General features: G+C 43.7%; 2 protein-coding genes across 6 annotated transcripts; both read left to right on the forward strand.

Annotated features, from left to right (window-relative positions):
• Positions 1-230,207: 230,207 nt before the first annotated feature.
• On the forward strand, positions 230,208-477,816 carry NRG1 (neuregulin 1). Of its 5 annotated transcripts, none has more exons than XM_054986337.1 (12): positions 230,208-230,547; positions 278,476-278,659; positions 290,883-291,007; positions 302,299-302,349; positions 303,884-303,934; positions 424,835-424,964; positions 436,986-437,053; positions 453,235-453,337; positions 458,919-459,045; positions 465,168-465,298; positions 474,008-474,211; positions 476,426-477,816. In XM_054986337.1, exons 1-12 carry the CDS (start codon positions 230,421-230,423, stop codon positions 477,078-477,080), a joined length of 1,956 nt encoding a protein of 651 aa, XP_054842312.1. In that variant the 5' UTR covers positions 230,208-230,420; the 3' UTR covers positions 477,081-477,816. The 5 variants fall into 5 exon arrangements, with proteins under 5 accessions (XP_054842312.1, XP_054842313.1, XP_054842310.1 ...); XM_054986338.1 differs by lacking the exon at positions 436,986-437,053 and adding an exon at positions 437,584-437,642; XM_054986335.1 differs by lacking the exons at positions 230,208-230,547; positions 278,476-278,659; positions 290,883-291,007; ... (1 more) ...; positions 303,884-303,934; positions 436,986-437,053 and adding exons at positions 337,045-337,690; positions 437,584-437,642; positions 443,900-443,923.
• Positions 336,461-336,656, forward strand: LOC129334329 (uncharacterized). Its single transcript, XM_054986339.1, is given in 2 exon segments — positions 336,461-336,495; positions 336,497-336,656. Coding segments are annotated over 2 exon segments (195 nt in total).
• Positions 477,817-487,587: the final 9,771 nt, after the last annotated feature.

Raw genomic sequence — 487,587 nt, forward strand, 5'->3', positions numbered from 1 at the left:
TTTTTATCCACAAAATCCCTTAGCTGATCTTCCGAATTAATCTTGTGAGCTTGATCTTTATAACTAAACCCGATTCCTTCCGGGAGTAGCCATTTGTACTTTATGTCACGTTCCCTCAAAAGAGCTGCCAACTTCTTGTACTTAAATCTTCGCTTCCGAACTAAAAATGGAACGTCCTTCAATATCTTGACTTTATTTCCCAGAAAATCCAATTCCGCATTGTATGAATTATATAGGATACTGTCCCGGACCCTCTTAGATGAAAACTCGATAACAATCTCGCGAGGCAGCTGCCGCTTCATTGCATATTTTGAAGATGCCCGACGGACTCCCAAAATGGCGCTTTTCACTTCTTCTTTAGTTGCCCTCGCGGGTGTCGCTAAAAGTTCCGAGGCGAGGATCTCTCCTAAATTGATGCATAATATCTCTTTCAGTGACAGGAGAATCAGATGTGGTTATTTCATGCAAAGTCAAGTGAGATCCACATTTTCAAATGTTGTAAAGTGCCCTCATCATAGGGTTTAACGACAGGATCTCTGGAGGTCTTTCATTCGTAGGGTCACCATAGATCTGAGGTGACTTGATAGCACATCACACACACAAAGTGCCCTCACCCACTGGCATTTCCCCCTGAGAAATCATAACACCTGTTTGTACCCCTCACTCTGGTATCTTCCACATGCTTACAGTAGTCTAGTTTTTCTCGGTATTTGATCTGCAAGGATCGAAGCCTATTTGGGCTCCATGTAATTCCGCACTTTGGTAGTTGATCTGAAGTGGTATCTGCTTTTTTTCCTGCACTATAAAAATGCTCCATTTCTGCTGTGGGCTTTCAGGGGAATGAAGACAATGTCAGCAGTTTCATCGGTGTAGGTTTTTGTTTGTTTGTTTGTTTGTTTGTTTGTTTGTTTGTTTGTTTGTTTGTTTGTTTGTTTGTTTGTTTGTTTGTTTGTTTGTGCATACAGATGTTAGAGGTGGTTATGGAACTTATTCTCTAGTTATTTGGAAGGTGTTTCTTACACTCCAAATTTAATAAAATATCTGTGTTCCAATTGGTGAAGGTGTTCTGGAGGGAAACTTTAAAATTAAATGCATTCAGTGTTCTCTGCAGTGTCTCTCTGGACATAAAACCAGAGAATTTTTTTTTAATAATGTAACAACATTGTAACGTTGTTGGACAAAAAAATCCACAAAGGAAAAAACTTGACTGCAAAACACATGAAAATAAAAAAGACAACTGTACAAAATGTCTTCCAGCATTGGTGCTGGTGAGAAGAGGGTTTGCTTCATACTGCTGAGGATAATGTGCATGCATAATACATAACATAATGATGAAACAGATGATACATAATGATGACATATAGCATAATGATGATACAGATGAGATGTGTAATGGTTTAGGCAAGAAATGAGAAGTTTGTGGCTTTTCCTTTGAAAGCCCCAATGAACACACTAATTGCTGAATTTAGGAATAGTTTTTAAAACAGATATGATTATAAAAATTTGGGATTTCCCCTCAACATTGCAGAGTTCTTATTTTTTAAAAATTGCAAAAAATATTATACTGAAAAATAAAGAAATACTGTGAAAACTGTCACTTCTATTCCTTCTGTACTTGCAAGGTTAGGGATAACACAAGACACAGCACACAATACGACAGCAATCGTTGAACTGAATTGATGGTTGTGAGGGAAGAAAGGGGATGGCAAGGGTGGACCAACGTGTTGCTGTTCAACAGATCAGGATGCAGGAGGGGGACAGGGTGGGGCGAAAGGCAGGGCCAGGGCCAAGAGACTGACCTCCGAGCAATAATGCAGCACCATGTCTGAAGTACATACTAAAATAAGAGTTTAAGCAAGGCACCGTGAAGCTTTCTTTCAGAAATCGAGGCCAGAGGCTTCTCAGGACAGGCAAGCAGGGTCCAGGGAACAGCAAACCCAAGAAGAGCAGCCAAGAGCCCGGCACCAACTGAAAACCGTACAACCAACGAGCAGTCTGTTTCTTTTTCTTTCTCCTCTTTGTCAGAAGGCATTGTTTCAGTACCCAGTGCATCTTCATCCTTGGCCATTTTCACACTGCTTACCAGAACATTTTATTTCCCATAAAAACTTGAGGTAAGCTGACAAGTGTCCAACCTGTGTAAGGCGTCACTTGTAGCTTGGCTCTGGATTGTGGACTCTGGATTCAGGACCCTCTTCGGTTGCAGAAAGGAATAAGAGTAGCAATTTTGGTCCCTGCAGTAGGCAGTCCAGGCTTTCAGACTGGGAAAGACTTCCTTTGCATGTCATTAACAGGAAGCGACATCAGGGAAAGGCCTCAGCCTCTATGCTCTGTTGTTGGCCTTCCGAAGCAATGGGTTGGCCACTGTGTGAGACAGGACGCTGGACTAGATGGACCACTGTTCGGATCCAGCAGGGCTCTTCTTGTGATCTTTTCTGCTTTTCCTGCTCAATGATCCCTTTGTGCTCACTGTTCTTCAGGTCATGTTTCTCCAGCTCTCAGGAGCTTGACTCCAGGGACCCCGAGAGTTGCCGTATGTACAATCAGACCTTTGGGCCAACTGTCCCTGTGTTGTCTTCTGAGCCTTGCAGTGCGTGGACTAAGTATTTTCAATGTGTAATACTCCTTTTAATGAGGAACGCCAGTGACAGAATCTGGGGTCTGAGCTGTGCCCTCCTCTCTGCACATTGCATCGGACTCCCATGTTCAGCAAAGCATCGTCACAGTGGTGCAGTGCTTAATTGATTGACTGTAGTTCTGTGTGTTCTGGGAATTCGAGAGCATGCTGGGCTATCCTGGTTAGCAGGGCCAGATTGAGGGGGGCAGGGGGAGTAGTCTGCCCCGGGCGCCACCAGGAAGGGGGTGCCAGGAGCACCCCCCCAGGAGCACGTGGGCAGCAGCGCGGGGAGCCTCGTAGCCCCCCGCGCTGCCTTTCGCCTGCCCCACAGGCGAAAGGCAGCGTGGCTGCCCACACCATTCGCCCCTCTCCTGCAGGGCAGGCAAAAGGCAGTGCGGCTGCCCACGCCATTTGCCCCTGTCCTGCAGGGCAGGCAAAAGGCAGTGCAGCCACCCACGCCATTTGCCTCTGTCCTGCAGGACAGGGGGTGCGCAGCAAGCCGGCCGACCCCTGTCCTGCGGGGCAGGCGAAAGGCAGCACGGGGGACTGTGAGGCCGCCTGCGCCACTTGCCTTTGGGGAGGCAAATGGCACGAGCGGCTTCCCAGTCCTGCCCGCTGCCTCCACTGCTCCACCTTTCATGATGACGTCATCGAAATGACATCATCACGCAGAGCCGGGAGCACACATGGGCACTGGCAACCCTAGATCCGGTCCTGCTGGTTAGCTGAGCCTGGAAACAACCGACACCCTAAAGCAGAGACTCAAAAGATCAAAAAAGAATTTATTAAATCAAAACCAGTTTCGAGAGCGCGGAATTCGAGAGCACGTTGGGCTATCCTGGTTGGCTGAACCTGGAAACAACCGACACCCTAAAGCAGAGACTCAAAAGGTCAAAAAAGAATTTATTAAGCCCAAACCAGTTTTACGTACATGCACAAGCCTAAGACCTGAAGTTCAAAGATGCTGTACTGACACAGTTACAAAGCTTCTTCAGGCACATCCAGGTTACTAAATACCAATCACATTGAAACTCTTCAATTACCTTATATGGCAAAGTAAGCAACATGCATACTTGGCGCAATCTAGTTGGCTATAAGTTGTTGCAGGGCAAAACAGGCGCTCTTAGCGCTGGTGGACGTGACTGTCTCACAGTTATGGCTGCTAGTTGATGTAACAGCCCTGAACCAAAGTTTCCCATAATGTGTTTTCCTTAGTCACAGACAATTCTAAAAGATTGCTGTATAACGTTTAGCTAGCCTAAAGGATCATTTGTGTGTCTGTAAGTATAGAAAAATAGTAAAGAGTCCAGTGGCACCTTTAAGACTAACCAACTTTATTGTAGCATAAGCTTTCGAGAACCACAGCTCTCTTCATCAGATGCAACTTTAATGTAGCATAAGTTTTTGAGAACCACAACTCTGTTCGTCAGATGCAAATTTATTGTAGCATAAGCTTTCAAGAACCACAGCTGTCTTTGTGAGATGCAACTTTATTGTAGCATAAGCTTTCAAGAACCACAGCTCTCTTCATCAGATGCATCTCTTCTGACGATGTATCTGACGAAGAGAGCTGTGGTTCTCGAAAGCTTATGCTACAATAAAGTTGGTTAGTCTTAAAAGTGCTACTGGACTCTTTACTATTTTGCTACTACAGACTAACATGGCTAACTCCTCTGGATCTATGACCATGTAAGTATAGAAAGAGCCTTAGGGACCTGGTGTTGCAATATGTTGCAGTTGGTTGTGTTCCTCTGGGATATATAAGCCTCCTTGTGCTTTGAGCACAAGGATACAATCCTGTCCAAGACCCAAGCACCAGTCTTGCAGCGCTTCTTTCATGGTTAGTTATGTTTCTGATTAAGTTTTAACTCTGCACCTTTACATCCTGAATGCCTCCCCCACTCCCAGACGATTATGGTATAGTTCAGTGACTTGCTCTGAGCAAATTTGGAAAGGCAACCAATGAACACTAAAGACAAAAGGTAATAAATAACGCACATTGTTCACGTGACTAATGGTTGGAAAGGAAGGAAAAGATAGTAGTCGTTAAGAAGTAAAAGGTTTAACAGAGATGGAAGAAAGGATATGAGAGCGCCATGGGCGGCACTTTGAATCCTTTACAAATAATGAATTTTGTGATGAGGTTATTCAATTTCTGTGCCGAGAAAAGCTAAATTCTATATATTGTCGAAGGCTTTCACAGCTGGAGAACGATGGTTGTTGTGGATTTTCTGGGGTGTAGCGCCGGCCCATGGTCTTCCAAGACCACGGCGATACAGCCCAGAAAATCCACAACAACCAAAGCTAAATTCTGTAATTTAAATTGTGCTAGTTTGCATAACTTCTGTTTTTTGCATGCCATTGTTCTTCAGTTTATTTTGGCTGTTTTCCATAATTTTGGTTTTGCTAGTCACAGGGATGCAAGACAGAGAATCACAAGTAAAAATTCAACATCTCTCCTGAGATTCTAGGACTTGGCCATAATTATGTGAGCATGGTCATCATAGCTAAAAGCTTGCTTAAAAAATGAAATCTGAAAATCTCAGGCACACAGATCCTGTACTACATTGCTAAGTATCACGTTATGCAGAATTACAAGATGCACACAGCTATGAGTGTGGAAGTATGTTGAACTTTTGACAAGAGGTATTGTCAGACGTGGTCGTCTTAGAACCAAAGAAAGGTTTTCAGAACTGTAGAGACATAAATCTTGGACCCATTCACCGTGTCTCTGCAACGGTGACTCTTTATGGGGTACTGTTTGGAACTGCTGTTGAATCTCCCAGTGATATGATACTGTAACCGTGTTGGTGTGATTCAGCATTTAGTTGGTTGATTAGAGTTCCTAGGGCCCCTTTGCCACCCACTTACCCATCTGTCTCTCTGTTTGCCTGTGCTTCCTTCCCCTGCCTTGCTCACAGCCATCTACACTGCTCGTAGCTCCTTCCCTGTTGGCCCTGGGCAGTGTGTGCTGCTGGGAACACGGGTGGCAGAGCACTCACAAGGGGAGGGCATGCTGTGGGTTGGCAGCAGTGAGCCCTGCCAGAAGCCACGGGCACCAGCAGCTGCCCCACCTGAAGGCATGCTGCTGACGCTAGTCCTGCCTCAGTTAATTGGGCAACAACTTTTGGGGTATAATTTTTCATGCAAGGGCTTACAAATCCATTTAAGTCTTGAGGTGCTATTTCCTTCTCTACTCTCCCCCCCCCTCTCTCTCCCTCTCTCACACACACAAATGCAAATGCTTTAGTAGATTGGTTCTCTCTGTGGTCCAACAAATGCACATTACGAGCTGTGAGAGATAAATAAGCAAAACTCTGATAAAGCTAGCCTGCCTCTAAAGCGTTCCTGGAAGGTGATTGGTCAGTTTTTCCTTTCTCGTGGAGACAGATCAAGATGGGTAGCCATGTTAGTCTGCCTGTAGCAGTTGAAAAGAGCAAGAGTCCAGTAGCACCTGCAAGACTAACAAAATTGGTGGTAGGGTAGGAGCTTTTGTGAGCTGCAGCTCACTTCTTCAGATACAGCTAGAATGTGAGTCCATCTGTCCTTCTATTTTGGAAAGTGGAGTGATGACAGAAGCTGACCTAAAAATAGCAGTGATTTCTGCTGATTTCCTTTGAGCTGGAGTTCCCTGAGCTGCAGTTCCAGCTCTGTTTCTGATAGGGATCCTATTCCCCCAGTGGGGCCGGGAGATCCCTCACTCCCACCCTCTGTCCCCCCCCCCCCCCGCCGCCACCACTAACCTGGCCAGCAGGGGGGAAAGAACCGGAATGGGCATCCCAGGTTTCTTGCCCTGGACTTAACCCCAATACTACCCTCTAGGCTGGGAGGAGGTACAGAGAAAACCCCTCTGACCTGTCCTGCCAACCCTCACCGCCTCTCCAAGGTCCTCTTACCTGACCCCAGGCCCCAGGAGCTGCCGAGGAGGCTCCAGGCGGGCTGAGCCAAGTCACCCCCAAAGCTGCCCATGGCGACTGAGCTCCAGCAAGCAGGGGGGCATCCACCAACCCCTTCAGCAGCATTGCCACAGCTCCCCAAGCCCCGTGGAAGCAGAGCATGGAAGAAAGAGGCTAGAGAGTCAGTAGTAGCGGCCCACGCTGACAGCAGCCCAGCGAAGCTCCTTGAGACTCAGGCCTCCCAGGCTCCAGCAAGTGGTGAAAGGGCTGAGAACAGCCACGGCCGATACCGGTGGGCTGGGCACAACCTGGGTGAAGAGTGGGACCCGGAAGGGGTGGATTGAGAGCCAATTGGCCCTGCAGGGAGGCCATTGGTCACCGGGCTGGAAAGGAAGGCTGACCTGAGAAGACTGACAGGCCAGTGGCCTATTGCTCCGACCCTCACCAGGTGGGGAGGGTGAAGGAAAGGAGAGGTCAGGTAGATTTTAGAAAAAGGTGTAACTTTAGAAGTTTTAATATTTTAGAAAGGTAAATATGTTTTTAACTTGTAAAGGCCTATGGCCACATCCAATAAACGTGCCTGTCTGTCAAATGAGGTCAGGGCGTAGATTGGCTGCCTCCTGAGGGGTGGGGAGGGCCAAGGCCGGACGCTATATGGGGAGCACTGCTAGCGAGGCCGAGGAGGAGAGTGCTGGCGTGACCGAGAGAGATGGCGCAAGCCCCTCCCCTGCCCAAAGGCTTAGGGAGGACTCCTGGCGCACCCGCCAGGATGGCAGAGGGCTTTATTGACACGGTGGGCAAGGCGCGGGCTCACAACGCTGACCAGCACAGAAGGCATAATGTTTGAAAGAAGAAAGTAATACGGTTCATGAAGCAGTGGGGAAGATACCCTACTGATGTTCCTCAGCTGTGGTCACAGTGCAATTCTAAGCAGTTACACCCATTTACGTCCATTGAAGTCCATTTTTGCACCTTAAGTGCCAAGGGGAAAAAGAAAAGCAAACATCTTTTTAAATTTTTTTTTTTAAGTCACAGACATGTTGCGTCTATAATTTATCATTAGTGATATCACAGGCACTTACCCCTACATGCCCACAGCAGTCTGACAACCACATTCCACACAGATTTCCATACAGGAGTGGAATGAATGAAGTAAGAACTCGGAGATTATGCAGTTTCCTTGCAGATGGGAGAAACATTTGGCATTGTTTGGATCTCCTGTATTAAAAATGGAGTCGCTGCGATTCTGTGTGCATTTAAACAAAGTCAGGAAAAGCCCTCTGATTATGGCGTAACCGTTTCCAATCTTTCCATAGATCCAGAGGAGTTAGCCGTGTTGGTTTGAAGTCGCAAGATAGCGGAGTCCAGTATTACCTTTAAGACTAACCAACTTTATTGTAGCATAAGCTTTCGAGAACCACAGCTCTCTTCATCACAATGCATAAAGTTGGTTAGTCTTAAAGGTGCTACTGGACTCTTTACTATTTTGCAATCTTTCCATGTATTCTATGAGTGGGGGTTGTTCTGCGTCCCTTATGAAGACTTCTAACTCAGCAGTTTAGTCTCTCTAGCTCTTGCAACGTGGCCCATTTTCCTTCGCTCTGATGATTTATTTGCACGGATCTAAGTAAATGGAGTATAATCCCAGCTGTTCCTTCAAACTCATCACCTCATAGGCAGCACAGCATGTCAAAGACCACAATTGGTAAGGGGATTTTCACTAGGAAAAAAATAATAATTTGCCTGATACGGAACGGATAAATTGATTCCTGGCAACAGCTGCCAGGAAGCTATTATTCTCAATTGTTATTGTCAGTCAGTTCCCATATTCACAATGCAGAACAATATCAATACTACATATAGTCGCTTTATTTATAGCCACATTCACTGACATCATAATAAGAACTGCAAGGGGATTGCCACTGAGACATGGATATAAAACTTGACGTAAAGTCCTGGGGACTTAGGACTGATCTTTGTGTCATGCGAAGTCATGTGGCCGAATCCTTTTGAGAGTGTACTGAGATTGCAGGTGAAGTTATCGCATCTCTGGATGCCCCCCCCCCATTGGCAACTCTTCCATGAAACAACTGTTGTGTGCGCATAACACATACATGTTCCCTAATAGCAAAAAGGTCTTGGCTGCGGCTTTGTTTTTTCTAATTCTAGCAACCAACCAACAGAGTAAAAATCTTGCCTAGTTTACGAAATTCTGCATAGTCAGCAAGGCAATCCAGGGACTCTTTTAGTAGAATCCAAAAGACTTATGCTTTCTTCCACTGGGGCAGCTTATCACGGGAAGGCGCTGCTGCTCTATGTTGGGTTCCCTTCAGTATTGCCTCTGCAATATCGCCCTCTGTGAGTTCCAGAACCTCTCGAAAGGAGTTCCAGAACCTCTCGAAAATGGTCACATGGCTGGTGGCCCCACCCCCTGATCTCCAGACAGAGAGGAGTTTAGATTGCCCTCCGTGCTGTTCGGTGGCACGGAGGGCAATCTAAACTCCCCTCTGTCTGGAGATCAGGGGGCGGGGCCACCAGCCATGTGACCATTTTCACCAAGTGCGATTTAAACTTTTAAAAACTCTCCCCCCCTTGTTTCTGCTGACCCAAAGTGACATCATTGGTCCTGGGAGAGTGCGTACACTTTGTGTGCGCGCATGTAGTACCAGGGCTACCACCTCCCACCAAGAGTTGCCCCCAGTGTTGGTAACCCACTGAGTTCCACCTCCTCTTTTCCCAGAAAAAAAGCCCTGCCGGCACTAGTTCCATGGATTAAGGACAGAAGAAGCTATCAAATTCTTCCTGCTAGCTCTGGCCTGGCTTTTTTAGTTCCTTGGGCACAAACTGCATCTTCTCTGGGTCACAATTGCTTGCAGTTCTAAGCAGAGTTTCACCCATCTCAAACCCTTTGGCTGCAATCCCAATAACACGTTCCTGGAAGTAAGCCCTGCTGAATAAAACAGGATTTACTTTTGAGTAGACAAAGGTAGGCTTGCTCTCTCACTGGACTTCAGCGGCCTTTGGAGAGTGTCACCCTGTTTGGGACCACCCTCGAGGGCTCATAAAGTCAGGCAGGTTTTCCCTCAAAAACAAAGAGCCTTACGGCCCCTGAAAGACTCCGAAATGTGCTGTGGCATGACTGGTGTTGTGTAGATGGGAATCTGTTTCATCAGAGGTATTTGCTGAATCTGAAGATATAAATGTTTATCAGTTAAAACAAACTTAGTATTATCACACTGGTGCACTTTCAGCCTAGGGTCATGGGTCAAGGTACAGTTGCCAGATCCCTTTACCCTCCCAGTGGGAGGGGGCAACCCAGCGCTTACCTTTTCGGCACTCCTAGTGTGTTCCCGGGAAGTGTTGTCATTGTGCAGGTGTAAGGGTTCACGTGCACATCTCAGCGGGCTGATTTGGGCCCCAACTATTTGGGCCCCAAATTGGCCCACTCCAAAGCATCAGTAGCACGATGACATCACTTCCAGGAAGTGACATCATTGCAGTGCCCTGGGAGGCATGTTTCCACAGCTGCCCCCTGCCAGCCAGCTAAGTGGGGGTGGGGGTTGAGGGTGGAAGTGGGGGTCCCCCACCCCCACTGGCAGAATGGGATCCGTAGGTCAAGGATACAGTAGTCAAGGCTCGAGGTTCCAGTCTTTCCAGAGATAACAAGGGGATTATGGCCCAACATGTTAAAGACCCTGATCCCCCCATCTGCCTCGTTTCTCGTGTCACTCTCTCACTTGAGGCACATTGCCCAAATACTCTTTGCCAGGCCCCTCTCCCTTTATGGCTCAGGATCCGAATTTGTGGTGAACATGCAAATCAGTTTCGTCCATCCTCTTCCTGTGGGCCGTTCTCACTGTCAAGATTCCATGTAGGGTTGCCAAACGCCTGGAGAAAGAATGACCTGTGCGTTCAGTAGAGGCTTAACGGCATGTTATTTACCAGATGGTGTTATTCATCTCCATTCCATTAAAAGCATCAGCTGCCCAATTCCACACATTAAGTCTCTATTAAAGGGAAGGGACTTTTTTCCCCCTCCAGGTCTGTTAGCAACCCCAGTTCTATCCCTTCCATTTCACGTTCATGCTCGTGTACTTTCAGTCAGATATATTATTTTGTCTACAACAAACAAACAAACTAGACAGCAGCACTTTCTTCCACATTAATTCCTGGTTCACTTACTTCATTTTCATTTATTTAGCTTTTATGTAATTTTGAGAAACAATTGGCATTTAAGTTTTTAATTCTACATTTAAGTTGCCTGTTGTGAAATGTGTTTTCTAACTGACTGAATAGTTATATTCAGAGAGCCAATTTGATGTAGTGGTTAAGAGCAGCAGGACTCTAATCTGTAGAGCCAGGTTTGATTCCCCACTCCTCCACTTGAAGCCAGCTGGGTGACTTTGGGTCAGTCACAGCTCTCTCAGAGCTCTCACAGCCCCACCCACCTCACAGGGTTGTTCTGCAGGGCGGTATATAAATTGAATGTTGTTGTTATACTGTAATCTGCCTTAAGTTCCTGTGAGAAAGATGGGCTATCACTGAAATAATAGAGTTTTAATTCTAAAACAAATTATTAGATTTGCTTTCCATTCCAAATTGAAAAGCATTTCTATTCAACCTAAAATTGATTTACAAAGCAGCATAATAGTTTATTAGGTCAAACAAAAAACAACAAGCCAAAAAATCCCCATCCTGGGTTGATGTCTACCAGATCAGTGCGTCTGGCCAAAGCTCTGGGCTGCGATCCCAGGTCTAAGAGTCAAGGGCCAAGAACTGACAGGTCACCTCCCAAGCTGATCCATTACGCCACACCTCTACTCCGTCTACAAGAAAGCTCTCCTAAACAATTCTGTTTTGCACAGTTTGCAAAATGATAGAAGCGTGGGAGCATTCCTAATAGCATTCCATAGTGTGGGAGCCACCCATAGAGAATGTGTGTCAGTGGGCAGTTTTGCTTGTTTGCAGTGCGGCACCTTCAGAAAGCTTTGCTCTGACGAACAAAGCTGTAGTAGCAGAACATAGCAGTCCAAAGACATGAAGAGCTTAGTAAGTCATAGTTAGTACTTGGAATTGAGCCCAGTAACTGACTCGTAGGCAACTAATGGTGTGTCTGTTGAGTAGAAGTGATATACAAATTGCATTTAGCACCTGGGCTGCAGCATACTATTCCAACTGGAATTTCCAAGTTATCTTTATGGGCAGACCCACACAGAGTGCATTACAGTAGTCTAACTTTGAGGTAACCGTAGCATGGATCTACCAGGCCAGGTCAGCCAAATCAAGGCCATCTTACAGGCTAAGTGGAGCTGGTAAAATGTCTTTTTACAGCTGCATCATCTTGCTTTTCCAGCCATAAAACTGGATCCAGCATCACCCCCTAGGCTGTTCAAGTTCAATTACCTTTACTGGCACACAATAAAAAGGGAAAGAAGAAAGTAGGTAGCTAAATAAATAAATATAATAAGACCGAGCCCCACTGGTCAGACCCCACAGTAATATCACACTAAGTAAAAAGGAAAATGTCCAACAAACACTAGGTATTATAAACTCGTGCTCTTAGCTTGCATAAACGTACTAGGAACTCGGCAACTCGGCAACAGATGCAGTGGTTCCGGGGGACTTGTCGGATAGCAAGAAAGTTGGTTTCATTCGCTATCGTGGTCTTTGCAGATAGTGGAAGGGGGCGGATCAGGTAGAAACGCAGAGAGGAGTACTGAGGGCAGCGAAGAAGGATATGTTGCACAGAGTCAGGTTCATTGTAGGAGCAAGTACAAACTCTTTCTTTATAGGGAATACTTTTGTATCTACCTGTTGAAAAAGCCGAGGGAAAGCGGTTGAACCTGGCTAACATGAAGGCTCTGCGATGGGATTACCAGAATGGATAGATACTGAGCCTAGGTTGTTAACTGAGTCAGTGAGAGAAAATTGGGCCTATAAGAAGTGGGAAGTCCCATGTCCTTTTTCAGTCAACATTTCGTCCGTCTTGTCAGGATTCGGTTTCCGCTTGTTTTCCCTTTGCTATTTAACGCCAGCAATCAGGCATTGTTTCAGAGACTTCGTGGTGTCACGAGGCCGTTTAGATAAAGAAAGATAGAGCTGGGTATCATCAGCACAGGGAGGGAAGGTGGCATGATACAGCCTGATCTCGTCAGAGCTCGGAAGCTCCGAAGCTAAGCAGGGTCAGTACTTGCATGGAGGGACCACCAAGGAAGACTCTGCAGAGGAGGGCACTCGCACACCACCTCTGTTTCTCACTTGCCTCGACAGCCCCTTGCTGGGGTCGCCATAAGTCAATTGCGCCTTGACTCTGAAATTTGTTATTCTCAACAGTTCTTGCTGGTTAAACTTCTGTTACTTGAATTACTGCTCAGCTCAGTCAATTAGAGGCACGACCAAACTAAATAAGCAGTATATATCAGGAGAATTCACTGGAGTGACACTTGCCAAATCTGCACAGGCCGCTTTTACTGGTTCAGTTCCCATACTGCGGCAGGGTTTTTTTGTGACTATCCACATCAGATTTGCCACCATGAGTAGGCATTCCAGCCACTATGAAGCTTTTCTCTGGCTTTCCTGGGAGTGCTTATACCCCAAACGTTTTTAGAAATCTCCTAGGCTGTTTCCCATGCATACTCTTTATTCCTTTTTTGGAGTTCTACCTCTTCCCCCCACCAACCCCTGCCAGCCCACTGCATTGATTGGCTACTCTCACCTAGCCAGCAACTCCCCTTCCCCTCCATTCCATTCATCCCTCTTCCCCTCTTTACTCTTTAAAAATATATATATATATTAAGTCCAGCACAGGATCAATGAATCACTGGTTTGAAAGCATAGGGGGAAGTTCGCTTTTTATTCTTTTTGCTTTGGCACAGGTGGGAATACTATATAGAAGGCTCAATATCTGGGCATCAAAAGTAAAGATTTTAATATCCAGTTTTAGAGTGGTGTGAACGGATACACACAAGCCGATTCTATTTCTTGACTTTGGAGAAAGTGAGGAGTTATGATGATCCCGGTGCAGAAGATGGCTTGTACTTTGGGTAGTTTCAGGTACTGGTGTTGGTCTGCAGTAGAACAGCAATATTTGGGTCCAGTGGCATTTCAGAAACCAACAAGATTTCACCTCCACTGACGTGAGCACTACTCTTTCTTGCCCTCTGGGTATCTGGAGTTAACCAATGGCAGTCCAGGTCTCCACCTGGCATGTGCCACCTCAACCCTCAGAAGGGCTTTTGATCCTTCTCGTACCCACTGCCACCACTTGGTATTTGTGGAAATTGCTCATGGGGAGGGCCACGGTTCCCTGCTCCCCTGTGCAGGCTTATAACTCTGAGCCCTGCCTTGCTCCCAGACTCCTGTTACCCAGCGTCTGGTTACTGCAGAGACTGTGCACTACACTTGTGCGCCACTGAGTGATCAGCAAATGGCCAACAAACCATCCTCTTCCCGTATATGGTTGCCAGGTCCCCTTATCCTCTGGGTGGGAGGTGGGAGACCTGGTACTTACCTTTTTGCTGTCCTTGTGGGTGTAAAGTGCACACAGGAGGCCTGCATGATGACATCACTTCCTGGAAGTGATATCATTGTGCAGGCCACGTGCCACCCCTGGGCGTGCTCCTGCGCTCAGCAGTGGGCCAAATCAGGCCCAATCTGTGAAGCGCAGAAGAGCTGCTGTGGCAGCGCGATGGGCCTTGGAGTGCTCCTGCGCTCCACGGTGGCCCAATTTGGCACAAACATGGCCCAATTTGGCCTGAATCTGGCCTGATTCAGGCCAAAATTGGCCTACTTGGGTGTGCGGGAGTGCGTTGCGCCACCTAAGAGTGTGCCCCGGGAGGTGTATTCCCCCACTTTTCCTCCTGCTGGCCAGGTAAGCAGGGGCAGGGGGTGGCGGGTGGGACCAGGGATCCCCCGCCCATAGTGGGGGACTGGCAACCCTATTCCCATAGCACCTGTTTAAATAGTGTGGTTGAGCAGTAGAAGTCTACAGGGTACAGAAAACAGCATTTAAGGATTTAAAAAGCATTTATTAGAGAAAAGAATAGATGTTCACATTCACACTTTTAAGCACAGCACCAAAGCAAGCAGGGATCTCAAAAGAAAGGGGTAAAAATTCAACTCCCCTGCTCTTCCCTCTGTAAATGCCTAATAGATCTTCCGTTTAGGCAGGCTCTCTATCTTAGAAAGGTCCCGCTTATTGAGATGTCCTCATACCTTTCATGATTCGGGCCTCCTTCCTCCACATGGCCAATAGCCGCCTGCAAGGTGCCAGCTGTCTGTTCCTTCGGCTTCCAGCTCAAATCAGCCACACACAAAAATACTTTGTACTGCACTGACAGTACACTAAAATGTTGCTGAAAGGTGGGCTGCCACGGTCCTATTTCATGAGCTCTCCATAAAGCTTTTGCAGCATTAAATTTGATGTTATCTATATATCAGAGTACATCGGCTTGGATTCTGACAGAAGGCACATGATACTCAGCTCCTATTGATTCCTGCAGGAGGCATTCTCATATACTCAAGAACAGAGTTTAGTCCCTGTTGAACCATTGACTTCCATTTGATCCAGGAGAATGATTGCAGAAAGAGTCTCTCAAAAGACTAAATCTTATTAATAAAGATTGTGTGGCACTGTTCCTGTGTGAAAGCAGCTTGCCGTTGTGAGATTGACTCCTCGGGGCATCCGTTCTGTTATTTTCTTCTCAGGTGTAGAAATTCTCCTAGGAGCAGATTGCAGAGGCAGCGAGTTTGGCTTCTATTTTGGAAAACTGGAGGGGGGATTTTGTAGATGGAAATATTTAGGGCGCCCTGGAATGATTTATTTGCTAGCTTTCAGAAGGCCGAATGACCCTAATCCATCAGTGTTTAAACTCTGTGGTTGGGATGTCATTTAAAATATTTAGGAACTTCATGGCTAGGTTGCAGGCCCGTTTATCCTTGAAATGCTGCTCAGGATGCAAGTTTTCATTTGGGGGGTGGGAGGAGTGTGACATTCATTCTCTTTAAATACGTATTTGTGTGTGGATTAGATGCATGTGGTATGTTACAGTACCGCAGCGGCTATATTAAGTATACATACCTATATTTTTAAATTCAGGACTGAAACATTCTTTCTGTATGCCAGCAAACCATTCTAAAAGTTGGTGGTTTATTTATATCCACTGTGTGGCCGTCTTGAGTAGAGGTGGGCACAAACCTAAATACGTCCCCAAAAAACCCATGAACCAGGCCGGTTCGGGGTTTGCGAACCAGGGTTCGTGGAAGCTCCTTTTCACGGAACTTCCACAAACTGTATACTGGTTCGTTGGGTCGTATTTACAGGGGCAGTTTAAATGGCCATTTCCCCAGGGAAATGGCCATTTAAACTGCTCCTTTAAGGGACTTGCAAGGGCAGGTCCCTTTAAACTATCAGCTGCCAGGTGGCAGGGGGGACCCTGCTACGGCAGGTCCCTTTAAACTGCCCAAACCCCAGCCCCCCCATCCCAGCCCCAGCCCCACACTTATCTTCCCCTGCAGCGCAGCGTCCTCCCTCTCCTCTCAGGAGGGGCAGGAAGGCCATTTTCGGCCTCTGCCTGCGGTAGCCATTTGAGGGGCGAGAAGACTGTTTTTGGCCTCTTCCACTGCCCTGCCGGCCCCCAGGGCAGCGGAAGAGGCTGAAAATGGCCTTCCCACCCCTCCTGGGAGGAGAAGAAAGAAACTGAGCCACAGGGAAAGGTAAGTGTGGGGCTGGGGCTGGGGGCTGGGAATGGGGTGTAGGGGGGCTGGGGTTTGGGCAGGTCCCTTTAAACTATCAGCTGGCAGGCTGCAACAGGGGGAACCCTGTTGCAGCCTCACCACCTTCCAGCTGATAGTTTAAAGGGACCTGCCGCTTGCAAGGCAGGAAAGGGCCCTTTAAACTGTCAAATGCCCTTTCCCTGCCACTGCGAAGGCCAGAAAGGGGCATTTAAACCCCACGAACCACAAACTGGTTTGTAATTGGTACAGTTCCATGGTTCATGAAACCCATGAACCACAAACCTCCTGGTTCGTTTTTTTTTGTTCCGTGCCCATCTCTAGTCTTGAGCTGAGCCTTCAATAATTCATTAACAACAAGTATAGTGCAGTGGTTTTACTGTTGGACTAAGACCCAAGTTCGAATCCCTGCTCTGCTATGGAAATTCACTGGATTATCTCAGGCCAGTCACCCACTCTTAGCCCAAATTATCTCTCAGGGTTACTATGCGGAGTGGAAGAGAGGAGAATTATGTAAGCAGCTTTAAGCCTCTATTGTAGAGAAAGGCAGAGTATAAATGGAATAAATCATCTGATGCCAGGAAGTACCATTGCCAAGCGTTTTAACTTATCCTGACTTCTGTGCTTTCTAGCACACAGAAATTAAGATCGAGAGGAGTTAGCCAGGATTAGTCTGTAATTGCAAAGCAGTAAAGAGTCCAGTAGCACCTTTAAGACTTACCAACTTTATTGTAGCACAAGCTTTCAAGAACCACAGCCCTCTTCGTCAGATGCATGTTTGGATCTCATCCATTCCTGGTGAGAGGTCAGCCGTCTGCATCTGACAAAGAGAGCTGTGGTTCTCAAAAGCTGAAGATGCATGCTGAAGAGAGCTGTGGTTCTCGAAAGCATATGCTACAATAAACTTGGTTTGTCTTAAAGGTGTTACTGGACTCTACTATTTTAAAAATTAAGATGACTGACTTCCCCATGGGAGGAAAACTTTATCTGCTAAATTATTGTGTTTTATGCTTCATTTCCAAACGCAAATAATCCAGGGCTGCTTTTTTTTAAAAAAAAATGATGTTTGGCTGTTTTTTTATAGGATAAAAGTTGAAATTCAATCCATGCCACTCTCCTGAGACCAATTCAGGAGGGAACAATTGTTTCAACAGCCTGTTAAAAACATATTGTGAGCTGCAGGGTTCATGTCAGTTTCATGTAATTGACATTGGCCTCTCATTCATAGGGAAGTAGTTGAATGCCAGACCTCACTGCTGGTAAATATGTTGTGCTTATTTTGTATTTTGGAATTGCTGACCTATCACCCGGTATGGATAAGATCCAAACATGCATCTTTCAGTGCCATCTCTTTCCGTTAGAGAAAATTGACTTGTGTGCGTAAACTTTTCTGTTGAAACCAATGGAATTTAAAGATGCTTAATGGTGACTGTGTGCCTGGTGTTTTCAAGTGTTTGTCACTGAGGCTACAAGCCCAGAAATCTCCTGCTTTCCGATGCAGACGAGGGGCCAACCTCATCAGCACACAGGAAAAAATTGCTTGCCTGCATATGTGTGTCTGCACTCAATGACAGTCCATCTATCATCATAATAGGTACCCATTTATTTCTGAGCACCTGATTTTTCCCTTCTCTGAAGCTAACAGAAATGCAATGGCAGTTCTTTGAACCAGATTCAGAAGAGTATTAAATGGAGAAGAGGTACATTTTCCACTATTAGCCTTGATTGCATCCTCACACTCGGCATAAACCCTAGCCTAAACCTCCAATTTTATATGACAGGAGTCCTAAGGGGATGTAAACATGTACAGGGTGGGTTCATGGGGCTTGGTCAATTTATCTCTTGCTGTTGACATTTAAAACTGCTTCTTGAATTATAAACAGACACTATATTTACAAAGCAGTGTACTGTCTTAATCTCACAGCTATTTCTTTCCTGGCTCTATCAAACTCATACATTTATATTCTGCCCCTTCCTCCAAGGAACCCAGGGCAGTGTTCATAGGATTGATTCCTGCCTAAAATTTCCACACTCACAAGGGAAGGCAATGGCCCCATGGCAGACCTCTACTGGCCCCCCAAATCAACATTTGGGGGGCACTTTGGGCTGTAGCAGGAAGGAAGAAGTGGAAATATTGTGCTCTGCAGGCAGTAAGATTTGAGTCCAGTGGCACCTTAAAGACCAACAAGATTTTCAGGGCAGTGGCTTTCAATAGTCAAAGCTCCCTTCACCAGATACTTTAAGGTGCCATTGGAATCAAATCTTGCTGTTCTACTGCAGACCAACATGGATACCCACCTGAAACTAGCTCTGTAGACAGACGTTCTCCTTTACATGGATATTTTAGGCGAGATTGCAGCCATAGTTCTTTCTTCCTCCAGTTTATCCCCATACCAGCCGTGCAGAATAATTTAGGTTCAGAGAGAATGGCTGGTCCAATGTCATCCAGCGAGAGTGGAGATTTGAATCCAGACCCTAGTCCAACCACTTCATGACACTGACTGCTCCATTGTGGACAATACGCACAATCCACAAAATTAAGCCTTTTTCAGCCATGTGGGTTTCAGTAGAAGAAATTCAAACATGGGGATTCACTTTTCCAGAAAAAAATAAATGCAATTTGGAATGTTTAACTTTGTATTGTGCTTGTTATTTACCACTATTTTAATCTCACAGGAACACAAAACAGAAAAGTCATAAAAGTAAATATAAAACTGTTCAAGACAGCTAGCACATCATCCACCGCTGCACCAGGGCTTTTTTTCAGGGGGAATGCGGTGGAACGGAGTTCCGGCACCTCTTGAAAATGGTCACATGGCCGGTGGCCCTGCCTCCTGATCTCCAGACAGAGAGGAGTTTAGATTGCCCTCTGTGCTGCTCGGCCTGGAGATCAGGGGGCGGGGCCACCAGCCATGTGACCATTTTCGCCAAGGGCGATTTAAACTTTAAAAAACTCTCCCTTGTTCCAGCTGACCCGAAGTGATGTCATTGTGCGGTCCTGAGTTCCACCACTGAGTTCCACCACCTCTTTTCCCAGAAAAAAAGCCCTGCACTGCACACATGTACATCAAAAGAAGTGGAAAATAATCTTGCCTCACCTAGGCCATTTCCACACTACTCACCTTCTTCTGGAACAGGGCGCAACGTTGTGAAAAAACCCGCAGAATATAGCATCTTCTCGTGCGAGTTTTGCGCGACATCGTGCAAAACTTGCATGAGAAGACAGTATCTTCCGCATTTTTTTTCCGCAACGTTGCACCCTGTTCCAGAAGAAGCTGAGTAGTGTGGAAACGGCCCTAGTATCTGACCATCTGACCTTCTTTAACGACCAGTGAAACGGGCAAAAGACAGATGGGAAAAGATAGGAGAGGAGTAATTACTTAGTATATAACATTCACAACATCCTAATATGGAATTTTAATGCGATATTTCCTTTGCCATGCATTTCTGAACTGTATATTTTACTCCCCACAAAAGTGCACTTTGGTCCATGGCGTGCACCTTCAGTGATTCGCAGATGTTTTGAAGATAGTTGCAGGTGGGTAGCCGTGTTGGTCTGCAGTAGAAGAATAAGATTGGGTCCAGTAGCACCGTATCAGATTTATGCCCCTTTATTATTTTGCAAAGGGACTGACCTATTTGTCCAGTACAGAGAGCTGAAGGGCATATATAATGTTGGGAGATAGATCAGATATCAAAAATCACAACATTTGGGAGGACATTTTAATCTTCCAGACTATCCCATCACTGACCTAAGAGTAGCAGTTCTCAAGTAGAGAAACTTCAAAGGAAAATTACAAAGCGAGATTATTAATAATAACAACAACAGCAGCAGCAGCAACAACAACATTCTATTTATATATACTGTTCTTCAGGACAAATTAATGCCCACTCAGAACAGTTTACAAAGTATGTTATTCTTATCCCCACAACAAACATCCTTTGCGGTGGGTGGGGCTGAGAGAGCTCTGAGAGAGCTGTGACTAACCCAAGGTCACCCAGCTGGCTTCAAGGGGCGGAGTGGGGAATCAGATTAGAGTCCCGCGCTCTTATCCACTACATCAAACTGGCTCTCCATGCTGAAATTAAATCTATTTGCAAATTTGGAACAATGAACCTCAGGGCTTAATAGGGGTGTAGTGCACAACCAGTACTTCGAATGTCCCACAGGGGCATTAGATTCTTCTCTCACTGCAGATTTTGACTTTCTACTTTTCACACCCCAACTCTATCAAGCTAATTACAGTATTATTATATCCTACACCCTTACTTTAAATACTCTTCCCACCTTCTGGCTGGATAAAACTACATATTTCCACTTCTAAATTTATCTGAAGAAAGGATCTTTGACTCTCACAAGCTCATACCCTGGAAATCTAGTTGGTCTTTAAGGTACTGCTTGACCCAAATCTTGTGTTCTGAGATGTTTTGGGTATTGCTACTAAAGGTCACTTGCTGGTGAAATCAAATTCGATCTGAAATAATTTGGGATAAATTCATGATGTAAACATGACCTTCAGTTGGAGAAAGTTTGAACAATTAGGGTAAATATGGATTATCATTTGCTAAGTGATAGGCAGCAAACTAATCTTTTTCACATTCACTTATAGCAGAATAGAACGGGTTCCTGGTGATGTGTTTTTCAATAATTAACAGAATTTCATGAGTGGGATATACTGTGTGACTCTTTATTTTTCCCTGTCCATGAGGGCGAGTGGCATTGAAGTGGGGAAAACCCACATAATTCACCCATAATTGATACTCACAGGCAGGGCTTTTTCCCAGTGGGAACACAGTGGAACGGAGTTCCAGCACCTCTTGAAAATGGTCACATGGCTGGTGGCCCTGCCCCCTGATCTCCAGACAGAGGGGAGTTGAGATTCCCCTACGCACATGCGGCGCGGAGGGCAATCTAAACTCCCCTCTGTCTGGAGATCAGGGGGCGGGGCCACTGGGCCATGTGACCGTTTTCACCAAGGACGATTTAAACTTTAAAAAACTCCCCCCTTGTTCCAGCTGACCCAAAGTGACGTCATTGTGTGGTCCTGAGTTCCTCCACTGAATTCCACCACCTCTTTTCCCAGAAAAAAAGCCCTGCTCACAGGCATACCACAGCCACATCGAAGCGTACCATAGGGACAGGGCCCAAACATTATGTTTTTGTGCCTGGTACAAACTTAGGGTTCCCAGTCCCCAAATCCCCCATGGGCCCGCCTCCATAGATAATGGCAATGGAGTCCCCTCCCTGTGACGCCACTGGCTCCTCCCTGTGAGGTCACGGGCTCCCCCCTGTGAGGTCACTTGGCTCCAGTTCTTTTAAGGACCCAGGAACTCTGAAGCACACTCCTGCCTGCTCCACAAGCTTCATTGTCCTTCAGGGAATGTTATCATTCCCAGTGCTACAATGAAGGTTCTGGAGAGCACAAAGTATTCTCCTTAAAATCAGATAATTTTAAGGAAAATAGCCCAGTTGAGGGTGGGGCTTCCTTTCGTCATCGTGCTGGGAGTGACGTCATTCCTGGTGCAACAACAAAGGCTCTGGAGCGCACAGGCAATTTATACGCGCATTTGGTAAGTACCCTCCAGGGCCAGGACACACCCTCGGACACCCTCTGTCCACCAGTTTGGACTCCAGGGGACTAGGCCAACCCTATACAAATCTGTAATATGCTCCTCATGCACACACTGACACCACAATCCCTCATCCCATATGTATAATCTCATATGCTGTGAAAAAAATTACTGTTACATATTCTACATTTCTGGAAAAATGCCCAGCCTAAGAACCCTCCAAGTTTGCTAACCATTTTATAACTTTTGGGCCATTATCTTGGTAATGTCTTGATTTTTTTTTATTCTAACAGACCAATATGGCTGCAAATATTAGGCTAAGTAACTTTGATTTGATAAACTGAAGGATAGATTGGTGTCCTTTAGCCTCTTTTTCTTCCCTTTCTTTTAACTCCATGCATTTCTGGTCGCCTGGCTGGTGTTTATCACCACAACCACACATAGCAGCATGGAGCATCTGTGCTTGTGAATGTGAGTGAATTAGACACTTAAATGAATTTTGGGTCTGCAAATCCAACCAAAAGCAGAAGCAGGACTTGTCCTCATTAGAGTTACCAGGTCCCCTTGTCCTTCTGCCGGGAGGTGGGGGACTCGGCACCTACCTTCCCCCCCCGCATGCGCAAAGCGCATGTGCTCCCAGCCCTGCATGATGACATCACTTTCGAGATGTGATGTCATCATGTGGGGTGCAGCTGCCCCAGGAATGCTCCCATGCTCGGGGGGGGGGCAAATCCGGCCAGATCGGGCCCGAATCAGGTTGGATCAGGCTGGATTCAGGGCAATTCAGCCCGAATCAGGCCACTGCGGAGCAGGAGAGTGCTGCTACACTCTTTAGCAGCTCTGAATTGGCTCAGATTGTGCTGCTGCAGAAAGTACCAGCACTCCTGTGCTCTGCAATGGCCCGATCCAACCCAAATCGGACCAATTTCAGCTCGAATCAGCCTGGATTGGGTCGCTGTGGAGTACTGGAACGCTATTGTCCTCCACAGCAGCCCGTTCTGGGCCAATTTGGGCCCTATTTGGCCTGATTTGGGTCGATTCGGGGCTGGATTGGGGCTGCGGGAGCATGCTGTGCGCCCCCCCCGGAGCACGTCCCTGGGTGGCCTGTGCCTCCCCTGCTGGCCAGGTAAGTGGGGGCAGGGGGTGGAGGGTGGGAGCAGGGGAGCCCCCACCTCCAGTGGGGAAGTGGCAACCCTATTCCTCATAGTCCTGTGGTGGTTTGCTTTGCCCTTCCCAGCAGGTGTCCCTCCCTCCTGCCTATGTAAAAGGAACTTTGGGACTTGTTATGATAGACTTGAAGGCTCAGCAATTCAAAATGTTGCTTGAGATTCCTGCTATAACACAGCTTATGATTGGCTCCAGCAAATCTCACAAAATCTGGACAACATATACAAAGAAGTAAGTTTCTATAAATATACTCCAGCAAAGGGGTAGCCACTCTCGAGGTGGAGTCTGGAGATCTCCTGGACTTACAACCGATCTCCAGACTACAGAGATCAATAATGCTGGGGGAAATGGCTGCTTCCTAGGATGGAGTATATGGCATTGTTCCATGCTGACATAGAAATGTCTTGTGTTTTTCTGTCAAATGCTAATTTTGAAATTTTATTTGTTTAGAAACATCTATACCACCTCCTAAGTACTGAAACAGGCTAAAATCCAGAGCAAGAGACCCATAGCACCTACAAAACTAACAAAATTTGTGGTAGAGTAGGATCTTTTGTGAGTCACTTCTCACTTCTTCAGATACCTCCAGATACCTGAACAAGTGAGCTGTAACTCACAAAAGATCCTACCTACCACAAATTATGTGAGTCACATAGGTGCTTCTGTGCTCTTGCTCTTTTCTTCTGCTACAGACAGACCCATCTTGATCTAAAATACAGAGAATTTCTGAGGTTGTTTTACTAAAACAGTACATGCTATCTTAATGGAAATGTTCTGTCCTCTGGAATCAAGTGTATTTGCAAGACTCAAGAAAACCTTGATGTAACTTTCTTGCATAAAAACAAATTATTTACAGAGTTCTCTTAAACAGAATTATACATTTCTAAGTCCATTGACGTCAGTAATGGTGTATCTGCTTAGGATTGCACGGTTAGTAAAGGGAAATGCAGCCATTTAATTTTCCAGTTTAAACAACAGTGCATCATCGTTCAGTTTTGTTGCAAATGGAAGGGAAAAGCTGAATGTAGTCAGACAAATGGGCTGGATGTTAGAGAAGCTCATTTTAAAAAGCTTAAAGTTATACTGAGGAGAATCCCATGGTCAGAAATACTCAAGGGGAAGGGAGTTCAAGACGGGTGGGAGTTTCTTAAAACTGAGATATTGAAGGCACAATCACAAACTATTCCAATAAGGGAAAAAATGGGAGGAACGTCAAGAAGCCAGGATGGCTCCATAAGCAGCTTCCTAAATATCTGAAAATTTAAAAATAAATGTTTAAGAAATGGAAGGAGGGCCCTATAACCGAGGATAAATATAAATAAATTGCCAGAGATTGTAGTGTTAGGCTAAAACTCAATATGAGCTTAGGCTAACAAGAGATGCTAAACACAACATAAAACGGTTCTTTGGTTACATTAGGAGCAAGAAAAAGAATAAGGAAGTGATAGGCCCACTGTGAGGAGTGGAAAAAGGAATTTCAGTACATGATAAAGAGAGGGCAGAACAACTCAATTCCTACTTTGCCTCGGTCTTCTCTTGCATGGGAAACTGTGCTCAACCTGGCCAAAAGAGGACACACGATGAAGGAAGGGAGTTGCAGCAGTCTTGGGTAGACAGAGGTGGGATGTAAACACCTAGCTTCTTTAAATGATAACTTCTCAGGGGCACATGAATTGCACCCTATGGTACTAAAGGCACTTGCTGATGTAATTGCAGAGCCACTGTCTATCATTTTGAGAATTCTTGGAGTACAGGTGAGGGGCCAGAAGGTTGGAGGCAGGGAAATGTTGTCCCCATTCCAAAAAAGGGGAAAAGGAGGAGCCGGGTAACTACAAACCCATCCACTTGACATCCAAACCTGGAAAAGTTTTAGAACAAAGTTTTAGAACAAGGTGGATTTGTAACAGAACATGAGTCAGCATTGTGATGTGGTAGCTAAAAAGGCAAATGCAACAAGTATTGTGTTGAGATCACGTGAAGTGGTGGGATTCCTCTGCTCTGCTCTGGTTAGACCCCGCTTGGAGTACTGTGTTTAGTTTGGGGCACCACGGTTAACAAGCTGGAACATATCCAGAGGAGGGCAATGAAGATGATGAGGGGGTCTGGAGACCAAGTCTTATGAAGAAACATTGAGCTGGGTATGTTTAGCCTGGAGAGGAGGCGACTGAGAGGTGATACAGTGGCCCTCTTCAAGTATTTGAAAGGCTGTCACGTAGATGATGGGGTAGAGATGTTTTCTGTTGCCCCAGACTAGAGACAATGGGTTAAAATTAAAGCAAAAGAGTTTTGGGCTAAATGTCAGGAAGAGCGTCCTGACAGAGCAGTTCCTCAGTGGAACAGGCTTCCTCGGGTGGTGGCGGGCTCTCCTTCCTTGGAGGCATTTAAAAAGAGGCTAGATGGTCACCTGATGACTATGATGATTCTCTGACTTAATATGAATGTGCACAGATCAAAAGAGGAAGGGCATGAAGGGATGAGCTGGTGTTTGGCTCTCGTGGCTCTTTCTTATATACCCAGGGTAATGCCAATCAGCACTTTGAGGTCAGGAAGGAACTTTCCTCCAGGCCACATTAGCCAGGAATCCTGGAGGTTTTTTGCCTTCTTCTGGGCATGGAGTAAGTGTTATGCCTCGTTGGGAGCGTGCTTAAACCTCCGACCCGTTCCCACGAGTCTCTCCTTCCAGTCCCCACTGAGCCCCACACAAACCCACTTGGCATTCTCTTGCCAGAACACCTGTTGCGCTCTCATTGAGGCGCTTGCAAACCCTTCCGCTCAGCCCTTCTGAGCTCCTGGCCGTGCCTTCCTTGGCAACCCTTGGCCATCAAACACACTCATCTATTGGCGCCAATGTTCCACACACACACACCTAGGTTTCACAGTTCCCGTTACTCTCCTGTACTCATTTATGTGGGATCCCACCTCCCCTCCTCGCGTTAAATAATGCCTCTGCCCACCTACTGGGACTTATCAAGTTCTTCTATATCCCTGCCCGAAGAGGGGGCCCTTTTTACCTCTTTCCTCCGCTTCCTTTCTCCAGGACTCCTGCCGGATTATGCTGCGTTTTTCCTGGGGCACCGACCCCTCACCGGCCACAAACTCCCACCAGCCAGCCAAAGTTTGAGCTGGAGTGCACTTTCTGGGAAGATGTTGATGCCCGCCAAGGGCAGCGCCACCGGGGCACAGATGGACGAAGCCCCCACTTGTTATGCACAAACTTGTGCCCTAGGTGTCCCTCTCGCCAATCACAATAAGAGACACACACACCATGGAGTCCTGTAGAATGAAGCAATATATGATTGTTTAATTTAAACAATGGAGGAGCCCATTTTCACAGGAGTAGGTGGTCTCCTTGTGTCCAGAGCTCATCAAAATTACAATAGAAGCACAGGCAATTAATACTTTCAGATAATCATAACAATATTACAATATTCTAATATTTGATATCTTACTGGCTCGTAACATATCTAGGGTCAGTTCTGATTTGAAGATGCAATTCTGGGCTGGCCCCTCTATTTGGGGGAATTCCAGACTTCACAGTTTTTTTTCCTCTGCCCTCATTTTGGAAGGACACTCTCTAACCTTTTACCTACTTTCTTCTGGGCATAATACTTTCAAGGGCGCCAATGAGTCTCAATCTGGTGCCTTGGTATCTTCTGATAACTGAAATCTGTGGATAGGAAGGGATGTTTTCCTATTCATGCCCTTTTCCCCAGTTTCTTCTCATCTTTAAGGAAGATAATACCACAGGTGGCCAAAACCAGCTTGCTGCATCAAATCAGTTTTCTACAAAAAGCTCTCTGGTACTGATTTCTATTGGAATCTATAGAATAATATAACATATATGTGTAATATTTTATAAGTGCAGCCCTACAAGTGGTATATCAGTTCTTAAGAGTTTCAAGTCTTCTTGTTTCAAGTGTCAAATTCTTACAGGTTGCATTACAAGTACTACTTTGGCTCCTGAGCATAGAAAAAGTGCAAAGCATGTAATACTGAAAAAGCATAGGTTTAGTATATAAAAACAAGTATATAAAAAACCTCCAAATCTATATCCATCATAAGGGTCACTGGGATGTGTGGATTGGGGGGGGGGGTAAAAGGTAAAGGTAGTCCCCTGTGCAAGCACCAAGTCATTACTGACCCACGGGGGAGACGTCAGAATAGCTGTGAATTTCCTGCATTCTGCAGGGGTTGGACTAGGGGTGCCTTCCAGCTCTACGTTTCTGTATTTTTGTCAATAGCTGTCATGAGAGTTAAATTGCATCCCCAGGCTCAGAGGCTGTGTACTTCTCAGTTCTAATTGTAGGATGACAAACAACAGAGGAGGATTGTTGCCTTCATATCTTGCTCGAGGGCTTCCTGGAAGCATCTGGCTACTAGATATTCTTGGAATCATGAGGCTGAACTACCTGGACCTTTGATCTGATCGAGCAGCATCCTCTGTCCATTCCTAGGTTACTAACAAATGTAATGAAACTATTGGAGAGAAAAAAAGAATTAAAGCAGGCAGGCTGCCTGATATATTTTGCAGGGAAATAGTCTGCATGAAAACAGATTGAAAATTCACTGCCAGACCTGTCTTTGATTTTGTTTTTAGTTGATAATGTTGGTTGCCCTGCAAAATATTTAGAGAGCAAGAGAAAGAGCCTCAATGAATATTAAACTTGGATTCTCCTGAATACATTTCTTTCTTCCCTAATTTTTAGACAAACTCAGAGGTTCAAATGCACAGGTCTTGTCTATACATGGAAGAGGGGGCAGTTAACCACCTATGCCAAATGTTCATCTTCTCAGAATTTAGTGCAAGTATCAGAACCATTATAGTTGTGCATTTACACACACACCCTGCCCCGCCCCTCGTCAGCAAAAAGCACAGATGGGGATTGAGGACAATAAAATGTACGCAGTTTACAGAATAAGTTCTGCTAAATAATACATCCAAGAAGACAGAATGTACCATGCAGAAAAGACAATCAGAGATTTTAGATGTTAAGATAAAATCTCAGTTTTTATTCAGATGGAACAGCTTGAGGGGTCTTGATCATAAATAAAATAAGATGTTAAACTGGTTTTTATGTTGTTATGATGTTTTTAATTGTACATTCTTGTTGTAAGCTGCCCTGAGCCTGTTTGTGGGAAGGGCGGGGTATAAGCTGAATAAAATAAAATAAAATATCAAATAGGTATTGATAGATTTTATCCCCTTATAATCACAATTCCTAAGTTCAAAAACAGTACCTTGGGTCAGTCACAGCTTCTTGGAGCTCTCTCAGCCCTGCCTACCTCACAGGGTGATTGTAGTGGGGATAATAATAACACACTTGTAAACCGCTCTGAGAGGGCATTAAGTTGTCCTGAAGGGTGGTATATAAATCAAATGTTATTATTATTATATATTATTACCTTCTCTTGCTCACTTAGAGCCAAATGATATGTTTGGGTTTTTAACGGGAACCCTGCAGCCACGATGCAGCTGTGAGAATTGGCTTTTTAAAAATAAAGGAGAGCCCGTATGGGCTCCGAATGCTGCTGCAGGAGGAAGAAGGGCTCTTGCCTCCCCCCAAACCCTTTTCCTGTGCTGAAACAATGGGAGGGGGTTATTTCCCCATTTTTGCTGTGCCAAATGTGCATGCGCCGCAACATTCTGTGCATGTGGCGCAACATTTGGAGTTCATTTGGGCTCGCCTTTGTTTTTTTAAAAGCCATTCCCCGCAGGTGTTATGTCAGCGCAGGGAACTCAGGTTGGGTCCATAGAACCCAGGTCCAGTGCTTAAAAACCCAAACATATAGATTGGCCCTCTATAGGTTAGCAGCAAATCCTACAAGGACCAGTGACACCTAGTTTTTCAGTGCTCCACAATCAAATTCAGGAGTGCGATTTTGAAGTTATGTTAACAAGCAGGGGCGGAGCAAGGGTTTACCTCGCTCGCGGCCGGCCGGCCGGGCGCCCCCACGCGCGCACGAGCACGCGCGCGCACACCGGGCTGCGTGATGACGTCACGCGTGACGTTATCACGGGAGCGCACGTGCTGCCGCCGGCCCAATTGCTGCGGCGGGCAGCCTCAGTGCTCTCCCGCTCGGTTGCCTGTGCCGCCGCAGATGCCTGCCCGCAGTGGCTGCGCCTGGCCAGGGGCTTGTGCTGGCGGCGGCAGCGGCGCGGGGTGGGAGGGATAGGAGGCTGGTGCTTTGTGGCGCGTGCTCCCGCCCGCCGAGCCTCCTCTGGCACTCCCTCCGGCACCCCGTGCCTGCGGCCACCGCCTACCTGGTCTCAATAGGCCCACCGCCCCTGTTAACAAGACAGGTCTCATCTCCTTCTATGATCCAGTGACAGGCTTACTGGATCACAGGAATGCTGTCGATGTAGTTTATCTGGATTTCAGTAAAGCTTTTGACAAGGTTCCTCATGATAAGCTGATGGGTAAACTGGAGGGCTGTGGACTGGACTCCAAGATGATTCGTTGAATAGTGAACTGGCTGGATAATCGCGCCTAATGATTAGTTGTCAATGGCGTAATGTCTGACTGGAGGGGGTTGTCCAGTGGGGTGCCGCAGGGCTCGGTTGTGGGCCCTGTGTTTTTCAGTATTTTTTATAAATAATCTGGACAACGGTGTGAAGGGTTTACTCATTAAATTGGCAGATGACACCAGACTGGGAGGAGTAGCAAACACCCTTGAAGACAGGGATAGAATTCAATGAGATCTAAACATACTGAAAAAGTGGGAAGTTTTGAATAAGGTGAGATTTAACACGGGTAAGTGTCGAGTTCTCCACCTGGGTCACAAAAATACAAAGCATGCACACTGGATGAGGAATACACTTCTGGGTAGCAGTGTGTATGAACAGGATCTTGGGATATGGGTGGATGGAAAGCTAAATATGAGCAGCCAGTGTGTTGCAGCAATCTTGGGGCGTATCAAGAAAGACATAACATCCAAATCACAGGATGTAATTGCTCCACTGTATACTGTGTTGGTCAGGCCCCACCTGGACCACTGTGTACAGTTCACTTCCAAAAGGATGTGGACAAATTGGAACAGGTGCAGAGGAGAGCAGCCAGGATGATCAGGGACCTGGAGACCAAGCCGTATGAAGAAAGACAGAGGGACCTGGGAACGTTCAGTTTGGAGAAGAGGAGGTTGAGGGGAGAGATGATTGCTCTCTTTAAGTATTTAAAAGGCTGTCACTTAGAGGAGGGAAGGGAGCTGTTCCTGTTGGCAAGAGAAGATGGGACTCGAAACGATGGGTTTAAACTACAGGAGGGAAGGTACCAGCTGGACATTAGGAAAAACTACTTCACATTAAGAGTAATCCTGCAGTAGAATCCGCTGCCTAGGGATGTGGTGGGTTCCTCGTTTTTGACAGTCTTCAAGGGGCGGCTGGACAAATTCTTGTTGTGGATGCGTTAGGCTGTTCCTGCATTGGGCAGGGGGTTATATTAGATGTTCTGTAAGGCCCCTGCCAGCTCTACTGTTCTGTGGTTCAATAAATAATACCGTAATGAAAATATGGCAAACTCAAACCTCTCAGTAGGCAGGTGAGGCTGCCAACCTTAGGCAGTAGATATGAGGGTAAATTATCAAACATATTGTCACTTTGGTGGTTTATCATTCTAGACTTCATTTGGATCTTCTTTCTCAAAAACTGGCTCTGTGGCAAATTGGTGTGACATGTGACTTCTCACACTGCGACTTCAGCACTTTGATGTGTGAATGAGTTGTCAAAGCATAGATCGACATGAAAAATAACGCGTTTGAAGTGTCTTGGCCTGCATTCAAGTGAAGAATATCTAAATATTCCTTTCTGTTCTTTCTCTCTTTCCTCTCCCTTCCTCCCCTCTCCTTTCCCACTTACTGTCAGGAAGGGCCACTTCCGAAGGGCCAAGTCAACCAACCCTGCTATCGTCAGAGATCAACGGCAGCAGTACGTACAACAGTGAGTAGATTTGGTGTGTTGGTGGGTTGGGTGGGGAGTCGGGACATCGAAAGATACTTTTTCATATTGGGGCATTGAACTCCTGATGTCTGTCGTGTGCTGAGGAACAGGGAATATATCTTCAGTCTCTAACGGGGTAAAATAAAGCCCTCAAAATGGGGACTCCTAATTTTAGAAATATCTTTTTTGCTCCTCTGTGGAAATAGATCCATCTGCTCAGGGCTTTTTTTCTGGGAAAAGAAGTGGTGGAACTCAAGACTGCAAAATGACGTCATTTTGGGTCAGCTGGAACAAGGGGGGAGTTTTGTAAAGTTTAAATCACCCTCAGCGAAAATGGTCACAAGGCCGGTGGCCTCGCCCTCGATCTCCAGACAGAGGGGAGTTTAGATTGCACGGAGGAGCAATCTCAACTCCCCTCTGTCTGGAGATCAGGGGCCGGGGCCACTGGCCATGTGACCATATTAAAGAGGTGCCAGAACTCTGTTCCACCGCATTCCCGCTGAAAAAAAGCCCTGCATCTGCTTATTCCAATGTTGCTTGTAATGACATAGCAGTGGCTAATGCAGTGAAACAAAGGCTTGGAGCCAGCTGTACCGTTAGTAGATCATCAGTTAAACGAGCCCCATTCTTGGCAATGCACTAATAGACTTCTGCCAATCTCAGTTTACCGGTTGAGCAGGAGCCCTGATTTATGACTTTCTGCGCTCTCCTCTTAGAATGAGCAGAGAGAGATCCTTCCTTAAGCACAGCACATAAACCTCCTTCACAAAACCTATCTCCAAGTGGTCTGTAAGGAAATGTGCAAATCAACTCTGGCAGTAATTTTGACCAAAATGGCTTCTTCTATCTATATCAAAAGTTCCTAGTCTTCTTACCTAATTTGGAACAGGAGAAAATTCTTACCAGCTATAGGGAAAAGACAAAAACCCAGACTCTCTTCCACAGAGTCCCCATAGAGACAGGGGAGAAAAATCCATATTTTCTCTCATCCAGAGAAAGGCCATTTTCACACTGTTTACTGGCCATGGAATATCGCGCTAAGCTCCCGGAATGACAGCGTCTTCCTGGTGCGATTTCTTGCGAAATCGCACCAGGAAGACACTGTCGTTCCGGGAGCTTGGCGCAATGTTCCATGGCCAGTAAGCAGTGTGAAAACGGCCCCAAACACCACAGATTTCTACATAAATGCTTTTTTTGTGTCCAGGCTCTCAGCCTGACACGCTGGAGCCCTGACGAAGATATGATTGATGAATGAGGGTGTCCTGATTACTGATACACGCAGACGGCACACAGAGGTAGTTTCTAGGCATCCAAGTTTATACAAGTGTAGTACCAAGGTTCAGGCACAGGTTAGGCTACACTCATGGTTTCGTGTCCAAAGGGGTTTTCCAGAATCAGGTTTCTCAGTAACAGGAAGCTGAGGAGCCAGTGTGGGGGTCCTGGCTGCAGATCTATACCTGACCCCTCAGAGACCTCCTGTAGTATTTCTACCACTGGCTGTGGGTTCAGGTCAGGTTCGCTGGCCGCCTCTTCCTCAGAATTGTCCTCTGCAACTCTTTGCTCTGCTGGGTTTGGCTGGGCCACAACAGAGGGTGTGAGTGATGAGAAAAAAGGGTATAGGAAAGACAAACATTCGTGGAATGGGATGTATATTTTATCTGATAGGTAGTGGGGAAGAATGGCCGGGGCAAATGTCACTGGGCAAAGAGGAAGTAGGGTAGAAGAAGGGGGGTAGAGCCAATGCAATGGATAATATGAATAATCCTTGATAATCCATTATTTGTGCATTTGAAAAGAGCCGGGTCATTTACAGACATCTTACCGTCACACAAGATTCACGGAACAAGGATGTCTTCATGGCGCGATTTCTGACGTCATGCCACGAAAATGAGATCAGGGTGTGAAGATGTCAGAAATCATGCCATGAAGACCCTCATTCCGTGAGTCTCACACGACAATAAGGTGTGTGGAAATGACCTTGGCTCCACTCTCCCTAAGTGAGAAGGGCATTGCTACTCAGGAGTCTTTTGTCTTACGCAAGCTGTAGAGTATACTTTTGTGGCGGAAACGTACACTTTTTTATCAGCACTTTTTTTGCCTGTTTGACTGTCCTAGCTTCCCCTAAAGAATCCTGAGAAATATAGTTTCGTGAGCAGACTGGAGATTCTCTATAGGAGTTCTCCAACCTCCCTTCCTGATCCTCATAGAACGACCGTGCCCAGATTTCTCTGGGAAGAAGGAGCCACTATTATTCTAATTGAAGTCTGAGGTACAGATGTGAAGTTGGGAACTTCAAGTTATGTTTATGTCTGCAACATATTCTTTTCTTCTCTACCCGTATGGTGCATGCAAAAACATTTTATTAGATTCTAGGAAGTTAAAATGCTAGCAAAAGACAGGTTATTATAAAACATCTCTGTTATAGAGCTGAATTATTGCTTCGGCAACCTTGGCCGGGAAAGGAAAAGAGTGCTGTCCTCATTATCTTCTTTGTACGCAGAACAGCAGCCATTTATCAGCATGGTAGATTATCTGTATCCAATAGGTAAGCTAAGCTTAACTGCCATTAAAATGAGGGCTAAATTCAGAGCTATTAAATTTAATAGCTTATGGAATAATAAGTTAGTCTTTGCAAAATAAGAGAGGATGATCTTTACAGAGCTGATGAAGGTGGGCGCAAGGAAGGGAAGAGAAATATGTTCCTTTAAAAAGTTTTCTGTGCTACTTTTCCATTGTTACCCAAACCAAAGAAAGAGTACTACACCAAAAACACTGTTATAAAAGTGTAAACTATCCCTAAAATCAAACTCAGTTAAAATGACAATAGCACCTAAGAACCATAACCATAGATACATCCAAAACAAAACAAAAAACTCCTTACCAGGACAGTATTGCTTAAACTTGATATATCCCCAAATATGCAAAGATAATAAACTGTCTTTGGCTGTTTCCACAGGGGGCTTTCCCCCTAGGTGGCATATAGCACGCCCTGCTTTATTTGGGAGTTGCCACCCAAGTACTGTGTTCTCTCCAAGTGTGGTTTGTGTGGCTTTTCCTTTTAAGCTGGAGCAAAGAAAAACTTTGGGGAAAAAAAGGGGAAATAGCGCTAACTACAGGCAGAATCGCAATTTGAAAGTTCTCCTGCAGCTTTTGGGGGAGGTACTAACCAATACGGGCACTACCAGAAATGAACTGTAACAGAGAAACCAAAAAGGTCTCCAGTGGTATAAATACCATTAATTGAATATTAGGCTCTCCTGCTAAACAGCGGATCCCGGAAGGTCTTTTTCATGATTGAGCCACAATGAAAACAACATTCTTTAAAGTGAAGTGAAACAGTATATTTCATGAACTGTTCACCAGTTGGACTGTGATTGGACATGTTATGATGTATTTATACTCATTGAATGTTTCATAATTTTGTATGTCTGTATATTTAGTGGCAAATTTATGAACTTAGGAACGGTTATGATTATTGCACATAATTAGCTTTTGCGGGGAGGGCAGAGCTTAGCACCACTTTCAAAATGGCCACGCTCAGCTCCAGCACACCTCCCTTTAGGCCTTTAGCAAAGCTTTAAAAAAAACTACTCAGCCAGGGCTTTTTTTCAGCTGGAACGCGGTGGAACGGAGTTCTGGAACCTCTTGAAAATGGTCACATGGCTGGTGGCCCCGCCCCCTGATCTCCAGACAGAGAGGAGTTTAGATTGCCCTCTGCGAGGGCAATCTAAACTCCTCTCTGTCTGGAGATCAGGGGGGCGGGACCACCAGCCATGTGACCATTTTCTCCGAGGGCAACCCACTGAGTTCCACCACCTCTTTTCCCAGAAAAAAAGCCCTATACTCAGCCATGACTCAGCTGTGAGCCACAGCTCAGTTGTTGATGGGGTGGTGTGTGAAGCTGTGGGGGGTGGAGGTGGAGCTGGAAAGATTATTGTCAGTTCCAATATGATAAGCAGGAAGGGTCAGGGAAGGAGTGGGGGAAGCAGTAAGAGGCATGTGATGGAATAGGTGACTCAACAGGCCTTGAACATTGGGGGTGCCGCATGTCTCTCTGTATGTGTAACTCTCTTGATAGTAAGCTGCTTCTCTTTAAGGCGGGAACACCTCCTCCTGATTCCTCCTCTGTCTCTGTCTCAGGGCCAAACTACAAGTGACTCCTGACACTAGTTGGACACTTGTCAGCTTCCCTCAAGTTTTGATGGGAAATGTAGGCGTCCTGGTCTTGCAGCTTGGCTCTCCGACTGCTGTCCAATGGACTTTTCAACTGTCACTTGTCCAACATTCCGCCAGGCTGCCTACATTCCCCATCAAAACTTGAGGGAAGCTGACAAGTGTCCAACCTGTATCAGGCGTCACTTGTAGTTTGGCCCTCGCTTGGGAGATTTTCCCCCTTCTTGTGTTCCAAAGGGGATGAATGTATTTCTCAGAGCTCTTGCCCTGAAGGCCTCATCCACAGTCCCGCTTGCAGTCTTGCTGCCAAATTATCTGGCTGTAGTATTTATAGGAAAAGCGACTCTTTTTTACTACTGCAAGATATTCCCATGAATGGAATCTACTCAATAAACTGTTAGTTCTATTTTTTCTACAATTTGATTGCCTGCCTTGCAAGGACTCTGCACGTGTAACAGAACCTTTCTCATTGATATTAGGGAGCAGAGAGAATCAGGGGTGGAAGACGTTCCCCCTAAAATGTAACGAACTCAGTTCTTGTTTTCGTTTTCACAGTGCCATCCTAAGCAGTGTTACACCCTTCTAGCCCCATTAACTTCAACAGACATAGAAGGGTCCAATTTTGTTTAGGATTACACTGCTAATGTTTCAGAGTTCATAATCAACACCAGACTATCTAAATCTCAATAACTGCTTTAATTCTCTTTCCCTTTTTAAAGATTAGTTCTCTATACCACTGTCAGGTTACCTTTCTGATCCCAGGTAGCTGTTCTGCTAGTAAGTCCGTTTTACTGCATCCAAGTCCCTCCACATCTTGGACCTTCTGCAATGCCAAAGCCCAATATGTAAAAAAAAAAAGTTGCAACTTCAGCAACTGGAGTAACTCTGCTTAGGATTCCACTGTAACATAGTTACCCTCTTGGAATTTGCAAGTAAGAAACCAGTTGGCCGCTTTCAACTTCATTTTTAGGTGTTTGTGTGGGAGGGAGGAATTTCCTTGGAAATTCCATTAGCTAACAATGTATTGTATATACACACAGTTCTATATATCACGGGCTCTTCCAAGAGTACATTCAACCTTTCTATCTGCTGACCCCACCTGGTACTCTATTACCAATACTCAGATTATATGCACTTTGTGATAAGAGGAAGAATAATGCTATACAAAGACAAACGTAGAAAAAGAGTTTCTATTATTCCCTTATCTCCTTTTGTTCTCAGTTTTGCAGTGGTCAGTGGAGGTCCCCAGAAAAAGGACTATCTGTTTCTCTTGTCACATCCTTTATTCCTAACCTACATTGTGTGTACTGATTTAACCTGATCTCCTTCTCAGTCTCACCCATTGTCACTTTTCTCAGCTGCTTTTACTTCTTCTTTGTACCATTTTTGGCTCCAGAGTATGCTCTTCTACATTCTCTAAATATAAAATGCCTTCGTATTTGTGCCCTTCATCAAAGCCATGAATCTTGCATCTGCTTCTTTCACATGTCTGTCGAAGTGGTTAAGAACAGAATGTGTACCACTCTGAGCATCCTGTGGAAAAGTAAACGTAGAAAAGAGAATACTCCACTGTACTATGATGATGAAAAAGAACGCCCCCACTTCTGCAGCACATGCTGGCTTGATTCAGCTGCAGCTGCTTGTTTTACAAAAACCTTAACTGTAGCTCTGACACTCTGAAGCCTGAATTATTTATAATCTGTATGTGTACGACTAGAGATGGGCACAAACAGAAAAAAAACCCGAACATGATGTTCGTTGTTCGTTGCCATCCATGAACAGGGACTCACGAACAACCACGAACATGGCCCTGTTCATGAACATGTCCATGGTTGGCTGTACGTGGGGACCAGCAGGCTCTCCTCCAGCCATTATCCAAGTCAAGATCCCTACTGCACCACTCCCAAAAACCTGACCTGAGCAGGCAGCAGGAAAGGTACCAATAATAAATAATAGCTTGGCCCCAGAGCCTGGCAACAGCCCTGGAACTTGAAGGGGTAGATCCCTACCGCACCACTCCCAGAAACCTTACCTGAGCAGGCAGCAGGAAAGGTACCAATAATAAATAATAACTTGGCCCAGAGCCTGGCAGCAGCCCTGGAACTTGAAAGGGTAGATCCCTATCCCACCACACACAAAGAAAATTCAAGCTCCAATGCTATCTCTCTATCAAAATGCCAACAGCAGCTGTCTCTCCCTCTCCAAAGCCAGAGCTGGGAGCCCCCTCCCCCCTGCTCTTTGCTCCCTTGTAACAAATTTGGAACTCCACACTTGAAAGGAAGACCTGCCTATCAAGCTAAATTGGGCTTAGATTGGGGTTTCCAGGGCAACAGCAGGAGTTCAGACAGAGTTCAGATAATCCCTGCCTAAGTTGCCAAAGGAATTGATTGCAGGTGCCAGACTGTCTGGCTTGACAAAGAGCAAGACGAACAGAACGAATGAGGCTTGCAATGACCACATGTTCGTTTAGAATGGGGCCTCACTAACAGCTTGTTTGTGAACAGCAGATTGGGCTGTTTGTGGCTTTTTTTTGTTCGTATTGCTGTTCGTGCCCATCTCTACGTAGGACCAAATTTTGTTTCTCCAAGAGACTGTGCTATGCAAGCCAAGAGATGCATTTCCCAAATATTTTGCTAATGAGTTAGAAGCCATAGATTTTACCATTATGTTGCCTTACATATTATCTGTTGCTTTAAATATCCTACCTGTGCTTTATGTTGTTCAATGTAAGTCCTAGAATTGATTGTGTTCTGTTTCAGCAGTTCCTCAACCCCATACTGGTTCCTTGCTAATACTGTATCTTTGTAAACGTATATTCTTTTACCCCATGACATTGTTTATGGAAATGTTCTTGAAACTGCATTCATTTACCCTATGACATTGTGTATGGAAATGTTCTTGACACTGTATGGAAATGCCTGCCTTTGTCCTTGCCACTAATTGTATTAATCTCACACTATGTAATCCGCCTTGAGTCTCAGTGAGAAAGACGGAATATAAATAACATAAATAAATAAAATAAATAAATAAACCACTCTAAGTGGGCATTAAGTTGTCCTGAAGGGCAGTATATAAATCTAATGTTGTTGTTGTTTCCAACACTGCCTAGGCAAATGCTGGAAGATTTGGGGGACAATATCTGTAGAAAGTGGATTTGGGGTAGGATGTAATGTCAGTTCCTGGTAAAGCTCTAGGAATTTCCTAGAATCTCTGTGGTCTATACCATAGAGATTAGGGGAAATTCCTAGAGTGACTCTGTGGAGGCAATTTTTTTCTACCACTCCTCAATTCCTTAGGGGGGTGGAGAATTCCCTGCTGGGCCTGGGCAATTGGGAAGGCCTGTGGAGCTGCATCTGTGAACCTGCCTGTGGTGAAATCCTCCACACTGCTATAATAATAATAACATTCGATTTATATACCGTCCTTCAGGATGACTTAACATCCACTCAGAGCAGTTTACAAAGTATGTCATTATTATCCCCACAACAAAACACCTGTGAGGTGGGTGGGGCTGAGAGAGCTAGAAGCTGTGACTGACCCATGGTCACCCAGTTGGCTTCAAGTGGAGGAGTGGGGAATCAAACCTGGCTCTCCAGATTAGAGTTGCGCGCTCTTAACCACTACACCAAACTGGCTCTCCAGGTAAATGATCCAACCTTACTTCCCTACTATTCTTGTCAGATTATGTATAAAGGGAGATCTACCCAAAAGCCATTTTAGATGCTGTCTTAAGGCAGTGACTGAAGGCACTGTCTGCACCCAGTGTGGTAAATTGTTCTAGAGGAAAAGCCCTTGACATAACTTGCAGTCTTAAGATTGGGTACCACCAGGCATAGGCTGAGGAGCATAACTGGCGCATGAGAGTATACCAGGAGATGCAGTTCCGTAAGTATGAGGGCCCTGGACAGTGAAAGGGTTTAAAGGTAATAACCAGCAGAGATTGTGTAGCGCATGGACCTTCATAGGACAAGCATGCTGCTCTGACCTTGTTGGAGGAAGAATGTTATAAAATAATCAAATCAATATATCTGATCAGTTTTTAGGAAGTAAACCCCGTTCATATTCATCCCAAGAAGAGAATTTGCAATGAAAACGGTTAGAATGTCTTGACTGAAGAGAGAGCTTGCTGACAACATTGTCTTTGAAGATAGGGGAAGGCAGGCAACGTCAGAAGCTGAAGAGGCTGTGTCAAAGAAAGTTTCTTTTATTAAAAAAAAAATACAAAAGCTTCTCTCTCATCTTGCATAATAAAGTTTGCCCGGAATGCAGCACATCTGATTTAATTTAGTCATCTTCTCCATTGGCCTTAATTGAGCATCATCACATTACCTAATAACTTTTAATTAATTAAAATTATGTTGACATTCCAGAAGAGAGTTGCAACGCTTTATCAGCGGTTTTAGCAAAAAACAGGTATTCTGGCACTTAACTAGTGCCTCCCACGTTCTCAGGTTTACTCGATAGGGAACAATTAGATTCAATTAAACATTCATGAGATATTAGCGCTGAGAAATTGGAGTATGTTCTGTTCCGGCAGTTCTTACAAGAGGCAAGCAATCCATTGTCTTCAGCGGAAAACCTGTGTAACCCCTGAGTCCCAAGGGCCAGGTTCAAATTTTAGTGCAATGTTCACAAATCCGAAATGTAAATCCAATTTATTTAAATATAACAGAACACAACAGTGAAAACGTTCCCAAAGCTGTCAAACCAGTGTCCCCGGAGCAGAGACCTACTCACAATCCGTTCTGTGGAGGGCGCAGATAGTACTGTGGGTTCGTCCAGAGGCTACGCCTGGAATCAGGGCTTTTTTTCTGGGGAAAGAGGTGGTGGAACTCAGTGGGTTGCCCTCGGAGAAAATGGTCACATGGCTGGTGGCCCCACCCCCTGATCTCCAGACAGAGGGGAGTTGAGATTGCCCTCCGCGCCATGGCGCGGAGGGCAATCTCAACTCCCCTCTGTCTGGAGATCAGGGGGCGGGGCCACCAGCCATGTGACCATTTTCAAGAGGTTCCGGAACTCCGTTCCCCCGCGTTCCCGCTGAAAAAAAGCCCTGCCTGGAATAGAGTCCCAAATATCCAGAAGACCTTCTTGCAACAGCAGGGATTCTTCTTGTGAAGATGCTGGATGAATCCTTGAGCTTGTTCGTTGCCCTAGGAGCCCTTGCCCCTTTCCTCCTGGCAAGACGAAGTGGGGCAGCTCTGCACTAGGGTGTTGATATCAGGCAGTCAATGAAGAGTTCAGCTGTAAGTAATTTCTGCTCTTCACTCTTCCCAGCTTCTTCAGCTCTTCCTAGCCTCCGTTGCTCTCCCCAGCTAGCAGTTTCAGCTCTGTGTCCCATTTGGATCCAAAGCTTGGAAACAAGCTTTGCCTTTCAGTGAGCGCTGCCTTCAGCCACCTCTCTCTCTCTTATCCTAGTTCTGCTTTATACCACCTTTCCAAGTCTTGATGGCCTTTTCAAAAACAAGCCCCATGAGCCTTTGCTAAATTAATACAAGCCAGTCTGGTCTGGCCTATCGAGGTATCTACAGGCTACTAAACAGACTTAGAGCCAAGCTAGAAGTGATGAGTAACTTGTAGGGTTGCCAGCCTCCAGGTGGTAGCTGGAGATCTCCTGGAATTACAACTGATCTCCAGGCCAGTTCTCCTGGAGAAAATGGCTACCCTGAAGGGTGAACTCTATGGCACTATATCCCAATGAGGCCCCTCCCCTCCCCAAACCCCACCCTCTCTAGTTTCCACCCCCCAAATCTCCAGGAATTTCCCAACCTGGACCTGGCAACCCTAGTAACTCATCACTTCTAGCTTGGCCCGTTGGCCCCAATCCTTCTTTCAGTACAGGCTTATACCTGTGCATGGAAGATTTTGGAAGCTCAAGGCTCAAATATGTATTTCTCATCCCAAGAGTTTCTAGAGCATCTTAGCTGTGGTTCCGTATTAATCCAAACAAGGTCTTTATCAGAAGCACCCATAAATAATGTCTTCCAAACGTTACTTACTGTTGGCTTCAGTAACTAGTGAAGCATGGCCTTGCAGTTGGGCATCTGCTTTGCCATCAAAAGGTCCCATATCCGGTGCCTAACTTCTCCAGTTAATGATCTTGGGTAACATGTATTGGGGAAGGCTTTTGAGACTCCGGAGATGGCTGCCAGTCACAGGCCTTTTCCACACCAGGTTTTTGTTCCACTTTGGCTTCTTAACTGCTTTGGGTTTTCTCCTTCCTTACAGACAGTATCGTTTGCAAGTTTTTCCCTGCATTTTCTCAAACCAGTTTTGATGTGATAAAAAAAAACACACACAGGGAAAACTCTGCCGGGGGTGAGTAGCATCTGGCAAAGGATACTGTTTGTAAGGGAGGGTAAAACTCAATGCATGTAAGAAGCTAAACTATATCAAAAACTCAGAGTGGAAAAGCCCACAGTAGATAGTACTGAGCAGGGCTTTTTTTCTTGGAAAAGAGGTGGTGGAACTCAGTGGGTTGCCCTCGGAGAAAATGGTCACATGGCTGGTGGCCCCACCCCCTGATCTCCAGACAGAGGGGAGTTGAGATTGCCCTCTACGAGGGCAATCTCAACTCCCCTCTGTCTGGAGATCAGGGGGCGGGGCCACCAGCCATGTGACCATTTTCAAGAGGTCCCGGAACTCCGTTCCACCACGTTCCCCCTGAAAAAAAGCCCTGGTACTGAGGCAAACCACTCAGTAGTCTGACTTGGTGTAAGGCAAATTTTTAGAGTTCAGTTACAATGAAGGAGGTTTCCCCTTCTAGGGGGGCTGAGGAAATTGCTTATTCAAGAAAAATACGAGCTCCCACTGAAATACTCTAATTTTGCTAGGTCTTGGAGCCATATTTCTCTGCACCTATTGAGTCATCAACTGCCCTTGCTGTTCTGGATTTACATTGTTGTATTTAGCAACAGATTCTGATAGGTACAAGAAGGGTACCTTGTTTGAACCATGAGTGTTCAGGTAGTTCTTTATACCTTTTTTAATACAAAAATTCAATGCCCTTGAGTGCAGTGGAAGAAATGCTTTCAAACAGAGGCCTGGACATGATCTGAGGGTATACACATTTCATTAATAATAACAATAACATTTGATTTATATACTGCCCATCAGAATAACTTAACACCCACTCAGAGCAGTTAACGAAGTGTGTTATTATTATCCTCACACGACCCTGTGAGGTGGGTGGGGCTGAGAGAGCTCTGAGAGAGCTGTGACTGATTCAAGGTCCCCCAGCTGGCTTCAAGCGAAGGAGTGGGGAATCAAACCCAATTCTCTGCTTTAGAGTCCTGCAGCTCTTAACCACTACACCAAACTGGCTAAATATAACCAACATATCTCTTTTCTGTCATTCAGAGGCATGGGCTCTATCGGCACATGAATCTTGGTTAACTCAGCCCCTCTTAAATTCTCAAAAGCAATTGTTTAAAAAGCAGTTTGATGGGCAGGTGCCATAATCTTTGATTGATATATGCTGCCGAACAAGCCAAGAGAGCACACTTAAGCCTATTGAAATCAATGAACATGTTTTACTACAGATGTTATAATGTGTACAAGCAGCCTCAGGGCGGGGGGGGGGGCAACTTTCTGCTTTGCATGTTCTTCCATCTTGGCCCTTCAGGGCTCCTGTAGCAAACTGGTGGCTGCTGGGGCTTGACTGAGAGCCAGAGTAGAAATGCAGGCCGAGCATTTTATTCAGTGACAGCTGAATAAAAACCGTTTATTGTGTATAAAGCTGGCACGTCATGGTGTTCAAGATACAACAATATATAAACCATGAACTGGCTGGAACTGTATGTGACAGGCCGAATCAGATCAGAGCATCTCTCAACCTGCCCAAGTTTTTGACCCCTAATTACAAAACGTGTCTGTGGAAAACTGAATAAATAAAGATTTCAAAAAAAATCTACTGTACGGAATGCTTTCATGTATAATAATACCATAAATACAAATATACATCATCATTGTAAGCAAACTATACAAAGATTATCTCAGGAATAATTCCACAGAAAAAAAATCTGAAAAGGGGAAGAAATCCCATGCGGAATTGTTCAGTGGATCCCGAAGTCCCCAGTTCTGAGGAAAAATTCATGCACATGTCAAATCATATTCAAAGTCCTCAGCTCAAGATGAACCCTCAAAGGGGGAAAAAGTCTCTGTGAGGATGCTCAAACAACTTCACCGGTACTTTTGAACATCGCATAGTTTGTTTACAATGATGTTGTATATTTGTATTTATGTTATTATGTTATTATTATATATGAATGAATTTCATACAGTGACATTTTTTTGAAATCTGTATTTAGTCTGTTTTCATGGACACATGTTTTGTAATAAAGGTTTTGACCCTGTATTCCTGCCTTGTGATGTAGCCAGACCCTCACTCCCATCTAAATAAAAAATAGATACCATTTTATGAATTGTCAGTGTTCCTGCATTTCTATTTGTTAGTCTTCAGCATTGCTTTCTTTTAAAAAACGGGGATGGGAGAATTTGGAAGTCAATGGTAGAGTGTTTTCAAACAGGAGATCTCCGTTTCAGTCCCTCACATATCCAGTTAACAGGTAGTAAGTAGGTGATGAGAAAGATCTGGAAAGCTTCGGCCAGTCACATTAGACCGGGAGTCCCTAATGTGGTGCCCATGGGTGCCATCATGCCTGCTAACACCATTCCTGGTGCCTGCCAAGTATTATTAGAAAGGGAGGATTTTGCCCAGCAGGGCTTCCAATTGGCCGTTGGAGAGCTGATGGGCTCAGCAGATTTTATTTTTTTAAAAAGAGCTTTCAGCAGCAACTGCCACCACAGTGCAAAGGTCTTCATTGGCTAACTCAAGATAAGATGTGTTTAGGCAAGAAAGTATTTTTAAACTATATGTTCCTTTTAATAGGCATCTTGTTAAGCAGAGCTTCTGCCTGAAATGTCGAAGTGTTACTGGCTGTTTTCACGCCTTATCAGCTGCACAAAATCGCACAAAACTCCTGGAATGACAGCGTCTTCCTGGTGTGATTTCCTCTCATGACTCTGGTTTTGCGCCACAAACCGGAGTCATGACGGGAAATCGCGCCAGGAAGACGCCGTCGTTCCAGGAGTTTTGTGTGATTTTGCACAGCCGGTAAGATGTGTGAAAACGGCCACTGTTAAACTTATGCATATTTCCTGACATTTTGTGGTTGGCTCTGCCTGATGCAGCAGCCATTTTGTGATTATGCCCACCAATTTGTGTTGGACTTCCAGAGGAAGTCCAGCAGACTGAAAACGGTTATGGACCTCTGGATTAGATGATACTATGGCAAATCCCATGATCTGACTCCGTAAAGCAGATTTGTGTGTGCATATCTCCAGGAAAAGGAGCTTGCGTTGTGAGTCAAACTGTGACACAGGAATATCTGCAATGTGTCTCCTATTTTTAATGGATCCATAGCATCTGTGAGGTAATCTGGACAAGGGCCATTGCTGGGGCGTGGCTTTTAACCATTTATCCCCCGCTGTTTTCCTAACCATGATTGAAGTCAGAGAAATGATATGGAGGAAGAAAAGCTATAATTAGAATCTTCATTCCCTAAAATTACTATTTTATTGTTTCTTTTAAAAGGGTTGGTGGGGGGGGGGGAGATGTTGGTGGATTTCCCAGTGTCACATCCAGTTTCATGCTGAGGGTTGGTAGTGTGGAGGAAGTAGGGAAAAGAGTTTGTTTTTCACTAGGTTACTTTAAAACATTAGAAAAATCTTGTTTGTGTGAGGTAGTTGAGGCCTAGTACCCTCTCTCAACAGTGGCAAAAGTAGTTCTGGTTTTTAAGGATGGAAAGCTTGGTTTGTATCACCTGGTTTTCTTGTGGGAGTGTTTGAGAGACTATTTAGCAGTAAAATTTCTAAAATGTGTGTGTGTGTGGGGGGGGGTCACTACATCTTCTGTCTGAATAGCAGATACTGGTGGACAGTCCACATGCTCATCACAACCTGGAAGATGGGTTGCCTAATCTCAGTCATATGGGGATGGGTTGTGTGACTCAGTGGTGTGAGGTACTCTGTACATTAGTTCACAACTCTCAGAACTGAGTCATGGTGCTGAAAATAGCTTCGTCGGGAGCTAACTTTTAGTGTAGCCATTCCCAACCTTTATAGTATGGTGACCCACAAGTCCAAAATTACTGGGTTTGGTGACCCACTTAAAAAAAAAACAGCCTGCAAAAGTCTGCAACTGACTTCTGGTTTGGACCCACAGGTGGGAGACGATCGTCTTATGGACCCTGGCACAAATTAAACCCTTATGTCTATTTACATGACTGGAAATATTAAGAGAAGGTGTCAACTGTAGGGGAAGCAGTATGGTTTTGAGTGGAGATGGGCACAATCCAAAAAAAAATACCGATTAAGCCGTCCGTGGATCCGGGCCGCTACCAAACCCAGGCCACCGATTCTAACCGATCAAGTCCCATTTCCGATCCGGAATTGGGAAGGCCAAAGCAGGAGGGCGCCCCGCTGTTTCCAGCGATATAGGAACGGTGGCTGGTGGCAGCGGCCGCCAGGCCCGGCGGGCAGGGGGAGGCGGTGATGAGCCACCTCCCTTCAAGGAGGGAGGGGACATTCACACACACACACACACACACACACACACACACACACACACACACACACACACTTAGAATAGGGGGGGAGTTTTTAACCCAGCAACGAGCCACCTCCCCTCAGGGAGGGAACATTCCCAGGGCCGGATCTACGGTTGCCAGCACCCAGGGCAACCGTAGACAGGCTCTTGCGCGCATGCATGCGCTCCTGGGTTGCCGCCCCGCCCACGCACCAAGCTGGCTGTCCCGGAGCACTGCGGAGCTGGCAGCAGCACGAGTGGCTCGGCGGCTGCCCGCGCTGTTCACCTGCCCCGCAAGACAAGGGGCGGCCGGCTTGCCCGCGTGCCCCTTGTCCTGGGGAAAGACAAACGGCGTGGGCGGCCTCCCAGCCACCCGCACTGCCTTTTGCCTTTCCCCAGGACAAGGGGCGGCTGGCTTGCCCACACGCCCCTTGTCCTGGGGAAAGACGAATGGCGCGGGCAGCCTCCCGAGTTGCCTTTTGCCTTTCCTTTGTGCCCATGGCTTCAGAACACCCCCTTCCCCCTCCCTCCCCTGGGTTGCTGCTCCGTGGTTGGAAGGAAGCCTGCTAATCAAGGAAAGCTGGGCTTCCATTCGTGTTTTGAGGGCGACAGAAGGAGGGCAAACACAGCTCATTCCCCTGGCTCCGTTGCCCCGGGAATAAATTACTGGCGCCAGAGTGTCTGCAATTCTGAACAGAAACCGATACATCTGATCAAGTCCTGAACAAGCAAACGCCCGACTGCTGGATCGGTTGCCGTGGACAGAACCAATTAGCTGAGTCACGATGGCGCAAACGCCAAAATCGGGGTGGGGCGGGTTGAAATCGTAATTCAGATCGTGCCCATGTCTAGTTTTGAGTAGTTTAATGAGGCCTTTGAGGAAATTATTATGCAACTGAGTGTCAGAGTTCCCTGGCATTTCAAAGCTTTGATGTATTTTGTTGGTTTAGTTTTGTGCGATCAGTGTTCATGATCTTTTTCTTTTTAATGGATGAATTCTGAACTTTCTGCTGTATTTCTAAATGAGAGTTGATGGGGTCCCGCATTTTCCCAGAAGTCACATTTGTGCTGTTGTCTCACATAAAACCTATGCCCCTTATCCTAAGCGTGCAGAGAGAATTGTTGACGTTTCTAAGTAGGGAAACAGAGGCGCTCTTCATCTATCTAAAGGAACTCTCGTATTTGTACTATATAAAATTGTTGAGTGCAGAAGGGAGGGTATAAAAATTGCAGTCCCACCAATTGCAGAAAAATCCATAGTTGCTACTTTGGGTAAAGTTTTGCTGCCCAAAGAAACACAAAATGACTTTTTATCTGAAGTAAGGCTCACAGAATCTACATACGTATGTACAGGTACGCACGCACGCACATGCACAGTCCATCATATGAATGACATCTTTTACTTCTTTAACAAGATTGATATGGCATTGTTTTTAGTCCCAATGACAGATTGCTAAAACATTGATCACCCTCTGATTCTTACTGTAATTCTGTTGGAGAACCAAGATGGAATGTGGCTTGTCAGTTTCAGTATGTAGCTATGGTAACCACATTTTTATTTATTTTTTATTTATTTCAAATTTCTATTCCACCCTCCCCGTGAGCAGGGCGGATAACAACATATTAAAAGACAATAAAAATTCATCTACATTAAAACATCATTAAAACAGCAGTGTATTTCTATCAATACACATTTAAAACAGGATGGTGGACAGCCTTCACAGGGAGGGTTAAGATTTTATACAGCCCTTTTTTCAGGCTGGCGGAGGTCCAGCCTCAGCCATATGCCTGGCGGAACAACTCTGTCTTGCAGGCCCGGCGGAAGGATAGTAGGTCCTGCTGGGCCCTGATCTCAGCAGACAGAGCGTTCTACCAGGTGGCAGCCAGGACCAAAAAGGCCCTGGCTCTAGTTGAGGCTAGGCAAGCCTCCTTGGGGCCAGCAGGGACCACCAACAGCTGTTTGCCCCCCGATCAGAGTGTCCTCCAGGGAATATATAGGGAGAGACGGTCCCATAGATACGCTGGTCCCAGTTCACACGGGGCCTTGTAGGTCAATACCAGAACCTTGGATCTGATCCGGTCCTCCGGTACATCCTGAAGGGTGCTTGACCAAAGGTGGATTGGAGGACAAAGAAATAACTTGACAGTGTATTAAGGCTGAGGGACGCTCTGGAGGTTTACCCCACACAATTCTGCAAAGCACCTTGCAACTACATTTTTCCTTTGCACAATCCATGCGCTAGGCTCTCAGAGCACTCTGACCCACCTTGTTGAGAGGACATGGCTTTACTTTGGAAGGATAAGTATGCTGTTACATACCCTAAAGACAGACGTAGGTCTGCAATGGAATTCTATGGCACTATAGTGTGGGAGCCCTGACCTAGATAACCCAGGTGAGCCTGAGGTCATCAGGTCTCAGAAGCTAGGCAGGGTCGCTCTTGGTTAATAATTGGATGGGAGACCTCCAACAAAGACCAGGGCTGCAGAGGCAGAATGTCAGTCCTTGGCAGGTAGAATCCCCCAGTTCTCCACAGCAATCACGCAGGTGTATTGGTTGAAGTAACTTTATTAGAGATTCAGCCAGTTCAAGGTGCTCAGACAAGTGCATTGGCAGAAGTGACGTAAGTGGGGTTGGTGATGTTAGTTATAGGGAACGTTCCTGCCATCAGGATAAGGGCCCTTAAAGTTTTTGGGTGCGAAAGAGCCAAGGGGGTTGCCAGCAAAGAGCTAGGTTTAGACTAGGCAGAACAAAGAATGAAATCATCTCCATTCCCAAGAACGATACATTTCGAGCTGGCCCCAAGCAGCCTTCAAGGACACTTCTGGATGCAGCAGGGAAAGAGAAAGTAAATACTTGAGTGATAACCTTAACATCAATAAGAAACTTCTCATGCCCTCAGAGGACCAGTACAGAACACAGAATACATTCATGGCAGATATGCAGACGGGCATATATGACACAGGAAATGGCAAGCCACATTTGTTCGACTCTTGCCAGGAAAATCCCACCAGGGGTTGCCGTAAATCAGCTATGACTTGAGGGCACTCTCCACCACCACACACAGAGGGGGAACTTTTGAATTTGTTTCTGAACAAAGAATTTAACTTCCTGAGAATCTTAGCTTTGACTTGTAAAAGAGCAAATCTCTAGCCGTTCAGGCTCTGCAGCTATGCTTCTAAATGTATAGCTCATTACTAGGGGTGTCACAGGTACTTGCCAGTAGTTATTTGTGGCACTCACGCAACCACAGAACATGCGGCACTTAACACTGGATGGGTTACCTGAAAGGAAAACAGCATTTTGTCCAAAATAAAGAGGATGCTACCAATTGCTAAGAAAAAAGTGATTTCCTAGCAATAATTATAAAAGAACTGAATAATGGCCATGCAATTTAAAAAAAAAACGATTGAAGGACTGGTCTTGGCAGAGAAGTTTGCACAGGACGTGTTTCTGCTTCTCTTGGAAGACTTTGGTGACGTAGGACTTTACCTCTCTTTAAATTGCAGCAGATTAACTAGAAAACTGTGCCTTCTTCCCAGAGCCCAAGCAATCCAACAGCACTCCAAGTTCATCACAGTGCCTTTTCAACCTCATCAGCACAGAATCCTTAGCCTAGAGCCCCCCGCCCCTTGCCTCACCTTTCTGTAGCCTGAGTCTTGAGGAAGGGGCCTGCTTCTCTTGGTCAGCCTTGTTAGGTCGCATTTCCTCTTTGCATTCTCTTGACTGGTACATTCTGGCACAGATCTGTTCAATAATCCTTATGTCCTGGAAAGCCCCATTTAATTAGGGTCTCTATCCTGGCATCACTTGGGGGGGAAGCCACCTGTTACTCTCGTCCATAACACTCTGTCAGCAGCTGCAGGGTCTAGATTCTTTAGAGCAATTTATGTCAAGGAGAAAGCTACTGTGGTGATGTGTGTGAATTTTTTTTTTAACATTCTGCTGGTATTGAGTTACGGACTACGCCAGGTGCAGAGCAATGGAGACTCAAATTTTTACTTTCCCCCCTTCTTTTGTTCCACAGCAGCTGTAAGCCTTGAACAAACAGCTTTGTCCTTGTGTTCCAAAGCAGTGGGGGGCAGTGTTGGCTTGCAGTATGAAAATAATGTACATGTTCAGGAGCAGAATTTCAGGAATTATTCTATACGCATTTTGCCACCATCATACCATCAGGAATTCATAATGCTAACAATAAAGGTGCACTGGTTTGCCATACTGAAGGATGCAATATAGTTCTCCAGTGTTGATCAAGATGGGTAGCCGTGTTATTCTGTCTGTAGCGGTAGAGAAGAGCAAGAATCCAGTTGCACCTCTAAGACTAACAGCATTTGTGGAAGGGTATGAGCTTTCGTGAGTCACAGCTCACTTCTTCAGATACCAGTAGAAAAGAGCAAGCGTCCAGTAGCACCTCTAAGATTAACAACATTTGTGGAAGGGTATGAGCTTTCGTGAGTCACAGCTCACTACTTCAGATACCAGTAGAAAAGAGCAAGAGTCCAGTAGCACCTCTAAGATTAACAACATTTGTGGTAGAGTATAAGCTTTTGTGAGTCACAGCTCACTTCTTCAGATACGAGTAGAAAAGAGCAAGAGTCCAGTAGCACCTCTAAGATTAACAACATTTGTGGTAGAGTATAAGCTTTTGTGAGTCACAGCTCACTTCTTCAGATACGAGTAGAAAAGATCAAGAGTCCAATAGCACCTCTAAGACTAACAGCATTTGTGGTAGAGTATGAGCTTTCGTGAGTCACGGCTCACTTCTTCAGATACCAGTAGAAAAGAGCAAGAGTCCAGTAGCACCTCTAAGATTAACAACATTTGTGGTAGAGTATAAGCTTTTGTGAGTCACAGCTCACTTCTTCAGATACGAGTAGAAAAGATCAAGAGTCCAATAGCACCTCTAAGACTAACAGCATTTGTGGTAGAGTATGAGCTTTCGTGAGTCACGGCTCACTTCTTCAGATCACAGCTCACAGCTCACTTCTTCTGAAGAACTGTGCTGTGTGACTCACGAAAGCTCATACCCTACCACAAATGTTGTTAGTCTTCTAGGTACTACTGGTCTCTTGCTCTTATCGGGCATTGGTGAGTCTTTGGGGGATAGCGTTTGCTGTTGCAGATTATGAAAAAGTTGCTGTCCTGCTTGCTGAAAACATCAGCAGTGTGATCACAGGCTGAAGGATCTGGGGACTTCGTAGGCTTAACATGAGAGGGGGGTGTTAGGGAAAGAACACATGATTTACATGTAGAAGTTCCCAGGCTCAATCCCTGGCGTTTCCAGTAGAAGGTAGATGATGTTGGAAAAGACCCTTTTTTCCCTGAAACCCTAGAAAGCCATTGCCTTTCAGATAAGATATTACTGAGCGAGACTGACCAATGGTAATATTCAGGGCTTTTTTTCTGGGAAAAGAGGTGGTGGAACTCAGTGGTGGAACTCAGGACTGCACAATGATGTCACTTTGGGTCAGCTGGAACAAGGGGGGAGTTTTTAAAAGCTTAAATCACCCTCAGCGAAAATGGTCACATGGCCGGTGGCCCCGCCCCCTGATCTCCAGACAGAGGGGAGTTGAGATTGCCCTCCGCAGAGGGCAATCTCAACTCCCCTCTGCCTGGAGATCAGGGGGCAGGGCCACCGGCCATGTGACCATTTTCAAGAGGTGCCAGAACTCCATTCCACCACGTTCCAGCTGAAAAAAAGCCCTGGTGATATTCATATGTGTTCCTGAGAAAAGCTTGAGTCCAGTAGCACTTTAAAGACCAACAGGATTTCCCAGGGCATAAGCTTTGGAGAGTCGACTACCTTTGTCAGATATGTCACCTGTATCCAATGAAAGGAGCTTGACTCTCAAAAGCTTATACTCTAGAAAAACGTGTTGGTCTTTAAGGTGCAACTGGACTCAAACCGTGCTCATCTTCTGCAGACCAACATGGCTAGCCACGTGAAACTATCTTCATATGTGTTGCTGCTACTTTTTTTTCTGCTAGCCTTTTATCTGTGCCTTTCCTGGCAGTCCAGAAATGTATCAAATGAAGCTTTTCTCAACATGCAGGTAAGTGGCATGAAAAAGTATTCCTTCTTAACTTATCTCCATGCCACTTTCCCCTTAACGGGACAGGAACAAAACGACAGTAAATAAAGGTGGTAAATCTATATGTACAAGTCAAGCGACAGCGAGTTCCTGTGAATTACTGTGACATCATGACATGTTTACAAGCACTTCAGTGAACAAAATAAGCTGTTGAAAATTTAGCCGCTCCGCAATTTACTGGCATTCAATGGCAATTGAGATTCTTTTGACCCAGCTGCAAGCTGACTGAAATAAAATTGCATGGAAGTTGGATCATAAGAAAAGCCCCCACATATACACCACATACTGCTGATTTGTGAATGGGAAAATGCATTTTCAAAGAAGAATAGTAACCCTTAAACCCCAATCTGTCACTGGGATTGCAGTTCTTCTGACATTAGTCAATGACACACATTTCCTCATATGTTAAACACGTAAAACTGAAATGTTTTTTTTTTAATGGAAGAATTGCTACTGATCTTGCTATTGATATAATTTTTTTAAAAAAATTACATTTATCATTCATTATCCTTCCTTTAAATATTGATTTGTTAATACAGGACCTATATTTTAGCAATCTTACTATGCAATCCTAAGAAGAGTTACTCCAGTCTAAGTCCATTGATTTCAATGGGCTTAGACTGGAGTAATTCTTCTTAGGATACCACTGTTAGTCTCAGTTACCCTTTCTAGCGCACTGCGTCTTTAATTTCTTTTTGTTGTGTTGTTATTAATTGCTCGTTTGTAGGTACTGAACTCTCAGTTGCTGGAAGGAATAGCAAGGGCACAAAAATAGAAACATTAACCATATTTCCTCTCAAGTGGATTGTGGGTTTAGTAGCAAACTTAACTCATATTGCATATTGCAAGAGAATTAAACTGTATTGTGACAGAGTCAATTCAGCTTGTGTTTTGTTATTTCTATGGTTGCGGTGATGCACAGATCATTTGAATGAAAGCAAAGTTAATTTCTCGGGTTCCAAAGAGAGCAATGCTGTAATGCTCTTGTTTCCCTGACAACACTTGCTCTGTTGTGTTCCGCACTTGTCCTAATATTTTGAATATTATAGTGAGGTGCAGGGAGATGAAAAGCATGCTAGTGGATGATTTTTAACAGCTTTGTGTGTTGGGGGGGGGGAGTGATTTTCCTGCATTGCTGGGCAACTCAGCTTCATCTCTTTGCAAAAATCAAAATAAATGGGGGATGGGGAGATAAATAGTGAGCAAGCCTTGGTGAACAGAGATTTCCAAAAATATCTCTCCCACCCATCGGCCTGCAGATGCGCCACTATTTATCAGAAGATCAGGCCATCTGCCGTAGTGTTTCCCTGGAAAATCCCATCAAAACCCCTCCCTCTGTCTTCGCCAACCTTCCTTGCTGTCCACGAGTGCCCCCCTATGCACAGACAGTGTAAGTTAAAGGAGAGAATTTCCCAATGATGGTCTCTTGCAGGGAATCCCTGAGCTGAAAAATCAGCTTTGAGAAAGTCAGTCTCTCCCAAGGAAGGAAACCACAGGCTGTAAAGAATTATTACCGTGAGGGAAATATGGTACTGTGACAGCCCTGATGGCAGAGTTCTAAATCAAGTCTTTAGAAAATTAGTTTTCTGACACCCTTCTCCCCAAATACCCTAATCTTGATACAGTTTTCTGTAAAAAATGGCTAGCCAGCCCTGGTTGCTGTGCAGCAGATTCCTGCTGGGAGCATCCTATAATCCACATGCTATTAGAGAATCAAAGCAGGTATAAGGAAAAAATGGATTTCCTTGATCCTCTGATAACAAGCCTATGCCACTCTGTCAGTCCGAGTGGTATTTTCTTCCCAGCGTTGTTCAAAGGAAATTAGCAATCTGCTGGAAGAGAAAGGCAGAACTGAGCATGCCCTGGCATAAGTGTATGCTTTTGCTCTATTATTATATTACTAGCAACAAAGCCTGATGTATGAAAAAATACAACAGGTCTAGAAAACTGATTCGGTAAGCCCCTTCCCAGTGGCAAGTGGGTGCTTCACAGTGGCCTGGAGGCCAGAGCAGGAGGGGCGCTGAGGGGAGGCGCAGGGAGCAGTGCTTAGGCTGATGATTTGGCTGGCCCCTTTCCAGCGGCAAGCAGGCGCTTCGCAGCAGCCTCGAGGTCAGAGTTGTCAGCAGTGCGTCTGTGCAAGGATAAAAAGTGAGTCGTCACCAATATGACTTGCCTTTTATATAGTAGAATAGGATATTTGTAGATAATTTGGGGGAAATCGTATATTGTGGCATTTTCCACTTCTGAATGCATAAAGAAGTCTAAAACCTGTGTGCATCTGTGTGTATGTGACAGAGTGAGAGAGAATGTGTGTGTGTGTATGCATGAAATAACAAGATTGGCAATGTCGGTGTGCACCTACACCGGCAAAGACAATATTTGCTTTAGAAGCCTTCCTCCAGCATAACAAGACACTTTCTACCGCTCCTTAATTAGCAGAAGAGAATCATTGAGACCAACACCCAAAAAAAATCTTGTCCTTCCAAGCTGGCAGGCGGGAAGAATCGATATCTTAAAATGCCCCCCTCAGATGCCCCAAGACAGCGAGTTTATGTGGGAAAGGGGGAAGAACTTATTCCTCCCCATCCTTATATAATAACTAGATCAGAGACCTTTGTTATTTTAGTCTAAATGTCAGTTTCCTTATAAATAAGTGCTTGGACCTTAAGTCTTGCTTCCGCTTGCACAATTCTTTGTCCATTGTGGTGGCAAACTGAAATAAGGCGTAGGGGCCAAGCTGCGGTACAACCCATAAGAAGGTGATAGGATTTCCCCACACACATCTTTCTCTCCCTCTCTCCTTCCCCCCACCAAACTGGGCTTAGAGAGTTTGTGACCTCCAACTGATGGGATCCTTATAATATGAGGAATTATTTTAAGAGCACATATGCTGGATCAAAGCAAGGGTTTGTGTAACCCAGCATTCTGTTTCTAGAGTGCCTCTGGAAGTTAGACGCCGTTGATGACCTCTAACATCTGGTACTCAGAGGAACATTGGAATATAATTTCATCTGATGTGGCATTTTTAAATATTGCATAATATCATTTTTACTCGTCAGCCCACCAAAGTAAACGGAGCTGGGGATGAGACGTCATGCCGCTACCTGGGAGATTTTGAGTTGGGATCATGCGGCCTACCTGCAAGAAATGAACAAGAAAACTCTTCATCTGCTGACCAGAAGCCCTTTGTTAAAAATGGGTGTATTTGTATGGACCTAGAGGAGGGACTAGATTCAATCGAAAAATCAAATTGACAACTAAACTTGCTTTCATGGAATCTGATGGGGTGAGGGAAAAAGCTACATGACCCTGAATTTTTTTGGTTCTTGCATAGGTATGATATATTCAGGGCTGGCGCGCCCATAGAGGCCAGGTAGGCGGTAGCCTCAGGCGCGAGGGCCCTGGAGAGGCACCGGAGGGAGTGTCGGGGGCGGAGGTGCGCGCTGTGGAGCTGGCGTGGCCGGGGCAGCGTGCGGAGCACAGAGCAGCCTCAGCCCGCCACCCCAGCCATCTCCCGGCGAATGACTTCGGCTTGCGCTGCAGGATGACGTCATCGCACAGTCCGTGGCCCGCGCGCGCATGCAGGGGTTGCCGCAGGTGCCAGAAACCCTGGCGCCGGCAGTGGATATATTATGCCTAAAGTAAACATGGGTGCACGAGCCTGGTAGCCCTACTCTCCAGGGCTATCGCGCGTTTCCAGTACCTGCAGTTAAATTCCATACCAAGGGTCGTTGTAGTGAGGGACTGGTAGTATTCGTCTCTGTTGATTTAAATATTGATGTCCAGCTATTGGAAAGTGATTCTCTGAATCATATCCAGATCATATTGATCCAAGGCCAGTGTATTTGAAGTTGATGCCTTGTTTCTGGTATCCTAGAGAGGGAGCACAGGTCATTGCTTGGTAACATAAGAGCAGCCCTCGAATTCAAGATTCACGCTCTCTCATCTGTGTATGTGCGGCATTCCACCCAGAGAGAGAGTTCAGGCGGGTCACCACAAGTACAGGAAGTCCAGTTGCTTGTAGAAAGCTCAGCATTGGGGGGGGGGCAAGTAAGAGCAGAAGAATCCTTTTTAGTAATCATTTTCTGATGTTTAGCCCAAACTTCACTATGTGGGCTGAGGCCTAGAAATGATAAAACATGGTGATCGTACCATTTCTTTGCAGCCTTATCTCAGTTAGCGCTTGTGTTTTCATTGCTGATCTTGTAGCCCCTTTCATTGCAGAATATGTGTCTGTTTCAACGTAGTGCATTCACCGATTTAATAAGGCATCAGTCTTTTATCTTATCGGCATAAGTAATGTGTAGAAGATGAAGTGCCATCAGAACTTATGGTTGTCAACAGTAGAGGGCTTTTAGCATGCAGTCAACAAGAATCAAGTTTTTTTTTTCTTTTTACGAACAAGCTATAACACAGTTCTCAAATAGGCTCGTTTGAAATTCCTTAAGGAAAGTTTTACAGACAACATCCCTTTACAGGTATTCCACATTTTATTTACGCAACCCAGCAAAGCCGCACAAGCTATACATCTGGTTTCATTCAGCCGCTAGAGCGTAAAACACAAATGTGACGGGAACATATGCCAATACACAGGGAACCATTAATTACTCAGAGCCACTTCTGCAAAAAGAGGAACAGAGTGATCTATGGTCTGGGGTTTAGGGCTTCCTTCTTGAGCTTTTATGCCATACATATTCAGTGTATGGGCTTTTTTCTGGGGAAAGAGGTGGTGGAACTCAGTGGGTTGCCCTTGGAGAAAATGGTCACATGGCTGGTGGCCCCGCCCCCTGATCTCCAGACAGAGGGGAGTTGAGATTGCCCTCTACGAGGGCAATCTCAACTCCCCTCTGTCTGGAGATCAGGGGGCGGGGCCACCAGCCATGTGACCATTTTCAAGAGGTTCCGGAACTCCGTTCCACCGCATTCCAGCTGAAAAAAAGCCCTGTTCAGTGTCATAGATATTCAATGACATCTCAGTAACTGTGTTGTAGTTTATCACTCCCAGTTTTAAATAAGCCCTGCGAGATAGGTTGTGCGCCATAATACAAGTTCTTTTTTCCAGTAAAAGCAATGGACTTTCATAGCATATAGCCTAGACAACCTAACTAACGTCCAGTTTCATATGTACTCCTGCCGTTCATTCTTTTCTCTCCCCCAAGTCAAGGTCCCTTTATTACATGAGAATAGGAATGGAGATCCGAGTCTTTTTATCCCAGTTAGAATGTAGGAAAGGTACAACATGAAATGTAATTAGCTTGATTAGAGCAGAGGAGGAAATGCAGAAAATTAGCATCTGTTATAAGAGAAGAATCCTATTCAGTCCTAGGGGGTGGAGAGTCCATTGTTCTATGAATGAATTCAGTTTTAGCAGGCTCTCATTGTAATCTTCCTTTAAAGTTTCTCTGTTTGAGAACAGCCAGGATATTCTTGCACATGTGGTTTTATGTACAGTTGTGCTGTTTCATACGATTTTTTTTCTTATTTGACTCTAGGGCCATTTTCACACTGCTTACCGGCCATGGAACATCGCGCCAAGCTTCCGGAACGACAGTGTCTTCCTGGCACGATTTCACGCGAGACTGCCGTTCTTGCGTGAAATCGCGCCAGGAAGATGCTGTCGTTCCGGGAGCTTGGCGCAATGTTCCGTGGCTGGTAAGCAGTGTGCAAACAGCCTAGGCCACACTTCGTTATTAATACTGCATATTTGGTTTGAGGCTGTAGGTGCAAAGGACACTATATAGAAGGAATCTTCCAGATCCAGCTGTCCCAGGTACACGCAAGATTCTGGCCTTGAACACATTCCATGAAAATAACAGCAGGCTGTATCTTCGTTTATGGAGCCGTCGGGATTTCACTCACGAGTTGAAGGGGAAATGCCTAGGCAAGACCATTCTGTCATGCACTGATCACATCAGTGGAATGAGGAGGCATCAAGGTGCTCTTGCTTCATCAGGAAATCTCTAGATCAAGGTCTTTGGGCTGGACATTTCTTTGAAAATAGGTCCCTCTGATTTCCATGGAATTTCTTTTTCTACTAAAGGACTTTTGATATGTATCCAGTCATATACATTCTGATGACTTCAAAGGCACTTTTAAAAAGAGAAGCTTGCAAATTCCCACCTATTTCCAGCGTACCTACTTATTTATTTAGAGAATTTATATGCCGCTTTTCCAGAATACTGCTCAAAGTGGTTTACAAGTATAAACAATACCATAAAATCATAAATGCATAATACATTGTCCATGCAAAAACAGGCATTGAGCATTCTAGGAAAAAATCCATAAAACAGACCTTGGGTGAGAACCAACCCATAAAACAGCTGGAAGGATTTTAAAAACCCTTGAGTTAAATGTTTGGGTAAAAAGAAATGTTTTGGCTGGTTGCCTAAAAGACAATAAGGTGGCAACCAGGCAGGCCTTGAGGAGGAAGAGGGCATTCCCAAGTTAAGGGGTCATCCCTGAAAAAACCCTGTCTGTAATGACGACCCACTTTATCTCTGAAGGGCACAGAGAGTGGGTTTTGAAAGGAGGGTTATGAGCAGCAGCACTTTAATCTGGAGAACCAGGTTTGATTCCCCACTCCTCCACTTGAAGCTAGCTGGGTGACCTTGGGTCAGTCACAGCTCTCTTGGAGCTCTCTCAGCCCCACCCACCTCACAGAGTGATTTTTGTTGTGGGGATAATAATAATTCACTTTGTAAACTGCTCCGAGTGGACATGAAGTTGTTCTGAGGAGTGGTGTATAAATTGAATGTTATAGTTGTTGGTAGTATTATTAAGAACTGCTGGCTGGACAGTAGGGCAGGGGGAGGCAGTCCTCTCATTGCAGACTCCCATTTGGCCCCATATACTGTTCCTGAGAGTCCTCTGACACCCCATAGCAAAATTAGAGGGTGCCTAATTGGGCTGCTGAGTCAGCAGAAATCACCACCTTCTCTTAAGAAAAGTTCAGTATCTTTGGAATTGCATCGTTTGATACAGGCCAATACCAGTCAAAATCCCATCCCATGCTTCCCTGAACAGATGCAAGTTGGCACATGGAGCTCTGTAAAAACAGAACGGAACCTTCCCTTTCCTATTCAGGCTTGATTTACAATTAATTATGCAGTATCTTACTATATAATTGAGTAAGCGTGTTTCAGATGACTCACTTTATACCCTGGTGCACCACCAGAGGGTGCTACCACAGAGGAAAGCCCAGGTAACTCACATTATCGCTCCAGAAAACATGCCGTGGTGGGAAGCCCAGGACGGGAACAGGAGTGGAGCAGGTGGCAATGCCCTCCCTATGCCTTAACCTAGCTGGTATTATGTGTGGAGCATGTGGCAATGCCCACCCCCACCTTAACCCAGCTGATATTAGGAGTAGAGCAGGTGGCAATGCCTGCCCCCCCTTCAGCCAGCTGGTATTAGAAGTGGAGCAGATGGCAATGCCCATCCCCAACCTTAAACCAGCTGGTATTAGGAGCAGAGCAGGTGTCAATGCCCACCCCCCGCATTAACTCAGCTGATATTAGGAGCGGAACAGGTGGCAGTACCTGCCCCCTTCAGCCAGCTAGGATCAGAAGCAGAGCAGGTGGTAATGCCCACTCTCTGCTTTATCCTAGCTGTTATTTGGAGTGGAACAGATGGCAATGCTGGCTCCCCACCTTAACCCAGCTGATATTAGGAGTGGAGCAGGTGGCAATGCCATCCCCCCCTTCACCCAGCTGGGATCAGGAGCAGAGCAGGTGGCAATGCCCACCTCCCACCTTAACACAGGCAGTAATAGGAGCAGAGCAGTGGCAATGCCCATCCCCACCTTAATCCGGCTGGTATTAGGAGCAGAGCAAGTGGCAATAGCTGCCCCCCTTCAGCCAGCTGGTATTAGGAGCGGAGCAGTTGGCAACGCCTGCTCTCCCCACCTTAACTCAGCTGGTATAAGGAATGGAGCAGGTGGCAATGCCTACCCCCCACCTTAACACAGCGGATATTAGGAGTGTGACTGGTGGCAATGCCCACTCCAGCTTTAACCCAGCTGTTATTAGGAGTGGAGCAGGTGCCAATGCCCATCCCACCTTAACCCAGGTGTTATTAGGAGCAGAGCAGATGGCAATGCCTGCCCCCTTCAGCCAGCTGGTGTTAGGAGCAGAGAAGGTGGCAATGCCCACCCCACCTTAACCCAGGTGGTATTAGTAGTGGAGCAAGTGGCAATGCCTGCCCTCCCCTTCAGCCAGCTGGTATTAGAAGTGGAGCAGATGGCAATGCCCACCCCAACCTTAAACCAGCTGGTATTAGGAGCAGAGCAGGTGTCAATACCCACCCTTCCACATTAACTCAGCTGATATTAGGAGCGGAACAGGTGGCAATGCCCGCCCCTTTCAGCCAGCTGGGATCAGGAGTGGAGCAGGTGGTAATGCCTGTCCTGCCCGCCTTCACCTGTTGGGATCAGGTGAGGAGCAGGAGGTAATGACCACTCCTCCCTTCACTCAGCAGGTAGCAGGTGGCAATGCCAACCCCCCCCCCTTCACCCAGCTGGGATCAGGCGCAGAGCAGAAGGCAATGCCCATTTCCCCTTCACCCAGCTGGGATCAGGAGCAGAGCAGGTGGCAATGCCTGCCCCCCTTTACCCGGCCTGTATCAGGCATGCAGCAGGTAGCAAAGCCCACCACCCCTTCACATTGCTAAGATCAGGTATGGAGCAGGTGGCAATGCCCACCTCCCTCCTTTACCGGCCTGGACCAGTGACGGAGGAGGAGGGAATGCCTGCCTGCCCGCTCTCGCCTTTCTAGAGCCCATTGTATTTTTTCCCACAACAGGCTTTGTTTCCAGTTCTTCCATATTTTTTAAAAAGAAGAGTATAAAAGGGAAAAAATGTTCACTGATTTAAAGGAAACATCAACAACCAAATTTTCTTTCCTGAGCAGAGGCTTAGCAGTGATGGAGAGTGCCGACAAGATGTAGCTGACCTATGGTGACCCCTGCTGGGGTTTTCAAGGCAAGAGACTAACAGAGGTGGTTTGCCACCTTTGCAACCCTGGTCTTCCTTGGAGGTCTCCCAACCAGTTATACTAACCAGGGCCAACCCTGCTTAGCTCCTGAGATCTGATGAGATTTTGCTTGCCTCGGTTATCCAGGTAAGGGTGAGAAGAGTCTTACCAAGTTAAATACAGCCCAACACTCATGAACTCAGGTTTACACTATGCTCGCATAAACACATCCTCCTGTTTGTTTGCAGCCCCGGTGGAGTAGCAAGCAGAAGGTATCTTGAACCTCTTGTGGGCTGTCATGCAGTGCCTGGGAAGCTGTTTTGATATGGCGGGTTACAAATGGTACGGTTGTGCCAGGAGTATGACCACCTTTACTTTATCATTATAAGCAGTAGAAGACATTTTGCCTACCTGGCCTGTGATTTTACTTCCAAGTGAACTGAATCTGGGTATACATCTGCAGGAGAATGAGGTGGTAGAATGCTGATGTGATAGAATGGATTATACAACTTCAGACTACAGGTAGAGGATCCTATTGTGGAATGTCAACTGTGTTATAAAAAAATCTCCTGCAAATCCAGAACCAACACAGCAAGAAAGGTGGAGGAGGGACCTTTCTCCCTCCAGCACTATTTTTCTGGCTGTGTGGATTTTTTTTATGCAAAGGACCCTTCATAGAATCATAGAAATCATAGAATCATAGAGTTGGAAGGGGCCATATAGACCATCTAGTCCAACCCCCTGCCCAATGCAGGATCAGCCTAAAGCATCTCTGACAAGTATTCATCCAGCCTCTTCTTGAAAACTGCCAGTGAGGGGGAGCTCACCACCTCCCTAGGCAGCTGATTCCACTTTTGAACTACTCTGACAGTGAAAAAGTTCTTCCTAATATCCAGCCGGTAGCTTTGTGCATATAATTTAAGCCCATTGCTTCGGGTCCTACCCTCTGCTGCCAACTGGAACAGCTCCTTGCCCTCCTCCAAATGACAGCCTTTCAGATATTTAAAGAGAGCAATCATGTCCCCCCTCAACCTCCTCTTCTCCAAACTAAACATTCCCAAGGCCCTCAGCCTTTCCTCGTAGGGCTCAGTCTCCAGACCCCTGATCATTCTCGTCGCTCTCCTCTGCACCCTCTCGATTTTGTCCACGTCCTTTTTGAAGTGAGGTCTCCAGAACTGCACACAGTGCTCCAGGTGCGGCCTGACCAAGGCAGTATAGAGAGGGGCTATGACCTCCTGCGATTTCGATACAATCCAAGATTGAATTAGCTTTTTTTGCCACTGCATCACACTGACTGCTCATATTCAGTTTACAGTCCACTCTTACCCCAAGATCTCTTTCACATATACTACTGCCCAGAAGTGTATCCCCCATCCAGTATTTGTGCTTCCCATTTTTGTGGCCCAGATGTAATACTGTGCTCTTGTCTTTGTTGAATTGCATCGTATTCACAGCTACCCACTTCTCCAGAGCATTCAGGTCTTGTTGAATTTTAATTCTATCTTCTTGGGTGTTTGCTACTCCTCCCAATTTGGTATCATCAGCAAAGGTGGAATCTACCAGTCTGAAGTGGCAGAGTCCATTCTAACACATCAGGGCACTGGCAACTCAGCCGCACCTCAATCTTCTGCATGTGTGAATGATGTCTAGGATTCACAGTGAGAAACAGTTAACTTGAGCCAGAAGACCTGTTGAAATCCCACTCCGTCAGAACAAATCTATTCATCATTACTGAGAGCCAAGCTACACGTGAGGAATTACACTTGCCTGGCTAGTGTAATTCCTCACTTGTAGCTTGGCTCTGCCTCCACCACGGATATCAGCAGAGAGCCGATCTCCTGCTCCTTTTGAGAGCTCAGATCCTAATATGAATTGCCATGGAAGCAGCTTGGTGAGTACATAACTGGAAGTGGGTTTTCCGCCGTCCTTTCTAACGTCTTCTTCACTCCTTCAGGCTGTTATTTACTTAATCTCCACGTCAATACCAATTTTGATCACTGAGATCTTGACTCATTAACATTCCTCTTCTCTCAGAATGACTCAGGCTAAATAAACTGGAAACAGCACATGCTCAGGCCTCTTCGTTCCGGCTCTGTATTGTTCGTTCAGGAATGTCATCCCAACCCACAACATTCCTTAAAAGTAAAAATTTAATTTGGTGTCTAGTTAGGTGTTTCAACAAATTGTTTTGCAAAGTCATAGGTCACCGCTGAAATGGAACCCACTGCTGACTGTCAGTGTGTGTCAAAGTGACATAACAACATAATTGAATACAAAAGGTGTGAAAAGATAAACCTTAACAAATGCCTTACATGTGGTTTAAAATTGCCTTCTGATTTCATTCTGTCGTCAAATACTGGCTCTTCTCCCAAGAGGGTTTATAGCTTTGGGTGCAATAAATGAATAACTTTGTGCATTGAACTCAATAGCTCTTGAATGTCCAAGAGACTGGCCAGCAATTGACAGCTCATGAATTAAGTCCACCTCGCTGAAAAATGCCGTCTGACTCCTCCAGCTCCCCAAAATTATGAGATACATATTGGTTTGAAAGAAGTAAACTTTGTTAAGAGCCCAAGAGAGATAATGATCTCATCAGCAAGGAATAAAATTTATGATTTAATATAAAACATACTGAACTCTCTTCCAGGTCATCTATCGGATGCGGTCAAGTATGGGCTGGTACAGCATTACAGATACTATTGAATGTTGACAGTCGAATGTTTGATGTTATCAAATGTTCACCGGAGGGGCCGTGGTTCAATGATAGAGCATCTGCTTGGGATACAGAAAGCCCTAGGTTCCATCCTCAGAATTTCCAGTTAAAGAGATCAGGAAATAGGTGGTAATGGAAAGACTTTGGCCTGAGACACTCGAAAGCCAGTACTGCTCAAAGTAGGATATACTGTTACTGACCTTGATAGACCAATTGTATGACTCAGAGTCTCTCTATGTGAGACCTCTTACACGAGGATGCTCAAGTGTAGAGAGACTCAATGTTAGCCAGGAAGCGTAGTTTAAAAAGACAGAGGTGAAGGCTCTGTCAATTTCCCCTTTCTACAGAGCTGTCAAAGATCACTCCTCAGAGGCCTTGTTAATTCCCTCTTTGCATCCCTGAAGGGAAGGTAAAATTGACAGAGCCTTCGGGGAGGCAAAGAGGAAATTAACAAGGCCTCTGAGTGATCTTTGCCAGCTCTGTAGAAAGGGGAAATTGACAAGAGCCTAACCTCTTTTTAAACTACACTTCCTGGCTAACATCGCATCTCCCTTCACTTGAGCATCCTAGTGTAAGCAATCTCATGTAGAGAGACTCAAAGTTGAAGATAGCTGTGGCTCATTGGTAGAGCATTTGCTTTGCATACAGAAGGTCCCAGGTTCAATTCCTCTTATGTCCAGTGGAAAGGATCAGATCGTGGGTGATGTGAAAGGCTTCTGCCTGGGACCCTAGAAAGCCACTGCCAGTTAGATAATACTGCCCTGACAGACCAATAATCTGATTCAATAAAAGGCAGCTTTCAGTGTTCATGCAATCGCTACATACCAGCTGTCAGCTACTGGCAAACGTCAATTGCCACGAGTCCAATACCTTGGATGCCAGATACTGAATGTCAAATATTTGCTGATTATTCAGTCACCTAGAAAATAATTGCTGCCATTTGAGGATGATTTTATGGGGCTTTGATTGAGCTAAAGCCTTGTGTTACACAGAAAACCAGGAAGATGAACCCACAGGTTTTAAGACTGAAATTCTGTCCATCCACACATATTGTTTTGGCTTCCAGAAATCCGTGCCCGCTGACCCTGGCACCAGACATCGTTCTGTACTGAGCCATTTATTTTGTTCTTCTTTCCCTGGTTCTTGGCTGTAAGTTAGTTCCTGAACTTTAGAGGGAGTTACTAACTGCAAAGCATGTTGTAACAGTCAAATGGGCTCTGTTTCCAGTCCTTTGCCCTGACTTGACGAAATAAGCGATGCTGGACTTCATTGTCATGGATTGAGTCTTTATGCTGGGGTGTGTCTCTCTTGTCTGCCTGAACTTGCTCTGGGGAACTCTGTGTTGCTTGTTGCTTGCAATTCCAATAGAAGCTCCGCATGCTGGTTTGGCATTAAAGGGAGTGGTAGACTGAAGCTAGAGGAGGAAGAGGGGATAGATACTCACGCAACGTGGGCTAGCCAATCTTTGCAAAGAAGCAGCTGCTATTCCTTATTTCCAGGGCTTTTTTTCTGGGGGAAGAGGTGGTGGAACTCAGAGAAAATGGTCACATGGCTGGTGGCCCCGCCCCCTGATCTCCAGACAGAGGGGAGTTGAGATCGCCCTCCGCGCCGCTCAGCGGCGCGGAGGGCAATCTCAACTCCCCTCTGTCTGGAGATCAGGGGGCGGGGCCACCAGCCATGTGACCATTCTCAAGAGGTTCCGGAACTCCGTTCCCCCACGTTCCCCCTGAAAAAAAGCCCTGCATATTTCATTCCTAAAATCAGATATTGGTTGGAAAGCAACTCCAGTGGCTTAAGTGTATTCACTTTGCATTAAATGCTGGCGTGAATTAGATCCTGTTTCAGTCCCGGTGTTTTGAGCGGGAGAATTAAAGTAAGTAAAGCTCAGGTAAGATCAGATACTATGAACCATTTGTAGCTGCCATGCCAATGAACATCATGAAGAGATGGGCTTCTTCTTTGTCGTCGTCGTCGTCGTCATCTTCTTCTTCTTCTTCTTCTTCTTCTTCTTCTTCTTCTTCTTCTTCTTCTTCTAAAATTATTTTTGTAATTTTTTTCAAACATTACAGAATAACCAACATGAAACTATTTACAATACAAAGAGAATAAACTTGACATGAAAGAAGTAACCTATTACAAAGCCTGGAGGCTAGCATTATCTTTACTATACATAATATAACTTTTCAAGTTAAGCCAACAAGGCTATAAACTAAAGAGTAAGAGAGGTGTGGTTGTTTTGTATTGCATGTATAACTTATGAAGGGTAACCATTGCTCAAAAATGTCAACTGGTATTGTGGGTTTTCAATTGAGTGGAGACAATCAGAAACTTTATCCGTGATAAAAAATGTCCCATAATTTCTTATTCCAATTTGATACTGATGGAGGCTTCTCTTGTTTCCAACAAGATGCTAGCAACATTTTTGCAACAGAAAGTATAATATAAAACAATTTTTTCCTAATAATCAGAATCGTGAGATCCTCCCAGAGACATAGAAGGATTGTTTCGGGATGCTTAGAAACTATCCAGATGGGCTTCTTTTTGCTATAATAATAATGGCCCCACTCACCTGACTCTTGGCCATTTTGGGCCCGTTTCGGCCCGGATTGGGCCTCTGATGGGTGGTGGATCACTCTCCCGCTCAGCAGTGTTCTGATCCTGACCATTTTGGGCCCCTTTTTGGCCATTTTCAGCCACTTTTTGCCATTTTGGGCCCAATTTCGGCCCTGAATGGCCAGGATTGGATCCAAAATAACCAGGATAGGTGATGTCAGGGGGTGTGGCATATGCAAATCAGTTATGTTAATGACACACTTCCAATGATGTCAAGAGGCATGACATATGCTAATGTGCTTTGCTAATGAGTTATGCTAATGAGTTCCTCCAGCTCTTTTTCTACGAAATGACCCCTGTCCAGAGGAGTTAGCCGTGTTAGTCTGTAGTCGCAAAATAGTAAAAAGTCCAGGAGCACCTTTAAGACTAACCAACTTTATTGTAGCATAAGCTTCTAAGAACCACAGCTCTCTTTGTTAGTTGCATCTGATGAAGAGAGCTGTGGTTCTCAAAAGCTTATGCTACAATAAAGTTGGTTAGCCTTAAAGTCACTTACCAGCTTGGCTCCAATCAGCCTTGACGCTCAGGGGTTAGTTCTGTATATCTGAGTGAGGATGTACACGATGGGTTCAAGTACACCATGGTTATAACCAATTCATCTTAATTCTGGGCAGAGGTAACTAGCTGACACATTGTGGAAATTGCAGATGACAGGGCTATGTTATGATAAGCATTATGACCATCACATGAGAAAAAGAATATGCTCACGGAAACCAATCTTTTGTTCCAAGCCAAATAAGGGTCTGATTAGACAAGACATTAAATGCAAGTTGGGTTGGGGGAAACTTGTGTTTTGTGTGTGACCTGGCACACACTTTAGAATAGTGTGTGTGATGGAGAATCAGTTCCTGAATGCACACATGGCAATATAAGAGGCTTCATTGTTTCTTCCATTCATCCCACACGCTCTTGCTAATATAAAAGGCCTATGGGGAGCAGGCTGTCCGTCCTTGTGCCTGCCCAGGAAGGAGGAGGAACCAGCTGCAAGACCAACAGCCCACCCTGCACAGCCTTTTTCTACTAGAGAAAGCTTGCAGGGTGTAAGGGAAGGAATAATGAAGTTCCTTCCGTTGCTGCATGCACTCAGAGCTAAACTACAAGAGAAGAATTACACGAAGACGCTCACATGAAGGGAGTCGCAACGTTATCTGGGAAGCCAAGTTTTAAAAGACAGATCGGAAGGCTCTGTCAATTTCCCCTCTCTACAGAGCCAGCATAGATCACTCCTCAGAGGGTTTGTTTATTTCCTCTTCACCTCCTAGAAGGGGAGGCAAAACTAACAGAGCCTTCAGGAGGCTGAGAGGAAATTAACAAACCTTCTGAGGAGCCATCTTTGCTGGCTCTGTAGAGAGGGGAAATTGACAACTCTTTCCGATCTCTTTTAAAACTCAGTTTCCCGGCTAACATTGCAACTCCCTTCACATGCGCATCCTCGTGTAATTTGTCACTTGTAGCTTAGCTCTCAGAAGCAAATCCTCCCCACACACGCACTATTTTAAAAGTGCACGTTGGGTCCCCCAACCCAACTCATGTGTAAGTTATTGTCTAATAAGACCTTTAGAGTAGAACGACATGCTATATTTAGCTCCATGATCATTTCAACCAATGCAATTTCTTCCCTTAAATTCAGCCTAAATGCAGAGCTGTTTTTTCAGAAGGGAGAACAGCGCAGGGAGAGATGAGCTTCTAAACGCTAAACGCCATTCCTGATCTGCGTTTCCCCCTCTGCCTGCCCCGTCTCATTCTCTCTCTTCAAAGAACAGCTCTAGAGACTGCATTTGGAAGAAGGGGGAACAAATCTTTTGTAACAATCACAAAATGAAACATAATACATAGCTCCGTCTTAAATTATTATAAAGCTGTAAGGTGCTTTTACTCCAATACACTGCAGTAACAGAGAGCTGTAATGTCTTCCACTAATACCTGTCATTAGTTTGCTGCAGCAGTTGTTCAAAAACTCCGTTTAATGTGGTTAAACATAGTTGTGTCGAAAGTTAATGTGTTAGAGTAGTATGTTTCAAGCTTTTGATCCTTGAGAAAGTCCTTCCATATCAATTTGTCAGCCGTGGGAGCCCTTGCACATCACCTCCAGAAGCCATGTGCATTGCAGAGGATTCTGTGGTGCGTGTGTCTGGTTGAGTTTCCATGCAGCTTGAAAGTGCAACTCAGGGCCAAGCTACAAGTGATGAATGACACTTGAACGGCAAGTGGATCGAGTGGAGAGCAAGTGAACAGGGAGGAATACACTTGCCGTTCAAGTGTCATTCGTCACTTGTAGTTTGGCCCCTAGAGTGTGTGGAGACTATAGATGACTATAGAGCCATCTATTGGGGGGGGGGGTATCCAACCAGCTTTTCCACTGGTAAAGAGAGAAGGGGGGAAGGGTCCACTTTGACCCAGCCCCCACCAAAGGCTATGCATAGATACAAACTTTGTGGAATGGGGGCTGTAGAAGGGAAAAGAATTGGGTGAGATTGGGTGAAAAAGCTGATTGGATCCCATCCATGGTGTTTATCCTATCTAATCTTCATAGCTATCATGAGGAAGGTGAGGGCCAAAGTTAGCAACTTATCCTATACTATCTAGTAAACTTTTGTGATAAGTAGGGAATTTGAACCAGTTCTCCCAGTTTGAAGTCCTGCTGCATCACTCTGATGGTGTTAGGGTTGCCAGGCCCCCTTAATCTCCCAGTGGGGGATTGGGGCCTGGCTCTTACCTTGTTTTGAGGGGAGGTGCGTGCACGCAAAGCGTGATGATGTCACTTCCAGGAAGCAACATCATCACGCTGTGCATGCCCCCCCAGCGCACCCACGCTCTGCAGGGGCTCGCGTTGGAGGCTGCTGTGGAGCACAGGAACGCTCCTGTGCTCCGCAGTGCCTCAAAATGGGCCCAACCCGCACCAAAATGGGCCCGATCCGCTGCCGTTTTGGCACAGATTGGGCCCATTTTGGGGTGCTGTGGCACACAGGAGCACTCCCGAGCTCCACAGCAGCTCAAAAGGGGCCCAATCCAGGCCCATTTTGAGCTGCTGCAGAGCATTCTGCAGCGCCTCAAAATGGGCCCAATCCATGGGAGCACGCTGCTCTGCAGGAGAGCACGCACAGAGGGTGCGCCCCCCCCCCGCTGGCCAGGTAAGTGGGGGTGGGGGGTGAGGGTGGGGGATCCCCCACCCCCACCGGGGGTCTGGCACCCCTAGGTGGTGTGTTAAATCTACCATTCTAAAATGCCTAACATTTTTTCTCTGAACTGTGTTGCCTATGACTCAATCATATGTGCATACGTTCAAAGAGATATTTAACCTAGACAGTTTAGTCTGTGTGTTGTTGGGGGGGGGGGGTGATCAGTTGAACTGGTCCAATTCCACCAAGCACAGAAGAAAAGAGGGCCTCTGATTTTCACAAATAAGTGAGCTTTCTCCTCCTCTGACAGTACCACTCTCCCAATTTTCTAGCCAATAAAGACTAATTGAAATGTTAGATGTTTTTGTAAAAATTCCCTGCAGAGACAATTCTTTGCAGTAGTGTTTTGGCCTTGAAGACGGGCCTGGGACATTGCTCCTCTTCCATATGGACTCTGAAGAACTCTTATTAGTGACCCTGGCTATTTGTCAGTATGTCAGCAGGGACAGCCAAGCAGAGAATATTTCATGCGACCATAGGGAAATAAGTGGGACGAAGGCTTGTATGCTGTGCTACTGGCAAGCATATGATATTGTTCCCCACTCCCCACTTCCCTAAGCAGTTGGAAGTTCCAGGACAGCTTTACAGGATCTGTTTCTTCAGAGAGAAGAAAGAATGCTAGTGTCTTGTGCTCTTGTAATATGCATTTTATTTATAAAATACATGGGTTGAGTAGATAGGAAGTCAGTAAGTATATGTTCAGGAAGTGCGTGCTCACTTTTTTGTTTTTATTTTGTAAAACCGTTAATAAAAAAGTGCACGCTCAGCGCCTTCTCCCTCCAACACCCCAATAACTTAAATTGTCCTCTAGAAGCCCCCTGGGAATAGTTCTCAGCTATCTGAAAGTTCTCATGTTACCTGTTTCACATGACCCATACTACACCCGTAGTGTTGTATGGCTTCCGTGGAGCACTTTGAAAAACCAGCCTCTTAATAACGGAGGTTAATTATGTGTTTGCTTCTTTTCAGTTTCCACTGAATTCATTTGAAATGCAATAAGCGCATCTGCAGCTGTGTTATTTTCTTAGGTTCACTGCAGTTGTGGGAGGTTTTACTCAGGTTTTCTTGAAATTTGGTGGCAAAACCCTACATTTGCAAGGCTTAAGTCACAAATGAGCCCTGACCTGGATAGCCCAGGTGAGCCTGATCTCGTCAGATCTCAGAAGCTAAGCTAAGGGTCAGCCTTGGTTAGTACTTGGATGGGACACCTCCAACAAAGACCAGGGTTGCAGAGGCAGGCAATGGCAACCCACCTTTATTAGTCTCTTGCCATGAAAACCCCAGCAGGGGTCGCCAGGAGTCAGCTACGACTTGACAGCACTCTCCACCACAAGTCACACATGAACACACACGTGGAGCTGCCTCATACTGAATTAGACTGCTGGACCATCCAGCTCAGGGCAAAGCTACAAGTGACGAATGACACTTGAACAGCAAGTGTATGTCTCCCTGTTCACTTGCGCTCCACTAAATCCACTTGCCGTTCAAGTGTCATTCGTCACTTGTAGCTTGGCCCTCAGTCTTGTCTACTCTGCCAGGCAACATGGTCTTCTGTGGAATTCTTTCACATTGCCAGCTACCTGATCCGTTTTGCCTAGAGAGGCTGGAGATCGAACCTGGGGCCTTCTGGACGCTTAGCAGATGCTGTACCCCTGAATGACAGTCCTGTAGAAACTGTGGCCAAAAGAGTGCAGAAAGTCAGAACTAGAGATGTTATGTTGGAAACGGCGTTGTTTACCTGCAGGACATGGAATATGGCTAGTGGGTACCCCCTCTCCCCATCCACTTTGCAGCATACATGCCACAGCATTGTTAGCACGTGTCATATAGTGCACAGACAAAACATTCCTGTTTTACCTTCATGTATTCAAGAAGCTGTATTGACATTTAAAGCCTTATGTGACTTGTGGCCAACATACCTAAAGGACTGCCTGCTCCCATATGAACCCACCTAACCACTCCGGTCACCTTCGGAGGCTGTACTTTGGGTGCCCCAGACATCTGAGCAGGTGGCAGCACAAAAATGGGCCTTCTCAGTTGTGTGGCACCAAAACTTTTAATTTATTTATTTAAAAACATTTGTATGCTGCCTTTCCACCCAACATAAGATCCTCAAGGCAACAAATATTAAAATACTGGGGAAAAATTAAAACAACTGTTTGGAACTTCCTCCCTAGAAAGATTTGCCTGTCTCCCTCTGTCATTGTTTTCTGCCAGCGGGTGAAGACTTTCTTGTTTTGTTTTGCATTCTCTCACTATTATTAGCCTGCCTCCTTGTTTGTGTGTCTATGTATGTTAGAGTTCCCATTCCCTCGGTGGGGGCGAGGGATCCCTTGTTTTCACTCTCCACCCCCGCCTCCACTTACCTTGCTGGTGGGGGGAAAAGGCACGGGAACAGGCCTCCTGGGTGCGTTCTTGGGGTGGCGCTATGATGTCACTGACGTCATTGTGCCACCCCGAGAGCACTCTTGCACTTCACTGCAGGCCGATTTGTGTCCCGAACAGGCCGAATTGGGCCCATTTGAAGCCCAAATTGTACTGTGAAGCAGGCATTCCCCCGGTGTCTGCACAGTGATGTCACCGGAAGTGACATCACTACACAGCTGCATGCATGAATAAACAAAGAGGGAAGAAAGAAGGTGAGAGCCAGGGTAAGGGGACCTGGCAGCCCTGATGTATGTTGTTGCAAATATTATTATTTATTTATTTTTTATTTTATTTTTAACCCGCCCTTCCCGCAAGTGGGCTCAGGGCGAAGTACAGCATTGATTAAAATACAACTTAAAATCAATTATAAAAACAGATAAAATACTGTGCCCCTTTTGGGGCAACCAGTGGGAGTGGACTCTCCATACCCCTTGTAGAGGGAGACCAGTGGAAGGCTCGGCAATGATGGGCTGAAATTAGCCTCCACCATATGCCTGGTGGAACATCTCTGTCTTACAGGCCCGCCTAAATGATACAAGATCCTAGCGGGCCCGGGTGTCCTCAGACAGAGAGTTCCACCAGGTTGGGGCCAGGACCGAAAAGGCCCTGGCCCTGGTAGAGGCCAGCCAAGCCTCCCTAGGGCCAGGGACCACCAGTAGATGTTTTCCTGATGAATGAAGTGCTCTCTGGGGCACATACTGGGAGAGACGGTCCCTTAGGTTTGCTGGTCCCAGTCTGTTTAGGGCTTTCTAGGTCAAAACCAACACCTTGAACCGGATCCGGAATTCTACTGGGAGCCAGTGAAGCTGCTGCAAGGTAGGCATAATGTGTGTCCTACACGAAGCTCCAGGTAGGACACGTGCAGAGGCATTCTGGACCCGTTGAAGTTTCCAGATCAAGCCCAAGGGAAGCCCTGCGTAGAGTGAGTGTGTGAGTGTGAGAGAGAGAGTGAGTGAGTGTGAGTGTGTAGTGCTGTTCTGATGTTCACAATCTTGGGGGCCCTGAGTTGAGTGAAAAGGCGGCATTTAACCAGCTGATAAGCATATCTGTATGATACAAGCAGTAAACATAACTCTTATCTTCAACTGGGAAGCACTATCCACGGGGAGGGCGGGATAGAAATTTGAAATAAGTAAATAAAATAAATAAAAACATCACACGTTTACTGTCTCCACCATCTCAATTTTCTGCTAAAAAGATTCCTTCACAGCCCACAAGATGTCACTGTGCAAGAAAGTAACATCTCAAAAGAAGCAAAATATTACAACAAATATTTTTCCGTCGTTTTTTTTTTCCTCCTCAACCTTCATGAGAACCCTAGAGATTTTTAAAACCCTAGTCAGAGCGAGAGGAAGGAAGAGTCAGATATGAGGTAATCTGGAAATCAGGTACACTGGATTAACTCAGGTATTGCCCGTTCTTGACATTTAATTGCATATATTTAGCATATACAGTTAATTGCATGTATTTAGCTTATAAAGCCTAAGAGAAAATATTATAATGAGAAGTATTTCAAGTTTTTTTTATCCCTTTTCTGGCACTGGAATTGTGGGGAAGAACTTGAAACTGTTACTGTAAATTGGGTCGGACAGGAGCAACAAAACAGCAATTCATTTAAAACATAATAGTTTAATTGTGTTGTAAGAAAAAAAATTGTTGGTGAAACATGCAGCTACAAGGAGCCATTAACTACATATGCCATAATTAAAATAAACAAAATTTAGTACTGCATTTTTTAATGCAACAGTTACATAAAGTGTATCATGATGTTCTCTTTTGGATTATTTACAATATGTAGAAGTACTCCCAAGCCACAAGCAAAGCATTTTATGGAAATCTAGATGGCACACTTGTGTTAAATAATGTATTTCTATATAGAAGACGATCGTGGTATACTGTGAAGACTCTTAAAAGGCTACTGTCACACAAGCATTACTCTAAATCCAGGTTATGAAGGTGCCAGAAAAGCTAGGCCTAACCACTCAGGGGATTCAAAATGGCTGTTCCCCAGAAACAGATTTTACTTAAGAAAGGAGCTGTATGGGCCTACCTTGTTACCTAATTTATCACCACAGAGAAGGCAACAGAAAAAAGCCTTTTTTGTGGGTGAGGGTGTTGTGAGCCTGTACAGAGATCCCTTAACTTTTCTATTTTTAGTTTCCTTAGGGACCTCAAAGAATGCCGTAGGCCACATGAACTTGCTCTCTCTGTTTCTTTTTTACCTCATCCTGTCAGGCCCTGTAGATAAAAAAGCATGACGCCTTCCGACTGATGTTCCTTTTCCTGTTACTTCAACAGTTCCAGATCAAAGGACGCATCCAGTCTGTTTACCTGACCCAATGTGACATTAGGATCTGAGTCCAGTAGCACCTTACAGACCATCAAGACTTTTAGTATATAAGCTTTGAGTCAAAGCTCCCTTCTTCAGATACTGTATCCAACAGAGCTCGATTCTTGAAAGCTTATACCCTGAAAATCTTGTTGGTCTTTAAGGAGCTACTAGACTTAAGTCTTTCCCGGTAAGGCTGCCCTGAGTGTGTGGGGCTCCCCTGTCCCATTTGCTTCACAGGGGGGAGCCTCAGCCAAAGCTGCCCCACCCGTTGAAATGAACGGGAAACCCTAACTACTCATGAAGTATGTTTATGCATCAAAGCACATGTGGTACTTTGGCCTGAGGAAACTCAGTCCTTGAAGCTTGTTGGTTGAGTTTTAACAGATCTCCTTGGCTTTTTTTTAAGCAGAAGGGAGATCTAGACACAGCTGCCGCAGGCTTTTATTATCTTGGCATCATGCATTTAATCATTCCCTAGTTCACCTCCCTCCAGAAGCCCCCTTAGAGTATAGCTGAATTTACCCACAGGGAGCCAGTGTACTGTAGTGGTAAGAGTGCTGGATTTGGGAGACCCACATTTGAATCCCCCCTCTGCCATGGAAGCAAGGAATGGAGGAGGAAGAAAAACACAGTGTATCTAAGTAAATAAATAAACACAGGCATGCACAGAGATAATTCTAAAAGAAATTATCTGAACACCATCAAGGAAGAAGTAGGGCAAAACCTCTAAGACAAATATAGCGCAGCGGTTAAGGAGTTTGGCTGTGAATTAGCACTCTACTGGTTCGAATCCCATTTCTGCCATGAGCTCAGTAGGTGGCCTTGGGTAAGCCACTCCTCTCAGCCCCAACTCCCCAGCTGTATTGTGGGGATAATAATAACACTAACTTGTTCACCGCTCTGGGCGGGCATTAATCTGCCTAGAAGAGCGATATATAACCTATTTGATGGTTGTTGGGGGTTTTCCGGGCTGTATTGCCGTGGTCTTGGCATTGTAGTTCCTGACGTTTCGCCAGCAGCTGTGGCTGGCATCTTCAGAGGTGTAGCACCAAAAGACAGAGATCTCTCAGTGTCACAGTGTGGAAAAGATGTAGGTCATTTGTATCTACTCAGGAGGGGTGGGGTTGAGCTGAGTCATTCTGTAAGAGTTTCCCAGGGTGTGGAATGCTAATGGCGGGAGGCTTCACTGAATCCTGAGGAGGTTCTTTTGCATATGGATTGGTGCTTGATGTGCTAATCTTCTCTGCAGGGCTATTGTCGGGTGTGGAGTGTTTTGTTGGCCTGGTGTTTTTCAGAACTGGAGCCCATGCTCTGTTCATTCTTAAGGTTTCTTCTTTCCTGTTGAAGTTTTGCTTATGCTTGTGAATTTCAATGGCTTCCCTGTGCAGTCTGACAAAGTAGTTGGAAGTGTTGTCCAGTATTTTGGTGTCCTGGAATAAGATACTGTGCCCTGTTTGAGTTAGGCTATGTTCAGCCACTGCTGATTTTTCAGGCTGTCCAAGTCTGCAGTGTCTTTCATGTTCTTTTATTCTTGTCTGGATGCTACGCTTTGTGGTCCCGATGTAAACTTGTCCACAGCTGCAGGGTATACGGTATACTCCTGCAGAGGTGAGGGGGTCTCTGCTGTCTTTTGCTGATCGTAGCATCTGTTGTATTTTTCGGGTGGGTCTGAATACTGCTTGAAGGTTATGCTTTTCCATAAGCTTTCCCATCTGATCAGTAATTCCTTTGATATATGGCAAAAACACTTTTCCTGTAGGTGACTGTTTTTCCTTGGTTGTTTGATTCATCCTGGGTTTGATTGCTCTTCGGATTTCATTTCTGGAGTAGCCATTTGCCTGAAGTATACCGTATACCGTATACCGTATACCCTGCAGCTGTGGACAAGTTTACATCGGGACCACAAAGCGTAGCATCCAGACAAGAATAAAAGAACATGAAAGACACTGCAGACTTGGACAGCCTGAAAAATCAGCAGTGGCTGAACATAGCCTAACTCAAACAGGGCACAGTATCTTATTCCAGGACACCAAAATACTGGACAACACTTCCAACTACTTTGTCAGACTGCACAGGGAAGCCATTGAAATTCACAAGCATAAGCAAAACTTCAACAGGAAAGAAGAAACCTTAAGAATGAACAGAGCATGGGCTCCAGTTCTGAAAAACACCAGGCCAACAAAACACTCCACACCCGACAATAGCCCTGCAGAGAAGATTAGCACATCAAGCACCAATCCATATGCAAAAGAACCTCCTCAGGATTCAGTGAAGCCTCCCGCCATTAGCATTCCACACCCTGGGAAACTCTTACAGAATGACTCAGCTCAACCCCACCCCTCCTGAGTAGATACAAATGACCTACATCTTTTCCACACTGTGACACTGAGAGATCTCTGTCTTTTGGTGCTACACCTCTGAAGATGCCAGCCACAGCTGCTGGCGAAACGTCAGGAACTACAATGCCAAGACCACGGCAATACAGCCCGGAAAACCCCCAACAACCATCGTTCTCCGGCCGTGAAAGCCTTCGACAATACATATAACCTATTTATTTATTTATTTATTTATTTATTACATTTCTAGACCGCCCTCCCCGTCAGACGGGCTCAGGGTGGTGTAACAACATACAATTTATAACATACCGTTTAAAACAATAAAAACATTATAATTAAACATTTAAAAACGTTATCCATGTGCAATAAAATTTCTCAGATGGCGGATATAAGTATGTGTCTCACTTTATGAGTTCCTGCACGGGTGGTGGACGGTGTGCTATGTGCACATAAATTTGTGCTATGTTCAGTCTGGGTTCTGGCGAATAACACACAGACACTGTTTCTTGGTTGGAATGGCCACAACTTTATTGATTACAGCTAGATGGAGCATTGGCCAGGCATATGGCACAGATCCTCATTGACATCGGAGGGCCCTTTTGCTGTCCGATGCATCACCCTCCAGCCCATGCTGGTCTGCAACAGCAAGCATTATGCAAGCATTATTCCACCGCCAGCCATGCTGGACGGCTCTTGCATCCCAATCCGCATGGGGTGAGCAGCCCGACTGCACCATTCACCCCCTTTAGGATCCATCCCAATGCCTCAAAACCACCAAACCCATACAGTTGTGACAACCCCCCCCCCCGCTACCCTGTGAGAGCAGCGGGTGAGCGGGAAAACGTGCTGCTCCTGCCGATCTTCTTCTAAGAATGGCATCGACCATACTGTGGCTCTGGCCGAGGCTGCCGCCGCCCCTTCTCTTCCATCACTGGCCACACCTCCACCTCAGCCTTGCCCTTGGTGCCAACACAGCCCGCAATAAGTCTGTGAGCTTCTTCTTCTTCTTCTTCTTCTTCTTCTTCTTCTTCTTCTTCTTCATTATTATTATTATTATTATTATTATTATTATTAAAGAGTTCCCCTTTGATCTCTATTGACATCTACTACTACCAACAAAGACAGGACCTTCCCCTCATCCTTGGCACTTCTTCCAGCTGCTTTCTATGCCCTGTTACCGTTTCTTTCATTTTGTTTCTTCCCTCAGCAGTCAACCATGTCTGGTTTCCTTCTTTCCAGCCTCAGGTGTGTCGATTGTGTGGCCGTGGAACATTGTTTCATAGGAGGAGGGGTGGCCTACGTGTTTGTCAGCTTGTTCCAGCCATTTCCAATTGACTCTTCACAGCCCACTTCTCCTACCTGTATAATCCACTGGGAACGAGTGCCGTGGTGGTATTGGTCGAAAAGAGCGAAGACAAGAAGGGGCAGAAACTGCTGCCTGGTTGCCTCATGCGATTCTGAACTAGCCATGTGACTTTCTGTGTGTGTGTGTGTGTGTGTGTGTGCCGTCAAGTCACAATTGACTTACAGCAACCCCTGCAAGGGGCCGTCAAGGCAAACGAGAAGCAGAGGTGGTTTGCCAGAGCTTTCCTCTGCAGAGTCTTCGTTGGTGGTTGCTCATCCCAGTACCAGCCCTGCTTAACTCCTAGCTCTGACGAGACTGGGCTATACTCTACCACCTTCACCCCTCCATGTGACTTCCCGCAGAGTAACTAATGTGAAATTAGATGGCTTAGTCATTTTTGCTGATGAATAATTTCTGCAGCCGAATACAAATGTGAGTTTTATAAGTGCATATTCACAAGTAACATAGAAGGCTGTTCTCAATCAGCCATTTTTAATGTCGGCCTGCCAGAAGAAATAAATATAACAGAGGAAGAAAATTATATAGCAGTGTCAAAACTAAAAAAGAAATCATAAAGCAGAAATTATTGTAAGCCCCAGTGCAACAAAACGCTTACTGGATCAGGGTCTAGTATGTTTTGGCAAAAAGGCCAATATAATTCTTGATTAAATTACTTAAGTGCTATTGTCAGGAAAAGCTCGGGCTGAGTTTAAAAAGCAAATTTCGCCCTTTTTAGTGTAGACAGTTTATTAGGAATGCAGTGCTTGGCTGTTCTGAATTATACTCTGAAGCCAAATATAAAAGATTCAAATACCAATATAGGAAGCAAAGTGATTCATTTGATATTTAGCTGGCAGAAATCCAGCACATTTATTTGAATCACTAACCAAAAAGGAATAGTAACTCAAACATTACAATGTTACAACTCAATCAAGTAGGAGGACAGGTGGAAAGAAAATGTGTCTTGAATATTGGAGTCTAGCAAGGGAGAAATATCCATCTAATCTGTATGAAGAAATCAATAATAGGTGCAAAATTTGTTTTATTTTCTAAGAAGACAGGAAACCCAACACATTTTGAGCTATGGTGAGGTTTTTAGTGAGGGAAAGGATACTTACATGAAAAAAAAGGCATAGTCAATAAATAAACCTATCCATTACATATACTATTAAGTTTTCTGTATGTCTCATTCCTGACCATTGTGAGTTAAATAGTCTGTATCCATGGAAGCTATACAGCCATAGGCTTATTCACTAGCTCAGGACCCCTGCTCCCCCACCCCCAGGCTTTCCAGTGAACTATCTAGAGCCAATGGTTATGTTCACACACAGACCATTGAACACGTGTTGGTCAGGGCAAGACCTCCTACCTTAATTCTGCCCCTTTCACTAAACACACACACATGTATACTCATTCGGCACTTGGTATGTTAAGAGATGAGATTCTATAATTATATGGGTCCTCTGGGAGAGTTCAGTTCAGTTCAGTGCAGGAGTCTGAAAGAGGTCCCCTCTAGCAATTATGAGTCTATCGTTCTATCATTATCCGTCATCATCCATAATTATGAAGGTAATAATAAAAAATGTCTAATTAACTTGAGTGCCTCAAGCAAGGTGCTAGATCTTATTTTTAAGAGTGAGAATAAATACAATGTTTACTGAAAATTAACCAATGATTTCAAAGTATTCTAAGCAGAGTATTCAAAAGTTATGGGGGTTCCAGCTGATTGCGGGGAGGGGGGGAATACTGGTCAGGCTTGCTCTTGTACCTTCAAAAGAAGCTTTTTACCACTTGGAGATAAATATTGCTGCAGCGCGGAGGGCAATCGAAACTCCCCTCTGTCTGGAGATCAGGGGGCGGGGCCACCAGCCATGTGACCATTTTCAAGAGGTTCCGGAACTCTGTTCCACCATGTTCCTGCTGAAAAAAAGCCCTAAGCTTAAATCCTCCCTCAGTCATTCGGCCAATATATTTTTGTCCCTTCTTCCATCCAAGGAACTCAGAGCAGCAAATGTGGTTCTCCTTCCCCCTATCCTCCCAACAAACCTCTGAGGTAAGTTAGGCTGCGGGAATGACTGGCCCAGGGTTACCCAGTGAGCATCAAGGCAAATGTGGAGGTGTGAACCCAGGTCTTTCAGATACTATCCTACACTAACCACTAGCCCTTTTCAGACAGTTGATTGTATATCATTTATAGTTCGCCTTTCCCACTGAGACTCAAGGCAGATTACACAGTGCGGGTTAGCACAGCCAATATCAAGGACATTTCCATAAACAATGCCATGGGGTAAATAAACACAAGTTTACAAAGACATAGCATTTGCAAGAATCCACACAGAGGTGAAGAAATGCTGAAACAGAACATAAGCAATTCTAGTCAGTCCTTGGCCGGTAAATCCCCGAGTCCCTTATAGCAAGCACTCAGGTGCATTGGTTGAAGTAACTTTTATTAGAGATCTACACAGTCCAAATGATCTATACAAATGCATTGGCAAAAGTGACTATTCAAAAAGGGATAGGGTTAGTTATAGGGAAACTTCCCACCCTTTGGGTCTCTTAACATTCTGGCGCAAAACCCCCAAAGAGTTACATGGGAACTGATTAGTTTAGGCTAGACAAAGTACAGAATGAAATCATCTCAGTCTCTGAGAAAAGATACATTGCTCGCTGCCCACAGCGTGCATCCAAGGACACTTACTGTAGAAGTGAAAGTAAATACCTTCCACAGATAACAGACAACCCCCACTGGGTCAGTACATTTCATGGTAGCAGTTTACACACTCTCAGATGATTAATACAGTGTACAGAATACAACTTGAGCAAACACTTATGATCAGCACAAAATGCAAAACACACTAATAGAGGTATGCAGGCAGGCATTCATGACAATTGACGTTGGACAACACAGAACTACCCAATAGAATCAAAGCAACAAGAAGGACATAGGAGCACATACTTAAGGCAACGGATAGTATACAAGGCAACATAATGGTGAAGTCTATGGTCCCTATTTGTGAAGCATCTGAGACCTGCTCCCTACAATACGGCCCTCCTATCTGAGTAAAAAAAGCCTTTTTGAATAATTCAGCTTTGCATCGTTTGCAGAAAGCCAGGAGAGTTGGTGGGGTGTGTGTGTGCACTACCCGCAGTCTTCCCATTATGCAGGGCCGCCATTTTATGTGAACAGAGCAACATGAATATTTTCCAGCTTTGGTACTCATGAACGGAACGCTAGATTTCTGAGGGGATGCATTTGTGTGTGCCAAAGCTGAACACACATGGAAAACAATGAGTTTTGCCCTGTTCACACAAAATGGCGACTGAGCCTATCAGGAGGATTCTGGGTAGCACTCACTCCTGTTATACAGGTGCTCCTAAACTGAATGTCTGGAAAAGGTGTATGTGAGCTTTAGGGAATTATTTTCTCCCAGTCTTACTTCTCTGGGAAATGAGAATAACTGTGTCCTAACTGAAGGAGAACTGAGTCACATAAAGACAAGTATGCCCAATCCAAAGCAAGTTGGATCTTTAAGTCCCTTTGAAATTAATAGATAAATTAGTTATGATTAACTTGTCCCATTGATTTTGATGGCATTTATGTGTGATATATTATGGGGCCAAGGAAGGCTGTTTGACTTTATCCACATGCATTTTGTTGTCAAATAGTACACTTTCCCCCATCTGATTTGTTTAACTTGAAGTCAGAGACGTGTTGTTTTGATACAGGCAATCTTTTGAAATTGCTGCACTTAACTGCATCATAAACTGTTCTGCTTCACCACCTTTCTTGTGTTGTTCTGGAATGCTTAGAATTAGATGAGAAGTCTATTTTATAACCACTCTGAGATTTGGGGAGACACTGCTGTCCCCTTGGCTGCTAAACCATGACAGCTGCTGTCACAGTTTCAGTCTCTTTGTTTTCAGTATTACCACCACAAAACCAAAAAATTCTAAGAGCTACACAAATCTTTTCAGTGGTGGTTACATTAGCAAGCTCTCAAATGGGGTTTGCATTCTCCTTCACTATCTGTTTCGACAGCACAAGGTTTTATTAATTTGAACAGAGAGATCAGTTGCAGGCAATTATTTGATCCAGTTTATGGTGTCCTCCTCCCTTGGATAATGGTAGTTTTGCTGGAATTCTTTGCAGACAGTCAGATGGACTAAAGCAACATCAGGGTAGGTTGCTCTTTCCCTGATTTCCTGTTTGCAGTCACTGTCATTTAACATCCCATACAAGTACAAATAATGCTGTTCTTAATGATGAGACTGGATGAAAGCTAAAAGGGCGTCCAGTTGCTGATGTGGATATAAGCAAAAGGAACATCCAAAGCTGTGCAACACACATAATAGAAACGTGGAATGTGAGAAGTTTGAAGCCAGGTAATCTAGAAATCGTAAAACAAGAAATAGAACGTGTAAACATTGCAGTCCTGGGTGTGAGTGAACTAATGTGGACCGACTCAGAACATTTTCAGTCAGAAAACCACGAAGTGTTTTACTGCAGAAATGACAAACTCAAAAGAAATGGTGGTGTTCTAATAGTGAGGCGAAACGTAGCACAAGCAGACAAGAACTATAATCAGACGTCAATCAGACGTCATGGAAGGCCTGCTAACATAACTATCATTCAAGTTTATGCCCCAACTACAGAGTCTGAGGAGGAAGAAATCAAAAACTTTTATGAAAGTATCCAAGAAGAAATTGACCATACACCTAAACTAGATGTGCTGGTAATCATGGGTGACTGGAATGTGAAAGTAGGAGACAAAGCAGAATCCAACGTTGTTGGAAAATTTGGACTAGGGTCACGAAATACAGCAGAAGAGCGACTCACAGAATCCTTAAAGATAAAGATGTCTCTCTGGGGATCAAGATAATCCAAATTCCCATTCCCCGTTACTATGTATGGATGTGAAAGTTGGATAATGAAGAAAGCTTACAGGAAGAAAATTTATTCATGTAAAATGAGGTGCTGGAGGAGAGTTTTGTAGTTACCATGGAGGGCCAAAAAGACAAATAAGTGGATACTAGATCACATCAAGCCTGAATTCTCCCTAGAAACAAAAATGACAAAACTGAGCCTATCGTACTTTGGTCATATCAAGAGAAGACAAGACACTCTGGAAAAGTCAATAATGCTAGGAAAAGTTGAAGGCAATAGGAAAAGAGGAAGACACAAAATGAGATGGGTTGAATCAATAAAAGAAGCCATGTCCTCCAGTTAATAAGATCTGCTCGAGTCTGTTAATGATAGGATGTTTTGGGGGTCTTCCATTCCTAGGGTCACCAATGGTTGGAAGCGACTTGCCAGCATGTAACATATACACACAATGTAAGAGATGGACTGATGGATCAGATTATTCAACATTTGCTGGAATCCTCGTTTTCTCTCTCTCCTCTCTCCCTTTCAATGGAACCTGCCCCCGGGTCTATTTGCATTACAGTAATATCGACAAACTGTTTTTCAAAACATTTATTGGTAGACCAAAGAGGCAAAGGCTTCAGGCATGCATGCTACATGAATTTTGGATCTCATCCATGTAAAATGAAACCTGCTGTGTACCCATACATCATTGAATATTGCACCACTGCAACTGGATTTCCCCTTGTTTACAACTGGATTTCTCCTTGTGGACAAGTCAGTCCAGAAAGTAAGTGATTGCTATAGCACAATAATACCATAATAGACAATAGTATAACAATACAGGAAACAATTCAATGATGTGTAGATGCAGCCCTAGACTTTTAAAGAATTGTTATTGTTCTTATCAATGTCGGTAGTGTTTTATAGCATTAAAAACAGGTCCCTTTTACAGGGAGCTTACTCAAAGTGCCATGCTAAGCAGAGTTCTATCATTCTAAGGCTACCGACCACAGTAGACTCAGAGCGGAACCACAAGTGACGCCTGACACAGGTTGGACACTTGTCAGCTTCCCTCAAGTTTTGATGGGAAATGTAGGCATCCTGGTTTTGCAGCTTGGCTCTCTGACTGCTGTCCAACGGACTTTTCAACGGTCACTTGTCCAACATTCCGCCAAGCTGCCTACATTTCCCATCAAAACTGGAGGGAAGCTGACAAGTGTCCAACCTGTGTCAGGCGTCACGTGTGGTTCCGCTCTTAGAAGGGTAAAATTCTGCTTAGAATGGTGCTGTAAGTGAACATTTGACAATGAGGCCAAAACAAAAGATAGGAGGGATAGCAGAAACAGGGCTAACAAGTATAGATGCTCTATGAGTCTCTCTACACAAGACATCTTACACAAGTATGCTCACACTTTCGGTGTGGTCTTATATTCAAGTGTACTCTGTCTCCCTAGCAGTGCAGGTGTATCCACAATGGGAGAACAAGTGTCAGACCTTTTACTTACGCATGTAAGATGTCTTGTGTAGAGAGACTCTATATGTTGGATTTCATAAAGAGAACTGTCTTTTGAAGTTGTTCGCCCACATGTTTCATGTACACTCACACGGGGCTTTTTTTCAGCTGGAACGTGGTGGAATGGAGTTCCGGAACCTCTTGAAAATGGTGACGTGGCTGGTGGCCCCACCCCCTGATCTCCAGACAGAGGGAAGTTGAGATCGCCCTCTGCGCCGCTGAGCGGCGCGGAGGGCAATCTCAACTCCCCTCTGTCTGGAGATCAGGGGGTGGGGCCACCAGCCATGTGACCATTTTCTGGGAGGGCAACCCACTGAGTTCCACCACCTCTTTTTCTAGAAAAAAAGCCCTGCACACACATATCTTGTTATCATTTCTTAAATTCTTTGTTTGCTCTTCCTTTGCCTTTCTAAAGCGTATCAGGCTCCACGTTCAGCTATTCTAGTCACCCTCATTTGGGATCAGCAAGAACAGTAAGGAGCTCTGGTGTGAAACAAACATCCCTTCCTGGGAAATGTACTTCCTCATTTCCTCCAAGGGGGAGGCTGGGAAAAGGGGCAAAAACATGGCTCCCGCTTGGATTTGCCTCATGATGTCATCATGTAGATAAACCTGATTGGCTGCGTGGTAGCATGACGGTATAATCCCTTACTGACTGCAAGACGAACCCTAATTTTTTTTTTAAAGGCACCAAAGCACCGACTGAGTGAAACTGAAAAGAACAACAAAACAAAAACCAAGTAATGTCTTTAGAGAGTCTCTGGGAGAACATTTCAGACCCCTCAAAACCTACTCTTTCACAATTAGATCAAGATGGGTAGCCGTGTTAGTCTGTCTGAAGCAGTAGAAAAGAGCGAGTGTCCAGTAGCACCTACAAGACTAACAAAATTGGTGGTAGGGTAGGAGCTTTCGTGAGTCACAGCTCATGAAGAAGTGAGCTGTGAGCTGTATCTGGCCAAACTGGGAGCCAGTTTGGTGTGGTGGTTAAGAGTGTGGGACTCTAGTCTGGAGAGCCGCGTTTGACTCCCCACTCCTCCACTTGAAGCCAGCTGGGTGACCTTGGGCTAGTCATGGCTCTCTGGAGCTCTCTCAGCCACACCCACCTCACAGGGTGATTGTTGTGGGGATAATAATGACATACTTTGTAAACTGCTCTGAGTGGGCATTAAGTTGTCCTGAAGGGTGGTATATAAATCAAATTTTGTTGTTGCTGTTGTTGTTGTTATTGTCGTCGTCTGAGGAAGAGAGCTGTGACTCACAAAAGCTCATACCCTACCACCAATGTTGTTAATCTTATAGGTGCTACTGGACTCTTGCTATTTTCTACTCTTTCACAATTAAGATATTTACTCAATCAATTTCAGCTCACCTTTTTCCATGTAACTCCAGAACCAGAAGGCTATAATTATGTTTGCCCACCCTGTGTTCATTATACACGTGGGAAAGAGGACACAGCCTGTTCTAGCAAACACATGTAGGACCTTCCATATTCCCACTTGGCAACTCCACTTCTCCAAACAAAGTTTCTTCACCATCACCTCAGTTTCCAGGGTTTGATTTGTTATTTATTTAGACAATTTCTAGACTGCATCTCTATTGAGCCTGCTCAAGGAGGCTTGCAAAGTAAAGTATAAAATGACCATAAACACCATAAAAGTTGTAACAAGAAATAAAATATTAAAAACCTGGCATTAAACCCCCAGCAAGAGCATAAAAACAACCTAAAAATATAGCACCTTAAACACTTCTTGGGCTTGAAGCAGTCTATAAAAATTAGTCTAAAAGTCCAACCTGTAACAAAAAGCCTGGGTAAAAAGCAATGTTTTAAACTGGTGTTTAAAAGTAGAGTAAGGTGAGCGTCAAGAGGAAGGGCATTCCACAGGTGAGAAGCCCTCCATGGAAAAAGCCCCGTCTATGGTGGCCACTCACCTCTCCTCTGAAGGTGGGGACTAGAGATGGGCACGAACCGAAATACGAACCAAAATTAAGCACGAACCAGGCCGGTTCGTGGTTTGCAAACTGGTTTGTCAGATCTCATTTCTGACGAACCGCCACTAACTTTAGGCTGGTTCATTTGGTTCATTTTTTGGTTCGTGACTGCAGACAGCCTGGTGCCAATCAATCAGTTTCCTAGGCAACAGGGAATGGACTTCCTGCAGACCTTCTGCTGACCCGGAAGTGACCTTCTGCTGACCCGGGAGTGATGATTTTCTAGCCCGGATGTGACGTTTTCACGAACCAAATGAACCAGTTTGCAAACCAGGGGCAGGTTCATGAAAGTTCGTGCTTCATGGTTCGTGAAATTTGATGAACCACGAACTGCATGGTTCGGGTTTTTTCCAGTTCGTGCCCATCTCTAGTGGGGACACAGAGAACTTGTGGGAAATATCTTAACTGGCAGCCTGGACAGTATCATCAACTGCCCAGACCTTTTCAGTTGCTGCTACCCTCCCCTGGAACAGCCTCCTAGAGAAGGTAAATAAGCACTCACCTTGATGCCTTTCTAGCAGGGCTGTAAGGCTAGAAGACTGAACGGCTTTAGGAGGCCTTTAGGGAGGGCAGGTTAACTTTTGTCTTTCAGGATGAAATGTTTCTAGGTATATAGCTGCTGGCTATGGACGCAGACACATGTAGTTTGTATATTTATTTAAAATGTTTCTCACCCCCACCATTGAAAAAGGTGTATATACATATATAAAAGTAGCAAGCTACAGAGAAACATCATTCACCAAGCAATGGAACTAGAAATTCTATTACAAAAAACAGGAGTCTCCATTACAAAGTTCGTCTCCGGTGCACACAGTAAGAATGGTGAACTGGCAGGGAAGAAATAAGTAGGCAAGAGAGAGGCAGAGTTAACTGTTCCTCTGCCTGCCACATTTCCTCAGTGTCTCTTCCCCAGAGATGCTTTTCTCCACTCATACGAGAAATCCAGTGAGGTTGGAAGAAAAGCAGTAACTGAAAGCTAACTGCTTCTCCTCTGCCAATGCCGCACACACATCGCCCTGTTCTGCACATCAGAGTCAGCCTTGTGTTTGCCACGAACCGTTGTTGCATTCCACTCCCAGCAGCCATTACTGCATGTGCAAGTGCACATTTTTGCACACAACTTGCTCCAATTTTGCTGTTCTAGTTGCATCTTGTACACAAGCCTCAGACAGTCTTAATGGCCTGCCCCGCCTTGGCCAGCCTAGTGAAAGTGCCGCGCCTATTGTGTCATCTGTCAACATGGTACAGTTATGTAAGTGCAGAACTGGAGCAACTGCTGTGCTGAGAATCCGCGGCCTCAGGCAAGCAATTTGCGTCTCCCATTTGTGTGTCACAGCAGAAAGATCAACCTGGGCCACACCCTTTGGAGTACTCAGGTGCTTCCAAGAACAATATCAATATGTGTGCACATTCACCACAACCTGTTATAGAGATGTCATCATGACCCTTAGGTGAAGACCAAGCCTACATTGCAACTACTGTATAGCTGTCATTGGTTCCACCTGCCCAGAATCCCATTATAGTAACATTCAAAGGGGTGCCAACTTTTGAAAACTGAGGAGCAAATGTGAAATAAACTAAACCATAACAAACACCAAAAAGAGGCTGAATCTTTGTTCCCTATCCTAAATGTTTTTCTAAATATCTGTAAGGTAATCCCTGACCTGGATAGCCTAGGAGATCTCAGAAGCTACGCAGAGTGGGCCTTGGTTAGTAATTGGATGGGAGACCTCCAGCAAAGACCAAGGTTGCAGAGGCAGGCAATGGCAAACCATCTCTGCTAGTTTCTTGCCATGAAATCCCATAAGTCAACTATGACTTGAGGGGAGGATTTTGGTTTTTTCAATTCCCTTTTATAATAATAACAATAATAACATTCGACTTGTATACTGCCCTTCAGGACAACTTAACGCCCACTCAGAGCGGTTTACAAAGTATGTTATTATTAGCCCCACAACAATCACCCTATGAGGTGGGTGGGACTGAGAGAGCTCCGAGAAGCTGTGACTGATCCAAGGTCACCCAGCTGGCTTCAATCACAGGAGATCTCTAGGGTCCAACTGGAGGACGGCAATCCTAACGGCAAAGGACCCTCTTCCTATCCTACCGTATTGCATAATACAATACATCCCAAGACTTAGTTTTTCATTTTAAATTATTGCATATACATCTTCTGATTTTTCAGTTTTGTGTATCTTCTGACTTCACTAGATACTTTTAAGGAAGAAAAATTTTCCTATTTTCAGAATTCATGCATCCTGGTTATTTTGTTTTGTTCTTGTTGCTTTTAATTAGTCATTAAAATTTTGGTTTTAATTCTCATTATTCTCAATCGGCTTAATCCCACAGAATATATGTCTAGTTCCCAGCCATGAGTAGAAGAATCATTTGCCTGGGAGCTGGGGTGGGAGGGATGACATGACGCTGAGCAAATCTGGGCCCAGCGCTGGCTGTTTTGTCAGCCAGGTGACCTCTGACCAGATTCCAACAGCCCAGTCCCCCCCCCCAGGTCCCAACAGGAAGGGAAGATTTTCTGTATAAAATAGTTGCAATTGAAATACATGCAGCATCATTAAATACCTTGTGGGTGGAGGTGAAAACAAAACAGTGCTCTGACTTTTAAAATTTTGTTTAAAAAAATGTGCTAACATTTTTAATCGACAAGTATGTTTTTGCACATTAGCACATTATTCAAAATGCATATGCCTTCAACTCAGAGATTTAATTTCTAGAGACCTGGGGAAAGAGACCTGGGGAAATGTGAATAATTCTGGTGCACATCTGTGCAAGCTAACACAATATCCCAAACTAGAAATGAGCATGATCTGGGAAAATTCTGAACCATGCGGTTCGTAGTTCGTCACATTTCACGAGCCACGAACTTTCATGAACTTACCCCAGTTTGCGAACCAGTTCATTCGGTTCGTGAAACCAGTTCATTCGGTTCCTGCTGACCACTTCCAGGTCAGCAGGAGATCTGCAGAGTTCCCATCCCCTCATTGCCTAAGAAACTGATTGATCAGCACCAGTCTGTCTGCAATGATGAACCGAAATATGAACCAAACAAACTGGGCTAAAATTCATCACAGTTTGTGAGAAATGAGCTCCTATAACTGCCGGTTCACGAACCATGAACTGGCCCAGTTCGTGACAAACTTCAATTCATATTTCAGTTCATGCCCACCGCTATCCCTAATCTTTCTTCAAAACAACCAAAAAAGTACAAGAGCAAGAGCACAGCAGGCGGCCGGGGCGGTGCGTGAGCGGCTACTCATCCCTCCCACTCAGAGGCCAGCGCTGCTGCCGCCAGCTCCACGGTGTGTGCCCCCACTCCTGACGCCTCCCCAGCACCCCCTTCAACACCTCAGCGCTCGAGGTGGAGGCCGGACCTGCCTCAACGGGCGCACTAGCCCTGAGGAGACAAATATGGCTGGTGATGTCCCACTAGCCAATTAAGCCACTGCTTGACAAGATTTCAATTTCCCAGCCATCAGTTGATGTAGTGTAGTGGTTAAGATCATGAGACTCTAATCTGGAGAACCGGGTTTGATTCCCCTCTTGAAGCCAGCTGGGCGACCTTGGGTCCATTGCAGCTCTCTCAGAGCTCTCTCAGCCCCACCCACCTCACAGAGTGATTGTTGTTGCAGGGATAATAATATCATATTTTGTAAACTGCTCTGAGTGGGTGTTAAGTCATTCTGAAGGGCGGTATATAAATTGAATGTTATTATTATTATTATAGTGCTGCTGTGCTCTCTTACAGTCAAGGGCAGATCTACTATGAAACCAATGAAGCTTAAGCTTAAGGTCTTTAATCCTGGAGGGGCCCTGAAGCAACTTTTTTTTTAATGAGTGAATTTTTCAGCAAAATTGATGGAATTTTTAAAAGTGTTTGTTTTCAAAATAAGGCTATTTTAGCAACAGAAACATAAGGCAATGGGTTAAAGTACTTAATACTGACCTTAGAATGTGCTGTTTCATATGGCCCTGTAATTGGTCAAATTTCAAAATTTTCTCAGAGGCTTGCAGCACCGGAATCCCCAGCTGTATGGGCTCGCTGAGCTTGTCACAATCTATTCATAGCCTACATTTTGGCAGCTGGATCCTCGAATCCTTCGTTGGTGCACGGCTTAATCGTTCTACAGCTCAGCCCTTAGCCAATCAGAACCATAAAAAGACATCTGAATTCTCAATTCAGGCTGCACTCAATTCTCGCTTGTGCATTTTAACACCAAAAATTAGATTTCCACTTCTTTATCCTAACGAACCCCACCCCCTCTGATGACCTTCTAAAGATGGTAAAGAGAAGGAACCGATACTTTTTTCCATGCATTGATGTCGGGTGGCATGATTTTCGTTCCTCTAAATTTTCTTCGTTTTGGTAAGTTTTCGATTATATCTTTGCTAGTGTTTAGTGTTAAACATGTATAGATCAAGGTGTGTGGAAGCCTATACTGGGTCAGCTGGGAGGAATTGAACACTTTCTCCTTGGGAGAGCAGCAGTAGCTGGGAAGAGCTGAAGAAGCAGGGGAGAGCAGAGAGCACCAATTGCTGATGGCTGAACTCTTCATTGACTGTGTGAGACCAACACCGTACAGAGCTGCCCCACTTTGTCTTGCCAGGAGGAAAGGGGAACAGCTCCTAGAGCGTCAAACAAGCTAAAGGATTCATACAGCATCTTTACAAACAGAGTTCCTGCTGTTGCAAGGCCTTCTAGATAGTTGGGACTCTGTTTCAGGCACAGCCTCTGGCCAAACCCACGGTACTCTCTTGCGCCCTCTATGAAGTGGATTGTGAGTAGGAGCCAAGCTACAAGTGATGCCTGACACAGGTTGGACACTTGTCAGCTTCCCTCAAGTTCTGATGGGAAATGTAGGCATCCTGGTCTTGCAGCTGTAATGGAGAGCCAAGCTGTAAAATCAAGACGCCTACATTTCCCATCAAAACTTGAGGGATGCTGACAAGTGTCCAACCTGTGTCAGGCATCACTTGTAGCTTGGCTCTAGGACTCTGCTCTGAGGTCACTGGTTAGTGAACCAGTATTGATAACTTTGGGGATGTTTTCACAGTTGATGAGGAGCGTATTAAACTTATAACATCACATTACAAAGATGATATTGACTACAAATTAGTAAACGAGTGTTATCAGTTCAAAGACTATTTACACCTTAGGAAATCCCAGAGCACAGAAGAAAACACGCCATCTAAAATGCAATGCACAGACGTTCTTCCGTTTATTTGGGAGCAAACCTGATTGAAGTGTTCCCTAATATTACTACTGTTCTTAAGCTATACTTGGCAATGCCTATCACAAGCTGTGAAAGGAATTTCTCAAAGCTTTCCTTTATAAAGAACAAACTTTGGTCTACCATGACTGAAGAGCAATTAAATTCTTTATGCATATTGTCTCTAGAAACTGACCTTGCAGAGAAGCTCTCATATGACAAAACTGTCTGTGAATATGTTTCTAGAAAAAAACAGAAAAAAGAGTATTTTGTAAAATGTGCTTCATGTAATATGTATTCTCATAGGTGTGTAAAATAAAAGATTATATCAACTGTAATCTTCTCTGTGTTTTATTTCATCATTCTATGATACATTATGCAAGTATATAATGTTTCCCTAATTTTCATCCCCGTAACTTGAAAACTATACGGCATAGCCTAGGGAATTTTTATTCACACAAGTGACTTCGACATGTGAGATAACCCAGTACTGTGATTTTAATCAAAATCTGAGATATAGTGGTTACATTTTTTAAAAAAACTGTGGTGATCTGCCATGGAACAACCCCATTGAAGAAGATCACAGCGGTTACCCAGACCTCATTGCTGGTGGGAAGGGGCTCACCGTAAGGCCCATTTTCAAGGGCTCCACCCCACCGCCCTGTTCTCTGCCATTTGGGCCTTGAGGTCCTTCCAAGGGCAGCAAGACCCTTTGGACCTTGTTGAATGTTGTCCTGTTGTTGCTAGTTGAGAAGAGGCCCCCATAAGAGGGACCCCAAAAATGTAGATCCACCACTGGTTACAGTAAGCTTGCACAACTGGGTTTGCCGAATCAGGCTGGCCTTGCACAAACCTACTCCTGACCCTTCATGCCAAACACAGTTTGCCAGCCTTGCATGACACCCTACCAAGTGCTCATCTATGTAGTCCCAGTAGGGTTGCCAGCCTCCAGGTGGTTGCTGGAGATCTCCTAGAATTATAACTGATCTCCAGGCAACAGAGATCTGTTCCCCTGGAGAAAATGGCTGCTTTGAAACGTGGATTCTACGGGATTATAATCTTCTGAAGTACTTCCCCTCACCAAACCCCAGGCTCCATCCCCAAATTTCCACGTATTTCCCAGCCCAGAGCTGGCAACCCTAAGTCCCAAATTGAGAACAATAATGAGGAAGTGGATGGCCATACATGGTTGGGGGGGGGTAATTCCACTTGGTGGGTCATAAGTTCTGCAGACGTGCCTTAAACAAGTTTCCAACAAGTCAAAGCATTTTGGCACACAATGTACTTCCTGGGGCAATTGTGTGCAAGTAAATATTGATGGGCAAGGTCTGTTTATAGTTATGGCCAAGATAACTGAGCTACCGTTAAACTCTACAGGATTCACTAGCAATGTGTCTTTGATCCAGGGAGAGAATGAACTTTGTCATATAATCTTTGCGGGTGGGGAGAAGGCCCTGGCTTACACCCTTTCTAAAAAATATTCACTTTTTAAGCAACTAGGATTTGGACAAATACAGAGCGAAAATGCCAGCACTGTTCTAGTTCTGTCCGGACAAGTAGAAAAGGAGAGGCGTGTGGAACTTCCTGATCAGCTTGCCCACCCTTTCCCCGTTCAATGAACTCATTTGACTTCTGAAGACAATATTGTCAAAAGGCTGCAAATCTATGCCAAGATAGGTGGGCCCATTGTGGCAGCTGCCCATTGTGGCATAGCTTTCGGATGAATCACGCTGCTTATGAATGAGCACCGAGGATGGGAGGGGAAAGGGCACGAAGCTCGTTGGTGGTGTCTGTGACTGTGAAGATATTCCATGAATGATTTCTGGAAATAACATCCCATTGTTCTTGCATGTTCGAGGAAAAGGGACTTTCTGGTATCAGATGGTTCATTCATATTCCTCATCCCATACTAGTTTCCAGCTGGGATATCTTTTTGAACAAATTGCTCCTCAGCCTACTGAGTGGTGGATATGAAGGCTGTCAGCCAACTAATAAAACCTTTGGTCACTTTCTGTCTTTTTAACAAATTAATTGGTTACATTTAAATAAAATACCATATTATTGGGGGGGGGACCCTGAAATCCTAAACAGATAGATCAAGATGGGTAGCCATGTTAGTCTGTCTGTAGCAGCAGAAAATAGCAAGAGTCCAGTAGCACCTATGAGACTAACAAAATGTGTGGTACGGTGTGAGCTTTCATGAGCTAAAGCTCACTGCTACAGAACTTCTATCTGAAGAATTGAGCTGTGGCTTCCGAAAGCTCATAGCCTACCACAAATTTTGTTAGTCTTATAGGTGCTACTGGACTCTTGCTCTATCTAAGCCCATTGATTTCAATTTGCCTTTGGTCAGCTCCACCTTGTTGGTATGCTGTGGCCACTCCGTCTAGTGCTCTGCCCATACAAGAAACATGAGCATATACTTTTCTTAAGATTCAATGAACAGGAACCCCTCTTCAATTCTAGTCTGTTTAAAAGAAATATTTTCTGGACAAGCTTAACTGAGAGGACAGCCACCAAATTTGAGACCCCCTCAGCATCTAAGATTCTTTCAGGCGGCGTTTTAAAAGACCCGTTTAGCACTAAAAGGGCAGAGGTGTTTAGATCTGTGGTTCTGTTTAGATTTGCATGTTTAGATATTCCACTGTTCTATGCAGTCGCAGAATATGATCACTGGGCAGAAAAGGCAACCTGGAAACTGCATGTTTCATTTGAAAATCCTTTCCCAATTTCTAGCCCTTAGGTCCGTGAAGATGCGCTTGAGAATTTACGAGCCTGAGAACTTATATGAAAGCTGAGGCTGAAGCTATACGTTTTGCGAGATGCAGTAAAAATGGCATTCTTGTGTTGAGTTCTCTCTCATCCCATGACTTGATGTCATCTGGTGTGGATTCTCCCTCCCTCTGCCAGAGCTACAGCTCAGGAGGTGTTTCAGCCTTCTCCTGCTCACCAGTTCTTCCTTGTACATGCCCCCATTTTTAGTCCTTTCTTTCTATAGCTTGGGTCCAACAAGCTGGCCTTGGAAAGATGGCCGTTTACAGGGGGAAACCAATGGACCCAGGAAGAAGTAAGCATCCATTCTTCCCATTTCTCCTTGCAAATAGCCCTGCCCTCTCATTTGAGATACCTCAGCTAATGAGGTTTAGCAGGGCTTTTTTTCTGGGAAAAGAGGTGTTGGAACTCAGTTGCCCTAGGAGAAAATGGTCACATGGCTGGTGGCCCCGCCCCCTGCTCTCTAGACATAGGGGAGTTTAGACTGCCCTCTGCTCCAAGCGGTGCAGAGGGCAATGTAAACTCCCTTCTGTCTGGAGAGCAGGGGGCGGGGCCACCAGCCATGTGACCATTTTCAAGAGGTTCCGGAACTCCATTCCACCGCGTCCCTGCTGAAAAAAAGCCCTGAGGTTTAGGAACAAAGTAACACAAGGCCAAGCTACAAGTGACAAATGACACTTGAATGGCAAGTAAACAGACTCACATATATTCCTCCCTGTTCACTTGCCATTCAAGTGTCATTTGTCACTTGTAGCTTGGCTCACAGAAGGTCTGTCCTGAGCAATGGTTTTGTAGCAATTATCTCCTGCATTTGAAAGTCTTACCCTTTAGTACAGAATGCTATTATTATTAATAATAATAACAACAACAACAACAACAACAACATTCAATTTACATACCGCCCTTCAGGACAACTTAATGCCCACTCAGAGCGGTTTACAAAGTGTTATTATTACCCCACAACAATCACCCTGTGAGGTGGGTGGGGCTGAGAGAGCTCCAGAGAACTGTGACTAGCCCAAGGTCACCCAGCTGGCTTCGTGGAGGAGTGGGGAATCAAACCCGGCTCTCCAGATTAGAGTCCCGTGCTCTTAACCACTACACCAAACTGGCTCACTATTAACACTATTAACACTATGGATTTCACCAGATGACAGCCTCCTCCCAATATTGCAGTTTTGGAGGCTTCCAGTTTTTCTGAATTTAAGTTCTGCCGGCGGTACAAATTGGGGGGGGGCATCTTTTCTCAGAAAGCTTGAACTTTGTCACACTTGCTCCCTTACACAAACGCGACATGAACCAACACGTTGCTATTCTTTCTCGCTGAGGTCCTTGTTCCCACCACATTGCTGGCCATTGTTTAGTCTGTGTAATGAGATGTGGTTTTCTACTAGGGACTAAACTGGCTTGGCTCCAGCAATTAGTTCTGTGCAGTCATATATTGGAAATGACTGCTGTAGAAATGTGTTAAGCTGTGCCTTAACCCCTGATTCTTTTAAAGCGGCAAAGAATCCCCCCTGGGCAGCCGGATCCTGCTCCATCTGCTCCTAATCCATGGGATCGGGCAGATTGTTGCAAGGACTTGCAGACGCCCAGAGAGTAACCTTAAGAGTAAAGCTGTGTTACTTCCTTTCCCGGTCAGGAACAGCTGCTGCTGTCCGTCACTTGAAAAGACATTCTTTATCCCTCATCCATCGCCTGGAGCAATGAGAAGTTTGGATGTAATCAGCATCAAATTTGTTAAAAAATTTGTTAAGTGCCTAACTAGGCATGCTGCGACAACGAAAACAGTTGGGATGTACAATCTAACGGGGTTTTTTTAAGTTTAAAAAACAGGTAACGTTTCAAATTTAAAGAAATTCGTAGAATTTTTTAAAAAGTAATTCATGCAGGATAACTGGATGATAAAAAGTACAATCAAAACTTAAGGGAGAATCAGAATGCCAAGCTAAGCTGCAAACAAAATTAACCAGGGGGAAACACAGTAAAATTATATATTTTCTTACTCTTTTTTTAATGGCGAATTGGAGGAGTGGTGTGAATTTTTGACTGATAATGCATTCCATAGTTGCAGTGTAGCCAAGGAAATGTACTGTGTTCTCAGGTGGGAACCTAAGATTTCAAACCTTGTGAAATTAAAAATATGGAGTTGAATTCTTGGGGACTGAACCCTCACCCTGTTGAACTGCAGATTGACTGAGTTGCAGATTGACATGAGAAAGGGCTTTATTTTACAGCCAATTAAAATTGTGGCTTTCAGAGTAAATTCAGGTAGGGGGTTGGTAACCCAAGAAAGGAGGTGGTTGGTGGTGATAAACATCCCGAGGAGTTCAGGGGAGGGACCCAGTGAGCCTTGGAAGAGCCCTGTTGTGTCTCGACATAGCAGTTCCCCTGGATACTGGTAGGTTCTGGTAGATATACTGCCTTGGTCAGGCCGCACCGGGAGTGTTGTGTGCAGTTCTGGAGGCCTCACTTCAAAAAGGATGTGGACAAAATCGAGAGGGTGCAGAGGAGAGCGACGAGGATGATCAGGGGTCTGGAGACTGAGCCCTACGAGGAAAGGCTGAGGGCCTTTGGAATGTTTAGTTTGGAGAAGAGGAGGTTGAGGGGGGACATGATTGCTCTTTTTAAGTATTTGAAAGGCTGTCATTTGGAGGAGGGGAGGGAGCTGTTCCAGTTGGCAGCAGAGGGAAGGATCTGAAGCAATGGGCTTAAATTACATGCACAAAGGTACTGGCTGGATATTAGGAAGAACTTTTTCACGGTCAGAGTAGTTCAAAGGTGGAATCAGCTGCTTAGGGAGGTGGTGAGCTCCCCTTCACTAGCAGTTTTCAAGAAGAGGCTGGATGAATATTTGTCAGAGTTGCTTTAGGTTGATCCTGCACTGGGCAGGGGGTTGGACTAGATGGTCTGTATGGCCCCTTCCAACTCTATGAGTCTATGATTTCAGAACCAGCTGGCTATCAGGCACCAGCATTCACCTGCTAATGCCACACGACCACTGCAGCTGGGCATGGGAGCCACAATGCTAGATTCCTACAGCCTCAAACAGGGTGAGGTGATGTAGAGAGAGAAGGAAAAACAAGGAAGGAGAACATCAAGTAGGGGTGCTGGGTCCCCCTACCCACCCGTCGGGCAGGGGTGGAACCGGGGCTTACCTTTTGGGTGTTCTCTGGTCCTTCTCATGGGTGAGCATAGCGCATGCTCCAGCACCTATGCAATGACATTATTTCTGGGAAGTGACATCATCGCGCTGCCCCAGCAGCATACCCAGGGCAGTGTTCCCCCACCTTTCCTCCCCTGCCAGCCAGGAGGGGTGGCGGCCAGGTGTGCGGGCGGGGCGGGGGGAGGGGCATCCCTAACATAAAGGCTTCTGGAGGAAAAAGAAGGTTGTCAGTGTCCTGTAGGGTTCAGCTGAGGCTACATCTCCTCACCTGCAATAAACTTTTTGGCTAAATGGTCCTCTGCCATCCTCCGCGTGATGGGGGGGGTGCCTATGTCTTGCCACTTCACTGGGACGCCATTATCTGCTGATTCGCTTTCTGCCTCCCCGTCCTGCTCTTGCTGTTTCCCTCTTCTACTTCCTCCTGCGGCCTCTGTGAGAAGCAGATAATGCGAGGACCAAAACTTAGAACAGAAATTTCCAAAGGTCTCCAGAAATAAATTGTCATTACTTTTTAAGAATCAGTTGCATTAAAATATTAACAATAAGAAAAAATGGGATGCATAGTTATTTCATTTGTTAATTTCCAAGCACGCACTCCTTGTAGCCCAGGGTTCTGTAGCAGAGCAGGGGAAGCTGTCTTGAGGATTTCCAGTTAAGGTCAGCAGGGCTAGAAAAGACCTTGGAGACGGATAACAGATAATATTCAAGGTTGGATGGACCGGTGGTCTGATTCAGTAACAGAAGCTGGATTCATAATTTTTTGTAATTGATTTGTTTAGCTCCAAACAGTTATTCTCAATCAGGCTAGGATACTGGGAAGGAAAGGGCCTGCTTTTGAGGAGAAAATAGGAGGTCTGTATTTATTTATCTCATTGTTTTTCCAAAGAACTCGCCATCTTCCCTATCCCATTTTATCCTCAGTGTGAGGTAGGCTAGGCTGATGGTCACCCTGGGAGCATCACAGCAGAGCAAGATTTCAAGCCAAGGCTCCTTGAGTCTGAGTCCAACCCTCTGTCTCCAACAGCACAGTGACTCTTAAGCCCCCTTTTATACAGCAGGGCATACAAAATGAACATACATTTGGGATAGGGTCAGGTTCATACCCGCTGACTCTGCCTCTCACTCTATGGTCACTAAATTACAGGTCAGAACAAGCTGTCTGCATGCCTAGATCATCTTAAACCCCTACTTTGTTTTTGTTTTTGTTTTTGTTTTTGTTTTTGTGTTTGTGTTTGTGTTTGTTTTTGTTTTTGTGTTGGTGTTGGTGTTGGTGTTGGTGTTGGTGTTGGTGTTGGTGTTGGTGTTGGTGTTGGTGTTGGTTTTGGTTTTGGTTTTGGTTGGTTGGTTGGTTTTATATCCTGCCATTTCTCCAAGGAGCTCAGGGGAGTGTCTATCTATGACGAAGTCTCCCGCTTCACTCCCCTACTCTAAGTTAGATTTACCCACCAAAATCCAAGTTTGTCTGCTTTGGCAGAGCAGCCCCAAGTAGCATGTCTCTGTATGAGGTGTTAAAGTTATTTTGTATCCCACCCTGATAAGTAGTTACAAATTAGGTTTTTTAGCCCAGTTCAGAAACGTGATGGGGGAAAGCACGAACCCTCTTCTTCTGTGTGGGAAATGGCACTGGAGACAGTAAAACGTTCCAAAATATACAACTTTATTGAACCAGCAGGGATGGTATAAAGGCAGTCAGGGAATGGAATTGCTAAGGTAAAAATTGTTGGTAGAACAGAATACTCTTTAAATCACAGGCAAGATAGGGTTCTTTAAGCTTACTTTTTACGTTCTTAATCCTTAATAGTGAGAGGTGTTTTGTTTAATACTTTTGTTACTAACCAATATGGGCACCACCAGAAATAAACTGTAACAAAAAAACAAAATGGTCTCCGGTGGTATAAATACCATAAATTGAATTATATTTTCTGATTTAATTAATTTTTAATTTTCTAATTTTATTAATTTTCTAATTTTATTAATTTTTATAAAGTTTCTAATTTTTAAAGTGCTAAGTGCTAATTATGTGCAATATTATTAACAACCATTCATGAATGGTTGTTAATAGTATTGCACATAATTAGCACTTAGCACTTTAAAAATTAGAAACTTTGTAATACTTTAGTAACAGCAACAATGTTTCTTCTCAGAGTTCCCTTTTACAACTCAGGTTTCCTGATGTTAGTTCAAAACTGTTTTCCATTCATAACAGACTGGGGTCCTCCTCAGAGCCAACCCCCCCCCCCTTTAAGACACTGGGAAGGCATTATTCTTCACCTAAGAAGATATAACCCTCCTTGACTTGGCTTGAATGGGAGCCTCCACTTACTACCAAATCACTCTTTGCCAAAAACATATTTCCCCCTCCCCAGTTCGATCATGGCTGTGTAAATGATTTCAGCTTGTGCTGGCTATTATACTTAGAATTCTTAACAAGAATTCTTCCTCAAAACAATTATGTTATAGTTATTGCAACAGATTTCTTTTCCCTAATGCCAGAGGAGAACTTGTGTGACCTTCCCTGTCAGACACTTACACACACTCTCCTTAAATCCTGTCAGCAACCAACTCCCATCCTGAAGGCAGGTTCTGACTGGCCAATCAGAGAGAAGGGAGAAGACTGCCAATCAAGCTCTTATTCTAAGCAATTGTTAATTCCTTCTCTTCCAGGTCTCAAGAGTTGCTTTTAGGAAACCTTCTTTGAAGTGCATTCTGTCATACTATCATTCTTCCATCCTCCATTTTATACTCACTACCACCACCTGAGGTAGCTTAGGTGAAGAGATAGCAACTGGCCATCTAGTGGTCAATGCAGGGATTCAAAACCTGGGTCTTCTGGCTCCTAGAGTGAGAGTCTAACCATTAGAGAATACTCACAGTTCCTAATCGCATTGAGAAGCTTCTATAAGTATATAGTTCCACATGCATAGTGTCTATTCTAACTTCCAGCTGAGCATGCCTAAATGAGAATAAGAGCAAGAGTCCAGTAACGTCTATAAGACTAGCAAAATTAGTGGCAGGGTATTAGCTGTCATGAGCCACAGCTCATTTCTTTAGATAAGTGAGGACAAGAATCCACTGATATGATGTCAATCCCTTCCCCACACACATATTCTCTCCTCTCTGAAAGATTAGCTGTAGTAAAGAGAACAGTAACAATTAAAGCCCAGGTAACACTGCAACAGAAGAGATGGCAAATGGAGGGGGGGGAGCTGAGCGAGTAAAAATGGCAGGGGGTAAAAAGTGGCGCTAGAAGGACATAAATAAGCACATAGTCATTTCAGGGCTCATTGTCTTCCCTGCGTTGAGAGTCTAGGGTCTCAAGCAGCTGGACTCCTTTATGTACCTTTGGGCATTTGAGACCTTTACACTGCATTTTTTCAAGCTATTCTCTACAATGTTGAGTGAATAGCGGCGGTTTTTTAATGTAAATTGGGGGAGGGTCAAAGTTGCCACATAACATATCATTCTAAACCAATGCTTTACGTAAAGACAGCAGGTATGTTGGTGAATGTTGCCAACTATGATTCTTCCTTCTTTGTTTTTGTTTTGTTCCAGAAAGCACAAATAAGTGGAATAAAACTTTAATGTTGACTAGGATCTAGTCGGTCTGTCTTGTCATGAAGAAATATGGTTGAGAAAGTCAATATAAAATTATGTGTTATGTCACTTTTATACAACTTGGCCATGAAATCTGAACAAGTCACCCATTTCTAGGCATGTTACAGATTGTGCGTTATGTTTTCTGTTGTTATTTTGGTTTTGGAAGAAAATTCTTTTGGCCAAAGCAGCTGTGGAGGAGATATGTAATGTAATGAATTTAAAAGGGGTGAAGGTAAAGGCCCTCCCAGGTGTTATGTTGTCTTTTTATAAATTTTTTCATGAATGTTATCCTTGTATCCTATCTTTGGCCCTATTCAAATTTGAGAATGGCAAATGAATGGGTAAAGTTTTAATTTGTATATCCGCTAGGTGGGTAATTCTGTTCTGTCCAAAGCAGGGCTTTTTTCTGGGGAAAGAGGTGGGGGAACTCTCACCTGGGCCAGCTCCTGAGAGGAGGTGGCGTCCTTGTCACTGCATGTGTGTGTGCGCTCCTAGGACTGTGCAATGATGTCACTTCCAGGAAGTGATGTCATCACGCAGGCCGTGGCTGCCCCGGGAGCGCTCGAGTGTTCCACAGGGGATCCGATTCAGCCTGGATCTGGCCAAATTCAGCCTGGATCAGGCCTGTATTGGCCCAGCATGGGCCACTGTGGGAGCAGTCTGATCTGGGCCGTTTTGGGCCCAAATTAAGACAGGAACAGCTGCTGCCGAATGGGTAACCACTCCCCCACCCGGCAACACCCTGATCCTGGCTGTTTCAGGCCTGATCTTGGACATTTTGGGCACAAATTGGGCCAAAACAGGCCTGAAACAGCCTGGATTGGGCCTGAATCAGCCTGGAACAAGCTGCTGCCACATGGGAGAGCACTCCCCCACCTGGCAGTGGCCCAATCCTGGCTATTTCGGGCCCAAACTGGTCCCAAATGAGCTCAAACCCGCCAGGATTGAGCCCAAAATGGCCAGGATCAGGCCCAAAACAACCTGGAACGGGCTGCTGCTGCATGGGAGAACACTTTCCTGCCTGGCAGTGGCCTGATCCTGGCCCTTTTGGGCCCAATCCTGGACATTTTCATCCCATTTGGGCCCAGTTTGGGCCCAGTTTGGGCCCAAAATGGCCAGGATTGGGTCCAAATCGACCTGTAATGGGCTGCTGCCACACAGGAGAGCACTCCCCCACCCAGCAGTGGCCCAATCCTGGCCATTTTGGGCCTGATCCTGGCCATTTTGGTCTCATTTTGACCCAGTCTGGGCCAAAAACAGCCAGGATTGGGCCCAAAACAGCCTGGAATGGGCTGCTGCCGCATGGGAAAGCACTCCTCCGCTCAGCAGAGGTCTGATCCTGGCTGTTTCAGGCCCAAAATGGCCAGGATCAGGCCCAATTTGGCATGGATCGGGCTGCTGCCAAGCAGGGAAGTGCTCCTCTGCTCAGCAGCATCCTGTTCCTGGCCATTCCCCCACCCTCCCACCACGTGTGCCCCCCCCCCCCGCCGGAGCAGGCTTACCTTTGCTCCAGGGGAACTGATCTCCATCTGGAGATCAGGGGACACGGTCACCACACACAGAGAGGTGCCAGAACGCCATTCCTGAGCATTTTGGCAGGAAAAAAGGCCTGGTCCAAACTCTCTTTCTGTGTGTGTGTGTGTGTGTGTGTATGCCTGCCTGTTAGAAGTGCCTAACTGCTTAGGGAAATGAGGTAATGAAGTCCAGTACAGAAGGTCAGAAGAGAGGCAATCCAGAGAGTATGAAAACTTCCTTAGAGACCATTCTATGCATCTGTTAAGGATGTATACAGGTTTTTTCATCCATAAGCGTTTTTTCCCCCTTTCTTGTGTTGAACGAGGGACATTCAGGATATGTTTGCACCAGTTGTTTTTTTGTGAAATATATCCTAGGATGTAACATCAGCAGCTGTTATACTTCTGAGGGAAGGGATATCTTTTTCTGATTAAGGACTCACTTATGGGCTTTTATTCGACATTCAGTACCTCCTCAATAAGGTAACCTCTCAAAGATCAAATGTCTTTTTCTTCATAGCATTTCATGATGTCTGGGCACTGAGCAGATATTGCAAGGAACATTGCCCTCTAAGGCTGGCCTGCACAATTTGGGACACATCAAACCCAACTTGGTCCATCACCCACCAAATGCTTTTTAAAAAATTGTCTGAGGCCAAAACTCAGTGGCTAGTGGCCTGTCCATCATGAATGTGCAGGCCTGCTCTAAGGCATGGCGCTCTGCCAACATTAGTACATATATTTGTGGGTATATACACGAAAGGGTGTTAGATCCCCAAGTCCTCCACAGTTAACACACAGGTGAAGTAACTTTATTAGAGATCCATTCAGTACAAGGAGCTCAGACAGTGGAATTGGCAGAAGTGACGTATGTGGGGCTAGCAATGTTAGTTATAGGGAATATTCCCGCCTTTGGGAAAGGGACCATTAACAAGGAGGGGGGGTTGGAGTGAGACGTTGTTTTAGAGTAGACAGTGAGAAAGATGAACTTATCTTTGGTTCTCAAGGATACGTTTTGAGCCAGTTTCAGCTGGCAGTCAAGGACACTGGCTCAGCGGAGCGAGTAAAAGAAAGTAAACATTTGTAAGATAACCTACTGGCATTGCAGCAATAAAGAACTTCCCATACTCTCAGAGACCAGAGGCAGAGCCAATATACATTTGTGGCAGATATGCAGGAGGCATATATGACACATTAGGCCTTTTCAGGGTTGTATTACATGGAAGAGTGGATGTTCCCAGTTCAGTGCAAACTATGTGATTCACATTAAAGGTGTTAAATGTTTAATACAGTCAGCTACAATTTTTTTAATCGTGTAAAGGGTAACCCCAACCCAGAGATGTCAGGATGCTATTGCAAGACTTGCTGCAAGTACTCTTTCATTTTAACAACAGTCATAAAATAAGAAAGCACATCCCCTATATGATCAGAATTTGCAGGTCAGAATTTGGACCTCAAGAGGAGGTGAAATTGACAAAGCCTTCCCGGAGGCAAAGATGAAATTAACAAACCCTCTCAGCAGTGATCTTTGCCAGCTCTGTAGAGAGATGAAATTGACAGAGCTTTCCCTTTGTCTTTTTAAACTATGCTTCCCAGCTAACATTGCATCTCTCTTCACTTGAGCGTCCTTGTGTAAGAGGTCTCAGGTAGAGAGACTCTGTGTTTAAAGATGTAAATATCTCATCCATGCTGTTTGTTGCTGCAAATATGGGTATATCTGTGAAGGACATGCCTGCAACATGAAGCATGATAAATCACGCTTTGCTGGGTAGGAAATATTAAAATTGTAAATTTCTGAGATCTCTTGGTTGTGGGTTAATATCACAGATCCTCCACAAATTAGCTACATAAAGAAGTGATAAGCTTGTCTGGGGAAATCAGAACAGGAAGTTTTGTTCTGTTTGCGGAGCACTGAAAATAAGAAACATTTCGTGTCTCACCACACAGTGATGCCTGGCACATGCTTTTTGAATGTCAGATTTCGCAATTTTACCTGGGAGATGTAGTTTTAAAAGAGCTGCTGGATCGGATTGCTGGAGAGGGAGAAGAATTCACAAATGAATCGTTCTCTATCCAACAGCTCTTTTAAAACTCCAGTTCCCAGGTAAAATTTTGAAACTCGACACTTAAAGAGCACGTGCCAGGCATCACTGTGTGGCGAGACCCTTAGTGATCCAGTGGCATCTTACACCTTAGGAGAAAGGCTGTGGGGTTTATAGATATAGTCACAATATTTGTAGTCTCTCCTTTATCCCAGGTCTCAAGGCAGCTTGTGTGTATGTAAAGTGCCATCAAGTCACATCTGACTTGTGGTAATTGCATAGGGCTTTCAAGGCAAGAGACAAACAGAGGTAGTTTGCCGTTGCCTACCTCTGCATAGTGGACCTGGACTTCCTTGGTGGCCTCCCATCCAAGTACTAAGCAGGGTTGACCACCCTGCTTAGTTTCCGAGATCTGATGAGAACAGACTAACCTGGGCCATCCAGGTCCAAGCTAGTTTACAATTTCCAATTTTAAAATTTTACAAATTACAATAAAACTCCAATTAACCCCCCTTCCCAAGAAATGCCTTCAGTCTACACTCCATTACTAACCCTAGCAAATAAAATAGCCTTGAACAGCCTCCTAAAATCTTCTAAAGACCTTACTTCCTTTTCCATAGAGTGGGAGTTACTGTAGAAAGAGCTTGGGTTCTAGCAGGTGCCAGGTTAAGGGTGAAAATAACCAGTAGGCAGCAAATGATAGGTGTGTTACCTTCTGCTATACATCTGATCACGGAATTTTGAAGACATTGGGCCAAGCTACACATGACGAATGACACTTGAACGGCAAGTGTATTTCTCCCTGTTCACTTGCCCTCCACTCAGTCCACTTGCCGTTCAAGTGTCATTCGTCATGTATAGCTTGGCCCATTGATTCTGTCTGCTGTTAGTCATTTGAGAGCTGATGAAGCTTTAGAAAATTTGTTATACAGGCAAGAGAGCATATCATCAGTGGACTTACAAAACAGGCAGTAACCTTGGTTAGAAGTTAAATTGCCCTAGTTGTGAGATTCATTCATGAACCACGAAACTAGCAAGTAACTATACACATCTCTTAATATTTTCATCTATCCAGCAGTTCCTGTATTTGTTCAGCTGTTTATAATTAGAAATGTTAATAAAAAAGAATATAGAGTTTAAAAATAATTGTTATAAAAGATCAGATAGCTAGCGTGCCTATGACAATGTGTAAAGTGCCATCAAGTCACAACTGACTTATGGCGACCCCAGCAATGGGCTTTCAAGTCAAGTGAGAAGCGGAGGTGGTTTGCCATTGCCTTCCTCTGCAGAGTCTTCCTTGATGCTGTGATGCTGTGAGATCTGACAAGATCAGGCTATACCATGCCGCCTTTCCTCCCACCTAGGACAATATTACATAAAAATTGCAGAGTCCAAGCTTCCAAGTCGGAAGATTTCTGTTAAGTTACTACTTTTACACCATTGGAAGCTTTCTTCGCATTACAATTCAGTTGCTGCTTCGATTTCCAGGAAAACAGACACCGACATTTACCCATTTAATCCTAGTTTTCTGCATGTTCACTTCTGAATTAGCAACAACTTTGTACATATATGTCTAAATGCCTGATTATCTATACCAAGGCCCATTAAATGTACATTTTGTATGCAGATAGATGTTGCATACAGGGCCGGTGGGCATGGTTGGCAAATGACAAAAGCCTCACGTTCATTCGTTCGTTTCGTTCGTTCGTTCGTTCGTTCGTTCCTTCCTTCCTTCCTTCCTTCCTTCCTTCCTTCCTTCCTTCCTTCCTTCCCTTCCTTCCTTCCTTCAAGACATTTCTATGCCACTTTTCCACCCAACTCAGGGTCCCCAAGGCAGTGAAATTTTCACTCATTAAAACTGGGTTTTTAAATGCAAAGATATACAAAATATTTATAAGAAATAAAACATAAAAACATACAGGCACTCAAACAGGAAGAAGGGCCAATAAGAGTTAGTGAGGGAACACCAAACCAAACAAAAAAAGTCTTTGCCTGCTGGTTAGAATTGCCAGGTCCCACTTACCCTCCTAGTGGGAAGGTGGGGACCTGCCACTCATCCCTTTTCCCCTCCTTGGGCAACGGGCGAAAGCAGTGCAATGACGTCACTTCCGGGAGTCGTCATGTCACGCCGCACCAGAAGCATGTCCAGGAGGCCTGTTCCTCTTCCCCCCCCCCCCGCCCCGCCCTGCCCCCGCTAGCCAGATGAGTGGAGGGGTAGGTGGGGAATAAGGGATCTCCTGTCCCTGACCAGGGGACCTGGTAGCCATACTGCTGGTAGAAGACAATAACAGATGGATTTTCCATCAGGAGGGGAGATGCAGAATTTTGACAGCATGACCACAAGGCCCTTTCTTGGCTCACCATCTCTACAGGATCAGATGGCCGGAGCTCCCAAAGCAAGGCCTCCAATCTGGGTCTCCCCAATCCTATTCCCGTACTCTAACCAGTACTTGCAGGCTCGTTTATATGTTTGCAATTCAGATATGTCTTTGTGTATATGTACGGTGCTATTTGGTTTTCTTGTGATGCCCATTGACAAACTGAAACATTTGGTTATATGGACACAACCCCACCAAGAAACCACAGCCAAAACTCATTATTGCCACCAGGGCTTTTTTCTGGGAAAAGAAGAGGTGGAACTCAGTGGGTTGCCCTCTGCGAAAACGGTCACCATGGCTGGTGGCTCCGCCCCCTGATCTCCAGACAGAGGGGAGTTGAGATTACCGAGGGCAATCTAAAACTCCTCTCTGTCTGGAGATCAGGGGGCGGGGCCACCAGCCATGTGGACCATTTTCAAGAGGGTTCCAGAAACTCCGTTCCACCACATTCCAGCTGAAAAAAAAGCCCTGATTGCCACTATTATGACAACCCTTTGAAATGGACCGTTTAATGCCTTGACTCATGGACACAATACTAATTTTCAGGTCCATCGTGTTAAAAAAAAAAGCTGGTCTTGGGGCTATTTTGGACTTAATATATATTTAAAAAAGATTTATAAGTTCCGTTTTTTCTCCTTGCAGACAGAATTGGTAGAAGCCCTACAGAAGGAGAAAAGAATGAGTACAAAAGACACATTAGAAAATTGCAGGTTGTTCTGCATTTGAGAGCATTGCTTGAACCTGACAATTTCAGAGCTGTCTGTCAGCGCTCTCTTCACCAAATGCTCATAAAAGTGCAGTTTTTATTAGGTTATGAAAAGCATTTTGAATGCTTTCAAAGATCTGTTTGGTTTTAGCAATGAATTTACTGCATCAAACTAAACTGTTACGATGACATTTGGCAGCCGTGACTGGATGCTAATGGTGCACTGATCCACTAGGGCAGAAGGATGAAATCCACAAGAATGATTCATCAATGGCTGATTCCGCACACATTGGATAATGCACTTTCAATGCACTTCAGCAATCGTTTGGAAGTGGATTTTTTTGTTTCACACACGAAAAATTCCGTTCCAAATTATCTCTAAAGAGGATTGGAAGTGCATTATCCAATGTGTGCGGAATATCAAACTCTTTCCTACCCCCCAAACAAAGATTCATGGAAGTAGTAAGTAGTAAAAAAAAAAAAAAATCTTCATTTCAGAAGACATTTTAGGCTGATTCTGCACACGTTGGATAATGCACTTTCAATGCACTTTATCAATTGTTTGAGATGGATTTTTTTGTTCCATGCACAAAAAAATCCATTCCAAATGATCCATAAATACGATTGGAAGTGCATTATGCAACATGTGCGGAATCACTCTTAGACAAGCAAACTGATCAAGTGCTCAAATGGTTCCATTTGGTGAATAGCTGTGGAATTGATCTGAGGGGGGTGTACTCCAAAGATCCAGTGTATGTGGCTACAACCCCTGCAAAGCTTCTTAGAACCAGTAAGCAGTAATATGTCATATGTATATGTCATAGGACATTTGGTTATGATACACATGGTTGCCTGGCAACTGCCCGCACATTATGTTACGTTTTCCCCCCTCTCTGCAGACTGTCTCATGGTGCCCCATGGAATGCAACCCTTGATAACTAAAACAGAACGGCAATGAAAAGTGATGCTCCACTCTGAGCCCCAGATTGCTAGTGGACTGTTAAAGGGGCTGGTTGCCTAACATGTCCCTCCCTATGTCAGTGGCTAGAGCAAGATTTAGGACAGCAGCTGAGATCATGTCAAGCAAGGAGGAAACAGAGAGGTGATTTTAGGGTTTCTATGGCTGTAGTAGTGGTTATGAATCAAGGGCTCTTTATGAGAAAACCTCTAACCTCACCTATGAAAGATTTATTTGCAGATTGTTAAAAAGATGTGCAAGACGCAAGTTTTATTAGGGCAAATGGTTTATTTTGGTCAACCACCAGACAGCTTCGGCGACGCCATTTTTGCATATGTAAGTAAAATGTTTTGTTAAAGGCTTTTGGCTTTTGCTGCTGTATAAACATCATATATATTCAGAGGCTGTACACTTTTGAGACTGTATGGGACAGCAAAGCCAGTGATTACCTTCCTTTTCTCTCTGTTCTTTAAAAGGCCTTTTCAGTCAGTAACATTTCCTGCTCCTACCCTGACTCAAAACTGTGTTATCAATAAAGGACTGCCTTGTTTCATATAAAAGAATGATAGTGGATCTGACGTTAAAAAGAATACATTCACCATGCCAATCAAATGGGTGACTTACCAATAGAACTGATTTCATATCTTATCAACAGAAGAACTGAATTTCTGCTGCCAGGTGGTCTGTCAAGACATTAGTCACAAAGCAGCTGCCAATTGCTGGATTTTAGGCTGCCCTTCAACCTGAGCCGGGAAGGAAAGAAAGTGGCCAACTTTTGAAGCAGCTCCAGCAGTTGTGCTTTCGACAGCAACTTATGTTTATTTTGCCCTTCCTCTTTCTCAGCCTCTCAAGATTAGTTAGGGGTTTTTCCATAGGGCACGCTTTCAGGTGTTGGAATCCCCAAACTCAAAAACAGTGCCCTAAAATAAGCGTTAAAAATGAAAAACATGCTCCCCCGCAAGCATAATGAAAACTGCGCCCTGGAGAAACCCCCAAGCTGAAATTACAAGGGAAATATTTGCACTGCACACTCCCTACGTTTGACGTTAAAATGGAGGAGAGGAAAACGAGGAAAGGCACTTTGGATCCCCCTGTGAAGTCAGGCAGGGGATAGATAGATAGATAGATAGATAGATAGATAGATAGATAGATAGATAGATAGATAGATAGATAGATAGATAGATAGATAGATAGATAGATAGATAGATAGATAGATAGATAGATAGATAGATAGATTAGATAGATAGATAGATAGATAATCTGCTATGTGCACATCATTTTAATGCGGTGTTTAAAGTGTTAAACGGAGACCAGGGAAACCAAGGTTTCATATTCCATCTCCAACATGAGGCGTAGACACGGTCGTGCACACGCGAGGCCCCGCCACTTGACACAATTTTCGAAACGATTTAACAGTTAAATCCCGATGCTGGTTTTCATCCTAAATCCTCAAAAGACCCATAAAAGAGCACAGTATTTGTTAATGGGGATGGGGGAATGTGAGGAGGAGAAAGTTAAGTCAAGTCATGTTGCCGTAGGCCTCTGCAAGGAAGAGTGTCAAAGAAAGGCAAGAAGAAGCAGAATCCAAAATGAATATTGTGGCAATGGGGCCTATAATCATAGCAATTGCCTTGCTAACAAAATATGCTGACCTGCTTAATTATACCCAACAAGAGTTTATTTGCAGCAGGTCCTTTAAGCATCACCTTCGGCTGTGGAATGTATTATTTAACACCATCTTGTCTAACACCGCAGCTAAAACACCATAACCTACCACAACTGGTATTGTGTTCTTGTTACGAGCCTTTCCCCTCCTTTTCTTAAAAGTCGACATTTCCCACATTGTTTTTCACAAATGAATGTAGGTGTAATTTTTCTCTTGAGCACATTACATATTTGCCAAAACTATTTTTACATGGCTCTTGGGTTACTGATGTTTGCCTGTAAGTAAGAAAATGATTGTGCTTCACTTGAACCGTTTTCAGCAAGCCCTGTGCCTGGAAGAGCAATTACGAAGAACGAAGATGATAAACTTTCTCAGAGGCATGTGGCTGTAATAGGAACTCTTAAGGGTAGCAACTTTATACTCCTGCTGCTGAAAGCCCAGTCTCATATACAACAACTTGTGAGCAATTTGAAATTCAATCTTTAGAAACAAGGGTATCTTCTGAACTGTTTTCATTTACTTTGCTTTTCTCTTCTGCTGCTGGGATTACTCATGGGGCTCATATCTCATGGGGCTCACCCGCCTGATATCTTCAGAAGTTAGATACCTTTCCCACAATGCTTTGGGGGCTTCTTCTGGGCAAGGATTGTTGAAATAAAATGTTTTGGAACCACAAGGTGCTTTAAAAACTGAGTTCCAGATTCTCATGTTGTACGTTGCCATGAAAATCCCACCAGGTGTTTGCCATAAGTCAGCTATGTCTTGAAGGCACTTTCCACAGCCACATTCCATATAACTCATGTTAGGCTGCAGACCTTTACAAACTTAATAAGGTCAGTGGGTAACTATGTGTAGAACCAAAATCGAAAAGAGTCCAGTAGCACCTTTAAGACTAACCAACTTTACTGTAGCATAAGCTTTCGAGAATCACAGTTCTCTTCGTCAGATGCATCAGAACCAGGCTGTAGAACCAGGCTTTTAGATACAAAACTGCCACATGCCAAGACCACTATCACCATAATTGTGGCTAAACATTCAGTTGTAGCTCAAAACATAGTATTATGCTTTCAGATTTCTTAAGGGAAAATTGGAGGGTCCTTATTAGAGGTGGGCATGGTCTGGAAAACGGACCTAAATTTGACACTGTCCAGCCTGGTTTGTGGTTCGTGAACATACAGTTCATGGGACTCACCTTTTTTACAAACTTTGGCCCATTTGGGCCGGTCTGTAAGTCCATGGTCCATGAGTCCAGACATCCTGGCTCCGATCTATCAATTTCCTAGGCAACAGAGGGGACATCCGCAGACCTTCTGCAGCCCTTAAAAACTTGATAGGCAGCTCTGCCAGAGAGCTCCCATTCTGCTCTATGTGAGCAAGGAGGAACAATTAATTCTTAGGCAACAGAGGGATGGATGTTCTGCAGCCATGGGAACACCAATCTTAGCCCTCAAAACCTTGATAGGCAGTCCTGCCTGCCAACCAGAGAGCTCCCATTCTGTTCTATGCGAGCAAGGAGAAAGAATTAATTCCCTAGGCAATGGCTGGGAAGGTGTCTGTGTGGTGAGTGAGGGGGCTCTTCCCCCACTCTTTTCTGTTTGATTTTGCTTCATTGCAACTTTTTGGTGCAGCAAGCCAATGCAAGTCAATTGGCATTTGCAACTCATAGTATCTACTGGAAGTTTCCTGAGGGCAGCCACTTTGGGGGTCTGTAACTCAGACCTCCGAAATGTAATCTTGGCCAAACTAAGAAAGCGGCTGGAGGAGAGCCTGCTGAAGCCTTGCTGCAAGTTTGGCATCTCTGAGTGGAAAGGGGGTGGTCCTAGGGCCCCCAGAAGTGACAGACCATGGACCGACGAACCAATCCGTGAACGGGCTGGTCCATGAAAAGTTCGTGGTCCGTGAAAATCGACGGACAATGGGCCGGTGGTCTGTGGCATTTTCCCAGTCCATGCCCACCTCTAGTCCTTCCTTATTAAAAAAGTTAAATCCTCCATCAGTTGGTCTGGACAGAAGTTTTTCATTGTCCTTTTAATGCTATAACCCTTCACGGATATAATAATTATAAGTGCAGATAAATTTAAGAGTGAACTGGGCACAGTTCAAGGTGCTGGTGTTGACCTTTAACATCCTATTTGGTTTTGGACCAACATATCTGAAGGACTGCCTACACCCTTATGACCTACCCAACCACGGTGGTTATCTTCCAAGGCTAGTAGGACTTTTTTGTTATTGTTGTTGTTTGGCGTTCCCTCAGAGTTCCCACCTTCCTACCCAAAGTTTTAATTGTTGCTTTTTTGTATGTGTATTTTACCTCTAGTTTTAATTGGTTTAATGATGTGTTTTTGTTGGTTTTAATGGCTTTTAAAATACGATTTTATTATATGTGTGTTTCATTTGTTAGCCATCTTGGTGTCCTTATGAGAACAGAAAGGTGGGATATAATTTTGTAAAATATATATATAAATAAATGATCTGGTGCTAAACCATTCCTAGATTACACTGGTCAGGGAAGCTCTGATCTTGCCATTTTCATTTTTTTTAATGGTACATTTGCAGCTACCTGCCTGCCTGCCCGCCTGCCCGCCTGCCTGTCCGTCTAAGACACATTCGAACTCCTTCAGGATCCCAAATCACAGCTCTTTTAAAAAATTCTCTCTGTCTTAGTATTTCCCTCAAATTTGTCTGGCTGCACAAGTTTTATTGACCTGGAAATAAGTGCATTCATGTACAGGTGCACTTGTGCAAATTCAGGATTATTTAAAGGAGAGGGGGAAATCTGAGATACCAATTTCCAGATGGACCAAAGGTTTGATCCAGCAAAGCACTTCTTATATTCTTAGTTACATGGTGAGAAGATAATAGCAGAGGCCATACCAGACATTATGAGAAGATGAGATAGAGGAGGCATGTGAATGTTTGAATATTTATCTATCTCATATATACCCTGCATTTCTCTCCAGTGGAACCATAAGTGGCTTACAACTTCATTTGCCTCTTACCAGGGCTTTTTTTCTGGGGAAAGAGGTGGTGGAATTCAGTGGGTTGCCCTCAGAGAAAATGGTCACATGGCTGGTGGCCCCGCCCCCTGATCTCCAGACAGAGGGGAGTTGAGATTGCCCTCTGCACCGCTCGGCGGCGCAGAAGGCAATCTCAACTCCCCTCTGTCTGGAGATCAGGGGGTGGGGCCACCAGCCATGTGACCATTTTCAAGAGGTTCCGGAACTCCGTTCCCCCGCAATCCAGCTGAAAAAAAGCCCTGCCTCTTACCCTCAGAGCAACAACTCTCTGCGTTAGGTTAACCTGGGAGAAAGCAACAGGCCCAAGGTCACCCACTGCGTCTCCATGGCAGAATGATGATTCAAAGCCAGGTCTCTCAGAGTATAGTCTGACACTAACCACTATAGATACTACCTCTGAGGCCAACAGTTCTATTCCTTCTGCTTTCCTTCCTTACATGCTGTAGCCAGTGAACAATAAAGATAGCACCAAAACCCTTGCCCTCTCTATCAAATATGAACAACTTTTGTACTTCTCTTATTAGCTGATTTAGAACTCTTTAGAATGGATCAGAATAGCATATCTTCATTGCTTCAAAGCAGGGCTTTTTTTCAGCTGGAACGCAGTAGAACGGAGTTCCGGAACCTCTTGAAAATGGTCACATGGCTGGTGGCCCCGCCCCCTGATCTCCAGACAGAGGGGAGTTTAGATCGCCCTCTGCGCCGCTCAGCAGCACAGAGGGCAATCTAAAATCCCCTCTGCCTGGAGATCAGGGGGCGGGGCCACCAGCCATGTGACCATTTTCTCCGAGGGCAACCCACTGAGTTCCACCACCTCTTTTCCCAGAAAAAAATCCCTGCTTCAAAGGTTTATTGGATCCATGCCTGTTATAAAAGAAAATAAAACTATACTTTAGGGAAGTGACTATTCTTTCCAGAATTACTGTTCTTAGGGGATGTTTAATGTATTGTGATTAGTCACTCAGTGATGACTAGCCTTACTAGAGACCATTCACCGCTGACTGGCAAGCGAGCGGCTCGTCACTCGGATCCCCTCCTAAAAATTGTATGAGTTTACATTTACCTAGAAGTTTGTTGTAATAGTTCAGAGTTGTCCTTATGAGCAATAGCGTGACTCATGCAATTGTACATTTTCAGACTCAGTATAAGAATACCCATTCTCGTTGTCTTTCTTTGCTCATCAGAGGCATTACAATTGTGTCACAGCTTCCCTCATGAATTACAAGCAATGAGGACCGCAATGCCTTGAGGCAACATGTGATTAAAAACTTGATAAAACACTATAGAAGGGGGGGCACTTAATGATTACCACCTGAACAATTCCATGTCTGCAGGTGTTTGTTGCAGGATTTAGTTTTTTGAGGCAGACAAAGACATTGAACATTGGACTTGGATCTTCAGCTGGTGTGAATCAACCCAGTTTTGTTGACTTCAAAGGTGAAACAACTTAAGCTGAACCTCTGTTGATTTAACCCAGTGCAAGAGTTGGCCCAGAATCCGCAGCTTAATTGCTCGTGTGTCTTCTCCGACAAGATCTGAAACATGTCTCATTTCTACTTAGAGGGAAGTATTATGGCAGTTCGGAAGGTCGAGCTTGTTGCAATGGGATTGGATGGGCTCCCAAAAATGTTTTAAATGCATTTCAAGAAAATAAATATGCTTTACCTTACTTTTCAAACCATGAGCTCATCCAGGCAATCAACTTGTTTCCTTTTCATAAGGATTACGATGTCAGAAAATAGATTTTTTTAAAAAGAAATCAAAGAAATCATTTGCTTTTTTATTTGATTCCTAAAGTATCTTCTCTGGCAACATTTGAAACATGCTTCATTCTGGCAAGGAAGAGCATCAGTTTTAGGCTGATACTGATAGCACGTACATGTTGAAAAGAAGTTATCTTGTTGACTACTTAGACAGCAACTGAACTTCTCAGTGTCAGGTGCCAAGCAAAATTACTTTCATTCATCCACCCATTTGGCTTGCTCAGTTGATTTCTTGTATCGGTATTTTTGTGCAGTGGGGAGGGGAGGGCAGGGGAGTCGTCTGGCCATCTGCTGTAATGACAGATTTCTCTGAACAGAAACCTAGAAGGAAGTATGTTGTAAATAGCCACAGGTCACAGTGCCCAGTGGACAGACTACTCCTCCTCAACTGCATTTGCTGTGAACCAGCCACTTTTGTAACTACTAGCATAATTCCATCTTTGTGCTGTTGTCTGGCAGGTCAGTTGACCAAACATATTTTTTCTCCCAGTCACATGCCTACCCAAGCATGAGGGGACACTATTTACATTTTATAAGTAGATCCAGAGGAGTTCGCCGTGTTAGTCTGTAGTTGCAAAATAGTAAAAAAGTCCAGTAGCACCTTTCAGACTGACCAACCTTATTGAGGCATAAGCTTTCGAGAACCACAGCTCTCTTCGTCAGATGCATGTTTGGATCTCATCCATTCCTGGTGAGAAATCAGCAGTCTGCATCCGAGAAAGAGAGCTGTGGTTCTTGAAAGCTGAAGATGCATGACGAAAAGAACTGTGGTTCTCGAAAGCTTATGCCTCAATAAAGTTGGTTAGTCTTAAAAGATGCTTCTGGACTTTTTACTATTTTATAAGTAGGGATGGAACATCATTATAGCAGTGAAAGATCTTGAATCTGTGACTGAGATGTGCTTTGAACTTAGACTTACTACTTGCTCCGCCTTGCCGGGGGAAACTCCTGCCTCAGTCCTCCATTCCTCTGTGCTTGCTCAGTGGAACGATAGGAGAAAAATGGGAGAGGAGGCAGTGTTGCGTGATCCAATGACATCACTTCTGTGTGATGGCCCAGAGCCCTATTTGTATGACAGCTGCCAGCTATTTATATTGGCCTTGCTCCTGTGCTTGTAACAGCCATCTAACTTCATAAAACTTAAGCAAGATCTCATTTGCCCCACCACTTATGGGTACTCAGACCATTTCAGCTGTTGGAACTCTCTGTCGGAGGATACTCAAGCCCGCCAAGATCTTGTATCCTTTCGGTGGGCCTGTAAGACAGAGATGTCCCACTAGGCCTATGGTTGAGGCTGGCATTAGACCCATCAAAAAAGCCTCCCTGCTGGTCTCATACTAGCGGGGGGGGGCACATAGCAATCTGCCCCCCACACATGTGTAGTTACAGAATACCAACTCACACCTCCACGCTTTTTTATGTATGGCATGCAGGGAAGAGTGAAGGGGGGCTCATCTTGGGATACTGGAATTTATATCTGTCAAGATTTTGATTTACTGAAATGTATGTTTTTGAGATTTATGATTTTACTGTTTTATTCTTTGTATGTTTACCTATTGTTGTAATCCGCCCTGAGCCCACCTGTGGGGAGGGCGGGCTATAAATCAAATAAATAAATAAATAATAAAGAGGTTGTAGGTAGAATGTTCTCCTTTGAGATGCCGAAAATGACTTAAGAACTCGGTCTTGATCAGTTGGCTGTAAAATCTACTTGCTTGGCCGATGCAAATGATTTCTTGTCTCTCCAAATCGTTCTCAGTGGGGCAGAGGGTTTCAACTGCAACCTTCACCAGTGAAAGTGAAATTGTAAAAGATTTCCTTTCCATTAAAGCAATAGCTCCAACAGGGGCCGTTTTCACACTGCTTACCGGCCACGGAACACCGCGCTGAGCTCCCAGAACGACAGCGTCTTCCTGGCGCGATTTCGCACGAGAACGATTTTGTGCGAGAACGGCAGTTCTCGCACAAACAGCGTGATGTTCTGTGGCCGGTAAGCAGTGTGAAAACGGCCAGGCAGTTTGTCAATGAGAAATCAGGAAACAGCCATTTAAGGCAATAATTTCTCAAGTATTCTGTCAAGTTCAACTTGCCTGGCATGAGTGCTTTTCTTGGTTAAATAAACAGCATATAGATTGTTTTACATACTGTTTATGCTCACTGGGGGCTGCTTCACTTGAACCCCCTACCATTTCTTCATCTTAGAAGCATTCTTTCTTAACTTCCAGAAGTAGAATGTACATGGAAGCGACACCCCTAAGAAAAGCATGTAGTCTACCAATGTTTTGAACTTTCTAAGAGAGGAGAGGGAGAAATTCAGTCTGACATCTCAGATTTAGCCACACTTGCTTTGAAGTAATTCCGATTGACTTCAAGGGAATGCTTCCAGTTAGGTATGCTCAGGTTTTCAGTCTACATGGAATAACCTGAAGCCTTTCTAAAGAGCATCCCACCACTTAAGAACACGCAGAGGAATCTCACTTTCAAAAGGGAAACCTGGGCTGGGCACTGGCTGAAAAGTATGTTCAGCTGCCCTGTAACACCGATGAGTTACACCTTTTTATCCTTTTAGCTCTTTTGTGGTCGGCTTCTGGCCTGAGGTTTGTTTTACGGATTGACACTTTTGTGCTGTATTTATGCCCCTGGCTTGTTGGTCATGCCGTCTTATTTTACAGGTTGATAACTGAAGATGATTTTGTGCTATTTTTACTGGTAAGCAACCTTAAGCAGGATTCTGAAGAAGCAGCATGAACATTTCCTAAATAAAGAAAAATAAAGAAAATAACCCTGTACCATGATCACGTTGGCTTGATCAAGGGCGGAGCCACCCTAAGGTGGCAGTTCTTCTTGTTCCTAGCTTGCAGAAAAGCACATAGAAGGAACAGGTAACTATGGGAACAGCCTTTGAGGTGATTTAACATTACCCCCCCCGCCGCCGCCCAAGCTCTCGGAAAATAGGATTTCCCAAATATAAGGTGGTCCAGTGTTCCTAACATATACCATTAAGGGCTGCCAACAGGCCTCGAGAAAAATGTCCTGTCCCTTTATATAATAATGATAGTGATAGCGATAACAATGACGATGACGATGACGACGACGACAGTGATGATGATGACGAGGACGATGATGACGAGGGCGGCGGCGACGACGATGACGATGACGATAATAACATTCAAGTTATATACCGCCCTTCAGGATGACTTAGCACCCACTCAGAGCGGTTTACAAAGTATGTCATTATTATCCCTACAACAAAAACATCCTGTGAGGTGGGTGGGGCTGAGAGAGCTCCAGAGAACTATGACTCGCCCAAGGTCACCCAGCTGGCTCCAAGGGGAGGAGTGGGGAATCAAACCTGGCTCTCCATATTATAGTCCTGCCACTCTTAACCACTACACCAAACTGGCTCTTTAATAGAGGCTTAATATGTGGGAATGGGTATCTGAAGCTTTTCATGCCATGAAGGTAAACAATGTTACCTTCTAAATATAATATCCCATTAAGCCTCTAGTGGGGGAGGGAATGTGGCATGGTATATCCTGCTCTCTTCAGATCTGGGAAGCTAAACAGGGTTGGTACTTGGATGAGCAGCCACAAGGGGGGGGGGCTCTGCAGAGGCAGGGTAATGGCAATCCATCTCTACTCCTCCTTACTTGCCTTGAAAGCCCCTTGCTGGGGTCAACACAAGTTGGTAGCAACTTGACAGCAGGTACAAGCCTCTGTTGAAGGGATGGGACTTTTTTTCCTCCAGCCATACGCTTCTGTGGAGCTTCCTCAAATGCCTTCTTGTGCTGGTGCGGATGCTGCAGAGACTGACAGCAGGGAGCTGCCAGCCAACAAATAGAAGAATCCCCCTGCTCCCTTCCTCTTCTTCTCCTTCTCCACGGAGTTTGCTCCGGCAGCATCTGAAGTGCCTGGTGCACCCTTCCCCTGGGCTCCCCATCGTCTTCTCCAAGCTAGGACTTGGACTTGTAGAAATCGAGCTTTTTGCCTGTTAGTCGACAACTCTTGTGCAATTAACACCCATACAAGTCATGGAAGAGAAGAAAAGCAGTTTGCACTTCTCTCATCAACTCTGTTCTCCAAAGGCCCCAAACTGAAGTTGGTTTATCTGCTGGCATAATATTAGTGTTAGAGTATGATATGCTAAACAGTCTGTTCAGCATATGCCAAAATCAGTTATCAAAAGCCTAAACTCCTCCCTGCCCCAGCCTAAGTAAGTAAAGGGCTGACTGGGTCAAAAGCATTTTTCTTTCTCCAAGGCTGTCTCGGGACAGTTGTGAAAGTTGACCTTTGTGTCCCTGGCAGAACGAGGCAGCTGTTGATTTAGCGCTCCCAAAGTATGCACTTTGACACTTGTCCTGATATTATGAGCCCCCCCCCCCCACTCCTGAAATACTCTGGCAATCAGGAGTAAGAAAACATAGCAAGCATAATCCACTGAGCAGTTTTCCAAGTCCCATTGCAGTGAGTGGAAGGTGTGTGTGATGGACAGGACTGGCTCCAGCTCCGCGTCTCTCCAGCTCTCATACACGTCAATCTTATGATTCTCAGTGGCCAAAGAGGACCTCTCCTTCCTTTTTCATCCACAGAGAGGAGATTATCTGATGTTCTTTACGTTCATTTACATTTACTATTAATATGGTTCACAACCTGCACCTACTGATCAAGCAAATTATACCAAAGAAAATCAATAGTGAAATTTACAGGCATGATCATAAAACAGTATAGGTTAAAAACAAGACTCAAAGAGTCCAGTAGCACCTTTAAGACTGACTTGATTGTAGCATAAGCTTTTGAGAACCACAGCTCTCTTCATCAGATGCAACTTTACTGTAGCATAAGCTTTTGAGAACCACAGCTGTCTTCATCAGATGCAACTTTACTGTAGCATAAGCTTTTGAGAACCACAGCTCTCTTCATCAGATGCAACTTTACTGTAGCATAAGCTTTCGAGAACCACAGCTCTCTTCGTCAGATGCATCATCAACCAACAATAAAGCTGGTTAAAGGTGCTACTGGCCTCTCTACTATTTTGCAACTACAGAATAACACGGCTACTCTCTTCATCAGATGGAAACAAAACTCAGGAATAGAAAATAAAACATGGACTGTAGTGAACTCCCATTTCATATATCTGATAGCTTCTGTAAGCGTTCCTTGTGAATTCTATAAGCTACAGCAAAAAATCTGGCGCAAGTGTTGAAAGTTGAGGAACTGCATCAGGTAAAAACTTCTTAGTAATATCCAAAGGAGGGTGTTTAGAAAATTTCCTAAGCAAGGGTTGTAGGATCTTCCCATGAGCATCCTGATAAAAACAGCAATGAAACATGATATGCTCGATTGTCTCAACCATGCCTATTCGGCAGGGGCAGACCCTGGCCGTTTCCACATGGCTTACCTTGTTCCGGAAAACAGCGAAATCTCGCTTGAAATCACGTGAGAAGATGCTGTTATCGTGTGAAATCGCACAAGAAGACGTTGTTATCACACAAGAAGATGCAATAACAGCATCTTCTCGTGTGATTTCGCGCGAGATTTCGCTGTTTACCAGAACAAGGTAAGCCATGTGGAAACGGCCATTGTATGCCACTGGGATCTTTTTATAATGTCCCTCAACAACTGCAGACGGAAAAATGTTCTATCTGGCCATGGAGAAAGCCCAGTGATGGAATGGAATCTCTAATAACGACAAATAAGCTGCTGGGGTTGTCTCATTTTCATGGGGCCCAAAAAGTGAGGGAATCTATCCATATCTCTCTGCAGTTCAATATCCAGTGTCCTTTGTTTAATTCGGGCCCTAGCTTGATCTTGGGGACCTTGATCGAAAAATCTTGGGGAAAGGATCTTAGAAAACATTGGATGCAATGGAGTACCTTTTCTCCTTTTAAATATGCTTCCCTTCCTTTATATAAAACGGAGGGGGAGCAAAGAAGCCAGAAAGAAACTCTTGGTCTAAGACCACCAACTTGCTGATCACTTCTGTAACAAAATTATACTCAAGATCTTTAACTGTGCATGAAAAAGCAAAACAATTCGTTTTGTTAATTAAATTACAGTGAGAAACAAGATATATTATTCCTAATGCTCACAAGAAGAACATTAAACTACTACTATTTGAATTAAAAATAATCATATTACATGGAATGGAACAGCTGTTATTAATTAACACTAGAATTCTGTGATAGATTTGCCATCTTTTTCCTTTTGTACAGAAACTCTGTACCTTAAACAGATTCCCAACAGAGGCCATTTTCACACTGATTACCGGCCACGGAACATCGAGCCAAGCTCCCAGAATGACAGCGTCTTCCTGGCGTGAAATCACGCCAGGAAGACGCTGTTGTTCCGGACGCTTGGCGCGATGTTCCATGGCTGGTAAGCAGTGTGAAAACGGCCAGAGAGATTCTAAAAATGAATCGTTTAGATATTTATACCCCACTTTGCTCTCCAACTGTGGTTCATCAGAACTTGGAAGTTAAGCGCTTGGAAATTAAGCAGGGTTGGCCATGGCCAGTCTTTTGCTGGGGGACCACCAAGGACATCTGGAGTTGCTATATGAAAGGATCGCAACGGCAAACCACTTCTGCACATCTCTTATGTGGAATGCCCCACGGATGGGGTCACCATTAGTCGGTTGTGACTTTGTGGCACGTTCTTCTTTCTCCCAAATGGAGACTCAGAATTCTCTTACAACATTGTTCTCCCTTTTGCCATTTTTTTCTGTCAACAACTCTGTAAGGTAGGTTAGGCAGAGAAAGAAAGTCAGATCGGGCCAAGGTCCCCCAGCTTCCAGAGCAGAGTGGCAATTCGATCCTGGGTGTCTCAGACACAAGTCTGACACTCTAACCACTACACAATGCTGGCAGTGTGCATTTGCTGGAATCCTGGCTGTTAGCTGTTAAAAGCCGGGCCGTTTTCACACTGCTTACTGGCCACGGGAACATCACACCGAGCTCCTGGAACGGCAGCATCTTCCTGGCACGATTTTGCACAAGAATGACAGCCCAGGTTCTGAGCTCCAAGCAAGTCCTCACTCTTCTCTTTTGTGATGATCTATTCTGGCATCTGCTTGGCCTGTTTCAGCCCTTGGTCATGCACCATAACCACCATCGTGAGTGCTCCTGGAAGAAACAGAGAGGGGATTTCTGGGAAATGCATGCCCATAAGTCACATGGGAATACTCACATGCACACATTCCAAGTCTGTCTTGAAACTGAGGCTGAGTGCATGTTTCTCCCCACCACAATGGTGTCACCAAGAACAGCATTTTACTTTTTCCCTTGAGAGAAGCTGGGCTTTCTCCAGATTAAATTCTTGATAAATGATTTCAGTTTTCAACAGTTAAATCTGAATTAACTTGTATAAATCTGAATAAAAACACTAGCAAAAGCATATTCTGTTTTTCTGATGATGCACATGAAAACCCCTTCCCCCCCCCCAACTCACACACCTGAAATGGAGACACACAATAAATTACCCCAATAATCTAAAGTGGGGTGAGTGGATTTAATGTGGAGCAAATAGTATGACTTAGAATCATAGAATCACAGAGTTGGAAGGGGCCATACAGACCTTCTAGTCCAACCCCCTGCCCAATGCAGCATCAGCCTAAAGCATCCATGACAAATATTCATCCAGCCTCTTCTTGAAAACTGCCAGTGAAGGGGAGCTCACCACCTCCCTAGGCAGCTGATTCCACCTTTGAACTACTCTGACCGTGAAAAAGTTTTTCCTAATATCCAGCCGGTACCTTTGTGCATGTAATTTAAGCCCATTGCTTCGGGTCCTACCCTCTGCTGCCAACTGGAACAGCTCCTTGCCCTCCTCCAAATGACAGCCTTTCAAATATTTAAAGAGAGCAATCATGTCCCCCCTCAACCTCCTCTTCTCCAAACTAAACATTCCCAAGGCCCTCAGCCTTTCCTCGTAGGGCTCAGTCTCCAGACCCCTGATCATCCTCGTCGCTCTCCTCTACACCCTCTCACCCACTTCAGTTTCTATAATACCAAAGTAGGAGGTCATTATTAATAATACACAGATACAGATTGGCAGATTTTTATATTTTATAATCAAAAAGAGTCCAGTAGCACCTTTAAGACTAACCAATTTTATTGTAGCATAAGCTTTCGAGAATCAAGTTCTCTTCGTCAGGTGCATGGTACAGAACTTGATTCTCGAAAGCTTATGCTACAATAAAATTGGTTAGTCTTAAAGGTGCTACTGGACTCTTTTATATTTTATAGGGAGGGGTTTTTTATCCTTAAGTCATAGGAAAATATGCAACAAAAAAAGTAAAAGGATTCCTTTAGACCCAGCATCAAAAGTTAAAAGAAGTTTCCCTATGCACTGTCCACCATGATCTATATTTTCTTACTCATTTTGTTCAATCCAGCACGAAGTTAAGAGGTTTTTCAGCTCTTTCCCCTGCTGGAACCACCTGAACAAAATAGCTTACAAGTTTATAACTTACGCTTCTGGTATAGTTCTTCTTGTTCTTCTGAAAGTCACATTAGACGAGGAGAGGGAAATCTGTTTTTGAACAGACTAGATTTGTGGCACTGGGGGAAGGGGGGTTACCCTGTACTGTTTTCCCGATGTAAATTCCATCCCACCCAGTAACTTTGTGCCCCCCCTACCAGCCAAATAGCAGCAGCTGCAAATGAGTCCTTTGCTCTGGGAAAAAGGCACAAGGGAGAACAGTCTAACCACCCCTCTATCGCAGCTCCCCCATCCAGTTGGGGGCCCGAAGCAGCTGCTTTTTACCATTTAGAAAAACCATAAGGAGAATCGAGTATGGGTTTTCTTGAACTTAAAGTCGCCAGCTTCCAAGCAGAGCCTGGAGATATCCTAGTAGATTACAGATCAGTTGTAATTTTGTTGTCCAGATTAAAGAGATCAGTTCCCCTGGGGAAAATAGCAGCTTTGGAGGGTGTGGCCAAGGCTTTTTTTTTTAGCTGGAACATGGTGGACGGAGTTCCGGAACCTCTTGAAAATGGTCACATGGCTGGTGGCCCCGCCCCCTGATCTCCAGACAGAGGGGAGTTGAGATTGCCCTCGCAGTCTGGAGATCAGGGGGCGGGGCCACCAGCCATGTGACCATTTTCTCCGAGGGCAACCGACTGAGTTCCACCACCTCTTTTCCCAGAAAAAAAGCCCTGGGTATGGCATTATACCTCACTGCACTCCTTCCCCGAACCCCTCCCTCCCCAAATCTCTAGGAATTTCTTGACCCAGAGTTGGCAATCCCACCTGTGGCTGAGCTAGTTCAGCCTGTTGAGAGGCCTTCGGCCACAGTCAGGTTGGAATCTCAGCCTCTTGATTTGTAAGAACTTTGAATGATTCATATAGTGTGACATCAACACAAACAGCGGGCCAAACCGAGCAGCCTGGCAACGCAAGCTAAAGTAGCAAAGTAGCTGTGTCTTGGCATCTTTACATTAAGCGCAATCGTCAAAAATGTGCCGTTAAATGCACAGCAATATCATCAAGAACCATCAGGTCTAAAGAGGCCCTCATACAAGAATCAGCAAGTCACAAGCTTATCAAATAGGCCTTGGGGTAAGTTGCTTTTTCCTGCTCTCCTGAGGCAAAGCTTTCTGTCACAATCCGGTTGGAATCTCTAGGCCTTGAAGGAAGGGAAATTGGTAGGGGGAGGGTGTGAACCACAGGATTGCACCTTTTTTTTAACCTTATATGGACTGGTATTCTATTCACGTCCATTCATTCCCTAGCACCTTGTTTGTTTCAATCTCCCTTCCTGCTCCAGATCCTAGACTCAAGAAGCAGAGCCTGGAAACTAAGGAGTGGTGTTTCTTGGGTCAGGCATGGCACAGTGGCGTGAAGATGGCAAAAGATGGAACCCACAAGGTCAGGAAGCAGAGCCTGCCATGCCCGGTAACTCAGGAGAGAAACTGACAAATAGGGCCACAAAGCTACTAGCAAGAATTCTTCAGCCAAGCCTATCTTCCAGGTTGTGAGCTTAAGATTTTGTCTTTCCCCTGGAGATTCTTGAGGAGGAAACTAAAACTTGAATCTTTCAAGCATGAACTTGCCAGAGATAGATGGATCCCATATATATTCAGAAACGGGGACGTGTTTCGAAACAAGAAGTCGTTACAAAGCTTTTAACTGGTATTGACCCAAGTGTAACCAGGCTCCATGGCACAAAACCTTTGTGCATGTGTAACCGAATGTCATTATTAAAAATACAAAAACCCTGTTGGCCCCAGAGAGGAGGTGGTGGCTAATTCTGACATCAGAAAAAGCAGTGCTGTTTGAAGAGAGGCTAAGAGTTGCTCCTACTCTGGGTTCCATCCCAACAGAAGTCAGTTTGACCCAACAGCCAGTTTGGTGTAGTGGTTAAGAGTGCAGGACTATAATCTGGAGAGACGGGTTTGATTCCCCACTCTTCCACTTGAAGCCAGCTGGGTGACCTTGGGCTAGTCACGGCTCTCTGGAGCTCTCTCAGCCCCACCCACCTCACAGGGTGTTTTGTTGTGGGGATAATAATAGCATACTTTGTAAACCGCTCTGAGTGGGCATTAAGTTGTCCTGAAGGGCAGTATATAAATCGAATGTTATTATTATTGCTGTTGTTAGTGCCAGCCTCTGCCTCCTGGCTCTAGGCCTGGCCAGTATTCTCCAGTTTGGACCTTGGTATGGGTGGCAGAGCGGTTCCCCCTTTAGGCTTCCCCATGCAAAGACTGGCAGTGCGTTCATTTTAGGTCTTTTAAAAAAAAATTCAGCCCTTCTATCACTATATTGATATAAGCATGTGTAAAAAATTTAAAAGGGTAGGAGAGTGTGGTAACATCACAGGAGATGCCGCCAATGACGACAGCACCCTCGCTTGAAAATCTTGATTATTTAAGACAGGGCTTTTTTTCAGCGGGAACGCGGTGGAATGGAGTTCCGGAACCTCTTGAAAATGGTCACATGGCTGGTGGCCCCGCCCCCTGATCTGGTGGCGCAAAGGGCAATTTAAACTCCCCTCTGTCTAGAGATCAGGGGGTGGGGCCACCAGCCATGTGACCATTTTCTCCGAGGGCAACCCACTGAGTTCCACCACCTCTTTTCCCAGAAAAAAAGCCCTAATTTAAGTCATGTGAGGAAGAAAATAAACGGTCTCTACAACTGTAAAAATGCATGTGTGGAAGAATCGTACCCAAACTGATTTCAGCGCTTGTGGGTTGACTGCTAAGAAAATCAGAAATAAGTTGATAGTGCGGAAAAGCCCTTAGATATCAGGCCATAAAGTTTATCTTTACCCAGGCTTTCTGTTGAGAGGTTCTGTCTTTTTAGTTGTTGTTTTCACGGGCTGCTTCTAGCCTCAGGGCAATTTTATGGATACCATTTTAGGCTATTGAATAGTGTTTTATGTGTTTTTTATGACCCTGGCAGGCCCCTTGGCTTTTTAGACCTGGTTTTACTTATTTTTATTTACCCTGTCTTTCTTCCTAGCAGGAACTCAAAGGACAGAGACTGAGCCCTACGAGGAAAGGCTGAGGGCCTTGGGAATGTTTAGCTTAGAGAAGAGGAGATTGAGGGGGGACATGATTGCTCTCTTTAAGTATTTGAAAGGCTGTCATTTGGAGGAGGGCAAGGAGCTGTTCCAGTTGGCAGCAGAGGGTAGGACCTGAAGCAATGGGCTTAAATTACATGCACAAAGGTACCGGCTGGATATTAGGAAGAACTTTTTCACAGTCAGAGTAGTTCAAAGGTGGAATCAGCTGCCTCGGGAGGTGGTGAGCTCCCCTTCACTGGCAGTTTTCAAGAAGAGGCTGGATGAATATTTGTCATGGATGCTTTAGGCTGATGCTGCATTGGGCAGGGGGTTGGACTAGATGGTCTGTATGACCCCTTCCAACTCTGTGATTCTGTGACATATTCTCCTTTCCTCCATTTTATCCTCTCCTTTTCTCCATTTATCCTCACAACAACCCTGCGGGTTAGGCCAAAAGCGTGTGACTGGCCCAAGGGCACCCAGCAAGCTTCCATGGCAGAGTGGGGGGTCTCCCAGATCCGAGTCCAACATGATAAAATTACACCGTACCTGCTTTCTTTTAATGCTAATAATTTTATCGACTTGTTTCATGACTTGGTTCTTGTGTTGTTTTTACTGTTTGAACTACCTTGAGCATGTCTTTGGAAAGGCAACATATACATTTTCCAAATAAATAGATCATTTTTATTTGAAAATCTAAACAGTAGTCATTGCCATGGAAATACCCCTTCATGTAAACAAATGGTACATAATATTAGGTGGACAAGATCCCTCTGTTTTCTGTATCTGGAATGCCCCGGCCGGGATTTTCAGCCACCAGGTGTGTTTTGCGTTTGCTTTTGTTTTTGTTACGTAATGGGGGCAAAGGCAGAGCTAAAAGAACGAGCACGAGCATGAGATACACCTAAAAGAGTTCTCCTTTCAGCTTGACCTCTCCTGAAGGATGAGCATGTATTTAATGTTCTGATTAGAACTGGGCTCCACTTGTCTCAGGCAGCAGAAGAGAATCATTCAATCCTTAAAAAGTTTACACGTGCATCTAATTGAAGACTCTTATTTCAACTCAGTTCTAGTTGCTTATTCTTATGCAATGGGCACCCCACTCTCCAAATTTGTGCCATAAACCGAGCTCTGTAAACTCGGACATAAATTTCCAGCAGGATAATTAAAAATACGTTACAATAAATGTCAGATACTTTGTGAATGTTGACATATACCAAAGGCAAGGCCAGTCAAGTACCTTTGACTTATGACCTATTTTCATCCCCGTTTGCATCATTTTCTGGTAAATAATGGCATTTACCATCACCAGTTTGGTAAATGTCCAACACAAGACTTGTGACACTACCGTTTCAGGACTAATCCATCTAGAGTTTTATCCCATCCTTTCACCCAGGAGATCTGGGTGGCATACAGTGGTGCCTCCCACATTTTTATCCCGCAACAACCCAATGTGATAGCATAGGTTGAGAGAGAGTGACCGGCCCACGGTCACACAGGAAGTTTCACATCAGTGTGGGAATCTGACTCCAGCGTCCCCTGAACTTTTCTTGGCATGCCTACGTATTTGCACCTGTAATTTTTTTTATACTATTTTTTTAAATCTTCTTTCATAACAGATTTTTAAAACAGAACTGTAAAGAACATACAAGTCAGTACTGTGCAGGTGAGCTCATAATAACAGGTGCAGCTATGCGGACTGGGCCCAGCATATCTGCAGGACCGCCTCTCCCCATAGGTACCCCAGAGGATGCTCCATTCAACAAATAAACAACTGTTGGTGGTCCCTGGCCCAAGGGAGGCCCACCTGGCCTCGACCAGAGCCAGGGCCTTTTCGGTCCTGGCACTGACCTGGTGGAACTCTCTGTCTGAGGAAACCAGGGCCCGGCGGGATTTGTTATCTTTCCGCCAGGCCTGCAAGACAGAGATGTTCCACCAGGCATATGGTGGAGGCTAGGCTGGGCCCCCATTGGCCACACTAAAGATCTGTCCACCACCCCACATATGAGCCAGGGCTTGAAAAGCAGTATTTTATCCTCGCCATCTGAAGAGAAGCTGTATTGTATAAGGTTGTTTTAATGTTTTTTGTATTTAATGTCATTTGTATACTGTTTTAATGTTTTTTGTATTTAATGTCATTTGTATACTGTTTTAATGTTTTTGTATACTGTTTTATTTGTTTTAACTGCATTTATGTAAATTGAAATGTTGTACTCTGCCCTGAGCCCGCCTGGCAGGGAAGGAGGACTAAAAATCAAATAAATAAATAAATAAATAAATAAATAAATAAATAAATAAATAACATTCACATTGAATCTTTTCAAACAGTTTATAATCACAATACAGATTTAAGATTTTTAAGGTTTTGTAGTAGTGTATTTAAAAAAGAAAAGGGTCTAAGGGATACTTTTTGTTGGGGCTAAGGTCTTTCATGATCATATGGTCTAAAACTGGTAGCCAGTCTTCCCAAAAACCTGATTGCATGTTAGGCATTAAGTGAGTTGAAGGTGATCTGAGGCCATTCTCCCACAGTCACTTTACTTTAGCAGATGCTTCAATTACACACACGGCAAGTACACACAACGTTCTAACCCTTAACACCACTCTGGCTAATCAAGTGCCATCGGCCAGTGACCACATTTTATTTTCATGCATTGTAAATGTTGGGGGTCCCTTTGTATCTACACAGTGGTTTTTGATGGTTCCAATCTCGTCGTGCACTATCCCCCATTCCGCAAACAATGGAAATGGGAGAGGACCTGTCTAAAATGGGGCCACCCTGTCAAGTTTGGGACTGAAGAGAGAGTTGAGCCAGGATATTCCTGGTTCTCAACTCTCAAAGTCTTCGCCGCCCCACCCTACCCCGCATCTCTCCATTTCGTTTCAGCGTTGCTGTCATGGCATTTTTGAAATCTGCTTTGAAGAGATAGCAATTCTGTCAGGCTCCGAACTGCTCCCCATAATCTACCCCACGGCTTGATAGGAAGAAACAGGCTGGAAGGTTCTGCACCCTGATAAAGATCATCTGTGGTTTCCTGTGCTGGGGATGAAAAGTTGAGCAAACTGAAAGGTCATCTGTGTTTATGTTAACAATACGGGGGTTGCACTATGTTTTGTAACAAAGTTGGGTCATTATTTATCCACTTATCCTTTCTTTTTCTTTGCTTTGCGCTAGATGGGTTTGCTTATCGTGATATTTCCAACTCTGTAAACAGCCACAGAGTAGAAGCTGGACTTCCCTAAATAGAGTGTTAGCTCACTTTTTATTATCAGCACAATAGAGAACTGTCCATCTGTTGCTCTTTCACATCTGGAACCACAGATGCTCCCTTCTTACCGTCATTAATTATTGCAAGGAAATTACTACAGTATGTTTACCATTTGTGCACCCCTCTCGCCTCCTCTCCTTGTACTGTCTTACATCAGAACTTATACCTTTGATTCAAAGATTGCATTTTTAGGACAAGTCCAAGAAAGCGATAACATAGTTGTTCCTCATTATAATGGGTTTGGGGTGATAGATATTGCTGCTGCAAATATGTTCCATTGCCACTGACAGGTAATTAGTACTCGGTTTAATGTTAATTGTGTATAATCCTTCATTGCTGAAAAAGCAGTTGAGTCCATTGTGGACAATTTCAAGGGCACCACGAAGAGCAAATGAGAAACAAATAAGCCCTTTTTAGATGTTATGTGCAGATGAACCAGAATTCCAACAACTGCACATATCAGGAGCATGTACTATCTACAATGTTTCCGATATGGGCAGTTGTCACGTTGTCTGAAATCAGCAAAGTGTATGTTTTGCTTTGGCATGTGCAAACCAGACCCTTGTAAAATCCAGTTGTTGGTTCATACGCGTGTACGCCATTGTTCAAACAACGCAGCAACTGCTTATATTGGGTGGATCTGGCTTTCTGGTACATGCGGAAAGACCCGTTGATGTAAATGTATTTTGAGTTTGTTCCCATGTCATTAACTGCTTGTTTGTTTATTAAAAAAACAGGCTAAGAGAGATTTTGGAGGATATAGGATAGGTGGCTAGCTGTTAGTCTCGGGAATATTTAAGAATGTTTATTTATTTACTTAATTTAGACCTTGCCTTTCTCCCCAACAGAGACCCGAAGTGGCGTGCCTTGTTTCCCCTCCTCTGTTTTATCCTCACGAACAGGGCTTTTTTTCTGTGGGAACGCGGTGGAATGGAGCTCCGAAACCTCTTGAAAATGGTCACATGGCTGGTGGCCCCGCCCCCTGATCTCCAGACAGGGGAGTTGAGATTGCCTTCCGTGCCTCTGTCTGGAGATCAGGGGGCGGGGCCACCAGCCATGTGACCATTTTCTCCGAGGGCAACCCACTGAGTTCCACCACCTCTTTTCCAGAAAAAAAGCCCTGCTCATGACAACCCTGTGCAGCACGTTGGGCTGAAAGTGCCTTGCTGGCCCATTGAGCTTCTATGGCAGAGGGGATTTGAACCCAGGTATTTCAGTGCCTTGTCCAGTGCTCTACGTGCCAGACCTCACTCATGTAGCCTTGGCGAATCAGACGAAAGTTAGGTCTAGTCAAGCGCTGGTCTCTATTTCAGCCATGACTGTTCAGAGCTGCCCCATTGTTTGACTCATGCAGCTGATATCCATATTCATGAAGCTTCCCTCTACTGAACTGGTCTATCCAGGTCAGTGTGGGTTACTCAGATTGGGAGCGGCTCTGCAGGGTCTCAGGTGGAGGTCTTTCCCCAAACCTACCGCCTGATTCTTTTAGCTGGACATGCTGGGATCAAACCGGGGACCTTCTGCTTGCCGAGCAGATGTTTTCCTATTGAGCCACAGACTCTCTCTATGAAAGGCCATATTCTCCATGTAGGTAGATAAAAAGGTAGTCCCCTGTGCAAGCACCGAGTCATTACTGACCCATGGGGGGACATCACATCACAAAATTTTCTTGGCAGACTTTTTACAGGGTGGTTTGCCATTGCCTTCCCCAGTCATCTACACTTTACCCCCAGGAAACTGGGTACTCATTTTACCGACCTCGGAAGGAGGGAAGGCTGAGTCAACCTTGAGACTGGCTACTTGAACTTGGCTTCTGCCAGGATCGAACTCAGGTCATGAGCAGAGCTTGGGCTGCAGTACTGCAGCTTACCACTCTGCGCCATGGGGCTCCTTATTCTCCATGAACTTGTCTAAATAATCTTGTTAAGTGTATTCTGGTAGGTGATAAGGTTTATGCATGATGAACATACTGCATTAATTTCCTTGCAATATAGTCACAAAACTAATAAATCACTTTTGATGCATATTCAAAGTCAAGACTCTGTTTAATCCCATGTATGGAGCAGACAGGGAAATATATATTCTTTCACACATGCAAGCACATGTCTAATGTGTGTGTGTGCATTGGAGCAGGGAGAAGAACCTGGGATTAAAAGATAAAAGGACAGGTGCTGAAATACACAAGTCCGCCAACTGAAGCTTAACAAGATTCAATCAGAATAGATCTGTAAATAGGGTTGTGTGCTCCTATTTAAAGATGAACTTGCAGTGTGTGTACTTACAGTAAAGGGAGCATCTGCTAAAGTAAAATGCCTGTCTGTGGGAGGACGGCCTCAGATCATCTTCGACTCTCTTAATTCCAAATTACAGGTGCAAATAAGTCGGCTTGCCAAGAAAAGTTCAGGTTAGTTGCACAGCAACTAGTAGCCCTGAATAGAGCTGCAGAGAGGTAACTTAGGGCCTTAGGCCAAACGCAGTTGTCGGCTCCCCTCATACACCCCCTAATACTGTCTGGAGGTAACACAGGGAGCAATTCTAAGCAGGTCTACTCAGTTTGAAGGGGCCTTACGGACAATCTAGTCCAACCCCCTGCCCAGTGCAAGAACAGCCTAAAGCTTCCCCGACAAGTATTCGTCCAGCTGATCCTTGAAGACTGCCAATGAGGGGGAACCCACCACCTCCCTAGGCAGCAGAGTCTACTGCTGAATTACTCTTAATGTGAAGAAGTTTTTCCAGATGTCCAGCCAGTACCTTCCCTCCTGTAGTTTAAATTGATTGTTTCGAGTCCTGCCCTCTGTTGCCAACAGCTCCCTTCCCTCCTCTAAGTGACAGCCTTTTAAACACTTAAAAAGAGAGCAATCATGTCTCCCCTCAACTTCCTCTTCTCCAGTCTGGACATTCCCAAGTTCCTCGGTCTTTCGTCATAGGGCTTGGCCTTCAGATCGTCCTGGTCGTTCTCCTCTGCACCTGTTCCAATTTGTCCACATCCTTTTTTGAAGTGAGGCCTCCAGAACTGCACACAATACTCCGGGTGGGTCCTGACCAACACGATATAGTGGGACAATGACATCCTGTGATTTGTATGTTATGCTTTTGCTGATACACCCCAAGATTGTGTTCACCTTTTTTGCTGCTGCATCACATTGACTGCTAATAGATAGCTCCCCACTTCCCCAGTGTGTTCAGATCTATCTCATTGAATTCTATCCCTACCTTCAAGGGTGTTTGGTGTCATCTGCAAATGTGAGAGTCATCACTTCACACCCTTGTGCAGATCATTTATAAAAATATTGAAAAGCACAAGGCCCACAACCGAGCCCTGCAGCGCTCCGCTGGACACCACCCTCCAATCAGATGTGATGCCGTTGCCAATTACTCTTCGCAGTTATCCAGCCAGTTCCCTATCCATCTGACCATCCCAGTGTCCAGTCCACAGTCAACCAGTTTACCCATTAGAACATTAAAGCTTTACTGAAATCCAGATAAATCACATCGACAGCATTCCCGTGAGCCAGTGAGCCTGTCATTCGATCCCTGTATCACCTTGTTGTCCATCCAGTGTTGGCAGATTGACACTTTTAATATCTTTTCCAGTATCTTCCCTGTGACAGAAGTCAGGCTGACTGACCTGTAGTTCCCAGGACCATCTTTATTCCCTTTCTTGAAGATTGGGATGACATTTGCCCTCCTCCAGTCTTCCGGCACATCACTTGTCTTCCACGAAGCTTGGAAGATTATCAACAAAAGGTCTTTTGGGTACTAACCTATAAAGCCCTAGGCAGACTGGGACCAGCATATCTGCAGGACCACCTCCCCCCTATATATGCCCCAGAGGACGCTGCGATCAGCAGAAAAACAACTATTGGTGGTCCCTGGCCCCAGGGAGTCCCGCCTGGCCTCGACCAGAGCCAGGGCCTTTTTGGTCTTGGCCCTGTCCTGGTGGAACTCTCCGTCCATCGAAACCAGAGCCTGGCAGGATTTGTTGTCCTTTCACCGGGCCTGTAAGACAGAGATGTCATCCACTAGCCATGTGGGGGGAGGGCATGAATGAATGTTTTAACCCTCCCCATCAGATGTTCCAACCCCCCCCCCCCCGCTTTTTAACTGCTTAATAGCACCTGAAAATTATAGCAACGGTTGCTGCTATTCTTTTATCACTATTGTGACTATCACTATCACTGATTAAGATTTTATAATATTTTTATATTGTTTTTATGGCTAATTTGTATATTTAGGCTATACTGTATTTTAGATGATGTAATCCACCCTGAACCCGCTTGCAGGGAGGGTAGAATAGAAATCCAATGAAATAAATAAATCTGCAAATTCTTTTGAAAGTTCATTCAGCACTCTCTGGTATACCCCATCTGGCCCAGGGGATCTGGCCCATCCAGTGCAGCGAGGGGCTTCTCCACAACTTCTCTGCCCATGTCAACCAGCAGCCCAAAGCCATGCTTTGCCCACTACCATCTCTAGGTGGGTTTCTTCTCTCCCGCAGGGAGAAAACTGAGGCAAAGTTGGCATTGAGCCTTTCAGCATTCTCTCTGTCCTCTATCAAAGTTTCTCCCTTTTCACACAGCCTTTACCTTCCGTTTGCTCCTCATGAATCTGAAGAACATCTTTTTGTTGTTGCCCCCCCCCCCCCCCCCGCAGCCAGTCTCAGCTCATTCTGAGCTTTGGCCTCTTTGATGGCTACCCTACAGTGCCGAGCTCCACCTAGATACTCTTTTTTGGATATATTTCCTTCTCTCCATTTCTTGAATGTCTCCTTTTCCCTCCGTAGCTCATCACAGAACCCTCTATTTATCCACATTGGCTTCTTAGATCCTCTTCCACATTTCTGCCCTGCTAGAATGGCGATAGCTTGAGCCTACGACTGCTCTTTTTTTAGAAGAGCCCATCCTCCATTCACTCCTTTCTCTTCCAGCATTCTTGTTCATGAAATAACTCTAATCGTATCTCTAAGTTTATTAAAGTTTGCCCTAATAAAATCTAACCTGCTTGTTTGGCTACCAACTCCCTTGGTACCCCACCACAAAAGGAATTAGAGGAGGATGTGACAACTTCTCCGTATGGTTCCTACCAGGGCTTTTTTTCTGCTGGAACTCAAGACCGCACAATGACATCACTTTGGGTCAGCTGGAACAAGGAGAGAGTTTTTGAAGTTTTAATCACCCTTGGCAAAAATGGTCACGTGGCTGGTGGCCCCGCCCCCTGATCTCCAGACAGAGGGGAGTTGAGATTGCCCTCCGTGCCGTACACAGATGTCTTGTGTAGTGACTCAGAGCTAAAACATATGAGAGGAATTACACAAGGACGCGCAAGTGAAGAGAGAGGAGACACAATGTTAGCTGGGAAGCCGAGTTATGAAAGACAGATCGGAAGGCTTTGTCAATTTCCCCCCTCTACAGAGCCAGCAAAGATGGCTCCTCAGAGGGAATGTTTATTTCCTCTTTGCCTCCCAGAAGGAGAGGTGAAACTGACAGAGCCTTTGGGAGGCGAAGATGAAATAAACATTCCCTCTGAGGAGCCATCTTCTTTGCCAGCTCTGTAGAGAGGTGCCTTCTGATCTGTCTTTTAGAACTCGGCTTCCCAGCTAACATTGCCATTCACTTGAGTATCCTCGTGTAATGCGTCTCATGTGGTTTAGCTCTTAGAAATTCTAGACAGCCCGGGTAATCCATTTTCTCTCTGTTGGTTTCCCGTTCACACCTGATGTGGATTGAAGCATTCCACCCTGCTGTATCATCACATGAACTTCAGAATTCTCCTCCCACCCTGTTTTAATTTTTGAGGGGTATTGGTAACACACCGCTTCACAGAAATAACACAGTATCTTTTTTAAAAACTTTTTAAAAAACAGGTATTTGCAGATCTCCTACAATATTCTCTTCCTTCCCTAAAAGGAAGCTGATCCGTGGATGATTCTCTTCTGGGTTTTTTTTAAAGATCATGAGTAAGACTGGATAGGAGTAATGCAATTTCTTTAACAGCCTTTAAAAAAACCTCATTCTATTAGCAGAGCTTCCAAAGATCCTCTTCCCTCTGTCTAAAAGGTAGGTGATTCTCTTCTGTTATGCTCATTGTTGCCAGGGACTGGCCCTTGTGGTCATCAACAGATGAAAAGAATAACTGAAGACCAGGGCCGTTTCCACACGGCTTACCTTGTTCCGGAAAACAGCAAAATCTCGCACGAAATTGCACGAGAAGATGTGATAACAGCGCCTTCTCGTGAGATTTCACTGTTTTCCGGAACAAGGTAAGCCGTGTGGAAATGGCCCAGCTCGTCACCAAAGTCCTGCAATTGGCTGTTTCCCCTTCAGGCACAAGAAACTGCTCGTGCAGATAGCGTCCTGCCAAGGAAATACTGTTTGTACAGGTTTAAAATACAGGTGATTGTTATAGAAAGAATGGGTTGTTAATGGTCTGTGTACAAATATGAAACAATGAAAGATTTGGGACTGAAATTTGGGGAATCCTTGGTGGAGAAGAAACCAGAGTTATTGTGAGGATAAAATGAATGAGGGGAGAATGATGCATACTGCTCTCACCTTCTTGGAGAAAGGGCAAGATAAAAATGTATTTGATGATGATGAAAAGTTCTTTCTTTGCATTCAGATAGGAACATAAGGTGATACTAGCACTGTGTTATTGTATATTTAATACTACTATTTACATGGGTAGGTTGTGATGAAAGCAAAAAAGATAGCCTGAAGCACTCTCCTCTTCCCCCTGAGTGTGAATTTGTGTCTGTGTATGCTTAAGAATTCTAGACTTCTGGGTGAAAGAGCCATAATTCCTATTTTATATGCTGAATTTTAATCTCACTAACTTGAAAACTCCCCGTTTATCTCACCGCAGCCACTATTTACATAAACTGCAGACAGCAACAACTGTGTGCGTAAATTGTTGTCTGCTGCACAGCTACTGTCATCAGATCAATTTACGTAAATTGCCAAAGATGGAATGAACAGTATGGCTTCTCTGATGGGTACCCCTATCTGTCAGATGATATTCCTTCAAAGGCAAATCCAACACTGTTTCCAGGACAAAGTCTGGAGGGTGATGGCTCAGCTGCACCAACCGCTTGCGTTGGATACAGCTTGTGCGTGCGGTTCTATCTGATACTTGGCCTACAACAGAACCCATACAATAATTTCCTCCACTGCTCCAAATCTTTCATTTCATTTCGACTTTGGAGATGTGCTTTCTTCTCCAGTTTTTTTTTTTTAAATCAGAGAAGGGAAAATATTGGAAGGAATTACTAGAGTCTCTGTACTTTAACGGATGCATTTGTACTATGATTGCTTTGGGATCCAAGACAATGGGAAGTAGAAGAAAATATATTGTAGATATGTTGTAACGATTCAGAACACTTTCTTCATTGCAACACGAGAAGAGTTGCCAGTCAGCAGCAATCAGCAGGACTTGGGGTGGGGACCTGGGGATGATGCTGTCAGCACAACATTGCCTCTCTAGGAATCACTGAAAAATCTATGGTAAAATCAGAGAATTCCGGGCCATTCCTAGAGGTGTATAACATCGCTTCTGGGTTTTCCTTGACAGTGATGTAATATAATTAGGCTTACAGTGATTTTTTTTTTTAGTGTCCATAGGTTCAAAAAAGTTTGAGGACCTCTGCTTTAACCACTAGAACCAGATCACCTACACATTGTCCCACAGTGTGATAACTGAAGTAATTTCTTTTCTGTTCTCTGAAGTTTATCCTTCCAAATGAATGTATTAATTGTGATTCCTTTGCCAGCACTATTATTTCTTCTTCATCTTGGGAACAAGAGGTTTTCTTTCTCCTTTTTCATTCATCTTTTCTGGATTCAGTTTCAAATTTTATTACTTAATGTGTGTGTTCCTTTTTGGGTTCTGTCTAATCTTTTTCCTTTGCTTTCATTTGCTTTGTGTTCTTCCAGTTCTTTCCCTTTTTTAAAATCTCAACTTTCTTCATTCCAAACTCATGTGAGTCCTTTTCCTCCCACGTGGAGAAGAGCTGCTACATATTGCTCCCACCCCACATCACACCCTGCAGATGATAACTATTTCATCGAGAATTTGCTAGCTACCTGGAAGCAGGTGGGCCTGGAGCCGAAGCCCCACTCCTCAGCTGAATGCAACCTCTGCAGGCGCCCCTTGCACTTTGAAGTAATGAGTGAAAGGGAGAGGTCCTACTTCAGTGGAATGAGTAAACTCGTGTCAGTCACTGCCTGAAGCAGACTGTTACCCCCTTCTGTGTCTAAGATTCTTAGTATTCAGATGTTCACTGTAGTCTTTTACCAACATATTTCTTACATTTTAATCAGTTCTCTAAGTATACAGCTCCTGAAAATAAACTTTAAGATAGTGTATACAAAAAAAAATGTGAGTCCTTTTCCTTAGCTGCTCCCTATACGTTAAATTTGTTTATTCAGAACATTTAGAATCCCACCGGTCCAGAGATCTGCTCAATGTGACTGAGTTTGATCAATAGAAAAAACATTGAAAATAGCAGGAAATTATCAATAATAGACAAGCCATAAAAATAAGTAATTTAAAATACCTAAAACAAGCAAAAGCATAAAAGCAGCATAAAACAATATCCTAAAAACAATATTAATAAAATAGTCTTCATACATGACCTCCCATGATCCCGTCCGTTATACCTCTTTTATTTTTTTAAAACAAGTGTCTCTCAAAAGAATTTCCTTTGGTATTTTCCTAATCACATCATAAGTGTTTCCTCTGCCACTTTCCTCCTCTTTTGTTTCATCTTTCTTATTTTCCCCATTTCTTTTCCTTTCTGCTTACATTCGTTTACATGCGCTTTGACCATAGAGACCTCAGTCTAGATCCCCACACAGCTAATATTTATTCATTTTATTGCCTTTATACTCCATCTTTCTCCCTGGTGGGGACCCAAATCAGCTCTCCTGGTTCAGCTTAAAGAAAGTAGGGTTACCAATCCCCCAGGGGATCCCCCGCTCCCAGCATCCTTCCTCCATCACCACTCACTTGGCCAGCGGGGGGGGGGGAGTAGAGGAACGGGCCTCCCAAGGTGCACTCCAAGCGCAGTGCAACGATGTCATTGCACAGGCCCAAGGAACGCTCTTGCGCTTCATGCCAGGCTGATTTGGGCGCCAAACAGGCCAATTCTTTAAGAATCGTCCCCAGTGCGAGGCGTGTGAGCACTCCTGGGGCCTGCGTGATGATGTCACTCTCAGAAGTGACATCATCACGCTGTGCCAGGAGTGTGTGCTTTGCACTCATGCGAGGGCATCCAAAAGGTGAGTGCTGAATCGCCCCACCCCTGCCAGGAGGTTCAAGGGACCTGACAACCTTAAGAGAAAGTGATTGGACCAAGGTCACCCAGCAAGCTTCCACGGCAGTGGGGGATTTGCCCATAGATCCCCCGGATCCTAGTCCGACACTGTGGTCATGACACCATGCTCGCTCTCGTTATGTGACCTAAGCCAGTCGCTGTTCCTTAGCCTGTGCAGACCTGTGAGAATAAAATGGAGACTGGACGGATCACATGCATGCTTTTGGCTGGGAGCTTAAATTATTTTTTCCACAGTGCCTAGTTTATTATAGATAAATTGCCAAAGATGGAAGTAATAGATACTTAATATATTTATTGTTATATGCTTCCCATTTCTCTGACTGTCACATAATTCCAGGTACAGTGTTTATCTGAGTCAATTCTATTTGGGGAAAAACGTATGGCATTTTAGAGAGATATAAGTGCAGTACGGTGGGGGCAAAGAGGCATTTCTATATGCCTTCAATGCATCTATTTATTCATTTATACCCATCTTTTCTACCCAGTGGGAATCCAGTGGGGCTTACAGTATTATGCCCTCCTTCCTTTTATCCTTACAACAACCTACACTTTTTAATAACCTAACTGAGCTACAGCGTGAGCTAATACTGTTAAGTATAATACAGGTTTTTATGTTTACCCCAAAATATGCATTTTGATTCCAGAGGATAGATGCTTTTAAAACCAAAATAATAAAGAGCCATATGACATCTTAAATGCTAGCATATGTATTGTGGCATTAGTTTTTGTGAACTGGAGCTCACTTTGTCAGATACATGTTCTAATAGACATGTGTTCTCAATTTTCCACCATCATTGATATATCTAATTCTCAACGTGGCCAGATTTTTGGATACTTAAATCTGGAGACTGGAGCCATGAACAGACAAGACAGATCTTTCTACAATTCTGAGAAAACTCCCAAGTTTTGAAGAAAAATCTGAAATCTAAAAACAAATATACACACTCCAATAGTAGAAGCAGAGCCTGTAACTTTAAGAAACAAATGTCCCCTATGGCTGTTGCTAGGCAACCACAATAGTATTGTCAGTTGAAGCCTTGGCTTTCCTCAGTAAAAGTCAGGGAGAGGGGGCAGGCCCCTTTCCAGGGCTGTTTTGGCCTGTAAAGGTGTACTCATTGGGGACAGGACTGGAAACAACCATTTGCTACTATGCAGCTTGCATGACTCACCCAGGCTCAGCTGCTTGCTAATGGTCAACAGCAGTCACCCCATGAAACCTGTGGGTATGGTGTAACGGCTAGAGTTTCAGATTAGGATATGGATATGGAGATCCAAGTTCAAATCCCCACTCTTCTATGGAACCTTTATGGGTTACCTTGTGTCAGTCATACACTCTCAACCTAGCCTACCTCATAAGACTGTCATGAAAATAAAATGGACAAGAACAATGCAAGCTGCTTTGGGTTCATGCTGGGGAGAAAGGTGGGGTGAAAATGTAGAGTGATGGAAAGTGCCATCAAATTGTAGCTGACTTATGGGACCCTAGGTGCTGTTTGCAAGGCAAGAGACTAACAGAGGGGGTTTGCCATTGCCTGCCTCTGCAACCCTGGTCTTCCTTGGAGGTCTCCCATCCAATTACTAATCAAGACTGGCCCTGCTTAGCTTCCGAGATCTGATGAGATTGGTCTTGGCTAGGCTATCCAAGTTAGGGGACATAAGAAATATAGTTGGGGGTGTATGTGAAATTAGGGCTGCCAGTCCTCTAGTGGGGGATTCTCTGCTCCCAGCCTCTGCCCCCCACCTCCACTAACCTGGCCCGCATGGGGGGAAAACCCCGGGCAATGGGCCTCGGAGGCAAACAGCCTCCCGGGCCAGCATGCAGCAGGTTCACTCCCCACAGGTGCAATGGTGTCACTTCCAGAAGTGACATCATCACACCTGCCAGGAGCATGCAGATGAGAAGAACACACAGGTAAGTGTCAGCCACCCCCATCCCACCAGATTAAGAGAACCTGACAACCCTAGGTGAAATGTAGTGGGTAGGTAATTGGGAAGGAGAGCACGAAGGGTGAGGATATGGGAGCTACCAGGAGGAGGGAAAGAGGAAGTCTTTGCAGGCCCCCCACTTGTAGTAGGTAATGGTTAGCAATGGCTGCATTCACATATCATTGGATATTATGCTATTATTGCACTAGAGCAGGCATTTGCAAATGGATCGTCTTGTCTATAGAGGAAAATCCGGTTGCGAAGGATTGCCTTCGTGCAAAGATGGCCCAGTATGCAACAACATGCGTCCACTGAACAACACAGGAATTGCTGTAGAGATAGGAGAAAGCAGGAACATCCTGCAATCTGTCCGAGCTGTCATTTTTGAACCTGTAAAATATGTTGTCAGATGGCAGGAAAATCTGTGTCACACCAAAGGAAAATGTGCATGCCATGGGAGTGCCCTCGTAACATTGGCATTTTGGAAAGAGGTGATAAGAGGGGCATAAAGGGCAGTAAAGATACTGTAACAGTCCAGGCATTCCTGGAGCATGAGTGGATTGAGGAAAACAGACACTTTCAAAAACAAGAATGCATGGAAAAGACTAGCTGCCTTGCTAATTTGAGTGATGCAGTAGGAGGGAGGAAATGGGAAGTGCCCTTTGCACTTGGTTAATCTAGCTAGTTGCCGGGCAAAGTGATAAGCAATGTTTGGGTCCTTGTTCCTCTTCTCCCTGTTACCCTTTGCAGCCAGAGTCAACGATTGTTCATAGCCGCAGCCCAAGGACACCATCACTGTAAACACCCCCCCCCATTCGAAAATGGAACATCCTTTCAATATATAATTGTTGTAGACTGTTCGGGTGTTGAGTCTGGGCGGAGAGTTTTGGGGGGGTGGGAACCTACCTAACCGGCATCCCCCAACCTTGTTATGTCACTTCCAGCATGATCCAGCAGTGATGTCAACGCATCAGGACAGTGCTCTAGTATTTGCCTGAAACTCTATGGCTCACCGTGAGATGTTGACATTACTTCCGGTTTGCATCGGAAACGATGTCGCACCACATGTGGCTGGAACACTGATTCCCCTCCCCCCACATTTTTTCTTCCACTGCTCTAGCAAGCGGCAGTGGGGGCATCAGGCTGCCAGCGGGAGGTCTCCCGCAAAAGCTGGAGACCTGGCAAGTATAGACTGGCTGCAGGTTGGTGCTGAGTCAGGCCTGTTATTGCCCCACTGATTTTAGGGGAGGCTTAAGTGCATGCAAAGGAGAATTCATATTTTTCATGAAGGCTTCCAGAGAAACAATGCGCTTCCTTTTCCTATGTGATTCCTCCCTCCTTGCCTGAATTGGCCCTTCTGGCTCTGTCAGGTCTGTTGCCCACAGTCCTTCCATATTGCTTCCTTGCTGTATTTTTCCAGTAATGTTTCTGTGTGTGTATTAGCAGGAGCAGCTTGGTTCCAAGACAGCGGGACCACAAGTGACGCCTGACACAGATTGGACACTTGTCAGCTTCCCTCAAGTTTTGATGGGAAATGTAGGCGTCCTGGTCTTGCAGCTTGGCTCTCCGACTGCTGTCCAATGGACTTTTCAACTGTCACTTGTCCAACATTCCGCCAAGGTGCCTACATTTCCCGCCAAAACTTGAGGGAAGCTGACAAGTGTCCAACCTGTGTCAGGTGTCACTTGTGGTTCCGCTCTGAGATGGCTCACCACAATGGCCTTGGGACAGCTCCTTCCGTTCACTTTCCCACCTTCTGTACTAGCTGGGTAGACACCGAGGGTGGGGGATGGTTTAGAGGATTTGATATACTGTAGCAAAGAACATCCCTGGGGAGTGAGTGGAGAGGTATGCTGTTGATATGTTTCTTCATATTCTCTCTTTAGGGTAAAATATAACTTATGTTCATGTTGGTAGCTTAATACATCCAAGGATCTGTTCTGGTTGGAGCTACACTCCCCCCTGAGATTTGCTTCTGAGACCTACTTTGTTCCTGGATGTCCAGTAATGACAATAGCCAGATGATCTTTTTAACCAACAATGTTTTCGTTGGCTTTCTATAGACAGTTTATAATTTAGAGGCAGGGGAGTTAGCCATGTTAGTCTGTAGTAGCGAAAATAGAAAAGAGTCCAGTAGCACCTTTAAGACGAACCAACTTTACTGTAGCGTAAGCTTTCGAGAACCACAGCTCTCTTCTTCATGCATCTTCATGCATCCCTCCATGCATCTGATGAAGAGAACTGTGATTCTCGAAAGCTTATGCTACAGTAAAGTTGGTTAGTCTTAAAGGTGCTACTGGACTCTTTTCTATTATAATTTAGAGGCTTTCCCTTGAAACAAATAAGTGTTAAAAAACTGGTAATATCCAGAATTGCCCTAAGTTCACATGATAGTTCTAGAACAAGGCTTAGAGTCTGCTGTAGAAGATGTTGTTATGTGTGTTATTTATGTTGTGTGTGTTATTTGTGTTGTGTGTGAGACAGCCAGTTTGATGTAGTGGTTAAGAGCAGCAGGACTCTAATCTGGAGAATCAGGTTTGATTCCCCACTCCTCTGCTTGAAGCCAACTGGGTGACCTTGGGTCAATCACAGCTCTCTCAGAGCTCTCTCAGCCCCACCCACTTCACAGGGTGATTGTTGTGAGGATAATAACAACACACTTTGTAAACCGCTCTGAGTGGGCGTTAATTTATCCTAAAGGTGGTATATAAATCAAATGTTGTTGCTGCTGCTGTTGTTATGTGTTATGTGTGGTTTATGTCTATATGATTTTATTGAATTGTTTAAATGTTTTATATATTCCTTATTTTAAATGCTATTTTATATGTTGTTTAATGTTTTGATGTTTGCCTCCTTGTGGACTCCATTAGGTGGAAAGGTAAAATTAAATGTTATAGTTGTTCTTAATATTAAAAGTTGTTTCATGCTATTCTTCATTCCTGTCGTCTCTGTCTGTGGATCCCAAACTATTACAGGTTTGGTTGCAACTGATTGAAGTTATCCATACACTAGTTACATCTAACCAGTGGATTGCTCATTCTTTGTTGGAGGGTCACCAGTGGATTGCTCGTTCTTTGTTGGAGTGCCCTTGGGTCAGCAGTGGAAGCTTCATCTGGTGCAGAGCTTAGAGCCATGTGGGCTGATCGGTGGGAGATTCTGGGATAAGGTTGCCAAGTAACTGATCATAAGCTTGCTGGTGAAGAATTTTAAAAATAAATATGCTTATCCTGAAATATGCCCTGACCTGGATAGCCCCAGTGAGCCTGACCTCATCACATCTCAGAAGCTAAGCAGGGTCGGCTTTGGTTAGTAATTGGATGGGAGACCTCCAACCAAGACCAGGGCTGCAGAGGCAGGCAATGGCAAACCACCTCTCTGAGTCTCTTGCCATGAAAACCTCACCAGGGGTCACCATACGTCAGCTATGACTTGAGGGCACTCTCCACCACCCCCATCCTGAAATATAATTTTGTACTTCATTTATATTCCAGTGTACATGGGTCTCCTTCCCTCCATTTTATCCTCACATCAGCCTTATGAGGTACGTTAGGTGCAGAGCGTATGAATGACTCAAGGTCACCCAGCAAGCTCTCATGGTAGAGTGGGGATTCAAACCTGGATCTCCCAGATCCTAGTCTAACCACCACACTAAGGTAGGTTAAGGTGATACACGGAGGACCATCAGGCACAGCTAATGTCATTACTTCTTTTTCTGTGCTTCCATCTTCTTGTTTTGAATAGCAACATTTGTTCTACAGTGCTTTTGTTCAGCTGGAACACGGTGGAATGGAGTTCCGGCACCTCTTGAAAATGGTCACATGGCTGGTGGCCCCGCCCCCTGATCTTCAGACAGAGGGGAGTTGAGATTGCCCTCCGCCGAGGATGATTTAAACTTTTAAACACTCCCCCCCCTTGTTCCCAGATGACCCAAAGTGATGTCATTGTGCGGTCCTGGGAGCGTGCGTGCACTTTGCACATGCGCATGTGGCGCCAGGGGCACTAATTCCCACCAAGAGTTGCCCCCTGTGCTTGCAACCCACTGAGTTCCGCCACCTCGTTTCCCAGAAAAAAAAAAGTCCTGGTTCTTACACAGAAGCCAGGTAGCACCTTAAAAACTAACAACATTTATTTCAGCATGAACTTTCACAAGTCAAAGCTCACCTCCCAAGACACTATTGAAGAAAAGCAAGTGTTCAAAAAGAAAGGTGACGGACCTTGCCTTCTCTTGCGAACTCCTAAAGATGAATGTGCACGGAAGCTCTCCCAGGGTTGCGTGGGTAGAGAAAGCATGACCCATGCTCAATCTCAGTGTAAACTAGCTATTTCTCAGGGCACAAGAGGTACATGGGGAGGGGGGGGGACTCCTATGTAAACTGACTTGGCTGGAGTCAGTAAACATGTCTGCATTGTCCCGAATCATCAACAAGAGTATAACAAATTCAAGTTTAGCTTTAGGCCTGTCTGTTTATCATTATGTTTTAAACTGTTTATAAGAAGGCAAGCGCACTGAATGTCCCCTGAGGAGGTGGATAACGCCATATGGGATTTCTTTCTGAAGCAAAGATCAGAGGCACATGTGACTGCTTTCCCCACATCCATTTTTCTTTTTAAATGCATTTGACCATGATGTTAAGTTGCAACGTTCTTGATAACTCAAGCTACCAGGTGCATTAAGAGCACCAGGGCAGACAGTAAAATCCTAAACAGATTTTAATCCCATTAATTTCAATGTACTTAGAAAAGTATAATTCTGTTTAGGATTGCAGTGAGGCAGGCCTAAAGCTAAACTTGCATTTGTTCCATAGCCTTGTTGATTATTTGCCACAATGCAGAAATGTTTACCAACTCCAGCTGAGTACATTTACTTAGGAAACCCACACACACTACTCTTATGTCCTGATGAACGGCCAGTTTACATTGCAAATGAGCACAGATAATACTTTCTTAACCCACACAACAGTGTTTGTGTTAAGGTCTAACAGTTTGCAGGGGGAGTCATAATGTTTGAGATTAGTCCTGTCACCCTACTTGTTGCGCACTTACCCTTCATGAAGAATTAAAGCCATAACATGTTGCAAAGAGTTAAATTATGTAGGACACAGTAAGGAAGTGAAATCAAAAAGAGTCCAGTAGCACCTTTAAGACTAACCAATTTTAATTATTATAGCATAAGCTTTCGAGAATCAAGTTCTCTTCATCAGATGCCTGATCAAAACTGGGCAGATACAGAAGAGGAGTGATTGATGGGGGGCTGCTATCTCAATGGCAAACTCCAGCAGTTTGATGGCAGTTTCCACTAGATGTGTGCAAAGCAAAACAAAGAAGACAAAAATTCACCTGGAAATCTGTGGTTCAGCTCATTAAAGTGGCTTCTGGAACAGTGTAACAAATATGGGAAACAGAGCTGTTAACAAATCCCGCCCCCCACTCACACACACTCACTAAAATGTTTGTGCATTTTAGTTCGGTTCTTACAGCGCAGCAGCAGGACAAGCTGGTACTGGACCAGCAGTGGCAGGCGACAGCACCTGAAACTGTTTTCCTTAACGTCAACCAACCAGTCCGATCCTAAGGGAAGAGAAACACCCACTAAGAAGGGATTTAAAGATATTTGCCCCCTAAGGTGTCAGAAGGGGTACAATGTGTTTTCCAAAGGGGTACAGCTTCCCTGTATGGCTCGCAAACTGCTGCCTGCTTGCGTCCCTGCCCACTGCCAGCTCGGGCACTCTTCTCTAATTGGGCCAGCCTTTCAAGGTCATTTGCATATGCGGGCTAATTGAGGCTCACAACATTCCACACCCCACTCCCTGCCCCATTTACAGTTGGACCACAAAGGTCATTTGCATATGCAGCCTGATTGGTCCTCCCCCCTCCCCGCAAAGATTCTAAACAGTAGGCAGTTGCTATTGGGCGTCATTGAATGTGTCCTGAGGTAAAAACACACACACACACAAACCAAAAAATGTTACATACCCGTAAGTATTATAACTGGATTTAAAGTAGTTAAATGCCATAGTGAAGCACAAGTATCAAGCTAGGCAATTCATAAAAGGCTTGTTTTGCGCTGTGCAGGTAAGCAGAAGATGGTATGGCGCCATCAGCATTACCTCATTAATCCCATACTTTTATGCAAAAAAAGAGGAAAGCCAGCAAGCAGCCAGTGTCCATGCAGGAGTGCACTCATGAGTGTGTGGAGGAAGCAGTCTCCTCTGGCCTTGAAGTCCCTGGCTCTCCCTTAATAACTGTTTATTTCCTCTTTTCCTCCTAGAAGGGGAGATGAAGAGGAAATAAACAAACCCTCTGAGGAGTGATCTTTGTGGTTCTATAGAGAGGGGATATCGACAGAGCCTTCCAATCTCTTTTAAATCTCAGCTTCCCGGCTATCATTGCGACTCCCTTCACATGAGTGTCCTCGTGTAATTCGTCTCTTGTAGCTGAGCTCTGAGAATAGGATTCTGTTTGTCCCCCTCTTAAACCGGAGTAAGGATCACCGCTTGCTCCTCCTCCTCTTACGGAAACGTGACATCAACAGGCAACAGCAGGATTCAGAGCTAAGCTACAAGAGACAAATTACATGAGGACGGGCACGTGAAGGGAGTTGCAATGTTAGCCGGGAAGCTGAGTTTTAAAAGAGATCGGAAAGCTTTTTGTCAATTTCTCTTCTCTACAGAGCCAGATGGCTCCTCAGGTTTGTTAATTTCCTCTTGGCCTCTTAGAAAGGGAGGTGAAACTGACAGAGTCTTGGGGAGGTCTCTTGTAGCTTGGCTCTCAGAGGTGTAATATATTGGCAGGAATGTTTTTAAAAATTTCTTTATGCTGCCCTGGTAGGCAATGAAGTGCTCTCCTGCTTGGGCAACAGCTCACCACCGCTGCTTTGCCAGGCAGTTTCCCACCCTTGTGTGCACCCGCTGACACTCCCCATCTTTGGGGTCCATTGTTGTGTGTGTGTTTTGTGCATGAGGAGAAACTCATTAGATCAAAGGGTTTTTGGATTAGGGGGGGGAGTAAGGGTTGGTGACGAATTTGTGGTTTTTGGTTAAGCGCAGATAAAGCCTAGTTTCCCCACCCCCGAAAAGAACAATGTGCGCATGCGCATGCACCCGACACTCACCTTGACACCTTTCCTCAAGCATTCTTCAGGGTTCATAAATGCCAAACCCCTTTGTTGTGTGTGTGCTCAAACTTGGCGGGTCAATGATTTGGAGGCTTTTGTTCTGTGTGATTTTGGTGCTATTATGCGTAAAAACAGCTGCCCCAGAGCCTTGTTTCCCCACCCCCACCCCCCCAAAAAAACAGCGTCATGTGTCCATGTGTAGCCACCACCTGCCTTGCATGTGCACAATGGGCCGAAACGCATGATAATGAAAAACCAAAATGCATTCGATCCGAACCGGTGCTAGCCCATCTGGAACAAACCAATAACGGAATGACGTTTGTTCAGAAGCCCCAGATCGGAAACGGGAATGGAAATTTCTTCAGTGAGCACCCCTACTTTCCACCACCATGACTATCTCTTACTTTAACATACTTTAAAAGTTTTTTTTAAAGGATAACATCTGTCTATCTTAGTTTGGAGAGGGACTAAAACAGTCTGCAATGGAATTAGCTCTTCTTGTCCATTTAAAACTCTGAGGCAATAATTCATACTATATTTGGGCCCTCACCTTCTTCTCCTTATGTTCTTAACTCATTTATATCCAGTGGTGAGTTGAACGAGAGAGAGGGAATCCCCCCAACACAACTGGTTGAGTTATGAATTTAAATGCAAACAGATTTCATATGAAACTGCCAGAAGCATTCAGCATTATCTTTCCATTTTACTATAAAAAGCTATTGAAAGATTGATTGAGGATGTTGTGGAGGAGCAGGGAAGTCGGGAAGCTGGGCCGTAGGCTGACCGGGTGGCAAGTGGGAGCATAAAACCTTGAGGGAGGGGTTTGAGGGGAATCCAGCAAGCATGACTGTGGGCCAAACTACAAGTGATGAAATGACACAGGTTGGACCCTTGTCAGCTTCCCTCAAGTTTTGATGGGAAATGTAGGCAGCTCGGTGGAATGTTGGACAAGTGACAGTTGAAAAGTCCATGGGACAGCAGTCGGAGAGCCAAGCTGCAAGACCAGGATGCCTACATTTCCCATTAAAACTTGAGGGAAGCTGACAAGTGTCCAACCTGTGTCAGGCATCACTTGTAGCTTGGCCCTTAGAGAGCCAGAAACATCAGCCAGGTAGGAAAAATGCTGAAAGCCCAGTCCCGAAACAGAAGCATGGGTAGCTTGTGCTTGGTCAGGGCATGTCAGCGGGCTGATTGGACAGGTAGAGTTATTCTGGGACATCAGCAGATATTGTAGTCCTGGGAAATGTCCTTTCTGAGGCTCTAAATGCCTCGCCGCAAGGTGCAGCAGATCTGCAGTTTCCTGCCTCTAGCCACAATGAGACATTCTGAAACGGTTTTTTTGATGCAGTTCAGCTTCTTCAGGTTTCCCGTCCCTTACAGACAGTTTTGTTTACCAGGTATAACTTTCCCCTCCTCTCCACTCCCCACCATGTTTTTCAGACCATGCCAGTGGTTTGAAAAGACACAGGAGAAACTTAAAGAAAAACCAAGAGGGCAAAGGCCAGCCAACAAAACTGTTTGTAAGAGAGGGGGAAACCCAATGCAGTTAAGAGGCTGAGCTGCATCAAAAACCCAGTGTGGTAATGGTATCAAGCAAAATTTGAGTGTATTTTGGAATGGTTCCTGGTTATGCACTTCCTGTGTAACATCTTTGTAACATAACGCACCTGGGCAAATCATAGTATATGACTTTCTCTGTATCCAGAGGATGTGTCTCACTACAGGAAGATGCATATGTGTTGGGATTTAGATATGTTTTTGTGTCAGTCATGAAGGAGTTAAACTGTTTGTGTTACATAGTTTTTTCGGTATTAAATTTTTCTTTATTTAAACTATAAACTACACACCACAACACAATAAACAACAAACAGAGAGAACAAGAAAAACACACACAATTCTAAACATAACACACTAACAATACATATATCTATAAAATTGTTTTCAAAATAAGTTTACAAACCTATTTGTGTTACATAGTTTGTAAACTTACTTGCATGTAACCACTTAGGCTTCGAGTAAGGATGCCTGCCATGGAAAGGGGGGCCACTACTCACTAGTCTTAATGAAGCAGAATTAGGATTCTCTATTAGGCAAACTGTTTATTGGGGGGGCAATTAAGTGAAAATATATACTGAAGTTTTATTGCTCTTTGTTCCAAGTGCTTCTAAGTCTTGGGACTACGAGCCAAGCTACAAGTGACACCTGACACTGGTTGGACACTTGTCAGCTTACCTCAAGTTTTGATGGGAAATGCAGGTGTCCTGGTCTTATAGCTTGGTTCTCCATTACAGCTGCAAGACCAGGATGCCTACATTTCCCATCAAAACTTGAGGGAAGCTGACAAGTGTCCAACATGTGTCAGGTGTCACTTGTAGCTTGGCTCGTAGAGCAAAGATGTAGTCAGCTAGCTATTTCTTATTTTCTACCAGCGTAGCCCTATTTTTATCCTTTATGTGGTAAAGTATTTTTACAGAGCTAAATTGGACTGTGTGTCTCTTCTCATTAATTCCAATGCGCAATTTCTGCTAAACTCTGCTGATTTAAGTATGAAGTATTTATCTCTCTACAATACGTTCCATTTGGGGTGTTAAGAAAAAAGAGACTGCAAGGGCAAGCCATTCATATACTCTCCTCCCTCCCTCCAATTTCTTAATGTCTGGAATCATTTCTCAGTACTGTCTTCTGAATAATTTTTTTAATTTGTTTTGTTTTATACCCCTTTTCTACCCATCAGGCCTGTGAAGCAGCTGACATCGACATTATGTACAATACTGTACATAATATTGTTTAAGCAGACTATCTACATAGGGTATTGTGGTATAGAATTATGTAACATGTTTAGTTAAAAATAAACCCCAATTTTTAATGTAACATTTTCATTTGGTCGTGGTGCCAGATGATCTTGTTTGTTTCTTTTTTCTGGTGACTGGGTCTGCTTTTCCATCAGCAAAAGCATGACTGGAGACTTTTCTTTATTTTCAAAGAGGTAGCCTTTTGGTGTGCTTCAACCCAACAGAGTTGTTTATATTGTCTGAAGCTTTCGGTCTTGCTTCCCACCCACCACCCCATGTAGACCTTTTCAGATGTTACGTTTGGGGAGAGCTGACTACGTTTCCTGTGAGTGTGTGCTACCCGCAATGTTGTTCATACATGTAGTTGCCAAAACTGAATTATTCAGGAGGGCTTTCTACCCAGAGTATATATCTGTGTCATAAGAAATAGCTCAGAGAGATGCTTTGATAGGGCCAGGGACTATATGCTATGCTATTGGGTACTGTCTGCTGATGCAGATAAGCACCTCTAGGGAGTTTCCACGTTGCTTAACATGCCATATAAATTAGTTATGAGTTGTTTCATAAGTTTTCATCTCTGTGCTTGACTTTATGCTTGTTTACAAATTGCCTGCTACCAAGCCCTAGTGTCTCTCTTTCACTGAACGTCTTAACTGTTGTTCATTATTGTACTTGCTCGTGTTGGAATATATGCTTCAAGGTCTGAAATTCAGTCATTATGGGGTTAATATGTTTACTTAGTGTTCCTATTGTTTGTGTTCACCTGGAAGAAAACCTGGCACAGAGCCAATAGTCTTATCTGATTTGGGAAATTGAGAGCCGTTACTGAGAGCCAAGCTACAAGTGACACTTGTCCGGCAAGTGAAGAGACTCACGTGTATTCCTCCCTGTTCACTTGCACTCCACTTGCACTCCACTTGATCAGTACAAGTGGAGTGCAAGTGAACAGGGAGGAATACACATGACTCTGTTCACTTGCCGTACAAGTATCATCACTTGTAGCTTGACCCTATGTATGGTCTAAGTTTGAGCAAGATGTAGCTTATAGAGTTTCTTATTTTGTAGGAACCCTGTATACCTTTTTCTTTTAGAAGTAAATGTTTTTAAAAGCAAACAGGTGTCTGACTCTCTATTGACTCAAGATACATTGCAAATCTGAATTTTAAACTATTTTTCCCAACAGCTCGGTGGATGTCCTAGCTGTTGGTTATATTGTATCTCATTTGTTCTATGTAATCTGCCTTGGATCTCAGTAATAAAGGCAGACTATAAATGGCTCGGAGGGCAATCTCAACTCCCCTCTGTCTGGAGAACAGGGGGCGGGGCCACCAGCCATGTGACCATTTTTAAGAGGTGCCGGAACTCCGTTCCACCATGTTCCCACTGAAAAAAAGCCCTGGTTGCAGGTTATTAATGATGCATTGACGGTTTAAGCTGAGAGTTGTATGTGACCACCAGCGGTGTTCTGTTGTTGCTTCATTTGGGCCTATCTTGTAGTAGAATCCTTCTGGCTGTTTCTATCTCTGTCAAAAAAAAACCCCCATTCTGCACACCATTCCATTCTTAGGTGCTTTAACTTTCTTCTTTTCGAGTGAGAGTTACTGAGTTTCAGAGCAAGACGTAGAGGTTTCAACCAAACATAACTGAACCACATTTGCCAGTGTTCATATTCTGATCTCTCACAATGTGCACACCCACAGCATTTCCTCATTCAGAAGTTGTGTTTTACAGTCACATAACCCAAAGGAAAGAAAGCCTGCTTTTTTTTAAAAAAAAGTTATACTATATGTCCTTCACTGGTCACTAGGATAGGCATTTATCCGAAAGTGATTTGCCATGAAAATGAGACGTACTTAGATTTATTATTGTAAAAGAAAAATGCTGCATCTGTGGAACCTCTTATTTTTAGCATTAGCTATATCACCTTGGACAATACAACATAACTCAGCTTTTGGAACAGTATTTTAAAGGCCTCACAGCATTTCAAAAGAGCACCAAATCACTGTTTAAAATCTATTTTAAACACAAGAAGACATCTTTGGCAGTGGAACAATCCAGAGAAAGAAGAACAATGTATAGCTAAACATTTCAAAACTTCTAAAAATATGAATGGATTAAATGAAACAGATGTGGGAAGAGAATGAGAGGCCGGCTAGTTCTCTGGAGACCCTGTTTTGGTTCCCTCCTAGACCAGATTCCTTATATGACCTTGGAGAAAGGCCAGAGTTCTAACATAACCTTCTGCCATATTCATCCCCATGGAAATGGCCAGAATGGCAGAGCGTGGAACTTTCCATCTGTGTGCATACTCAGAATCTACTTCGCTAGAGCTCTGTCAGATGTACATGGACAAAATCCCTCAACCCAACTGGTCAGCTACTTAGAATGAAGAAGTACTTTGAAGGCTGTTGATCATAACTGTTTACGTTGTGGCTTGCAGAGGCTCAAGTACTTAGAACAGTACTCCCCCCCACTCTGAGAAACAAGCCACAGGTTGTTCTTTCCCTCAGGAGCAGTGTGCAAATATACACAACTTTTAAGTAGGATGTCCATTTTCAACCCCAGACAACATCTCTAATCTAAAGAGCTGTTGGCAACTGTAGCTAACCCTCCCACCTGATGCTTCTGTCCTTTGTCCTCCCCTACCCTCTTCTAATTATGCCTTCTGTAAATCTTCCAGCCTAGGAGGCAGCAGGAAAGAATACTCAAAGCAAGGAAGGCTTAGAGAAGAGATCCAAGGATACATATGAAAGGAGAAGACAACTTAGACCGTTCTTTCCATTGAACAGTGAGAGGTGGGGGGTTGCCGGTTTCCCTGGGGCTGTGAGTTTGAGATGGAACAGACTTAGGGGAGAGGGGCGTTTAACTAATGATGATAATTCCTCCCCAAGTATTTTTGGTATCTGTTGAGAAAAACTCACAAGTACAAGTTTTTCCAGGGAAGTAACAGCAACTTGAGTGTGGGAATTTTTCTAAAGGGAGACAGGCAAAGGTAAATGGGTAACGGTATCATTTAGACGAGCATTTGATTTCCTGTCCCTCAGCTCAAAGGTTCTCCATGTGTAAAATAGTGCCTCTCCACCCCACCACCTTCCAATAGTTTCCCTCCTTAACTTCCTCCTTAGGCTGGAGGAAGATTTCAATCTTTGCTCCATGGAGTGGGAAGAAAGTGGTTGAATCCTTCCCAAAGAATATTCCATTGTAGGCAGGGCTTTTTTTCAGCTGGACCGTGGTGGAACGGAGTTCCGGAACCTCTTGAAAATGGTCACATGGCTGGTGGCCCCGCCCCCTGATCTCCAGACAGAGGGGAGTTGAGATTGCCCTCCGTGCCGCTCAGCGGCGCGGAGGGCAATCTAAACTCCCCTCTGTCTGGAGATCAGGGGGCGGGGCCACCAGCCATGTGACCATTTTCTCCGAGGGCAACCCACTGAGTTCCACCACCTCTTTTCCCAGAAAAAAAGCCCTGATTGTAAGTATCAGTTATTTTTTCTTTATCACTAAGATACACCGCTTCCAATATACAGCAAAAGCCACTTGCACACTCATGACAGACTGCACATTCTAAAAAAGAAGGGCTGTACACAGCTACAGGACTGTTAAGGGTTAATCTCTCATAGAATCAGAGGTTGACAGGCTACTCCAAGGGATCTGATTGGGTAGCATGAGCTGGAAAGAGGAGGGTCTCTTTTCAGTCCTAGCAGAGAGAGAAATCGAGTGTAAAGAATTGGGAGATGGAGTCCTAAAGGAGAACAGTTTTAACACTGGCAGGAGAACTGGGGAAAATTGGCAAGGAAGTTTGGGAAATAGGTGCAGACTCCCAAATGGGCCAAAGATAGGAGCTAGATCTTCTAAGAAGAGGAGATTTTTGCTCTCAGATTTAAGGAAAAAATGCAAACTGGAATATTTTGAAATATACAGCCAACTTGAGCCAATTATATTAGTACGTTATGGGGATTGATTTTGCCATTCAAATAATAACAAAAATATGCTTGAGTTGCTTTGAAATTCATTAGCGAGAGGCAATTAATCATCAATTGACAAACTCAAGCAACGGGGTTAGATTTTTGCCTCTTTAGCCAGAACAAAGGTCAAATTAATTTTCTGAAGTAGATGAACTGTATATACTTTGGACGAATGGTCTTCTCACTCTTTCTTTCTTGGTTGCTTGCTTTCTAAATTTTAAAACCTCAAGAAATTTGCTTTATCATTCCATGCTGAAATATCTTCAGATGTTCTCAGTAGTTGTCAACATTCACAAAGCAATCCTATCCTTGAGTATGTCTGGCTGGCAGAATGGGATGTCTATTAAATCCTTGTGCAATAAGAGTGGGTGTGGAAAATTTGGACAGAATTAGTGGCATGGCAGAGGAGAACAATGAGCATGAAAATATTAACTCCCATGATGGGAAACTTGGTAAAAGAAACAAAAGAATAAGAAAATCTCCTGGACCAAAGAATATGTTTAAAAAAAACAAAAAAACACCTTGATTGCATATATGTAATTGGGGATCATAAAGTCTAAGTTGAATGGATAACATAAACTTGTTTAAAGTACGTCAGTGACAGACAGCTGTTCTTTTATCACAAGCAATTTATTTATTTAAAATATTTATATACCTCTTTTTCACAATGACTGAAGCAGCTTACAATATATAAACATATATGCAGTTATAAAACATACTTAAAACACATAAATTAAAAGCCATCAAGTTAAAACGTTGTCATTACTAGCTGCAAAAGACATTCATTAGGTAAAGGCATATCAAAATAATTCCGCTTTGCACCTTTAGGGAAGGAAGAGAGTGTAGGCGCTTTCCATATTATGTCTGGCAGGTTATTCCGAAGTCCTGGTGTAGCCACTGAAAATTAGTGTGCTTGGGCTGTAGCTGAATAAACCTCATTAATAGAGTGAGGTGCTTGGTGACCTTGGTAGCCACATGGGATCATATGGAATACGGTGGTCTATTAATTATGTAAGTCTCAAGATGTAATGGACTTAACGACATCAGAAGACAGGTCCTCATCTCATGATTGGACCAGGCAGGGCTTCTTTTCTGGGGAAAGAGGTGGGGGAACTCTCACCCGGGGCAATTCCCGGGAGAAGGTGGTGCACCTCTCAATACAAGTGCGTGCACACAGCACGTGCACACTCTCAGGACTGCAAAATGATGTCACTTCTAGGAAGTGATGTCATCATGCAGGCATGGCTGCCCCAGGAGCACTCCTGTGCTCCATAGGGGGGTCCAATTCGGCCTGGAACAGGCCGCTCCGCCACGGGAGAGCACTCCTTTGCCCAGCGGTGGTCAGATCTGGGCCATTTCAGGCCCAAATTGGGCCAAAATGGCCCCAAAATGGCCTATATCACCCTGGAACAGGCTTTTGCCACATGGGAGAGCGCTGTCCTCCAGGCAGCAACCTGATCCTGGCTGTTTTGGGTCCGATCCTGGCCATTTTGTGTGTGAATTGGGCCCAAAATGACCAAAAGGGGCCAAAAATGGCCAGGATCAGGCAGTTGCCGGGCAGGGGGAGTGTTCCACCACCTGGCAGAGGCGCAATCCTGACCTTTTGGGCCCGATCCTGGCCATTTCAGGCCCGATCCTGCTGTTTCGGGCCCAATCCTGGCCGTTATGGGCCCAAAATGGTCAAAAGGGGCCCAAAATGACCAGGATTAGGCTGCTGTTGGGTGGGGGAGTCTTCTCCCACCTGGCAGGGTTGTCTTCCCTTGCATAGCAGGGGCTCGATGCTGGCCATTTTTGGCCCAATCATGGCCATTTGGGGCCTGAATTAGATCCAAAATGGCCAAAAGGGTCCCAAAATGGCCAAGATTGGGCAGCTGCCAGGCAGAGGAGTGTTCCCCTGCCCAGCAGAGGCCCAATCCTGGCTGTTTGGGGCCTGATCCTGGCTGTTTTGGGCCCCTTTGTGCCATTTTGGGCCCAATTCAGGCCCCAAATGGCCAGGATTGGGCCCGAAATGGCCAGGATCAGGTCACTGCTGGGTGGGGGAGGGTTCCCCTGCCCCATACCTGCCTGATCCTGGCTGTTTTGGCCCCAATCCTAGCCATTTTGGCCCCAATCCTGGCCATTTGGGGCCCTAAATGGGCCCTAAATGAGCCCAAAATGGCCAGAACAGCCATGAAACAGCCAGGATCAGGGCTGAACCAGCCTGGAATGGGCTGATGCTGGGTGAGGGCCTCCCCTGTCTGGCACCGGCCCTATCCTGGCCATTTTGGCCCCGATTAGGGCCATTTTGGGCCCTAAATGGGACCAAAATGGCCCAAACAGCCCGGATTGGGGCCAAAAAGGCCTGGAACAGGTCACTGCCCTGCATGGCACCAGCCTGATCCTGGCCATTTTGGCCCCAATCCTGGCTGTTATGGGCCCTAGACGGGCCCAAAATGGCCTGGATTGGGGCTGAAATGGGGGAACCCTCCCCTGCCCGGCAGCACTCTGATCCAGGCTGTTTTAGGCCCAATCCACCCCCAAAGTGGCCAAAACAGGCCATTTTAAAAATACCCACGTGAGACCAGTCACATGGGTTTTTTAATGAGTTGCCGGAATGCTGTTCCGGGGCATTGAGGCTCAAAAAATGCCCTGAGGCCAGTAATTCTCAACCTAACCTACTTTATAGTGCTGTTGTGAGGATAATATGTAGCAATCCACATGTACACTGCCCCAAACTCCTTGAACGGAGGACGAGAATTCAAATGTAGTAATTATCATAATAGGCTTTGATTCAGATGCAGGTGAGAACTAAGATTAACTAAGGACTTGACTTTGAGGTGAAGTTGGAGGAAAGAATGGTTGTCCACACAGTAGGGATGAAACTTCAAGGAACACAGGATATCAGTGGAGAATATGCAGGATTCTTAAGCTGTTTAATAAGGCCTTTTTGGTGGTGCTTGAGCTAAATAGCTAGGGTATGCAAAGATGACTTATGTGCGTGGTCTGAAACAGGCCCAGACACACATGTGGCACATCATCAACATTTCCTATGAGCTGCACGTACAAATCTCTACAATAATTGGCAGCAAAAGCAAATAAGTATGCTTGCTTTTCACTGAGTGAGCAAAAAAATTGAAATGAGCAAACTGAATAAGCAACCTGAGTTCCTGAAATCTCATGGTATCTTTAAAATCGTAGCCTCAAAACACACATTTCCTCTACTAAGAAAGGAGTTTTTCACATTTTCATAAATGTTGTAAATGCATATATTTAATTGCTACACAATAACAACTCATTCCTATTATAGTAAGTACTGTTGTGCATCCACTCAGAGTCTCTACATGGGACGCCTGGGCACATGTTCAAGAGTCTGGAGACACAATGTGTGCTGGGAAGCGTATTTTTGAAAGACAGAGTGGGCAGACATCGCTCCAAAGTGGATGGATTCTCTTACACAGATCCTCCGGAGCTTGTACGCTGCCACCCTTGATGCTTAAAGCTTTGAATTAACCGAGCCTCTGTAGGGCAAAGGCTCTGGAAGGGGAGATAGTCCAGCATGCTGGAGGTGGTGGAGGGTTGTGAGAGAATCTGTCCCCTCCGGAGCTATCTCCGCCAGTTCTGTCTTTCAAAACTGTAAAGGGTCCAGTAGCACTTTTAAGACTAATGCACTTTATTGTAGCATAAGATTTTGAGAGCCACAGCTCTCTTCAGCAGAGCCACAGCTCTCTTCGTCAGATGCATCATCTGACAAAGAGAGCTGTGGCTCTCAAAAGCTTATGCTACAATAAAGTGCGTTAGTCTTAACGATGCTACTGGACTCTTTACTATTTTGCAACTACAGACTAATATGGCTAACTCCTCTGGATCTATGACCTTTCAAAACTATGCTTCCTGGCTAACATTGTGTCTCCTGACACGTGAAGAATGCATGTCAGATGTCTTGTGTAGAGAGACTCTTGGTGGACATGAGAAATATTGTGTGATTGCATGATTTAGTGCACAGTCAACTGTCTTGGACCGGTCCAATATTGTACTATTATATGTTGTAAGCCACCTCGAGCAGGTCTCTGGAGAGGCTGTGTATACCATTTTTCTAAATAAACCAATAAATACATAAATACCTTAGGTGGTACTAAGTACAATTTTAGTGCAGCCTGATCCTGCAACGATGAGCCACCTGCTGGATTGCTGGACTGGATGGACAAACAGAAGCTGCACGTGCGCTTCCTTTTCCTATCACTGGGCTCTTACAACCAGCATATGGTTCCCAGTGATGCATCGTCAAATGTTGGGAGATTATGGGGCTGGTGCCTGGAGAGGGCAAAGTTTGGGGAGGGTGTTATGTCACTTCTGGGCAACACTCTAGGACTTCCTTCCCTAGTCTCTGTAGCATTCGCCAAATTTGGCGAAATTCCTAAGGAGTCACTGTCTGGAGGCCATTTTGTTCTCCTGCCCCTGAGTTCCTCCGGGTGGTAAATTGAGGTTGGAGGCTGGTAATTCCCAGTCTGAGTGGGTAGATTGAAGGCAGGGCTTTTTTCTAGGAAAGGAGGTGGTGGAACTCAGTGGGTTGCCCTCGGAGAAAATGGTCACATGGCTGGTGGCCCCGCCCCCTGATCTCCAGACAGAGGGGAGTTGAGATTGCCCTCCGCGCTGATCTCAACTCCCCTCTGTCTGGAGATCAGGGGGCGGGGCCACCAGCCATGTGACCATTTTCAAGAGGTTCTGGAACTCCGTTCCCCCACATTCCCCCTGAAAAAAGCCCTGATTGAAGGTATAAACCAGCACCAAGGACTGCTCATATGGGTTCCATTGCCAGGTCATGGCTGGGTACATAACATAGAGTCTCTCTACACAAGACATCTTACACAGGAAAGCTCAAGTGACTGACTTTCTGTGTGGTCTTCTATTCAAGTGTACTCCCTGGCAGTGCAGGTATCTCCACAATGAGAGAACAAGTGTCCGATCTTTCACCTGAGCATCTCTGTGTAAGATGTCTTGTGTAGAGAGACTCATAGAATAGGGGATTGGTCGCCTGAACTTTGATGACACTCACCACCTGTTTGTGGGACTTGGGGGGATGATTGATTCCAGCCCTCCTTCCATCTCCCTCCTTCTAACAGGCAAAGTTGGAGCTGACCTGTCAGTTTGGGGGTGGGGGTGCATGTGTGGGGGTGGGAGCAGCAGCATGTGCACTCTGGATTGGGGCATTTACAAGAAGGTGATGTATACACCATGTAATTATTATTCCCTTAATACCATAATCATTATATAAACTGTAGTTTGGCCCACAGTCCACCTTTTTAGAGACTTGGGACATTAAACCATGGCTGACTTCTATTCCTTCATTATACAGCAAGCTCTTGCCACCAAAGTATAGAACGAACACCAAAAGGGAAAGGGCTTCCTCAAGAAGACTGTACCAAGGAAATATAAAGGAAGCACGCCAAGAATTATTATATTGCCCTATGTACAATGATACACTCAAAATTACAACAATGGGTGCAATAACAATTGTTTACAATAATCGTAAGAGCAAGAAAAGTTCAATATTTACAATAATCATAGGAGCAAGAAAAGTTTCATCAAATCCTATTGAACATTCAACAGGTAAGTGGTAATCACGTTGCTGTTAATGCATAATGTCCCAAAGTCCGTGGAAGCTAATTGAAGGCATCCAGTAACGCTGAGTGGCAGGAACGCTGAGTGGCAACGAGCTTACCGGTCCCATTCGATTTGGCTCGTTTCAGGATAAAACCTTCATCAGGCCACCAACCTATAAATTATCATTAAAAGTCCATCATAGACCATGCCACAATAACAATCATAAATACAATATCCAAATGCACTAATTAATACTCACTATTTGGATTCCAACATAATCTTAACACGTGAAGTTAACCACCAGGTACAGAGTCAATGTAAAGTCCATTCAAAGGTAAGGGGGAGATCATTCTTAAGACCATAAATACTGTCATCATTAAAAAAATCAATTAAGTGCATTCACTGAACCATTTCATTAAACTCTGATCCTGAAAAGACCCACATCTATATATGGAGTCTACTTTTTTAAAAGGGAACAGGACCAAATTGGAATCCTGAAGAACAAATGTTCTCCATTGCGAGTGACCCCCCAGGCACACCAATATTTTATTCATGTTAAAATTATATTGTTAGAAAGGGTATTTATCCTTTATATCCTTAAGAGAATTTTCATCCCAAATACAGACCAGAGAACTCCACAGTCTGCCTAATTTTCCAAGTTATTTATACACCACAATGGGTGTTGAATCAAAAACATTCATTAAAAACGGAGAAAGAATTGGTCAAAGCAAGAGATAGTGACAGCTGTCAGGGGAGCCCGTCCCTATCCGGTTTAAGTTATCCCGGAAATCACAAGAAGACTGAATAGTCAATTTCAGTATTCAGACCCTGCGGGTACCATGGTTTTTAATCTAAAAATCCATCTAATCTCTGCCTGCAAGAGGCGACGTTTATTCGCTCCCAATTTAGGTAACACCTCCAATACTGAAAATTTGAAGGTTTTGTCCCTACCATGCGTCTGCCACAAATGCTGGTGGAGTGTTGTTATCTCACTACAGTTTTTAACCCGTGAAACGTGTTCCTGGATCCGCTGACGGATCGGCCGGGTAGTGCAGCCTACATATAGGAGGGGACAGGCACATTGAAGGAGGTAAACTACATTATCAGTATTACAAGTGGAGAACCCTTTTGATTGGGCTGATTGACTAGATGACGGATAATTTATATCTCTAAGATCACAAGACAGGGCGCACACACTGCAATGTCCGCAGGGGAAATGCCCCTGCGGCAAGGATTTTTCTTCCAAAGGTGTTCTAAAATCGGAATGAACTAGTAAGTCCTTTAAGTTCCTAGTGCGGCGAAATCCTATTCTTGGTGGAGACCCACATCCCGGAATCTCAAGGAGGATGTGCCAATACTTTCTAATAATCTTAGTAATCGGGCCAGATAGAGGAGAATAGTCAATGGCCCAAGAGATGCCCGTGGTTGCAGGATCCTTTTGCCTATAAGTAAGTAATTGCGGTCGGGTCAATCCATCAGCTTTTTTCATAGCACGGGAGATCACCCAATCTGGGTATCCTCGTGCTTTAAAAGCCCTTCCCATCCTGTTTGCCTCCCTATAAAAGTCAAAGTGGAATGACGCATTCCTCTTAATGCGCATGAATTGTCCCACTGGGATGTTTTTCTTTAAGACAGGGCGATGATGGGAAGTATACTGTAAATAAGCCGCCCTATCAGTCGGCTTCCTAAAAGGTTTTACCCCCAAGGAAGTGGCAGATCGCTTAAAGACAACCACATCCAAAAAAGGCACACTCTCCAAACTGCCATGGGATGTGAACCGTATATTAGGGTCTAGGCTATTAAGCCAGTTTACAAACCCCTCAACCATCGAGGCATTCTTTATTATGCAAAAGACATCATCTATAAATCTCCTTACACAAACCAGTTGTTCGAAAAAAGGGTTATTCTCAACACTATAAACATATTTTTCCTCTAATGCGGCCATAAAGAGAATCGCAATACTCGGGGCCGCGGGGCAACCCATCGCGACTCCCTTAACCTGGAGGTAAAATTGGGATTCAAATCTAAAATAATTTTTCTCCATAATAAGATCCACAAGGTCTAGAAGAAAGCTAGTGGGGGGGAATTTCGAAGATCTCTTTTCCAAATAATACTCAATGATGGCTCTGGCCTCATTATGAGGAATCGAGGTGTACAGTGACTGAACGTCAAGGGTGAGCAAATAAGCCCCTACAGGAATCTCCATATCTTCCACTAGTCTAATGAAGTCCGTGGTGTCTTTGATGAATGATCTAACCTCCATCACAAAGGGCTGTAAAATACTATCCAAATAAATAGCCAGTGGTTCCAAAATGGAACTACATGCAGAGACGATTGGACGACCTTGAGGGGGTCGATCAGGCTTATGAATTTTTGGTAAACAGTAAAATACAGGAGTCCGAGGGTCCTGATTATACAAGGCATGATGCATAGGCAAATCAATCAGATTATCAGCGAGTGCATTATCTATAATAATCTTGATGATACGCTGAATTTCTGAGGTTGGATCGTGATCAATTGGAAGATAGTACTTACGATCCCCCAATTGTCTCAATACCTCCTGTCGATAATCCTCGCGATCCAGAAGTACAATCCCCCCTCCCTTATCCGCCGGTTTAATAACCACGGTGTCATCTTCCTGTAGTGACCGTAAAGCTATTTTCTCTAGCCTGGTCATATTTTGCCATTGGTTTCTAGGCTGGCCTTCCAAAAGTTCTACCTCTTTAAGTACTAGTTTCTCAAAGGTCTCTAATTGGACGTCTGAGACTGGTGGCGTAAAGGTGGATTTCCTTTTCAGACCAGGAATCACGGAAGTCACACTAGTATCTCCAAAAAATTTTTTTAATCTTAATTGACGAAATAGCTTGTACAAGTCAATACGTGTGTTAAGAATATTGTATTTGGGGGAGGGAACGAAGCCTAATCCTTTGTTCAGAACCTGTAATTCAATAGTTGAAAGCCGCCGGTGGGACAAATTGAAAACTAGGTCCGGTATCTCCCCCTGCGTGGGGGGCGGCCCCTTGCTAAAAAAGAGCGCTTCTGGGGTTGGTTAGGTATAATACGGCTCCTTAGGGTTCGCCCCCCTTCATCACCCGAATGGTCAGTGTCCGATGGATCTGTGGTGTCAAAATCATGACCATCCGTGGTGGATGGAGCCCAAGTTACTCGCTTCTTGGAGACCTGATCTTTCCAATTGTAAATGTTCCCACTCGAATAATCATGTCTGTCTCTGCTCAATTTTTTTAATTTCAATTCCTTAAGTTTAGTTTCACATTCCTTTATTAATCTATTTATTTCACCAGATCTAGTTTTAAATTCCTCCTCTGAATATTTGGATTGCAGTTCTTTTTGCACATTCTCTATCTCCAATCCCACTTCATCCTTCTCCTGAGCTATCCGTTCAATCAAAAGCAATATTAAGTCGAAAGAACACTTGTTCAAAATCTGTGCCCATTTCTTTTTAAAGAGCTCATCATTTTTATACATCCCTGGAGGTTTATTCATGCGTAAACCTCTTGGTATAATGTTCTCTTTACTATACTCTATAAGTGAGGCAGCATGCAAAGTCAATTTGGTATATTTCGTTAACTGCTCGGTCAAATATTCCCAATCTTGGGATGGTGTGCCTCCCTGTCCCTCCGAAAGGGAAGGAAGAATGGACAAAATTCTTTCTCGCTCATCAACAGAAAAAGCAAAAGTATCCCTATAATCAGTCATTTTGCCCAGCAAACAACAACGAACACCAAAAGGGAAAGGGCTTCCTCAAGAAGACTGTACCAAGGAAATATAAAGGAAGCACGCCAAGAATTATTATATTGCCCTATGTACAATGATACACTCAAAATTACAACAATGGGTGCAATAACAATTGTTTACAATAATCGTAAGAGCAAGAAAAGTTCAATATTTACAATAATCATAGGAGCAAGAAAAGTTTCATCAAATCCTATTGAACATTCAACAGGTAAGTGGTAATCACGTTGCTGTTAATGCATAATGTCCCAAAGTCCGTGGAAGCTAATTGAAGGCATCCAGTAACGCTGAGTGGCAGGAACGCTGAGTGGCAACGAGCTTACCGGTCCCATTCGATTTGGCTCGTTTCAGGATAAAACCTTCATCAGGCCACCAACCTATAAATTATCATTAAAAGTCCATCATAGACCATGCCACAATAACAATCATAAATACAATATCCAAATGCACTAATTAATACTCACTATTTGGATTCCAACATAATCTTAACACGTGAAGTTAACCACCAGGTACAGAGTCAATGTAAAGTCCATTCAAAGGTAAGGGGGAGATCATTCTTAAGACCATAAATACTGTCATCATTAAAAAAATCAATTAAGTGCATTCACTGAACCATTTCATTAAACTCTGATCCTGAAAAGACCCACATCTATATATGGAGTCTACTTTTTTAAAAGGGAACAGGACCAAATTGGAATCCTGAAGAACAAATGTTCTCCATTGCGAGTGACCCCCCAGGCACACCAATATTTTATTCATGTTAAAATTATATTGTTAGAAAGGGTATTTATCCTTTATATCCTTAAGAGAATTTTCATCCCAAATACAGACCAGAGAACTCCACAGTCTGCCTAATTTTCCAAGTTATTTATACACCACAATGGGTGTTGAATCAAAAACATTCATTAAAAACGGAGAAAGAATTGGTCAAAGCAAGAGATAGTGACAGCTGTCAGGGGAGCCCGTCCCTATCCGGTTTAAGTTATCCCGGAAATCACAAGAAGACTGAATAGTCAATTTCAGTATTCAGACCCTGCGGTACCATGGTTTTTAATCTAAAAATCCATCTAATCTCTGCCTGCAAGAGGCGACGTTTATTCGCTCCCAATTTAGGTAACACCTCCAATACTGAAAATTTGAAGGTTTTGTCCCTACCATGCGTCTGCCACAAATGCTGGTGGAGTGTTGTTATCTCACTACAGTTTTTAACCCGTGAAACGTGTTCCTGGATCCGCTGACGGATCGGCCGGGTAGTGCAGCCTACATATAGGAGGGGACAGGCACATTGAAGGAGGTAAACTACATTATCAGTATTACAAGTGGAGAACCCTTTTGATTGGGCTGATTGACTAGATGACGGATAATTTATATCTCTAAGATCACAAGACAGGGCGCACACACTGCAATGTCCGCAGGGGAAATGCCCCTGCGGCAAGGATTTTTCTTCCAAAGGTGTTCTAAAATCGGAATGAACTAGTAAGTCCTTTAAGTTCCTAGTGCGGCGAAATCCTATTCTTGGTGGAGACCCACATCCCGGAATCTCAAGGAGGATGTGCCAATACTTTCTAATAATCTTAGTAATCGGGCCAGATAGAGGAGAATAGTCAATGGCCCAAGAGATGCCCGTGGTTGCAGGATCCTTTTGCCTATAAGTAAGTAATTGCGGTCGGGTCAATCCATCAGCTTTTTTCATAGCACGGGAGATCACCCAATCTGGGTATCCTCGTGCTTTAAAAGCCCTTCCCATCCTGTTTGCCTCCCTATAAAAGTCAAAGTGGAATGACGCATTCCTCTTAATGCGCATGAATTGTCCCACTGGGATGTTTTTCTTTAAGACAGGGCGATGATGGGAAGTATACTGTAAATAAGCCGCCCTATCAGTCGGCTTCCTAAAAGGTTTTACCCCCAAGGAAGTGGCAGATCGCTTAAAGACAACCACATCCAAAAAAGGCACACTCTCCAAACTGCCATGGGATGTGAACCGTATATTAGGGTCTAGGCTATTAAGCCAGTTTACAAACCCCTCAACCATCGAGGCATTCTTTATTATGCAAAAGACATCATCTATAAATCTCCTTACACAAACCAGTTGTTCGAAAAAAGGGTTATTCTCAACACTATAAACATATTTTTCCTCTAATGCGGCCATAAAGAGAATCGCAATACTCGGGGCCGCGGGGCAACCCATCGCGACTCCCTTAACCTGGAGGTAAAATTGGGATTCAAATCTAAAATAATTTTTCTCCATAATAAGATCCACAAGGTCTAGAAGAAAGCTAGTGGGGGGGAATTTCGAAGATCTCTTTTCCAAATAATACTCAATGATGGCTCTGGCCTCATTATGAGGAATCGAGGTGTACAGTGACTGAACGTCAAGGGTGAGCAAATAAGCCCCTACAGGAATCTCCATATCTTCCACTAGTCTAATGAAGTCCGTGGTGTCTTTGATGAATGATCTAACCTCCATCACAAAGGGCTGTAAAATACTATCCAAATAAATAGCCAGTGGTTCCAAAATGGAACTACATGCAGAGACGATTGGACGACCTTGAGGGGGTCGATCAGGCTTATGAATTTTTGGTAAACAGTAAAATACAGGAGTCCGAGGGTCCTGATTATACAAGGCATGATGCATAGGCAAATCAATCAGATTATCAGCGAGTGCATTATCTATAATAATCTTGATGATACGCTGAATTTCTGAGGTTGGATCGTGATCAATTGGAAGATAGTACTTACGATCCCCCAATTGTCTCAATACCTCCTGTCGATAATCCTCGCGATCCAGAAGTACAATCCCCCCTCCCTTATCCGCCGGTTTAATAACCACGGTGTCATCTTCCTGTAGTGACCGTAAAGCTATTTTCTCTAGCCTGGTCATATTTTGCCATTGGTTTCTAGGCTGGCCTTCCAAAAGTTCTACCTCTTTAAGTACTAGTTTCTCAAAGGTCTCTAATTGGACGTCTGAGACTGGTGGCGTAAAGGTGGATTTCCTTTTCAGACCAGGAATCACGGAAGTCACACTAGTATCTCCAAAAAATTTTTTTAATCTTAATTGACGAAATAGCTTGTACAAGTCAATACGTGTGTTAAGAATATTGTATTTGGGGGAGGGAACGAAGCCTAATCCTTTGTTCAGAACCTGTAATTCAATAGTTGAAAGCCGCCGGTGGGACAAATTGAAAACTAGGTCCGGTATCTCCCCCTGCGTGGGGGGCGGCCCCTTGCTAAAAAAGAGCGCTTCTGGGGTTGGTTAGGTATAATACGGCTCCTTAGGGTTCGCCCCCCTTCATCACCCGAATGGTCAGTGTCCGATGGATCTGTGGTGTCAAAATCATGACCATCCGTGGTGGATGGAGCCCAAGTTACTCGCTTCTTGGAGACCTGATCTTTCCAATTGTAAATGTTCCCACTCGAATAATCATGTCTGTCTCTGCTCAATTTTTTTAATTTCAATTCCTTAAGTTTAGTTTCACATTCCTTTATTAATCTATTTATTTCACCAGATCTAGTTTTAAATTCCTCCTCTGAATATTTGGATTGCAGTTCTTTTTGCACATTCTCTATCTCCAATCCCACTTCATCCTTCTCCTGAGCTATCCGTTCAATCAAAAGCAATATTAAGTCGAAAGAACACTTGTTCAAAATCTGTGCCCATTTCTTTTTAAAGAGCTCATCATTTTTATACATCCCTGGAGGTTTATTCATGCGTAAACCTCTTGGTATAATGTTCTCTTTACTATACTCTATAAGTGAGGCAGCATGCAAAGTCAATTTGGTATATTTCGTTAACTGCTCGGTCAAATATTCCCAATCTTGGGATGGTGTGCCTCCCTGTCCCTCCGAAAGGGAAGGAAGAATGGACAAAATTCTTTCTCGCTCATCAACAGAAAAAGCAAAAGTATCCCTATAATCAGTCATTTTGCCCAGCAAACAACAACGAACACCAAAAGGGAAAGGGCTTCCTCAAGAAGACTGTACCAAGGAAATATAAAGGAAGCACGCCAAGAATTATTATATTGCCCTATGTACAATGATACACTCAAAATTACAACAATGGGTGCAATAACAATTGTTTACAATAATCGTAAGAGCAAGAAAAGTTCAATATTTACAATAATCATAGGAGCAAGAAAAGTTTCATCAAATCCTATTGAACATTCAACAGGTAAGTGGTAATCACGTTGCTGTTAATGCATAATGTCCCAAAGTCCGTGGAAGCTAATTGAAGGCATCCAGTAACGCTGAGTGGCAGGAACGCTGAGTGGCAACGAGCTTACCGGTCCCATTCGATTTGGCTCGTTTCAGGATAAAACCTTCATCAGGCCACCAACCTATAAATTATCATTAAAAGTCCATCATAGACCATGCCACAATAACAATCATAAATACAATATCCAAATGCACTAATTAATACTCACTATTTGGATTCCAACATAATCTTAACACGTGAAGTTAACCACCAGGTACAGAGTCAATGTAAAGTCCATTCAAAGGTAAGGGGGAGATCATTCTTAAGACCATAAATACTGTCATCATTAAAAAAATCAATTAAGTGCATTCACTGAACCATTTCATTAAACTCTGATCCTGAAAAGACCCACATCTATATATGGAGTCTACTTTTTTAAAAGGGAACAGGACCAAATTGGAATCCTGAAGAACAAATGTTCTCCATTGCGAGTGACCCCCCAGGCACACCAATATTTTATTCATGTTAAAATTATATTGTTAGAAAGGGTATTTATCCTTTATATCCTTAAGAGAATTTTCATCCCAAATACAGACCAGAGAACTCCACAGTCTGCCTAATTTTCCAAGTTATTTATACACCACAATGGGTGTTGAATCAAAAACATTCATTAAAAACGGAGAAAGAATTGGTCAAAGCAAGAGATAGTGACAGCTGTCAGGGGAGCCCGTCCCTATCCGGTTTAAGTTATCCCGGAAATCACAAGAAGACTGAATAGTCAATTTCAGTATTCAGACCCTGCGGTACCATGGTTTTTAATCTAAAAATCCATCTAATCTCTGCCTGCAAGAGGCGACGTTTATTCGCTCCCAATTTAGGTAACACCTCCAATACTGAAAATTTGAAGGTTTTGTCCCTACCATGCGTCTGCCACAAATGCTGGTGGAGTGTTGTTATCTCACTACAGTTTTTAACCCGTGAAACGTGTTCCTGGATCCGCTGACGGATCGGCCGGGTAGTGCAGCCTACATATAGGAGGGGACAGGCACATTGAAGGAGGTAAACTACATTATCAGTATTACAAGTGGAGAACCCTTTTGATTGGGCTGATTGACTAGATGACGGATAATTTATATCTCTAAGATCACAAGACAGGGCGCACACACTGCAATGTCCGCAGGGGAAATGCCCCTGCGGCAAGGATTTTTCTTCCAAAGGTGTTCTAAAATCGGAATGAACTAGTAAGTCCTTTAAGTTCCTAGTGCGGCGAAATCCTATTCTTGGTGGAGACCCACATCCCGGAATCTCAAGGAGGATGTGCCAATACTTTCTAATAATCTTAGTAATCGGGCCAGATAGAGGAGAATAGTCAATGGCCCAAGAGATGCCCGTGGTTGCAGGATCCTTTTGCCTATAAGTAAGTAAGTTGCCTATAAGTAAGTAATTGCATAATAAAGAATGCCTCGATGGTTGAGGGGTTTGTAAACTGGCTTAATAGCCTAGACCCTAATATACGGTTCACATCCCATGGCAGTTTGGAGAGTGTGCCTTTTTTGGATGTGGTTGTCTTTAAGCGATCTGCCACTTCCTTGGGGGTAAAACCTTTTAGGAAGCCGACTGATAGGGCGGCTTATTTACAGTATACTTCCCATCATCGCCCTGTCTTAAAGAAAAACATCCCAGTGGGACAATTCATGCGCATTAAGAGGAATGCGTCATTCCACTTTGACTTTTATAGGGAGGCAAACAGGATGGGAAGGGCTTTTAAAGCACGAGGATACCCAGATTGGGTGATCTCCCGTGCTATGAAAAAAGCTGATGGATTGACCCGACCGCAATTACTTACTTATAGGCAAAAGGATCCTGCAACCACGGGCATCTCTTGGGCCATTGACTATTCTCCTCTATCTGGCCCGATTACTAAGATTATTAGAAAGTATTGGCACATCCTCCTTGAGATTCCGGGATGTGGGTCTCCACCAAGAATAGGATTTCGCCGCACTAGGAACTTAAAGGACTTACTAGTTCATTCCGATTTTAGAACACCTTTGGAAGAAAAATCCTTGCCGCAGGGGCATTTCCCCTGCGGACATTGCAGTGTGTGCGCCCTGTCTTGTGATCTTAGAGATATAAATTATCCGTCATCTAGTCAATCAGCCCAATCAAAAGGGTTCTCCACTTGTAATACTGATAATGTAGTTTACCTCCTTCAATGTGCCTGTCCCCTCCTATATGTAGGCTGCACTACCCGGCCGATCCGTCAGCGGATCCAGGAACACGTTTCACGGGTTAAAAACTGTAGTGAGATAACAACACTCCACCAGCATTTGTGGCAGACGCATGGTAGGGACAAAACCTTCAAATTTTCAGTATTGGAGGTGTTACCTAAATTGGGAGCGAATAAACGTCGCCTCTTGCAGGCAGAGATTAGATGGATTTTTAGATTAAAAACCATGGTACCGCAGGGTCTGAATACTGAAATTGACTATTCAGTCTTCTTGTGATTTCCGGGATAACTTAAACCGGATAGGGACGGGCTCCCCTGACAGCTGTCACTATCTCTTGCTTTGACCAATTCTTTCTCCGTTTTTAATGAATGTTTTTGATTCAACACCCATTGTGGTGTATAAATAACTTGGAAAATTAGGCAGACTGTGGAGTTCTCTGGTCTGTATTTGGGATGAAAATTCTCTTAAGGATATAAAGGATAAATACCCTTTCTAACAATATAATTTTAACATGAATAAAATATTGGTGTGCCTGGGGGGTCACTCGCAATGGAGAACATTTGTTCTTCAGGATTCCAATTTGGTCCTGTTCCCTTTTAAAAAAGTAGACTCCATATATAGATGTGGGTCTTTTCAGGATCAGAGTTTAATGAAATGGTTCAGTGAATGCACTTAATTGATTTTTTTAATGATGACAGTATTTATGGTCTTAAGAATGATCTCCCCCTTACCTTTGAATGGACTTTACATTGACTCTGTACCTGGTGGTTAACTTCACGTGTTAAGATTATGTTGGAATCCAAATAGTGAGTATTAATTAGTGCATTTGGATATTGTATTTATGATTGTTATTGTGGCATGGTCTATGATGGACTTTTAATGATAATTTATAGGTTGGTGGCCTGATGAAGGTTTTATCCTGAAACGAGCCAAATCGAATGGGACCGGTAAGCTCGTTGCCACTCAGCGTTCCTGCCACTCAGCGTTACTGGATGCCTTCAATTAGCTTCCACGGACTTTGGGACATTATGCATTAACAGCAACGTGATTACCACTTACCTGTTGAATGTTCAATAGGATTTGATGAAACTTTTCTTGCTCCTATGATTATTGTAAATATTGAACTTTTCTTGCTCTTACGATTATTGTAAACAATTGTTATTGCACCCATTGTTGTAATTTTGAGTGTATCATTGTACATAGGGCAATATAATAATTCTTGGCGTGCTTCCTTTATATTTCCTTGGTACACACCAAAGTATAGAAGACAATGGTAATTTCTTTGTGGCTTCAGCTGCTTGCTGACCCTTGGACCTGGTTGCAATGTAAGCAAAGCTTACAGAGCCAAATTCCGTTGCCCTTTGTGGTATAATGAAGAAATAGTCTCACCGTTCAGGAAGACAGAGATGTGGAGTAAATTAAGGAAAGCTTCTTCATCAGGATGCTTCAGATGTTATGATTTGGTATGCTCAAACATCTGCTGATTTGTCTCAAGTCCTGCTTCTGTGTCAGGAGCACAGAGCTCGTGGTTTTAGGGTTGCCAGTTCCCCTTACTCTCCCGGTGAGAGGGGGACCTGGCACATACCTTAGTGCCGCCCTCAAGAGCTCCCTGAGAGCTCCCGCACCTGCACGATGACATCACTTATGGGAAGTGACATCACGGTGCAGGCACAGGAGTGCATGCATGCTTCTCAGTGGGCCAATTTGGGCCCAAAATGGACCCTATTCAGCCCATTTGGGGCCCAAATCAGCCCACTGGAAAGTGCAGGGGCACTCTCAAGGCAGCGCGACAATGTCATTCCTAGGAGTGATCATAGAATCACAGGGTTGGAAGGGACCTCTAGGGCCATCTAGTCCAACCCCCTGCACAATGCAGGATATTCACAACTACCTCCCCCAACACGCACACAATGACCCTTACTCCATGCCCAGATGGTGGCAAAACTCCATCAGGATCCCTTAACCAAACTGGCCTGGGGAAAATTGCTACCTGACTCCAAGGTGGCAATTGGCCTTCCTCTGAGCATGTAAGAAGGGGCCGTGGGAACTAAGCTCTGATGTAATCCTTCTTGCCCTCCCTCTCATGATCTGCCCAGGTTCACAGAATCAGCATTGCTGTCAGATGGCCATCTAGCCTCTGCTTAAAAACCTCCAAAGAAGGACAGCCCACCACCTCTCGAGGAAGCCTCGTCCACTGAGGGACTGCTCTAACTGTCAGGAAGTTCTTCCCAATGTTTAGCCGAAAACTCTTTTGATTTAATTTCAACTCGTTGGTTCTGGTCCGACCTTCTGAGGCAGTGGAAAACAACTCTGCACCATCCTCTACATGACAGCCATTCAAGTACTTGAAGATAGTTATATTTTTTATTTTTTCCTTTAATTTATTAACAAAAATTGGCTTGAAGGTGGTTATCATATTACCTCTCAGTCGTCTCTTCTCCAAGCCAAACATACCGAGTTCCTTCAACCTTTCCTCATAGGATTTGGTCTCCAGGACCTTCACCATCTTCGTTGCCCTCCTCTAGACACATCTATATCCTTCTGAAAATATGGTGCCCAAAACTGAACACAATACTCTAGGTGAGGTCTAACTGGAGCAGAGTAGAGCGATACCATCACTTCACGTGATCTGTTGATACAGCCCAAAATCACATTTGCCTTTTTAGCCACCAACATCACACTGCTGACTCATGTTCAGTGTATGGTCCCCTTAGACCTCTAGATCCTTTTCGCACATACTACTGCCAAGACAATTATACTCCCATCGTATAATTATACGTTTGATTTTTCCTACCTAAATGCAGAACTTCGCACTTATCTCTGTTGAAATTCATTTTGTTTGTTTTAGCCCAGTTTTCCAGCCTGTCAAAATCATCCTGTGCGCCACCATATTAGCTACCCCTCCTAATTCAGTATAATCTGCAAATTTAGTAAGCATTCCCTCTATTCCTTCATCCAAATCATTTATGAAAATGTTTAACAGAACAGGTTCCAGGACTGATCCCTGAGGAACTCCACTCAGCACTCTTCTCCAAGAGGATGAGGAACCATTAACTAGCACACTTTGGGTGTGATCTGTCAACCAGTTACAGATCCACCCAGTAGTAATAGGATCCAAACTACATTGTACCAACTTGTTGAGAAGGATATTATGTGGAACCTTATCAAAAAGTCTTACTGACGTCATTGCACTGCCCTGGGGGCGCATCCTGGAGTCCTGTTTCCCGGCTCTCCCCCCTGCTGGGGGGTGGAGGGGGGGAGAGGGGAGTCCCCCGCCCCCACCGGGGGACCTGGGATACCTACATGGTTTGGCAAATTGTTCAGATCTGCCTGAATGAATTTAAATGTGTCCATTTTCACAACTTGATTCATCAAATTAGACTGTTACTATCACCAGCCCTCCCCCACACCACCTGCCTGAAATGTTTGAGTTGAGACTTACTACTTAGCATCTTGATGTTTTGCTCATGAACCCAAGCTAGTCTCGTGATCCGTTCTTCTGAACAAATAAAGGCAGGAATATAACAGCAGATGGTGCATTCTGTCATTCATTTAAATGGTGGGGCTGACTGCAACGGCAAGCAATTCTGGGCTTTTTATACACACCATTTAACTTTTGAACTGGGCAAAAGCAATCCCTGAGCTGCAAAAACCAAGCAGTGAGTGATTCTGCACACGTTGGATAATGCACTTCCAATCCTCTTTATAGATCATTTGGAACGGATTTTTTGTGTGTGCGGAACAAAAAATCCACCTCAAACGATCGATAAAGTGCATTGAAAGTGCATTATCCAACGTGTGCGGAATCAGCCAGTGTCTTAGACATGTGCAAAGCTGATTGGCACAATCCTGTGCTAGTGATGAACTTTGCCAGAGAGCATCAAGATGATCTGAGCAGGACCTGCTCTCGTGTAACGAATGGAATTTTGACCAAGTATGTGTAGAAAAACATTCAGTTTGTTGCAGAGTAGCAGAGCTGCGTATTGCACATTTTGAGAACACGCACACTCCAGAGTTCAGCTCTATAAAAATACTTTACTATATAAAGGATAAAAACGGTTTCATTGGAATAAAATAAGAAATGCCTAAGTGGCTATATCTTGCTAGCTTCTGAACTAAACAGAGACGTTCTTTAGACTGGCTTAGACTGTTACATCCTAGAGAGTGAAATTAAACTATGTGACAGACTGAACAAAGAGCAATAAACTTCTGTATATCTTTTGAGTTAATTGCCCCCTTCCCAATAAACTGGTTGCCTACTAGAGAATCCTAATTCTACTTCATTAAGCATAGAGACTCCCATTTCTATGGCAAGAATCCACACTGGACAGCTAAGTGGTTACATGCAAATAAGTTTACCAACTCCGTTTAACTCTTTCATGACTGAATTCCCTACAGTATGTTTGTCTGGCAAGTAGGCCCACCATGAAATTCTCAACATGCCTAGTTGTAATGGCGCTAGAGTGAAATAAGAAAAGAGCCTAAAATTGTGGACAGCCACTAGTTTTATTAAAAGGCCATTTTGAGGAGGGGATGACGGGTACTGGGCCTCTCCCCACACCCCTGTTAACAACAGCTAATATTCATTTCATACACACTTCTTGGAACCCCAGATCTGGCCCCCAAACCTCCAATTCCAGAATCTTGCTTGTTTTTTCTCATTATTTGTATGATCTGTCTTTTAATATGCACTGAGAACTTTTCATTTCTTACATTGAAGAGAGCCAGTTTGGTGTAGTGGTTAAGAGTGGAAGGACTCTAATCTGGAGAGCCAGGTTTGATTTCCCCACTCCTCCACTTAAAGCCAGCTGGGTGACCTTGGATCAGTCACAGCTCTCTCTGAGCTCTCTCAGTCCCACCCACCTCACAGGATGATTGTTGTGAGGATAATAATAACACTGACTTATTAACTGCTCTGAGTGTGGCACTAATCTGTCCTGAAGAGCGGTATATAAGCACAAGGTTATTATTATTATGAATAGTTTCCCAAATCACAGCTGTGATCTTACCGATTTCACTTACACTCTTGCACTTTTAAGCACTTATTTATTGGTGCTGCTCTGCTGTTTAGGATCAAGTTGTTGCTCCCCAAATTTTGTTACCCTGTTTAAGCAAGTTCTTAAAGATGCTTAACATTTAAAACCTATCACATACCCTATGCTTAGCATGTGCCTGAGTCTCTGGTTGATCTGACAAACCAGTAAATTAGCTGGTGCTTCTGAGATGCTGATGGCACATTATAGATGGCAGTTTATAAGCACATTACTTGGCAGAATATAGCAATATAGAACTCAATGTTTTGTTTTTTAAGTATACTTTCCCCCCCAAATTACTTCCTTGCGTCCATTATAGAATAATGCAGGACTTTTTTTCAGCTGGAACGCGGTGGAACGGAGTTCCGGCACCTCTTGAAAATGGTCACATGGCCGGTGGCCCCGCCCCCAATCTCCAGACAGAGGGGAGTTGAGATTGTTTAGAATGTTTCAGCAATCTAAACTCCCCTCTGTCTGGAGATCAGGCGGTGGGGCCACCGGCCATGTGACCATTTCCACTGAGGGCAATTTAAACTTTTAAAAACTCCCCCCTTGTTCCAGCTGACCCAATGTGATGTCATTGTAAGGTCCTGAGTTCCACCACCTCTTTTCCCAGAAAAAAAGTCCTGGAATAATGTATTCTATGGTGTGTGTGTGTGTTCCGTTTATCCAAGATGAAGTGAAATGGGTACAGTAGAAAGCATATGAATGTCTATACTCCCAGAATAAGTAGACAAGAGACAGTTAGGAATAATATGTGTAGATAGTCGACAGCCTGCTTATGACTGGTATGCTTGAGTAAGCTGTATAAATTGTAGGGAAAATTGCTCATTAAGAAGGGGGTGTGATATTGTGCAAGTTTTCCTATTCATGGAAGAAAACACTCATTGCAACAAAATGGCGTAATCGTACCTAATTCTCTATACCACAGGTTGACCATATTCTAAAACAATCTTTTAAAAACCACAAACGTTTAAAACTCAAACAATGTTTGTTAGCTCTTTGTCTTTACCGGCTTAACCCCAAAAACTCAGCCTGAATGTTTCGGCAAGATCTTCTGTCTCCGGCTTGTTTCCAGAGGAGGTTTTATAATTTATGTGCCGCTTCTGGGAAATCTTACCAGAAATCTTCTGGGAAATGGACCTTAACTCTCGAAAGTTTATACTTTAGAAATCTTGTTGTTCTTTAAGGGGCAACCGGATTTGAATCGTGCTCTTCACGGGGAAGACTCCCAAGTAGCTATACATCACAACTCTTGTGGTCATAGATGGCCTATCAAGTTGATCTCTGAGATTGGACTGAATGCAGGAAAAATGTATCCCCTACCTTTCCCCCTTAAAAAGAGCCCAGCTGGGGTGAGATTTACAGAGTTCCACCCTTCCAACGCCTTTGACGTTAATAGCTTAGGAGGGTGTAACTTTATTTAGGATGGCACTGTTGAACTCTACTACACTAAAATGACACACACTGCAGTCCCTAAGAATACTCCCCTGGGACTATGCCCCATTCCATAGACCTAAGTAAGATTCTGAGTAGACCTATTTGCGATTGCTAAAATGAGGTTTTGCTAATTCACGACATTTTGTAAACTGGCATTTTTTTCACTTTGCATTTATGTTCAGAAAGCCAGAACTGAGTGGCACACGCTGGCACAAAAGCAGATATACATGTTATTCAGCAAACCTAGGCTACATGTACACTTGGGTTACTTCATGTGTATGAACATGTACTTTTAATCATTCATCTGGTATGCATCAATATAAGGGTATTCACTGTTATTGTACATCTGAAAATTATGCTCTGTTGTAACTACCTGCCTAGTTATATACACAAAAAGCTGCCTTGTACTGAATCAGACCTTTGGTCCATCAAGGTACGTATTGTCTACTCACACTGGAAGTGGGTCTCCAGTCTTTCATATTACCATTACCCAGAGCTTTTTTTCAGCTGGAACGTGATGGAACGGAGTTCCGGCACCTCTTGAAAATGGTCACATGGCCGGTGGCCCCGCCCCCTGATCTCCAGACAGAGGGGAGTTGAGATTGCCCTCTGTGCCGCTGAGTGGCACGGAGAGCAATCTCAACTCCCCTCTGTCTGGAGATCAGGGGGCGGGGCCACTGGCCATGTGACCATTTTCGCTGAGGGCAATTTAAACTTTTAAAAACTCCCCCCTTGTTCCAGCTGACCCAAAGTGAGGTCACTGTGCGGTCCTGACTCCTGAGTCCCATTACTGAGTTCCACCACCTCTTTTCCCAGAAAAAAACCCTTGCCACTACCTGATCCTTTTCTTAACTGGAGTCACTGGTGGTTGAACCTGGGACCTTCTACAGGCAAAACAGAGGCTCTGTCAGTGAGCCTCAGCCCCTCCCCGATATAAAAGTAGCAGCTAGATAGCACCTTTCAGCTTTCCAAATGCCAATCCCAACATGCTTTGTCAAGCTTTTCATAATTCACTTTGAGCTTTTTTATTAATCGAACAACAGGGTCCAGGGGAAACTGTGAGTTCTGATTGACAAGGACGCCGAGTGTAGTGTTTAGTGACGGTATTTTGGCAGCTGTTGAACAATCCACAAAGGCTGGAACGAATGTAGAAGTTTCGTCTTCTGGAGGTTAAGTACAGCTGGCAGATCAAAGCTGGAAAAAATGCCATTTTGATGTTGAAATATGCTTTGGTTTGTTGTGAAACTTTGCTTTTTTTCTATACAGTTCAGTGGGATTACAGAGTTTAAATTTTACAGAATTTCATTCAGGATGGAGTAGGCAAACCTGTACAACTGGGATGCTGTGAAGAAGGGAAGGGTTTCTGAAGAAGGGCGCTCTGACTCTTGAAAGCTTGCACCCTGAAAACCTTGGTGGTCTCTAAGGTCCCTCTAGACTCAAATCCTACTGTTCTACCACAGTATTATTATTTATTATTATTTATTACATTACATTTCTAGAATGCCCTCCCCGTCAGACAGGCTCAGGGTGGTGTAACAACCAACAATTTACAACATACAATTTAAAACAAAAAAACATCACCAATAAACATTTAAAACATTTTTCCATATACAATAAAATTTCTCAATGGCGGATATAAATATTAAAATCCAGCATTTTAAATGCAGGACCTGGGTCTTACAAAATGCCCTGCATCAGACTGTGTGAGCTCCTGCATGGGTGGTGGACATTCTTCAATGGTATGGTCGACAAGAGGACAGCCTAGCCCCCACCAAATGCCTGGCGGAACATCTCCGTCTTGCAGGCCTGGCGGAAAGATAACAAATCCCGCTGGGCCATAGTCTCCTCAGAGTTCCACCAGGTTGGAGCCAGGGCTGAAAAGGCCCTGGCTGTCACGGGCTGGGCCAGCCCAAGCAGGGTGGTGCAGGTCCAAACCTTGATACCAAGTCCAGAGGGAGTTTCAGGAGCCAAAAGCCAAGTCAAAGCAGTGGTCAGAGCACAAGCTAATGCCAGAGTTGAGTCCAGAGTCCAAGAGCAAGGTCAGGCACAGTCCAAGGTCAGTTACCGGTAGTGTCAGGTCCAACAGTAGGCACGGGCAAGGTTCACGGAGCACGGAGTGGTTGCAGACAGTAGAGACGTTGCTTCCACGCCTGGCTGTTGCTCCTGACTGGCTTTTATAGCCAGGCATGGTTTTCAGCCAGCTGCTGGGGCTCCATCCTGAAGCTACTCATCATCACCCTCCAGCAGCTGGCGTTGGCTCAGGAGACGAGCACTGCGCCGTCTCTCCTGCAGCTCCAGTCTCTGGCGCTGTCTGCGGCGTTCTCTGGGTGTGGGTGAACCTGGGGGGGTGGAAGCCTCTGGCTGGGCTTCCCCTGTGGTGCTGGCAGTCCCTGACTGAGCTTCCCCTGTGGAAGTCCCTGGCTGCACTTCCCCTGTGGTGCTGGGGCTGGAGAGTACTGATGGCTCTGCTTCAGCTGCTGGCTGTAGGCTCTGATTAGCCAACAGCTGTGGCTCCTGATTACCAGCCTCTGCTGAGTCAGGGCTGGCTGCATGGAGCTCCTCTTCTCCTGAGGAGTCCTGGCTGGCTACACGAAGCCCCTCTCCTCCTGAGGAGGAGTCCTCACTCTCACTGAGCCCAGGCTGGACCATGACACCGGCTCTGCTAGAGGCCAGACGGACCTCCCTGGGGCCAGGGACCGTCAGCAGATGCTTATTAGCTGATCAAAGCGACCTCCACTTCGATCAGTACAGCGTAACATCAGTTGAAATATGCATGTTGAGAATAGCTAAGCTTCTTTAAAACAACATAAAATAGAAGGCTATGTGAGAAAAACAGTCCATGTGTAACCATGTCCAATGTGTAGATTAACAGTGCAATTCTATGCAGAGTTACTCCAGTCCAGGGCTTTTTTTCTGGGGAAAGAGGTGGTAGAACTCAGTGGCTTGACCTTGGAGAAAATGGTCACATGGCTGGTGGCCCCGCCCCCTGATCTCCAGACAGAGGGGAGTTTAGATTGCCCTCCATGCCTGAGGCACGGAAGGCAATCTCAACTCCCCTCTGTCTGGAGATCAGGGGGCGGGGCCACCAGCCATGTGACCATTTTCAAGAGGTTCCAGAATTCCGTTGCACCATGTTCCAGCTGAAAAAAAGCCCTGCTTCAGTCTAATCTCACTGAAAACAGTTTGGTTAGAAAGGAGTAAGTCTGCCTAGGATTGCACTGCAAGTCAAACAACTGGCTCACAGGAACACAACAACTGGCTCACAGAAACACGATTGATTGGGACTTTCTTAGAAAAATCTAGATCTGTTGGCTTAGGAAAATTAGAACTGATAAATTCCCAGTTTTTGCATACCCAAAATATTACCTTTATAGAATCTTATGGAGGTACTGGCGCCACGGAATGACAAATAAACATGGGTGGGTTATCCTGCTATATTAAGGATTTGCCATAGTGTCTGAACCAAAGCCTCCATGAATAGAGTCACAGACTCCCCGTGGGGTTTTCTGAGATTGATTGATTGATGTTATTTCTCAGTGAGACGCAAGGGGGATTACACTCTGTGAGTCAATACGATCATACATTCAATAACAATGCAATAGGGAATGGCTTAGAGGCTGCAGAAAGTACCATTGTGATCACAGGAACTGATGGCAACTCTGATGTCAAAAGACGACACAGTTCTTTAATTATGCCTTCAGTACCTCCATCCAGTCCAGTGCAGTATTCTTTTTAATATTCTAGTAAAGAGTCCAGTAGCTGTGACTCTAGAAAGCTTATGCTACAATAAAGTTGGTTAGTCTTAACTAGGGCTTTTTTTCAGCTGGAACGTGGGGGAACGGAGTTCTGGCACCTCTTGAAAATGGTCACATGGCCAGTGGCCCCGCCCCCTGATCTCCAGACAGAGGGGAGTTGAGATTGCCCTCTGTGCCATGGAGGGCTATCTTAACTCCCTTCTGTCTGGAGATCAGGGGGCGGGTCCACCGGCCATGTGACCATTTTCACCAAGGGCGATTTAAACTTTAAAAAACTTCCCCCTTGTTCCAGCTGACCCAAAGTGACGTCATTGTGCCGTCCAGAGTTCCACCACTGAGTTCCACCACCTCTTTCCCCAGAAAAAAAGCCCTGGTCTTAACGGTGCTTCTGGACTCTTTACTATTTTGCTACTACAGACTAACACGGCTAACTCCTCTGGATTTTTAATATTCTGTGGCTTCCAAATGGTATGAGAAAAAGTTTGGATCCAGCCAGTGTTTTTACTCAGTCTCACCCAGTTGTCCTTTATACCACACCCATTCAACATGGCTTTTGAACATATACATCCCATAATCCCCAGTATGGGGGGGGGGTTAACAGTCAAAGGGACCCTTCTTTTTCACACCAAAAATCCTGTTGGATCCAACCCATGTACTACACAAATGAGCATGGGAGAGTATGATGCATTTTTTAAGATCCACAAAAGTTCCTTCAAATTGTACCTCAATTTTTCAAGATAAGAGAAAGAAATAGTGAAGCGAGAATCCCTTACTATCAAACTATGTTCTTAAAGGGTAACACTGGATTTCCCCCAAATACTTTAAATGGGTTGTAAATATCTACAGTTTTGATGATGGATAGGAAAGTACTCCTTTCTCCCCACCCCCTGAAAATCAGTGGCTATTTGAAGGAGATAATGGATGAGGCAGCTGACTAAGCAGTCTGTTGACCTCTCCAGATTGATGGTCCTTTCCTTCTCTCCTGGGGAAGTGAAGCATGCAAACCTATCTTTTGTTATTTTGGAAATACTGAGTTCTTCTGTAACACTTTATTGAGCAGTACTCTGTAAGATAATGCGGGCGGGGGGGGGCGGGGGGGACTGGTAAGATACAATAGGTGTACATCAAAGCCAACGAGAAACGAGGAGTTCATAAAACGTGAAAGTGAATACAGCGGAGGATTGATGGTCACAAGAGCAGAAAACCAATTAAGTTAAATATTCAGCCGGCAGTGAATGTTCTTCTGATAGACAGCAGGGGAGAAAAGTGCAGTGGGAATCCCACTCTCATACATATTAAGTGATCGAGTTTTAGAAACTTAATAAAACAGACTATAAATCAGGTGTCATTTCATATTTTGGACTTATAATTGAAAATGTTACTTTGAATTGGAGCCTGTCACATATTTACCTTCTGGTCAATGTCATATCCAGGGCTTTTTTTCAGCTGGAACGCAGTGGAACGGAGTTCTGGCACCTCTTGAAAATGGTCACATGGCTGGTGGCCCCGCCCCCTGATCTCCAGACAGAGAGGAGTTTAGATTGCCCTCCGTGCCAGCGGCACGGAGGGCAATAGCAACTCCCCTCTGTCTGGAGATCAGGGGGCCGGGCCACCAGCCATGTGACCATTTTTGCCAAGGGCGATTTAAACTTTAAAAAACTCCCCCACCGTTCCAGCTGACCCAAAGTGATGGCATTCTGTGGTCCTGAGTTCCCACTGAGTTCCGCCACCTCTTTTCCCAGAAAAAAAGCCCTGGTCATATCTATGGGAAGAGGAGAAGTGCAGGGGCTCCCCCCCATCAGTCTCTAGCTAGGGACTTCCACTTTTACTGCTAGGGCAGAAGATTCAAAACTCCGCTCCCAGCAATTGCCTCTGGCAGAGAAAAGCATCATTGGGAAGAGGAGATGCAGTACAGGAAGTGGCAAGAGAGAAGATCTGCTTTCTGCCCCAGCTTCTTTTCTCACACAGGCACGTGTTGGCAAAGATGAACAGGTCAAAAACCTTTTTCATGGGGGGCACTTTGCTTTGTAGCAGCAAAGCAGGAGAGGATGAGTTAGTGTCCCCACTTCTCAGTTTTTTTCAGAATTTCCCCCCACCCCAGCTCTTCCCTACAGGAAGTGATTGTTGGGGGTTTTTTGCATGTGCAGGCAGTTCCACCCTCTGTCCATGGAGGCTCAGGGACAAGCTACAAGTGACGAATGACACTTGAACGGCAAATGAACAGACTCGCATGCATTCCTCCCTGTTCACTTGTACTCCACTTGCCCTCCACTTGATCACTACAAGTGACGAATGGCACTTGAACGGCAAGTGAACAGACTCAGGGCCAAACTACAAGTGACACCTGACACTAGTTGGACACTTGTCAGCTTCCCTCAAGTTTTGATGGGAAATGTAGGCAGCTTGGCAGAATGTTGGACGAGTGACAGTTGAAAAGTCCATTGGACAACAGTCGGAGAGCCAAGCTGCAAGACCAGGATGCCTACATTTCCCATCAAAACTTGAGGGAAGCTGACAAGTGTCCAACTAGTGTCAGGTGTAGTTTGGCCCTCACGTATTTTCCTCCCTGTTCACTTGCGCTCCCACTTGTGCAAGTGGAGCGCAAGTGAACAGGGAGGAATACATGTGAATCTGTTCCCTTGCTGTTCAAGTGTCATTCGTCACTTGTAGCTTGGCCCTGAGTCTGTGCAGTTCAAGTGTCATTCGTCACTTGTAGCTTGGCTCTCAATCTCAGCAGGATTTGTTATCATTTCGCCGGGCCTGTAAGATGGATATGTGAGATGCATCGTGTGCTGCCCTAATATGTTTTTATATAATATTTATATGACACTTGTTTAACTGTACATTTTTATTACATATTTTTACGACATCATCTGCTCTGAGCCTGCTTACAGGAAGAGCAGATTATCGATCAAATCAAATAAATCAAATCAAATAAATAAATATTATCCTAGCCTAGGAGTTCAAGAGCACTAGTATGATTAACTGAGATCGTTGTATTCTTATAAGCAGGCGTAGGTTTTATTTATATTCTCTTGTATATTTGTATATTTTCAAATAGATTTTGTAATTGTTTTTCATTAATTTTGGGTGTCATCCCCCCCTTTGTGTGGTTACACTTTATATTGGTTATGTAGGACATCATAATGGTATACAGCTAATCTGTTTGAAGTATTTGAATAGAGGGACTGTGATAATGCCGCTCTTTCAGCTGTTAAATCCCAGCATGCCCCTGTACAAATTGCATGCAAGCCATTATGTGATAAGTGTAAAGATTTGTAGACTGGGGCAGTAGATCAGAGTTTATTACATTCATTGACCAGCATAACTTGGAATTAAACAATTCGCTTACCATCAGTTGTTAAAAACAACCACCAATAGGTTGGATTAGAGAAAACAAATTACCTGTAAATGAATTAAAACAGATAGGTATATCAACATATTCAGTAAAAAATTTAAAATTATGCTCAGTAATTTGTATCCCCCCACAACAGTGGCTTGAAGTCAGTTAGTCACTAGTCCCTTTTATATCTTGGGTGTTGTGTCAGGCTTAAATCTGAACAAAATTTTGCAGTTGCTGTTGTTAGCTGTTCTTTGTTGCCCAGCACTGAGGGGTGGCAGGGAGGGCGGAGAACATGGTAATAAGAAACACCAGACACCATTATTTCGCTGCCAAGCACAAGAGAAGTGGAGGCAGGGGGGTCCCCTTAAATAGTAGCCAGCCGGACCTGAGTGAAGACCAGGCTACCTGTGTCTGGTGCCGAGCCCTGCCCCGGCCAGCCATCCTCCCAACTGGTCCTGATTGCCCATCCAGTAATTTCAAACTGATTGGGGCATGAGGCCATTCTAGGAGATCCTGGGAAGCCTAACATGGTGTCCGCCATGCCTCCTGCCTCTCCAATGCCCTGCGAGCATCAAAATGTCTGGCCAGGTAAGCCAGGGAGCCTCTGCTTCTCGTCCATAAGCAGCATTTCCACCTGAGCTTTGCTTGAGCGGCCTGGTAAGTTTTCAAGTAAGGGGGCTATATACTTTAGATGGATTTTTTGGTGGAGAAGGCAGCGACGTAAAACGTGCTCAGTTGTTTCCACTGCTCCTCTTCCACAAGGGCATAGTCTCTCTTCCCACAGAATCTTCTTGTAACGGATTGGGACAGTAATCTAACACTGGTATTCAAAGAAGACTGGAATGAGATTTCTTGTATCAAACGAGTCAGCCAAGAAACGGGACAGGGGACAAGGGTGTAGCCATGGCTCAGTGGTAGTGCCCTCGTTAAGCCTACTCTTTATATAAAAGGAGCTTTCCCCCCTCCTTCATAATTGTTTGTATGTAATGAACTCCACACATGCATCTGCCTAATGCTGAATCTGACCCTTGGTCCATCCATCTAGGTCAGCAGGGCTTTTTTTCAGTGGGAACGTGGAGGAACGGAGTTCCAGCACCTCTTGAAAATGGTCACATGGCCAGTGGCCCCGCTCTCTGATCTCCAGACAGAGGGGAGTTGAGATTTAGGGCAATCTAAACTCCCCTCTGTCTGGAGATTAGGGGGCGGGCCACCAGCCATGTGACCATTTTCACTGAGGGCTATTTAAACTTTTAACACTCCCCCCTTGTTCCAGCTGACCCAAAATGACGTCATTGTGCAGTCTTGAGTTCCACCACTGAGTTCCACCACCTCTTTTCCCAGAAAAAAGCCCTGTAGGTCAGCGTCATCTACTCAGCCTGAAAGCAGCTGTCCAGGGTTTCAGGCTGAGGTCTTCCTCATCATCTGTTATCTAGTTCCTTTTTTAATGGGAGATGCATGGGGTTGAACCTGGGACCTTCCGCATGCCAGGTTCCTGCCAGGACCTTCTGCAGGCCGAGGATTGAACCTGGGACTTTCTACCACTGAGCTGCAGCCCTTCCCAAAATGTCAGCAACACTTGAAATACTAGAGTAGCAACACATGAAACTGCCTTTCACTGAGTCAGACCCTTGGTTTTTCATGCTTAGTCTGATCTCCTCAGATCTCAGAAGCTAAGCAGGGTCAGGCTTGGTTAGTAATTGGATGGGAGACCTCCAACAAAGACCAGGGCTGCAGAGGCAGGTAATGGTGAACCACCTCTGTTAGTCTCTTGCCAGGAAAACCCTGCCAGGGGTCACCATGGCTGAATCCACATTACCTCGGCGCATCCCGGTGTTGCACTAAATGTTCGCTAAACACCCGGAAGTATAGCATCTTTCTAGAGCCGTTCAGAAATGGCGCTTGAAAGACGCTATACTTCCAGGTGTTTAGTGAACATTTAGTGCAACACCGGGACGTGCTGGGGTAATGTGGATTCAGCCCAAGAGTCAGCTATGACTTGTGGGCAGGACTTCATTTTTGCATTGTCTACAGCAGTGCTTCCCAACTTGTAGGTCAGCACCCAAAAATGGGTTGCAAATCCTCTAAAAGTGGGTCACAGGCCAGCCATCCCCAATGGTGGCTCCTGCCCTTTGCACCCTTCTCTTTCTCTCTTCTTTCTTTCCAGCATCTCACACTCTTTCCTTGCCCTCCTCCTTTGCAACAATAATGACGGCGGGGGGTGGGGGGGGAGCTGCCTAGCAATTAGTATCTTTATCAGGGCTTTTTTTTCTGGGAAAAGAGGTGGTGGAACTCAGTGGGTTGCCCTTAGAGAAAATGGTCACATGGCTGGTGGCCCCGCCCCCTGATCTCCAGGCAGAGGGGAGTTGAGATTGCCCTCCACGCTCCCCTCTGTATGGAGATCAGGGGGCGGGGCCACCAGCCATGTGACCATTTTCAAGAGGTTCCGTAACTCCATTCCATCGTGTTCCAGCTGAAAAAAAGCCCTGATCTTTATGATAGCAGGTGGAAGAAGGGGGAAAAGGCTGGAGAGTGGGTGGGAGCTGTTCAGCTCTTGGAAAAGCGAGAGGTGTATGCAAGCATAGACTCTATCTCGACACTGCTCCTTCAGCAGCCCAACCTCTTGCCCACCCCCTGCAATGCCTCACTGCCCTCTACCTGCTGTGGGAGATGTGCAGCACGGAGCCACTTGCCACCCATCCACTTGCCATCTGCCATCTTCTCACACCTCCTCAACCGGTCATCCAGTCCAGCTCCTTCTCTGTCTCTTGGACCAGCCCTGGATGGGTCACCATACAGAATAATTTTAGACTTGTGGGTCATCATACTTGTCTCCAGGAGCTGGCAGCAGCCCTCCCGGGTCTCAGGCTGAGGTCTTTCAATACTTTATACTTTTAATCGGAGATGCCACGGATTGAAACTGGGGCCTTTCCCGTACAAAGCAGATGCTCCACCACTGAGCCATGGACCCTCGTATAAATGGCCCCTTGGTGTTCTAGACGATGGCAGACACTCTTAAAATCAAGTCCAACACTGAAATTCCATGAGTCACTGAAGTGATAAAAAAAAATGAAACCGGGGTGGGGTGGGGGACTTTGTAATCAGTTACAGACTCTGGCAACACTTATTATTATCCTTCCTGCGGTCACTTCAAAATCTACTAAAAGGTAACAAAAATGCATGCATAACCCTCTTCCCCCATGCTTCCTGTTCAGTGGTTCTTTCTGGATGCAGTAGGATTTGTCAAGAGATGGGGGGAATCATAATATTTAGATGGGATCCTGATGACACAGATGTTTCTCTTCAGGCTTTTCAAGGCTTGTAACGTTCGCCTGTTGTGTGGCTCAAGATATTTGAAATTTCCATATTTGATTTTTTTCCCCCACTGGTGCCCAGATGAGGGAATCATGTCCCAGGTCCCCAGGCTAATTCTTTCCTCAGCTGCTTAAGGAATGTGACCGTGTGTTATTCCAAAATGATGTATTTTTGCAATGGCGAAGGTGACAGATAAACAGAAAGATGCAGGGATGGCATACATGTCTGGCAGTGCCATTCTAAGCAAAGTTACACCCTTCTAAGATCACTGAAGTCAAAGGGCTTAGAAGAGCGTAACTCTGCTTAGGGTGGCACAGTTGGTAGCCCTCTCTTCCACTGTTCATCACCTTGGGGAAGTACCTGTTGGAACTTGAGATCCAAACTCATCTCAGGTGGGAATTCAGCCCTTGTGTCAGTGTGGTGCCCTTGCCAAAAGAAGACGCTACAAGATGAAAAGTTGAACCTGGAACATCTCTCGATCAGAGCGGGTCATATAACTGGTCTGACCAACAAAGGACTTGGCTTGTTGATGTTCACTGCGATTGGCTTTCCGTGTGCCTTGCTCCATTTCTTCTTGCCAAACCCAACCTAGTCTTGTTTGGTTTCGATCCTTGACCCTTTCCCCCACTCTGTTGGCAGGCATTGAGTCTAACTGTCCGTAAATTGTTTATCTAAGAGCCTTTATATGCAGCATGCCAGTGACACAGTTCATTTGTCTGTGATTAGAAAATGTGTGGCTTTGCTTTTATCTAGAGCTCCTCTCGTAATAGGCTTGACATGGGATCAATTGCCTTAAACGACTTTGATGCAGTTTGGCAGCACGCCAGCGACAGGCATTGTTTGGCTTGCACAGCACTTTTAAAGACTATGACCAAAACTTACACTGCCAATACATAGGGATGCCAACCTCCAGGTGGTGGCTGGAAATCTCCCAGAATGACAACTGATCTCCGGGCTACAGAGGTTAGTTCACCTGGAGAAAATGGCTGCTTTGGTTGGTAGGCTCTATGGCATTATACCCAGCTGAGGTCCCTCCCCCCCCTCAAATCCCAGGCTTCACCCACAACATCTCCAGCAATTTCCTAACTTGAAGCTGGCAACCCTAGCAACACATGTTTCCACAAGCCCTTAAGGGGACAGCACACTACTGGAATGCTGGCGACATCTCCATTTGCAAAACAGATGCGGGCCTTTGGCTTCCGTTTTTTGGTGCTTTTTCTGGGACCATGGAAAGTGCGTTCCCCAAGAAAGGTGCCGGAAAAATAGAAGCCAGACAGCCTGCAACCATTTTGCAAATGAAAACGTCTGGATTCATGAGCAAAAGCCACCAGCATTCAGTGAGTGGGCCAGTGGAAATGGCCATAATATTGTCTATAAGAGCTGGACAATCTCATGGCTGAGATCTTGGTAAACTGTGGCATCTAAACAATAAATTCAGAAGGGCATAAAGGGGTGAGGGGTGTGGGTCAGTGGTAAAGCATCCGTTATGCATGAAGAAGATTCCATATTCGTCCCTGGTATGTCCAGTTAAAAAGACACAGTACTAGGCAATGTGAAAAACTTGTATTTGAGAACAGTAGCCAGTCATAGTAGACAACACTGACTGTGATAGACCAGCGGTCTGTCTAATTGCATCGGTTTCATGTGTTTGTTTGATAACCTATTAAGGTTATGTCATCTGTGCCCGCAGAAACTTTGTAGTCTTGGAAGCTTTCTTTTGTATGCAGTACTGCTTTATGTGTTCACTTTTGTGTGCCACGTGCATATACTTCCACTCTCTTTAGTCTTTGAACAAAGGTACTAGTTGCCCCTTTTAATGATGGCCTCATAAACACCATTTTTTTGCGGCTCGGGTGACTTCTTATATCAAAGTATTGAGAAGTGGATGCACCATCCACAAGAGATATACATAGAGCTAAGCTGCAACTGATGAATTACACGAGGACTCGCACACGTGAAGGGAGTCGCAATGTTAGCCGGAAGCTGAGTTTTAAAGGCAATCGGAAGGCTCTGTCAATTTCCCCTCTCTACAGAGCCAGCAAAGATTGCTCCTAGAAGGGGAGGTGAAACTGACAGAGCCTTCCAGAGGGGAAGAGGAAATAAACAAACCCTCTGAGGAGCCATCTTTGCTGGCTCTGTAGAGCGGGGAACTTGACAAAGCCTTCCGATCTGTCTTAAAACTCAGCTTCCCAGCTAACATTGTGACTCGCTTCACACGTGCATCCTCGCGTAATTTGTCTCTTGTGGCTTAGCTCATAGACTCTCCCTTCAGACTTTAAGCAGGAAGACCAAAGTGAAATGGAAGAATGACTCAGGAAGGATCAGCCGAGATGAAGCAGGAGGATTATCTGATTGTGGATCTTCTGCAGTCTTTTGTTGCTTGCCTGTCATCGCCCGGTTTTTCTTCTTCCTGGAAAACATGGATCTGCCCTGAATAAATTAAGGCTGCACATTCTGCACAGGCAACATTATACAGATGTGAAGGCAGCCCCAAACAGGATAAAATGATCCCCTGGACAGATGCAATTAGCAGGGATATAACTAGATGATGAGCAATATGTTAGAAGAATGAGTTCACGAAAGGGCGGGGTGCTAAGATGACTCCCATGTGCATGGGTTGGTGGTTATGTCTCTGTGAACTTCTTCCTGCCCCAGGAAAGACACACCCAAAAGACGGTGCTGGGAGAGATCATTCCCTTCTTCTTAGCAAGGACCCATGGCACCACAGGGATGGCCACATCACAGGCATAGGTGTTTTCCCAGAGTTTCCCTACCCAACCCCATGGAGACAAATACACATCAATCGCCCCCCTGAAGCGGCTGCCAGTTTATCAGCACTTCTTCAGCAAAACGTTTACTGCAAAGGGAGAACGATTTGACGCCAAGTTTAGCAATCTCCCCCTTTTAAAGGAAAGAGTAGGTGGAAATATCTGAAAACGGCACAGCAGCAGCTGGTCCCTTGTTGAAGTCACTGTATTATCCAAACTGTTTGCAAAGCCAGGTTGTAATGATAACAAAGTACAATTCTTTTGTCCTCCATATAATTTTATGTTCCATCTAATGCCCGAGGGCTGGAGCTACTGCTGAGCAACAAGCATGTGCCACTTTTGGGTGTAATATTGAACATGGAGGGTTGTGTTACAAGCAGAGTAGCTGCCTGTAACACAACCCTCCAAGTTCAATGTTACACCAAAAAGTGGCACATGCTTGTTGCTCAGCAGTAGTTGCCTGGAGTTGTAACAGTTTTTTAGCTAATGCGATGATTAGATCTCTGTGCACCAAAAGTATACAATTACATCAACATATAATTATTCCTGTTTCCTGTGAAGCCAAGTTTAAGCAAAAATTCTCCTTTAAGGAGTTAGTTGCATACACATTATATACCTATCATTTATTAGCCAACTTTTGGAAGTGGCTCACACTGAATCCATAATTGAAGGCAACTGAAAGTATCCTGTTGGTTTTGATAATAATGTGAATTAATTGGTATTTATGTTTTTAATTTATGTTCTAATTTAGTTTTGTACAACTAGGGCAACTGAGGGTACTTTGTTTTATCTGTCTTGTATTTTTATCTACACTTCCTCCAAGGATCTAAGAGCCAAATCTAATTTGGCCAGGAAGTTTGCGAGGTGACCCTGGGCCTGTCACTCTTGGCTTGACCTACCTTACAGAGTTGTTGTGAGGATAAAATGGAGCTTTCGGAGGTCCTTGGAGGAACAGAGGGCTAACAGAAATGTGATGACTACTGGCATAAATCCTGTTATAGGTTCTCCTCTTCACTCAGCCTACCAACCTAGAGTAGGATTGCTAGCTCAGAGTAATGAAATTCCTGGAAATTTGGGAGATGGAGCCTGAAGGGGGTGGGGTTTGGAGAGGTGCCTCAGCAAGGTATAATGCCATATAGTCCACCTTCCAAGGCAGCCATTTTCTCAGGAGAACTGATCCCTGTCACCAGATGAGTTGCAGTTCTGGGAGATCACCAGCCACCACTCAGAGGTTGGTAACCCTAGCTTGGAGTGTGTTCATTATTTTGTGAAAACACTTCAAGTGCTTTTAGTCTAAAATGTATCACCTTAGAACATTCTTAGTGTAGTATAGAAAGCAGAACAGATCTGAAAATCAAGTATACATTCTAGTCAGTAGTTTTTTCATTTGATAAGCCACGATGGAGAGTGCCCTCAAGTCATAGCTGACTTATGGTGACCCCGGGCGAGGTTTACATGGCAAGTGACTATCAGAGGTGGTTTGCCATTGCCTGCCTCTGCAACCCTGGTCTTCGTTGGAGGTCTCCCACCCAATTACTAACCAAGGCTGACCCTGCTTAGCTTCTGTCACAGCTGGCTGAGGCCCAGGGAAGCTCTCTCTGGGCTGCCACCACTCTGGTACAGGTTTCCTCGGAAAAGCCCAGAGCACCCAACCGACCCCTTTCGTTTACTCTTCCTCAGTAGATTTGATTTATTATGTGACCAAATGAGGCGTGAGGACCCAGGCAGAATAATAAAGAACTTTATTTAAAAGGTTTATAATAACTGGTATTCAGAACTTTGTAAAATAAAGAGAATAGTAAAAGTTGGTGAATAAACAAACTAACACACCCTAATTCATTTAACTAGACTGTTCTTAACTGTCCCCTGGCAACGGGTTCCAACTGTCTCACCCCTTCTGGATGAGGGACCCCTCCTTCTGCAGCAGCCTCTCCTCAGCTCTGCTCCTAGGCTTGCCAGCCTCCAGGTGATAGCTGGAGATCTCCAGGAATTACAGCTGATCTCCAGGCAACAGAGACCAGTTCCCCTGGAGAAAATGGCTGCTCTGAAGGGTGAACTCTATAGCATTATACCCCACTGAGGCCCCTCCCCAACCCCACCCTCTTCAGGCTCCGCCCCCCCCAAATATCAGGAATTTCCCAGTCTGCACCTGGCAACCCTATCTTCTCTGTAGGAGTGAATACCCTCCCACAGTGGTGAGGCCTTTTATCCCTTCTCTCAGGCACCATCCCCTACTTTCCTATTGGCGCAATTTTCCCTTAGAATCCTCTCTTACCCAATCACGGGGGCCAAAGGGAACCTGGGAAACGTAGGCCTTTCAGGCACTTTAATGCAGGCTTTCCCAGAGCCACTATGCCTCACTAGGCCCAGGCTTGTAACAATTTCAGAGATCTGATGAGATGAGGCTATCCAGGTCAGGGCTGATAATCTATTAAAAACTAGGATATCCCTATGATAACCTAGTTCCATACATCATCATCATCATCATCATCATCATCATCATCATCATCATCATCATCATCTTCCTGAAACTTTATTGGATGCTTTGCTTGAACAAGATCCTCCCAATCTGCCACAATAATTTCTTAAAGTGAAATCTGTTAGAAGTCTTAGTAAAACAGGAACAACAAGAGTTTAAGCATCACTTTTTGTGAACCAATCCCATTTCTGCTGGGATTACTGACTATGATGCTGTTACCCACAGCAGATCACTTAATTCCTTGTTAGGCAAATGAAAAGCCAGGACAGAAAGAAATAAAACAAAACAAGCTGACAATAACACTTCCCTTTTGCCAGAAGAGTGACTAGATGGTGGTGGCTGAAGGAGGCTCTCCAGCCATTGGTGCTAATAAAAGTGGTTGGAACTAGAGATGGGGACGATCCACATTACGATCGAAAAAAACCCACAATAATGGCAATCGTGCGATCGGGACCTGGCGGATCGTGCTCGGGCACGGCCAACGAACCAGCGGTCGGGAGGGGGGCTGGATCGGAGCTTGATCAGGGCGATCGTGCTCGGATCGGGAAGCCAGACACTCAGGCGCCAGCAATCTATTGCCCTGGCAACGGAGCCAGGGGAATGCCTGAGCTGTGTTTGCCCTCCTTCTGTCGCCCTGGAAACCCAAATGGAAACCCAGCTTGCCTTGATCAGCAGGGCTTCCTTCCAACCACGGAGCAGCAAAGCAGTCACCAGCTGGGACAAGACACCCAAGGGAGGGAGGGGGGAGGGGGTGTTCTGTAGCCATGGGCACTCCAATCTCATCCCTGCAAACCCTGATAGGCAGCTCTGACAGCGAAACACAGACAGCCAAACACAAACACAGATGCCGCTGGCATCAGCCACCGTTCCTGTATCGCTGCGAACAGCAGGGCGCCCCTCTGCTTTTGCCTCCACGATCCATGATCCACGGATCGGAAACGGGAGATGATCGGTGTGGATCGTTAATTCGGGATCGTCATCGGCGCCAATCCACGATCAGCTTGATCGGTATTTTTTTTGGGATCGTGCCCATCCCTAGTTGGAACTGATAGATGCCCCAGACACTTTGAGCCTTTATACACGTACTGCCACGTTTTAAAAAATGTGAACCAGACCTTTCTCTGTATTAACATCTGGACAGCCTTTTCTCTTCCTTGGTTTTAATTCTCATCCTACATTTAGGTAATAGTAAAGGTAGTCCCCCGTGCTGACCCATGGGGGGACGTCACATCACAACGTTTTCTTGGCAGACTTTTTGTTACGGGGTGGTCTGCCATTGCCTTCTCCAGTCATCTACACTTTACTCCCAGGAAACTGGGTACTCATTTTACTGACCTCAGAAAGATGGAAGGCTGAGTCAACCTTGGGCCGGCTACCTGAACCTGGCTTGTGCTGGGATCGAACTCATCCTAGATTTACATATAAATTATATGGAATTTGTATAGTTAAGTAACTCCTGTGGCTTAATTCAAACTACTTTCTTCATTAATGGGAAAGAGGAATAGAATAACATTGTTATTTTATTGAAAGAGGAATAAAATAACTGATTCTTCGAGAAATGTAACCTTTAACTTAATGTCCTTATTATCATTCCTTTAGTTAACTGTGTTTATTGAGTCCGTACTGATAAGCCCTATAAAGACAAATCAATAAAGATCTGATGTCATTTTTACTGGTGAGCTAACATATTGGCTAGAAATGTGCTGCACAAAAATATATGAATTCTTTAAAGATAGTTCTACCCAGTTTTCCAGCCTACTTCATTGTTAGAATTCACATCCAATTTTTCACATTAACCTTTGGCTCTTGTTAAAAAGTACTGCCCTCCTGAAAAAATTATTTTATTTTTAAATCTATAATTGGAAGGCAATTTTGTCTTTCTTTAACTAATGCAAGGAAATTTTCCTTTATTAAGTTGTGAATGCAGTTTGCTATACCGGCAAGCATGCAACTTGTATAATGAGAAGGAACGCTAACTGAGCAGTGGAGGCATTTGTTCCTATCAAATACGTAGGTCTGTGGGCGTTTAACTGCACATTATGAATGACATGAGACTACTGCTGCTAATTAACCAGTCACTGGATTATTGGAGAATATTCACATTACAGCTTTCTACCATCATAGGGAAATTGGTTTTTATTTATTCCTAAATTGCAAACATTATGGAATATTTTAGTGGACCCTTACAACGTTATCCTTAATAGATAGCACTTCTTATCCTAGCACCTACCTTTTAACCTGGCAAAACTATGAACAATTCTGCCACTTATTCTGAGATTTGAGGGGCTCACCTGTCATTTCCACACCTTTTTACTGTTGCGCAAGACTCACAGAACGAGGGCGTCTTCATGGCGCGATTTCTGACATCATGCCACAAAAACGGGATCATGGCACGATGATGTCAGAAATCACGCCATGAAGACGCCCTCATTCCGCAAGTCTCGCGCGATGGTAAGGCGTGTGGAAATGACCCAGCATTTTTCTTTTAAGCTAGAGCACTGAATGAAACTCAGATGTCGCTGCAAGATTTTCATCCTGAAGAATTATCTTGTATCTTTGAAAAAATGTTTCCTTTCAACTTGGTGCATGGCCGACTCCATGGAAGTTGCTTTAAGCACTGAATCATTGAATGTAACAGACCCATTTGCAATGCCAACACACATATTAGTCATGTATGCTTATCAGCTGGCGCTCCCCATGGGTTGTTCATCTGATGAGAACGCCATGTTTGACCTGCTTAATTTGTGAAATGAACCTTTAAAAACACCTTACCATGGTCTCCTTTAAAATGTCTTGTTGGCACCTAAAACATCTAAAATTCTTCTAGTGCAGATATATGGTCACTTACATCACCAAAAGGTAAGTTATAGTTAAATGAAGCCACTGAACAATCTCATTCTGTAATACAGAACACTGAATTTAATTTCACACTTCACAGAAGGTAAGCTCCCATTCTTTCATTCATGTTTCCTTTTTTTAAACATGGGCTTTGTTCAGATCAGAGAACAAAACTGTACAGTGAAACAAAAGAATGTTGTGTCATTTCAGATAATGACATGATAAGTTAGCTCAGCAACTTAAGGGAGCCAAAAATGGTTCCAGAAGAAACTACAGAGAACTACCTCATCACAATATCATGATTATTGTCATTATATCATCATTATAGGCAGAGTATGTTAATACAATACAGTTCGCTTTGCTTGAGAAAGTGGGCATTACTACTTTTAAATAAACATTTTTTCAGTGCTGAGAATTAATATTACCCTGAATTTCAGTGCTGAGAATTAATATTACCCTGAATTTCAGTGCTGAGAATTAATATTATCCTTAACTAATATTACCCTACCCGATCTCATCAGAGCTCAGAAGCTAGACAGGGTTGGCAATGGTTGGTACTTGGATGGGAGACCACCAAGGGTCGCCACACAGAGACAGACAATGGCATATCACCTCTGTTCATCACTTTCCTTGAAAACCCTATGAGGTCATGGTAAGTCAGCTGTGACTGACAGCATCTTACACGCCCATATAATTAACGTTAGTCTATCTTGAGTAACGTCTGCCACTTGTTTGCCTGAACGGTTTTCCCTGTGTTCGTGAATCAGAGAATGGAGCCGTGGCACTACTGGCATAGGAAGGAAAAGCTTGATGGGCAGAGTTAGTAGAGAACCTGAAAGGATGCAAGCTGAATAAGGGTAGAGCTAGCAGGGATCATCCCGTAGAAAAAGAGCTGGAGGAACTCATTAGCATAACTCATTAGCATATGCCACGCCCCTTGCCATCACCAGAAGTGTGTCATTAGCATAACTGATTTGCATGTGCCACACCCCCTGACATCACCTATCCTGGCTGTTTTGGATCCAAACCTGGCCGTTCAGGGCTGAAATTGGGCCCAAAATAGCAAAAAGGGGTTGAAAATGGCCGAAAAGGGTCCCGAAATGGTCAGGATTGGACCACTGCTGAGTGGGAGAGTGATCCACCACCCGCCAGAGGCCCAATCCAGGCTGTTTCAGCCCCAATCCAGGCCGAAATGGGTCCCAAAATGGCTGAGAGTCAGGTGGGTGGGGCCACCTGACATGTGACCTCTTTGGGGAACTGCCGGAACTGTGTTCCGGTGCGTTCCCCCCCCCCCAAAATGAGCCCTGAGAACTAGTAATATTGGAGGAGAATCTGGAAGGTAGCAGATGGGCAATCCGAAAGGCAGCTGCCCCTCAATGTAAAGGCAACATCTGTGTGTATAAGAGCAAGATTACACTTTGGACATAAATGCGGTTCCTCAAGGAAAACTGCTCAATATAGAAATTAAATACAGTGGCACGTTAGATTTCTTAACCATCCCCAGGTTATTTTAGAATTAATAATAAGGCCATTTCCACATGTTCTTAAAGGGACAGCACACTCACTGAACACTGGAGGCGCTTCTCCTTCACTCCATATGTCTCTGATTTCAAAGTGGTAGCAGGCTGTTTGGCTTATGCTTTTTCGGCACCTTTTCGGGGACACAGGAAAGTGTGGGATTCTCATAAAAGGTGCCGAAAAATTGGAAGCCAAACAGCCTGCTACCACTTTGAAATCAGAGATGTGCAGTGTGAAGGAGAAAAGCCGCCAGTGAGTGGGCCATCCCTTTAAGGATGTGTGGAAACAGCCTGAATCTACAATAACTGTTTGCAAGTTCCATTCAGCCTTCCTAAGCTAGCGTCTTCACATTTGTCCAGCACAGTTGATATTTGAAACATGTTGGGAAATTTACAATGCAGTCCTTGTGCCCTTCTAAGCCCCTTGTTCACACTGCTGGAAAACTTGTCTTGCTTGTATTTACTGGCTTTGTCTTCTACTCATTGGGGCTTTGATTAGAGCCTGATGGCTCCAGAAATGAGTCAACAGCAAACCTGCCCATGGGTTTTGGTGAGGGAAGGACAATGCGAATGCCACTGGATTTTAACAACAACAACATGCACTTATATACTGCTCTTCTAGACAGATTAGTGCCTCACCCAGAGCAGAGAACCAGTTAGTGTTATTATTATCCCCACAATATAGCTGAGGAGCTTGGGCTGCGAGGAGTGGCTTACCCAAGCCAGTGAGCTCATGGCAGTAGTGGAATTCAAACCAGTAGAGTGCTATTATTTATTTATTATTATTTATTAGATTCGATTTTTAGTCCGCCCTCCCCACCAGGCAGGCTCAGGGCAGAGTACAACATTTCAGTTTACATAAATACAGTTAAAAACAGTATACAAATAACATTAAAACAACCTTATACAATTCAGCTTCTCTTCAGATGGCGATGATAAAATACTGCTTTTCAAGCCCTGGCTCATATGTGGGGTGGTAGACAGATCTTTAGTGTGGTTAGTGGGGGCCCAACCTAGCCTCCACCATATGCCTGGCAGAACATCTCTGTCTTACAGGCCCGGTGGAAAGATAATAAATCCCGCCGGGCCCTGGTTTCCTCAGACAGAGAGTTCCACCAGGTCAGTGCCAGGACCGAAAAGGCCCTGGCTCTGGTTGAGGCCAGGCGGGCCTCCCTTGGGCCAGGGACCACCAACAGTTATTTATTTGTTGAACGAAGCATCCTCTGGGGTACATATGGGTAGAGGTGGTCCTGCAGATATGCTGGGCCCAGTCTGCATAGGGCTTTATAGGTCAACACCAAAACTTTGAACCGGACCCGTTACTCAACCGGCAACCAATGCAGCTGGCGTAATATATGTGTTATATGTTCCCTAATCAGGACCCTTGCAATTACTTGCGCAGCTGTATTTTGGACCAGCTGTAGCCTCCAGATTAGGCCCAGGGAAAGCCCTGCATAAAGTGAGTTGCAGAAGTCTAGTCTAGAGGTGACCGTTGCTTGGATCACTGCAGTTGAGTCATGGGTTGATAGGTAGGGGACAAGCTGCCGGGCCTGTCTTAGATAGAAAAATGAAGACCGGGCAACTCACATTGGTTCCCACCACAATTAAAGCACCTGCTAAATGTAAGCGGGGAGTTGATGGTTTAGCAAACTGCTCAAATTTGTTCAATGATTTTTTTTTAATTTTCGAGTTTTATATAATAAAAATTTAAAAACCAAAGGGATACAATTATACAACAACTAATGGACAAATAAAAATAACAGACAAACAAAAATAAGAGAAAAGGTAAAGATAAACTATATCAACCAAAAGGAAGCTTCTGATTTTCTCCGCAACAAAAATGCGTCCAAAGAATTTTTGATGTGTTATTTTTGCATCATTTCTCTCGCGTGTTGGGAAGCACAGTGCTTATTCTCAGCCTCCATCGAAACTGCTTGCTACAGTCACCCTTTAAAAAATGGAAATGAGTGCTCTTACACCATTGCAGCATTTCTGTCATTAGGTAATATTCCTGGTGCCATAGCACAATAGAGCTAATCAGCTCAAACTGATTTTTTTTACAGAGGTATAGGTCATCAGTGTAAATAAACAGAGGGAGGGACACTATTAGGTCACCAAATGCTGTGTGTTTTTCACAGCAGCTGTACTCCCACCCTGCCACTTATCTGCTACTGCTTCCAATTATAGTTACAAGAAAAACACTCCATTTGAATGGAACTGTACCATTTAGGTGTCTCTGAGAGCATTCCAAAGCAGCTTTACTCAATTCTACTCAGCTCTATTCATAGGAATAAGGAGCCCCGTGGCGCAGAGTGGTAAGCGGAAGTACTGCAGCCCAAGCTCTGCTCACGACCTGAATTCGATCCCAGCGGAAACTGGGTTCAGGTAGCCAGCTCAAGGTTGACTCAGCCTTCCCTCCTTCCGAGGTCGGTAAAATGAGTACCCAGTTTCCTGGGGGTAAAGTGTAGATGACTGGGGAAGGCAATGGCAAACCACCCTGTAACAAGAAGTCCCCCCATGACTTGGTGCTTGCACAGGGGACTACTTTTTTTTTTAACCTACCTCCTCATAGGGCTTACTCCCAGGAAAGCATCCTTAGGATTTCATTTTCTGGCTGTGTGTCTTTTGTGTCTGTTCATTATAATAATGAATCTGCTTCCCCTCTCTGAAGTATATCTGTAATTTTGTTGTTTGAGCCAGTTAGCACAATTATGTTATGATTAGACACGGGCATGAACAGGAAAAAAACTAACATAGTGTTCGTTGTTCGTTGCCATCCATGAACAACGAACATTGACAAACATGATCCTGTCCACGAACATGTTCGTTGTTCATTGTTCGTGGGGGCCAGCAGGCTCTCCTCCAGCCATCGTGATCTCTACTGCACCACTCCCAGAAACCCTACCTGAGCAGCAGGAAATGTACCAATAATAAATAATAGCTTGGCCTCAGAGCCTGGCAGCAGCCCTGGAACCTGAAGGGGTAGATCCGTATCCCACCACACAAAGAACATTCAAGCTCCAATGCACTCACCCTGTCTCTCTAACAGCAGCTGTCTCTCCCTGAAAGCCAGAGCTGGGAGCCCCCCTCCCTCGGTCTTTTCCTCTTGTAACAAATTTGGGGCTCCAGTCCACACTTAGAAGGAAGACCAGCCTATCAAGCTAAATTGGGCTTAGATTAGGGTTTCCAGGGCAACAGCAGGAGTTCAGACAGAGTTCAGACAATCCCTGCCTGAGTTGCCATGAGAATTGATTGCAGGTGCCAGACTGCCTGGCTTGACAAACAGCAACAAACAGCAACGAACGAGGCTTGCAACGGCCACCTGTTCATTTAGAATGGGGCCTCACAAACAGCTTGTTTGTGAACAGCAGATTGGGCTGTTCGTGGGCTTTTTTAGTTCGTATTGCTGTTCGTGCCCATCTCTAGTTATGATACCAGGAATATTGGTGCAAAGATGTAATAGTAGCAATCTCAAACAAAAAATGGCAAGCGTGGCATGCGGTTCAGAGGGTAACAACCAGGATTGTATGAACCAAAGGTGAAATGACCTGGCCACAGAGAGTACATGGCTACTGTGCAGGCCCAATGCAAATTCTGACAGGGATGATCAGGAGTTTAACTTGTGTCTGGTCACAGAAGTCAAATGCGGCAAGACTGCTGGGCAGATATGTTCATATCAAAGTTTGCAGAATGTCTAGCCAGAATTTCATTGGCGGGTTAGCAATCTTATCTGGGCTTCTCTAGGATATTAGTCTCTCTGGTGTCTTTTTGCACAACCCATGTTACTGATATTTATCAGTCAATAATTTTCATAATTTCTGTCTCCTTGGATGCTGCAGAAAACAGTTGCATGATAACTGCTATTGCACAATACTTGTGGAGAGAGCGACAGGTTCCTATTGCTCTTCTTTCATCATTGCAGCTCTGCTATGGAATCATGAAATGCTGAAGGAGATCTATTGGGTGGAGTTTGATTCCCTTTTGGTATAACATTCTTGGCTGCCCTAGAACTGCATGGCCTTCAGCACCAGCTCTGAAAGCATCCATTCTTCAACGTGAGCCCACAGGGTGATCTGCCCCTAAACAGCTGTACTTATAAATCTTTCACCTTTCAAAAGGGAGCATCTCCTTGCTCCTGAGGCCCTGCACAGTTGACAGGCTCCCGCTGCCAAAGGAGTCGCCAGATTTGCAGGCTGGGGCTCATTAAACCAGCACAAGCCTTGGAAATAGCTGCCGCTTCCAGCCTGCGCTGTTTATGGCTTCTCATGAGCAGTGGGGCTGGGGTCTATTAACCCTATAGCAACTTGCAGCTAGTGATAGGACAGTTGGCAGGATGAGCCACATAACAGTCTACGTGCACGCGGTAGCAAAGCTACATCTTTCAGTTTCAATTGCGAGCTGTAAAAAGAGATGTCTCAAAATAACACAAGGTTTTAAAGTCCCCAAAGTACTTTACCTCCAAAGTGAACAGCACGGCTGAATTTTTCTGTTTGGTTTGAAAGTTTCCAGAGGCCTTAGTGGTGGAGAGTGCCCTCAAGTCATAGCTGACTCATGGGGTTTTCATGGCAAGAACTAACAGAGGTGGTTTGCCATTGCCTGCCTCTGCAACCCTGGTGTTCGCTGGAGGTCTCCCATCCAATTACTAACCAAGGCCGACCCTGCTTAGCTTTTGAGATCTGACGAATGAATTTATTACTACTACTACTACTACTACTACTACTATTACATGATCAGGCTCACCTGGGCCATCCAGGTCAGGGTCCAGAGTCCTTAATAGCTCCTAACAGGTCCCAATTGGACATGATCCAGCTATTTTAAAACTAGATATAGATATAGATATGGGCCATTTCGTAGAAAAAGAGCTGGAGGAACTCATTAGCATAACTCATTAGCATATGCCACACCCCTTGACATCACCAAAAGTGTGTCATTAGCATGACTGGTTTGCATATGCCACACCCCCTGACATCACCTATCCTGGCTGTTTTGGCACCAATCCAGGCCTCAATGGGCCCAAAATGGCTGAAAATCAGGTGGGCGGGGCCATCTGAGATGTGACCTCTTTGGAGAATTACCGGAACTGCGTTCCTGTGCATTCCTCCTCAAAATGAGCCCTGTGTGTGTGTGTGCGTGTGTGTATACACACATGTATCCGATCCGATCCAAGCCACACAGTCGCGTCCGACCCTCGGCTACTCTGTAGATTGTCCCCCTCCAGGCCTTTCTGTCCTATAGCACGTTGAGAGAGATCCGCAGAGTCTCGCAGTGAAGTTTTTACAGGGTAGTTCACCATTGCTTTCCCCAACCCAACACACTCAGCCGTACGACAGCCACGGATGGTAAGTCATACATTGCCACCCCCTTGGCACTTTGAGCCGGTGTGGGATAAGGGGGACACACATGTATATAACACCACTGACACTCAAAACAGACTACACAGTGTAAATTGCTAACCGCCCATATGAAGAGACATCTAATAAGGACAGCAGAGGTTGAGACATCAAATGAGCAAGGCAGTATGACAAGGATTCCTGAACTCTGAGTGAGCCTATCATGTCAAGCATAATATAGGATGTGGATACAGTGAAGAAGATGGCATTGCATCAGTAGACAACAATGAAGCTACAACAAGGGAATATTACCTCCTGAGCAGGGGACGGGGGTGGGGGTGGGGCGTCATGTTGCAGGAGGGGGCAATCTGGCTTCCTTTCGTGCACATGTGCTCCAGAGGCCCCGATGATGACACTTCCAGTTAAAAAACAGAAGCAGCAGAGGTTTACGCGAGGCAAAGTAGGCCCCAAGGCCCCAAACATAACATTTTCACTATGTTGGGGGCTAGTTTGGCCCTGCGGAGACCCCATTGCTCTCTGTTTTCAACTGGGCCCCTGGAGCGTGCTCACGCACCATTTCGCCTCACGCTCCAATGGATCCTGGCCTGCCTCTCCCTCTTTCCCCCTTCATTGGCCAGGCGAGCTAGGCTGGGAGGTGAAAGGCAGGGGCAGTGGGTCCCCTACTCCCCCCAACATGCGGCTGGCATCCCCAGTAATATATGACAATGCATCACGTACACAGTGCTATAGTCTGCAGCCCCTTCCCCTTTATAAAGCACCTCCTCAAACCATTCTGTTATAATATAGCCTATTACCTTTACAGGGAAGCTGTCCCGAACAGCTCCATTTTATGTAATTTATAGACGACAGGAGCATGAGGGCCTTCCTGGTCTCCTTAGGCAGTCCGTTCCACAGGGTGGGGACCACAACTTGGGTTACCGGGTGCCGAGTTTTCATCTAGACAGTCCAGCATTTTCTTGGACTGTCTGGGGGACATGGACTGAAAATACAGGACATCTGGCAACACTGCTCCCCACCAAGCCCGGCAAAGTGGCCGTCCGCTGCTGGAGCAGCTGCCGCTGCACCTCAGCCGGTCTTCCTTCTCCTCAGCAGCGCCATGTCCTGCAGGCAGCCCTTGCTTGGTCACCTCATCCTTTGCTGGCAGGGGAAAGAAATAAAGAGCGAGAGTAAGAGAGGGAGGCAGCCTCTCAACAAAAGCCAGAGAAAGGGAGGCTGAAGGAAGCGGTGGCACCTCCTTTTCTGTGGACCAGGGGAGAGGAGGAGGAGGAGGAAGAGGCTGATGGTGGTGGTGACTGCTCTTCCTTTCCCCGCCCCCAAAGTGGCCCTTTTGCCTCAAGTGGCCCTGCTTGGGAAGGGAAGCTGGCTGGTGGGCGATGGCCTCAGGGTGAGAGTGGGGGAGAGAAATGGGATAGCTTCTGAGAAGAACTGGCCTCAGTTTTACAACGTTGCTGGAAGTGAATTCGTTCAGTGAAGTTTTTAAAAATCCCGGCTGGCTGCTCCTATTGCTGGAAGAAAGGGAGGAAGGGAAAAGGGAGAGAGAGTGGGAGGGGAAGGAGGACAAGAGGAGGAAAGGAAGGGGAGGGGAGGGAGCAGCGGGGTGCTCAAGAAGCTGGTCAGTTTGCCACCATGCCAAAGGCTCTGTCTTTTAAAACTGTGTTTCCTGGCTAACGCTGCATCTCTCTTCACTTGCGCGTCCTCGGATAAGATGCCTCGTGTAGAGAGACTCTTAGAAAGCAGGCAAGGAATCCCGTCGCTGAATGCTTTGCACATTAAAAAAAAAAATCATTGCAAAGCTACCAAAAGAAGAACTGTTGGTGACAAATTAAAAAGAGTTACAGAGTTTAATATTAGCACATTAGAAATAAATAGACTTCTGTGGTTTTAGCTCTAGAAAAATACTTTTACTACATAGCTGGGGAAAGGGTACATTTGGCAAGAAAATAAAGAATATCTAACTACTTCTTGATGGTTAGAGAGAAAGACTGAGTTACTTAGAGACTGAAACTTATACAAAACAAAGAGCAATAAAACTTTAGTATGTGTTGCAATACCCCAATAAACTGGCTCGTCCAATAGACAATCCTAGATACCTTCATTAAGACCAGGGCTTTTTTTCAGCAGGAACGCAGCGGAACGGAGTTCCGGAACCTCTTGGAAATGGTCACATGGCTGGTGGCCCCGCCCCCTGATCTCCAGACAGAGGGGAGTTGAGATTGCCCTCCGCGCCGCTCAGCGGCGCGGAGGGCAATCTCAACTCCCCTCTGTCTGGAGATCAGGGAGAGGGGGCACCGGCCATGTGACCATTTTCTCCGAGGGCAACCCACTGAGTTCCACCACCTCTTTTCCCAGAAAAAAAGCCCTGATTAAGACTAAAGACTCCCCTTTGTATGGCGGGAACTTTTACTCGAGGCCTAAGTGCTCCTACACTAACTAGCTATCTGACTAAACAAACAGAATAACAATTTAACTCTTTCCTGACTGAACGTAGGACACTTGCTAAAATGCCAACAAGAACTGAAGGCTAAACCTCACCCTAACATGCCAGCTCTTCCGTTTTCAGGGAGGACTGTATAAGCATGCAATTCCTCCGCAGACTCAGTGGTACAGTCCAAGACAACCTGTATCATGTGATATTGCTGAACGTATAGGTCAGCTATAAGCAGAAGGATCCAGGCACGTGTTGTTGTTGCCAAATGAAGGCTGCTGCAGTTTACCCACAGAAGTATCAGCCCCTAAGCTTTATAAAAATACTTGGCTGCACCATCTGAAGGCAGTATTAGACATTAGAAGAGGTATGTGGCCCCTGTCACAAAGAGCTGTCTCACATCTTTTTGTCCCCTGCTCCCCACAAATTTCTAGTAAACAAAAATGTTATTATGGTTGTTGTAGGTTTTCCGGGCTGTATAGCCATGGTCTTGGCATTGTAGTTCCTGACGTTTCGCCAGCAGCTGTGGCTGACATCTTCAGAGGTGTAGCACCAAAAGACAGAGATCTCTCAGAGCCAAAACACACGTTAAGAAATACCTAGGTGCAGCACGTGTTCTCTTACCTCAAGGTTTGCAGGGATCTGTAGGCGTCCTGGAAGCTTAAAGTTTAGCATTTACAGAGCAGCAGGGAGAGAAATACAGGCGCCTGTATTTCCCTTCCCCTCCCTGCTGCTCTGTAAATGCTAAACTTTAAGCTTCCAGGACGCCTACAGATCCCGGCAAACCTTGAGGTAAGAGAACAAGTTTAGCATTTACAGAGCAGCAGGAAGGGGAAGGGAAATACAGGCGCCTGTATTTCTCTCCCTGCTGCTCTGTAAATGCTAAACTTTAAGCTTCCAGGACGCCTACAGATCCCGGCAAACCTTGAGGTAAGAGAACAAGTTTAGCATTTACAGAGCAGCAGGAAGGGGAAGGGAAATACAGGCGCCTGTATTTCTCTCCCTGCTGCTCTGTAAATGCTAAACTTTAAGCTTCCAGGATGCCTACAGATCCCGGCAAACCTTGAGGTAAGAGAACAAGTTTAGCATTTACAGAGCAGCAGGAAGGGGAAGGGAAATACAGGCGCCTGTATTTCTCTCCCTGCTGCTCTGTAAATGCTAAACTTTAAGCTTCCAGGATGCCTACAGATCCCGGCAAACCTTGAGGTAAGAGAACACGTGCTGAACCTGGGTCTTTCTTAACGTGTGTTTCGGCTCTCAGTGTCATTATTACTGATTGTTTCCCCATCCATGCAGACAGCATGGGGTGGGAACAGGGGTGGGAAACTTCAAGTCTGATGATATTTTATTTAATAGACATTATGGGGTGGCGGGAGGAGGGAATGGAAAGGTGCTGTTTTTGGCAACAGCTCTGTGTCTCTTGCAACTTCAAGTTTCATCGTGAAAGTACTCAAATAGATGAGTAATCCTTAGACAGCAAATTTCTGATGGATCTCTGTTTTAGTTTGTTCCAGAGATAAGGACCTGCTTATTTTCTTTACACCCTGTCTTTCTCTTGTCAGCGAAGGGGCCTGGAGCACCCAGTATTACAACACATGCAGTAATAAAAGATTAAAATGTAATGATCCATTTTAATTATAAAATTATAATAAACATTATTATTAAAATCTTCTTGACACAGCAGTTACAACTGTACAAAAATAACTGCTGCTTCCCAATACCTTCAAAAAACACAGTTTGTTCATGAAGGGATTCTCCCCTCCTTACATTTTATGTTGGAAGTTACTCAGGTAGGATTTATGAGGTCCCCATGGAAGCTGTTAAATATTTACACCTTTAGGTAAATATGGAGTGGTGAAACGTCTGAGATGCATGTGGCTCAGGGAATTTAGCACTACAAAAGCTAAGACTTGGGTGTTTCTCTGGGGAAACAAGTAAGTAGTTACTACAGACTGCGGAGGTCATGTTTTAAGGCTAACGCCAGGATGGTCCAATTGAAGAACTTATGGTTATACTATTATAAATGACAGAAGATATCAAGAACAGGACAGGACATTTCAGTTCTGGAACTTAAAATATATGTAACATGCTGGGTTTTTTGTTTTGTTTTTTTTTGCCATTTCAGTTTTATTTAATTTTAAACGGGGCTGTCAAACAAGAAGTTTTAGTGTGAAACACTTATCATTTAACCAGTTAATTGCATCATTAAACAATTATAATTCAAACAAATGTATATCACCAAACATATGTATATCACCAAAATCTCATTTTAGGTCCCCTTTTTTGACTCTGAATGCCAGAAAACTTGAATAAAGGAAAAGTATCATTTATTGGTAGTGAGAAAGGCTATTTAAAATATTTACTATTTAAAATATTTACTATTTACTATTTTCTTCCCTCTGAAACCAAAAAAGAGCCTCAAAAATCACTCTGCAGCTCCAATGATTAAAAATTGCCGTTAATGAACTGGTCGCCCTCACAGACGATCTCCACAGACATCTGGATCAGGGCGGATCAGCACTGCTGATTTTACTGGATCTGTCAGCAGCATTTGATATGGTCGATCACGAGCTTTTGACCCACTGCCTTGCCGATATGGGGATCCAGGGGACAGCACTGCAGTGGCTGGCCTCCTTTCTCCATGATCGGGGACAGAGGGTGGCGCTTGGGGAGAGAGTGTCATTTCGTAGGCCACTGGTATGTGGTGTGCCACAGGGAGTGATACTCTCTCCATTATTATTTAATATCTATATGCGCCCCCTCGCCCCTCGCGGAGTTTCGGGCTTGGGTGTCACCAATACGCGGATGACACCTAGCTTTATCTGTTGTTGGACAGGCGGCCTGGATTGACCCCTGATGCCCTGGAGCATGTTTTTGAGGCTGTGGCTGGTTGGTTGAGACAAAGTCAGCTGAAATTGAATCCCACGAAGACGGAGGTCCTGTATGTGAGTTGTGGGGAGATGGCTTCGGGACCCCGGCTTCCTACACTTGATGGGGCAGCACTTACACTGGCCCCAAGAGTTAGGAGCCTGGGGGTGATTCTGGATTCCTCCCTGAAGATGGAGGACCAGATCACTGCAGTTGCCAGGTCTTCCTTTTATCATCTTCGGCAGGCCAGGCAGCTTGCCCCTTATTTGTCTCCCCGTGACTTGACTACAGTGGTCCAAGCAGTGGTCACCTCTAGGTTGGATTACTGTAACGCGCTCTACGCTGGGCTTCCCATGGGCCTGATCCGGCGGTTACAGCTGGTACAGAATGCAGCAGCGTGGGTCATTGCTGGAGCACCGGTTTGGGAGCATATTATACCGGTGCTACGCCAGCTGCATTGGCTGCCAGTGGAGTACCGAATCAGGTTCAAGGTTTTGGTGTTAATCTACAAAGCCCTATGCGGACTGGGACTGACATATCTGTGGGACCATCTCTCACCATATGAGCCCCGGAGGACTCTCTGATCTGGTGGAAAGCATCTTTTAAGTGTCCCTGGCCCTAGGGAGGCCCGCCTGGCATCGACCAGGGCCAGGGCCTTTTCAGTCCTGGCCCCGGCCTGGTGGAGTGCTCTGTCTTGCGAATCTAGGGCCCGGCAAGATTTGCTTGCATTTCGCCGGGCCTGTAAGACAGAGCTATTCCGCCAGGCATATTGCTGACGCCGGGTGGTGCCCCCCCCGTGGAGGTGGGGTTAAACCATCGCCCCTATGTGAACACAGATGCTGTTGCCACACTCATTACCACTGCATGTATTCCCTCTGGTAGAACCACTGTACCATTTAATGCTTTTAAATGTTTTTAAATGTACCATTTAATGCTTTGAATTTTTTTAATGGTATGTGATATTTGTATTTTGTTATCAGCCCTGAGCCTGCGAAAGCAGGGAGGACGGAATATAAATATAATAAATTAAATTAAATTAACTAAAGTGGGGGGGGGGTTGAGTATGTCAGCCTACAGCCTTTTTGAGCCTGTGGACACATTTGGAATTCTGAAACAATATGGCTGCCACAAAATGGCTGCTACGGTTTACCTTCAGTCACATACTGAAGGTGTGCTGTGGAAGCAATTTCTGTCAAGGCAATGTTTTTAAAATTCTGCACAACCAATCAAACTTCCAATGGCCAATCAGAAGCCATTTTTTGTAAAAGCCGCATCTGCCCCCGCCCACAAACAGAATTGGTGGGCACAATTGTGCTCATGGGCACCGTTTGGGGGACTTAAATGTTTAGTTAATAGGCACATTACAGCCATTCTGCAGGCAGTGTACTGGCTGCCCATCAGCTACCAGGTACCACTCAAGGTATTGACTATCACATACAAAGCCCTGTATGGCCTTTGACCCTCACATCTGTAGGGCTGCCTCTCCCCCTATGTTCCACCACAACTGCCCCGCTCATCTGTCCAGGGCCTCCTGAAGGTGCCGCTGTGCAAAGAGGCAAGATCAACAATGGCATGTACACGTGCATCCTCTGTTGTGGTTAACGTTGCCAGTTGGTCCCTACCGGACACAGAGGAGAGACGGCCCCTGATACTCACAGCAGGAACATTCTTCATGTGCTTACTTTGCGCTCGCATGCTCCTTGCTCCAGCATGATGATGTAACTTCTGGAAGTGACGTCATTGCACTGCCTGCAGCTATTGACGCTGCTGGGCAAGACTGTGCTGTGCTGTGCTGTGCTGGAAAGGGATGCCAGGTCTCCTTACTGTCCCGAGAGGAGGGTGGGGCACCCAGCACATAGCTTTTTGGTGTTCTCAGGTGGTAGTACACGCGGGCTCCTGCACCTACGCAATGATGTGACTTCTGGGAAGTGACATTATTGTGCAGATGTGGGAGTGCCCGCACGCTTCTCAACGGGCCTATTTGAGTCCCAAATGGGCCCAATTTGGCCTGTTTGGGGACAAAATCGGCCCACTGAGAAGTGCAACAGCGCCCTCAGGGGTGGTGTGATGATGTCACTCCCACAGGAGACATCATTGCACCACCTTGGGAACACACTGGGGGGCAGCGTTCCCCCACCTTTCCTCCCCTGCCAGCAAGATGAGTAGAGGCAGGGGGCAGAGGGTGGGAGCAGATATCCCCTGTCCCCAGAGGAGGAGTGGCATCCCTGGTGCTGTGCAGGCCACAGTGCCCAAGTCTCTCAGCAGCAGGGCTGTGTAACCAGGGACCAGCAGAGGGGAGCCGGCCTGGCCAGCTCAGCCCTCCCAAAGGTATTCCTCAATGGGGAGTTGGGGTGCCGTGGGCTTGGCTTCACCTCTCTACACCAGCCAGCGGAGATCACTCCTCAGAGGTTTTGATAATTTCATCTTCGCCTTCTCTTCTGCTCTCCAGCTCTCTCTTTTCAAGCTACGCTTCCCAGCGAACATTGCATCTCCCTACACTTGAGCGTCCTCGTGTACGAGGTCTTGTGTAGAGAGACTCTGAATTGGAAATGATTCTCTGTACCTCTGCTGTTTTTCCTTTAGCAGCTTATGGCAGCATTTGAAGATTTTTCCCCCCTGGGCCTTGGTGTGTTATGAATAACTAATTTGTAATAAATGTGGAGTAGACCTTCCTCAATTCCAACTGAGTCATGTTCTACTCACCTCTAATGAAAAAGGGCCCTCAGAAAAAAAAGACCTCCTTTGCCATGAAAAAGGACCAACCAGATGCTGTCTAACAATATCGCATACTCAGCAGAAATGCTGCAAAACAGAACACAGTGAGAGCAGAGGAGGAGGAGCAGAAACGTTTCCGAACAGTGTTGTGCAATACAGCAGCATAGCTAGATCTGGTACATGCCTTTTGTACGTTTCCCTTCATCTACGCAGACAGGATTCACTTCCCTCTTGTCATGACTTCTCAGTGTTTTTCGCCCAGTCTTGTCCTTTTATGGTGTCAGAAGTCACTGAGCAGCCTAAATGTCTCAAGGAAAATGACAGTGAAAGCAGCTGGGTATGAGTTTGGAAGCAATCAAGTTCTGTTAAGATTATCAGTAGACAGTACTCTTTTTAAAAAGTGAAGGCTTGGGTTTTGCATTAATTAAATCATTAATAACAGGATACACTGAAATATGTTCTCAGGTGTTTTAGGAAAGCCTTGGTGACTTGGGGTGGCAGGATAAGAAATGGCTGTGTAGGAAAAAATGGTGCCCGTTGCACTCAATGTGTTTCAAGAGACTCTGTTTCTCCAGCTATACTTACAATGCAGAGCTAAGCCAAGTTTCGCCCTTCTAAGTCCACGGAAGGATATAATTCTATTTTGCAATGCTAGTCACAGAAGTCAACAAATACACCCAACGGAGACCACACCACACATCTACTCTTTCTAAGGCTTTTCCATACTGGGTTTTTGTTGCACTTCAGCTTCCGAACTGCACTGGTTTTCCCCTTCCCTTACACACTGCATCAGTCACCGATAAAAACACAGAAAAAGAGGAAAGTAACAACCAGCAAAAGATACTGGGTACAAAGCAACGCCGTTAAGAAGTCAAGCTGCAGCCTATTTTAATAAAGTGGAGGGAATATCTCCAATTTTTGGTATTTACTGATCAGAAATGTATTGTATGGGCAAATGAATATTTTTCAGGTGTTTATATGATCCTGACAAAATATTGATTGGTTGATTGATTGATTGATTGATTGATTGATTGATTCGATTTTTAGCCCACCCTCCCCGCAAGCAGGCTCAGGGCAGGTTACCATCATAAATAAATTACAACAAATAAAACCAATAAAATACATCTCAGTACCAGTGCAGCTGCTACAGAGTTAGATGAACCAGAGAAACAGAGGATTCTGTTGGAGACCTTATGCAGATTATTATTATAGGAAAGGAAAAAGTGCTGGATTTAGAACATAAAATGGGGGAAAGATGTAAGAATACAGATATTAGAAGACTTTGGCTTGATTTATATAGAACAAGAGATGCTTGTAACAGAGAAAATGCACTGAAAGCACCGTACAGGTGATACTTAACATCAACCTGTATTGTGAGCTCAAACAAGTGGCTCAAATGAGTGAATCTAATCCCACGGTTTGCTGGCGATGTAATGAGAGCAGTGGCGTGTTCCTGCACATCTGGTAGAGTTGCCCAGTTGCCAGATGTTAGAGTATCTTTACATTTATGGAAGGGTTGATCCAAAGATTGCTTTGCTAGGAATACTCCCAAGATATTGGAATTTAGATTAGATATTGGAATTTAATTGTAATTAAGAATTTGCTGGTTACAGCCCATATGATTCTGACAAAATATTGGGAAAATGCGATATCCCCACCCCAGCCCAGTCTGTCATCATAAAGTCTGGATTAATATGTAAATGTACAAAAAATGGCAGTCAGACATTTATCGGAGGGAAGAGTAAAGAGTAAGACAGAAAAAATTAATTAAGATTTGGAGGCCAGTTATGGTTTTCTGGAATAAAATCAGACCTAAAAAACAATGTAGAAGAAAAAATTATAGGGATTATTTGAAGGACTTCTTTCTTTAAGTATTGAGGGCTTGATAAACTTTTTGGTTATAACAACAACAAGTGCGCTTATATACTGCTCTTCTAGACAGATTAGTGCCGCACCCAGAGTGTTGAATAAGTTAGTGTTATTATCCTCACAATATATATGAGTTGTCAATTTGTCCTGTAATCTTTTATAATTTCTCTATAATACGTATGCACTGTTACTCTACTCTATATCTCCATCTTTTTATATGAATTTTTAAAAACAGACAAGCTGCAGAAATTCCCCTTGTGGCCATTTGCTGATTGCCTAGCAGACTTCAAGGAAGCAAAGGAACCCCTTTGCTTCCTTGAATTCTCCATCATATGAGAACTGAGCAGTGAGAAGTGAACCTGCTCTTCTTTCAGGTTCTTTGGCATGCACAGGATTCGTTCTTTTCCCGTCTTTCACTCCATGTCAGGCTTTGGAGAAAATCAGAAACAGTAATAGAAATTGTCACGCTTACCATAGCGATACTTTTTCTGGCATTTAGCAAGTTTGATTTTTGTTCACTCCAAGTTTTCTGTCTTGACTTGGGATGCAATCCAGGTCCATTGAAACCTGTGGAAGTTTTGCCTTTGACATCAATGAGATGTGGATATTATCATTCAGGGATGGAACCTGATGATATACAGACTCGGGGGTCATTTTGTAGAAAAAGAGCTGCAGGAACTCATTAGCATAACTCATTAGCTTATGCCACACCCCTTGTCCTCATCCTGGCTGTTTTGGACCCTATCCTGGCCATTCAGGGGGCTGAAAATGGCTGGAAAGGGACCCAAAATGGTCAGAATTGGGCCGCTGCTGAGCAGGAGAGTGATCCGCCATCTGTAAGAGGCTTGATCCTGGTCATTTGGGGACCAATCCTGGCTGTTTTAGGCCCAATCCTAGCCATTTGGGGCACAATCCAGGCCAAAACAGGCCCAAAATGGCCAAAAACCAGGTGGGTGGGACCACCTGACATGTGACCTCTTTGGAGAACTACCAGAACTGCGTTCCTGTACGTTCCCCCTCAAAATGAGCCCTGTACAGACTGCATGTGCTCGCCCCCTGATATTTTCTTGCCCCTGCTTTCCCTCCCCATGCTTAGGAGTCTCTCATTGCTTTTGACCAAGCCTGCACTAGTCCTTGGATCCTGCGTCCAGCACTGCATACTGCTTTCAACTCACGAGGCCCCTTCTTTCGGGACACGTGATCTTTCCTTGGATGTTTCTGCTTCATCTTGGGATGCCTGACCGTATATGTGAACTAGGTGGTCACCTAGCAAGCCAGGCTTTAAGGGCATCCAATTAGATCGGAGAGAATTTCTTTTCTCTATTTTAAAAAAAATATAGTAATATGTTATCTCTAGACTTCTCGTTTTTCTCTATATTGAATGGGGGTGTGCCAAAAACTGTTGGGCTGTCCCAAGCCTCATCATGACCAAGACTTCTGATATGACTTCACATGTAATATTTTAGCAGGGGTAGATCAGAATTCCCCCAGAGTTATTGCTGTCATGGGTCCATATCCCCCCCCCCACACACACACCCCAGCAGCTTGGTGAAGCTATCCTTTTATGCTTGTCCAGTTCTGGACAATGTATAAAGAGGGACTCACAAGGAAAAGCAAATACAAAAAACAAAATACAACCGTGAAGACTAACTACGTATACATGAACAAAGAACAATAAACTTAAATCTTATTACAAAAGTCATTTATGTATCAAAACTTATAAGTAAAGTGTGATTATGGTTGTCTGGATGCTCTCAACAACATCCACAGTCACCTACAGGAAAAGTTTTTTTGCCATTACAACAAATAAAACCAATAAAATACATCTCAGTACCAACATGGATTTCAGCATTCCAGATGGTGCACACTTACCCCTGTCCCTGCCCACCATACACAAGGGAAGAAAAGGGTGGAGGTGTGGGTTGGTGAGACTCCTCAAGCATGGGGAGGCAGAAGGACCATATGCTCCCCCCACACTGGCAGGAGACCGGCAGGGAGGCTAATTAGATGGATCCAGTGCTGGCCTCAACCATATGCCCAGCGGAACATCTCCATCTTACAGGCCCGCCGAAAAGATACAAGATCTTGACGGGGCTGAGTGTCTTCCGACTGAGAGTTCCACCAGGTTGGGGCCAGGACAGAAAATGCCCTGGCCCTGGTTGAGGCCGGCCGAGCCTCCCTGGGGCCAGGGACCACCAGTAGGTGTTTACCTGCAGGTCTAAGAGCCTTCCGAGGTACATATGGGGAGAGGCGGTCCCTCAGGTATGCTGGTCCCACTCCGTTTAGGGCTTTATAGGTCAGAACCAGAACCTTGAACCTGATCCGGAATTCCACGGGGAGCCAGTGCAGCTGCTACAGAGTTAGATGAACCAGAGAAACAGAGGATTCTGTAATTAAGAATTTGCTGGTTACAGCCCATATGATTCTGACAAAATATTGGGAAAATGCGATATCCCCACCCCAGCCCAGTATCTTATTCCAGGACACCAAAATACTGGACAACACTTCCAACTACTTTGTCAGACTGCACAGGGAAGCCATTGAAATTCACAAGCATAAGCAAAACTTCAACAGGAAAGAAGAAACCTTAAGAGTGAACAGAGCATGGTTTCCAGTTCTGAAAAACTCACAGTCCCAATACATATAGAGATTTTATCCACTAGTTAGCCCTACATGGAACTCTGCTATGAGAGAGCATGGGCTCCGGTTCTGAAAAACACCAGGCCAACAAAACACTCCACACCCGACAATAGCCCTGCAGAGAAGATTAGCACATCAAGCACCAATCCATATGCAAAAGAACCTCCTCAGGAGACAGTGAAGCCTCCCGCCATTAGCATTCCACACCCTGGGAAACTCTTACAGAATGACTCAGCTCAACCCCACCCCTCCTGAGTAGATACAAATGACCTACATCTTTTCCACACTGTGACACTGAGAGATCTCTGTCTTTTGGTGCTACACCTCTGAAGATGCCAGCCACAGCTGCTGGCGAAACGTCAGGAACTACAATGCCAAGACCACGGCAACACAGCCCGGAAAACCCCCAACAACCATCGTTCTCCGGCCGTGAAAGCCTTCGACAATACAAAGTGTGATTACATTCATTTTATGACATCAGCCTGTACAACGGCATCACAATTACATTATTCCAAACAATCTGTCTCAGTAGTCTCCAAAAGAAAAAAAGCTGCTCAAGTCCTTAAAGAAGTACAAAGGAATATCTACTGCATAGCTCCACCCTGTGTTATGACTAGACACGGGCACGAATGTGGAAAAAAACTAACACGCTGTTCGTAGTTCGTTGCTGTCCGCGAACGACAAACATTGATGAACATGATGCTGTCATGAACATGTTCGTTGTTCATTGTTCATGGGGGCCTGCAGCCCCCCACCCCTCCCACTTAGCCCCCCTCCCCTCTAATCCACTTACTTGGCCCTTTAAAGATCCCTTTAAACTATCAGGGGGCGGGGCCACCAGCCATGTGACCATTTTCAAGAGGTCCCGGAACTCCGTCCACCGTGTTCCAGCTGAAAAAAAGCCCTGCTTCAGTCAAATATTTTATATTTCTTCAGATACCCACTTCAAGCAAATCTTGGTGTACTTTTAGAAATCCCAGCTCCTCTGTTTATATTAAGTGGTGAGATTTTTTCCATCTTGCTTGTGTATGTTAATTAGGTGCCCGCTTTCATTTGCCCAAGAAATTATTTGAAAAAAATTAAGTTCAATACTGTTAAGAAAAATCTGAATTTTAAAGTACAACTCGATGACTTTCAAGAGTCTGTCTAATGTTTAATTCTTCAATTTATAAGCAAGGCTGAGCAGCAGCCAAATGATTTTTAAAAAACCCTAAAGAATTCATTACAAAATACAACATATAGCTCTAATTGAAAAACTGAAAGCTGTTCTGAAGGGCCAATTAAAGTTTTATCCCCTCTTTTTAATCTAATGAGACATGTCAGTGACTTCTAGTGATTAACTAACATTCAGAGTAATCAAAAATCTTACTTCTATTCTGCATGTTTTACAGTCCAATTTAAACCACTTGATAAAGATTAGAGATAAAGACACTGCAACCTATTCTGGTCTCCAACAACCTAGTTAGAATTGTTTTGCTAGGACTAAGATTAATGGGCACTTTCAGCCATCTTTTCCGTTAATAAAATATGTTCCCTGTTATAAATTAATTGCTGAATGGGGATATAAATAGCCCCTCATTTCAGATCTTTTTTCTTTCACTCTGAATTTTAAAGACCTGTCTTTTAAGACTGCTTCAATTGCTAAGCGAAGTGTAAACTGCAAAAATGTACACATTATACCGTGAAAATGGCAGTGTATATGTGAGTGTGTTAGAAATGGGGAGGGGGAAAACCTGTGTGCATCCATTACTATATTTAGGGCATTTCTATAGAATCATTATTTGAGGTTTGACATGACCAAGCTTTTATGAGTTTAATTTAACACATGAGTAGTTTCCTGGATAAACTTTCACTTTAATCCTCATTTCATGGCATATAATAATACGATATCCCCACACAGCATATTTCCCATTATGAGGAAAGCTTCGGACAATTCTCATATGCTTGCATGCTTTAGATTTTGCATGACACTTTTGCAGAAATTCAATTGCACTATAGAAAAGAAGAAGAAGAAGATTCCTCTTGAAATACACCCTTTAAACAAATTTTGGGGCTCCTATGATGAACCATACCTTTACCTTTTTATGATGAACTGTATAGGAAACTAGCATTTATGAGTCTTGCAAACTTTTCTCTGACTGTGGAGACTGACTGTCCCTCAGATTCCACACATATTTTACTCACTTGTAACCTCTAATAAAAAGCATGACTTGGCATTATTACACCACTGTTGGCTGGTAAGGATGAGGCAATGCAGAGGACGATGGCTTCATTACCTACAAGAAAAAAAGAGAGAAGGAACGCACAGTAGTAGCAGCATAGTTTCACTTATAGCTTTAGTTTAGCATTTAGTAATGTGGGCTAATACTGCAATTTAAGAGCCAAGCTACAAGTGACGCCTTACACAGGTTGGACACTTGTCAGCTTCCCTCAAGTTTTGATGGGAAATGTAGGCATCCTGGTCTTGCAGCTGTAATGGAGAGCCAAGCTGCAAGACCAGGACGCCTACATTTCCCATCAAAACTTGAGGGAAGCTGACAAGTGTCCAACCTGTGTAAAGCATCACTTGTAGCTTGGCTCTAAGAAGAGTTGCACCCTTTTAATATCAATGGATTCAAAAGGATGCAATTCTATTTATGATTGCACAGTGTAACTGTTAAAATATAAAGACATTGCTGCCCTACAGATTCACATTGTTTTTATACCAAGCAGATCCTGGAAATTGTGCTGAGAATTCCGCTAGAGATCCCTTGACCCACACAAAGAACTTCATTTCCCAGAACTGCTTTGGGCAAGAGCACTGTTTCATTCAGAAAGCTATCTAATTTAGCTTCTTGTTTGACATAGTACCCAACTAGATGCTTGGGAGAAGCCTGCAAGTGGAGGAAATACTCTTTGGAATATTCCATATAAATACTATTCCAGTTTACCCAGATAGCTGGATAATCCAAGCCTTTCAAATGTTTTCCATGCCATACAGATAGATGAAGCTATCTCTTTAAGAACTCGGAAACCATTCTAAGTAAACCTCTGGAATGATAAGAAACGCTTTTCACTGTGGTGTGCCAATTTCCTGCCTGTCAACACAAACCGCGGTTTTTGATTTTAAGACCTCTAGAGCTCAGAAAAAATAAATATTAAAACTTTTCTCCCACGTGGCGACATTTTCCTGAACTTTAGCAGATCAGGTCCATAAAATCAATGATAAATCGGATGATGTTAGACAAAAACGTATATATGTATACACAGAGCTTTTTTTCTGGGGAAAGAGGTGGTGGAACACAGTGGGTTGCCCTTGGAGAAAATGGTCACATGGCCGGTGGCCCCGCCCCCTGATCTCCAGACAGAGGGGAGTTGAGATTGCCCTCCGCGCCACTCAGCAGCGCAGAGGGCAATCTAAGCTCCCCTCTGTCTGGAGATCAGGGGCGGGGCCACCAGCCACGTGACCCTTTTCAAGAGGTTCTGGAACTCCATTCCCCCGCGTTCCAGCTGGAAAAAAGCCCTGTATATACAAACAGCTCAGAATTCTGCCATTGCTGGAGAAAAGATGCTAATAAAACGTCATCCTTTGCCACAAGTGCTAGCATTGACAAGGAATTGGTTTGCCAGTCAGCAAGCCCTTCTCTGCCTCCTTGGACCACTGTTTGAACATTACTTGTAATCAGAATCTGAAACTTTATAAATGTCAATAGAATAAAAGCCATTGTTAAAATGATTCAGCTGAGTAGGTGTAAAAGATTTTTATTAAGCTTGCAAATGTTTAACTGCTGACAACACTGAGCTTGGCGGGGCGGAGGGAGGGACACTGTTTTGCTAAGAATCAGTATTTGAAATCATCAAAAACTGGACCCCTGTTAGATTTACACAAATGCCTTTTTGCAACTACAGTTTGCCCTTTTGTAGCAGATTGGGCTTGTGAGCCAATACAAATATGGCAAGCCTGATTTTTCAGTTTGGGTTAAACTCCTGAAAACTCACAATCCCAATACATATAGAGATTTTATCCACTAGTTAGCCCTACATGGAACTCTGCTATGAGAGAATTTGGGGTGGGGTGGGGTGAGAAGAGAGATTCAATGCAAATTCACACAGTAACAGTCGCACCATCTGATTGGAGGGGGCCCTGGTTCAAATGTTACCTTATCTATAAGTTTGTTAAGAGGCCTTAAGCGAGATACTTTCTCTCAGCTTTATCACATGGGGATACTCATCAGAGTCACCTGCCTTAAAGGGTTGTTGTAAGGAATATTGAGGTTTTTTATATGCAAAACAGACAGAAAGTAATAATGAATGAGGATGGGGAAGTTTATTGTTCGTTTTTAAAATTCTTTGAAAAACTATTTGTGAGGCAATTTCCTTATGTAATGGTAATGCACCCCTCCCTCCTCCACTGGTTCTCCACTTTAAATTCCCACCTCCGGAGACAGTTTTGTTTTAAAGCTGGGCACGGTTACATGGGTTACATTCAACCCTAATCTAAGAGCCAAGCTACAAGTGACAAATGACACAGGTTGGACACTTGTCAGCTTCCCTCAGGTTTTGGCGGGAAATGTAGGCAGCTTGGCGGAATGTTGGACAAGTGACAGTTGAAAAGTCCATTGGACAGCAGTCAGAGAGCCAAGCTGCAAGACCAGGACGCCTACATTTCCCATCAAAACTTGAGGGAAGCTGACAAGTGTCCGGTGTCATTCATCACTTGTAGCTTGGCTCTGAGTTACACCATTATTCTGCTTTGGATAGCATATTTTCTGAACAGCACTTTAGACTCTTTTACTAGAGTGTGTTGTTGACTACCTTGCATTTTGCTGATCCAAGCAATAAAACGATGTTCTGTGAGGAAACTTTGTCTGGGTCTGAAAAGTCTGTTCCCAAATTCTGCTATCCTCTGCCAACCATCCACTAGAATCCACCCTGTTCCCCAGCTTCCTTACCTACATCCCTGATTCTTCTTCATGATCATAGGTTAAGGACCAGTATATATAGTAAGAAGTTACAGAAAAACTGCTTTTAGAAACATATGCCAATGAAAACTTTATGGTTTTAAAAACGGATGTTGTTTAAAACAGGTTCTGCCATAGACAATTGTCTATAAATTTTATTTGCACAGTGACCACTGCAAAAGAAATGCTTGTGTGACCCTGAATGAAACACAGAAAAGAAACAGTATACTTTCATATCAGCATCATATCGTTCTGCTTGTAGATTTGGCAATATAGCAGGCAAACACTGTAATGAGTTATGGAAAAAATCAAGAAGAGTAAGTAGTGACCTCTTAAGTCCGAGACTGCAGTATATCTATTCATGTATACCTGTTACTATAGAAGTTGTAAAAATGCACCCTCCACCACCAACACAAAGGTTAGTGTTAATAATGCATGGCAGTGTCTTGGAACTATATTGTTTATAATGTATGCCACCAATCACACCATATTATGCCCTCTTTTTTGCTCTTGAATACAGGGCCAAGCCTCTCCCAGCAGGCAAAAATGGATGGAAACTAAGTTCCATGTGTTACTTGAGCATATCTATTTCCTTCCTACATTCCCACATTCTGTATTCAAAACCTTTCCCAAACCTCAAAAGCCACTGGGCTTGGATCTGGGAGAGCTTCTTCCATAGAAGCTCACTGTGTTACCTTGAGCCAGTCACGGGCCATTTCCACACGGCTTACCTTTGCTCATAATGACCCGGAACATTGCACAAAAAAAGTGGAAGATCGCAAATCTCGCGCGAGAAAATGCGATCTTCCGTGTTTTTTTGCGCTATGTTCCGGGTTGTTAGGAGCAAAGGTAAGCCGTGTGGAAACGGTTACTCCCTCTCAGCGTTTGTTGTGCAAATAAAATTGAGAAAGGGAGAATGTTATAAGCCACACTGAATCTTCATTAGGGAAAAATGTGGGATATAAATGAAGTAAATAAATTAATGGTAGCCAAGTAGGGGTGAATGCTGGCACCTCAATGCAGCAGAAGGCAGCAGGAACATAAGCCATCACACTGCAACAGTATAACAACGTTGTGGGTCATCGTTTATCCTATTCCTCCTTCATTTGTGTGGCTATAGATACATCACACAAAACTGAAGTCTTCAATCACTACCAACGTTTACTGTGAAGAGGCTGTCTTCCATGTAACTGTCTTGCCTTCTTTGCGCTTTCAAAATGGAGTCTGCTGTAATTAAGGATCTTATGGCAGTGTTAATATTGTGTTAATATTGTGCTAAAATGTTTATTTATTATCTTTGAGGCATATATGGAATCCTGAGGTAATCTTCCATTTAAATCCTGGCCTGGTCCAGATGTGCTTAGCTTGAGAGAACCCATGCAGAGCTGTGGTTGGTGTTCTACACTACTAATTGGAAAGACAAGTTAATAATGCCCCACATAAGTCATGAAGCTCACCTGGTAACCTTGGGCCAGTAACTGTCTTTGAGCCTACTTCACAGGGCGTTTGGGAGGATAAATGCTGTGGAAGGGCTAAATATTGAGATTAAGTTCCTTGAACTAATGGTGGGATGAAAATGTGATAAATAAATTTAAAGAATTACATTCAGTCAGGCCCTTCTGTGCTTATTACATGTTGTTCAGCAATAGAAACCAGGAAGCATCAAATATTCCAAGCCTCCTGGGGTAACATTTTTATAGAGCTTCTGAAAAAAAAAATCAAAAAGTGTTTTATTTGAGCTGACTGTTTACTTATTTATTTATAGACTGCCTTTCTCAGTGAGATTCAAGGCATATTACACAGTGTAAGTCAATATGCTCAACAACAGGTATATTTAACAAACAATACAATAGGGTATGGAAAACAAGCATAGATCCAAATAAAGATATGAAACATTGCAGAAACAAAACGTAAGGAACATGACAAGCATATAATTAGATGACGCAGAAACTCCTAGTAGGAGCACATCTATACCAGTAAATAGTATCCAGTAGTATTGTCTACAGGCCCTGTCCCTTTACCAAGACATCTGTCTGATCCATTTCTTACAGCACAGTAAAAACTCCTCTTGAATAGTTTGCAAAAAGCCAGAAGAGTGGGAGCTTTCCTGACCTCTTCAGGCATGCCAGTGCATAAGATGGAGGCCACTACAGAGAAAGCGCGTGTACAGGCAGCTGTTGATTTTGCCCCTTTGCAGAAGACTCTGTTCAGATGGCGAAGAACGGGGACAGTGGCAATCCCACAGATATGAGAGATCAAGGCCATAAAGGGCTTTGTGCCAGCCAAAACTTGAAACTGAGCCCAGTGACTTATGGGTAGCCGATGTAATGATTCTAGAATGGAGTAATGTACATGCTCTGCCTAGCGGGATTTTACACCAGCTGGAGTCTCCAAACTGGCTTTGAGGGGAGATCTGTGTAGTAATGTGCTTAAATTCCAGATCCCAACTTTGTATCATAACAGAACCATAGTCAAGGGTATGTAGGTAGCCGAAGAGTTGACTGTAAACAGCTGGGATCACCAGGACCAGGTTAACCCTCCAGTCCGAGGCATCCTCCATTGCATACCTTTTCAGGCTCCTGCATCTGCAAGTGGAAACACATCGATGCTGTTGCTACAAAGACAAGCCTCACAGAGGGTGGCGTAGCCTTCAGTGACTAAGGGACTGCAGTGTGTACAAACCACCCAGTTCATCATAACCACCCACCATTCAACATGCCATCCATCATGGCGATGGTCATTTTGGCAATGTAAACCCTTTGTGAGGACTTCTGGCTCTTTTTTAAAAAAAGGGAAATGCAGCTTGTGACACATTCCATCAAAATCCTCACATCCTATCTGTTTGCAGAGAAACGCATCTGCAGCTTGCTGAGCAGTGACCCCTTAAGGAAAAGGTGTGGTATTGCATCCCAGACCTTCCCTCTCCCTGAAAAAATAGTTCCTCCGTTCAGATTTTGTTTCCCGTTCTGTAAATGGTTAGGTATTTTGGCAGTAGAGAAGAGGATGTCACGTTATGATGCCTGTAATGCCATGTAAAAGCATTGCGCATTGCAAAACTGAGCCCTGTTTCATCATTTGTAACTCCTTCACAGTATGCTGCAATCTTGTTGTTACCAGTTCCTTGTTTCATGAAATGCTGTTAATTAACTTCCAGTTTGATGAACTCACTTTTGAGGGCTGCTTTTTCCCCTTTCATCTTACTGAAGACAAATATTGCTGTTCTTGGCGCTCAGGTGAAATTCATTTTTAAAATCAGATTTGCCATTTTCTTTGTTGTTCGTCGATTATTGATTGATGTCAAGGTGAAAGGGCAGCAAAGCTAATTCTGGGCTTTCAGCCTTTGGAATTAGTACACAGAGACCTTTTTATGACCTGTGCAATGCCATGAAATATAAATGGCTTCCAATGTAATGCTAAAGTTTCCCCTCCTCATTTACGAGCCTGCTTAAGCAAGTAAATTGAATACTTTGAACAAGTCCTTATCCAAATCTTAACAGAATGCCTCCTTTACATTTCTTTGTTCGTTGTTTGGAAAATTTCTCTGCTGCCTCTCCAGGGAACCTGCCCATGGTGGCTTACAAAATAAAACACAATACAAACAAAGCATTATATTATTATTAACACAACGTTCAAAAAACAGCCAAAACGTAAAATTTAAAACATGGAGCAATTTATAATGGATTTAAACATTTCTCAAGCTAAAACCGATTATAAAATAATGTTTATAAAACAACAGCGCCCTAATTAAAAACCTGGACAAACAGGCCTGTGGGGAGAGCAGTCTAAAAGTCAAATAAATAAAAACTGCACTTATATACCACTCTTCTAGACAGATTAGTGCCTCACCCAGAGTGGTGAACAAGTTAGTGTTGTTATTCTCCCCACAATACAGTTGGGGAGCTGGGGCTGAGAGGAGCGGCTTACCCAAGGCCACCTACTGAGCTCATGGCAGTTAACCACTGTGCTATGTTTTGGCTGGCACATAAGGATGGTAAGGTGCATTGTGAGCCTCCAAGTGAGGTGCCAACACTGAAAAAGCCCTGTCTGTGGTGGCCACTTACCGCACCTCTGATGGCAGGGGCACAGAGGCAGGGCTTGTAAGAATGGTCTAAACTGGGATACAGGACAGTATGGGAGGAAGTGGCCTGGATACCAAGAAGTCTAGCTCCTGAGTTATTTCCTGCTTGCTGAAATGTTGGGGGCATATAAGCAGGAAATGGCCAGCTTTGCCTGTTAACTTGCACCTTCACTGGTCTTAGAAGGTTGTAACTCTACTTACGATTCCATTGTTAGTCTCCTCTCGGTCAGGGAGGATGCTCACTATATAAATCACCCCTTTCCCAATGCAATGGAAATGAGGCTTAGCTTGTTTCCTGTTCTTTACTCACTGTATTTTTAAGAGAAACGCCACCCTTCATAAAGTACAGCTCAATTTTGTAATCATCTCTTTGTGTCCAGGAGTTAGCTTCTTGTAAAAAGTTGCCCAAGAATCAACCTCCGCTTTGAATACCTTTATCCAAGTCTCTCCTGTCTGTGCCTACCCCCCTGACATACATACCCATATGTTCTACTTTGCTCCTCTCGTTGTCCTGTATCCCTGCTGCACACAACCAGGGCTTTTTTTCAGGGGGAATGCGGGGGAACGGAGTTCCGGAACCTCTTGAAAATGGACACATGGCTGGTGGCCCCGCCCCCTGATCTCCAGACAGAGGGGAGTTGAGATTGCCCTCTGCACTGCAGAGGGCAATCTGAACTCCCCTCTGTCTGGAGATCAGGGGGTGGGGCCACCAGCCATGTGACCATTTTCTCCGAGGGCAACCAATTGAGTTACACCACCTCTTTTCCCAGAAAAAAAGCCCTGCACACAACCATTGCTCTTTCTACCTTTGCTGCTGTTCATAACATTCTCTTATGCGCCTTTTCTTCATCTTTGGAACACAGTGAAATCTGTCCCTAGGCTTTATTTCCTAAACCTCATCCTTGCGATTGAAAACATATAGACACCAAATCACTCTGCTCTTCAGGCTTCTGATGTTGGCTGGGGGTGATCTGTAGTTCTTAATAGACCCCATACGGTCCACTTTACTTCAGAAGCAAAAATGCATACTTGGAATCTGTTACGGGTGTGGTCTTCAACCTTTCCAGACCGGGGACTGACTTTTAACGCCCTGGTGATAGCAGAAGACCCGCTGCACTGCAAATACATAAAAAGAAGTCACATTAACATCATTTGAATGACAGGAAGAGGAGCCAGTGTTACGATGACACTGTTGGTGGGAAAAGGCAACTTCCTGTTTCAAGTTCACTCAGAATGGTGGAGGACCGCCTAACAAGGTGGGGGGGGGCTTAGCCACAGGAAGGACAAGTTTGCAGGGAGGGGGCAGCTCATGACCTGCCTGTGCTAAAGGGGAATCCCTCCGTAACTGAATGACCTTGCCATCTCGCTGTTCCTTTTAACGTACATGTAGATAGGCAGGAGACGTGCATCCTTGCCTGGTAGCGACAAGTCCTTTCAGAAAACTGCAAAACAGCGGCAACTTGGAGGTTCAAATCATGACCCAACAGATAGGACATCTGAAGGTCCCTGCTCTTGGGCTGAAGACGTAATTAATCCATGTTCAGTAATCTTAAGAATTACTTCTTGCTTAATAATGTAAGAAGTGTCTTTCTAGATCAGACCAACGTCCAACAGTCCAGTGTTCTTACGAGAATCCCAGCAGCCACTAGATGGTCCACAAGAAATTTGTCAGTGCTCCACTGGCAGTCTGTCGTCTGCTTTGTCTGGTATAGGCGACGTGAGCATTTCTTGCATTCAGCTATACTGCACTGTTTCCAATAGCCAAATGTTTCTATGTCAAAGTATTGGAAATGTGTATTTTGTCATGTGCTGTAATTATGTATGACATATGGAGAAGAGTCAAAGAGCTTTAATCAGGGTTTTCTTTCTGCTGGAACGCAGTGGAATGGGGTTCTAGCACCTCTTGAAAATGGTCACATGGCCAGTGGCCCTGCCCCCTGATCTCTAGACACAGAGTTTGATCTTCCTCCGAGCCCAGCTGGGCGCAGAGGGCAATCTAAACTCCCTGCTGTCTGGAGATCACAGGGAGGGGCCACCGGCCATGTGACCATTTTCACCGAGGGCAATTTAAACTTTAAAAAACTCCCCCCTTGTTCCAGCTGGCCCAAAGTGACATCATTGTGCGGGCCTGGGAGCGTGAGCACTTTGTGCGCGCGCATGTGTACCAGGGGCACCACCTCCTGCCAGGAGTTGCCCCCTGTGCTGGCAACCCACTGAGTTCCACCACCTCTTTTCCTAGAAAAAAAACCCAGGGTTTAATATTGCTAAAATGTGCCTCCTGGTACCTATCAGCTATGCTGCTAGAACCATAGCAGGAGGCACTGTAACTCAGTGGTAGGTCAAAAGCTTTATGTATAGAAGGGCACCAAATTAAATCCCTAACATCTCCAGTAAAAATAGTTTCAGGAAATGAGAAGGGAATACCTGCAACCTTGGAGACTTCTGTCCATCAGTATAGTCAATACAGGACTGAATAGATCAATGAGGAATAAAACAGAAGGAGAATCTCTTGATTAGATTTCCTTTTTATTCCTTCTTTACCACTGTATGTTAAACATAACGCAGAATTCAGAAGGGGAAGCTTGGCTCTTCCACTACGAAAGGTGAGCTTAAACTTCCAGGAGTTTTGGTGATAACTTTAAAACCAAAAGATACTGTGGATCAAGATGCCTCAAACTCACATCAGGCTAATGTTTGGCATCACTATTCCCTCAGACTCTATTCCTATATCTGTGTCAAGTTGCTTTAAGTACTTAAACAACTGGCATACAGGTAAGTTATGGCATTTTTAAAATACTTTGTAGATGTAGGGACATCATTAAAGAAAACAGCCTCAGAAAGGCACAATGTAAACATGTAGCAAAAGTTAAACTGGTAACTTAGACTTTTCTTCTGTACAGTCCTCATCAGTTTCCGTGTACACCAGTGTGCTTATTTATTTACTTCATTTATATCCCACCGTTCTCTTGAGTGGAACCTAAAACACCTTACACTGTTCTCCTCTTCTCTGTTTTATCCTCAAAACAGCTGTAAGAAAGCTTAGGCTTGTGACCGGCCCTGGGTTCCATGGCAGAGTGGAGATTCAAACTTAGGTCTCTCGCAGATCTTCGTCCGACACTTTAACCACTATCCCACAGTGGTATATTCAACACATGTTGAATGTGACCACTATTCTCTGCTCACTGCATGAGGACACCTCTTTCTCTTTGCCAGCAGAGAGGCTGAGGAATAGAATAAGGATTTCCTGAAGCAGCCTGCACTAAGTGAACAGGCACATATCTGAGGCTGGGCAAAGGGAAGGCGGGATTCAGGGATGCGATATTATTCCGGGAGCTAATCAAGCAAAGACGTGTGTATATTAAATATGAGAAACTGTCCTTACGGTGTCCATCTTTAGTAAATCTGGGAATGTGGAGAGTTTTGCGGAGAGCCAATAAAATGCTGAGTTTGCTTCCTTTTTGGAGACCACTTGGAATTAATTAGATGAAGGCATCTAAGGGTACTTATAATTAGTACATCCCCCTGCTGTGAACCAATCTGGTACAACCCCCTTTTCAAAGTGCTGCTGATCTCTTTCACAGTGTATTTACCTAACTAGGATGAAAACAACAGATAAGTAAAAACTCTTAAAAGGAGACAATGAAGATGAGGATGAATTAAAATAGCTGCTAAGGATGTGCAAATGGGCATTGTTGTTGACTTCGGCAACTAGGCAGAAGGGTGGAGCTAACCTTTGCAAGCTCAGTTCTTTTTCAGATCCACCGAATCACAAGGCTGTACAAAAAACATCCGCAATATTTTTAAATCCATATCTGTAACACTAGATTAGTATTTACATATCTATATATAAATACTGCTTTCCACTCATATGATTCTATTATAATATACTTATTTTTTTATTTCTATCCCGCTTTTCTTCCTAAATGGGACCCCAAATGGTCTATCACATTGTTCTTCTCTCTCCACTCAGAACAACAACCATGTGAGGTAGGTTTGAGACTGTGACAGGCCCAAGGTCACCTGGCAAGCCTTCCTGAGGCAGAGCAGGAATTCAAATCCTGTTGTCCCCAATCCTAGTCTAATAGTCTAAGGACTATGCCATGCTGGTTCTCTTAATATTTGCAAACGCTTTATGATAATGGGGCAATAATAAATCCAGGTAATAGTAAATCTAGGAGGAGTTCACAAAATCTTTAGCTTTTCTCATATGCCTGGTTCATTGGATGTTTAGCAAGATTCATACGATTGTGCCTCGCAGTAGCAGTTCATTAAAAAATATAGATATATAATATAGTTGGTTGTACATGACACAACTTGCTTCAGCAAGACTTTAGAACCCAAACCTGCAAACATTTATGCATGAAATACAAATAATAATAATCCATTTCAAATATAAGGCACTTATTGTCATTACACATAGCATTCAATCCTTCATCCAATAATTTGCAAGCGCTCGGTCGCCTTTTTCGTGAATATTTCTGATTCCCCAGTCCTGTGCACACACCCTTAATTTTGCAGTTGGCTGGACTTTTACATTAAGTCTACCAATTTGAAATGCTTTTGCTCTTGAAATGAATTTGACCTAAGTGGATGTAGGAGTGTATAGCAGGCTAAATAAGACTTGTTTGGATCAGAAGGATAAAACAGGAAAGTCACCTGATGGCAGCTTAGGCCCTAAAGTAAACACACAATTACCAAACAGAAGAATAATTTAAGTTTTAAAATAATCAATTAATACGTGCTGGCCAGCTGTCTAGATGGGTGGTCAGTTAGTCAGTTTTCTGGCACCTTTTCTTGCCCTTATGTCAGAAGAAATGAGTTACTGAGGGAGGGTCTATAGCTCAGATACATACAGGAGGTTTGGTTCAGCCCCATTAAAAATGATCTTAGACTGTAATAAGCAGTGACAGTACAGCTCTATATACAGCAGTTTCATGTGCTTATTTTATTGCTGACCCTATGAATGAGGCTCAAAGATACTGTCAGAGTATGGAAGCTAGGAGGTGAAATTTCCAACATTAGTCCAGATGGCAGAAGAGAGACGGTAATGTAGTCATGCAACTTCGCAATAGCTCGTCCACCATTTTTGTAGGTGCTGAAACCACTTCATATACATTATCTTAGTATCCTCACAACAACCCTATAAAGTAGGGCAGCATTGTTATCCTCATGTTGGGGGAAAGAAGAAAGGCAGCTGAGGAATAAAGGTTTACAAAAGGCCACTTAGTGAACTCAGGGCTAACAGGCTGAAATTTGAAGCCGAGGATTTCTGCTTCGCCGTTCACACTCTAAACCACTCTCCAGTTTGCAGCTGAGGAATCTAATCTTGTTATCCTAATCCTGTTTATTGATTTGGGCCTTGCCCTAAATGGAAGCATGAACAGCTGACCTTTGAGAGAAGAGGCCATCGCTTTGCTTCTCCCGAGCCACCCCCAAGCGACCTGAGGTTACAGTAAACCCATGTTTGGGTCGTCCTGCTTCAAACTGTCACGGCAGGCTAGCGTATCTGAACATTTTTAAAAAAAGTTTTGCCCCATGTAGCACAGGCCCATGCCCTTCTTCCATTCCAACACCACTGAAACCAACCAGCTTCGACTGGAGTAACTGCAAAGGAGAGCACTGACAGAAAGCACGAAAGAAACACCTAGAAGACTAACAAAATTTGTGGTGGAGCATGGGCTTTCCTAAGCCACAGCTCACTTCTTGAGACTGACAGAAAGGTGATTGTCGGAGCAGCTTGGCTAAACCCCTTTTGGCTGGTTTTTCTGTGGGAAAGGATCCGGAGGAGGCCCGCGTTTGGAGGAGCGCTCCCTGAAAGCCTAAGCGAAGCCCACCGGGCACCGCCTGGGGCAAACCTGTGTGGGATTTCGCTATTCCCCACGCGTGTCTCTGAACCCCTCGAGTCGAGCCAAGCGTGTCGCCTCAGCCAAATCCAGGCGGAGGGCCTCCCGCTGGGCCAGATTTCCCACCGCCTCTCCGAGGAGAGTCCGCCCCCCGCCCCAACTTGGCGTGCGCGGGAGAGGCCGGGGCAGGCTCCCTCCGAGGTGCCCGTCCGGGTGAAGGGGGCCGGCGGACCTCCGCCCAAGCCGAGGGGCTTCCCCGCCTCCTCCCCTCCCAGGCGCGGCTGAGGCGACCTCTGTCGGGCTCCAAGCGCCGCCGCCGCCGCCGCCCCTCCCCGGCCGCCCGCCCACATTCCCACCGCCGCGTGGCCCGGGGGTCTCGGCAGGCTCCTCCCGCGCGTGTGCCTGCGTGCCCGGGGCGGGCTGAGCGGGATCGCCCCTCCGCTTGCCTCACTCCCCCGGAGGAGGAGGAGGAGGAAAAGGAGCCGCGCAGCAACTCCCCGCCGCGACTTCTCTCGCGCTCTCGCCGGGGCTGCAGCCGGAGGGATGCGAGCGCGGGCGGCGTGAGAGAGCGGCCGGGGCCGGAGGAAGGCGGCGGGGACGGCGGAGGGAGCCCGGCCAAACTTTCCGGAGAGGGGCGCGCGCGCGAGGGACGGAGCGGCGCTGCCCGGCCCGGCTGCGGGAGAAGGGGACGGCCCGTGCGGGGACATGAGCAAGCCGCGGCGGGCAGCCGCCTCCTCTGCCTCGCCGCCCCTGGCGCCCGAGAAGAAGCGCAGGGGCAAGAAGGGCAGAGGCGGCGCCGGCAGGAAAGGCGCTCCGGAGGAAGACGGGCCAGGTGAGGCTGAGGCGCGCTGCGGGGCGCAGGTGGCGGCCTGGCCCCGCGTGGGGACGGTCCTCGCGGGGGAAAGGCCGCCGAGCCGGGCTGAGGGTTGGGGGCTGCGCCGCCTGGCTGCTTCGCTCCGGCGGGGCGCGGGGAGCAGGTGGCGGCCGAGGGCAAAGGCCGCCTCTGCACCTGATCGGAAAGCCGCGGGGAGCGGAGGGGGCCCCGGCCCAGGCGAGCCGCCCTCCAGCGCCCCTTCCCCCGAGCGCTCGGGGAGCCGGCCTCGGTCCCAGCCTCAGCCTTGGGCAGCCACTTCATCGGATGCAAGGGATCGCCTGCCCGCGCACCTCTAAACCTTACTTTTTTTTTAAAAAAAGTCTTGTATTAAGACCAACCAAAGGAGCACGGCGTGGTGGGCAAGCTCTTCAGAACGCTTCATCAGGCCGGACCTTAAAAACCAAAAATGAGAGCGGATTCCCACCCCCTTTGAAACAAAAGAGCACTTTAAAAAAAAAACCTTTTCTTCCTACCTCTTTTTTTAAACATTCAACCTCATTTTTTTTCATTTATTAAACTTCTAGCCCGCTCCTCCCCACAAGCAGGCTCAGGGCAGGTTACTACTACTACTAATTATTTCTAGCCTGCCCTCCCAGCAAGCAGGCTCAGAGAGGGTTACAACAGATATATAAAACACAGGGAATAAATAGCATTTAAAACACAGTAAAATCAGATGATCTACAACGTTAGTTCCTGTTCCCAAGGTAGGAGCCATTCCATTCTCCCCTGCCAACCATACATGGGGGAGAAAAGGGGTTTGTGAGTTGGTGTAGTCATACTGTGACTTCACATATGGGGGGGCAGATGGCTCTATAGCTCCCTCTGATGGGAGACCAGTAGGGAGGCTTATTTGATGGGTATAAGACTGGCTTCATATAGAACAATTTCAATACATATTAAAATCACAATAAAATCAACAACAGCATCAGTTATCGTAAGGACACCATTCCCAAACAGCCTCATGAAGAGTTCTGGAGGACTCAAAAGCTTGCATGCTGTGGTTTTGCTATTTTGGTGGGTCTGAATAAAAGGTATGATGTGACTTGTTTTTGGATTTTGCTGTGGACCCACGGTACTATCTACTTAAATTTTTCTCTGTCGTCTGTATTCCCCTTTTGACAGCTGAGGTTTGCACTCCGTTGTGAAGGGCAAGAGTGCTATCCACGTGCTGCCACTGCTCTCTATCAGCCTTAATAAATTTAGCCATAGATTCGTTTAGAGGAAACAACCGATTAAGCCTGCCACCATAGGCCCATTTACAGAAGTTCCTTGCATTTGGTAGAAGTTAATTTTGAGTTCATATGTTTAGGCTCATGCTGCACAGAGATAAGTTGTAAAATATTTGTATCCTGCCCTTTCTCCTAGGGATTCAGTTCAGCAAGTGTTGAGTTATCCCATTTGCCCTCATGATAACCTTGTGAGGAACGGCAGTCTGCAAGGTGATGGCTTGCCCATTCAAACAATTAATGTTGCAACTAGAATCCTTAACACACTCATATCAAACCAAAGACTTGAGCCCAGTTACCAGGTCCCGGTACCAACACTACACCACCATGTGTTTTCTCCCAAGTGTTATGAACACTTTTAGTATGTTTTTGTGAATTCTGAGTGAAGTGAAAATGCTAATAGATGCTTGTGATTTGTGAGGACAGAACTGGGTTAGGGGTAGGGAGCTGTTTTGGATTAATTGACATGAGGTTGTAAATTGACAAGACTTGTATGAATGTAGTTTATGCCATACCAGTTAGCATAGCCAAGTAATAAAAGAAGTGGATATGAGCAGTGCTTGAAGTTTGGATGATAACAGTCATGGGCAAACATCTGATCAGATAAGGATTCTGAAATGATTAATACAGAATAGAGGTTGGAAGTCTTGAGTATATGGTGTAGGACATTTTCATGCATAGTTCATTTTTTTTCTTGATTATAATGGTTACTTTGCTTCTGGAATACCCATATACAAGGGCTCTGATTTCTGTGAAGATAAAACTCTTGAGTTTTTTCTTTGGCTTTTACTCTTAGTGCTGTTTCATTGTGAGGAAAGTATTACATGTTCTCTAGCAATAAATAAGAAGGTATGGGGTGGGGGGGAGCTACTCTGAGAAGGATGCTATGTCCAGAAAGTCAGAAGAAGGTACTGTTAAGTTCATACCCATTTGCACTGCCCTTCTAAAGCTTGTTCATTTCAAATACTTGTAACTAATTTTGCGTCTGCTAGTGATAGATACTTGGATTTAACACTAGCCTCTTACTAGAGGAGTGAATATGCTACATGGGTGGAACTCTTCTGTGCATAGTATAAGCACTCCATTATCCCCACGAATACATGTTTGTGTGAGGATATAATACCTTCCAAATGAAGAGGGCAGCTTTAGTGCCGAAAAAAGTTAGCAAAATAACGATTTGGAAGTCAGTCTTTTTCATTTCAGTGGGAATAACTTTCAAGAAAGTGCATTAAGGATTGCCACTGAAGAATTTTTCATGGTTTCCGGCAAATTGCAAAAATTTGAATTCACTTATGTGTAATGTTAAAACTTGCAAAGACTTAACACAAACAGGAATTAAGTCTGCCAGCAGAAGCCTCTAAAATGGTACAGGGTCTGGGACTTACCTCCACCGTGAGCTTATTAAGTAGACTTGGGACCAAACTAAACAAGAATACACAAGATCTATGATCAAAGCTCCCTTAAAGAATAAATAAAAGCAGCCAGAGGGAAATCAAGGTTGTAGTACTGGGTGAGGGTTTATCCTTTCCCCATTTCCCAATGTTAAAGTCCCTCCAAGCTACTCTTTGCACATTGAGGGAAATATATAGGTAATAGAGCTGAAAATAACAGCTTCACGAAGAGGGTTTTAAACTGGGGGAAATGCAGACAGAAAAGGTTAATTCTCCACCCCCAGCTCCCAACGCTGCACAGCATCACTGCAGTATCCCAGGTCTAGCTTCCCCCACAACAGCTTTTTAAAAAAGTAGGCGATCCAGTCACAGATAATAATAATAACTGCAATTATATATGCTCTTCTGGACAGATTAGTCCCCCACTCAGAGTAGTGAGCAAGTTACTGTTATTATTATCCCGACAATACAGCTGGGGCTGAGAGAAGTGGTTTATCCAAGGCCACCTCATGGCAGTAGTGAGACTTGAACCAGCGGAGCGCTGATTCGCAGCCAAACCACTTAACCACTGTGCTACAGTGTTCTGATGGCCCTTGGCTTAACTAGTTTGGTGCTGAAACAAGTGACTGTTCTCTCCAACTATCGAAGTGTCACAAACAGACCACCATTTGATACAAACCTGAAATCTCCAGCCTTGTGCATTTCTCCTCCTCTTCTCCTCAGAGTCAGTTTCTGATTAGAATGTCTTCAGTCTAACTATAAATTGTGGCTAAATTCCAAACTGCGGTTTGATCCCAGTTTGCAGGCACCCCCCCCATTTGTTAAAGCACTCCGATTCAAAGATCACATCAAGTTGTGGTTAGATTGAAGTCTGCCTAAACGGGGCAATCTTTAGTCTCATCCTGAGGGTTTCAAGCTTGTTCATCATCACACAAACAAATTGTGGTTTGTTACAATCTCAGCCCCTCTCCTACAATATTGGGAAAATAATATTGGTCTGCTCTACAGGACTGTTGTAAGGAATACTAATACTGTATATGTGATATGCTTTGATCACATGACATTTCCTGTATAAAGGTTGTATTTTGTTACTTCATATTCTCTCAGATCAACGAAGCAGTTACCATTTCATTGAATAAATGCTTAATTTCTCAAGCTGCAATGTTAAATAGTTTCACATTAGAAAGACAAATGGGGATATTTGCTTCTGTTGGCTCTGATTCTCGAAAGCTTACAACCTGAAAATCTTGTTGGTCACTAAGGTGCCCCTGGACTCAAATCCTGTTGCTTTCCTTGGAGATAATTTATTTTTTAAATTCTGACCAGGTTTCAGCCAACAGTCACCTATGATCAAATAATGTACATTAAAAAAAACCCTTCATTTCCTGTTGCTTCAAAACTAGTGTGCTTAGTAAATATGAATTCTCAATTGATAGTCATCAGTGCCTTTTAAGTGTTTTGAGACAGTCCCAGGTAGAACAAACGGTGTGCATCAGTGCTAAGAGAATGTACAGTTTTGATACTGGGAGGTATCAGCATAGGAGGACATTAGGGAACAATATTTGATAGGATTCGCTGTACAGAGGAGGCTTATATAAGATAACGTTGTAAAACACTGCCCTCCCCTGTTATTTTTACAAACTGTATTGTAATAACGCCAAAATCATGGAAAGTCAAGATGTCATCATGTTCCGCAATAAGTAAATCCACGGGGACAAGTGAAGCTTGATCCTGAAAACTGCATACCCCCATAATCTTATTTATCTTGGTGGAACATTACATTTGCACACGCTTTTAGTGTTAATGTTCCAACGGGTGTGAGTGATGTCATCCTTCTTTCTTTAGAAAGCTGGTTTTAGGTTTTAACTTCTCATTTTTAAAAAGTTATTATAAGGCACTGGAGTCCAAATTTTTATAGTAATAGGGACCACTATAACGTTGCTGATGAGCAGTTATACAATGGAAACAAAATCACATTTGAAGTCAACTATGTTTCTCTTATAGTAAAGCGGCAATTTTATGGTTTACATAAAGTGCCAGATGGTAAGGAAAGAAGAATAGATTGGGTTCTTGGTTGGGATTGGGTAGGGAGATGAGCAGGACAGGATATTGTCCAAGGAGAATGACTTTGAAAAACTGCATTGTTGGAAGGCTTTAAAAATAAGAAAAAATGACTATTGAGATGACCAGTTGAGAAAAGATTTGCAGTGTAATCCTAAAGAGAATAACTCAGCAAATTTAGAAGGATAGCAGAGGCACCTTAGAAACCAACAAGGTTTTCAGAGTATAAGATTTTGAGAGTCAGAGCTCGTACCTTGAAAATCTTGCTGGTTTCTAAGGTGCCTCTCTGGACTCAAATCCTGTTGTTCTACTGCAAACCAACATGGCTGTCTATCTGAAACTGAGAGCTAAACCACACGAGACGAATTACACGAGGATACTCAAGTGAATGGCAATGTTAGCTGGGAAGCTAAGTTCTAAAAGACAGATCAGAAGGCACCTCTCTACAGAGCTGGCAAAGAAGATCCTTCCTCAGAGGGTTTGTTTATTTCATCTTCGCCTTCCAAAGGCTCTGTCAGTTTCACCTGTCCTTCTGGGAGGCAAAGATGAAATAAACATTCCCTCTGAGGAGCCATCTTTGCTGGCTCTGTAAAGGGGGGAAATTGACAGAGCCTTCCAATCTGTCCTTTAGAACTTGGCTTCCCAGCTAACATTGTGTCTCCCTTCACTTGTGCGTCCTCGTGTGATTCGTCTCGTATGTTTTAGCTCTATGTTTAGAAGGGTGTAACTCAGTAGGATGGCACTGTTAATAGAATGGCAATACACTATTAGTTTGTTTCCATTCATAAAAATGAAATGAATACTAAATTTATTCTCAGCTATAGCCAGGACACATTATGTAGAAATAAGTCTTGACATCAGCGGAATTTACTTTCCAACAATGGTTTGGATCCATTCTAAATCCCACTGAAATCAAGAATTAATTCCTCATGATGTGTTAAGAACTGCCATGCAAGAAATAGATGAAAAACTTCGTATTTTTTGCAAAGGAACTTAATGATTTGATGACAATGCTTCTCATTTCTTAACTAGCCATGGACACACATTTTACCCAAGAAAGGGGAACAGCACAGCAGTTTGAAGGCAGGACTCTCGGGATGGTATCGCCACTCTTAATTATTTCCAGTTATCTCTTCACTCCATGAAAATGAAGCTCAACTTTAAATTTAAAGCTAGGAAAAGGAGGGTTCCAGCTAATGGTTGTGTATCCTAGTGGTTTTATACCTTCTCTAGAATCACAGTGTGCTGAAAAGATGCCTTGCAGGCATGTATGGCTGTAAAGTCTTGCCCGAACTTGATGTCAGGTGACAGAGAAGTTTTGTGAGCGGCCTGCCAGTGAGGAAATGAAACAAGGACTGTCTTTTTTCACGTAGAGTCTTTCTGTGACTAATTTCCAAGGGCCTGGAGTTCATGAGATTTGTGTGCATAGGACAGAAAGCAAGAACAGAACCGTCACTGCACATTTTACTTCATTTATGTTTTGCCTTTCCCCCAAGTGGATACCCGTACCGGGTTACGTTGTTCTCCTTTTCTCCTTGTGCCAACCCTGTCAGATAGGTTAGGCTGAGGGTGTATGATTGGCCCACAGTCACCCAGCGAGCTTCCATAATAGAGTGGGATTTGAACCTGGGTCTCCCAGACCCTAGCCTGGCACTCTAACCACTATATCACAAAGTTATGAACCAGTAAGGAAGTTTCTTTTTGTGTATCTGGTAAAAATTGATTTATAATTTAGATCCAGGTTTTTTCAGTTGTGACTCTACAGAACCAGCTACAGCCCTATATAATCACATGCAGACATACATTTTTCGTATACTTACCTTAAAGCAGAGCTTTTTTTCAGGGGGACCGTGGGGGAATGGAGTTCCGGAACCTCTTGAAAGTGGTCACATGGCTGGTGGCCCCGCCCTCTGATCTCCAGACAGAGGGGAGTTGAGATTGCCCTACGTGCTGCCAAGCGGTGCGGAGGGCAATCTCAACTCCCCTCTGTCTGGAGATCAGGGGGCGGGGCCACCAGCCATGTGACCATTTTCTCTGAGGGCAACCCACTGAGTTCCACCACCTCTTTTCCCAGAAAAAAAGCCCTGCCTTAAAGTGTAGATGATGTGGTTGTGAGGACACTAGAGGATGGAGACCTTTGTGGGGCAAGCAGAGCTTGCCATGCACTTTGAAAGGGGGCTGTCTTGGTGCGCAGCAGGCACCAAGAAATGGAGGGCTTGGGGATCCACAAAGATTTTAAAATCAAAATGGTGGTCTCTAGGATGCTTAAATTTGAAAACTGCTGGTATAGTTTCTAAAGAAATACTTACATGGCCAAAAGCATTCAGCCGCTTAAGCTGTTTTTTATGCTATGCCTGTTTTATCTATAAAAATACCTTTCTCTTCTTTTGAGGGACAATTAGGTATCATTAAATATGTTGCTCATAGCAGAAATGTCTGATATTGTCATGAACTGAATAGGAAAAATCATACTTTCAAAATAGTGCCAAATGGAGGAAAAGTTAGGTATTGTTAAATATGATGTTCTGAACCTAAATGCCTGATACTCTAATGATTGAAGAGGAAAAATCATACCAAATAGTGCAAACATGAGGCTGCGGTTGCACAGTACGGAATGAGTATTTAAAGTTGTGAACTTGTTGCATCAATCTGGCCATGTGATATCTTTGATAGAAGTCACAGTACAGAGAACCCCTTTAATATATGGACAAAGGATATTTTCCTTCCTTTCTTTCCATAACTCGCAAACTCACAACTTGAGAGTTGTGTATTTTCAGCATTGTTGGAGGGAGGGAAGAAGAATTGCTGTACCTATTAAAGGGAGGTTCACATGGAGATTTTTCTGAATCACAACCATATCTAGTTTTGGATCCATCTTTAATTTGCTGTGTTGCTTTTATTACTCTGTGCTTAGAGGAAGCCCCTGAATTGAAGCTGTTGGCTTCTGTTATCCTCTTGCTTGTAGATTTCATCTGACTTGGCCTGCTCTCTCCCCAAGATGAAATGTAGTAGTTATGTTGGAGATGATACTATTTTCATTCTGCCAAGAGGGATGAATTTTATTAGAACTTAATCCTCATTTATGGATGTAGTACTACAAAAAATGTATTTCTTGTGGGATAGAAGATGGGGAAGGATGCCAAATCAAACACTTGCATTTGATTCAGACATAATATGAAGCTGTAGACTACAATTACATCTGAACTAGGCAAATTACAGTTTACACAATCCAGAACTGGAAACCATGTTTTGTTACGAACAGGAGAAAGAAGAAGGGAGTTGGAGCACGTGAACCTAAGTCTTCATTCATGTAGTACCAAACCGTGCCTAGATCTGAACTAAGCCATCATTCGTATGCTTTATAGACAATTTTAAGCAGTTACACCCTTCTAAGCCCATTGACTTCAGTGGACTTAGAAAGATGTGATTCTGCTTGGGACAGCATCACAAATGATTCCAAGTAAGAAGTTTCGATAACAAGAGTGAAATATTGCTGACTTGAAAGCTATTTTTGTAGTGTTTCCAGTAGGTTTATCACTGCGGTCTGTTTAGGAGAGCTTATTTGTTTCTTGTCCTTCAACAGCAGAAATAAAAATTTTCAAAAATCAATTTCCTTTTGAAATTAGAAGCAAATGTAAATCACAAAAATTCCTTTTCGCTTTCCTCCTTTCCTTTCTTGAAGTGTGTGGGCTTTTGAAAAGGTCCAAAGACTCCTGTCTCAGAAAGCAAAGTGTGTTGGAGCTTTGAAGATGACTGAGTTCTTCTTAACTTTCTCCACCGCTGACTGCACAGACAGAGAAACTAGTCATGTGAATCCATCCTTATAACTTAGATAAAAAATTAACTTATGAATCAAAGTTGATGGTTAATAAAATTATTTTGGTAGTCATTGAAATGGTCTCATCATTTATCGGTAAGGGGCACAATACGAAGACAGTTTGGCTTGATATCCATTGAAATCAGTGAATCCTAAGTACCTTTGCACCTTACATCTTATGTTTGCAAAGCCTTGTGCTTACGTAACTGTCAGTTCTTCAAATAGAAGTTAATAGCACACTCTGAGCATTCAGTGTGGGGTGTGTACTCTTTCCAGGTCCACATGGGATGGCAGATAGGTACTTAGGATGGAGGGTGGAGTTGGGGAAGGGAGGGAACTCAGTGGGGAAGTGATGCCAGAGAGTCCACCCTTCGAAGCTGCCGTTTCCCTAAGGGGAACTGATCTCTGTTGTGTGTACATGCTAGTACATACCAGTTGAAATTCTGGGAGAACGATTGGCCCTAGAGGGAGATTGGCAAGTAATTTAAGTGGCCTGATTATGTGGTTGAGGATTTCTCTTTCCTTCCCCTCCAAAGCTATTCAGCAGGGGAAGTGGAGGAAAAATACAGAAGTGATTTCTACATCGCTGCAGCAGTTCCTGTATGTACCTTGATAACATTTGAAGTAAGTGATCTGTAGGCAGCTCCATGACTTTTGTTGACTAGCACTAAGGATTCACTTCCTTTCCTTGTGCTCTCTTGCAAACCTTAAAGCATGCGTGTCGGTCCTTTTCTTTTTGTTTGGCTCATACATAGAAGGAATGAAGGCAACTCCTCTCGCCTTAGAAATCAGTTCGTTTGGTGTACAGGTTCTAGATGTGTTTTTCAGGATTTACAGTACAGTTCTAAGCAGAGTTACACCCGTCGGCGGACTTGGAGCAGCGTAACTTTGCTAGTTAGGACCGCACTGGCTAGGCATCACAGTTCTAATGTCTGACTTTGGGGGGGGGGGGAATTGTGTCAATTTGTGTTTCATAACCACAGACTATTTCTATTTGTTTACTTTTATTTCAAAATATTTATATTCTACTTTTTTCACTATCAGTGGAACTCAAAGTGGCTTACGTCAATTAAAACCAACTAAAAATCTCAAGCAGCTTATATCAATTAAAATCTCAGCTCAACAGAACTACAGGTAAAAAAGAAACAAATCATAAACTCTACTCACAAGCCATCAAAACTCTGCTTTTCGGAGCCTCCAAAACCTTTACAAGGTCCTTACATTCTCAGCAGACTATTCCATAACACAAGAGCAGCCACCGAGAATGCCTGAGCCAAAATGCTTCTTACTGAGAGCTAAGCTACAAGTGATGCCTTACACAGGTTGGACACTTGTCAGCTTCCCTCAAGTTTTGGAAATGTAGGCAGCCTGGTGGAATGTTGGAAAAGGGACAGTTGAAAAGTTCACTGGACAGCAGTCGGAGAGCCAAGCTGCAAGACCAGGACACCTACATTCCCCATCAAAACTTGAGGGAAGCTGACAAGTGTCCAACCTGTGTCAGGCGTCACTTGTAGCTTGGCTCTGACCTGAATGGGGAGAACCTCCTAATAACCCCTAGTCTGATGATCAGAGCTACCTTTTGGGCACATAAGGGTGGAGGTGATGCTGCTGTTCAGAGGGTCTCAGGTTGTGAGCAACTTTAAAGGTTATTGCCAGAGATAAAACGATGCTTATATCCTGCTTTTCTCCTTGATTGGGAACCCGAAACAGCTTTTCACGTCATTCTCCCCTCCTACACCCAATCCCCCCAACAACCACCTTCTGAGGGTAGGTTAGGCTGGGAGACTGTAACAGGTCCAAGGCAGGCTCCCTGGTCGAGTGAGGGATTCGAACATGGTCGTCCCAGGGCCTAGTCCAACACCCTGTGCCACACTAACCAGCACCTTGAATGGAACATGGGAGCAAATTTGCAGCCAGTGTAACAGTCTTAAACATGTGGGTAACCAATACTGTAATGGTTAGAGTACTGGAACAGGAGCACGTAGGCCCAAATTGAAATCCCCACTTAGTTGCAAAGCTCACACGGGCTTACCCCAGGTTCCTTGGAGAAAAGGATAGAAATGCAGTAAATAGACCTGCAGGCTTTCTTTCTCTGTTTCTGTACTGAGTTCATGTTCTCTGAGGTATCTAAATATTTGTGTGTGCAAGAGAATTCGAGAAAGGTCCATGGTAATTAGGTCTTAATCCTAATTGTTGCAGCGTGTCTCTGGAACTGAATCAGAGGCATGGGGGCATCAGCCTACCGAAGAGATGAATAACTATTTGCTTCATGGTAAAGCTGCTGTTAACAGAGTCCTCCAACTCTTGTTTACTTTGCTGTTCTCGCCCTAAGCATAGAGATTTGGAAGTTTAAACATTTTTTATATTACTAGTTGTGTGAACTGAAATGCAGAAATTTGGGAGCAAGGAGAAAGGTCTCCATGGTTTCTTTGTTGTTAGCTTTTCAGATGTTCTTGAACAAATGGATTTTGTTTGGCCTTTTCTCTAAATCTGGAACATTATGTCTTCATTCAGCAGGGCACATGAGGCACTTGCAAGTACAGGTGGTGGAAAAACTGAGAAGTTGGGGATTGCAGATCTGTAGAAACTGACTGCTTCTCTCCAAATGATATCATCGAACTACTATGCTTCCCAAATTTGTAAATAAACTCAACACCTAGGAAGTTGGTTGAGATGCACAATAACCACAGTTCTGGATTCATTTACTCTAGAACAGTCCCATCAAGAGTAATGGAAACATTCAACAGTAAATGATTTGTGGATTGCAGCCTAGGTTTATGACATTCTTCATTTTGAATACTTAGCTTCTCTCTCCCTCTCGCTGCTCATACGGCTATCACCTTCAACAGAAATAAGAATGGGAAAAACCTTATTTAATATTATTTCTCGTATATTTAATTATTGCCCCTATATATTTTGCCACAGAAAGGGTAACGGAATCATTTGTATTCGATAATTACCACATCATCTGGGCTCTCGTATTAGATAGTTTCATATTTTTAAGTAGAGGGGTAATTTAAACTAGTCCTCAACTCATTAAATATGGGACATTCTATAATTATGTGTTCAGTGGTTTCAACTTTATCAAAAGGGCATTTGCATGTTCTGTTGACGTAGCTTCTGTAGAGAATTTTCCAAATACTTTACCAAGAAGAAGCTATTTGAAACAATAAGTACACTTTAGTGTCTACATTGGGTAAGTATGCATGGTATTATAATCATAAATAATAATATTTATTGCGTAAATGTATTTTAATGGAGAACATTTAATACTTCAGATAATAGTAATTAGTCCTGTCCAAGTGTGCTAGCCTAAGAAGAACCAAAACAGAGTTTATGGTCTTATTCGGCACATAGTATGTGGACCTTTTGATAAATGCCTGCAACCAAGCAGGCTATAGATATATTGATGTCTGTTGATAACTTCAGGTGGCTAGCCATGTTGGCCTGCAATCAAAAGAGCAAGATCTGGGTCCAGGAGCACCTTAAAGACCAGCTAGATTTTCAAGGTATGAGCTTTCAAGAGTCAAAACTCCCTTTGTCAGATATCTGATGAAGGAAGCTTTGACTCTTGAAAGCTCGTATGTTGGGAATCTAGGTGGTCTTTAAGGTGATATTGGACCTGAATCTTGTTAATTGATGTCTGCTCTTTCTCATTAGTGTTAAAATGAAAAATCAGGTGCTGGGCAATTTTGTGAGTCTATTATTTCTCATGCATTGGAAACAATGATAGCCCCGTTGGAAACATTACAAGAACAGTTTTTAAGTCAACAATATTTTTAAGAGTCTTTGTCAAAACCTTCTGACTTGGAATAATTTACAGTGCAGATTTATACCCTTCTAAGTCAATTGAAGTCAATGGGTTTACGAGAGTATAACTGTATTTAGGGTTGTTTTGTTAATCTCAGTGGAAATTCTAGGTAAATGAAACAGGTGGAAGCACACTGTGTTATACCCATTGAAGTTAATGGGATTTGAGGGGTGTACCTTTGATTAGAATTGCACTGTACAACGCTCCTTACAATATTTTAATAGCAAAGGTATGAAGGAAGAGCTTTAAAGACAGTCAAATGACATCATGACCATATCTAACAGAGTTTTAGAGACATGTATAGGCTGTCAAACCAATAAAATGGGGCCATTTTGAATTGAGCAAGGGTTGAAGAGTCAGCAACATTCACTCCTTCAGCAGTGTAGATGGCAGGCAAAGGGTTCTTTAACCCTCTGTACGTAGTGTAAACAGCAACAGAGGTTCTTCTAAAGTTTTTAATTTCATGCATCTCAGCTATTTACTACTTGCGACTTGTAGCATAAACCTCTGGGCTGTGATGCATAGGAAGCCTCAGCCTCTTGTCGTCACATGCAGGGTATTATCAGGATCAAGAAATTCCTGAGTTTTAGGGCTGAAAAGACTCCCATTCTAACCACCTCTTGTAAGCCTTGAGCCAAGGTGATTCGGGAGTCTTAACAAATCAGTGGAAATCAGCACAGGCATCTCTACCAAAACCCACTTAAGCTATAGTCTTCCTCCTCATTCTACAGAAATGCAAAGACTAGTGTAATTCATAGTAATATAGGATGAAGGGATGTCACGAACGAGGAAATTGCTGGAGAGGCAGACTTGTGTAAATGGTAAAGGCTTGTCCACTTATAGTAGAAATGTTGGGAAGAGGTCAATATACTACATATAGATTTAAAATGGACTTGTACAGTTTACTAATGCAAGAGAAAATTAATACATCCTCCCATCTTATAGGCTAATGGATGAGTGGAATTGGTTGGCGATGATGCATAAAAGGCAAGGTACCTGAGATAAATTATTATATGGTCCACTGGAAGTGTTTTTTGGAATGGCAAAAACCGTAGTAAGTTTATATCTGCCATTTAGAAAAATGAAGTAGGACAACCAAAGACAGACAAGGCAGAGAAGGAAGGGGCATCGTCATAACATGTATATGTTGACATTGTAACTGTGGCAAAGCGTGGCTGATATACCAACAGGGAAAGCATAACACAATATAAATAATTTCCAACCACTATATTGTGATTATCGCACAGCAATTCAGTAGTAGACAGCTAGAAAGGGATTTAAGTGGGCGATATGTTTCTCAGTCGATGGGTGCCATTTTGCAGCTGCTCTCTTTATTCCACTTCCTCACGTTACATTTCCTCACTTGTGTTCTTAGAATTAATGTGGGAAGACGGGGAGAAAGTTGGCTGCTGACATGGATCTTGGGAGACAACTTTCAGGCGAGCCTTTTTTTGTCAGACATGTTTCGGACTCGTTGTACAGATTACAAAGATGTGAATTTGTGGCCATTTTCTGACTTCTTCGCAACATGCATTTTGAGAACACAGGTAGGGAAACGATCCAGAAGGAGGAGATAAGATTACCTCTCTGAGAAATGTAGGCCCTGCAAGAACGGCTTAGGTAAGCAGTCCAGAACAATCGGTTGTCACCTTGACCTTAGCCCTGATTGCGTTCCTGAGCATCACAGAGATTGTTTTGACCAGGACAGAAAGAGAGCAGCTTGCATGGGCAAGATTAGAAGTGATCACGTCTCCCCCCCCCCACACACACACTTTATCATATTGATTAAGACTAATGAATGGGCATTGTTATGAAAGTTAAACAAGGGAAGATGTCATTTGAGATGGAGAAAAACTAGTCTAGCAAAGGGAAGAACAGTGAATTATCACGCTTAACAGCAACCATATTTTCAAATGGGATAGTGCTAATTGTGAGGAGAAATAATATCATGAATGAGAAATCAACTTCTCTGTTCTTCCCCCTAGTAAAAATATTTATATGCTCCTGGCATGCATTTTCTATTTTGTTTGAAGGTGGAAAATAAAACTGTTTATCCTGGATGTAATGCATGAATGACTTCAGATATGCTATGAAATTTTTAAAGAACAATTTGATAATTAATCGTTGCCAATGTGTTTGAGTGCAGTCATCTTTTGTGGACCAACTTGAATCTCTGCTTAATCATCTTCTGCCTGGAAAGGACAAGAGCTATTATAGCCAGAGGAATGCAAATAAAATGCTAAGGACATACCGCTACTGCTTCAGCCCAGTTGTACAGTCAATAGTATCTTGTGTACAGAAAGATAGTCCCTATGAAATAGGCACAGAAACTATTCTGGACATTGTGCAAATATTGATAGGAGAGAAAGGTTAAGCATATTTTGTGTCTGGTATTAAAAAGTTTGAGGTTTGTTAGCTATGCAAGGACTTTAAAACACTAATAACTAACAGAGTTTGCAGGCTAACATTGCATGCGTGATTTCCCCTTCTGGGGCCACTGAAAGAGGAGGAAGAGGCTCCTTATAAAAACTCAGAAGTATCTGATTTTCTTTTACAAGATGTGGGGGGGGGCATCATTTCCCTCCTCCCTTATCAGTTGATCCTTGTTAAGACACCAAAAGACCACTATCCAAACAATTTCCAAATAAAGTTAATTTTAAAGGGCGGGGCACCCCGCCTCCTGAGCATTTACACAAGAAGTCTCATACACTCGACTTCTTTAAAACTTGGCCCAATATATGTTGGAGTTTCTGTGGCAGGTGCTTACAAAAGGCGGTAGAACCCTGAAGAACAATTATTATTGTAGAGAGTGGAATGTTTGGGAAATTGTATAAATTCTTAGCAAATTAGTGTGCTGTTAACATTCCAAAAGTAACAAGACTGAATGCAACCTTAACAGCGCTGATAGTTTATCATGTTCCGTTACGATACAAGAAAGCAAACCAAGTGTCAGTAGTTTATGTGAGTCATTCAGGTGGTAACTGCATGAATGCCATGATACATTTTCATTTAACCCTGAGGTCATCTGGCAGTGTGTGTGCTGTGTCTTTGTGGATTTAATGCATGCAAAAAATTCTGCATATGCATCATTATTTTAAAAAAATCACCTGTAGGGAAAGTGCTTTTGTATTTCCGTTTCCACTGTAGCAGGCATATAAAACAGAACTTTTTCCAGTCAGTGTATTCCTCCCGTGGAATATCCTGCAAAGGGAACTTCAGTTGGCTTTCTCTCTCTCTAGCTTTCATTCCAGTTTAATAGAAAAGAGTCCAGTAGCACCTTTAAGACTAACCAACTTTATTGTAGCATAAGCTTTCAAGAACCACAGCTCTCTTTGTCAGATGCATCTGACAAAGAGAACTGTGGTTCTCGAAAGCTTATGCCACAGTAAAGTTAGTTAGTCTTAAAGGTGCGACTGGACTCTTTTCTGTTTTGCTACTACAGACTAACACGGCTAACTCCTCTGGATCTATTCCAGTTTAAAACATTTTTATTCTCCACTCTAGTATTGAGGGTTTTTTTCATTTGGAGCTTTTATGACATGATTTTGTTTATAGTTTTTTTCTCAAGAAAATAACACTTCTGGGTGTTTTTTTTAAAAGATTAATTTACAAGCCCACACCACCTTACTGGGAGCAGGGATTTTTTTGTAATCATTTTTTAAATGAAGACCGTCTTCTGATTGAACATTGTTCTGCATGGGTGTGTGCGTGTGCACAGTTTATCATTGATTGTATGCATGTCCTGTATCCTATGAGAATAGTGTATATTGATTTCTTTATTCTTACAAAGAATTCTCCTGTAGCAGACTATTGTACTTGGTTAAGAACACACACATAAACGTGAGATCGTATATTAAATTGCCAGTGGAAACAACATTAGCAGGTCTTCTAAAAAGCTACTACTTCGAAGTGGGAAAGCTTTATAAAAAGTTGGGGGGTTCCCCCTTATTGTACATCATAAATGACTAACTTTGGTATAACTGAGTAGGTGGTCTAGTAAAATAGTTTATGGGCTAGTAATAAACTTTTGTGGGCTTTGTTTTTTAGATTGCGTTAGCATTTTAGTTACAAAAATCGTTCATGTATCACAATGAGGGTGCCTCCAAATGATGTCCCATGATTCTTCTGCAAAGCGAGAAGTTTCTTATTGCTCATTTCTAAGGCTGCATAGAGGAAGGCCATGGCAAACCACCTCTGCTTCTCAGTCGCCTTGCAAGCTGCTTCCTGGGATTGCCATAAGCCATTTGTGAATTGAGGGCACTTTATGCACGCACGAGGCTTGGTCTCAGTGAAGTCAGGGTCAGGAAAACCATTTCTGGGCAGGCGCAGTGGTGAACATATCTAGCATGAAGCTTGGATGGAGGAAGTGTCAGGAGTTCTGTAATCACCTGATGAAAATTGTGTACGTTGTGTAAAAAGGTCCCTGGAAAGCTGAAACGGGACTTCTCTTGCGGTCCCCCTATTGCATGATTTCAGCATAGCTAATCTCCTTGCACTTTTTTTATGACCACAAGAGGGTGCTCCAGGAGTAGCACATCCCCAAAAGCTGGCTGTGTGCGCAATGCCGCTTCCTTGGAATTCATGTGAAGCAGTTTTCCACACTGCATGCTGCACATTTTTTGGAAAAAAACGAATGGCTTGTAATCAGTTTTCAGTCACTAGGTTGTAACAAGTCAGATGTAATTTTGATCCAAGATTAGATTTCAGACCACTTTTCCTGCAGGCTCTGTCTTTTGTATTACGTACTTCTGATTCTAGGCCTTCATAGATTCCCTGTCTTTACTGAGATCTCCATCTTGAAGGGATTAGGAAATGCTTGAGCAGTTTCCTTTCTTAGTACTGTAGGGGCATGCATATTCTTTTCTTAATGAAATTATTACCTGGAAGGTAGTTTAATTAGGTTTTAGAATAATGTTACCTACAGTTAGAACTGGGCTGTAAAGTCTCTCCCCCCTTTACTGGTTAAAGTTGCAGAGCAAATTTAAATATATCAAATGAAGGAAGGAAATGCTTTAAATTAAGCATTTAATTTTAAGTTAGTCAAGGGATAAACAAACTTCTAAAGGGTTTTTATTAGTGTTGTTATTATTATTAATCTGTGGTATCCATAGGCAATTGTGGCACTTGATATGTTGTACTACAGAATGAATAAGGAAATCAGTGCAGGCCTGTCTTTATCTTTTATAACTAATCCTCTTTGAAATCATTTGCTCACTACATGGGGAAGTGGCTAAGTAAACATTTTAAACCAGTTAGTGTATACAACTACAGGATTTTGGTCCTGATCACGTTGCCAGAACATGCCAGGCCTTTCAGCTCACAGCTACAGCGAGGAGGCAGCTTTTTCTCAAACAGCTGTTGGGTTTTAGAGCTAGCCTTGCTAGAAAAGGAACATACTTTATTAGTGCTGTGTTGGCTTTCTTTGTATTTTGTGAGTGCATCAGAAAAGATGGATGAAAATTGCAGCTTTTAAAAAGTACCAGCGAGTAGGGCAGTAAAACAGATCTAGATTTACATGGTTTGCACACACACTCAGGTGCCTGAGGGCTCGGATTCTGAAATATATTATGATATGCAGGGATTTTTTTCTGGGGAAAGAGGTGGTGGAACAGTGGGTTGCTCTCGGAGAAAAGGGTCATGTGGCTGGTGGCCCCGCCCCCTGATCTCCAGACAGAGGGGAGTTGAGATTGCCCTCCGCGCCGCTCAGCGGCGCGGAGGGCAATCTCAACTCCCCTCTGTCTGGAGATCAGGGGGCGGGGCCACCAGCCACGTGACCCTTTTCAAGAGGTTCCGGAACTCCGTTCCCCCGTGTCCCCCCTGAAAAAAAGCCCTGATGATATGTATGATCCTACTGGGTAGTTTCTATGTTGTTTAATATGTCAGTCTTAGAATTGCTTACGCTCTGTTTCAGCATTTCTTCAACTCCGTATTGGATTTCTGCTGGTTTTAAACCTTTGTAAGTTTGCATTTACATACACGATTACATTGTTCATTAAAATATCTTTGAAATTAACTGTACTGACCCACATCTTAAATCTCTATGAAAAAAGCAGACTCTAAATAAGTAAATAAATAAATAAAATGATCTCATACAACATGATTATTGGATAGTTTTAGTGAGAGGCTAAAGGGAAGCTCATAGCATCCTTCCCCCCCCTCTTTTCTCTTCAGACCTGTGTTCCAGTTCTGTCCTAGTAAACCAATCGTGTGGAATGAGTATCTGTATAGTGAAGATATTACTAGTGCCAAATGATCAGTTCATATTGACTTAAGAAAGATTTCTCAATCTTGTCCTCATGATTTGAACAGTTTCAGTCAGTCTTCGAGCTGATGTTGATCATGTGATTGCTGTGAGAGGAGCGAGGGGCTGGGGGGGCCTTTAGTGCAGCGCACTGGTGAATAGCATTGACAAAGTCCGGACTCCCTGGAATCTGCCAGAGTAGTCCATTGGCTAGGTCAATGGTCAGTCCCTGTGCCATGCCAGTGCGGAAATGAGTGGCTGAAGAAAAGTGGGATGGATGGGTGTTAGACCAGAGACCGGCAAAATCCTACTTTTAGCTCAAAGTTAAATGGATGGCATCCTTTTTGCATGCCCACCCCTAAAGTCTCCCAGTGTCCTGCACTCTGCAGGCAGGCAATGTCTAGGCTCTAGGCTTGGCTTGCTGGATTGGAGCTTGTAGACCGGTTGATCCACTAATGCATCCTTCCCAAGCCTCATCCTAAATAGGCTGGGGGTTGAAATACTTGTAGTTAGGTGTTGAGGCTTCTAAGATTGTGCTGTACTTTGGTCCAGATTCTTCAAAGAAGTACTGCCTCCAGAGCTCTGTTCTGGATCCAAGCTGGGACTGTGCTGCCTCGATCCGGGCCTTCCACTGACACTGCTCTTGTGGAGTGGGAGCAGTTCTGAGGGGCTATGGGTCCGGGCTTGTGGCCTGCCCAGTGGAGGCCTGGTGGCTATCTCAGAGGCCGGTGGCAAGATCTGCCTTGCAGGCTCTGGTACAGTGACCTCTGTTGCTGCTGGTTCATCCTCAGCAGGTGCCTCTGCAGCATCAGGTCCTCCCTGATCTTTCTGGTCCTCCTGATTCCTTGGCTTTGGCTCATCTGACTCTTCCTCTGAGCCTTCCACGTCACTGAGCTGGTCAGAGTGGATCCTAAGACCCAGGGCTTTCAGACATGCACTTGGCAATCTTCTGCACCACTCTGCCTAGTCAGAAGACATGCCCGTCCACTCTACCCACCCATCCAGCCACCTGGATCACACTGCAGTGGCTGTGGCAGTTGCTGCAGTGGCAGGTCCAACAGGTCAGTGGCAGATGGGATCAGTGAAAGGGGGGAACAGCAGAGGCTCACACTCCTATTTGCCAAACCCACCTCCAGCACCACCACCTCAGCTGTGGAGAGAAGGAGAAGCAATGGCTGTATCCACCACCAGTTCCTTTTTTCTGCCTGCCCACAGCAGCAGTGGACAGGAGACAGTTGTATATTCAAGCTTGGACATTTGCTCTCTGTTTTGTGTGTGGGGGTGGGTTTACCCCCTCCCCCTTTAATGTTTGGGATTTTTCTGCAAACCTGGAGTCCTGTGAGTTTAGAAAAAAAATCTCCCTTCTGAAAATATGGCACCAATCCATGGATTTAAGTATTTGCAGATAGGGCTGTGCTGACTATTAGATACCTTGATACCATCTGAGCCCTTGTGCAGTATACATGAAAAGCCTTCTAGGTAATGTCACATTTTTCATACAGCCTGGCCATTCAGAAGAAGGTCAGACAGTTCTGCTCCCTACATAATTTCTGGAGAACAGAATGGGCCAAGAAAACAACTTGGCTACACACCGTCAATTCAAATAATGCTTTCTTTCTAGAGTTCAGGAAACTTAAAGTGCAGTGTTTCTAATAACTCCTTCTGGGACACAGAAAAATCACAAAAGATTTCATGGTTCTAGATTACATGTGCATATTCACATAGAATAGAAACAGGATAGAGACCGAGATAAAACTAATCTGAAATTTTTCTTGACTGCGGCTTGTAATTTCATTACCGCATGGAATTCTTTCATAAGGCAAGTGCAAATAAAACAAAGCAAAGCCTGCTTCTACAGCCAAATTTAATTCAATATTCCATCGCACCTTTGGCTTTCAGAAGTGCTAGGCTCCCTGTGGAAGTGGGCCTGTGAAATCTGTCAACAGCTGAATCACATAGATTTGGAAAATGTTATTCTTAACAAAGTCAAAAACCGAAGCAGCTTTGAACATTACCAAATAATTTGTAGGTATGCATTAACTGTTTGAGGAGAATGATATCTTACTGTTTTCTAAGAGGATAAAAGGTAACAGGGAAAGAAATCCAGCCCCCAATAGGACAATGTTCTAATTCAACAAATAGCTAGTTTCCTTTTCATCCCCCTTTGAATTGCAATTGATTCAGATTTTCCTTGACAAATTAGATGTCAGGCATCATTAGAATTGCCTCGTTTCATGGCAAATTTGTGACTAATGGTTCCCACTCTGAGCAGTGCCTACCAGCTTCGTGGGAAAAAATGTCACACCCAGAAGAGAACTGTAACAAACAGGAGCAGTGCACTACTTCGATTGTGTGTATAATAGAAGGTTGTGCTGAGCTATGAATCTGAGTACATCTACTTTGCCTGTGTGGGTTCTATAAATCCTAAATAAATAAAATAAAGTAATAAAGCTGATAAGGGAAATAAAGCTAAGGATAATCTTTTATTGATAAACAAAATTCATCTTCGTTAGCTAATAGCAATACTGACGTTTACTTCTCACAAAGTCTAGATTTCTGTTCCCTTTTCCATAGCGGGGCTTGACCATGGCTGCTATTGCCTTGAGTTTTTTTAAGAGCCAGGAAGCTGTCTTAGGTGTTGAGCCATATTATATACTTGTAGATGCAGGGCCATGTTTTCCATATGGGGATAGGGGGGTTCCATCTTAACTGTACATCTTAGCTGTACTTATGAAAAGCTGGTCCTCATTCTGCTGTACTTACGACATAGAAATTGGCAGTCCGTTCATGGACCCTTTGAGGTTCCTGTATACAGTCTCTTGAGCTGCCCCAAGCACCTTCCTCCTGCTGCCCTGGCAGCTCCCAGGCAGGGTACGGAGGAAGCACCTGGCAGGATCCCAGGCAGGTAGCAGCAGAGAAAGACACACCTTTCTCTGTGCCACCTGGAATCCACCTGTGCCACCTGGAATCCATCCAAAGCAGGATGCAGAGGAAATACCTCTGTGGCTTGTCTTGGTTGGAGTATCCCAGCTGCCATTGTCATGTGTCTGAGGCAGGCCTCTGTCCCCTGCCTTGGAGGAACTGCGGGCCAGCACAGGAGGGAGTTCGTGCTTTTCTGCTGTTGCCTACTCTGGATCCTCCACCTGAGGCAGGATGTAGAGACACTTTCTTTGCAAGGATCCTGAGCAAACAGCAGTGGCATGAGAGAGGGGGCACATTTCTCATGCCACCCTGGCAGGGTTCAAGGTGGTGTGTAGAGGAAGCACTTCTGCAGCCCACCTTGGATCTCTAGAGGTCACTGGTGCAGGATCGATGACAGCTCTTTTGCTTCCTCCCATCTTGGGCCGTTTCCACACGGCTCCCCGCTGCTCGTAACAACCCGGAAGATCGTGCAAAACCGCGGAAGATCGCGTTTTCTCGCGTGAGATTTGCGCGACGTCATGTGATGTCACGCAAATCTCGCGTGAGAAAACGCGATCTTCCGGGTTGTTACAAGCAGCGGGGAGCTGTGTGGAAACGGCCCCGGCCTTGTATTTCCTTCCAAGTTGTAGACAGGGAGGGGAAGGGCTGCCTGCTTTAAAAGCCATTAAAATTCTTGTTTGCCAAGCAAGCAAGGTGATAAGTTTTTTCCACCATCCTTTTCTACCATTAGAATCCTGAGGTGCGGGCCTTTTGTTTAAAGGCCTTAACAGTGCCACCTTAAGCAGGTCTACTTAGAATTCTGTTAAAGTCTACTCCATAGGGGTTTACTTCCAGGAAGGTATTCTTAGGATAGCAACAACATTCAATTTATATACCGCCCTTCGGGACAACTTAATGTTCACTCAGAGCAGTTTACAAGGTATGTTATTATCCCCACAACAAAACACCCTGTGAGGTAGGTGGGGCTGAGAGGGCTGTGGAAGAGCTGTGGCTGATCCAAGGTCACCCAGCTGGCTTCAAGTGGCAGAGTGGGGAATCAAACCCGGCTCTCCAGATTAGAGTCTCGCGCTCTTAACCACTATACCAAACTGGCTCTCGATTGTATTGTAAGGGTCCTTATTTATTTATTTTTAATGACAACATGTTTTGTTGTAATCCAGTATTAAACTACCAGGTATTTTTCAGAAAATGACTGGCAGTCTCTTTAAATATTGTATTTTTTTGCTTAATGGAGAGTCATTTCCATTTATTCTCTTGTTTTATTGTGCTGTAGGGTAATTCCAAAAGCTGTTTTAACTGACTGGTGAATTGCATTTAACACCTCAGAACTGAAAGTCATATATCATCATTACATTTATCACGATTTGAGTCCAATGTTGGTATCTAAGGTGCCACTGGACTCAAATCCTGCTGTTCTCTTGCTGACCAACATGGCTACTTACATATAATCAGGTGTCTTAATCATTCAATTGAGTAATGAAAGCTTTAAAGACCAATTTAAGTCATCCTGTTATTTTAAGAAAGATACTTAATTTGATAGCATTGGAGGATGGAGCTCAGGAGTTTTCTTAAAGTCAATAAGAAGGTTCAAACACTAAAGTGGACATAGTTCAGAGTAAAATGCTTCACAACAATTAATGTTGCAGTGGCAATTAATTTCATACAAACATTAATTTGAGAGGTCTTGAAAGATCAAACAAATCCCTTATTTCATGCCTCGTGTGATATGTTTAAAAGACACCCTTGACCTGTTTGTCAGTAATTGAGGAATGAATGTACATGTGTGAAGCAGCACAAAAGACTAGAATAGTAGTACACTGGAGCTTATTCTACAAAAGGAAAGGCAGAGGTAGATTAACATGGCTACTAATCTCTGCAATTTTTCCACAGTTACAGATGAGCTCATGGCTCAGTCAGAGCCATCAATCGTATCCGGCGCAAAAAATTGTCAAACTCTCAGCTGGCTGAGGGCACTTAGCTGCAGGATTGAAAACACAGGGGAGCTGCACGCCAGCTTTGCTAGCTTCCATTGGAAAAGGCAGTGTGCTGTAAACTCAAGGTCACTCTACTTGTGGGTGATGTAAAAAGTGTTAGTGTACATTGCTCAAGACATCCTTTTCCTTGTGCCCCTCTCCTCTCCAGCTGTATAGACTTACTCCTCTATAAAGGAACACTTCAGTTCTCATGTGTGAGCTGGCTTATTTATAGATTTATAATGGGGGGGGAGGGCTTTCAGAAGGAGATTTTGCTAGAAGTCTTGTGGTTAGTTGTCATATGAGATAATGTTCTGAAAGAAGCAACGCGTGGGCAGTTTTAGGTGGCGCTCTCTTTGGAGAGTGCTGTTTGCTATATAGCATCTCAGGTAATCCATGTTTCGTAATGTTGGGGAGGAGAAAGGTATGTCCCAACCAGCAAGCTCAGAGTTTGCTTTTCTCCTGTTCCTTTTGCTTTGTGTTTAGATTGTGAACTCATGGGAAGGGACCTGTTTACTTTTATCCTTGTACGGTGCATAGTATACTCTAGGTGCTTTTGTAAATATTAAGCGAAGGAGGAAATTAAACTGCAGGCTAGAGTTCTTCTTTAACTTGGGAAGAGGGCTCAGTTTGAAGAACATTATGGATCGGGGTACTCTGGTGAGGGTAGGGATATTGATATGTGGAGGGGAATGTGGATGAAAAATAAAATACTGACTCTTGCCAGTGGACATTGGTGACTCAAGTTGTATGAGTATAGTTATCAGAAAGAAGCTCATGGGCTGTAAATGCATGGCAAGTGTGTACAGGTAACACAAGTAGAGCGAGATCATGGCTATTGGCTCTGCCTTGATTCCTGTACATGTTTGTCATACAATGTGTAAGATGCCTGTAGGTTCTATGTATGAGGTCTGGGACCCTAATTCCGGTTCACCTCTCCGTTTCCCACTATATACATGTCAACTATACAAACTTGAAATGCATGTACAGTCTTTAAAATAGAAATGAAAAATATTGAGAAGAATGGAGCAGGAAGAACCATTTTTCTTTTTCTTTTTTAATTAGGAAGGGTTGGTGATATATGTTAGTATCCAAGATAATTCACAAATTCAATCCAAATGTCATTAATTATTTATTTTGTTCTAGGTTATTTTGTTTTTATTTATTTGAGCACATTGTAATCATCTGATTTTGCCCATGAGTTTGTTTGTTATAAATCATTCCGCTTGGAGCTCCTGGTTTTATTTTATTTTAAATTTTTTATATAGAGTTTTGTCCTGTCCAAAAGCCAGTGCTAATAAATGGATATGGATCTGTGAGAGGATTTTTTCCCTTATTTGATAAGGCAACTCTTTCTTTAACCACAAGAACCTAAAATTGCTTCAGTCCTCATTTCAATTTGTGGCATAACCACTGCCTTCCACTTACACTTTTGAAGAGTTATTCATTTTCACACTCGCCAAGGCATGTAAGAACTTGAGGCCATTCTGTTTTGACTTTATACTAATGGAAAATTTTCAGATTTTGCAGTGCAGGATTTGTAATTAATGCTATAAGCCAGCATGTGCATGGTGGTGGTGGTGGTGGTGGTGGTGGTGAAATAGCACCATGTTGTCAGTGAGAGCATGAGAGCAAAGAGAAAGATGTGATGAAAGGTGAGTGCAACAGAGTAGGAAGTGGGAATGTAGCAGCAGTTGGGGGAGATGAAAATACAGGAGGGGTCCTGTATGGGGAAGATGGGGCTGAAATTACATCGGGAGATCTTGTCTGATCTCCCCCACAGCACTGCAGCCAAAAAAATTTCTGCCGGACCTCATCATCAATTTACTTGATCTGCGTAGCCAAGAAGTCATTGTGTGGTGACTATGGCAACGGAGACTCTTTGCTTGTTTCCTCCCAAAGCCACTCTGCGCATGGCAGCTCTAAGGTCCGTCTGCGGACTGTGGGGAGAGCAGCTGTGCAGCACGAGGAAGCGGCTTGACTGTAGTAATCGTGTTTGGCAGGTCAAGGGTGATTCCTGGCCTGCGGGGATTTCTGTAATGCCGTGGGCTAGCAAAGTGGTGTTATAATAAACCCCAGATGTTTCCGCTGTTTTCAGTGTATACATTCTCCTTAATCTTTAAAATGAATCCTAGGGTAAAGGGCCAGTGCAGAATGGAGGGTGTGTGAGAGAATTGCTGTTAGTATTTGGTTTGCTGTACCGTATGAATTCCCTCTTAATGCTAATGGTTGCCTGTTTAAACTAGAAATCTTCTAATATAGTTGTTAATGGCAACGTTTCCCCAGAATGAGCCATTCCGTTACAACTTTGTGTTAACACCAGCATTGTTGAGAAATTTAAGATTTTGCAGTTTAAGATTTGTAATTAATGCTGTAGCTTTAATAGGGGTGTGCGTGGTAATGGTAGATGAGAGGAAACATCATTCAGGACAAAAAGGAACTTGTCATGTGAGCCTGAGGAGATACTTTCATCTTTGCACAAAGCTCTCTCAACTCAGAATAAAGTTTAATCCCTGCTCTGTATGATAAACACACAGGCCATTTTCACACATCTTACCAGCTATGCAAAATTCTGCAAAACTTGCAGAACGACAGCGTCTTCCCGGCACAATTTCCCATCATGACTCCGGTTTGTGGCGCGAATCTTGCCACAAACTGGATTCGTGACGAGAAATCGTACCAGGAAGATGCCGTCGTTCTGAGTTTTGAACAGTTTTGCGCGGCCGGTAAGATGTGTGAAAATGGCCATTGAAAGAATCACATATAACCAACCTATACAACGTAGCCAATATCCGTTCTTCTCATTCCTCACTACATTTTCCAAAGGCATTTGTATACATTTAGATAGATGTTGTGTTCACTCCTAAAGATTAGCAGTGGCATCTTCTCTCAGATTGTCCCTACCTTTTCCTTCCCTTCCTTCCTTGTTCTTGCTCAAGACAAGGTACACAAGACAAGGAAAAGCTTGATGCAGTGCACATTTTTATTGCATGTCCATAATATGAATACTGTCAGATGTTTCAGGTTTTAATTGTCACCTTTCCTTAAGATCAATCAGTGTTCAAAATGGTGAAATTTTAAGCAGTACTAGGGTAATCTATATATTTGGCCTCTGTTTAATGGTTCATAGTATATTAATATTGGTATCTTGCCACATCTACCTTATATATCACCTTGCAGTTCACCTATCAAACCTGAGGCAGGCACTCTCACCACCACACAAGTCACCTAGTTTCTGGAGTCTGTTTGGTGATGGTCAGTTGCCCCTTGGCAATGTAGTATTCAAACTGATGGTTCCTGTTTTTATCTACTTCCCAGCAGCCACTAATGGATCACACTCTTTGTTTAACCTCCATACCTTTGCAAATGTGTCAGGTTTAAAGTAAATCTTTTGAGAGTTGCTACTGTAGTGCCAAATTGTAGCAAGACTTGGTACAGGATGTGGACTAGATCCAATGATGTGTGAGCAGAAAGGAAAATGTACTTAGCACTGTTTTGCTTGCACAAGTAGGTAGCGCAAAGGCGGCAGAAAACACACAATGTTTTCTTAGTTTTTTAATGAAATAGTAATGTGCACATGAAGCAACCATACAATATACAGTTTACATGATTTCATTTAATATGGCTTTGAAATTCTGTCAGAAAGATCCAGCCCTATATTTTGAACAGAACCAAAACGAACCTGTAACTGATATTAACTGATAAGTAATTAAGGAGTAATTAAGTAAACTAAAATACCAAAACAAACTCTTTGCGTTACACTGCAAAATACTAGGATTTGGGATTTGGAAAACTAATGTTTTAGCTAAATTAGTCCTAGCTGATATACTACTATAACCATTTTTCATTTTTATGCCAAGCTGGGCTGTTTCCACACAGCTTACCTTGTTGTGGAAAATAGCGAAATCTCGCGAGAAGATGCTGTTATCACGCAAGAAGGCGCTGTTATCGCACAAGAAGACGCGATGACAGCGTCTTCTCGCGTGATTTCGCGTGAGATTTTGCTATTTTCCACAACAAGGTGAGCTGTGTGGAAACGGCCCTGGTATATAAGGAGTTTAAGATTCTTCATTCCCTTTATTGTACTGCAAAGAAATAAAAACACTGATGTCAAATACTAAAGAACCCCTGCTTTTGAACATATACATATGTATGCAAACACAGAGAAAGACTTTTGTTAGGATTCTAGAGTAAAGTCTGACAGTGTGGAAAGTGATATTTTATACAACTAATTTTTCTTACTGCCTTCTCCCATTTTTTGACTTCCTGTCATGTACATTGTTCACCTTTATTCATTATGTTTCTTCATCTTGAATGTTTCAGTAATATTTAAATAAATCCCTTAAATCACAGATTTTCAGTCTCAGCTCATTTGGAAAAAAAAATTAGAGATGTTTGGTGATTTAAAAATTAACTCTGATTTCCGTAGCTGGATTTTGTTGTGCTTGAAAAATTGGAGGTTCTAATGTCTAAATGCACACCTTGCCCCTAGTGATACACATAGCTTTTCTGTTGATGGAGAACATCTCCGACAATAACAGTATTTGGCGGTCTCTCTTTCTGTGCTGGTTTTTGTAAATCCCACGAACTCCTCTCTTTGCCATGACAAACTGCAGGATTTTCTTTCCCTCCTTAGGTTCTGCTTTCATACTGGTTTAATTTATTCTTTATTGTTCCTGCACAATACAGGACTATTGGGTATTCTATAACATTGATAAAGGAGAGAAACACTTTGTAAAGAATGACATCTGCTTGGGCAGAATAATTCTCTCAATATACTTTTGAATGTCTTCTAAAGCGTTAAAACTGAAATATTATATTGTTTGGGCTCAATTTAATCCTGTCATTATTACTCTTTCCCCTTACACTGCTTTTATTATATGCTCTTCAAGTTCAATAGGAAACCAGAGCCCGAGTCTGTGCTCTGCAATAAATATTCCTTCCTTACTTCGTTTTCCTGGAGCCCTGTGACGTTTTCTGTTTCTCCCTCTGCATGAATTCATCATTCCACCAGCAGGGGGACTAAGGATGTAAGATTTTAGCAGAGCGGATAATCCTTTTTCTTATTACTATCTCCACCTCCATTTCTGCCTTTTGTTTCCTAATTACTTCCTTCTAACCATCTACACATTCCACTTTTCTCCAAAGCAATATTGGTACACTGCTGTTCTTTGTTTAAAGAAAAAAAAGTGACTGGCGAGCCAGTTCTCTCCTTCCCTAAACTGAGGTTCTGCATTGAGCTATGCAAACAGAAGACGAGCTTCAGTAAGCACTTAGCTGTTGCTTCACAGCTCTTCATTGCTAAACCTAAACCTGGGTATTTCCCCTGATCTGTTATATATGTAATTTTTTCTTCTACCTTGTTGGCTACGTATTGAGAGAAAAGTAAGCATTTTCATAAGTCACTTTTCCAAGCAGACCTCCTTATATGATACCTGGAACTCTCTGTGAAGACTAGTAGTATAATTTCATGACTTTAAGTACATGCCAGTTTAATCCTCCTCACCATCTCAAGCTGAAAGGATCTCTGGCAGGAGTGCTGGAAAAAAATTCTACCTGAGCCCTTGAAGAGATTCTGCTGCTCAGGCGTTGTTGTTGTTGTTGTTGTTGGTGGTGGTGGTGGTGGTAGGGGTGGTATTAAGCTGCAGAATACCAGGGCCGTTTCCAGACGGCTTACCGGCCCCCGGAACGTTGCGCCACGTTGCGGGGAAAACGTGAAATATCGCATTTTCTCGCGCAAGTTTTGCGCGACGTCACATGACGTCACGCAAAACTCGCACGAGAAAACGTGATATTTCGTGTTTTCCCCGCAATGTGGTGCGATGTTCCGGGGGCTGGTTAGCCGTCTGGAAACGGCCCTGGTAAAGTCCTTAAGAGTTATGTTTTGACTCTCTGATCTATAGGAGACTAAACTGTTAGTCCCCTCAGTTAACCTGGGATCGACTGACCTGATGAATTATTTTTTAATTTATTTTATTTTTATTTATGTCATTTATTCTGCCTTTCTCACTGAGACTCAAGGCGGATTACACAGTGTGAGATTAGTACGGTCAGTATCAAGGACATTTCCATAAACAATGCCATAGGCTAAATAAACACAATTTTACAAAGACATAGCATTAGTAAGAGTCCAATAGAGTTGAAGAAATGCTGAAACAGAGCATAAGCAATTCTATGGCTGACATTAGACAATATGAAGCACAGGTAACTCATAGGAGCACATATTTAAAACAACATATAAAATGTAAGGCAACATAGTGGTGAAGTCTGTGGTCCCTAACTCATTAGTGACGCACCTGAGAGCTCTTCCAGACAATACAGCCCTCCTATCTGAGTAAAAAGCCTTTTTGAATAATTCGGTTTTGCATCACTTGCGGAAAGCCAGGAGAGTGGGGGCTCTCCTGACTTCCTCAGGCAGGGCGTTCCATAGGGTAGGGGCCACCACAGAGAAAGCTTGTGTATGGTCTGCTGTTGATTTCGCCCATGTGCAAGGTGGCACCTGCAGGAGACCCTGTTCAGATGAGTGAAGTTGCTGTGGAGGAACATAAAGAGGGAGGTGGTCCCATAGGACCAAGACCCTGAAGAACTTTGTATGTGATAACCAATATCTTGAACTGAGCATAGTCACTGATAGGTAGCCAGTGGAGTGACTAGTGACTACAGGATGGGAGTGATGTTCACGTTCCTGCTCCCTCCTGATAACAGTCGAGCTGCAGCATTTTGCATGAATTGAAGTCTCCTAGTTAACATAGATGAGAGACTTACGTATAGTCCATTACAGTAGTCAAGTCCTGATGTTACTATAGCATGGATGCAGGTGGCCAGGTCAGCCAGGTCAAGGTAGGAAGCCATCTTCCAGGTTAGAGTGAGGTTGTAGAAAGCATTTTTTGCAGCTGCCTTAACTTGTTTTTCTAGTAGTCGCACTGGATCCAATATAACCCCTACTTTGGGGTACAAGTTCTTGAATTCATTACATCCCTTGAACTGGTGTCGTTTTTCAATTAAAGTTTGAAATAGACTGAGAATCCGTAGCCTTTGATAAGTTCAGGGCACTTGACTCACATCTGATTTTGAAAACTGGTGATGATGTGGTGATTATCGTTCAAGAGGACAGATTGAATGCAAGGGATTCCATTTGCTGACCCCTGGTACAATCTCTGTTCATTGTGGTGTACTGCTCCAGTAGACTAAATAGGATTACATTTTGAAACAGATCTAGCAGCTGGTGTTAACCACCAGTGCTAGTAATCCTTCGAGTTTGCAGTAGCCTTAATATTGATTAACTAATCAACGGTTTTCTGAAGATAGATAAAAAGTGCTTCCGGTAATTGTCTCTGCTGCCTTTAAAAACATTATTTTGTGATCATGAACTCCCAGTGATGTGTTAAGGAAGGAACAGTATCCAGCACAGAAAATTAGGTCAGTATATATATACATTTATCTGCAATGCCTTGTTGGGATATAGTGGAAATTGCCGCTATCTTTTCTCGCTGCACAATAAATTAATCCACCTTAAGCAGGACAAATAGCCAGTGGGTTCAGAACCACATTTAGTATCTTTCTAGTACATTTAAGGTTTATCTGCAGTGAATCTGTACTTGCTTAATTAAAATGAATTCCCAAACCAATTTAGCTAAAATGGCACAAAATCCTGTGTGAGTACTTTAAAATTGATTAAAAGTTGGCCTTTATCCATTTAACTTAAATCGGTTTTTTAAAAAACTGATCCAAATTTAAGTTGACACTTCTACTTTAATGTGACTTGAGCATCCTGATAAAGCTTGTGCTGTTTTAATTAAGCTGTCAAAACCCTGTATACATATATAGGCTCTGTGCTTTTGTAGACGGTATTTCAACATTTTCCTAGGCTACTGGAGGCTACATGAACATTCCGAACCTGAAAATGTGAAACAGAAAAGGCCTAGATAGTTTTATATTCCAGGACATTCATTCTGTTCTCCAATAGAGCTACTGACACAAAGGAAACCACTCAGCAAATGAAATTTCTATTGAGGATTTGGCAGCCCAATCTTAAGATGCTGATGTTGTCATCATTCTGGCACCACTAGTTAAAATCCTATGTATCCTTTGCAGAGGAGAAATATGTAGTAGAAACATCTCCTGGAGAGGGGACAACTGAGAGGTGATGTGATAACCGTCTTCAAGCACTTGAAGAGCTGTCATATAGAGGATGGTGTGGAGTTGTTTTCCACTGCCACGGAAGCTTGGACCAGAACCAACGGCTTGAAATTAAATCAAAAGAGCTTTGGGCTAAACATTAGGAAGAACTTCCTGGCAGAGCGGTCCCTCAGTGGAACAGGTTTCCTTGGGAGGTGGTGGGCTCTCCTCCTTTGGCGGTTTTTAAGCAGAGGCTAGATGGCCATCTGACAGCAATGTTGATTCTGTGACCCTGGGCAGATCATGAGGGGGAGGGCAAAATGAGTTACATCACTGCTTAGTTCTCGGGGCCTTCTTACATGCCCAGGGTAATGCCGATCGCCACCTTGGGGTCAGGTAGCAATTTTCCATAGGCCAGTTGGCTAGGGAACCTGGAGGTATTTTTCTATCTTCTGGGCATGGAGCAGGGGTCACTGGGCAGTTGGAGGGTGGGGGGGTAGTTGTGAATTTCCTGCCTTGTGCAGGGGGTTGGACTAGATGACCCTAGAGGTACCTTCCAACCCTATGATTCTTTGATTCTATGAAGAAAGCATAGTAATTGCATGTGATGTACTGTTGTGACCTCACCAATCTGACATCAGGCCATTCATATACTGATCACACCAAGAGAGGGAACAAAGGGGGAACTGCAAGGAATGAGAACTGATCTCTATATATCAAATCCCAGTCAGACACACGGATTACATGAATCCACACATTTTTGAACACTGTAAGGAATACTGAAAGTAAGTCAGATTAATGGGATTACCAACCATCTTGTTTAAGCAGGCCCATGTACCTCTGCAGATTGCACAGACAAGCCACAAGATCACAGACAGAGTTGCCCCTATCAAGCCCAAGGAGATGGAGGAGGGAAGAGAAAGTGTAAGGATGGAAGAGGCACGTACCTCCTAAACACATATACATAGTCTTGATATAGGGCTTCCACGTCTCCCAGATTAGTGAGAGAGAGGGCTGCCATGTTCTCTGGTGGGGGTGAGATATCCCCCGCTCCCAACCTCCGCCCTCCACAACCACTCACCTGGCTGGCGGGGGGAAAGGTGGGGGACAGGCCTCCCAGGCATGCTCCTGGTGCAATGTGACAGTGTCACTCCCCATCTGAGGCACAAATCAGCCGAGTGTGAAGCGCGGGAGTGCTCCAATGATGTTACTCCTGGAAGTGACATTGTTACGCTACACTAGTAGCACTCACAAACAAGGGGAGAAGAAAGGTAAGTGCCAGGTTGCCCTTTTGTCTAGGAGGGTAACGGGGCCTGGCAACCCTAGTGGGAGACCTCCTACTGTCTTTCCCCAATTGCTGCTTGTAGGCCAGAGGGAGGAAATGATGGAGAAATTGCTGGAGCTGGCAACTGGCAGTAATACGATGACATCATTTCCAGCATGACTCAGAAGTGATGTCACCAGATAGGGGTTACAACATATAGTTTGGAGCAAATACTACAGTGTTTACCCTAGATAGTGATGTCATTTCTGGATTGCTCTGGAAATGATAGCACATCATTGGAGATGTCCTCCCCCCCTCCATGAGTCTCCCCCTAGTTGCCGGCCCCGGGTGTGTAACCCTGCTTTGATACCAATTGAGTCCATGCATGACTGCTATTTTGATTTTAAAACTTCTGGAAAGTTGTGGTCATAGAACTCCCTGTGTCACATCTAGTTAAGCCCCATGTCTAATCCTTTTTTTAAAAAGCAGGAATAGCTGTTAGAGTTGCCAGCCTCCAGGTGGCATCTGGAGATCTGGAATTTCAACTGATCTCCAGGCAACAGAGACCAGTTCCCCTGGAGAAAATGGTTGCTCTGAAGGGTGAACTCTATAGAATTATATCATGCTGGGATCCTTTGCCTCCCTAAACCCTGCCTTCTGCAGGTTTCACCCCCCCCCCCCCAAATCTCCAGGAATTTCTAAACTTGGAGTTGGTAACGTTAACAGCTATCCATTGATTTCAGCCTGTTTTGTTTTTTTCCCATCAGTGTGTTTTCCATGAAGCATATTCTCTAGGGGAGGAAAAACTTTCTGTTTTTAAAAACTGCTTTATGTTATCTTGGAAGCTCTTCTCAAAATACTCTCTGACTGTTCTTGCAGCTTCTGTTAAGTCCTTCTAAGGAAACAGCAGGAATGTATTGATCTTGAATTATGGATTTTTGTAGGTTTATTTCATGTAATATTTTATCTAGGAAGGTAGATCTCTCTAGAAAAGATCATAGTGGAATATGTTAGGAAATCAAATGCTCATTTACTGATATTTATGAGACATATGTGTTCAGTTATTAAGTTTTAACAGGGCTTTTTTTCAGCTGGAATGCAGTGGAACTGAGTTCCGGCACCTCTTGAAAATGGTGCCGAGTGGCGCCAAGCGGCGCGGAGGGCAATGTAAACTCCTCTCTGTCTGGAGATCAGGGGACGGGGCCACTGGCCATGTGACCATTTTCGCCGGGGGGGGGGCGATTTAAACTTTAAAAAACTCCCCCCATTGTTCCAGCTGACCCAAAGTGACGTCATTATGCGGTCCTGAGTTCCACCACTGAGCTCCATAACCTCTTTTCCCAGAAAAAAAGCCCTGAGTGTTAAGTTTTTAAAGTCTTAATCTTGAGATTACAAAAGACATGCAGCATGTGTCTTGGTTTTATACAGGTGTTCGTTCATAACCCACCTTTCTCCCCAATGGGGATCTCCATTTTATCCTCACAATTAATGTTTTTTTCCATCCCCACCTTTCTTGGTTTGCTTGGTATTCTAAACATATATTTCACTGAACAAAAACTTTTGAGAGAGTATTCTTAATTATCATCCCAAGCACTTGACAAGGTTGGGGAGTTACCTGTGGCCCAGAGATACTTGAAGGATTTTCTGTCGCAAATGTCAAATTCACTATGATCCCTGATGAGCCACTCTGCTTCTCTCAAAGTGCTTGGACGACCAGTGTAAATGTTAAATTTAAATAATATAGGAGTGAGTGAGGGGCATGCTCTCAATGGGTGAGGCAGACTCTGCAGGCATCTCCAAGAAAGGCCCATTGCTGGTCTACAGGCAGGCATAAATATGTGGAACTGGCTCTGAGAGTTCTTAAGGCAGGAATTTAATACAATAGATTTGGATAATGAGCAAAAAAAAAAATCCATTTGATATTTAGTCCCCTGGAGTGTATCTTGTGTAACCTAAGTAGAAGTCTGTGCAGATTTGCCTTCATAAGATTAGTTGTCCATCTTAGTATGTTATAAGAAGTACATAGATCTTTGCAGGCCCATCTTTGAGTTGTTGTTTGGTTTCATAGACTAAGTTTGTACAGCGTTGTGGTGATCTGAACTCTCACTAGTGATGTCTTGCATAGTCTGGATTTCTACAAATATATCTACTAATTTTTTACCCCAGTAACACTGCTCACAAGACAGAGAGCACAGCCTTAGAGAAAGCCTCTAAAAAAAGCAATAACTCACTTGACAAGTATTATAAAGAATTCAAGAGAGAAAGATACAGGAAATTTATAGCAAGAAAACTTGTCATTTCCATGACAAAAATCAATGGCTTATATTCCACATAGCAGTGAATATTTTATGCAAGCTATAATATCATGGCACTTAAATTAATCTTTAAATTACCAAAATGGTTTTCATTACTTAACCTTATTTCTACTATTGTTAAAAAAAAGAATTGCCTTGCAAAATCAAATTTAGACACTGGGTAGCATTTAATATTTCTTTGATCCAGAGCACAAAAAAGTGGGAATAAGCTGTGATGGTCAGATAAATGAAGTGACTTCATTGTCTTTCTTATGGAGCAATGGTAAGCAGGGCTTTTTTTCAGCAGGAACGCAGGGGAACGGAGTTCCGGAACCTCTTGAAAACGGTCACATGGCTGGTGGCCCCGCCCCCTGATCTCCAGACAGAGGGGAGTTGAGATTGCCCTCCGCGGCGCAGAGGGCAATCTCAACTCCCCTCTGTCTGGAGATCAGGGGGCGGGGCCACCAGCCATGTGACCATTTTCTCCGAGGGCAACCCACTGAGTTCCACCAACACTTTTCCCAGAAAAAAAGCCCTGATGGTAAGACATTTGGGATAAGGATTTTACTTCCTTAGCGTCCAAAGGATCACTTTGTAACTTTAGAAATTGTCCTAAAGCCTGCAGTCTTAGCTTTACCAAAAAAAGTATGTAGGATAAACAGTATACCATAGTTTGGGTTACAGTCATTATTAATAATGTATTTCGCAACTAAATCCTGGTGCAGAAAGCTGGGTTTTCATCATAATGTGCTGATTTATTTTTGAGTTTGTCTTTTTATTAAAGCATCATGGTTTTTGTTTTGCACGGTTGCAGAACAGTGCCTTTAATATGCTAGAAAAAAATACAGGTATCTTTTCAAAATGTGATTTCAGGTGTTAAATAAGTATCTCAGCGACCGTGAGTAAAAGCAGCAGCAGTGGTGAGAGTTGCTGATGGAACTCTTAATTTCAAGTTCATGCAATATATGATGTAAAGAAATACAAGATGTCTGCAGCTCACAATGGGAAATGGGTTATATGCTCTCTCTGCATTTCTTAATATTTGGTAAATTGCTAAAGTTTTAGATATGGATTTAGGAAACCATCTTTGGGCCCTTAGGTCTGCAACTTTTGGAACATAAAAGTATTTTATTGACTTGGTGAGCTGTAATGCTTGTGCTGTTTTCTTGAAGATTAAATACGGCCTAAGGAGCACAATTTATATTCGGAAGCTCTTCCTGAATTTTCCATTTTCATCCTGACAGATTTATATTTCTAGCATATAGCAATATCTCTTAAGGTTGCCAGATGTCTCCTTACCTTCCCAGTGGGAGGGGGAACTTGGTACTTAGCTTGCCAGTCTCCTCTTGTGTGTGGGGAGCACGCCTGCTGCATACTGGCCCGGAAGGGTTTTTTTGCATCCCAGCCCCATTCCCTGCGGCCTTCTCCCCCACCTGCCAGGTGAGTGGTGGCAGGTGGCAGAAGCTGGGAGTGGGAGATCTGCCCCTGGGAGATTGGCAGTCCTAATATCTATAAAGTCCGATAAAAGGAACTGCCTTACTTGAGATTCATTAGAGAAACCCAAGATTTTGGGTGCTAAGGCAACTTGTTTAGGCATGTGAATGTGTAGCACTTAATCATAAATGAGGGGCTGACTTGATCAGGCCTCAGTAGCTTTCTTCTCCCTGAGAATTATGTTCTCTATCCACAGGTATGTGGGATTTAGCTGCGGGGACCTGAGGAGGAAGGAAAGGCATTGGAAACATTTTCATCCTGTCCCTCAGATGGCCAAAAATATTCAATAGTGCATTATAGGAGAGACTCAGGTTCCAGAAATGTGCAGTGCTTAATTACTAGGGTTGCCAGCTCCACTATGGGGGCCCCTCGCCATCAGCCCCCTCCCCCTCCTACTGCTCACATAGACAGCAGGGGAGAGGCATGGGGAACCAGCCAACTGCATGCATGCCACCCTAGAGGCACATGGCCAAAATGAGTGTTTACGTTCCTGCGTTGCTGGAAAATGATGTTATTTTCCTGTGACACAGTATGTACACCACCCACTGCCATGCTGTCACCCTGGTTTGGCCCCCCAAGGGACCTGGCAATCCTGTTGATTAAAGATATTCCAGGACCTCAGTGCGAACGAGGCTCCAAAGTTTATCTTCTGATTCTAGCTCCACAAATTTGACTACAAACACATTAAATTTAATTGGAAGAGACAAACCTGAAAACTGTGCAGATTTCATATTGCTGCTACTGCTGTTTTTTGGCCCACCCGGATGGCAGCACTGCAGCTTGGACGGGGGCCGCGTTTGCAGCCCCGGAAGAAGGAAAGGCAGTCGGGCATTTCCTAGGCATCCGAGGGCTTTGCTGGGTGGGTGGAACGAAAGGCCTATTTGCCGGCTCTGCCCTTCCCCAGCACACAGTTGTCTTTGTTGCTTGGCCTGAGCAGAGCACCCTTCAAGCCGAGCTCCTCTGAGGCTGGTTTTATTGAAGGCCCTGAGGTCTAGGGAGAAGCTGCGCTCTTGCTACCTTCAGACTCCAGGAGGAGAGCCAGGGCCCAGCGCCAGGCTCAGGGGTGTGGCAGAGGTTCCCCCCCCTTCTTAACATTCGGGGCCTGTTGTCTATCAGTCAGGAGGCCTAAAGCAGGGTGAGGCCCAGCGCCTGTAGGCCTCTGGCCTACCTAAGCCCCTCCCCCGCTTTTTTCTCTTTTTTCACTCTGTTGGAAGGGAGTCCTTCCAGCAGCTGCAGCAACAGGCTTTGCTGTAGGCCACAGGGGTGAATTGCAGCCACCTGAGGGGCGGATTGCTTCATATACTCCTGCTATGGGCCTAACAGGGTGGATGCTGGTGCCCCCCTCCCCCGTCTGGGCTTTTCCCTCCCCCCTCCCCCGTTTACACTTTGGGGGCCTGGGATAGGCTCATGCAGAGAGGGTGGCAGGCCTTCCGGCCTTAGCAGGCCTTGTTACTTGAGGGAGGCGAGACGTGGTAGTGTGGGGTGGTGGCCATCTTTTATTAGGGCAACTACAGAGGTGTTATCGGTGGCCATTATGTGATGCTGGGGCAGCCATCTTTGTTTAGGGCATCTTATTGGGCAGCAGCCATTTTGTGTGGTGGGCAGCCATTTTGTGGGTCACCCCATAGGTGGCCATTTCACTTCAGTACCTGGTTTAACCATGCCACCAAAGAAAGCCCAAAGGCAAACAGCCAGCAAAGAGGCAAGCCCCTGAAAGTGCTGTGCTGGTGCTGTCCTCCTCTGATAGGAGGAGTCCTTTAGTAATAGAGTTGCCAACCACAGGTGGTAGCTGAACACGTATGTGGCTTCAGATCATCCATGCTGGCCTGAAGAGGCCTGCCCTATAGCGGTGATGGTAAGCACACTGAAACACAGCAGGCATATGCATGGCTGTGGGGGCCCTGGGTTCAGCCTCTACTCCTGCACCTTTGGTGCTTTACACTCAGGCAGAACCCAGGCTAGCACGTCTCAGGGCCTGAGCTAGTCGGGACAGTGGCCTTCGTGGCCGCTGCCATGAAGCAGGCAGGTTGCCAGTCCGCACACACGGTCGGCTTTAGTCCCTGTGACGTGGCAATGAGCCAAGGGTTAGGCCTTAATGGGCTCAATGGCTCCCTGGCTGCCCCCCCCTTTTTGTGTTCGGTACCTGGATATAATATAAAGGGCATAATGACTTAGCTAGTGCTGCATGGTTGCGGTGTGACAAGGAATTCAATGTGTGGGGGCCGACCTCAAGCCTGGCTTACCCTGGGATAGGATACACTAGCAGCTTGGGATATGGTGACGTCTCCTGTAATACCAACACGGGGGATCGCTTTGACAGCGGTCACCTTGTTTATAGGGCTGCTGTTGATCCTAGTATCTGTGTCCCCGGTGATGCATTGCATTCAGCCCTAGATGCTTTGTTGGGAGTTCACCTCACAAGGAGTAGTGCTATGAAATTCTGTAGATCTGACCATGAACGCCCAATCTGAGGTGCCCCCCCCACCTTCATGGCTGGCAAACCTCAGGGGCATGGAGGTAGGCCTGGTGGGAAACTGAGTGGTGGTCCCAACAACAACAAACTGGAGAGGGGACCTGTCCCATAAATCTGAAGGTTCTTAGTGGTGGCTGGCTGCATATTCCAGGCGCCAGGATATCCCTTTATTTGCTAGTGAGTGTCACATGGATGTTGGATCCCTCTTCAGGGTCCTGGTACAAAATAGCAATGGCGTGTGCTGAGGGCTGGGTGCTGCCCCCCCCTTTTTGATGCCCCTCTTTTTCCACATATAGGTCCTTTGACCAGCAGTCAAGGTTGCTCGGTGATGTGGGGTCTGCAATTAAATGGCAAAACGTGACATTGAGCCTGACTTTCACTCACCATCTCAGAGATTTTGTGTCATTGGGTTTCCCTTCATAGGGCAATATCCTAAGGGCAATATCTTACAGTCAGGGATCTTCGAAGGGAGTGCTCTGTCTTTTAGTGGCCTTTGAGCGCTTCAGCTCTTTTTGCAAGTGAGGGCTCAGCAGGTTCTGGCCATTGCGAGGGTTAATTTTGCCTATAGAGTGATGGCACCTGATAGAGAGTTTCTTGGGGCCGCTACTTGAGGCCAGAGGTTCTTCATTGCAGACTTAAATCTTGTAGGGGTATCAGGGAGGATTTGGCAGTGAAAGATGAGTTAAGTTTCCCAACTGCTTTAATGGGCTTGCCTTTTGGAAGGAGGACCTGCTCTTAGAGGCAGAGTTTTCAGGTTAGCTCTGATGCTTCTTGGTTTCCAGATCTTAGTGGTAGTGTTTTGTGGTGAGGGAGTTTGTCTGCCACATTGTTCACTTTTGGTGTGACAATTCAAGGGGCAGTCCATGTTGCACACACACACACACACACCCAAATGGTCAGACCATTTATGCTCCTGTGCTGCAATTTAGGTGGCAAGGGGGGGGGTTCACCTGGGTGACCTCAGGGTCATGGCATGCCCATTTCCTATAGGCTTACACGGACTTGCTGCACTCCGGCGGGTAGTGGGCTTAATGGCTCAAGGGGAGTTGGGGTCCTCCGCCTCACGTCGTCTCACAGGGCATGCCCCCCTTTCCCTACAGGCTCATGCAGGCTTGCACTGCCCAGGCAAGTAGTGGCCTGATGCCTCGAGGGTAGGTGCGGACCTTCTCCTCACATCCTGGTCGTTCACCTGGGGGGCGATGATGACCTTGGCTCACTTTCCTTACAGGCTCACAGAGGCTTGCAGTGCCCAGGCAAGTAATGGCCTGATGTTCCAAGAGGAGGTGCGGACCTCTGCCTCACATCTCAGTCATTCACCAGGGGGGTGATGACCTTGGCTCACAGGGCCTGGCCCTTTCCTTCCAGGCTCACACAGGCTTGCATTGGCCAGGCAAGTAGTGGTCTGATGCTTTGAGGGGAGGTGCTGACTTCCACATCACGTACTGGTCGTTTGCCTTGAATTACAGGGCACGGTCCTTTCCTTACAGGCTCACAGCGCCCAGGTTCTAGGGGAGGTGCAGTCCTCAGCCTCCTGTTTTGGTCATTCACCTGGACGGTGATGACTTTGGCTTTTGGGGAAGGCTGGGGTATTATTGATTGCCCCCCCCCCAGCTTACTGAATTCACCAACCTCTACAGAAGTGATGGGGTCTACCTATCGGTTGCTGGCTATGACATATTCCTGGATGATTTATGGCAAGGGCTCAGGTTGGCCATAAGCCACCTGTGGGGCACAAGGGCCTAAGCAGAGGCTTGGCCCTAGCGGTGGTTAGGATGGGGAAATGAGCGGGAACGGTGACCCCCTTGGCACATCCCCATTGGTGGAGAATTGGGGTCAGTCAGGAGCAACTGGTGGGCTCCATGGCAGCCAGTTGCGAGGGCAGACTGCCACATGGCTCCCCTGTGCAAGAAAGGCCCTTCTGCTGTATGGCAAGGTGCTGCAGGCTTGGAGGGGGAACCATTTGCCTGGCCTGCCGGGTCCCAACCATGCGTTGTATGGCTCACCCCTGGGGCAGTGGGGGCTCGCCTAGACAGGTCAAGGTGGAGGTCATGGGTGACCCGAGGGCTTGACCTGTACCACTAGTTAGTTAGATCCCTTGCCTTATTGACAGTTTATGTTGAAATTAATAAAGTGGCCCAATTTTATATCCAAGCTTTGTGTCTGCCTTTTATTTCAACTGTGTGTGGGGGGGATATTTATTGATATAAAATTCTATGTCTTTTAGGAATATTACGGTACAGTCCTATGCAAAGTTACTCCAGTTTATTTATTTTCTTCATTTATACTTTGCCATTACCCCCAATGGAGATTCAAGTGGTTTACATCGTTCGCCTCTCAGTTTTATCTTCACCACAATCCTGTGGCATAGTTTAGACAGAGAGTGTGGCTGTCCCAAGGTCACTGAGCAAGTTTCTGTAGCAGATCTCCCCAGTGCTAGTCCCAAAGTCTAACCCCACTAGCTCACATTACTGCAGTTTGTCCATTGGGCTTAGACTGGAGTCATACTGCATACAGTTGTACTGTCATTGACCACCAGGTGCTTGTTAATTATTTACTTATTTTAAATATATATATATCCTATTTTTAGGGCTACTCTTAAGGCGACTTTCAATAAAGTCTCAGAACAACAATTTGTAACAAGCATGTTTTAAAAATCCCTCCCTTAAGATCAGTTGCAGATTAAAACCAGGACCTACCAAAACCGCAACATTCAGCTTACAAAACCAAGGTAAATGAAGGGGAAATGGTGGACAAATCACCTCCACACTCAATTCAGCCCAACGGTCCACTGAAAAGAGTGTGGTCTTTTACATGGGTTAGGATGAGATGTTCATCTTAGGGGAGAGTTTCAGTGCCATCGCCAGGAAAAGAAGCTTCCCTCTTTTAGCAGGAGATCCTATTGCCGGAGCATTAATAATCTCCTTCACACATTCCGAAACTAAGATGTGACATTTAAAATAGGTTTACTAAGCTAGGTTGTCACTGAGGATTGCATGAAATTAAATTGGGAATGAACTCTGCTGAAGTATATATATTGGCAGCTAACGCAGGGAGAGGTGCTTGCCTGCCAAACACTAGGGTTGCCAGGCCCCCCTGCCTGAAAACCAGGTGAAGGAGGGGTGGGGGCGCTGCTGATCCTCCTCTCCTGGTGAGCAGAGGCCTGCTAGAACACACTGCACATAGGCTCTGCAGGCCCCATGACATCACTTTTAATTTTAATCTTAATTTATTTAGCACTGTTTTTGTTTTTCTTCAATAATGGGGTTTTTCCTTTCCTTTTTGAAATTTATCTTAGAAAGAAGGAGAATATTGTCTTACAAAACTAACAAATGATACTTTAGTCCTACTATGCTATTATCATGGTTTTGCATACGTGATGGCCGGCATTTTTAATATCTGCTGATATGTAACCCCTTGTGTTACCTTCTTGGGGGCAGGTGGAAGGATACCTGGCAAGAGCTACTCGTCTGTGTGATGTATTTCAACATTCCCATTTAATTTTTCATCGTGTTAAAGCAGCCTGCCACTTGCATATAACCACTGTGGTTGACCATCTTAGGTTTTTAAAAAAATCTTCCTTTGTCAAAAGGAGTGAGTTATTTTCCATTAAAAGTTATTAAAATATATTCACAGAACAAATGTAGAAATGTGTGTTTCCTGTCCTTTAGAACATTTTAATGATAACTTGATAAGCAACCATATTTCTTGCTTCTCTCTGAAAGGACATGCTGCTGATGTGCATGCGCAGAGAGCAAAGGTCCCCTATCTTCTGCCTTTCTCTGCACACACTTCTAGAGGAGCAGCAGGTGGCAGTCAGGTCAACAGTGGAGAAGCTTCTTCTTGAGTGCAGGTAGTATTGGCAGCACTACCTTGGCAAATGCCACAAGATTTGAGGACCGTGGCTGGTGAGGGAGGAGTTTGGGGAGGTTTTGATATCACTTCTGGTTCATGCTCTAGGAATTTCCCCAATTCTCTGTAGTAAAGACCACAGAGGCATGGTAAATTGTTACAGTGCCACGGAGGCCATTTTCCAACCGTTTTTTTTTCCTGTCACTGCTCCTCAGTTTTTTGAGCGTGGGGGATTGGGGCTGAGGGTGGGGGTTTATGTGCTGCAGATGTGCAGAATACAATACATGCAGGTTCAGAGATCCTTCCGCCCTCATCATAAGCTCTCCTTTGTTTGGTTGATTCCTCCATTAATGCTTCCAAACTCCATGTATATTTGCACTGCTGAGCTTCTCCCCACCCTATCAGTCGGCTGTCTCTGCATCCTGTCATGTGGCTAATGACTTCCTGTCACATGTTTGCAACCTGGCAAGTTGAAGACCATGCTGTTCCCTCAGTATTAAATGTTGGTCCCAGGTCTAGAAAGGTTGAAGACTGCTGTTATAGAGCTACAGGCTGTAATAAATTTAACCGAGAAAGCAAATAAGCCCTGATTGTTTATGGTTTTCTTAAAGTCCAGTCCTAAAATTATCAGATCTTCTCTCTGTTAGTCTCCTGCCATGAAAACCTTGCCAGGCGTCACCGTAAGTCAGCTATGACTTGTGGGCACTCTCCACTATCACTGTATTTTTAAACAAATAAGTAGCTTTTAAAATAATAATTTGGGAAATTCATAGAAATGGAGAAATTAATGGCATTGTGATATTCAGTTTGCTCCAATTTATGGTTACTCAGAAGTAGCTCTTGCTTTGTTCAAGGAGACTTTCTTCCACGTAGATCTGGAAAAAAAATTGCAATTATATATGTTTTCAGCTTTTTGCTGTCATGCAGTCTGTCTGTCATTTGTAACATAACTTCTTTCCGTTCCCCTTCGTTTGAAGTGCCTGGCGTATTCTTGCAGCGTAGCAAAACCACAGCAGCACAGTCACTCGTGCAAGGTCAGTCAGTGACTCAGGAGGATGAGCTGGGAATAGAACAACCGTCTGCCAAGGTCTGTGCTGACTTCTGCAGGATCATTTCTTATTCCTTCATGGGCATCTTTGGGCTGCTCATGTTCCTTTGAAATTAATCATGTTAAAGAAGGGTTACTCAGGTTTATACGGGGGGGGGGGAGTAAGAAATCTCTAAGGTAGATTTGGATCTCTTTCTGTCTACTCATTTTCATCTTAAAAGTGTCGGACTGTGTAATATTTCAGTGAATTTTCAGGCAATGGAATGCAGATGAAGTATAGCCCAGTTCACCTTAATAGGAATACTGCTGCTCTGAGGTTATCCCTTTAGATGCTCTGTTCAAAAGCGTCTTTCTTTCTTCTTCATGTCTGGCATTTCTTTGGGGTGCTTTGTGAAATCTCATGTGAAAGTTACAGACCAAACAGACGTTTGACTTAACCCGTGTTCAGTTGTATCCAGCTGCATATACTGGGAGCCCAGCGATGCTTCGAATATACACAGTAGCCATGCCATCTGAATAGGGCACCACATGTTATCTTCCATCTTCAGTATATCCTGTGCAAAACCCTGATTTTTGAGGATTCGTGTTTCCATGTATCAAAGCAGGAAAATACACACAGTGTCTTATTCAGACAAAATGGTAGCCCCATGTTTTGGGAGGACTTCTGATAGGGTGCTCTCACCTGTGGTTGGTTACACTGAAAGGGACTCCTGTATCTCTGAATATGAGTTGCCGTGGGCAGGGGGAACTTTTGTCCATTGTGTCTTGCTTGTTGGCCTTCTGAGAATATCTAGTTGGCCACTGTAGAAAACGGAACACTGGGCTAGTTCGACATTTGGCCCAGCAGGGATGTTCTTATCTGTAGGAACTCTTTCTTAGAGCTGTATTTACATTATAAACACATTGGTTTGTCAACAACAGTTGTTTTAACAGCAGCTATTTTTCTAGAAGCTAAAGAAAGTGTTTTTGCTTACAGTGTTTTTCCTGGTGTTGGCGAGTTGTCATTTTAGTCTTTGGAAAATATCACCCGTGTCATCAGAAGAGAGGGTAAAAAAAAATCAAATAATCTTGGCCTGAGTTCTTTTAAGGAATACTGATAAAAAACAGTATTTATATGTGTGGAAATAGAATACAAATTGCTGGGGAAATAATTATTCCTTTTGAAGAACCAGTGTGGTGCAGTGGTTAAAGTGGGTTCAGATTCATGATGATAGCTGGGTGAGCTTCGTCTAATCACCCCCTCTCAGCCTCGCCTACCCCACAGGGTTGTTTTGAGGATTAAATGGGGGGAGAGCAAATCATGGATGCTGGATCAAGATGCAAAGCATAGATAGTTACAAGCTCAAGAAAATTGTTGTAGAAATACAAAACTTAAAAAATAGATTTTTTTTCTTTCACGAATGAATGTGAGCTATTCAAACAGTTTCCAGTCAGATTTAGATATAATACTGCATGACTGTTAAGCAACAAAACCTGTTATATCACAAAATAGAATGTATTCTCTTGTAGCCGTTCCAGGGGGTTTATTTGTATCCGAAGAAGGGAGCTTTGATTCTCCTAAGTGTATACCCTGAAGACCTTGTTGGTTTCTAAGGTGCCACTGGACTCTAATCCTGCTGTTCTCTTGTAGCAATTATTAATATGGGATTCTAGGCCAAGAGAAATCTATTTTCATATTTCATGGGGATAAAACAGATTAAATGAAACAAGCATTGGAGATGGGGAAACCATTTTGGAGGGAAAATGTGAAGCTTTTTGTGTTGCTTGCGTAGGATGAATGACGTCTTACAATGGAGCAAATCTAGCTTTCCGCCTCTTTTGTTCTACATCCATTCGTTGAATGCTGCTGGGTTAGTTGTGGCTTTTTGCCTTTCCTGCCACGCTGCAGGCAGGTTGTAGAGTCTTTTTTTTGTATTGTTCAAGTGCTAGTTGTTCATTTATTTCATTAAATACACACACCTTTTTTAAAAAAAAACACTTAACATTTTAAGTTGGAAAGGAGGAGGAGAATGTCAAAGCCACCAGTCAGCTGGCAGTGTGCACAACCTGGTTCTACTTCCTACTCTCGGAACTGGTGTGTCCTAGGATTGTTGCATGGGGTGGGGGCATTTCTTTTTCTAAAACGTTCTTTTTGGTTTTAGAAATTGGTTCCTCTTACTCTCTTTTCCTCTTCCAAAACAAGAATTCTGTCTGATTTCTTATTAATTTGTCTTGGAGGTTTTTTTGGTTTTCTTACCACGTGATAATGTAGTTTCTGTTTATACCATTCAGTGGTGCTTTATGCGCCCCTTTGGAACTTTAGTTGTTTCAAGCCTTACCTCAGTGGCAGGGGTCTTGTGAGGATAAAAATTGAGACAGTGTTGTATAGTGGTTAGGATGTCAAACTGGCATCCTGGGTGACCTTGGGCCATTCACACACACCCAGCCTAACTGAGAATGTGAAAATAAAATGGAGGAGAATGGAGCAATATAAACTGCTGGAGGTGAGAAGGAGGCTGGGCCAGCTATCATATCTTAGCCTACTTTGCAGGGCTGCTGTGATGCCATAATGGGATTATGTATGTTGCTGTGCTCCTTGGAAGGATGGGATACAAATGTAATGATGAGGTGGAGGATTAAAGAAATCTACAAGATGTTCGCCAAACATGCCTTCCTGCTTGAAGAACCAGTTTTACCAAACTTATCTAACAACTTAAGTCTCTTGCATAATGTGTATGTGCACGTATGTGTGTATGAGAAGCAATTCCCTGAGCTTTCAGAGATGGTGTGGTGTAGTAGTTAAAATACATGACTTCTCTGAGATCTAATCAAATCTTCCTCTTCACAAAAGAGGAATTGATTTGAAACTGACAAATAAAATTCCTAAAAAGAGGAATATTAATGGATTGCTGGATTTCGTTGAGAAATTGAGCAAAGAGGAATTAAGAGAATTCCACTTAACAACCCTGGTTTGCCCTGAGCTTGTCCTTGGAAGAACAGAAGTAAATCGGAGCATGATACTGTCAATATGCTTCCAGAGTGTGTAACCCTTCGTGGTTTTAAGGATATGCATTTTTTATTGAAGAGCTCTGACAACTTTAAATTGGTTTGCATGTATATTTCCTGGTAATTTATTATATGAATGGGATTAAATTAGCAATCATATAAAAGCATAAAATGGAATTAAATTAGCAGTCATATAAATTCATATAATAAAGAAATTAATTGTTTGTTCCTTTATGTAGTGTGAGAGAGAGTCCTGTTGGAAATTAAGCACCTTGCAATATTAATTGCAGTATTTTCACTTGAGCTGCAACAGCTGCTCTTACAAATGGGAGTTAACAATCAAAGAAAATTCAAGTTAGTGTTTTTTGCAACGGGCAATGATGCTTGCCCTCAGAGACTTTATATGTAATATCGTAAGTGTCTAAAGCTGAATTTTTAAGCACTAGAAACAAAAACAGTGAACAAATATTTCAAGAATTCAGAAAATTTATAGATTCAAAAATAGTGTGTGTGATGGGGGGTTGCATCTTTGCATTCTGAAGCTATATTCTAATATCACACAAAAATCTACTGCAAAGTAATCATGAGGGTGGGAAAAACACTCTTTGGTATTACACCTTTCAATCTGGATCAAAGTAAAGATACAGTAAATTGTGTGGGATTTGTATCTGTGAATATGCCCTTGGTATATACTGTTACCTCAGTTAATTAATGACTCCTGCCTTGATCCCTGGTTCTTCTTCTCCCCCTGCCCCTCCCCACCCGGGTTATGCGTTCAAACAGAAGAAAACTTTATAGGGAATTTATAATCTTGATAAATTCTAAACTCCCAAGATTGCCCCGATCAACGTCTCCTCGGGGCTTCATTTTCCCTTTTGAAGGATTGCCTAATCACCTGCACATTCTTTTTGTTCTTTAGCTGTGCCTCCTAAATTGAAGGAGATGAAAAGCCAGGAATCGGCTGTGGGTCAGACGCTAGTTCTCAGATGTGAAGCCAGTTCTGAGCACCCTTCTCTCAAATTCAAATGGTTAAAGAATGGCAAAGAATTAACAAAACGAAACAGACCGGAAAATATCAAGATCAAGAGTCCCAAAAAGCAAAAGTAAGTATACAGCAATGTATCTGAAAGCTAGGCTCTGGAAAGGAAGTGAAATTAATAACTAGGATGAAAGCATCAACTGTATTAATTACCTCAGCTTACCCAACAACACATTATGCTGCAAAGAACAAGATAATGAATGGGATGTAAGTTACCACTTTATTTTCATTTGTTGGTTTTACAGTATTGCTGCTCTTATCTATCTTTATATTAATAAATGTAGTAGCATTTATAACTGTTATAACTGCTGTATGAGATAAACTTTGTTTAGTTATATAAATTTTTCGATGTAATCTGTTGACCATTACAGGTGGCTCCAAATTTTTTAAAAATCAAATATTAGGATGAGCAATCCTATGCTCGTTTAAGGAAAATGCTGAAGAAGGCCCTCCATGCCATACTTGCTAAGGTTTCAGAGGAGTAACTCCTGATTGTCCCATCTTCCCTTATGGCCCATGATCCCAGAGACAACGACTACAATTTGTTTCTCTGGATGTCTGATAGTTTCGGCGCATTTGTATGTGGATGTTTTAGCTACAGTGTTCGCTTTTCTGGCTCGGTTAATTTTTAATCATTTAATGAGATTTTCAGGGTGGCTAGATAGAATGTTAGGCTTGGATGTGGAAAACATCTAATTTGGATATGTGCAGTTCTCCATTCAGCTGTGAAACTCGCTTCTGTGGCTTTTTACATTGAGCTTATGTTGGTTTTTATTTTCTTGGGGTTTTTTAAATTATTTTTATGATTGGTTTTACTCTGAAAATGAATGCAAGTTGCATCATATGATTTTGGCTGACATTATGAGATATAAATGTTTTAAATAAATAGGTTGCTGTATCTCAGAATGGGTAAAATGCTAAATGAAAGTCTGAACTTTTTGTAGAATACAAATTTGACAAAATAAAGAGATTCATTACTACAGTATCTAAACTGTGACATTTTATGACAAAACATAACATGAAAACTGGGCAAGAAGGAAAGTGACTTGGCTGATGGTGTCCTTCCACCAGTGATGGGCTCTTACTGTTGGTGTGGAAGAATGCTGTAGATCAGGGCTTTTTTTCTGGGAAAAGAGGTGGTGGAACTCAGTGGGTTGCCCTCGGAGAAAATGGTCACATGGCTGGTGGCCCCGCCCCCTGATCTCCGGACAGAGGGGAGTTTAGATTGCCCTCCGCACCAATCTAAACTCCCCTCTGTCTGGAGATCAGGGGGCGGGGCCACCAGCCATGTCACCATTGTCAAGAGGTTCCAGAACTCCATTCCACCGCATTCCTGCTGAAAAAAAGCCCTGCTTTGCCTAAAGGGAAAGAGTTTCAGTCTGGAAGAGGGAATTGATATTTTTTTTCTTTTGTTAAATAGTACTAGTGTCAGATACACCCCAGTATATGTGCCATGGTTGGTTCTATGTATATTACTTTGATCCTCTGAGAATGTGTAAACAGGGCTGGCTCCAGCATCACCGGCACCTGAGGCAGCTTAACGGCTGCCTCTGCGTTTGTGCGGGGCTGTGTGATGACAACACTGCGTGTGATGATGTCATCACGCAGGGCTGGTGTGTGCACGGGGGGCTTTCCAGCGTCCCATTCAGTTACTCTGCAGGTCAGGAGCAGCCAGCCGCCCTGGCCACCGGCTGCGCCTGGCCCGCAGAGCAACTGAATGGGAGGCTGCCCACTCAGCTGCCCCACGCTGCCGCTGCCAGCACACGCTCCTGGCCGGCTGTAGCGGCGGCAGCTCTGTGGTGTGCACCCCTGCCCCCGGGCCAGCGCCCCTCCGGTGCCTTAGTGCCCTGAGGTGGCTGCCGGGCCAGCCCTGTGTATAAAGGATACTTAATTGCTACTTGGCTGTTAGCTATTGATCTTTCAGGTGTTTTACTTTTGATTTCCCAGCCGGCTTGAGAACATGGCCTTGGAGCGCCGGCCGGAGCCAGTCCTCCCTGAGAACTGTGATGAACTCATTCCTCCCCATTCTCTTATCTCACAGGCCTGGACCCTTTGCACCAAAACCCTAATGGTCTCCTATACCCAGGGGTGGGAACGTTCCCCTATAATTAATACTGCTCACCCACCTTGCGTCACTTCTGCCAATGACCCTGTCTGAGTACCTCAATACTGATACATCTCTAATAAAGCAACTTTAACTTTTACACAAAAGTGTCTGAAGTGAAGTGCTTGGGAGACTTTATCTGGCAAGACCTGACAACTAGATTATTTTGTTATTTATAGAATCATAGAATCATAGAGTTGGAAGGGGCCATACAGACCATCTAGTCCAACCCCTGCTCAGTGCAGGATCAGCCTAAAGCATCTCTGACAAGTATTCATCCAGCCTCTTCTTGAAAACTGCCAGTGAAGGGGAGCTCACCACCTCCCGAGGCAGCTGATTCCACCTTTGAACTACTCTGACCGTGAAAAAGTTTTTCCTAAGATCCAGCCGGTACCTTTGTGCATGTAATTTAAGCCCATTGCTTTGGGTCCTACCCTCTGCTGCCAACTGGAACACCTCCTTGCCCTCCTCCAAATGACAGCCTTTCAAATATTTAAAGAGAGCAATCATGTCCCCCCTCAACCTCCTCTTCTCCAAACTAAACATTCCCAAGGCCCTTAGCCTTTCCTTGTAGGGCTCAGTCTCCAGACCCCTGATCATCCTCGTCGCTCTCCTCTGCACCCTCTCGATTTTGGCCACATCCTTTTTGAAGTGAGGCCTCCAGAACTGCACACAGTGCTCCAGGTGCGGCCTGACCAAGGCAGTATAGAGAGGGGCTATGACCTCCTGCGATTTCGATGCTATGGCCCCTTTGATACAACCCAAGATTGAATTAGCCTTTTTTGCCACCACATCACACTGACTGCTCATATTTAGTTTACAGTCCACTCTTACCCCAAGATCCCTTTCACGTATACTACTGCCCAGAAGTGTATCCCCCATCCAGTATTTGTGCTTCCCATTCTTGTGGCCCAGATGTAATACTGTGCACTTGTCTTTGTTGAATTGCATCCTATTCACAGCTACCCACTTCTCCAGAGTATTCAGGTCTTGTTGAATTTTAATTATATCTTCTTGGGTGCTTGCTTCTCCTCCCAATTTGGTATCATCAGCAAATTTAATGAGCAGCCCTTCCACTCCTTCATCCAGATCATTGATAAAAATATTGAAAAGTACCGGGCCCAAAACCAAGCCCTGCGGCACCCCACTGGACACCTCCCTCCAATCTGATGAAACGCCGTTGACCAATTTAAAATATTTACATCCTACCCTTATGGTAGGATGAGAGCAGTAGGTTGCAAGGACACCAAAGCAACATCACAGCCCCTCAACAAGAGAAAACAACACACACACACACTAGATTAAAACACACAGATCTGCCAGTAGTTTACCTTTCATCAAATGACCTTGGAAATAAAATCATCTCACACACCTTTCTAAATGCAGTAAGTGAAAGCATTGTCTGCACCCATTCTAGAAAGGCAGAGTGGTGGGCCTAGCGCAGAAAAACCTGTTACTTAACCTTTTTCATACAGATTGTCTTAAGAGGGCACCATTAGGAAAAATCTGTCTAAAGAGCTTTGCTGACATGTGGGGGTGTGCTAGAGGATGTTATTCAATAAATATAAGAGCCCTAGATTGTGGAAATTTTAAAGGTATTAAACAGCTAACACTTTGAATCAGGGCCAGAAGTAAGTAAATAACCAGTGCAGTTGATACAACACTGGAGATGCATGTTCTGAACAGCTGACCCCAGTCTGGCCACTTATTTTGGTCCCATTGAAGCTTCTGAGATGTCTTCAGAGGCAGCTGGCATACCAGCTTGGTACATGTTCGGCATGAGATGCAAATACGAATGATTTTTTAAGAAGTTTTGCCCGATGGAGAGCTTCTGGATTGAGGTGGACGTGTGCCTCCACTGGCCCCCTGAAAATCCCACTGAGTTTGGTCTGTGTTCTTCTTTGTAACTGAGAGAAAGAGTAGAGCTTTTGTAGCTTCCCTGGAACATCTGGAAAACTCAAACAGCAGCCAGAATCAAAGAAAGCACTTAACCTTTTTGAGTTACACAAAACTTTTTCCCCCTAATTAATGCCAGAATCTTGAAGGATAAATTCTCCCCTCTGCATTGTCTTCATCTGTTATTGCCTTAAAGGCAGTGACAGACGAATAGAGAAGAGAGTCTGCTGGAGTGAAACCACAAACTTGGCCTGATTGATTGTGACAAAAGAATTTTTAAGGGTTTTGTTATGTAGGAAGAGTCAGCAGAGGATTCTTCACCCCATCATACTATCTTGTGAAGCCCAAATTGGTTGAACCGTTCCAGAAAGATAATTAATCCTCTGGTGAACCCAAGTTGCCTTGAAATCAATATTCAAAGAGAATTATTTTATATTTAGGGAGAAATATTGTCCTTTCTATTCTTGAACCAATGTTGTTCACTGAGATCCATCACGGACTCGTGTAAATTTAGCTCCTAGCACCTAAGGCAGGCTTGTTTGTTTTCTACAATCAAACTTTGCAAGCGTAGAATTTTGGAATTTGGTGCAATATTCAAGGCCCAGTACCAAGAATTTGGTGCCTAATACCAAAGATCTTAATGTTCGTGCTTTTTTTAAAAAAATGAACTATTTTCAAACTATGCTGAAGAGAAATCTGGGGTCCCTTGAAGCTTATCAAGAGGAAGACAAGTAATGGCACAAAAGCTTCTTCAGGAGACAGCTTACTCATCACTTCAAGTTTTTCTCTGTTATGTGCTGCCTCAAGAATTCCCTGTGTCTTAGATAAATATAGTGTGCACTTTGAGAACCCTCTGCAAGAGGGTTGCCAGTTCCCCGTTCCCATCCTCCACCCCCGCTTACCTGGCTGATGGGGGGGAGAGTGCCTCCCAGGGCGTGCTCCCAGGTGCTGCAGCAGGCTCCTGGGCAGTACGGCATGCTTGTGCATGCTGTAGCAGCCTGATTCAGGCCAAATTCAGCTGGAATTGGGTCAAATTTGGCCTGAATCAGGCTGCTGCAGAGTGCAGGAGCGCTGCTGTGATCTGCAGCAGTTGGATACAGGCCAATTCGGCCCCCTGTGGAGTGTGGGAGTGCTCCCAGGGCGGCACGTGACCCACGCTTACCAGAAGTGACATCATCGCATGGGCTGGAAGCATGTGTACATGCATAGAGCTAAAAGGTAGGTGCGAGGCCTCCGATCCCCCATCCGGAGGATCAGGGGACCTGGCAACCCTATTCTGCAATGAAATGTGTTTCCCAGCCAGATGTTTAGAAGTTCCTTGGCAGCCAAATTACATTGGGTACGGATTACTGAAGGTAGAAAGTTTGAAACCTCAGAGCTGGATATTGAAGTTAAGTTCAAGCCATTCGAGTTATCCAACCACACCTCACTAAAATGTATAAATTCTGGAACTCTTCTGAAAGAATCATGTTGCTACACTCAGCTGGATTTGTATAGAATTCTACCACATGCTTGAATCTCTCCTAAGGCTGTCAGCAGCAAAGCACGACAGAGTCATTGAGAGTATTAGAAAGTTCTCCTTGTGTTAGGTTTGAACCAGAAATAAAGAACAGGATACTTTTTATGTGGTTAATACTAGGAGTGTGCGATTCGGGGAAAATACCCGAATTGGACCTGATTTGTAAAAATTTGGGATTTCTGAATCAGGCTCAGCATGCTGGCGTTGATTTGGAAATGCCGAATCAAAGCTCCCTGAAGCAATACGGGTCACTTCAGGAAGCTTCGGGGCACTTTCAAACCCTTTAAACTTCAGCTGCCGGGGGGGATCCCCCCCACCCGCAACTGCCAGGTGAAGTTTAAAAGGCCCTTTCCATGCCACTTGCAAGGCAGGAAACGGCCCTTTCTGCACTTCAGCTGGCAGGCACGGGGGTGATCCCCCCACCCCGTGCCTGCCAGCTGAAGTTTAAAGAGCACTTTCCCTGCCACTTGCAAGCGGCAGGAAAGGGCCCTTTAAACTTCAGCTGGCAGAGGAGGGTATCCTCTCCTCCCCCTCCCATCAGGTGAAATAAGCGACAGGGCAGGAATCTTTGTGTCCCTGCACATCCCTAGTTAATGCCTGACAGGACACTAATCCAGGCCCATAGTACCTGCTCCCGTGCCGCAGGATCAGTGGTGGTAAAATGCCCAGGGAGAGGGAGTGCAAAGGAGGTGAAGTGTCAGGCTGACAGCGCACCACGTCGGATTCAGAACAGGACACTGAGTATGATACTTCCTCTCAGGATCCTGGCCAGAGCACAACATCGCCTCCTAAGCTCCAACACCTGCCAGCAGGTGCAGCTGAGCCAGATCACTCCTCAGCCTATTTGGGCTGATCCTTGAGAGTGCTGCCTTTGCTGGATCAGCTGGCCTGCTAGGTGCAAGCCTTGTTCTCCAAGCTCCAACTTGCAGCTCCGGGCCCCTGCAGCATTGCACCTCTAAGGCCAGCTGGCCAAGTGACTGACTGACTCCTGCAGAGCCCAGCAGAGCGCAGGACACTGCCTGCGTTTTTGGACTTCCTATTCCTCCTTTTTTGGGTAACAAAAGGGTGACCTGTATTTTTCTGTCTACCTGGGGACTCTCCAAGAATGCAGAACCTTTTCTCTTTGCTTGTGAAGCCACTGTGCTGCTTTGGTGATCAGTATAAAGCCACCAGTTTTAGCACTGAAAGATCTCTCAGACTGCAGAGAAAAGGCAAAGAGGTCCTCTGAAATTTATATTATATGTCATCATCAGATTCATGGTTTATGAAATCTTTCTAAGGCTGTGTTCAGATGGAAGAGCTTTCCAAGACGAATGAGGTGGTAATTGTCAAACTGTAGTTTCTTTGTATCGCACCATAGTTTCTGATTAAGCCCCTCTTGCTGGTGTTCATAACGCTTCAAGCTGTACCAGAGAAGAGCTGGAATCCACTTTCAGAAATGAAAGTACCGCTTCTACCATAGACTGTATGATAGTATTGGTCACGTGTTCAGAGGGAAGTGGGAAATGTGTTTTAAAGCTCTGAACTGTCTGAATGCTGTCTTTAAAGTTTTTAATTTTTTTGTTTAGGGCATGAAAAAACTTGTGATTAGGCTCAGGAGTGCTCTTGTAGCCCTTCTCTGCCTCACCATTTTTATTTCTTATTTTTAGGTGGGTAGCTCTGTTGGTCTGAACAGCAGAATTTGAGTCCAGTGGCACCTTAGAGACCAACTAGGTTTTCAGTATGTAAGCTTTTGAGAGTCAGAGCTCTTTTCTTCACGAAGAAGGGAAGCATTGACCCTCAAAAGCCTATCTTCTGAAAAACTTACTGGTCTCTAAGGTGCCACTGGACTCAAATTCTGCTGTTCATTATTTTTAACATCAGTTTTTCTTTGGATGGTGTTGTCACTTGGCAGTATGAAAGTGAGTAGCTTTTTAAAAAAAGAAAGAAAGAGAGAGAGAGGGAGAGATCCAGATGTCGTCTCCACAACATAGCTGTTCTCCCTGTATAGATACACAAACAAGGCTACTTGCTTGTTGACCACATAAAATCCAGGATAAGCAGTATACCTGTCAACGGCTGATTCCGCACACGTTGGATAATGCACTTTCAATGCACTTTATCAATCGTTTGAGGTGGATTTTTTTGTTCCGCACACGAAAAAATCCGTTCCAAATGATCTATAAAGAGGATTGGAAGTGCATTATCCAACGTGTGTGTAATCACTCTACATGTAAACAACATATGACTAATGGAATCCAAAATAATTGTTGGAGGAATAAAAAAAGAAAAATTGGGAATCTTACTAAAAATTGCAGATTTAAATAGGCCAAAAGTACTAGGTAAACCCTAGTTTCTTCTCCCCAGACCCCACATTGTGGCGGAATTCCCTGTATCATTAGTTAGCACTGCTTCAACTGACTGGGGGCATTAAAAACCAGCCACTAAGGAAGTGTGATGTGTAAGTGCCCCAGCTGTTTGCGCAGTGTAATGGGCTTCACTTTAATTTATTGCTAACAGACAAGTATTCTGACTGACAGTTCCGAAAGTTTCAGCCTAACTGGAAAGTGATTATAACAACATCTCTTACGCTCTTTTTAGCTTTCTGTGCTTTCTTTCATCTTTTGTGTTTGCTATGACTGGCTCTCTCTAAACATTGTATTTGGATAAACTCTTTTCTACTAAAGTGATTATTAGCTGTCTGTTCTTGGTTACTTGGTTTCAGCATTGACTGCCTATACTGCCTGTGGTAGAAATCATGATACGGATTTTTATCCTCGGATTTTTTTTTTAAAGGTCATTATGTTATTTTAACAGCGCTTTCTAAGAATTTTATATAGCTGGTTGAACTTTCTCTGTTTTTATATATCCCTAAGTTGACTTTAATTTTTTTGGAAATTGACTTTCTGTGTTAATTTTTTTGAAAAAAAGAAAAGCATTTGATCCTGAAATAAAGAGGAGGGCTTATACATGTCATTCATCGGGAGAATTTTAAGACTTCTTTGTTTATGAAATACCACAAAAGGCAGCATTTGCTATGCTTCACTTATTCTTAATACCTACTCTTATCTGTTATATTTTGCATTTCGTTATGGGGAGATATATGGTACTCGGACCATGGCCATATTGGTACAGTGGGCCCAGGGACACTTAGCTTCTCTATTTACTGAATGACTTTCATCAAGTAGACATGGGCACGAATCGAAATACAAATAAAATTTCATGACGAATCGGGCCAATTCGTGTTTTGCGAAAATGCATTTTGTGGGACTGTGGTTTTCATGAAATTCATGACTTTTTGGCCCAATTCGTTCGATTCGTGAATGATTTGTGATGCCAGACAGGCTGGTGCTGATCCATTGATTCCCTAGGCAACATAGACCTGGAATGTCTGCAGACCTTTTGTTGCCACTGGAAACCCCAATCTTAGCCAACATAACCTTGATAGGCAGCTCTCCTTGTCAACTGGAGAGCTTCCACTCTGCCCTATACCGTGAGGATCAGGGGGGTTAATCCCCTAGGCAACTGAGGAGATGGGTCTTCTGTAGCCAGTCTCATCCCTCCAAACACTGTTAGGCAGGTCGATCTGCCAACCACAGACCTCCTGTTCTGCTCTATGTGAGCATTTGTTATATAAGGCACCTCTTTCTGCCTTGTGCTTTTAGTTCCAGTAGACAGAGAGAGAGGGGAGGATCTGTTGCTGGGATTTGGAGTGAGAGAGAGTGGAGTTGGGAGCTTTTGCTGCTGCTTCAAAAGAGACTGACATGCCTCTTTCTTATTTTCCTCACTTGTCCTTGCTGGGAAGGTCTTTGGGCGAGGGTGCTTTTTTTCCTCCACCCCACCCCACCCTAGTCTCAGGCCTTTGCCTGGCCCTGGGGCCTAGCTTGACTGTGGCATCCATTATTTTTCCTTTGCTTGTATTTGCTTCTTCTTAATTCTTTCTCTGCTCTTTCGAGGGCTCACACTCTTGTTGTTTCCTTTGGTTTTATTTTGTGTACCTCTCCTGCCTGGGCAGGTGTCTGTATGGTGGTTTTGGTCCCCCCTCAAGCCCAGTCTCAGGGCCACTGCCTGGCTCTGGGGCCCAGCTTTGTCGGTTCCGGTCAACATTTTGCAATCTTGACCAAACTGTGAGGGTGGGTGGAAGAGAGCCTGCTGAAGTCTTCCTGCGAGTTTGGCATCTCTGGGTATGAAGGGGGCCGTTGAAGTGCCCCAGGTTCTGATGAATCATGAAATTAACTAATCGTATTGTGAAACGGGACAATTTTGTGGAAGTTTGTGTTTTGTGATTCATAGAACGCCCATCTCTATCAGCAAGTCGCACAATCTCAGCCCAGATAACCTTGTTAGTATAAGATGAGATGATCCCCACATATGCTCTAAAAAGGTTATTAGAGGGCTGGCAGAAGATAAGATCTGTAAGATCTGAAGGACCGCTTAGTGATCTTGGGAAGTCAACGTGGTTTTGTTCCCAACAGATCTTGTCAGACCAACCTGGTTTTCTTCTCTGATTGAGTGACGAGCTTACTGGATTGTGGGAACTCTGTCAATGTGATTTATCTGGATTTCAGCAAAGCTTTTGATAAGGTTCCCCATGACATTCTAATGGGTAAACTGGAAGACTGTGGACTGGACTATAGGACAGCTCAGTGGATAGGGAACTGGTTAGAGGACTGCGCCCAAAGAGTGGCGGCCAATGGCGTTTCATCAGATTGGAGAGAGGTGTCCAATGGGGTGCCACAAGACTCGGTTTTGGGCCATATTTTTATCAGTGATCTGGATGAAGGGGTAAATGGGCTACTCATTAAATTTGCTGATGATACCAAATTGGAAGTAGTGGCAAACACCCAAGAAGATAGAGTTAAAATTCAATGAGACCTTAATACTCTGGAGAAGTGGGTAGTTGTGAACAGGATGCAATTCAACATAGATAAGTGCACAGTATTACATCTGGGCCACAAAATTGTGAAGCACAAACACAGGATGGGGGATACACTTCTGGATAGTAGTGTATGCGAAAGAGATCTTGGAGTAAGAGTGGACTGTAAACTAAATATCAGTGTGATGTGGTGGCAAAAAAGGCAAACTCAGTCTTGGGTTGTATCAAAAGGACCATTGCATCGAAATCGCAGGAGGTCATAATCCCCCTTTATACTGTGTTGGTCAGGCCGTACCTGGAGTATTGTGTGCAGTTCTGGAGGCCTCACTTCAAAAAGGATGTGGACAAAATCGAGAGGGTGCAGAAGAGAGCAATGAGGCTGAGGGCCTTGGGAATGTTTAGTTTGGAGAAGAGGAGATTGAGGGGAGACACGATTGCTCTCTTTAAGTATTTGAAAAGCTGTCATTTGGAGGAGGGCAAGGAGCTGTTCCAGTTGGCAGCAGAGGATAGGACCTGAAGCAACGGGCTTAAATTACATGCAGAAAGGTATTGGCTGGATATTAGGAAAAACTTTTTCATGGTCAGAGTAGTTCAAAGGTGGAATCAGCTGCCTAGGGAATTGGTGAGCTCCCCTTCATTGGCAGTTTTCAAGAAGAGGCTGGATGAATATTTGTCTGGGATGCTTTAGGCTCATCCTGCATTAGGCAGGGGGTTGGACTATACGGTACGGCCCCTTCCAATTCTGTGATTCTGTGAAATCTGTGAATCTGTAAACATAATATGGCAGATGTAAGCCACACCCTGTGTGTAGTAAAATGACCTGAAATCTTAACAAATACCAGGATTCAAAACAACAGTTTTATAGAGACAGATATCTTTCCTCATCTAACTGATACCCCTGACAGACACTGTCAAAGGACTGACTGTGCCAGTTTGTTTCTTGGCCTTTTTCAAACATTCCTTCAGGCCTTTCGGCCTAGTTAGAACCAAAGGAGGCCTTTCGTCTGAGTACAGTCAGGATGCCACTGCGAGTTCCTAGATAGGTATGGGTGAGATGGAGGCGAACTTCACAGGGCTTCAAGGACAGAGTTCAGAAGGGAGTTTCTCACTCTGCATTCCATCTCATTAACTCATAGCATTCTGGAAATTGAGTGATTTGCTCCCTTTTGTGCTGATGTGCTGACTGCAGGGGTATATCTTCACAAGGTGAGCCACTCACTGATTGGTCAAGCTGGTCAGACCATACTGCTGGCAGATGGCCTTAATGTTTGAACACTCATTCCAGTTAACTGGTCCTAAACAAGACCAGTTGCATCCTTAACAAGACCAGAAGTCTACCTGCAGTCCCCTTCTTTGGCCATAGTATAAGTACCTACCTGACTCCCTTCACGTCACTCTTACTAAATTCACTTTGAGCAGCCTAAGTGACTGGATATCTTATATTTATTTAGTAATTTTATTATGACATCCACCACTGTGACATTAAATCAGTTAGTGTGCAGTTTCTTAGAGCCTCTCTACACAAGACATCTTACATGAGGACGCTCAAGTGACTTACTTTCTGTGTGGTCGTCTATTCAAGTGTATTCTGTCTCCGTAGCAGGGCATGGGAGAACAATTCTAAGATCGTTCACTTGAGCATCCCCGTGTAAATGTCTTGTGTAGAGAGACTCTTAGAAGAATGTGACTGCTGTTCAGATAGTCATCTAAAAATATAGATATATACTTATTTCTGTAACAGAGGAGTCCAAATAAATTTCTTTCTATTCTTTTAGGGTGCCTATTTATCAATGGGACTATAATAATCAATTACTGTGTTGGTTTGTGTTCCCCACATTTTAGTATTACTTAATGAATGAACAAAGGCTCAAATGCCCTTGGGTTATAATGCTTGCTCTCCTGCTTTCCCATAGGACATTATCAGAACTTCGCATTTCGAGAGCTTCATTGGCTGATGCTGGTGAATATACATGTAAAGCAAGCAACAGGTTTGGGAACGACAGCACAGAAGCTCGGATTGTCATTACTGACACCAACGGTAAGATATGGTTCATACTTTAACTGGAATCGCTTATTGAAGTAGGAAGCATTCGTGCAATGATTGTAGGAAGAATTACCTGAGTTGTAATGAAAATAATTGGGCTTACAGTAGTTTAAAAGGACCCTAGCATACCTACAATTTACAGTTAGTGTTGTTCAAAATTTTATTTCTTTATTATTTAATTTGGCATATCTTCCCAAAGGGACAAAGTGGTTTGCAGCGGATTCCAAAATGTGATTACAACAGCCAATTTAAATAATACAACTTAAATTAAATAAGGAAAGTGTAAACCAGGGATCTGTAGCATGTAGCTTGTGTGCACAAGAGTGTCCGTGGACACCACGGAGGCTTTTCTGGAAATGGGTGTGGCCAGATGGGGCTTCTGCAAAGTGAGGCTTCTTCTGCTTGAACACCTGCAACAGAAGGATTTACTTGCCTGAAGTCAGCCACCTTGGCCTAGACCTAGCAAATGATCCACCTTCTCACCTGTTCCACCTGGCGGGGGGAGACAGAAAAAAACCCTTTTCTCAACCGAAGCCTGCTTACAAGTGGCGCTGCTGCAGCCAGAGAAGGAACGACATGGTAACCGCCTGCCGGAAAAGAGAAGCCATTCCCGCTCAGGTTTTAACAGTGCTCGAGACAGAAGGAGGCTGGCTGGCATGGGGAGGGGAACGGGTAAGACTGAAGCCCTCTTCCCACTGCCCCCCCCTCCACAAGCCAAGCAAGATCCCTTTTCTCTCAAGGGGCAGCACTCTGAAGGGAACGAGGTTGGCTGGCTTGAGGGCAGGGACTGAAGCCCCCTCCTGCCGCAGGCCAGCCAGAGCCCTTTCTTCCCAAGATGCAGGGCTTGGGACAGAACAAGGCTGGCAGACTTGGGGGGATGGAGTGAAGCTGCCGCCACCCCTCAAGCCAACCAGAGACCTTTCCTCTTAAGTAGCAGCACTTGGGATGGAATAAGGCTGACTGGCTTGGGGGGGGGGAGAGGAGTAAACCCCCCCCCCCCGAAGCTAGCCAAAGCCCTTTCCTTCAGTGCTCCAGGGTTTAACCCAGGCCAGGTATAGTGGAAACTATTCATTACTCCAAATTTGAGACAAGATCTTGATTTATTTTAGAAAAAATAATTACCCATAACAGTCTTGTTAAGCATAATTTGCTTGTTTATTATAAACAGTTCTCAGCTGTTTCCCTTTGCTCACAAAGGCTTTTCACAACACATTCATTCCATAATTTCAGTTGAGTTAATGAAAATACTGACCTTTGTAATGTGGACCATACAACAGGTAAGTATGCATCAGAGTACACCCATGCCATAGACCACAAGAAGTACTTGCTTATATACGTATTCAAAATTGAACATGTTAATAAACATTTTTGTTGTGGGGGTGGGCTTCTTCCTTCCATACTTCTGAATTCATTGTCATAACCATGGTTACCATATTTATAACCTCTAGTCCTGCCTCTACCTCTTCCAGTAGCCTTGACATAAACATATCCGGGGCTTGTCCTAGTCCACCATACTGCCTAGTGCAGGCCCCAGGCTGCAAGCCACAGGCCAAAGGAGAACAAACCTTTAGTTTGCGCCCTGGACCATGTTCAAGCTAAGTACCTTCAAGCAGAGGAGAAACAAACTCTACCCAGCTATTGCTAGGAGGATCGTCCTCCCCTGCCAGAAATGCCTGTGGATGTTAAGACTAATTGGGTAATTCTTGCATAAAGGTTTCCCCAACCAAATGCCTCAGACCAACTTAGAACTTTGTATGTAGTTATCAGGCTTAGTTGTGAAAAAAATGCATATTTTTAAACATTTGATCATATTGAATGTTTTTTACAAATGATTAAGTAGAACTGCCAAGACTGTTCATGTGTGCATGTTTTTTCCCTTTTCTTAAGTTACATGGGGACAAACAGCCAGACTAAACGTTACTTTTTGCATGCGTTTTCATTTGACCCCTGCCGCCCTATAGTAGCTGTGGGGACCTGCTTGTCAAAAAAAGAGAGAGAGAGAGAGGCCAAATGTGCTTGGAATGGCACCTCAGGGTAGGAAGAGCTTCTGCCCCCCAGCGTGTCTTCACATGTGAAAATTGTGCACGGGGAGCTGTTTTGCCAATGGAATACTTCATGTGGAGCAGCAAAATTGGTGAAATCACTCCCCTGAGTCCCCTCCCCCAGGACAGTCATGAACCCATGTCATCTTCATATGCCTTCCTCGTCTCCAAACTAGCTGCTTTAACTGCACAACCATCTTTCTGATATCTTCATGATTTGTGACCAGATAAAAACCGTGACAGATTCATTTTCAATACTTATGGATACTTGTCCAGTTTGTGCCCCAAATTAATTGAATGATTACTGTACAGGTTATATAAAGGAATCAGGGAGTTGTTAATGATACCGTCTGGTAGCTTAGCTTTGTGATTGTGAGGAGCAGATAATGGAGCCAGGAACTTTCTAAGCTAAGAAACTCTTACATTTAAAACTTCATTCTGCTTTGCTTGTCGAAACCGCCATACCAGTTTCTGTTTCTTACATCAGTATGCATACATTTTATAGAAGTTTGCTTTCCAAATATGGAGGGGGCCCGACTTACTTGTACAGAAGAGCATATTATCCCTGAACATTCTGTTGATGAATTCAGAAATGTTACCTGTAGTGACACTCTGTATTAAATCCAAATTGAAAATTTTGGTGTATTAGGATGTTACTAGTGCTTTTAGAATGGAAGAGGTTTTTTTCCCCCCAAATGCACTCAGTCTAAAAAAGTATAGGTGGGGGAAACAAGCTACTAGTATCCTAGTAATGAGTGTAATTCTATGTCCTGTTTTGCTAGGATACTGTATAGAACATAGCTTGGACCATGGTTCTAACAGTGCATAACTACTGCCGGCTAAGCCCGTTGAAATCAGTGAACTTAGACTGGAGCAACTCTGCCTAAGATTTCGCTGCAAACATAGTTAAATGGCTGCAGGTATCATTCTGATTGATGGAAAGGGGCACCGCTGTGTGTTCATGTTATGAAATTCAGATACGAAGAATACTTTGTTCCCCATTACTGGAATTCACTGAAGCCCCAAATACGTTGTGCTCTCCAGCCCTGAAATACCATACCACATATACATATTAAATCATTAACAGCTACCCTCCCATATTTCTGTTCTGGAAGTTTAAACCCGTTCATACATTACTGTAGTGACAAGGCAAACCTGGCCTTATTTGGAGATACGCCGCTGAAGTGATAATGTTTGCATTCAGAATGAAATGCAAGTAATGTGAAAATACCTGGGAAAAAATAGCACTCTTACGGTATTAATTGTTACATTGGATTACTGATGTACAAGTATTGAAATAATGTATTGTGCAGACTTTTCTTTTCTGTTGTAAACTCAGTTGGTTCCCATGCATAAAGGAGTTGTTTGCTCATAAATCTGCACAGTTTCACACTTGGAATAGCTTTACCAGTTCCCAGTGATATCCCAGAGAGCCGAGGCTCGGCCAGACATGATATATTCAAGTGATGAGTCAGATAAATGAACACATGTTTGGGCACGAAAATATTTTTGTACTGAAGGAATGGGGAAAGGGTCGTAGAATGTGTGTGGGATCTCATTCCAAAATCTAAAATATATGTCTCAAACTTCCAGCAGGGATTTCGCTCTGTGAAAATGTGTATATCTCTCTCTCTCTCTCTTCATATACCACCTCATTCACTCTCACAAACACATCTTATAGAGCAGACTTTGGTTTGGTAGCGCCATGCAGCTCTTTAGTAGGCACACTGGAGGCTCTTAGCTATTCTATGTATGTTTACTTGGTGGACAATTACCGTGATTTCAACAGAGCTTATTCATGACTGGGGAAGGCAATGGCAAACCACCCCGTAAAAAATCTGCCAAGAAAATGTCGTGATGCGACATCCCCCGTGGGTCAGTAATGACTCGGTGCTTGCACAGGGTACTACCTTTACCTTTACCAATTCATAAGTATAAACAGGATCCCATCTTTATAGCTCAAACCTATGCATTTACTTAGAAATAGATGTGTGTAAGATTGAAGCCTAGTCTATGTATGCTTATTCAGATGTTTATCCCACTGGGTTCACTGTAACTTACTCCCAAGTAAATATGCATAGGATTACAGCCTCAAGGTGCCTTCTGTGGGGTGCAGGGAGAGAACTTTAAGGGAACCATGGGGTGGAATATAGTGGTGGAAGAGGAGACTGAAGGACAAGAGAGATGCAGATGCTTGCTTAACATAACTTTGTTGAAAGATAGCATTTGATCTTATTTATTTTTAATGTACTGTAAGTTGCCTTTTGTCTTGGTTCTATTTTCATTATTGTTTTTGTAATCTCTTTACTTTTTTCTAATTATGGAAACAAAAGAAATCCCACACATATTCCATTGTAATTGTCCATTTATCTTGTTAATTGTAGGCAGCACGTACCTTGTCTACTTTTGAAAGTGTCAGAAAAAATTGGGAAATATTATACTCCATATCAAATCTATGACACTCTTTATTACCCCTTTGGGGAAAAAAACCTTTTAATTACAAGTTGCAGAAATATATGTTTAATCTCGAACAGTTTGTTAATCATTCCATCTTAATAAAAAAGGCATTGTGGGTGCATATCAAAAAAGAAACTCTTTTTGCCTCTGAATGAGCTGTTACCAGGGCTGCCAGTTCCCAGTGGGGAAGGTGGTCCCCTGCTCCCAGTCCCCAACCCCAGTCATTTAGCCCGCAGGGGGAAAGGCACGGGGAATGAACTCAGGACTCGGCAAAATAACCTCCTGGGCAAGCCTGTAGGGGGCGCGCTCCTGGAGCGCCCTGGGAATGTCCCCACACTTTGTTTGGGGGATGATTTGGGTTCCAAATGGGCTGATTCTTAAAGATGTACAGGAGCATTCTCGTAGTTAGCATGATGATGTTACTCCCGGAAGTGACACCATTGCGTCACTGCTAGAAGCACACATGAGCATGCAAAGATTGTCAGACTGGTGAGTACGAGCCCCCCCCCCCACCAACCAGGAGGGTAAGGGGACCCGGTAACCCTAGCTGTTACCTAGCTGTAAGAACTTCAGTCTTCTTCTGTTTAATACCCCCAAGTGAGTTGGTGTACTTTCTTGATATTGTGATTCTGAGAATGCTTTGATATTGTGATGAATGGGATGATCAAGTTACAACATGTTGAAGGAAAAATTCCCCAAGAATAGCTTCAGTCAGAATTGACTACCTTACCTTATGAACTGTTGGATAAAGAGTTCAAGTAGCTATTGTAGTGATAGAATTTACAATTTAGAGACATTCCCTTATGTTTTACAGTGTTAGGGAATCAGTTGCTTATGGGTTTTCCCTAAGATCTTAAACTAGGCTTAAAGATTGCTTTAGTTGTTCTTCATACTCAAGTTGTTTTAAGCCGTTCCTTATACTGATAGTCTTTATGTGTAGACAGAAAATTAGAGTCTAAATAAGACTAAAAAATTTGCTTTTTATGAGTTTTTTGTACTGTATTCTTTTTGTGTCATCTATCTAAAAGTAATGTTTGAAAGCATGTATATCTTTCCCACCAGCCTGACATTGCCTGTCCAGTTTTTAGAGGATACGGTTTCTTACACCTAGTCCTTATCCTCTAGACATGAAAAGTTGAGAATATACATACTGTCTGTTCTTGAGTTCAGAAATGGGAAGGGAAACTTTTGTACAGGGTTTTCATCCCAGGAAGACAGATTAGCCATATTTTAACACACATTTGAAAGGGTTTTTTTTCTTTGCTATTTACTGTTCTTTCCATACTAGTTAAGCTATTTTTCTTGTTTTCCATTTTCTTTTTTATTAGCATTAGTTACCCTTATACTAGTCTTCCTATCAACTAAATGTTGCTCTAGGTATCTTTCTTAGATTTGGTGCAGATTTTCTGCCATGCTAGAGGGAGGGGGGCTAGATTTTTCTCCTAGGCCACTATGAAAATAAATAAAATCCAACCAGAGAAGTACATGGAAATATTTAAAGGCCAAATGCATCTGGCAATCTTAGTGGTGATATTTTTTCCTTCTCTTAAAATTGCAAGAGCTTTCCCTGCATGCTTATTATAAAGAATTTTATTTTGCTATTCAGACCTCCTTAGGAGAGAGTAATTGAGGTCAGGATAGACATGTAAAGTTCTTTGGGAGACTGAAAGTGTGATATAAATAGCAAACGCTGGGTTTGGGTACATTATGTTAATTGCCTTTCACAAACTAATTTGTCACTTTTTTCCTCTGCAAAGGATTCTTGCACCTTTTGTGGCATATGGTATTTGTCATATTTTAAGGATCTTATCAAATGCTAATGAAGGGCACTGATAACATTTCGTGTAAATTAAGAACAACATTTTCAGATACGTGTGCCAACCCTAATAAATCAGAATCAGGCTTGTTTATAAGGGAATTCAGTTCCAGAAGTTGTGGTGAGCCTTTGTAATTCCTGTTGCCCTCAGCTTTTTGACTTTTGAGGTTTACTTCAGAAATACATGATTCTCCTTCCTTGCATTTATTTTTCTTTGTTCTGTGTTTGGTGCAAGAATGAATACAGCAACACAGGTTTTTGTCCCAGTGTGCAGATGTGTGTGTGCATTTTTTTTCCTCAGTGGGGTCATGCTGGATCCTTTACCATTTCCATCTTGAGACCTTTAAGATTTTTATAGCTGAAGATAACTTAGAGATCAGAGGCATTTTTAAATGAGATGTCATAGATGTCCTTGGTTGGTGTAAATTAACATGATGGCTCTGGAAATAAAACTTCAGTTCCTTGCGATCTTTTCATTTCAAAACATAAAGCAAACATCGCATTGACTTATACAAAATTGTGATACCAAGTAGGAGGTTATCATGGGTAAATATAACACAGCCCTAATAGCCCAGACAGGAGGGAAGGCAACATGATTTAGCTCAGTCTCATCAGATCTTGGAAGCTAAGCAGGGTTGGTACTTGGATAGGAAGCACCATGGAAGACTCTGCAGAGGACGGCAATGGCAAACTGCCTATGCTTCTCACGTGCCTTGAAAGCCCATTGGTGGGGTCACCATAAATGGGTTGTGACTTGACTAGCCCAGTCTCGTAAGAGCTTAAAAGCTGATCAGGATTGGCCATGGTTAGTGCTTGGATGGGAAACCACCAAGGAAGGAGGACTGGGGTTGCAGTGTAAAGAAAGGCAATAGCAAATCACCTCCTGGCTTTAAAAACCCATGAGCTAGAACTTCATGGGGTTGCGTAATAAGTCAGTTGCTACTTGAGAGCCCCATTTAATGTAAGGCAGTTTTTAGGTTTCAAGTAGTGTAGCAAATCCTCAGTATGCAGTTTTGTTTATTTAAGTATTTTTATCATGCCCCTCAGCCAAAGGGTTGCTTCCTGAGGTGTTAACATTTTTTTAAAAAAAATCATAATCTCAGTAAAAAATATCAAATTCACAGGAACATAAAAACAAAACAGAGGATAAAAACAAAACATAGTAGAGAACATAAAACCCACAGCTCGGTGGTGTTTTCTAAAAGTTGCAAGAACACAACATAATTGGTGTGTTGGAAGAAAAAGTAATCACCTAAATGCCTAAGAGAACAGATATACCTTTACCCAGTTCCAAAAAAATAACAAATCTGGCACCATGACTGCATCCAGGGAGAGGGAGTGCTATGAAAAAGGCCCTGCTACTAGCTGTTCCACACCTCACCTGATAAACAGGTGGAGAACGAAAATAGTTTTTTCCAGGGCTTTTTTCCAGCAGGAATGCAGTGGAACGGAGTTCCGGAACCTCTTGAAAATGGTCACATGGCTGGTGGCCCCGCCCCCCGATCTCCAGACAGAGGGGAGTTGAGATTGCGCTCTGCGCCGCCAAGCAGCGCAGAGGGCAATCTCAACTCCCCTCTGTCTGGAGATCAGGGGGCGGGGCCACCAGCCATGTGACCATTTTCTCCGAGGGCAACCCACTGAGTTCCACCACCTCTTTCCCCAGAAAAAAGCCCTGTTTTTTTCACCATAATTTGGGACTACATTTTCCCTTGTGGATTTAACTGTTGCCAGGAATTGCATATCACACTGACTTTGTGGTTTGGAAACATAAAGACTAATGCTAGAAAAACATAAAGGCTAACGATCTTTGAAAAATCAAAGGCGCTCTTGTGGTAAAGTAGCTAACCATTTAGAGTCATTGTTCTCATTACAAGACTCCTTAGTTGAGTTTAGTGAACTTAGCCTTGTCTGTTGATCCATAGCTATTACTTCAAGCATGAATTCTATTTCTCTTGATTTTTATTTTAATCCCAATTGTATTATAAAGCAGGAAATGTTTGATTGGTTTGCTCTACTGAAAGGTTCAAAGGGCAAACACTAATGTAATATTTTTTGATATTGTATCCCATGCTTACATGTGTTAAGTGATTTGACAGTCCCCCCACCCCACCCCCCCGGCCCCAATACTAGATGTGATGGAGTTTAAGCCGTTGTTACCGCAAACCCAGTATTGATCATCCATCATCCAGTATGGAAGCTTTGTTTTTTTTTAAAAAAAAACATATTTGAAGACCGGAACAGACCACCATTTGATTCGAGACATGCCCTGCTGAGTTTCCTATACGAGCAGGGAACTTTTCTCTCTCTTAAACGGTGAGGTCAGTGCTTGAGAACAAAGAATTATATTTAAGATGCAGCCAGTGACTGAATCTTTCAGAGGATTTGTTGGACTATAGAGACCTTCTTTAATCTGTTTTCTCATTTTCTCATGGACTTCCACTCAGCATTTTACCTGAAAAGGGGGAAGATGCATGGGCAAATACTTTCCATTTCCTGCACTGAACCTAACAGTGTTTCCTAGAAGAAGTACTTCATCATTTGAAAGAAGATAGCGGGTCTCCAACTCCATATGCCTTCAAGTCTGGGAATCTGTAGAAGGCAATTGTATTTCTTCCAGAAATTTTTGCCATCTGTCTTTGGCTAGCACTGGAGCAAGCATTACAATTCCTCAAGTAATGTCTTCCTGTTTTCTGTTTATCTGGTTCCTGTTTTCCTTAGATGAAGCCAAATTCCTAGCTTCATTGGATCAGTGCTTTTTGCACTAGCTGAGTACTGAGAATTGATGATTATAATGTTCAGTAGTTCATGGCTAAGGATATACATGACTGTTAACTTCCATCTGAGCACTTGAAATTCTGTGCTGGTGATAATATAGCTCAGTTATCTTTACAACAGCACATATGACAGATATTATCTTGGATATTGTTGCCCAGTAACTTCATAGATGAGTGTTGAGGACTTCCATTCTGTTAGCTCGTACTCTTAATCACGATGCTGCGGCCATACCAACAGTACTCCCTGTTGTTCTGACTGGCTTTCTTTTTTCTGAATTGGGTTCCAGGCATTATCCGATACCATTTTGTTCTAAAATAATGTTGTTTCTCAGATCTGCAAACAATATTTTACCATCTGCATCAAGTAGGCATTGGATTTAATGGAACTTCCTCTGCTGTTGCTTCCTTCTTTATGGGTTTTGAGAGGAAGTGATGAAATCATTTCTATCCTACTTTATACCATTTCCAGGTGGAATATTGTTCTTTTAAGTAGCAAAGGAGATATCGCTTTGGAATTGTCTAATTGATGACGAGCACCTCTGCTGAGCGACTTTCTCCGTTGTAATTTTTTAAAAATTCATTGCTTGGGCAGCTCCGCTATAAAACTGAGCAATGGCTGAGCAAAACCTGTGAAAATTCTCATTCTGTTGACTACGTTTCCGCACATTCTGTGTATTGATTGGTTTTTCTACCTCGCCTGGGCTTTTTATTTTACACAACCCAAAGCAGTGTTGAAGAAAACTGAACATAACGTTTTGTCTGTGCAGAGGAGGTGAAAATGAGTGAAGTGTACAAAGGAAGCCTTAATGTTTATGGGGGAAAAAACTTTTCTACATGGAAGAGCTCAGCAAGGGACAAGGTATTACATTTATGGAATTGATCGGAACATAAAGGGTTGGTTATCCACTTATAGGAAATACTTGGTAAAAATAAAGGCGGCAGCATTTCCCGTGATTCACTGTCTAACAAGGGTGCTTGGGGGTAAGGAGGGGATTTTGTTGTCCCATGCCCTACATCTTTTCCCGGCATCGCTACATGTGAAGTAGTTACAAGGAAAAAAATTATCTTTCTTAAAATTCACATACAACTTGAGAGTGGAAAGCAACAGTTGCAAACATGTCTTGGAACCTTGTACAGCGTACATACATTGATAAAAGTCAGCATGCACATTCTATGTGAACAAATAGGGGCTTCCTGTGACATGGAATTGTAAAGTTAATAGAAAAAAACAGTGATTTTTAAAGAGTTTTGGAAGGCTGAAGAACCAGATAACCATCTGAATATCTATCTTGTTTTAGTAGTCTTTTTGTTATCATTCTCCCTTCAAGTGTTTGAGAGATTTCTTCTTCCTGTTCTTATAATTCCATGTCAGAGTGACGATATGTCCTGAAATGAGATGGTCTTGAGTGTCATCTCATATTCCATGTCGAAATGAGGACACTGTGTCGTCAGAGAGTGATGAGGCACTGTGCTGAAATATGCACATCTTTGTACTACAAAACGAAAATTCGGATTCAAGTTTTATGGAGAAAAGTGAACTGAACGACTATATTTTGTCCCAGATATAAGTAAACTTTATTTTACGAGACAATCTCAGCCTTCTCCCAAGAAGGGGAATATTACCTGCAGCAAAATGCTCTGCCAAGATGCCCCGTGCATTACACAGTGTTGTATATTCAGCTCATGGATTTTTGTGTGTGCATCATGATGCAGCACTAATTGTAGCCTCATCTCTGAAAACAGACATTTGGACACTATTTTTTCTCTGTCAGTTATTTCTGCTGACTCATGGGGACCAGTTTGCTAAAAAAAACGCAGTATTTACTTGTGTGAAATATAGTATTAATCATGGCCCAGATGCTACCAGATAAAGTGAATGATGGGCTCAAAGAAGGAGGAACCTCAAAGTAGCTTGCCCGAGAGGAACTGGTCTTTTCCTTCTTCTAGCAATGGCTGCTAAACCTTTCACGTTTTCAACAAAAAAAAAAAGAGATTCTTCCAAATATTTTAGGCCAGTTATAACAATTATCCCTAGTTATTTATACCCATCATTTGGGTTATATCCTGCATTGGTTTTTGTTTCCTGCCTTGTCATATTTCCAAGTTTCTTCAGACAAGGTGTTTTGCACACATGACAGTGCAGGGACACAGGCAAGTCATGGTATAAATGCTACTGATTTTTGTTTTGTTTTGCAGAACCCACCAACACAATACCAGTTTTGACAAAAGGCGCAAATACCTCTTCACGTAAGTCACATTAAATGGTTTCTCTCTCTTCCGCTAATTCAGGCCTTCACTCCATCTTTCTCTACAGTTTGCCTGTAGCTAGAGAGCTTCAGCATGTGGAAGGGGGGGGGGGGAAATAACCATCTGATTTCCTGGAAATCTAAACCCTGATTTTATGTACAGCAGTAAATGATCTCTCTCAACTGGAACTTTAGAGACTCTCGCAACTAAATGTGGCCTGAAGTTATCAATTGCAACAACCAGTCGGGTGTGGTAGAGCTGTTTACAAGTATCAGCCTGCTGGGTGACCATCCTTTATTCTTCTTCCTTAATTATTTTCTATGTGGCCCATGATGTAGGTGCTTCTGGTTTTCTCTGCTGCTGTTGCATGTGCCCTCTTGTAGCATGGCAGTGCTGGATTTCAATGTTCTAATCTAGTAAGTTACAACACATTCATATCATAGTCAATGTTCTTTTGCTTTTACTATACATTTTGACTCTCTGGTTCCTTCATCGGAAGGTTCTTATGCATCTCCCCCCCCATAACACACCAAATCTATTTTGAGTTTTCTCTTACAATGCCTTTTCAAGGTAGGGGTCACAAAGTATTTACAAGGAGGCCACCTTTAAATTCTCTGTGAATTACCCCTTACAAAACCCTCATTGGGGTCTCACGTGCTCGGACTGCATGCTGCTGCTCGGATGCGTACCTTTGTCAGCTTGGTAGCAATAGAAAGTGGATGACACATCACTAACTGTTGTTGATTTTTTTGTATAGCAGAAGCTAGAGGTGAAATGAAATTGCCGGCGTTTCTTGGCTACATCAAAAAAGGGGTCCCAATCATTTGCTTTAAAATCGTCTCCACTTTGCCACTTAACTAAATCCTCTCAACATGCTTTGTTTAAACTGGTTTTAAATCTGTTGTATGGAACATGATTAAAAGTTAACGTTTTGGTAATCTAGACAATCCTGATTTCTATCCTAGTCCTTCTTATTTTGGTTAGTTTCCAGATTCATAAATTCTCTCGACAGCTAGTCAGTATCATTCCCTGCTTCTCACTTTCCAAGCCACTTTGCGCTGGATTTCTGTTCACTGAAAACTTCTTGATGTTGCACCTGACCTCCAAATTTCTTCACTAAACTTGCTTCTCTGTTTAGCGCTCACTTCCTTCCCTGGATATTTCCTAACCTGGATTCTTCTCATGGACTCTTAGTCTTCGTAGAGCCACCTAAACATAGCCTTTTTCTTACGGAGCATAGAGTCTTCAAATCTATTCTATTAAAAACCATAAAATGAATTTCCTCCATATGTAATCCCTTCCATTTCTGGCTGATCATTGTGCTGTTAGAAACAGCTGAAGGCATCTTCCCAATCTGCGCAAGTTTTCTGCCAACTACAATAGAGCTTTCCCCCACAAATTGCCTATGATACTTACTTTGAAGTTTTTATATTTTTATATATAAAAATAAATATCTCCTTCTTGGAAAGGCTAACTTCAGGCTGAAGCACTGCTTGCAGATCCCCATTATTATCTTGCCTTCTATATATTGCAGAACCTATAGAGAAGATAGCAGCCTTCACTGAAGGAACAAATACATCTTCCTGTAAGTACATAATAATAGCAGTCTTAGTGAATTCATGGCATACATTCTTTCTGATTCAAGAGTATTCACAGATTGTATTCTAATTCCCAGGGATGCAACATTTGTTTGTTTAGGTAGGTTTTCTGGGACCCAGCTCTCAGGAAGAGAAAGCCTTTGCCTTTACATGCTTGACAGAAGAGGGATCCTGGTCTGTCTGCCCCCCCCCCCCCCGCTACCAAGTGCAGGCCATTACTTTTTAAGCCATAAGGAGCTTTAAAAGTCTTCATATTTATCAAATTGTGTCTCCTGGTACACTCCCATGCCCCAGTTACACTCCTCCGTCTTCTCCTGGCAGTATCCTCTCTTAGGACCATTCATATGACAACAGCTAGGTCACGGGCTTTTCCCATAGCGGATCTGCTCCCAATGAATGGCCTAGCAGAGGCACTGCAGTAGGCCCCTCTGCTCATGACATTCAGGAAGGCAAAGAAGACAGTTTTCTTTCAGAGGGTATTTGTTGCAGGGTAAACTGGGGTTCATTGCAGGCATCAGAGGGAAGACCATAATGCCATGCTCTGTGGGCGGAAATCCTTCCATCCACAGAAACCCTGTGGTGGAACCAAGCCATTGAAAGCGCTGTGAGTCTGAGCCATCCTGTTGAGCTTCAAAGGAAGTCAAGTAAGACAAAAGGAATCAAAGGAGACAGCAGTCATGTCCTACACGTTTTAATTGTTTTAAATGTTGTAATTGTTTTTATGTCTTTGTATGTTTTTAAACTTTGGTTTTAGTTGTAGTAATGATGTGTTATTTTTGTTTGGTTTTAAGAGTTTTAAATGTAATTTTACGTTTTTAATTTATCAGCCGCCTTGGTGGCCCTTATGAAGGCAGAAAGGCCGGTTATCAATAAATAAATACAGATAGCAACAGTCTTTGGATGAAGAGAAACCTGTATCCTCTCCCCTTCTGCAGCCCAAGCACCAATCAATTCAATTCCAATGACCTTTATTGGCATAGTACACGCATCGAAAGCACCAATCACCAGTTGCCATTTTTAATCAAAAGTGATTGTAGCCATGTAGATATTTGAAACTTTGTTGATCCTATAACTAATATGAACAAAGAGGGAGTGGGTCCCACCTGTATAGTGAGTTGATGAGTGTTTAAATGTTGTTTCTTTGGGATTTGTCTTTTATTGCGAATATGAAAGATAAAGCGAGCGGCATATATTCAACTACACTGTTCCTCTGACAAAAGGGCATTTCAGTTTGCAGCATTTCCATTTACAATGATTTCCCTTCCCTCTGCAGATACCCCCCCTTTGTTCTCTGTGCTGATCCTGAGGGTCTGCAGTCACCAGGAACAAAACCAGGTGGGGGGGCAGGGAGAGGGGCAGGCCAGTGTACTGTAGGAGGAGGGAGAAATGGGAAACTCTTGCTCTGCAAAGCCCACTGATAGCTAGATACATAGCATAATTTCCCCAATGTCAAGAAAATCCAGGGAATATGTGTAAGTAGAAAGCGACCAAGGATTTGTCTTTTAAGTCAAACTGTACAAAAACATGGGAAAATCTCCAGAAGCTTCTTGCTTTGGGGTTCTCGCAGTGTGACAGAAGAAAACAGGGCACGGCGAGCTGGCGTAAGTGGCTCTGTCATTGTGCTTACTTTGTTTCGTACAGTGCTCTATTCACAGGGAGTCATAACTGAAATTTGATTAGCTTCAGCTGTATTGGGGGGGGGCAGTTCCCATGGACATGTTATGTGTTGGTTTTCTCCTGAGCGTCTGCTTTGGTTGCACAGATTTTCATATTTGAGGATCCCTGCAGTTTGTATGAGACAGAGTCAGTCCGGTTCTCAGATTCAAGCAGAACCAGTTAATCCATGCACAAAATTCCACAAGTGTGATGTAGCATCTGGGTTCTGAGATAGTAGAATCCTGTATCCTGCATCGATGGTAATGACCTGTAGGAGTGTCTTGACAGGCTACCATTATCTGTTGAGGTGACCTTGGGGAAAGTAGCCCACCCACACAATAATTCTGAAAAGATTTTGAATGATCTGGCATGCTAACATTGAGAACGGGGAATCCCTAGTTCCCTCCCAACCCAAATGGTTTAATTATCCTTCTTATAGCGCAGTAGCATGGACAAGCGTTCCACACTAGGTAGACACTACAACAAACTGTTAAACAAATCCATGGTAACAATTTCCCTGTTCTGTAAAGCCTGTTGTGCAAAAGTATGGATGAACTGTCCCTTGCTTCATTTTGGTTTGGGTGATTCTCTGGTGTGATGTTGGTCCTCATAGGGAACAGTGGAGAGCGGCTGGTCACCGTACTCGGGGGGGCTGGGGTTTGGGGGGGACTTTATTTTGGTCCTGTTGGGTTGTCTAGTGTGTAGATTGTAATTGAGAGTGTGTCTCTGGCCATGGCGGCCATGTTTCATGTGTTTCTGCCATGAGAGTCAGTTTTCCCCCACAGTAGAAACAAATGGGACGGCTAGGGGCACCTTTTTTGCGGGGCCATAAAATGGCCTCCCAGGGTCCAGTCTCCCTGAAACTTGGGGAGGGGGGTCTTTAAAGGACACAGGAGTAGGTCCCTTGCAAATTCAGTGGGTTTTGCAAAATGCCACCCCAATCCCCTAGACAGCTCCCCTAGCTTTCCCCATAAGAAATAATGGAGATTGGAGGTGGCTGGGGGCACCTTCTTTGGGTGGCTATATAATGGCCCCCAGGGTCCAATCTTCATGGAACCTGGGGAGTCGTTAGAGGATAGTTAGGAGTAGGTCTCCAGCAAATTTGGTAAAATTCAGTCCAAAATGCACCCCCCCATATCCCCAGAAAGCTCCAAATCACATTTCCCATTGGAAACAATGGCTGAATTTTACCGAATTTGCTCTGTACTGCCAAGGGAAATTGGAGCATGCGCAAAGAGAAGATGCATCATAGGATACCATCCCTCATCTCCCCCACCCCACGCCAACCAAAAGCAGTGCTTTGCACCGATGACTTACTGATTATGACCATGGACACTCACAAATGCAGTCTCCCCCCACACTGACCAAAATCGATGCTTTGCACCGACAACTCACTGATTATATGACCATGGGCACTCGCAAATGCACATATAGACTGAAGTTACAGGATACATGCATGGACCAAAGTTACAGGACACATGCTCAGCTTGGGGAAAAGTCAGCACGGGCGCAAAGGAGCACACGTACTTCTAAACAGTCGCACAAACTCATATAACTCGTCATCTGTAGTTTTTCTTGTCTTTGCACTTGTGCAGAAGCTCTAGTACAAAAGGAAATTTTATGCTAGATCCAACCCTATGAAAGGCTGAGAATGGAATAATTTTCTACTTATCCAGTTACTTGATTTTGGAACATGTAGCAGCTGTAAAGGGAATTGGCATCCAGAATTTATGGCTGGCATGTGTTTGGGTTGCTGTTGGGCAGGGCTTTTTTTCTGGGAAAAGAGGTGGTAGAACTCAGTGGGTTGCCCTCGGAGAAAGTGGTCACATGGCTGGTGGCCCCGCCCCCTGATCTTCAGACAGAGGGGAGTTGAGATTGCCCTCCGCGCCACTTGGCGGCGCGGAGGGCAATCTCAACTCCCCTCTGTCTGGAGATCAGGGGGCGGGGCCACCAGCCATGTGACCATTTTCAAGAGCTTCCGGAACTCCGTTCCACCGCGTTCCTGCTGAAAAAAAAGCCCTGCTGTTGGGGAATCTGAACTGCAGTCCAGTCAAGATGCGTACTTGCAACAAAGGCAACTGAGGGCTAACTTACATAAGACTGCTTCAGACTCTGATATCACATGATGTAGAAAAAGAACATGTATACTTCTTTGTGAGATAAATGGACACACGTGCGTCACCTGCAGATCCAGCCGCCTGCCTTAAAGCTAATGCACACCTTTTATTCTTTCATAGCAAGAAACAGAACCAGGATTGGGCTCTGTAGGTGCAGCGTTAGGCATCTGGTTGAATTGATTTTAAATCGAGGTGATTTTAAAAAATCAAGAAGACCAACCTATAAATAATTAAGCTAAATGAGGTTTCAAACTTCCTAATTCATATATTTCATGAACAAGCATGCATACAAATAGATTACTATAGCTGTTAAAATATATTGGTTTGCACCTAAATAGGAGCTTTGTACAACCAAAGAGCATAATCCCAAAAGCTTAAGTCATGCAGCCACGTGCAGTCTGAGAATTACATCTACTTAAGAGACACTGATTTCTGCTTGGCTCTGTCTTGCATATGGAAAGATAATGTGGTCAATAAACGTATTCGATCCTAATTCTGCGTACGCTATTGAAAGTGTGGCTTACATTTTTGTTTTTCACATTAATGATAATTATGTTAATTTTTATACGGTCACTGCAGTAGAGATCAAATACGACGTGCCTTACTTTATAGGCCTGTCTCCACTCTCTTTTCAGCCTCCCACTGTGATAAGTAGCAGTCTATACTGCAGTTCTACAAAAGCACAGAAAGTGATATTGGGCAATGGGCATAGGCTTGAGCTCCCTGAGAGCCTCTTATTGGTTGTTGTGGGTTTTCCGGGCTGTATTGCCGTGGTCTTGGCATTGTAGTTCCTGACGTTTCGCCAGCAGCTGTGGCTGGCATCTTCAGAGGTGTAGCACCAAAAGACAGAGATCTCTCAGTGTCACAGTGTGGAAAAGATGTTGGCAGGTCATTTGTATCTACTCAGGAGGGTTGGGGTTGGGCTGAGTCATCTTGTAAGAGTTTCCCAGGGTGTGGAATGCTAATGGCGGGAGGCTTCACTGTATCCTGAGGAGGTTCTTTTGCATGTGGATTGGTGCTCGATGTGCTAATCTTCTCTGCAGGGCTATTGTCGAGTATAGAGTGTTTTGTTAGCCTGGTGTTTTTCAGAACTGGAAACCATGCTCGGTTCATTCTTAAGGTTTCTTCTTTCCTGTTGAAGTTTTGCTTATGCTTGTGAATTTCAATGGCTTCCCTGTGCAGTCTGACAAAGTAGTTGGAAGTGTTGTCCAGTATTTTGGTGTCCTGGGATAAGATACTGTGCCCTGTTTGAGTTAGGCTATGTTCAGCCACTGCTGATTTTTCAGGTTGTCCAAGTCTGCAGTGTCTTTCATGTTCTTTTATTCTTGTCTGGATGCTACGCTTTGTGGTCCCGATGTAAACTTGTCCACAGCTGCAGGGTATACGGTATACTCCTGCAGAGGTGAGGGGGTGAAAGCCTTCGACAATACAGTCTCAGGTTGCTTCCAAATTATTAAAAGTAGAGCAAAGCAATCTGAGCTGGCCCCCTTGCCCCATATACACACACTGTAGTCTGTTGAGCTCCCTGTAATTTTACTTCCAGAGGCACAAAACAGCGTGTGGGAGGGGAATTCATCAGAAATATTTCCCCTTTTCTCCAAGCGGTGCCATTCCACCAGCACAACTTATAAGCCACTCCTCACTCAGTTAGTGTCAAGCTGGGATCTTGGACCTCAAATTCGGACCCTCCACTCTGCCATGGAAGTTTGCTGGGTGACCTTCGACTAGTTGCTCCCTCTCGGCCCGATCTGCCTCCCAGAATAGCTGTCGTGAAGATAAAAGGGAAGAGGGGGAACGGTGTTCGAAGCTGCTTTGGATCTCCATTGAGGAGGAAAGTGGTATATAGATAATCTAAATAAATAAATACATTTCGATTCAGCTCCTTTTTTATTAATAGAAAAATTTTTCTAGCCCTTATGGCTGCAAATATATCCTTGAAACTGTATAGGCAGCCGCTGGTGACATCTCCAGAGCTAGAAGCGCAATAAAATAACATCCCAGTTAGAAAGTTTCTCAAATGCTAAAGGGTTTGAAAAGCCATCTTGCTACTATTGCTCTTAGGGTGTCAGTTATGGATTTGGCAGGTAGAGGCTCCTTGACAAATGCTCCTCTATAAGACATGTCGTTGCACGCATTTGCTACTTTCACACAATATTTTTAATACAAAGACATAAAAATAAATTTAAAAGGTCATCTGTGAAGCAATGCGAACTCACCCTGATCCTTCTTTTATATATTGAGATGTGCTCCATATATTTTTTTTTATCCAATAAAACTTCCTTTGCCAACTTAAAGGGGAACACTGAAGCGCCAACCAGTTAAGCAGGTGTTAGACCTTTTGAGAAGTCTCCTCTCATGAGGAGAATGGTTCTGCATTTTCTACCTGAATTTGGTGTTTCTGGCTGATTCCGCACGGATAATGCACTTCCAATCCTCTTTAGAGATCATTTGGAACTGAATTTTTCAAGTGTGAAACAAAAAATCCACGTCCAAATGATAGCTAAAGTGCATTGAAAGTGCATTATCCAACATGTGCAGAATCAGCCAATGACTATAGGAATGTAAAGGGTTTTTTTTTAGCAGCACAATAGATGCCCATAGCATCTGTTGTGAAGTATAATATCTGTTTAAACTCCTCCTGAGTGGGTCAAAGAGAGTGTCTTTAAAAAGCAAAATTAAGGAATATGGTTCTAGATGAAAATTCCGATTGTGGGAGCAGCGTGTGCTGACACTATACATCTCTTTCATCTTTCAAATACATCTTTCAAAAACAAAATCCAACGGGAGGCTGCTGAATTGGAATTCATATGCAAATTTGACTCTGTCAAGCTGGGACTGAATAGAGACTATGAATGGTTATCACATTATCACAGGTAACAGATTTCCTTTACAGTGGCATGGTCTGGGGGAGCCCAGTGGCGCCTGGTGTGGGCTTTCGGGGACCACAGTTCTCTTTGTCAGATGCATCTGGCAGGGAGAGCTGTGGTTATCGAAGGCTTATACTACATAGGAATTGGATGCTTTTACTGCTGCAAACTAACACGGCAAACTGACTCCACACCAAAAGGAGATGTTTACGTTTACTAGCAAAGGAATGTTTTGGTTGCCTCCCCGCTAATTGCATCCTGTCCCCTTCTGATATATGTCCCCTTCTCTCCCCTCTCCACCCTCCTCTTCTGTATTTGACCAGTTTGTATCATGCATCTGACGAAGAGAACTTGATTCTCGAAAGCTTATGCTACAATAAAATTGGTTAGTCTTAAAGGTGCTACTGGACTCTTTTTCATTATACATCTCTTGTTTTCCTGTTCCATAGATGAGATAAATGCTAGTATGGCAGCCTTGGTCTGGGCTATTGAGTTTCACTGGAAAGTCTTATATGCATTATCCTTTTGAGATAAAACAATTAATAACACAGTCAGTTCTGTAGTTTTTCCAGTGGAGGTCAAAGTGGTAAAAAGGCAATGCGAAGTGTGAACAGTATTGGAGCTGGAAGAAGCTGACGCTGCAGTCACAAAGGAATAAGCAGGAGAATACATAATGAGTGGATGTAGCTGGTAAAATTGAATGGATATTAAGGGCTGTTTGTTATCTGCATATTTCTTGTGCGAAGAGAATAGATCTCTGTGACTGTCGGCTGAGACAAGGCAAATTAAGAATAGAAGTGCAAGAATTTTAGCTTCTGTGTATACATCTAGAATGGAACCGCATTTCTAGGGTTTTTATAGCATAGGATACATGTTATTAATGTTTTATTGTTATTTATTATTTATATGGGGCGATCAATGTGCATGGCACTTTATAGCAAAGAAAAATGTTGAGCGGGGAGAGCGAGTGAGCTATCTTTTCACCAAGGAGGTTGCAGTCTGCAGGGTGCCAGTGGGAGAAGCAAAGGGGAGGTTACTATGTAGTTGGTTCAAAATCTATGGGGTGGGTGGTGTAAAATAACAAAGCCATTAGAGTGTAGCAGATTGTGATCTGGGTGGGACCCTGCGTTCGAATCCCCATTTTGCAATGTAGCTTATGGTTCGTAGGTGATCTTGGACCAGTTATTCTGTCTTTGATAACTTACCCCACTGGGTTATTGTGAGGGTAAAAATGAAGATGAGAGAACTACGTATACTAATCTGAGCTCCTTGGAGGAAGGGCGGGGTTAAAAATTGACTAGAGAGATTTTTAAAAAGTGAGGTTTGGGAGATCGATGAAAGGGCAGAGAAGAGGAACCATGTAAGTATTTGGTCTAGGCCCTGTTGAAAGAGTAAGCGATTGCAAGATGCATGAACTCCTTCCTGTGAGCAACAAACCTTAGGATGGGCGCAAGTGGTAAATTAGAAAAACGTGTATCATTGGCAGGCATGATACCTGTACATTTTTAAAAGGCAATATGGTACATAATTCTCTTCCATTGCTTTAAAAAAAAAACAAAGCCACTGAAAATTGTTGACACACTAATTTTAGCACATCCAAAGATCTGAGCAGATTATAGTGGGGACATAGTTGTCCACTCATATAGTCAAATAGAATTTCCATATAGGTCACTGGGGCACCTCGATTTTACTGTCACTTTCCATATCATCACTTGTGTTACGTTTTAGTTCCGTATGAGATATTGGTGATTGCCGTATCACTTTCACAATGTGAGATGAGACATATAAATAAGAACTTAATTTTTTTGGTTTTGAATTGACCTGCATAGCCAGTCAGGGAAATCTATAAATTAATTGTTTTATTTGGATTATTACATTATTTTTTTTTAGGATTTTGAGACTGTCACTGCCATATTTTGAATTCCCTGATCACATTGGGAGGGGGAAAGAGTTATTTAACATGAATCCTCTGTTTTATAACCATGTTGTTATCTGAGAGTAGGGTTGCCAGGTCCCCTGACCCCCCCCCCCCCGGTACTTACCTCGCTGCATTTCTGTGACTGTTTTCGCACCCACATTCCTGGCTTGCTCGATGATGTCACTTCTGGGAAGTGATGTCATCACGCAGGTCAAAGGGCAGCCTGGGAGCACTCTCATGCTTACCAAGGGGCTGAATTGACCCACTGCAGGGTGCGATTCGGCCCGAAACGGGCCCGCTGTGGGGCACGATTCATACTGAATCAGGCCGCTGTGGGCGTGGGAGCACACCGTGCTGCCTGGGGGGGTGCCCCGGGAGGCGCAACCCTTGCCACCGGCCAAGTAAGTGGGGGCGGGGGAGGGTGGGAGCAGGGGATCCCCTGCCCCAGATGGTGGAATGGCACCCCTAGAACTGAGACTTGACCTTGGAGTCCCAGTTCTAATAGAGAAGTTATCGTCAGACTTGTTGAAATGAAGTGTTTGACCTTGCATCTGTCACTCACCTTCCCAGCAGTCGTTTTACACAGTTACAGCTATTCATTCACTCAGTACTTGTTCCTGAGGAGCAAATTACCCAATATGCACATCATACTTTTACGCTTTTAGTATGCAGCAAGGGGCTGGTTTCATGTGGCTTCCTTAACGAGATGCAGATGAGAATCATTGCACCCCCTGTGCCCTTCATTTTTAAAAAAGTTGGAAATTGTGGAGGAGATAACGGGGGTTTTTTATTTCATAATTCATAGTTCTGATGCTCATGAGATTGCCATCTATGCAAATCAGGGGAAATTATTGTATTTTTCATGACAAGAACACCCAATCCACCTCACTTTTACCATTCTTTTTCACTGTATTTCATGCTTAAGCATTGCTTGCTAGTCTATAATTGTGTTGCATCCTCAGTCTGTTAAAAATGCATGATGAACAAGCACACCAAGCTCATTTAGATTGTCAGGAGGAAAGTTGTGGCCTTGGAGTCACTGTGATTTATGGATTATGGATATTTGGGAGATGTCCGTGTTTCTCTTCAATGAATACATACATACGTAAACGCGTGCATGTTTCTTCTTCTCCGGATTCTTTTGCTCCCTTCCTGCGTGCCTTCTCTTCTTTGCTGTAGAAGCTTTGGAGCAGCATTTGATCTCAGATTTTGCCTTCCTAATTCATAAAACAAATAATTAAAATCCCTATCAATCTAGCTACTGTTCAGAACTAGAAACAATCTGTGGTGATGAAAGATAAATCAAAATCCCAATAAATCCGAATTGCAGTTGCCATTATCCCATGTAATTGTCAGCACAGTAAAGCAGGATATTTTGTTACAAATGCAGTTTGATGATTGCGGGGTAGTTTGGGGTCCAACCAATATATACACAAAAACAGGTAACAAGAAGGCAAAGAGGATACTTGGATATTTTCTAGCTCTTCAGGGACCTGCCTTACTCTTTCAAAAGTGCAAGTTTCAAGTTTATGTTACTTTGTAATGTGTATAATAAAACTGGGATTTTATTAATTGTGTGGGAAATGTATTACTTATTTAGAAGGGGTTTTTTTATACCACCACTCCACAGAACCTGCGCAAGACAGCCTACAAAATAAAACATAAAAAACAACATTCAAAGTTGTCAAATAAAACCCAACATAGATCATAAAAACAGATAATAGAGCAATTATGAGGTATACCAGTTTTCAGACTAGGGGTCCCATTCCCCCTCCTGGGGTGTGGGATTCGCTACTCCTACCCTCCACCCCCTGCCCCCACTTACCTGGGTGGTGGAGGGGTGTTTACTAGGGTGCACCCATGGGCAGCACAGCGCGCTCCTACGCCCACAGCAGCCCAATTCGGGCCAAACCGCGGCCTGCAACGGGCCCGATTTGGCCCCCTGGTGAGCGCAGGAGTTCTCCCAGGCCACCCATTGACCTGCACAATGATGTCACTTCCCGGAAGTGACATCATCGTGCAAGCCGGGAGCGCATGCGTGTGCAGGAACACAGCAAGGTAAGTGCCGGGCCCCTGATCTCCCGCTGCGGAAGTTGGGGGCCCTGGCGACCCTATTTCAGACTTAAAAACACTATAAAAATGTGTTAAACAAACAGTCTGGTTAATGATTTTGCCTGACACCTAACATACAGTAATATAGGGAAGCTCAAGAGGAAGGGTATCCCATGGGCAAGACGCCATTAGTGAAAAAGCTGTCTCTGATTGCTACCGGCCTCACCTCTGAATGCGGGGGCACAGAAAGCAGGGGGTGTGAGGCAGCTTTTAACTGGCAGGAAGCAGGTAGTCCTTCTCTCATTGCGGCCCCAAGCCATATATGGTTTAAAGGTAGGAACCAGCACTTTGAATTTTGTCCAGAAACAAACAAACAGCCAGTGTAAATCTTTCAGCACAGGGGTAGTATGATTCTTGTATCCCACCACTTACAGAACCCTGGGTGCTACATTTTGGACCAACTGAGGTTTCCACACAATTTTCAATGGCTGCCCCTGGTAGAGTGCATCACAGTAATCTAACCTGCCTGTATTCAGAACCTGGATCCCTGTGGCCTAATCACAGATTTGATTGGCCATTGGGAATAGATATTGGGAAAGGATATTACAAATGGAGGAAATGAGGATGTCACATAATTTCTTCATTACTGACAATTTTATTTATTTAAAATATTTGTTTCCTGGCTTATCTTCTCAGCCCAGTTGATTACAGCTCGTTTATATCAGTGTCAGCATCTGAAGGGTAAATATTAGTAACAATATTATGCAAAGAGTAAAATCATGATATCACTACTAAAAACGGACAGTTCATGTCCTTGAACTTGCCACAGAATAGAAGTGCCCAGGAAACGTGATTTCATTTCTCTGAAATACTGACGTGGATCAAATTCAACTTCAAAGTGCTTTGTACTTTATTAGGAACAAGCACATCGCTACATGGCAGGCTTTTGAGCCCTCCAGTATTGTTTGTGCTAGATGTTTAGGACAAAACTTATTTTGCAAAAAAATCTTAATTATATTTGCAAAACACCCTGCATTTCATGGCCATTTCCACACTGCTCCCCGCTGCTCGTAACAACCCGGAATATCGTGAAAAAAACACGGAAGATCACGTTTTCTCGCACGAGAAAACATCACGTCGCGCAAATCTCGTGCAAGAAAACGCAATCTTCCGCGTTTTTTTCCACGATATTCCGGGTTGTTACGAGCAGCGGGGAGCTGTATGGAAGCGGCCCATTTTACAAATTGCAGACGAGAGACTTCTCCAGCGTGCTCTATAAAATATTTGTCCTTTCTCCCTCTACCTTTCATCATTTTATGCAAAATTTCCTGATAGAAGTTGTGAGGGATTTGAAAGCTTGCTATTTTGTAGGATTTTGCTTGGTGCTAATAAAAAGTGATTACATGGCTGTTGTTTTTGGAATTTTTCTATGGTCTAACATAGATAACTATAATTTTGTCTTAGCACCGATGAAATCTGGCGTGTTCAGGGTAGTATGGCCGTAGGCATATAATTTTTTCAGTTGTTTAGCTGTACACCTTCGATTCAATGAACAAAACAGATATCAGGGTCTCATAGACTAATCACACTGTTTATCGCTCATCTATCTGGCAAAAGAGACAAGTGAAATTGACACTCTATGTACATGGTGAGCCCTGTGGAGAGACTTCAAAATCGAGAAAATACTCGGAAAGGGTACCAGATTAAAAAGCAGAATAGCTGACAGTCTAAAACGACACAGTATATAATCAACAGAGATGTGAAAGGGCAAAAATCTCACAAAATCAATATGAATAGGGAGAAGAGGAGGACTTCATGGATTGCCGTCTTCCTGGAGGATAATATTTAGAACCTGCCCAAAAGGTTATCATAAGGCATATCAAACATATTTGAATTATAATGTTGATATGTTTAATTGAGATTGCCTTCCTCTCTATTATTTCAGTAGTTCATCATTCCAGTACACCATCATTATCACATTGTGCTTATTTTGCAACTAAAACACCAATGCTAGTGCATTGAAAAACAGAATCAGCAACTTGAACGGTCTACATAAGCCAATATACAGAGCTGTGCATTCCAGATGTTGCAGTAAATGGAGAAGTATTAGTGCACGTGGAAGATTTTATGCCCACTTTGTATACAGAAAGTACCAGGATCAGGCTGACCAAGCTTAGAAATTGTCAGATTCATCTAATTTTGGGTCTTGATCTGTCACACTGAGGTGCCCTCCCTCAACCTTGTTTGTATTCATTCTTCAGGGCATTGGCCCTTCCACACGAAATACCTGACGATTAATATATTGTATCATTGTACACTGCTAGCAATTTTGCTTTTTAAATCTGGTTTGAATATTTTCTTGATGTTAGAAATTCTTCCACCAAGCTCATTATGTGCAGATTATGAGTTCATGTCTATTTATTTCAATATTATTCAGTGGTGCGTACTGCAGTCAGATTATTTACTTTGCTTGCTGTCTAGCAGGCTTTCATGAGAAATAAGACACATGCAACACACACTGTTTTCACCAAACACTTGGAAGGTATGACAATTGTTTCTCCTTTCAGCCTCTCTCAAGAACAGAGTCACAAGACACGATTTATTCTTGGACTGAGGGTGTGCTTGTTAGGTGGCATTATCATTATCATATGTGGTCACGTGGGGGAGAGTGCCCTCATGTCATAGCTGACTTGTGGCAACCCCTGATGGGGTTTTCATGGCAAGAGACTAACAGAGGTGCTTTGCTATTGCCTGCCTCTGCAAACCTGGTCGTCTTTGGAGGTCTCCCATAATAATAATAATATTATAATAACATTTGATTTATATACTGCCCTTCAGGACAACTTAACACCCACTCAGAGTGGTTTACAAAGTATGTCATTATCCCCACAACAAAACACCCTGTGAGGTGAGTGGGGCTGAGAGAGCTCCAGAGAACTGTGAGTAGCCCAAGGTCACCCAGCTGGCTTCAAGTGGAGGAGTGGGGAATCAAACCTGGCTCTCCAGATTAGAATCCTTAACCACTTAACCACTATACCAAACTGGCCATCCAGTGATTAAGGCCAACCCTGCTTATCTTCTGAGATCTGATGAGATCAGGCTCACCTGGGCTATCCAGGGGCATGTGATTACATACTAGGGTTTTTTTTTAAAGGCATAACATTATTGGCAACTAAATTTGACAGAACAAAGCTTATATTCCTATTTAACTAACTGCCTGGTTCTCTACTGCATTTGGGGCGGGGGGACTCCAGAGAAGCAGACGGAAGCTTTTGTTCCTCAGAGTTCTACCAATGACTGATACAGCTTTGTGCGGAATTGGTGGGCTGCTTACTAGTTTACTTGAACTTGTAATGGATGAATTGAGGATAGGGTAAGCTTAAAAGACACATCAGTCCTATCCCTGCCCCTCCCAACCCCACTCCCCGTGCACATTTTTTCTTATTTTATCTGGTATATTAGTGAAGTGCTAATGCATCGCTTGGGTTTGTAGCAGGAGTATGGAGTGAGAGGGCTGCTCGGCAAACAGACGTCATTCCTAGGGCTATTCCACATAACCTTCTGTCACACATCTTTTTACTTCAGCTAAATGATAACCAAACAGACCTGTGTAGAAGTGGACTGGGGCACAATTTAGAAAGAAGGCCAGGTACTGAAATTCAAATTGTGATCGAATGTGGTAAATTATGTTCCAGTTGGGCCAGGAGCACTCAGGACATTTAGGCTCAAAAGTGAATCATTTAATTGGTGTGTTGTCTTGCAGAAATCTGCATTTTCTGTTCTGTTCACGTTACCTGGGGATCTATGAAAAGGGTATGTAGATACCTGCCTTTCAGGAAATAGGGGAGAAAATACCTCAAACATCTTCCCAAAGAATTACTCATTATAAATACATGCAATCACAGATATGCCTGGTTGCTCTGATTAGACTTATCTTTGGCAGATTGCCAGGTCCCTCAAGCTCAGAATCTGGAAGTGGAGCCTGGAAGTTTGGGGGATGGCACCATTAAAGGAGGGAGCAGGACTTGTTAGCACCTGGTGATTTTTCTTTAGAAGGGATCTCAAATGTCTTCTTTTTGCTGAGCTCCAGTGCAAGCAATTGCCCTTTCCTCCATATGATTTCAAAATACATTTATCATGCCCAGGGCTTTTTTTCTGAGAAAAGAGGTGGTGGAACTCAGGACCGCACAATGATGTCACTTTGGGTCAGCTGGAACAAGTTTTTTAAAGTTTAAATTGCCCTCCGCGAAAATGGTCACATGGCCGGTGGCCCCGCCCCCTGATCTCCAGACAGAGGGGAATTTAGATTGCCCTCTGCACCGATCCAGTGGCGCGTAGGGCAATCTAAACTCGCCTCTGTCTGGAGATCAGGGGGCGGGGCCACCGGCCATGTGACTGTTTTTAAGAGGTGCCGGAACTCCGTTCCACTGCGTTCCTGCTGAAAAAAAGCCCTGATCGTGCCTGTCTTTGTGTCCATGTCCTTTACTTCTCTGTTATTTCAATGGCGAGAGATACTGAGTTTAAAGAATTGAGCTGTAGTCCATGAAAGCTTATGCTAGCATAAAAACATGTTACCCTTTAAAGGTTCCATAAGGTTCTTTTTTATTTCTGAGACTGGAAAGATGTGCTAAAGGGGGAGAGAAAGCTATATACTTGCACCTTTGGATATACTTTCACCTTTGCTTCTGGCTCCTCACCTTGACTTTTAATTCCTTTCCATTGAGACCTTAAGAAAGACATTATAACCATCAAACCAGATCGGTCTCGGAAATGTGATCATTTGGTAAATCCTGCGTTCAGTGGTTCCCAGGTGAATTTTATTTATTATTTGTTTTACTTCATTTATACCCTTCCTTTCTCCTCAGTGGGGACCCAAAGCAGCTTCCATCATGCTCCTCTTCTCCATTTTTCCTCACAAAAACCCTGTGAGGTAAATCAAGATGAGTAGCCGTGTTAGTCTCTCTGTAGCAGTAGAAAAGAGCAGGAGTCCAGTAGCACCTATGAGACGAACAAAATTGTTGGTGGGGTATGAGCTTTCGTGAGTCATAGTTCACTTCTTAAGTGGGGAGGGTATCTGAAGAAGTGAGCTGTGACTCACGAAAGCTAATACCGCACCACAAATTTTGTTAGTCTTATAGGTGCTACTGGACTCTTGCTCTTTTCTCCTGTGAGGTAAGTTAGGCTGAGAGTTTGTGACTGGCCCAGGATTACCTAGCAAGCTTCCATTGCAGAGCAGAGAATTGAACCTGGGTTGCCCAGATCCTAGCCCATCACACTAGCCACTGCACTACACTGTCTCTCAACACAAAGATACAGCTTTTGGTTTTCCATCACACAGGCACTTTGCAAATATTGGCAGTGATTTACCAAATCCTATGCACAATGTCCAAAAAACATGACTGGGAGTCAACATGGGAACTCTGCAGTGTATTTTCTGTGGCTTCAGTGTGTCTAATGATTGTTTAAATAAGCCCATGTGGAATAAATTACTTGCATTTTCCTATTAAGCCCCAGTTAACTGTTACGCTTTATAAACTCACAGTTCCTATAAATATATCTCTTTTATATCACATATTTGTAAAAACTGTTTTGTTTCTACCCAGTAATATTTCTGTTTTGATTTGTCAAATGTGCCCCCTTAACTGACCATTTATGTCAGGATTTATCTGATTAATACATGAAAGTCAAGGATATGGTAGCCAGAAAAATATTGTTAAAGCGTTACTTGAAAAAATGGCTGATTTTAGTGATAAAGGCTCTAACGTAAACATTTGGTTATATAAAAATCACTGTAAAAATTAGTTAGTGTAATCGAAGATACATTTACTTTACACATGTTCTTTGAATGCTGCATCAATTTAAGAACAAAATAGCTTCTTTAGATTGTTATCCCATGCATTAAAGAAATGAGCTGAAAAAAAATCTGGTGATTTAAAGCATTAAGAAAATACAGTAAACATTTTCTTCTATCACCCATTGATTCTTATTTTGTTTACAACTGGTTTTTCATAGAAACGTCCCAGACCTGCCATATTTCTTGCATTTGGTGATCATTGGCGCCTCTGTTTCCAGTCTTTTTCATGCACATATGTGTGACTGTATATGTATGTGTGTAGAACAATACGTACACTCAGATTTATCTATCAGTTTAGAACAAAGTTTTGCATCTGATGAAGTGGGGCTGTAGCCCACAAACGCTTATGCTGCAATAAATCTGTAAGGTGCCACTTTGCTGCCCTTCTAGAATTGTTAAATGTGACTTCTTGGCAGGGTGAAAGGAGTGAATTCACATATATAATAAAACAAATTAGGGGGTTATTCTTGGCTTTCTTGTTCCATATAGTATATTTCCTTTGTTAACAAACAGCCTTTCCCCTAATAGCATTAGTGCAAACAATTATATCAGTCAGGCTCTCTCTCTCGTAAAAGGGTTTTTGTAGGAAAAGTATATGTCAGCTGTCAGACTGGAGCTACAGAGGTTGCTGGTAATCAATGGCCACATGGGACAAATGGAGACATCATTCGAATGGAAGGCTGCACATCTTCCTGCCGTGGTCTCAAATTCACATGGGCAACAGGAAAAAAGAGCTACTTATTAAGTCTGTAGAAATGCCACCAGCTATTATGGTACACCGCTAGTAAGAGCTTGTATAAAAGATTCAAGTGTGCAAGATAAAGGAAGAACCTGAGAACTGAATCCCATTTGCTTTCTTAAAAACTACTTTGGGAGAGGAAATTAATTCCGCTCAACCTTCTTTGTAAATTTCTGCAATGTAACTGGACTTTTTTAAAAAGTTAAGAGTACTGAATCATATTCAATTAATTAAGGTTAATGTATTGGCATTAGAAAGTGTCTTAGATGCCCTGTGAGATTTCCCCAATTATGTCTTCAGACTTTCAGAGGCATACACATTTTCCTGGCGGTACTGCACTCAAGGGGGGAAATTCCTATGCCTAGGAAGCAGAATGTGAGTTTCCTTTACTGGAAAAAAATCTGAAATGTGATCATTGTGTATGTTGATACTAGCACAATAAAAACGTACCTGCCGTCTTTTGCTGCCGTGCCAGGGAATGACCGTGGCTGACCTCTCCACCACAGGTTCTTCTTTCTTGAAAGAGCAAGAGATATTTATGAAGAGGCATTCTTGCTTTTACTCATTCTCACGCAGGCACCAGATTACCACGTGCCTTCTGGAAATTGCTGAATAAATACACTTGCCCTTAATCACATTAATAGATCAGAGGAAATGTGCAAGCCTATTACAATCAGTTAATTGCTACAGGGATAATTTGAGATTGCCTACCGAGTTCTGTTGGAGCCCTGTCAGTTAGCCCCACAAAATGGGCTCCCCCACCCCTAATATTACTTGTTATTACTTAGCTATTTTATTTGGCAAGGCTTTGGGCCTGTCTCATCACCTAATGCAACAGCACAGGCTTCTCTTTGCCAATAACTAGAACTTGCCATTTCAGTGGGAAGCAGCACATACAGGCTTTCTAACCCCTGCCTCCACATAAATAATACATTGGGCTTCCTGTACTGATAGATGCTGGTGGAGGCAATGAGGGTGGGGGGGGGGGGTGAAGAAAGGATGGTAGAGAAAACAGCTGCAAGTAACCATTACCCCTGACTAGACCCTAGGTGAATGTTTACCCTTAAAACTGGAGCGTAATATGGTTGGTGCTTTGTTAAATGGGATTAGTTAAAGGATGCTGTTTTTTTCCTCTTTGCTCGCAGTCATTAAAGCATGGGGGGCGGGGTTCCTCCTTGCCATTGAACTTCTGGAGGGCACTTTGGTCCCGTAACATGGTGCCCTGAAATAACCTGGTGGTATTTCTATATCTGTTTTGCTGCTACACTGTGCTGCGTAATTTGAAGCTTATTATACTGAACAGAGGAGAAAAGAGGCAGTTGAGCCTTTTCTCTCCGCTCAGGACTGTGTGTTTAACCCCAGCTAAATTGCTGTTGTTTGCAGGATTGTGAATATAAAACAAATTTAAAACACTACTAAGGAGAGACTCATTCCTATATGGAATTGTCATTCCCTCCCCATTGGATGTCTTTCCCCCAGCTTCCAGTCAACAGCAGCATCCCAGTGACATACGGCGCGGTTATGAAAACTATCCTGGGTCTGGCCACAGAGGGGCCGTTGAGGTGTCTTTTGTCCAGAAGAGCTAGCTTGGAATTTGACATCCCCCTGTCTGGGTGGAGTCTGAAAGGCCAGGTTTGGGTTTCACTTGGAGGAGAAAATATATGCCTACCTTGAACACAAGAGGTGTAATAGGACCAGCCAGCAGAATCAGTTTTGCAGGTTCAGGGATTCAGTTGCTTATTGGGGAGCTGATGTAACTGTGCATACACGAGCGCTTTTTTGCTACCAGCTAAACGTTTACATTTGTAAACAAGCAGGTTAGTACCAAGGCACTGTAAATCTCTAGTGCTGTGTGTCTGAAACGGGGCTCCATAAGGGTGCTTCAGGGGTGTGCGAGTCCCTTGTAAGGACAGTAGGTAAGCCTGTGTTAACATGAAAACAGGATCCTCTCATTTTCTAGGAATGAGGGCAGAGGAAGGAGATGGGATCGGTCTTTCCTTCAGCTCTTAGAGCTGCTGCCACCCGCAGCCACCCAGATCATCTCAAAGCACTTGCCAAAAAGATGCTGATTCATTGCTGAGAAGAACCAGTTGCTCAGCCCTGGGAATTCTTAATTGGCTGATTGGCACCAAGCAGTACAACCCTGATACCAGCATTGTGGTGATTTCCAGTAGAAAATTGAAATGGTTTATACTCTCTTTTCCAGTGCAAAGGGATCTCACCATGGGGCGGGCAGACAGATGACGTTCTGCATTCATGCACAGCAAGGATCCATGGTAATTTTTAGTTGAGTACTGGAGGTTCAAATTTTATGTGACGCTGGTCTTTTCCTGTGAGGAGCGTTAGACCCCCTTCCCATTCGCTAGAAATTATTACCGGTGAGGAAGTTCCTTCCTGTCTCTGCTGTGAAATGCCTTCCAATCAAAGGTTGAGATTGATTAAAATCTAGATCAGGGCCTTTTGAGTTGTGGCCCGACAGAAGCAGCCAATGAAATGAAGCTGTCGAGCACGTGGCATGTGCTAATTAACGAGATGACATCACGGTCTGTGAAATTTTAAAAATTAGGATGGGTTCATAGATTACAAAGGCGTGAGAGTCTCTCTGCTGTCTTTCTCTGTACTTCAGCTAAGGCGAGAAGCTGCTCCTGTCGTTGGTTGCAAAGACTGACTGAATAAATATTACCACGATATCAAAGTTCTGGTCTCCATCCATTCCGTAACGCAGCAAAACCAAGTGGTGCATTATTCTTTTCAAGGCCGTTTGATAGTACAGAATGCAAAAAATGAAGCGTATGGTCCCATTACTGATTTCACTTACATTACTAATATTTAGAATTTTTTATTTATTTGCTTTGTTTCATTTTACTTATTTGCTTTATTTGGAGTCTACATTTCTCACTCATAGATCCAGAGGAGTTAGCCGCGTTAGTCTGTAGTAGCAAAATAAAAAAGAGTCCAGTAGCACCTTTAAGACTAACCAATTTTATTGTAGCATAAGCTTTCGAGAATCACGTTCTCTTCGTCAGATGCATGGAGGGCAGAAGGAAACTGGTCAAATATAGAGGAGGGGAGGGGAGGGGAGGGGGATGTAAACAACTCCTTTGATATGGAGATGCAGACAGCTCCTTTTGGTGTGGGGATCAGTTTGCTTGTGTAAAGGTTCAACGGAGTTTGCCGTGTGCTGCTGAACTCTTTTTGATTTTGCTACTACAGACTAACACGGCAAACTCCTTTGAACCTTTACACAAGCAAACTGATCCCCACACCAAAAGGAGCTGTCTGCATCTCCATATCAAAGGAGTTGTTTACATCACCCCCTCCCCTCCCCTCTCCTCCTCTATATTTGACCAGTTTCCTTCTGCCCTCCATGCATCTGACGAAGAGAACTTGATTCTCGAAAGCTTATGCTACAATAAAATTGGTTAGTCTTAAAGGTGCTACTGGACTCTTTTTTACATTTCTCACTGAAACTCAAGACAATTTAAAACAATGTAATAAACAGCACTCAAGGCAACAATGCAACCAACAATATAACTGGATTACAGAATTAGAGAACAGCACACTAAAAACAGTAGAATACATACATTAATGCTGTATAACATACACAACAAAACTGGATCACAGAATTAAAGAGTGCAACAGTTTAATGTACATAATGAACAAAGCAATGAAAACTGCCTGAAATTTTCAAGACATTAATGACAACCCTTTACGTTTCGGTGTTTTTATAAAAGGAAGATTATCCAAAATAGATGAATATCTGTCACCAGTTCAGAGTTGTACCCTATTTTTGGCATTCTTCCATCAATGTTCCGTCATGGATTTAGTTTCCCTAATCTAATTTAGAATTTTTAAAATATGTTAATACAAAGCAAAACTAAAATGGTAAGATAGATGACTGCAGAGTTCAGAGCAAATTTAAGCCATGCAATAACAAAGCATTTTCAAAAACAGTCGTGTTTGTTGTTGTTTACCCCTTATTTTCATACAGCATGAGCAGAAACCATTGCTTTAGTGCTGGTTTGCATCGGTTCATATAACTTCAGAAGAAGCTTCATAATGGTGTGTTGTACCATTGAGAGAGTGCCAGCATGAATGGAATTGTCTAATTTGCAGCAGGCAGGTTTTCCCAGCCGCCTGTAACCTTCCTGGCTGCCCCACCCAAGCGCCTTCCTTCTCCTATATAATAAACCAATCTCTGAGTCAGAGCATAGGAGGAGGAGAGCTTCCCTTTTACTGTTGATTCTGTTCACTCTGCCGTGGTTGTCCCTCTGCCAGACTGTAAATTCATGTATATCAAGGATTTAGATGCGGAAAAAATACTGCAGACAGCATTCTGAATGTATTTGTACTTAAAGAAAATATATAGCTGTGCCTCACACTGACATGGCTGAAATGGAAAAAAGGCAAGGAAATTATTCTTTCTTTTAGTTAATTTGAATGTATTTCGGTGAAATGCTGGAAACAGTGATACAGGCATTTCTTGGCCATGTGGATGACATTAGAAATGATGCTAAGATTTCCATACGCAAGGCATGAATATGTCTCGGCAAGCATTCTTGTATGTTTTGTGATAAACTCTGGCCATTCTGTTTCTAAGCGGAGGAATCTGACTATATACTTCTGTGCATGCATTCAAACACACACACAAACCCCTGTGTACAGGTATGGTTGAAGCTGAACCAAGCAATAAAGTTGATGGTACATCTATCTTTTTAAAACTACTTTTTATAAACTGTGTAATGAAGCACTGAATACAGAACAGCTGGATTTAGGTGGTAGGAGCTGATACATTAACTTAATGGCTTTATAGTTAATGAGTTAAAAGAGAGAGACAGGAGGAGTGGATTTGATATATATGCCTAATTACAGAATGCTACTAAAATTAAAAATATAATGAAGCCTTTCTTGCAAGATAGTGCAAATTATTAAAAAGCTACTACTAGACTCTTAGAAGTATCTAACATCATCAATTAGCTCTAGTTTCAACTAACTCTTAAACATTCGATTATACTGCAGTATGTAGTACATTTAAAATAATGTGAATCTTGCTACTCATGTCAGTGGGATGCGGTTTGACACTGGGATTTGGGACTTTTTCTCCTGTCAGGATCAGTGGGGCATTTGTCCATGGGTCTGTAAAAGCCTGGGGCCAGTAACTTTCGATGCTGTTTCTACATGGGTAGTCTGTGGGACCCCTGACCTAAAAGAACTGGGATTTCCACCCCTTCTTAGATATACTGCTAGATTTTCTAGGTTTTTTCTTCACTGAAGTCATCTAATGTGGCAATTCATATAAGATACAATAGGCGCTGGATTTCCACTGGTTATTAACATTTTCCAGTAAAATCTTACGAACTGGTATTTTGCTAAAAGGTAAAAGAGCAATCCTGAACAGATCTACTGAGAATCCTACTCAGGTATATTCATTGGTGCTAAGATCTTCTTAGTGTTTTCATTCTTTGGCTTGGTTTAGGCATAACACTATCAGGGCAATCTTAATAACACTCTTCTAGGAGTAAGCCCCATTGAATAGGCCTAGGAGTACAATCCTATGGAGAGTTACTCCAGTCTAAGACCATTGACTTCAGTAGGCTTAGACTGGAGTAACTCACCATAGGATCGCACTGAAAGTAGGTTTCTGAGTAGACATGCTTAGGATTGCTGTCCAAATCATTGGCTGTTTCCACATGTCCTTAAAGGGATGGCCTACACACCAAATACTGGCGGCTTTTCTCCTTCACACGTCTCTGATTTCAAAGGGGTAGCAGAATTTTTGGCTTTTTTTTTTTTTTGGCGCCCTTTATGAGAACACAATTTCCAACACTTTCCTACGTCCCTGAAAAGGCTCTGAAAAAACAGACGCCAAACAGCCTGCTACTGCTTTGAAATTGGAGATGTGTGGAGTGAAGGAGAAAAGCCGCCAATGTTCGGTGAGTGGACTGTCCCTTTAAGGACGTGTGGAAATGGCAAGAGTTTAGCACTAACTGAATTAGCTTGAAGAATTCTTGGCACATGCTCATTCTTCAACCTTCCTTTACCTTCTAGATCTGAGTAAATAGGTTCTTCTTGGTTTGGGGCAAAGTACACGTTTCTGTTAAATCCAAAATAACTATGGTTTGCATTCACCCTATAAACCAGTTTTGTTCCATGTGTGGAAGACAAACACAAGCTGTAGTTCTTCACTTCAGATATAATGCAACATACAGTTTGCTGCAAACCGAGAAGTAATTAACTAGATTGTGGTGTGTGCAGAGAAGAGAATTTCTGAGAAAGAGCCTGTCATGATCTTGCCGTGCCAGGAAGGCCTAGCAAGGCCTTAGAAGCCTGTTAGCAGTGAGAGTAGGCCTGCCTACGATTCCCAGGAGCCCCTGGGCCGTTTTGGCGCCCTTTTTGGCCAGTCAGAACGCAGGAGGAAGAAAAGCCTGCATTCTTCCTCCCAGGGAGCAGGCCAGAGGAGGTTTCTGCTAGGGGGAGAGGCCCTCATCCAGGGATGGTGAGAAGGCAGGCCTGGCAGACAGAGGGACAGGGAGTTCAGTCGCACTAGGGCCTTTGGTTTACCCATCTATTATTGCTAACGAACCTTGCTTCTTGTTTGCTTGTTTGTTTAATATTAGCCGACCTCCTTGTAAATAAACCCTTTTATTTGTTGTTACTCTGCTGGGTCCTCACGCCTGTTTATTGGCCAAGCTACGTAGGTCAGAAGGTTTGGGAGGGTACTCTGGGCCTTCCCAAGGGACCCTGAATTCCAGAGTGGTGGCAGCATACAGTGGCTCACCCTACCTGAGGCATGACAATGCAGTCCTAAGCACAGTTACATCCTCCTAAGCCCATTGACTTCAGTGGACTTGAGACAGGTATAACTGTACTTAAAATTGCCTTTACTGGTCAATTCCAATAATGAACGAGACTCTGGCATGCTGGCTAGTTATGCGACCCCCGAGCGATCGGCATCCAACTTTTTAGAGGGACAGGTGGTGTTCAGCCACCCAAGATTGAGCAATAACAGGTCTGTGATGACCTTACTGGTTAATTCCAATAACAATCGAGACTCTAGCTTGCTTACTAGTTATGCGACCCCCAAGTGGTTGGCGTCCAACTTCTTAAAATTGCAGTGTAAGTTCATTCTATGCACATTCTCTAGCACCTGGCCATAGTATAATGTTACATCTAAACAAAGCCATTGTTTAGAATGTGCTTATAATAGAAACTTTATTGTATTTATATTCCTCCTTATTTCATGAACTCATGGTTAGTTTTTGGGTTGTTTCATAAGTTTTGGGTCTCTGACCCCAAGGGGATCACAATCCAAGCGTATTTATCCTATGGCATTGTTTATGGAAACGTCCTTGATATTGACCATGCTAATCTCACACTATGTAATCCGCCTTTAGTCTCAGTGAGAAAGGTGGACTATAAGAGACATAAATAAAAATAAATAAAATAATAAATATTGGGATGGCTTGCAGAACCAAAGTTCACCTGGTACACGATTATGAGAATGTTTAATTGCCTTATTTTTTAAAAAAAATCTGTAAATTATTCTAGCATTTACTTATTTTTGATGTCCTTGGTTTATTTTAGACATCCAGTTTATGTAATATTAAACCATATTTGATAAAATTTATGTAACGTGCACAAGCTGAGCTTCTCAAGTACACAAGTATATTCAAGTATCTTAATACCTACCCATAGACATGCAGTATTGACCATTCATGTCACCTTTTCGGTCCTTGAAATGGCTCAGTTGTTGAAAACAGTCTAACAGGGTTTGGGGGAGGGGGGATCTTTCCCTCTCACCTGGTAGCTGCGTGTGCCTAACATAACATGCTGTACTGTGACCTTCGAATAAATACTTTTTCTTCTGGGAGTCTGTTGCACTCCAGAATTTACAGGGCTGTTGAGAAATCCAGCCAGGAAACATAATGGATTTAATTTAAGGAGAAGAAGCTAGATATTTAAAATTTGACAGTCTTAGTAGCAAGAGTAAGACTAATTGTATTAATTTTAAAACCTAAGCAGGTTTAGGTCTGGGTAGCCAACTGAGATTAATGTTTTTCTCAGGAGGGATTTCCTTTAAAATGTTTTTGTTTAGAAAACTTCTGTGATGCTAGAAGACTGCAGTCTCTAAGGAGGGCCATAGGCAGCATCCGAAACGCCCCGTGACTCCTTTTTCGAACTTGAGCTCATTTATAACAAATGGTTTTTTACACGAGTCTTGAAAACACTTTAGGTTTAACCTGGGGCCAAATCTTGTACAAATCCTGGTGACGTCAGGTTAGCTTAAAACAAATTTAAACCGAAAAATGTCTAGGTTTGAAGTATGGCTCTCTTTTTTTTTTTTAACCAAGCCAGGTCACCAACGTTATGCACACTGGTCATTTCAATGAGAGGCATGATTCCATGTTCTTTACTGTAGAGCCTGATCGTATGTGGAATTGGAGACATACAGCCTATACAGCTCTTGTGACGAAGTAGTGGCTTGCTTGGTGCCTGTATTGAGTAACAACATTCTCCAGACAAGCGAGCCCATCCAGTGCTGTGGAGTTGCAGCCTTTTCATTCTTCTGCTAGCTTTGGAGCTACTTGCAGCTAACTGACTCGCTTTACCTCCATTCCTCATTATCTCGTTTCTTGTCATTTCACACACAAACACAAACAACCATTCACAATCCTAAAATCAGATTACAGTTTCATCTCACAGCATACGCTATCTCATGGATTTAACCCCATTTGGTAATGGATGCTGCTGTACCAAATGTCGGTGTTGTGAATTAGTGGCATTTTTTACACTGTACGCCTCAAGGACAGAGCTGTGCTTTCAAACTGAATATGTGGGTCTGAGGTTGCATTCGATCACAATCCCTGGAACCAGTTTCTGCATTATATCACTAGCGAGATGGTCTCTGCCATTCTCTGTTCTGTGCTTTTCTGTTCTGTACCAGATTAACGTTAGCAAAGCAGAAGTGAATCAGAACAAAATCAACACAAAAGATCTGCAGTGCTGCAGGGACTGTGGGGGGCGGGAATACACAGAGGTTTTTTAAACGATAGCTATGAGGAAAGGACAGGATAAGTCTGTTCACCTGTGGAGAGTAAGAATTGCCTTTAGGTGACCAGGCCAGGAAGCTCTTGTCAACTGAAAGAATTCATTTTCTTTTAGTTGGTTGATACTGTACAAATAGTTAACACATACGAACAGTTGGGCTAGAAAATATGTTTTGGGTTTATTTAAAAGGGCTGACATTTGATCCAATCCAGATGTTGACAGTCCTTATAAAAAAGGTAGAAACAAAACATCTTTCCATGTTGGCTGCTGTTTGAATTGCAAATACAGCTACAAACAAACTTCAGAAACGTTGCCAGATTTGTGTGCCACAACAAGACAACAACCTACCAAAGTGTGGTAGCATTTTAGAGATTACTTGATTGTTAAGCTATTCTATGATCCATGAGGTTTCTTTAGCGTACATCATCTACAAAATGCCATATCACTTTTAAGTGTTTTTTTCCTGAGAATCTTTTCATTATAGTGACTCATATGGCTTTACATAAAAGATGTGTTCTTTAAAAGTCTAATAAGTACAAAATAGCATAACCCTTTTTATTTGTGATGACTAGTAAGTTCCATATATTACAATGAAATTTTTAGTATCACTGCAGTGTGTATGAATAGGACTGCAATTGAGGTAACAGTATCAAACTACCACTGAAGATGCAGTCTTGGCGGGATATTCTCCTGCACCTTTGCCATGAGTAGGCATAGGAAGAGCACAATAGTTGAACTACCAGGATACAATCATGCCTGAAAGGTACTCCACACATTTACAAACCCTGCCATCTCTGCCCGTGGCTGGCTGAAGATATGCAGGGCACAACCATGGTGATTCAGAGAAAAGGACACTCTGTGTTCTCCCAGATGTTCTAATTTTCCTTCAGTCAGCAAGCTTGTGTACAGAGAAAAAAAATCCCATAATCACCGTACATGCGATCTGATTCCAGGTCTGAATCATGTAATCAGATTGTCAAAGCCTGACAGCAGCAATCCCTAATTCAAATGGATTGCCAGCTCTGCTGGTTATTCTAGGATATGTCAGACATATTTCCCAGAGAGGCTTCGAAGGAATAAACGGAAAAGCCATGATATCATTATAACAAATAGGTGAAGCAACTTAAAAAGAGTCCAGTAGCACCTTTAAGACTAACCAATTTTATTGTAGCATAAGCTTTCGAGAATCAAGTTCTCTTCATCAGATGCGTGATACAGAGACATCATGCATCTGACGAAGAGAACTTGATTCTCTAAAGCTTATGCTACAATAAAATTGGTTAGTCTTAAAGGTGCTACTGGACTCCTTTTGATTTTGCTACCACAGACTAACACGGCTAACTCCTCTGCATCTGTGAAGCAACTTAGTGCATCAGGTGAACACAGGGCTTTTTTTCTGGGGAAAGAGGTGGTGGAACTCAGTGGGTTGCCCTCGGAGAAAATGGTCACATGGCTGGTGGTCCCGCTCCCTGATCTCCAGATCTCCAGATGCGCAGAGGTCAATCTCAACTCCCTCTGTCTGGAGATCAGGTGGCGGGGCCACCAGCCATGTGACCATTTTCAAGAGGTTCCAGAACTCCGTTCCCCCGCGTTCCCCCTGAAAAAAAGCCCTGGGTGAACGACCCATGACTCAGTGGCACAGCATCTGCTTTGCATGCGGAAGGTTGCAGGTTCAATCTCTGGTGTCTCCATACAGGATCAGATGGTAGTTGATGCGTAAGACCTCAACTTGAGATCAGCCTGAGGCACTGCCAGTCTGAGTAAATATTTGATGGACCAACGGTCTGATTCAATAGAAGGCAGCTTCATGTGCTTTCATGTGTGGAGTGCATCCTCCGGCCGGAATAAAAGGCCCAGCCTGGAATGGAGCTTGGTTCAGAATTAACTTCAGGCCTAGTGGAGAGCGACCAGGACAGAGGATCCTATCCAATTGCATCACCTTTATCAATCCTGAGTGGAAGATCATCTCCCAGTCTACAAATAAAAAAAGACTTGGATGGAACAACACGCTGGTGTTCAGTAATGTTTTAATAACATTTACAGATGCCACTGGTTCGGTACCCATGAGCAATCAGAATTGTTTATTTGCCTCTTCATTTTCTTGAAAAGTCTAAGAAACTGCTCAAAAAAAGCAGCCAGTTGCATTTCTTGTTTTTCACTTTATCAGTTAACAGTTGAAACTCATTGAAGTATTCCTTGTTTTTACTCCTTGTTCATTGGAACCAGAAGATTTTACTTTTCTTTTAATTAGGCTTAGGTGAACTCAGTCTCGTTTCCTCTGTTCTCTGTGCAATACTGTCTCTTTATTAGTGCTTCCATCTAGTCTGACCACTCCCTCCATTTTCTTTCTCTCCCCCCCCCTTATGGTTTTCTGTGCCCCCATATTCCAAATTCTCAGGGTAGGAGATTGGGACTGAGCTTTGGACTAGAACACATGCAAATTTATTTGCCTGTGAGATTATGCAGAGTATGGAATACAGAGCGCAGTTTTGACTTTTATGGCATTTTCATTTTTAAGAGGCTCCCATTCAGAATTCAAGGCTAGATGTATCCAGTGGGTTCTCAGTTCTGTAGGGCCAGAGACGTGGGGCGGGGGGGGGGATCCTTAACTCTTTCCTTCCCAGAGTCCAACAGAGGACAGTGCAGCAGAGGTTGGGCAGAGCCTTTCCATTGCGCACCTCAGCACAAGCCAAGATAGGCAGATGGGGATAATCGGCTCACGTGGGGCAAAGGAGGTGCAAAACGAGTGTCCTGGGATTGGGGTTGTGTTGAATGCCAGATTGGAAATAACCCTGCAGCAGACCTGAGCTTCTGTGCTGTCAGTTTTACACCGCAGATCATTTTGCAGAGCTCTGTGAGAACCGAAGCCTGACCTTTATCATAAGCCTACTTAAAAATGAGGATGTGGAAAACATGACAGTTAAAACTATGAACTTTCCAAGAGAGAGGCATAATTATTTCTGCTACAATTATAATTTGTGACCATGTCCAAAGATTAGAATTTCCAGCCCTTCCTCCAGATGTTACCCTTTTAAGTCTTCCGTTGAAATGGGAGAAGAGGCAGTGATGACTCCCCCCTGCTTGCGCCTTTCCTGTCATCTTCCCCTCCTTCCTCGCTGCCCAGCGCATCTGTACCTGTTTGGCCCAGGCATCTATAGCGCTCGTCACCATCAGACATGGGAGGAGCACTGTGTTGGGAGCCACCTGCTTTTCTGTTGATGAAAAAATGAGGAGCGCTCCTCTTTGACTACCTAAAAAGGTTATGCTGGGCGTTGTGGGACCTGCAGGAATGAACACCGTGTGGGGCAGGTAGCTGCAGTAAGGAGGGGAATAGGGTGAGACTGTTTAGGAAGGCTGGTGCAACCCAATCCAGTGAATTCTTGGATGTGGAGGGAGGGGGGGAGAGAGAGGAGGAGGATCTTCAGCCGCCTCTTCTCCTGTTTCAGATGGAGATTTAAAAATTAATGCACTTGGAAAGCGGATAAGTGTTGACAACCTTACAAAAGATATTTTAAAACCCTGTAAAGTTACCCTACGGCAGGGGTGGGCAAACTGCGGCCCGCAGGCCACATGCGGCCCGCTACAGAGTTTTTTGTGGCCCACCAAGACAGTCAGAAAAATCCGCCTTGAACCGAGATTTGCAGCTATAAATGATATGAAATTAGCACAATAAATAAATTGAATAAAACTACCACTATTTTATTTAATTTATATTTATTGATTTTTATGATACGATTGATACCTTTTCTGAAATGCAAAGTTAACTAATGAATGCAATCATTTTAAAAGGTGCGGCCCTCCACTAACCTCCGCTCCCACAAAGTGGCCCCCGAGCCAAAACAATTGCCCACCCCTGCCCTACGGAGACCTTTTTGACTCCTTTGCTACTGAAAAGGTTTTTGGAATCCCCCAACGTCGGCTTTTCCCCCTCTCTCCTGCCACTTACAGCGATTCGGTTTATTTTGTATTCGGCAAAAGGGGTTTATTGTGTGGTTTTGTCAGAAGCTGCCATTGGAGTGAATGGAGGATCAGAATTCACCAAATTCCCCCCCCCCACCCCCGTGTCTCTTGGCTGAAGCCTGTAGGCTCGGCAGTGCCCAAGAAGTCGATGCAGTGCTCCGTCTCAAGGAGCTGCTGATTGAGAGTTCCTGCGCGTTGCAGGGCTACATATTGACACATGGGATGGCAGAAATCTCCAAAGGAGCTCCTACAGTGCCCATAAATCTGCTTTATGCAAATGTTACTTACATATCCCCAGCCATACTCCGGCTCTTTCTTTGTGCAATAAGTACACAAGACTGAGGAATAAAAAGGGAGGGTGGGGCTGCCATTGAGTATTTCATTGAACACACAGAACAGAAATGCTCCGGAAGCAAGAGAAGATAGGGAATTCACTGTCCTGCTACCTTTCCCATCCAGAGTGAAAATAAAATGCTATACAGTCAAATTCAGAGTGCCATTATAGTTTGCTCAAGGAGGGGTGAAAGAGATGCCGGGGGGGAGGGGAAGTAGAGCTATTGGAAGAATCCAAAGTCTGCTAAGATAAATTCAAGATGAAATTGAAACTTGGCGGTTCAATCTTAACGGCATTTGATGCAGGTGTTTTTATATCTTACAAATTAATCGCCAGAAAAATGAGTGCTGTTGAGAGACGAGCACAGATGGGCGCTCTCTGAAGTTGTGTCCCTGGTCAGCCTAGTTATTATTATTACACACATTGCATGTACGGTAAATGGCTGCACAGGAAACTATGGAAAATGAAGCCTGCTCTGCTCCACTGAACAGAGGCAAACACATTTTCATCATGTAAGGAACAGGGCTACCTGAGTGCACCCCCCCCCCAATCAGCACAGGGACCTGCCACTCCCGCATCACTACACTTACCACTCTGCACAGAACTCAAGAAAATCAAAGGCAAAATTACGGAAATCCAAGCCCATACGCCCTGCCTTTCCCACAGTGCCTTGCCGGAATGATCTCAGTATCTGGAAGGAAGCACTGTCCAAGGTGCAGGAATTGTGCAGGCCAGTTGGCTTCTTAACTTCGCTATTTATAATTTGCAGTTTGCTTTAGTATTTAAAGAATCAGGTTTCTAACTTCTAGCATGCATTGTTATGTTGCTTGCTCTTTTAATATTAAACGTATGCTGCAGCACTTTGAATTGCGAACTGTAAAGCATTACTTAATCTTTCGTTTTGCTTTCCCAGCAAATGCACATTGGAGCATTCTTCACTAGGAAACCAAATATGAATTTTATTTGTACATTTGACAAATAATATATGTCCTTTGCTCAAATGTGAACTCCCTCGATAAAATAAAAATGCTTTGTGGCACTCTAAAGATGAACAGATCTATTATGGCATAAGCTTTTGTGAACTTCATCAAACCCATGAAGTATGTCCTCAGTTGGCAGATATATATGCATAGACATTGGAGTTTAACAGTGTGTGTGTGTGTGTGCCCATAAATGTAATATTACCATAGTTTAGTTTTAGAAATATTAGTTCTGCAAATAATATTGTTCAGAAGAATGTTAATGTCTGAAATGCAAGTTTGTCCAAAGTTAGATATTTGTAAAAGCAAAACTCTCTTTCCATTGCAGTTATAGCACATGCATTTTTCAGGGAGGTAGAGAAGGCAAACTTTCTCTGTAGGTGGTAGGCAGAAAGCAACTGCAACTGAAAGGCCTGTGTCCCTTGGGAGGGATCAGATATCCAACAGCCTTAGCATCAGGGCCAGCCCATAAAGCTGCCACCTACAACCTTTCCCTTCCTTTATCCTCATTGCAGCTTTGTTAGATTTCTCTAATCGATTGGCATCCTTTCGTGACCACACAGTGGGAGAAAGAGAATGGGGGGGGAGAGTTTGTGCCTCGCTGGCTCCTCCGTGCCTCCCTTTGATTTTATGGTCTCTATTTCTCTAATTGGATAATCTAGGAAGTCGCTGGCAGTCCTGTGTTGCTGGCTGTGCTGATTTCACTCAGACCAGCCCTGCAGAGGGTGGGGTGGGGTGGGGTGGAGGATGGGAGAGAGAAAGGAGAGGAGGGAATCTGTACATCAGAAGAGCAGAAGGAAGGCAGGCACTAAAGTACTGACGAGGGACCATGAAACTGGAGGCAGCAAGAACTAAGAGGAGAGAGTTGCCATCCTCTTCCCTTTCAGCGCTCCCTGTAATGATATTGCTTGCAGTGATGCTCAGGGAACAGGCACCTGCTGCTCTGTAATGATTCAGCCTCATTCTGCCGGAGCTTTTGCACAACAGGATGCTGTTGTTACTGTCACTGCCGCTGCTCCTGCCGCTACCCGCCGCCACTGCTGCTGCTCCTGCTCCCCTTCTTACTGATTTTCCTTTTGCTTCTGCTGCATGACGGCTCTTTTCTCCTCCATTTAAGCAGCCACCAGCCACAGACGCTCAAGGTGAGAAGCCAGCCTTTTCCTCTGGGCTGTTGGTTCACTTAAACCATTTGTTCAAGGTTGCAGCTTTTATTTGTGTCCCATCCTTTTGGCTCCCTGAAGAATTTGAATGGTTTGAGAATAACTGAAGGAATTATAAACAAAATATTAAAAGTGAAGCAGGAGAGAAGCTGAATCATTCTGCGGTGCTCCGTGTCTCCTTTAAATGTTTGAGAGGATTTTTTTCCTCCTTTTTTCCTTCCCTCCTTTATTTGGATCATGTTTAGACTCTTCAGCTCTTTTCTGATGCCTGTACTATGATGCTGTAAGATTTTTGTGGATCTGTTTTCTCTCTCCTGGCTTGCTTACTTGGTAAAAAATGGACTAGGGTAGAGTTTAAGGCCTTCTAGAGGAGTGCTTGGTTGGGGAAAAATATTTATATATATGATTAAATATGTCTGAAGCGACACTGGAGACTTTTCCCAACCCCTCAATGCAGCTGAGCCCCACTGCATCACTGGAGGGGCTCCCTGCTGAGGAGGATGTGCCAGAAACTCAAACAGAGGAGAGGAGGATGCAAGAAATAGCAGGCCTTGCTGCTACTTGCTGTGTCTGCCTGGAAGCAGAACGACTGAAGAGCTGTCTGAACTCTGAAAAAATCTGCATTGTCCCCATTTTGGCTTGCTTGATCAGCCTGTGCCTCTGCATTGCCGGCCTCAAGTGGGTCTTTGTGGACAAGATTTTTGAGTATGACTCTCCCACCCACCTTGGCCCCGATAGGATCGGGCAAGATCCCATCACTGCTGTGGATCCTACCGCACTGTCTGCATGGGTGCCCTCTGTGGTGCATACGTCGTACTTCCCAGTGCCTACCAGTGAAGCTAACGTTGAGGTTACGGGGCAGGTGGATGGTTCCCTAGTTCCCACCGAGGCTGCTTCTCCATCATCACCACTTAACAGTGTATTAGGTTCTAATCCTTTACCCTCCTTGGCACCCTCCTTACCTCCACTCAGCCTGGACCCAGAGGTGAAAAGAGTCACAGCAACTTCTCTGGCAGAAGAAGCAGAAACTAATATCCAAACAGCTTCACCAAAACTTGGTAAGTGTGACGTCCCTATTCCTCCATCTCGTACAGCGTTCAGTCTTTGTTACCAGTTACACTACCATAACCCATGTCAAGAGTAACTTGAGTTGCATTGGGATGAAGCCATTCATTTTTACTGATTATTGAAGAGCAATGTTAAGACTCTGTCTATTAGGCAGATAGGAACTTTAGACTGACTGACCTTGCTATCCCTTATCCTAGCTCATAAAAAGAAAGTTGTAGGGTAGTTACTCGGTCTAATAATAATAACAACGAGATGGTTACTAGATGTTTAATATAGAGTTAAACACAAACAATTCAGCAAGTTGTTTTGGTAATGAATTTTCTGCATTGATTCCCTTTTTGTTGCTATCTCCTTGCCCAGCCTGCAATTGATGTCTGTCTACTGCTTCATCTGTCTCCCAACTTGGATTATTCTGTATTCCTGACAAATCTTCCCAGCCTCCATCCTCCCCCCCCTCTTAAATTAATGCAGTGGGCAGTGATTTGGCAGTAATTCTAAACACTTACCTTTCTTACTTCATTCTAATCTGTGCTGATAAAAGTTGCTATATTAAGTTCAACCAGCATCTTCTCTGACCCAGTATTTAGCACTAAATTGCACTAAAATTGAGCAACAGCTTATCATGGCTCTACAGTGGAATTCCTTTATGAAATATGTTGTGATAAGGGAGCCACAAAGCATATGCAGAGTGCATTTCTCTTACCGTGAACTAATTACAGACAGGTCCAACATCTCTGGGATCAGGAGTCATTTTTACTTGGAGAGTGTGGTTTCTGGGTTCGTTCAAGTTCCAGAATGCTAATTCTGATAAATTAATCTCTGGATACTCTGGAGGAAACCCAAAATTTAGATTTACAGACTGCCACAACCCAAGGGCTAAGGGCAGGTAAGAAAATAACACAAAAATTCCAGTTGGACAAAAAACAAAAGCAATCATCAGATTAACTCAGATGAACTCCACTGTTTTCTGTTTGAGTTCCAGGTCCCACAAGTCAGCCCAAACTGGAAGCTATAAATGATAGAGCCGTATTTGCTTTTTACCCCTCCAGCAAGGAATCCTATGAAATGTTACTATCTCGTTGGCTTTAACAAAATGACTCGATATAGACTATCAGGCATAAGAAAGCTTTTAGTCCTATTAAAATGGCTTGCTGTTAAAAATGGAAAGTGAACAAATATTTTCCATCTTATCCAAAATATTAAACGAAAATACAGTGTTAGATAATGAAATTGCCAACGTTTATAGAGAGGCTTGTGTTGAAATAATGCAACGCTGCATGACAGTCTAGAAGCTACTCTGATACAGGCGAAGGGGGCGTGTTTGGAAGGCAAGGCCATCATTTGTAGCAGAGATCTGCAGTGGCTAAAGCAAGCCACTTCCTTGATTTGTTTACTTAGTTGTAATAAGACTGCTGCCTTCTCCACCACCACCGCCACACACACACACCCCGAGAAAACGTGGAGATTTTTTTTCTGCAGTATTATGTATTTGACCTTATTCTGTTCATACGAGGTAGATAAATATCAAATGGAACCAGCCTTGGCTCCTTGTTAGTTACCAGGATTTAACAGATGTACAGAATGATCCTGTGCATATTTACTCAGAAGTAAGTCCCACTTAGTCCGGTGGGTCTTCCTTCCTAATCAGAGTGCATAAAATTGCAGCCTCAATGTGCCAGATGACTACAGCTGTGTAAAGGAGACACCCTCATTGCTAACGGTGCAGCTACACCCACTTTCATCCAAGTCACTGCGGCAGCTACAGATCTAACGCAGTTATTCTGATGGTTCAGATGTGAGTCACATCCAAAAGGAATCCTGCCATTCTTTTGCTTCTTGGGATGTATTGCGAAGGGCTGGATTAGGCCCATAGATTATGATTACCAATAGTTAATAGTCTGTCAGGTAAAGGACTGGTTGATGGTCAGGCTGTCTTTTGATAGCTGTGACAAAGATCAAGAAATGGTCACTTTGACTTACTGAAATCACCTTTACAAGTTTCGTACAGATGACTGTAACTGTGTCTTTTTAATTCCAGAAGTAATTAGCGAAGGAGCTTCTTTCTCTTCTTTTAAAGTGTCGTCAAAGGTATCAAACTATGGTCACAGTCCTTCTGCAGCTGACAAACTGGGTATCTAGAAAGGGTGCTTTCTCTTGGGAGGGGAGATGGCAAAGGAAGGTCTGTACCAAAGCAGTGAGATTCTTCAGGATCTGTCTTCAAGATCTACCTTTTTTGATAATTTGAGATTGTCTTAACAAGCCAGAATTTGCTTATAACTTGTCCAGCTGTGTGACCCACCCAGTAGGTTCCTGAAAAGGAAAAGACAATGGCCCTCAGGTAGCTACCAGCAATTTTTTTAAAATCTGCTTTCCATCCTGTTCACATTTGGAGAAATCAAGGGGAGCAACCAGCAAATTTATGTATCTTTTTATTGCCCAGGTTTGGAACTTTTTTAAAAATCTGAATTGCATACGGATATTGACTGAAAGGGAGAAGACTTTTCCAGTGATTTTGTTTTCAGTCTGTCCTGAGAACATAAGCCCTTAGAAGCCTAACTGTGGCAAGTTTTGAAGCTTTGAGCTGCAGTAGCAATTTTAGATTGCTGTAAAATCGGCAGGGAGAAAGAGAGACTACGTGATAGCTGCCAGAAAGTTCAGAGCAGCATTTTGCATTGTGCAAGTCATTGTGGAGAATAATAATAATAAATAATAATCCTACTATATGTATTGCCTAAAGTGAATGGGAACTTAAGCTGGTATATATATTCCTGAGAAATGTTTGAGCCTTCGTACCAGTATTTCTTCAGAACTAGGTATGAGCTGGCCTAGTTCCTAATCTGAGACTGTCATATTATTTCTGCACAGGACTTTTTTTATTGGTTTCAGAATCCCATTTTCCTTCTCTCCTTTCTATCTAGCTCAGCACATTCTGTCCAGGACTATATCCTTCAAGGTCATAGTCTGACAAGGGCTAATTGATTCTTTGTGCTGGAGTCTGGAAAAGAGGCAATCCTACTAACTGTCTCCTCTGTGTTACTCCGAAGAACTTGCCTACCTTTTAAGTACCATATATTTTGTATTTTATCCATATAGAAATAGTCCCTTTCCTTCCATATGTCTGGCCATTTTAAATTAAACATCTTTTTACTTTTCTGGAATAGCAAATGAATACAGCATTTTCTTTACATGACATATTTATAATACATGTCAGAGTTTCGTACCTGCTTGTATATCTGTCGCTATCTATATATCAATGGTCTACATTATATTTTGCTCTAACCTACAATTTCGCTTCAAAGATGCACGAGTCTTATGAATGCTAATCATGCTCAATAGTACCTTTCATACAAACCTGCAACAGCACTTCAATTACTCTAACAGTTATGTTCACAATACTGCTGTGATTTCTGTAATAATTGCTGTTTTGTGTTTAACCATGTCATGTTTTAAATATGTTCTCTGCTACTAGAAATTTGAACATTTTTGCTTTCTATTGGAATGAATTACAAGAGGCTGGAAGATGTTCCTGTATTATATTTGTGGTAGAAATTATAATCATTGCTGGATTCTGGTGTCCCCAAAATCTGTTGGTGGCTCCCCCTGCCAGGATGTGTTTGTTCCTTGTTCCCTCATGTGTGATGGAGCAACAACAGGCTTTCTCGGAATGTGTGTGCATTTGGGGGGGGGGGGGGTGGCCAGGGATGCATATGCAAAACCAGGGCTTTTTTTCTGGGAAAAGAGGTGGTGAAACTCAGTGGGTTGCCCTCGGAGAAAATGGTCACATGGCTGGTGGCCCCGCCCCCTGATCTCCAGACAGAGGGGAGTTGAGATTGCCCTCGTAGAGATCAGGGGGCGGGGCCACCAGCCATGTGACCATTTTCAGGAGGTTCTGGAACTCCTTTCCCCCACGTTCCCCCTGAAAAAAAGCCCTGTGCAAAACCATAGTACGTTTCAGGTGGATAGCTGTGTTGGCCTGCAGTAGAACAGCAGGATTTAAGTCCAGCAGCACTTTAGGGACCAACAGGAGTTCCAGGGTGTAAGCTTTCAAGAATCAGAGCACCCTTCTTCAGACACAAAGGGAGTCTGAAGAAGGGAACTCTAACTCTCGAAAGCTTATACCCTGAAAATCTGGTTGGTCCTTAAGGAGCCGCTGGACTCGAATCCTGCATAATTAGTCAGACGCTCCAGCGCCTGAATCAGGAGCAGCCTTCATGTCCTCAGAAGCCTTTGTACATACCCCTGGATCCCTTCTCAGCAGAAGGTTGTAGCAGTGCCTTCTCTGTGACAATCCCAGTCTTGTTGACCCGATTGCCAAGGGAATCTTGCGTAAATTTAAGCTCACATGATTTGAGGAAGTGGTTTCTTGTATGACTGGGGAAGGCAATGGCAAACTACCCCGTAAAACGTCTGCCAAGAAGACGTCATGGTGCAGTGTCCCCCCACCCCCCATGGGTCAGTAATGACTCAGTGCTTGCACAGTAATGACTCGGTGCTTGTATACCTTTACCTTTACCTTTCTGGGATATTCAAGTTTTTAGGCACATTGAAAGGTTTGGTATTTCCACTGGGATTTTTTTCTCTCTGAACAATCCCCCCTCCCCATGCCACACTACTTAGAAATTCGCATTTCCAAAAAGGCTGGCCAATCAGAATGGGGAACCACTTTCCACAAAGCATTCCAAAACCTTCTGTGGACTTGCAGTTTTCTGGCTTGAGCTCCCTGCAACACATTTTTTTCCAGTTAATTTTCTAGAAAGTTTTTTTTTCTTAGTTTTTTAAAATATATATTTATGTTATTTATAGTCTGCTTTTCTCACGGAGACACAAGGTAGATTACACAGTGTAGATCAAGACAGCCATGTGGTCTTAATAGACTCTTGATTTAAACATTGTAGTCTGCACTTTATTTTTCTTTCACTTATCATGGTGATGTTTCTGTGTAATCCAGAAGATACTTCTTTGTAAAATCATATCCGTGTCAGCACGTTCTGAATAAAAAGCTTAGAAGATTTTCTTGAGTTCCAGACTCCAAAGAATTGCATCAAGGGGGCAGACTTAGGATGTGAGTCTTTACTTAGTGTGTAAATGAGTAAATCAGACTTAGTATAGATAATTAACATAGCAGTTATGAGAAGTGTCCATCCCGAATGTTGCCAAAGAACAGAACTGCTACAAAGTTTCTTTACATTTGCATTGTGTGATTGAATGTACAAGAAGTGCAAGAATAGTGATTTAAAAATAAATAAATTGCTCATAAACGATGTCACATTGATATTCTCAGTCCCCTTTCAATCAGTCCCTCGCGTCTTCATGTCACTTTTTCTTATCTCCCCTCAGATGTTGCCCTTGATCCTTGGGAGATCTGTAAGAACAACTCCAGTTGTGTGGTGTAACAGAGCTCCTCACTAGGCCACATTCTATAATTAAGATAGTCTTCATATTCAGAGTGCATCATTCCTGGAGCTTGCCTTGCTCCGTCCTGTAGACTCAACGCGGCTTGTATGCTGCTCATTCGTCACATCGCAGTGGAGTTGCTGTCTCAGTTTTGCTTTGCCTTTTTCTAGTAATAGGGAAAACTTGAAGGCCAGATCGACTGCAGACAATTAATGAGTGATAATGGAGTCTCTAATTATAAACATATAATAACAACAACAACAACATTCGATTTATATACTGCCCTTCAGGACAACTTAACATCCACTCAGAACAGTTTACAAAGTATATTATTATTATCCCCACAACGATCTCCCTGTTAGGTGAGTGGGGCTGAGAGAGCTCTGGAAGAACTGTTGAGTGACCTAAGGTCACCCAGCTGGCTTTAAGTGGAGGAGTGGGGAATCAAACCTAGTTCTCCAGATTACAATCCCGTCGCTTTTAACCACTTCACCAAACTGACTCTCTCCCTCTCTGTCAGTTCCTTTTTTCTGGTTGGGGGAGTTGTCCTGTGCTCTGGATATTTTAAGCTTTAGAAACTTTTTTTTGCATTCTGAATCTCTTCTGGTTTTCTTTCTGCCAACTGCTTTACCTTCTACAGAAACGGTTAACTGGGGTAGATTCTACCTCTGTCCTCCCACTCCAATGAGCAAAGTTTGAAGCTTGTCTCCTCCCTAAGGAACCTACCTCCAGCTTAAGTGGTTCTGAACTAAAGTGGGAGAAAGGCTCGTTAAGACTCCTCAAAGGATGGTTGGATCCATCCTTTGGTCCTCACCTTGGTCCTCAGAGAAGACCTTTCCTGCTTTTAAACAGCTCTGTTCAAGTCAGCCTGCACAACTTGAGGCCTGCTAAACAGAAAAAACTCGCCAGCCCTCATACAATTTCAGTGTGCCATCCTTCTTCTACACCGGGCCTTTGACTAGGGGCCAGCTTTTTTGTCCCCCTCCTGACCGCCACACCCTCCTTTTGCAGCCGCCCTTGAGTTACATCATGGTGGTGCCAGGGCTTATAATGATTTTGCAGTAGCCGATCTGTCTGATGGTGCCTGGATTTTAATGTGTTAATGCATTAATAAAGTTTTTATTGTATTTTAACAGTATATTTGTTGGAAGCCACCCTGAGCCCGCTTGCGGGAAGGGCGGGGTATACGTTGAATAAAATAAATAACTTACTGTATCAATTTCCCTCCACGGTACCATCACTGGTCCCCAGTAACAGCACTATGTTACTCCCTGCCATATCAACCCCCTCAACCAATTGCTTTCCAACATCTCATCACATGCCAAAATAGTGGATAGCTCTCCACTATCCTGGAAGCTTAAACAACATGTTATCCAACCCACTTCTCCCTCGACCCCTGTTCAGTTCCATATTCTTCCCCTATGGCAGCAAATGGAAAATCTGCCCTGAGCCTGCTGGTGTGGGGAGGGCAGAATATAAATTGAAGCAAATAAATAAATAAAACCATAGATTCCACACTCCACTGTGGTCTGTACCAGCATACTCCACTTGTCAATAAACCCTCTGTTCCTTCACACCAGCACTGCTATCTTAAAGGGAATGAAGAAGCTGATGTCGGGGCCTGCTGGTTCAGTGTAGCTGAACCCCCCCTGATAGGTAGTCTCTCTTCAAGGGTAAAGGAATGGGGGCTAATATGGTCTGCTGTGGTAGCTGTTAATTTGCAATCGTTGGCCATGTGAATTAATTGCAAGACTGGAATAAGATGCAATAAAGGAAGATAACATCTGCGTACCAACAGAAAAAAGTTTTAAAGTGGATGAGTTCTTTTGAGGTATACATGCCATAAGAGACCTATCTCTGGGGCTCAGCCCACTTGCGCTCAGCTCAGTAAAGCATAACACAGATACGAGATGCAGATACTAAAATGCAGGGCTTTTTTCTGGGAAAAGAGGTGGTGGAACTCAGTGGGTTGCCCTCAGAGAAAATGGTCACATGGCTGGTGGCCCTGCCCCCTGATCTCCAGACAGAAGGGAGTTGAGATTGCCCTCCGCGCCGCTGAAGCAGCGCGGAGGGCAATCTCAACTCCCCTCTGTCTGGAGATCAGGGGGCGGGGCCACCAGCCATGTGACCATTTTCAAGAGGTTCCGGAACTCTGTTCCGCTGCGTTCCTGCTGAAAAAAAAGCCCTGCTAAAATATGTAAAGGCTATGATCCAGGAGCAATCAGAACTGTACTCTCTTACAGAATATAATAAAACTTTTAAACCTTGAAAAAAAGGTCTAAATTTGCATAAATAGACATATTTAATTGCTTTTTAAGTGAAGAAGTACAAGAAAAGTGAAAATCAGGAGGCAATAGGGTTGCCAGGTCCCTTTATCCTCCGAGCAGGAGAGGCGGACCTGGCAGTCACTTTTTGAATGTCCTTACACGTAAAGTATGGACATGCTCCTGGCGCACTGTGATGACATCACTCCCAGGAGTGCTTCCACATTTTGACCAGTTTGGAGCCCCAATCTGCCTGATGCAAAGTGCGAGAGCACTTCCAGGGCCTCCATGATGACGTCTCTCTTGGGAGTGATGTTGTCACGCCGACCCAGGAGAGCACCCTGGGAGGCCCATTCCCATGCCTTCCCCCTGCTGGCCAGGTGAGTGGAGGCAGAGGCTGGGAGCAGGGGATCCCCTGCCCCAACCGGGGGACAGGCAACCCTAGGCGGCAAACATGAGGAGTTCTAAACAGAGGCAAGACCTGTAATGTGCAAAAGACCTTTCTTTATCCTTACGGTTCAAAGATGCCATTGAGACATACAGTCGCATCTCAGACAAGTTAGACTGGAACTTGCAACAATCAGAAAAGCAAATGCCATTAACTATCTCAAATTTCAGTTGTGCTTGTGATGAGAATAACCCAGTCACTGGGCTCCTGCATTCCCTCTCCGCGTCTCCTTGTGTGACATTGAAATTGCAAACTAGGAAGCCTTCAATAATCCACAGTTGGCTATTATATCCAAATTGGGTGATTAAAAAAAATGTGGCTTGCTTTTTGCTTTGAAACCAGAATTCCAAACCGTGCCTTAATTCTAGGATATATCCCAACAACTTTAAAGAAAATAATCAGAAGTGTATATATTTGGCTAAAAGCTATAGCTTTTCCACACTATAAGTATTTTAAATTGCTTACCATTTTTAATGAGGAAGTGATAGCTTTGAGCTACATACACACCCCATATGATACTTTATAAAATAGGCCATCATATTATACGGTCATTTAGCTGATCTGTGGAGAAACCTGCTCTCAGTTATCTTCTTTACTGTTTTGATGATGCTATATTTGTCCTTTGTGCATTGCAGATATGAACTGAGCAATTCTTCAGTTTGCAATGCAGTCAACATATTACCTTTTGGAACAGAAAAGGCTGTGAGCCTCTCCAAGTAACTTAAAAGGGGCAACATGTTTGCTTTTTTTTCGGAGAGGCTATAGTTGCTGTATATCTGAGCATTTGTTCTGCAGCATGTAACTGGAAAGGTATAAATTGAACCTTTTATGTTTTGATCATTTGCAGTCTTGCTAATGGAAATGCAATAGATTTTGCTGCAGAAACCTAACTCTGAATCAATATTGATGCAGTGAAGCAGCTTGTTCAGCAACAGAGAATGTCCCTAATGTGTGTGTGTGTGTGTGTGTGTAGTTCCTATGGTCAGCTTAAGGTAACAAGGTACAACCAAGTCTGAAAAAGCAGGCTTGGGTTCTATACCCTGGCTTCATCCACAGGTATTGTCTCTGGCAACCCATGGGAGACTTAACCTCTGTGTGTGGGGTGAAGGGAGCTTTCCTGGCAACCCAGAAGTGAAATCATTGCATCATCAGTGATGCTAGTATTCATTCAAAATTTTATGAACTATAGAGTTCTGGATTAATACTAGAGCATCGCTTGACACGATGACATCACTTCTGGGATGTGCTGGAAGTGATGTCATGGTGTCAGTTGACGCTTCCATTTTCCCTTCCATTTCCCCAGCTATTTCCCCCCTGCTGCCCAGTAGAGTGGCAGTGGGCAGCCCTAGTGGGGGCAGAGTGTCTCCCACCAAAAAGAGGGAGGCGTGGTCTCCCAGTTTTGGTGAAGTGATTCCCATTAGTGAAATCAGTGTCACTAACTGTCATTTTAGCAAAGCATGGGATTAAGACAGTGGGATGGATCCAACCATCCTCCAAGTAGCCTTCCTCCAGTCTAAGGAGCTTTCTTTCAACTTAAATGGCTCTGTCTCCAATGGAAGAGTCACTTAAGTTGGAGGAACGCTCCTTAGATTGGAGGAGAGCTTCAAACCTGAGCCAAAAGGAAATGCTTATGACCACAGTATCAGGGTCACTCGGGCTTCCATTGATTTGTAATGCAGAAAGTTAATACAGGCCATCTTCGTGATGAAAAGTTTGGTTAACGTCGGTACTGATGTTTTCACTAATGTAAATCCTGATTTCCTCTTTTTGGATAATGATCAACCTTGTAATTGATGTCACCTTGTATAGACAGGCCCGGAAAAATGGTAGAATTCATAGACCCAGCTTATGTTTTACAGGTACTGTACCTTCTCTCCCTCTTTTTCTTTTTGATATTTTTCTCTTGTACAGTTTCCATGTATAACTATTCCTGAGGATGCCAGGAAGGCTCCTACATTTTTGGCTTTCTGTAAACTATGAAAAACAGAACTATTCAGGAGGGCATTTTTATACAGGAAGAGGGTTACATATAAGTTAATAGAATGATTCAGGAAGATGTTTCAATAGAGAGAATATAACTGCAGACTATACTAATACTATGTATCATCTTTTGCTCTTTGTTTTTATCTTGCTTTCATTGTATTATATTTCTACTTACATAGTACCATTCCTTGTACTGTTTAACATGTCGTGTTTAATGCCTGTGCTTTGTTTCAGATTCCTACAATCCCAGTCCTATTACATTGTTTATTAGATGTGTCCTCGTCCTATTGATTGTACTAATTTACAATGCATAATCCACTTTGAGTCTCAGTGAGAAAGAGAGGGAATAATAAATAAATAAAAGAAATAATATTTCACACATTGGAACATTATGGCATGTAATTCTTAATAAGTTGGATGCAGATGCTCTTAGAATTCTTTTTCTTTAAATAAAAGAGGAGTTCTTCCAAGTGTAGTATGTGAATCACATATTACATCTGATTAGAGCCTTTCCAGTCCATTAAAGCAAAGGCTCTAATTAGATCTAATATGTAATTCACATACTACACTTGGAAGAATTTCCAAAATTTTGAAACCGTAGGAGGGACTGTTCTTAATTTTTCTCACAAGAAAATTGGAAGAATTGATATTTTATAGAAAATGTAAATATAGGCAATATTTATGGAGCAGTCCGAAGCAGGGTTATACTCTGCTAAGCCTGTTGACATCAATATGCATGGAAAGGTGTGATTCTGTTTAGGACAGCACTATTTTGTTACCAGGCTTAAACTTGTGTTACTGCTTTAAACAACAACAAAATTGCATCCTTTATAACTAAACATTATAAAATTGTACTATTTGGCATGTTTATGAAATTAGAAATACTTTAGATTTCTACAAGCAAAATTTCAAAGTACTAGATTAAGAGAGAGAGAAAGAGAGAGAGAGAAGCTACTTTAGCATGTGGGGGGGGGTTGCAAACTGAAAAACAGGAAATATAAAAGTTGAAAATAGTAAATATTTCTGGTTATCATGTGAAACTATCAAATTTAATGTGATCACATTAGGCATTTTTAGCAACAGAAGCCAAGCTGGAATAAGTTTATCATAGCTGACTATTGTTTAACATATGATATGTTTGTTGACATGAGCTCCTTCATAAAGTAGTTGCTTGAGATGATGGAACTTATAAGCCATTGGGTGCACACAAAAGATGGTGGGAAATCATGACTTTATCGTATAAGAAGAGCATATTTAGATGGGAAAAGTCAGGGCTTTTTTTCAGCTGGAACACGGTGGAACGGAGTTCCAGCACCTCTTGAAAATGGTCACATGGCTGGTGACCCCGCCCCCTGATCTCCAGACAGAGGGGAGTTGAGATTGCCTTCGCAGAGGGCAATCTCAACTCCCCTCTGTCTGGAGATCAGGGGGCAGGGCCACCAGCCATGTGACCATTTTCTCGGAGGGCAACCCATTGAGTTCCACCACCTCTTTTCCCAGAAAAAAAGCCCTGGAGAAAGTGAAGAAAAAATGTACCAAAAGAAAGTGGTTTACTATTTGAAGATCCTGATAATCATTGAGACGGTCAGAAGGTCTTTAAGTCACAACCAGATTTGGCCTGCTCTTGCAGCTCTGTTTTCTATGGTTGGTTTGTTCAAAAGATAAATGTTGAAGGCAAATCTATGCAGTGATTGGATACTACAGTAGCAAGTATGTACTAATATCATGCTTCTCATCTTATTTCTGCTATGAACAGATTTCTTCCTGTATATATGATCTTTTATGAAAATTCTGCATTAACTTCTGATCTAATGAGCACATGGGAAAGGGCTATTGCTTTCCTGTCATTTAAATACTGTATCATTCGGTTTTCTAGACGTCTCCTTTAGTATACCCCAGCATAATTTTAGCGTACTGCATGCCCTCAAATTAGTTTCATCGTTAATAGTTTTGTGCAAGATATCAGTAACAATATCCCCAATTTGTAGGTCCTTCAGTCATGTAATTTTAGTAATGTATAGCTATAGGTGTTATGTGCTAAGAAAGGCAATATTTCAGGATAAAAGATGCAATCAATATCCCAGAGTCTATTTTTCAATGCTAGTTAACTGAAAGATAATATATAAAGCTCTCTTTGTGTTAATAGAACTGAAACCAATAATATGATGTATCTTTAGTCATTTCCAACATTGAAAGGTCCAAGGCAAAATATTGATGGTAGCCTTTTTTGACAGGATCTGCAGTCAGGTGAAGAATAAAGCTTGCTTTAAAAAGAAAATCAAATAGTTTGAAAGCAGTTTGCTATCACTGAAGTATGTCACGTTGAGGATCAGACCTTATTTTACATTATATAAGAAAAAGTTATCTTCAAAGTGAAGTGAAGGGTCACATGCAAAATTTTTGAATCCTTAACACTCAGCTGGTCATTGGTGACCACAAACAATCAATTTCAAGCAGGGCTTTTTTTCAGGGGGAACGCGGGGGAACGGAGTTCCAGCACCTCTTGAAAATGGTCACATGGCCGGTGGCCCCGCCCCCTGATCTCCAGACAGAGGGGAGTTGAGATTGCCCTCCACGCCGCTCAGCGGCGTGGAGGGCAATCTCAACTCCCCTCTGTCTGGAGATCAGGGGGCGGGGCCACCGGCCATGTGACCATTTTCTCTGAGGGCAACCCACTGAGTTCCACCACCTCTTTTCCCAGAAAAAAAGCCCTGATTTCAAGTATTACAAACTGGGGTTTTTTAACCCTTTTAAGCGACAAATAGTAGCTGATAGGCCAGTACATTCTTCTGGTGGACTAGTAACTTTATGGACTTACTTGCAATGCTGACAACAACATCAAGATAAGTAGGGGTATCTTGGTATTTATCCACATCAAGTTTTGAATCTCAGTATACAGAATGGGTTCTATAATACAGTAGACATTTACTCCAAATCTTGTCAAATTAGTTACACAAACTTGAAATCAAACTAGCCTTACTTTTGAAACCTGATTTTGTACTTGCCGGTGTTTGTTAACTGAATGAAAAAGAATACACTTTTGATTTTGAAAGACACTTCATCAAAAATTTGTAAGCAAGTTTAGTGTTTATGGGATAAAAAGACAGATCCTCTTATGGATCTGACCTTAGTTACAGACATCTTAAAACAACTTTTCACCTCTGTAACAATGAACGATCTCACACAGACACAAATTCAGGAACCAGGCACCACAACAGACCCTTCACCCTTATACATTCAAGCAACATGATCACAGAAACTAGTACCGTCAGTTTTCTATCTTAGACTCATTCACTTGCACGTCCGCCTATGTAATACATGGTCGTGGTCCCTAATCTTTTTGGTATCGTGACCCACAAGTCCAAATTTACTTCATATGGTGACTAGGGCTGTGCTATTCGGGTTTTGCTTCAGGTAAAGTTACCCGAAGTGGACCCGATTCGGCAAGCCTTGGCATTCCCAAAGTGGGGCCAGCACCTGAAGCGGGAATACCAAATCTCCCCACTCATGCACAGCCCTAATGGTGACCCATCCAGGGTTGACTCAAGAGATTGAGAAGGCACTGGGGAGTGCTGGTTTGAGGAGAAGTAGGAAGATAGCAGATTTCAGCAAAGAGGTGGGTGCCAAGCGGCTCAGTGAAGCACATCTCCCACAGCAAGTAGAGGGCAGTGAGGCACTGCATGGGCCGAGCAAAAGGTTGGGCTGCTGAAGGAGCAGTGCCAAGTCAGAGTCTAAGCTTGCATGCGCCTCTTTCTCTTCTCACTCTTCTCTCAGCTCCCACTTACTGTCCAGCCTTTTTTCTCCTTCCAGCTGTTATAATGTTACTCATTGCCAGACAGCTTTTTTCCTTTCATTATTGTCGCAAAGGGGGGAGAGGGAGGCAAGAAAATGAGAAGCTGGAAAAAAGAGAAAAAGAGAAGGGGTGTAAAGGACAGGAGCTGCCATTAGTGATGGCTGGTCTGCAACCCACTTTCTAAGGATCCACTTTTGGGCCCCAGTCTACAGGTTGAAAAACACATGTGTGGCATTTATTAACAATGCTTTTCTGTACATTGAACAAATAAGGCAGTCCATATGCAAAAGAATAAATAGACACAAATGAACAAACATTGCTAGAATGAGAAACCAGCGGATTAACATTTTAATCTTACAGGGAATGCTGTTGCTAATCTAAAAGTCTCCCATCTCTTACAAAAGAATTTCAAAGAGAGAATACAATGTGAAGTTGCTGAATTTGAATTCATTAAGAAATTGAACACTGACTCTGTTTTCCCAAATATTAGGATTTTCCACTCACTGTGGGTGCCAGTATCTTCCATATATTCTTACAGATGTTAATTAGTTCAGCCATATCTCTGTAACTTTCTAATTATATCTGCATTTCATGTTTCATACTGAACTTTTCTAGATTCTGTTTTTTGTCTAGCTATCAGAAGTTGGGAGTGTAAACTTCATCCATCGAATGTTAAGAATGTAATGAATGAGCTTAACTGACTGTGGCTAAGATCTCTGACAGCCCCTGTCTGTTAGTAGTGCTGTGTTGCTACTGCTGTGAACGTAGTCATACACAGCAAGTTACACCCTTCTAATTCAATTGAAGTCAGTCCGCTTAGAGGGGTGTGATTCTGCATAGGATGGCTCTGATAGTATTCATTTATCGATTTTCTTTGGACCAGCTGGGTTGAATTGGTGTGGATAGGATAGAATTGCCTCTCTGTCGCGCAAACTTGTTCCCTTTCTTGAAAAAATATTTTTTCTCCGTTTCAAAACTGGCTAAAATAGCGGGATGATGTACGTTCCGTCTGTCCATCGGCAGTTCTGAAGCTATAAGAAGAGTTCTGTTGTTGCAAACCCTTGATCTCTCTAGTCCAGCCTATTCTGTTTCACACAGTGGCCAACAAGATGCCCTGGAGGGCCAACGGATAGGGCACACAGGCCAAGACTTTTCCTTAATGTTACCTTCTGGTATTCTCAGGTTTGTTGCTTCTTTATATGGAGGTTTCCTTTATTCACCATGGCTATGAGCCGTTGCTGAGCCTCTCTTCCATGTCTAACCTCCCCTTTTAAAGCCATCTATGCTTGTGGCTCCTTAGAGGCTTCTTCCTAGAAGCTAAAATGACAAAACTGAACCTATCATACTTTGGTCACATCATGAGAAGATAAGATTCTCTGGAAAAGTCAATAGTGCTAGGAAAAGTGGAAGGCAGGAGGAAAAGAGGGAGACCTAAAACGAGATGCCTGGACTCAATAAAAGAAGCCTCGTCTTCCCATTTGCAGGATCTGAGCAAGTCTGTTAATGATAGGATGTTTTGGAGGTCTTTCCTTCATAGGGTCGCCATAGGTCAGAGGCGACTTGACAGCATATAGCACGTGCACGCACGGTTGTGTGGCTATAGCTACCATAGGTACCTTGTCTTTTTCTCTTTCTCCACCCAGAGATTTCTCTGCAGGATTCCCTGTCATGACCCCGTAGTGTGCATTCCCATCTATTCACCCCTCCTTTTCCTCATATCACAGGTTTTTCTATTCCCCCATTTTCACCCATCCTCCCCCCCCCTTGCTCTGTTTCTGTCCCACCCATCAGCCTTGCCCTTCTTACTCAGCTTGGCAGCAAGAGCAGATGAGAACTTCCCTCTCCCAGTAATTCTCACCATGGGGGAGTGGGCTCATTTCCCCACCCCCCCATACCATCCGCTAGCACGAGATAAATATACACTTTCTGTAAAGAGCAGCACTAACATCCCTTCATTTCATTCCTTGTTAATTTACTTTGAGGGAGAGAAAATACCGTGTGGTACCAAAGCAAGCTCAGTTTATTTTATCCCACTTAGTTCTACTGCCCATCCTGGGAGGTTAATTTAATGCAGAGGATTATGTTTCGCTGATTTCAACTCCGCATCCTTCCCCCTCAGTATCCCTCTCTTCTTCCTCAAGACTCTTACATCTGTCATTTTGACTTTCATTAATTGGAAGTAGAATCAGATACATGCAGATTAGCATTCAATGAATGTGTACAAAACAGCAGGAATAGAGTTGGGAAAATCTCATTGTGAGAGCAAGTATCGTGGGAAAGGTGACTATTAAGAGTAACGGCCAGTTCCAAAGTCAGCCTTTCCCTCGTTTCCACTTTTTAAAGGAAAAAATATTGTAATGGGGCTAGGAATTGTTTGTTGCTTTCAGACAAATAAGTGGAGGATAACCATGGATATAAAAAACGTACGAACTACAATTCTGTGAAGTTCTGTTACCTCGCACAACTTATCTGTATTGCGGGGCTTGATTTGAGATTCATTTCCTCAAACAACGCTAGACAAACGTGACTCAGAAGCCTTCGTATCAGACATATGCTGTTTGACATTCTCCGAGGAGGCGAAGCTGGCAGCCTGCTTCTAAATACAGTTGGCTTTTTGAATTATGCATCAAGCTGCAATATGGGGACAGCACTTCATAGCTCCTGTTTGGGGGGTGATGGTGATGGGAAGTAAGGGGAGGTCTGTGATATACTGCCACTTTTCATTTTTATGTGCTAGCGGAGTTAAAAGCAGCCCTTGAATTGTGTCACTTTTTTCATGGGCCTGACTATTTAATCATCTGAGAGAACATGAGTCTGAGTTTTGTGGTAAGATTTATTATACCCCTAACTGTCAGCAAAGTGCTTCCTTCAGCTGAGCATTGGGAAGTAGCCCAGTTTAGAACACTAATGGGCAACCGTCTGGGGGAAAAATAGCATGGGTGATTGAAATGTCACTGAGTTAGCCCTTTGGGCTGCCTGCTAAATGGTGCTGAGATCCTGGAGAGATTGCTCTTTTTTTCCTGGAGATGTCTGTGAGGTTGCTAACTATATACACAGCAGTGCATAATGATATAGAGGCTTTGATTTATCCTTGCCTTGGAAACGGCAGGAAAGATATTCAGGCTGTCGCCTGCATTTTGCAGAAGAAAAGACTTCAGTGCTGAGGTAAAATTTTATAATTATTATTGAATTGCTTAGACTTATAGCCAAGGACAGTTTTCTGTGCAAGTCAGAAAGTCTCCCCCAAATTCCTGGCTCTAAAAAGTCTGCCAGGTCGCTACAAACAGGATAAGAAAAAAAATCTAGTTGATATAAGTTTTAATTTAATTTAAATTAGAGGATTATGTTTCGCTGATTTCAATTCAGCGTCCTTCCCCTCAGTATCCCTCTCTTCTTCCTCAAGGCTCCTACATCTGTCATTTTGACTTTCTCCAGTTGCAAAATAGGGTAAAATAGGATAGTAGTGGGGTATGAACTGGAGTTTCAGGAGTAGTCTTCCATTCAGAATATCCACTTACCATCTCTCTGCCCCTCTCAGCAAGGAGCCAGTGGAGGCTTTACAGTAGATGTGTTATGAGTCCTATTTTTATTTATTTATACATTTATTTATTTTATTTATTTATGTCATTTATAGTCCGCCTTTCTCACTGAGACTCAAAATGGATTACATAGTGTGAGATTAGTATAATCAGTAGCAAGGACATTTCCATAAACAATGTCATGGGATAAATAAAAACAAGTTTACAAAGACATAGCATTAGCAGGGATCCAATATGGAGTTGAAGAATTGCTGAAACATAACATAATCAATTCTAGGACTGACATTAGACAACATGAAGCACAGGTAGCTCATAGGAGCACATATTTAAAACAACAGATAATATGTAAAGCAACATAGTAGTGAAGTCTATGGTCCTTAACTCATTATCGAAGCATCTGAGACCCCCTCCCTACAATACCGCCTTCCTATCTGAGTAATTTCCTAGCTGAGTAATTTCTGAATAATTCTGTTTTGCATTTTTTGAGGTGGAAGATGGCTTCTTACCTTGACACGGCCAACCTGGCCACCTGGATCCATGCTATAGTAACATCAAAACTTGATTATTGTAATGCACTATACATTGGTGTCCCATCTAAGTTAACTAGGAGGCTCCAATTGGTGCAAAATGCTGCAGCTCGACTATTAGCAGGAGCGAACAGGAGCTTGAACATCACATTCTACAGTCACTCCATTGGCTACCTGTCAGTTACCATGCTCAATTCAAAGTATTAGTTATTACATAACAAAGCTCTTCATGGCCTTGGCCCGGCATACCTGCGGGACCGCCTCCCTCCCTATGTCCCTCCACAGCAGCTTTGCTCAGTTGAACAGGGTCTCTTGCAGGTGCCAACCTGCACGTGGGTGAAATCAACAGCAGCCCATACACAGGCTTTCTCTGTGGTGGCCCCTACCCTGTGGAACGGCCTGCCTGAGGAGATCAGAAGAGCCCTCCCTCTCCTGGTCCACCTGATCAGTGATTGAAGAACAAGGTTGGCTTTCTGCCCTCTTGAGGGTGTTTTTGTTGATGTTGTTGACCAGGATGGGCAAAGTATGGCCATATGCCAGTTTCCTTCCCCTCCCAAGCACCTTCATCAGCTGTCATGCATAAAACTGACCTCCCTCAAGCCATGACCTCTCCCTAGTTTGTGAGTAGAATGTTCTTTTTCTTTTACGCATAAGGTGCTGCCTTAGTTTGAGTTAGGTTAAAGAGTAGAAATAGATGTTCTTTTAACATCTTCTTGGTTATGATTCTGTTGGCATCAGCTGTTGCCCAAATCAAATACTTCCTTCCGCACCCATCTCAATACAAACAAAAATGTTATCAGCAGTATTATCAACTATCAATTCTTCTCTCCTTAATCTCCAACTGATATGCAAGATTGATTTGTTTATTTGTCTCCCAGAAAAGGTTTTATCAAAATTATTAACAGAAACAATTTATTCATTTTCTCTCCCATCAGATTTTAAAATGAGGTTTTCTAACCTGGGTGCTTCCCCTGCTTCTCTCTTAAAAAAATAAAAATAGCAACTGTTCCATCCTCATTTCTTTGCACCATGCACTGTGGAAGGTGGTGGAGTGCCTGCAGAACTGAACTGTGCCAACTTAACTAGTTCTAGGGAGCAAAACGATGTGTTTTATTTTCCTTGTTCCAGGACCAAAACTGTAAAGCAGGTAAAGGAAGTGCTTCAAAAATGCACTCTCACACTACCTGGAGTTTAAAAAACAATATCAGCACTGTCCTTATGAACAAGTTGACTCACCTTATCCTACAAATTCTTGTTGCAGTAGTGCATAACAACCATTTTTACTACAGCCGATAATATCCTATCCTCTCAGAATACCCTTTTCATGGCACATGGGATAGTAATGTTTTGCTCAGGCTTGCTAGCCATTTCCTTCAGGAGACCGATATATGGCACACACGACATTGTTCCATCTCCAGCATCAATAGCTGCCCTGTAGAGTGCATATTTTGGAATGTTCTCGGGTCCACCCCTTCTGTTCTCCAGCCTACCTTGAAGAATGCATTAGCATATCACCGTTAGCACAAGAGTTGTGTATAAACACAAAAAGTTGCTGTGGCTGAAATCATACAGTTAAAGGCTGCTTGCTGCTAGATCTCTCGTTGGGAGAGTCAAGTTCAGCCCAAGCATCAGGGGACCAGACGCCAGTCATGGTTGCACTGACACCCTATTTCTCCCTTGGAGCTGCTTTCTCAGCACACCAGCCAATATATAGAAGGGACATTTAAATCAGAATTTCTCAGAGTGAAATGGATACAGGGCATTCTGTGCGTGTGATACTGCATCCCTTCAGCTTTCCTGCATCAGCAGAAACCTGGCTGAAAGGTGGATGTGTCCATTAGTGTCACACAGAAACGGAAAACAATGCACTGTGAGATTTCGTGGTGGGTCTGCATTTACTGGTTAGGACAAAAATCCAGGGGCAGCCTACATCTCTGAAGGAGATTTCACATAATTTCTAATTTAGAAATACATATCCAGGGTGGTGTATTAGAGCTGTATATGCATACTCTCAAAACATGAGTATATGCCCACTTCTCGTGTATGAATATCGGTCCATGACTTACTTGCACATCTACAGCGGGTGCCTTGGCAATGGGACCTGCTTTCCCACCACTTCCCCATGTAGCAGTTTGGAACGAACAGTGTATAACCCGTCCCAAATGCTGCATGCCATGTAACTGCACCTGTATTTTCAGGTGTAAGTGTACCTTTTACAACTTGCCAACATTCAAACCACCAAATCTGTCCTGATCTACTGGGGAGTTCATTCAGTGCCCAGAGCTGTGGCTTCGGAAAGAAGCTCTGCATGTTGTAGATGTAAATGAGTCTCTTACTGCACATTTATATATGATAATTTAATAAAGTTGCACATTTTGAAAAAAGTCCAGCTGATTCAAAACTTTGTAATGCCATTCTTTATTCCCGTTTTGTAAGTATAGAAAAAGATTTCAGTTTTTTAGAAAACATTCAGTATGACAGACGATACATGTTAACACCGCATGAAACAAATGAAAAACAAAATAAGATCATGATATTTTATGATCGCCAGTATTTGGTGGCTGACTTGTCTTCATTTGCATGCAGTAGGACGCAGGGTTTTTTTGAGTTCTTAGTATAGTTTTATGCAGCTAGGTGTAAAATTACACAGCTATAATTTTAATATAATCCCAAAATTGACCTTGTGTTTAGAGATACTACTTTTACATCTGTCAAATGCATGACGGTGACCTAGAGCACAAGATGGTTTACTTTTTCTAAAACTTCTGCCTTCTTTTAATATTTTTTAAAAGATACTGTGCAAATTATTCTGATGTGATGATTTGCAAAGCCGCCAGATTATTTTTAAAACATCCTGTGTTTCTAGAAATAATTTTAATTAGTTCCTCTCTGGGACTTGATTATGGATCTAAATTTTGTGCAATTAAGTGGCTACTTACACAGCATGGACTTCAGTATTAAATGACCTTGAGTGGCTTTCTTCATTATGACTGTTAAAATCAGTTCCAGCATTCATCAGATAAGGTTGGAGGACTAAGCCTTAAACCAGCATCTGTTAAAAACTTATTTCTTTCCATGACCTGTAAAAATGGTCCATTATCAGATCTGTCCTAATCACTTCTAAATCTTAGGCTAAATATGCAGCTGGATTAACTATTACACAAAAAATATTGCATTGTGGATCCCACCAAGATGCAGTTTTTTAGAAACTCCGCAGTGCGAGAAATGTGCCTTTAGGATCTATTTGAGCCCAAAATACAGCGATTGCAACCTTGACCCCATGACAGGAATTAGAAATTAACTGTGGATTATTTGATGGACCCAGGCAAGAATCAGTGCAAGGTTACATTGGCTGTACTGTATCAAATTTGAGGACATCTGCTGGTGAGAACAAAGGAATCTGTTGTTATGGGTTGACCTTGTCAGAGGAAAAAAACAGAGAGAGAGCTGCAGTTACTCAGTCTCCCTCCGTCGGGTTTTTGCAGCTGCTTGAGAAAGTGGTTCTGTTCAGACGTGCGCTCTCTTCCGGGTTATTCCTGGGAAGAGTTTGGGCTTTGAGCTTCTGCGGACTCTCAAACTGCTCTCCCTCAGGGGATAAATGGACAAGAATTTAACCTTCCAAAGGCAATCCGCAGACTATAGAACGTTTTGTTTAGTTGTTCAGTTCTCGTTGCACTAAAGGGAGCAGCGGGAAAGTGAACGTTTGATCTTGAGATTTGCTCCAGTTCTTTCTGGGGACAATGAAGAAGATCCCATCTTTACTAGTCCCTATAGGAATTAACAAAGAGGAATGTCTTTGGGACAGATCGGTAGAGATTTGGCTGTTCTCTTAGTACAAAGGCATTGGGAGCAAAGGTGAATCTTGTTTTCCCAGCGGAGGATTCTTTTTGCTTTGCCCTTGAGCGTTGTTGTCGCTGCTCCCATCCGTTTTTAAGAGCTGTGTGGCACTGCAAGCACGTTTCCTTCTGCAGCAGGAAGGAACGCTAGAAATAGTCTTTTCTCCTTTTGCCCGCTTTCCTCTTAATCAAAATCCTGGATGCCATTGCATTCCATTTCATTATTTCTGCTGCCGTGAGCAAAATCTGTTGCAAACACTCGCCTCAGCTAGAAGTTCAGGATTGATTTGGTTAGACCTGCCCTCTTATTCTGTGTTCAGTTGAAATGCACTTTGAATACTTCTGCTCATCTGCTGCAGAGACAGTAGAGCCACCATGACTTTCATGATATGCTTTCCCTAAAATATAAGAGAAGTAAATTGTGAAAGGTGTTTTCTACATGAGGACAGGCTTGCGTGGTTTCCCCATAGGTGCTGCAGCTGCCAGTACAGGACGACAGCAAAGAGGCTTTCTTCCCTGCCTTAGTTTTCCAGCAGCAGCCTTCCCCTACACTCCCAAGGACTCTTTCAGGTTTCTTGGCAGTTGAATATCATTATATTGTTATAACATTATATAGGTCTGTGTATCAGGTTCTCTAAATTCACAGCTTTTATTTTTAAAAAGTAAACCTCTACCCCCTTTCATTGCAGAGATATAAGAGGAAAGGCATATCTCGGCTATGAAAGAAGCTAGAATTTTTTTTAAATGAAAGCTGGGAATTCCACAAATCTGATACACAGACTATTACAGCATTATAATCATAATACAATAATATTCAACTGCTGTTTAAAAAGCAAAAAAAGCCCTCTGGGGGTGGTGAGAAATGGCCACTGCAAGGGCACTAACAGGAAAAATGGCTGCAACGTGTAATTGGGAAAATTCAAACTTTCACACCCACATGGTAGCCATCCAAGGTTTGCTGTGATCTCTCAGCAAAGCAGGCTTGGGAAAGATATGGAGAAAAGCTGGGAGAAATCATAAATGTACCATGATACTATGGGGATACAGGAAAAAAACTTGCTTCTCAACAGCTTTGAACTCAGAACAAATAACTTGTGTGGAATAGGTCAAAATTGCCTCAGAGCTATGGGGACACAAATGAAAATTTGCTAGGAATGAGGGGATCTAAGCCTTGTGTTCTTGCACAGAAGGCTCAGCAATCTGTGATGCCCTGCAAACATTGGACTTAAAAAGCGAGATGGGGTTAATGATGGGTTGAGGGGCAGAGGAGAGGAGGGAACAACTGAACGGCAAGGGGAACGGCACGTGGCAAGGGGGATGGGGAACAGTAGGGAGTCTGTGCATAGGGAGCAGGAGAAACAGAGGCAAAGCAGGGGGGGAGTAAGTGGGAACCAATGGGGGCCAGGTGAGATTTCCACTCCCCTTCAATTCCTACAGTTCCCTCATCGGGATGCCATGCATTTTAAAAGATCTGAAAGAGAAATTGTGGATATTTTCCATATTTGTATGTGGAGGGAGGGAGAGGAGAGAGAGAATTAAATTTCAGGCAGCAAGTGCAGTTAGCCAGGACTGGGTCAGGCTGTGTCCAGGACCTGGGACAGCTCCCAGTGCAAACTTCCAGAGAAAAGGGTATCCCTGCAGCAGAGATCTGCCTACATAAATAGCGCAGCAGGCCTGCTGAGTGCCGGAGTCTCATCTCTCCTTTGCAAACTATTGGGAGTTTAAAGGTACAACGCCCATGACCATTGGGAAGGCTTCTGTGTAGGGATGCCGCATTTTCTGCCGAGAGCTTAAAGAGAGGCGACGGAGCTGTGAATTCTGGTTGCTTCTTTGATGAGTCTCAGTCTTCTGTCTGAGGCAGAGTTGGGCTTCAAATCATCTGTCTCTGAGGAGCCTACAGAGTGCTATTTATTTGAGTGGCACTAGAGCCAGCGTGGGGGCGGGGCGGGGGGGGGCACTGCAGGAGGCATTTCAGCAGAGTCCCATTACTCTCTTGGAATCATTGTCCAACATGACAAAATACTGGTTTGAATACATACTCAACGTTGGTTTGCCTCACACATTGAAAGGCAGCTGAAGACTTGCATAAGCTGTACATTAGAAATCAGTGTATTTGGCATGCCATCTATCTACGTGTATGTACATCTTTATCTTAACCTTTTTCTAAGGAGATCGGGATGACCTGGCTCCCACTGCCCCTTTTAATCCTTACGGCAGCCCTGCAACATAGGTCAGTCTGAGAGAGAGAGTAACTGGCTCATTGAGCTGTTACGATTTAATGTGCACAAAAATCTTGTGCTTGTCCCAGGAAATGCACTAACGTTGCAAATGGCAAGAACTGCTTTTAATCCTGATGTACTACCACGGTTACATTAGCTGGGCATTAACTTGTGAATATATACTGCTAATAATAAACCTCGAGGGACGAAAAATCGTGAGCAGAGCTTGGGCTGCAGTACTGCCGCTTACCACTCTGCGCCACGGGGAGTACTGCAGCCCAAGCTCTGCTCACGACCTGAGTTCGATCCTGGCAGTAGCCGGGTTCAGCCAGCCAGCTCAAGGTTGACTCAGCCACAGTCAAGCCCTGTAAGTCCCACTGATAGTATTAAGCCCTCTTCAATTTCTTCTAGTGAAACAATGGAACTAAAAAGTAGTTAATGTTGGCTGGATTGTGGCTTCAGTTGTTAATTTTGCAGTACTTGTTTCCATTTAACAATCTGGGCAGATTAGTAGGATACCATGTTAGACTTGGATCATACAGGAAGGAATACCTCATCAAACAGCTTTTTAAAAATAACGATTGTTCGTCCCTTGAGGTTTATTATTAGCAGTATATATCCACAAGTTAATGCCCAGCTAATGTAACCGTGGTAGTACATCAGGATTAAAAGCCATTAACAAGCCCTTTGGAATATCCAAAGGGCTTCTTGCTATTTGCAGTGTTAGTGCGTTTCCTGGGACAAGCGCAAGATTTTTGTGCACATTAAATCATAACAGCTTAAAGCTGTTGCGCTACATAAGGTAAAGAATATTGCTTACTGACAGAATTTTACAGATTACAACAGGTGGATCTCTAAAAAAACAGTTAAAAACAGCATGAACCTCCATAAACGCTGTAAGAGCTGGCTGCATTGCATCCACAGTCTAAAATACATAGGTTACAGAAAAGTTTATTTTCTTGCTTTCTAGTACACTATCATTGACTGACTTTTTATTTTTAAAGATCCTGCAAACCCTGCAGTACATTCGAAATATATTGTTTCATATTCTGTGTGCTGTGTGCTTCAGTTATCTGATATTTGCTTGGCATTACTGTGTAGCAGAGATTTTTTTACTAATTGCCACAGGACATAATTAAAGGCCTTCATTCATTTACACATATAAGGTCTTCTGAGAAAAGAGGGTAAAAAACTAGTCAGAATTACTGTCATAGAAGACAAAAACATAATAATGTTGGCTACCCATAATCCCTGATTTAAGCTAGTAGGTGACAAAAGGTCACATAAAGTATTGTAGATCTTGAGATCCTAGGAACTTCTATCAGGATGTAAGCCTTGATTAACTATAATGGGGCTTATTTCCAGGTATAAGCGTTTGGGGCCAGATTGTAAATAGGCATCCAACTTTCCTTTTGCATAATATCCAAAACTATGGAAGAAGTTCATGTTATTACAGTAGTATTTCTTGCCACCGCCTTAGAATATGTAGTCCTTTTGAGAATCTTTTAAAATTTCTCTTCCATGGGGATGGATCCAGACTAAGCTGTGTTGGATCCAGACTAAATTTTCTGCTAAGTGAAGGGGTGGGGTCATTTCTACCAGTTCCCTCTTCCTTTTGCAGCCCTCCAATCCGCCCCTCTGTTCCCCAGGAGCAGCATTGGGGGGAGTCATTGGGAGGCAGGAACGTTCTGTTCCTCTGACAAAAGTGCCTTTCATGACAGCAAATTTTAGTCTGGATCCAACCCCTTTCGTGTCTTTTTCTCTCTAGGATGAGAGAGGCTATAATTCTTTCCCACCTTTTCAAACTGCATAGTTTTGTCTGTGATGATGCGACATCAGCTGCATTGTTGCTTTGCCCTGCCGAAGGATCTCTGCTCTCCTTGGCTGGGCAAGGCATGTGGCACTCCCTGTAAATGGGTCCTTGATTTATTCAGCTCTTTTCACAATACACTAATGAATATTGACCAGCCATCTTCTCAGATGGTAATTAAGATTGCTCTTCTTGGGAAATATCTGTTTTGTAATAAAAGGAGGGGATTCACTTTTAAGGGATGGATTCAGCCAGCGGCCTTAAAAATATTTTATGTCCTATTACTACACTTTTCTAGCATTCTAGCCCATTAAGTAATAGAGGCGATAAAGATCATAAAGCTAAAGGAGATTTCGCCCCTACTCTGCAGAATTATTTATTACATGGTCATACTGTAGCTCAGCATCAGTTCATACTTCAATAAACTCCAGGTTTCACTGAAAATCATGAGAATAACTAAAGTGTACCATAAAAATGCCCAGAAAAATGCAACTGTACGGTTTTATTTTTCAGCCTGCCTTAAGGAGGTATCCTAAAGCAATTTGTCTTGTAACTAAGCAAGTTACAAGATCACTTTTGTGATCTCTGAATGTCCCTTTTTTAAAAAAATATATATACATGCATATCCTTATGTCTGTCAGTCTATATTTATATATTTCATTCTAAAATAATTAGCAGTTAATAACATGCAACAGAACACCTTGAAATTGCAGTATTATGTATTGTTTGGCTTGTAGTTATATCCATTATCACTTCTGTTTAGACAGTGACACCTTCATGATATGAGATGTAGCTTTAAAATGATGTAGCTTAAAGATGATAGCATTGGTGGGAAACCATTCTATTTCAATTAACACATTACAAACACAAATGTGGCCCCATTTATCCTTATTAGATCTGGAAATGTACCTGTTAGTTTAGTTACAGGAAGAAAAAGAAAAACAACCTGACTTGAGGGTCCACCAGAAATTATCATAGTCGTAGGCTATCACTGTATCTCAGCATCAGGTAACTACAAAGATATTGAGATAAGTTTGAATCTTATTTACAGTGCAGTCCTAAGCAGAGTTACTCCAGTCTAAACCCATTGAAATCAATGAGCTTAGACTGAAGTAACTGTGCTTAGGATTACTTAAATATGACATTCCAGTGAGGATTCTCAGTTTCATAAAAATACAAGCATACCTCTCCTTCCTTAGGAAGAATCAGGGCTTTTTTTCAGCTGGAACGTGGTGGAACGGAGTTCCGGCACCTCTTGAAAATGGTCACATGGCCGGTGGCCCCGCCCCCTGATCTCCAGACAGAGGGGAGTTTAGATTGCCCTCCGCTCCGCTTGAGCGGCGCGGAGGGCTATCTAAACTCCCCTCTGTCTGGAAATCAGGGGGCGGGGCCACCGGCCATGTGACCATTTTCAACTAGGGCGATTTTAACTTTAAAAAACTACCCCCTTGTTCTAGCTGACCCAAAGTGATGTGACTGTGCGGTTCAGGGAGCATGCGTGCACTTTGCGCGCTCACATGTGGTACCAGGGCCACCACCTCCTGCCAGGAGTTGCCCCCTGTGCTGGCAACCCACTGAGTTCCACCACCTCTTTTCCCAGAAAAAAGGGTCTGGGAAGAATCAACTCCTTGGAGGTATATAGGCAAGTAAATATATGGGCAAATATCACTTAGCAAAATGATCAAAACTGTTGGAATAAAGAGAAAACTTTATGATGCACCCTAGCTTCCCTAGGTTATCCCCTTGGAAAGGCTTTCCTTTTGTTTTTAATTATCAAGACTAGAAAGTTTTCATTAAAAATCAGATCAAGAATCTGCCGGAGCAACTGGACTGTACAGTAGGATGATGCGCAGTGTTGCTGAGAGATAAAGATGGGAATCTACTATCGCTTTCTTTGGCAGATCTCTCTAGAGCTATTCCAAACAGCTGCACTCGTCAGGTGCTGTAAAACTATCGCCAATGAGGTCCACGTCTCCTCTTATGAAAGAAAACTTTCACAACCTGTGCTACAGGAGTAACTATGGGCAGAAATTTATAACTGTTTGATTCTGGTATGTTATAAATAGGACACATTTTCAGTTCTGTGAATAAAATTGGGAGCTTTATATACTAATGGCTGAGAAACTCAGCTTTCTGAAACAGCAACAAGGTTGTTATATTATTTGTGTTTGCTGGAGAGTTCCAGTGTCATGGAGGCACAACTGTTTTCCCACGTTTTACCTGGCTAGCTAACCTCTCTTTTGCTGCTGAGGGTTAGGCTAGATAATATGTAGGATTGGTGGGGGCATGCCAATTACCAACCCTTGCTTAGCTGCTTTGTAAGTTGGGGAAGTGGTACTAAGAGAGAATGTTAACTGCAGTTAATTTTGCAAAAGGTGTTGGGGGGGTGTGATAATGGATATTCCACATCACATTTAGCTTGGTCCTAATAACTGTCTTGATGCAAAAGAAAAAGTTATGGTGGTGGGCCTGTAGTGACGGACTAGGATCTGGGTGACCCAGGTTTGATTACCTGCTCTGCCGTGAAAGCTGGTTGGGTGATCTTGGGCCAGCAGACTAACCTACCTTAAAAGGTTTGTTGTGAGGAAAAATTGGGGTAGAGGAGAATGATATAGTTTGCTTTGGTCCCATTGAGGGAAAAGGTGGGTACAGAGGAAGTGAAATGAATAAAATACATTATGCTCGTTTATATAACTCCTTGTGGGACACAGTTTCTAAAATCTGCCTTGTTGAATCGTTTTGTCACACAAGCTAACTTTGTTGTGATGTGATAAACACTGTGCGTTGTTGACATTGCTCTCATCTGACCGTGTCATGCTCTATTTTAAGTACCTACTTGCAACTGATCTAAGTGTTTAAGATTGATCTGGAAAACACAAAAATGTAAAACTGTTACAAAGACAAAATTAGATGGCTGAACAAATTAGCCAGGGTGTGCTCTGGAACCATGAAGAATCATCATAAGCGGGGGGGGGGGGGGTTCAGCTGGAACGCAGTGGAACAGAGTTCCGGCACCTCTTGAAAATGGTCACATGGCCGGTGGCCCCGCCCCCGATCTCCAGACAGAGGAGCGTTTAGATTGCCCTCCGCAAAATCTAAACTCCCCTCTGTCTGGAGATTAGGGGGCGGGGCCACCAGCCATGTGACCATTTTCGCCGAGGGCGATTTAAACTTTTAAAAACTCCCCCCTTGTTCTAGCTGACCCAAAGTGACGTCATTGTGCAGTCCTGAGTTCCACCACCTCTTTTCCCAGAAAAAAGCCCTGATTGTAAGAGTTGGGCAAAGTATGCTTTAGTAAGAGAGTTTCCGGTCTCCAGGGAAGGCGCTGAATTAGGTAGTTCTTGGGGTTCCTTCCAATCAGATATTATTATGATTTCCCAGGTTTCCTCATTTTAATTTCATTAAATGCAATATGTGGCTGTCTGCTTCTCACGTCAATTAAAGAGTGATGTACAATGGGCTGTATTATTAACAACAAATGCCACTGCTGTCCTAAGAAATTGCAGCGTTTACAGCCGCCTAAGTTGGTGAGACATCTCCTTCCAAATGATCAGATTTTCCTGCCAGCATCACCTCTGTCTTCCTAAATACAGCTTCCGACAGTTCCTCTTTTATCCACAGCATCTAGGTAGCAGCCCAGGATAGAGAGGCAGCTACTTCTAGAGACTTAGTTAATGAAATGTAGCGCTGGGCAATAATCAGCATCCTAATGACATCAGTTCCATAATTAGAGATGATACCATGCAGCAGTTTTAACATAAATATCAAACATAGAGAAGGATACTGTAGCACCCCACATGTTAATCCGCAAGGTGTCAGGGTATGGCAGATAGATCCCTGTACCATTGCATCAAGAAATTCAGGCTCTTGGTTAAATGGTTTTTTTCAGATATCAGATCATTTCCACAGATACATCCATAGGATTACTCAGAAGCAAGGTTAGCAACTAAGCAGTAAGAACAGGTTGACAGGAATGACAACATGTGGGGAAACACTTCTTAACGAACACATTTACTCCTCCCCCCTCCCATCAGTAAAACAGGACTTTTGGCGTGAACTCATCCTGAGACCGTCTCACATATTTGTACTATCAAATCGAGACACTGAGAAAGCAAGAGATCAAAGTTGAGACATAGCAATGAATGGGAGTGAGCAGTATACAAGGTCAGAAGCACAGAGTTTCTACAGTCCGTTAGATAAGGCGCCTGCAGCTTCAATAAGCCAAGAAAGCAAGACAGTTATGGCATTGAGAATATGACATCAAGTTATAGCATGAAACATTGGTTCAGGAACAACAGGTCAGCATTAAGTAGTGGCATGGATGGGGCACAGGCATGACACAAGGAACTGCTTCGTTAAAATCCTAGTCCTTTTCCAGCTTCTCCAGTGAGGACATGCGAGACATTTCTCTAGGAATCTTTTTTTTAAAAAAGGCATCCCACAATTAGAAAACTGCAAACACCCTGCCATATTCTTTATGCCTTTAGTTCTGCTTGTCCCCTATCTCTTTGCTAGTATTGTTATTTGCTTGGAAATTTTAGGGCTTGCAGCAAGATTGGGGAGGGATAGGGCTGAACAATGTGACTTTTGAGCCTCTCCCTAGTCCTGCCCCCTTATTCTCACCAAAGCAGGCCGGTGGCAGCGACCAGTGCTTGTTTATTGTTGCCGTATTTAAGTTTCCTAAATTTGGGTAACTTAATTTGTATTTTATGCAGATTGGTTGCTAAGTAGGCAAATCAAGCAAATTAATTCTTGCGATCTACCGGTTGATCTCTTTCTGTTTACTATAACAAAGAATGGGAGATAGATCACAGAAAATATATCTCTGCCAGACCCTTTGTTCCTACCAGGATTTGCTCAGGCTGTCTTCTGTGAGAACAGCATGCCTTGCTAGGAGACAGAAAGATGGAGCAAGGCATTGTGCCTTATTTCAGTGGTTCCCAACCAATTTGATACGGGATACACAGGCTGGGAAATGCTGCCTTACCTTACCTTATGACCTCTGAAGCTGTTGCTGTCTCCAAAAACATGCAAGGAACTTATTGCATGCCCTCTGAGGTTGTATAAAGACTTTATTCCATTTTAAATCAACCAAATATAACAACCAATTAGTATGCATTTTTATTTAGAACCTTCCAAATAATGCAGGGAAAAAATTGATTTCAATCAATGATTTCAGTTGGCCTCCTTCTCAGTTTGAATGAAGAGGAACGGCAGCATGCCCTGAACAGTGCAGCGTCATGAACAGGATAAGCCTGGAAGGGGCCTGATCCTCCCATGGGTATCCGATCCTCCCAAATAAGCGAGTCAGCCCGTGCCTGCTGCTATGCTGCCAGTAATAGAGCAGATGCCAGACAAGCTGACCCCTGACTCTGACCCTGCTCTACTTAACAAAGTGGCTTTCAGAAGGTACATTTGTCCACCTCGTTTTTCAGCGTGCTTCTTGTTAGAATTATCTTCTGAGATTGTTATAGAGCATTACTAATGGAGGGGCATAGCAGGAAACCAGGAAATCTTTTCGATGTGATCTCTTCACATACGGAATTGTATTATATATGCCCTTGAATGACATCTGTCATATCTCAGCTCCAGCTCTCAGGAAAAAGGGTGTCTCCTACCTATGAAATTGTATGGCTTGGTGGTAACAATGAGAGAGAGTGAAGAGATAATACCTTTCAGAAAGGAGGCAGCAACTTCATTTATGAGAAAATCCCATTGAATGTTACATGCAGAGCAACCTCCCCTTCCTTCTATCTAGGTCTTCACTCCTGTTTAAAGTGTGCTCCTGATTATACAGATGTGCTGCATCTAGGGTTGCCAGGCCCCCTCAATCTCCCAGCGGGAGATTGGGGCCTGGCTCTTACCTGGGGGGGGGGGGTTGCGCACGCGCTCCTCCAAGCCTGATGATGTCACCGACGTCATCACGCAGGCTTGCGCCGGTGGGGGCTGCTGCAGAGTGCAGGAACGCTTCTGCACTTTGCAGCAGCCCAAAACGGGTCTGATCCGCGCCAAAACGGGCGCGGATTGGGCCCGTTTTGGTACGGATCGGGCACGTTGTGGGCCCCTGCGGAGCACAGGAACGCTCCTGCGCTCTGCAGTGGCCCCGATCCAGGCCAAAACAGGCATCCTGGCAGCGGCTGTGCGTGGGGGGGCGCAGCACCGCAGGGGGGCGCGCATGGAAGGTACGCCCCCCCCACTGGCCAGGTAAGTAGGGGTGGGGGTGGGAAGGTGGGGGCGGGGTGGGGGATTCCCCGCCCCCACCGGGGGTCTGGCAGCGCTAGCTACATCTCAGTAGTTCAGTAACACACAAGAGCAATTGCCTTCTTGTTCACAACCAGCAAGCAGGAACTGAGCCAAACCAGCAGGTTTTTTAACATAAATGTCAGGTAAATCCCCAAGCACTTCACTGCATCATTCTTGCGTACGAGTTAAAGTTACTTTATTAATGAGATGTACCAGTTATCAAGCTGTTTGGACAGAAATATTGGCAGAAGTGACACAAGGTGGGCAAGCAATATTAATTATAGGGGAATATTCCCATCCCTGGGCAGAGAAGACCGTTAGGGTTTTGGCGTGAAGTGTCCAGAAGGGAGAGGAGGGGAAGAACGGAAGGATGAGCTCATCCTAGTTCTCAGGGAGGATGAGACGGCCCCAGCTGGGACTCCCAAGGCCACATTCTCAAGCCGGCTGGGAAAGCGAAAGCAAAACACCTGCAAGCCAAGCAGCAACTGTGTCCCCTTTGCACATTCTCAGAGGTCCAGAAACACACAAGACAATCATGGCAGATATACTGGGAGTATCTAACATACTGCCTCCCCCAAGATGCCCCCTTTATTGAGATGGGCCCGGCTTGTCCGGATACGCCCTATGAAACTTGGGCACGAGTTTGGGGGCCTTCACATCTGAAGCTCTTACTTACTCCACATTATTCTTATCAAAATGAACCCATTGAATCAGATAAAACAACTGTCCCCGCTTCACTTTAGAGTCCAAAATATCTTCCACTTCATAGTGAGGTTGGCCACCCATGATGAGAGGGGGGGAATCCCCCAGTCCAGATGCCATTCATCAGGGGGAGGGGCCCTCTTCAGGAGGCTGAAATGAAATACAGGGTGAAAATTTTTCAGGTTTTTAGGGAGTTTCACTTCCACAGTTACATCATTGATCACCTGCACCACCTCGAAAGGACCCAAAAATTTCCACCCCAGTTTCTTGCTCAGTTGCTCCCCCCATAAATTATTGGTGGAGATATATATATAGTCCCCTACTTGCAACCTCCATGCGGCAGAGCATTTTTTGACAGCCTGCTTTTTATAGTCCTCTTTTGCTTTGTCCAAAGTTTTCTTAATTACTTCCCGCTGGGCCGTCAACTTAGACCCCCACTCCACCAAGTCCCCCTTAGAGGTGGTTTCTGCAGGTCGAATGAACAGCATGGCTTTGCTCTCAAAGCCTTGTGCTACCATAAATGGAGAGGCCCCAGTGGAGCTATGTATGGAGTTGTTATAACAGTAATCTGCAAAAACCAGAAAGTCCATCCAATTATCCTGCTGATAGTTAACGTAGCATCTCAAAATGTTCCAACACCTGATTAACCCTTTCGGTTTGTCCATCGGTCTCGGGGTGATGGGCAGAGCTGAGCCCCTGTTGTATCCCTGTCACTTGCAGTAGCTCCCTCCAGAATTTAGACACGAACTGCACCCTCCCTGTCGGATATCACCTTCTCTGGGAACGAGTGCAGCCTGATCACATGCTGCATAAATAAAGCCACCAGCTTCTTGGCAGTCGGGATTTTAGAGCACGGGATGAAATGAGCCTGCTTCAAAAACAAATCTACCACCACCAGAATCACCAAACCATGACACAACCCTTATCCTATTTGTTACAACATGTAACTTTCTGCTCAGCTCAATGCACTTCCTTGTTAGCATCCAACTTATGCCTGATTTAAACATAGTTCTGGTGAGGCAAAAGAGCTTCCTGCGGTGTGACCTACACAGACCATCTCACGGAAACTGTACTGCAATCCATGCAAAGCAGCTGTATCTGCTCTGCTTGCACGCCAGATATCTGTAACCCTTGCAGGTGCTCAGCTGCCCTGATGGCTGTGTAGGTTCATATGGGTTGCTGCTCAGTTTAAGCGGAACCCCAGCCTATGCAAAGCTCTCTTGCCTCATCAGCATCACATTTAAAACAACCCTAATAAGCAATGTCAGGAACAAAATAATAAAAGCATTCTGCTCCTGCCCTATACATTACAACATTAAATATAACTATTGAGAAGCTCAAAAGGTGAAAGCGTAAGAAAAATAAATGATCCAAGAGCATCATGGGTCTGCAAAAAAAGAATGTAAGAACATAAGAGCCCTGTGAGATCAGAACGGTGGTCCAGCTAGTCAGTACAATGGCTTCTATTCCGCCCTCCCCACAAGCGGGCTCACAGTGGATCACACCATTTAAAACACAGTACATAATTAAATACGGTTCCATAAAAACACATAGAACCATTATAAAATCATCTTGTCTCATACAAAAAATACCACAAATATATCTCACTTTTCTCCCCAGTTGGGAACTCAAAGCAGCTTAGAACATTGTTCTCTCATCTGTTCTCTTGCAACAACAACCCTGTGAGATAGACCAGGCTGAGAGTTTGTGATGGGCCCAAGGCCACCCAGTAAGCTTCCATGACAGAAGTGAGGAATCGAACTCAGTTCTCACAGGATCCTAGTCCAACACTATCTACTATGCCACTGAAGGGCCAACAGACAGGGCATATAGGCCCTGTCACCTACCTGTGCATGTTGCTTCCTAGTCATGACTTTCAGAGGTTTACTGTCTCTGAATATGGAGGCTCGTAGCCATTGATGGACCTCTCCTCCTCTCCTCCATGAATTTAACTCCAGATGTGTACAGCCATCACTGCATCAACAAATCCCACAATTCAGTTATTCAATGAGTAAAGAAGTATTCCCTTTTGTCCTAAATCAGTTCCTCATTGACTTCATTGTGTGCTCCCCTGACTGTTAATATTATGGGAGAGGGGAAGTAGAGATACATCTGGCCAGCCAACACACAAGGGGGCTCCCTATTTCCTGTTCTATAGAATGGAAAGACTGTTTTATAACATACATCACGCCAGCATGCTTGTGTAGAGGAAGCAAATCACACACTCCACTGACACTCATAACGGGAGAATAGTGATTACTAATTACTAAGGCTATCTTGATGCTGCTTTGTTGATTGCCACTAGCAGTACGCTATCTGTGAAGCAGAAGTTATGGGGAAATAAGTGATTTGCAACCCAGCATGAATGAAGAAACATTTCATTAATATTCATGGAAGGGAGCCTGAAGGACCTAGTAATAAACAGCTTAGGCATGAGTTGAAATAATTTCATAACATTCCAATAGCAGTGTAATGGTCCCCTTTCCATCTGCATCTCTATTCTCGCTTATTATACTGTTTTGCTTTTCTTGATAATGAAAAGCTGATACGCTTCAGAGGAACCTCTTGCTTGAGGCTGGGAGTCTTTTCCTGACAGGTGTCATGGCAGACAGCACCTGGCACTTCCCAGGTATATACCGTGTTCCTATTGTACTTGCAAAGTAAAGTGCCATAGCTGGGTGGCGGTGAATCCTCACGCTATTTATCCTGATCCTTACACTATTTGAGAACTGAGTGGTGCTCCCCACCACTGCACCTTGTTAATTTGTTTTATTATTTGTATATTGATTTTAGTTTTTGTTTTTATCGATTTTAACTGTTCACCGCCCAGAGCCCCTGGGGATGGGCGGTATATAAATTGAATAAATAAATAATAAATAAATAAATAAATAATGTTCTCTATCATGATGGCCTACAAAGGATTCGTTTCAGGATCATTTGAGGACGGTAAGAGTGAGAGTGCGCTTGAGCGATCTACTTGAGCCAGAAAGGGGCGCAGACATGTAGATTGGGCAGGTGGACTTTGGAGCAGAAATTTTCCTTATTCTTTTTTTAAAAAAATGCTTATTCTTCAAATGGAAGCTGCCATGTCACAAAACTAAAAGCGTTTTTTTCAGACGTTTCTTTGGTGGGTTAAATCCACTAGCCTTTGCTAGCCTATGACTTGCGAGCGAGTTAGAAATTGATCCAGAACAGTATCTTGCTTGTTGAAAAACCTAACTGAAATTCAGAGATAAAGGGAAGTTTTTGTTTTGGTGTATATTTTCTCATACCTCTCCTTGCAATCCAAAGTACTCCATGGATGGAAACCATGAGACTGTGGTGCTGCATTATTTCCAATTGTCTAAAACCAGGGCTTTTTTCTGGGGAAAGAGGTGGTGGAACTCAGTGGGTTGCCCTCAGAGAAAATGGTCACATGGCTGGTGACCCCGTCCCCTGATCTCCAGACAGAGGGGAGTTGAGATTGCCCTCCGCGCCGCTCAGTGGCGCAGAGGGGCAATCTCAACTCCCCTCTGTCTGGAGATCAGGGGGCGGGGCCACCAGCCATGTGACCATTTTCAAGAGGTTCCGGAACTCTGTCCCACTGCATTCCTGCTGAAAAAAAGCCCTGTCTAAAACAATGATTTGGATGACGTCTCAACAGACTGTGGCCCTTTTTCCTAGTGTATGAAAAAGTGCTTTTGCTTGTTCTAAAAGAATGATGCATGAAATGTTAAAATCAATTTAAGTTAACAAAATCACTTCAGAACAACAGACAGATATATTTGCTTATTTAATATATTTTATACTTGGGTTGCCAACCTGGAGATCTCCCAGAATGACAACTTTCCAGACTATAGGGATCAGTTCCCCTGCAGGAAATGGTCGCTTTGGAGGGTGGGCTGTATTCCATTATACTCCGCTGAGGCCCCTTCCTTCCCCAAACACCATTCTCTTCATGTTTCACCCCTGAATCTCCAGGTATTTCCCAAGCTGTAGCTGGTAGTTCTGTTTATAATGCTTTTCCAATATATGCTTGAAAGTGGTTTCCAAATGCAAATCTAATATTCTTTATTCTCAAGAAATATAGTCAGTAAAGCACAACATCTTGTTAGATTTTTCCAATTGTTTACCCAATGAAGAAATTAACACCACAAAGCAGATAATAAAATACAAATCAGAGAGATATAATAACAAATGCAGTTATATCTTAATTCCATGTTATGAAAATAAAAAGTCAAAAAGTATCTTTGCTACAGATTTAAATTTTGCAGTGAGATTCCTCCTCTTAACTACAAAACTCTTTTCAAAGTAGGAAGTCGCTGAGAAACATGTCTGTGTATGAGAAAGAAAGAGAGCAAATAATGAGAGCATAAACATGAAAAGAAAAAATGTTTTCACACTACAAACTGACAGATACAGTATAGCCACTAAACAAAGGAGGAAATTCCTAAGAGACCATTTATAGTATAGTATAGTATAGTATAGTATAGTATAGTATAGTATAGTATAGTATAGTATAGTATAGTATAGTATAGTATAGTATAGTATAGTATAGTATAGCGCCTATCTCTTTTAGCCATGAATAGTCTCTTATTTCTGTGTACATAATGGATATTCAGGCTGTTTTGCAATGTGGTTCTGTGCAAGTTTTACAAAAAGCCTGGACTTTCCCAAGGGATAAAGAATGGCCTGCTTGCATAAAGAAGTTAGATGTATGCATTCCCCTTGAACTTCCACATGGTTTCCCTCTCTGCGTTTCTTCCCTCCACAACTCCCAATTTTTAATGTGTGTTTGTTTAGTTGTACACAGAAAAATCTTGGCCTTGGGGTTTTACATGGAAACTGTCTTTTTACACCTGTCTGGCAAACGTAATAGCATCTTGGTGTCCAGTCCTTATATCTTCCATCATTTTGTTGAGGTGCAATCTTTAATGTTGGTTAAGAGCCAGAGATTTTATGAAGTACTTCCGTCTAGTCAGTGTAAATCAAAGCCGCTTTGTCAGGAGACAACCGTGCATCCTTCCCTCCGTGTCTGCTGCTGACTCACTACTTGCCGCCACAGCAGCAAGATTGGGTGAATCTGTGATGGGAAGTCATAGTGACATTCCATCCACTTTATACAATACATTCCATAATGGAAATAAAGGCAGGGTGAAATCAAGAACAATAGAGAAGTCTGGTTGCTTCAAAGATCTATATATAAAATGTTTTGAGGATAGAACGCTGAATGTTTGAGTGCTAGCCGCTCTTCTTTTAGATCTTCTGACAGAAGACATCCTAATCCTTCCTGCAAAGGGCGAGATGTTTCTTTCTTTTTTATATATATATATATTATTTTAAAAAACAAAGTGATAGTATAGAGGGGATACAGAAAGGGGGAAAAAGGATTGTGTATAACAGGGCAAGATGTTTCTTGACACACACTCACAAAGACTTTTATTTTGTTGTCATCAACATTGTTTTAGAGTTTGCTAAACTAAATACTAAAATAATTTCAAATTCTGATTTGGAATTCTTCCTTGTTGCATGTCTTGATGAAGTTCCCTACGTTAACAATTTAAGATGTTACAGTGTTTCTAGACATCATGGCCTGTGAAAATGCAGAAGAATACTTTATTGTTATAAATTGTCTCTAGCACTCTTTTGACATACTGTTGTTGTATCATTATTTTCATTGTTTACACTAGAGAGCCCCCCAAAGCCCACCAGTGCTACACAGATGCCTTTCACTTGCTTGTTTCAACTGATATGAGAGGACAGAAGAACTTATGGGTGCTTGAGATTTGTATTTTTTAAAAAATACAATATTCTTTTGCTGTTCTTAGTACCATTACAAACTTTGATTTTGAAGTGCTAGTTTATTTTTTTTTATCAGATGGGAGGAGTAATTGCAACTAGAGATGGAAATGAACTGAAATACGAACCAAAGTTTGTGATAAACTGGGCCGGTTCGTGTTCGTCAGAGTCCATTTCTGACAAACCGCCACGAACTTTAGGCTGGTTCGTTTAGTTCATTTTTTGGTTTGTCACTGCAGACAGCCTGGTGCTGAGCAATCAGTTTCCTAGGCAACAGGAGATGGACTTCCTGCATGCCTTCTGCTGACCTGGAAGTGACAATTTGCTGACCTGGATGTGACGTTTTCACGAACCAAACGAACCGATTTGTGAACCGAGGCAGGTTCGTGAAAGTTCATGAAATGCGATGAACCATGAACTGCACGGTTCAGTTTTTTTCTGGCTCGTGCCCATCTCTAATTGTGACCCATTTCATTGATACATTCATTGTGCAATTCTAAACAGTGTTATACCCTTCTCAGTCCACTGGCTTCAATGGACTTCAAAGGATTTAATTCTGCCTAGGATTGAACACTGCAATCCTAAGCAGAGTTACTCCAGTCTAAGCCCATTGATTTCAAGGGGCTTAGACTGGAGTAACTGCTTAGGATTGCAGTGTAAGAGAAACTACTAATATTGAGTCTTGTCAACTCTCAGTTGTAAGTACTTTTTTTCTAAAGTGAAAACATAATTTAGCTTGTGGAGAGCAGACAGCTTTTAAAAATATATAGATCAATCAAAATAAAGTTGATGCTTCTAAATGTGCTTTTTGGTCTAAGTGCACTTTGCAACAGATCTTCAGCAAATATGGATCTTTGTAGGATAAGGGAAAGAAAAATAGCACTCTGCTGTAAGGTGGCAGCGCAAACTCTTCGATATTATGGTCTATGCAATATGGACCAGTAGCTGCTAGAGTATATACCAAACAAAGAAAACAAATATACAACAGGGTTCCTGATACCTTCATGGGCCGTTTTCACACTGCTTACCGGCTGTGGAACATCGCACCGAGCTCCCGGAACGACAGCATCTTCCTGGCGCAATTTCGCACGAGAACAGCAGTTCTCATGTGAAATCTCGCCAGGAAGACACTGTCGTTCCGGGAGCTCGGTGCAACGTTCCACAGCCAGTAAGCAGTGTGAAAACGGCCATAGTCTCAGGAGGGTAAATGCTAATTTGGGGAAAGGGAATATTTATATGAAAGTGCTCAGAAATTTTAAAGGTGATTGGGTTATCGGGAGTGAAATAGAGGAAATGGATTGCATTGCTTAGCAGTTGTAGCATTACGCTGACTAAGAGCAATTAAATATTAACTACAGTTGGGTCATATTTATGTACTGTAATCCCACAGAAGACAGACAAATGTAGGAGTTATACTTTAAGGAACTTTAAGATGGTGCCATGTAAAACTCTGAAGCTCATTTCCAATTGTGATTTCTCGTGACATTTCAAAGTTCCCCTCCCTGTGCCCTGCCCTCAAAAGCTCCTAGGAACTGAGGACAGAGGTCTAACAACCCTATCTTGATTGCTCTGGAAGCCTGGGTGGGAGACAGCAGAAGCATATTGATTCTAATCAGGTATCTTGTGTGCCTTCTTCTGAAGGGGAGGGTGGACCAATGTGCTGTAAGCAGGAACCTAGAAGGAATCTTTCTCTTGGATCAGTGGTGGCTCTCAGCAGCCCTGCTGGGTTTCCAGCCCCCAAAGTAAGTTTCGAAGGAGGCTCAGGTGTTTTTTTGAAAAAAATCAGACACTCTTCATTTCATCATCATCATCATCCCATTATGTTGCAAAACACGGATCTGTGGTTTGTTGACTGATACTGCCTATAATCTTGCCACAAAAAAGAAACAACTCGTTAAGCTATCTGCCCCCACATTGAAACATGTGAACAGAGCCTCTAAGAAGCTTTGAGGCCTGTGGGAAATGGCAAATGGTTCAGAGTAACACACAGGCATCTTAATGTATTGAATATAATGTACTGCAAAGCAGCAGAAAGTATCCGATTCAGGGGCAAAGGAACATGCAGTGGCTGTTAGTACACACGACTTTGAAAGTCAAAGGGAATCCCAAGTGAGTGCTGATCGGCCCAGAGACTTACAAGCAGGGCTTTTTTTCAGGGGGAACGCGGTGGAACGGAGTTCTAGAACCGCTTGAAAATTGTCACATGGCTGGTGGCCCCGCCCCCTGATCTCCAGACAGAGGGGAGTTGAGATTGCCCTCCGCGCCGCTCAGTGGCGCGGAGGGCAATCTAAACTCCCCTCTGTCTGGAGATCAGGGGGCAGGGCCACCAGCCATGTGATCATGTTCTCCGAGGGCAACCCACTGAGTTCCACCACCTCTTTTCCCAGAAAAAAAGCCCTGCATACAAGATATATAGGCTGAAGAGAAATGCTGACAACTCTCTGGTATAATAGCAACAACTGCCTTACTTCTTCAGTTACTGATGGCATCAGACTGCTTAACTGTAGGAAAGACACTTTGCAGTCAGTTGCCTTGCAATAGTGATAAGAAATCCAGCCTAAACAAACATTCTTTTTTTTAATTAAATTTTTTGTTATTGAAGCTATACAAAATACAAACATACAATAAACACTAGAGGTTGTAAAATACTGAATACAAACAACAAGGAATACAAACAGCAATGAAACAGTGTATAGCACATTGAATTACAAGAGGTTATAATAACTAGTTGGTTATAGATTACATAGAGGATGTACTGTACGATATCTGTTATAAATAACCTTAACACAGTAATACAATATTTATTTAGAGAGAGGAGATAACATATATATTTCTGTACATATGAAAGAATTTCAAACCTGGTAGGGTACTATTATTTTCAAGGTACTCAAAAAGTGGAAACCATTTCTCCATAAAGTTTGTAGTTCTTGGGAAGTGCTCTACCTAATATACTTTATCATATAATTTCTCCGAAATAAAGGGGTCCCAAATTTTTGCGTACCAGTTGTTAATTGAGGGGGCTGATTTCGATTTCCAGAGTGCAGCTATCGCACTCTTTGCAGCCACTAATAATGTGGCTATAAGGTCTTTTCTAATCATGGGTATGTGACCCTGATATTTGTCCCATTGATCTAGTAGGAGGATTTCAGGTGTCAGCGGGACAACGTAACCCGTAATTTTCCGGATTTCATTGAGGACTTCTTTCCAAAATTTTTCTATGTGGAGGCATTTCCACCAACAATGAGCAAAATTCCCTTCCTCTCCACTTTATTGCAGTTTCAGTAGTGGCGGGGGGTGGGGGGACGGGACCTAAGAGGAAACAGAAACAAACCTTACAAATAGTAAGTTTATAATTTTAATTGTGCTTTCAATGTAAAGTTATAGCCAAGTGTAATTGAGACAGATGTTGTAGGTCAATCATACAGCCCACCATTCCTGAATTCCCCTCCCCCCCCCACGCACACACACATTTGGAACAAATTAACTTGCAGCCTCCAGAGCAAGGACATTCTTGGTGTACAGCTGGGAAGGTAGGGCAGTCAAGTTCAGGACACTGTCTTTCCTTTTTTTTTCATTTTGCCCATGGTTGTATTTGCAGGCAGAGAAATGTAAGCATTTCCACACTTCGGTCATTGTCCATTCTGTCTGCCTCCCATCTTCTGACTACCCTGCCAACTCACAATCTGGAGTCTTCTTCTGGGACTCCTCTACTCGATAGAGCAGCGTAAAAAAACCAGCACGCTTTAACATTTTCTTGGCAAATGCATGGAACTTCTCAGACAGTGTTTGAAGACAATGTGGTTGCTTATTTGTATAAGGATCTATTCTAACTTGCCTGCATCCATCAGGTTTTTAACCATAGAGATCACAGAATTCTGACTCAACCTCTGCGTGCCTGGAAATTGCATTCTGAGCAGGAAACTTGCAGTATATATATGATTGCCAGAACCCTGGAAAGACACAAGGAAAATGTGTATTTGGACCTGAAGGCTAGAACCACAGTAGACATGAGCGAGAGCATTTCAGGCAGTTATCGTTGTAGCCAGGGCTTTATATTGATCAAGTGAGACTGACGTCCTTAAATATCTTGATAGTTGTTTCTTTACGTTACTTATAGTCTGCCCTTTTCACTGAGACATCAAACTCAAGGCAGGGGCATCCAATAAACAATGTAATGGGTTTGAAATTGCAGAAAATTTTGAAAACTAAGCAAAAGTCTGTTACAGAGCTAAAACAATGCTGAAACAAAGCATAAACAATTTATCATGATATGTTCAATGATGCAGGAATTACCTAGTAGGAGCATGAGAGTGTGTATATACAGTAAGAAAATGGTAACACATCTTTATGAACCATTTTCTTACTGCAGTAGAAAAGAGCAAGAATCCAGTAGCACCTATAAGACTAACAAAATTTGTGGTAGGGTATGAGCTTTCGTGAGTCACAGCTCACTTCATACACTCCATGTGTGTGTTAAAATCTGGTTCAGACACACGTAGAGGAGTGCCTATATTTTTAAATCTCTCTGGTTCTTCTATGCAAGGCAAATTCTGCTGCTTGTTGAGTTCATAGTGGAGGGCTGCGTTGTCATTCTCGGAACTTCATAGCCTTATGATCAGAAAATGGCCTCCGCCTTCCTTGCCTTCTGACATCTCACTCTTAAATGCAACGTATGCCGTGTGTCTCAAATGTCTTCCAGAAAAAGGTACTATAGCCAAAATAAGCAAGATGGTATCTTAAATGTACATGGGGACCTGATGTTACAGAAAACATGTGTACAGCCAGTCTTCTAGCAGATTGAGGAAATGTGAACACGCTATTTGTAAAGTTTTTAAACTAAATTGTAATGGTCATTTTTTATTATTTTCCTTTATGACAACATTTTCACTTCATATATTTTTGTAAACCAGTACATCAAAATTGTCATTATGGAGAGCAGTCTGTTCGTATTAGGAAGTGAGCAACTTTTTTCTCCTTGTAGGTTACATAAACTCAATGTGATATAAATTATCCTCAGTTTTGTCCACGAGTATGAACATATGCAAGTATTGCACATCTGCATAGGTTCCCGCTCCTGGACTTTGCTACTGCTCTTCACTTCAGCAGGAGCAAAAACGGGAGATGGAAAGTGACATAATGCAATGTTGTGATGTCACTTCTTGTTGTACCCAGAAGTGAGGTCAGGATGCTTAGGAATTTCCCAAATCTCTGTGCTTCTTGCCATAGGGATTGGGCATTTCTAGAGTATTCCATCACTTTTGGGTACAACCAGAAGTGACACTGCAGCATTGCACTCCCCCTTGCATATTTTCTGGATCATTACAAGAACCCGAAGAGCCCCGTGGCGCAGAGTGGTAAGCAGCAGTACTGCAGCCCAAGTTCTGCTCACGACCTGAGTTCGATCCTGGCGGAAGCTGGGTTCAGATAGCCGGCTCAAGGTTGACTCAGCCTTCCATCCTTCCGAGGTCGGTAAAATGAGTACCCAGTTTCCTGCAGGTAAAGCGTAGATGACTGGGGAAGGCAATGGCAAACCACTTTGTAAAAAGTCTACCAAGAAAATGTCGTGATGCGACATCCCCCATGGGTCAGTAATGACTCGGTGCTTGCACAGGGGACTACCTTTACCTACAAGAACCTAAACTTAGAAGTGTGCGTATTATCGACTAATATGTCTGGCTTTTTCAAACTTAAAATAACTGAAATGTCCTTGCACTCGTATTTTTCAAGAGAAGTGTCCTCTCATTGAATAATGACAGTTGTCTTTGAAAGCACTGTTACAGAAACAAATTATAGGGCTGCTATATTATCTAAACCCCATTGCTAGATATTCACAGATACTTAAGCAATGAACTGTTGCATTGTTCCCAACTACAGAAAGCAACTATGTACATTGAAAGAATTTGATGGTTACATTAAATTTGAGTGTTACTCGTTTATGCTCCACCCATCCTCTGACAGGCTCAGAATGGCATAGCAGCCTCCTAACGGCATCCAGTAGCAGGCCAAGCTGAGAAATGGCCTTGTGCCCATGGTCATCCACTGCTAAATGGGGATTGGTGTCTCAGTTTCCACACAGTATTTTATTTTCTAGAGCAGATTTCCATAGACATTACTCCTGTTTGGGTGGCAGGTCAGATATTAAGTAGGCTCAGTAACAGACTGTAGCTTAATTGCAGGACATATTTTGTATACAGGCAGTCCGAGGCTCAGTCCCTGAGGCCTTCAGCTGAAAGGTTCTTGGTTTATTGTGCTAGGAAACTTCTCTGCTTGTGCCCTTGCTGAGTTGCTGCCAGGCACTGTAGACTTTCTGGAGCTAGAGGTTCTGATTCAACATACATCTCCTTCATATCTTTTTGAGGGATTGGGTCATCACTAGAGATGGGCATGAAGAGAAAAAAAATGAACATGATGTTCGTTGTTCATTGCCATCCACAAACAGGGACTCACGGAACAACCACGAACAGGGCCCTGTTCACAAACATGTTCGTGGTTGGCTGTTCGTGGGGGCCAGCAGGCTCCTCCAGCCATCATCCAAGTCAAGATCCCTACTGCACCTCACCCAGAAACCTGACCTGAGCAGGCACCAGGAAAGGTACCAATAATAAATAATAGCTTGGCCCCAGAGCCTGGCAGCAGCCCTGGAACTTGAAGGGGTAGATCCCTATCCCACCACACACAAAGAAAATTCAAGCTCCAATGCACTCTCTCTATCAAAATGCCAACAGCAGCTGTCTCTCCCTCTCCACTGTCTGCAAACTTAAGCCAGAGCTGGGTGCCCCCCTCCCCCCTGGTCTTTGTTCCCTTGTAACAAATGTGGAGCTCCATACTTGAAAGGAAAACCTGCCTATCAAGCTAAATTGGGCTTAGATTGGGGTTTCCAGGGCAACAGTAGGAGTTCAGATAATCCCTACCTAAGTTGCCAAGGGAATTGATTGCAGGTGCCAGACTGTCTGGCTTGAAGAACAGCAACGAATGAGGCTTGCAACGACCACCTGTCCATTTAGAATGGGGCCCATTTAGATTGGGCTGTTTGTGGCTTTTTTTTGTTCGTATTGCTGTTCGTGCCCATCTCTAGTCATCACTCACTGTTAGTGTATGTATGTTTTGCAAGCAGAATATTCTAGGTTCAGTTACTGGTATCTCCAGATAAAGCACCTTAGGTTTAAGGCGAGAAATTGTCCCTTTCCGATACCGCTGGGAGTCACTTTGGAGAGGATAGTTCAGTGATCTATTCTAACCTGTTGTAAAGGAGCTTTGTATGTTCATATATGGAAAACTACAGCACGACTAGAATGAATTCATCATTATTGCAATGTCTTATACCCCCCTTGTCTGAAATGAGGCAAAACTTCATGTATCAAAGAAAAAGGAACATTTTATACTACGCAGACGGGCGTTTTCCTGAAGGCTTTTAAGAAGGCTGCTTATCCATCTGGATTCTTGCATGCTGGGTTATAGATCACGAATGCTTGGGAAAATCAGTTTGCCCAGTAGCGTGCTATTTGTTTCTGTGTAGGACACCTACTGATGCTTAATTTTACAAGCACATTTTGTCCCTTCAGGTGGCAAGCCACATCTTGAGGCCAGTATATTTGGAGAAAGGAGGAGAATGGCACAGTAGCTGAAGAGAAGAATGACAGCAGCAGAAAAGATAATTCAGCGTGTGCCTTCTGGCAAATTAGTCACTTTGGTCACTTAATGATCACTTATATTTGCAAAGAATAGTGCCAGGGCTTTTTTTCAGGGGGAATGCGGGGGAACGGTTCCGGCACCTCTTGAAAATGGTCACGTGGCTGGTGGCCCCGCCCCCTGATCTCCAGACAGAGAGGAGTTTAGATTGCCCTCGCAGAGGGCAATCTCAACTCCCCGGCGGGGCCACCAGCCATGTGACCATTTTCTCCAAGGGCAACCCACTGAGTTCCACCACCTCTTTTCCCAGAAAAAAAGCCCTGAATAGTGCAAAGAAAAAATAATACAGCCACTGGCCATGGATAAGATGCATGTCTAAAGAAATAGTAAAGACATGTTTCACTCTTGACAAAGCTTTTGATTTAGCTTTAATAATATTCTTATGGAGAGAATAAATAGTAGGTGGCCCTGTAGTAAAGCAATTATCTAGTGAATCAGTATTGTACAGCAAGTTCAGATTTGAATATGGCAAATGTTTTTGCTTCCCAAATGAATAATTAACCTAAATACTATTTTTGCCTTTAAGCCAATATTTCTTTTTCTGCATTCCATTTGTACACATTAGATGATTTCACTTATTAAACATTTAAAATTACAGAAGATGAAACACACGCAGACAAAACATTCCAAGGACTTCAGTCTATTACTGTAACAAGAACTGGGCTGTCTCCTCTTTAACTTGGAGGATGTACAACCAGCAGTTCCTCTTGAATCTGTCAAGTGTATGCAGTGTTATGCAGCTCAGATTTCTTTCCTCTTCCAGTTCAATGAAAATCTAAATGACATTCTTGCAATGAAAAAGAACTCAAACTTTGCTTGTAGATGTCTTTAGACAGTAGTATATTTGTCATAAAAAGCCATAACCTTTATGTCAGATTGATGCTGTATATAATGCAGTCCAGGGCTTTTTTTCCGGGAAAAGAGGTGGTGGAACTCAGGGGGTTGCCCTCGGAGAAAATGGTCACATGGCTGGTGGCCCCGCCCCCTGATCTCCAGACAGAGGGGAGTTGAGATTGCCCTCCATGCCGCTTGGCAGCACAGAGGGCAATCTCAACTCCCCTCTCTGGAGATCAGGGGGCGGGTCCACCAGGCATGTGACCATTTTCAAGAGGTTCTGGAACTCTGTTACCCCGCGTTCCCGCTGAAAAAAAGCCCTGATGCAGTCTAATTCCATGCATCTTTACCCAGACACGCTTGCAGTTAATAGGACTTATTCCCAGATAGAGTATTGCAGCTGTACTACATATTCCCTTGATTCTGTATTGATTCCATTACAAAGGATGTTCAAGTTCAGCATTTTATTCTTAACATTTGCAAACATATATAACATGGGGAAACTGCAGTGGTTTTAAGTCACGTCCACCTGTGAAATTAGTTTAGAGTTAGGGAACATCAGGTGTTTGGCCAAATCCAATTTCTTCTATATTTTCATTGGGATTTTGGCATAGGTTGTTGTATCCCAGATAACTAAGTCAAGAAGGTTACTCTGCTTATTATGCAAAGTGTATACTAATTATTCAAATGAAGCTCATTAATCATGCATTTTCCTCCCATTCTTTGTGGGAGGACTAATGGCCTAGTAAGTATAATAAGACAGAAATACATGGCAAAAATACAAGATTTGAGTCTTGAGTATTTGGTGAAGGGAGCTCAGCTTTCAAAAGATTATGCCCTGGAAATCTTGCTGGTCATTAAGGTGCTGCTGGACTTAAATCTCGCTGTTCTACTACAGACCAACATGGCTACCCACCTGAAACTATGGTAAAAATAAAAGCTAGAAAGTCTCCCTTCTTTGAGGCAAATTGGTCTTTTGTATGACTGGAATAGACATTAATTTTCAGAACTGATTTCTTTTTAAGTTATATATGCTCTCCACTTCCCTGTGTAGTGAGAAGCTTCAGGGGCTACCTGGGTTTGGTTTTCTTTGGATGTGAGAGTACACAGGATTTATGGCAAGAAGTACTATTAAAAGGCAGCCGATTTGCTGCAGATCAGGGCCATTTTCACACGCCCGTAGCCTCCGGAAAACCGTGCAAAACTCACGTCATGAAGCATCTTCCTAGCGCAATTTCCCATCATGATCCCGTTTAATGGCACGATTTCTGACCTCATCGCACTATTAAACAGGACATCGTGCTAGGGAGACGCTTCATGTGATGTGTTTTGTGCCATTTTCTGGAGAGTTACCGGGGTGTGTGTGTGTGTGTGAAAACGGCCCAGAACCTGCAAAGTGTTTCACCGCTAAGCAGACAACTTACATTATATGCCACGGAAGGCAAACTGATGATAGATCCATTCATCATACTTGAAGAGCAATTTCTTATTAATATTCCATACTCTCTTATTATCTGTTTAATTCTTCCTCTTTGCTTCAGCCCTCTCCTACATTCTTGCTATATAACATTTTGTGTAGGAATCTCCCCCGAATCTCAGCAGCAGCTTTGTAGGGGGAATAGCAGGCTGTTGTTGAAAGGGGAAGGGAGATCTTGTCAGATTCTTCCATTCTTGCCCTGTGGCCCCCCTATTCCTCTGAAATGTTGCCTTGGATCTGTGGTCCGTATTGTGAAGCAGTTGAGTTCCCAAGGCGCTGGGCAGTGATTAGCTCTAGGTGCTTTCAAAATAGGGAAGCATAGTGTGAGAGAGGCTTTTTTCCTCCCCAAAGTGGAATGATAAGAAGAGACTGTGACAGCCTGTAAACTGACGGGCAAGTCAGCGTGGAGTCTTTAGACTCCTACAGCTGTTGCTTTGGCAGGCAATTCACCCAAGGGCTCAAATAGAAACGCATGGGATTTGAGTCTGGAACCTAGCCTAGTGAACACTGATTGTGCTTTCATCAGGCACAGGAGGAACAGGGGGATGCAGTAATTTCCCCCTGCAATTGACAGGCAGTTTGAGTTCTAGTGACTGACCAGGCCCTTCCACCTTTGCTACATTTTAAGCCCATCTTCATATCCAGCTGTTGATCTCAGGAATACAGAGCTGGAGGACTTACTTTCCAGCAGCTGTCACATGTCCAGACATTTGTGAGCATATTCACACTCTCTTACAGAGAAATTTCCCTTAATTCATTGCATGCTTTTGTACTTTCTTCACATGTGTCTGTTTATTATACATGTTTATATTTTACTGAGTTCTCAGTTATACAGGCTTCAGTCTTAGTTATGGAGGGTGGGAATTGTATCCTAACTTTGATTCTGAATCCAGAGGGAAGCGTTGCAGAACACCATTAGCCTGTGAAAGAGAAGGATTTCTAGACAGGAAAGGTTATAGAGGTAGAGGCAGACAGTTAATAAATGACTGAATTGCTGGTTCAATCCAAAATTGAATTTTTAAAAATCTGTACATTTAGGAAAGTCAACGAAGTCTTTAGCCCTTATAAAAACAAATAAAAATCATGTAAGAGCAATTTTCTTGGGCAGGTACCAGATTGGCTGAGAAGTGCATAAAAATCCAAAATAATAGTAATGAGCGTAGGGAAGGAGAGTTTTAAATCCAAATTAGCTTTCCATTTGCTAAGCAGTGTCATTGCAGTGTTCAGGCATCTTCAGTAAGTAAAAATTCTCCTTCAAAGAGAAAACAAAAAATACATACATAAACCTCAGCTATATCAGAAAGCGAAAGTACTCACGGGCTTGTTAGGTGCCATGACATGAGATTAATTTTGTTCACTATTAGTAAAGAACATGTAAAATTTTCTTCCAGTACGATTATGCTTATGAATGACTATACAGCAAAATACATAAAGGTAGGAAGTCAGATACGTTTCTTTGGAAGTATTGCTAGTGGCTGTGAAAACCGGGGCTTTTTTTCAGCTGGAACGCAGTGGAACGGAGTTCCAGAACCTCTTGAAAATGGTCATGTGGCTGGTGGCCCCGCCCCCTGATCTCCAGACAGAGGGGAGCTGAGATTGCCCTCGTAGAGGGCAATCTCAGCTCCCCTCTGTCTGGAGATCAGGGGGCGGGGCCACCAGCCACGTGGCCATTTTCTCTGAGGGCAACCCACTGAGTTCCGCCACCTCTTTTCCCAGAAAAAAAGCCCTGGTGAAAACTATTGAGTATAAATCCTCTGGAAACAATGCTCGGATGTCTTTGTTTTTTATTATTTTCAGAAGGCGACTTCTGACATACAGAAAACATTGGCAGTTGCCCTATACTGCTGCATTGCTTTTGCATTAAGAGTGTTGTGTGAGTTTTCTCTTTCCGTTTTAACCAAGATGTCGGTGGTGCCGTGGCTTCCTGTGTCAGAAGCTGCCATATTGCTCTAGTCTTGCCTTAATTAAGTAGTCATTAAAAATGAAACACTCTCACTTCCTCCTGTTCAGACAGTGACAGTGATAGAGGGGCCCAGCATGCCCATGATGGTACATAAATTGAATCATTAAATTAGAGCAGTTGTAAAGAACCCCGGTCCTGATTAGTTAAACAGCTTGGTTTGGTTAGTGATTAATGTGGTGACAAAAATTAAATTGCTGCTTCTCTGAAAGACAAAGCATGACCTGTATGGTGCTAATATATATAACCTAATAAATGTGTAGGTTTGGCAGCAGAAAAACCATACGAAGAAGGAACAATTGCTATTGTGTTTTCATGCTGTTGAATGTCCAGCATGAGCGGGCTGAGCCCGTTCCTGCTTCAGTCAGATCTAGCCACAGAGATCCATGCCTCACTTACATCTCAGCTGGACTGATGCAATACGCTCTGCTTGAGGCTGCCCTGGAAGAACGTTCAAAAGCTGCAGCTAGTGCAAAATTCTGGTGCTGCTAGACTGCTGGCTGGAGCCAGCTGTTGGAGCATGTGACACACACACACACACCCCGCCCCATAGTTCAGCAATTACACTGGGGACCAGTCCATCCCAGCACAATTCAAGGTGTTGGTTCTATTAGTCAGAGGCCCGTTTGACATGGGACTGGGACACCTGAAGGATTGTCTTCTCCAGTACGTTCCTGCTTGGGAGTTAAGATCATTCCTGCCTGGGAGTAAAGGCTCTCCTGACTGTCTCATCAACCAAAGAATTTTTGGGGTTGTAGCCCCACGATTATGGCACCTGGCCCCCTCACTCTCTCTCTTCAGGAGGCAGCTGATGACACTTTTATTCAAGATGGTGTTTGCTTAGCTACTTTTCAATGCCCTGGTAGCTTTAAATTATTATTTTAAATTGCATTTTTTATTATTTTTATGTTTGTTCTGTTTATACTGTAAGCTGCCTTTGAGTTCTCTAAGGTAGAAAGGTGGCTAATAAATGTTTCAATAAATTAATAAAGTTCCTCTGTACAATACAATGTTCATGAAGCCACCACACAGCACTGGGTGATATTGTAGCAGCTGAAATAATGCTGAGTGTCATATGACACAATCTCTGCTGGAAGTCATTCAGACAAGCTAGCAAGTCAGGCTTCTGATGTTGTTATTTGTTTATTCATTGCACACACCCTTCAGAAAGCTCAGAGCAGCTTGCAGGTGATTTCCAGGCAGTCTCCCATTCAGGTAGCTTATATGACCTCAGTTGCTTGGCTTCAGCAGTTGACTCACATCACGTGCCTTCAAGTCTCAACTAACCAATAGCTGAGCCATATATCAAGATGAGTAGCCGTGTTTGTCTGTAGCAGTGGAAAAGAGCAATAGTCCAGTAGCACCGATAAGACTAACAAGATGAGTGGTAGGGTATGAGCTTTCATGAGCCATAGCAGTGAGCTATGGCTTACGAAAGCTCATACCCTACCACTCATTTTGTTAGTCTTATAGGTGCTACTGGACTATTGCTCTTTTCCACTGAACCATATATGTACTTAGTAAGGCAGAGGTAAAGAGCACTCACAACTTCAGTCTGGGTTTATGCAGTCCCCAGGAGTATGCAAGTGCTATAAGTTCTGCAAGGATCCTCGTAAAATGGCACTAAGCTTGTTTTTTTCAATTTAGCTTAGTTTCCCTGCCCATAATTAAATCCTTGACTTACAGCTGTGTGAACAGTGGCTTAAATCCACTGGTAATTTCCATTGTTGAAAGGTATTTCTGTTCACGGAGTGTGATGTCCAAACACACACCCCACAGTTCCTGTGGTATAGGGGAAGCTCAGGAACATTATGAAGGGGGGGGAATTGCTCCCCTCTCTCTGCAGAAATGCTCAATAGGATACGTACCACCCTGAGACTACAGTAGAGAAGAGCAGTTTCTCAACTTGTTTATGGTAATTTTGTTGCTTTTAACATTTAATTTTTGTATACATAAAAATTTTGCGGGGAGGGAAGCCAGCATTGTGTAGCCCAGTTTTGTCAGAAACTAAGCAGGGTCAGTACTTCTATGGGAGACCACCAAGAAAGACTGCTGAAGAAGGCAATAGCAAACCACCTCTGTTTCTCACTTGCCTTGAAAGCCGTGACTTGACAGCATGTACATACGTAAGAAATGTACTAGTCATCACTATAGTCTCTGTTTTGGTTGTTGAGAGATACATTTTTGTGTGTGATGAACCTATTTCAGAGTGAGTTTTGCCAGTGAGCTACCAATACATAAGAGGTGCTTCACTAATCATGTCATTGAAGCTTTTAAAACTTAGAAGAAATGTTTAAGTGTAACTGCCCAATAAGGTCGTGCATGAATGAATAACATTTATTGTCAAACATGCAAGTCGTACAAGAACACCACTGAGGGAGCAAGGATTGGTTTTGGCTCCCTTCCAAGAGCACCACTGAGGGTCTGACTACACGATACGATATTTTTGGGGCAGTCTCTGGGTCCACAAAACAGACACTTTCTGCGGGAGCACAGAAACCTAACTTGGATTGAGACTCCAGTATGTAGGGAAAGAACGCTTAAGCCTTCCTCTCTGCATTTTTTCTGTCTTGAAATGGCCCCGGGAGCCACTATTTGTTCCACTGGAGAAACTTAACATGTCGCCCATTGGTATACAGGTAGCTCTCAACAGAGCAACTCCTGGCTCCCTGGGGCAGTTTCAGGTTGGGCAAATGATGCAGGGGGAAAACATAAGCTATCTCAATATATGCTGTGGTCCTGATCTGAATTGAGCCCCCACGTGAACGATGTTTTACCTGTGAATTCCCAGCCCATGTATGCTTTACTAGAGTCTGGATCAACCCGGGAACACTGTATAATATAACTAGGGCCTCTTCAATGTATGAAATGGAAATTTAGAAATGATACGGTCACTGTGATCCAGGCTTCAGTAGCTTCAAAGCTTGATTACCTCTCCCTCTATCTTAAAGCATGCTTTAAGCTATGTCTTAAAGGGTAACACTGAACTTTACATCACAATTTCTTGAATCAGCTCTATTGTGTCTACCATTGATTATTTTAGCTCTGTTAAACTCGGATTACAAGAAATCACAAAGCTCTGTGACTGTCTTGCCAAGGGCTTGTTTAAAAACTTAGATTTATCTTCTGTACCTGATGTTCCCATATTCCCAGCCTCGCTGCCTGTAGTTGATACTGAACAGCATAGCCATCTGCTAATAGAACTTGCAGAGACTATATCAGCTATACCGGAACCTTTCTCTTCTGAAATGAGGATATCAGGAAAGTGGACATGATAAATCAGAAAATCGATGATGGGAAAAGGAAATTGGAGGGTCTTCCTTCACTTAGCATATTCCCTTATGAATCACAACATGAAGCTGATTGCTAGAAAACTGTCATGCTAATGACAGATTCGCTATAGCACATCCATAATTTCCTTGTTTTGCAGCCATCCTTATTCCAGATATGTGTCAATAACAAAATGATATAAGAAAGGTGTTCTTTATACCTTAGCCCATCTGTGGAACTAAAGAAGATAATACAATACCACTGGGGTATCTATTATGCAAAACTTGGAATGGAAGAATGGAAACTGAATTCCACCCCTTCCACCCCTTAAAAATGATACTTTATGCATTTTAAAGTTGATGGCTTACTGTCTTTCATCTTTTTATTTGCTCTCTTTTTTAGTTTAAACATTTGATCAAAGGCATTTTAAAGATTTCTTTACTAAAATTTGTCTGAATCTGGGTCACTCAAAGTTTTGTTGTCTCTTGGATGACTATTTCTGCATGGATTTGTTGAGAATAGAAAGAAAATTAAAGTTTTTGTATTATGCATATTAAGAATTTGGTGAGTAACATATAACATAAAACCAGAGAAAGGATTAAAGAATGGATAGATTATTAAAGCAAGAAAATATCAGGGAGAAAAAGATATTTTCACAAGGTTTGATGAGATTGCGTCTGTTATTCATGGTTTTGATTGATAATCAAGTATCATAAAGATTTGTACCCCTGTGATTATACACAGGTTTTGCCCTTAAAAAATTATTTTCTTTCTTTTGCACATAGAATGTATTCACATAAGCACTTTACCATGGGTTTACTGATGGGAGTACCATGGAGCATATCCAGTGATAGTCCAGTTTCAGATCTGTTTTTGTTAGTATGAGAGGATCCCATACAAGTTCTGAGGGAGAACCTGTAGAGAAGCGATAAAGTGAATGGTTCCAAGATGTGCTTTAAAACTACACATGAACGTGGTTTTATGAGAATCTACTCTCTGAGGGCCTTGGGAGTGGAAAAGAGACAGAAATGAGGTCACTAAGGAAAAGAAAAATGGAACAAGGTTCTTTGTTTTCCCTGATTGTGACCTGTCTGTATGTACGTAGATCTGTTATTACCAGAGACTAGTCAACATATGTTTTATCGCTTAGACCTTTGTTAATGCTTACAACCAAAGAGTCAGGTTTTCTGGCTGGTACACCTACAACATTTCTAAGTTTTGATGGCCAAAACTGCCTGTAGCTAAAGATAACCCATAAAGGACAAAAAGTATGATATTCCACGCCTGTCCTTTACTTTCGCATACTTAGAATTATTGCACATTTTTCTACTCCTTCCAAAATAAGATTTCTGTTTCATTAACAGAACAAGCTTAAGAAATGAGTGTTGTTCGTTTGAAAATTGGCCATTTTTTTCAGCGCAGTGTCTCAGAATGGAGATAGAAGCTTAATTTTAGCCACTGAAATGGCTACTCAGCTGATTTGATAGATTACAAACTGCATTTGTCCTGACTACTGAATCTGGGTGAATAGTTGCTTATGGGTGAGGTGTGCACACATTGGACTCTATGTATGAAGATTTTAATTTCAAACCCAACACATGCAAGTGAAGCAGGGCCTGGAGTTGAGGTGGACATAGGTCACAAATTGGATAGAATTCTCATTAATATTGCTTTATGGGGAGGTTTTTGACTTCATTCTGTTTCCCCAATGGGTACCAAAAGTGGCTGACATCATTCTTCTCTCTCCCTTTTTTCTCACAGCAACCCTGTGGGGTACAGTAAAGCTAGCCCAAGGTCACTCAGCAAGCTTCCATGGCCTAGTGGGGAATCAAAACTGGGTCACCCAGATCTTAGTCCAGCACTCTAGCCACTATACAACACTGGCTTGTGTTGAGTTGCAGATATTAGTAGATTAGTACAATTAAATTGAGAAGTGCTTTACCAGCATAAAGTATACATAACATGAAAAAACAAAACAAGAAATGAAGAAAATCCAGAAAAACACACTCAGGGACGGGGAACTTGTAACCAAGCAGCAATAGTGGCCGTTTTCACACTTCTTACTGGCCGTGCAAAATCGCGGGAAAACTCCTGGAATGACGACATCTTTCTGGTGCAATTTCCAGGAGGGCAAGGAGCTGTTCCAGTTGGCAGCAGAGGACAGGACCCAAAGCAACAGGCTTAAATTACATGCACAAAGGTACCGGCTGGATATTAGGAAGAACTTTTTCACGGTCAAAGTAGTTCAAAAGTGGAACCAGCTGCCTAGGGAGGTGGTGAGCTCCCCCTCACTGGCATTTTTCAAGAAGAGGCTGGATATTTGTCAGAGATGCTTTAGGCTCATCCTGCATTGGGCAGGGGGTTGGACTAGAAGGTCTGTGTGGCCCCTTCCAACTCTGTGATTCTGTGATTTCCATCATGACTTTGGTTGGTGGCACGATTTGCACCACAAACCAGAGTCATGACGGGAAATCGCGCCAGGAAGATGCCGTCGTTCCAGGAGTTTTGTGCGATTTTGCGTGGCCGGTGAGACATGTGGAAACGGCAGTGTGTTACCAGAACAGTAATGAGAAATGTCAGACACTGGCCTTGTGTCTCAGTGTTTTGAGGTTGATTGTAAGGGCTGAAGTCTGAAATTTCAGGGTCATGTAATGGATGGCTTTTTAAAGGCATGCCTGCTGACTTGTGGTATCTATTTGCATATGTAAAGTGGAGATTGGAAGCAGTCATCTGGCACTAACTTCATTTTACATTCAGTACAGGGTTAATTTCTAAGGTTGTTTTTTAATGTAACTAGTCAGTCTCTTCAAAGCCACTTGATTATAACTACACACATTCACAGATTTAATACAGTGCAATTCCTAATGATTTATTTATTCTTAAATAAGTGTGTGCGTGGTGCGTGTGTATGCGCATGCTCACAAATAAAAATGGGGGAAATAATAAAACAGCATAAAATTACCAATTATAAGCTGAACACAATACTCAGCCAATTAAATTCAGTGAAAAACCTAGCAAGTAGAAATGCTTTGGCTTTGGTCTAGAGGAGTGTAAGGTAAATACTAGATGAGGCATTCCAAATACAAGGTGCTGCCACTGGAAAAAGCCCCATCTCTCCTACCACTCAGCTCACCTCTGCAGGGCACAGAGAACTTGGCAAAAGGGCCTTAAATGACAGACTGGACAGAATGGAAGCAGTCTAGGCTTGCCAGCCCCCAGCCTCCACCTGCCACCCCTCTCCGTAGCCCCGCTCACCTGGCCAGTAGGGAGGAAAGACACTGGGGGAGCACAGTAGCACATGTCTACTCTCAGACTTCCCCATCGCTCCAGAAAATGATGTCATTTTCCAGTATGACAAGGGGAGCTGTGAGTCACGCTGAAGCCCAATCCTTTAAAAAACTCCAATTTGGAGATGATTGTTAATGAATTGGGCTTCAGCAAGACCCACAGCTCCCACTTTTCCAGCACAGCTGGAGGTACTTTGTTGCCCCCAACACCCTGACCCCCACTTTGGGGGACCTGGCAACCCTAAAGCAGTCCTTCAAGCACTCCAGCCCTATGCTGTTTAGAGATCTAGGTAAGAACTACGTTTTTAAGTTGTGACCAAAATCAAATGAGCAGCCAGTGGAAACCTTTTAGCAGAAGTGTGATATGATCCCTGTATCCAACCCCCAATCTTAGCCAGGCTGCTGCATTATGGACCAGTTAGAATAAAACTAACTTGGATTTGACCAGTGCATGGAACATATATTGCTGGTGTATTACCCAAAGCTGATTTTTTAAAGAAAACCTTTGTTTAGTAAGTAAACAAGTTACCTGGCTGGCAGCATGCAGCCGTTTCCAAACGTTGACAGAATGAGTCTAATACATATGCATGTAATGAAAGTTCACGCAGTCTGCCATTCATACACACTCACACACTCAGCAGGCAACAATTCAAAGTATTAGAATCCAGTGGATCAATCATATAATTAATTCCCATGCGAAACACTGAGACTTCTTAATTTATTCATACTTGTGCTTATTGAGAGCATCAAAAGAACAATCAGATATTCAGTGCCAGAAGCAGAAGTTAACACCCTTCTTAGTCCACTGACTACAATGAACTGAGAAGGGTGTAACTCTCCTTTAGATGGCGCTCTAAACTGACGTGTAAAGTGATGTGATGTCAAAATACAGGCCAAGTGTCACAAGTATACTTTATATATGGTATGAAATTAATTGACATTTTCAAATCTGTATTTAGATACTATGTTCTATCCTGTTTTTTATGGGAAAAATTATAGATTTGAGCCTCTTGGTATGGCTCAACGTGTTTAGGCTGGTGACTAACATACAGAGACGCTTGTCCTGGGTTGTATTCCTTCATTTGGGTTCTGGATGCCTACTTCTGCATGGTGGCAGCGTAGCTCTCCTCTGCTTAGCTAAGCTACTTCAGCAGGTTCCGTGACCCATGTTTGTGCTCAGATGATCTCTCTGGCAATTACTCATATGTCACTGTCACAAATCTCTTGCTCATAAAAAATGTCAAATGAGCGTCAGAGGAGGGAACTTGCTGAAGATCACGCAAAAGAGCATGAAATCCCCATTCCTGGAAGTCTGTTTGTGAGCTTGTGTGAGCACTGAAACATGTTGTTTTTAGACAACCATAAACACAATTCCAGAAGGGATTCCAGATAGTGGTTTTGTTTTGCTTTGTTGTAGTCATACTGCTTAAACCAGGATCAACGAGAGCAGGCCTAAATTGTAATCTTGGGTGGAAGATATTCTTTGTTTAAAACATTCTTTGTTTAAACATTCTTTGTTTAAATACTTTTATAGATGCCAACTGACACGCAGTTGACAGTAAGTCCTGTGAATTCAATGGGACTTCTAAGGGGGGGAAAACATGGGTTTCGCTGGAGACAAAACTCCTGATCTGCTTCTTGTTACTATATCCAGTCGTCTGTTGGTTAATTTCAGTGGAGTGTTACCTGGTCACAGAATATGTAAGAATGATGGAAGGTAATGAACAGTATCCTGTTCTGTCTCGTTTTTGAAATGTATGAGCTATTCACTCCAGGCCAATCTCTCACAGAAGGGCATAAATCAAGAACAATTCTACTAAAGTCTTGAGGAATTGCTCCCAATTTAATCTTGATGTTTGGGCAGAAACTTTACTCTTTTAGTTTAAGAAGGAAATCTGTAAAATTATAACGGTTGGGGAGAGAGTAGATAAAGAGATTTCTCCTCCTTTTATAATCCTAGAATCCTGGTTGCCCAATTAAAGTGATTGGCAGTAGGTTCAGAAAGATAGAAGGAGGTAATGCCTGCGCATAGCGCATAATTAACTTATGGAATTCGGTGTCATCAGTCATGGCAATGCCCTCAAGATAGCATGTTTAAAAAGGATTAAACGTTTATGTAGGCTAGGACTATCATAATGATAGCCAAATCTGGTGGGTAGCCAAATCCATACAATAGGGCCAGCTATAACTACTGCATAGGGTTCTGCAAACCCTGGAGAACTCTCAGGTTTTCAGAAAAAATCTTTCTTTTAAAAAAACTATTTGAGGGGTAGAAAACCTGAAGTACTTTACATGGGCCGATTCCAGACGACTAACCTGAAGGCGCTGCATGCCGCCATGTTCCGGATCGCGACGGGGAAAACGTGAAATATCGCGTTTTCTCGCGCGAGTTTGGTGCGATGTCGCACCAAACTCGCGCGAGAAAACACAATATTTCGCGTTTTCCCCGTCACGATCCGGAACATGGCGGCATGCAGCGCCTTCAGGTTAGTCGTCTGGAATCGGCCCTGGATATCTCTCCATATACTGCAAAAACCAAACCAATGGAGTTTGGGCACTATTTTGGGTTGCTATACCAAAATAATATGTGAAACAATGGCAGGCAGCAACATCTTTTAAAGGGGGACCAGGCAGCAAGAAGAAGCAGCAGCTGGCAACTAGCAGGTTAAGGCAAGGGAGGTGGACATGGAACTAGCAAGAAGCGGGGAAGCTGGAGCTAACAGTGAGGAACTATGGAAAAATGGAATTTCTTCCTTCTCCAACAGTCCTTGGAGCCCTCAGTGGCATGGTATGTCGTTGTTGTCCCCCACTGGCACCCCGAAAAGCTCTGCAAACTATCCAACCTTTGGGCCATTAAAAGAATTTGAAGGGATTATGTAGCATTGAGGAAGAGATCCATTGTCTCAATTACCATGCAGGCACTAATGCAGAGTCAGTGTCCTGCCCATTACAGTATCCATGATCAGGGCTTTTTTTCAGGGGGAACGCAGGGGAATGGAGTTCCGGAACCTCTTGAAAATGGTCACATGGCTGGTGGCCCCGCCCTCTGATCTCCAGACAGAGGGGAGTTGAGATGGCCCTCCGCGCCACTGAGCGGCGTGGAGGGCCATCTAAACTCCCCTCTGTCTGGAGATCAGGGGGCGGGGCCACCGGCCATGTGACCATTTTCTCTGAGGGCAACCCACTGAGTTCCACCACCTCTTTTCCTAGAAAAAAAGCCCTGTCCATGATCTAGGTAGAGAAAACTCCAAGCTTGAGCAGGCACAGACAAGAACTGACATGGAGGTCAGTGGAGCCTTCCTGAGCTTGGATCATCCCCCCTGTTCATAGTGAGCAGAGGTAAGTTTCTGTGATCTCCACAGCAGTCCTCATGCCTCCATTGCCAGCCCTCATATGCCACCAGTGATCCAGCAGGGGTTGCCAGGGCCCAAAGTGGAGGTGCAAGGGCTGAGGGACAGTGGGGTACTTAGCTCCTGCTTTAATTCATTGTGCCAGAAAATGACACCAGAAGGGTGGTTTTTACTGAGCTGGGTTTCAGTGCAGCTCCTGGCCCCCCTGTTCTGCTGGAAAATGGTGTCATTTTCTGGCATGATGGGTGGGGGCACGGGAGAACATGCACACACTTCTTTCCCCGTGCCTCCCCCCTCCCCAGCCAGTCAGTTGAGCAGGTCTGGGGTGGAGCAGATGGGGGACAGAGAGGGCAAGCCTAGTCTAGCTCAGGAAAGAATACCCCCAGTTGTATTTCTACAAATTTAAGTTAACCCAGTGTAGTTGAACAAAAATCATTGAAAATTTCCATGCAGAGATGCCCATCATAAAAATAAAAGAGTCTGAAAGGCAATTAACAGTGCAATCCTAAGAACACTTTCCTGGATGTAAGCCCCAGTGAATAGACCTTAGGATTCTGAGTAAACCAGCTTAGGATCATTCTGAAAGAATGAGTAATTATGAGGAGCAAGTATAGAAAGCCCTGTTTGCTTCAGTAATCCTCCATTTTTAAAATGAGAAGTTTTTTTCTGTTTATTTTTTGCTATGTATTTTAATTAAATAGCTTTAGTAAAATTGCAGTTTAAGCAGAAAAGAGCCAAATGCTATATTTTCAGTCCTTTTTCATGCACGCTGACATAATATTGCATTATCTTATATTTCTTTATTTCTGGTTTGCCTGCATAGCCTTCCCAAGGTCACTGAGCACTTTACTTAATTACTTTTTATTGATTTCCTGATATTTCAGTCCTGCTTTGGCTGCCTCTTTTTAAGAAACAAAAGATGCTAAGTTAAAAATGTAAATTGTGCTTTCGAAGATATAATTTTCCATCAGCGTTTTAGTCATGTATTCATGAGGTTATCTGTTTTCAGAAAATGGGTGAAGAATATTTGTTTCATTTAATAGCACTGGTCTGTTTTTTCATCCTCGTGTAACTTTTCCCTCAATATCAGTTGAGTTGACCTTATTATCAAGATGTCATGTCCTTCTCAGACGTGATTAAGACATACATAGGGGTGCCATTCCCCCACCCAGGGTGGGGGATCCCCTGCTCCCACCCTTCCCCCCTGCACCCACTTACTTGCCCAGTGGGGGGTGTGGTCCCTGGGGTGCCCCCCGTGCGGTGCTCCTACACCCACAGTGGCCCAAATCACACCTTGCAGCAGGCCCGTTTCAAGCCAAATCGTGTCCCTCGGTGAGCACAGGAGCATCCTTTGACTGTAGGGTCACCCTTTTGACCCACGTGATGACATCACTTCCCAGAAGTGATGTCATCAGGCAAGCCAGGACTGTATGCGTTGCGCGTGCATGCAAAGAAAGAATCAAGGGACACGGTAGGGTAAGTGCAAGGCTCCCAGTCTCCTGCCAGGAGAGTCAGGGAGGCTCAGAAAATACCTAAAGTAAGCTCTGTGGAGTAGAACAGCCCAAAGAAGGCTCAAATTGTAATTATTTTTGTCATCGCTTAGTCAAATTCAGTCATTTCTTGATTGACTTTGATAAAAAAAAATTGTCCTGTAGAAGTAACATCATGGCTACATGATTTTGGGCATAAAGGCTGCAATCCCTTTCCTGAGAGTAAGCATACTTTAATACAGTAGGACTTTAATACAGCAAGGATTGTGTTGACACTTAGCACTTAAACAAGCTTAGATGATATCGAGGTGTCTCTTTAGAAGTGTTAATAAACCTGAACTCGGTCTATCAAATGAATATGACTGCATTAAATTCAGTTGCCTTTGTTATGGGTCACCTCTGTGCTTAAGATTCAGCACTCTGTTTATGAATTAATATCCTGAAGGTAAGGGGTGTTTCGGAATCAGCAGTGGTCTAAACCTCATACAGACTCTGGCTTTGGACATGGCTTTACTGTGTTAATTGAACATTTAGGTGGCATAATGTAAATTGCATTCTTTCAAGTGGGTGGCCATGTTGGTCTGCAATTTATATAGAAGAGCCGTGTTTGACTCACAACTGATCTTCAGGTGATGAGTTTCCCTGGAGAAAATGGCTGTCTTAGAAGGTGAAATCTATGACATTATACCGAGCTGAGGTTCCTCCCCTCCGCAAACCCCTCCCTCCCCAGGCTGCATTCCCCCCTCCCCCCAATCTCCAGGAATCTCGGGATCCTATACCCTGGAACTCTTATTGGTCTTGAAGGCGCTACTGAACTTGAATCTTGCTCTTTTATATAAATGATACGGGATGGCTTCGCAATGGCATGGAGTGACCATGGGTCCATCGTACACTCTCAGCTTAACCTCCTTTACCATGTCATTGTGATTATAGAATGGAACAGAGAAAAATGATATAAGCACTTCGGGTGCCCGTTGGGGAGAAAGAAAGGGTACAAATGAAGTAACTAAACTAAATTTTAAGTTTCATTACATTTTGTAGAGAGGGAACTTGGCACTGATTTCCTTAGTTCACATACGAGTTAATGGGGAAGACCTGTAGTTTGGAAGCAGAAAGTAAAATGAAGTTGCAGTTTGTAGAGCCTTATTCCGTGTGAGGACTGTATTCCTTTTTCCCAGCGTTGGTTTTCAGAAAAGTTTTTATTCTGCCCTTCCTCAGAGGTGCTCAAGGCATAATTCATGTTTATTCCTCAGCCCCCCATTTTATCTTTTCCACAACCATTTAAGTGGGTTAGGGCTGAGAGATAGCCCAAGGTCATGCAGCAAGTTTTTATGACAGAATAACCATTTAAACCTGGGTGTCTCTAGTCTAGGCTTGCCAAGCCTCCCACTGTAGTGGGAGACTTCTAGCTGGCAACTCTTGTTGCCTGCTGCTATTCCAAGCAGTAGTGGGAGAAAAAACTGTGAACGTTGCATGCTCCATGATGTCACTTCCTGGAAAAAACAGAAATGCTGTCACACCACTAGAAATCAACAGAAGCTATGTTGGTTTCACCATAGGGTTTCCAGCAATTCCTAGAATGATGTAACACCTAGGTCTTCCCTGGAACTGATGTCACAGCACATGCTACGATGCCCCCCCCCATGTCCCTGCTCCCTCCAAGCTCCTGCCGGTTGTCAGGCACAACTTGGCAACCCTACTCTGGTCTCACCTTGTCCAACAGTCTAACCTCTGCACCATAATAGCTTTTCAGTATGGTCAAGTCCATGTAGTGACCCAAGGAACTGAGTTAGGGTTTAGTGGGAGAGGCACAAGTAGCTCCCCTTCATTAGGAATTTCCAAAACAGAAGGGGGTGTCCTTGAATGGCGCCAGTGAGTGTGCTGCAAAGCTTGTTTAAGCTTCTCTGTTTAAGCACAGAGGCAAAATGGAGGCCTGAAATCCTGTATGTTAGCTGTTCTCCACACCCATTTTTTTTAATTATTAGTAAATAGCTAGTGCTCAGGGTGTTCATTGCAGAACCCACAGTTTACATTGCTCTGATCCTGAAGCTTCTAAGAACATTTTAAATTGTAAGCCCTTTGTATAAATTATCAATTATTTAGTTCATAGAAGTGAATAAATCTATAAGTGGTGGGGCTTGCTTTGATTTTGCATTTAGATTTTACGTAATATCTGTTGTTTCCTTTTGACAGATTTAGTTTAGTTTTGGCTACCTTTATCTTACTCAGTAGATCTTTAGAAATCTCACTTGTCTTCTAGCATGGGAGTCAACAAGAAAAGCATCCAAATCTGTCTGGTAATTATGGCATACGAGATAATTTCAGCACTTGGGCTGAGGCCAAAGCTATCCTTGTGCAGCACTAAAATAGAGAATTCTCATCTTGGCTTTGAGCATCGTTTGTTCTTTATTAAATTGCCAGCTGAAACTCAGGAAATAATATTATCTGGCTAGAAGCATCATTTGGCTAAATTCCATAGGCATTTTTGCAGGGAAATTCAGATGCTAGGTTATCTTCAGAAAGTGTTGACAATCTGATTACCTCAAATTTCATGCAGTGGAAATACTTTGTGGGGGTGATGGTTGTTAATTTTCTACAGCATTTAATATAAACACGATGCAGGATGTGAGAAGGAACAGGCATAACCATCTCCAGTACTCTGTTTGTACCCAGTTTGTCTCCTCAATCAAAAAAATGCATGCCCTTCTTTTCCATCACTTGCGTTCACATAATCTGGTTTGATAAAGCTATGTACTCAAACACACTTGTTGGATTATCTCAGTCCTCAACCAGCAGAAATGCCTAACCAATTTGGACAACAAAATCAGTGTAAACAACCTATACCAAATTATCTACTTATTTTGCATGTGAAATCTAAGCAGATTCTTCTGACTAGCCGCAATCAAGCTAAGACCTTGGAGGAAAGATACTGCCTAGGAGAAGAGAAGGTTTGCAGACCAACCTAATTGTTCTCCAAGAATGCATGTGCCCAGCAATGATTGTTGGGCGACTAGAAAGTTGTTCCACCCAGCATTTCATTGAGAGAATAACCTCCCCCTATCTTTGCAGCGGTCCCCAATCTCTTTCCCTCTGCACTCTTATAAAACATTCCCATTCCCATTCACACTCTCCACATCCTCATATTCCATTGGCTAGAAACCTCTACAACTGTTAGTGTTAAAGGTGCTACTCAGAATTATTGGGATGTTCTGACTGGTGTCATTGCTGCACTCAGCTGAAGCACATTTGAAACTGGTTAATCCAGACAAACTGGGAAGTTTCCAGCGCATTAAAAAAGGTAAAGGTGCAAACACTGAAGTCATTAATGACCCATGGGGGGGACATCACATCACGACGTTTTCTTGGCAGGCTTCTGTTACGGGGTGGTTTGCCACTGCCTTCCCCAGTCATCTACTCTTTACCCCCAGGAAACTGGGTACTCATTTTACCAACCTCAGAAGGATGGACGGCTGAGTCAACCTTGAGCCGGCTACTTGAACCCGGCTTCCACCAGAATCGAACTCAGGTCGTGAGCAGAGTTTGGGCTGCTTACCACTCTGTGCCACACGGCAGAGTGGGTTATCAAGAAACAGCAGTTCTGCTTATATGGCCTGGGGCCAGAATACCTTGAGGACCACCTTCTCCCATATGAACCTAGCTGTCTGTTCATCTTCAGAAGCCCTGCTTCAGGTCCTTCTCAGTCATGGCACCAAATCTTCGGAACTCCCTCCCCATGCAGATTTGTCTGTCTCCCTCTATTGTACTTTTTCCACCAGCAGGTGAAGACTTTTTTGTTCTGTTTGGCATATTCCCAATAACCGTTTATTAGCCCTTCCCCTGGTTTTTGGTGTTACGTATGTTTATATTTTTTAAATTGAATTATTGTATATATGCTTTATTTTAATTATTTTTAATGTTGAAATGTTTTAATGTTCGCTTCCCTGGGGATCCTGTTTGGGTGGAAAGATAGCATAAAAATGTTTTAAATTGATTAATAAGCCATGTTTAGAAGGGTTGCACAATGAACTTCTCTTCTGGTTCACAAGCCAATATGACAAAACACAACAAAATAAACTGGAGTTGATCTGAACAAAAAGTACAGTGAAAATAGAAAAATGTTAATAAAACTGAAAACAGACAAACCATCAAAAATACCCATGCTAAGACAGCATGAGATATTGAGTTTACGGTCTGCTTGTGTGTCAAACTTCCTTTGGTGACAGTCTGCTGATGCCAGGGCACAACTAGCCTGTTACTTTGTCATTGTTGTTTGCAAATAGGTGTTTTCAGTTTTGTCGATTTGAGCTGTTTGCTCATCTCATCAGTTGCTGAAACACAACCTTTATCAGAAATAAAGCAACAAAAACTCTAATGGGATATCTTCAGCTTGGCCCCATTGCAGATACAGTGGCAGAGGTTAAAGAGAATATTATGGAAATTTCTGTGGACACCATGGCCGTCGTCACACGGGCTTTTGTTTAGCGCTAAAAAGGCGCTTAAATGGCGCCATTTCCCGGCAAAAACCCACCTTGAAGCGATTTCCTCATTGCTGTTTTTTGCTTGATAGTTGCGATATTTTGCGCCTCAGTGTGAATGCCTCACATTGATGTATTTCGCCTCGCAACGTCCTATGCCCTCCCTTCAATCCCAGAATCCATTTCTTCCTGCGACTCCCCTTTTTTTTATTTTATTATGTCCTTATAACGCCATAACGACATAACACAATGCAAACTTTCTGCTGAAGTAAAAATGACTCAATTGCCATGGCAGAGTCTTCAGCGATGGGGATCACGTCAGACAGGGAGTTTTCTGCGGGCAAAGGGCTATTTATATAATTTCAAAGTTGGAAAAACAAAAGGGTCGTAATGTTTATATGCTGTTAATCCGTTATAGCGGAATTAAACGCCAGAATAATAAAAAAAGGGGGGGGGAGGAGCTGCTTCTGCGCGGTTAGAGAGAACAGAACAGAGTGCTTCGGTGTGGACAGCTGGTGGCGCGAAGAGCCGTTAGGTGACCCAAAGAAACGTTACTGTGCCGATAACAGGTAGGACGCTATATGCTGTAAATTTAACGGAAGAGATGCCCGTGTGACGACGGCCCATTTATTGAATTCTGAATAACATAAAAGCTTTCCTCATGGGAAATTTACAAAAGTCCAATAGATAAATTCATACCCATGATTAAACTTTATCACAGAATATGAAAGAGCCCTCGTAGAAATAGATATGGATGATGGATTGTATTGAATAAAATTATCATGCTGTCTGTTTTTAAATTATCTTTCAGCAATTCAGCACTTCATGCCACAAAAAATGGTCAGCCAAGAATATTTTGTGACAAATCAGTTGACTTGTGTTTCTTAACTATAGGATTTGTTTGGGCCAATTAATTTGAAGTTGTTCGAGCCAATATATATTAGGTAACTTGTCCTCAGACAAAAACTAATGTTTAATCCAATACCTGAATAAAATGCATCAAAATCAGAAGAGATACTTGGGGTTTAGGCTTAGCTAATGGATTCCTTCAGTAAGTTCTGCAGCATCTAATAGAATCCTGTAGATATCCTCCTTGTCTTTATGTTGACTCTGCCCCAAGAAATAGTACTCCTTTTTGAGTTGTAATATTTTCAGTTACTTTGAGGCCATGTTCCTAATCCTACCAGAGCAAAAGACTCAAAAAGACACAACTAAAACATTTCTGTTTTAGTACCATAAAAGATCCAAGCTTTATATCTGGCTTGCAAAATAAAATTTCCAAAATAACAGATGATACCAATACATGTTTCGGTAGATTGCCTAGCTGCATTTTTTGTTTATTTTCAGTATATCAACAGAAGGCAGGTATATAGATGATTGCACATTTGTTATTATGGCTCCATTAGCAAAGATACAGTTAAAGAATTTTTATCATTTCACTATGAACCTGATTTCTGACAGCCTTATCAGTTCATTCTCTATATATAAACTGATAACAGAAACGTGTCATCTAGGATCAGCCTAACATGAAATGAGGGAAATCCCTACTTTAAAAAGATGGTGATGAAGGACAGCTGAGGATTCAGTTCTTTATATTCAGTCTTTTGACTAAAGGATAGTTAGTTTTTGTACATTTTTAAGAGTAACAAACAATTACTGCTGAATTAATTTCTTTTTCCCGATTTAATCATTTAAAACAAAAGTTCATTTGTTTATCTCAGATTTTCAATGAGACAAACCGCATGAAAATGAAATACCTGATTTAAATTAGAAGTAGATCATTTTTCTGTGAGTGAAACAAAGGACCAATTCAGAAGACCAATGGAAAAGGTAATAATTCCAGAGCAGTGTCTGTGTTAAGTCTGTTACAGCAAAAATAAACGGGAGTTTTTGTAGTATCCTAGAAAAAAGTAGCAAATTTTTACTTGTGGCATAAGCTGTCATGGACTTTAGCTCACTCTACTGGGTCCTTTCTAGACAAACTAACAGATATATAGATGCACACACACCTACACACATACATGAGATTATGTAGTGAAAAAGTGATAAACAACAGAGTCGAATGCCATTGAGATGCCGGAAGTACACAATGTAAGCCATTGCAGCAATTTCATACTGAAGTCTCCCTCCTTTTTTTTTATTGCCATAGTCATAGCTAAAGATGGGCATGAAAAGAAAAAAAAACATGATGTTCGTTGCCATCCACGAACAGGAACTCACGAACAACCACGAACATGGCCCTGTTCACAAACATGTTTGTGGCTGGCTGTTTGTGGGGGCCAGCAGGCTCTCCTCCAGCCATCATTCAAGTCAAGATCCCTACCAAGTCAAGAGCCCCCCTCCCCCCTGGCCTTTGCTCCCTTGTAACAAATTTGGAGCTCCACACAAAAGGAGGACCTGCCTATCAAGCTAAATTGGGCTTAGATTGGAGTTTCCAGGGCAACAGCAAGAGTTCAGACAATCTATGCCTAAATTGCCAAGGGAATTGATTGCAGGTGCCAGATTGTCTGGCTTGACGAACAGCAACGAATGAGGCTTGCAATGACCACCTGTTCGTTTAGAATGGGGCTTCACGAACAGCTTGTTCGCAAACAGCAGATTGGGCTGTTCATGGCTTTTTTTTGTTCGTATTGCTGTTCGTGCCCATCTCTAGTCATAACCCCCATAGAGTTTTCCTTTAGAAGTTCTGTTTCTGGAATTTAAAAACTTCTTGATCAGTAGCAGTATGCCCTGGAAGACTGAAATGTTTTCCCACTGGCTTCTGCCATTCTAATGCCAGATTTGTGTCCTTTTATTTATTTGCGAAGGGACTGGCTTGCCCTGTGTAGAGAAGATAAGGTCACTGTTGACAGGTGTCAGCATATATCTTAATGGAGGATGAGGACATGGATAAACCCAAGATGTTATGACTGATGTTAATTGGTGCTGTGAAGCATTGCCTGAGTAGATACAGGAACATTGCTGTTGCAGGGTGTTCTCTGAGTTTGTGTCTGTTAGGTGTACTATTGTTGATAATGGCACTGTCTTATGTTGGTGGGGTGTCTACTACCCAAGTCTGTAAAAGAGAAATGCCATTGTTAAGGATGGGCTGTACAACAGTGATGATGTTTCGGACTGGTATGAGCTAGAATCTGTAGCTGACGCCCAGTGGTCTTCATCATCTCTTTGGGGGGTCTGTCTTGTAGTAGGACCTGGGTAGCAATCTAGCCTTATCAGCCTGTTCCTTCATTTCTGGGATGGGTGTTATGAATTAATCCCAAAAATGTTTGATGTAACACTTTTAACTGAGTCCCTGCCCAAGTAATCAGACCGACAGCGGTCGTTGTGGTGCCTAATCCTCTGGACCCATCTTTTTAAAACTATTATACCTCATAAACTTGATTATGCATATGATGAAGCGGGCTCTAGTCTACAACACCTTGTGCTAGAATGAAGTCTCTAAGGTGCCACAAGTGTCCCATTTATTGGAAGTGCTCAAATGGTACAAATTTCATGCACATAACAGGTTCCATCCTGTAAAATTCCATGTCTAGGGAAGCTTTCCTTTGCCATTTCTTTAGGATCCTTTAGGGACATGGTGTAATCAATTCTCTTTCAAGCAGCTTTTTATCATTGGGGAAGTGAATGGTGGTGGTGATGATGTCAATGGTATCTTGATTTCTTTTTGGCTGTATTTTCCTTTTTTTACTGATGTTATTGTTAACATTACATATTATTACATTTTCAGCAAAGTACAGAGCTGTACATTGTCATCTTTTAACATTCTAAAACACCACTCACTGATTTACTGTATTTTATTATTGGTTTTATTGTAGTTTGCCACAAAGAGAATTCATTGTGGGTTGATTTGTCAAGACAGATATTTGAATATAAATGAATTTTCTGTTTGTGATAGCTTATCTGTGACAGCTATTTCACAAAGCAAAGCTATCATTTAATAGTTGCAATTACTGTAAGAGAACCATGATCTTGGGCTTAGATTTTAAGAAATACTCAGTGCCCCTCAGAGAAAGCTGTCCCCACATTGAGTGCCTGCCTCAATATGGTGCAAACCACCATGAACCTTATTGAATAAGGCAGGATATGGATTTTTAAATAAAAATATGTATCTAAACTGGTACTTACAGATAATAAGCTAATAGTACGTGACCCACCAGTAGATTTTGATCCTGACCTCCTTTACTCCCTTTTATGACCCAGTGTCTAGCTTACCCTTCTCATGATGCCAAACTCTGCATAAGATTCTGGTAGTTTGTGCTCATTGCCTAGGAGTGATAGCAGTGGGAAATATGAATTCTCTTTAAGGTATAGAAGATTCCAGTTCATGCATAGCTTCAATTTCTGAATGATCTTTGTCTATAAATGTACATTGGTTGTAGAAGAAAGGTCTTCTGGAGCTAAAAGGGACCCCCAAATCATGTTGTTCTGTAGGTGTGATGAGATTTGGAGGGAGATGATATTTGAAATCAAAAGAGTGTGTTTTCCAGAGAGACATCCTGCATCTTTTTAAATAGAAGGCTTGAATATGTACTATGTGCCACATATCCATGCATAAATTCTGATGCCCTATTTAAAAATAAATTGCTCACAGAAAAACCAGAGGGTGATGCTCAAAGTAGGACTAGCATGTCAGAGCTTATAGATTTCATCATAAAAATATCTTGGACTCCTATGATCTTGCCTTTAGGTAGACTATATGACAAACTGATATGTGGGTACTTAAATCCAGAAACTGGAGTTATGAGCAGATAAAACAGATCTTCCTGCACACCTGAAAAAGACCACAAGTTTGCAGAAAAATCTGAAATCTAAAAAAAAAAACCTTAAAAAAACCCAAATGATAAAAGGCATCTGGTTAAAGCCTGTAGCTTTAACTAGATGCCCCCAGTGGCTGTTGCTAGGCAACCATAACAGTTAAACCAGTATTTCAGCCTTGGTTGCTATCAGTAAAAGGCAGGGGCGGGCAGGGCCCTGACCAGGGGTTTTCTGGCCTTTAAGAGAGTACTTTCTGGGGCAGGCCCAGAAGCAGCCACCAAACGACTTGATACCATGACTTGTATGACTCATGCAGGCCTAACTGCTTGCTTTTGTTCAGCAGCAGCCACCGCCTCATCCCTGTGCACACAAAAGACAGTGTAGTGCAGTGGTTAGAGTTTCAGGGTGGGATCTGGGAGACCTAGGTTTGAATCACCACTCTGCTGTGCTCACCACACAACTGGGTGCAGCACACAACTGAGCCATAGGACAGCGGCTGCCTAGAGGGGAGGGGAAAAGGTGAAGAAGGGGCAGACGAAGATAGATGGGAAAGAGGGAAGGAAGCAGGATAAGGAGGAGAGGCTTGGGAGGCAGGGAAGAGAAAGAGGACATTATGGATGAGGGGGAAATGAGATGTTCTCCACAAGTCCTTGTGGGTCACCACTTGTAGTATATAAAAGAATCTGCTCCTTTCTTATCATTTGTATATGATAGTCTGCTAGTAAATCCTTCTCAATACTTGTTGTGTATCATATTTTTTGAACAGCTAGTTGATAGGTGACCCCATCCTAAGTACTGATGTTAATGGATGTCAAATCATGTAACTCTACATAGGATCCAGAGGAGTTAGCCGTGTTAGTCTGTAGTAGCAAAATCAAAAAGAGTCCAGTAGCACCTTTAAGACTAACCAATTTTATTGCAGCATAAGCTTTCGAGAATCAAGTTCTCTTCGTCAGATGCATGATACAAACTGGTCTGCATAGGATGACACTGAGAGTCTTTTGTTGTTATTTAAGCAAATTCTTTATGCAATTAATTACAGCAGAAATGATGCCAAAATGGACATGTAGGCTAGTTTATACTTCTAACAGGCAAATATGAATCAAGCTTGAAATGCATCCAGAGGAATTGGGAACGAGTCGTTCTGTTTACATTTCAAAGAGTTTTCCAAGGTATCCAAAACTTGCAACACCATCTGTTTTTTCAACTGTTTTGCTGTGTTTGAAAGTAGCACACAACAATTCCATCTGCTTTTGCTTATTTGGCAGGTTATGACTTTTTGGCCTCAGTACCGGATCCAGTTAACAATGTAGATTTTTGAACATCTAAAATGTGTATCATTTTGGAGCTCGAGTTGCATAGTATAGTGGGAAAAATACAGGTCTACCCAATAGAGATGAGCATGAACCATATGAACCAAAGTTCATCACGAACCAGGTCAGTTCGTGGTTCGTGAATTGGTGGTTCATCAGAGCCCATTTCTGACGAACCGCAATGAACTTTAGGCCAGTTCATTTTTCGTTTCATCACTGCAGACAACCTGGCACCATCAATCAATTTCCTAGGCAACCAGAGATGGGCTTTCTGCAGTAGAGGTGTTCACCCAGCTTTTCAGCTGGTAGGTGGCATTTGAAAGCAGCAACACTTTTCTTGCCTGCAAGAAAAGTGTTGCTGCTTTTAAAGGACCTGCCTCTTTTTTCAGCTGAGAGGAGGGGCATCCCCCTCCCATCTGCTGAGGTCCTTTTCCCACTGGAACTTACTTGTTCTGCTTCCCATGTTTGCAGGAGTTTGCTTATTTCCTGCTAGCTTTAAAAGCCAGAAAAGAGTTAAATGGCTGGTCTTTCCCTCTGTCCTTTGGGGTATGCACACTCTCTTCTTTTTTCAAAGGCAAGAAAGGATTGTAACATTGTAACATTGCAATGTTACTATACATTCCTCCTAGTTTTAAAAGCCAGGAAAGGATTAAAGGGCTCTTTCCTTCCCTCCCAGGCATGTTTCAGGCTTTGAAAAAGAGAGAGAGAAACCAAGCATTTTGCATAGTCGCTTGGAAACAAAGTGGCAGGGAAACTGCTGCTTCATCCTCTCCCACCTTCCCTGCTACTTTGTTTCCAAAGGGCTGTGCAAAACACTTGTTTTTTTCTCTCTTTTTCAAAACCTGAAACATGCCTGGGAGGGAGGGGAAAGGAGCCATTTAATCCTTTCCTGGCTTTTAAAGCCAGCAGGGAATAAGCAAACTCCTGCAAACATGGGAAGTAGAACTGATACTGAAACACTTTAAAGTCTCAGTGTGAAAAGGACCTCAGTTGAGCTCCTCCCCTCAGCTGAAAAAAGCAGCGGGCATTTGAAAGCAGCAACACTTTTCTTGCCACGCAAGAAAAGTATTGCTGCTTTCAAGCCCGCAGCTTTTTTCAGCTTATGGGGGATCCCCCTCCCATCAGCTGAAAAGCAGCAGGCATTTAAAAGGGGGAAACCGGAAGCGCAAACCCCGCAGACCTTCTGCTGCCCTGAAAGTGATGTTTTCATGAACCAGTTTGCAAACCAGGGCAAGTTCGTGGTTTGTGAAATGTGACAAACTACGAACCGCATGGTTCAGATTTTCCCCAGTTCGTGCCCATCTTTACTACCCAATCAAAGTAAACATATATGCAAGGCAGTAAAAAAAAAAACTAATCACTTTGCATTTTGAAGTCATGGTGTCCAAAATTGTCTAGCCTAATATGGGCACTTTACCTTCTTGAGTATCTTTTTTCCATCTTGAATATCTTGTTTTGACTGTCACATTTTTCTTCTTGCAATGCCAAAATTGCTAACAAGCTCCTAATAAAGAGCTATTATTATAACACACCAGTATTCTCTCTCTCTGCAGATACAATTTGTTATTTGAGGTAGAACTGAACATATAATAATGTCAGTAATGGAATCAGCTCTATTTTAATTTTTTTAGCTCATGATGTAAAATCTGTGAAGTATGGTATATCACTGGGTTCTTTTTACCCGAGTGAAGTGATCCGTGTCTCGTTTTTGGAGAGAAAATGTTTCTGTCATGTTCATTACCTGATTTGTTTCTCTTTTCTCATTAGTTATGTTTAACCTTCTGGTGATGGAAGAATGAAGCCTTTTCAGACTTGGGAGATAAGGCTTTATTCCTTTCAGTATTTATGAAAGGTCTCTGGGACCAATTAAAGGGTACATGAATATATGATGTTTTTATACCAACATTCTTTCTGGACTTCTCTACACAATGACTATAGCATGCAACAAATTGACAGTTGTTTCCACTTATTGCACAGTCTTTTTATAATCATTGGAGGAAAGTTGCTAATTCTCCCAGCCTTTCTACATCCCCTTGTGCCCCTCCCCCTGCCAACTAAAAGCCATTCTTTGGGGTCTACAGTTGCAAACTTCAAATTAGGAAATTCTTGAAATTTGGGGGCGGAGCCTGGAAAGGGTGGAATTTGAGAAGGGAACACATCAGGGACCTCTGTCCTCCAAAGCAGCCATTTTTCCCAAGTGAAATGATCTCTGTAGTTTGGAGATCAGGGGTAATTCTGGAAGAATTCCAGGCCCACCTGGAAGCTGGCAACCCTAGCAGTCTACCCCCTCCATCACTATAAATGAAGGGAGGAATTAGCCACTCCTACTTCATCAGCAGAAGCACCCAGCAATATCTTTGGGTTCAACTCATTGTGTTGTACCTTTAAAAATGCAGGTTCCAATGCTATTGAGGCTGCTAAGAGTAGTTGCGGTTTTGTGAATGTTAACGTGTCTTATAAATTTATTGGTGCTAGCTCACAGATGCTTAATCATTTCTGTATCAGTGTAGGGTTACCAACCATGAGTGTATGCTGCAGGTACAATGTTATAGCTCTGATACTTCAAGTAGAAAAAACAATTCAGATTGGAATGCTAGAGTAGGTGAGAAGGGTAAATTTAATGTCATGTTATTTGCATACAGCTGCTTTTTTATTAACATTAAGAAAACACATGTTTTCAAGCTCATCTGACAGTAATTGCCTGGCAATCACATTTATATTGTTTATGAGCTAGATTAATTCAGTGATACTCAGTGGCTCGGGAGCCACCTGTGGCCCCTTGACATACCACCCATGGCTCTTCTGAGCCATCTTCCCCCAATATGGCACCTGCCCATGTTTCAGGAAAGCATGCAAGGTTGACTCATGGGGCTTGTTCTTTATGGGAGTTTCTACTTTGAAACAGCCACTACTAGCTGCAAGTAAGCTGCTTCTTGAGATATATGGTAGTGATGGAAGAAAATGTGGATGTTTTGGTTGAGGATAACTGCAAATGGGACTCTCTGTGAGCTTCCAAGTGAGTACCGCTGGATTAGTAATTTTCTCTACATTGGGACATATTTAAACTTTGCAGTGCATGGACTCTCCCAACATTTTCTAGCCAGGGTTGTGTGCCTTCTAAGCCAACCCAGTCCTATGTGTGTTTGTTTTGGGGGGAACTTGCTAAATAAATCCTTGTTTATAGTTGTCAGACAACTAGTGGAGACCATTTTAGTTGGGGGGAGGCTTATGGCTGTTTAGATTTTTTACTACAACGATGTTGCTGTATCTATTTTAATATGTGAAACTTTACCAACACAATTGTATGTTTTTAAAATGCTGTAGGCCATCCTGATAGCCCTATTAAGTAGGCTATTTTAAAAATATTAATATTTTATGTAATGTGTACAGAATTGCATCCTGAGGTGTCATCCTTTTTTACCTGGAACCAATCATCTGTGAGTTTAGTAAGCCTTCCTTTGAGCAGCCATGTGAAGGATTTGGCTACATAGATGTTCAAAAATGCATTGTTTTCAAATTGCCCATGTCTCAAAACCTAGCCCAAGCTTCAGAGCTTTCTCTTTGGCTCTACAGCAAAATATAGCATATATTTCCCCCCAATTTCCTTGTTTGTGACTTTTGGTAGAGGAGACCATAGTCCCATATAATTTGAATCCTTGGTACCAGGGCTTTTTTTCTGGGAAAAGAGGTGGTGGAACTCCGTGGGTTGCCCTCAGCGAAAATGGTCACATGGCTGGTGGCCCCGCCCCCTGATCTCCAGACAGAGGGGAGTTTAGATGGCCCTCCAGAGGGCAATCTCAACTCCCCTCTGTCTGGAGATCAGGGGGCGGGGCCACCAGCCATGTGACCATTTTTAAGAGGTTTCGGAACTCCTTTCCCCCATGTTCCAGCTAAAAAAAAGCCCTGCTTGGTACCAAGCATTACTCAAATTTCCTGTAAAAACAGCCTCAACTCCACTATCTCTCCCCATCTTGAAAGTCAACACAACCGGGATGTTTCTGGTCATGCTGCCTGCACCATAAATTACCCTCTCTGGCCTCCTCTGCAAGCTTAGATACTACACAGAGCTGGCCTCAGCACTCCTGCCAACTGGGTCAGTCTGTCAGTCTTTCAGGGAGAGTGCAGTCTGGCACACAGAACTGAAGCGTTTGTCTTTTGTATTTCCTTTCTCTCTCTCTCTTTTTTTTTCTTAGCTTGAACTCTGAAGGGAAATCAGTCTTGACTTTTAGTCATGTTGTACAGCGAAACACATTAAATTGTTTCAAGAAGAGTTTACATACCCTCGTTCTTTCCTGAAGTGTCTATCATCTGTTCCCAGTGGTTTCCTGTTTTCTTTAAGAGTTGGATGTGTTCTTTAAAGAGGGTTCAGTGAACAGTATTGCTAACTTTTGGAAATATTATCTTAATTCAAAGCTCCTGCGCTTTTGTGATTAAGAAACAGTTGGTTTCCAGAAACAGGTTTCCAGCATAAGCTTGAGTACCTGGACCGAGATGTCGCTAACTACTTAAGACACAACAAGGACCATTGCAATTTCTCATTAACTTATTCCTGGATAAGTCCTCAGTTTCTAGACTCATGTGATTGAGAAAACATCTTTTCATTTTAAAAACATACATTCACAGTTCTAACAAACATGAGAATGCAAAATGCAATAATAAAAATCAGAAGACCGTGTTTAAAATGTACTTGTGTAAAGTAAGTATGGTATCCAAGAACAACATGCTGTATCACAAACTGTTTAAATTTTTTTTTTTTGGTTTCAGAGTTATTTACCATGTAATATAGTGAGAGCCATATTTCAAGTACCACCATTCTCTACTGTGCAAGGAATCAGTTGAACAGTTTCATAACAACCAATGAATAATACTCTTTTTGAAAATTATGTTACACTCTGGCTGGTTTGAATAAACAAGTGACCTACAAGATATTTTTGGCTTTAGAAACCTGGAAAATTGGAGCTAAATATGTTCAGTCTATTGCTGTTTCTTATCATGATCACCTAATTTAAGTTCCTTACAAGTCTGATACATATATTTTAATGGCTGTTGTGTAATTCTAGCCTGTAAAGGTAATGTACTTAGGAAATTCCACGAATGTGTATATTTGATCACCCCTGCAACACTTCATTGTATATACTTTTAAGAAACCTTGTTTTGCAATGATCTCTGGATTTAAGTAAATAAATTGAACTGATTAAGTAAGTAAATTGACCTACTGGATCAGAGCAAAGGCTCCCGCATCCTCTTTCCCACAGTGGCCAGCTACATGCCCTGAACAGCCCTTCAAGCTGGACCTGGAAGCCAAAGCCTTCCCATCATCCCCCAGCCATAGGGATCCCATTCCTCTAGTGGGGGCAGGGGAATCACCTGCTTTCACCCTCCACACCCCCACCACCACTCACCTGGCTGGTGGGGGAGAAGGGCATGGGAACGGACCTCCTGGGGGTGGCGCGATGATGTCACTCCTGGGAGTGAAATCATTGCACCGCATGAGAGCACTCGTGCACTTTGCAGTGGGCCAGTTTGGGCCCCAAATGGGCCAAATTGGGCCCGTTTGAGGCTCAAATTGGTCCATTGCAAAGTGCACACATGCTCCTGCACCCACACAGTGATGTCACTGGAATCACACAGGAGTGGAGCATGTGGGGCCGCAAGAAAGGTAAATGCCAGGTCCCCAGCCTCTCACCAGGACTGTAAGGGTACCTGGGCAACCTACCCAGTCACTGCCTGTGAACTTGGAGGTTCTGTCATGGCAGCAATCCATTATGACTAATAACCAGTTATGGACCTATTGTCATGGCCCAGTCTGGGCTCAGTGAGAGCGAGGACTCCTCAGGAGGAGAGGGGCTTCGTGTAGCCAGCCAGGACTCCTCAGGAGAAGAGGAGCTCCATGTAGCCGGCCCTGACTCAGCAGAGGCTGGTAATCTGGAGCCACAGCTGCTGGCTAATCGGAGCCTACAGCCAGCAGCTGGAGCAGAGCCTCCAGTACTCTCCAGCCCCAGCACCACAGGGGAAGCTCAGCCAGGGACTTCCACAGGGGAAGTTCAGTCAGGGACTGCCAGCACCACAGGGGAAGCCCAGCCAGGGGCTTACACCCCCCCCCCAGGTTTGCCCATGGCTAAAGAACGCCGCAGACAAAGGCTAAGGCTGGAGCTGCAGGAGAGACGGTGCAGTGCTCGTCTCCTGAACCGACGCCAGCTGCTGGAGAGCGAGGATGAGTAGCAGTAGGATGGCGCCCCAGCAGCTGGCTGTAATCCATGCCTGGCTATAAAAGCTGAGCTGAGGGAACTGCCAGGTGTGGAAGCAAAGTGTCAAACTACCTGCTGCCGTGTGCCGTGTGCCGTGTGCCGTGTGCCGTGTGCCGTGTGCCGTGTGCCGTGTGCCGTGTGCCGTGTGCCGTGTGCCGTGTGCCGTGTGCCGTGTGCCTGCCTTTGGATCTGACACTATTGGCAACTGACCTTGGACTGTACCTGAACTGGCTCTTGGTCTCTGGACTCACTCCTGGCGTTTAGTTCGTGCTCTGACCACAGTTTGGACTTGGCTTTCGAGCCTTGAACTCCCCTTGGGCTTTGTGTTGGTGCTTGGACTTGAACCACCCTGCTTGGGCTGGCCCAGCCTGTGACACCTATCCTTTGTGATTATATATAGTCTTATTTATCTGATTCCTGTTGTTTAACCAGCTATTAATAAACAAGCTTATCCTCTTATGCCAAGGATTTGGAAAAGTTCTCAAATGACTAATTATCTGGATGTGCTACTAATTAATTTTGCTCAGTAGATTGCGGTTAATGGATAAGTTGGACTTTATCCTGGCTCCTAACTCTCTAATAGTGCTAATGCAGAAATCTGTTCCACCTGCATCTAAAGGAGAGAAAAAGGACCTTACAGATGACGGTTAACCCTTTCATTCCATGAGATAGGTTGGGTGAGTCCCTCAAAAGAACAGGAATATGACAATTTAGAATAGCTTCCATAGTTTATATTTTTCTAAGAAAACTAAGGAAACTTCCCTTCGTCCAGATTTTATTATTTCAAAACATCACTATTCCGCAACAAAGTATGATTTAAATGTATATTGGATTTCCACATTGTTGCTTATTTTGAAGTTTTTTTCCCAATCCTTTGTTTTAGATTTGTCTTATATATGGTTTCTATATTGTAGTATTTGTTTTTGCACATTTGGTCTCGTAAGTCATTGTATTATTTATAATATAAAAGTGGGATATAAATCTTAAGAAATACATACCTGGAAACTGCAAAAATCTGTTTCTGCTCACTCCTTTATGGACTAGCTGGGTAGATGCACCTAAATTTTATTTCTTTAATTTCTTTTGAGTTTCTGAGCTTTCAGATTGTTACACATTTTTTCATTTGAAACATGAAATATTTACAGTCATGATTTACAGAACCTTTCAAGAATGGAATTGTAACCAGTGAGACTGTGGACACTGCACAATGGATGGGCTTTGAAAGTGGGTTATCTGAAGGGGTCTGAAATGTTAAGACCCACAACCACTATGCTTTCAGCAAGACCACTGTTTGATTTTGTCAAAGGGCATAATCGTTCCAGGAAATTCAAGATTTATAACAATGCCCACCACACACACACGTATACTCACACACACAGAGTCCTGGAAATTAATCAGCTTTCTATTCAAGGGGGCTCCTCCTCTATAAAAAAAATCTGTCTGTGCAGCAGCATGAATAGAACATATCATGGTAATGGGCTTGCAAGCTGGGATGTGTCTTAAGTTTATCCATCTCCATACTCCCTTCACACACACACACACACATTTGGGCCCTGCAGTGATTTCTATGTGATAAAGAAAAAAAAGCAAGGTAGACAACCTGCAAGAATTGGCTCTGCCAATTTGTAAAAAAATGTGTCTTGCCAAGAATTGCAGCTATGGAGACCACAGATGGACTCCACCACAGAGGTTCTATCAAAGGGGCGGGGGCGGAATGCATCTGTATCCACCCTACATTGGAATTTAATGTGGGTAAAGGGTTATGCAGAATATATAGTACCGTGATTACAGACTACATTATTTTTCTCACTGCTTCCCTTTACTTCCACCTGGATCTTTTGGAGTGGAGAGAGTTACAGCTAGAGATCTGCTAAGAGAATTGACAGCAGTACTTATTCACAGAAACCTGTGATATAGTGAGCTCTTTCTTCCTTCAGTCATCTCTTTTTCAAAAAAGGAGACAAGGATGTCTGCTTAATATTCAGCAACAAGGTCTTGTTCATGACCCATAAGCTCTGAGGCAGGTACTTTATTTTCCCTTCATTGAGCAATGACATTGTACCTGTCACCTTGTGTGTCTGATATTGTATCCGCTTGAAGTTACAGCTGTCATAGGGAGAAACTCTGTTAAAATACACAGAAGTGTCTCTTGTACTTCAGTTCAGAGATCTAAAGTATCGAAGGGAACACTAGGACTCTTTAGAGATTTCTCTCGTTCTAGTGGAAGGCTGCACAAAAAAAGTTATAAGCTCTAGCTGTCTAGTATTGTTATTATTATTAAGAGACAGATATTGAATGTACTGTGTATTTACTTGCCTGTAGAGCCAAAAAAATTCATTCATGTTCCAGGTAAGCAAAAAAATAACCCTGGTTTCTGCAAAAGACCATTGATGACAAATGGTTAAAATAGACCTCATTTCAACCAATGGGCTCAATTTAAAAAAAAAAATCTAAAAACTAAGGAAACTGTGGAAAGTGGTGTTTGTGTTGTTGACGTTGTTATTGATTTCCATTGAGAAATGCATATCCTGAGGATCTGCCCAGCGTTCTCCAAAAGCTGGGCAAAAACAAAACTGTAGATATTCTCTACAAAAGTAAAGTATGGATTGTTGTATATGACACTTGATTGAATATACAGAAAACCTTGTGACACTTCTGGACAATTTTTTGCCTGTTCTGTTTTTTATTTAATATTTTATTTTCAATTCAAAGGGGGATACAGAAGAAAAAGGGTAAAGGGGGGAGGAAAACTAAACCAGATATATATCTTTGTGCTACAAAGATTATAAAAATACAAAGTTTGTAACCAAAAGTTTTCCTAATATTAAGATAGAAATTAATTATTAACCTTAGCTGGTATATATTTTCCAACTATACTACACAAGCATAGTTTAAGCGTATTCCTGCTTATTTTTAATATTAATAATGCTACTAATAAAAAACCCTTCATTATTCTATTGTTGCTCCTTACTGTCTATTCCTTTTTAGTAATTACAATTAATGGCAGAATCACTAATTATATCTTAATACAACTGCTTACCATCACATTTAAAATAAATATGGGTTGCAATAAACAATGTTAGCCTCTTTCTATCCCTTATCTTGTACAAAAAGAAATTCTCTTATCTCTGCTGCATCTCTTTACCTTGTAATAATTCTTTACTTTCCAATAGACATATTACTTCTATACCAGTATATACAGATTATACAGCCTGTTTTACCGACTATTTCCTTAAACAACCAGCTATCTTTATATAATTAATCATCTTGAAATCTAATTATAACATACATCAATATACAATTGTTTCCTGGTTTCCAAAATTAAGACCTCATAAAATGTTATTCACTATAAACAAAATACCTTCCCCATTTCTCTTCAAATTTGTCAGTGGGCCTTCTCATTCTCTGGGACAAAAATAGTTGGACACAGACACAATTTATTTCTCTGTATGAGGAAATAGGTTTCCTATTGGGTCTTGCTGTAGGCAAGCCCTATCATCAGATCTTAGAAGCTAAGCAGAGTCGATCTTGGTCGGTAATTTTACTCATTTATTTTGTCACATTTATACCCAACCCTCCCCTTGAACAGGCTCAGGGTGGCTCACAGCAGTGAAAAATAATACAATTTTTAAACACAGTAAAATTACAAAAAAGCAGATCATAAAAGACGACAGTTTAAGGCACCCATCATCAGATACCAAAGGCTGCAATAAAACTACAAGGCGCAGCCATGATGCAGCAGCCAGGGCAGCAGGGTATAGAGCATGGCAGACAGGAGGGACAGGTCACTGGCCCCTCAACCAAAGGCGTGGTGGAACATCTCCATCTTACAGGCCCTGCGGAACTAACAAATCCTGCAGGGCCCAGATCTCCATTGGGAGTGTGTTCCACCAGGCCAGAACCAGAGCCAAAAAGGTTTTGGCCCTGGTTGAGGCCAGGTGAACGTCCCTTGGGCTGGGGATCTGTCCGCAGAGTACAAGGCCCTGCTGTGGACATAATGGGAACGGCAATCCCACAAGTATGTTGGTCCCAGTCTGTTAAGGCTTTAAATTGGATGGGAGACCTCCAGTGAAGACCAAGGTTGCAGAGGCAGTGAATAGCAAATCACATCTGTTAGTCTCTTGCCTTGAAATCCCCAGCTGGGTTGCCATAGCTATGACTTAACAGCACTTTCCACCACCACCACTTGCTGCGTTGCACAGATTCAGGGCAATGATCCTTGACAAAATATATACCTAAAATCAAGCCTAGTGGTATTAGCTTTTATTTAGAAAGAGAGAGCACCCAAAAGTTATGTTCTTTGTCACCAATAATATTTTGCTTCGTATTGCTTTATTGATATTTATTTGGAGCCAGAATAATTAATGAGACCAAAAGAATTAACATTAAGAACAGTGAATTAAAAAACCCACAGAGATGATAATGCAGGAATACTTTCTGAACTCTATTGTTTGATTTATTTAGGAATTAAAATCACGAGGAATTACCAAAACTGGTGCAGATAATTCCAAACCCACCATTGCAAAAGATTAGATTTGCAAAAATGGCAAACATTTGCTCTAATCCTGTGGGGGTGGGATCTAATCCTTTTGTATCCAGCCTGACATAGGCAGAAAATGGCACAGTGGGATATGGGGTTTCTCCGTTCCGGTACATCTGGAGAAAAAATCTGTCCCTACTGCTTCGTAGTCTCTCTCGAACCTTCATCCTCCACAAAGCCTCAAGTTACCTAAATTTTCTTAGTTCAATTGGTGATGTCTCCTTTACCACCATCTTGCTAGTTTTGTGTCCTGCATTATTCTGTTCTTATGTTCGGCTCTGCCCAGAAAGTTTGCAGCTTGGCTTGGGGACCCAAATGGCAATATTTTAAGATGCACAGATAAAGTAGTGCTGTGCAAGCCTCAGGGCCTTCTGCAAAGTCACAGGAGATGTAGAGGAACTACTCTCAGATTGCAGCTTCTGGCCTTGGACCAGCCCCAGTTTCTTTGTTTTTTATAACTGTTACATTATAACAGTTGAAGATCCAGGAAGAATTGCATGGTGAGGGAATAAAATCCCCCTCCCGCCGTTGCATAGGATAACTGACCATTAGGGCTAGATGCTCACCTAACAATGAAACTTCAGACACCCAGAGTTGTGGGACAATTGCCATATAGTGCTGACAGCGGGAAACAATTCATCTGGCCCAGTCATAGGCCATTTCCACACGTTTCCCCCTCCCGAAAAATAGTGCAAAACTTAGGGAATGGCGCACCTTCATGGCGCGATTTTCCATCATGACTTTGCTTCATGCCGCGTTTTTTGACGTCATCGCGCCACGAATCAAAGTCATGTCGGGAAATCGCACCATGAAGGTGCGTCATTCCGTAAGTTTTGTGCTATTTTTCAGGAGGGGGAGAAGACGTGTGGAAATGGCCATCAATGATGATACATGTCAGGGTGTATTTTTTGTTGCTCATTCCCCGTGTTCTAAGGAAGAGTTTGGGGAAATAATAGCAGGCACACTTTCTCCAGCCATACTTTCACACACTGTTTCATAATATAACAAGTTGTTACGACTCTGTTCCCCTTGTAGCTCAAATAATTGTTTAGACAAGCAGTTAATTAGGAAACACTTTTCTTCCTGTTTTAAATACTCCCACCACGTGAAGGTTCTTAGTTATGAAATTGTTAGAAGTTCTGAAAGCTGATACCATCCCAAGGATACTTTACTATTAGGAGCTTGAGCAGGCCAGGTTCCTTTCCACCTTCTCTCTCTCTCTCTCTCTCTCTCTCTCTCTCTCTCTCTCTCTCTCTCACTCACACACACACACACACACACACACACAGACCCTCCATGTTCAGTTTTCTTCAGGTTGTTTTTCTGCCTACCTGGAGGAGTTTCTTGGGCATGCAAACACCACTAAGTGTTCTTTAGGTGGCTCCATTTCACTCATCTAATAATAATAATAACATTCGATTTATATACCGCCCTTCAGGACAACTTAATGCCCGCTCAGAGCGGTTTACAAAGTGTTATTATTACCCCACAACAATCACCCTGTGAGGAGGGTGAGGCTGAGAGAGCTCCAGAGAGCCGTGACTAGCCCAAGGTCACCCAGCTGGCTTCGTGGAGGAGTGGGGAATCAAACCCGGCTCTCCAGATTAGAGTCCCATGCTCTTAACCACTACACCAAACTGGCTGTCTACTGATAGACAGAGCTCTGTTATATTTGCTACTCTAAAGAGTGGCCTAAAATGGCCATAGTAAACTAGAAGATGTAAAACCTGTCTGTTGAGATTGTAGCATGACAGTGATGACCAGCCAACCACCTAGGGCAGATCAGTACTACAAACTTAAATCAGATTCACGCTACCTTTCAACTGGTAAGGCTTCCCCAAAGAATTGTGGGAATTGTGGTTTGGTAGTGGTGCAGAAACCTAGCCTTCATCGCAGAACGGCAGTTCTCTGGTGTAGAGGACTATTAAACGAACTTGTCTGTGGACCAGGTTTGCCCACGGAGCTCAGTTTGTATTAGCTGAGAGCTAATTATTAATCTCCGCAGTGATCAGTTTTTATCTCGCAGCTTCTGGGAGAGAGAGTGCAAAGCAAGATGGCCATAGCAATTATAGATAGCTTTAGGCTTGACTCTTCTACAGCCATCTTGTAATTCAGTTTAAAGCATTCCATTAGCCTTTGTGGCAGTAATAAGCTTTGTCTGTGGGAGCTCAAGCAGACAATATTGCTTTTCAATTCGAATTAATGCATCGCTTTCTGAACTACAGGGCGTCTCCAGAGTAATAGCTTGCTTTCAGGAGGAAGCATTTTAGAAGGCTGAAGTAGAAGGGGTGGGAGACGGAATTCAAATGTGATTCTTGAATGGCAGGTGATTCCCCCTGTCAGCTCCCTAGAGCACATATGCAATAAATATTTTGACATGCTTCCTCTGCTTACAAGCCTGTTGATTATTAAGTCTGTCTAGATTTTTTTAAAAGATCGTAATAAACTATTTGCAACCTAGAATATTACAACTACATCTCTTCCATATTTTAAAACTAAGATCTGGAAGATATTAAACCAAGGCCTAGAAGATCGATCTGAGAAGGTAGAGAAGATGGCTTGAAGCTTGACCATCCAAAGAAGTGTCTAGTCATATGTCTAGAGATCTTTTCCGTTTTGCTGAGTAGTTCAGCAGGGAAGGGCATACAGTACTAGCTAACAGATTATACCCTGGGAGCTTCAAGTGATCAAGAATTAAACCAGGCATTCACTTACAGATCCCAGGAGGGAAATGAGGTCCTGGAATTTGGAGTAGAAGCAATTTTCAGCTGCTAAAGCTACAGCATTATATCTTACCCACCCCATTTATATCTTTGTGAGAGAGCTGGGAGAACATCTAAAAGGCACCTTAAGTATCTAAACATTTTGAGACATAGTTATAGTACTAGTCAGGGCTTTTTTTCTGGGAAAAGAGGTGGTGGAACTCAGTGGGTTGCCCGTGGAGAAAATGGTCACATGGCTGGTGGCCCCGCCCCCTGATCGCCAGACAGAGGGGAGTTTAGATTGCCCTCTGCACCGCTGAGCAGCGCGGAGGGCAGTCTCAACTCCCCTCTGTCTGGAGATCAGGAGGCGGGGCCACCAGCCATGTGACCATTTTCAAGAGGTTCCGGAACTCTGTTCCCCCACATTCCTGCTGAAAAAAAGCCCTGGCACTAGTGGATGTAGTTATGAGCTTTCCAGAAATTAGAAACTGGAAGCAGTATATTTGTCTGGTTATTTCAAATCAATATCTCCAATTCAGCCTTCCTTGCTTCTGTTTCTTTTATCCTTTCATCTGTAGACTGTGTCCCTACCTAAGATCAGAACAGCTGAGCCAGTGATAGGCAGCTTTGTGACACGAGGGCAGAAGAGACTTCTTCTCGACCTCACAAGAATCCAGTGTGGAGCAGTGACTAGAGTGTCAGACTAGGATTTGGGAGGCTCAGATTCACTTTTCTTCTCACCTGAGCTCTCATACTGTCAGTGATTTCAACTGGGGGAAATTGTTTAGGGAGAGGGCAAGTTCAGTGCGTCTTACCTACAAAGCTCCCACGCCTCCTCATTCCATGTAACTGTGGCAGTTCCCTCTTTAACCAAGGGGTACTACCTTCATCCCATCTAGCCATGTTGTCTTTCCTAAGACACGTGCTTGACTGCCTTCACGCTAGCCTCAGCTATATAGGAACCACATCTGACACCACTATAGTGGATAGTGCATGTGAATAGCAGGGATGCCTGAGATAAAATCATAGGGCACCTTTCAAAATACTGTAAACATTTTTCCCCTTTACAACTAAGAAGCAGATTGATTTATTTCTGCAGAAGTTCACAAAAACGCCAATAATAAATCCCTGTTTGATACTGTTCAGTAAAATAAAAGCATACAACCATAATGATGTTCCGTCTCCTCTACTCCCTTTGTTTCTTCTAGCCACGTCAACATCTACTACTGGAACAAGTCATCTCACAAGATGCGATGTAAATAAGAAAGGCTTCTGCGTGAATGGGGGCGAGTGCTTCATGGTCAAAGACCTCCCAAACCCACCAAGATATTTATGCCGGTAAGAAACCCTTCTCAGTTGCTTCAGCGGAGCTGCAGTGTTTCTCACTGTTGATGACCAAGCACATCATTTCACATTAATAATATAAACTGGTGACCTGGCAGATTACTTTCTTTAATCTAGAAACTATATAACAGTCTGAGTGGTCTACAGCATTCTTTTCAGTGGTTTACTAATTAGATTTATTTTTACTTGGACTGTCTGTAACACAGAGTAGGCTTGAAAGCAATCAACTTAGTTATTAGGAATGACACCTGTATAATATGTATTGAATGCAATTGTTGCTAAAAGGTGGTAATCAGTTTGATAAAACAGGCAGCACAGCATACAAAGCCAGTGCTTTGACAGCATGCAGCAGTTGTTGTTTAATGTTAAATCTAATTCTGCAGATGTGATGTAATAGGACTGCTTTTCATGTAATCTTTAGAACAGCCAAGACACAAACTGTGGGTCATTCCTGTGTGTTTGCAAATGCCTTTTCGGTATGCAAAGATTAGAATAAATTAGTTTACAATCCGGGTCCAGTAGCACCATAAAGACCAACTAGATTTCCAAGAGGCCAGTAGCACTTATAAGACTAACAAAATTTGTGGACTCATACCCTACCACAAATTTTGTTAGTCTTATAGGTGCTACTGATTCTTGCATTTTTCTGCTGCTACAGACAGATTAACGTGGCTACCCATCTTGATAGATTTCCAAGACATGAGCTTTCAAGAGGCAAAGCTTGTACCTTGGAAACCTAGTTGATCTTTAAGGTGCTGTTGGACCCAGATCTTACTCTTTGACTGAAGACCAATGCAGCTATCCACCTGAGACTTAGTTTAGGTTGGTAGCCATGTTGGTCTGCAGTAGAACAGCAGGTTTCGAATCCAGCAGAACCTTAGAGACCAACAAAATTACAGTTCAGGGATATCCATTCCTGCTCATGTCTGAAGAAGGGAGCTCTGACTCTCGAAAGCTTACACTCTGAAAATCTTGTTGGTCTGTAAGGTGCCACTGGACTCAAAATCCTGCAGTTTACCTGAAACTTTGTTTACAATATTTTCTTAGAAACAGCAAAGCAATCTACAACTCTGTCAAACTCTAAAATGAGTCCTTCACAAAAAAAAAAAGCTTTAAAATAGGTGGTGCATCATTACCTTCCCACTTGCTTATGAGCTTCTCATAGTCATTTGGATGACCACTGGTTTGGAAAAATGCTGTTCTAGCTCGGCCTTTTGGTCTGACCAGCACGGCTGTTCTTGAGCTAAAAATCCTGTCAGTCTCATGTTGGTATAATTTAGTTCTATTTAACAGATGCAGCACTTTCCAAAACTGTATTTTAGGTACTTTAGAAAGGGAGAAAACATAAAGCTCTTTCATCCCATCAGCTGTCACCATATCTCTTAATCTCTGAGTAGTTTCACCTAGCCAATGCAACAAAGCTCTCTTAGAGGTCTCCTGTGAATCTAAGGGTGCTTCCACATATCAGTTCCAGCAGCTAATATTTTCTGATCCCTTCTTTCTCCAATTTCAGTTCATTTTGGTTTGTTTAGCAGCATTCACTTACAAGTATTATGTCACATAGTTATCTATCGAAATATTGGAAAACTTTTGCATCCCTACTGAGAAATGAACATGTAATTTGTAAACAAATATAGTGTGAGGAGGGTTGCCAAAAGACAGTTTTACCTGATTCCATTTCAGAACTGTCCACTTAATTGAAACAAATGCCCAAATGACTTATCAGTACACTAAGAGGTGCAGTAGCATGTACCCTTTTCACAGGTGAATGCTTCCTTTAAATCTGTAAAAGCAATGTGCAATTGTTTATCCTCTTATAAGCTTCAATCCACATGAAAATAAACCACAGAAAACCCTTTTGTATAAAGTTTTCAGGTCTCAAAATATAAAAACCAGGTTTATTTAGCTATTTCTCAAACTAGCAAGTATTCAGACAATATCTTTAATTTGAATTATGGTTTGTTGATGTTAAAATGTTTACATGAATATTTATTTATTTATTTATTTATTTATTGCATGTAGGGCTGTGCACGGGTGGGGAGATTTGGTAACCCGAAGCGGGAAACAAATTCAGAATACCCCCGAATCCGAAGTAGCTTCGGGGTTCGGGAATCACTTCGGTATGCTCCGTGAAGATTTGGAGCATACTGAAGCGAGGGAGGGGAACTCCCCACCCCCACCGCCCCACCCTCCCTGGGGCAACCCCTCTACCCCCACCCCCGGGGGAGACCCCTCCACCCCCCACCCACTTACCTGGCGGCGGGAGGGTCATCAGCTGGGCAGTACAAGGCAGCGCAGCCTGGAGCCAGCTGGCTCCTCTGCCACTGCTACCGCACCACTGCCTCGAGCCTGTGGGGTGATGGGGAAGGCCGGAGCCGCCTCCTCTGGCCCTTCCTGCCCCTCAAAGGGAAGGAAGGTCCAAAGGAGGCAGCTCCAGCCTTCCCTACCACCCCACAGGCTTTGGCAACGACGCAGCGGCAGCAGAGGAGCTGGTCCAGAGCCACCTCAAGGTAGGTGGGGGGGTTGATGTTTAAAGGGCCCTGCCCTAACCCTTTAAACAAGCCCCGAAGCTTTCCAAAGCATTTCTGAATGCTTCAGAAAGCTTTGCTTCGATATTCTGAAGCGGGGCCAGCTTCGGGAATACTGAAGCTTGCTGAATCGGATCCGCTTCAGGTATCTTTACCCAAAGCGAAACCTGAATAGCACAGCCCTAATTTTATGTGGCCAAAGGCCATCACAATCAAATGAATAAAACTAAATAAAAAACATAAGCAAAACATAAAAACCAAACAATAAAACGATTATGTTAAAAACATAAAAAAATTACTCATAAGCACTTTCATTATACATGGGTGAAGGAGTCTCTCAACCATTAAGCAGAGCTAGAGACCTGATTTTCTTAGCTGCCAGGGCAAACTATGCTGCTATATAATAAGAGATCCAGGTCGGAAAGAAGGACAGTTAATTTTTCTACCACTGGGGAAAAAACAATGTTTTTTTTAAGATTTCCCCAAGCAATATATTTCTGGGCTCTCTATGCAAAGGGCAGAACGAAAGATAATGGGGAAGGTCTTCGGGGGCTGAAGCTCCACAAATACAGAAATGGGCATCAATTGGTATTTGAGTGTAATGACCGTTTAGAATGGCTAAGGGCCTGGTTTGAAACCTCAGAGAAGTTATAACCATCCTAAGACTAGGAAAGGAGATTTGGGCAAATAAGAGGCTCTGCCAGGGTCCCTCTTGGAAAACTTGAACCAGGGAGAAAATCTGGAACAGAGAGTTGTACGTCTGTCCAGTGCAGCATCCATCTTAAAGGATCCAGTCTTGTACATTGAAATCGGGCAAGGGCACACCCTGCAAGTCACCCACCAGGGAATAATGACGGAGGATATTGTTCAAGCCAGTGGACCAAACAATGTCAGAATGAGCAGTGCATTGCTTTGCCTTAAGAGCAGACTTGCCGGGAGATTCCTTTGTTTTCTCCAGAATCTAAATAAGGCCGAATGCAAACGGGCTCTGAGAGAAGTAAGCCAAGTTCAGCCTGCACTAAAGCCACTGGAGTGCCAGGAGGCAAAGCTAGAATCCTCTTTAAAAAGAGGGTTTGAATTGGTTCCAAGTTCAAGGTCAAATGTTCGTTCCAACCTCAGAGCTCTGTAACATATAGAAGTGGTGGGGTGGCCTTACACCGGAAGAGGTTCAAGGCCAACTTAACACCTCCTTTTGAGGTGTTAAGATGTTTGCATCTTAGCTATTGAATCACACTTTTGGATTCAGAGTTTCTTTTCTTCCTTGCCCCCTTCCAATTGAGGTTTGATAACTGAGCTTGGGAAACCAATTAAGTTTGGAAAAACAGCAAAGCCATAATACAAATAAGATGGCAAACCTAGAGAAATATCAGACAGGTCTATATTGGTTGTGATCTTTTCTGGATTGTTTTTTGAGTCACCGGATTTCAATGGGGGGAAAAATAATTGAAATCTCATTTGAATGTTTCAGTTCCCTGTCTAGATAAATTTTGCTTCCATTTCATGCTGTGTCCAATAAATCTTCAGCAAGAACACTTTGCATTTTATAAACAGCGCATTAGTTTCCATTTTATGTATGTATTAATATTAATATTTAACAGAGTTGATGGGAAATAATATAAATTCAACATAAATTCTTATTATCCATATTATAGCTACCTTTTAATAAATAATAAAATTAATCCTGAATCAAAAACATGCCTTATTGAAGAATTTAAATTTTTTCTGATGGTATTCATTTAAAAGCAAACTTCAGAACTAGAAGCTTATAGTCAAAGATTTAGCTGTTTGAATCAAACTAAAATGTGAAATTCATCCCGATCACCGCTGTTCATTGTCCTGAGGTCTTTAATCACAGCGCTGCAGTGAAGCAGAAGTCACACAACTAGGAGATTGCATTGTGAAAGTGTTTACTGTACACAACACTGGATCTGTCTTTCTCATTTGCTTCACTTGCCCCATTCCTTCCTGCCTATAGTGGACAGTCTGGCTGCTCAAGTCCCACTGTCTTCTTGGTTGCTTTTCTTCAACTCTTTGTCTCCACCAGCCATTGCTTCCTGCTTTTCAAGCTGTGGTCCGCATGGTTCCATATAGAATCATAGAGTTGGAAGGGGCCATGCAGACCATCTAGTCCAACCCCCCTGCCCAGTGCAGGATCAGCCTAAAGCATCTCTGACAAGTATTCATCCAGCCTCTTCTTGAAAACTGCCTGAGAAGGGGAGCTCACCACCTCCCGAGGCAGCTGATTCCACTTTTGAACTACTCTGACCGTGAAAAAGTTCCTCCTAATATCCAGCCGGTACCTTTGTGCATGTAATTTAAGCCCATTGCTTCAGGTCCTTCCCTCTGCTGCTAACTGGAACAGCTCCTTGCCCTCCTCCAAATGACAGCCTTTCAGATATTTAAAGAGAGCAATCATGTCCCCCCTCAACCTCCTCTTCTCCAAACTAAACATTCCCAAGGCCCTCAGCTTTTCCTCGTAGGACTCAGTCTTCAGACCCCTGATCATCCTCGTCGCTCTCCTCTGTACCCTCTCGATTTTGTCCACATCCTTTTTGAAGTGAGGCCTCCAGAACTGCACACAATACTCCAGGTGCGGCCTGACCAAGGCAGTATAGAGAGGGGCTATGACCTCCTGCGATTTCGACGCTATGGCCCCTTTGATACAACCCAAGATTGAATTAGCCTTTTTTGCCACCACATCACACTGACTGCTCATATTTAGTTTACAGTCCGCTCTTACCCCAAGATCCCTTTCACATATACTACTGCCCAGAAGTGTATCCCCCATCCAGTATTTGTGCTTCCCATTCTTGTGGCCCAGATGTAATACTGTGCACTTGTCTTTGTTGAATTGCATCCTATTCACAGCTGCCCACTTCTCCAGAGTATTCAGGTCTTGTTGAATTTCAATTTTATCTTCTTGGGTGTTTGCTACTCCTCCCAATTTGGTATCATCAGCAAATTTAATGAGCAGCCCTTCCACTCCTTCATCCAGATCATTGATAAAAATATTGAAAAGTACCGGGCCCAAAACCGAGCCCTGCAGCACCCCACTGGACACCTCCCTCCAATCTGATGAAACGCCGTTTACCACCACTCTTTGAGTGCGGTCCTCTAACCAGTTCCCTATCCACCGAACTGTCCTATAGTCCAGTCCACAGTCTTCCAGTTTGCCCATCAGAATGTCATGGGGGACCTTATCAAAAGCTTTACTGAAATCCAGAGTTCCCCCGATCCAGTAAGCTGGTCACTTGATCAAAGAAGGAAACCAGGTTGGTCTGGCAAGATCTGTTAGGAACAAAAACCATGCTGACTTCCCCGGATCACTGAGCGGTCCTTCAGATGCTTACAGTTTGATCCCTTTAAAATCTGTTCTAATATCTTCCCAGCAACAGAAGTCAGACTGACCAGCCTGTAGTTTCCCGGGTCATCCTTCCTCCCTTTCTTAAAGATTGGGATCACATTCGCTCTTCTCCAATCTTGTGGCACATACCCAGTCCTCCAGGAGGCCTTGAAGATGATGGACAGGGGTTCTGCATATATATATATATTTATTATCATTATTTAAAACTTTTATAACCTTCCATGGGTTACAACCATTTAAAACCACTTAATGCGCTTTTTTAAAAAAATCCCAATTTGAAAAAATAGATTCCAGATTTTTTTTAAAAAGTCAGCTAGAATATTAAAAATTGCTCATAAGCAGTTTAACAAAGCCACCACCTCAGCATAACTAAGTAACAGTTCAACAATATACACGCCCCCAATCAGGGCTTTTTTTCAGCTGGAATGTGGTGGAACCTCTGGAGCAGCGCGGAGGGCAATCTCAGCTCCCCTCTGTCTGGAGATCAGGGGGCGGGGCCACCAGCCATGTGACCATTTTCTCCGAGGGCAACCCACTGAGTTCCACCACCTCTTTCCCCAGAAAAAAAACCCTACCCCCAATAAGGACTTTCTTCAAACTAGCAAGAAGAAGCAAGGTGAACTTACTGTGGATGCTGTTAAGAGGGCCATTTCTCTCTGTTTCAGAGAAGTCATAATCCAATGACCTTGGACCCTGAGCAGGTCTGTATGGGGAAAAGTGATGCATGAGGTACTAAGGTCCCTGTCTGTTTAGGGCTTTATTAAAGATGACAACCAACACTTTGAATCTGGCCTGGAAACTAACTGGCTGCAAAAGACACACAATATGCTCTCAGTGGCCGACTCCTACCAGTGATCTGGGCCCCACCTTCTAGACTAACTGCAGTGTCTGAACAATCTTCAAGGGTTACCACATGTAAAGTAGGATACAGTAAAATAGGCTGGATGTCACCAAGGCATGAGTGATCATAGTTAAATCCCTTTGATCCAAGAAGGGCAAAGCTGGCATGCCTTCAGAGAGGCATTTTAATCTCTCTAGCCATCCAGTCAGGAAGAACATGAAGCTTCCTCTCTCCCGGAGTTGTGTTCATATCCTGAGGTTGCTGGATGACATTCATCAAAACTGAACAAGAGGAGGCCTGATATGTAATCAGATACTTCTCAATAGACGATATCGCATCTATTTTGGAATCCAGGAGAAACAATTTTTCTACAAATTGTTCTTAGATATTAAGGGCTCGTCCAACGTATGTTGAGGAATTAGTTCTAACAAGTTTTGAATCACTTAGAAAAAGCCTTGCTGAACCACATTGCATGGATGCAATGAAAACGATCATTGCCATCTTTGCTTCCATAGAGTAGTTTTTTAAAAAAGCGCTAACTCAGGTTCAGTCAGACTTGTTCTAGGCTTTTGCCACCATTGCTCTAGCTATTATCTCTGCAGTTTCATTGGTGAACCAAGGAGCTATGTTGGTTCCTGGCATGTGCTGTTTAGGTGGCAGGTTTTGCAGTTTTACTCGGGAACTGTAGTTTTAAAAGAGCCGCTGGATCGGATCGCTGTAGAGAGAGAAGGATCCACTCTTTTTGTAAAACAAAGAGTTGGGAGGGAGGGGTGGGGGAAAAAAGAAGCTTTTGGCTAGCTCCTTGAACTCCTTAGGTGCTGAACTACACAGTCTACCCCACACACACACAGATTTCACCCAAAGGGGGTGGGGAGGGAGAGACTCTGTAGTTCAGCAAACTGTTATGGGCTGGGCCCGCCCAAGCTGGTAGCCCAGGTACTAACACGAAGCCAAGGAGTGTTCAAGAGTCACAAGCCGAGTCAAGTCTGTAGTCAGAGCCCAAGGTAAACGCCAGGGGTGTGTCCAAGATCCAAAAAGCCAAGCCAAGTCCAGTCCGTGGGTCAGAGCACAAGGGTATCAAGGCAAGGTGCAGGCAAGAGCAAGATGCAAGGTACCAGGGAGTGGTTGCAGGTAATTGACACGTTGCTTCCACACCTGGCAGTTGCTCCTGACTGGCTTTTATAGCCAGGCGTGGTTTTCAGCCAGCTGCTGGAGCTCCATCCTGATGCTACTCATCGTCGCTCTCCAGCAGCTGGCGTTGGCTCAGGAGATGAGCACTGCGCCATCTCTCCTGCAGTTCCAGTCTCTGGCGCTGTCTGCGGCGCTCTCTAGGCGTGGGTGAGCCTGGGGGGGGGGGTGGAAGCCCCTGGTTGGGCTTCCCCTGTGGTGCTGGCAGTCCCTGGCTGAGCTTCCCCTGTGGTATTGGGGCTAGAGGGTGCTGGTGTCTCAGCTGCTAGCTGTGAGCTTTGATCGGCCAGCAGCTGCTGCTCCTGATTGCCGGCTTCTGCTGAGTCAGGGCTAGGGCTGGCTACACAGAACTCTTCTTCTCCTGAGGAGTCCTGGCTGGCTACACGAGGCTCCTCTCCTCCAGAGGAGACCTCACTCTCAGACTGGGCCATGACACCAACACTCTGGGTGGAATCTGCCAGATCTTAAAATAAAGGGGAGACACTGTAATTCAGCAACTAAGGAGTTAAGAGCACTAGCCAAAAGCTTCCTTTCGTTTTAATCCCCCCACCTCTTTGTTGTACAAAAAGAGTGAATCTTTTCTATCCAACAAGAGATAGAGTGCAAGGGAGCAAGTGGAGCGCGCCTCCTCTCGCTGCTGCCAGTGGGCTCCCCTTGCTCCCCTAACTGCACTCGGGAGCTGAGCACTCTGGCAGCGGAGAGAGGGAGCCAAGCAGACTAGGTGAGACGCTTAGAGAAAGAACCTCTGCCAGGGAGAGGGGGGATTCTCCCTCTTCTCCCTGACAGACATTCTTTCTCACTACATTTCCCCTCAAACCTTGCAAAAACTGCCGAGTGTCCTCCACACATCGTCTGTTTTTACTCTAAGTCTCAGGAAGTCAATCATGCCTGCTTTCCTGTTCTAGTACTCAACTAGTACTTTGACAAGGCCACCAGCCCCACCAACAGGCAAATCATCAGAAAAAATTCTGGATGCATCAGTCTCTCAGGGCCAAGCTACAAGTGACGAATGACACTTGAACGGCAAGTGAACAGATTCACGTGTATTCCTCCACTTGCATTCCACTTGCGCCCATGTGATCAAGTGGAGTGCAAGTGAACAGGGAGGAATACATGTGAGTCTGTTCACTTGCCGTTCAAGTGTCATTCGTCACTTGTAGCTTGGCCCTGAGATGCACTGTTCTATTGGGCCCCTCACCACAGCAGAATTTTGAAGTTTCTACTTAGCCTAAAACCTTCTAGGTAGTAATTTGTCTGTGACAAGAGAACAATTGTAAGCCACTTTCCCAAATAAAAACCTTTCCACAAAGTGGGGCAGAAATAATTTGAGATAAACCTGTGATTGCCTGGCAGTCATAAAAGCCCGAGTCACCACCACTGGACAACTGGCTAAAGGTATGGAGATTCTCAGTACTACGTCCAGAACATTAGTGCATTCTTGACATTGATGTAAACCTTAGATTATTATCTCAGTTTTAATCAAAAAGTGTCAGCATTTCATGGCCACTTGTTGCCCTAAACAAAATGTTATGTATTGGTGGAACTAGCTAAGTCTTTGGAATAAGGTGCAGTTTATGTACATTCAGAAGTAGTGCAAACATATTGATCTCAGAGGCAAAATTACTATTGGTTATAAATGACTGTTTCATACTTTCAGTCTTCCCTTTATTTGTGTCAATAAATTAGCAATAAGGCTAATAGCAGAGCCATGCACACCACACAATCTGAGGGTATGACCACATGGACACGTGTGTTTTTGTTTTGTTTACTTTACCTTTCTGTTGTTTTGAAGTTACATTTTGCTGAGTTTTTCTTCCGTTTGTGAAGATGTATATTCCATACCTAAAACCATTCCTGTCTATATTATACATCTGATAGAAATGCAAAACCTCATGACATAATCAACATTATTCTGCAAGTTGCTTTGGGTACATGACAAAAAACACAAATTATATATTTAAATAGGCTTTTTACAAAATGTAATTGAAAGGAAACTATCTGATTATACCTTCTTTACATGCTGGTAGTTGAAAATTGGTGGTTTTTCTCTAATTGTATGTGAAACTAGCACTTGCTGTTGATTTCACAGTTGTGTTCAATAATATCAGTAAACACATAACAAAAAGAGTCTCTTGTTGAACCATCAAAGATTATGGCATAGTAAATGTTAGTCTTGAAGGTGGCACAAGTCTGTTAGAAAAGTCTCCAGCCGGAATGCTTAAATTGGAAGACTGATAGGACAATCCAATGCAGAATAGCTCCAGGCAAAACCTAGTCTAGGATTACAACGTAAACTGACCAAGCAGATCAGTGAGATGGCCATACCAGAAAGCAATTAGGGCTCCACAGAGTTCAGTGTTTTCCCCATGTCCCCTGGTCTTGCCATAACTGAATTGTGCTTCCATTAAGATACACAAATATCTATTTACACTTAATTGTTTTTACACTTTTTATTTAATTTTCTAAATATTTCATAAACAAAAACTTAATCAACATATTAGCAATACAATAACAAGACATAATTGATTCAATTTCCATTCAAACGCAGAGTTGTAAATCTGATAAAGTTCCCTCAATCACACAGTAGATAAAAAAAAATTGGAATGTTATGATAATGGATAAGATATCTGAACAGTTAATAATGAAAGATAACATCAACTTTCAATCCTGTTTTTTGGAAAAATGGTTTCCCTTTTTTGATTATATAACTAGTTATGCATCATCTTATATTTCTTTGCCAAAAAAATACTCAGATTTTGTACTTTACTAGCACTTAGCATTTCAACTCTACACTTAATTGTTAATGGAAATGCCTGTCAAATGTATATTACACATTTCTCCTAAAATAAGACCATTGAGAGAAAAAAAGCACTCTTGAAATACACATTTTGATGTTTATTTTTGGATTACTAGCAAATTCGTATTTTTTAATATGGTCCATCTTGGTGAGAGCCAAAGCATTTCTTGAAGAATAAGCATTTTATATTGATGTTCTCCATAATCCTACATCACAAGTGATGCCAGCTTGCAAAGTTAAAAAGTATGTGGTCAGTTGATGGCGCCAACACTGGGACAGGGGGCAGAATACAGTGTGTTTTTGGTAAGAGAGTGCCTGACGAATTTTCCATATAATGCCAAATACTGAACCTATAGCAAAAATATTGAATGAGAAAGTAAATATATAACAGATGACAACCGTAATCATGGCTTAAATGCAGCCATGAACCCAACATAAAAAGTGTCTTTGACTCACCTTCAGACCTAAGTAGAGTTATACCCTTCAAAGTCTGTTGAAGTCAATGGAGTTAGAAGGGCGTATCTCTGTTTTGAATTGCACTGCTTGTCCTTTGTGTTTGGAAAGATAGAGGAGATAATTCAAAATGGAGATATATTATTAGTTCTGTGGCATGTTTTGAAATCAGTGACAAGACAAAGGAAACAGAAGTACAAAATGGTGGCCAAAATTTCATTATCAGCGTGGCATAAGGAACCTATTATGATCCATACTTGGACATACTGGAAAAGGTGGCTACATTCTAGATTAAATTCTAAGCATGCATTTACCTTTTTTAAAAACTTGTTTTAAGATGTGGGGGGGGGGGTTAAAATAGATGTTTCTGCCTTGGGTCCAAAATAAGACTGCAATTGTTTAAAGACAAAATATGAAATATGAACTTGTAAGGTAAACTCAGATTGACTTGACATAAACAATGTGAATCATATTTCATTCGACCATTCAGTGTAAACGACTGTAGAAAACACAGTTACACATTTGTTTTCTGGCACTCACACCAACAAGAAAATGTGCCATAGGGATAGACTGAATAATTAGCGAAACATTCATGAGTCATTCTGTTCTAACTGCATGGATTTTTCTTTATTGATACCGATTTTCTGTAATAACATTTTATTTTAAAACTATGCAGTTAGAATATCTCTGGAAAGGACTTTGTTATTGTCTACTTTTGTTAATCTTTTTTTCTCTCCCAGAGGTCTTTTAGAGGAGATTCATGTTCCATAGGAGACAGAGTAACAATCTCTCTGTTTATGGGTTCTGCTGTTTTGCTATTGCTGATCACATTTTTGCCCTTTAGGTGTGTGAATGGATTCTCTGGAGCAAGATGTGCTGAAGTTCTGCCCATGAAAAGCCATAACCCAGGAAGTATGTTTTAAAATAATCTGAAATCTGCTTTCTCCCTTAGCAACAGCAATCAAAATGAGTGTTACTTGGTGTTTTCACTCTTCAGTTTGAACTGGGCTCTTTTCATTAGAACTTTGGCTTGGTGCTGTACACGTTAATCTGTACAGTATACTTTTTCCCACCATATCACTCTGATTCTTTTTTTCTTAAAAACTGCAAGCTGTCTTGTCTAGGTAAAACGTCTTCTGAAGTTTTACCCTGAAAACTGCCCCAAAAGGATCGGAAAAAGTGTACTGTTCATTCGGAGTACCGGACTGCTCCTATTTCCTAAGGTGCATTTCCAACCTTCTCAGTTCTGGCATTTTGCAAAATCCGCATCCTTCTCAATGCCTTGAATCTGGTTGGCAACATAAAACTGAGATTCAGTTTTCTGAAGATGAACTCACCAAGTCCAGGCCACTCACACTAAAGGAGCCTCTTCCTTAGCGTGTATTCACCTCTTCTCTTTTTCTCTGTTTTCTCCACCTTTTTGTTTTTGTTTTTGCTCTCAGGTGCCCAAATGAATTTACTGGTGATCGCTGTCAAAACTACGTAATGGCCAGCTTCTACAGTACGTCCACTTCTTTCTGTCTCTGCCTGAATAGGTGCATGCTCAGTTGGGGCTGCTTTCTTGCTTCTGCATCTCTTCCTCCGATTTTTATCTGTAACTAAACATATTACACGAACCCTGAAGTAGATCACTGCTACCTGTTTGCATGGGAATGATAACACAAGCCGTCTCAAGCTCTTCATTGGATCAGGGGGCAAGGGATAGGCAAGTTCTAGACTTCATGTTCATTCCAGTTACACAAGTACAGTACAATAGAAACTTTCAGCACAGTGGAGCTACAGCAAATGAGCTTTGAAGAGTGGCCCTCTTTTACTACCAAGTGTAATAAAGAGTAATAAAGTCTTTGGAAAAGGACAGAGATTGGGACGCACACATGATAGAAGCCATTGTCTCTGTTATAGGGGAATGACACAATTTAGCACAAACACCAAGTGTGCACTTGCAAGCATAGCACACTTCCAAGGAATGTATAGAATTGGTATTAAACGTTGCCTCTGTTAAGATACAAGGAAAATGTTCTCCCTGCTTAATATTAGGCTGTTTTACTTCCCTTTACTAGCATCAGCATTTTGGTTGGGATCTAAAGAACTGTTTTAGCTGTGTTCAAGGGCTTTGGCATGTCCAGGAGGAGTTTAACATTTTTTTTTAACAATATGCCTCCCCATACCATAAAGTGACCGAACAAACAGCCTTTCAATTTCAAAACCGGTTTGCCGTATAGTATGAGAGGCTGCTGTTTACGAAAAGTAAGCCAAAGCCTGGTTGGGCACATGTATCTAATTGCACAATATTTTGGAACCTGGCCTTGCTCTCCACTATATAACAACACATTTTAGTAATGTTTTATTGCTTGAATGGTTTTGTATGTGTCTGTGCGTATGTGTGCGTGCACGCATGCACATGTGCCTCCATGCATGTGCATACACATCTGTCCATTTAGGTAGACAAGCCAGTCGGATCATTTTTACATATCTATTTCTCTCCAAGACTCAGGGTGGATTACAAAGTATAAAAACAGTGCAGTGGGGCAGCATAGGACACCCAGTGAACAATGCAATAGGACTATAATGACAAAATTAGAAAACAATGCAAAAAAAAAAACAGTGTAAGATGTGACATACCATAAACAATGCGGAGAATGGATTACAAAAGTAGAAGACAACATAGTAAGAGCAAGATAATGCATACGGTAAACAGTGCAATAGACTACAATCCTATTCCCTTTATAGAAGCGCCCTCCTGAACCATTCCATTAGACTACAAACCTTATGCAAACGCCCTCCTGAACATTTCCGTCTTATACATTGTGAGAACACTGCAGGGGTTTTTCATATTTCCAAGCTTAATTGATAACATAGCCAGTAGAGTATACAACATTTCTTGATGGTTCATTCATTAGCTGTGAAAGATTTCAGCTACTTCAAGCTAGCACAATTTAATGTCCATTAGTAGGTTGTAATCATTGGACAGTTTGAAGTCCTAATAGATATATCAGTCATCTTCCACATATATGAACTATAAATGTACATATATAATTTATACTAACGATCCAAAGAGTTACTCTCATAAATCAACAGTGCTCTTTTCAGATGGGGGAAGAAAAGGAGCCAAGCTTCATTGTGCCCAAATGTTCTGATTTTTAAATAAAGTTTTCTTAGATTGTCAAGAATACATATTGTTACAAAGGGTAATTTTCCTGATTTGAATAATTACTTGAAAGTTTGAGTATGCTGCAGTTTATACATACAATGCCATAGGTACAGAGTAGCTAATGAAGTTTCTTTTTAAAACATATTAAATTATGTGCAATTCCCTGAGTGGGAAGATGGCATGGTATAGCTTGCTCTTGCCAGATACTGGAAGTTAAGCAGGGTCAATTCTTCGATGGGAAACCATTGAGGAAGACTGGGGTTGCTTACTTGACTTGAAAACCACTTGTTGGAATCACCGTAAGTCATGACTTTAGGGCACATACACACGCACATATATATATAATTCCCCCCCCCCCCAGTGTCTCTATTGGTGAGGAACACTTAAGGACAACATCTTTTTTAACAATGAAAATTAATTAAACCAAAAAGCTAACAAAACTTTAGTTTTGTTACTTCCATTTTTTATGTAAACCAGTTTGTTAATTTTGCAGTATTTACAGTATTTCCTGGTATATTTGAATCATATAAAGAATCCATAGCAAAAACCCACACTCTATTAAACATTTAGTTCTCAAGTGTCTCCCATTTTCAGGAACATTGTTTGTTTTTCAAGTTGCCCAGGCATGAAACATTTCTTTGTATTTTGAGAACCAAACCTACACATACACACTGAATTCAAATATAGATATAAAATAAAGATGGGTGTCTATTGTGCTGTCGGTTCTGCCATAATGTACCAAATGGGCACATTGAGCATGGTTCTAGGAAAAGAAACAATGGAGATGTTTGGAGAAATGGAAGAAGAGTTCCATCATAAGTGCTAGCCAGTCTTGAACCCTTGCCTCCTTTGCCAGATAGCAAAATTACCAACATCTTACATTTATGTTGTTTTAGTTTGTATACTATTTGGAATCAGTGACAAGATGCTTACTTTGTAGACAGAATAGAAGATACTACTTTCCAACAAACGTCTTAAAAATTACATTACGCACTGCATCCAGTTAAAATGTACTATATTATACCAAATATGACAACTCACTGAACACTAGCCCAATAATTGCTAGGTTTAATCACAACTGATTTTTTTTCATTATTGCAGCCAGCATTAAGTCACACCTAGAATGAAAACTCTGGGCACTATCCATGCCCAGATGGGTAATATGTAGAGGGCTATGATTTGGGTTCAATAGAGTCCATTCCCCCCTTCCAACCCCAATCAGTTCATTCCTGCATGCAAGTGAAGAAAGAGTGGTAATATGATCCTGTCAGTCTCTTCATACCTGGGCAGCTGTGCCCTCATAGGGATGAATTATCCCATGTTTTCTAACTGAACTGAACCAAATAATAAAACAAAAACGGCAGGAATTGGTTAAATTGTAACACATACACAACATGGATAATTTAGAAAGCACTCTAGTAGGAAAATTTCTTACTCTGACCTGGATAACCCAGGTGAGCCTGATCTCATCAGATCTCAAGCTAAGCAGGGTCAGCCTTGATTAGTAATAGCGAATGGGAGACCTCCAACAAAAACCAGGGTTGCAGAGGCAGGCAATGGCAAACCACCTCTCTTAGTCTCTTGTCATGAAAACCCCACCAGGGGTTACCATAAGTTAGCTATTACTTGAGAGTAGAGATGGGCACGAACCGAAATACAAACCTAAGTTTGTGACAAACCAGGCCGGTTTGTGAACTGGCAGTTCGTCAGAGCCCATTTCTGACAAACCGCCACGAACTTTAGGCTGGTTCGTTTTTTGGCTCATCACTGCAGACAGCCTGGCGCTGATCAATCAGTTTCCTAGGCAACAGGGGATGGACTTCCTGCAGACCTGGATGTGACATTTTCACGAACCAAACAAACTGATTCGCAAACTGGGGCAGGTTCGTGAAAGTTTGTGGTCCGTGAAATGCAATGAACCACGAACCGCATGGTTTGTTTTTTTCCAGTTTGTGCCCATCTCTACTTGAGAGCACTCTCTACCTATAAAACTTTCTTAAACTGAAAGGATGTCGCTACAAATATCAGATGCCAATCATAGTGGTATGCATATTATTCTGGAGTTAGAATGAGTGATGCATGTTTCCTTTGCATGTTTTTTGGTAAGGGTCACCCACCAGAACAGATTTATAGAAGTACCAATCTCCGACTGAATTATTTCAAACAAAAGTTATCTAAAATTGGTGAATTTTTATGGAATCCAGTTACTTCTAGGCTGTCCTCTTTAACTACAAACTAGCAAAAATGCAATAATACATATATGCATGCGCATGTGACTAGTCCTATGAAGCCTTAATCAATCTTTCTGTGCAACTAATATGCATTGTTAGTAGCGTTCATGTAAGCATGTAATACTGGCTCATTAGGGGACAAAATATCTTGATAAATTCTGGTTTGTTTAACCCTTAAAATGTTACTGATTGTAATGAGAAGCGATCTCACACTTCATTCTCAACAATGTATGCATCATATTTGAACATGTGAGAAGCTGAGATTTACAGAACTTTTTTACTCTGGGGTTTTAAAGCGTGTTTAACTGATAAGAACAGGAAAATGAATGCAAGTCTGCTTTAAATAAAAAAAGCACTTTTTAAACATTTTAAAGGGAAAGCTAGAGCAGGGATCAATGACTGCTTCTCCAAGGTAAAACACATTTGGGTACAGGACATTAAAGATAAAAGATAACGTAGTCAGATGTTATCATATTGACAATGTATTCACACACACCTTCCAAACTGTATCAGCATGTACAGACTGGTAGTGTTCTTTCGCCACGGAAACTGTTGTGATTTTATTTCACAAAAGTTGCATCAGCATCATTGATAAGCTCCTACAACATGGTCAGACCATGAAGGGTACCACAGCCTGTACTCCCAGCCTTGCCCTGTCTCTACAGGCCCCAGACTTTTCCTTTTTGTTCCTCAGTACTGTCTACTACTAATGAGTACCCAGTTTCCTGGGGGTAAAGTGTAGATGACTGGGGAAGGCAATGGCCACCCCATAAAAAGTCTGCCAAGAAAACGTCGGGATGCGACGTCCCCCCATGGGTCAGTAATGACTCGGTGCTTGCACAGGTGCTTGCACCTTTACCTTTACCTACTGTCTACTACTGTTAAAGGAGATCACTTCTCTTCTGCCTTCCAGTTAATAATGGAAAGTAGGGAAAGACAGTAAAATGAGTGGTACCTTCCAGTGAGTTTAAGAGGTGTCACAGTGTTCTCAAACATGATACTATAGTGTGCTGCAACGAGGACCATTGCTTAAATCAAATAATTCCTATGTCTCATCAAGCAACTTTTTGTGTTCTTAGCTCTCTCTGCACACATTGGATAATGCACTTCCAATCCTCTTTAGAGATCATTTGGAACTGAATTTTTCGAGTGAAACAAAAAATCCGCTTCCAAACGATAGCTAAAGTGCATTGAAAGTGCATTATCCAACGTGTGCAGAATCTCTTCTTGTTTCCTTCCCCTCCATCACAGATGACAATAAATCTGTGGTGCTTTCTTTCCTCTGTATATGATTCCAAATTAGCTAAGAAGGGGAAGAAAAGATTATGGTTGTGTAGTAAGCCATATGCTTAGTTTGCAAAATGGTCCTTGTTCAGTCCATTAAAAGATCTTGAGGAACAGGTGATGAGAGAGGCATTTTTCTACTTGAGGTCCCTGCTAGTCAGAGTAGACAGTCTGCCTCTATCTATACAAGGCAGTTGCAGTTATTCAAGAAGTCCCTCCAGTGTTTGGCTGGATAGGCTAGATAACCCTCCAAGAGAGTTATCTGAAAAGCGCTGAAGAGATGATAATGTCACTTCAGCCACATCCATTATGAAATGCTGAACTTTGTTCTGGCCTAGTTGGCAACTACAAAAAACTCACTCGAGTAAGGACTTCCTTACCATAATGTGTTATGGTCTACAGAAAAGCAGCTTGATACAGACCAGAAACATCAGAGGGAAAGAGCGGTCTTTTCTGGATCAGTATTTTGCAGTTATCTAGAAAGGTATGAACAGTATAGTATATTCGGGGCTTTTTTTCTGGGAAAAGAGGTGGTAGAACTCAGTGGGTTGCCCTTGGAGAAAATGGTCACATGGCTGGTGGCCCCGCCCCCTGATCTCCAGACAGGGGGGAGTTGAGATTGCCCTCCGCGCCGTTGGCGCGGAGGGCGATCTCAACTCCCCTCTGTCTGGAGATCAGGGGGCGGGGCCACCAGCCATGTGACCATTTTCAAGAGGTTCCGGAACCCTGTTCCCCTGCGTTCCCCCTGAAAAAAGCCCTGAGTATATTTATGGTTTTGTATCCATACCTCATGGAGGTGTTACAACAAGCACCATGATATATCAGCAATATCTTTAAGGGTTAACATATGTTGCCACTTTATGTTCTGCTAGACTGTGCACAATATCCTAAATGAGTCTGTGAGCCTGCCAAAGCTTACATGAGTTCTGCCACATTAACCCCATGTCATTCGTCCTGTCTCAGTGTGCAGATGCCAAATAGGTATAATATACATGTGTAATTTGTGTTGTTGTTTTCAGTACAGTGTATTGCTCTTTTCTGAAACTATTTTCCTTTTTCTTTCTTTTTTATGTCAACTTTCTGCATTGGCAGAGCATCTTGGGATTCAATTTATGGGTATGAATCAATCATTCCTTTTAGCTTGCAGATTTTACACCCTGAGAGATTAAAAGCCTTTTTATTTCCATCCCCATCTTTCAATTCCTAACCAAGTTCCTTATGCTTTAGAAGGGATCTTACAGCTGTAACAGTCTTTATTAGCTTTCCTGTATGCTCTTAACTGTACATTTTTAAACGTATAAATTGCTGTCAATTGTGTTTGAGGTTGATCCAATATACTAGAAATTAACTTTTTCTGTTAGATTGCTTGGCAGATTCTCTGTAAACATTTGCTTTTGCTACAGTCTAGTGTGGCTGCTGGATTTTGGAAGCACCTACCAAATTTCCATTAATCATGTTGGCTGATAGGTTATACTTTTTCATTTTCTGAGAGAGTCTTTCTAAAGGAGGGTAGGATTACAGAGCCCTCTTTAGGTAATCGGGAACTGAGTTGATATGAGTAACTCGATCCTTGAGCTGTTCCTCCATCACAGGTTTGATTAAAATGAATGTTTTAATAGAGTGGGTTTCAGGAGTGCAGGTGTTTTGCTGCAATTTGACTGCTGCCAGGCAGGAATGAGGTGGAGAGCAAGGTAGAACATAGACACCAGATGAGGCACTAGGAAAGAGAGGTGAGTCCATGGGAAGGACAAGGAAAAACTACATCCACGCCTCTTGAAGCATAGACCAGAACCTACTCTGATGTGGGTTTTTAATGTATGTGGACTAGACATGGGCACGAACCCAAAAAACCCAAACCATGTGATTCGTGGTTCTTAGCATACCACAAACCATGAACTTCTGACTTTTTCGTGGTTCGTGAGGCTGTCATTTCACAGATCCCACGCTGAAACCGGCGCGGGGTCTGTGAAACTGACAGCCCCTTTCTCCTGCCGCTCTGGCTATCAGTTTTACAGAGCCCACTCCAGTTCCAGCATGGGGTCTGTGAAATGACAGCCTCTTTCTCCTGCAGCCCGGGCTGTCAGTTTTACAGACCCCACACTGTTCCAGCACGGGGTCTGTGCAACTGACAGCCCGGGCAGCAGGAAAAGAGGCTCTCAGTTTCACAGACCCCGTGCTGGGTTCAGCCAATGGGCTGAAACTGGCGCGGGGTCTGTGAAACTCCAAACTGGCCACAGAACTGCTGGAAAAACTTTGTTCGGTAAACACACGTTCCCATGGAACGTGTGTTTCAGTGCAAATGAACCAGCCATTCCATACGGAATTTTGTTCTGTGGTTCATTTCGTGCCCATCACTAATGTAGACTCATAACATGATCAGGAGGTCCAAGAGCTATTTTATAGGACATACAGGACATAGAACTACTCTGTAGTTCCCTGCTTTAGCCACAGCTTAGTGATGGAAGCAGTATCATTTACAGCAGACACTGGGTTCAGCCAGTGCGGGAACACCACAGAGCAGAACCATGCAGCACCCAGCCACAAGCACAATGCATTCCCTTCCTTCAGTTTGCTTCTGTTGGGCTAAGTTGCAGCAGTGTCCCTTGCTTTAGGTTGGTTTGGATGGAATGATCTGGAGGATTCCATTCCCGTGCTTCAGTTTCTTTTGTTGGGCTTTCTCTGGGATGAGCTCAGCTTGTATTTGGAAGTGTGTCTTGGCCATGGCAGGCTTGCCCCTGTGTGTTTCTGCAGTGAGAGTCAGCTTTGACATTTTTCCCATAGGCAACAATGGAGTGGTTGGGGGCACCTTGTTCAAGGGCCCAAAAATTTGGACTCCGAAGTCCAATGTTCCTATAACTTGGGAGGCCCCCCTCCCAGCCCACTAGATCGCCCCTAGATTGATTTGCCCATAGGAAACACTGACCACATTTTACCGAATTAATTTGGTTAAAAAATTCAGAATACTGACTTTAGTTCGATATTCACTTTTTTATTGAGAATACCTGGATTTCACCAAATCAGCAAAAATTCAGTATTTTAATCAGAATACCAAACCAAACTGTGCAACTCTGCTTCAGAACATATTGGCCAAGGGCATCAAAAGAGACGGGGAAGTTGAGAAGGCATGAGAATGAGCATCAGGAGGCATCCTCCAATCAGAGGATGTTTCAGTGACATTCACTACCCCCCATACTGCTGGGCCTCTGTGTCCCCAGCATGGCTGAGAGAATGGCCAATAGAAGGACTTGTGACATGCTTGACTTTAAATACCCCTCTGATGTATCAATGTGCGTGAGCCAATAATGGCTAGTGCTCTGTAGAATTTTCACACGATACATTTGAACCAAAAAATGTGCATTCAGAGAGTATAAAAAGCTCCTCTTTAAAGTGCCTTGCTTTTTTAAGCACTTGTTCACTGCCCTTTCAGTGTTCGTTTTAGGACATTTTCATCTTCACCATGGAATGTAAGCCAATCAGGGACTCCATAAAGTATATGATTGTGCCATATAGCCAATCAGAGTAGTCTACCTAGTGGCATATCATTACCCTTAGTGGGAAGCGATGTATGTCCTCATTGCCTAGGCAACTGACAGTGCAATCCTAGGAAGAGTTACCCCAGTCTAAGGCCATTGATTTCAATGGGCTCAGACTGGAGTAACTCTTCTTAGATTGCACTGTGAGTTCATACTCCTTGTCTTGCCTTAGTACAATGGCAATTTCATTGCCCAGCAAGTCAATTCAGGAAGACTATGAGTTTGACCCTACTATACTTATACACAGTTGTGGCAGATTAGGGACCAAAATGGAGTACGTTGATGCAGTGCATAGGTTCAGTGCATTTGCATCCATACCAGACACTCACTCAGATATGGGTGTTGTCCATCAGTACTGTATTATTTTCAATGGGGTGCATATTTGATTGCACATCCCAATTCTACTGCAGCTAATCAATAACATGCGAATAGATCCAGCTGGGGTATGTGAGCTGAGATGTCCTGGCACAGGTGACATATTTCTTCTTCCACTTGCATCCTTTGGCAAAAGGGATGCAAAAATAATGGAAATGTGAAACTCTTTGCAAGAAAGAGCAAAAGCATTCATGAAAAGCAACCACTGTTTCAGCTAAGCGCCACCAGTGTCATTAAAAGAAACTAGGTCAGAAGATGAGCCAGCCCTATTAAGAAGTCTGAAACTGAATAGAAGACTGCAGTAGGGAGGAGCAGAAGGCAGGGAAGAGCTTCAGTGACACAGACCATTGTACTGATTCTTGGCTAGTTAGTAATAATAAGTATTCTTTGGCAGATTTACAGTATATCTCATGTCATAGGCTTCAAACCTGCCCATATTGAGAGACTTTCATGAATAAGGCAGGAACTGACCATAACAGCAGCAGGAAGTGTTGATGGAACAGTTTCCTTAACTTTTCCACAATGAAAGCTGGGCTGCATGATAAGTTGGTCACCGAGTTGCCAGCTGCAGTGGTATCCTCCATGGCAAACCCTTCCTCTTTCTGCAGTAATATGTAGGAATGCTTATTCCATGATAATGCTTTATCATGTGGTGAGTCTTCCTAGATGTTGTTATCGAAGGGAAAGGACTCCTCAAAGGAGAAGCCACTTTTGATGGTATCTTTGTGGTTGGCATAATGCTTGTTTATTTATTAAGAGCCAAAACACACGAGAAGAAAGACCTAGATTCAGCACGTGTTCTCTTACCTCAAGGTTTGCCGGGATCTGTAGGCGTCCTGGAAGCTTAAAGTTTAGCATTTACAGAGCAGCAGGAAGGGAAATACAGGCGCCTGCATTTCCCTTCCCCTTCCTGCTGCTCTGTAAATGCTAAACTTTAAGCTTCCAGGACGCCTACACTTCCCAACAAACCTTGAGGTAAGAGAACAAGTTTAGCATTTACAGAGCAGCAGGAAGGGGAAGGGAAATACAGGCGCCTGTGTTTCCCTCCCTGCTGCTCTGTAAATGCTAAACTTTAAGCTTCCAGGACGCCTACAGATCCCGGCAAACCTTGAGGTAAGAGAACACGTGCTGAATCTAGGTCTTTCTTCTCGTGTGTTTTGCCTCTTACTTCATTTATACTCCATGGCGCAGAGTGGTAAGCGGTAGTACTGCAGCCCAAGCTCTGCTCATGACCTGAGTTCGATCCTGGCAGAAGCCGGTTTCAGGTAGCCGGCTCAAGGTTGACTCAGCCTTCCATCCTTCTGAGGTCAGTAAAACGAGTCCCCAGTTTCCTGGATGTAAAGTGTAGATGCCTGGGGAAGGCAATGGCAAACCACCCTGTAACAAAAAGTCTGCCAAGAAAACGTCGTGATGCGACGTCCCCCCATGGGTCAGTAGTGACTCAGTGCTTGCACAGAGGACTACCTTTACCTTTTTTTCTCCCCAGTGGGAACAAAAGCAAAAAAAGTGGGAGCAAAACCCAAAAAATACTCCCTCATTCTCCTGTCCTCCATTTTGTACTCACAATACCCCTGTGAGTAGGTTAGGCTGAGAGTATGTGACTGGCCCAAGATCACCCAGCAAGGTTTCATGGTAGAGTGGAGATTTGAACTTGGTTCTCCTATATCCTAGTCCCACCACTACACCACACTGGCACTCACTCTCTCTCTTAGTCATATGTAACCCATTCTGAATTTATTGAGGGCAAGAGAAAGCTTTTTTTGCAAGTTGATGTCTCATAACGCTTTTGGAACTGTACTAATTCCTCTTTACTGGATTGCGTTTAGCATGACTTTTCTGTCACTAGTTGAATTTTGACCTTATAATATTTTAGCTGCTTGGCTTAATCGGTGCTTTCATGTGAGAAACTCTGCTTCATTTTTCTTCACTCTTTTCCCCAGTTATCAAGCATGGTGTCCCAGGCTTATAGTTAACCTCAACTTTTAACCTTCTTTCCACTTCAGCTTCTCTTTCTCTCCCTTTCTCTCATATTTATGTTTATTTCCTTCTTTTGGCTTCCTATTATTTGGTTTTTTGTTAGTGTAATAAGTTTGACATTCCAGGTTGTTGGGGGGGTTTCCCCTTCACAAAACTGACCCTTCCTTTCCTCCGTTTAATAATCCGTACTATTAATTTTTGTCTGAATATATTAAAAAACCTGGTAATGGATTTTTATATTGGGTTTGGCTTGTAGAAAGGCCTTTTTTCCAACAATAAAATGCATTGTATCATAGAGATGAAGGATTTTAAGCTGTGGTCCGTGTTCATTCTGAATGTCAAACTGTTCTGTTAGAGAACAGAGCTGATGGCCAGACTTTAAAGACATTACATGCATGTGAGTAATATTATTCCAATGGCATTTTTTAAATAAGAAAAGCTATATTTCGAGGGATAGAGATGTGGTATAGACAGGGTGTTGTTTCCAGCTATCATTTTTTGCTCATCCAAACAGCTCTTCGAGCTACTCACCAGTCCAAGATTCAAAATCTAATTTGGACCTTTCCCCCCAAGCCATGCATGAGGAATGATTTGGAGTAAATAAACAGTGGTGGGAAGCAACATGCAACTCTTGCCACCCCACTTCTTTGATCTCTAACACCCATTCAAAAGGACCAGGAGGATAAATGTTACACGTAGCTGAGCATAACGTCCATTTTGGCCCTTATGACTTTCATGCTATTCAGTTCATTGTCCTTCCTCTTCACCAGGACATGTAACTGTAGTCTTTGAAGGATAACATAGCTGTGGGTCCTAAATGCAATCTCGATGAGTACATCCTGTTGCATTTAATTCATTTCAACTGACTTAAAGGATCGCAGCTGTTTCTATGGCAGAACAGCCCCACTGATCTATGGGAACTGCTCCATCTTGCCCTACAAGGTATCTAGGCACCAGCAGCTGTCCAAGTCCCCATCTGGCAATGTGCCCCTGATTCTCGGGGGGGGGGCGGTTCCTCCCGCTTTCATTTCCCACCCCCAGCACTTGGCCTTCATAGGAATTATCTGCTGAGAGAACCAGGGTTCCCAGCTCCCCTTCCCTGCATTGCCATTCTAAAGCCCCACCTTGTACCTGTGTCTCCCACTACCCCCATCCGGTTACCATGGGGACAGCATACTCAGTGGCACTTGCGCACCACTGAGAGATAAGCAGTTTGCCACCTGACCGCCCCCCTTTTCCTGGTGCCCATTTTCGATAGCGTGTTCAAACAGTGGAGGTCTGTGTAGTACAAAGAACAACTACCAGCATTAAAAATGATAAAATATTTATTAAAAAGAAAATGCCTATATGCATACTCTCTGCATAGCAACAAATTACGCAAGGAATCTGAACGGAAGGTTTAAACACACAATTTGCCCTCTCCCTCACTCTGTACATGCCCTAGCAGCTCTAAATTTAAGGCAGACTCTTAGTCTTAGAAATTGCAGTGTTCTAACAGCTTCCCATTACCTTGGAGTCTTTGTTTCAGCCCACACATGGCAATGTGTGGCCTTCAGCAGGTGTGAAACCTCCTTATCCCTAGATGCAGGGCTTTTTTTTCAGCTGGAATGCGGTGGAACGGAGTTCCGGCACCTCTTGAAAATGGTCACATGGCCAGTGGCCCCGCCCCCTGATCTCTAGACAGAGGGGAGTTTAGATTGCCCTCTGCGCCATGTGGCGCAGAGGGCAATCTAAACTCCCCTCTGTCTGGAGATCAGGGGGTGGGGCCACTGGTCATGTGACCATTTTCACCGAGGGCGATTTAAACTTTAAAAAACTCCCCCCTTGTTCCAGCTGACCCAAAGTGACGTCCTGAGTTCCACCACTGAGTTCCACCACCTCTTTTCCCAGAAAAAAAGCCCCTGTCTAGATGGAATCAGCCAAGGAGAGCTTACCCCTCCATGTCATGTTATCATCTCTGTTTGTCCTGTGGGTCCAAGAAGCTTTTCCTGAAATCTCCAGGAAGAAGCCTTCTAACATCTTAAACCTCCAAAATCTCTCTCCTCTATGTCGGCTTCAAGCTGGAGGTGTGAACAGACCATTTCATTATCTCTGGCTGGGGAAGCGAGTAGCATTTCTAAAGCCTTGGGCTGGGTTAGGCTAGAGTGCAGTTGCCCTGACTTCCCCCCCTCCTGCCTGTAAAGAAAGAGGAGAAAGCTAAAGATGATGGTTTTGTACAGTCCTAAGTAAAATGCATTTCTCCACACCATCACTAAGAAAGGTAAAGCATGATAACTTGTTTTTCTCAGGGACTAACTAGAGGTTACATTTTCTGCAGGGACATCCCCCGGTCTGTTGGAAAGATGTGTTCTGGAGTTGCAGCACTTGCCACGTGCACATGGGCCCAGTTTGAATTGGGTCTGCAGTGCAGACTTCACACACACAAACACAACACACTCACCATTTTCTTGACTTGAGCCGCTGTTTACTCCGCTGGGGAAACATAACATGTACCCCCCCTATACAGGGAAACTTCAGCGGTGCTCCCCGGGGCCCTTTCAGGCCAAGAAAATAAACAGCACAGGATCGGGGAAGGGCTAAGATTCCTTTCCCCATGTGCTACAGTCCTAATCTGAATTAGACCCCTGAACACCTGTGAAGTACAGAACTCCAGAATATATCTTTTGAGCCGATTCAGGTACATCCCCAGGGGAAATGTTAACCTAAATTTAGGCTCTTGGAGATTAGTTGTCATGTTCTCATGTAAATTATGAAATCCAATAAAAATAAAATCATCTCGACTGGAAATTGAATGTTCCATTAAGCGTTTTTGTAATTATAATCTAGGCCCTTCTGGGAAAGTCCTGAGGCTCTAAGCAAAGAGAAAACGGGGGGGCGGGGGGGATCCTTACATTCAGTTCTACGCTCTGGCCTTTCTTGCTTAGGCACCTGAGAGAACTGAGCAGAAACGATCACCTGGAAGGATGTACCGGAAACATGTAGTCTGCGAAACCAAACTCTCTTTCTAGAACAACGCTTTTGATAATGGCTGTGTGGATGCCAAGTCCCCTATTCCATCAAAGTGCCCTGAAAGGAAAGCAAAACTTCTTCCAGACCCAGCACTGTGCGAAAGTTCCTTCCTCCCAAACTGCGTGTATCGATAACATCCCTCAGCATATCTGTACACTTTGCCAATTGCAAGTTATTGCCCAGCATGATGTAATTGGAGCAGAAGCTGGGTCAATGTCTAAGCAAATATTGACACGCCAAGGAACAATGGTGACGGCAGAGGTGAGGAATTTGGGACCTGACAGAAGCTCATGTCAGAATTTGACACTGAAGGAACAGAACAAGCCAAAACTAATCCCAGCAGATCTTGTCTTATCTGCAAACATAGAAAGACCACCAGATCAGGAAATTGCCAAACACAGTTTCTCTCCAAATGCAAAAGTAGCTGGTTTTTAAATCCTATCCTATCAACGGCAACCTCCTTTCCAAGAAAGTTGGAGGTGATTTCCCCCCTCTCCTTAAATTTTAACTTTTGTATGTTTCTAAAAACAGCATCCCCCTTAACCTTGGTTACTCCAAGTTTTCCAGATGCTTGAGGTGACAGTTGTCCAACTTTACATTAAAATTTAAATATCCTTTTGAGGCAAAAGGCAACAAAATGAATACGAGGTTCTGGCTCTCACTGGCTGTTTGAGCCTAGTGTATGGTTAGTATCACGGTGATTCGAAATGTAACATTTCCCTGGTACAGCACATAGATGGTGTTTTGCCAAGTGTGACAGACAATGGAATGTAGAATCCTTCCAACTAAAACATTGCTTGCTCGAAGAATTAATTTATAATGATAAAATATCTGTAAGTGAAGTCACAGCTGTGGAACAGATTTTCCTCAGGCAACAGCCCCTTTTTTGCTACGATTATGGAATATGAGTAATCGTGTTTTGTCTATGGTACAATGCATTGTTGCCTATTGTGGTTGCTGAACGGGGTGGAGGGAGGCGCATGGAAGGACTTGAGTTTTTAACGGATGAACAGCATTATCAGTCCTTAATCAGTCCTTTTTACTGGTGGGGTTATTGCAAGCCAAGCACGAAGTACAATTGTAAAAAATAGTCTTGTAAAGAGCGCTGTGATCCAAGGCAAGTTTGGAAAAGCCATTGTGTATGTAAAATTACAAAGGGGATGGGAAAGTATTTTTTTTTAAGTTATCTTTATCCCAGCTGTCTTTGGAGGAGGGGGGAACTATTTCTACATTCATCTTTGTTATATCAGCAGTCTGTATTTTTTTTATTTTTAGCCATTTTTTGAACTTACATTAGAATTCTAAATTCCCACTACAAATCAATTATGTTTGTTTTAAACCTTACACTCATCCTTCACTGGTTTTGCATTCAGATCTTAATTTCTGAATGTGGTTTTTGTATGGTAATAGAAGCCTTTTATTTCGTGCTGTGTAGCTGTAAGAGAGGGAGATGGGGCGTGGTGCTTGATTGTTCCCTGCTTTTCTGTCCGGTATGCACCTGTAACCCTTTTTATCCTTTTCATCACTTTCTAGAAGCTGAGGAACTCTACCAGAAGAGGGTGTTGACCATAACTGGCATCTGCATTGCTCTCCTTGTGGTTGGCATCATGTGTGTGGTGGCCTACTGCAAAACCAAGTAAATTTCCCTTTTTCTTTTTATAACTGTGGCTATCGCTGAAGGGCCAGGGCGCTATTCAAATACGTTTGCAATTTTTCACACAAAATTAGGCTGCTAAATATGCCTGTTAGGGTTGCCAGCCTCCAGGTTGCGCCTAGAATGATCTTGGAATTACAACTGATCTCCAGACTACAGAGACCGGCTCCCCTGGAGAAAATGGCTCCTTTGGAGGGTGGACTGTATGGCATCACACCCCGCTGATATCCTCCCCTCTCCTCAGCTCCACTCCCAAATGCCCAGGAATTTCCCAACCCAAAGTTGGCAACACTTGACACTGCTGACCTGGCCACTTGGATCCATGCTATGGTAACATCAAGGCTTGACTATTGTCATGCTCTATACATCGGCCTCCCATCTAAGTTAACTAGGAGGCTCCAATTAGCGCAAAATGCTGCAGCTCAATTGTTATCAGGAGCAAGCAGGAGCATGAACGTCACTCCCATTCTACAGTCGCTCCACTGGCTACCCATCGTTTACCGTGCTCAGTTCAAGGTATTAATTATTACATACAAAGTTCTTTACGGCTTTGGTCCAGCATACCTACGGGACTGCCTCCCTCCCTATGTTCCTCCACGGCAGCTTCGCTCATCTGAACAGGGTCTCCTACAGGTGCCAGGCTGCACACAGGTGAAGTCAGCAGCAGCCCGTACACGGGCTCTCTCTGTGGTGGCCCCTATCCTGTGGAATTACCTGCCTGAGGAAGTCAGAAGAGCCCCCACTCTCCTGGCTTTCCGTAAATGATGCAAAACCAAACTATTCAAAAAGGCTTTTTACTCAAATGGGACAGCTGTATTGTAGGGATGGGGTCTCAGGTGCTTCACTAACGAGTTGGGGATCATAGACTTCATCACTATTTTTGCCTTATATATTATCTGCTGCTTTAAATATGTACTCCTATGCTGTCTAATGTTAGTCCTAGAATTGATTACGTTTTGCTCCAGTATTTTTTCTACTCTGTCTTGGATCCTTGCTAATGCTATGTCTTTTAAACTTGTATCTGTTTACCTTATGGTATTGTATTGAAATGTACTTAATACTGATTGTATTAACCTCATACTGTGTAATCCGCCTTGAGTCTCAGTGAGAAAGGCGGACTATAAATGACGTAAATAAATAAATAAACACTAATGTCTACAGTGCTATCTTCAGCAGATGTCCTCCTAAGTACATTAAAGTCAGTGGGCTTAGAAGGGGGTAACTTTGTTTAGAATCGTGCTATTAAAAACTTACCTGTAAACATACAGTGGAGCTGAAGTACTGCACAGTATTATACAGTGTTGTCTATAGAAGATGATGCCTTAGATTTTTCCAGTCTGTAATCCATTCAGACCATTGCAGGGGCATCCCAGTTTGAAGGACTTCCACATTACAACTCATAAGTGTTCGAATTTCTGATCATGCCCTGTAACTTACTGAACAGTGTCTCCACTGGAGTCCGTGGGCTTAGAAGGGTGTAGCCAGGGCTTTTTTTCTGGGGAAAGAGGGGGTGGAGCTCAGTGGGTTGCCCTCGGAGAAAATGGTCACATGGCTGGTGTCCCCGCCCCCTGATCTCCAGACAGAGGGGAGTTGAGATTGCCTTCTGTGCCGCTCGGCGGCGCGGAGGGCAATCTCAACTCCCCTCTGTCTGGAGATCAGGGGGCAAGGCCACCAGCCATGTGACCATTTTCAAGAGGTTCCGGAACTCTGTTCCCCCGCGTGCCAGCTGAAAAAAAGCCCTGGGTGTAACTATGTTTAGGAGAACACCGACTGAGAGCAATTTTAAGCAGCTGTACTTAGACTCTACTCCAGTCTGTTCAGTGGTGCTTAGTTCCAGGAAAATGTTGCTAGGATTGCACTGTGGCTGTAGTTAAGTATGAAACAGGAAGAACTGTTTCCAGTGATCTGGCACACTAATGAATGAATGCCAAAAGATTATTGAGAGACTAAACTCGTGTTTCCCCAGCTTTTCATACCCTGTAAACATTTTCTCTAAAAAGTTATGGGTGGCTTATAAACTGAGTTATAAAATAAATGTGGCTACTTTCTTACAACCTTTTCTGCATATACTGCAGAAATTTCAAGCTTTCGTCCGCAACTGTGGTAGTTAAATGTTTGCCTTCATTATATTAAAGATAGAGAAGTTTATTACTTCAGTACTTCACACAAAAATTATTCCACATCTCTGTAATAGACTAGACTAGACTAGACTAGACTAGAATAGAATAGAATAGAATAGAATAGAATAGAATAGAATAGAATAGAATAGAATAGAATAGACACCTGATTATGTCTATCCTGTTCTGTATATCCTGGATTGTGCATTACAACGTAGACCAAAGTCTCCCAAATGTTCTGAATTAAACTGGGAGTTACACATCACTATTGCATTCAAAATGGTTTACTGTCATTATATCTAATTCTCTAATAAGAGTCAGGAATGAAAAGATGGATCTTTCTACAAACCTGAGAAAAGCTCCAAGGTTGCAGAAAAATCTGAAATCTTTTTTTAAAAATGTATTGGGGGTTAACTCCCTCCTGAAATAATAGCAGTAATGCCTGTAGCTTTAAGAAATGAATGCCTTCTCAGTGGCTGTTGTTAGGATTGCTATGCTAATAACAACAGCATTTCCAGCCTTTGAGCCTTGGTTTCTGTTAGTAAACGGCAGAGAGAAGGGGCAGGGCCCTTTCCAGGCCTGCTTGAACCTTTGAGGAAGGACTCGTCAAGGCCAGGCCTGTCAGCAACCACTGGAAGGTGCAGTTGCTTGCTACTATTCAACAGCAGCCATGGCATAAAAGCCAGTGTGGAGTAGTGGTTAGAGTTTCAGACTAGGATCTGGGAGATCCAGTTTTTTAATCCCCTCTTTGCTGTGGAAGTTGGGTGACCTTGGGCCAGCCACATGCTATGTCCCAGCTAAATGAGTCATAGCAGTGGGCGATGCAGCCAGAAAATTTTGCTTGAGTATATGGTTAGCCAACCCTTTCACATTTGGTGATGACATAGTTTTAATCAAGGGAATGCTAGATTTCTTTTTACTTAGATCCTAGGCTGCAGCAAAACCAATAAGTATAGCATATTCTCAAGTAAGTAGTCTTGTTGGTCAACAGTAGAACAGCAGGATTAGAGTCCAGTGGCAACTTAGAGACTAACAAGATTGGTTGTTGTGGGTTTTCCGGGCTGTATTGCCGTGGTCTTGGCATTGTAGTTCCTCACGTCTCGCCAGCAGCTGTGGCTGGCATCTTCAGAGGTGACACTGAGAGATCTCTGTCTTTTGGTGCTACACCTCTGAAGATGCCAGCCACAGCTGCTGGCGAAACGTCAGGAACTACAATGCCAAGACCACGGCTATACAGCCCGGAAAATCCACAACAACCATCGTTCTCTGGCCGTGAAAGCCTTCGACAATATAACTAACTAACAAGATTTTTCATGGTATAATATTTCAAGAGTCAAAGTTTCTTTCTTCAGATACCAGGTATCGGAAAGTATCTGAAGAAAGGAACTTTGACTCTTGAAAACTTGTACCCTGAAAAATCTTGTTGGTCTCTAAGGTGCCACTGGACTCAAATCCTGCAAGTTTAGGGTATGAGGTCATATACTGTGTGCTAGCTGCAGTGTTGCATAGCCAGCTAGCCAGTGTTTCATAGCACGTGCTTTCGCTGCAGCTGACTCCTTCGACTCTACTGGATCTGCAATTGATGCAGTATCTCCTCTCGTTCATCCTTGAGTGAGCGTGTCAAGGGCTAGTGAGTGACTCAACATTCTTTGTGACTGAAGAACTTGGAACAGGCAATCTTTGCCACATCTCTCTGAGCACCAAGTTCTTATCTTGAAACCATAGAGATTAAGACCTTTTTTCTTTTATTGTCCATGTTGTATATTTTAAAGATGTTTTTCTCATGCAGTTTTGCAGGCAAAGATAAACCACAGAGCTGCTCTAACTGCAGTAAAGTCAGCATAGATCCACAGTTATAGTTACCAGCTAACTGCAGAATAGCTGGGATCGTTTGGACAACTGATGGTGCTTATTCCCAAATCAGTCCTTTCTGTCCAAACTAGGGGTGTGCGCTTTGGGTTTCCGATTCGGATAAAATACCCAAATTGGACCCTATTTGTAAAGATTTGGGATTCCCGTATCGGGAATTCCTTTAAAGGGCCAGGTAAGTGGGTTGGAGGGGAAGGGGCTAAGTGGGGGGGGGTGCTGGGAGTAAACCCAGCCCCCTGAATCACTTTGGAATGCTCTGAATCTTTACGGAGCATTCCAAAGTGATTCAAATACCCGAACCCGAAGCGACTTGCCACTTCGGGTTTTGGGTATTTCCGAATGGTTTTCCTGCTTCAGGTAAACCCAAAGCAAGAAACCCAAATATTTTGGGGGTGCATACCCCTAGTCCAAATATTATTTGGATAGATTAGAAAGACCCATCTGACAAGAACACCAGTGTTCCTTTGGCCAGGAAATTCCCTTCTGTTGGGCCTAATAGCCAAGGGTTGGTTATATGCACCCTAAGTCTCAAGAGAATGCAGTCAGCTGTGGGTGTCATCCTCTAGCCATGTCATTTGTTTCTGGATAATATCCTGCCTTCCAAAAGAGGCTGCGGCTCAGGGGTAGAGTATCCGCTTAGCATGCTGAAGGTCCCAGGTTCAACCTCCTGCATCTCCTTTTAAAGGATCAGGTGATAGGTGATGTGAAAGACTTCAGCCTTTGAGAACTACTGCCAGTGTCAGTAGACAGTACGGACTTGGACAGAGCAGTGGACTGATTCAATATAAGGAAAGCTTCATGTGTTCAAAAGAGACGGAGTTACAAATGGAATATTATTATTGCTTCTGGATGCCAAATACAACATGGTCCAGATTTTTTTTTAAAAGTGTCGGCAGATTGTACAGTGTAAACACCACAAACTATTGCTTCTGTTACTCACTCCTGCCTTAAAGGCTCCAAAGAAGGTTCCACAGGTAGAGGTTTTGCCATTACAATACTGTAGTGACCCAGGGAAGAGGAACCCTTTACCCCCTTAATAGTACAGTTAGTCTGTATAGAGGCCTCCTGGTGAGGACAGAACCTCTCTCCCCTTCCTGAAAAGTCAGTGTTGCCGTCCGCGTAGTCACTGTATTGCTTTTTCAGATAAGCAAGAGAACTGCTGAATCATGCATGTATTTGAGGTCTTCTATTTCTCAGTTGCAGGGATTAGCTCTTTAAAAGAAAGGGGATATTTATCCATTAAAGGATGTTCAAAATGCAACTGTTTGAATTTTGAGCGTTAGCATCCTTTGTTCTTCTTTTCCCCCCTTTGATTTCAAAATGAAACATTTGTGGAAGTAATCTGTTTTCGGATGGTAGTTAGTTTTGCACGGTGGGCCATCTCTTCCTGGACCAGGTTTCTTCATTTTACCAACGTATTTCTCGTGAGCTTTGCAGAATTAAACAAGCCGTGAACTCTGCGTGTCCCAACAGCCTGCTTTGTCTGATGGATTTATGCCCGTAGTGGGAATGTGCCGGTCAGCAGAGAACTGTTTTGTTCATTTGGCTGTTAAAGCTGTTCCATCTTTCAAATGCAGGAAGCAGCGGAAAAAGTTGCACGACCGCCTTCGGCAGGGCCTTCGATCTGAACGGAATCATAGGGTCAACATGGCAAACGGCCCCCACCATCCTCACCCGCCACCAGAGAATGTCCAGCTGGTCAATGTAAGTGTGGCCTTTAGAGCACAGTCCCAGGTACCGCATTAGTCCGTTCCTGCTTTTCCCTTCATAGCCATGTACAGCGCAATCCTGGCCTCTTCTGCATGGTGACCTTTACATCAGGCTTTCTGTGTATTCGGTCCACTTTATTCATCGGTTCTGGCCCCGTACTTCTTTGATTCTTTAATTCTGCACGTCGAGGGAATTGAACCAACGTAGTATCTGTTCGTTTATTTTGCACTAGAAAAATGCCCATTTCCTCAGTTTCCTCAGATGATCAGCTGAGGACAGGTCAGTTTCCCCAGTCCATCACTGAGGAAACTTACAAAGGTTTTTTTAGTGTGTGTATGATTTTTTTTAATGACACCAGCCTTGCAACATTGCTGGTTTTTAAAAAAAAAAATTAAAGGCCAGAGAAGAATAGACTAAAAAGTACGGGAAGAAAAAAAAATGTAGGAAGCACAGGTGAAAAATAGCAAAAAATAGCAAGTGGGATTCAGCACAGAGTGTTTGTGTTAGCCATAGTGCAGCGTGTCTCCTTGCAGTTGTAAGGTGTTTTTTTTAAAGGCACCAACGTTACCACTCTAAAGGCACCGTGTTGTTGCTTTCTAATTCAGGGGAAAAATGGATGTGTTGCAGTTCAACCAATCAGGAAGCAGGAGAATAAAGGGGAGGGTGAAAGCCAGGGCCAGGGCCAGGACTCACTCCAAAGAAACTGGAATTGGATGGTCTAGCTGTTTGGCTTCCACAAACTAACAGGGCAAACTCCTTTGAAGCCAACTGATACACACACTAAAAGGAGATGTTTACATATACTAGCAAAGGAATGTTTTGGTTGCACCCTCCCCCTCCCCCCCTAATTGCCTCTTCTCTCTCCTGCTCTTCTGTATTTGACCAGTCTCTGTATCAGGCATCTGACGAAGAGAACTTGATTCTCGAAAGCTTATGCTACAATAAAATTGGTTAGTCTTAAAGGTGCTACTGGACTCTTTGATTTTACTCCGAAGAAAGCATTCCGCACTTCAAAAAAAAAAAGTGCCGGTTTGACTTTGGGGGGGGGGTGGAAATCGGGTATGTGTGCAGGGAGAAAAGCCACAGAAAAGGTGGGGAAAGATCTCTTCTGGAGCAGGATGCCGCCTTTCTCCACCCAGAATGCAAAAAAATCTGGGAATCAGTTTGGAGACTGAATCGGGGTATTTTTTGTCTGTTTGGTTTTGCTGGTTTATACAAAGACCTTCAAAGACTATTAAAGGGATAATTCCATAAATGTTTAAACAGTTTAATATCTGATACGCTCTCTCTCTGAATCAAGATATTTTGACGGTGTGTGCAGCACTCTGGAGAGAAATCGATGCAGTGTGGGGCCAGAATTGATGAAAAGGCCCCATGTGGAAAAGACCCATAAGTGGAGTTTCACACTTTTCTAAGCCTATTGCAGTCAGTGGACACGGAACGGCATAACTCTACTTAGGACTGCGTTCTTAACACCTCACACACTTAAAAACCATATAGATAGAGTCCCCTATAATATTCATTCCGATGAAGGGATTGAAAAAGAGAAGGAAATATTCTAATTCGTCGTCAGTCCAAACAATATGTACAGCTTTTCAGCTCCTGTGCAAGCCTCTGTTTGAAACTAAAATGTTAGAATCCTGGTTGGTTGTTCTTTCTCTTATCTCAAAACAAGGAAGTGAAAATTTTCCAGTACAGTAATGTGAGGAAATGTGTCGATACAGATTATCTACAAAAACAATCCCATATTTATTTATGCCGGGTTTATAAGTTTTATACCTTATGCTTCTACTTATAAAATACTACGGATAGATTACAGTCAATAAATATGTGTGTGTACGTAGCATTGTGTTAAAACACAAATAAAATTAGTTAAACCGTATAATAAAGAATAAAACAGTTAAGGTCAAATAAATGAATAACATCAGCAGTAGAAAAACCACAGGAAAGCTCAGTCCGCCCTAACGAAACCTAAAAAATAGAAACATAGCAAAGCATCCCCATAAATAAAATTAATGGACTAAGCCAAGGAAAACATCTCAAGTCCAAAAAAATGATATAAAACAACTCACCTTTGGGGAACTAATTTACCCCGCCCCCAAGCTATCCAAAAGAGAATTGTCGTGTAAATGGGGCCATCCAGATCTCCTACGGGAGGGGGTTCCAGAGCCTGATGTGGGGAGGTACAGCAGAAGCCTTCTCCTTTATGCTCGTCAGGCTCACTTCCTGAAAAGCTGGCACACAGAGAAGGCTAACCCCAGAAGGACTTGAGTTATGGGCAGGTTCATACAGGCATGGGCAACCCTTCTGACATCCTGGTCAGTACCAGCCATTTGAATTGGATCCAGAAGCGATACTGGGAGCCAGTGAAATCGTTGCAATGTGGGGAAGATAACAAGCACCCTGTCGAGTCGTGGTTAGTACCCTGGCTACCACACTCAGCACCAGCTCTAGTTCCTGGACCATTTTCAATGGCCGTCCCTCAGAAAGCACGTGACAGTAGTTTAGCTTCAATGCCAGTGGAGTATGTTTAACCTAGGTCAGGAAGCAAAGCGAGAAGAAGATACTCCTGTGACTGCTTCCACACCTGTTCCCAAGCAATGGAGTCAGATCCAGGAGTACCTCTAAGCTGTGGTGCCTGTGCCTTCAAGGGGAGTGCTACCCCATGCAGAACAGACTGTAACCCTACTCCTCTTAGGTTCCCCACCCCCATCAATATCACTTCCATTTAGCCTGTATTAAACCACAGTTTGTTCGGCCACAAACATCCACCATCTCCGGACACTGATTTAGGTTTTCCACTGCCTCCATGGATGGATAAGAAAAAGGGAGATAGAGTTGCATGCGATCAGTATGTTGATGGCACTGGCGTTCCAAATCTCTTGACAATCTCTCCTTGTAGCTTCATGTAAATGTTAAAAGAGAATGGGAGATCAGGTGGAACCCTGCAGCACCCCACAGACTACAGGCTGGGAGACAGAGCAGTTGTCCCCTAGCACCACCTTCTGAGTCAGGTAGAATCAGAGCCACAGTAAAACAGTGCCCCCCCCCCCAAGCTGTTCCAGAAGGATGCCACAATCAATGGAACTGAAAGCCATGCCGGTAGGAGGTTCCATGGCATTGACAGGGACACACTCCACTTGTCAGCTGCCCCGTACAAGTTATTCATCTAGTTGAACAAGGCAGTTTCCTTCCCACAACCAGGATGGAAACCAGATTAAAAGTGATCTAGGCAATCCATTTCATCTGGAAACCTGTCACCACTCTCTTGAGCACCATGCCAAGGAAGGGTAGCTTTGCTGTTGGGCAGAAATTGTTTGTAAGTCCTGAGGGGTCTACGGATGGCTTTTTTATCCCCCTGCCTGAAGGAGTCATTTAGAATAGTTGCCGCTTACCGGCATTAGCAGTAAATCCTTCCCTGGCAGCCTTTAAGAGCCATGGAGGACAAGGATCAGAACATAAGTAGTCATGTATACTCCCCCAAGGTTTCTGCTCCTACACTCAGGCAAAACAAGCTGAAAAGCATCCACAGAAATGAATATCCATAGAAATGGGACAAACAGAAGCCTTTGTAAGACCTACAACAGCTACGTTGAATGTGATGTCTGAGTTAGATCAAATACAAGCAACTTCATCCATCAAGTAGATTGCAAAATTATCACGGCAGTCCAATTGGGGCCCAGCATATACAATGCCCTCGCCCCTCAAAATGGCATTTTTAGATGGCTAGAAATGAATATAATGGTGGTAGGCAAGTAAGATTTCTTCACCACCATCAAAGGTTCAGAGATGAACTGTGAGGCATGTTTGATTGGACACAGTGTGAGTTTTCCTCCGTTGTTTTTCTAGCTATACAGCTTCTGCTGTTTCACTGAGCCCAAAACCTCAGTGAAGGCTCAGACTGTCCAGGGAGGGGATTGTGCTTCAGAGAAATCATGAAACCACGTGGATTACTTCCTCATTCCACAACCTAAGCAGAGCTTCAACAGAACTGCCAGCTATACAAGGAGGGAAATCCTTTGAGTGTTCAGGAAACTATTTGGATTCATCATTCCACAGGGATGGGCCATCATTAATGGTTGTCCTCCCCTACAGAAGTTCTGGGGTCTCAGAAATCTAACTCAGCTGGTGATCTTTCCATGCTGGTGGTAGAGAATGCCATCAGGGTCATAGCTGACTTATGGCGACCCCTGGTGTGGTTTTCATGGCAAGAGATTAATAGAGGTGGTTTGCCATTGCCTGCCTCTGCAACCCTGGTCTACCTTGGAGATCTTGCTTCCAGTTACTAACCAAGGCCTGACCCTGCTCAGCTTCTGAGACCTGATGCGATGGGGCTTACCTGGGCTATCCATGACAGTGAAGTAGATAAACACTCCTCCACTTGCATACCACCTTTATCCTTTCCAAAACATAATGTCATGTTAAGCACATTACCCTCCCCCCCCCCATGTGATGAGCCAGATGTTAAATGGGACAGTTGCCATGGCAGCAGTAAAATCCAGAGCTGCACTGGTTAAGCAGGATGCTGAAATCTACCGGAACAATCAGGGAGGGTGATTAGCAGTAGGGTGGACGCTACACCAGTGGGATCCCCATACTGTCCCTGAAGCTCAACATCCGTCACATTCACTTGAAACCAGCAGTGGGAAGGTGTACTTGGAGAGGGAGACGGACTCCTGATAGACAGGTGTGGTCTCCATTCCCTTCCCTGGCCTGCTTCTGTACCCCAACATGTATATTCATACATTTATATACAGATGAATATATATTGTGGCCAAACTGTCACAGCCATCTGAAACGATGGCCGCACTAAAACAGACTGTTTGTAATCTGAATTGGTACATTACAGTCCCAGTTCAGAAGATGTGCATAATACATAGTTATTGGTGGAACTGCTGTGTTTATCTTGAACTCTGTCTCAAATGACATGACATTTTTTCCTTATCTCAGCGTACAAATAAGTAAGTGGTAGCTGATTCAGTACCCTGTCCTGGATGGTTCAGATAGTCCAATCTTGTCAGATCCTGGAAGCTAAGCAAGGTCAGCCCTGAATGGAAGACCACCAAGGAAGTCGTGGGTCACTATGTAGAGGCAGGCAATGGCAAACCACCTCTGAATGCCTCTTGCCATGAGAACCCCAGAAGGGGTCGGAAATTCAGGCAACTTTGCTCCCTACCTCTCCACCCATGACCTAGCTACAGTGATCCATGCAAGGGTCACTTCCAGATTGCAACTCAACTCTACGCAGGCCTGCCCTTGAAACTGACCTGGGAATGGCAACTGGTCCAGAATGCAGTGGTGCGTGTCCTCACGGGAATCCTATTTAGGCTACACGTTTGACCTGCATTACGCTATGTAGATCAACGTCTCCTGGCCCCAAGGATGTTTGATTGGCTTCGGCCAGGGCCAGAGCCTAGTGGAACGCTCTCCCAGTTGAGACCCAGGCCCTACGGGACTTATTTGTGTTCCGCCAGGCCTGTACAACAGAGATGTTTCGCCGGGCCCATGAGAGTGGTTGAGGAGCTGGCGAACTATTGTGCTGGTGCCTTGCCTGTTTTGTTTTGTTCCACTCCACTGTCCAATGAGATCTGTTGATTTTATTGTTTTATGATTTTTAACTGCGGTTTTATGATGTTGTGACCTGCCCTGAGCCCATTTTGGGGGAGGGCAGGATATAAATCCAACAAAATAAATGAATAACATCTCCAATAAATGTTACATTTCAAAATTCACTTCATCAGTTTTCGGCTTCAACATGCTTCGCTTTATTCAAACACTTTTGTGAAGCTCAAGTACTATGCTATTATACTACAAAACCAACTCAACCCCCCCCCAACCAAAAAACGTTACATACCCATAAATATTATAACTGGATTTAAAGAAGTTAAATACCGTAGCAAAGCACGGGCATCAAGCTAGTAAATAAATAAGTCGGTTGCCACTTGGCAACACACACACACACACACAGATGATTCAGTAAATGATGCACTTTATGCATGAAATTAATATATGTAGATAGAAGGTTATGCAGGATGTACTTTAAAGTGTGTACGTGTATACTTTAAATTGTATAAATATTAAGTGTATAAATGTGTGTTATGTCTCTGTTTATTTAGCAATATGTTTCTAAAAATGTCATATCCAGTGAGCATGCCGTCGAGAGGGAAACAGAGACATCATTTTCTACAAGCCACTACACCTCAACTACACACCACTCCACAACAGTGACTCAGACACCCAGCCACAGGTAGGAAGCTGAAATAGACCCAGCAGTTTGATTGTCTTGTTGCCTTCCTGTATAAGGCCTGACCATGCCGAAGCCATTTTTGTCTACAAACCCCGTGGAATAAAGAGCTGCGCCTCAATCCATCTCTCACATTTCTCGCAGTTGCAGAACCACTGTCTGTAAAACTCAGTGTTCAGAAAAAACACATATAATGGGAATATGTATGCAGACTAAGGACCTTTCCAGAGTATTTGTAGCATAAGAAATAGTCATTATCAGTTGTTGTGTGCAGTCCAGAAATATTATACATTGGCTCCATGGGATGTTGCAAACTTTGTTCCTGGGAAAATGTAATTCTTCCTCCAGATAATCATTTGTTCTAGAGGCTAGTGCACTAAACATGGTGGAGAGGCGGTATATAAGTTAAATAAATTAATAAACAAATAGCCGTTGCTACATGAAACAAGGCACTTACTTCAATGTGAATGCAATACAACCCCTTCCAGTTGTTTCCATGCCATTTTGTAACTTTTTTTGAAAAATATCTGTACAACCAACTTGTTACCTAGCAAATCAAACATAGCCTACCATGCATGTATTGTAACTTACGAGATAGTGCACAACTTTCTTATTTTTGTAGTCTTTAGTAGGCAGCAACCATAGCATGTCAAACCCCTGGTAGATTACTCTCTATGGTTGGTGAACTATGCTCAGTGGATTACAAGTTGTGCATACCTGCTACAGAGAATCAATGTTCCCATAGTGAACCCATTGGAGTCAAATGCATTTATCTAGCCTTTAAAAAAGGAAGTCAAAAGCATTTATCTAGCCTTTAAAAAAGGAAGCGGATAAAAGCAAGACTGCAGAAAGCTACCTTCTTTTTGCAAATCTTTTAACTGAATTAATCTGTTTCTCTGCAGACTGCCTCTTCCCTCTTCTGTCCTAGAATATGCAATTATCCCTTTCCTCCTGGCAGATATCTCCCTTTCCTAGTCCCTTCTCTCTGTTATATTCAACTGCATATCACACTGTTCTCAGAATGAGAGCACAAAGGCTAAAATGCAATCAGGGCAGCATTAATAATAATCTGGATAATATCTAAGCAAATGTACCTATATTGAATAGTTTGTTTAGTGCACAGACTTTATTATTATTGATATATAATACTGCCTTTCTCCACAATGCATGGACTCAGAGCAGTTTACAGATACATAAAAAAAGAAACTAACATCACCTCAATGGCAGCTTAGGAGAAATAAAGAAAGTCTGTCCAGACATGGGTGGCAAAACATCCAGCTGCTTGCAGCCATTCTTCCAGGTGTAGGGGCAGGCTGCCCTCTCCTTTACAGCTGACCTAATCCCAAATCCTGAGAAGAGCTCCTCCAAAGTCCCTAAAGCTGGAGTGGCTCTTCAGTTTGTGCTTCAGGCAAACTCTGAACTTTTCAAAGTACTTTGGGGGAAAAAAGAGGGCAAACATTCAGCAGATCTTTCCCAGCTGCCCCAGGTTTCCAAATTCCTTCCCTTTTCCTCTTAGGAAGCCCTGGGCTTTCCAAAGTCCTTGGGAAAGGGGCAGGAGCAAATGTTCATTCCTGTACTTTTGCTTTTCTTTAAAATGAAGCACTACCAACCATATCTGTTCATTGTACTTTTGCCCTTTGCCCGTCTGCCTTCAACCAACGTGGTTGTGCACCAGTGATGTTTGAGATGAACATATTGCCTTGGAAATTGTTTGACTGCCCATGAGGGAAGTGTATTGAAAAGGGTGATTTTTACTGTCTGGGAAGCCCATAGGCACATTGCAAATTTGAGTCGGTCAGGGCTTTTTTTCTGGGAAAAGAGGTGGTGGAACTCAGTGGGTTGCCCTCAGAGAAAATGGTCACATGGCTGGTGTCCCTGCCCCCTGATCTCCAGACAGAGGGCAGTTAAGATTGCCCTCCACCAGCAGCGTGGAGGGCAATCTCAACTCCCCTCTGTCTGGAGATCAGGGGGCGGGGACACCAGCCATGTGACCATTTTCAAGAGGTTCCGGAACTCCGTTCCCCCGTGTTCCCCCTGAAAAAAAGCCCTGGAGTCAGTGAAGGCAAGCTCAATGCCGCACTAGAATAACTGATTTTGTTTCTGTGAAAAAGAAAAAAGAGTAATTACATCATGGCATAATAGAGCGATTACAACATTGCATAACAGACTTCATCTGATTTTTGAATACTTATCTTAGACTTACCTTGGACATGTATTAGCACCGGTTGGATGAATATAACTTACGAAATATTGTCTTGATAATTCTTATGATTCTTATAATTGTATTTATTGAATTTTGATACATTTATGTAATGTATAGGTTTACTCTTAGAGCACTTTAGGCATTTGCACTTTAAGAATATTGTGTGACTTATGCTAATAATATTCATAAATTCTAAAAAATTAATTATTGTTCATCTTCGTTCTTCTGTGCCTCCACACATGGGGACTGCGCAGGCGCAGGCCAGCCGCCGGAGAATTTTCTAGAGCTTCCATGGCTCCGAAGGGGCCGTTTGTCGCGCGCCTCAGCGACCGTTTTCCCGCCCAAACGGTCACGTGATCCTCCAGCGACCAACGGCCCCTTCCCTCAGTTCTCTTCTTGCCGCCGCTTGGAGAGAATGTGAGCTTCGTTGCTCTGTGCTTTTGTGCTTCGTGCTTTATTCTGACTGATTGCTTGGCTTTTGACTTCGGACTTCGTGACCTCGACTATTCTTCGGATCTCGTTTGGACTTTGTTGTGGACTCGGTAATTTGACTCGGACTGTTTGTTGACCTTCCTTTTGCGTGCCCCTGAAGATGGCCTCAAAGGCTCTCTTCAAGCATTGCCTCCAATGCCACACTAAAATGGCCAAGACCGATGGCCATGAACTGTGCCTGTTCTGTTTGGGGGAGACCCATAATGTAACGGCCTGTAAGATTTGCCAGGGCTTCACCAGCAAGGCCCGACAGGAGCGCAAGGCCCGTCTTAACTCCTCCCTGTGGCAGAAGGTCATGTCCGGAGGCGCCCCGTTGCCCTCCTCCAAGGCCGGCCCTAGCCACTCTGCCGAACGGCATTCCGGAGCTGGCTCAGTGGCCTCCGCGAGGTCGGGGTCGAAACCGCGTCCCCCGAGTGCCTCGGCGTCGAGAGCGGCCTCTCCAGCGCAGGGACCGGTGCGGCCGCCCCGTAGCGCATCTTCCACCAGGTCGGATCCGAGACCGACATCGGAACCGAGGATCCGTCTACCGAGTCCCCGATCGGAACCGACGACCGGGTCGATTCCGGTAAAATCTAAGAGATCGAGGCCGAGGTCCCCTTCGAAGGCGAGGAGCGCGTCGGTTCCGAGGTCTTCTTCGGAACCGGCGAAGAAGAAGAAGAAGACCAAACATCACCGGTCGCCGCATCCCGCTCCCCAGGAAGAGGTCATCGTGCTTCCTCACACGCCTTCCCCTCATCTGGATTCCCCGGAGCCAGAGGACATCTCCGTGCCGGTGCCGGATCCGATGGCCTTCGAGACGGTGCCCGCAGAATTCTCTTCGGGACCGGAGCCGAGCCCGCGCCGTCGGATCCGAACATCGCCTGCTCTTCGGTCGCCGAGGCTGGAACCGAGCCCGTCTCCTCGTCGGAGCCGTCCGTCGCCTGCCCGTCCGTCTCCACCAGCTGCCGGTCGTGAGCGACGTCGGTCTGGGGACAGTGTCCGATCGGTCCGGTCCACTGCGTCCCGACATCGACGGGCCTCCTACCTCCCCTCGCCATACCATTGCCAGTGGGAAGGGGCACCTGCAGGTTTCTCCGTGTCGGAACCGAGGCCTTCGACATCGAGGTCGACGTGGGCTCCCCCTCCGCACCAGGTTCCGGAATCCCAGCTCGGTTCCGATGAGGAGGATGTGGAGAGCTTTGGCGGCTACCAGTCGGAGTCCTGGTCCGAACCATCGCCAGCTGAAGAGCTTGTACCATCTGCGGACTCGCCATTCGAGGACCTCCGCATCTACGCCGACCAGATGGCGAGGATGGCCAAGGCTCTCGAGATGGACATCTCCTCGGCGGTTCCCCAGACCAAGGACAAGCTCCTCAAGCGCATTTATGGAGACAACCCGGCATATGTTGGCTTCCCCATGCTCGAGGGTCTTGAGGAAATCGTGGAGAAGGTGTGGCAGGTGCCCTGCGATCAACCTCCAACATCCAAGAGGATTGAGCAGCTCTACAAGATCAAGCAGGGTACCTGGCCGGCGCTGGTGAAACACCCTCCACCTTCCTCCTTGGTCACAGAGGAGTTCAACCCCAGGCGATCGGGTCACTCCTCGGTACCTGCTGATAAGGAGGGCAAGAAACTGGATGCCATGGGCAGGCGCCAATACATTGTTTCTTCCCTAGGTCTGAGGATTGCCAACTATCAGACCATCATGGCAGGGTACCAGCTGTACCTCTGGGAGAAGTTGGCATCCTATACGCGAGACCTCCCTCCTGAACAGAAGGCTGTGGTGTCCCTGCTGCAGACAGAGGCTGTGAGACTGTCTAAGCAGCAGATGAACGCTGGAAGCCACGCTGCTGACACTGCTGCTAGAGGAATGGCTTCGGCGGTGGTCCTCAGGCGCCACTCCTGGTTGCGGTCTACGGCCCTGTCCCAAGAGGTGCGTTCCAGAGTGGAGAGCATGCCATTTGAGGGGGACTCGCTCTTTTCCAAAGCGACCGACGAGACCCTGAAGAAAAAGAAAGAGGACCGGCAGACAGCGCGGTCTTTGGGCCTGGCTCCAGCGGACAAGCCCTCCTCCAGGTCACGGTACGCTCCCCGATCTGGTCCTTACCATTACCAGGGCAGATACCATCAACAGCGGCCAGGCTACCAGCAGTATCCTGCCTACCAACAGCGGCCTTACCCTCCCGCACAACAGCAGAGGAGGCGTCGGCCCTTCAGGCCTCGTCCGGCACAACAACCGGCCCAGCAGAAGGATCAGCAGGGCACCGGGAGGCAGTACTGACGGGTCACGCCAGCCGTATCCCCGAACTTTTCGGACAGACTTAGTCCACTCCTCTCTGAGTGGGAGTCAATAACATCTGACTCATGGGTCTTAACTATTGTTGAACTGGGATACGGGCTGGAGTTCGTTGAACTGCCTAGATGCAGTTCACCCCTGACAGCTGTCAATAACACTATGGCCGAGCTGGATGCGGAGATCGTGTCGCTCTTGGCCAAAGGTGCTGTGGAAGAATTGCCCTATGAGGACTCTGTAAGGGGATTCTTCTCTAGGTTCTTCCTGGTCCCTAAGAAGGATGGGGGCTTACGTCCCATCTTGGATCTGAGGGGCCTTAATGCCTTCCTCAAGGTGGCCAAATTCAAAATGGTAACGTTGGCGGCTGTGATCGCCTTGCTGAAACAGGGGGATTGGTTTGCGGTTCTTGACTTAAAAGACGCATACTTTCACGTGGGCATACGGAAGGAGCACAGGAAGTACCTGAGCTTTGTTTACCGGCAACGGGTTTTCCGGTATAAGGTGCTCCCCTTTGGCCTGTCCACTGCCCCACGAGTGTTCACTAAATGTGTGGCCCCTGTAGTTTCCTTCCTACGGGAAGGAGGCTGTACCATCTTTCCGTACCTCGATGACTGGCTCATCGTGGCTGAATCGGAGTCTAGGCTGGTGCAGGACATTGGCTTGGTACTTAGCACTTGCCAACGCCTGGGGCTCCTGGTGAACTTGGAGAAATCCAAACTGGTGCCCAACTGCAAGGTGTCCTACATTGGTGCACTGTTAGACTCTGTGGAGGGTAAGGCCCTGCTCCCCTTGGAGAGGGCTCGGTCCCTAAGGGGTCTAGTGTCCATGTTTAAAAGGAACCGGTTCCAGTCTGTGCGCACTATCCAGTGCTTACTAGGGCATATGGCAGCGGCCACCTCTGTGGTGCCTTTCGCTAGGCTGCGTATGCGCCCTCTCCAGAACTGGTTTGTGCGGAGGTATGAGGCTCTACTGCACCCTCCGTCCCTCAAATTCTCTATCCCGAGGGTCATCCTCTCCTCCTTGGACTGGTGGCTGTCTGATGACAACTTGTTTAGAGGGACCCCTTTCGGGTATCAACACCATGACATCACGGTTACCACTGATGCCTCTCTGTTGGGATGGGGGGCTTACTGTGGTGATGTGTCGGTACAAGATGTCTGGTCTGACAGGGAAAAGACCCTCCATATCAATGTGCTTGAACTAAGGGCCATTCGTTTCGCACTTGTGTCTCTTACAGCACTGCTGAGAAATCGTCATGTCTTGGTGCAGACGGACAACACGACTGCCATGTACTACGTGAATCAGCAGGGGGGCACAGTGTCCATGGCCCTGTGCCGGGAAGCCACACTCACTTGGCAGTGGGCTATCAAGAACGGCGTGTCGCTCCGTGCTATACACGTGGCTGGGTCGGACAATGCCCGGGCAGATGCCCTCAGCAGGGTCCCCTTGCTGGAACACGAGTGGGAACTGAACGTAGAGTGCGTTGGGCCGATCTTCCAGATGTGGGGTCATCCAGTGATAGATGTGTTCGCCACTGCGGCGACCACCAAGGCCCACACGTTCTGTTCCAGGGCAGGGAGCGACCCCCTCTCTATTGGGGATGCCTTCCAGTTTACGTGGACGCAGGGCTTGCACTACATGTTTCCTCCGTTCCCCTTGATTCCCAGGGTCCTGTGCAAGATAGAGGAGGACGGGACGGACTGCATCCTAGTGGCCCCCTTCTGGCCACGGCAGGTTTGGTTCCCGAAGCTCCTGCGGATGTCCCAACGGACGTATGTGAGTCTGCCCCCTCGGCAAGACCTTCTCCTGAACGGGAGCCTAGTCCACCACGATCCCAGGAAGCTGCATCTAACGGCTTGGCGGATCGTTCCTCCCCGATAGGCTTTACTGACGAGGTGCAGAGGGTCCTCCTGAATGCTCGTCGGCCATCCACTAGGCGCGCTTATGCGGCCAAGTGGCGCAGGTTTGAGCTCTGGGCGCTTGCCAGAGGAGTGGTGCCCGAGAGCAGTCCCTTGGGGGTTGTGTTCGAGTATTTGTGCCACTTGCGTGGCCTGGGCTTGAAGGTTTCCTCCCTCAAGGTCCACCTGGCAGCGATATCAGCTGCTCACACCCGAGTTGAGGGTGCTACGGTGTTTTCTCACTCGCAATCCCGCCAGTTCCTTAAGGGCATGTACAATCTTTACCCACCTGTGTCTGCGCCAGTGCCTCGGTGGTCACTGTCCTTGGTGCTCTCACATCTCATGTTGCCTCCATTTGAACCTATGGCTACCTGCCCCTTGGATATGCTATCCTACAAGGTAGCATTCTTGGTGGCCGTCACATCGGCCAGAAGGGTCAGTGAGCTGTCTGCACTGCGGTCTGACCCTCCCTTTCTTGTGTTTCATCCCAACAAGGTGGTCCTGCGTCCCTGCCTTGAGTTCCTGCCCAAGGTGGTGTCCGCCTTCCACCTCTCGCAGGATATCTCACTGCCTGCATTCTTTCCTCAACCCTCCTCTAAGGGGGAAAAGGCCCTCCATACCCTAGACTTGAAGAGGGCCCTAGCCTATTACCTGGATAGGACGAAGGGATTCCGCTCCAGTCCTCACCTGTTTGTATGTTTTGGGGCCAAGGACAAGGGTAACAGGGCTTCCTCACAGACCCTGTCTAGGTGGATTGTGACGGCCATTAGCAAGGCCTATTCCCTGGCAGGGGTGGCTTGCCCGCTTCATGTCAGAGCCCACTCCACGCGGTCCCAAGCATCCTCTTCGGCACTCCTCAGGGGGGTGCCCCTGGTTAACATTTGTAAAGCAGCCACATGGTCCTCTGCAGACACCTTTGTCAGGCATTACGCCGTTGATGTCAATGCGGAGCAGGATGTATCTGTGGCCAAGGCTGTCTTACACTCCCTTTTTTCCTGAGGGAGTTTTGGTATGACTTTCTTGACGTACCTGTTGGGTACCCTTGAGTGAAAGTGTGTATATATGTACCTGGGGGTGTGTATATATGTAAATATTGAATATTTATGTGTCCTTACACAGTATTTTTACATAGATGTATATATGCATATCTATTTATTGTTGATCTTGTTTGCTTAATAAAATTGTGTTGGACTTCACCCCCGCCTTCCTTATTGTGTGAAGCTTGGTACACTCCCATGTGTGGAGGCACAGAAGAACGAAGATGAAAACAGGGTTAACATACCTGTAACTTATGTTCATCGAGTTCTTCTGTGCTGACACACAACCCTCCCTCCTACCCCGCTGTGAACTCCAATGCACAATACTGTGATGGCTGTAACGGATATTGGTGTTTTTAAGGTGTTACGGCTGAAGTGTGTTGGTCAAGCGGCGGCAAGGGAGAACTGAGGGAAGGGGCCGTTGGTCGCTGGAGGATCACGTGACCGTTTGGGCGGGAAAACGGTCGCTGAGGCGCGCGACAAACGGCCCCTTCGGAGCCATGGAAGCTCTAGAAAATTCTCCGGCGGCTGGCCTGCGCCTGCGCAGTCCCCATGTGTGTCAGCACAGAAGAACTCGATGAACATAAGTTACAGGTATGTTAACCCTGTTTTTTTTTCTTGGTGGCATTTTCTCCTTTAGTTGGTTCTTGTCTGTAACTGAGAGAGCCTCTTTGGCAGGGGGGGGGCGGTGTCTGAATCCACTGAGCACATTGCCCAGATAATTTAAAACATCTCTTGGTTTTCTTTTTTTCCCCCAGTTTTAAATTTTAAAATGCTTTCCTTTTTTTCTTCCCAACGGCTCTTTATCAGTTGGAGCAACGGCCGGACCGAAAGCATCATCTCCGAAAGCCATTCAGTGCTTGTGAGTTCCTCTGTGGAGAACAGCCGGCATACGAGCCCGACAGGCCCCCGAGGGCGCCTCAATGGCATCGGAGGGCCACGGGAATACAACAGTTTCCTCAGGCATGCGCGAGAGACACCTGATTCCTATCGTGATTCACCTCACAGTGAAAGGTACTCCTCATAAGCTGACCTTTCTGCCCGTTACTGCAAAGGTGTGACTGTCTAGAACACTAAAAAGTCCAGTTGCACCTTTAAGACTAACCACCTTTACTGTAGCATAAGCTTTCGCAGGGCTTTTTTTCAGAGGGAGCGTGGGGGAACGGAGTTCTGGAACCTCTTAAAAATGGTCACATGGCTGGTGGCCCCGCCCCCTGATCTCCAGACAGAGGGGAGTTGAGATGGCCCTCTGCGCCGCTCGGCGGTGTGGAGGACAATCTCAACTCCCCTCTGTCTGGAGATTAGGGGGCGGGGCCACCAGCCATGTGACCATTTTCTCTGAGGGCAACCCACTGAGTTCCGCCACCTCTTTTCCCAGAAAAAAAGCCCTGAGCTTTCGAGAACCACAGCTCTCTTCGTCAGATGCATGGAGGGTATGAAGAAACTCCAGAGATATATAGGTGGTGAGAGGAGCGGGGAGAGGGTGCAGGGGGTGAGGGCCATGTAAATGTAAAAAGTTGCAAAAGTCATGGAAGAGGTGGAGTGCACAATCCAGGCTGGGTGCACAGAAAAGTTTACGCTACAATAAAGTTGGTTAGTCTTAAAGGTGCTGCTGGACTTTTTATTATTTTGTAACTACAAACTAACATGGCTAACTCCTCCTATCTAGAACACTGTTAGACAGAATTGATCTCATTTCGAAGCTCAGGGAAGAATCTTCTTTCTTCAGCATGTCCGGGAATCCTAAAACAAACTCTTTTCATAAATGGGATGATGAGGCTTTTTGATTCATCATCCAGAACTTTTAGTGACCTTGAATTTTGTAGGATGGAAATTTTTGGCAGTAAACTGGCATTGGCTTAAAGTATCTTCAGTATTCAGGGCTTGAGTGGCAAGGAGATCAGTCTTCCCCTGCTTAATGATTGGAATGTAAATTCAAGTGTGGTGGGGAGCAATTGTTATTTGAGATGCAACTGATGGCAGTAATTGAGACATAATAGCAAACCATGGTTTGATACCACAGAAACAAACCTGCCGTCTTCCCACATACACTGTTGATTCTTTTTTGTTTAGCAAACCGTAAGTGACCATTATATTCAAACCAGAAAACTATGATTTTTGCTTGCTCTGTAAACCAGGATTGTAAACTATGATTACAATACAAACATACGCCATAGTTTGCCAGTTCAGGTGTAATGACTAAGTAGAATTTGTCACAGAATGAGAAATAACGAATTACCTCAATGCATATTGGGAGAGGGAGGATTGGCAGTGCAGAGTTTGAAGATCCCGTCAAGTCTTGTTGGCTTGTTACATCTTAGAATCTCTCCACACAATACTTTTGACACACGTTATTCACGTGTTGGGAGACACCATGTTAGCCAGGAAGTGTAGTTTTAAATGACAGAGTTGGCAGAGATCACTCCAGAGAGGACGGATTCCCTCACAGCCCTCCTACTACCTCTGCCATCTCCCCTTCCAGAGCCTTTGCCCTGCCGAGGGTTGGTTAATTCAAAGTTTCAAGCAGCGAGGGTGGCAGGGTAAAAGCTCCAGAAGGGGAGATAGTCCTGCCCGCCAGAGGCAGTGGAGGGCTGTCCCCTCTGGAGAGAACTCCCACCAGTTCTGTCTTTCAAAACTACACTTCCCAGCTAACCATCTCCCAACACTTAATGGACACACACCCCGTCGTCTCATATAGATAGACCCTTCATCATGCCAGTGAATAAGCTAGATTCTAATATAGCCATGATGAGATAACCAGTAGCAGTTACAAATTTCTGATCTCTTTAACAGTCCCTCCCCTCCATCCTAATTCAACCAGCGTGCGAAAAGGAGAGGGATTCTTGTCTATCTTTCTCCTGCGTGCAGAAGGTCTCCGGTTCAAACCCAGGCCTTACTGCTGGGGAAAAAAAGAACTTCTGAAAGGGTAGGAAAGCAGAACGGTTTCATTTTCTGCCTCAGGCACTGGATCTACAAAATCAGAATCTGAGAGAAATTTTTACGTTTAGGAAATGAACAATGGAGGAGGGGAAAGTAGTCATTTAATATTTATATCCCCTTTTCATTTTGTTCAGTATTACTAATAAATTGCTTGTTGGTAGGTTGTTCATCAGAATCCAAATGGCTTGGGAAGACAAGGAAAGGAGAAATTCATTTTCTCAAAAGTTTGCTTTTCTTTTTTTTTCATTTTATTACTCTCAGATGTATGTTTTATCTGCACTTCTTTAGGTATGTATCTGCTATGACCACACCAGCTCGCATGTCACCTGTAGATTTCCACACTCCGAGTTCTCCAAAGTCACCTGCTTCAGAAATGTCTCCACAGGTCTCCAGCTTAACAATGTCTGTCCCTTCTGTGGCAGTCAGTCCATTTATAGAAGAGGAGAGGCCTCTCCTTCTTGTGACACCACCCCGGTTACGGGAAAAATACGAGCATCACCTGCAGCAGTTCAACTCCTCTTACCACCACAATCCTGCTCATGAAAGCAACAGTCTCCCACCAAGTCCTCTGAGGATAGTGGAGGATGAGGAATATGAAACCACGCAGGAGTACGAACCAACACAGGAGCCCCCAAAGAAACTGGTCAACAGTCGGAGGGCAAAAAGAACAAAGCCCAATGGCCACATTGCCAATAGATTGGAAGTGGACACCGACACGAGCTGTGAGAACAGTAGCTCAGAGAGCGAGGCAGAAGATGAAAGGATAGGCGAAGAGACGCCGTTTCTGAGCTTACCGAATCCCGTGGCAGCCGACCTAGAATCAGCTTCTGCATACCGGCTGGCTGACACCAGGACTAACCAAACCAGCCGGTTCTCCACACAAGAAGAATTGCAGACAAGATTGTCCAGTGTAATAGCTAACCAAGACCCCATTGCTGTATAAAAAAGAAACGTTTTAAACAAAACCCCACATAGATTCACATGTAAAACTTTATTTTATATAATGAAGTACTCCACCTTTAAATTAAAACAATTTATTTTATTTTAGCAGTTCCGCTACTAGGATTAAAAAAAACAGGAAAAAAACTTTTATAAATTAAATATATAATGTATATACAAAAGTGTTATGTGCCATATGTAGCAATTTTTTACAGTATTTCAAAAATGAGAACGATATCAATGGTGCCTTTATGTTATGTTATGTTGAGAGCGAGTTTTGTAAAAGTTAACAGTGATTGCTGTTCCACAGTATTGCGCAGAAGTTTCAGACATTCTGGGTTGTTTCCCCCAGCCGTCCCCAGGTCCCTGCTTCCTCCCACCCCATTCCTGGATCTCTTTTTTGCGTCTGTCGCATTAATGGTGACTGGCTGTACAATTGACAATTGCAACAGTCCCTGTGTTTGCTTCTTGTCGCCTCTGGCCAAAATGCCCTGCACTGGCATTGCTAACTTGAAGAACAAAATGTACCTGTTTTGGGGAGAGTATTTTAACTTGATCCGGGATTTGTGTACTCTCTGCTAGAAAAGAGGCTTCTTTGAGGAGAGAAAATGGTACACCCAACACTATGCCGTTATTCACAGCAGGACAAAAGGGAGGGAGAGGTATAAAGCTACATGAACTGTTTGACAGAATTACTGTGATTGTAAGTTTATTATAATCAGACAGGAATCAGCTTGATATTATCCAGGAACAATTGTTCCTTTCCTCCCCCCCCCCCCCATTTCTCCCTAAAGGTTTCATTTTTTGTAACGTTTCTTTGAAACGCAAGCTAAGGATCATCTCGTCACTAAAAACCAAGATGACGCAATACCCAGTGGGAAGTTCTGCGCATGCGCCATTAGTAGGAATGAGAGCGTCACCACCACCACCACAGACTTCTTGCATACCGCCTATGTATTTCACTGTGGTTTGTGTGAGAGAGTTTCCCACTGGATTATGCCATTTGTTTTAGTTTCTAGGTATTGGTAAAACAATAGTGATTTATAAAAAAAAAAAAAACGCCGATAAACTGTAACAATTTTGGCCTATATTTTCTAATAGTTATATGTTTCACTTTCGAAAAGGTACAGCAGAAAAGAACTGCTTCTTTAACTTTTAGGTTTAAGGACATGATCCAGCCTAATTACTTAACAAAAAGTAAATAATCGTGCTCTTCATCCACGGAGCTCAAGGCAGTAATCACATACTTTAAAAGAGCACTTTAAAGTCGTGTTCATGGGAGAATTGGGACTTTAGTGCATCATTTTGGCCAGATTATGCCTACAAATCCTTTTACCGATACAGCTTCCACGTGAAATGGAACCAAAAAAAGGGCTAAAATGAGCTCTGTGGGGAAGGCTGCGCATTTAGTTCACCGGTGGTGATCGATACTGCTTTTTATTTAAATAGCTGGTCATTTTGTTAATGTAAACAAATATATTCTGTCAGGCTCCTAACCATGCATGGGTTTTGTTACAAATATGCATGTGGCGGCTGATTAAACTAAAATGCTGTCCTTCCAAGCGAACCAAATGAAACGTGATTGCCACAGACCCATTTCTTTAAGCCCAACTCTTTCCCAGTCATACATGAAACGGCAGGGGACTCTGATTTGATTTCTAGAGCAAAGGCAGTGCCCACATGAAGGAAACGGAATTGTTTCTCTGGCCACTGTTTATCTCCCCATAACCTCCCCACCACCACCAAGTTGCTTTTCTTCTAGAAGTCACTTCTGGTATCGGAATCAAAAAGAGTCCAGTAGCACCTTTAAGACTAACCAATTTTATTGTAGCATAAGCTTTCGAGAATCACAGTTCTCTTCGTCATCTGACGAAGAGAACTGTGATTCTCGAAAGCTTATGCTACAATAAAATTGGTTAGTCTTAAAGGTGCTACTGGACTCTTTTTGATTTTGCTACCACAGACTAACACGGCTAACTCCTCTGGATTTCTGGTATCAGAACTCAGTTGAGGAGGAAACCGCAAATAAGTAAGCTACAGGCAAGGGGAGAGTTTAGCACCCCTTACACACCCCCACATCCTCTTTTCACTCCAAAAATTGGACCACCTGTTTTCTGTGTTGTTGGGATTGACCTGGGTTTAACTAAGACCTGCGATCCAGCTTGGCTCTCTGGCCCCCACTAGTGAGGTTGCTTCTAGTTCGTAAGCCAGTAACTAAGATCCACCTTTGGCCTGTGTCGTTCAGATCAGATTTAGGAGTTTTGCTTATTAATAATTTTTCACTTTCACTGCAGTGCAAAGGTCTACTTTATGGTCTACTTTATGAATGAAAAATAAGATGGGACATGCTGAAGTTACTGAACTTCAAAAGACTCCATTGGGAAAACAGTATAGTTCCGATTCTTGGCTAGGAGGTTGCAACTCAGTGAACACCAATATATATCAACATGAGACCTCGAGATTCTGAGCCGTCCTACACTGGGGGAATGTAACAAAACTGTGGTTTAAGAATGCAGACCTAATCCTATTTCCTAAATGGATTTTGAAGGATTTACTTTTGAGTAACTTTGAGCATGATTGAGAAGGCTGTGTTGCAGAGTAACAAATGGATTTGCTTCCCCATGTTATGTAATTCATGTGAGTACAAGCTTGAAGTTTTCGTTACATCATACTGACTTCAAGCACATGCTTAATACTTTGCTGGGCATTGGCTGCTAGTTCTCAACGTTAAAACAGAATGTTTTCTAGTATGCATTTTATCAGTTTCCTAGGATTAAAGAGCTGTCCTCATTTGCTGGTGCAATTCTGCTTTCCTTCATCCTAAATTTGCTCCAAATGGTCAAACAGACACTAGAATTTTGAAATTCATATTTCATAGGAACTATTTGGCCAACAGAATGAGAAAATGAGTGGAAGGAATGGGAACGTTCTCTTTCTTCTGCATGATATCAGGGTCTTGGGATACTTCACCAATGCCTGAAATTAACTCTTTGGAAATGCATTTCTTTTCCATTTCTCTTTTTTTAGTCTCCCATGATTTACTGGTATTCAATGAAATGAAGTGGCTCCAATTGTATATCCATAGGCCAGACTAATACATGTATTCAAGAGATAGGCCTAATCTAAGTTGACGACGGATAACTCTTAGTCCCCTTAACTGAGCAGATGGAATTGTAATAAGGATACAGAGTTAGTCCTCTGGGAAAGTGTCTGGATTGGACACAGTAAATGTAACCCTACCCTGTGCAGTTTTTAAAAGTGTATGAGAGCGTGCAAATGTATACTACGAAGTTGCCAATACTACAATATACTTCAAAATTCTCTATCCCTTCCACCTCCCCCTTACCTGTCGTTGTTTGCTATATTTTTGCATGCTCTGGCAGGGAAATTACTGCCAATTATCCGACTGCCACTTCCCTGTCGATGCTACTAAATTACTACTTTTTTATTTGTTCTTCCTAAATTAGTTAGGGTGTGCTCTCATAGGGCATTCTCTCGCACCTTCTTTTGTGCTGTAGTGCACAACCACAAGTGCAGAAAGTAGGACACCTAGAATAGCAGAGATGCATTAAAGGATGCTTTGCCCGTCTGTCCACTATGTTCATGTCAAGGCTATTGCAATGTGGGGATCAAATGTGCGAAGTCCATAGATCCAAGAACCGAAAGGAGCAAAAAAGCTCATGTCTCTGCCTGCTATTCTTGTCCCTTATAGATAGCTGCTTTTTTTCTAGTGTGTGTGACTGAAAGCTCACACTGTGCTGGGATTGACTCTATTCAGAGAGCATTTAGACGGCACCCTTACAGTTAGCACCTTTCCATGGCAAGTGAGTCACCAACAGAAACAGCTGAGTGCCTGTTAAAAAGATAAAAAGTGAGAAAAACGTCAAGTTCTTCATATTGCTAGACTGATAATACCTGGTATTTAATGCCTATGTGAAGACCAACCATATTTAAAGTGAATTGGTCTTGGAACTGAAATGCAGGGCTTTTTTTCAGCGGGAACGTGGTGGAACAGAGTTCCTGAACTGCTTGAAAATGGTCACATGGCTAGTGGCCCCGCCCCCTGATCTCCAGACAGAGGGGAGTTGAGATTGCAGCGGCGCGGAGGGCAATCTCAACTCCCCTCGGTCTGGAGATCAGGGGGCGGGGCCACTGGCCATGTGACCATTTTCTTCAAGGGCAACCCACTGAGTTCCACCACCTCTTTTCCCAGAAAAAAGCCCTGCAGAAATGTATAACTGTGACCCATCTCTCGAGAAAGGCATGTCCATGCAAATATGCCACCTAAAAAGGGAATCATTTTCTATTCACTGGAATAATTAAACTTCCGAAGTCAATATTTAATTGATACAAAAAAAGAGAACAGAGAGCTTGATTCAGCTCTTTGGAGCTTTTTTGTAGACCAGGTTTAACACGCCATGTTCTACAATGGAGTCTGAATGTGGAGAAATTTACATAGACATTGATATTATATGCAAGTGCGTATGCTTCCATTTTCCTTAACATGCCGTTTGGATTTGTATCTACATCAGTGAATCTGCTGGGATCCTTTTCTCATTCCCATTAAACAAATTGATCATCTTATGTAGTAACAGTGCGCCCTACAACTTGTTCAAGGCTCTATTGCTATAGACATTGTGCAGTGCTGTAGTGAAGAAAAGTGATTTGGTCCAAAGGAGCTTACAAAATAAACATATGGGTGGATCCTGCCAGCTTTTCTGAAGGACGCGGTTACCTTTGACCACCCAAAAAAGTTAGTGCTAGGGACAAAAGTCACGTGGGGTTAGGGCTAAAGTAAGGAGGAACATGGCTTCATCCCAAATGGTTTTGAGGGCTAAATGGAGTCAGCCGCTAAAATGGGAATCTTGAGTGTGCCCCATTCATTAAATCTCATTTCATTGGGGAGGCTGATCATAATTACTGTGTAATCCTAAGCAAAGTTACTCCAATCTAAGCCAATCGAAATTAAAGGTCTTAGACGGGGGAAACTCTTTTTAGGATTGCAGTGTTAATTAATGAGGGAGAAAACACATTGATAGTCCTTCAAAATATTTTACTGATTTTAAAGACTTATAACGAGGCTACAGATGGTGAGCTGTCTTTTCCTTTTATCTCTAAAGTGCGTCTGAAAAATGTCCATTCAATGCAGTGTTGCATCTAAGTTGGCTGGTGGTTTATCCATCCTCCATGTACCGTAGGAAAACTGGTTACTCAGTAATTACAACATTCCCTTACTTACAAGATGGTTGCTGTTGCTTGCTGTACCTTGCTCCACCATGCTCTGAATTGTGTTGCTTTCTTTCTGATCCATAAAACTCTGTTATCAAAAACGTGGTCACGATAGAGAATCTAAAACCGCACATTCCAAATGAAGACATGAAGCAATAGTTTGGAATCTGTGACCAGTTCTGTATAGGTATTCCTGTTCTCAGTTACTGCAACAGTCTGTCACAGGAAAATATAGGGAACAACCTCTGACAGTAGGGATCCAGAGAGTACTGCATGTGTACTTTTGAAAGCTACTGGTGGTAAGCTCGTTTAAGAAGTCCAAGAGCACTGGGCTAGAATTCTTAATTTGGTTTAAATTGGTGTTAAGTTTTGTTGGTTTTAAACTTAAAACTATACAAACTAAAACAGATTTGAATCAAAATGGATAAAGAACTATTTTACAAAGCGGCCTCTAGCCTTCATATGCAATATATCATTGAATCTTTGGGGCCAAAGTCCTGTTAAAATTTACGGGGACAATGTCAAATCTGTAATATAAACCTGGTTCTAATGATAATCCATTGAGCTCAGTCTCCTGTTTCCAATAACAGTAACATCCAGATGCGCAGGGCTTTTTTTCAGCTGGAACGCGGTGGAAAAGAGTTCCGGAACCTCTTGAAAATGGTCCCATGGCTGGTGGCCCCGCCCCCTGATCTCCAGACAGAGAGGAGTTGAGATTGCCTCCGTGCTGCTCGGCGGCACGGAGGGCAATCTCAACTCCTGTCTGTCTGGAGATCAGGGGGCGGGGCCATCAGCCATGGGACCATTTTCTCCGAGGGCAACCCACTGAGTTCCACCACCTCTTTTCCCAGAAAAAAAAGCCCTGCAGATGCGTAACAATGTGTGTAGCAAAAAAAGTGTTAACATCCCTCTTCAGGATAGGCCAGGGTGCACATGTACCATTTGCAGAGCCGTCTAGTCAGTGGGCTTAGAAGGGTGTAACTGCTTAGGATCCCTCAAATGCCCTGTGCTTGTTTACTTTTAAGTATTGTGCTAAGATTTTATACTGACTGACTAAGTCAGTTTATTAATTTATGATGACTCATTATATCACCACTTCTAATGACAAATGAGCATGCATTGTAAACTAACTGACAGGCACAACGGTTTTAAGGAAGAGCCATGGTTTGGGGGGGGGGATATCAAAGCTAGCCATTGAAGTGGTTTGTCCCATAAAAGTAAATTGTGTTGAAGATGCTGTTCCTGCAAAAAGCTGGAGTATCTGAACAGGCATCATTAAAACACAGGGCAGTCTGTTTTTCGCATTCCTCATAGGTTTATCAAGTAGAATCTCCATTTTCCTTTTCTGGTTTAATCTTCGTTAAAATTTACACAAAGCAAAACCAAAGCCAGGGCTGCAATTCTCAATGCAGGCAAAAACTACCCAGGGCCGTTTCTGCACGGCTTACCTCTACCCAGAATGCTGCCCAACATGCCAAAAAAAACGCGGAAGATTGCGTTTTCTCGTGCGAGTTTTGCGCGATGTTGCGCAACATTGCGCAAAATTCACACGAGAAAACACGATCTTGCGCGGGTTTTTTTGGCATGTTGTGCAGCGGTCCAGGTTGAGGTAAGCCGTGTGGAAACGGCCCTGGTCTTCACGACGTTCTTTTGTAGTAGTTGGTTCAGGCGGTAGGTACCCTGTCTCACCAACACGTCTCTATATTCCTCCCAGTTTTGGCATCTTTATTCAAATAAAGACTTGAGCATTTGAAACGCTGAATTGACGCTTGCCTAAAAGTGTACACACACCCCCAAGGAACATAAGCAAAGTCCGCTCTCGTTCTTTTAACCACTGGCAGCAAAACAGCCTGTATTTAAAATGCTGCAGAGAAATGCAGACAAGAAAATGGCCACATATCATTTTAAGTGTATGTTCTTTTTCCTTTCTTTTTGTAAATACATCTTGTACATACTTGGATGTTTTCCCACAATCATTTATTGTCTTTATGAGTTACATATCAATTATAACACTGTAAATAATGTCTTTATTATTTATATGTAGACATCTAAGAGAGAGAGAGAGAGACAGAAAGTCCTCATTATTTTAAGATATATGTCAAAATATTTGGTTATACCATTTTTCCCATTTAAAACTATAATGTATCCTTTATTCCCCTCCCTCTTTTTCTAATACATATATATATATATATATAATTTATTTATTGGTCTGGAGAGAATGTATCTGTAATAGAAAATGTACAAAGAACGCACAGTGGAAGGCCGTGAGGTACCGATAAACTAAAGAATCTATAATCCCAAATACTAAGCAATAAGCAATTGTTGATTTATTTAAGGTTTGTTGTTCACTTTCAGTAAAAGAGGTGCTGGAATAAATTGCTACTGTGTAGTATCGGCACAGTTGTTCTTCAGACCGTTTCAGTCCAATTCCCCTTCTCCTCCGATTCCGGTCCTAATACCCATGTTCAAATATATCGGCACAATTCTAATGTTGTCTGTGCTCAGGCATTTGTTCAGTAAATGTTTGATTCTTTGTTGTCAATCCTCCCCACCCCCCCACCTTCTCAGTTTTCTCTGTTCTTATTTCTGGAGTGGAGTTGATCATCCAGTCTGCTAATCGTTGCCTGTCTTCTTAGAAATCATATGTCTAATTGCTGCTAAGCAGTTTGGCATTAACCAGGGTTCAATAAAAAATAATTAACAATAATAATCCAGTGACATATCTCACATGTCCTTAATGTTGCTACTGAAAAGCAAAAGGGTGAAATACTGCACCAAGGGTTGGGAGGGGGGATTAGCAGAAATGGGACGATTAGCTCGTCTCAGGTGCCCCACTGGCTAAAAATGTATGCAGAAGAATTCTTAACCGTATCTTATGTCCCATCCATTGCTCTACCAAAGAACCTGGGCCCCAGCATGATAGAAACAAAAAGCCCCACCTTTTCCAACGAGGACATAACAATAATTCTGTTGCTTATTATTTACGGTAAGTTTTAAGAACATTAAAAAAATGCAAAAAAAAAAATAGGGGCCGCCTTCTGGGCGTAGAGCAGGGATCACTGGGAGGGCGGGGGAGATAGTTGTGAATTTCCTGCATTGTGCAGGGGACTGATAACCCTTGGGGTCCCTTCCAGCTCTATGTTTCTAAAAACACAGTGGATAAACCCTGGCAGCTAGGGTTAGTAGGTAGTGGCACATCAGAGACACTTGCTAGTGAGCGGGGGGGGGGAGAATTGGGAGAAACACCGAGTGTCCAAGGTTACTACTAGCATCAATAAATAGAGGCATGCTCAGTCTGCAGGACTGAGGCCATAGGAATTGAAGGAGAGCAAATTCTTAGTCATTGTTATGAAAGCCCTGCATCCCACCTGGACTACTGCTGTGTCCCACTGGTGGTACATGTACTGGACTACTGTATAGATCTTTTCAAATGCCCAGTTAGGCTCATTTCTTACACTGAACGAACAAACTTGGATTTGCCACTGAGTGCTGTCAATGGGGAGCTGCTGCTACTCCTGGCGTTCTGACAAACGCGCCTGTAGGATATACCTGTTCTCAAACACCAGTTTATCATGTTCTCACACTGTTTTTAGTGTGAAAGAGCCTGTTCCAAAGTAGGATTTCCTCTGCAGCAGTGGGAGCAAAGCATAGAATGTGCCAAGCAGAAAGTTCCATTCATGTTTTGCTAACTGTTATTCCAAAGATACTCCATCTTAAAACCTAGTTCTACCTTAAAGTGCATCTTGTCCTCACTCCATGTCCCTTTGAGCATCGCACAGCACATTTGCTATGTCATCCATTGAACTGACCAGAAATGTTCACAAACCTAAAGGCCCGTAGGTGAACATTGCTTGTATCCAAAAATCGTCAGTAATTCCCTTTGTATATATATTTTAAAAATCTCCCAGAAGGAATGTACAATTATGCAAATTCGTCATATTAAAATGGCACGCTGGTAACCATGTCTTACGGCAGGCTTGGAGCACGTTTCTGCCTGGCCTTCTTAAAAAGAATTTGTGCCAGACAGGTGAAGAATAGGAACATTTGGGGTTCTGAAGAAGAGAGACCGTGATGGAAAATAGTCAGGAAAGGGAGGAAACAGACTGCCTTGGCCTTAGTAGATGCAATAGCTCCATGTTGTGTAGCATTTCTGATTGTGTGCAGTTTCATAGCATTCTCAGCTGAAGTAATGAAAGTTGCACCAAACAAGAGCCCTGTGACCTTCACTAATTGCCAGATATTATCCGTTTTCATGCTGCAGTTCTATCCATTTTAGAGAACAAAACTAGTATTAGTTTAAGCCTCTCCTCCATTTTTTTAAAGTAATGCGCTTAACTGTCCTCCTACAAAAGATGCCCTGGCTTTCCTCCACTTTCAGTTTAGCCAGATAAATTCAGGATAAAACCAGTTTCCCAACAGTTTAAGCAGATAGTACGAACCCTATCCACGAACAGAGGAGGCTGCACAGTTCATGTTGGGCCATGAAGCGTCTTATAATCTGAGACTGGGCTATTCAGTCTAAGTTACAGCTCAATCCTACGCAGAGTTCCACCTTTCGAAATCCATTGAATGGACTTAGAAGAGTGTAACTGCACTGTGAGTTAGAGACATATTCGGGTTAAGAAGAAAGATTTTGCTTAAAAGGACCAGAAAAGAGCATACGTGAAAGTGTTGTCGTTTGGTTCAATAGACTGATGTCATATATGAGTGTACCAATTTGTTCACTCACTTCTAAAACATACAAATATCTGTACATACCCTCCATAGATGCACACCGGTACACATGTGCACTGCCGGCCCCACCACCCCCCACCACCCCCCACTCTGCATGTGCAATCTCCTGGAGGGAGGCTTACTCCACCAAGTCTCCCTAATCTCAAGTCTTCAGAAAGCATGCCTTTTCATACGTTCCCAGGAGTAAGGCCCGTTAACTTAAAATAGCATGATTTTCACTTTAACCTAATAATTGATATCTGCACAGGGTGGGAAAAAAGAAGTACTCTTTACACGATGAATAATGGAATTGTGGAATTCACTGCGTTTGGACATAGTGCTGGCCACTTGCATAGATGGTTTCAAAGATTCAGGGGGGATTAGTCCATCAATAGGGTCATGCATTGGAGAGATTATTATTTCAGTTCCATATTGTAATTAAATAAAGAGAAGTTGTATTGGCTTTAAGAATTCTCAGAAATGTTGGTTCATGAAGACTTGCCGGGTTCTATTTCCATTTTCATTAAGATTCATTAAGATCAGATCAAATGTCTGTTGTTTTCCATGCA

Source organism: Eublepharis macularius, chromosome 8, assembly GCF_028583425.1.
Source record: "Eublepharis macularius isolate TG4126 chromosome 8, MPM_Emac_v1.0, whole genome shotgun sequence".
In the NCBI taxonomy this organism is placed as follows: domain Eukaryota; kingdom Metazoa; phylum Chordata; class Lepidosauria; order Squamata; family Eublepharidae; genus Eublepharis; species Eublepharis macularius.

Excerpts from the sequence above, each read along its gene's own strand:
- NRG1 (XM_054986336.1), top strand. The coding sequence starts at position 337,045 with ATGTCTGAAGCGACACTGGAGACTTTTCCCAACCCCTCAATGCAGCTG. Across the intron at positions 453,338-458,918 it reads GTGGCCTACTGCAAAACCAA|GAAGCAGCGGAAAAAGTTGC; the intron begins GTAAATTTCCCT and ends TTTCAAATGCAG. Across the intron at positions 465,297-473,993 it reads TGACTCAGACACCCAGCCAC|CGGCTCTTTATCAGTTGGAG; the intron begins AGGTAGGAAGCT and ends TTTTCTTCCCAA.